This window comes from Parasteatoda tepidariorum, chromosome 10 (assembly GCF_982258835.1).
Source record: "Parasteatoda tepidariorum strain Cologne lab strain chromosome 10, Ptep-v5.0, whole genome shotgun sequence".
In the NCBI taxonomy this organism is placed as follows: Eukaryota; Metazoa; Arthropoda; class Arachnida; order Araneae; family Theridiidae; genus Parasteatoda; species Parasteatoda tepidariorum.
In genome coordinates, this window is record NC_141764.1 from 41,776,237 (window position 1) to 42,314,073 (window position 537,837).

The window sequence follows — 537,837 nt, forward strand, 5'->3', positions numbered from 1 at the left end:
GAACTTTTTTCTGAGTGTCAAGTCAAGCTACAGCTGTTTTATGACCACTACCAGGAAATTTTTGTAATTTTATTGTCTCATAAAAATTTGTTACAAATTGAAATTTTGAATTAATTTAAAACTTCTCAATTAATATTTATGAATAATAGAATTCACAACCATTTCGGGCATAAATATATGAACATACACGAAACTGAAAACAATAATAAATATTTAAAAACCATGTTTTCTATGTAGACTAAAAATGAAAAAAGAATTTTTTTTCCCGTCTAAAATAAAAACGTGGGGCTCATTAAAATGAACTTGCATTACTTGTATTCTACATTTGATGCTTATTATGTTTATCATTTTAAATTCAATAAAAAAATGCTCTTCGTTACCATACTTGAAAAACGTGGCATTTATTTCTTTTTAAAACTAGTTTTAACAGTTTTATTTGAAACAAACACAGATTTAAGATTTCAAAATATCTTCAATAAAAATTGCTTTTCCTTACTTTAGTAAATTTAAAAGGAACTTTCTAAAATTAACAATAAAATAGTAAACAGCAATAAAGTAAAAATAAGTATAAAAGTGATAGTTAATACTTTTTCTTACTTAATACTTACTTTGAAGGAAAAGTTGCATGTGGAATTTAGATACCATAAAACAACCGGCTATTTTTATTTATTTATTTATTATTTTTTTGGTGTAGCGTTTTCTCACAACTACTACCTTTACCAAATTTATTATGTACTCCTATACAGATTTTTCCATCTAAACTGATATCTACGGCATATTTATTACATGATAAAAAGAAAGCCCAGGCTAAACACTCAATAAGTATTTTCTTTTATATCCGTCAGCAGATTTTGAAATTTATGAACTTTCTAAACTATTAAGACTTCAACTTGAACGATTGACTGAACAATAAAGAGCAAAAAATAGCATATTTTTCTCAGTTGACTGTGTTTCGGTGACTTCAATTCTTGCAACCTTCAGTATATCAAAGTTTTATCAGTTTATAGCTTATCGAATTATTTAAAAAAGAAACCGTTGACTTTAAAATGCAAATACTTAAAATTTAATGTAGTGAAATAGAAATTTTATCACCATATTCGTAAAAACGTAATGCTGAAATTCGCATTGTTTATTACTATGTGTATTATACCGAGAATTTACTATAAGATTTTTCTTTTTCTCACTGCAGGTAATTGACTCTTTTTACGCGCCAGAATTACTTTTTTCTTAGAATAAAAAATACTTAAAAAGATCTTTCTGGAATAATGTATGAAAACGTTATTCTTTGTAGAAGTATCTTACCCATGCTATAGACCTTGTTTTTATGTTCTTCAAAGGGAACTTCTGGAGTTTTTTCCCTGCGCATTTGCAATTCTAATGCTGCATTTTTTCCTTCGAAATAAAGAAAACAGCCTGGTAACTTCTTATCTCAGAAAAATGTAAATATTTCCAAGGTTCGCCTCAGGTAATTTGGTTGAGAATTTAAATAAGAATCATTTGATTTGGGTGTTTGCATTTTCTCCTGTTGCATAATATAAGTAGTTGAAAAGATTTGATTTTTGCCGTGAAAAGATGCAAAGATTAAGGTCTTTCATGAAGAATGTAAGGATTTGAGCCAAACATATATTCTAACATGTTGAATAAGTTTATTATTTTCAAGTCATTGAGATATGTGTGTTTTAGAACATTATTTAATGTAAAGGAATTTCACTTATTTTCTTTTCAAATGATAATTTTGAATCTTTAAATGCACCATGAGCTTTTCATGTTTACAGTAAATATTTTAAACTATTTTATTCCTCTGTCAAAACAAAAATACTATAGTTTATGCATGCCATACGCTTGTATTTCTGAAATTTAAGATTTATATGCGTCTACAGATGTTAACAAGTTTATCAATTTGCATGGTATAACTATAGTATAATGAAGATAACGTAAGATTAACCGAAAGTATATTTCATTCCCTTTATACAAATCATCTTGTATGTTTTGCTAAATTTATTCATTAACAACATTAAGTTATTGTTTGCATTTTCTAGGTTTCGCTTTAGCAAATAGCGTTATTGAAAATTTATTTTATTCTCAGATATAGTCAGTCGGATTTACGCAGGCAAGGCTGGAATATGTTAAATACTGTGGCTTTAGTCCCAAGCTGTAAAAAGGTTCCGTATCAAATTACGGTAAAACTGTAGTGATTAAAGAATCTCATATACCGTAAATTTATGGTAGTATTTACCATAAAATCACTGCAATTAAATGAACATTATTGTAAAAAGTACTAAATAAGATTTTATTGCAAAAACAGATTTTACAAATGATGTACTCAAAGTGCCAACTAATTTTTACCTAGAATTGATCTAGAATTTCTTATAAAGTGAGCTATCCTTACAAGTGAGGTTATAAAAAGAGTATCCGACTCATTGGAAAGTGTCGATGCTACTTTACAATGCGCCTGCTAATCTCACTTTAATAAACCTATGAAATAGCGTTGACAGTTTTCAAAGAGCTGAATTTTTCGATAAAGAGCCTACATTTTTTCTTGAAATATGATTTGCTAGGAGTGATTTAGAAGAAAAAAATGGGTAACTAAAAACCGGGATTTTGAAAGGGTTAGTATTTGCTTTCGCACTTTTGCACTCTGTTGTTCTTTAAAATTTTTAAGGATTTTATTAAAAAAAATCACAAATTGATTGGGTTTCTTTCTTCTTCTTTTTTAGGGAATTTTCGTGAAATTTTTAGAATTACAAGCTTATTCTTACAACTTTCGCTCATTTTAACTGAATGGTGCTAGTTTTTTTCAAAGTACAGTTTTCTTCAAATATACATTAATAACATCTGCAGGTGTTGGAATTAGCCTATCCAGGAATTTCAGGAAAGAAATCATATCTCAGATTGAAATTCCTTAACTATTACAAGAATTTTAGTTTAATTTTAAAGGCCCTTTTTGGTGTTTTTAAGGGCTACTTTTTGCTACTTTTATGGGTATTTTCATGGATATTGCAGATCGCCAAATCCAGGTTTATATAATAGCGATTTAAAAAATCGTATACTGTGGTTTAACGCATGCGACAGTTTCCACATTTATTTTATACCTTTCTGAATTATTTAGGCTATTGTTTTATTTTATCATAAATATATAAAAAAGACGAACAAGTCAACATTATTGCTTTTAAAAGATATCCACTCTGTATTTATTTTAATCCACTTCGAGTAATATAAATAAAAATTAGAAAGAAACTGAAACAATATCTTTATTTTATTACACAATTTTTTTTGAAAAAATAATAACTTAAGTCTATTAATCACTGTTACTCTCATTGGAATATGATATAGTTTTTCGTCATTTCCAGGCCAAACTACACTAGATAATAAGAGCAGAGACAAATTTAATTTAGCTTCAACGGAGCGAAAACAATGTCTAGTGCTATGGTAAGCACACTTTCAGGTTTATTCCTTAATTAGCTTTCAGAAGACTGACTGCATCCCTCAAAGTATTCGAAACCTCTTCTCTTCCTTTTTACTCTTTAACAGGTTCCTTCGCTTGAAGGGCTGGAAACTGATGACAAGAATCGAACAGTTTGAGCGTTTATGTTTGTCGTTTAACTGACATTTCTGGGCCGCCTTCTAAAGATTAATTGGATTAGAAGGGTCTTTCTCATCACTGTTGGAATTTCTTGTTTGTATCCAAGGGAGAAATTAGGATTTTCAGTTACTTAAAGTTTGTTGAGGATCGAATTTATTGTTGTCAATTATGCTAATGCAATGTATTGTGTTGCGCACTCTTTGGACAATTCAATGAAATGGATTGATTAAATTAAATGTTAAAAACTAAAGGAATCTGTATCATAAAAGCTCTTATTTTTAATATACAAAACAAATGAACTGTATGAGCTTAAGATATTTATATTTTTGGGTCGGGATAGTCTGTTTGGCAGGGTGCTGGACTCCAATCCAGCAGGTTGAAGACTCCGCATGCAGAAAATGGTGACTGGTGCAAGTTAAATCTGTCGGATCAAAAAGTCTTCCATGTTGGCCTAACAAATTATACCTCAAGCGGTACTGAATTGGAGGTGACATTCTCTGGTTCAGGTCAAAATTAAGATTTGTGGATGAATGAATGGTCCATCCTATAGGTGGGTGTTGACGTATGGATGTGGCAGAAGACGAAATGTTGACCATGGAGGTTGCCACGGGAAACCAAGAACAATTGCCCCCCTTGCTTTAATGACCTATGACAACAACAGTAGCAACTTATTTTTTTGAGAAACGTAGTAATTAAATTATTCAGACGGAAATATTAATTAAATGTTTAACCTCAATGTCTAAGTTAAGGTTCCAATTAATTTATTCTTATCATTTATGCTAATGTATTCCTTTGAGTTCTGAAATCGTAAGACAATTAAATAATATAAATTAATTGCGAAATTTTATGAAAAAAATAATTTTTGTGTACATTTTAAGATTATTAATGTTTTCTAATTTTTGACATGATCTAAGTAGAACGATTACTAGCTCCCTTATTAAAATGAACTAAATTTGTTTCGTGAATAGAATGGAATTTTTTTATGCCGTAAGCAAAACGGGCGTTTAGGTAGATTTTATATAGTGTTGTGAATATTAAAAATCGTTCGTCTAATCTAAAGAAGGAACTAATAACGACAATTCAGATAGTGATAAAAAACAAAATGCGTTCTGTGTTTCAACGAACAAAAAAATTAATATACCAAATTTTTCAACCATTTTTATCTAACCGAATATTTTTCAAATAAAAATAGAGAAGTTTTATAGTATAATTTTTAAAACTTAATTGGTTTCTAACTATAGTGAAACCTGTTTCTATTTACACTATTTAATATAAGAATAGCTTTTGGTTCCCAGGTGATTTTTTAACTATATAATATATTTTTAATCTGCTTATATAAATATAATATATTTATTTTAGATATATCTGGCTGCAACAATTACTTTAACACACATAAATACTTTAAACTGTGCCATTTTCATTATAGAGAAACATAAATTTTATAGGTAAATGACGTACCATGATTCCAAAAGGGAAATAAAAATACACCACTAAAAAATAATCGAAGAGAGCATGCATTTCTTACCAGATGGTCAATTTCATAAGTGCTTATTGTAAAGATAAAGATATGGAGGCCTTGTTTGCTTATCTGCGCCAATCTTGGCACGTTAAAGCAGCCCACTTGTTTCATGAATAATACTTTTTTTGTTAAAGATTTGAATGTGTAAAATGATGTAAATCTGCATACAGGGGCGCTTAAGAAAATAATTCCAGTGTTTAATAAAAGATTAAAGTAAGGTAAGGCTACTATAAAGTATCAGATTTTTCAGACAACAATTGATAGCTAATCATTTAATTGAAATTCATATCAAAATCGATTAAACATTATTTTTTCTGTTAACGCTAAAGAATTTTCAAATTAATATAATGGTGTGCTAGTGATCAGTGGCGTAAGCCATGAAAATATTTTTGGAAAATTAATTTCCCATCAGCTGATTGATAAAGAAAAGGAAATTAATTTATTAAATAGCAGTCTGCTGCCCACTAGGTAATTAAATTGCGTATTCTCAACTGTTTCGCCACTAGGCAGCTAAATTAAAACATTGTGGACTATTTGTAAATGATTTCTGCAGTCATATCATATCCTGTTGAATGCAAAATACACACAGAAGAGTCGAGAATAATTAATTGATACCCATTAGCCCCTGAATTTTTTATATGGCATAGCGCAAAAAAAAAAAATTCTATTAAAGAGTGGTTATTTTTTTTAACTATATGAATATTTGCTTCCGTTAGCTACTACTCGATTTTTGAAAAACATTTGATTGATGTAAAAACAGTCCTATTTCAAATGAGAAAAATTCTCGTTGAATTATAGTAATTCGCATGGAGTATATGTCACGCTAGGTCAGCATGGTTTTTAAGACATATAGACAGTCGCGTCCAATCAACAGTCTAAAAACGGCCACCTGTTCACTGTATCAGAAACATCCTGAAAAAAGAGAAATGAAGCAAATAGTAATTAAAAAAAATTAAGGTGAAAATGTGCAGTAATGATGAAAGACAGAATTCTCAATTTTGTGTTTTCTACTATTGTATATTAATTAATATAAATTGTTGCAAAAATGATGTTCCTCGTGAAATTAAAAAAATTCTTTCAATTCTCTTTAAGTAGAACTAATTTTTAATAACTATAATAACCTTAATTTGTATTAATGAATGTTGTAAATAACGGCCATTTTTGATGCATTTTTTGTTTTGATGTACGATTTTGCTGAATTAATTACCCCAAATAAAAATACAGCTCATTTTACAGCTTTCTAATGATCGAAAATTAGTGTTAGAATGCATAGCAAAGAATATTTAATTGCGTGATTAATTGTTATTTAATAGCTTTCACTAATTGCAAAAAACTTAATCTGTTTGAGATTCACAAATGCATTTATTGTTTATTTATATACAATTCTGTTTTCTAAATAAACACTTGCCATTAGCGTTCGTGAGCACTTTAAATTCTTAATATTGATTTTGAAATTAGCATAGAATTAATCTCTTTTCTTTTAATGGGAAAATAAGAGCATTCGGAAGAAAGAATTAAGTTATGCTCTCTCCTTAATAAACATGAATAACTGTTTTGAATTACAATTTTAAAATACTTTAAAAATTGAAGCGTATTTGTATCAATTTGCATTTTAATAGAATGCAAATTTATATTTTATGATGCTTTTCAAAAGAGAATAATTAATTTACATAAAAAGTGTAAAGTTAGACTTATGGGATATTATTTTTTCAATAGGTAGAGCTACTCATTATTAAGAGCTACAGTTGTAGTAAAATAATAGAATTCGAGTATAATTTAAATATGAATGCAGCGCCATCTGGTGGCTTCATGTTGCGTTTACGAAGTCCCATCTAAGGCAATCATAAACAAATTAAGAGCTACTAAAACGTTGTATGTAATTTTTTTGTATATATTCTTTATTTATCAGTAAGAGCACTTTATGGCTAATAAGCATATCGCGTCATCTGCGCATTCTTTTTAAAAAATTTGCTTCAAAAAACATAAAAATACAAGTTTTTAATATTGTCTTGTGTGCTTCGGAAAGCAAAAGTTTATTAAAAATTTAAAAAAAAAAAATTAGTAACCTTAAATGTTCAACTGTTTACATTAATAAACAAGATACGGTTTATTTGATTCAAATATTATTTACTTTTAACAATGTTCACTAGTGCTTATACTATTTATAATTAACTATAAAACGTTACTTCGTATATCTGTATATATAAAAATGAATGTCTGAGTGTGGGCATAGACTCTTAAACCATCCAAGCGAAATCGATGAAACTTGGCATACAGATAGTTTGAAGCATGAGGAAAGTCACTGTCGATATTCTACGACGAACCGTTCGAACGGGAAGAGAGAAAAACAAAATGGAATTTTCTGGTTAGTTAAACGATAATCATTTTTTAAATTTAACTGTAGACAATTCAGTTTATCACATATTTTAAGAATAACATCAGTGATCATTTCTAGCTTATAGCTCTATTTGATGAAAAAATCGTTTATAGCACATATTTAAATGTTGAATTATTTTATGTTCGCCTTTTCAGATAAATTCAATGAACAACATTATCTGGTAACACGCGTGGTCTACGTCTCCAAATTTATACTATTAAAGTTGTCTGACACCAAGCAGATTTTTATTATTTATTACCCATTGGCAAAATGGATCTTGTTTTGTGTTTGATGGCGTGCGCACTTTATTTGGACGCCATTACACTTTTCAACTGTGTTCAAGAGCAATAGTAAACAGTGCGCATGCTTCGCCATTGCCTGCGTTGCTATTGCGACAGCTGCTGTTTGATGATTTTTTTTTAGAATTCTATTTGTATTTTTATTTTCACCAGCAGTCATTCTTAATGTTTTTACGTAATAATAATTTTAAGTTTTTTTATATTTTTTTTATTATTAACTTATAATTACTGTCTTGACTGTGATTTTAATATAAATATGAATACTGAAGAAGGAAAAGTATTTTGTGACTTCTTGAAACACGTATATAACCAGGATTTAAAAACCAATTCGACGACGAACATCAATTGAGACAGTTTTTGCAATCCATGATTTAAAATGTTGTGGCGTTTAACGCTGTCAAACCAGAAGAAAAAGCCTTTGTCCAATGGGTAACCAGTGATCATAATAAAACGATCAAAATTTTTCTTCATTTCTTTTAAAACTTTTTTCTAGAAAACTATTTATTTAAAATCAACGGAAATTGAATAGAAAAAAAATATTTATGTATTTAAAGACAAAACTAATGGGAATGTTGTATTTATTTGTTTAAGTGAAGGGTAAGAAGTCGCTAAATTATTATTGACGCCAATGATGCTTAATAAATTTAGGTAATATATGTGAATTGAAATGGAAGAAATAAGTAATGGAGTTAAGATATTCATTTGTTTAAAAGTACCGTATGAAATCGTCATACTATCAATGATGACAAGGATGCTTATTTAATGTTGGTAATATGTTAATTGACATGAAAAAACTTATGTACTAAAAAGCAAAAATAATGGAGAAAAGATACTTATTCATTTGGGGGGGGGGGGGAGGCGAAAAAACCGCCATATTATTACTGATACTATTGCCATATTATTATTGATAATACATATTAATTAAAATGAAATAAATAAGTTATGGGCTAAAAAGCAAGATTAAAGAAGAAAAGGTCAATAGGAAAGTCGTTAAGGAAAACCGTAAAAAAGCGCCTAATTATTTTGTACTACTGACGGTAGTATGAACTACTGGCATTATTATAGTTAGTGCAGATTTGATAAGAATTCTACAACTGGTTTTCCGTAGTTTTGGAAAATATTTTTTTCAGTGGTAGGAAAGATAGTGCATTAATATTTTAAAGAACTAGAATTAAAGGAACTTTGTTCCTCTACTACTTTCCGCTTTTTTATATTGTATTAACCAATTCTATAAAAGAATGCATTTCTCATTATTAAAAAGTTTAGCAAAGTAAATAAGACTAAATGTTAGTAAAAATAATGCGAAAAAAATCATGTCAAATTATACCCTCGGAGAATAATTAAAGCTCACATGTATTTTAAAGCAAACATTTATAGTGAACTAATATTAGAAGTCTATGTACTATTTATATTGAGCTACATTAATATTTACTCAATGTTTATACAATTGTTATAAAGATCAATTTATCTGTAAACCGCTTAATTCACATGTCTTTATACACTTAACTCAGTTGAAATGAAAAGAAGAGTATTTAAAGTTCTTCGTTATTTTTAGAATGTTGTGAGGGAAAGTATATTATATAATAATAAAAGCAAAATTTTTTTGAAAGATAAATTACAAATTGCATAAGATGTCAGAAAAAAAGAAAAACAACTGGAATAATTAATGCGTTGAGCGTCCTTGAGAAATGTTAATTAAGACATCAAAGATATATAAAAAAAGAAAGAAAAAAACTTCTTTACAATTACAAAGCGGTTTTACTTAATTTAATTTACTATTTTCCACTTTGTAATAAAGTACAAATTCTTTTAATTTTCAATTTAATGCTTTTTAAAAAAATGAAATGTAAATGTTTTGAATGGAGCTTTTTTATAAGTTTTCCTAAAAAATTTTCGTATAATACACATTCTTGAGTTCTTTTAAAAGTACGTTTGCATAAATTAATGTCTGTTGTAATTTTAAAAATAGATTAGTATAATTATTTTCGTAACCGGAACACATGAATAAACTTTAATTGTTGAGTAAGGTGTGTATCACAGAGTTTGCCTCAGTAGGATGCAAGAATAATGAAATAATTAAAAACTAGAAGAATTTGATTTTAATCAACTCATTTGCCTTCATTTTAAATTTTTTGAAATCATTTATTCATTATTGTTTAATCTTAATTGTAACCATGTTATACATTTCAAAAATTAGTAGTATATTTATCAGTTTATAAATCTTTCTTTCTTAAATTTTTTTTAAAAATAAGACGATCTTATTTTTAGATAAATTAGATTATTTAGATAAATTAGCCATGTTGGCGCAAGTTGGTTCTAGGGAAGTTGTCATGTTTTATTAAACTGTTTCATTGATGATTTTATTTCCGTATCCTTGTAATTACCAATCCAAACCAGAAGACAAAGAAACTCCTAAATCAAACATTTGGACATTCGTGATCCACTTTTTATTGAGAATATTTTAGGTCCTCACTATGGTCGGTGCTTGGAAGTATAATTCGCACATTTAAAAATGTACGTACGTGTAAAAGTAAATACATTTAAAAATGCTCTTATATTATTTTACTTCCTTCACAACGGATTAACTACATAATATTTGGCTACATTTTCTGTAAGATAAAGAAGAAAACAGCAGAAATTAGATATCGATGTTTTAAACATATCTCTAAAATATCCAGATGATACCGATAAGCATTTTCTCCTTAACTAGAATATTCTTACAATTTTTCCTTGCTTGTTCTTCTCCAACAGCTCCACTCGAAAGTGAAACCAACTTACAAGCAACTACATAATTTCAGAAAATAAATTAATTTACGGCGTTTTAGTAGCAGAAAAGATTTTCGTTGAATTTACGCTTGACAGGAGTAGAACACCGATTCCATTAAACTGTCACTACTTAATCAGCTTAAACCAGCACCTTTTCGAGAACAAGATACTAATTTGCATTGGATTTGATGTTTATCAGACAGATTTCGAAACTCTTTGAAATCGGTTGCTAAGGAGCATATACACACACTGTCGGGTTAAATTGATGGTCCTGGATTAAATCTGCTGGAATCTCCCTCTAATGAGAAGCGAGGCTTTGCTCTAATGCTTCGAAAAATAAATATTTTTATGTAATTTATACATCAGGGCTGAGGATGAGATGTATCTAAAGTTTGTATTTACGAACAAACTTTATTTATTAGAGATAGAAAAATCTTATCGCAGATGTTTGTTCTAACAACAGTTTTAAAATCCTAAAACATCAAACTCTATTGCATCATCCCATTAAAGAAAACCTTTTCAGTTTTATTGGTTTTGCATTGTTTTTCTTAGTTTAACGGAAGAATAAATCGTAGCAAGATCTTGTAACAAAATTGTTTTAAGTGACTGCAGCATTTTAGATTTTACTAATTTTTGTAGCAACATTTTCGTTTTAAAATCCTTTTTCTTCTAAAGCCATAGTTATTTCCTCATGTTATTGGTAGAAGCTTTAACTCTTTTTTAAATAAAGATTTATTAGTTTTTGTGATAGAACTCTGTCAAGCGATGTGTAAATGAACAATTACTTGTTTAATAATTAACAAATGCATAAATATTATTCTTTTCTTAAACAAATACTAAGAGGTGGTAGCATATTTTAAATGATTATCATTGTTTAAAAATGTGCACAACAAACTTCATATTGCGCTTAGAAGATTTTGATATTTAATAAGCAGACAAGTGAGTAAGTAAACAAAACCAATCAATAAAAATAAATCCCCATTAGACAATTAGAAATGCAAACAACAATTTTGCTTCACGCTGAAAGGAGGTGATATTTAAAATACTTTCAAAGATTTATATAGTTTGTGTGTTCCAAATATCATTTGGTATTTGCGGTATCAATTTTCATATTTCAATATGGAATTAAAATATCCAGTACATCTGCGTCATAATGTATTAAAATAGAGTACATAGTATCCAGCACCTAGCCCTAGTTTTCAAGGACCACAAGATTTTGACCCATCATAGCAATGCGGAAAGCGTTTGAATTGGTAGCCCTATTTCCAAATTTCAAAACGCCAGCCAACTACAATACTTCCAGATGTGACAGATTAAGCTTGCATTTTGTTGAGCATGCACGGCAGTTGCTCAGTCGGCTGCCAGGATCAAACTTATGGCCCTCAGCTATTCAACAGTGGTATGAGCTACACATTAACTGCGCCACTAGAGGGCTCTAGAGCTTATGCTATAAGCAAATTATTTTACGAATTGAATACAAATTGGATAACTAGGACTGTCTTAAATTCGTGTTTAAAAAATTATATACCGATTTATTGCTCAAAAGCTATGAAAATAATCCATTGGTGAACCATGGTAAATCCTAAAACGTACTTTGAAGATTCTAGTTTAAAGGGGAATTAAATGTTTCCAATATTTCATATTTAAAAGTGAAAAATAATATTTTTTTGAGTTTTTCCTCACATGGTATATTATTTCAAATTATGATATTTTTAATTTTTTTTCCGTTTCTCCTATCTGCAAATTACGTCAGTATAATCACTAAAAAAGCTTCAATTGTCTCTTGTACAAAAGTATCTAAAATCTTTATTTTGCTTGAAAATATTACTATTAATAAATAAGTGGGGAATGGCTTGACTAAACAATAATAGGTGGTGGTTTAATATTTCCAGACATTTTTATATTGCATATAACTGAGATCATCTGTTATTAGAAATATCTGGTGCAAGTTAGAATTAAATGAGAAAAAAAAACTGTACATTGATATAGAAAATAGAGCAACGTAGAAGTTACGAGTTCTTATACGCAATTAAATAATTATATCAGTCTTAGAATCACGGTTGAAAAATTATATTTAATTTACAGAGGCAAATTTTCTGGTCATTTAAAAGTTCAAAATAAACCATTGCAAAATTTGAATAGAATAAACAAGAAAAAACTATTAAAAATGAAATGTTAGAAGTTTTTTTATTTAATATTTTAACTTCAAGGATGGAAAATAATAGCGTTTTTTTATCATTCTACATCCTGTGAGAAAATTGTCTAAACATGATCGTTTGCAATTTTTATCTGTTGCTTAAATTTTCAACCTGTTTTTTTTTTTTTTTTTTTTTTTTTTGAAATGCTGTACTTATTCCACATTTTAAAACTCTCAAAACTCTAGAATCTTTTAACAAATAAATGAGAAAATGTAGCAATAAAGAATGACGATACAATATTTCGATAATATAACTACCAACTTGGATTAAAAAAGTACATTAATGAATCATTCAAACAGAAAAGACTTAGATTTTATTGTTAGCAAACAAATGCGTTGCTGTCGTAAACCATTAAGGCACTGGTGGTGCAAATGTTCTTGCGTTCCAATTGTACCATCTACGCCAAGAATTTTACTTCTGTCTCCCTCATACGTCACAACCGTTTACAGGCCGGCCCCATTTCTACATCCATTCATTCATTCACGTGATTTTGACCTGGACCAGAGAATGATCAATCTCCAATCCAGTACCCCAGAGATATAATTTGTTGTGAGAACATAGAGGACTTTGTGCCCCTACAGATTTAATGTGCACCAGTCACAATTTACTACCCGGGGAGTCTTCAGCCGGCTTTATTCGAACTTCCGTTCTCACGAACGCGAGTCCAGCGCCGTACCAACCAGGCTATCCCGGTCAAACCAAATGCGCAACATAAGTAATCAGTTAGGTTAAACTACAGATACGTAATGAAACAAGTGGAAAATAGTTTTATCATTGTGTTAAAAGAAGTGCCATTCAAAGATATATTCTAAAAAAATGTAGTTTTTGTAGTGTTCACTAAATATATTATATCTAATATATTTAGTGAATATACATATATATCTATATATTAATAGGCTAGCAATATTTTGTCTCGCTAAAAACTCCCAAACTACGCTACAGAATTAAACAAATAAGGTGTCGTTTTAAAGGTATTGTTATGTAGATGTGCAATAAGGTCTTAAATTATGAAAATTCCCTTTAATTAATTAATAAAATTAATAATTTAGTTTTAACCAATGAGAATTCAGCAAATCTTTTTCGGGTGGTTCGCATAAGCATTGTTTCCGTAAGCATCGTTTGATTTAAAGCATTTCTGTATTAATAGATTGATAAACAAAAATAAGAGTGGATAAAAAAAAACGGAACTGAATTTCTTAAAAAAAGAATTCAATACCTTTAGTTCCTTTGATAAATTTTTAGTTTCATGATAAATTTTTTGCTTCGTTACAATAGAATGGCAATGGCATCGTGCGAATATTCAAACCAAAACAAACGTGCGAATATTCAAACCAAAACAAACTTTCTACAAACAATTATTTTGATTTGAGGTTTAAAACGATATCTAAGTTATTTAGTTCTATTTTTATTTATTTAGTGCCTGCTGCCTAAATAAAATGCCTGCTATCAGGCGTCGAAATATCTCTGGCAGACGTCAGAGAAATGAATGGCTGAATTCTAAACGGGAAAGCATTTCTCGCCGAAGGGAATCGCCACCTCTACAAATTCGAGATTTTTACAAATCTGCATTGACTGTTCATGACGATTGTGACCCCTTTACTATTGGATCTATGACTTTTATTTGTAACTTTTGTCATGCTAAGCATTTTATGCTAGAGAAGACAGGAAGTAGCAATGAATATGGCATTTGCTGTCAGAAAGGCAAGGTTGATCTTCCTTTATTGTCACAATATTTTGAGAATTTGATTACTGGTGTAACATCTTTAGACCATACTGCAAAGAAACTTTTAATTAAATTAATAAAGGTGTAAAATTATTTAGGTGTAAAATTATTTGGACAATATTCGCTCCTATAATTTTGCATTTGCCATGATAAGTTCTGAGACACACTTAGATGAAAGTGTAACCGGTGGAATGTATCATTTTAAAATCCATGACACGTTTTACCATCGTGTTGGTTCACTTATACCAAGTGAAGGTTGTCAGCCAAAGTACGCTCAGAATTACTTTTATGATGTAGATACAGCAGTTGAACACAGAATGCGTGAACAAGCTAATGTCAAATGTGATGCGAACATTATGCATGAAATAGCTGTATATCTGAACAGAGTGAATTCATTTGTCCAATCTTTTCAAACAATGGGTGATCTCTGTAGGAATTCCAGTGATGGAAATGAAAAGGAAATATGCATGCACATCACTGTCAACGCGTTGTCTGATCAACGACGGTACAATGATGCCACAAGTACAGATGTTGCAGCAATCTTTAGATGCGTAGATGGAGTACCTCCTGGGGAACGAAACCTGGTGGTGATGTCAAAGTCAGGTGGCATTCGCACAGTTTCTGTTTTAGACTCATCGTTAGACCCATTGGCTTATCCACTACTGTTTCCCCATGGTGATCCTGGATGGCATATTAATATTTCGCACACTGTTACAAATAATCAACGAAACAAAACAACAATGAGACAGTATGCTGCCTATCGTCTTTCCAATAGAGAAACTTTCAGTTTATTGCATCGTTCACAAAAACTGTATCTTCAGTGGGTTGTGGATATGTATGTTCGAATTGAAGGCACACGCTTAAATTTTATAAGGCACAATCAAAGTAATTTGCGTGCAGATATGTATTTAAATGTAGCTGATTACATACACCAGCGTGCAGCTGAAAACAATTTGAGAGTTGGGCGTCAAGTCATTCTTCCCTCTTCTTTCATTGGTTCTCCCCGTAATATGCATCAATACTATTTAGATGCAATGTCCATTGTTCAAAGGTTTGGGAAACCTTCTCTATTCTTAACAATGACATCCAATCCACGTTGGCCAGAGATCAGTGAAAACTTAGCGCCACGGAAATCCTCTCATTATCGACCAGATATTGTTGTGCATGTATTTCATTGTAAGTTGAAAGAACTTCTGGCCTGCATAGTAAAAAAACAAGTGTTTGGTAACATTGCTGCTTTGATATACACAATCGAATTTCAAAAACGTGGTCTGCCACATGCCCACATGTTATTAACTCTTGATGACCATGATAAAATCAGAAGTGTGGCTGATATTGACAAATTTGTTTCTGCTGAAATTCCAGACAAAAATACTCATCCTAAACTTTATGAAAAAGTTGGGAATTACATGACTCATGGTCCATGAGGTGTACTTAATCCTCATTCTGTATGCATGGAGAAGGGAAAGTGCAAAAAAACTTTCCAAAAGACTTTAATGAAGCAACAAATGATAATATCAATGGGTATGCACTTTACAAGCGGCGAGATGATAGTCGAACTGTTGAGGTACGAGGCCACACTGTAGACAACAGATTTATTGTTCCTTACAATCCATACTTATTGGCCAAATTTGACTGACACATTAATCTCGAAGTTTGTTCAACTGTTCAAAGTATAAAGTATATTTATAAATATGTTTATAAAGGTTATGATTGTGCCACATTGCAATTTTCCAAGAAAAGTGAAGGAGTGGTAGTCTATGATGAAATTGACTCCTTTCTCAATGGAAGGTATGTGGGATCAACTGAAGCTGCATGACGTATTTTTGAATATGAAATGCATTATCAATCACATAGTATTATACGACTTGAATGCCATTTACCTTTCCAGTAGACAGTGTACTTTCGAGAAGGCAATGAAGAACATGTAGCTTCATCACCAAAAGTTACAAAGCTAGAGGCATTCTTTACTCTGAACCAACAAGAACCTGCTGCTAATAATTTGTTGTATGTTGAGATTCCACAACATTATACCTGGCAAGATCAACAAAAAAAGGGGAAAACAAGACTGCGGGGAGCTGATAAAACCATCACACGTTTATACACAGTTAACCCAAAGAATGTTGAGCTATTTCATTTGCGTCTCCTTTTACTGCATGAACGAGGACCTAAATCCTTTGAAGATTTAAGGCTGTATGATGGAGTTGTTTTTCCAACTTTTTTTGAAGCAGCTTATTCCCGTGGAATTGCATCAAATGACGAGGAATGGCGTGAATGCTTAACCGAGGCTAAGGATTTTCAACATCCAAAACAATTGAGGCAACTGTTTGGCTTTATTTGTGGCATCAATGTTCCACCTAATGCTCTTGCACTTTGGAATGACTTTAAAACTTTTCTGTGTGAAGATTTCCTTAAATCTAATAATGAGGTGAATTCATTCAACATGTGTCTGTTAGAAATAGAAGAAATTCTAATTACTCACAATACATCATGTGAGTCACTTGGATTGCCCATTCCACTCAATTTACAATACGACAATGATGATAATCTATTTGATCTACTTAAACAAGATAGTTTATTTGAAGAAATGTACAAAGCAGCAAATGAAGAGCAACGTTTCGTCATTGATACAGTATTAAAAACTGTGCTATGTGATGAAGATAAAGAATCAAATGAGAAAGTGTTTTGCTTAACTGCACACGCTGGATGTGGGAAAACATTTGTTCAAAAAGCCATTTTAAGTAAATTGCGGTCAATGCAGCATGATTGCATTTCATGTGTCTTTAGTGGTATAACTGCCAGTTTGCTTGAAGGAGGAAGAACTCTCCATAATGTTCTTAAATTGCCCACCCCACTTTTAGAAAATTCTGTATCTGGCATCACAGCGAACAGCAGACATGCTATAAGGCTCCTCCAATCATCTTTAATAATTATTGATGAAGTTTCCATGTGTCCGGTCTATGCCATACAAGTAATTGACAGATTACTTCGAGATATCGCCTCCAATGGTGACAAAGAAAAGTTATTTGGTGGAAAAACTGTGGAGATTTTCAGCAAACTTTGCCAGTTGTACCCCACTCTGGTCGCGCAGGAATAGTTGAGAGCTGTGTGAAATCCTGGCCATTTTGGTCTCAAATCATAAAAATGACGCTAACTCAAAACATGCGAGCCTTGCCAAGTGAACGTGAATTTATTAAATTTCTTAAGGAAATTGGCAATGGTACCCCTGATGATCTTATTGAGATACCAAACTTTCTGATCAGCTCTGCTTCTATCATTGATGAAATTTACGGTAATATTCCGGAAATTGTTCAAACTCCTGAGATAACAAATCGAGCAATATTGGCTCCGAAGAATGAAGATTGCGAGGAGATTAATCACCAAGTTTTAAGAATGATGCCAGGTGAAGAACGAACTTACATCAGTTGTGACTCAGTGGTTACTGACAACGAACATGAACAGACTCTCCATCCCACTGAATTTTATATAGCCTTTCAGTGAGTGGCTTACCTCCTCACAAACTCACATTGAAAGAAAATGTCATTGTTTTACTGATACGTAACCTTAACACTTCAAAGGCACTTATTAATGGTACGAGAATGCGCGTCAAAAGGTTGCACCGGAACTGTTTAGATTGCGAAGTTTTAACAGGTGCTTCATCTGGACAGCGAATTTTGATTCCAAGAATAAATTTGAGAAGCTCTGGAACACTACTACCATTTATTTTAAACAGAATTCAATTTCCGGTGATTCTTGCTTTTGCTATGACAATAAACAAATCACAAGGACAATCAATTAATAAGGTTGGTATTTACTTACCGCAACCAGTTTTTGCACATGGACAGTTGTATGTGGCTGCCAGTCGAGCGCGATCATTTAATGGCTTAAAGTTTTTTATTGCTGATACAGATGAGCAAGGACATTTAAAAAATGATCAGAGAGTCTTTACAGAAAATATAGTTTATAAAGAACTTTTGTGAACAAAACTATTTTGTTTTATGTTTAATACCCATCGGAAGTAGGCAAGGGGACCTTCCAGAATCAAAACTCCCCATGAGAAATGAGTGGCGACCTCCTCGCGGTATTTCTCGGGTAATGCTAACAGCCATACATTTAAATTTAACAATTAGGTATAACACATTTTATTCAAAATGGACTCAAATCATTAAAATGATACTCACCCAAAACACTTGAGCCTTGCCAAGTGAACATAAATTTACTGAATTTCTTCACAAAATTGACAATGATACCTCTGGTCATCTTAAAGCCATCATTGATGAAATTTACCGTTATATTCCAGAAATTGCTCAAACTTCTGATAACAAATCGAGCAATATTGCCTCCGATGAATGAAGATTGCGAAGAAATCAAATCCAAACTTTTAAAAGATTGATGCTCGATGAAGAGAGACTATACATCAGCTATGATCTGGTGGTTACAGACAATGATCACGAGCAAACGCTTTATCCCTCTGAATTTTTAAATAGTCTTTCTGTGAGTGACTTACCTCCTCACAAACTTATATTGAAAGAAAACGCCATTGTGTCAAAAATTTTCATCGGAACAGTTTAGTTTGCATAGTTTTAACTGGTGTTACGTGTGGACAACAAATTTTGATACAAAGAATACATTTCAAAAGTTCAGGGACACTACTGCCATTTATTTTTGACATAATTCAATTTCCGGTGATTTTATTTTTCGCAATGACAATAAACAAATCCTCATAAAAATGACGCTTACCCAAAACATGCGAACCTTGCAAAGTTAATGGGATTGTATTAAATTTCTAAATAAAATTGGCAATGGTACATTTGGTGATCTTATTGAGATATATTCTCTGCTACAGCTCCAAATTTCTCAGCTACATGAAGAAAAGAGAATCAAATTGTGAAGGGGGCAGAGAAGTGTATAAATTTCATTAAGTAATTGATTTCAATATCTGGTATTTTTATTTTAAAATTTAAATTTGTTAAAATGTTTTTATAAGATTGCGAAGCAATATGCAATGGAACTGCGAAGCAGTTCTGGGGGTTGGCGAGCGTAGCGAGCAGGGGGCGGAGCCCCCTAGTATATATTATATCTATTATATCTATAATATATCTAATATATTTTAGCTGTTAGAAATGTGAACTTCAAGTTAGAATAACAAAAAAAAAAAACAAGCAAAAAGTATTAATTTAGAAAATAGGGAAGGTAAAGATAATTTTTTATGAATTATAAACAAATTAAATAATTAGTCTTAAAATCATGTCTTAAAAATAGATATTCTATGAATTTTTCATGTTAAAATTCATTAATTGTATAAAACATAAGTAGAATAACCGTGAGGAAACGTGCTTTTAAAATGTAAATTTAAAGTCAAATGAAGTACTTTTAATATTCCAAATTTAAAAAAGAAAATAATATTTATATTTTCTTTTGCATTTTATACCCTGTAGTATAATATTTCAAATCATGATCCTTTGCAATTTTTATCTGTTGCTTAAATCCTCAAGTTACACTAAGATTTAAGAAGAAAGAAAAAACTTTTAATTGTTTTGCTTTTTAAAAATCTCAAAACTCTCTACTTTATCTAAAAATATTACTATTAGTGAATAAGTGTGAAAAGGCCGCACGAAGCAATAAAGGACGAATGTATAATATTACCCCTAGATAACTATTCTCTTGTGAGTTTAAAAAAATTCTCTTTTAGATTCTGTCAAACGCAGGAGACCAGCGCCTTTTGAAAACTAAATCACAAAGAAAAGTTAACCTTATAAAATGAAGTCGGCTTCATAATCAATAACCTTACCTCATGTCATTCCCAGATCCTGGCAAAGTACAAAAAAATTGGTCGCAGAAAGAAACCGTTGAATAGAATGAATAACAGAACAGAAAGTTTAAAAAAAACCAATTTACGCACACTGGGATACCATTATACGAAACCCAACACCAAAAGAGAGTATTTTTGTCGCAAAATGTTAATTAAAATGCTTTGAAACTAAATCATTTGTTTTATTATTGTTATTTCCGTTTTTTATGTGCAATGCCTGCGCCATATCTCCCCGAATCTTTTCGAAAACGTTAATTTTGTAAAAGTGACAGAGTTTGGTTAATACGTTTTTTTTATCTCTTTTCGTGGAATTCATTTATTCAGTTTAGTTTATTTGAATTCTAAGCGTCGCACTGGGATTTAATTGAAAAATTAAGCTTATGATTGTTTCAATTTAAAATAATTCGTCAGCACTCCCTAGAGTCAAATTCCACAGGAATTGTAAGTTTTAAGCGATAAAAATATTCTCATTATCATTATATTGTTTTTTTGGTTAAAATGGCGCCGAGAATTAAGTCTCTGTCGACTTGAATAAATGCTTTTTTTTCTCTTAACTTTCACTTTTAATGGGGAAAATAAAATAAAGCAAAAGTAAATGTTGTTCATCAAAAAACTCACACTCATGAAAATATTTTTTTTTGATTAAATATAAATATTTATGTTATTTAACGAAATATGAGTTTTTTTCCTCCAAGTATGAGCATTGTAATTAATAAAAAAAAAATTTGAAGATTGGTTATTAAAAATTATGAAAATGAGATAAATATGCATGTTAATAACCAGTACAAAATTTTAGAATAAAATATATTTAAAAATTTAAAAATCTTTGAAAGTTGTAAATTAACTATCCTATGAGTTTCTACAGCGAATTTTTAATGCTATAGTGAGTTTAACGCAAAGGAGCCGTAGAGGATATCATAAATGTTGAGAAATGCATAAAAGCGTATGGCAGGAAATGACATGCCACGCCGTTAGGGGCGTAAATTTGGTATAATTTTCTACTTCTTCGTTAACATAGGTATTGGGAATTTTAATTGTTTAAATTATCGTAATTATAAGTTAATTTTGGATTTCCTTACAATTATCGTCAAAAATTGCATTCAAACAGAGTCAAATGTAACTGTTCTATCGTAATTTTAGGAATTGGTGAGCTTTCAATGTTAGTCGCTAAATCATTAATTTACGCAAAGAAAAGCTTATTTTTTTTAGTGCAATTTCAGACAATATTTTTAGAGAACAAACTGAACTTAAAATTATCCAATTTTGATAAACAAAAATATCAATTTGATGGTGTATGAACAAGAAGTCAAGCACTGACAGGAAGTCCATATTAGGGAAGAACCCAAACATTTCGTTAACATTTCTGGTCATACATTCCTACAGAGTCAAAAATTTAGGATCAATTTATGGTTAAAAGTACCGGCACTCAGTGTGCCGGCAATTTTTAACGTAAAACCCGTATTTTTACTAGAATATGTTAAGGAATAAGAAAATCTGATACATCGTAATTTTTACAATAATAATTATCGTGGAACCACTGAATCACTCAAATTAAATAAATATTACTGAAGATATTACGCTATATCTTCTTATGGTAAAAAGTGATTTTACGGATTATGCAATCATAATTAGAAATTCAAGAGAAACTGCTTCTTTTTACCAGTTTTAGCAGCTGTTGTTTTAAGTGATTTTATAATTCTCTAGATGATCTTGCCTCTCTAATGGAAAGAGATGAAAATATTTTTACTAATTTACCCACTAGCTAGCCTATTCTAGCAATATAATGCAGTTTTGAAATTACGTTTGGGAACTTATTAATGAGAGAAGTTCAATGACGTAAAAGTACCCATTTTGTAACTTCTAATAAAATTATTTAGAAGTTACAATACAAGAAAATATTAATATGTTTTGTAACAAAAGCTCTTACACAATAAAATATAATAAAAATGTTTAATTTCTTTATGTACACTATTGTATTTCTTCCTAATCACTATCTTGTACCTTATGTTAAAATGTAATGTTTGCTATGCTTACAGTAGTAGTACGCTAAAGTTGTGCTTACAGTAGTTGTAGTATTAATGGTTAAATAAAAATTTATTTTATTGTTTTTCCTTATTCAAACAAAATAGTTAAATAACCATAAATAAGATGGTAATCAAACTGTTAAATTAGAGAAAAATCGTTTATAGCTAAACTAAACTCAGTGGCATGACAGCCCATAGAGGGCCATGGCCTACTGTGCCCATCTCAGTTTTCTTGACCTTGAGCTCTAAGGTGCAGGAGCAGATGTTCCAATCAGGTGGACAGCCGAACGCGGAACCCCCAGTGTTTATTTCCCAAGCATGCTTGGTACTCATTTATCGACCCACAGAAGGGATGAAAGGCTGAGTCAACCTTGCTTGGCCCGAGGATCGAACCCAGGACCTGCGCCACAAGAGCGCGAAGCACTACCGCTTAGCCACCGGGCATTTATAACTACTTTCGCCTAATATGGTTAAACAACCAGAATTTTATCTCACCATCTAAGCTCAGCTGATTAAGACACTTAGCTCCTGGCAACTACTTGCATATTGTAGTATAGAGGTCTAATCTGTCAGTCTCATGACTGACAAAACCGGGGTTCGAGTCTCAACATTGACAGCACAGTATTTCAATTTCCTTCAACACATGAAGGACTTCCAGATGCATGGAATCCTACGCTCTCCAATGTTCATTGCCTAACTAAAATCCTAGCTCTTATGCCCAGTAAAATTTCGTTTTTACGGTTTGGAGACCATGCTAGTTGTATATGTTTCAGAAACCGCATAGCTTTGCTATCATGGTTTTATAACCATGCTAATTGTAAACCGTTTCAAAACCGTAAAGGTAAGAAATTTTCTTTACAATAAACTTTACGGTTAAACGGATGAACAGACTACTGCCTTTTATTTTATCATGATTTCAGAACTAAAATCCTAACAGTGTATCGGTAACCCAGCATGCAGTAGTTTGATAATTCCTGTCTTAAAGTACTGCATGAACAAAGCAACAACAAAGAGATAAATAATAGTTAGATAATTTCAAATAAATTAATATTCCATTATTATGACGTCTATGTGTTTATATTTATTAAACCTATTAAAAACCAATTAACTGTTAAAAATACAAAAAAAGCTAAAAATATACCTTTATTCTTCTCCGTTTTGAAAAAAAAGCATGCATTTGTTTTCTTTATACATTTATTTGTATTTTTTGTTGTGTCAGATTCAATATATTTTATCATCTTAACTGAAGTAAGTTGTGTTGAGGAGAGGACATAAGAATGAGGATTTGAACTAAAACGTTTCATTCAACTGGATTTACTTACAACTATTTGTATTCTTAATTTTGTTTGAGAATAACGTAATATGGTAGTATTCAAGTGATAATCCGAAATTTGTTTGTATAAAAGAATATGTCATTTGTAAAAAAAATATTTAGCCTATTATGCTACTACATATTAAGTTGGTTCAGGGCCGGATTAACCTATAGGCACACTAGGCACGTGCCTTAGGGCCTACGAAATTCAGGGGCCTACGAAAAACTTGGGAGAAAAAAATTTGTTGACATAAATAATTTAGCTTTAAAAACAACAAGTGTATTTTGCACAAAATTATGAAGATGCAAATAAAAATATAATATTTTTCAGTAATAAATTATTTTGCAGAATCTTATGATCTAATATATTACTTTTTCGCGATTTTTGGATTCAACGAAATCTTGTATTATGCTGTCGAATTCCAAGCTACGCAAAATGTCGTATTCAATAGACATAAGTGCGAGCGATGCCAAACGATCTTGATTCATTGTTGAACGCAAATAATTTTTTATCAATTTTAATCTGGAGAAAGATCTTTCTCCTTCTGCATTTGATCCAAGAATCGACAAATATATTTATAATGCAATGTGAACGTTAGGAAAAGTATTCACAAGTTTATCTTTAATTTGAGCCTTCAACATTTCTTGTGCAGATTTATGTTCATATAAATTTGAAAATAGTAAAAATTCATCTAAAAAGTTTTTCTCTAAATCGGATGAATAAATTTTCACCAAATTTTGCGCTTTTAGTTTAATCTCAGATTCTGACAAATTTTTGTGTAATTACCTTGTAATTCGGGTTCGATTAAACATCGATTAATGACACTTTTTGGTCGATCCAGAAAACTGGAAAATTCAGACATCCGGGATAGCGATGGTCCCGAGCATCCCAGATAATTGGTTCTCTACTGTATAAATATTTCTTGTAATTAATCTCACTATCAATTTCACTGTTTTCTTTGCTGGTTTGTTGTTGTATTGTTGACGTGAAGTGTTTACATAGTTATCGATTGAACTAATCATAATGGTATTATCGATATCAACTGCAATATCGGCAGTATTTCGGTATTGAAGATAAAGTTCAATAAACAAATTCGTAAATTAAAATCCATATTAATAAAAATGTAAAAAAAAAATATGCAAGAAAATTTTAGCATATATTTTGAAAAGAGGGGAGGAGTGGGGAAAGGAAGGGAGGGCCCAAAAACGGCTATGCCTAGGGCCTACGAAAGGTATAATCCGGCTCTGAGTTGGTTTGAATTAAAAGATCAAAATTCTTTTCGGATAAAATATTGGTTTGACTGCATGCTCAACACCACTGTTTTCTAGACAAAAAACCTCATGCTTCTTAAAAATGAAATAACCAATATGCTTACCTTTTCCACCAGTTATCTCTTTAAAAGGAAGGATACAACATTACTTTGCAATTATTTAGGATAGATATAAATTTAATTTCAATAAAAAATGTTGGTATTTTTTCTGTGTAAAAATAGCGATTTAAAAAAAAAGTTCGAAAAGTATAATATTAGATACATTAAGAGTCCTTACATACATAATTTCTAGAGTTAAAAAAAATTATATTATCCGAATTATGTTATAATGCAACAAAAGTGATGTTTTGATGTTAAAAAAATACACACACATTTTAAGCGTTTTCCCAAATTGAACATTTTCTTGAACATTTTATATTGTATATTCTAGTGATGCACAAAAAGGAAATGGTCCAGAAAAAGTTGATAGATAATTTTTGTGCAATTGAAAGCTCTAACTCATCTTTAAAAGTAATTTTTATGCATGTTCGTATAAATATTATAATAGTGTAGTTTCAAATTCTTCATTTATTACAGTATATTCGAATAATAATTGAACTCGTTTTTTCTTAATTAATGTTTTAATTTACATCACAAGCGGAACAATGATAAATAAAATGCTAAGAACAATTATTTTTCCAATTACATGAATTTATAAATTTTAAGAAGGCTTTTTTTTGAATTAAAGAAATTATTATAAAAAGGTGTAGTAATAATTTTGAAACAAACTAACTTCCAATTTTAAAAAAAGTCACCTCCCTGTTTTGAGCATTCCCAAAGCAATTCAAAAATCTTTTCTGTTTGAACTAAAGGAAAATAGCGATGAGGTGCAGTATTAATTGCAGTATTAATTGTGAGTATTAATTGGTGCATTAATTGTGAGGTGCAGTATTAATTGTGAAACAAACTAATTTCCAATTTTAAAAAAAAATCCCCTCCATATTTTGAGCTATCCCAAAACAAATAAAAAAGCTTTTCTGTTTGAGCTAAAGGAATTATTAAAAAAGGTGTAGTATTAATTGTGAAGCAAAACTTCCAATTTCAAAAAAGCTTTCTATTTGAGTTCAATGAATTGTTATAAGAAAGTGTAGTATTCATTGTGAAAAAAAATAACTTCCAATTTCAAAAAGAGTCACTTCCCTATTTTGAGCTTTCCCAAAGCAATTTAAAAAGCTTTTCTGTTTGAACTAAAGGAAATATTATAAAAAAGTGTAGTATTAATTGTGAAACAAACTAATTTCCAATTTTAAAAAAAAAAATCTCCTCCTTATTTTGAGCTATCCCAAACCAATTAAAAAAGCTTTTCGGTTTGAGTTAAAGGAATTATTACAAAAAGGTGTAGTATTAATTGTGAAGCAAACTAACTTCCAATTTTAAAAAAGTCATCTCCTATTTTGAGCTATCCCAAAACAAGTAAAAAAGCTTTCTGTTTGAGTTAAATGAATTGTTATAAAAAGGTGCAGTATTAATTGTGAAAAAAAATTACTTCCAATTTTAAAAAAGTCCTCTCCCTATTTTGAGCTATCCCAAAACAATTCGAAAAGCTTTTCTGTTTGAACTAAAGGAATTATTATAAAAAGGTGTAGTATTAATTGTGAAACAATCTAACTTCCAATTTTAAAAAAGTCACTGCCCTATTTTGAACTATCCTAAAACATTTGAGTCATTAACAACACCAAACGAACATAAACTCACAACACTTAAATATTCTTATTAAATTAAAAAATATCTCAGAATTCTTTTATTTCATTAAAATGAAATATTATAATCCTTTTTATACCATTAGAATCGAGCTAAAATACTTTTATTCAATCACTCTATTTCTCAAACTCCATTTGAAGACGGTTCCCATCTCATCGCATTTTTCACCTAAAGAAAAGTGCGTTTCATTATTTTACACCATTTCACGCCGGAGAGCACCCGATTTAGTTTTTCTTCATTTTTATTCCATTTCTTACTCTTTTCTTCGTCTTCTCATCATTCATGCTGATAGAATAATTCGGCTCAGAAGGTTACAAAACATCAATTCCACCTTATTTGAATTATTATTATGTTCAAATAACTGTATTGTTGGAGAAAAATTACAGCCAGTTATTTTATATCTTCGTAAATTATTAAGGTTTAAAGATGAAAATCTTCTTCTGGAGTCACTAGACAAGGATAAATCAGTTTAAGAAAATTATATTCTTTCTGAGGTAACGATAAGGCACAAAATGTTTGTTTAAGTAGATGGGTTGATAGAAATTTTTTGCTACAGTTAAAAGAAAATATTCAAATTTACGGAAGAGTTATAACCTTACCAACTTTAACTTGCATGCATCAGTTAACTTGTTTAACTCATAACTTTAACTTGAAGGTATGCTATTTTTAGTCAGTTTATGAAAATATGTCGTTTCGAAAAATATCTCTGAAAATGAACAATGCATTCACGCTGGAATAACTTTCCTTAATTATATTAAAGAACTTTAATCAAATTCGCATTTAAATTTCGGAAATTGTTTTTAAAATGTTGTTTACAACTCAGTTGTTTCACGATTTTCTTACACCCGGAATTTTTTACAGTTTAGTGCAGGTTGCATTTATTATGATAACACACATTATTGATTTGTGTTTCAAATGAAATTACAGATTGAAATAGTTCAAAGTTTAGATTTTTATTAATATTTTGGCAGTTTACATTTTTTTAACTCATGTTCATACATCCTTTAGTCCTAGAAATTATATTTTTAGCTGTAGTGTAACTCATCAAGTTTCTGAAAAAGGTAAAAATTATGATCGCGAGTATTCAAGAAAATAGCAATACTTCAAGGCTACGTATTTGGATTCTTTTAAAAGTGACAGAGATTAAAAATATAATAATCATTAAATCAAATGAGTAATAATTGTGTAACTCGGAAAGCAAGTCGATAAAGTTTAAAAATATCTAAGTATTCCATCTTAACATATCATAAAATCTATTCTATCTTAAAATTCTGTCTTGAAATCTAATAATCTATCTCTTTCATCTAATCCATCTTAAAAAAATCTATCTTTAAGAAAGTCCATCTAAGGTAACTATATAAAAATCTACGTCTATCTATCAAGTTTATCAAAGTCTATAAAGGTAACTATATAAAAATCTACGTCTATTTATCAAGTTTAACTAAGTCTATCTAAAAATCTAAGGTATCTGAAGTGTCATCAACACAGCAAGCCAATATTTATTACAATTATTTTATTTTATTTTATTGTTTATTAATTGCATTTATTTCATTTTTTAAGGAAACAATGCATATACACTTTCTTGACTATTTTGCCTTGTTCCAAAGACAAAGACATCAAAAATATGAACTTTGAAAAAAGCTATAATTCACTAAAATTTCGTCAAGCATGCTGTCAAGAATACAGATGAAAGATGCTCGTTTCTGATACTTAAAAAAATTAATACACTGATTTCTTCTTAGATTTCTAATAGAGCAAATAAATATTCATTAGAAAAATATAAAATGCAGAACTATGTTCAGATATAGTAATTTGTAACAGTAGGATATTTATAACCTATTTTCTAATTTTGAAATTAAATCCTTCATCTCCACCATTTTTAACAGCAAGAATTAGAACTGTCGCCTGAGAAGAAAAGTCTTTAACTAATGTAACTTTTTACAGTTAACATTGCAGTTCACCTTTAAAATGCAAATATATTTCGGCTATATATCAGGGTAAAATTTGTGATTTTTTTTTAAAATTGTTAAATTAATCTATAAATAATCTATAATAAATTAATCTGTAAATCTATAAATTAATATATAAAATCTATAAATCTATAAATTAACATATAAAATCTATAAATCTGTAAATTAAAAAATAAATCAATAATTTTTTATAATCTATAAAATATGTAAATTAATTACTTCAAAATGGGAAAAAATATATTTAATATGATATACGAACCTAAAAATCTATCTGCCAAAACTCCACGTCCGATCGGTAAATAACACTTTCAGAAATATCTTTATAAGACGAAATTAATTTGCTTAATAGTGTTCATTATTAATTTGTTTGTCACTAATTAACCAGAAATCCTAGACAACTTCGGAATTAAATACTTTCCCACCGAGAAATAACGCGCTTAATTCCTTGAAAATTAATAAAAAATTGGGAAATATGAAAAGTGGACTGAAAAATTGACTTCTGTATTACCGTATTATGAGTTTTCATTGTCATTTCATATCTTTCATATTAACATCATTCACATATGTCATAATTATTGCACATAATATTTTTCTATAGGCTAAAATTTAAAAAAAAAATAATAGATTTCAACACTTTCTTGTTAAATTCATAATGTATCAACTAAATTTTTACTTAGATAAATACTAATAAGATGCAAGGTTATGCAGGAACTTTGTAATTTATAACACAAATCAATGTGAAAAAATGACAGCATATCCCCTCATTCAAATGATTGAAACTAGAAATATGACAATTCTGGTTTCAATTATTTGAAAAACAGATATCAGAGTTTTCGGTAACGGTGAAAAGTGTTAAACTATTACAACTTCTTGTAGTCAACATATTTGCTCGCCAATTGAACAAATAAAACTTTGTAACGCAGGCAAAGTAAAAAATGTTAATTTCCATTTATTAGTTATCAATCGCTCAGAAATGAACAAAATGAATTTCAGAATCAAATAAATTTTCAAAGTCGAAGAATCAAAATAAATTTTCTGAATCTAAAAAACTATGTATAAAAAAATCCATCCTGATTGGTACGTAACATTCCGAGTACCATCATTGTGGATCAATTAAAATTTTTCTCCATGTTGATAATTCAATGATGCTAAATGCTGTTCAATGTTCAAAATTTCGTAAAACTTAGTCCTATCATTTCTTGTGTAACCAAAGTTATGATTTTTCATTGTCATTTCATATATTTTATATTAACACCATTTGCAAATGTCCGAGGCATTACTCATAATGGAGATGAAGACGGGAAGAACGATTTATGTCCATTTTTCATAGAAATGATGAAGGTAAAACATATGCTGCATTTTGAAGTTTTGTGTCTTGAGAAATTAATAACCCGGAAAATCAGTTCTTCCCGAGAGTTATTCCACCTTGAATGTGAACCGTGTTGTGGAAAAAATTTTCCTGCTTGCGTGCTTTCGCCTTTCTTTCCTCATAATCAATTTTCGTGGACATAAATCGTTATACTTATTTGATCTTCATTCGTGAGCGCATTATTTTGCATGGGCTTGAATTTAAACAAAAATAATTAAATGACATCGAAAGTGCATAAAAATTATTAAAAAAGTTTAATAGTTTCGTATGTCTTATAGCAGATTTAATATTCATTTCAAATCTTTTTATAATCTTATCAAATATTATCTGTCATTACTCTCTCATTAAGTTTTATGGTCTCTTATTGTTATGAATATTACCGAAAAAGATTAAATATATTTATGAATGACATAAAACCACAGAAACATAAAATAATTGTTCGAAATGAATTTATTTAAATATGCAGAACGATATTTTGATACATATATTTTTAAAGAACATTTTATAGAATTCAACATGATTATATTTACAATGCATATTTAATTATACATAACATTTTGGTCTGTACATATATCATGTGTTTTTAACACGATATAAAAGAATTTTTTTCAAAAATTGATAAAAGCTCTTCAAGAGATAATAAATTCTCAACAAAGTCTGGAAGATATGAGGAATAATACCTCCGATACTGAAAGACTTGACATATACTTCAATCGATTTGGACGATATTAAGCAATGTTGTTCAAAGTGAGTGCAATTTTAAAATTGAATCACAACATCATTTTCATGAACCAAATGTAGCTTTTTAAATTGAGCATTTCGTGTGTTGTTTTTAAACTACTCTTTTTTACTTCAAATAATCTACATAATTAAATTAAGATTTTCGAGGCTAAGAAATTTGCATTAAAAGGACTTTAATTCAAAGTTTTACTTTAATTTGTTAAAGCAATGCGAGATTTGTCTACAAGTTAACGATATATTTCGTGAAGATAGAGAATTAATATTTAAGATCAGACATCATTTTTGTAAATGTACACTGACACAATTCGAGTTCAAATTATGGTAAAAAGTAACATTACAACTTTTTTCGCAGTTGTATGTCATGTTAAGTAATTATGCATCAGATCGTAAAAGGCATATAGCAAGGATAAATAAAATAATTGCTAAAAGCAAGGATAAATAAAATAATTGCTCATGGTAAGGATAAATAAAATAATTTTACATACTTGTAAGGAATGCGAGAATCTGAATTTATTTCAGCGCATTTAATACTCCAAATAAATAGGGTTTAGGAACATTTAAAAGAATAACAGAACTATTAAGGCTCTTTTTTTTCAAATGGTTAGTTATTTTATATATTTTTGACCAAATGAAATTGCTACGTTAATGATTTTACTATGTTTTCGATGTGTACGCAGCAATAGGCATCATTAATGTTTGTAAAATATCATTAATCAACTCTATGGATCATTCAGACCAAATAATTTTTGTACAAAATTGTCTTGCACAAAAACAATAATTGGTTACTATATGAAAAATTACTATTTTCTTAAAAAATTGCACTCAGTTTATTACAATGTAGCAATGACAATGGTACTTAATCTGTAAGCTTCAATGCAACATTTTCAAATTTTCAGGATAAATGTTTTTATCGCAGTTTCAGCAGGCGATGACTGCTCCTACTCTGCTATAACTTCTTGCAATATCTAAATAAAAGAAAGGTAATAAATAGTTTAATAAATTATGGATTTGCTTTTATATATAAGAATTGAAATAAAACACTGTTTCTATTAATTGAAGCTACGGGTATAACAATTATATATTTTTTATAATATAATTATAATATTCAGACACAAAGCAAACAAAATGTTTTTTTTTTTCAGTATGATTCACAAGAATTCCTAAAAATAAAAATATATGATGAACCAGCAGATTTTACATTCTTGTAGATTATGTAGTGTAGATAAATGTTTGTTTTTAGAAACATCATTTTGACATGATAGTACTTTTTCAAAAGAACTACTGTCGCAGTTTCTTTTCATGCGCCATTCAGTTTCAAAATTAAATTTAAAAAAAAGGATTTTAGATTGTGTAGTGTAGATAAATGTTTGTTTTTAGAAACATCATTTTGACATGATAGTACTTTTTTAAAAGCCATTCATTTTCAAAATTAAATTAAATAGAAAGATTTTAACCCTTTGACACAGAACGTTTTTAACATATAATTCATTCTTTCAGCGAAAGAGAATAAAAAAAGTGAAAAATATTGTATTTTTTGCTTTTTTTATTCACTTTCAATAGCTTATAGTTATTAGCTTATAGTAATGAAATACAGCATGAAACAAAAAATCTTCCTGAAGCGACTTACTTCTAATCAATAATTTTCTTTAAAATTTACACTTATTTGAAGTTATTTAGCCTTAAGTGAAGCAGTTATTCATCAATGAAATACTTTAATTTATAAATCAAATATTAATAAATTTTTGAATGTTCATGAAAAAAATTCAAACTACTGTTTTCTGATTTTATATTTTTGTACAAACATAATACCGATAATGTAACTGATTTTTTAACAACTAATAGACTGTTTTTTTATAATTAAAAAATAAATCCAAACCATATTTTTGCTTGTAATTAGAGTGTCAGAAAATGATGTATAAAAGGGACACCGGTGTAATATTTATTGTTATTTACTTTTAACATCTATTAGAGCCAAAGTATGAAATACACTTAATAATCACAAACATTGTTTTGTACAATACCGACAACTCAAACATGCACATTTTCTGGTATGTTTAAAACGTATTATAGTATAAAAAAATTAATCATTGCATCAAAAAGAAGAGAAAATGAAAATGATAGTATTAGATAGCAAGAAAGATTACGCGTCATTGTGTTAATCTCATTTCACGATATATAAGATATAAAATGTAAAACTCTTAGTTTAATGGTATGTTGACAAACAAGTAAATTGTTGAATAAGTCTATCTACTAACGCTATGCTATAGTAGATTTCCATTAAAAAATTTAAAAGAAATCTGAAAATTTCCAAATTTGTTTTTGAGAAAATTACGATCATTTATCAACTTAAATTGTATACAAAATTGCTTATTTTATATTTTTACAAGAAGTACTTTTTTAAAAAAAAAAATGCTATCAAGTAAACTTGGATTTTTAAAAGAAAAGTATGTGCTAAATTTTCAATTGATTATCAAAATTCAAAAAAACATTTATGCAATCCATTAAAAATACAACTAAAATTAAGCATTCATATCAAATAGATTGACAAACTTTACCAGAAATCCATTTAACATTATTTCCTACAAAAGAGGCAATTGAGAAAAATCAGACCTAGACCTCAGTTTTACCAAGTTTATTTTTCCGTGGAGGAAATAAGTAAAAAGCATCTTTAAGTCTAAAGAAGAAGACAAGCGGCTCGTCTTTTTCTATTAGATTTAAAGGCATAGATTCAATCTCTCGTTACAAGTAGGAAATAAGAGTAGCCGTAACAGGATTCGAGAATCGCAGATTCTACCGATTTTCCTGACGAAATAAGCATGACGTTACATCAAAGAGAATTCTTTTTGGCGTTACAAAAAAAAAAAAAAAAGAATGGTTAAACGAAAAAAAAGAAAGAATAAAGAAGGAATTGCCCGTCCTTTGATAGATTGCCTAGAAAAGTAGATTAGAACGAAATTGGACGTCTTATCTTTCAAGTTCTCTACATCACTGACGAATTCTTGAATTCAGCAAAATGTAGAGGAACAAAAAATTGCGAATAGGGACACGCCTGTCTAAGGGAATCATATTTTTCCTGAATCAATATCTACTGGATTATATTTTTTTCCTGGTTTTATACTTTATGTCGGTCGTCAATAGATTTTGTAGAAGAAGATGATAAAATGTAAATTTTCTTTTACTTCCCTGAATATTAAGTTTTATATTTAAGTTTTATATTTATTTTTTTTCAAAGTTCTTTAAAGCTCGAGAGGTTTAAAGAACGAGTTTAAATGTATTTTTAAAGTGATTCTTTGGATATATGGAAGAATGAATTGATTTTAAGATCAAGTTAATATTTAATTTCTTAAGCTTTAAATGGAAGTTTAATACTCGCTTCTTTTCAAAAAGAATGGATAAAATTTATTCCTTTTTAAATATGTATTCATTTAAATCTTTTAAATATATACTGTCAGCAAAAAAGAATTGTTGCTAAAGAAAGTGAACATTACAGAAGTAACATTACAGAAATGCAGATTTTGCCAGAAGTAAAAATTTAAACTCCAACTATACACTAAAAAAATATTATGTATGAAATTCAAATTTTTTTTATTTAATTTTAAAAACATATATATAATTTTTATAAGCATTGATGATTTAAATTTATTTTTCTGAAATAGATAGATTTCCTAAATTTGTTAACTAATATATAGACAAAACATGTAAAAATAATTTAAGTTAGGGGTCTTCAACATATAGCACTCGAGAACCACATTAATAAGTTATGGAAATTTCAACATGATTGGTCAAATAAATAACAAGGTCAAACGTGAGCTACACAGTAAAAAATTACCGTACAATTTACTGGCAAGAAGAAAAAATGTGATGTTAACGTTAAAACATTTCAATGGTTAAGGACACTATTTTCGAAATCAATCTTAAGAAATATGAAAATCTTTGTATAGGTTGGGGATGGATAGGCATTGAATTTCTTCACGTCAAAGAATATCTACAAATAATATCATTTAAACTTTTTGTTTAATTTTTACAAATTTATTACCGAATACCAGTTATTAATTAATTAGACTGAACCACAATCTTTTTTTATGTCGTAATATCTAAACAAAATTTGGTAAGGAATGAAAAAAATAATTTCGAAATCTTGAGAATGTTTTCTTAATTTCAGAACCGTAAGCTTTCATTTTTTGATAAGTGCATCAAAAAAGCAGACATTTTGAAATCGATAGGACATAGCAAAACATATTTTTTTCTTTCAAAAGTAAAGCGAATCGATACTGCCACCTGAAAAATACAAAAAAAAAAAATAACCCTGTTAAAGAAAAACATAAGTTTTGCTGTGTATAGAGTTTATTTTTGTCACATCATTCCGCAAGTTTTAATTACTAAAAGTGGAAAATCACAATCTTAGTCTGTTCTAAAATGAATATTATGGTATAATATGAGACTGAAAACATTATGAAATGGCTCTTTACGACAATATGGGAGCAATGGTAAGCGAATCACTAAAGAGAATCTATTTCTATTCCATGAGCATTTAAAATTGAGTTCCATTTTCATTTTTTGATTTATCATATGATCTATTTCGTAAATAACTGGTACCATAATCATTTTAACATCACAGCATTAAACCATGATACATGAAAAACATTAATGCTAGCATTTTTCGTTGTAAGTGTAGTAAGAGTATTACTATTAATTAATTTATTTACAAGCAGAAACATGAAACTCCATCCATTTATGTTACACTTAAACCTAAGAAATAAAATGTGAAAATATTACATTTCAAAATTATGTATTATTAAATATAAATTATGTATTATTAAGAAAAAACACTAATTTGAAATTTTTTTTTCGATTTACTTATTTATATTTGCACTAGTAAAATGGCTTCTTGATTAAGAAAATCAAATTTATTCAAAACAAAATTAAATTAATATTTTTATCAATAATTAAGTCCTTTTAAAAACCTTTAATAAGGGTTAGTTTTCTAAATAAAAACTGAATTTCCATTGTTTGAATATTTTTAAAAGCTGACTAAACTGCAGATGGAAGATATATGTTTCCTTCAGACCAAATGGTTTGTTATCAAAAGATAAATAGGAAAAGGATTTATTTTGTACTTTCAAAGTAACAAACTGCGTTTTTTCCTACTTTAGAGAGCAATATAACATCCAAATGGGCAATATTTTACGATCTTAGCAATCTAAAGTAGCATAAAATATAACTGTCATTGGTAAAAATTTATTTTCAAACTTAATGAATCAGACATATTTTTTTTTCTAGGTAAATGTTGCAATTGATGTTAGTATGGATTTTTTGACAGATCTTTAAATTGAGCATCCAATTACTTGAAACAAAAACTATATTTTGTTACTAAGATAATGCTTTTTTATTCTAGTACTACCAAGCATTGAGAAATAAAACATATCAGAGATTGAAAGAAAATTTTTTTGTATATTATTTTATATTAGTTCATATTAATTCTCAACTAATTTTGTTAAACTATTTTAATTTTATAATCTGTTATAACACAAAAAGTTACTTAAGAAGCTCATTTAGAGGAAAAGAAGGGCAATACCAATCTGCGATATTAATAATATGTATAAATATGGTTTCTCTTAAGAATCAATAAATATTTGTTCCGTATTTGAAAAATTTCTTTTGCCTGATTTATTTCAGTTGGGGAAAAATATTATTTTTTATAATAATTATTTTTCCCTTTAATGTACATCGATATTGTGATATTAGATTTTATTTAAACCTAAAGAAATGTTATGCAAAACAACTATGTAACTTTCTGATTCTAAATTAACCGTTGTATTAAGTGACTATGTTACTTATTTGACACTTGTACTGAGCTATCAAGCTTGAAAAATATGAAATATTATCTTAGTTTTCTTATAAACAGAAAAAAGGTAAGGAAAAATTTCATATAATTGCTCCGAACAATATATCATTATTAAACAAAATAGAAACACAAATTCAACTACTTACTGCTTTTAAACTTTACCTTTTCATGATTAAACGATATTTTTCGCACGACAGCAGGGTTTCTCAATAATAGAGAGATATATCTTAAAATCCACAAAAAATTTTACATTTTTTAAAACATTAATAATGAAAAATTATTAGTAATGAAAATTTTTATTTGTCATTTTTTAGATATGTATTTGGATAAAATATTTCTTCGTTGAATTTAAAAACTAAATTTTAAGCGTTTTTAAAGGGAAAAAACAATTTAAAAACTTTTATTACTTATAACTAACAATTTTAACCAATAACGATTTTTTTTAAATTTTTTTGAAAACAATTAATATTAAATGCATATTTCTTTTAAATGTTTTGTTTAAAATCTCTTACATTTGCGCTGTCTTCTTAAGCTATTGCAATCTCTGTCACATTCTGTTTCTGATAGTTCTTCATCTAATGAGCCATCATCATATTCCACCATATTATCACATATTCCTTCGTGAAATTCTGTCATATTTTCTGAATCACTGAAAAAGAATCTTGTTCAAATTCTCAGAATAAGAAAATTAAATTTAAATATACATATGGGGGTCTATATTATATTAAACACACTAAATTTTCACCAATCACCTCCTTTTATATACTCTGAGAAAAAAAGTATTGTCATAATTACCAGAATATGGTAAAATATACCTTGTTTCGTGTTCTATAGAAATACCAAAAAGTTTGGTAATTTTTACTGCAGCTCGTAGGTAAGGATGTTGGTAAAACTAACAATAAAATATGGTTTTATAAAATGTGATGAATTTTATAATAAAATTAAGTGATTTAATCCCGATGCTTTTGAGAATGACTTTAAAATCATTTATTTCGTTACATTTTATTTTCAGTTCTGTGTTCTTTCACTGGAAATAAGAACTATGGGTAATAAGAACTATAATTTTAAAACAGAGAATTTCCGGTAAACCGTCATCATATGAACGGAAAAGTATCCAAATGAATGGTTTTAAAAATATCGTATGTTTTGGTTTATCAATCAGAATTAGGGTTTTCCTTTTTACCATAATGTCATTACCATGCAGTTTGGCAGTCTTACCAGAATTTTTTTCTCCGTGTATGGCATTAGAATACTTTCAGAAAATAAATTTTAAAAAATATGCTGATTAGATGTTATAAATTATTATAAAATATAACAAATCTGACGAATTGTTATTGAGATATTATAGCAATTAGAGATGATCGAAGTCAAAGTTGCAGGTAAAAAGATATAATAGTTAATTGAAATAAATTCCCCTTAATTTCAAGAAAATAACTGGATTCAATTATTTGAACTTCAATTTTGAAGTAGTTGTACTTGATATTAATTTACTAGATTAATTTATTAGATGTGCTAGATTTTAATAATATTTTTAATTCTGCATCTGTTGTTAACAAGTAAGTTACTCTGACACAATTTTAAAAATTGCATTAAAGGCCATGATTGTATTGCAGGATTTATTTAAAAACGAATGTTTTAAGCAAAAATGCACTTTTAAGAGCAGCGTCATATGAGAATAAGGGGTTATTCATAATTCCCTCTCGGGTTTCGAAGCGTTATACTAAAAAAACGAAGACGAATATGGCAAAAAAGAACATATGAAATTATGCCGAAAGTATTCAAGTTTTAATTTAAGCAGTTGCCGGTAGATGGCAGTAACATGTACCACTGAAGACAGTTGTAGTAAACATAAGGTTGTAGTAAATAGAGGGAATTATGAATAACCCTGTATGTTGAAACTAGTTAGACAAGAAAACTACAGTTTTTTAGCAATTATGTTAAGTTTAAATTTGTCGCTTACTTTAACCCCTTGCCAGTTTTAATGCTATCTGCTTTCCTTTCTCCCTTTTCTACAATGCAGGCTATTGTCTGTGCTATTTTCTAGACAGCAGCAAAGAGTGGAGAAAAAAATGATGCTTCAAAAATTAGAAGGCTTTGGAGGACTAAACCGGATCGTAATATTACGTTAAAAACAGAGCAGCACGAAATAACATATAGCGTAATATTACGTCAAAAACTGGTTGGGTGTTAGTAGTGATATCCCAAAGTAAGGCTTTTATTCTCGATTTCACAAGAAAACATTTTATCTTCATCCAATTTGCAAAAATACGGAAGCTCCTAAATAATTTATATTGTTTTCAAAGATTGCGAAAAATCAAAGAAAGATTAAAATTTCCTTCTTTCTTTCTTTCTTTCTTCCTGTCCGTTTTTGATAAATTAGAAATTTTAAATAATTAAATAAAAAATTTAGAAGCTCTGCATCGCTTGATTCTTCAAAACAACTCTATAGTAATTATTTTGATGAATTCTGCCTTTGCGTAAAAATAAATGTAAGTTATGTAGAGTTTATATTTTTGGTAAATTGCATAATGCTACGGTTATATTTCCAACGCAGAGCAAAAACTGCATTAGTTACAAATATGCTCTTAAAACTTTAAGAAACATTGATAACGAAATGAAAGAGAAGTTGGGATTGCAAAAGTAAGCAAACGTTGTTGAGAGTGATAGCTATTTAAAGGTTGCGGAAGCTTTATTTCATACATTAGCGCTTGTTAGAAAAAACCATCTTAATAAATATTTCTCATTTACACGAAATTCAAGCTTATATTTTAGGAACAAGTACAAATTTACTGGCACTTCTTTCACTGTACAAGCTGTCAAAGGTTTTAGAAATTAATGTAGGTTTCACATCAAATAACGCGAGATATTCTAAACCTAACAACACTTGATTGGAAATGGCACTTATACATGCTCAGTATGAGCCGAATGGCGCAATAGTTAAAGTTCTAAACTGCCATTGAGAAGGAATTGGGTTCTTTCCGCGGTTGCAGTTTCAAATTCACTTAACTTCCGATAGATGAATTTCAAATTGCCTGAGAAATGAAAGTGGACGTGGAGGAATGTTGACCAAAAATCCCCACCCTCCTTCCGATGCTTTTGAAATTGTGAAACCCTTCTCTTTTCTAACCACCACCTAGGCATATTTTGCTTAGAGTACAAAATTTCCCTTTGTTGAAAAGTTCTGAAACTAAATTATACAGATTACACCTGTTTCTTGAGCTTTAAAAATTCCAACTTCATCAAAATACGTTATAATTACTCAGAGAAAGACATTGTGTTTTAATTTTTAAGGTAAATTATTGTCTGCATTCCTTTCAGGTGTCTCTAAAAATAATAAGATTGAATATTATTAGGTAAGGAAATAATTTTTTTTTGTCAAAAGCGTGATATTTAGTATTGATCACTTTCTTTGTATGTTTTTAAAATCCTGAACAAAATTAAATGTGAAATATAGTAACAGATAGGGTCACAAATGAATTTTCGAGGAGGCTGAAAACCGGAGCAAAATTAAACTAGCGAATCACAATTGAGAAAGATAGACATGAAAGAATCAGAACCTGTTTGAATGTCAGGAAAAGAAGAGATAATATGAAAGGAGATTGATATAAATGCCGTTATTTTTCATCAGTCAAAAGATTTGGTGCTTATCATTAAACCTTTTCACCGGTAATTCGACATAATTCAATACCTCTTTTGATTCTTTCTCGTTTAAATATTATTTGGATCCCCTAGTTTGGGTGTTTTTGAGCAATAATGATTCCATAAATATATATTAAGGGCAATAAACATGGAACACCATGTATGAATAGCTTAAGGTTTCACGCTGCTTATAAGTAGTAAGTAAAAATACAAGATTTTTTTTACTGAAAAATATTTTTGCGCAGTTTAAAAGTAATTGTTTATATATATATATATATATATATATATATATATATATATATATATATATATATATATATATATATATATATATATATATATATATATATATATATATATAATAAATATATATATATATATATATATATATATATATATACACTTTCAAGCTTGTATATATTTTGGGTTATAGTTATTGTTCTACCTTCCACACAAATAAACCTTTGTTTTTTATGCAGATAAAAATTAATTAAATATACTTAAAATAAAGTTAGCTTTTTCACCATGCAGTCTTTTTCCTTTTTAAATTATAAAAAAGAAAAAAAAAATTTTTTTTCTCAAAATGCAGATACATGTTATTTTGTTTTATTGACATATGCTATTAAGACTGCAAATAGAATTGCATGCCTTTTATATTTCCCCTTAAAACTTTGCGATCAATATTTTCCATTTTTATCTTCATCTGAAACAATTGGCTCCAGCAGCAAAAAAAAAGTAGTATTTGAAAACAATATATTTCACGGCGCAAAGGGATTTTTGAGGATTCCAATCAAATCCCAAAAGGCGTTGGATTTAACATGGAAATATTGAGAAAGAAACTAAAAATGCTGGACGAGCAGAATAATAACGGTTTTCACACTAATCATTGTTTCATGTTTTGAAATTGAAACTGTATTTTAAAATGTAAACTTTAATATAGTTCAAAAAATCTGAAAGTGTATTACAAAATATAATATTGATATAGCTTAAAGTGAGTAACAAAAACAAGAAATCATATGGTGAAGCTTATTCATTTTATAAGCTGCATTATTCGTACGTAGTTCTGTCTACGTAACTCGGTCTTACTAGAGGGCTCTAAGTCGTTGTTTTAATAAAAATAAAAACAATTCAAATAACTTCTACACACTCCGAAACTAAATTTATATTTCTTTGAACATTTCAATTGCCGTAAACATTTATTTATTTATTTATTTTGAAAAGTGTGGAAAATTATTAAGGTTGGGACATAATTAAAAAAATCCGTAATCCCTATTATTTTTTTGCTCTACGTTACAAAAAATAAAAAATCTCGAAAATGTTCTAATATTCATTTTTAAACAATGCTTCAAAAATAAAAAATTCTAATTCTAATTTTTGATAAAAGTAAAAAATGACATGATTATGTATTAAAATGTTTCAGCTTACTTTGAAAAAATATCTAGCTGCAAAAAATTATGCATATATATATATGTGGGGGGGGGGCGGAGTTAATCGACCATGCCAAGCTTCATCTATCAAAAGGTACCTCATGATAGAATCAAGTTAGTATGCTTTATATACAAGTGAACGATGTTAAACTTTTGTAGTGGTAGTTACGCCACAGTACTCCCCCACCAGAATTTTATCAGAGATATAATTCGATGAACAGATCTCACTAGTTGCTGTACTTGTGAGAGAGTCACCGGATTTTTTTTTTTTAGTGCTGAATGTGAGCGGTGTATTAACTTCACATTTGAAGTCGCTCCTGTGTTGCCATTAGCAGTTGAGAGTATGCAGGTGTTGAGAGTGTATGACGTTGTATATGTTCGAGACGAGACAGAGTAGCAACAGAGCAGGAGGTGAATGACGCATTCACAAATAGCAAGTCAACTGTTCAATGTGGACTATCCATCGAAGTAGGCGTTACCAGACAAGAGATTGTGAAGTGGGCGTTACTTGCATGATCAAATCACGTCCGAAGGTCACCAATGTGGGGGGCGGAGTTAATCGACCATGCCAACCTTCATCTATCAAAAGGTACCTCATGATAGAATCAAGTTAGCATGCTTTATATACTAGTGAACGATGTTAAACTTTTGTGGAAAGACACAACACACACACACACACACATATATATATATATATATATATATATATATATATATATATATATATATATATATATATATATGTATATATATATATATATATATATATATATATATAAATATATATATATATATATATATATATATATATATATATATATATATATATAATATATATATATATATATATATATATATATATATATATATATATATATATATATATATATATATATATATATATATATATATATATATATATATATATATATATATATATATATATATATAAAGAGAAAAACGAAGAAAATTAAGAAATTTTATTTACTGCGCATGTTCTGCAAGTAATTAGAACCCATAAAATCAGTTAAAAATATGGAGAAAGCATGGAAATAATGTATTAAAGATTAATGAAACGAGAAGAAGAAAAATAACTAAAATAGTTAAAAAAAAAATATTAATAATAAGTATATAACAATTTTAAAAAGCCGGACAACAAAATAATGAAAAGATATAATCTCGTCTGCAACTTACACGTTTATACGTGAAAAATGGAAGGCTTTCTAATATTGTGTTAGTATTGAAAAATCAAAATATATCAATACAATAGTGTGAGGAGCACCCAAAAAATTTGAAACGAAAATAGAACACATTTAGTCAAAAATCTAAGAAATAAAACATATCAAGCAAAAAACAGAAAATAAAATGTAAGAAAAATATAGAACAAAACACTAAACGTAACATATAAAGCGAGTAGCGAATTAAAATGAACTTTTACGTTCCGGAATCTTCCAAGAATGATTTAAATTATTTTAATCATAAGTTTGCTAAATAACAAAATTTGAAAACAGAAGCTCAAATCGAGGCTTGAAGCGTAAATAGAAGAGGAATTTTACGGTGCTTTCTTACTGCTGTACTGAAGCAAGTTTGATTTGTAAATCACCTTGGATTGGCTCAAAAGGGATGTGCACAAAGAGTTAAGATTTAATTGGATAATTTAAAGTTTGTAAATAATAAATTTAATATTTAATTATACAATTTTAAGGAATTTAGAAAATTAACATTTATTTTTAAAAAAAGAAGAAAAAAAAACAGATTTACCCGTTGTTTGTACAGATTTTTAGGCACGAATTTACCCGGTAAGATTACCACGAGGATCTCATGTTTCATCTCTCTTAGCTAACTTATTTTTACACTATTATGAAAAAAATTATTCTCTCTATATATAATTTGTTTTCAGATTTTTTGATGATATAACTATCTCTAATTTTCAAGATTATTGCATTTTGTCAAATAATATTTACCTCGAGGAATTAATCTTGCTTCAGAATCATGATGATGATATTAATTTTAATTTTTTCAATTTGGGTATTTAAGAAAGAAGAAAAGATCTGCTTTGTTTATTTATACAATGAAAGAAATTATCTTAATATTCATACAAATAAACAAATTACTAGGAATTCTAATGTTTCTAAAATCATTTACTTAAACACCATTTTTAATCAAATGAATAGAGTTAAAAGAATATGTATATTTATCAAAAAAAGCAAAATTTCAAAAATTAAACAAAAAAAAATTTATACCCAACTAATGTAATTAAGTTCTATATAAAATCATTGAGTAAATTCCATGTTATTATTGTTATTTATTTCACTAAATACTTAGTTAAAACTGTAAAAACTGCTAACTGAATATATATTTTTACCTCATGCAAATCTAATTTGTACAAGTCCGTGGCTAAAAATTTGTGCAAGTCGGCAAATCATGTTTCTTTCTTTTAATACATGTCAGTTTTCAGAAATCATTGTAATTGTATAATTAAATATCAAACATTTTAATTATAAACTTTAAATTATCCAGTAAAATATTACTACCTTGCACACTTCTATTTTCGAACCAATCCAGGGTAATTAACAAACCAAACACGCTTCAGCATTGCGGTAAGAACGCGTCATAAAAGATCCCTCTATTAAGCTTCAAACCTCCATTTGTGCTTCGGTTTTCAAATTTTGTAATCTGGCAAACTTATTAAAAAGTATTTTAAATCATTCTTGAAAGATTCCGGAACATGTAAGTTCATTTGAATTTGTTACTCGCTTTATAGACTATGTTTTGTGTTCTGTTCCTTATTTTTCTTGCATTTTATTTTCTGTTTTTTGCTAGTTAGGTTATATTAATCTTTATTATATTATTTTCTTTTTTCCATGTCTTCTTTCTCTCTCTCTCTCTCTCTGTATATACAGGGTTATTCTAAAATGATGGGAAAAATTTTAGGAAGTGATAGTACACACCCAGACAAACAATTTTTATCATAAAATGCATGGTCGAAAACGAAACCCAAAACCGCTAGAGGGCGTCAAAGTTTATGGTCTTATATGAGGCAAAAACACACAAAGAACGATGAAGTTAAGTTACAAAAGCAAATTTAATGGCATGTGATTACAATAAGTGTTCAAAACAGTGGCCGGCAGCGGCCATGCTGGTACAACGGCGAAGAAAAGATAGGCGAACTTTCCCTGCAGCGGTCGAATGCTTGGCGACAAATAACGTAGCGCAGTAACTCGCAATAGGAATGGAGCTTTCTCGTTTGCATGAAAAAACTTTCCAAATGCGCCAGCACCTTTGCGTCTTGTTTTCGACCATGCATTCTTTGATAAAAATTGTTTGTCTTGGTGTGTACTATCACTCCCTAAAATTATTCCATCCTTACATATATATATATATATATATATATATATATATATATATATATATATATATATATATATATATATATATATATATATATATATATATATATATATATATATATATATATATATATATATATATAGATAGATAGATAGATGATATATAGATGATATATAGTGATAGTACACACCAAGACAAACAATTTTTGTGGCCGCCATTAATCGTAAAGTGGATTTTACTTGGCCGTACGAAAATACATCTTGATTATGAAAATACTAAAAGTGATAATGTCCAGGAAACAATATATAAGTCGTTAAATGAAAATTTACTTTATTAAGCATAATTAGTGATAGAGAATGGCCATTTCTTCATCCAAAAAAAAAAAAGAAATCCCTTAAAGGGATGAAATCAGAATACCCTCTTATTTAGAGATCATACAGCCAGAATATCATTTCTGACGGTTAGAAATTGAGACTGGGGAGGGCCCGAAAGGGCACTCCCAGTCCCCACAATTTTGAAGTTAAAAGTGAATACAATTGTTCCTAACGAACACAGAAAGTATGGGTAGGAGAACCAAAATTGGCAAATTATCAAAATATAACATTGCCAAAACAAAGCAAACCAGCTTATCAGTATTGAGTTAAAAAGAACACCTTGGCGATCACGAGTCGCCAACAAATTTATGGAATTATTGCAACCATGCAGCTGAAACATTTAGCGATTGGAAATTTAGAATAAAAAGTCATACATAGATTTTTGTTTTCGATTAGGCGCGACAGTGAATTAATAAGTCTGCATAGTAATTAAATAAAATGTATCCGTTACATTGATCTATAAGAGAAGAATAAATATTTTATGTTCGTTTTAAAGATAAAGTCATCGATTTATTTTAAATATAATTCTATTAATGGAAATAAGCTTAAGTAATTAAATATATTTTAAAGGATAGGAAATAAATATGTAATGCCAATTGTGGCATCGCAATATATATAAAAAAACTGTGTATATCTCATATTTAAACTGTTTTTTTTAAGAATTTTCTTCTAAAAGAATTTTTTCTAAATAAATTTCTTATGACAAGTTAAAATAAATTTTAAAAAGATTGATGAACTAAAAGAAATATTATATCGTTCTCAAAAAAGCGATGTTTATCAAAACTGGGATAGAGTATGTTCGAATTATCTATATAAATGTTTCCCCAGACCTTCTCCAATAACCCATCTTGACGAAAGTAAAGTACTACTATAAATGCTGTTTAACCGGATTATTTGGATACGAAAACATTTTTCCGCTTTGAAGAAATATTAGAGAAAAAACTTTTGTCAATGGCTGAAACTGAAAAAAAAAATCAGTATTGGGGATAACAAGCAAGTGCATACTACTAGAAGACAATTTGTGAAAAACAATATCAGTATAGAGAATACCAGGATAGAGTATTCCAGTAATGGGCTAACGTCGCTTTGCCTTAAAAACTAGTCAGTGAAAGGAATAGTAAGTAATTGTATACCAGGAAATAGTCTCCATATCCCTTCTGGGTTAACCCCGTTAATCTTCAGTAATTGCAATGCATGATGTTGATAACTAATGGAGAATACTTAAGATTTATTCAGATCTCATAAAAGAAAAAGGACATAGACCTACTTGTTGTATCAATAAATTAAAATTATACTACTAAATTATAATGTGCTGCCAGTTTGCAATTTTCTTCAACTAAAATGATTTGGCAACAATTGTCGAGAGCAAATTGAAATTTCGGAAAAATTCGAGTTATGCATGAAGATGGCCCTTTAACAAATCCCTTTATTTGCATTTCAGCGGGCAGTAGACGTGATATTTTACTACAAATTTAACAGTTGATAATTTTTCAAACAACTTAAATGTTATTTTTTTTTATTCCAGTGAACTTTTTTTTATTCCAGTGAACTTTTGGTACATTTTTGCACACTTTTATTAATTCGAATTTCTAAGTCTTACAGATTTTGCGCATCAAAATGGAAGTAAGTAAAACATAAAAAATGAGAAAAATTAACAAACGAAGTCCTAAAAATAGTTATTAATTTCGAACTATTTAAAATCTTAAGAAAGGCTTTCATTAAAGTCCTAACTAAAATTGATTGACTGCATCAATTTTAGTTAATTGTCAAATTTTTTTTGTTGCATTCCTTTCTCCTGTAGAACTTCTGTACACAGCATTTTTCCTGTAAGTTTAATTGTTCTCCAACTAATTATCGAATGCAAATTTTTCATTCAATTGCACTCCATGTAGATTTTTCTACACACCTTCTATTTCTAAATGTGTTATTCTTGCAGTTTTTAGGCTGTAAAACAAAGTGTGACGTTCAAATGATTATTCAAAACAAGAGCTGTAGGGGAGACGCTTACCATTTTTTAACATAGTGAGACACTATAATTTTTTATTAATTTTAAAAAAATTCTTATAAAGCTATTAATTATAAGGCTATTTAACTGGTATTAGAAGTTCTTAACATTTGTTCAAGCTTTGTTGATCTTAAAACCTAAATTATGTTAATTGCATCTAATCATTATTTTTTAACTGCATGCTTAAAATCAATATACAAAAATGAAATATTTTATAAGAAAGCACACAAAAAAGTAAATTAATAATAACTATCCACGGGCTTTGAAATACCATTAAGGATATTCTCTTGCTTGTACTCCCCCAAAAAAATTAGAGTCACCTTTGATGGCACGCTAAATGTTCCTCTTAAATAGTTTAAAAAATTTCTGATTGCATTCAGGTCATTAAAATTTATTAAAGATGTAGGAACAGGTTTCGTAAACAAAGTGAGTTTTATCAACCCCCACATTTACGTCACATTAAGATGGAAAAAATTTAAAATATCACTCACTTAGTACTCAACCATCTGGGTATCCCCGTATTTGGTGACAACTGAGTAACTACCAGACTCCAACCCGACGATTCCATCAAGATGGCCTCGTAGGCCCTGATTAAAATAAGAAAAAGGTCGTGTAAAAATAAATCGTACAACCTGAAACATTGTAAAGAAACGGAAGGTACCAATTTAAGGTACTTATTAGGGTTTTTTTTCTTAAAGGGAATAAGTATTTTGGTGTTATTATATTTCAGATTATGTTCTAAATATTTTTTACTTAGTGAAAAATTACAGTTTCAATTGAAAAAACATTTTACTTAAAAGTTGATTTACAGTCCTAAATAGCAATTTAAATTTTAAGAAAGAAAATATCAGTTATTGTGAGTTTTTCTGGAAAATTCATCATTTCTTTATTCACAGTAAAATATAAAATATTTTGTATTGGGACATTCACAAAAGCATGGTAACAATTACTTTCGCAAATGTTTTACTTTCATCTATTTCAGAAGACTTCATTTAAATAAAAGGTATTAATTACTTTCAAAGAGCAAGATATTAATACTAACGAATAAACTCACTATTGAGTATATAAAATTTTAATGAAATTATTCTGTTTAAAACGTCATTGCTGTATTCTTTAATTTGAAAAAAATATAAATTTTTAAAAAAATTAATGGTTATAAAGTCTCTAGGTAAATTTGTGAAAATCTACATAAAAATTTCTAAAACATAATTTTCTTTTTGAAATTGAATGAATGATTTATTTAAAACTTAATTTCTTATGTCATTTTATTATCCGGAAGGTACCAATTTAAGGTACTTATTAGAGCTTTTTTTCTTAAAGGGAATAAGTATTTTGGTGTTATTATATTTTAGATTATGTTCTAAATATTTTTTACTTATTAAAAAATTACATTTTCAATTGAAAAAATATTTTACTAAAAGGTTTATTTAAAGTTTTAAACAACATTTTAAATTTTAAGAAAGAAAATATCAGTTTTTGCGAGTTTTTTTTGGAAAACTCATCATTTCTTTATTCCGTAAAGTATAAAATATTTTGTATTGGGACATTCACAAAAGCATGGTAAAAATTACTTTCGCAAATGTTTTATTTTCATCTATTTCAGAAGACTTTGTTTAGATAAAAGGTATTAATTACTTTCAAGGAACAAGATAGTAATGCTTACGAATAAACTCACTATTGAGTATATAAAATTTTATTGAAATTATTCTGTTTAGAACGTCATTACTGTATTCTTTAATTTGAAAAAAATCTAAAAAAAAATTAATGGTTATAAAGTCTCTCAAAAAATTTGTAAAAATCTACATGAAAATTTCTAAACCTTAATTTCTTATGTCACTTCATTATCCAGGTCATTATTTTTTTCAGCTAATTTATGAAAGTTTAAATAGTTAAACTGACATAAATATTTTTACAAAAAATGGTATTAATGCAACTTTATTACTTTTCTTTAATTTAAAATGTGATTTTATTTTTCATTTTCTTATTGTTTGATATCAAAAAAACTATAAAGAAATTAAATCCAATGTTTATGTTATTTTATTTCTAATTAATCATTCTATATATACAGTCTATTAAAAATCAATACGTATTAGTTAAACATTGTTCCTATATGTATGTAATTATGTTAGAATTTAATATTTTTTTTAAAAAATATTTTTCAATGTTCTGAGGTTTTTATTTCATTATAACTATTATCTAATAATTAACAATTTTATAATATTTCTTGTCATTAATTTCTTTGAATCTGAGATTTAAGTATGTAAAAAATTAAACTTATTAAAAAACCCATCATTGCATTGTAAAGGGAAAAAAAATTGCCAAATTATATTCTTTTCAAAAAACTTAAAAACATTGTGAAATATTGCATAAAATATTATTTTTTGCAGTATGCTTCCATTGTAGTTATTATGAGTTTTCATATTTTTATAAGAAAAATAAATTTTTCATGAATCTTTCTGTAAGTTATAACAGTTTCTAGGTTGCCACTTTAATTCAAAACAATGAAAACTTTGCTTGGATTTTGTTTTATTACTCTCTTAACAAATTTAGCACTTTTCTAAACGGAAGACACGTCCGCATTCTTATAAGATTTTCGGAGCAGCTATAACTGACAACGGTATTTAATATCAGCTAAAATTAATTTTGTTTTTCATTCCTTTTAGGTGGGTCACGGCTAGAGAAGAATTTAATATGCAGAATATCGGGACGCATTTCATTTTCTTCGGTGGGTAAATGACATGTTTGGTTGAACAAAAACTATGTTCTAAGCCCACTTACGTGTATTTTAAAGTTTGCGGAGTAATTTATTTCGTAATAAAGCTGGATTTTCTGAGTGTCTACCAAACTTTTGTTTACACTTTTGTGCTTAATTGCAAATTTAAAAAGATCTTCTTTTTTAGTTTGCAAACTATTTTGAAAATGCAGAAACTTTCAATAACTCTCAAACTTCTGAGCAATTTGGATTTTTTTCTGAGCAAATTTTTTTCGCAGAAAACACTCAATATAGAGAGAAAAACTGGTTAGATGTGGTAAAGCAACAACAGGAAATCTGCACAATCAACTAAGTTTTCTAAAAACTATTCTGTTAGAAATACTCTAAATGCAGTTAGACTTAAAAATGTGAAAAAATACGGTTCATTTACTTTTAATTTCGATGACATTTTTAAACGTCTTAAAATTAGACAGGTGGTACTATGAATTCGAAAGTAGAAATATACCGAAATTTAAAAGCAGATTTTGTAAAACACTTCTTTTTTCATATTAAACGATATAATATTATGAACAAACAGAAAAGCAATCTAAGAAAGAAATCAGAAGGAAAATTATGCAGCGATTAACGAACAGTTTTTATAAAACCCTTTTTTGCGTCATATTAAACACTATTATGTCATACAAAATTAAAATGTAGAAAATGTAAATGAAAACGCAGAAAATCTCTTTAACTTACAAAATTTGAGCAATTTGCATGATTTTTTAAAAAATCACTGAATAACAAAAAGAAAATCCATTATCTGAGGAATCATTTGCCAATATATCCCACATTGATTCTAATATAAGAATGAAAAAGGAAATCTGAAGAAGGAAATAATTTTTTGAAAAAATGTATCGGTAATACTTTCAATACAATTAGAGAAAAAAATTTTGAAAAATAAGTTTAATTTAAACGAATAGCATATCTTAGGTGTAAAAGATTTTTTTTAACATCTTAAAATTTAATAGGTGATTAGATCAATTTAGAAGTTAAATTATGTAGTAATTTAAAAGCAGCTAAACTGTTCTAGTTTTTTACTTTATACTAAACAATATTAAGATATATATAAATAAAATAACATTAAAAAATATATGTATTTTTTATTAAATGTCCCTATAAACATGTACTGAAACAAATTCACAAGTGAAAAGATTAAATTTTTTTAACTACTTTGATTCACTGCAAAGATATTACAAGAAAAAATTATCAGAAATTACATTGGGATGATCACATATTTCTATTTAACCATTTATTGTTTCAATTCAGAACATTTTAACGAAAACAAATGCTGTTACTTTCGATAAGAATTGAAATCTTAGTGAAATCTTAAGGAAATAAGTTCAAATGCTATCAGTATTTGAACATATATTATTTTAGTCTTATTTTTAAAACTCCATGTCATATTTATAAGAAAAAATATTACGACGAAATTATAGTGATTATCTTTTTGAACTAAAAATTTATCTATGCTCTAGATTGCATAAAATTCAGATTTAAACTATTGATAAATTTTCCGCCTCAAAAATAAATAAAAATAAAGATAATAAAAATAAAGATAATAAAAATAAGCATGTGATAGTATTGTTTTCTAAATAAATTGCTTACGCAGTTGACTGAATAAATTAAAACTTGTGATGTTAAAATATGAATTGCTGTTCAATGAGCCTAATGGAAATTAGCTTACGAGTAAATAAACAATGATATTCTAACAATACTAATACACATTTTTACGACCTTAATTCTGTGTTTAAAAGAAGTCTCCAAACTAATTCAATTCTATCATCAAAGAAGTTAAATTAAAAAAGATGGAAGAAGAAAGAAAAAGAACAAAAGAATGAGGGTTTTTTTAAAAAGCTAAAGCGTAAAAAAATTCTACATCTTATACTTTTTGTATTCAAAAAGTATTAAAATTTTTTCAACCCATACCGACAAGATTTTTTTCAACTTCCTTTTTTGAGATTATTACGTACGTAGATTGAGTTTCGTTATAAATTTTTTTTTCTTCAAATGCTTCTCTAAAATGAGTGTATTGATCGTTCGTTATTTTTATTTTTGTTACGTGCGTAGTACTAAAAAAATAAATTTTATTTCTTTAAACTTTTCAGAACAAAGGATATTTTGTCGAAAAATATTCTTTATCGCACTTTTTTTAATAATATTATTTTTTTACGAGTTGCATAAATAATAACAAGTAACAGAGACATGTAAAAAAAGTAGTGCAAAAGTTTTAATAGATCAAAAAAAATGAGGTTAATTCTTTTGAAGAGCTTTTGAGGAATTCAAGTCCTCAAAATAGCTTTATCTGAAATTAATATGTATTTATGAAATAAACATTTCGTTATAAGAGTGTTTATTGATGTTGGTTTTAAATTTGTGTTTGATAGAACTGCAACGACTTCACCTGATTTTTCTTAGTGGTTATCTCTATTCATCCTGAAAACAACTCAAATAAAAGTAAATAACATTCTGTAATAAATTTGTTACATCCGTTTGCTAATTTGATAGCAAGTTAAATTTCGAACTAGAAAGTTATCATCGTGTGAGGAGCCTGATCAATGAACTAACAAGCTCTAGAAACTCACCTAACATTAGAATTTAACTTTAAAATTTGGTGCTTAATAGCGGTAGATAGACTTACACTATTATATCCAGTAAAGCGTTGTCGACCCACATAACACTCTAATTATAATAAAAGTAGAATTTTATTCTTTATTAAGGTACTGGTAGGTACATTTTGATTGTGTTTAAATGCTACTCATTAATGTGAACCAGTACCTTCGAATATTACTAAACAGTGAATTAGAGTATTATGAGTAGAATAGGAGATATTTTTATCCACAAATTTTCAATGAAATGTATTTTAATGTTGATCATTTATATGATTAAGAACATTCTAACATTATGAACCAGTACATTACAATACTATGTGTAGAATCTGAATTAGTTTTTACACAAATTTTCTATGGAAAAAAATTAAATTTGCCCAATACTTCTGAAAATAAATTTTTATTTAAAATCCAAATTCCCTTATGTTTCATACAGATACAAATTATTTCTGAAATTAAAGCAAATATTTAAACAAGTATAAGCAAATCAAACTGAAAACAAGAATTTATCAAAATCATTCAAAACATTGTAACCAACAATTTGTCCAAATCAACTAGTAATTATCCCAACTCACCCTAATATATTCATGCCATCATTGTTTTTGAGCATTAACAACAAGTTAAAATTAACGAGTATTTGCAAAGGAAATGAGCAATACAATAAAAGAGCCGATGTCGTAGAAAGGAATAATTTGCATAATAACTTTGAACCTACTCATTGCCAGAGATAGAAACTTAAAATTACGAATCCCAGTTGACAGTCACAGTTAACAACCAAAGCTGAAAGGGCGAAGAGAAACCTTCTCACTGGCTTATCCCTAGCGCCTAACTTTGGTGTATAATTTGGCGCTATAATTGCCTCTGTGACTAAGAGGAAATATTTCGATTTCTGTCGCAAAGTGTTCAAAGGGTTAGGGGTGAATGACAACTCCACCCCCACTCGTTCACACTCAAAGCCAGCATTAAGCGTTCTTATACTTCAAGCGGCCTAGAGATTCAAGGCCTTACTCAATTAGTAATCACCGACGATGTGTATCATGAGCCTTAAGCTTTAATTTGAAACAAGTGCTCACCTTAATTCGTAGTTATTATCCTACGCAAATTAATACATTCCCCTTTAGCGTTTGGTGTTAATTCACCTTCCTAATCATCGAATAGTTTTCCAAAAGCTTTGTCCATGGAGTTGGTTTACTTTTATCTTAGGGATCGTTTTAACAGAGAAGTGTTAATTATGGGGAGATAACGGAAAAGAATTTTCGTTGTCATCTTATCTTTCACGGATAAGATATTTCACGTCTAGATTTTTTCTCGTCTCCTTTTGTACTGCTTCGATTTTTCGGAGCAATCTTTCTTTCAGATTTGGGAAGTTTTAAATGAAAATGCTTCTCTGATAGGGGCCTTCAGAATAAATTGAATCATTTTTTATTTCTTTCCACAATAGATAAGAGTCCACTTATTCCAGTGCTTTTGCATTTTCTTTTATCCAATCAAATAAAACATTTTTATTTAAAAGACTTAATTAGGTATTGTAATTAACATATATAGATTCAATTCTTGTTATCGAACTACAAAACTTGACGTTAAAAGTTTATCAGGAAAGAGAAATTATTTTTACCTTAAGAAAATGAATTTAAATGTTTTTTAAACTAAATTGAAAAATTATAGAAAATATTTTGCTTTAATAAGGCTATATAGTGTTAATTGTACAATCATATATAATATTGGATAAGACTGATGCCCAACCCAAATTTTTAACAAGATATATTATTGATGAATATAGAGTTTTGAGTAAAATAAAACAAAAGTGTTAGTATATTGATATTTATAAGAAATTTTGTGCCTTTTATTAGAATGCATTTTCGTATAAACATAAAAATAAGTTTAAGCATATTAGTAATTTGCAACAAAATATATTTTTGATCAATTTAGAGTTTTGCTCAAAATAAAACTAATGTGTTAGTACACTGGTATTTATTATCATCGATAAATACAAATGTATTTATAGGTGATGTTTCCAATTCAATTAGACAATTTAGACAGCAAAAGTTGCAGTAAAAATTTTATCATTTATTTTTTATCAGTTTTAAAACAGCAAAACTTAGCGTCACATTTGCTTTTAAGAATTAAAAAGTTGCTATTTTTTTAAACAGTTAAATAATTTCCATATTTCTTTAAGTTTATTTATGTCCTGTTTCATTGAAGCATAACTGAATCTACGATCCTTAATTTGCAAAATCATTAGTAAGATACTTTTAGATACTTAGATACTAATAAGATACTTAGGCATAATAAAATTCTATAAACAAAGCACAGCAATATGATTTTTATATGTAGAAGGTGTTTGTAAGGCGCACATTTATTGGCAAATAGTTATAGTTTATTGCCAATATAGTCTAGAGATATCCAGTACAAGTGACTGTAAGCAAACGGTGAAAATATTTTAGTATAGGACGTGCATTAATACCGGACTAAGAGTAAGCGAACGTCGTGGTTACCAATGAAACCATTTTTGCCGTTAATGAAATGATACGAGTTAATCAAAATGTTACGATCTGAATGAAATGATAAAATTTTTTCCTGAAGTTCTGTCACAAAATTTCTTAGCACTACTCCGAGTTGTTCTGTTTTGGACGCATTTTTCTTAGATGAATTTTGCTGTCACATAAAATTCTCTAATGCGAGATGATTATTCAGTTATACGCATTGTTCAATGCCTCTTACTTCCCTTTATAATTTTGTACAATAACACTACCTTTCCTACTGCATCTCAAACGCTATCATATTCGTTCTCTTTTATTTTGATTTAATCCTATACATTAAACGTTAGAACTATGTTAAAAAAAAACGCATCCATAAAATTAGCCTCGTTATAAAGCCCATTTTAGTTCCATAAAATTTCAACATCTTTGCATTTTAAGGATTTGTGTTAATTATCTTTACATTATTTACTTTTCATTTAACTATGGAAGTTAATTTGTACCATTCCATTTTTAATATTTATCTTAATTTTTAATACATAACTATGCAATGTTTTCAAATTATATACTAAGTTAATCGAATTTTAAATTTGTTTAAACATGTCAAGAACTACAGCCTTACACTTAAATTCTGATTAAACAAAGCTGTTAAAACAAATTTCTTTTCCAGAACAATAATTATAATTTTTACCATATTATTCGCAATTGAACTATCTGCTGGCATAAATTATGGCACAATCTTCGGTTTTCGAAACATATTTAAACTGTTACAATCAAATATATGGTAATAAAAAACAAAGTTAAATAATAAAAAGCGCATTTCGAAATATGAAACCTCATTCCCTTACTTTGATTTTACACTATATTACAAAATTAAAATTAGAATATCTTAACGCAATGTTATAAATAATTTAACACTCATTCCATAATATATTACAAACAAAAAACATTAAAAAAACAATATAATATAAGAAATAATAAAATTAATAAGCAAAATATTTATAATGAAACAATTCATTAAAAATATAAACTGAATAGAAACTAATAATGCTTTGCATTTTATAAGATTGTCAACAATGTTGAAATTCATGAATAAATAGAATAAGAGTAATTATTTCAGGTAATTCATACTTTAATGAAGGTAAATTGCGTAAATGATCGTATTTAAATGGTACCATTTCTCGGCACATAAATACTTAAATGAGCAATTAAGAGATAAACTACTCATTTGCTTATAAATGGATGGCCAAAATTACATAGATATTCTCTTAAAATGAAGCAATGCTTATTCAACGTAAATTGAAATATTTACTTTTACTTCCTTCGAATTATCAAATGTGTTTTTCATTTAATTAGCAGGAGGGCAGATTTTTATTTCAGCAAATGTCTTAAAAAGCATCATTAAATTTTTACAAATCTCAAAGTTGTATCGTGAAAATTTAAAATTTAATAGTTTTCTAACAGAAATTTTTTCTTGAGAATATTAAAAATTCCATAATTTCTTTATTAAAATGTATATCTCAGTAATTAAATATTTCTGTCATGTATACAAATAGAAATGAAAGGTTGTAGGTATGTTGAGATGAAATAGACTTACTTTCTTTTTCGAAACCTGAAAAATACTCTTTTAAAACGGCAGTATTGTATTTGAATGAGACATAAAATTTTCAATTCCTTATTACAATTCTTTAGATTTTATATTTGGGTTGTACTGGGTGCTATGAAACAGCAATCACAAGAATCGATTCCTGCAATTTCTTTGCTTTTACCAATAAAAGTTTTTGTGGAAGTCACAGATGTTGCTTACTCTTTTCTTATAAAATGATATTTGGCAAGATAGTGGAGGTGAAAATTTATCCCTTATATAAGATATTAAAAAATACAAATCTTATTCCTCTAACATATTGTTTAAACTTCATCTTTATTGGTTTTTCTTCATCAGAATTATGAGTTTATTTTTGAAAGTTTATGAGTTTATTTTTGTTCGGAAAGAAGATAATATTAAAATAATTGCATCAAATCAGTATTTAAACTAGAATTTTCGGTAAGCCATTACCATACGAACGGACAGTTACCAGATAACTAGTGTAAATACAGTATATTTTTGGTTTTTATTCATCAGAATTATGAGCTTATTTTTGACAGAAATGTCGTTACCGTACAGTACAATAAGTTTACTAGATTTTTTTCTCCATGCACAATTAACTATTTATTGCTTCGGAAAGAAGATAATATTAAAATAATTATATCAAACCAGTATTATTTGTTTGTAAGATATTTGTAAGACATTATATTTTATTTATTTAAATTTATTTTTCAAAATAAAATTAAAAAAGACATCAAATAGCTATTAGGACTTCAAATTTTGAAAAGGGCAATTTCTCAAACACCGCTACATTTTCAAACTTAATAATAATAATTTGTTGATCAATGCTTTACCAGATAAACCAGATCGTAAAGTGTAAAAATGTAAATTCTGCTAAAGAAGGTGCAAAATCTGCAATAATCATAAAAAAGAACTGCTGGAAAACTGAAATATTTTAGAACAAAAAGTGGAAATTTCACTGAAGCAAAAACTATGCTCTAAAAAAATTAAAATCTGCAATAAGAAAGAGCATAATTAAGAAACAAAAAAACAGTAAATCGTAGTTGCGTAGCAATAACGGCTCAACCTATAGCTTATTTAATTTCATGGAAAATCAATATATAAGCTTGGAGATCAATATATACGCCTTATGGACAAGCTGCAGTATGTTATGGAAATATTACCTTAATAACTACCTAAATGAGTATATTTTTGATTTGAATTACAATGATTTATTTCTTTAACGAGAAAATCATAAAAGACCCCGTGTAAGTCATTCGGAAATTAATTCTCTGTCAAATTGCCAAACAATTTAATGTATTGTAGTTAAAAACATTCCGATTAAAAGTTCTCAGAGACATGAAGTCCAAAAATTTATACTTTCGAAGGTACGAAGCCTCACTTAAAAATAATAACTTTCAACTCTCTAATACCGTCACGACATCAGCGTAAAAGAATGTGCGCCACGTGGAGGTTGTCGAATTGGAATTTGCACGTGGTATAGCCCTCATAAGAGATGATTGTTTAAACAAAAGGGCACTTGGATATATTCAAATATATATAGTTACGCATAAATATAAAGTCATCAATTACTTGAATGTTATTTAAGTTTTGTTAGGCAGGTTGATTCGCTGCATCACAGGTACATTCTTTTAACTTCGTAGATAAATACTTGATGTTATCTCTATATCGTGCAAAAACCATATTACACTCGCAATGTGTGCGCTAGTACCCAATACACAATGCTGTGTGCAGTGCGCTTCAAGCACCTTTCATCCAAGTGACTGTTGCCCTTACCTCTTACGTTTGACACTCCGTAACTCACAAGCTATCCATTTTTGCATGTCAATGAGAAGTTTTGCATTACAACATATTAAATTCTTAGCCAATTTGACAGAATTGGAAAATTTATGGTGTCCTTTTTAGAACAATTCTTCTCTATGATTTCTCGTTCAGTACATTTTTAAATGCAAAACATCTACCTGAAAAAGTGTTAATTCTAAAATTCTAAGATCAATATATGATTATGAGATTTGTAGAGTGGTTATGGTTGGTTGGTTCTAATGCCACTTGCCACACGGACAAGCCTGCTTGGTGAAACCGAGCAAATTTAAGGCAGAGAGTGCGATTCTTGTTTTTCAGTGGCGCCATCTATGGCTAAGAATTCGACTTCTGCCACATCATACGTCATACCTGGTTATAAGGCGGACCCATTCATACATCCATTCATTCATCCCTAGGTCGTAATTTTGACCTGAATCAGAGAACGATCGATCTCCAATCCGGTACCCCCAGAGGTTTTGATTTGTTTTGGGAACATAGAGGACTTTGCGACTCAACAGAATTTAACGTGGATCAGTCACCAACTACACGGGGAGTCTTCGGCCGAGGGGGTTCGAGCCCACGAACTCTCGGACATGGGCCCAGTGCCCTACCGACCAGGCTATCACGGCCGATGTAGTGTGGTTATTGTACTAGCAATGCGGTTCGTTCACTGACTTACCACAATTAACTTAATTTTTCATTTATTAATCAGCGTTAATAAGTGACCCTCGTCAGATGATTAGATTATTTTTAGATAAGATTAGATTATTTATCAGATTAGATTATTTTATAACTCGTTAGATTATTTTTTTATTGCATGAACTTTAGACTAAATTTCTGATTTGTAAATAAACAAAGCATAAGAAAGTGTCAGTCAAGGGAAAAAATTTTCTTTATTCACAACTCGAGAAGTATTTCCGTAGCATCTTTCCGACCCCACATTTTAAGAATGAAATTTCCAAATCTCAATACATTATAAACTTAAAGAAAAAAAGAATTCTAAAAAATAAAAAATATCGTTTTCAAATTATTAAACAGCAGCGGTCGCCATAGCAACGCATGAAATTACTACACGTGCGCACTGTTTCCTCCAGAACACGAAATTTGAATTAAACTACAGTCTGTATTTTATGTATAACGTGATTACAAAGAATTTGTCCATGATAAGGTGTTTAAAAAATTATAGAATTTATCAAATTCCGAAGTCGTTACAAAAATTAAGGTATAATATTTTTTGCAATTATAAACTACAGCAAGTTACTCTAAAACGTCACTTAATTTTAGTTATTACACAACATATTTCTAATTGAATGACAAAGGTTTCTTCCCAACTATCATTATGTTTACTTTATACCATAAAATAAATATTTAATGTTACAAATTTAAGATGATAACTTAGAAAACATTGCTAAATTAAGTTTTTATTTTATGCAACTCACAAATTGCTACAATTAAAGAAACTGAAAAATTATTATTTTAATTTAGGACGGAAAATTTATTGATGAGCAAACTCATTTGTAAATTTAACAATTCTTTATCATTATAACATAACGTTAACATTATTAATTCGACATTACGAATTTATAATCATAGCTTCAAGGAAATCCTTAAAATTCAGCTTTTATTTTATTGCTATGAAAAATTGATGTAAGCAATGACTTTAAAATGATAATTATTTTCATTTAGGTTATAATACATTTACCTAAAGCTCTTACAATGTTAACATTTTAGTTCTGAGCTTGATCTTAAATAAAAAAAAAAATTTGTTTTGTGACTTGATAGGTGTTCAGGCAGACTTTATTTCCAAGGCACTTGCATCATTAGCCGTAATGGAATCTCCCAAGTGGTTTTCTCAGTGTTAACTAAGTCATTAACTAGAATCTCTTAACCAAAGCAAGAAAGAGACAGAGATGAGACCCTAGGGTATTCGCAGGTATGTACTGGAAGGGGAATCTCCGGATTTGAGCCCTAATGAAGATGATGATGACATGGTGAAGATTTTTATTTGAGTTAAGCACGGAACTCGCAGAAAAATTGAGGGGTGATTTTTTATTAATGTCTGCCTAAAGTAACTGGTTTGTAATGGCAATACGTTTTTAGTGTCGAAATCGAAGCAACTTATTAAATTTAAGGCATAAAAGTTGAAAACTAAAAGAAAACATTATTTGGAATTTACGTGTGAGGAATTGTGCAAGAGATTCATTAAATTTTTATTAAAAGTATTGTTAATTTATTTCACTCAGGTAAAATTATCACTCATTAAAATTATATATATATATATATATATATATATATATATATATATATATATATATATATATATATATACATATGAACTGCATTTTTTAGTAAAATATTCTTTTGATTAAACTAAATTTATTACATTTCTTAACGAAATTATTGATTAGTAGATAGTAAGTATTTAATGATAAAAAAATATTAGAATAATATAAAAAACATTGATGAAATACTTATGAAGAAAAGGAATTATTTATAATAATAACGAAATACTTAAGGTTACATAATTTATGTGGATAGGGAAATATTTATGATTCATATAAAAATAAAGATATCTTTATTATTGAAAATATTATAATACTTTTCGCGCAGTTACAAAAAGAGAATGTTTAATATGTAAAATTAAAGGGATATTTACAATATGATAAAATTTTGAGTTAACGATGGAACTTGTTGAGAAGTTAAGATGATTAATCAGATTTAATTTATTATTACAATGAAAATATTTTTAACTGCAAGCAATAAAGCATTTCATATTTAAAAAACTTATTTTTGAAATATATTCTCAAACTTAATAATTATAGCATTAATGTGAAACTTTCGACAGGAAAAAAAACTTTTAACAGCTTAATAAATTTCTTCCGAAGCAGGAGTGCTTAAGGGCATAAAAGATCTAAGATTGATACATTCTAGAACTATATCAACTAATTGTTTAAACATTAAGTGAATAATGAAAAAATATTCAAATATAATCGTTTGAATGGATTTCTTAAACTAGAAATTCGAAGGCTTCGTCAATATTATTAGATATCATATTTTTATTGTAATGTCTAAGTAAATACTCGAACTGAAACATAAAACGTTTTGATTGTTTGCCACAAGCATAGTTATATATGAAAATATTGAATTCCTTACAGTCTGTTTGAAATATTTCTTTCATTATTAAATTAAATCGATAAGAAATTTAAAGTAAGAGTTTACAAAGTATTATCTTCTCTTGGAAACATCTTTCCTTAAATTATTTTATTTTTCATCTTTAGTCAGTTTTCTTTAAAATATTTTTTTCAAAATTGCGACTGAAATCACAATGTTTGGAAATATGAATCTGATTTTTATTAAAAAGACTTGCTTACTAGTTATAAATCGTTATATTTCATTTCTAGTAATAATTCCTTTTTGAATCACTAGAAAGATCTCATATTATAAATGTAAGCATTTAAATACGTGTTTCCAATATTATTAGAATTAATATTGACTAGAATTAACTTCAAGAAAAATTTAATTTCAATTTAAGCTATGTAAAATACATAGGAAATTATATATTACGCAATAATAAATCATATTACAATATATGTATAAAATATATATCACCATTAAACGAAAAATTATTCGTAAATTTATCTAATTCTTACAAGTAAAAAAAATGAAGACCCATTTGCTACCCTCAAGATTCAAAAACAGAGCTACAAAGAAAGGCCCTTGCCAATTCTGGTAACTAATATAGCCAAATGTAACGAAGAATTTTGATTTGAGTGTTTTGTAACAGTGAAAATTTGCAGTTTTTTAATTTCGTTAGAAATATTTGAAATATGTTTGGAATATTTTTACCATAAGTGTGTACAAAAACAGAATTCTTTTTCAAAAGAAAGTATATTTAAAAAACAGTATATTTAAAATGAGTTTGCTTGAATATTCCGATTCTCAATTGAATCTTACAATATTACAAAATAGACAATAGAGAAAAAAAACCCACACGAAACAAATCTTTCAATTCTCTTCTGGTTTACAAAACAGCAAAAATTATTTCAAAATACTTTTTTAAAAAATAGTTTATGGAAATATATATATTTTTTTAAATTTCTATGCAAATCTTTATGAAAACTATTCTGAGACTATTCTTAAGAAAACTATTAGAAATTTTAAACATAAATCGTGCTATGGTGCCTCATACTGCTATACAAATTATTTGTGATGGAGTACATACATATATATATATATATATATATATATATATATATATATATATATATATATATATATATATATATATATATATCATATCATATATATATATCATATAATATATATATCATATCTATGATATGACGATCATATATATATATATATATTCAGCTTTTGTGCCGTTTGTCACTACCCCATTTCAAAACCATATATGCAATATGTAAATATATCCTTATTGAAGTGCACTTTGAATTACGATATTAGAAATAAATTATAAATTTAATGAGAATTTTAGGAAGTATATTTATTTAAAAAGAAAATGGCAACCACCTATTTTAATATTCATTTATGTAAGATAATCCCCTCTGCAATGCAAATAGTGAAAAGGGAATAAGTTACTTTCTGTGTATATAAGCTTTAATTTTCAAATTTAACATTCAAGCATCTAAAACTCGTTTTTTCACTTAATCCTTCACAATTTATAAAGGATTGAAATGACGCATATAGAAACAAATGACGTCCAATGCATCATGGGAAAGCGAATCTCTTCTCTAACATGGATGGAGACGAAAGTATTGTATTTACTTTACCATCTTTCATCCTAATGAAACAATGAAGATCATTAATTTTCTCTGTTTGCACACTGAAATCGATAATTAAACAATAGAGTGAAGAGAGCAAGGCAGGAAATGAAATCAGGAAAAAAAATAATCTCCTCTTCTGGTGAATTTTACACTGAATAGAGAGAGACAATGAAACTCGTTATTCGTATAATCTCTTGCAAAGAACTCTAATGTTTATTCTATTTTTGAATAGGTGTTAGTGAATATCGCAGTCTGTAAATTTCTTGAAATAAACTCGTTTCCTGGAAAATTGTTTACACTAATTATTTATGTTTATTTTGTCTGTGATCATTCTTGGTCATTGTTAATAATAGTTTGATCATCATGGTTATTCTTATATTTTCTAAACAGGTAATTAACAAAAATATCCGGGCAGCGCTTATAAACTATGCAAGAAAGGACTGTTCATTATTCCTTAGAAATACGGAACTGAATTTTTATTTTTTCATAATGTTCGCAATCGGTAAAGTCAGTTAATTTTGGAAAGAATTTCATGCTATGTTTATTTAAGAAAAATAAAATTAATTTCGACAAGCCTACTCTATCTTAATTAACTGACTTTAGATATTTTTATGTTATCATGCGTATTCAATTTACGTCATATTTAATTTGAAATTAAGTTCGCTATCGAATTCATAATGTTTAATATATATAATATTTTATTTAAATATCATGATTCACAAGATTCAAAGTCTTGAAATAAAATTTAGATACAATACAATTCATACTGAGTTTAAAATAAAATATTCTAAGAAACTTTTCATTTTTAAATAATGTTTAATTAGTTTTTTTGAGAAGAATTTCGAAATTGTATAAAAAATTACCGTTAAAAAATAATTTTTTATTAAATTCCCATTTGATAAAAATTAATGATTAATTACTTTAATCATTGTGATCAATTTAATAATCATTTAGTCCATAAGGAAACATTTGTAGCGATAAAGAATATAAATATGATACAAAATTTAGCGAAATAATTTTCCGATTCATTCGTATTGAAATAATTATTTGTTAAAACATATTTTTTTTCACTGAATATTTTTTAAAATACAAATAATTCATTAAATGTTTAAGGAAAAACGTCTAACGACAAAAAATTTAATTGCGATTTAGAAGCAATGCTTTAAAATTTAGAAAATGATCCAAGTCATTTTCTTTGTTAGACCCCTTTTCACTTATAATCATTAAAAATATGTACAGTGTTTTTCAAACTGCATTTTGTAATTAGAACCGTTATAAATTCTCTAAAAAGATATACTGTTGTTATTTAACATCACTTTAGTTTTAAACATCACTTACTTTTACTCGTTTTTAACACAAATTTACTCGTTTTTAACACAAATTTACTTTTTAATCGTTATCGCCACTTTAAAACGTATGATTTATTATACAAATCACTTGAACCTTTAACTGGACAAAGAAAATTTTAATGACGGAATTATTGTAAGTTTGAAGTTATAAATAAATGACTCGTTAGTGAAACTAGCAAAAAGGTAGTCGAAAATATAATGACTAAAAACATTATAAAACATTATTAGAAAAGAAACATTAACATTATCACTTACATTTAATTATCTTTATTTATTTATTTATTCTTTGTGCAATTCGAGTAAAGTTTTAACGCGCAAAAAAACATGTCTGCTTAACTTCACACGTTAATGTAAAATTTCAAGTACTTTTTTCCAACGAGATTTTATTTCAAATCAAAGAAATTTTATTTGAAATTAAATCCAATCGAAAGAGTTTTATAACTGTAATTTTTACCGAAGCGCTTTGGTAATAATTTTGGTTAGATTAACAATAAAATATAGTTTATTATTAAGTTATAAAATTTGGTAAATTGGGTTAAATTCAGTAGTTTCATCGTGATACTGAAGAGCAAAAAAATTATTTACTCAGTTAAAATACTTTGTATTTTTTACTAAATGTGGTACAAAACTGCCATAATGCAGTAAAATTTACCGTGTTTCTGACTCTATGTGAAAGTATGGTATTTTTTCAAAGGTAGTTTTCTAAAACAGAGATGGCTTCATATTAAGAGATAAAATTTGGTAAATTTAGCAATTGTATCATAATAGTAAAGAGCGTAGCATAAAAATATATTATTCGGTAAAATTTACTTTTCAGTATTGCAATTTTTACTAAATATGGTAATAAGAACTATAGTTTTTACAGACCAATTTTTTTTGTAAAATCATTGCCCTTCATTTATTTACTATTAATTAATAAATATACTAAAAAATTAACAAATGACAGGTTTAAGTACCGTATATTTCGGTTTATTAACCAGAATATTTTGCCAGATATGTCATCACCGAACAGTGCGGTTATTGCACCAGTACTTGTGTTTCTTTGTGCATAATGTCTAAATGTGTAATGATTTTTTTTCTCTTAGTGGCGACACTTATGGCCACTATTCCCCTTTTATTTTAACTGAATATTTTAAGTGATCTATAAAAAGGAGACCCTGAAAACTACATGGCATTGAAAATCGAAAAAATCTAAATCTATATTACATTTAACAGTTTATAAATAACTCTGCTTGCAATTTAAAATGATATTATCTATTTATTAAACAAATGTAGTTGTTTCAAATAGTGTCACTATTTTTATTCATTAAATTATTAATTACACATTTAAATTCATATTTCGCTGAAATCTTTATCTTTTCACAAATCTTCCACTGCTGCAGCCAATTTCAATGCTTTTAATTCCTTCCAATCATATCAAATGCAATCCTATTTATCACATTATCATTAATAATATAGAATTTCGAACTAATATCTTTTCAATTTGTAAAATTTAAAAAAATTCCCCAGTTCTGAAGGTGAATCTTATCTATGCACTGATGCCTACCATAAAAAACCGGTACTTTGGATGCATCATCTGTAAAATCCATTTTATCCTAAAATCCCTTTTTACCATTGACGAAATATATCTTAATTTGAACAGTAATAGTTATTTAATTAGATTGATAAAAGGATTTTACGGTAATTATTACTGTAAAAACTATGCTATACCAGATTTTTCGTTCCGTAATATGTTCTGTATTTCATTTCCTGGTAAAAAATACCTCCCATCTGGAGTGTCGGTACTTTTTACTGTAATTTGATCCGGAATTTTTTTATCTATTTCTTTCGGAATGACATCGGCTTTTCAAAAATGGCATTCTCTTCTTTCCAGAAATGGTTTATAAAGTTATTACATAAAAGTTTCTAAGAATCAGAATTCTATAAAACACTTAATTTTTTTTCGAAATATATTTTATGAAATCAAAGACCACCATGAGTTGCTCAGAAAATTTGATCTAAGTTCTTCAGATAATTCTAATTTTTTTTATCTCCAGAATAGTAATATTTTTTTCTGTCATCAAATAGAGAATTCCGATATTTTCTGACATTCATTTAGAAGGTTTTAAATATTTTTTGCTTTAAACTTATGAAGCTGTGAATTCAATTCGTAAATACCCTAATAAATATTAATTTAGATAAATTTAACTTATTTTCCAATTCAATTGTATATTTAAATAATGCATTTAACTTTATTAAACTTGATAGTTAAAATAGTCGAATAAATTTTTAAAACATGGTATTTCTTACAAACTCTTCAATGCTCAAACAAAACTTTATGCCATTAGACAAAGAATATAATGTGTGTTTTGGAATGTTCAATGAAAAGAATGAATAAAAAAAGCTAACATAAGTCAGATATAATTTTACTACCAGGACTAAATGATTCATACTTAGAGTAATAATACGGTAGAAACTGTAAAAAGCATAAATTTGAAACAATTTATACTCAAAAAGAAAGTTAGTTTTAAAGAGAGCAATTTCTAGAGCAGTTAGTTCTAGAGAGCAATTTTTTTATTTCAGTGCAGTTCCTCTTTCTAAACCACAGTCTAGAAAAATTTATTGAAAGCTCAAACAATATTTAAAGTTAACTTTCATAGGAAGAGCATTGTGTTTTACAATTGTAAAGCAAAATGCCAAGAATTTCCCTTGAGGTTCCAATACAATTCAGGTTAGGTTTATTTATTTTTAGTAATTTCTCACGTTTTTCCTTATGTTATGCTTTTCTATAATTTACTCCATATAGATATTAAAAATGTCATTTTAGTGGTTTTTATTAAACATCAAGTTTAATAAAAACCACTAAAATGACATTTTTAATATCTATATTTCTCTTTTCAATTTCGTTCTAATATATTTCTTAAACTACGCAGAAGAAACTACAGCGTATAATTACCTCATGTGCAAATTAATAAAAAAAAATTGCAATTTCATGAATTTGCACTGTATCAATTTTTATGGCACCAATTTGTAATGTATCAATTCGTATTTCATCAATTTGTATTGTATTGATTTGTGTTGTAACGATTTGTATTGTATTTGTATTATTATCAGAATATTTATTCCTAATTACCATTTTTATTGAGAAAACGAATCACTGAATGCTTTAACATACTTAGATATAGGTAGACGAATCCTAAGATTTTATGCTTTTTTTATTTCATATATCTTATTAAATTTAAGATTTCCCAAAATTGCCTAAAGAAAACAATTACTTTTGCATTCCTTCTTACATCCAAAATGAATATTATTACAAATGTATACCTATGTTTTAAATTCTTGTTTTTTTATATGCGCTAAGATTTTTAACTTTATTATAAATAAAATAACTGTGAAAGCATAATATACGAAATATAATTTTGTATAACGCAGAATATCACGCAAAGTTAAATGATGTTTCGCAAGGTAGTAATTAAATAAAAAAAAGGTTGAGGATTGATAAATCAACTTATAAATACATGACAATAATGCTTTGAGCCGATGATTTATTCCTTTCAAAGAATGAAATAAATTAAATACTTTAAAAAGCGAATCCATACAGTTATCACCTTGTGATCATATGGGGTCTAATTTTGTTTCAAAATATTTAACTTCCTTCAAAGTAAACTTTTAAAAAATTAACTTCTTGTGTCCATTTCCTTCACTTCATAATTATTATTTTCAAGTTGAATGAAATACAAAATGAAAAATACTGAATAGTTGAAGGAAAATTTATAATGTTTTAATAATTTTCATTCGGAATATTTCAGCCTTTGTTTTTTGCTATTTGTTTAAAATCAAACAGCCATCTCTTAAAATTGAAACAATATTATATGTAGTCGTAACTGTACTTTCAACTGTACTCTCTATTAATTTACTCAACAAGCAATTTATATATAGCTTGATTAAAAGAAAATGCGTATAATTTCTATGCTATTTCCCAGTAACATTTAATGATGAAAGTGATGTCTTATGGCGCGTTCCTACTGCAATACAGCAGAGCGTTTAATATGTAAAATACCTAGGATTGATCCGAAAGTGGATGTGTGCAAAGTAATAATATTATACCGAATAATTTAAAGTTTATAATTAATAAGGTTGATATTTAATTATGTAATTTCATTGATTTTAGAAAATTAAAAATTATTTAAAAAGAATCATTATTTGCTCGTTTTACACAGATTTTAACATGCTCTAAATTATTATTATTACTGCAGAAATCCATAAAAATTGGCTCTAAGAATGATGCCCTCAGCACACGAAATTAGAAAACAAAATTAAAAATGGAAACAAAATGAAAACGAAAGTAAGTAAACAGTAGATAATATTAAGCCCTAAAGCTGCATTAAATATAATCACTAAAACATTTTTTTTATTTCCAATGAGCTGCATTATCGGTCTTGCCGATGAGCAGACCTAGTGCGTTCTCCAGAGGTGGTATCCACTCTTTCAGGACCACCACAATGGGTGAGATACCGTTGGTCATGTTAATTTGGACGTCTAGTTTCTGCCACACTAGATGGCAGCACCGAGACTCTATTTGGATGCTAAAGTGCACTAGGAATTTAATTTTGCCGGAAATGCCAAGAGCCAATAAGGCACTCCAGGGATCTTTTACATGCCGTATAATCATACGACATGGCCGCTGAGGATTTTCTGCATCCCGAAAATCCGGTGTCTGGGCCGGGGATCGAACCCGCAGACTTGGGCTCAGAAGGCCGAGAATCACTAAAACATAGCTCAATGAAGACAAAAAGGATAAAACATGAGAGAAAAACGAAGAGATAGTAAATTTTATTAAGTACGCATAAGCTGCAAGTATATAGAACTCAAAAAATAAGTTTTAGTGTTGAGAAAACATGGAAAATAATAAGATTAATTAAAAGAGAAAATGAAAAATTATAAAAATAAAATAATTATAAAAATAAAATAATTATAAAAATAAAATAATTATAAAAAAACATTGAATTTTTTTATGTATCTTATAAAAAACATTAAAATTCAAGAAAACAGAATAAAGAAAATAAGATATAACCTCTTTATCAGCTCACACGGTTATATTCACAAACAAGAGTGCTTTCTGATCTTTCTAAATCTAGCAACAATGTCACCGTTTTTAACAATACATTTCAAAATAGCTCAAACATATTTTCACTTCAAACTCCCCAGAATTACTTAATATCATTAATATATTTTAATAGGCAGCAGATTTGAACTCAGAAATTACATATTCTTCTATTAAAGACAAAATTATCTGTTTGAAAATATCGCTTCGCAGATTAATCTGTAGTAAGCAGCTTTCTACTTTCTAACATGAAGTAGAGCAGGTCAAGAGCTCGAGATTGCTGTTGTTTACATTTATATTGAAAACACCAAACACCATATATATATATATATATATATATATATATATATATATATATATATATATAATATAAATTTTTTATTTTTTAAAACTTTTTTTACATTTTCTGTAGCATATACATTTTTTTTGGTCTCAAAATAAATTTCTCAATCCTTCTACTTTATTTACTTTTCTTCAAAAAAACAACAAGAGTAAACATTTTATTCCAGCCGAAATACACAAAACCGTGTCGTTGCTTTAAATACTGCTTGTAGACTCAGCAAACTCTCAAATATTGATTTGCATCTAGAATATTATATCTCAAAGCTATAAAAACGAAGTTGGCGTGGAAAAAAAAACATTATAAGAAATGACAAGCTTGGCGGAAATGAGAGATCTCGAATCAGAAGTCTAACGGAGTCAGGTAATTGCTTCAACTTAGTAAACAACTTCAGAAGAGGAATTTCTTCCAGAATAATATAAAAAGCTTGTGCCCATCCAAAGGTCATTTAAAGACGGAATTACTTCCTCTCCGAGGAAACTTAGTTTTTTAATACCTGTTTGCTTTCGAATGTTAGAAAAGAGCGAGAAAAAGTTTTTTTCTTCTTTTTTGAGTGGAGGGAAAAAAATGTTTTAGTAATTTCGAATGTAAATTTGATCTGCGCCTTCTCCCGTCCGGCAAATAAGAAAACTGAAATTTTAGATTTCTTGAGTGTTTTTCTATGTATCTGATGAGGAATTTTTTTCCCTCCTTATTTCGTTTTTTTTTTCGATGCTGTTCACTTGAGTACCCGGTACACGTTTGTTTTTTCTGATGTTCCAAATTAGGGATTTCCATTAAGGGTGACTAACAAATAATCCGTGACAGAACTGACAGGCTTATTTGACAGAGAAATAATTGAAAGTGTAGTTTTTTTCCGTTTTACAAGCAGGAATAATATTTGATTAGAAAAAAGTTCAAAAGTTTAAGCAAGAAATAATATATATAAGAAAATTAGATAAAATTATTGTTAAAAAATTCTTTATAAGTTTAAAAATTTTTGAGTTATTTCGTTTTTTAAGGCCTTTTCATTTTCTTCTATGCTGTTAACTTAAGTACCCTGTACACTTTTCTTTTCTTCTGATTTTCAAAATTAGGGATTTCCATTAAGGGTGACTAACAAATAATCCGTGACAGAACTGACAGGCTTATTTGACAGAGAAATAATTGAAAGATGCTGTTAACTTAAATTCCCAGTACATACTTCTTTTTTTTTAATCAAAATTAGGGATTTCTATTAAATAATGCGTGACAGAACTAGCAAGCTTTTTTGACAGAAAAATATTTAAAACTATTTTTCCTTCTTTCAGCATTACAAACATAAATAGCATCTTACTGGAAAAAGATCGAAAGTTTAAGCAAGGAATAATATTTATAAAATGTGTAGATAAAATTATTGTTTAGAAAACATTTTTAACTTAGCTTGAAGAGGAGCGTTTTTTTTTCCTCTTTTTTTCGTTACTCTCAATTTTTCAATGTTTCCTTGAAAATCCAGCCCATTTGATACTCCTTCTTTTACGTTTTAATTTAGGGATTTCCATTAAGGGTAACTAACAAATAATCCGCAACAGAACTAACATGATTTTTTTGACAGATAAACAATTAAAAGTATTTTTTTCTTTTATCCGCATTACGAAAAGAAATAAAATCTTATTAGAAAAAGAACATAAATTGAAACAAGGAATAATATTTAGATAAAAGTATATGGGATTATTGTTTAGAAAACAATTTTAACTTTAACAATTTTAAAATTATTTCTTTTTTTCTCATGTTTTTTGTTTTTTCCAGTTCTGTTTACTTAAGTACCTAGTACACTTTTTTTTAGTTCCAAATTAAATGCATGCATTTAGAGTTACTAAATAATTAAAAGTTTCTGACAAGAAAATAATTAGAAATCTTTTTACTCTATCCAAGCAAAAATGATTTAAAGTCTTATTCGATGAAAAATCAAAATTTAATCAATAATGAAAAAAAAATTGACACTACTTTAAAAGTTTATTTGTTATTGAAATTATTTTCGTTATAATATTTAACTTTTTAATGCTTTTCAATTGAAAAAAAAACAGCTGACTTTTTTGTAAAAATTTAAATAATGTATTTCGCTATTAGGATGCCTAAAAAAATAATCTCTGATAGAAATATCAGATTTTTTCCTTTAGTAACACGAGCAAAACTAGTTTAAATCCTGAAGAGAAAAGGATTATTGTTGATATTTTTAACATGAAGTATTCTTTGAAAGAAAGAAACAAAAAGCTTACATTGCACAGTATGAAGCTATTAGCCGTTTAAAATTATATTTTTATTATTTCGTTTTAATTTGATTTTTGTTTTGAAACCCAGCAGACATTTCTGTTCAATTTAAAAACCAGACACATATATATTTTTCTGAAGTTTCTAAATTGCAAATTAGGGATTTCAAAACTCAGAATGAATCAAAAATAATCCGTGACAGAACTGAAATATTTTTTGGCTGAACCAAATATTTTTTTTTTCTTCTATGTTACTAACAGGGCTATAATAAAATCTTATAGGGAAAGAATCAAGAGTTCACGAAGTAATATTTATGAGAAAAAGGAACTAAATTTATAGTTGAGAAATAGTTTATAATTTTACAAAGAAAAAAGTAATTCATTTGATAGAAATACTATAAGTATTTTAAATACTTCATTTTTCATTGTTAAATTATTTTTCGAATGAAAAACAGTTATCTCTTTTTATTCTTCTTGTTCCAACATATGATAAATAGCCAAATAATATTTTTTTTCAAATAATCTGTGATTATACTTTTAATTATACTTTTTACTTAAATTTAGATCCGGGAGGTCACGAGAGTCTTGTGGCTTTTAGGTGACTTTATCGATCTCTGTTGTTAAGCGTTTTATAATGTTTTTAAATTATCAATAATTTTTCTAAAATATTGAATCTGAATATCTAATATTCGTTCTGGGTAAATGAAATAAGCAATCAATACATCTGTACTTAACAACACAGCGAAATTCTGCACAAAACTGCAGGAAATTCTAAAAGATGTATGTCAACACAGTTAATAAAGCAAAAATTACTTAATTTTTTTAAATTTATTATTATATTTTGTCATTTTTGTTGGCTTTAAAACATACGATTAATCAAAAAGAGGTTGTAGTAGTAAACCCCATCAAAACAAAAATAAAACATATTCAGCATCATTTCTGAAAACTTATCCTTTTAGATTGATAAAAAAAATCAAAACAACATTAAAATCAAGATTAAAATCTCTCACGATAACATTTGAAAAAATAACATTTTGAAAAATAATATTTTAAAAAATAACATTTTATAAAATAACTTATAACGATAATGCTAAGCTGAGTACTCGAAAGCAATGTAATTACGTAGTTAAAGCAATCGAACCCATTGAGCGCAAGTTATTCCTTTGGCATGGTCAAAAAATTGAGCTACGTATTACAGCATGAAACTGACATAGTTCCATCTCATATTTTAAAACTTAAAAAACAATGTTTTTTAATTGATTGATTTATATCAATTTCTTAATTATTCAGAGTGTCATTGTTCCGATTTCCTTCGTCATCCAAAAGTTTTTTTGTCAAATACAGTAATTTAACATTAAGCAACTTAAATATTGATTAACTTGAAGGTTATCCACAATATCAACTTTCTTCGATCAAAAGTTAACTCAAGATTGAATCGAGTTAGCATGTCTTATATACTGGTGGTATACTAGTAGATGTTTAAATATCGTAGTGGTAGTTGCGCTACAAACTATATTTGGATTCCAAAATCTATGTAAAAAAGTGTTATGCATGTTAAGACACAGTCACAGTCTAAAACACAGTCACAGTCTTAACATCTGATGCGTGCTTAACATATCTATCAGTTAAAACTTGCGAGTCCTCAGCGTGATATTATTTGTATTTGTAATTGAACTTAGCTTTCATGATTTAATTAAAATTTCTGATTATGAAAAACACAAAAAAAAGAACATTCCTCTCTTTTTATACAGTTTAGATAGTTGCTTATAATATTTATGCTATTTTGCTAGTTATTTTCAAGAATAGTCAAATAAAAGTTGTTTATATCATAATGCAACTTCCTTGCTAGATTGCAAACTTGAAGTCCACCCAGCCTCTGGTTTATGATTACCAAATTTTGCGTAAAGTAAAGGCGGTATAAGTTTAATGATGACCACATAGTCACAATCCTGGTATTGGTCTTGAAATTGTGGCATTTTTTGTCGTCTTCATGTTCCTTTCACGGACGGTACCAGATCTCTTAAAAAGCATCTTCTTGCATCTATTGTGTTATTTTATGAGCAGAGTTCATTATTTTTCTATGAATCTTTAACATGCCAATTGTTATTTCATAGACAATTCTGTTTATTTTACAGGCTAATACTATATTTGTTACAATGTGAAATTATAGGTGATTCGTAAATTAAGACTTAAGTATTTTTTTACGGACTTTGTCGGGAGTCTCTGCTACCAGCATTTGTCCGCAGTTGTACATGGATTTTTTACGGTGTATATCTAAAAGGATAATTCATGATAATGTATGAAATAATACATTTTCCACAACTATCTTTTTGCGACAAATTAATTCCATACTTTTTAATCTTCTATATAATCTTGTTAAAACCATATTCGATTTTTTTTAATGTATCGAAATTTATTTGCTCAAATTTGTCAGAAAAAATGCTTATCAGATTTGTCATAAAACAAAATAATATAGTAGTTAAAAATTTGAAGGAATGACTCACTGCGCATTTTAAACTATTTCTTGAAAATTGATAAGTAAATTCAGAGTCATTAATTTAAATGTACAAACTAACATTGACGTTAACTTAGAAGATTTCATTAAATTTTTTTTTAAAATGACTATACCATCTGCAAGATAATGTTTTAACAATAAAAATTGTTTAAAAAGTTAAATCAGTTCTTCTTTTAAATTTGGCTTCTTAAAACATGTTATTATCAGCATTTTTTACCAATGTAGAAAAATTATATCACATTAATTAAAAGCACTGATCCACTCTGTTTTCCATTAGACTTATCAGATGAAAAATTCGAAAGTTTGGTTCAAAAGGGGTGAATATCTTTTATATTTCTTCTTTTATTTTATCTTGATCTTTTTATTTTTTAATCCATTTTATACAAAGTGAAAATAAAATCGTTTGGAAAGTAAGAATTGAGGAAGAAAGCAAAATAATTAAAACTGCCATGATAAAGGTTGACAAAGAAACTTTCTTAGTTTTAAATTATTTGATTTGAAATAAACTCCTCAAAAGAAATATTGCTTTCTCATATTTTCAGAGAAAACTTTTATGTGTAAGGGCTAATTAAAGAATACACTTCCCCAGACATTTTTCCATTTAGCAATTTTGAAATTACAGGAACATAAGTAATTGAATGTTCAAAATAAAGCCGAAAAATATCAATCGTAAAAGTGACCAACGATTTAAAAAATGGATTAAAAAACGATGGAGATCGAAAAATTCGGTTTTCTGTAAATGCAGGAAAAGAAAAAAAAAATATTTTTTCTCACCAAGCCTAATTTAGCTACAAAACTCACAAAATTTAGGTACAAAGCTCATTAAATTAAACTACAAAATTCATTAACAGGTAATTTTAACTGAGAAATCTAAAAAATTATGTTTTCAAATTAATCATCATTTGCAGTGGCATGCAGTCAAAGAAGAATGCATGGTTTTATATGTTTCTCGAAACCGACGCCATCTATTGACATAACAAAGTGCAAAATTAGGATGTAAAAACATGGTTTCATAAGCAGCATGCAAAAGCCATTACATTTCTATCTTCTTTTTACTTAGATTGACCCGATTGTAAAAGTAATTTCTAACATTTCAGCATGCACGGAAGTAATATTTTGCGTATTAAATTATTGCCATTGAGCTCATTAAAATAATTTACTAGAATGATACGTAGTAAATTTTTCCCTATTCGTTTCGTTAATCATTGTCTCTCGTTGCTATCTCATAAAGAATGCCCCATTTAAGTAAATCATATGAATTTTAATGTTTGTTTTTATTTATTTTGCATATTTAAATACAAATATAATACTATGGAGAAAAATCTAATACTATGTGAAGCCTTTTAAATACAGTAAATATTTAGCGAATCCTTAACATTAGATTCGGAAACAGTTTTCCAAGGGCTAATATTTAAAAGATATATAATTTATTCATAAAAGTATCAATACAAACTGCAGTAATAGGAGTAAGGGCATATTTTTTATTTGACTTGTCATCATTGATTATAACTTAAGAACTGAAAAATATCTAGATTCTGAAAGAAATAACATTTTTGAAACTCAAATAACTGAATTGTATCTTTATAAAAAGAGGCTTGAAATATTGAGATAAAGTAAAAAAAAAATATTAAATTTTTTATAATTCAATAAATAGTGCTCTTTCCTATTATGACCTGTTCAGGATCACACGAAGAAATAATTCATAATAGAAAAGCACCAATAGCGGCGTATGACGCTATATCCACTATATTTTTATACTGATGATGTGCCGTAACTCCCCTAGGTTGTCGCAACATTTATGCGATCCCCTATTATATATATAACGTTTTTAAACTTGTATATTTCGAAAAAATAGATTTAAAAAAAATGTCATTTGAAAAAAAAAACACTGTATATTGGAAAGTGATCTTGAAGTGTTAGAAAAAATCACGTGCAGCATAAAAAATAAATTCTAGTGTTATTCTAGTGTAAATTAAAATCATTGAAACAGCAAATTATGAACTAATGTTGTTATTTAAAATTATAAAAATTTAATAAAATTATCCATTTCACAAAGTATATATTTAAATTCTTATATAACAACCTATATTAAACACGTTACATTTCCATATTTTTTTAACAACTTTCAAGATTCAAAAGGACTAATGTGCTAAAATTCTGTGACAAATTACAGTTACTTGTACAGTATGAGTTGTTTTCCGTTTATAAATCAGCTTAAATTTCGGTTGAAATTCTTTCCAAACTTCGAAATACTTAAAATTATCCGCATCGAAAAGTCTAATTTTTTGAATTAGTTACGCTATACAGCTATTTAAACGTAAGTTTTAAATAAAAAAATTTAATTATTTAGTTTTCTTCACCTAACATAAATTATTATTATTTTAAATACTAACTAAATTTAGCATAATACGGTTTTTTAAGAATAATTTGTCCGTAACTATGTTAATACACAATTTTTCTTATCTCAATAGTCAACAAATTGTCTTCATTCATTATTAAAAGATTTTCCTATTTACATCTTTACTTTTCTATCCACAAAATGCATGAGGAAAGTGACTCAAGCAATGAAGTTTTCACAAAAACTGACTAAACGCAGTAATACTTTTCGAATATTTGTGCATGTTCTGACAGTTTGTTCACATATGAATGAACATTACAAAATTGTAATTGAGAAAGTTGAAAGTAGCTTCACCGTTGCCAGAAAAATATTTACGAACTAGTACGGAAATCAAAGAATGTAATTAGAGATTTGGTGACTGGAATGTTTGGTTGCATGGCAACAGAAGTCTGCTGACAAGACTCTCTTTTACGTACTTCAACTGAAGTAATTTAGAAAATGAAGGGGATCAGAGGAGTGATGGAAAGGAATGCAGCTGCGTAATACTTCTAAATGAAACACGAACCAATCTCTGTAACTAAAAATGAAGTTCTTGATTGTTTGTAAAAGATTCACTGAAATATACGAAGTGAAATGCATTTTAATTTATATGCAAAAAATGTCGATTTTTAAGAAATTACGTAATTGTTCATATTTTTTCCCTCGCACTTGTATCTGACTAATTCTTAGAAATATTTTCAATTTTAAAGTGTCTTTTCGTAATAAATTTTGTCCTAAACGTTAACAATGCATTAAAATAAAACCCAAAATGCAAAAAGAGTATATGACAAAGCGAAACGACTTAGAGGCAGATGTCTTATTCGAATTTGTTTTTAATAAATTCACTTTTAATCATTTAATTCACTGTGTTCAAGTTGTTTCCAAATGACGCATATTTCTTCAATATTTAATAATTATGAAAATTTAGCTTAATATTTTCATGCTATTTCATTCCAAATAAGACATTCTGCAAATAATGTGAGAATGACGTACTATAAAACCCTAAATGTGTAAAACAAATATTTTGAGTTTAAATGAATTTAAAACAAGTCAGTTATTTTTATTTAAATTTACCGAGAGTACTTAGCAATATTATTCTTCAGAATAAGTAAGTCGTAATGGCTAGTAAATAAATATTTAGAAATTCTAGGATAATTGACAATTTCATGACTGATCTGATTCGTATAATTATTTTTCTTTTGTAGTAAGGTAATGAGCAATAATTTGCTGCCTTGTTTGCCCCAATTTTGTTTTTAGAATTAAATTATTTTTTAACAATTAATCTTTACTCGTTAGTTTAACTTCAAATGTCATACTCTTTTGCAAAATAAAACATTGCAAGCTTAGAGATTATGGTAGTCTTAAATTAACCAACTGGATTTGATTATTCTGTGTTACGTTCTTTAGATAGGGAAGTTAGGACTTCTTGTGATTCAATAAAACATCATAATTTTTAACTTAAAAAAAAGTATGTATTGTTTTTATTTTTCGAAAAAAAATTTGTAGGCTTAATGAAATCTATAAGCTAAATCTATCTAGCTAAAATGTAAAATCTCAATTTGAACAGTATAGTCAGCAATGGGCGTAATGATTGTTCAATGGGCAGGATTGTTTTAGACAGAATATTCCGTAATGACATTCCTTTGAATACAATTTTACAATCCTTATGTAAAGGGCATACATACTAGAGCTACAGATGACTAGTTTAACGAGAAAAAGAAAGCATCAGAGTTGAAAGGGGATTTATAGAAACACATCATTGTTTAACGTCCCGCATTGGACTGATCGTAAAGACACGGTTCCCTGTAGAACACCGAAGTCAAGCTGTGGTCAGTGAGTGGGAGGGTGACCGCTTTGATCAGCCTGCATAGGGACTGAGTGTGCGCGGTATCAGTGCTCGATTTCGCTCGTAGGTCATTGGGCTACCGAATCAGGGGAGCCATCCCCTCTTCATGGGTTCAAAATAGCGATGGCATGTCTTCGGATCATCCTCGGAGGTATTTCCCAGACAGTCGCAACAAACCATTGTGCAGCTCTAGTGTGACGTAAATAAAGTGCCTACTCTACCTACCTATAATCATTGTTTCACAGAACAACCAAACTGACCATGATGTTTTTCATTTCGTCTTCCTCAGTAGCAATTGAATAGTTTCAGTGTGTGATTTGGTTCTTTCTTTGCAGTTTGTAACTTCTAATATGTTTCTATGTTTTTTTTTCACACTTCCAAATCTCAATAAAGACGTTGATCGGAAAACACCCACTTTATAAAGCAGCAATAGATTAAATGTATTCCACAAACTTAGTTTCCATTATTTGCTCATCTCATTTCCAAAATTTATTTTAAAGTTATTCTGGTAAACCGAAACAAACACCTATAATTTTAAACTGAAACCAAGTATGTTCTGTCACTTTTTAAAACTATATTTATGAACAGTTGAAATTTATTATTCTCGCAAACTACTACCTTTCCATGCCAAGAAATAGATTTTTCTCAGTCATCAATAATAACTTTTATGTCTGGGTGGAATTCTGAAACATTTGCCAATAATACAGTCGCCAAGTCGCCTAGAGAATTCATACATTTCACAAAGACAGTGAGAGTAAATTCTCATAAAAGCTGCCACAAATCCTGATCTTATTACCACTTCCAAAAAGGCGGATATTATTTGATAAAATATATCTGACAATAGAAATGGCGAGAGTGTCGTCAAATTCGAGGTTTAACTCCAACAAATCACTCGTCAGTGTTACGAAATACAGGAGACGCTCTCGTTTATGGAATAGCATAGGAAATCGCACGGAGCTCTTCCCTGAGGGAAAAGTCGCTTTCCGTCAAAGCAACTGTGTTAGTATATGAAACTCTTATTATCGATGCAACATGAAACTCAAGAGAGTGTATGAAATGGGGAAAAGAGACAGATATTATACAACATTGTAGCGATTCAAATGTAGAGGGAATAATTTTCTGATTGATAAGAAATGAAAACTCTATCAAATCTAATTTACATAAGTTTAACACATATTGAAATTAGACGTATCGAGATCTTTTCTTTAGACTTCATCAATCCACACATAATAGGTATTTTTAGAGGTAATAATTTTCTGATTGATGAGAAATGAAAACTCTATCAAATCTAATTTACATAAGTTTAACACATATTGAAATTAGATGTATCGAGATCTTATCTTTAGACTTCATCAATCCACACATAATAGGTATTTATAGTTAAAATATTGAACAGTTGGTAAAAATTAATTTCGCATAAATAATCGCTATTTAAAACCCATTTTCAATTCTCAAGTTTTCAAATGCTTACTAACTAACTACTCAATTATTTAAGATTATTTTCAAAAACACCTTCTTATAATAGCATTAGTGTGGGAATATAGGCAGTGCTATCGAGAGAAAGCTACTGGTGGAAATATAACTTTTTGTGGGCTTTCAAGGTGAATCAGAAGAATAAAGTTAAATTTATTGAATGAATGATTGTCAATATCACGTCTTGAACAATCAATTTATATAGGGTTATTCATAATTCCCTCCGCCTGTAAACGCCATTTTCCTTTACTACAACTGGCTTCAGTAGTACATGTTGCTGCCATCTACCGGCAACTGCTTAAATTAAAACCTGAATATTTTCGGAATAATTTCATATGTTCTTTTTTGCCATATTCGTCTTCCTTTTTTTACTATAACGCTTCGAAACCCCGAAAGGAATTATGAATAACCCTGTCTATCACCCATTCATGGCTAGGCACTTAGCCTTCTATTTTCTTTCATTGCTCTACACAATGCCCATTAAATTTGATCCTGGTCAGACGCAGTGATGGCGCCACCTTGCAACCAACTCGAGTACTTACACACACGGCAAACTTAACGTGAATCTTGCTGCGAAAGACGCTGAATGTTTTAACAGCAACTAGGATTGAACTCACATACCCCCAACTCTCCACAATCAGCAATATGAGAGATGCCTTAACCTTGAACACTAGTATTTTTGGTTCCAGTGAAGCAACGAATATTCGCGACTGTGTTTAGTTTTTGTTCTATAATTTATCTATCAATTAAAAAGTGATGAAACTATAGAATATTGTTTGATATAATAAACTGATCTATGGCGAAATATAGATTATAAACATTAACCTTTTCAAAACTCATATAACTCTTTTTTTAACGCTTAAAAATATCAATATTCTTTCTGATATTGACTTCTACCGCTTCCTTTTTTCCTCCCCAATGATTTTTTTAGGTTTATGCAATTTAGCTACATGTCACTTAATTTAGCTACAATTACCTACATTCCATACTTCTGCTTCTTGACCTTGGGGTGCAGGAGCAAATGTTTCGGTTAGGTGGTCAGCCGAGCGTGAAACCCCCAGTGTTTAGTTCCCAAGCTTGCTTGGTACTCATTTATCGACCCACTGAAGGGATGAAAGGCTGAGTCAACTTTGTCCTGCCCGAGGATCGACATAGGACCTGTGGCGTGGTAGCGCGAAGCGCTACCACACTTTCGCTTATAACTGTGCAAAATACCGCTAAAATTTTCTTACATCAAAACACTAAAACTACTTTTTTTAAAAAAAAATAAGAAAAGCTTTGCTTCAGATAAAAAAAAGTACAAAATTATCTGATTGAATCTCGTCAAATAGATCACAACTAGTTGTTTAGCTGACCACAACTGCGAAAAGAAAAAAAAAACTACCGCAAACCGTTGGATAGTGATGAAGACTGTGGTACCGGAATAATCAAGTCCTTATTAATTAATTAATCTATCAATTTGCGCAGTGTTTCTTACAAACAATTATAAAAAAAGCATCACAATCTCGACGAGATTATTTTTCGATATGCATTACTTTAATTTCATTTCAATTATCAATCACAGCGAGAAACAGGCGTCCACTTAATATTTTTGCCTTACCTTCTTTTTGAAAGAAGGTTTTTATAATTCCTAGAAGAAAATTGTTTAGTTAGTTAAAGGTTTTATTAATTTAGAATTTCATGTTCAGAAAATCTAAAAATTGATAGCAATTCGGATTTTTCTAATATACACTATCTGACCAAAAATAGCCGGACACCCTGTGGCATGGACTTAGAGCTTCCTAAGGCTACTATTAATATGACATTGGTTCCCCCTTTGCATCGATATCGATGAACGCCAGTCCACGTCTTGGAAGACTTTTCACCAGTTCTTGATAGTTGGCTATAGGAATTGACATCCAGGTTTCAATCACAGCTGAAGTGGGTGGCTGCCGTGATAAGGGTCGATTTGGCTGGCTACGTAATCTGCGTTCTAATACGTCCAAAAGGTGTGTGGGTTTTAGACCGAGGTTCTAAGAAGGCCGGTCATGTTTTTGAACACCCATTTTCGCAAACCATGTCTGTGCGAGCCTCCATGTGTAAATAGAGTAGTTATCCCGCTGGAAGAAAAATGGACATTTTTCGAAATATTTCCATAGAGTTGGGAGTGCAGAAATTTTCCAGAATGTCCATATACTTCTCAGAGTTCATGTTTGAAACAACAGGAACTAATGGACACAGGCTAAACCCCGATAAACACCCCACACCATTATGTTTTCACCACCATGACATCAGGGTGACCGGATACTTTTCGTCAGAGAGTATAATCCAAATTACGATTTAGAATGTTTTTTTTTCTTTCTTTAACATTTTTCTAACGTATTTTGAAATTTTTCCAAAGTTTTATTACTCCTCCAAATATAAAATAAATTTAATATTAGACATTGTTATATTAATTACATGGGATATAGTTGATAAACAAAATATTGTTGAAAAAGTGCAACTTGGGCATAAATTAGTTGTTCATGTAATAGCATTGATTTCAATCAGAAAGATCTTCATGATTGCTAGTCCTTGTCAATTTAATTACGCTTTAAATCAAATTTAATCACTTTATTTCTGGAAACTAAGTTTAATGATAATGGAATGAAAAATTAAGATAAATTTAAACTCACCGTGTTTGGCTTAATCTGAAAGCTGCATACTTTTCTGCCATTGCTATTGCTACATCGAAATCTTCGATTTCCCCTAAGTGAAAAAAAAAGTATTTTACACGTCTATCCATAATATACACATGCATGTAAATATGCACTCATATGCATAAATTAAGGATAATTCAGAATCACTTGGAATTTCTCTAAAGTTAAAATTTTACCTGTGGAACTATCCGACCCGTCTCGTCCGCCATCTGCAGCTACGGATACACAGTTACGATACAAACCATCCTCGCAGACCTGTCAGACGTGTTCCGCTCACGGCACCTTGCTGCCATCCGTGATTAGCTTGGAGTACGGATCATGCAATGTGAACGCAATAATGTTTTCCGACTAGTCCAGGTTCAGCTTGCAGTCTAATTCATGCCAAACTTTCATATACGCCAGATACGCGTTACCTCCAAGACAATATTACTTAACGACTTCGTTACGGTTTTGAACGATTGCTCGTTTCTGGGGATCCGACTGATCACTGATCCGACCCGTCTCGTCCGCCATCTGCAGCTACGGATACACAGTTACGATACAAACCATCCTCGCAGACCTGTCAGACGTGTTCCGCTCACGGCACCTTGCTGCCATCAGTGATTAGCTTGGAGTACATATCATGCAATGTGAACGCAATAATGTTTTCCGACTAGTCCAGGTTTAGCTTGCAGTCTAATTCATGCCAAACTTTCATATACGTCAGATACGCGTTACCTCTAAGACAATATTACTTAACGACTTCGTTACGGTTTTGAACGATTGCTCGTTTCTGGGGATCCGACTGATCACTGATCCGACCCGTCTCGTCCGCCATCTGCAGCTACGGATACACAGTTACGATACAAACCATCCTCGCAGACCTGTCAGACGTGTTCCGCTCACGGCACCTTGCTGCCATCAGTGATAAGCTTGGAGTACATATCATGCAATGTGAACGCAATAATGTTTTCCGACTAGTCCAGGTTTAGCTTGCAGTCTAATTCATGCCAAACTTTCATATACGTCAGATACGCGTTACCTCCAAGACAATATTACTTAACGACTTCGTTACGGTTTTGAACGATTGCTCGTTTCTGGGGATCCGACTGATCACTGATCCGACCCGTCTCGTCCGCCATCTGCAGCTACGGATACACAGTTACGATACAAACCATCCTCGCAGACCTGTCAGACGTGTTCCGCTCACGGCACCTTGCTGCCATCAGTGATTAGCTTGGAGTAAAGATCATGCAATGTGAACGCAATAATGTTTTCCGACTAGTCCAGGTTTAGCTTGCAGTCTAATTCATGCCAAACTTTCATATACGCCAGATACGCGTTACCTCCAAGACAATATTACTTAACGACTTCGTTACGGTTTTGAACGATTGCTCGTTTCTGGGGATGGATTATACTGAGCTCAAGAACATATCTGCATGTTCAAATCGGAATGAAGGGTGAATATATTGGGACCTCATTCTGAAACAAAAATATACTCTTGTTTAGGAGGGCTATGGGCGCAGAAATTGAGTTTTCGGATGACACAATCCGTTCTCTCCGAGCAATCACAATCTGATAGTATGGAATGGTCAGCATTCTCATCTGCCTTTAAGGAACCTTCTTAGGAATCCTTTGAGGATCTGCCTTAAGGATGTGTGGAACATACTTCACCGACGAGTTGCAGCCACTTAACCACTTCCTACATGTGTACCGGAGCATCAAAGAGCATTGATTGCTGAATGGAGCAATCTTCCTCAAGATCAGCTTGATACTCCGCCTGCCTAGGCATTGAACGTAGTGTATTTAGTTTCATGGGAGACGTTCAATGCATTAATTATCATAGCAACCGTGTTATATTAAGTTTTTATAAAAATATTTTTTTTTATAATTGCTCAAAGGAGTCGTAGTTTTTTATGAACAGTATTATATATACACGTCCTTTTTTGTTCTTTTTCTTTTGTTCAATATTAGATTCCACGAATTAATCACGTTTTTTTCCGAACCTTGATTTTACAAAGCTGCTATTATCCTTAATTTATGGACATCAGTGTACTACTCTGTATTATAAGTATTTTTCAAACTTTGGAAAATGGGTTATAAAATATTCCTTGACTAATGTTAATAATTAATTTTTGGATAATCGTGTGAGGCTCTTAAAATTTCTTTTTCAATTTAATTTGCATGCAATTTGGTTTTTTTATCAAAAAAACCTTTATAAAAATACGAATTTGTCCCAATATTTGAAACAAAAATGTGTTTACGTTCTGGTTTAAAATCTACATCATTGCTAAATATTCTTTAAAACCGACAAATTATCAGTGGGGGTAAAGTAAAACAATATACATTATCAGAATATGCACAGACTTGAAATAATATCTTCAATGCATTATTCTTCACATAAAAATTTTATTTTTTATTTAACAAAATAAGTTTTTTTCTGCAGACGATAACATTCTAAAGAATTATTAAGCTTTTTGAAATTTAATCACTTAAGAAGTTTAGTATGGTAAAGTTTTTTTACTATAAGAATAAAATTAAAGTTTCTCTAACATAAAGCAAAAGCACTTTGAATGTTACTACTTTTATGCAGTACATCTTTACATTTTAACCTCACTTTATCACATTATCAATGTCAAATCCTTTGACTTTAAATTTAATGATTATTACGAAATATTTTGTATTGTAAATGATAAAAAAAGTCGTGTGTAATTTTCGAAAATAAGCGGCAAAAGAAATGTTAAAGACTTATAGCAAGTTATTAGTGTTTGAAATAGCAGTTTCAAAAACGCTGGTTCAACGTTAAATTAAGTAAAGCAATGCAGTCAAAAATTTAATATGGTAAAACTTTCAAACGTTATTGACTGTTAGTATATTTTCTGGAATTTTTAAAACAGTATTTGAATGAGAAAGAGATAATCTTGCAATGTAAAACGTTATGTAAAAATTCCAATGTAAAACGTTATTTAAAAATTCCAATGTAAAAATGTATTTTCCTTACAAATCAAAGATCTGTAAATTACTATTAAATTACATAATAATTAAAAATTTATTTTAAGCAAATGGATTTTTTAAATTCATCACTTATGTTTTCCAATTCGTCAAAATAGATATAGAATTATTGTGATGTATGCAAAAAGTGAAATTAGCAGCAAGAATATCGAATGCTTTCTAAGAGAACTATGTGAACTATTTAAACCAAATTTTTGAGCAAAAAAAGTACGGTAAAAGTAATATGTAATGAAACTGTTTTTCTTTCATTACGTATTTAGTACGTATTGAAATACATTCATTACGTATTAAAATACATAATTAGAGTTGACTGCTTGGTACAGATTGTTAACTGAATTACGTAACTCTGTATTTTCTAAAAAAAAAACGAAATTTCTTAAAAGACAGAAACTTCTAAAACAGAAATGTTTAAACAACGTGTTTCTAAACTATAGCGAGATTTTTTCAAGAAGAAAGAAGAATAAAGCTTATCACCATTCATTTGACGTTATTTGGTAACAATGAATATTAAATTTAATTTCAAGTTATTATTTAGGGAAATAAAAGGATGATAGATATATGGACGACATTAGATGCATTCTTTTTAAGCATCGATAGTAATTTTTAATATAAAACAGTAGAATTGTAGAATTTTTTTTGAAAAGATCCTAACTTATCCGTAGTCGTATACGCTTGTCGAACACGTACAAAAATACGGATTAAAATTGTAAGAAGAGTACGACGCGTTTTTTGTATTGATATCATAAATAAATAGAAATGTCATCCTTAAAATCCTTTTTCATATAATATTGTATCCCTAAATCTATTTTGTTGTAATAGGGGAAATCTAGTGATTTTTAACTTGTTATAATTATAAAATTTTTATTTACTCTATGATTTCATATTACTACTATCTATCATCTACAGAGTTTAATTACTTAAAAGTCATAGTTTCCACGATGAAAGACCCAGGGTATCTGTTGTAAAAGTTCTTAATTTTCATGTGTGATAGCTAATTTTTGTAACTTTTATATTTTCTTTAGTTCAAAATCACTGAAAAAACTGAAATTAAAGGAAGGAAAAATACGAAAAGAAAAAATAATTATTAAAAATATGTTTCATGGAATTATTAAGCGTTAAATAGTAAATTTGGGCAATTTGGATTAAATATATGATTAAATATATTTGGATTAAATATATGATAAGCGGTGGATAAAACATTATATTTCTCACACCAAATATTTTGCAACGGAAACAAATATTTTGCTTAGCCATGAAAAATCCTGATTAGAAAAATATTTGGCTACCAATGCACATTTTCTATTCAAGAAATAGATAAAGAATAAAATGCGGCGATAAGAAAAGTTAAGGCCTTATATTTATTTTCCTTATTAATCATATACACAACTGTTGTTATGTATTAGATAAACTAGTACCTTGGAATGTATATTTTTACTTTTTTTGATATTTTTTAGTGTTTATGTATTGTCCTTATTTTGAGACGGTAGGAAAAAAATTGTACTTGATTTTCCTCGTGCTGGTGCATTATTATTATGTTTTATCTGAATGATATTTTTAAAAATTCATTTAAACATTTATCCTGGGATATTTAATTATTGAAATAATTTCTTGGTGTTCTTAAATATATTTATTTTATTTTATTTTCATGTATTTTTCTTTATTATTGAAAGAAGTATTCATTTTTCAACAAATTTATGCAAGATTTATCCAAAAAAATCTATAATAAATAATTTATTTATGCATAAAAAAAACTTTAAAGCAAGCTATACTATTGAAGATACAATTAGGAAAATATTTTGAAATTTAAAAATATTATAAATTTTTTTAATTTTTGGTTTTTCATTATTACTAGAAACGAGAAAGAAAATGTCTGTCTGAAAATATCTTTAAAAAATCTATATCTTATACAAAAAAATCTATAATAAATAATTTATTTATGCATAAAAAAAACTTTAAAGCAAGCTATACTATTGAAGATGCTGACAATTAGGAAAATATTTTGAAATTTTAAAATATTATAAATTTTTTTAATTTTCGGTTTTTCATTATTACTAGAAATGAGATAGAAAATGTCTGTCTGAAAATATCTTTAAAACAAATTTATGAAATGGTCTAAAAATGAAGCTTTTTATACAAGGCATCATTTTATACATATATCATGAAAATTTTGCACAATTTAACTTGATAATATGATCCGAAATACTTCCATGTAAATACGTAATATGGTATAAAACTCGAAATTCGTAATTTATATGGTGGTTTTTAAAAATTTATTTTTTCTGCAATTGAAAATGCATATCCTTGTCCCATACCATCTAAGAAATGTTGATGGTCATTATATGTTGAGTTAGAAAGTACAATTTGAAATACTTGGCTGGTATATTGTTCGTGACAATTATCTTAAAGATGTTAGATTTTCCATGATGTTAGATTTTCCAGCTTGACCAGTTACTGTAACACGCAGATGCAAAGAGCAATATGTTATTAGATATGTTGGTATTAAGCAGTTTTGTCAATGTGAACAAAACACAAATACCATGCCGTGAAAATTGTGGAAGAAAGGTCACTAGAAAGTGTAATAAATACAAAATTAGACTGCGCGAAAAAATTTTCAAGGACTTTCATACTAAATAACTACATTTTATTTATTTTCTAAAGAAACTAAATTCTTAATTTACGAAAAATTAATTTATTTTATGAAGTTTTAAAAGTATTACACATGCTTCAATCACATCTTTAAATAGCAGAAAACATGTATCCATTTTGTACCCAAAGAAACCTGCCCTGTTTTTTAGATATTTTTAAGTTCATAAGGCAATATTTACTATAATTAAGCAGAATATTAAAATTTAAAGAAAAAGCATAAAAAAATTTAGGCAACTAATAGTTGAAGTTTTCATTTGATCCACATTTTTAATAGAAGATACTATTTTACTGTAAATTTACTATTATTGTTTTTTAACTCAAATTTGTACTATTTTAATGTATTTATTCATAACAGCATTTCCAGTTGACGTAACATGTTTTTAATTCGATAGCGGACATTTTTTAAATATAGATTTCATATTTATTAACATCGAAGTTTTCCATAAATACAATTATTTTTCTTTTACATCGATTACTTTTTAAAAATAGATTTCATATACCTTTGAAGTAATTTTTTCTGCATTTATACTAGGTAACATTTAAATGTAGATTTCATATTTATTCCAAGACTATTTTAGAAGAAGGCTTAATGGGTTTGATCATAAGCCCAATAACGTGAGAGGGGAGGAAAAAACTATTCTAAATCTAGGTCCTCCATTAGGTATTCTCTCAGTCTCTCGTACAAAATTCATACCTTTGATGATAAGGGAACTCGTATTCTACATTAGTTTTGGCAGAGACACACCAAGATGGTACTTAGTATCATTAGATTCATCTCATGTCACGTGACACATAGGAATGATTAATGCGATAACTTACCTCTCGGTACCATCAATGAAGATTTCTCGGCAAAACCTCTGGAATTAGCCCAGAGCTGGGAATATTGATGAAGAGGCACGTTGTGATGAAGCTGTTGGTAAAAATGTTTAATTATGTAATGGTATAACAAGAAAAATACAGGAAATATAAGGATAGTTCTGCTAAGCAACAATAATGAATGTTTACTGCGTAGTTTTGGGATTCACAATTTAACCAAAAGAACAATAAATCTCATAAAATAAGATATTTTACTAGAAAATACAGGTAAATGTTTTGCAATAAATCAATAACTATATAATTAATTTATAAAAGATCTCTACACAAAATGAGAATTTGAAATAAATGCTGTAGTGATTTACTTAGTAAGTGGATTGTTAGGCTTCATGTAACAATGGCTGTCTAAATTATGGTAAAGTTATATTTAGTGATAATATTTTGCGTAATATTAAATAATAATACTTTAAGAAATAATTAAGATAACATTGAAAATAAATGTAAATAAACTGGTCCTACTATGAATTGAGTTCTATAAATGGATACTGATTTCACACTCAATGTCAACTTTCTAATTTGATTCCGATTTGACTATCTATTTTCCATTTTGAATCTGAATTGACGGGTTTTTTTAATTGAATCTGTTTTGATTGCTCATTTTCTAATTTAATTCAAAATTGGCGGTCTATTTTTTCAATATGCTTCGTTTATTTATACTTAAGGGAATTTCAGTCAGATGATTATTGGTCATCTTGTTCAGTTGAAGCAAATATTCCTACATAGGCCGGGATAGCCTGGTCGGTAGGGAGCTGGGCCCATATCCAAGAGGTCGTGGGTTCGATCCTCGCCGGCCGAAGACTCCCCGTGTAGTAAATGGTGACTGATGCACGTTAAATCTGTCGAGTCTCAAAGTCCTCCATGTTCCCACAACAAATCAATACCTCTGGGGGTACTGATCCAGGAGTTTCCTTGTCTTCTGGATTGGTTCAAAATTACAAGGCTACGGAGTTGAACGTAAGTAGTCGTAAACCTATGAAATTGGGTCGGCTGTTCAACGACGTTATAAAATAAAATAAAATATTCCTACATGGTCTGGATAGCCTGGTCGGTAGGGTGCTGGGCCCATGTCCAAGAGCTCATGGGTTCGATTCCCTCCGGTCGAAGACTCTCCGTATAGTAAATATTGACTAATGCACGTTAAATCTAGTGAGTCGCAAAGTCCTCCATGTTCCCATAGAAAATCAAAACCTCTGAGGGTACTGATCCAGGAGTTTCCTTGTCTTCTGGATAGGTTCAAAATTACAAGGCTACGGAATTGAACATTAGTAGTCATAAACCCAAAAATTGGCTCGGCTTTTCGACGACAGATATAAAAAAAAATAAAATATTCCTGTACTCTCAGAAATAAAGCTTTCGTAATTGAAAATTCAGCAATACTATAGCTAAACCTATAGCTATTTGAGAATGAAATCGCGTGTTTTGTGACGAAACAGGAACTGTCAAACATATGTTTCCTCAACACGAAAACTCATCACAGTGTACTGTAGAAGATGGACAACTTAACCATTGTGTGTACTTTATGTGGTGCCACTGGAAAGTGGTTTTTAGAAAAATTAAATACCTTAAACAGTACAAGTTGTTTTTTTAGAAAAAACTTGAATCATGAATTTTTATTTTTTACTGTTGACGAACTTCGTTTCTTCAAAGTTAGTTGTTAGAAATGATAGTCGTCACTTTAACGAATTGTTCCCTCAGAACCAGAGGTGGGTTTTGTCAAAAACGAAGAAAGTTTCTAGAAATTTAAATCTTCCTTTAGTGTTTTTTAAAGTGCTACTGATAAATAGCTGATTTAATACATAACCTACAAATTCGCATGATTGAATTAAAATTAAGTTCCATGCAATAACTCCATGTGTGCAATAATAAGTTAAAAGATTCGTAATTAAAAGCTGACAACTAGAGACTCACACTGACCCTTCGTTACCTGGACTCGTTGTGGTACGTCGTGAGTGTGTTCTGACATGCGACCTCCACCGCGACTTCTTTGATTGACAATTCGTATGATTGACTTAAAATTAAGTTCCATGCAATTACACCATGTGTGCAATAATAAGAAAAAAGATTCGTAATTAAAAGCTGACAACTAGAGACTCACACTGACCCTTCGTTACCTGGACTCGTTGTGGTATGTCGTAAGTATGTTCTGACATGCGACCTCCACCGCGACTTCTTTGATTGACAATTCGTATGATTGACTTAAAATTAAGTTCCATGCAATAACACCATGTGTGCAATAATAAGTTAAAAGATTCGTAATTAAAAGCTGACAACTAGAGACTCACACTAACCCTTCGTTACCTGGACTCGTTGTGGTATGTCGTGAGTGTGTTCTGACATGCAACCTCCACCGCGACTTCTTTGATTGACAATTCGTATGATTGACTTAAAATTAAGTTCCATGCAATAACACCATGTGTGCAATAATAAGTTAAAAGATTCGTAATTAAAAGCTGACAACTAGAGACTCACACTGACCCTTCGTTACCTGGACTCGTTGTGGTATGTCGTAAGTATGCTCTGACATGCGACCTCCACCGCGACTTCTTTGAAGACTCTGTTCTGGAGATTCTGTTATCTGTTCTGGAACGTGGTGGTTCGGAATGTGTGTGGTGGCGTAAGGCAGAGGATAATACAGTGGTTCTCTTTGGGAGTCATAGACGGAATTACCCTTTGCCTTACCGTAGGAGCTCATGGAAATATCGTCAGCTCTACCTCCGGATCCCCGTGAATCTGTAAAGAATAAAAAAGGGGTATTTTAACTGCAACTATAGTTAAAAGTATGATAAGTAAGAACCTAAATTGTAGAAGAAGTAGTAAACAAGCTAATTTTTTAACAATTTAAGTCCCTAAAGCCGTGTTGGTGTAGAGGATATAAACACTCGTCTCTCAATAAGGCTGGTCGATACGAATTCCGCATCCGGCTCGCACTGATTACACTGCTGACGCATGCAAAAGTATCCTCAGTGGTAGACGCATTATTAATCAGAGTACTCTTGAAGCTAGACTTACCGTGGGAGGTTTACGTGGTTTTCTTCTTCATGTAACAAATAATTTCATCAGAAAAGTTCTCCACGAAAATAAATTTCTCCCACTACTTGATTAAGAGTTCTCGTGTCTTCTGGATCGGGTTCAAAGTTACAAGGCCATGGAGTTGAACATTGATAGTAGTAAACTCCAAATTGGGTCATCTGTTTAATGACGTTTATAAAATAATATAAAAATTAAATTTCCCCACCGATGTCAGGATTATCTTTTAGAGTCACAGTGGCTCAGGGGAGATGACCAAGTGAGGTGACTCAGGTTCAAATCCCACTGCTTAATACAAATTCTGCTCTCGATTCGCACCGACCTCAACGCTGACGTAAAATATCCTCAGTAGTAGACGTATCATGAAATAGAATTTCCTTGCAGTCGGGATGACCATGAGGGGTTTACGTGATTTTCTTAAGCATGCAACTCAAATCTGGATTAGTTCCATCAAAAAGTCCTCCGATAAGGCTAGTTAGCCCCAATGCTTACCCAGGATTTTTCTTATCTTTTGAGTTGGCTTCAAAATTACAAGGCAATGGAGTTGAATACTGATAATCGTAAACTAAGAATTAAATTGGTTGTTCTACACTGGTTATAAAATAAAATAAAATTTATGCATCTAAATTTAACATAATTTTCAGTTAATTTTAATCAATATTTTATCACATTAAAATATTATCATTTATTTAATTAATTATATACTTTTTATAGATTAAGTTAATATTTTTTGCCAGAGAATGCAATTGTCCCAGACGCCGATTGTACCTCTATTTAAAATATTAATAAATAAAATAAAATATTAACGAAATTTGTGATAGTCTCTAAAATAAATTTGATTCAAAGAAAAAAAAAATGTTTCGAAAATTTACACATTTCGTTCAAAAAGCTTTCTAACAGATTCATTTAAAAGAAAGAAATTCCACTCTAAAAGAACAAATCCAATTCCACATTATATCTCGCTAGAATGGTTTTCTTCAGTCCATTAGGCAATTTAAATTCTTTCATATCTGCGTGACAATACCCTTTTTGGTAGAATAGAATTGTGGGTATTGCATAAATCTAGGCTCAATAGAGTCAGTGTGCAATAAAGTGAAAACTCTGGCCACTTAATGACCTCCTGGAATTTCAAAAAACCCCCATAAAAACACTGGTTTTACGATGACGAGCAAACATTAAAATTAAATACCAAAACATGCAATAAAACAAATAAATAATTCTGTAACCAAAATTAAAAATTTACTAAGCCTTGCTGAGAGAGACATTTGCTTGCGGAAAGAAAATTAAACTTCCTTTTGAGGAAAGTAAAAATAGAAAAACTCAGCTAAATAAATTTTGAATCTTTTTCTTGAAAAGATCTCGCTACCTTTCGCACTTTTCCCAGAAGAGATACTCCAAATGATTTACACTGAAAGCGTCTGAAGTTTTAGCCTACAATAACATGAATTTACTCATGAACTGGGGCACAAAACACAACCCACAGAGACAGCCGTTCGCAATGTCGGAAAAAAAATCCTAGTTAATAAAATATTTCTTTAGAGTTTATTGCTGATGCACGTCAACTGAAGTAACGTAATGATATGAATAAACTAGTTTTGCGTTGTGACTTTCTTAAAAAAAAATAAAATGAAATAAACCTCGAGGCTACGTTATTTTCTTCAGATGAAAACGTTAATCTTTTAAGAACTGTTATTGTGCCATTGCTAATAAAGATTAATTTGCTCTATTTAGACATAATTAATAAAATTACATTTAAGCTGACACATTCCTTGCTGAATAATAAATTATCTGCATTATTAATGAATTAAGAACCTAAGCTTAATATATTTGCATTAAATATTTTATTTATTAATTTCTATATTTATTTTTAAATTTATTTTTGACATTCTATTTTGAAGACAAATTTAAATACAAACACTTATTTTTTTCGCAAATAAAACGTAGAATAATATTTTCTGTTTGGAAAAAAAAATTATGTCCAAATATACAAATATTTTAAATTTGCTAGGAAGTGCATTGATATGTTTTATGGAATAAGATCATTATAGACTTTTAATGCTTTAGGAATAATTTTTGTTTTAGTTGTTTGTTTTTGTTGTTAATGCACAGTGTTAACGATGACTTTTGAGAATATAAATGTAATAATTTTAAAAAAATATCTATATTCTTATTGATATTTATTTAAAAAAAGAAATTAAAAAATTGAACTATTTCAATTCTCTATTATTATCACAAAGGCTGATTTAGGATTGTACAAGATAAATAATTTGGCACTAAACTGATATACTTGCAAGTATAATGATCCGAAACTAAGATATTAAAATTTACATATATAGATTTTGAATATATTTTGAAAGATTAATAAAAAATCAATGGTTTAAAAATCTTCATTAATTAAAATTCACAGGGATTTTATTTTTTGAAAAATATAGACATTTATGATAAGCTCTATAATACAGATAGTAAGAGCAGAAGCATAAAAATTAATTCAAAAGTTTAAAACATGAAACACAATGGAATGGACAGGGAAGGTGCAATAAAATAATTATCCGATAATTAAGTAAGAAGAAAACTATTCCAAAAACATGTCAATTAATTTCTTTTGCAACCGGTCAGAGATATAAATAAAGCAATTTTAAAATTGTAAATACTGAAAACGGCCTTTTGATCTTTAGTTAGAAAACGCCTTTTAAAGCAAGCGATTTTATTTTTTTAATCTTTTTCCTCCAAGTTTCTTCAAAAAAAAATGTGGTTGAATCAGAAATGTATTTTCCACGGTGTTTAAACCTTTTTTAACCAAAATATTAAGCCTCTTTATCCTTACCCTGTGCATGCACACTCAAACTTTTACCTCCCCATACTATAATATATATATATATATATATATATATATATATATATATATATATATATATATATATATATATTATTTTTTTACTATATATATATATATATATATATATAGTAAAAAAATAACAAACAACATATTATTTAAAAAAAATAATAAATAAATAAAAAATAAAAAAAAATAAAATAAAAAAATAATACTTATTGTTTTTCTTAACTTTCTTAGTGTTTTCTTGTATTTATTTATTTATTATATATATATATATATATATATATATATATATATATATATATATATATATATATATATATATATATATATATATATATATATATATATATATATATATATATATATATATATATATATATATATATCATGACCATATTGACCTCTAAAAACTTCATCTTTAGCCAAGAAAATTTTTAAAATATGTTAAACATTCTTATTGTGGAACATACAATGAGCTACAAAAATAAGCAAACAATTAAAAAAAACAATCAAAACCTTTTACAGTTGTAATACGTAAAACGTATATATGGTAAAGCTATAAGAAGATGTATTAAGTATAGGTAGATATATAACATAGTTTTAACTGTTCATATTTTCCAAAGAGAATATGTAAACTATGCATTAGTTTGTGCTCTACCAAATATATATTCAATCCATGAAACTAAAATCACTGTTCACTGAGACTCTAGTGTGAGAAGATTCAATTATTGTTTCAATCAATTATTATTAACATTCAATTATTGCCAATCAGCTGAGTTGAAATGGATATTTACTTGAATATGAACTTGTTACACTAGTAAATTGGTGCTATAATTAAACATTCTCATTAAAATCATACAATATTAATATTTCAAATCTGATAAAGACTTTCACAAGAGAAAACGTTAATATTATAATGATAAAATATAAATCGCTTTGTTATATTAAATATAATTACATATATTGAAACTTTATGAACACGAAAAAAATTACATGATAACAAATTACAATGAAATCAATTTAATTAAGCATTCTACTAAAGGACTACTCATAAATGCAATAATATTTGTGGTGTATATATATATATTAGTAGTCCTATAGACACTAATAAATATAAACAATAAAAACTAAATGATTTATAATACAATTTTATTCATTTATAAAGAGAAATCAAATCCTTTTTTAATATCTTATTAAAGCTGCTTTTACCGCATAAAAATTTTGCAAACATTCTTAATTTAATGTATAAAACCCTAAAATGCACAGTAAAAATTTCCGAATCAAATTACGATTCAAAGTATAAGCATTGAAAATCCATTTTCAAGGAACATTTAACAGAGCAAAAAATCTGATAAACCATTATTTTCCCAGTATTAATTACTGCAAAATCAAAAAATCACATAATTTAATAAATATCGCTCCTGGGCTGCAATAGTGTTAAAACTCAAAAAACTGGTGGGACTAAGAACTGGTGTAAATATGAAAATACGCATTCTTTCAGCAGCAATACTAGCACAACTCATAATTCAACTTGAAGGTAATCTTCGTTTAAGCAAACTAAAGCATTTCTTATGCATTTTCCTTATCAGCGAAAACTTTAAACTCACTTATCTCAAAACATGATTTTTTGAGTTGTGCCGCTATTGCTGCCCAGGAGCGATATTACTGTCAGAATTACGGTATACTTAAAGTGCAGATACTTAATACCGGAATATGATCCGGGATTATTTTCAGCGTATACTTTAATTTAAGCGTTGCATTGTTCGCAATCTATATACAGTCTCTGGCCAAATTATTAGACGCACTGTAAGATTCTATGTAAAATCTTAATTATCAGGGGATACCCAACAGCTTTATTGTTTTTACGCGGATGAAACCGATTTAAACTTGTTTTTGTTCGTGTATTAATTGGTTAGCATTGTAATGCAATACGTTAAAAATAAATACAAATAGTTTGTATATAAAAAATCTCCTCTATAAGAACCCATTACATTTACGTTTAAATATAAGAGCATTACATATAAACTTGAGCAAAACATGTCATTAATAAAACACTACAGTGCGTCTAATATTTTGTTCTAATTATTATAATATACTAATACAACACATGTTATAATAAATAATCTATATTTATATAATATGTAGTCTTATTTATCCAATCGTCGAATTTATATTATATATCGTCAAACTTCCCCAATTTATACACGAACGTAAACAAGTACAAACCGGTTTCAGCCACGTAAAAACAATAAAGCTGTATAGTATCACATGATAATTAAGATTTTACATAGAATCTTATAGTGCGTCTAAAAATTTGGTCAGGGACTGTATTAAATCAGTATAAGCTAATAATGTATAAGTTAAATAGACGAAACATAGATTCAAGCTAAAGGCGGAAAATGGTTGCACTGCAATATACATATTTTACGGTTATACATCCAAATATGTAAAAAGAAAGCGAATATATATATTTTATTTACAGCGGTAAGATATTTATAGTGGTAAGTAGATGTAATGTATGATCTAAATAGTTTCTAATACAATTGAGGAGGTTAATAATAACACACCAGAATATATTTTAACACCAGAATATAAATAAAAATACAGATAAACAAGACATGTGACGGTCGTATTATATCAATTAGTAGACATAACTCATGTTTAAGTAGTTTTAGAAATAGTGAATCTCAAAAAAAAATAAGGGTCAGCACACACAGTATGTGCATATTTTAAGGGAACACTCTAATGAAAACTTTCACGACACAAAAAATGTAAGATCTGTGTCATAAGGATTGTTGACTGGGATAAATTTTTCGAAAGGATTTCAAACATAATAAAATTTGAAATAGTTGCTAGTATCACTGTAGTATATTATTCCCAAAAAATAACGATAAACAAAGATCTACCGCCATAAATAGACGAAACTAACACTTTAAGTTCAATTATCTTTAGTAATAATAACTATATGCACTGAAAAAAGAAAAAAAATAGCTACTTTGTTGGTTGTGCAAAACCATAAAATGTACAAAATAAATCCATACTCTCAAAGGCTTTTTTACTACGCAAAACAAGTTTTTCTGTAAAAATTACTAAAAAAATTCGTAATTAGACTGGTTTTTAACAGAACAAAACAAGCTTTTACAACGAAAATAAATTTGTTGTATCAACAAACTTTTGCCATATGGGGACAAGCTTTCACTGTAAAAGTTACGAAATGGATATGTACTCGAACCAGATGTTAACATTTTGTGTCAGCAGAATTTATATCGTTTTTTCATCATTGGGATTCGAACCTTCGGCCATTTCACTGGGAGGTGCACTCTTTGACAACTGAGCCACTCCGGCTTAAATTCTTTATTATGAAAAAATTGCGAAAGTGAGAATTTTCGCGTCGATATTGTAGCAATTTGACAATTTAGCCAAATCATAATTTTATTTATAAGATAATCATAGCCAAATCACAATTTTATTTATAAGATAACCATAGCTATAACGCAATTTCTTAAAAGTAAGAAAAAATATAGAAAATAATCGTAAAAGGATTGGAGAAAAGGCAAAGTTATATTGCGATACGCAAGACTACAGGGCGAAAGCTAGAATTTCAACTGATGGTTTCGATTTGGTTGTGGTAGTTTAATAGTCTTCGCTACAAATGTAACATTTTTAAATTCCGTGTTTAGTACATTCGTAAATAAAAAATAGCTTTGAACTGAAAAAGAAAAAAGCTGAATATTTATTTAAAAGAGATAAAATGCATTTTTTTTTGTATAAAATTTTATTCATCATTTCAGTTCCTTAAAAAGGAGTCTCATTAACTTAATGTTTTTTCTAACTTTTCTTAGAAACTTATACTGAATTTTGACTCGCTTTGATAAAAAAAAGTTTAATGAAATACTAATTAGTTTTTTTTCTTCTTTCATATATCTGAAAATATTAAGAAAAATTGTATTAATATAAAGTTACTGAAAGAGAAATCAGATGGAAAAAATCAAAATTAAAAGATTTTTAAGTTTTCAATAAGCATTCTAATATATTTTCATGTTTCTTCATTCTATTTCATAATGTAAAGTGATTCATGTTATAAATTCAAATATTTAATTATTTATACTATATGTAAATTTTTTTTAATTATTTGTACTATCAGACTGTTTTCTTTGTTTTTTAAATATTATTTTAATACTTTAATTAATTATTCGTTGAAATATGACTCAATACTAAACTATTTTTTTAAATATATATGCTAAGAACTCTCTTAACCCTTCAATGCGGATGTGACACCTGTGTCCCTTTTATATATTTTTCTGACGTTCTAATTACCAACAAAAATATTTTTTAATCTTTTTTAATTACAAAAAAATGGCTAATAGATAGAAAATCTGTTAGATTATTGAAATTATATTTGTACTAAAATATGAAATATAGAAAAAAGTAGTGAGAATATTTTTCATCCATGTTCAAAAATGCATCAATAATTGATTTTGCAAATAAAAAAGTTTCAATGAGGAATAAAAGTTTCTCTTAGATTAAAATAAATGCGAATAAATTATAATTTAAAAAATTTTTGGGAAAATTTTACCTTTAGGGTAGAAAGAGAGGCCATTGTTTCAATGTATCAATAATTGATTAAAAGTTCCGATTCAATCAAAAATGTATCAATAATTGATTTTGTAAATTAAAAAGTTTCAATAAGGAATCAATGTTTCTTTTAGAATAAAATAAATGTGAATAAATTATAATTTGATAAATGTTTAGGAAGATTTTACCTTTAGTGCCGAAAGAGAGGCCGTTGTTTTATGCCTGTAGCTCATAATCATAACAATAAATTATTAAAATTATAAATACAATATTTTTCAATTATTTTGACTTAAATTAATGAAAAATAATGAAAAGTAGTTGAAAAATATGTTTAATAAAAATTCTGCGTCGAAGGTTTAAAATAATAAATCAACTTATATGTGTCATTAAACCTAACATTTTTTCCGATTTTTTTTTTTTTTTAAATTTCCAATGCCCACCTTTGTTAACATTTCGTCAATTCAATATTTTACAGGGCGGAATTGTTGGCCACCCTTCCAGGGGAGCCATATTAGGTTGACCAATGTTGCCTCCACAGTAAGGACAGATAGTACAGAGAATGAAAGAACATCCATGCTTTGCTCGGGATTCGAACCCAGAATCTTCCTGATGCAGGGACAGATCCCTGATCCATACGCTGTCCGGTCAACTTTATTACAAAAAAAATGACCCTTGAGTATTAAAAGCATTGGTCGTGAGAATGACGAAAAATATTTCTGGATTTAAATATTAACGAATACAGTTAAAAAATTATTTCTGACAATGTTCTGCAAACATAAATTCGTTTTTTTTAATGTTGATTAAAAATATGAAAAAAATAAACGTGTTTTTAATTCGGTTTTAATTTATCTAGAAGACAATTATTTAACCGAGGAACTTTACTTCAAAAACTATAATACGAGGAATAAAATCATAAATTCAACAAAAAAAAGGATTACAAATAATTTATAAACTGCGAAATTCCTAAGGCACTTATTTCTAAAATTGTACGGCTTTTTATATCTTTCTAGTAACGTTACTGCATTAAACTTAATAACCACAATATGCTTACAAAATTCAATGTACTAAAGTTACTAGAAAAGTATATGGAATCCCAGTTTCCTAAATATTTTCTTTTCATTTGTAAACATAGCATGTTTACAAAATTTAGTCGTACTACAATTTTTTTAATGCGTACCACCAAGACGATACTTTCGTAGAAAAGACCGAATTTGTTTTTTTCTGAACTTGGCGACAATAATAAATTATTAGCTATATCTAACAGTTGACAAGATGGATTCTGTATGGGATTTATTCAGAGTGAGAATTTTGATAAATGTTCTATTTTATAATATTTGAGTCAAGCTAGGATGTTTAGGTTTATACAGCACTCCTTTCTCACTGAGGAAACTCAAGTTATTCTGAGGACAACTAGTTAATTCGAATGTTACTCCAGGCATGCACTAGCCACAATGTTAACGTTAAATATTCCCATATTTCCAGTGGTAGACGGATCATGGGTTAAAACTCTCTGAATATCAGGCTACACATGTGAAGTTTCTTCGCACTGTAACTCAAATGCATGCAAGATTTGAGAAAAAAATCTCCATAGGAGCTAGTTTATCCCAATGCTTGATCTTGGAGCATTTTTCTGAGTTGAGTTCAAAACTAGGTGACGGAGTTGAATGCTGATGGTCACAGTTCAAAATAGATCAGTTATTTAATATCGGTTAAGAAATAAAAGAATTTTTTTTTCTGCGAAGCTGTGCACGCATATTATGCCTTTTTCAAAAAAATCCCCATTAAAATGAATTATCAGATCTTGCATGTGCACTAGCGAGTAATAGAAAAATCAAACGTAAGCGACAAAAAATACAAAATTGAGATTTTTAAATATTTGGATTTTTTGTATGGTTAACTGCTTAATTCAAAAGTTTTTTTTAAATAATTTTTATCAAATTTAAATTTTTTATTAGTTTTTTTGCAATCGAAATAAAAAGTTGACAAGTCACTTTTCTTGAAATCTACCGTTAAGCAGTTACGCTGTTTCGTTAGTTGCAGAACAGTGCAGCTCTGTAAAATATCAGGTAAATCATGAATTAAATTTGTAATTTAGAAACAAATTTCCCACTTCAGTAAAATTTCAGTTATAACTTTTGAAAAATTGAAAGCAGAGACGATAGTTTATGTAGATGGTTTAAAATATTTTTATTACATTATTTTAATTTACCTTCAGATAAAATTAGTGGAAGTAGTGTATTTTCTACTAGTTAATCAGCTATTTGCTTTCACTCATTTAATATTTATCTTTAATATAATAATGGATGTCACAAGAAAAAAGAATTTAAGCTTTATTCTACATAAACATTTTTCAGAAACTTTTATCCCCATAAATCTTCAGTTCCATTAAAAATTCCAGTATTATCCTTTCTTTTACGTTCGATAGCAATTTATTTAAACTAGAGCTACAAATTTAATCAATTTGAATAAAATTTATTAATTTGTTTCGAACTATATCAAGTGTAAAATAATTATCAGTACTATTTAATCTTTAAAAAGTTGATTTAGTTAACAAGGTCTAATCTTATTGAATGGATTACTTTCAATAATCAGATTAACTTTTCGACAAATGTACCTCTTGAGATTAAATAAAGACCTTCTCAGACGAGAATTCAGATCAAAACACTTTTGAGAACAGCTTATATTTTACTATTAATTTAATCTTTCAGGAACTTGCATAAATTAAAATAAAAGTAGCATTATTTCTTTTAACTTTGACGCAAATGGACTTTAATAAAAATTGAACGGATAAAACTTTTCTCATATTTCATATCGTTCATATAAAGCTGTGGATGTTTTATTGATTTTGTAATTTAGAATTTCGTTTTAGTTTTTGACGTCTTCTTACTATCATTTGTTGTATCTGGATTTATATTGATCCTTTATAAATTTATTCTTTGCTTTTTACAGTTAAGATATTAAAAGCAAAACTTTTCTCAAAGATTTTAAAAAAAAATAGAGCAATTAGATTTAAGAACTTTTGGCACCAGTTTTAAAACATTTGATGAGTTTGTTTCCTTTTTGGACATTTTATTTATTTCAAATCTTTTATTTAAGTGTTTGGAATTTTTCTTATTTAAATTCCATTCAATGTATATTTTAATTTGATACATTTCAAAATACACTATTTTATACTTTTTTTCTTAAATTAATCATTTTTGGTGCAATATTTCTAAATTTTATACTAAAAGTTTTAATTTACTCTGTAAGAAATTTTAAAGTTTGTTGAATATTGTTCAAATTCGATTTGACTTTAATACACTGTCAGAATTTTCATTCTAAAATAAAGGTAAAATAATCTATATCAATCTGTCCATCCGATTAACTGTAAAGTTTGCGGTAAAAACAAAAAACATTTTATACCTTTACTGTTTGGAAACCGTTTGCAAGTAGTATGCTTAAAAAATTTCAAAGTACCCTATTTTATACTTTTTTTCTTAAATTTATAATTTTTGGTACAATATTTCAAAATTTTATACTAAAAATTTTAATTTACTCTGTAAGAAATTTTAAAGTTTGTTGAATATTGTTCAAATTCGATTTGACTTTAATACACTGTCAGAATTTTCATTCTAAAATAAAGGTAAAATAATCTATATCAATCTGTCCATCCGATTAACTGTAAAGTTTGCGGTAAAAACAAAAAACATTTTATACCTTTACTGTTTGGAAACCGTTTGCAAGTAGTATGCTTAAAAAATTTCAAAGTACCCTATTTTATACTTTTTTTCTTAAATTTATAATTTTTGGTACAATATTTCAAAATTTTATACTAAAAATTTTAATTCACTCTGTAAGAAATTTTAAAGTTTGTTGAATATTGTTCAAATTCGATTTGACTTTAATGCACTGTCAGAATTTCCATTCTAAAATAATGGTAAAATAATCGATATCAATCTGTCCATCCGATTAACTGTAAAGTTTGCGGTAAAAACAAAAAACATTTTATACCTTTACTGTTTGGAAACCGTTTGCAAGTAGTATGCTTAAAAAATTTCAAAGTACCCTATTTTATACTTTTTTTCTTAAATTTATAATTTTTGGTACAATATTTCAAAATGTTATACTAAAAGTTTTAATTTACTCTGTAAGAAATTTTAAAGTTTGTTGAATATTGTTCAAATTCGATTTGACTTTAATACACTGTCAAAATTTTCATTCTAAAATAATGGTAAAATAATCGATATAAATCTGTCCATACGATTAACTGTAAAGTTTACGGTAAAAAAAAACACTTTATACCTTTACGGTTTTTAAACAGTTTGAACAGCAACCGTTTTGAAACCATCTTGTTGTATGCTTAAAAATTCTTGAATAAAAAACTATACAGTTTTTAATATACTCTGTATGAAATTAATCAAGAAATTAACCAATTTTTAACTAATTTACAATAAGCATGGTTTCAAAACCGTTAAAAATAAATATTACTGAACTTAGAGATAGTTTAGAAGCTTTATAGAAGTTCTTGGCTTCTTTAATTAGGAATTATACAATATACTTTATGGTTTTACTGGAACAGACGGAGGTTTAATGAAACTCTTTATTAAGGTTGTAGTTTATTTGCATCGCAATAATATAGTTTAACAATAGGGAAATACCATTAAATAATTTTAAAATGAGAAAAATTTATGCTTTATTATTTATAATAGAATTCGTAACAGAGAACTTATCCTCCAGAAACATTTATAGAATGATTAGTTTAATAATAAAAGAATATTAATTATTTGATCTGCTTTATTTATTTAATTAGAAACCGCACGATATATTTCAGTTGCATTGGAGCAGAATCATGATTTACACCTTATTAAGGTTTTAGCTTCTTTGCACCACAATATGGTTTAGTAATAGAGAAACACCTGTAAATAATTTTAGAAAAATAAATTAATAACATTAATGAATAATAGAAATTAAATAAACAATAAATAGTAAAAATGTTAATAGAGAACTCATCTGCAGACGTTTAGAAGTTTCGTTTTAAAAGGAAAATTAGAGTAGTTTTTGTTATTTTTGTTTCACTTTTTAATTGGGTGGTGTGTAATTATATTTCATATTGATAAAAAATTAAAATACATTTTACTAAGAACTAAAATTCATTTACTTATAAAAAATTGACAATTAATGGTGGAGAGAGCCATAGTGGCTCAGAGAATAGAACTCCAGCCACTTGATGAGGTGACCCGGGTTCGAATAACCAACAATGGCTGGTCGCTACGAATTCTGCTCCCGGCTCGCACCGACCACAGTGATGATGCGAAATATCCTCACTGATAGGCATATCATAGCTTAGAGTCCCTTTGGCATCGGGTTAACCATGGAAGGTTCTCGTTATTTTCCCCTCCATGCATCGAAAATGCTGGTTAATTCGATGAAAAAGTCCTCCACAAAGGCAAATTTCTTTCAATGCTTGATTCAGGAGTTCCCTTGTCTTCCGGATTGAGCTCGAAACTACAAGGATATGGAGTTGAACCTTTATAGTCGTAAACTCACAATTCCGTCGGCTGTTTAATGACGGTAATAAAGTGGAATGTAAAACTACACCGAAAAGGAAACCATGGTTAATACTACCAGAAAATGATAAAATATACCATGTTTCAAGTTTTATAGGAACATCAAAAAACTCGGTATTTTTTTGCGAAATAATTTCGGGAAGATTTTGGAAAAATAAACAATAAAATATTGTTTTATAATATGTGATAAAACGTAGTAAAATTTGGTAGGTAAATCATGATACCTCAGAGCACTTTATTTTCAGTTTTGAATGTTTTACTAATATGTGGTAATAAGAACTATAATTTTGAAAAAAAGAATTTCTCGTAAGCCATTATGTAGATTATGTTTCTTATTAATACATTTTTAAGCTGAATTATGATTTTTATTCTCTTAAACAGAAATGTCATTGTCATACAATACCATAATTTTACCACAACTTTTCACAAAAAGTGTTTTATGATATTTAAACTCGTATGAATACAAGAGGAACAACTAAAAAGGTATTCCTTTTAAAAAAGTCATTTAAGCAAAGAAAACTAATTAACTAATATATATATATATATATATATATATATATATATATATATATATATATATATATATATATATATATATATATATATATATATATATATATATATATATATATATATATATGTATATATATATATATATATATATATATATATATATATATATATATATATATATATATATATATATATATATATATATATATATATATATATATATATATATATATATATATATATATATATATATATATATATATATATATATGTATATATATATATCTATATATATAAAAATCTCTTGTCACAGTTTTAGTGGTTAAACTCCTCCTAAACGGCTGGATCGATTTTGATGAAATTTTATATGTATATTCAGTAGGTATGAGAATAGGTTTATAACTAATTTTTTTTTCATTTTTTGGACAGATTTAACGTATATTTTAAATATATATTTATTTAATCATATTCCAATCCAAACTAGACATAGAAACCTGATAAATCAAAAAGTAATATTCACGCACGTTGCAACAATTCACTTTAAACTCTAATACTTATGCTCGCCCTTAAAAGAAGAGCATCAAATATATTTGCAAGTATGTGAATAAAGGCAGTGATATGGCAGTATTTCGAGTTGAAAATACCAATGTGACCGCTTTTCCAGTGAATAACAACGACGAAATAACGCTCTACGAAATTGGCCGGTACATCAGCTCCAATGAAGCTGTTTGTCGCAACTTTGGATTCCCTATTCATGATCCTACCGTTAGTCATTTAGCCGTCCATCTTGAAAACGGTCAGCGCGTATATTTCACGAACGAGACAGCGATTGACAGAGCTATAAATCCACCAAGAACTACACTCACCGAATTTTTTTGAATTGTGTAATCGTGCGGATGCGTTTGATGCCTTTGCACAGACATTACTCTGTTCAGAAGTACCACACTATTTCACATGGGCTCAAACAAAAAGAAATGGACTTCCCGCAAGCAAGGCACACCGATGAAGGCCGTTGTCCCGGTTTATTCAAATCAAACGCCTTGGGGAGAGCATTTACAGTCAATCCAAGGCAGACTTAGTGCTTTTATCTTCGAATGTTGTTGGTTAATGTCACCGGCTCATTGTCATTTCAAGATATACGTAAAGTCGATGGACATCAGCATCCAACGTATAAAGATGCATGCCTTGCACTCGGCTTGCTGGAAGACGACAACCAGGTAGAATTTTATTTCTTTATTTCAATTAGTAGCAAAATGTATGCTTTCTATATATTCCTTGCATTTATAAACTTAATTTATTATCTTTTTGATCCACTACTATTTTTAAAAAATTAAGCATATATATTAATATGTAATACTATTGTAGAAGTACGCATAAGCTTGATTTAAATACAGCGAATATTTCTGTCTAAAATTATAATTTAAATTCCGCTTAACTACCGCAGGGTAAAATCATCCTCAAAAGGATTAAAAGTTGGCAGGTTTGCAATAAGCAGTATCTCACTTCTCACGCAGTTTTCGGAAAAATTTCGGCCATTATTATTGTTTGTACATCGAACGCCGTTGCGACGTTTACAATTATCATTTCCGTGTAATTATTATTAATTTGCAGTGCTGTAAATATTAATAATAATTATTAATATTAAGAGTATTTCTACTGTATTATTCTGAAGGAAAAATATTGTGAAAGGTAGGTTAAGTAATAAAATATAAATAAACACATTACTACTATGCTGTTTTTAATCATACGTTTACAAATATCATTTTACTATTTAAGTGTTATTCTCAAGTAAATTTTTATTAATTTATTAATCTGCAGAGCTGTCATTATTCATTCCTATTTTATAAATAATTGATACAATTATTGATTTTAAGAGTAATTCTGCTCTGTTATTTCAAAAGAGAAATATCATGAAAAGTATGCTAAATTAAAAAAGTGTGTGTGTACTTATGTATATGCGTTAGAAGTTATACTTTTTTGGCGTATGGAAAAAAATTGTAAATAATAAAAATGCTGTAATGATCAAATATAAATATTAAAATCAATCAAAAAGGTATTATTTAAGTAAAAATATATATTTTTAATTAATTTCATTTTATGGCTAACTTTATCCTGTCGTTTTCTGCGCGCGCAGCTCACAAAGTTTACTCTCATCCAAACGCTCCAAAAGAATTATAACTTAAATAAAATATAAATAAATACATAATACTTTTTTTCATCATTAAGTAATTTAATTTTTTTTTAACAGCAAGCAATGCCAAAACGACGTAGAGGGGCTTCTTTGGGCCGTAAAACATGTCAAGCTACATTCATGCAGAATGCAAGAGCCGAAAGAAACGCAGAACAAATCCAGCAAGACAATACTGATGCACGTGAGAGCATGGCACGATTGCATCAAGTAGAATCAGAAGATGCACGAGCTGACCGAAATGAAGAAAGAAGATTGGAACAAAGACGATCGCGCCGACTCACATTTAACAGACTAAGAGTAAATGAACAACAACGCCAACAGGCACATCGATCTTTTAACTCTCAGTCTTTCCTGCGCCTAGCATTCGAGTATGAGCCTAATGTTGAATATTATGCTCATTCAAAAGTCATAATTGGTGCTATGGACAAGGAATGCCTGCATTGCAATGCTCTTAAGTTCAAAAATGAGCCAGCCGGGATGTGTTGCTCATCAGGAAAGGTACAACTACATGTAATTGATACACCACCTGAACCATTAAAGGGTTTACTGTTTGGCACGAATCCAGATTCAAATGTGTTCCTGAAATCAATTCGGACATTCAATTCCTGTTTCCAAATGACATCATTCGGAGCAACAGAAATAGTTAAAAAAAATACGGTATATGGTCAACAATTCAATTCAACATTTAAAGTCAAAGGTCAAATTTATCACAAAGTGGGCTCATTGCTGCCAATGCCAAACGAAGCGCATAAATTTTTGCAAATCTATTTCATGGGCGGCAAAGATGAGCGCGTAGACGCACGTTGTGAATACAATCACCTCAATTCATTTTTTGCCAAACGCATCGTTGGTGAGCTGGACGCTCTATTGAATGAGCACAATGAATTATTGAAAATATTCAAATCACACTTGCCTAAATTACAAAGTGATCATCACGCTATTGTCATCAGCCCTGATAAAACACCTGTTGGAGAGCATATTCGTAGATTCAATGCACCTGTTGTTGACGACGTTGCTGGAATCATGGTTGGCGATCGAGCAACTGCACGACAAATCGTGATTCGTAGAAGAAATAATAATCTCCAGTTCATTGCTGAAACACACCGTTCATATGACGCTCTCCAATATCCGCTAATTTTTTGGAAGGGACAAGATGGATATTGCGTAAATATTAAACAACGTGATCCCGCAACAGGTACTTCATTCATTGTGGACTTGAACATTACTCATTTAACAAAGAACTTAATTAATTTCAATTTATCAAACTAAACTAATGTTAATTAATTTCAATTATATTTATTAATGATTTATAATTATTCATGAATTATTTATAATTGTATTTTTATTATTTATTTATAATTATATTTTTATTATTTATTTATAATTATATTTATTAGTATATATTATTACAGGAGCCGAAACAAACAAGAATGTTAGTGCGAAGGATTATTATGCGTATCAGTTGATGAATAGACGCGGTCAGGACAACATCATTCTACGATATCGTGAGCTTTGTCAACAATTCATGGTCGACATGTACGTGAAGATAGAGAGTGAACGACTACGATACTTGCGATATAATCAACAACATCGGCGTGCTGAAGAATACATTCACTTGCGAGACGCTATTGTCAGCAGCGCCGATGCCGCCGAAATTGGTAACTCGGTCATTCTACCATCATCGTATATAGGCAGTCCACGTCATATGCAAGAATATATCCAGGATGCTCTGGCTTACGTGCGCGAGTACGGACGACCGTGTTTGTTTATCACGTTCACGTGTAATCCTAAATGGCCAGAGATTACGTCATTGCTTTTCCCCGGCCAAAATGCAATACATCGTCATGACATTACAGCACGTGTATTTAGACAAAAGTTAAAGTCTTTAATAAGTTTCATTACGAAATTACAAGTATTTGGTCCTACACGTTGCTGGATGTATTCGGTTGAATGGCAAAAGAGGGGATTACCTCATGCGCAGATTTTGATTTGGTTAATCAACAAAATACGCCCTGAAGAAATCGATAGTGTAATTTCTGTGGAAATTCCAAATCCGTCTACTGATCAATTGCTGTTTGATATTGTTACAGTTAACATGATTCATGGCCCATGCGGCAATTTTAATCGTTTATCGCCGTGTATGGCAAATGGAAAATGTACCAAAGGATTTCCTAAAACTTTCACTAACGATACGATCACAAATGTTGACGGATATCCAATATATCATCGAAGAAATTCCGATAATGGCGGACAATCGTTTATTAAAAATATCAGCAACATCGACATTGACATTGACAATCGTTGGGTAGTGCCTTATTCACCTCTACTGAGCAAAACATTCCAAGCTCATATTAATGTAGAGTTTTGTAGTTCAGTGAAGAGCATCAAATATATTTGCAAGTATGTGAATAAAGGCAGTGATATGGCAGTATTTCGAGTTGAAAATACCAATGTGACTGCCCCTCCAGTGAATAACAACGATGAAATAACGCTGTACCAAATTGGCCGGTACATCAGCTCCAATGAAGCAGTTTGGCGTATCTTTGGTTTCCCAATTCATGAACGGGATCCAACCGTTATTCATTTAACCGTCCATCTTGAAAACGGTCAGCGCGTATATTTCACGAACGAGACAGCGATTGACAGAGCTATAAATCCACCAAAAACTACACTCACCGAATTGTTTGAATTGTGTAATCGTGCTGATGCTTTTGGTGCTTTTGCACGGACATTACTTTACTCAGAAGTACCACACTATTTCATATGGTCTCAAACAAAAAAATGGATACCCCGCAAGCAAGGCACACCGGTTGAAGCATGTCCCGGTTTATTCAAATCAAACGCCTTGGGGAGAGTATTTACAGTCAATCCAAGGCAGATTGAGTGCTTTTATCTTCGACTGTTGTTGGTTAATGTCACCGGCTCATTGTCATTTCGCGATATACGTAAAGTCGATGGGCATCAGCATCCAACGTATAAAGATGCATGCCTTGCACTCGGCTTGCTGGAAGATGACAACCAGTGGGAATGTATGCTTGCTGAAGCAGCATTGAACTGTACTGCTAAGCAAATTCGCGTACTATTCGCTATAGTATTAACTACATGTTTCCCGGGCAGAATAGAAACTTTATGGGATAATCACAAAGATTCGATGACTGCTGATATACTGTATCACCATCGCACACGTTGTAACGATCTAACGATAGCATTCAGCGATGCTATGTACAATGAAGCACTGATTGCTATTGAGGATCTTTGCATTACTATTGCCAACTTGCCTCTCAGTCATTTCGGTATGCTTTCGCCAAATCGAAGTGCATCGGATTTTTTAAACAATGACATGAATCGTGAACTTCATTACAATACAGTAGAAATGGCAGCTATTGTGACTCGCAATGTTCCACTGATGAATGAGGAACAAAGGAACATATATGACCGCATTATGCTCGCAGTTTCGGCAGGTCAAGGTGGATTTTTTTTTTGGAAGCACCAGGTGGAACTGGCAAAACATTTATTATTTCGCTAATTCTGGCTGAAATACGATCAAATAATGGCATCGCGTTGGCCGTTGCATCATCTGGCATTGCGGCAACTTTATTGGATGGAGGCAGAACAGCTCATTCAGTATTTAAGCTGCCACTAAATATTCAAAACAACCCGGACGCAGCGTGCAGCATAAAAAAGCAATCGTCTATGGCCACAGTGTTGAAACACTGTAAAATTATCATCTGGGATGAATGCACAATGGCACACAAACATTCGCTTGAGGCGTTGAATAGGACATTGAAAGATATAATGAACAATGACAAATTATTTGGCGGCACTCTGCTACTCCTTTCAGGTGATTTCAGGCTAACACTTCCCGTCATTCCGCGTTCAACGTACGCTGATGAGATCAATGCTTGCTTGAAATCATCTCCACTGTGGTATAATGTTGAAAAAGTTCAACTAACAGTAAATATGCGAGTCCAAATGCTTCAGGATCCATCTGCTGAAACATTCTCAAAACAATTGCTAGATATCGGTGATGGAAAAGTTACCAAGGATGAGACAGGATGCATAAAATTACCGGAGGATTTCTGCACAATCATTGATTCAAAAGATGCTCTCATTAACCTTATATTTCCCGATTTACACACGCAATACATTAATCATGAGTGGCTTGCAGAAAGGGCGATTTTAGCAGCAAAAAATGTGGACGTCAACGAATTGAATCTGAAAATACAACAGTTATTGCCAGGTAACATGGTGACATACAAATCCGTTGATGCAGTTTGCGATCCTATGAAAGCTGCATATTTTCCAACAGAGTTTTTAAATTCATTGGATTTACCAGGCATGCCACCGCATAATTTAGTACTTAAAGTTGGATCTCCTGTTATTTTGCTTCGTAATTTGAACCCACTACAGCTGTGCAACGGCACGCGATTGGTCGTTAAAAAATTAATGAACAACGTTATCGAAGTCATTATTTTAAATGGAAAATTCCGGGGTGAAAGTGTATTACTTCCACGAATCCCTATTATACCCACAGATGTGCCAATTCAATTTAAACGCATTCAATTCCCCATTAGATTGGCATTTGCAATGACTATTAATAAATCTCAAGGCCAAACAATGTCTGTTTGTGGCTTAGATTTGAGCACACCATGTTTTTCACACGGACAATTATACGTGGCATGCTCTCGAGTGAGTAAACCATCCAGTTTATTTGTGTTAGCAAAAGACGGAAAGACAAAAAATATTGTACACTCCATTGCACTAAGAGATTAATATTGTTTACTAATATTTTCAGAATTAGTTGTATAGATAATTTATAAAAAAAAGTTACAATAAATTTAAAAAATTATTATTTGGTGTGTTGTTATTTTCACCTTCCGTCATCGTTCACAGCGCTCCATGCCACTGCCACTCACATACCACATACGCACACACTTACAATAAATAAGATATATTTTCATACTCTAGAAATAAATCATATGGCAAAACAACGTTTGCCGGGTCAGCTAGTATATATATATATATATATATATATATATGTATATATATATATATATATATATATATATATATATATATATATATATATATATATATATATATATATATATATATATATATATATATATATATATATATATATATATATATATATATATATATATATATATATATATATATATATATATATATATATATATATATATATATATATATATATATATATATATATATATACAGTAACATAATATGTGTATATACAATAACTTCATAGTTTAATAATATATCCTTCGAGTGAATTAAAATTTATATTAAAACATTTCCTGGGAGAAATATATGGATAAGAAAGTAAAAGTAAAATAAACTGTTCTTAAAATATTGTACAAAAACAGTGCATACCAATTGATATATAGCATGCGCAGCGTGTTATAAATGGACTAACATATAAGCTTTTTACGCCATGGATTTTAAAGAAACGGAATTCTTCTTTTTTACAAATTCCATTCACTTAACACCACTATTTATCCCGCACGCAGAAGACAAAAGGAAAACGAATGAATTCTTCTCAACACCCTGAGATCTCAACCCCCGTGTCATTGTTCTTTTTCTTTGAAGGCTTAGGTACACAATACATTTTTCAATAGAAATCCCTTTCATCCTCTTACAAAGGAATGCTGTTAGAAGCTTATGAAAATGAAAGAATGAAGCCATAAGTCATGTCGTTTTTCTTTTCTTCATCCCTCTATTGTTTTGACATCAACACCTTTCTCTGATTGGTCAGGTGATAAAAAAATGAATTTATTGGTTTTCGGTTTAAATGGAAATTCTGACAATTCATTTATATCTATTTTTAAATCCTCTAGTTTAAAAAAAAGTTGGCTGCTTTTATGGCTTTAGCCTAGCATTAAATTGATGTTGCTTTTTTACTTCTATCTTTGATGTTCTTCAATTGTTTAGGAAACACGAATGATACCAATGCAATTTATTTTAAGCCAGTTATTGTCGATGGATTTGAAATTGTCTGAAATCAGTCATGCTAAGAAATTTTCAGATTACAATATAATATAATGTAATAAATCTACTTAATAAAATACAATACTTTTATTTTGACATCAACACCATTCTCTGATTGGATACTTGATAAAAAGCAAATTTATTGCGTAATGGTTCAAATGGAAATTCAAACATCCACGCATCTCTATTTAAAAATGTTTGATGATTTTAATGTTTTACTAACTTGGATACAGAAAAAAAATATTCACGATTTTTTGCATTCGCCTTTGACGTTCTTTAGTTGTTTAATTCTACGGTAGACTGATTGTAAGAGACGGTTCTCAGTAGATCCCCGAAGTCAAACAACACTTGCAGAGTTCAGTGAGCAGATCTGTCTAACCACTTTGATCGGGCTGCAAAGTGACTGAGGTTGTGTTATATCTGTCCTCCTTAAACTGTTCAGCCGTAAAGTGTTTAACTTCACGGGCTTGTCGTCGGGCTACCAAAGCGAGTGTGCACTCATGTCTGCATAGCACGATATGTGATGACATGCCTTCAGGTCATCCTCGGAGATGATTTCCAAATCATCGGAATAGCACGCTGCTCAGCTCTAATACTACTTCAATTGTATACGAAACATGAATAAAAGTAATGATATTTATTTCGAATTAGTTATTGTTTATGCATTAGAAATCGCTTTTAAAACATATATTTCTGTTCTCTTAGTTTACATGGAAACAAAGATTTTTTTTTCTCCAGTTCTGCTCGAAACTCCTGCTTGTTATTTGATTTCAATAACAGCCAATTAAATCTAAAATTTTGAAAATAGTTATAATTTACTATCATAATACATACATATTTTGATTTATTTATCGATTGAAACATTATAGTTAGGTTTGAAAATCAAAACCCCTCTTTCGTTCCGAGAAATATTCCTGTGAACAAAGCTAAAATAAAAAGGTGGAATAATAACTAATACAAATTTAAAATTGTTAAAGTCTCTCAGTTTCAATTCTAATTTTTCTAAACTAACTTTTCCACATTCAAACTTCTTTTCATAAGTTAATGAAGTAATTAATCAAATTAACATGTTTAAAATGATTTTCAAAAGAGAATTTGTGACTAATGAAGATTCCTTTCAGGAAATAAAAATTGGATTTGGTAGATTGATGCCGAATTCTTATCAATTTTTCTTAAAAATACTTCTTGATTTTGTTAAGTGTATTAATGATATTTTAAAGCATCCTCTATCAGATCGGTAGGACTCATCCCGATTTTTAAAAAAAATATTTTTTAAAGATTAAAAATATTTCACTTCTTTCTTATTCAAATACTCTGGAATAAAATTCTTAAAAGACATTATTATTAATTTATTTTGTAAAAATATACGTTTTTCAAGTTATTTAAACTTAGTTTAAATCATATAGCATGTAATATCAAGTCAAATAACATGAGTGGTGCTGCCATCTATCAATTGGGTTCAGAGCTAAGACGTGCTTTCACCCTTGCAGTACTCTCTTATCAAACAAAAGGCACATCTGTTTGACTTACTTTGCAAAAGGCCAATGGCTGGTGAGCTTGACTGGTCCAATTGCCATTAGAAACAACCACGACAACAAATTTGCTTTATTTTGCATGTATTTATGCGTTTATATGCATGCACATTTAACAATGTTCCTATATAAAAAGTAAAATGAAACTTTCATTTCATTGATGAACAAGTATAAGTGACATTTTCTAAAAATAATTAAATTTTCTTCGTTATATTTATATTACGTTCTTAAAATTTGCAAGAGCTTTCTTTCAATTTACTTTAAATTCAATAGATACACAATTTGCTGCATGAGCAGAGTTTTTGGGGTATTGATAATTTTTTAATTGGTTTTGATTCTTTCTGATAACAATCTTTTTGGTAACATTATTTTTAATCTTTCACTTATGGCCAAGAAATTTTCAGATATGTATACACATTTAAGAAAAAATGGAAAAAATACCAAAATGTTTCAAATAGCAATTTAATTTGATATAATCAAATTAAATTAAATTGGGAATTTTTATTGTTTACTACTTCTCCTTATTACCACATCCTTCAAAGTGAGGAGATAAAATCAAATACTTTCATGCAATGAATATTCAATTTCTTTTTTCTTATGACTTCTGTCAGGGTTATCGCTGACACTGAAAATTGACTAATGAAATAATGCCAAATAGCGAGATATTTTGCACATGTGCTTCGTATGGAGATGCAATCAAATCCAGCCAAAACAAATACTACCAAAATTGTAAAATTTGGATTGAAACGGGTGATGATTTAAACTTTTGGAATTTAAAAATATAACTTTTTTTTTCGAGAAATGAAATTCCATGCTGATCGAAATTATCTATACAAATGAGATCAATATTGATAGATAAAAAAAAGAACTTTTTTCAGAGAAGAAATAAATTGAAATTGATTTATAACATGAAAGATTTTAAGTAACATTTTTTTCTTGGTGCCTTATTCACTTAAAAATCAGGGCAATTAGTTAACGAATGTAGAATTTCTAAGTTCCCACTTCTACAGATAGTGTTAAAGTTTTTCAAGTAAGTCATATCATAACTTACTTGTCATATCATAACTTACAAGATATGACCCAACTTGATTCGAAATTCACATTAACTTATTATGCTGTAAATTTATTATAAAGATTTATAAAAATTAATTTTATTAATAAAAATTATTTTTATATTAAATATATTTCGGAATTTACCAAATTATTTAGTATATTATTTGACGATGTATTTTTAATTACTCACAACATTATACTATGCATTTTTTAAAAATTTAAATGATAAATTAATTATTGGTATTATTCTTGGTTTAAATTTTAATTAAATTTAAAATAAATCGTTTAAAATTAAGAGTTTTGTAATTTGCGAATAAACGTAATTTATCATAGTCTATGTTAGAATGTTTTGTTCACCATGACGTAATGCCATATTCGATATACAAAATAAACTTGCAAATTTTTTTTGGTTTTGTTTTTATCTATATTCTAGATGTTAAACAAATTATCCTTGGTTTAAAGTTATGGGCTAATTTAAATGCGAAGCTTAGCACCTCTATTGTCCCTAATTTATATTTATCATTAAAGCTTAAATTTGAATTAGACAAAGAAACAACTACAAATGTTCATACTTTGTTGATGAAATCTTTATGATACTTCATATATTAATTTTAACCCATATTTGAAAGTTTAAGATGATTTTAGCGCTTTTAGTATTTACACAATTAAGCATTGCCCCAATATGGGCACCCTATTTATTTGACTTTAAAAATATGTAATGCCAAAAAATGTCATGATAAATGTATTTTCGAAATATAAATGGTGATATTTCATTGAAAAGGAAGGAAACTTATTTTTCAAAATCCTGAAAAATTAACTTAATTAAAAATCGTTTTTTTTTCAATAAAAGTATATTTCAGTATATTTTTAAAAGGCAATAATATATCAATTGCATTTAGCTATGAGATAATTTTTGCCAATTATTTTTAAAAGGCAACCACTGATGTAACTTATTTAACTATGAAATGCTGACAGTTAAGTTGTATTATATCCATATATTTCTAATAGTTAACGCCATATCTAACACATTTACCAAGACTTAAGTGATGCTATTTTAGAGAGATAAATATCCTTGATTTTGATGACACGAGGAAAAATGTACATAAATAAGCAGTACTTATTTCTTATGCATACAGAAATAGTATATATATATATATATATATATATATATATATATATATATATATATATATATATATATATATATATATATATATATATATATATATATATATATATATATATATATATATATATGAAAAGAAAATGTATTTAAAATATACTAAAAAAACTAATTATTTTCTCTATTTATTAATTTTATTACAAAAGTAATTAATTTTTAAATCACTCAAAACTAAAGTGTAGAGTTATAACTATGATTCATGGTGTCACAAATAGCAGGTCCTTATGAGGTTTTCAGTTAATTCGATGAAATTCTGTAATGCTTTGATTAACTTACATGTAATAAATACTTGTACTTGCAGGTCACAAGTACAGGTTACAAAGGGGCTACCGGTATTTATAAGACAACACTTTCGTGGAGCCCCTATATTAAGAAAACTCCCCCTCCCCAGAAAAAAAGGTGGAATTAAGTTATTTTCAACATTTAGGAACAAAGCGTAACATATTTGAAACCAATCGAAAATGTAATGTAACTGTGTGAGGCTGTTGTGCTTGTTTCCGCAAAGCATATTTTGTTTAACAAAGACAAAAATAACAAAGACAAATTGAAATTAACCGAAAATTGTATTGATTTGTAGCAAATGTACTTTGAATACCTTAATTAATTTCAAGTTATAACATTGTCTGCATTTAAGAAAAATAATATAACTTAACACTCTTGTCGACATAATTTATGTACGATTGCAGATAAAAGGGGAAAATATGCTGCCACAAATCTAACGAAATCATTTTCTCAAACGATGACAGAAGGATTTTTCTTTCAATCATTTTGAAAACAGATAAAAATTAAATTTTATCTTCTGGGCCAAAAATAAAAGTTATAAGATAAAGTAAAAAAATAAATAAATAAAAAATGAATAAAAAAAATAAATTTAAAAAAAAATCTCAAATTTGAAATTTTTTTCCATTTATCAAACTGCTGGTCGCTTGTCAATTTGGTTTTTCTCTTAAACAGTTTTATTTGTTTACTCGTCCTTTTGTTTGCATATTTTTACTGTGTTTGTGTCAATTCGTTATGCATTTGTTATCTTCAAATGTTTTCACCCTATCTTGTTTAATATAAAAAAGCATCATCGGAAAACGAACAACTAAATTGACGTAATAGTATGAAAATTTGAAATAATTTATTTAATAAAGTTTTTTTTTCTGCATTTTTTTTTTTTTTTTTTGATTTTACCGTTAAAAAATATTTTATCAGTGTAAAACTATGCTCAAAATCAACGTCATAAGTTTTTTATATTTATTTACTTTTTTTCGCATTTGAACTTTTAACATCCAGATAAGTCTAATTAATACAATAGAGTATCACAGACCAGCTTAGTCAATCAAATAGTCAATCAATAGTATAAATATTTTTGAACAACTTATAAATTTTTTTTAATATTTCTTGTCACTTGGAAAAATTTTAATCAGAAGTAATTATTTTAATTTTTATTTTTATACGTGAGGTTTTTGGCTTCCTCACTAAATAATCTAGTTTGATTTAATGGAGAATCTCAAACTGTAAGATAAATGGATAAATTAAAATATTTTAATATAATCCATTCAATATGTATTATTTTTTATGTTATTATATATGTTTGTAAATTTGAATTCGGGAAAACCAGAGCAATTCTGCTAGTTTTCTTATTTAATATTTTTGATAAAGCTTTATTTTCGATAGTTGAAAAAAAATTGCTTTTATCTGTATACCTGAAGAAAAATAAACAGAACCAACAAGGTAACAGTTCCTTGTTTCTGTTATTGTAATCTATCTACAATAGACTCAACCAGCAGAACGAGTCGACTCAGTGTGAAAGAAAGGAATAACATGTGTACAATAGAAAGGATAAACTTGTTTTCTTTTGTCTGTTGTTTGTCTATTGGCATTGCCAGTATCGATAATACAATGTTTTGCAGCAGAATTCTGGAAATGAAGGGATGAATGTGGATAAATGTATTCAAATCTATCGTATTTATTTCAAATTCCCTTAATTTCTGAATTAACATTATATTCTGGTTGAGAAAATAGTTCTAAGTGAAAGTCAGGAACTCCTAAGGATATTATTAAAAATAAGTATTTATGATGTACACTGATAGCCCAATTAATCTTAGTATTAATGTGTTTAGAAATCGTTCCACAAGGAAAAATATAGCAAAATAGAACATCAACCTAAATAATTTTTCATTAATATTAAGAGAAAGGGAGAAAAACATAGCAAATTAACTATACTAATATTGACCAAAATGTACATAATTTGTATTCATTGAACTTGAACTTTAGATGAATCTAAGTTTTTTTTTTCAATCCTGCCAGATTTAAGTTATGGCAGATTAACGGCACTGATATTTGCCATAATGTACACAATTTATATTCACAGAACAAACAGAAAGATGAACTAAAGATAAATCGGAGTTTTTCGTCTCTCCGTCAGATTCGAGTTCTTTGAGATTATCTGCACCAATATTAGCTGAAATGTATAATTAGCAACCATTTCTCCTTAAGACTTGTATATTAAGAATTCAACATTCTGCACATTATCAGGTAAGGAATATAGACATAAACATATATTTAAAACCTATTAATGGAAAACGTGCTTTCTTTTTTCTAGTGACGAAACAAAGTACAAGACAAAAAAAATCCTGTCAAAAAAAAAAAGAAAAAAAAGAAAGAAATGTAACCGTATAAAATAATCGAAATCGTTTCCTGTTGTCAGTCACTTCAATATCAGGTAGTTTCGGAGTCATGGCCATGGTGCCAAGGATACAACGACACAGATTGGCTCTATTCGTGGATTCCATAGAATGGCAAAGTGAGCGAAATGGCTGGCAAAAAAATGGCTGAGGTTGTAAATAATCCAGAAAGCAAACGAGTTTCCCAATCATCCATTATTGTTACGTCTTAAATTGATTCAACAATTTCGACTGACGTTCTTATTTCATTGGTTTGGTTTTATTGAATGATATTTGAGTTTATCTATTGTAATAATGTCACAACTTTCTGATAGAGAGGAAATCCACTGTGCCCCTGGATCAATTTTGATCTCGTTTTTCCCCCCTATAATTTGTTGCCTTGGGATGAACTTTTGGCACTGGAAAAGTTCTGATACTATGGTTTTTAATGAGCCAATGACCTGAAAACCTGCTCTGAAACATGATAAAATGACACCAAATTTATAATGTAAAACAAACAATTACTTAAAGACAATTATGCGAGGGCCTTGAACATATCGGCAATGTTTGAATTTTTCAGAGGAAAACATAAAGACAAAATCTACACTCTAAATCCCTAGAAGTACTGATGATGTGAGTACTTACTTATACTGAGTGTAACTATTTTGTGATATTTTCCGTTTTTGTAATCGCACTAGAGGAAGAATTTAGGATCTACTATATTATTATTATTATTATTTTAAGAAAAATTTAAATTCCTATTTAAAAAATCTTCTTGTTTTTTTTTTTTTTTTTGCCACATTTTGAAGAAATCTGTATAAATTAATTATGAATATCCTTGCAAACCACAAATCTTAAAAAATAAAAAATTAATTGCGAAATTATGTTTATTCGAATTAAAAGAAGAGAGAGAGAGAGACAAAAAATCCTCAAACACATGTAACATTTAAGCATTTTTGTATACAATATGTAAATTATGTCTTTCTTTATATCCTTTTTATCTTTATTCATCTAATGTTGAGTTACTTATGCCATGTAGAATTACTAATGATCATCTAGTGTCTAAGCAAAACATATTTGGAACGCACTTTTTTTTTTTAAATATAGGGCGCGTGATAAATCAAAAGGTATTAAATGTATATATACATTAAAAAAAATCATGAAAAATTATGGTAAAAAGTACCGGCACTTTTAGCGCCGGTTCTTTATTATGTAATTTTTCAGTAATAGCATCCAAAGCATCCATTCCATATTTTAATTGTTCTTCTATGAAAACAAACAAGCTATAAATTATTTATTTAAAGGAGTGTGCGGACAAAATAAGACACCAAAAAACCACATCTCGATTCATCTTGTACTGTAACATTTAAGCATTTTTGTGTACAACATGTAAATCATTCTTGTTGCCAGATGGAGTTTAATAAAAATAATTTTGGAATTCTGCTTGTTTGCTGATAGCGTTCAATAAATGCAGTTCTGTTACAATACAGTATTTCCATAAATAGAATAAAATAAAAACTTCACTCATCCACTAATAGAATGTATTTGAATTTTTGTTTTTATATAAAATTGTTATGTCTAATCCTGATAACTACGAGGCTATTTTTAATAAGTGGGCTACTAAAAGAAAGTTTTTAAAATATTTTTACGGTAATTTTTCAATAATTTTTCAATTAATCTATATCTTTTAATGACCGTAATAGCAAGAAAATTTTTCAATTCTAAAGTTGATTTCAAATTGTCGACAATTTTCGTAATTACGGTTGTAAAAATGAATTCCGATTAAACAATTATGATAATTCTATGATAATTCTTTGTATACGACAAAATAAATTTCAACATTTTATTGAGTTGATTATTTCATTAACTTGAATCAATTTTATTAAAAGTTTTTGCTCTCAGCGAGAGGAAATTTCTATCGTCTCTTAATTCTATTGAAGTTTAGCACCTTTAGTAAATTAGCACAAGCGTTACTTTTTTCCCTAAAATATTCCAAGCACAAAAAGATAACTGGAAACACACAGTAATCACAATAAAATCATAATCATTTTTGGCTTGAATTGCTGATAACATTGAATGAGCAGTTGATTTTACTAACTGCATTTAATAATAATATATTGATGTTATATTTCGGTTAAATAAGACTTTACCCCACTTTCATAACCTAAAAATTATTTAACTCTTATAGACGTCCACATTAACGTATTATCCTATAACATTTTAATCGATATATACTAATTTAAATTTAGTTATTACTGTAAAAAAATAATTTTAAAAAATCGATGATTTTATTAATGCATGATTTTGAAATTTAATCATCGTATAACATTTATTTAACATATTGTAAAAATTATATTCAACAAATGAGGTTAGAAAAATATTTAACGAAAAATTAAATTTAATTTTAATATTGTTTAACCTTACGCTTCTAGATGGCAGCACCAAACTATACACACGCGTCTGAAAATTCTAATAAAAAAAAGATAAGCGTAAATTAATTCAATTGAGAAATGAAATAGATATAAAAACTTGTTATAAACTTTTAAGAAAATTTTAATTTACTTTCAAAAAATCTTCGCATTCAAATTCACTTTCATTTTTCAGTTTGATGGTCTAAAAAAATAATATGCTTAAAACTAATTACAATTTTTAATTAATAAAAATATTATATTAAATTCAAATGAATGCTTTATTTATGACTCGTTGAAAAATATAACCCAAAGAGCTAACGAATTTAAGTAATCAGAACAATTTATATACCTTTTTTACTATCAGTGGGAGTAGGTATGTACTACAATGAGGAAGGAGTATATTTTAACGAATATTGCCTTTAATATACCGTAATATATTATGATAATATGCTAAATGGAAAGGTTACCTTTTGTTACTCTGTCATTTAGAATAATTTGTCTTTGCATTGCATATATTTTACAATGTTTTCCATAATTATTCCAACATTATATTCAATAATTTTATTCTATAACTGCATAAACATTACTGTATGCAGCATTTTATGCAATTAAAGCACATCCTTTTTAATGCCAAATTATTAAGTTATCATTATTAACTATCTGGTTTTCTAATATATGCTTGGAAAACTTATACTATAAAATATCAATTACTATTTAATTGTGTCATTTAAGCATTTCAATTTTAAAAGTGATTTGAAACTTAATCCAAGAGGGGTTTTTTATATTGTAAAAAAAAATATTTCTACTTATTATATGTAGTGTGAAAAAATTGCATCTGTAGAAAACTGAAATAATTATACCATAGTTAGTATATACTTAAAAACAGAAGTAAATTTGTCAAGACAAGGAAAGCTTTCAACTTCAACGTATAGACGGCAGCACTAACTCAAAATCATGCTAAGTTTTTTATTTCACCTATTAAATGACAAAGCGAATAAGTAGCTTGAAACAAAACAAATTGCACTATAAAATAATGTAGTACAAATCTTTAAATCAGCAACTTTACTGTTCAGAAAATTATTGTACATTAAAGAAAGAATTGTATATCAATATGTATTTGTAACAATATCATGGCGGCGGACAATTTTAAATGGTAAACGTTGATAATTTAATGAATTTCATATATATATATATATATATTTTTTTTTTCATGAAGTGAAAGACTAAGGGCAATATGATGATAAGATTTTCGGGATAATGTATTTAAGAGCGTTTTTAGTGTAAAACAACGCGAACACTATGTGGAAAATGAAATGTTTCTGTATATTGCTCTACCATCAAATGAAAAATCTTAAAACATGTAAAGCACATATCGGGAAACATGAAAAAAAAAATTATTACACAAAAGAATCAATATATTAGTTAGACTCGAAAAAGCATATGTATGATCTTATTTTTATAAATTAATTAAGAAATTTTTTTAATTCGAACTATCCAAAATTTCAGCACATAAAAAAAAAATTTAATTATTAAAAAATAATTAATAAATTTTGGAAAAATTAATCAATGAGAACTGGTCTTTGGAGCCCACTTATAAAAAATTACCTCTTAGTCATCAGTATAATTCATGACAATTTTAATTAAAATAAAAAATTCGAGTATATTCTATTACTGGATGAATGTAACCCGTTATTGAATGATGTTTCTATTTTATTGTATTTCATGGAGATATATTGTAGCAAAACTACATTTATCGAATGCTATCAGTAAGCAAGAATTCCAAAATTATTTTTATAAAACGCCATCTGGCAACAAGAAGGATTTACCTCTAATCGAGCTCCAATAAATGCTGTTTTTTGATGTTTTATTTTGTCCTTACAGATTTTTTAGTAAAAAATCTGCAGCTTATATTTTTTTTTTCATTGAAGAACAATTGTAATATGGAATAGATGCTTGGGAAAGTTTTAAGCAAAAAATGTACGACTTCAAGTAAATTCTAGGGCAAGGGTGGGGACATTTTGGAGAAAAAAAATTCCTACTATAAAGGGAAAAAAATTATGCTTGTCATTTCCAACATATTAAAGAAAAATTAAGTTTCTAAGCTAATTATGGGGTATTTAAGCAAATAGCATTTTTAGTTCATAGAAATCTGAGTAGACGAGATTCCATAAACAGTAAGTGAAAAAAAATTTGAAAAAAAAAATTATTTTACTGATAATAATTTTTAAAGGTTCAGTCGGTTGTATGGTTAAAATGAAAGAAAGAAATTTGAAAATTTAATTCCAATATTTTTGATAAATAGTCTGTACTTAATTGCTCTTTTAACCAACATTTCTTCCTTTTTTTACCTAAAAATCTATATAATATTAGTTCTTGAAGATACAAACAAAATTAGATGTAACCATATTAATTTATTTCGAACAATATTTTGATTTTACCTTGTTTATAATAGTAAGCATTAGTTCAAAAACATATGTTCATCAAAATCTATGACTATGTATGACAGTATAATTGCATTAATTTGGTAAAATTGTTTGTTTTGGTAAAATAGTTTCCAAAATTTGAGTAGTAGGATTTTACGGGTTTTGACAAAGAAAATTTTGTATAAAAATCAATAAGATGGCATTATTATTTGAGAAATTGTTTCCACTAAATTTAAAAATAAAGAAATTTTTCATATCGCTATTCTCCCTCGATGCAGTTAATTTTAACTTTAACGCTAATTGTGCTACATAGCGTACGTGGGAAAATTTCACAACAATGTCGTTAAGGAGTAAAAAATAAGGTTAGAGTTTCAAGACAAATTCTACGCAAAATCTGTATATTATATTTTAGTAAGCACTTTATTTATTTATTTTTTCAAAATTGTATTTTATTTAAATTTATTTTATTTATTTTTTTTAATTTTCATTTCTGTCTGATTAAGCCTTATGACGACTGTTTCTTTACAAAAGCTCTTGTTCCAAGAATTATATTCCGATAAATTTAAAATCTTTAAGAAATACGCTTTTGACATGGTATGCTCTACAAAACTTCTGTCCCCAAAAATGAAGTAGCACTCATTACTAGGAAAGAATTCCATGGTAAATGCCTGATAGAGGCAGGGCACTAAACTTGAATTTCAAATGAAATGTCAATGTTGTTTTTTAAAAAGAGTGCATTTTGTTTGAATTATTATAACAATAATTATGATAAGAATTTTAATATTTTTCTTAAAATTATTCCAAATTTTAGAAATACTAATTCTAATTTTCTTGTTCTAAACAGCAATATTAGTTGTACAACCTCTATTGTTACGTAATGCAATAGTTAGTTACTTCTGAAGAGCTCTAATAATAAATTTATAACAAATTAAAATTTTCTTTCGTAAAAGGAACTATCCAATAAACAATTATAAATGAAAAAAAGAAAAGAAAAATTGCAATTTTGTCTTATAAAATGTTCGAAGCTATAATTTTCTCCCCCCCCCCTGAATTAGTACAAGATTAGATAGAAGAAATATATCTTTATTCTTTCTAGAGAGAAAATGTTCAGTGAATATAGAGGCGAAAGAACGCACTTTGGACTTACAAATGTCGGAGGGTGCTTCCCCTGCAGGATCTCTTCTCTTCCAGACGACCACAAAGGCCGTTACGCTGATGATCACAATGAGAACCACAACCGCACACACAATAGGAACCAATATAGTGGGATCTTCAAAGAAGTGATGATGGCGGGTGACACTTAGTGGAGGCACAGTTGCTGCAATAAAAATAAATGCACAAATTAATTTTTTTTTTTTTTAAAGAACGTAGAATTTTTTTATAAATGTTCTTATCTTAACAAACAAATCACTATTTTCAGTTATTTACTTTGCTCACTAATATGGATTTTCTATTTTTATGACTAAAGTTTATTTCATTTTGAGTAATTATTAAATAATAGTTTCATAACGTCATAATAGTACTAAATGATAATAGCTATAAAACGAAATCTTAACTCAATAATAGAAAAAAAAAAATTTCCCTTTATCTACCAGTTTACATGTAGAATAGTGACATTTAAATAAAATAGACTCATATATGTTGATAAGAATTTCTTCCTCTCAATCATTCTGTTCAAATTATTTTTTGCTGGGAACTTTCTGTATTTTTGGTGCTGCCATCTTTGAATCACTAATCAAAACATTTCATAGTTCCTTCCTTACCAAAATAATTGAAATTTTCCAAAATTAAATTACTTAAAAGTTTGTGGTCTAAAAATAAATAAATATGTAAATAAATAAACAAATAAAATAAAAAACTTAACTGAGCAAGTTTGATTCCTTTTATACAAATAACTTCTTTTTTCTACATAAACGTAAGAAAAACTGATCGTTGCTTAATGAAGAAAATGTGAAACATTTACTCTTCATATATTTTGTGACAGAGTTTCTCAACTTGATTTCTCTTTTCGAAATTAAGCGATTCACAATATAGAATTTTTAAACTACATTTAATCTTTCATCGTTTTTCTTTTAATGATCTATTTATTGCAATTATTGTTATTTTTATTAGCTGTCTAAATAAATGTGTTATAGTTCAAACATATTTAAATTAGAATAATATTTTTTAAATTGTGGTATTTCTGACATGCTTCTATCAGAATAATTATTAACTGAAAATGAAAGATGATGTATTCAATATTCAAAATATTACACATATTTGAAATTAAATTGTAAGTAATTTTTAGTAACACAGTGTTTCAAAAAACCATTTTCTTTTCCTTTCTTTTTTTTTTTTTTTTTTGAAATATAATGAACTTTAAATTTCAGACTTACTTGGAGAGAAGAAGAAAAAAGATTAAATTAAATTTTATCTTATTATTAATCTGCTTTATTTTATACTGTTACAGACACATTAAATTAAACTCTAAGATGTTAGCACACATTTTAGATAAAAATTTATAATAAATCATTCTTGTTAGATTTCAAATGGATTTGGAAAAAGGCCTTCACAAATTATAAAATAAGATTTTAAAATTTAAATTTTAGAAAAACAATCATTATATGCATATTTTTTAAAATTAAATATTCGCAATCGAAAATATCATGAAAATAAAACTTTTTAACACTTTGAGAGTGAAAAAAAATTTTAAAAAAATTACATAGAGATGAAAGAGCAGTTGAGAGAAAATAGAGATAGAGAGAACGAAGACTAAATTTGAGATGGATGGTGGGAATAAGAACGATAGGGAAAATAAAATTAAAATGAAGATAAATCATAGAGAACGTAGAAAAAGAGAATTTGTGACACGGGAAACAAAACAGGAATTGTTTATTCAGACACTGATAATAGCATTTGAAGTAGAAGCTAAGATATCTCTGTACTCTATTACTTCAGGACAAATATTGTCTCCAGAAAAGAGTATATTTATGTCTGGCGAGAGTATTATTTTAATCTACAGTGATTAACCGAAATATAAATATACCGTTTGTGAATGATTTTTGTTTCTTCAAATATACTCTATGTAATCCCAAATTTTCCTACTTGTAAAATAAGAAATAATTTCTTTTAAAGAAAAATTCACTTTAAATACTTATATTACTCACCTCCAGTAAGTGTTAATGTGGCAAATCTATATTCTGCATCAGTTGTCCCAGCATCACTATGAGCAGTGACCAGTAAATCATGCCATGTTCCTGGACTGAGATCAGCTATCATCAGCATCTCTTGATCTGTTAAGATGTGATTTGAGACAAGTATCCATTCCTTCTGCCCCTGTGGTTTGTATTGGATAACGAGATGAGATATTGGACAGCCATCATCCATCCAGTTTTTCAAATTGAGTTGCACTGATGTCGTGTTGCTACGGAGGAAATCGTTCTTTTCAGGAGCCACTGGAGCTTTTCAGGTGATAAAAAGGCATGTTATATATTTTAATATATATATATACGAACAAATAATAAAATAAAATGAAATAAAATAAAGAGAAAACTATAAATGGGTTAAAAACTAATAGTCTTCTTTAAGACACATCTATTGGTATAATTTAATGCGATATTTCTGGATAAAGAATATATATATATATATATATATATATATATATATATATATATATATATATATATATATATATATATATATATATATATATATATATATATATATATATATATATATATATATATATATATATATATATATATATATATATATATATATATATATATATATATATATATATATATATATATATATATATATATATATATATATATATATATATATATATATATATATATATATATATATATATATATATATATATATATATATATATATATATATATATATATATATATATATATATATATATATATATATATATATATATATATATATATATATATATATATATATATATATATATATATATATATATATATATATATATATATATACGTAGAAAATGAGTGTCTAAATTAACTTAACTAGTTAAAATAAATAAAAAAAGAAAGAATTGAATGTTCGTAAAATAATTTTGCCCAGTCATGTTACGAAACGCTGGTTAGATAAAAATCCTTAAAATGAAGTAATTCATGTCTGTTGGGCACACGTGTAGATAGAAATGCAACATAATGTGATGGAATATTAGGACCTTGTGAGCCAGAAACCAATTATTCCATGAGCAAAAGGGGACACGCGCCCACTGCCTCTGGATTTCAGGGCCCACCTGCATATTAATATTTAAAAGATGTTAGTTTTACACTTTATTTAAGGTTCTGTCCTTTTAATTAAACAAACTTTAATAATAGTCTAATTTTTACTTAAAATTACCAATCAAATAAGAAACGCAGATTTTCCAATGCTTAATTTGCTACAGTGAAAAAGTAGTTACGATTTATTTCTATCTAATAAGACGTCTAGGGTTTATTCTGGTCTGTTCTATACACGAAATGCTTCTATAAGAATATCTGGTGAATAAAAAGGTGGCTTCTCTTAAGAAAAATTTAGAATCTGATTGAATCAGCATCGAAAAGCATTTGGAAAAATAAAAAGTAAAGTTACAACGAACAAAGGAAAAATAAAGGTGGTACCAAAACTAGAAAAACCATAGCGAAGAAAAAAGGGATAAATCAGGTTATATCTTTGTCTTTAAACTGAATTAAATCTTTCCTTTTTTTTTTTTTTTTCTTTTTTTTTTGCGTGCAAGTGTTCTGTACATATATTTAATCTTTCTGCCTGGTTATCTGAATAATCAACATGATCAGGATAGCAAAAGTAAACAACATCATCAAATTATTACTTTTAAGATTATCTGAAACCACGTTGCTTTTTTTAATATAGTTACGCTATTAAAACGTCGTTTTTATAAAATTAAGTAATTTAAAATTGACTGTAATTTAAAAAATAAAAAATAAATTCTGTGCTGAAAAGCAAAATTTATGGAGGAATGGAAATTCCTTGAGGATAAGCATAAAAAACACCAATATTATTATTGATGCTAATAGTAATTAATTTTGGTAAAATACTCATTGGATTAAAACAATAAGCCATGCGCGTGAAAGTAAAATTAACGGAGAAATGACTCTCAGTTCATTTAAGAGAGAGTAAAAAATTTGCCAAACTATTATTGGTGTAACTAATGCTTAATTCATTTTGGTAATATGCACTTTAATTTGGTAAAAAAAGTTAATAGAAAAATGTACTTATTCGTTTTGCGGTACCATCTGGTAAGAATATTGTTTAATATTGGTAATGTGCACTACAGATATGGTAATTGGTGCAGTTTTAGTCAATACCTCCTTAGTAGCTACAACATATTTAAGAGTAAATTTGGTGCTGATTACAGTTGCACCAATACTGTGCATTTTTATGATAGATGTATGACGGCTGCTCGTAGATATAAGTACATTATGAAGTAGTTTGATCTGTAGTAAATTATGAATATCATGAGTTGCTTTGAGCAAAAGCATTATGCCAGATGATACTAAATACAGTTAGTCGTAATTTCCATGGCATGAAATACTAAAAATATGTTTCACGTAATCTTTTAACAGAAATCTACCTATAAGGGCGACATATTATAATAAATAGTTATCACAGAATCTGCCAATCTGCAAAAAATATAAGCTGAAAAACTTATAGTTTTCAATAATTAAAATTAATTTCATTATTTTCCATTTACTGCGAGGGCTAATCAATATGTAATAAGACTAATTTTACTGCCACGAAACCACTCATCGGAATGATAATTTCTGTAGCATAAGAAAGTTTGTTGTCCGTATTTACAAAAGCTACCGATAGATGGCGCGTACAGCGTGTAGGTGGCGGGTTCCTGCGTATCACGTGGTTGAACTGAAGCGTGTTTGCGGGTGCCTACGATGGAACATCGTTATGCGATTAAATTTTGTGTTCGTCTGCAAAAATCAGCATCGGAGATCTTTGACATGATACGTGAAGCAATGTCATGATACGTGAAGCTTTCAACGATGAAGCAATGTCGAGGGCAAGTATTTTTGGCTGACATAAAGCTAAGGAAGCCAGGCAAAATGTGGAAGAAATTGAACGCGAGAGACAACTTTCCAAGTCCATTACAGAGATAATGATTAACACAGCTGCGGCTATCATCAAGGAGAACCGTAGAATGACAATACGTCAGCTGCATGCTCTCCTGAATATTTCTGTAGGAAGTGTTCACTGAATCATGGCAGAACATTTGCAACTGAAACGTGTTTGTGCGTGATGGATTCCGAAATTGTTGAGACCTGAGCAAATGCTGCATCGAGTGGATGTGTGCACAGAATGGAAAGAAAAATTAAGACACGAAGGCGACAATTCCCTAAAACGCATCATCGCCGCAGACGAAACTTTGTTGTACCACTTTGACCCATCCATGAAACAACAAAGCAGTGAATGGAAACATTTGTCTTCGCCTACTCTCAACATCTTAAGAAAGCAAAAACTAAAATCTGCTGGTAAAGTTATGACCATAATTTTTCTTGATCATGAAGGAATAGTTTATTAACACGCTGTCGAACCCGGTAATACCGCGAACTGCTCGTACTACGTGAATGTCCTACGAATAATGGTACAGCACGTTCGAAGGAAACGTCAATTGCTCTTAAATGGCTTCCTATTGCACCATGACAATGCCCGACCACATATTGCTCGTTGCTTACAGGATGTTCTTCAGCTGAACATCGTAGAGAGTTTACCACACCCTCCATACAGTCTTGATCTCGCTCCATGCAATATCTGGGTGTTTCCTCAAATTAAGAAAACATTACGAGGCAAACATTTTGCAAGAAACAAAGCATGTGCGGAGACGGTTTTAAAAAAGCTCTCGAAAAACGGACTTTTACATGTTTTTAAGAAGTGGACACAACGCTTGGATAAATGCATTAGGTGCCGTCTTACGAATTACGTGGATTTTGATGCACATATGTTTTTCTTAATTTAATTAATACTAATTTTCACAATATTATGATTGTATTTGAACAGCAGAAAAATTTGAATTTATGAAACTACAGATTAGATGTTGTTTTCATGGCTTGATTTTAATGCAAATAAAAATAAATAAAAATTGTGATCGCTGAAAGGCGATCACTGGTTACCCATTGGCGAAATAGTTGTTGTCTATTTTTTATTATTATTATTTTTTTATAATTTTTTATAGTCTTTATTTATGATATTCTCCTGAATTTGTATTGAAAACGATTCAGTTTGAACTGTAGGTTAGAATTTCTGATTCTTAATAAAAACAATAAAAACAAAACTATCGTTCAAATTATGAAGTCTCTTTCATTCATAACTTAAGAATGGGATCTCTCTGGTCCCATATCTCGAAAATAAACTCACCAAATTATTGCATAACAAAATTAAAAGTGAAAAAAAGAATTCTAAAAAAATTATCAAACTGTAGCGTTCGCCATAGCAACGCAGGCAATGACGACGCATGCGCACTGTTTACTATTACTCTTGAACGCAGATGAAAATTGTGATGACGTCCAAATAAGGTACTCACGCCATCAAACACAAAACAACACCCATTTTTCCAATGGGTAATAAAGAAAAAATATTAAAATTATTCTAGTTTTTTATTTGAGACAGTAGTAGTCTAAAAGTTTTATGCTCGATTTAGCAGAGTTGTCTAGTACTAATTATTTGATGCTTTATTTCTCACCCGGTATGAAGAACGGGTTCTCAGCTTCAATAAAAATATTATAAAAACTACTTGCTTTCATTTTTAATGAGATATTTACACGCTTACCTCTACCATTTGTCACAACTTGTTGCATTTCACTTGGTTCCCCGTGGCCAACACTGTTATAAGCTGTTAATACAATTTGATATGATGTGCCACATTGCAAATTTTCTAACACAAAACTTTGTCTAGAAGCTGGAAGTCTAGTTTCATGCCACTGACCCGAACTCCCTTTATATGTTAGAATAAAACCTAAAAATTAAAGATAATACTTATAAATATTTTTAAGTCAATTAACTAAATATTTATTAATTAATTAAGCAAATATTAACTATTTAATTAAGTATTAATTAATTATTTAAATATTAATAACTAAATAAATATTAAATAATTAATTAAATATTAATAATTAGCTAAAAATTAATCATTAATTAAAAATTAATAATTATTTAGTAAGCATATATCTGGAATCATTGTCAAAGTTTTAAAAATGAAAACGTTGAATAATTATTGTAGTGCTGCTATCTGCTAGAATTTTTAAGAAATGTAAACGAACAAAGAAAACTAAAATTCATAATTTGATGGTAAAATTTATGTTATCTGAAACTATTGAATGAAAATATATTTGTGGCAAATATTGTATTATATTTTTACAAGTATATAGCAATGCAGTATACTGTAATTAGTTTTCTAAAAGTATAGTAAGCTTTTATATCGATGATATGACAACAATAAACTGGATGTTTGGTGCTGCCATCGTTTAAACGTGTTAAGCACTAAATGAATCATTGCAATTCCTATTTCGTCTGGAAATCAGAAATTCCTCATGAACATAAGCATTGAGCATAGAGAAGAATTTAAATAATCACCATTTATAGCAAAAATTAATATACCATTTTCTAGTTTTATTCTTACCAGAAATTGGTCTTTCATTAGTGGATTTTGCTTCCCAATTTAAATTCACTGAGGTAGCTGTAGTGTCTGTGAATCTTACAATAGGAGCGTCTGGTGGGTCTAAAAAAATAAAAAGAGTTGAAACAAATGCCTAAAGATTTTAATTTTCCAAAATAAAATTTGTGTGAAAGTTCAATAAGAAAATGTCCAAAAAAAGAAAAAACATGTTACATTAAAGAGACTAATATAGTATTAATAAAAATGGATGGCACTGTTAAAATTACTTTTAACATTAAAACTGTTACACTCTTTGTATGGAAAAAAGCTTGCTCATTAACTTTGCAGCTTTTTTTTTCAGTTACAGAATCTTTTTTTAAGTTACAGAACTCAAAAATGTAGGTTATTTTTTAATTTTGCAACATCTCAAAAAGAAAAAGAAATTAATATCAATGCAAATTTTACATTACATTGTATTGTTTTTCCTTTTCAATATTTTACTTTATTAGTTCCTTAAACGTTGAAACTCTGAATAAAATTGTGACCCTACGTACTATTTTTTCCAATTAAACTCATAAACTTTTCCTTAACCAATCATTCCTTAATAAAATCATCAACATTCTGTAAGTACTGAAAAAGTTGGGAATAATACTCAGATGGTGAACCGAAATACCGAAATGTGTTCAAGATAATAATACGGTAGCAAAATCTTTTAGCATGTTATGTAACAGGAGAATATTTTAGCTTACATAATAAACATGTTTTTTTTTTAAATCAAAAAGCTCTTAAAATACCCTATTTTGAAAAAAAATTTTAAAAAATGCAGCTTATCACTTTATTACTCAAATTACAAACGTGCCTCTTTTTTTTAAATTTTTTTTTTTACTCAAATTTGATCTTTTTTCTCTAGAGAAGATTTAAATTAGCCATCTGTATCGAATTTCTTTTATTGTATTTTGGCTTACATTTCTTGTTAACTTCACTTTTTATACTCTTTGCAAGATCTTAAGAGCTTCATTAACAATCTAAAATATGATTCCAAGGCTCATTTTAATAAACATTGACTGATTTTCGAAAATTATGCTAACTTAGAACTGAGACAGCAAATATAATACTGTCCATACTTTGGAAAAGTAATATTCCAAGAAAAGGAAGTTAAAAAATGTCAAGCATTATTAAATCATGCAAAACTGAGTTTTAAAACAACCGAATTCAAACATAAGGTCTTTCATCAATAAATACGTCATTAAATCATCCTTTTGGGTAATTCAGTTGATTTATTTGAAGGAGATTAAATTACGCAATTTTTTGTATAATAATTGTAAAATAATCCAATAAGTTTTTTATTTGACCATTTAAATTAACTTTTACGTATTTCCTTTTTCTGAGCAATAAGCTTTTTTCTACCTAACCTTAAGATTCAAATTATTCTTTAAATTTAATTTAATTTATATGTTCTGGAGTGTTTCTTTTATATTTATCATTAACCTGATTACTTTTAATGAAAATAAACGTTGTTGCATGAAAGTAATTTCATTTTCAACCTTTATGAAATATTTGCATTAAAAAAAAATTGGAGTTATCTCTGAATTCAAAATTTTAATGCCACTCTTTACATTATTTTCATTTTTAAATATAAAAATGTATAGGTAGCATCTGTAGAAAGCAATGTTTTTCATACATCTTTAGGGAAAAAAATACACATTTAAAAGTTTCACATTTTTCATCATTCAAATAACCTTTTCAAATTAAAATATAAATCACTTTGAGGACCCAAAAAATAATTAGTTTATAGAATGTGCACTCAGATTTTATATTATCATAAACTTTGAAAACATGAAAATTTTAAAAGCCTATACCTTATTTGATATAAATATTTATTTAAGTCATCCATTTGTTGAAATAAGATCAGCATGAAAAGTTGATGAGTAAATTGCTTATACACTACCCTGCTATAATAGAAGAGACACTTTCAGTTTCTGAAACTTTTTAAAATTTCTCAAGAAATACTTAGAGGTTTATTTCTTAACTTTGAAGGTTAATAGTTCATGCGTTTTTTCATGCTTAGCAATAAAGTTTGAAACTTTCAAAGATTTCAGGGACCGACTATAAGTTACGAAAGAAAAAAATTTATTTTGAGCACCTTACGCCGGAAAAACAAGCAATTACACTTATAACTTACACCGATTACTTTGGTTGTTATTTACAATCAGTGCTTGAAATTTCATATACATAATTTAAATATTTTTGAAAATATTGACATTCTCATAAAAAACTGAGTTTTTTAAGTTTTTTGCTGCAAGCTTTAAAAATATTCAATACAAAAAGCAAAATTTTTTGTTCAATTAAAAATAACAGCAAACTTATTGTCTTAAAATTTGAAAAAAAGTTCGTTAAAAATTGTGCAAGATATGACGGTTTAAAGTAATTCTTTTATATGCGTGGAAAAATTAAAAATTTTTGTTTTTAATTTTGTAGTGAATCGTACTTGGCAACTAATGAAAAAAGTCTTATTTGAATATCTTAAAATATCTTAAAGTATTAAATAATCTTATATGCAATTTTTTAATGTAGTTTTTGTACTTTTTTAAAAATTGCTCATAATGATAAAAGGTGTTTAACTAATTTCATTCTGAACAATTAAACAAGATTTATTAAAAATGATATCAGTATTGCTGGGATAATACCCCATAAAAAACGTTTTGTTTCTACATACCATCACAGTTTGGTGTCCGGACGATTATTGCTTGATATTATAATTATTTATTAAATTTTGTCTCATGGTACAAAATGAAATTTATGAAAAACCACTTATTTTGAGCTCTTTTTTCGCTGAAATAAGCGGAAAAACTACTTAGAAGATTACTTGAATTTTTTTGAATTTTTAAGGAATTCAAATCAGATTTTTTCTTTAGTTGGCAAATACAATTCACTACAAGATTAGGAATTTTTTTTAAAATTTTTTTCACGCACTTGCAGTATAAAAGAACTATTTTCAATAGTCATATCTTGCGCAGTTTTTAGAGATTTTTTCAAATTTTAAAACTATACTTCTGTAAGGAGCAGTTAAAATTTTGAGCGTTTTTAGCCTATTGGAGCATTCATATGGTGTTTAAAGTCAACTATGTTTTTAAGCACGATAATTTAGATAGCCTGTATAATATAATTTGATAGCCTGATAATTTGGATACAAATGGATTTTAAGACAACTGTTTGTTAATGACTAAGAAATCAAATAACATATATAATATAATGAAATATAATGATAATTCCTCACTGACAAAAAAAAGAGCATTCACAAAACTTCCAAAACATGGTAACATTTATCAAGTTTCTGGCTATGAGCAACAAAAAGTTCAGTCGTTTTTATAGAAGAGCGTTGATAATGATTTTGGTAAAATTAAGACCAAAGTATGGCTTTATAATCTACGAAAATTTGGTAAATAGAATAAAACTTGGTAATTACATCATGATACTATAGAGTACGACATAAAAATTATTTATTTGGTGAATTTTACTTTTCAGTTTTGTATTTCTCATTACTAGCTTAATAGTGGTAGTAACTACTTTGCAACTATCTTAACAATTAGCTTGGAGAATCCAAATACATTTATATATATATATATATATATATATATATATATATATATATATATATATATATATATATATATATATATATATATATATATATATATATATATATATATATATATATATATATATATATTATATATATATATATATATATAAGCAATAATTTTTTAAGACATTTACATATTATTGTAAAAGCAAACAAACTGTTGTTTCAATCCTTAAAATTTAGACAAATGCATTAGTTAAAGTGAAAAAAAGTGTTTTAATAATGAAGAGAGTATTTTTATTAACAAGACTCTATTTTTATAAAATTTTCGGGAATCAAGTTAAGAAGTAAGCATTATTTCATTTTCAAATCGTCAAAAGAAATATCTGTTCTATTGTTCCTTAAACAAAATGAATTTTCCTGACACTTTATTGTTTAAATTTTACTGTTGGATGCATTATAAAAACTTAAAAGTTTAGTTAAAAAAACCAGAATATGTGTTTTAAAATAAATATTTAAAGATTCTTTACATGAATTATGCTTTAAAATATTCTAAGAAACGTCGACAATAAATTAAATAAATGAATATTTTAAATTTAAGAAATGCTCACATTTAAAGGTTTAAAGTAAATTTTAATAATTTCATTTTGAATAATGTAAAAATTTATAAAGAGTATAGTACTTTTCATAAATAGTACTTTTTATAAAAAGTACATTTTGAATCTGCTTTATCCGATTGTTAAAAAATAAATTAATAATAACTTGACATTTGAAATAAACTGTACGAAAAGGTTTTAGTATTTTATTTTTTACTTTTTGTATTTACCCTTTTTATTGAAGAGAGAAAAAAAATTGCGCTTGAACTATATGCATTCTATAAGCAATGCTATAAGCAATGCATAACTTGGGGTTTAATAAATACTATTACTGTCACACTTGTAGATTATGTAAATGAATAATAAATTATAAAATTAAATATAATTTTTAAAGTTGAGTTTGAGCTGATTTTGTTTTGCTCTGAAGTGTCAGACGGAAAGGTCACAATGTTATATTATTAAACACAGACAATGAATGGGACACAAATTTTATAAAATGACAATAAAATTAATTTAAGTTAAAATAAATATAAAGTTATCAATTTATTATTTTCTTTTCCTGCACACAGTGACTGAGGTAAACGTTTTTTTCTTTAATTAAAATATGCTTGGTGTGGGGAATGAAAATAATAATTATATTTATATGAAAAAAGAAATTTAGATAAATAATTATGCTTGGTGTGGGGAATGAAAAAAATAATTATATTTATATGAAAAAAGGAATTTAGATAAATAATTAGTCTTATTAAATACAATTGATTTTCTTTTTTTTTCTCACCTTTTAATGCTACTTTTGGTATCGTCAGAATTCAAAAGGTACTTTATTATCATTTTATGTTATTCACACCGTGAAAAAAAGTATGGTTAAAACTACCAAAATATGGTAAAGTTTACAGTGTCTCTGGCTCTATGTGAAAAGCAGAAAATCTCGGTGATTTTTACCGAGGTGCTTTACTCAGAAGTTTGGTAAAATTTAAGTTAAAATATTATTATATAATAGCGGTTAAAATTGAGTAAATATGATAAAATTTGGTAGTTTTATCATGATACCTCAAGGCATGTCATAAAGACCCTTTATTTATTTAAATTTACTTTTCAGTTTTGAATTTTTAACTAACATATAACTATAAAAACTATAATTTAAAAAAAAACTCTGAATTACCGGTGAACCGTTGGTATATGAACGGGATAATTATCAAATGACTGATTTAAATTCCTAATATTTAGGTTTTATTAATAGAATTATGCTTTTTTTACTAGAATTGTCATTACCATATAGTATGGTAATTTTACCAGAATTTTCTTCTCCGTGTTAGATTGTATATTTTAACGTGGCATGTAGGGGTAAAAATTACACACCAGATTGGAATGTTTACATGCCCTGCGCATGTCGAGCAATGTAATGCATTTAAAAATTTTGTAATGAATGAATTGGGAAAAATGTGAAGTCTTTCTCCCCTCCCCCCAAAAGGCTTCACTTGTTTCTGAACAAATATTTTCTAAAAAAATACTAATAAAAATGAATGATTAAGAAAACGTTTTTTAAATTAAGTAGCTACTGCATATTGCATTGCGATAACTTTTCAATCCATAATTATGTATCCATTTTAGACAATTACCCATTTTACAGTAAAATCCATTCATACCGTATCATAATTTTTATAATAGTATTTATAGAAATACAGTGATTCAGAAAAATTACTCTGAAATTAACGGTATATCGGATATATCAGCACGGTATATCAGATTTTTTTTGCTTGGTAAAATTTTAAGGTAAAAAAGGATTTTGCGGTTAAATATAACTGTACTCAGGGTGCTTGTACTTTTTACTTAATTTTATACAGAATTTATAGCGTTCTAGCTATACTGACATCGCAATAATTTGAAGAAAAAAATATATCCCATTAAAAGTTGACTTAATAGTATCTTATATGCACATTACTGTATAAAAACTCTATTTTATTATAACGAGGAACTATAGTTTTATTAAGATAAAATGTTTAGAATATAGACAATAATTGTTTAAAATTTTTCTTTTCTTATTTCGCTTTGACTTACTTAAAAAAGACATGCAAAACACTTCATTTTAAGATTTATCATTACACGCATTGATTTGATTATAACTTTTAAACTTATAAAATGAATAAAACATCTAAAATTAAATCATAATTTGGAAAATATTCTTTACAAAATAAAATAATTCATTTTCGTAATTAATCATTATGATTGATTAAAATAGTGCTTGAAATGAAAATGATATAATGTCCTTAAAAGGTTTTAAAAATAATTTATATAAAATTGATGTAAAAATATAAAGCACAAAACAATTAATTAGCAAAAATTAATGATAATATTAATTCAATGATAAAACCATCGAATAATAATGCATAATTATTTTTCTATCGACTGGAAGCTATTGTCACTTATAAGGAAATTAATGACTTTTAATGACTATTAACTATTATAGTTACAAACAATAGCCATTAGAAAATAGTTAGGGTAATCTGCATGAAATCAGAAAGAGCTTTAGAACTTATGTGTTTTCGCCAAAATAATCCTTCATTGAAACAAATGAATTATGAACTAAGATGGGGAAATTTTTTTGTATTTATCACCAGTACTAGCAAGATACTATACCTGGTAAGAAAATAAAGAACTAATTAACAGATTTATAAAGGTTTTAGTTAAGTCTAGTCATTTGGAGTTAATTTTGTTTTTATTTATTGATTTTTTTAAAGTACTGTTAAGTGCTTCTTTTATTTATCTTAGCTCTATAATCCTCCCTCCATTGTTAGATTTTTGCTAAAAATGTATTTATTGTTTATTCTACAAAAAGACTTTATATATTCTTTCTAAATTTTAAACATGAAAATAAGACTTCTTTTCAACATTTTTGCTTTGATAATAGTTCATTTGAATAGATACAATAAACATTTTACCTATTGTTGAAGTTTGAACGATGACTTCGTCTGATGGTGGTCCAGCTCCTTGGCTGTTAAAAGCTTGTACGACTATGCTGTACTGAGTACCTCTTTTGAGACCAACAAGTGTGTAGTTGGCATCTGACTGACCATGCTTGTTGTTAACAGTTTTGTAAACGTACGGACCACCTCCTGGTAGTTCTCGGAAACCAACGTAGTAGCCATCGACGTAACTGACTTGCTCCATGAAAGAAGGCTGCTGCTGTTGAAAAGGGATACATGAGTATGACAAATAATGAAGATAGTGAAAGAATGATATTTAGTGCAATTTCTGGATCAAATTTCGGTAAAAAGTATCTGCACTCTGATCATCGGTACTGTTTTTGCCTGTGACACCTACCGAAGCTATTTTTACTGGAACATGTAACGGAGCAAAAATCTGATACACCGTAATTTTTGCAGCAATAGTTACCGTAAAATCACTGAACCACGCTAAAGAAATAAATATACTCATGGACAAAAAAGCTAGAGCACCAAGAAGGAGTCGTCAAAATGAAACGAAATTTCACATACGTAATGACTACTTTGATATAAGTAAATGATTAAAAAATCAAAGAAAAAGGATAATTTATTTCAGAGAAAAAGGCAAAAGAACGGTGCACGATGCATTACGATCGGGCATTGAGGCATACAAGCTCTGTAAAATGTCTTGAGACATTTCGTTCCGTATTTGCTGTAACTTTGCCTCTAGTTCGTTCAAGCTCGCGGGATGCCCAACTCGCCGTCCCAAATGATCCCAGATATGCTTGATTGGAGACAAATCTGAGGATCGGGCAGGCCAAGGATTGGTAGTAACAGTACGGAGACAGTCACGTGACACCCTTGCAGAATGAGACCGAGCATTGCTTGTTGAAAAATGGCTCATGGGAGCCGTTGCATGAGGGGCAACACATGTGGTTACTAGATTTCATGGGCATACTGCTGGGCTGTCATGGTGCCACGGAACAATACTAAGGGGGACCGTGTATTGTAGGCAATGGCGCCCCATACCATCACACCAGCTGGGGGAAAGGTGTGACGCTGTACCTGTTTTATACTCCACAGAGTTCGACGTTCAATGCCATCTACCGGCTATACGTATTGCGCAATCACGCTGCTTTTCTAATCATTTGCATATCTTCCCAACATGTATCTTCTTTGCAAGTTTCGTTACGATCCCGCAATTAGTTCCTGGTGCGCTAATTTTTTTGTCCATGAGTGTATTACTGTAAAATTGACTGTATGATATTTTACAGCAAAGTGAATTTTACAGATGCTGCATATAAAGTGTCGGTATTTTATATCGCAATTTGATTTAAAATTTTTCAGAGTGTAGTTTTCTTGAAATATTTTCGGAAAATGTAGAACATTTCTTTGCTTTGTCACAATTTCAAATTGAGAGGTTTTTACAGTAAAAAAGTGTTTTGAAAACTTCATTCTGACGTTCCTGTGCATTCTTCAGTTATTGGTTTTTTTAATATTAATTCCTTAAAAGACTCCTTAACGTGTTCTTCCACAGAAATTTCTTAAATGAAGCAGATGGAAAGATTTTTATTTGTAATGACTATTGATAGCATAGGTTTTGAGTAACATAAAATATTTTGAAACGAATACTATGTTCAAATAATAAGCATTTAGGTCTATTTTTCTTACTGGGTACACACTGCAAAAAATTACGGTTAAAAGTACCGGCACTCAGAGTGCCAGTACTTTTTATGTAACCTTGACTTAGGCTGCTGGACATTTTTACCACAAAATTCATTTGTATCTGAACATATTAGAGATAAAAGAATCTAATATAGCGTAATTTTTATAGTGATAAATACCGTAAAATCAGTTAATCACTCTAATTAAACAAATATTACTTTAAAAATTAGATATAACATTTTATTGCAAAAATTAATTTTACGGTGAAATTGATCTTTGGGAATATGTACTCAAAAAGCCAGTACTCTATACTGCAATTACATCCATATTTTTTTTAAATTTTTTCAGTGTGCATTTGTTGTTTTTAAATTAAAATTTTTAAAGAGGTCTCTTAACGCGTTCTTCCACAACAATTTTAAAACGAAACAAAGTGAAGGATTATTTTTAAAAGATTATAATAGTATAGATTTCGATTTGCACAAAATATTTATTAAAAAATAATATGCTTAAATGATAAGCATTTTAAGATTTTAATTACTGGGTATATGAACTGAACATAAATATTTGAAGTGCATAAGATAAAAATCATAGTAATTATGTTTATACAAAAATATTGGCCTATATTTATCGACATGATGAAAATGTGCCAATCACACATGAGTTTACGAAAGTATTTTTGTTAAGTTTAATCAGAAGATTGATTTGGATAAAACATTCTTTAATTGCATCCGTTAAGCATTTATACTCAGTCATTTAGCTTGTACACATTTGTTCTTGCTCTTTTCGTTGCTGTGGTTATTACCCCCCCCCCCCCTGTATTTTTTTCAATTTATGGCTGAAGACGAATAAATAAGGGGGTATAAAGCAGAAAACCTATTAGGCAAAACTCAAGGAGTTTTGAAAAAACTCCTTGAGTTTTGCCTAATAGTCGTTCGTCGTTGAAAAATCGCATTGAAAAAATCTTCCCACGGTTAGCCTGGGACTCTGACTCATGATCTGTCTACCACTAAGGATATTTACCGTCAGCACTTGTTGTCGGTATGAGCCGTATCGAAATTCGTATCGACCAGCCATAGTTGGGATTCGAATTCGGTTTACCTTATTGGAAGGCGAACGCTCTATCCTCTGAGCCATCATGTAATATTTAGTGGAAAAAAAATTAAAAAAAGCCTTGATTATCTATAGCTAAAACACGTACAAACGTTTTAAATGTCTAAAATGTTAAAATAATCTGTATTCAAATGGCGAACAAATAAATAAAATAAATGCGCCATATGTAGAATTACTGTCAGAAGTTTTACAATAACAGGAACTAATAATTCTTCTATTGTGTAGATTTATTTATTAGCACATTTGAATAATTTCTTGAATAACACATCGATATTGCAACACAAAATGCCCGCATTTCATATTTCAGCCCAATATATTTCAGAAGAGATATGAGGTAATTTACATAAATTATCACGCAGCAGCACAATTAGTGTTAATACCCAAGCATTGTTAGCCTGAAAATTAGGATATTTTTTTTAAATAAAAAAGCAAATATATACCGTCATCATCTAATACTGGAGCTTAGAATTCATTTCGATTAAATCCTTATACGTTTCTCTATTATCTGCATTCTTTTAAATTAATTGCAAAATCCTGCAAAAAATATTGTCACTGCTGTTTTATCTTTTGTATCAAACGTGCTATATCAAAAGTATTTACTTTAATGCATTATTCTGTTTTTACTGAAATAATTTATGGGGAAACTGCATTGTTAATTATACATGCGGTTATTAATGCCGGTAAAACCTTCCATTCTTTTATTCGAAAGCAAAGATATTTAAGAAAGACTCGTTCGAGTCAAATTTTAATTATGCTTTTACTTTGTAATAAATGATGGTTTAATGAAAAAATCTCTCCAGAGTTATACTTCATTTTTAATCAAAAAAAGAAGACTTATTAGCTTGGAAGTACTTAGAGAATTAATTAAAATATTCTATTGTTTATCATTCGGTACGTCGTGATTTTCTTAGAATATTTAATATTCTTTCCTCGCTTCAGATTGGATTACCTGTGGATAAAAAAAAATGGAATATGAAATTTTGATATCACTTTTCAAAACGTCTTAGATCAGTAAAAAGAGATTCTTGTCATTCAGCGCTTATGTTAGAAACGGAAAATATTTTGATGAATGTGCAGTTTTGTTTAATACGGAAATGTTTCAATTATGATGAAATAAATTTCATTTGTTTCCAGCGATTTTATTTTTTTTAGTTTGCTAAATCATACCACTAAAAAGGATTCCAAAATAATACGCGATATTTTTACATTAGAAGCCTATTTCATCATAAAATTGTATAAGTAAGCAAGGTAAAAAAGTCTAGATTACGATAGTACCGTTGTTACGTCAGTATCGTAATATAAGTACCGGTACTCACGGTGCCAAAACGTTTTATCGTAAAATCCATTTTTATCGGAACATGTTACGAAAAAAAATTAACTAACCTTAATTTTACAGTAATAATTACCATAAAGTCGCTGAATCACTCTTTTTAGATAAATAATACTTGTAAAAATAATATTTTACCATGAAAATGGATTACACAGATGATACACGCAAAGGGCCGGTACTTTATACGGTAATTTGATTCGGAATTTTTTACAGTGAAACTGTTCCCTGCAAGGACGGATAAGGGTTAAGCAAACAAAATACAGTGTCATATTTCTCCCTGTTTTGATCAGTAAAACGAGGAGTAAGTTGAGTGAAGTTGATATTTGTCTTTGGTTTGAATTTCAACATATAATTTTAGGAAAAATATTTATGGTAAATTAACTGATGAGTTTAGTTTAAATAAAAACATGTCATAGTCATCTGCAACAAAACTACCACTGCATATAGGCTGCATGTACATATATATATATATATATATATATATATATATATATATATATATATATATATATATATATATATATATATATATATATATACTAACAGGGCTACATCCCTGTTATCATTGTTGTATTCCTCATCTTTAATAATGCAGTCACAAGCAATAATACGTTATAAAAAGGTTCATTTAAAGGTGGCTGGAGGTTATAACAGTTCTCATCCCCACTCCACAAGGGAGAGGGTGTGGACAAATTCCGGATGGTTCCGGCAGATGTGTAATGGAACACGCTATTCAGCAAGAGACATGCGAAAACCATCGGTCCCGCATTAAATACTACAGAGAATGATGTAATTAGGTTCCAGTCGTAATACCTTTGTAACTCTACGCATTATGGAAAATCATTTAATGCTTCCTAATATGGAAGTGAAAGAGGGACAAGATTCTAAAAATAACTCCTCCTTTGAAATATAAATCTAATTATTATTTAATGGTATGATTTCAGCCTTGAATTCCCAAAACAGAATATCTCTACGCTTACTCTTTAACAAAGACATTTTATGAAATAGAAAGAGTTTAAATTATTTTATTAATACAAAAGTATTTATTATCGTTGTATTACATATATATATATATATATATATATATATATATATCTATCACAGATGGGCGAATATTTTAATATTTTTAGGGTGAGAAAATAATTACAAAAAATTGTTATAGGAGTAAAATTCTTTGGGAATTTTAATTCCATCCGTTTTAATCTGTGATGTTCTTTTTTGAACATGAAAGCAATTCATTTAGTTTTAATATAAGGTAGTTAACTAAATATATTATTTTCCTATATCTATTTAAATTGTATAATTAAATACGACTGTGATATGAGATAAAAGTACATATAATACCAGATTACCAGATAAATATTTTAACATATTTAGTCTATGTATCTTCTTCAATGATCAAAATCAATGATGGTGAATAAATTAATGGTTAATATCTAGACAATTTTTAAAAATTCCATATTTATGACAGTTTAACATAGCTTGTTCGTATAGTATATTTTAACGTCAAACGAAATAACATAACATACTATATCATTTGTACATTGCTGCTTTATTCATCTTTGTTCATTGTTTGGACCCCGAAAGGACTTATATACTTGTTTTGATAAATAGAGCACTAGAGATGCGTTATATTCCAGTTCAACAATATATATATATATTCAACAATGTATTGCTGCAAATCCCAACTGTGAATCGTTGCTGAGAAATTGTTATCAAGAAATAAATTTCCACAACTCACTGTAGTGTAATACAAATAGTATAATAAAGGTTAGTTAAATTCTAGGAAAGCTGTTCTATATATTATGGTATTGCTAAGGCTGATTTGTCATTCGTTGTTAAACACGTTTAATGCTGAAAACATGCATGGAGTAAAATTCCGATATATTTATCACGCTGTATGGTAATGACATTTTTGGTAAAAGAAACCCATATAATTCTGGTTAATAAACCTAAAATATACCGTATTTAAGTAATTCATTTGGTTATTTTTCCGTAACGGTTTATCGAAGCTTCTAATTTCCGAAATTATAGCTCTTTTTACCACGCATGTATTAAAAATATAAAACTAAAAAGTAAATGTAACTTAGTAAATAAGTTTTTTTTTTACCATGTTAAGATATGATAAAATTAGCAAATGTTAACACATTATGAAACATTAAATTTATTTTTAATTTTATCATAATAATTACTAAACCGCTTTGATAAAAAAATATCGAACTTTCTGGTGTTTCCATCAGAAACACGGTAAATTTTTCCATATTCTGGTAATTTTGGCCATACTTTAACTCATTCATTAGAAATGGTAAATAATTTTAGTACAAATTGTGTTTTGAAAACTACCATTAATTCTTTATTATGTATTATAATCAAAGTATGAGACATTCCGAAGTATTATTCATTAAAAAAGTTTGAAATGATTGAAAGATTTGAAACCCCTTATAACTATTATAGAATCTAAGCATTTCGTATCATAATCTAAAACTTAAAATGTACCGAAAATAAGGTGATATTTCTATTCCACTATGTTTCACTTTCAAATGCAAATTTAAATACTTGCTTACATGGAATTTTATTCCAAAATGTTCTTTCAATATAAAAGGATTCCTGATTTCACGAGGCGAGTGACATATTCATGAATACCTGGGTCTTAAGAGATTTCTATTTAGTAAAGTTTTAAGCTTGAGAAAGCTTAAGATTTCAGTGTCATAAGATATGTCATATTTCTCGTTAAAACTTCTGCGATTGCAATTATTTAATTTAAATACTTTTGAATAATTTCCTTTCCTTCATAGCATGTATTAACAACTATGGTGGTTTTGAAATAAAATTTAAGCGTCTACATATTACTAGTCAGTTAATTCTCTTTGTAATTTTTTATATATATAATTAAAAATGTCAAGAACTGAAAATGAAGTAAAAATCCTATTAATTTTTCAAATGTTTTTAATTAAAAAAAAAAGATTTATTTTTTTCTATAAATGTTTTACATGTCAGTAGTTTTTTAAATTTTCTAATTATGAATTTCTAATAAATTTTATATAATCTTTTTACGTTGATAAATATATTTACTTAGACAAATACGTTCGGCAAATAAAAATGAATATAATTTGTATTCAAAATATTAAATAATATTGTTTTAGAATTATATTGCGATTATTTTTAAATTTTGATTTAAGTCTGAAAAATTTTAAGATGAAAAGCTTAGCGGTTAAAGTTAAGCTTAGTTAAGCTTAGCGGATTTACTTAGACAAATACGTTCGGCAAATATAAATGAATATAATTTGTAATAAAAATATTAAATAATAATGCTTTAGAAATATAGTGCAATTATTTTGAAATTTTGATTTAAATCTGAATACTTTTAAGATGAAAAGCTTAGCGGATAAGGTAACAACATGGTATTTGAATAAAATGAGTTATTTTTTAAGTTTTCAAAACAATTAAGATTTACCCTCTGCATATCTCATATTCTTTAGCTATCGAATTTTGAAATCTTTATGCCCTTATCGTATTTAAACTGTCTGCGTTTTAGTGTTTAAAGTTTCTTATCCTATTAATTTGATAAATTTAATAAATAATCCCAAGAGACCGAAGCGATAGGATTTTACCTGCAGTAGTAGACTGAAGTGATAGGATATTACCTGCGGTGGTAGACTTAAGCGATAGGCTATTGCCTGCGGTGGTAGACTAAAGTGATAGGATATTACCTGCGGTGGTAGACTGAAGTGATAGGATATTACCTGTATTAAAAGACTGAAGTGGAGGATATTATTAAAATTACAATAGTTACAGAAAAAAATAGGAAATAACAGTCAACATGCTTCAATAGCTTCAAAAATATAGGCGCGCATTTTCAAGACTTGCCAGGTGTGAATGTAAAGAAACAAAAATAATTTGAAATAAGAAACTTAAAGCTGCCATCAAAAAATAGAAAATAAAGGCGAGAAACAAAGCATAAGAAACCACAGAAATCGAGAGATAAAAAAAGATAAAAAACGGAACAAGACAAATCTCACAAGGGAAACTAGGGAAGTGTGACTCGCGAATTTTGAAATAAACTAGTGGGATGTATGCCTTATGAGGAATAATTTTAGGGGCAACATTCGTCTCGGCCCATAGAAGGTGCTGTGAGAGATAAAAAATAATTCAATATATAGAAAAATCGGTATTTTATTACATCAATGCAGATTATTAGTTATTGTAATTGTCTCATACTCCAATTAATTTGTAATTAGTTGGTTAATTCATTAATTAATAATTAATTAATTAATAATTCATTAATTAATTATTCATTAATTAATAATTAATTATTCATTAATTAATAATTAATTATTCATTAATTAATTGATTTGCAATTACATACTCCAATTAATTTGGAAAATTTTTTGAAAAAAAATTTTAAAAAATTTTATGTAATTTTTTTTTTTTTTAAAAATTAACCTAACAGGTTTTTCTAAAAAACTACAGATATATAAAATTTTCGAAATCAATTTTGACAATAAATATGCATCATATAGTACCTGAAAGTACCGCAAAATTAATTGGAGTATGAGATAATTACAATAACTAATAGTCTGCATTGAAGTAATAAAATACCGATTTTTCTATATATTGAGCTATTTTTAATCTCTCACAGGACCTTCTATGGGCCGAAACTAACGTTGCCCCCTAAAATTATTCCTCATAAGGCATACATCCCACTAGTTTATTTCAAAATTGGCGAGTCACACTTCCCTAGTTTCCCTTGTCAGTGCACGAGAACGAGAAACAAATCAGGGTAAAATGCAGCTCCACGCGTATGAAGAACGTAAAGGAACTGGTGTTGTTAGCAAAGGAATCAGCATTCATTCAGGGTTTTTCATTGACACCATCTGTTTGGTGTCAAATGCATTTAGAATTGTCTCATACTTAGTACTTTTGTCACCTAGTGCCTTCATCTATTAAGAGCATTAAAATTAAAAGTGTCAAAGAAACATATGCATATTGGATAGTTAAATAATAAGTCTAAAACAAGATCCTTTCCATAGAAATTTCAGGTTTTTCTAAAAAAATGTAATTTAAAAGATTCAACCATTAAGGTTTTTTGAATATTGAAGCGTCTAGAATTTATTTTTTTAAGTAAGTCTGAAACGGGATATTTTTCATAGACATTTTAATTATTTCAAAAATTTTATTTAGAACTTTTTATCATAAGTTCCTTGATTATTAAAGTATATAGAATTTATATTGAAATCAGTGTAAAACAAGATCATGTTCATATAAATTTCAGTTTTTCAAAATAAAAATACGTAAATAATTCACCATACCACCAAAGAAATATATTTTCTTTTGAATATCTGCTTACAACTTTCTTTCAATAAGCTTTTCGCATACTAAAGCTTATAGAATTCATTTTTGATTAAGCTTGAAACAGGGTATTTTTAATGGAATAATTTTTAAGGGGATAATTTTGAATGGAATATAATTTAGAACATTCATTCGACTAGGTTCTTCAAATATTATAGCGTCTAGAATTAACTTCCGAATAATTCTGAAATAATTTCGTTTTCATAGATAGTTTAAATTTTTCAAAAAAATGTCGTTTAGAACCTTCCTCCATAAAGCTCTTCGATCATTAAAGCGTCTAAAATTTATTTTCAAATAAGTATGAAGCAAGATATTTTTTTATTGAAATTTAAATGTTTTCAAAAATGTCATTTAGAACCTTCTTCCACTAAGCTCTCCGATTATTAAAGCATCTTGCATCGATTTTTAAATCTGTTTTAAAAGCAACATGACTTTCCGCACGATTAAGATCTACAATCTTTGGAAAATAAACCATGCGTTAAAGTTGCATATAGAAGTTAGAATACTTACTTTCCTTTTAAAAACATTTTAATACCAGGAACAGTATGGGGATTATAATTTTAGCACTGTTCTCCATTAGGTACGAAATCTGCCTAATTTATAAACGCATATTCAAAACCTCATTAAAGTGTTTTATTCTTATCCACAGCTTGTTCATAATCCATCATCGCAAATAACGTCACCCATTATTGGTACCTCTTAAGCTAACTAAACTTTGATGCGTGTTAATATTATCATAATTGCAAAGTCACTAAATATTAAATCTAAACAGTGGATTAGAGAAGCTGCGTATGACACTACATTCACTTTACTAGTTAATGAAAAGCCTCTTTCTATGTTATGGGATTTTAGTAAAGCTTAAATGCATTACAAGATTATGCTTTTCATTGAGGATCGTGCTTTAATGATATTACAAATCAGCTCACTATTTAAAGTATTTGTAGAATATTATGCTGTAGTTAATTCCAGTAGTCATAGAACCACATATTTGTCTCGTTTATTAAATATGAAATTTTAATAATTTAATGCTTATTTAATTTGGTTATTGGTTTAAACCATTATGATTTAATATTTTATTCAGTGAAATTATTTTTGAACACAAAAAATGCTGTAGTTGATAAATACTTCATAAAAGTTAAAGTGAGATTGATAAGGAAATATAAATTAATTATTATATATTAAATTGTTAAAGTGCTGGATACTAATTAATAATCTTGCCAATATATATTGCACTTATAATTATTGGGATTATTAATGCTTGCAAAATAACAACATTTTCATCAGTTTAAAATTTGTAGTGTTTCCCATTCTGAGAGTAAAAAAAAAGTTTTTCCTTTGACTGTTATGAGTAATTTTGGATGTAAGCGTAAAAATGAAAAAAGAGGAAGAAAAAAAACGGAATAATCTGAATAAGTTTCGTTGTTTATTATGAAAAAAGTCGTATTTTTATAAACAGTTCATGCATTTATATTTGGATTTCTCAGGTTCTATTTTACTGATATTATTCAAACTTTGTATATTGCACGTAACATTATGTTTATAAATGTTTCTACTGTCAATTCTTAATGTTTTCGACAGTAAAAATCGATTTAATGAAAATAATAAATATTTACAAAGAGTAATTTTTTGCATTGGTTTAATGAGCTTTATAATCGTGCTCAAAAATTAATCGATTCGCTTAAAAAGTTTTCGGGATAGGTGTGAAATACGCGAAAAGTAAAATTACCATTAAGGGGTCCAAACTTTGAACCGTTCTCAAATTATTTTGACCATATTTCCGAATTACGACTATTCCTCATAGAATTTAAAGATTCAATCTTAAGAACGAAATTTCCTTAAAGCAGCCCCTTATTTTCTCTTATTTTTAGGTTGTGAAATGTAAAAAAAGAAAAAAACGTTAAAGTATTTGCTTTAAAAAATTGTTACTTTGATTAGAATTTGGTTTTTAAAAGTTTTGAAAATTTTATATTTTTGAAAATTTTAAGCAGAATTTCTTATCAAAACTTCTAATCATGTTTCTATTAGAAGAAAATTGGATATCGTGATTTCATTATGAGGGTAAATTTTAAAAATAATTATGTTCAATCGTTTACTTAAGTGTAAATTAAAATATGCACATTTCGTAAAAATATAGCATACGAAAAAAACTAAAGCATAACATATTGTTTGCTTTACATTTCAAAATTCGAAAAATTGCATGCAATGTGAATTAGTTCTTTTCGCAATACAAGAAGACATTATTTAGCACTGAATGACCAATCGTTTTATTATTGTAGTTGCGAAAACCGATAAAATTTTATATTTTAAAAATTTTGATAGCAACATTCTTGCAATTTTTTTCTATAAAATTCGATTCCAAATTGCAATTTTTTTTCCTCAAAAATGTACAGTAAGATTGCCACTTAAAGACTGATAATATAAAGACAATTTCAAAAAATAAATTATAAAACTAACATTTATAACTATTTATAAATGTACGGATATAATTCAGAATTTTTAAAACATAAAAAAATTATTACATAATATTTTAAATGTTATCATTTTAACTGTTACCGATCCATTATTTTAAAATTTATCCTCAAAATTTAGCAAATAAAAATCATGCGCAAAATTATTATAATTTGCTGTGTTTCACGTAATGATTAATATTTGATGTGCAATTCAGTGCATTTAAAAATGTTTTTTTTCAGAAATTTGAATAACCATAGAAACAAAAATAAATGAAAAATTATAAATCAATCAAGAATATAGAAACTCGTGATAAGTTTGCATCAATGTGTAAAATAATATGAAAGTACCTTTCTCAAATTTAAATTTTGGTTTTAATGCTCTTATCTTGTTAGAAAAAGTATATGTCTTAAAAATGAATAGAAGATTTAACAAAAAATTTTCTTTTTCGAAACAAAATATTATTTTAAGAAAATCATTGAAAGAATTTCTTGCACAAGTATTTCAATAATTAGAATTTATTGATTATTGATTATAGGATTTAATTTTTTACCCGATGAGATAAAATGAGAATAATAAATATTATCACTCAAATCTAGTATTGCTACTTGAGAAACAACACTAAAAAAGTTTTCTTTGAATGTTGTGTATAATAATAAGAATTTATTGAACAGTGATACTCTATATTAATATTTTGTGTGATTGGACTTTGTAGTAAGTTGTTTGTTATGAAAAGTGATTATTATTGATTTTGAATTTGTTGTTCTTTTAAACGGGTTTCTATAAATAAGCAATATACTTCAAGAAGAATCAATTTAATACAACACATCAGATTTTTGAAATAACTTTGTTTCCTCTTAATGCTTCAGACGAAAAAAAAACTTGCAAAAGTTCGATATCCAACCAATCGATTCTTTCACTTCACCAAAGTAAACATCTTTCTCGAAAATGTAGTTTATGTACACATCCTATTTTTCTTTCACATAGTACTTTAACACGCCATCAAAAACGAATCAAGAGTAAAAGAAATATATGGCGGATTGGCAAGTGAGTTAAAAAAAATGCGCCCTGGAGGCACTGAATTCTAACCTTCTTCATACGAACGCAAACTGAGAAAGAAAGAATTTCCAATTCTTTGGGTTTGATTTTCGATCTAACAGATACGTATGCAAAAATCAGCTGACGCAATGATGCTGAAAATGCAAATTGAGCACGAACGAATGATATTCATGACTTGACAACTCTTTTCTTTCGTTGGATCGCGTTGTCGGGGCGTCTTCCTTGTTCACTAGTTGAGGTTTTCGGCTTCTTCTTCTGGAAAGTTTTTGCATTATTTGTATCCATTTCCCGAAGGCAGGTGCAAGAAAAAGCAGCTGATGTGTGCGTACTGACATCTGGTGGTACCAAGGGAAATCGAAGCAACAATAGGAAGTAACGAAAATATTCGTGACTGATTTTAGCTTGAAAAGTGCATGACATTTTCCTACGTTTAAAATAGACCTTTCTGCAGTGAAAGAGCAAGAATTATTGAAAATATAGTTTTTTATTTGTGGAGAAAGAACTGAATATTTTATAGAGAACTGTGCAAGCTATTCTTTAATGTATTGTTCTTGGTGACACTGCACCAACATTGCTTAGGATAGAGGTTTTATAGTTATGCCCACGAATCTTCCGTCAAACAACCTTTTTTCAATTACTATTATTATTACATTATTGTTGTACAAACTTCTAGCACTATAAAAAAAATTCTGTAATTCAAATTACGGAAAAAAGTACCGGAACTCAGTGTGCCGGTATTTTTACCGTAATACAAGTACACAGAGTGCCGGTACTTTTTACCGTATTGTAATTTTTAGCTATCAGGAGTTGATCTCGGACAATAGCAATACGTGGTATGATACTGAATGTAAGTAATTTCTTTCTTTTTGATGAGATGACCATTCAAAAACATACTTAATCTGATGACAAAAGGCCATCGTGAAGACCACCAGAAATAACTTGTAATTGTTCAGCTTAATTAATAGGATCTTAATTGGTCTTTCAGTTTTGATTATAATTCTGAAGAGTTGATAAACATTGATTTATTGATTATTTACTCTTTTTTTCACACCTTACAAGGAATGGATATTCAGCTAGTTTAAAACACTATTGAGCATTTAGATTATCCTGTAAAACTTTCAAAAGTATTGAAAATGGTATCATACCTGCCATGATATTCGAATAGATGAAGAGTCCAGAGGAATAGCTTTAACATGCCTTGGTGGTGTTCTAGGAGCTGAAAAGGAATAAAAGTTTTTTATTGAAAACTGAAATGAAAAAAAAAATTTTTTTTATAGACAAAAATGTTTTGTCTTATTGTTAAACAATGTGTAAAAAACACAAAGTATGAAAAATTAAATTCTAATAGTTAAACACTACTGGCCATTAAAATTGCTACACCAGTTTGCTTGTTGCCCTGGCCAGCACAATCTCCTGATCTCTCCCCAAATGAAAACGTCTGGTCAATGGCTGACGAACGACTGGCACGGCACCACTCGTCAGTCACTACAGTCAATGAATTGTGGCATAATGTTGAAGCTGCATGGAATGCTTCACCGGTCCATGCTATCCAATCTCTGTTCGACTCGATGCCCCGGAGAATAACTGCTGTTATTGCTGCTCTGCTGTACTCTTCTGTAACTGCTCTGACTGCTGAATACTAAATCCTCAAGATCCGTATATCCAAATTCCTTAAAATTTAATCACTTGTTCTTCCAACTACAATGTATGTGCCCAATAAATATCATTCTGTTATTTGCATTCCTTCCTGGTGTAGCAATTTTAATGGTAAGTAGTGTATATATTTCCGGTAAAGTGGGTAACATATATAGTATAAAGCAACGAGAATAGTTATCCTACCGGGTTTGTTATCCCGGATAAACTGGTTATCAATTATACATGATAATTACAAAAAATAGTTAAGATAAGACAAAATAAAATATTAGCCAATCTGTTACATCAAGGAATTATTTTTAACTAAAACTAATTAGTCATTATCGCAAAATTTAAATGATAATTTTTCCTACTCTTCTGGTTTGTCATTCGGCTTTGTGTACCAATTCCAGATAATGTTTGAAATATCTAATCATTTTCAAACTTTGTCAAATTTCGGTACTGTAGAAAGTGCCAGAGTTCCCGCTTTGTTGATTGCATATACATGTATAATACATTCTAAATCCCTCTAAAGAATTCCAAGGATACAAAATAGTCTACAAATAAAAAATCGCAAATGTATATTTCATTATTCTTTAAATAAATTCTCTAAAACTTATTATTATTGTAATTATGTATCTAAACTCATTAAAAAGAAGTTTGCGTGTGTTTAGAAACTTAATAACTGATGTGGACATTTTTCATGAAATTGAAAATAAAAAGAAACGCGAAAAGGAAATGATTTATGAAGAATTCTGTAGGATATTTTAAGTATTGAACACAAAAAGTGCAAGCTTTGATTTTTTCCAATAATTAGTTTTATCATCGCAGAGATGATTTTTATCTCTTCAGCATCATTAATGATTAAAAGAAAGAGCAAATTTAAAGTGTCATTATTTTCTGAGAAAATATTATGAAGCACTCTTAAAATATTTTCTAGATCATTATAACCTCTGAAATGCAAAATGAATGAAAGCACACGCCATTTAAGAAGTTGCTTTGCTGGAAAATAATTAAGTATTACTTGTTGCTGTGATTGAAGTAGAAAATGATTTCTTGTTTTTCAATTATTGTTGAAATATATAACTAAATAATTTTGGGCATTTTTACCAAATAAATATGAGTTTTATTTTTTTAATTTACTTTTTCATTTAATTGAGTATTTTTTATGTGGTTCAAAGAACTTCTGATTTCTGAAATTGATCAAAGAGGTATACTTAGCAAAAAGCACAACATATAGAAAGAAAAAAACAATAGTAAGGTACCAAAGCTTTTATAGATCTCATTATTAGCAATATAATGAAATATGAGACTATATTTTATAATATATGACGTAGCCTCATGACATATTATAGATATTCTCCCCAGATTTAAAATTATAAGTTATTGAAAAATGTTCTCTGCTGTCACTTATCTAGCAAAATAGTTTTTAGCCAAATTAAAATCTATTTAAGTTGCTCGAAATCGGCCTAAAATTTAATGCTTCTTTGTCAAAATCATAAAATTCAATGTGTTTCAAAAACCCTCATATAAGACAAATTTTAGTGTTCAAGCTCAAGAATATAAAGCTTGTAAGAAAAAAATTAAGTATGAAACGTAACTATTAGTCCCCTAGAAGCCTTTTTGAAAACGGTAATGTTTTTCAAAAATATACAAAGTACTCGTATTTAAAGTAAAAATTGATGTGGAAATTGAGAAGCCGCGTACTTTAAAAAAACTATAGTAAGGTAATAAAGCTTTTATCGATCTCATTATTAACAATATAATAAAATATGAGACTATATTTTATAATATATGACGTAGCCTCATGACATATTATGGATATTCTCCCTAGATTTAAAATTATAAGTTATTGAAAAATGTTCTCTGCTGTCACTTATCTAGCAAAATAGTTTTTAGCTAAATTAAAATCTATTTAAGTTGCTCGAAATCGGCCTAAAATTTAATGCTTCTTTGTCAAAATCATAAAATTCAATGTGTTTCAAAAACCAGCATATTAGACAAATTTTAGTGTTCAAGCTCAAGAATATAAAGCTTGTAAGAAAAAAATTAAGTATGAAACGTAACTATTAGTCCCCTAGAAGCCTTTTTGAAAGCAGCAATTTTTTCAGAAATCTACAAAGTACTCGTATTTAGTGAAAAAATTGATATGGAAATTGAAAAGCCGCATATTTGAATATATATATATATATATATATATATATATATATATATATATATATATATATATATATATATATATATATATATATATCGAATTCGATTTTGAACTTGAAACTTTTAAGTTTTTAATTTAAACGAATTCTCCAAAAAAGTCAATCATTTTGTAAATAGATGATCACAGGAATAACTTTTTTATCGACTTAATTTGAATTTCATACAAAAAGATTTTCTGCGATACGCTTTTTAATGTAAGCCTAGAAAAACTACTTTGATTCTAGATAATTAAGTAACTACATCTTCTAACATGTCTTATTAATTTGAAATTTCTCAAATTCAGTAGTTTATGACAATTTTAGCAAGTAATTAAGCCCAATTATCTGACCTCAGTACTGATATTCCATATTTATTTAATTATATGCAATCACTTTATTGTAAATGGATACTTACCGTTAAAGAAACAGAGACGTCGAAAGCTTGCAACGTAATGAGATTATTACATGTATTTGTTTGCGTATTATAATATGATATAGTTCAGATTATTTGATATAGTTAAGGGAAAAGAAAAAATTTATGTTTTTTCTATATGTTGAGTAGATGCAATATGTTTATTTATATCAATCAATCTATTCATGTCAAGCTTGCATGGTTAGGCATTTTACTATAGTTACAATTTTAAAATTTTAACTGGTCATTTAAAATTTTAATGTTAAATTTTTAAAATAAAACATAAATTTATCATAATAAAACGAAAGAAAAATACAGAAATAATAATTCACGGACACACAAACGCTTCATGTTTTTAGAAGCAATGAATTTAATCTCAACCAACGTCTTGCTCTTAATTAAGATATTTACACCATTCTCAGTCTCAAGTTAAAAATAATCTTGGTCAAAAGTTGAGAAAGAATTAGATTAAATTCTTTTAAAGAGACTCCGAAATTAAAAATGAATGCCACGTCTTTAAGTCTATTTTTTTCCTAGACTCAGCAAGAATTGTTTTAATTAATTTTGTTTTCATAGCCATTATGCATTTGATATAACTCCAAAAAATGTTCTTAAAAAAGATTGCAAGCAAATAAAAAAAAGGGCATATACTCGCTAATTTTTTTATATTCCTAGCGAAAAGGAATTTTTATCTATCTTATCACTACACTGCAGAAGAACATCTGACTTAATTGATTTAATTCATCAAAAATTTACGAAACGAACCTTTTAAGGAATTAATTATCTCTCTTATATGTCGTTCGTAAAATCTGGTAAGGTGCTTCAACTACTACTTTTATTAACGGAGAAGAATAAAAAAAAAGATAAATATTAGAACTTTAATTAATTCTTTCGTTCTTTCAATTAATATGGCCCATGGCTTCGAGTTTCAGCTTAATCAATATGCATGTCAAAATATCGACAGTACTTGCACTTAATAATTACAACAATATTTAAAGAATAAAAAACATTGCATAATTCATTACAGTAGGATAAATTTTGTCACAATTAATTAGACGAGACAAGAGCCAATTAAGGCTGTTTGGGAGACAAGATTCTTTGGTATGGAAAATGTGAATGCCTCGTGGGTTACATGTTCCGTTAAATCAAATGTAAATTTGTATCTCTGAAATAAAAATAAAGTGAACAGCACTCCTGATTTTCCTAAATGAACAAACTAATTCTGTTCTCAAATTTTTAATTAATAGAAGTTGTTAATTGTATTGTTTTCGTGCAAAAATAAAAGATTTTTACAATTAATTAATTTCAGCTTCCTAGAGATTACTTACAGGGACTAATTACTAACTCATAATACTAACTCAAAAACAATGTCTCTCGTTATATTTTCTTTAAGTTTCACATAATAAGGCAATTGAAAGTAACTGAATGAAGCTGCTAAATTTTTCCATAGTGCCACAGTTCGTTAAGATACGGTTACCAGTAGGACACTGAAATAAAACACAACTGGCAGCGGTCAGTGTGCGTGTGGGTGACCTTTCTTATGATTCTGGAAAGTGACAGAACGTGAGCAGTACGGGTCCTCGTTAAATTGTTCTGAAGGACTTCACGTCGTCTGGCTATCAAATCAGGGGAGCCACCCCTTCTGTAGAGGATCAAAATTATGATGGCGTATCTTCGGATCATCATCAAAGATGTTTTCTAGACCATTGCTAATAGCCCATTGTGTAGCTCCAGTGCGACGTTAACTAATAAGAACAATAAAAAATCCTTCCAAAAATCATGCCAGTTAGTCAATTGCTTGGATAAAAGAAGAAAGAGGAAAATCCTTGCATTGAGTATCTTTAAGTATGCTTATTTGCTGAACTATCTGCCTTATGTATGTGCACTTCTGAAAATTAACTCATTAATTGCTCGTATTAGTATCATTAAGAAAAATAATCATAAACTATCTGCGTGGAAGGAAATTTTCGGACTGATTCAGTCGTGGGCTGACTGCTGTTGAAGCGAACTCTCTATATCTAAGACGTTTTCTCTCTAAGACCATGTATATCTCCTAAGCCTTAGTAAGATCTTTCCTCTCTAAGACCGTGTATATAGTTTATACCTTACTAAGATCTTTCCTCTCTAAGACCGTGTATATCTCCTATATTTTACTAAGATCTTTTCTATCTCTTAATCCTACATTTCCAAAACATTTTTAAAGCCTTTTATATCCAATCTATCTTTCCTACACCTTTCTAAGACCATGTGTAACTCATGATCAATATTTCGCATATCTCTCTAAAACCTCTCGATATCTTCTGACATCTGCTTTATCTTAAGTTTTTATATTTATTTTTATTGTTTTAGTTTTAATCTAGCTGATGTCATCAAAGAATTGAAATCCATAGAAGGATATGTAACGAGATTGAGTTGAAAATATCCATACACCTTCACTATGCTTACAGAAAATATATTTCTGAGGTCACCCGGACTCCAGACAGGAAAAGAAAAAGAGTGGGCTTGATCCGCGGCATCAAATGTTTGTTTTTCGTCAAGTACGAGAGATTTTAAATTTTTGTAAAGAAGGAAGCAACACTTGCTGCTAAGAACCGAATGCCGTGGTGAGCCATACTGGAGATCTTATACAATGAAGGCTCATCAAGAGCAAATGTGTGCTTTCTCCAAAGTGTAAAGGAAGCTTAACCCTATTGTAGCAATTAAATGATTCCTTCCTTGTCATATTTATGTTTTCGCAAATACCAACATTAAATTTTGACATGGCTTTCAAACTTATTTTTCGCCAGATGATGCTAAAATTAAATTAACAAAATCTTAGCAATACAAATTTATGTCAATCATCAACTTCAAAATGTCATTTCATTTTCTTAAGGCAGCAACATAAATTAATATATTCTTCTATTAATTCAACAAATAACTTTGGCTAATTCATTACTGTTTTGTTATGCAAAACTATTAACACCAAAGTATAATAAGAAGTTATGTTGAAAATAGTTTTAATATTTTAGAGTAGGAAAAAGTAAAAATTAAAATAAAATTTCAGAAGTATGAGCTAGCTTTTTAAAAATTACCTCCTACAAATGTTAGAGTAAAGAAAGGATTAGAACCTTAAATTTTTAGAAATGAACACAATGCTTTTTTCTTAGATTTGATTTATTTCTTTTCTCAAATAAAACTTTTTATGCTTTACAAAATTATTTCCCTCTTGTTTCTCTCAATTTGTGCATTTAAGCAGCACAATTTGCATAAAATATAAATCATAATTGTATCTATTCTAAAAGCATGGCATTTTTATTTATTCCACATTTAAATCTATGTATAAATAAATAATGCCTTAAATAAAAATATATTCACGAATTCATATCAAAATATTCAAACAATTTGTATATTTTAGATTCAAAAGCATTTTAGCATGCGATTTACTTTCGGAATTCAAATTTAAAGTTCTCAAACTACACAAAATCATTCAAATACTAAGAAGCATTTACTTTTTTTGTCAATTGCTTTCTGTGTTATTGTTGCACTATCTACATTTACTTAGCTCGTCAAAATTTCGTTTGCTGCGCCCTTTAACGACCGTCAATCCAACTAACGACATACCAGAGTATTGGAAACGCGCAGAAAATAGTTCCATCGAAAGAATGAAGCAACTTGCTTCCATTGCCGTGGGGCAAAAGGAGTAATAGTGAGAGTTTTAAGTTTTGTAACGAAGCCAATAACTGGATATTGAGTTTTTGTTCCTCTCCCATGAAAAAACAACAAATTTTAAAAGACGTTCTTATTTAACGACCATGTTGCCACGAGTTATTGGAATAAATAAAAAAAATCTCATTAAATTTAAACTGCTAAATCATTTTTATGTTCTCTTATTCGTATTATTCTTGTTTTGAATTTGTTTTCAGAAGCAAAAGTAAAATGAAATATTGCATTTATTTAAATACTTGTTTTTCTAAAGATTCTTCGGAACTGGAGAATGGAAGTAATTTTAATTTTTTTCAAAATCACTCATTAAATTTTCAGTCAGACATGTTAATTGTTAAGTTTCAGGGCAATAATAGGAGAATTTCTTTGCTGAACATGAAATTTATGAACAATATGTCTGCAGTTTAAAAAATGTTTCAGGTATAATAAATTTAAAAATAAAAATGTTTTAAAGTCTTGCTTAGAATGTTTAATTGGACACCTAAAAAAATATTTATAGAATAAGCACGGTGCAGAGTAAAATTTGAATGATAACCTGACCAGGAATTGTCACATAATAATTTATGTTAAAACTTTTGAAGCATGCAACATTTTGCCTCTTTCGCATTAGTTACACTGACATTAAATAAGGAAAATGTAAAGTTGGTCAAGAAACAAATTCAAGAATCAAAAAAGAAAAATGAAAAAAAAAAAAAAAACATTTTGGAGAAAATTACGTTTTAAGATACTTATAAAAGTAAATTATTTTTCGAAATAATTTTTTAAATGATTTCTCGTTGTAGTTTTAATTCAGTTAATACATTGTTATTATAAAAATACCTATAAATTGTCGAATTATAAAGAAATTTTGAATTTGTTGCACAAAGCAATATGAGATCTATTCTAAAATTGCAATAAAACATTTTAAATTGAGACTTTTAAAACGTAAATATTACAAAATCCGATTAAGGAAAAAAGTCTTGAATAAAAGTAAGCTTTTATAGCAAACAGTCGTAAGCGGAATATTCTGAAATTGGTGACTTATTCAAGTTAAAAATCATTGTTAGTTGGTTAAAAAGCATATGCCTTATACAACACCATCAAAAATTGTAAATTAAAATATTTTCATGCATAGTAAAATGCATATAAATCGAACAAGAAATGTAACTTTTCTGTGTCTCTCAAAATATCTATACCAATTTTGTATAAAGATTAGCACTTATTTAGCATTTCTTAGTGCAAACCAAAATTTCGGAATGATAATGGATAGTTGGTACAAAAAGCAAGTTGGAATAATTTCCTAAATTTTATCAGTTGGTTATTATTTGGTTGGTTATGTCCTTGCTTGTTGGTTATTAATTAGTTGGATAATTATCTTTACTAAATAATTATGTCACAAAATAATAAATACAAAATAAAAAAATAAAAATAAATAAATAAAAAAGAAAAATAAATAAATAAGTAAATAAATAAAAAACTAAAAAAAATAAATTTAAAAAAATAGTGGTATTGTATCATCTATTGCAATTTCAATGAGTTGTTAATTTTCAAAAATTTTATTAGATTTCCTCCAGAATTTGTATTTTGTTAGCTTATTTTCTTTTCCTTAGCAAAAACGAATAAGATATTTTCTTTAGTAAAAACAAATAAGTTTTAAAATTAGCTCCAACTACTCAAGTGTTGAGCCGGTAGAGCTCTTGGAAAAATTGTAATTATATTTTCCTTATTAACCTCCTATTGAATAACATGGAGGAAATCAATTTTATGATAAAAGCCCACAACTTACAGTTCGGAAAAAACAGGAATTAGCACTCAACAGACTAGATTAAAAGATGTTGATGACTTTTTAGCAACCTTTTCGGGCAGAGTAGCTGGAAAAGATAGCTTTTAGGAAATAAAATAATTCCAATAACTTTTTTGGAGAAGCTAGAGCTTTAAAGTTTTATTTTGCACGTTGGTATATCAGCCAGTGTGGGATATTGGCGTAAAATGCAAGTCACAGTTCCCAAGTGATATTGTGCAAAATTGCACCCGATTGTATTGTGTAAAGGTATATTCGAATGTAATGTTCAAAAGTATATTCAATTGAATTGTGCAAAATTATAATCAATGGTACTGTACAAAACTCACCATTTCTTATGTGCGTACTTTTTATAGTCATACGGGGGTGAATAAAAATTATATTTTTACATATTTTTCGTAAAATTGAAGCAGGAGGGGGTGAAAAACTAAAATTATTAATTGTGGTATATTTTCAATAAATACGATTTATTCATAAAACAATGTATAACACATGAATTTAAAAATTTTTGTTCAAAGCATACAGTTACTTCAACTTCAGAAAGAAAAACATTGAAAAATTCAATCATTATAATATTTTATTGCGCAGTGTTAAGAAAGTTCAAAATTAAACAAAGCTTACAAATAATGGAAGAAATATTCATTCGATAGCTGAAAAACTTTTCAAATGTAATAAATAACAGTACAACTTAGTTCTAAAAAATAGAAATTAATGTTTGGCGATTTCTTCATCTATATAAATCTATTTTAAAAATGTGTCACTGAATGTATATATATTTTCCAATCAATGCGAGACTAAAATAGGATAGAAAACACATGATTAAATTGAGCCAATTGCTAAGCATTTTTAATTACTAAGAAACATTAATGCTCTTGTTGATAAATCATTTAGATTTCAGATTCTTTAGCTCAAAACCTGATTATGCTTATAATAAGAATATTTTTAAATTACATTAATTAAGTATTAACAGTTAATTTTAAGTATTTATAAGAATAAAGTAATGAAAGAAATATTTGCCGAAGAAATGTTATATCATTTCTTTTGATTATCATTTAATATTTTAGAATAGAAAATGCCGAATAAAGAAATTAAAATAGATAAATTCGAATTGATATAAATCGGATATTTAACTCCATTATGTAAAAGCGAAAGGCTATTAAAAGTGTAATATGCGCAATTTTCCCCAACGTATTTATTTTTATTAACATTGAAAACGAATTAAGAGATTTAATTAAAATAAAAATTTCCAAGCTAAGTATTGTTCAAATTAAAGCAATCAGGGAAAAAAATTAGCGACTGATTGAGCTGTTAGCTTAGAGAATTCACAATTCTAAACTAATTTATTCCGGTGACAATACTCAAGAGTATGAACAAAATGAAAATAAAAAAAAATACAATTTATACATCTAATTAAACTAATTGTTAGATAAAACCCGAAACGGGACATGGAATCGTATATAACTAAATCGTTCAAGTGAAAAATTTTAGCTAGCTTTTGTAATAAAAATAACAGAAAAAGGAGTTTTCAAATGTAGAAAGCCTGATTTTAGCTGACTACTTTGAAACAAAAGCAACAAAATACCCGATGCTAATTTAGAAACTTGGAGAAGTTATAAAAAAGAGCTATTTTACTCGAATGTAGCGATTTCGAAAAATAAATACAACAGCAAATAAAAATCGAGAACGTAGAACGGGACATTTTCAATTTCGCTCCCTGCTGAACTTGTATGTTCTGGGAGTTACCAGGTTTCCATGGCAACGTCACGAGCCTTATCTTTTCCTTTGGAGATGAAACTTTAGGCATGGATTACGAAAAGTAAGGGAAATATTTGCAATCCGAAGAAAAAAAAATAAGGGGTTGGGAGTATAACCTTTAGCTATTTTATGTGAGTGATAAATATGGACTTTTATGTGACCCTGCCTATATCTATAAAAAGCGAGGTCGTATTTCAGAAAAAAGGAAAAAAAATATTCAAAATTCCAAGTAATTTATGGTTATTGGTTAAGGAGTACCTTATAACACTTTCGCGTGATCCCTATTCCTTTGAAATACCCATTTTAAATGAATTATTATTGTGTTTTTATGGGTTTTTTACTTTGAGAATCTCCACTTTAAACCAAATACACATCAAATAATCGTTCATCGTGTGTAGTTTGCAGAAATTCATTTTTAAGGAAGGCTATTTCGTATATTTATTTTATTGTGTTTATGTTAGATTAAATTTTGGTCCAATATATAAGACCAGTACTTAAAACTATTTTAAGCAATATTTCGAAGATCTATCATAAAATAAACTTTTTATTGAACGTTTAGTTTTATTGTCTCCTTCTGCGTTATTTAAATTATTTCATTATTTGTAAAAACTCTGAATAATTTTCAAACAAGGGTCTTCCATATAAAAATGGCTATCTTAGGATTTTATACTGTTTGCCAATATTAATAACATTACAATTTAATAATGTTTCAATACAATTATTTTTTACATAATTCTAAGACGCCGTAAATACTACAAAAGAATTTTTATAAAATTATTTTATAACAATACATGTTTTTATAAATACAACTTCTGGTATTAAATTATTTCTAGTATTAATTCTGGCATTAAAAACTAAAATATTTGGCATTTAAACCATTTATTTGGTAAATTTTCCGTTTATTTGGAAACAGTTTACTGGAAATTCAAATTTTCGAAATTAGAGTTATTATTATCATACATTTAATACAAAATACAAAACTGAAAAGGGAATTTAACTAATAAAGGATGTCCATGTCATGCTCTGAAGTATCATGATAAAATTAACAATTTTTACCACGTTTATAAAGTTTTATCACATATTATTAAGCGATATTTTAGCGTTAATTTTTCCAAAATCCCTACCAAAGAGTTTTGGTAAAATTTACGGACATTATTATATTTTGATGCTTCAATCGAACCAAAAAAAAAAAAAAAAAAAAAAAAAACGGTAAATAACATATTTTGATAGTTTTGACTATACTTTATTTCTTCGTGTACGTTACCAAAAGCAGTCTTGATGTAGTGATTTTTATGTGTCAATTAAATCGAACATCAATAAAGCTTTATCGTAAAGAAAGAAAATGTCTATTATGATTTGTTAGAGAAGTTTTTATTACCACACATCGTAGTTAAAAAATGCAAAATGAAAAAGTATATTTATCCAAATATGCAAAATTATAATCACTTATGATAAAGACATATTTTAAAACTGATTAAAAAAAACTGACTATTAAAACTGACATTACTATTCAAAACTATTAAAACTGACATTACCAAAGAGTTTCGGTAAAGAAAAAAATCCGAGCTGATCTGCTTTACCTTAGAGCAAGAAGAACGGTAAATTTGATCATATTCGGGCAGTTTCTTAGTACAAATTTTTCTTACGCTTTTAAATGATTTGGTAACTCATGCCCTTCAATGTTTTCTAACGTCATCCCTATGATTCAATGTTTTCATATAAAAAAGAATACATTTTTGATTTCCAGGGGCTACATTTAAGCATCTTCATTATGATCCTAATATTTTTTTAAAAGGCAATAACGCGGGAATTTTTTGACAATAACTGAATAAATTCTGATGTTATTTTCGTGAGCGTTATTGTTATACAGTGTTTTATTGTTTTACTTGGTTGATATATTGTTTTACTTAATACCTTCTATTTAGTTCATATATGTTTCCTTTTTTTAAAATTAATTATCCAAAAATACAACTAGATATACAGAACACTTCATTTACTTTTTAATTTTATTCAGCATAGGTAATCTTATTCAGTGATTCAGCATTTGCCATTTCGCAAAAATACATGCGTTATAAATTATAAAAAAATTAGTTTCATTATTTTATTGTTTTTCGTCTTAATATTTTCATTAATTGTATTTACAAAAAAAGAAACATTATGACGTTTTGAATAAAAAAGTTAATTTATGAAAATCAATTTCAATTCTAAATCAAATTCTTAAATATGTTGTTGTAAAATTTGTTTCGCTTACCCCATTTCAAAAATGTACTTTATCACTATATATATACATATATATATATATATATATATATATATATATATATATATATATATATATATATATTATAGTTTTTATCACTGGTATATTACTCTGTACTAAGAAAAGAGCATGGCCAAAACTACTAGAGTAACAAAAAATTTACTGTGATTCTGGCTCTATGGCAACAACAAAAAGCTCGGTAACTTTTCCCCAAATCCTTTGACATTGATTTTGATAAAACTAACAATAAAATTTGGTTTATAGTATATAATTAAATTTGGTAAATGTGGTAAAATTTGTTAACAATTATTTTTATTAAGTGTGTAACAATTAATTTAATTGTTATTTAATCACATTCGAACAAAACAGTCAAATAACCATAACGAAGATGGTATTCAAACAGTTAACTGTGAGAAAGACCATTGATTAATTACTCTCACCTAATACGGTTAAACAACCAGAATTTTATCGTACTAACTTGGCCCACTTAATGAAGCCACTTATTATATGATTATGAGTATATTATATGATTATGAGTATACTATATGATATGATATGATTATGAGTACATATTATAGCCGAGAGGGCTGATCTGTTAATCTCATGACAGACAGAACGAGGGTTCGAGTCGCAGTGTTGACACCAAAACAATTTTTGCATTCCCTTAAACACCTTAATTCATTAAACACTTTCTCCATTCTCTTCAACAAAGGAAGAGCTTCCAGTGTCCCACTATCCACAATTTGTGACCCTGGACTGTTAAAATATGATACTCTCATTCACACATAGATGGCAGCCCTATGAAGCTGGCAAACTGTCCCAAATGTCCAGTTAAACTTTTTTTTTACAGTTTTCAAACCATGCTATTTGTAAATGGTAAAAAATCGTATAGTTTTGTATTCATGGTTTCTTAACAATATTGGTTATATACGGTTTTAAAACTGTGGAGATAAAAAAAAGGTTCTTTAAGGTAAACTTTACTGTTAATTGGATGAACAGACTGATGCCGGTTATTTTATCGTATCTTAAGAATGAGAACTCTAACGGTGCATACGGTGCAGTAATTTAACCAGAATTGTTTCTTCGCATGTATAAAAGTAAGACAGCAGTTTTTTAGTAAAACCATCAAAATAATTACTATAAATAAACCTTTTATAATTTGAATAAAATTGAAAAACTTACCTTCTGCGTTTGTTGTTACTGAGAGTTCAGAACTTGGTAGGCTTTGTCCAATGCCGTTTCTAGCATTAACATAAATGTGATAAGTCGTGACAGGTCTCAGACTAGCTATTGTTGCACTCGTGTCCGCACTTGACACTACAACTCTCTTTGATCTTTCATCAGGCCATTTATCTATAAAACACGAAAGGTCAGATATAAAAATAAACGAAATAAGGTATATATAATATCAATTTGCATAGACTTTAAGAAATTTCCCTGAAAAAATGGTTACATAAAAATTTCTTTAATTGTTATTTTTACACATTCAAACAAAGCAGTCAAATTACCATAAATAAGATGGTATTTAAGCTGTTAACTAAGAGAAAAATCTTTTATTAACTGCTGTCACCTAATAAGGTAAATCAACCAGAATATTATCGCGTCAACTAGGCCTACCTTATGAAGCCATTTGTATTATAGTCAAGAGGACTAATATGCCAATCTCAAGACCGAAACAACGGGGGTTCAAGTCCGAGCAATGACACCACAATATTTCTTGCATCCTCTTAAACACATGAAGAGTTTATCCAGCTTCTTGCACTACCTAAAAGTGACCTCTGACAAATAAAATATGATGTTCTCATTCATGCATAGATGGCAGCACCATAAGGCTAATTAACAGAAAAAAGTTTAATATTTCCCATCTCTTACGACAGGTGACACAACCAGATAAACTAATTATACCACATCCCACTGTTCATCTGATAAAACACAACTCAACAACAACTTAACTCCAATGCCCATCAACGAAAAGCAAACCTTCAATGTCCAGTTAAATCTCTTTTATACGGTTTTGAAGTCAAGTAAGTTATAAATGGTTTTAAAAAAAAACGTACAGTTTTGCATTTAAGGCTTTTTAACCATGCTAGTCGTAAACAATTTCAAAACTGTAAAGGTGAAAGTGCTCTTGACCGCAAACTTTACGGTAAATCGGGTCAGACTGCTGCTAGTTATTCCACCGTAATTTTAGAATGACAATTCTAACAAAGTAGATTGGAATGTTAACTGAACGTGTTGGTCTTGTATACAATTTGTAATTTAACTTAAATCACACAATTTTGCCAGAATTTTAAGATTAGATATTTTACCATTTGACAAGTTGTTGAAGGTATGCAAAAGGTGATACGTCTGTTCAAGAATATGATTGATTAATTTGTTACGGCACCAGAAACTATATCCTTCTAATTTATCTGATTTAAGAAAAAGTTAAATTTATTTATCAAAGAAATAGAAATCGAAAATGATTTTTCTTAAATTTACATAAAAATTAAAAATGTTTTAATATGAATACATTTATCTTCTATAGAATTCTAAATAATTAGAGATAAAAATACTAAATCACTCAATTAATTTACTTCATCAACCAGCATTGTTCCGGGTTTAATGTTTCTTTTACATGAAATACTTCAATAAAACATGATTTAACAGTAAAAATGCAAATCCAAACTGAAATACAGATTGAAATGCAAACTTATTACTTAGCTATTATTTAAAAGAAAGTTCAAATTTTTTTTGTTATTTTAATTCATGGTGTTAGCAGTTTTAATGAAAAAAAATCTAAGTAAATTCGGTTTCCCTTTCTTAGCACATATGTATCACACAAAATAATTTTATTTAAAATATTTTTGTGGAACATACACAATAATACCATACCATGCTACTAATAAAATATAATACATACAGTTCTACTGATGAAACATGGCTTCACAATACGCAGTAACACATACGCAAAAAAAATCAGAATTTTACTTTTAATAAAAAAGATATAATTTTCAAATAAATTAGCATATTTGAAACTCAGATTTTCATCTTCGCTATTTTCCGGTTGAAAATAAGTAGAGATTTTACTATATAGAGTTACGATAATTTAAGTAAATTTTTGTAACGAATAGATCAAGTGAATGTTAAAAATACTTTTCGTCAAATTAATCATAAAATACTCATTTAAAACTGTTTTTGCTAAAAAGTATGTCGTATTTTAGTATAAAAATATTCAAAATATTCAGTTTTAAGAATTAAAATGAATAAATGGAATAAACGAACATTCAAATAAAAAAGTTGTTTCTAATATAAATATTTAAATAAAACATGAAAGAAAAATCTGAGTTTTATTTTAAACTCAGATTTTAAACTCTATTTAACTATTAACTCTATATCTATTAACTCTATATTTTAAACTCTATTTTAAATTTAACTTAATTATTTTGAACATAATTAAGTGAAAAATTCTCAATTTTAAAATAGTTAAAATTCGAGTACTAATGTTGTTAGAAATGAATTTTCTTCAGTTTTAATTACGCTGAATAAGTCAAAACGTTTGAATAAGTCAAAAATCTGTTTCGTATATATCTATTTAGTGTGTAAAATTTCAATATAGAATGAGAAAAAAATATTCTGTGCATTTTATTGATAATGGAGAATTTTTTGTAAAAATAAAAAAACCCGTTTGAATAGTAGCATTTATACTTTGACAGATATGCATTTGATCGCTTTAAAAATATACTTTGTACATAAATCCAATTACAAATCTTACAATAAAGTTTTAAAATGAGAAAATAATCTCATCTACATTTCCTAATGATTTAGGGAATAATTTCAATTTTCTTGCTGAACTTCTAAATGCTCTTGAAATCCTTAATCGCCAATGGGTGGGTTGAGAAGATTACTTTTCAATAGCTTCAAGTGGGGAAACGCTTTGCCTTAATGAACTTGGGGAGAATGATGCCAATGGCACTTAATAGCTAATTACGCTCTTCATAATAATGATGCTATTAAATACTTATAGTTCACGATCAAAACTTTAAGACACTCAAGTAGCGAATTTGAAGTTTAAGATACTTTCTGCACAATACTAAGAAAAGAGGAAATCATTTTGAAACTTTTCTATTTTTTAAAATATAAATCTTAATTTTTAGCTTCTTAGTTTCGTATTTTATGCTTATTACGAGGGCAATTAAATATTTAATTAAGAATGAAATATATCCGTTTGCATGGTAATGAAATATGCTTTCGTTATGTAATGAGTTTTAGCTTGAAAGGGCTTCGTTGAAGGTTAATATTTAAATAATTACTTTTGAATTTGTGATCAAAAGTATTAAATGAAGTAACAATTTATGTCTTACAAAAGAAAAATTTCTCTAAGTGTATTGATGTATGTTTTATTGGTATTATAATTTTTCGATATTGATAAACGGTATCTAAAAGATATGTATACTGAAATTATTGTATTTGTAAGAAAAATGAGCCAAAAGAAATATTGGAAGACCTACAAATAGAAATTTCCTTTTTTTGTCAAAGATGATCAAGCGGCTTTATGATGATTATTATTCAACATCATAGTACTGAGTTATCTATTAAGTATTAAGGAAATATAATTGATTTAAAAAAATAATTCAGAAAATAGTTTCTGATTGAATCATTTCTAGCTTTGAAGGCAAAGTTCTAAATTATTAAAACAATGTTATTTTCTAAAACATATTAAAAATAAGGTTTTTCTCAAATAAATCTTATGCGCGTTTAATTAAATTTTGTCATATTTAGCTGTCATTTTTATTTAGGATTTGAGTGTCAATTAATTATAAGATTTAATATTGGCACTAACCAATTGTCCTCAAAATATATTTCTATACTTTATCCGAATGAAGCAAAAGCAATCACTCTAAACAAATATTTAAACTCTTAAGTAAGCTACCAAACAACTAACAAAATGTTTATTTTTACCATTTTAAGATACTATCGGCGCTTAAAATTTTGTCGATCTTTATGATTTCGTTAAACAGCAATTGTGATATGCTTTTAAAGTATCAAATGTTTTATAAATGAGATAGACTCTTAATCTATCATTTATGTATTATGTATAGGCAATGTTTAATAAATATGTAAATTTAAACACAATTTTAATCAGGGAATCATTGAAAAGATTTGTATTGATTCAATTTTAATTTACTACATTGATTGATCATATTCTTCAAAATAACTAATAAAATAAAATAAAATAAAATAAAAGCAATTTTTAATTTAAACGGAATTATTTGAAACCTAATATACATGCAATTTCGTTTTTGTGTTTATCAATTACCTACCATACGTATTTGATGCCTAACGTAATAAATTTAAACGCTATGACATAAAAATTACAAACTTAAAAACCCATAAAAGTTGTAAAATATAGCAATCATGAAGCAGAAAAGAATAATAAAAGAGAAAGTATGGCTTTCAGGCTAAATTAATAAGTCAAAAAGTCATAGTAATGGGTGCTAGCATTGGAATAAATTATTTTTTAAACTTTGATAGAGATTGGAAACTTACATTAAACATGCAAGCAATTCTTTACTTTTGATGTTAAAAAAAGGTGGTGTTTTTATCACATAATCACAAAAAAAAATTTTGCAACATGGTGCTTGAACCATCTAACTAGTTAAACATCAAAAATGAAAAACAATTTTTTGCATTCTTGAAAATGTTATTAACTTATAACTCGATAAGAATAACTTATATTATGCGATAAATAGAATATTAAATGCGAAAAAAATGTTGAAATGCTTATAATTTTATAATCCTTTGATACAGATGGGACACCTCAGTTCCTTTTACATACTTTTTCTCACGTTCTAATTACAAGAAAAAATATTTTTGGGATTTTTTAATTTTTTAAAACAGTCTTTTAGTTACTAAAATAATCTGGCAGATTGTATTTGTACTAATATATGAAATCCAAAAAAAGGAGTCAGCAGTTTTTTTCATTCATATTCAAAAAAATTATACAATAATTAGTTTTGTGAATTTAAGACATTCCAAAGATAAGTAACTGTTTCTCTTACATCTGATGAACTGCAAGTAAATGTAAATAAATTTTTGGAAGTGGACCGTGTTTGAAGATTTTGCCTTTATCGCAGAAAATGACACCAGCGTTACATTGGTTTATCTTATAACAATAAATTATAGAAATGGTAAAAATAATATTTTGCACTTTCATTTACAGTTCTATAATTATATACCAAAATAGAATGAAATGGTTGCTGAGAATAAAAAATAACATATAAGTTGTTAATTTCGTTAAAATTAAGATCAAAATGAGACTTTTTCTATTATCAATTTATAAAAAAAACATATTAGCTTTAAATTTGTCTAAAAGTTTGGAGAAAAAAGTGTAAAAGTAAAAATTTTTTTTGACCTTTTTCTCAAATAAATATAATTCAATGAAACTCAAAATCGGACAACTTAATTTAAAAACTATCTTTCAACATTTAGTAAATTATTGCGACTATTTATCCGTCGTGAAATTCGTTGGAAATGGTCCTGAAACTGGTTAGTTGAATACATAGTGTTATTAGTTGAATACATTAGTTGAATACATAGTGTAACAAATTTTAAAGAATATTTTTAAACATCTAAAACTGTTATAATGTGCCAAAAGGAAACTAAACAGACGATTTTATTTCAGTTTCCTTAATTTGCAATTTTCTTAGAGCTACTTTAAGTGTAGACATTAATGATTTTAGACTTGACTGCTCTTCAACTGTTTAAACTAAAGGGAAAGTTTTCTAAGTATTTCATGAGTAGTGGACAAAATTTAGCTAAGAGGTTTCTAAGATTACTTCATGCTTCAAGAAACTGTAAACTAAGATTGCATTATAAAGTTTGTTGTATCTTACTTTCATTACTTCATTAGCGATAGCATTGAAACCTATTATGTTTTTTAACAATAAATTTTGATTCCATAAATAATACATCATATATCCTATAGATTGAATTGTTTAAACATTTAAAGTAACACGTTTTAAGGATATTAATAGTAATAAAGAGGGAATTATCTAAGATTTAAATTATAAATAACTGCGAAAAAGCGAATCTATGTGAAAATACAATTTTTTTTAATTTCTTGCATGCAGTTTATAGTTAGCTATGTGATTCAATCCTATTTTGCAATTATCGAGTTCTTTCGCAAATTGAATCTTACTAGCGAAATACAAATGATGAATATAACGATTCACTGGTATGGTGAATTATTTAAGCAATTAAGCTACTTTTATAGTAATAGTGTCCCATTTTTAAAGTAAATAATGGTGGAATAATCTATGATTGAACTATTTATTTTATAATAGCAACCTATTAGTAAACTAGGATGAAATAATTCATTTTCTTTACCTCATGATGAGCATTTAGTATATTTTGGATACTCATTATACGATCATTAACTTTTTTTAGTATAAGATGTTGATTTTATGAATGATACATTCTAACAAACATTAGTTGATTTGTAAAAATGCATAAAAATACATATTACAATAGATTAAAATACAATTTGATATTATATTAATAAGTATAGCATTGATTTGATGGTAATCAAATTAAAATGATTCCAAAACTATGAAAATCATATTAAAATTTTGTAAAATATTCTTCGTATAATTGTACTTATCTTTCATAGTGGAGAAATAGGATTCGAGCACCAGTGGTGGCTTAGAACCCATCCAGTTTCATATTGATAGGTAAATTTTGTATTGAAGTAAAGGTGGTTTTTGCGCAATTCAGACCACGGCGCCACAATCATGCCATTGGTCACGAAATAGTGGAGGTCTAACCTCAATGATTTTCCACTGGCCTACAATAGGCTTTAACGTCGATGCTATATTTTATTTTTCTATTGCATCAAAAATGCTAAATTATCTGTTTCTGAACTGTAAAAACACGATTTAGAATTAATGTAATGAAGTTATAATAAGTCGTTTCAATTTTAAATGTACATTACAATGCAATTTTAAATTTAAATGACATTTTCTAAGAACAAATTCAATTACTTCGTAATACATTATGTATCTAAAATCATGTTTCAAACTTAAACGATTGAATCTTTAGCATTAAACATTTTAAATGATAAATGTAATTATTTATGTTTCATTAAATTACTAAAAAACAACTAAATAATTAATGAAAGAACATAATTAAAATTACATAAAAATATTGCTTTTTTCATTAATATGCAACAATTTTATATTCGATTCAAAACGTTTAGTGAAACATATTAAAAATTAAACATAAAGTTATGAAATTGAGTTTCGAAAGACAAAAATCTATACATAAAATATAGTTTCGATTTTTTTATACATCGAATAACGCTTATTGATAATAAATAAAAATTATCAAATAATATGAAAACAAAATTACTTAAAATATGAAACGATTTAAATACATTAAATATATTTAAATGCATATTAAATGATGAGATATTAACATCAAGATGGGATATTTAAAGACTTTCTATTTTTTACAAGCAAACCATTAAAGGATGAAAATTAAATAGCTTTCAGGTTTTACCTATGTCTGGTCGATACGTGATGATATAAGATGTGATTGGATTATTCCCTGGGTGTCCTGGTGTCCATGATAAACTAATGGAATTACTGGTTACTTCTAATGGTTTGAGATCTTGTGGTGGATCTGGTGGCTCTGAAAATTTTTAAAAGAGAAATATAAATGAAAACACTGGGAAAACGTTAATAGATCTCCTCACTAAATTGGGGGGTGATATTGATATTGAGAAATGTTTTAACCTGTTCAAGGTGGCTGCAAAATGCTATAACACTAAAGAAACAGGAATTAATTTCAATCGTTTGGTAAAACGATTTCACTCTCACTATTCCTGTTATCGGCATTTTCTATAATAGCAGACGATTGTTGCTTAAAGCAAAACATTTAGAATAAATTTTAAGATGGAATCGAAGGGTGGATGGTTAAACAGTTTTTCGATCTTGGATTTTCTTCAAGTAGAATCCTTAAGCAATTAAAATCTTTTGCGTTTAATGGAACATTTATATACAGAACCACAAATTGATTATAGGATATTAATAGCTGTAAAGATTGGCCCAGGTTTGGTCGTCCACGCTCAGTTCGTACAAAAAAAGCGCATTAAAAGAATTCGTGAAAAAATTCGAGGAAATTCACTGTTCTCTGCTAATAAAATAGCTGCAGAAGAGAACGTGACTTGAAAAAAAATGAAAGTTACATTAAATAAAGACCTGGGTTTTCGCCCTTGTCGCAAAATAAAAGTTCAGGGTTTGACAACTGCTTAAAAATTAAAAAGGTAACGAAGATGCAAGAAATTGCTGAACCGTCACGGTAACAAAAGTGCTGACAGAATAGTCTTTTCTGAAGAGAAAATATTTTGCACTGAACAAAGTTATAATGCTAAAAATAATGCTGCATATTCAGCAAGCTTCGGAGCTATACCTGAAAGTGTAAGAATTGTTCAACGCTTTCAGTACAAGAATTTTGTAATGACTTCCGCTGCAGTGTCAAATAATGAGAAATTTCCTCAAAAATTCATCAAAAACGGGGTAAAACTCAATGCTGGATATTACTAAAATGAATTACTGGATACACATTTATTACCAGATGCTGACAGATTGTATTCCAAAAAGGATTGGGTATTTCAATTCTGCACCGTCACACCGATTCAAAACAACACAGGCTTGGCTCCATGATAATTATTTGAAATTTTTTAAGCAAGAAGATTGGCCCCCTTATTCACCAGATCTAAATCCTTTAGACTTTTGTGTTTAGGGTATTCCGTTAAGTTAATGCTAAGTAGCAGAGAAGTTTAGACTCTTTCAAAGCTTCTTTGGTACGTAAATGGGACAAAGAACCTCTTAAAATGATTCGCGCCGCCATCGGGCTATGGCGTAAGAGATTATCTTTAGTAATCGATAAAGATGGTGTCGAAATGAATATATTTTTAAGGTAAAATTCCGTTTATAGTGTTCATCATATTGGTGTATTTATCATTTTCTATTTAATATCTGTACAACAAAATGATTCGATATTTGTAACAATATTTTGCAGCCACCCAGTAAACTTAAAAACATTATGAGATTAAAACATGTAAACATAGAAGTTTTTCTTCCTTAGGTGACTATTAAAATACCTAAGAGACTTTCCTACAATTCGAAATACTTAAGTACATAAACCTCTATATTCTTAGATTAAATTCATTTCAGAGTTCTGACGTTAAATATCTTCAGTGGTGGACGGATGGAGGGTTAGTTGATCTAATCTTGGGGGGTTTCTATGGTTTTCCTCTACATGAAATGCAAATGCGGGTTTGTTCAATCAAAAAGTCCTCGACGAAGGCTAGTTTGTCACAACGCGTGGTCCATGAGCTTCTTTTTTTCAGTGTAGAGTTCACAAAAACTAGGATACGAGATTGAACAATGATAGTTTTAAATTCAGAATTAGGTTAGCTGTTCGACGCCGGTTATAAAATTAAATAATTTGCTTTGAATTCTTTTAAATTATTATTTAAATTTATTTTCTGTATTTTAATTTCTATAATCAACTTTTTGTAAATTTAAACAAAATATATTTTTTTTTAATTGAATGCATTCTTTTTAATTTAATAGGCATCAAAAGCTATGTAATTTCAGTAGCAACAAGAATATTGATTTTACTAATATTTTTTTTTTAATGATTATTGAAAAAACTCTTTTTTTTATGATTCCAATTTAAAACTAATTTATCTTAGCTAGAAACTTTATAGAGTATGATATCACTATAGAAGAGACACGATGAAGGAACATATGCTAAAGTTTGTTGATAATATAAAGCAATTAATCAAGTCTTTCATGATTTATTTCTCAAAGAGGCTAAGAGAAACCATTAATTATGCCAAGGCTCGGATAAGCTCTTCTTAAATTAAATAAATGTTCAAAGCGAAGATAAAGTAAATCAGTTTTCATTTGGTAATTGCTAAACGTTTTCTGGCATATATATTGATAATTTTGAGTACGATTATTTTACACTGACTTTTTCAGAACATTCCTTATAAAATTTACAAAAAAGAAATTGAGTTCTAAATTAAATCTTAATTTAATGACAATGAATCTGTTTGGATAGTATTTAAATTCTAGATCCTACCACTTATAACATTTTTGAACATTTTATTATATTTTCTCAGTTGCTTTCAATCTATTGTGATTGAAATAAATGGAGCTTTAGCTTTCACATAATGAAATTGAAGTTCTGTTATTTTATTGTTTCTGGTAAATTTGAATACATTTGATTATGTTGGAAGTAAAACTTTATGACATTAACTATACTTATCCATATACTTTTGGCTCCAGTAACAAATTCAAATGCGTCATCACCCTGGATAATGGTTGATTTAATATTTGGAAAACTGCTTAGTAGCAATTTTAATAATTCAAAAAAAGCACTTCATATATTTCAATGAACTTAATCCAGGGGATGATTTTAGCCACAAATTCATAAGCAAAGGTGTTTTGTGAATGAAGATATTTTTTGTTACAAAGAATTTTATTATTTATTTTCATATACTTTAGTACTTTTGACCTATAACTGAATTATTTAGCCCGAATCTATAAATAAAGTTAGAAACAAAATCTGCAAAATATTTGTGCAATAAAACAATTGACGAAAAAGCGCAAAATATAATTTTAATTGTTAATGCAATATAATCTTAGTTGTTAATATAATATAATTTTATGTGTTAATATAATATAATCTTAATTGTAATTATAATATAATTTTAAGTGTTAATATAATATAATTTTAATTGCTAATAGAATATAATTTTAATTGTTAATGGAATATAATTTAAATTGTTCATAGAATATAATTTCAATTGCTAATATAATATAATTTTAATTCTGTCATTCAGTTCAAGATTTTTTTGTAACATTTAAGGACTATTACATTTATATTCATTAAAATTATTTTAATGCCTTAGCGTGCCCTAATTTAGTTTAAAACATATGTGTATTCATTTTTATAATTTCGCATTCTTCATATTTCGTAAGAATTCTATAAGCCTAAAACATTACAACAGTTAAACGTCAATTACAAATGATATTTCTTAATTTAAACTTTTAAAATATTTTTTTTATAAATTATCAAGTGTACATATTGATTTCTTTACAAAGTTGACTGGGGCTTTTAACCCTTTAAGAACAGGGTATAAATCAATGTTTATAAAGCAAGGATTTCTTAATGAAAGCAACTATCCCGAATTCCATGAATACTTTGTAAATACCGTCTGCCGAGAGAAAAAATTACGACCTCCAATTACGCAATCTTTCGAACCTTCTAGACGATCCCAGGCTGCTAAACTTTATTTTTAATTAGAATAACGCTCCTTTCAGCGTTGCACAGATAACATCAAAAGGCGTAACTCTTGGTGCAGAAATAATTAGTTTTCCCAACCAGTCAACCAGTGACGATAAAAATTGAACTTTCAGCAGTTTTCAGCGCAGATAAATGTCGCCGAAAAGAAACCTTAAGAGTTTTTGAAAATCTACGAGTTTTCTCGTATCCAGAGAAAAGAAACATTGTTATCTTTCATTTGCCTTCGATGAGAGAGCATTTTTGTCAAACAATGAAACTGTTTTGAATTGGAGTCTGTGTATTTATCAAAGCTTTTGTTTGTACTTGTGTTTGGTATTGTTTCTTTAAACGCAAAAGAGGACAACGACTTTGTTGTGTGATTTACCATAATCAAAGTATTTTTTTTTCACAACTAAAAGAAAATTGCGTTTATTTGAAATTTATATTTATTTTTAGCATTATTATTTTATATTAATTGAGGCAATTAAATCCTGTACATTATTTAACATAGATATTACAAGAACTAGCTAATTATTTTTTTAACTACATAAATGGAAGTAGTGTGAGTATTTTTTAAATTTTTATTATTAATTAACGAGATTATAAAATATTTACTTATGATATAATAATCTTTTATAACGGTGACCGCTGATTTCAGAGTCTTTAAGAAACTCATACGCTGTTTTAACACTTTCAGAATTAGAATTCTCACTTTTGAGGATTCCGCGTTTCTTGAGTGGTATTTTGAAAATCATTTCGTTTTGAAATCACGAGATTTTTCACAAAAAGCGATTTCCCAAGTACATGATGAAAATGTTTCCTCAACTAAACACCTCATCGTAGTGCATTGTGAAAGATAGTTAACTAGTAGGATGAAACTAGACTACAGACTAGATGATCGAAAATAAAGCCGAAAGGCCCCTATGGTTGTCAAGGAGTTGGTCTCGGACCAGGAAGATCACGGGTTCGAATCCCTCTTCAGGTATGGGAGTAAATTATCTCTCTGTTCTATTTGTCCTTACTGTGCCATTTGGGTGACATATAATTGTGTTGGGCGACATTTATTAAGGACTCCTATTTTTTTCTATTTTCTCTATTTTTTTTTTAAAGTAGAATGATGAACTATTAAATCTTTAATTTTGGCGAAACTTGTTCCCTCAAAGAATATATATATTTCATCGATGTATATTTCATCGACGATATATATTTCATCACTTTGCCAAATTTTTTTCTCGGAGTATATTCCATAAAACGGTTTCGTCAGAAACGAAGAAAGCTTCGTGATATTTTGAGTATCTATTTTTTATGGTGAATGGATTGGCGTTTCCTTCAGAAGTGGTTTGAAATCCACCAAGCTTTAAATTGAGGAATACCAACTTGTATGGAAGTAAACAAAAGCCAGTACTCAATGCTGACCGCATTGCTACCACAGTGCCAGTCCCGAAATTCATAACCCTTGACTCCTATGCTCCCAGAAACAACAAACTGGCTGTTGTGAAAGTGTTTTAACTATCGAGAGTAAAATAAAGCATCAATAGTTTAGAATAATAGATTTGCAAAAAATTCGGGTTTTAAGAAACAAATACAACTATCAAATACACTTATAGACAAAAAAATGAGCGCACCAAGAAAGAATCGTCAAAACGAAACGAAATTTCACATACGCAATGACTACTTTGATATAAGTAAATGATTAGAGAATCAAAGAAAAATGATGATCTTTGATTTTCTAATCATTTACTTACATCAAAGTAGTCATTACGTATGTTAAATTTTGTTTCATTTTGACGACTCTTCCTTGGTGAGCTAATTTTTTTTAATCATGAGCGTACAATAAAATGTATTATAAATTGTCTGAATATGAATAAAAAAGAAAAGAAAATATCTTGGAGATTAAAATTTTTTAGCGGTTTTCTTTCATAAGCTACAAAAACTTCTAAGAGAAGCTTTCAGGAATAAATAGGATCTAAAATTGATTTGTTAATCCTGTCAATATTTAAATAAACTTAAATGCACGATAAAACCTTTTTCAATTTAACATAGCAAATCTAATGATTTATGAAATTTTACTTAATTTATATTATTTCGTGTAAAATTTTTAATGCGTTGAAAATGATTAATTGAAATTTTAAAAATAAATTAATCATTTGAAAAATTTAATAGGAGTACGTTTTATTTTTACTCGACAGATGACTGATATTAATTTCCATTTATTTTCTAAGGAAATTTAATTCGGTTTTATATATTGCATTTTTAATTAAGTCTTTTATGAAATTTCAAGTTGAAATCAAACTTTCATTGAGGAGTATAGATACGAATGTAGTAGTAGAGAATAGTTATATATTTTGATTTGCTAGTTATAGAAATAAATGGCAAAAAATATTAAGTATAAAACACATTAAAGAATAAAAATATTCGATTCTATTTGCAATTACCTTACACACGAGAGATTAATAATAATAATTGAAAGTATTTTATATAAACATAAAAAAGTAATTATATCTTAGTAAAGCAGATAAATGTAATAATAATTTTCTAAAAGTCTATTCTCTTAAACACGATTTTACTCAAAATGCGAATCATACAAGAATATTATAATGATAAAACGAAGACATACAAGAAAAATATAATGTTTTTTATAACAGATTGTTCTATGAGGGTGATTTTTTTTTTTACATATTCCGGTTAAAAATTTCATCTCTTGCTATTCGAATAGCACCTGTAAATGCATAAACTTGATTGTCACTGGTTTTATTTGCTCATGTTTACTTTTTGGTTACAATAATTATAATATATGTATGCCAAATGTAACGATTTTTTTTTGGGGGGGGGGGTTGGAAATTGTTGTACGTAATAAAGAATAGGAAAAAAAAATAGTAATGAACCAAAACTTTCAAAATGCTTAAGTCCATAAACCTATTCTCTATATAAGTTATAAAGTAACACTTTACTGAGAGAAATGCATATCTGATTTGATTTAGGTGGTTAATTGCAATTTTTACAGGGTATGATGCCAATTTTGTCTAATTTCACATCTTTGCAGTATAATATGTACAATCAAAACTATTATTTATAAACGTATTCATTAATTAAAAAGTAAGTTTTATTTGTTAATAAATTTACTTAAATTTTATTAGAAAACAAGCTCACATATTTTTTTTTGATTTTAAGTAATCGTACGGGTAGGGGCAATTTAATAATTGCTCACATTTTAAAATTACTAGAATACGAAATCCCTTATAGTTCTATGTGACGAAGAGTAAAAAATATTTCTTTAGAAATAATAATAAGGAATAGTTACGTGTAGAGCTGACAGATTATGAAAATTTTAGCTAGCACAATAGTGATCTAAGATCCACTTTTTCTTTTAATTTCAAGATTTTATTATCATTTTTTGACGAAACTAAAATATATCTTTTAATTTTATTTTCGTCATAAAATACTTCTGTATGTGAGTATATTGCTGTATATATGCATGAAGTTTTGCTTAAACCCATAAGTTATCTACAGAGGGCAATGAAGAATCTACTTTAAATAAATTGTTTTCAAAAAAAATGTTTAGAAGTTTCATCATTATTATTTTTTGTAGTGTAAGATTCGAAGGTAATTGCTAGTAATTATTACTGCAGAAAAACATTACTCATTGCTTTTAAAATTAAAATTATAATTATAAAGAATTAATTATCATACTTACCTTGTACAACTAATCTTACAGTTGTTTTATCTTCCCCGAAAGGATTTGATGCAGAGCACGTAAATACGTCCGAATCCTTTCGTTGGCTGGATTTTATGATTACTTCTGAAATTTTGGCACCTCTACCATCGCTTTCTCGAGTGATGTATCTAAAATGTGTTTAAAATTCATTTAATCCTCATTATATTAATTTCAATTAGAACAGAAAAATTGTTTATTTGCAAACCTTAAAAAACTAAGCATATTTCTAGATTTTTCTCTTAAATTTATTATTATCTTCTCTTAGTTTCGAAAACATTTCTTCAGTTTCATACGATGAAGCATGTTTCTTCAATTTGTCAAATGTTCATTTAATTAATGACGTTTCCTAAAGCATTGAAATTATGGTGAAGATTATAAAATCAGTCTTCATTTTTGCATACAATTCCGTTTTTCTAGCCTCAATCTCAAATTTATTTCTTCCTTCTTTATCCTGTGTTTGTGCGAATTTGCCATAAATATATTTTACAAAACGATGTGTTTATTAAGAGATTGAAATAAGTATACATAAAATTATATTTATTGTACACTGGTAGAAATTTCTCGGAAAAAATGGATCAATGGGATTTTAATGGGATTCAAAATGGAATTTTATTTCACTGTTATTTTACCATTTTCAAACAAAACAGTGATATTTAAACAAGATGGTATTTAAACTGTTAACTGTGAGAGAAACCGTTTATTAACTGTTTTCCGTTGGCCATGGTACTGGCCTTTGGCTCAACATCTCAGTGATCACCTTGGAACAACTTTCCTCTTACAGCTTCAATTGACTTTCTTCCCACATGTCTCACAGCAATCTGCTCTGCGAAAGGTGGTTATACTGATTCTTCACAGATGGTAGCATTAATGCGACTTGATTGTGTACATAAACTAAAACACTTAGTCGGAACACTAAAAAAACACGAAGTCGGAATCCACAAATTGATTGTAATTTATATTTTTCGTAACTACAACCTTGTAGATACTGATTGTGGACAATGTACAGTGCTTCCCACTAGATGAAAAAGGAACACCATGAATAACATTTGACGTAGTGATCGGATCTTCATGTACTAGGACTCAATCTTAATATTATAAAGATGTGAAAATCGCAAATTCACAATCCGATTTCTCTCAAACTATTCGACCAATTTCATAAAAATTTTGTATTTTGCATTTAAAATTACATTCTTAAATATGGAGTAAAAATTTTTTACACATTACCACTCAAATTTTTCGATTACCATTAAATAAAATAATAAAATAATATTAAATTATTCTTATTTAAAGGTTTTTTTTTCGGATAGAATTATCTTTAGAAAAACGAACTTTATAATTGATTACGAAAATTTTTCGATTCGTTTATATTCTCGAGATGTGGCATCAAAGTAATATCAACAATTAGGATTCCAAACTCTTAACCACTCGTCTAGTTAGATTACATTTCCTTGCTACTATTTTGAAGGTAAGAAATCAAAATGTGTCGAAAAAAAAGTATTCTTATTCAAAGAAAGAACGTTTTTATGTCAGATTTTGTTTCTTAAAGTATCGCCTGTACCAATTAGTTAGCTTATTTCAGGGTTAACTCATAGTTGACACAGTTGATAGTAGTCATGAGTACACGTACTAGGGAGCTTGAAGATCCGTATACTAGATTAAAAGTTATTCAAAGTATTCTGTTATTTCTTGTTGCCTTCCAACCCCCAAAAAATCTTGGATAGTACTACTTTTGTGGATAATTGCTTAGGAGGGATCACAAACAGCTGTACAATGCTGAAGAAGTAATTGTGGCTGGATTTCATGTTAAATAAAGTATAGCAAATATAGTAAATAAAATACAGTAAATAAAATTCAGTATATAAATATAGTAAATAAAATATAGTAATAAAAATAACTTGTTGTGCTCCAAATTCTATAAGGCATTGGAGAAATCTCAAGAGACTTCATGATAATTTTGAGTTTAAAACGTGAAAGTGAAAACTAAAACTCTCGCTGATAGGTATAAGATTAAGATGTCAATACTGGATATGGACAGCATAGATAAGAATTCAAATTTTAAGTGTTACAATAGAAAGAAATTTATACACGAGTAATTTAATAATATAGCTTCATGGAACTAACAGATTTCGATCGGATTCCTTTCAGATAATCATGCTAAAAATATTTGGAGGGACGCTTAAAATACAGAAATGATTTAGTTCAAACTGTAGTCACATGTTTCAATTCAACCTTTAGCTTTATTGTTCCTTCAACAGAGCAAGTGCAAGTGACAGGAGATATGATCCACTGGCTGAAGACCGAATGTATTTTCAAAGCAAATATTCCTTCATTTTACATTTAAAGCGATGCTTTAACGACGAATAATATTATGACAAAACGTATTTCTTTGTTTCAAAGCTCTAATCTTTAGTGCTTATAATATTTAATAATATTGTGTGAAAACGAATAAAACAAAAGAAGAAGAATTTATTCATGTGTCACTAGAGCAATTTTTATTGCTATAGTTTGACTTTAAATAAAGAATTTTAAAACATAATAGTAAATAGCGTAGTTAACTGATTGTGAACTTAAAAAGTGTAACTGCAGCCTGTACACCCAATTAATAAGATTTTGACTGACATTGCAGTTGTATTATGTTAAACTTTTTTTATGCTTACACTGAAGTTAGTTTGTGGTTAAGTTGTGTTTTGTCAAATTAACCTTAAAATGTGCCATAATAAGTTAATTTAGAGCTGCCATCTATGCATGAATGAAAGTTTCGAGATTAAACTCCTGATATAACAGTGTAGTAGAACCTAAATTACCAGCACTCAGTCATACATTGCACTCGTTTACCGAAATGCTCTCCAGACTTCTGATCAAGCATATTTAGATAAACTTATTGATTTATTGTTCTAAAGATCGTGATTTTGCGCCTATAATATTGGTAAACTGCGCTACCGGATCACGAGTCATTAGTCGCATAATTACTACTCTTGAGACTTTATTTGCAGGAGAATGAAATGTGATATGTAATTCAAAATCCACATAACTGCGAAAAGCTATGTACAATTCAGAAATAGCATCAATAAAATTCCATTACGTAATTCAACTAGCTCACGAAAATGCAATTTTGATGTGTGAGTCTCAAAATGGAATTACTTTTTAGAGAAAGACATTAAAATTATTTTTCTAAATATGAAGCCTTGGTTAATTTTAAACTCGTTCTTTTTTAATGGGCCTATTAAATATGTTCAATTTTTATACCAAATATTTTTTTAAAAACTTGGACTATAAGCAAGTGGGGGTTGATTTGATACAATATATATATATATATATATTAGATAAGTTCAAAATAAAGATGAAACAAAGGAAAATTGTAGACATATGAAAAAGAGGGGGGGGGATGACAATAATAAAAAAATAACAGACAACTTATTAAAAAAAAAAAAGGATGACATTTTTTTAAAAAAACCGGAAAATAAAAGATTTAATCTTTTCATCAGCCCACACGATTATATCCGCAAAAAAATCTCTCTTTTTTTTGCGGATATAATCGTGTCGGCTGATGAAAAGATTACATATTTTATTTTCCGGTTTTTTTGAAAAATTTAATCTTTTTTTTTATTTTTTAAATCAGTTGTTTGTTATTTTTTTCAGTATTATTCCCCCCCTTTTTTTTTCTTCCTCTGTCTATATTTTTCCTTCGTTTTATCTTCATTTTGAACTTATATATATATATATATATATATATATACATATATATATATATATATATATATATATATATATATATATATATATATATATATATACATATATATATATATATATATATATATATATATATATATATACATATATATATATATATATATATATATATATATATATATATATATATATATATATATATATATATATATATATATATATATATATATATATATATATATATATATATATATATATATATATATATATATATATATATATATATATATATATATATATATATTTAATTATTTAATAAAAAACACGAGTTAATACGAGTTAAACGAGAGTTAATATAAAATATTTTTATCGAAAACTTGTTTACCTGTTTTCTGGATATAAACTTAATGGAAATCCCTCGCGACTCCAAACAATATTCAATGGGGGATCTCCGGAGGCTGAACAAGAAAATCGTGCTTCTTCAGATTTTCTTACATGCACCACCTGTGTTGATGTTTGGATTTGAGGAGCAGCTACAAGAAAAAGAAGAAGGATATTGAAATGCCTTTTTTGACAGTTCAATTAAGTTTTTCGTTCAGTTAGTGAATTCAAGAAAATGCTAGCTTGAGGTACCATGTCGGATAGAAATGAAATTTAGTTCACCATATTTTAAATGAAACTATGTGAAGTTAGATGCAGAGGTCATTATAAATTCAAAAAATGCCATGTACTCTAACTAAATTTAGGGGACCTTTTCTTTCATTACGATACAGTTTTATTGATTTTCTATTTCATCAGGACATCAAAGTTATTTGTGATAAGGAACATGGAGAAATAAAGTATGATCAAAATTACCCAAATATGTTAAATTTTACAGTTTTTTTGGCTCTAAGGGTAAACCAAAATGATTGATAAATTTTTCAATAGCACTTTGGTATTGATTTTGGAAAAATTGAAACAAAAATATCGTTTTATAAAACGTGATAAAACTTGGTAAACGTACCAAAATTTGGTAATTTTATCATGATACTTCATATCATGGCTAGAAATCATTTATTTGGTAAATTTTACTTTTTGACTCTGTGTTTTTTACTAAATCCATGGTAATAACAACTATAATTTTAAAAGCAAAAATTTCCGATGAACCATTTAAGAAATAAAAAAAAAATATTAGTAACATAAATTAAGGCAGTAAATTTTTCTTTAAACCATAGCATACTAGAATGTGTTGCATCATCTAGTTTGGCTTTGCTTAAATGCTAAAATTTAAATATAAATTTTTTTTTAATGTAATGTGAATGAACGTAAAAACCGAAATGCACAGCAATTTAAGAATTCATTTGCTAAATGTTTGAGCTCTCATATGGTAAATTTCCCTTCCTCTCTAGCCTCTTTCTTATAGAGCAAAAACACGCGAAACGTTTGTCTTTTTAGATAAAGCATACTTTTAAACAAAAACAGAAAAAGAGTTACTCAGTCATAATTTCGAATAAAAAAATTAAGATTTTAAGTTTGGCCCTTTTAAAAATTTTGAAAAGAGAACACATTGGTTGTTTAATCAAATTTATTTTTGCTGCCTTCCAAAAGAAATATTTTCAACTTTTCTTCAAGTTTTCATCAACTTCAGTTTTTAACATTTATAGATTTTTATTTTTGGTTTCATAAAGAAAAATATTTCGATATTTCAGTTTTTTTATTAAATATATTCTTAAAGAAATATATTTTTAGCGAAGTTTTCTATGATCGAAAGTTATAATTTTGCACAACAATCATACTTAGAACTAAAAAACAAATATGTGGTGGTCTAAAACTTCACTCCAGAAGCAGAGAAGTAGGGTAAACTAACCAGTGAAGGAACACTTAAGCTTCGCTTTCCTTTTAAAAAATCATATTAATTTCAAAATTCGTAATTTCAGTTAAATGACAGTGTCAACATATTTGTTACTAATTGCAAATTATGCAAAAAAATTGCAGAGAACTTACATAATATTGTTTTAAAGTTTTGGAGGTTCAAATAACAAGTAGTAAGAAGACCCAGTGAAGGAACAGCTCTTACCAGTGAAGGAACACAAAATTGCCCAGTGAAGGAACACTTAATTTTGGTTATTTTTTAATGCTCTTTATGAATTTTTTAGCCATACAAATACAGTCGGACATCTATTTAACAAACTTCCATTCTACGAATTTCCCTATTTTACGAATTTTTTCGAGGAACCAAGAGCATTTTGGAAATTTTTTTGTAAAATAACTTCCATATAGCGAAGTGAATTTTCTATTTAACGAACTTTTCATTGAGATCCAATTTCCCTATTTTCCAAAATATTTCTTAACATTTTAAACTTGTTAAAGCAATTTATGGGGGAAATGACATTAAATTAATTTTCGAAGCCACTGCTTTATGAAATGTATTACTGTTTTGTCTAAAAATTATCTTAGAGAAAGCAGTAAATTCCCTTTCCCTTTTTGTTTGCACTTCAAACGAAAAACTCACTTCAAATTAACGGATTTCATCCGTAGCAATTTAACTTAACGCAAGTGGTAATGCATGTTTAAAATTACTTTTATAATAAATGCAACTATATTTTTATACATAAATTTAGACTTTTTTTAGTTGAAAATGTATATAGCATGATAGTGTAACACTGGATAATGTTTTGCTCTATTCTTGCTTTCCATGCAGATTTCTTTTATGGTTGAGATTTATATGATAAATAGTAGATACTAGTTTACAAGATAAAAGTGTATCAATTGCTATTTTAATTATGTCTAATGTTTAAGAATTTAAAACCTGTTTTGTGTTGTTTAAGTATTTTAAGAGGTGATTTTCTATTTAACGAATTTTCCATATAACGAGCTTATTATTGGTATTAAGTGATTTTGTTAAATAGAGGTCCGACTAAAAACAAGACTATTTGTGAAATTATGAGATACAAGTACTTGTAAAATGCTAACTTTTTTCTGTAATCATGAACTAGAAATTAAAGTGATGTTAAATACAAAATAAATTTAAAAAAATCGTTCTTTCTTATAATTTGACAGTCAAATCTAAATCATTGTGTCATCCGATGCTGTTTATTATCATTATTATTTTATCACCTTTTTGTTTACTCTTTTTCCTCTTATTTCTTGAAGCTTTTTTTCTTTTTTAAGTATTTTTTCTTTCTTTTTCTTTTCCATGTTCTCTTGTTTTAATGTTTTTTAGATCTTTCAGCCTCTTGAAATTTTTGCCATTTCTCTGAAGTTAGTGCAAAAGGTAATTTATTCGCTTTTCCTCTTATTTGACCTTTCTTTTTATCATCAATATTTGGCCAATGTAAATGGCTCTTCCAAACTTCTTCTGATTTTTCAGCAACATTTCTAGAATGCCTTTCTCGAAAATAGACGGGGGAAAGGTGTCTTGAAGTTTGAGGCAAATCCATCTCTTGTTGACTTATATCTAGAGGATCTTTAGAAGTACTGATTTTACTTACAGAATCATTTCTTTTTTCAACTAAGAGAATCAGCATGAGGACTCATTTCAAATTCGATATCTAATATGCATTCATTATCAATACTAGCTTCAGTTCCTAAGTTTGACTTTAGCAAGTGGTCTTCTTTTAATACGTGCTTCTTCCATATTGGAAAAAGTACAGGCTCTTGGACATTTTCGATATTATACTCTTCCGTCAATGCTGTGTTAAAAATTTACAACATATCTTGAGGGATTTCCCTCTCAAGCTTCTGAAGAAATTGAGTATCGTTTCTGTTTAACTTTGTTTTTTGTTGAGGAACTTACTTCTAAATTCTAACATTGTAAAGTAGTTTCTATCTATATATATAAAAGAAAGTCGTGTTAGTTACTTCACTTATAACTCAAGAACGGCTGAACCGATTTAGCTGAAAATTGGCAGGGAGGTAGTTTAGAGCCAGGAGAAGGACATAGGATACTTTTTATCCCGTGCGATAAACCGTTCCAGCGATATCAGTGAAAGTCGAAATGGAATTTTCTGATTGGTTAAAAGCTAGCCATTGTTTTAAATTTTGCTATAAACGATTCAATTTTCAAATATCTTGAAGATAACAACAGTGATATTTTCTATCTTATAACTCTATTCATTTAGAAAAGTAAATTAAAGTAAATTGCATATACTTTAATTTTTAATTCGCGCTTTTCTTTATGTCAGGTGAGCACAAGCAAGTAAAATCAACGAGAATAGATTTCTTAATTGTTGGTCGTATCACGGATTCAGTACTGTGAAAACTGTTTAATAAATATAAAGACAAAAGCAAATTTCATTCAAATTGCACGTTTTCAGAAATATTTATATTTAGTACGTAATTTTAGGTTAGCAAAATTAAATATACTTTTCGAAGATTTCAGTGCTGTGACAGTTGTCATTTGAAAACTATTAGTTTGTTTGTTTATTTATGCAAAGTTTTCGAATTCATCCATTTTATTTCTTTCATTTATAAAATTGATTTTTGTTTTAAATCTTATAATTTTCATATTTCTTATTCATCTCATTTTTATTGCTCTTTTTATTATTTAAAATATGTATGTGATATTTCGATTTAGCAAATTTGCGACCACTGCCAACTTTTACATTTCTTTTTCGTTGTCAGAAAGAATATTTGCAAAAATATGCCGCCTAAGCAAATCGCTCTTAGTCGGTCGACATCTCAAGCGCGCAAAAAGAGAACTACCCGTGTTTCAGAAACATCGGAGCAACGGGAAAAAGACTTGAAACTAATCGAGAACAGAATGCTTTTGCCCGTTCCTTAGAAACGTCTGAGCAACAGGAAAGAAGACTGTCAACAAATCAACTACGAACTACACAAGCCCGTTCGTCGGAAACATCAGAGCAACGGGAAGCAAGAATGAAAACCGACCGAGAACGCATTTCGCTATTCAGACGCTGCCAATACTCTGATTTGAATTTCAGTGCATTTCACTATGATCCGACAACAAACTATAGTCTTCCCCCAAGTGTCATCATCGGATAAATATATCAATTATGTATGTTTTGTAATGCTCTCAAATTTAAAAATGAAACAGCTGAAATTTGCTGTTCTAGAAGCATACAGAAACTACAAGATTTTACGTCGCCTGCCGAGACATTATCAACCTTCGTATCAGGTCAAACAAACCAATCGAAACATTTTTTGGCGCATATACGCCGGTACAATTCGTGTTTCTAAATGACTTTATTCGGTGCTACACGTATCCTGAACGAGAATTACATCCCAACATTCAAAGTGCAAGGCCAAATTTATCATCGTGCAAGGATCACTTCTTTCAATGCCTAACGCAGATCATAAATTTCTACAAATTTATTTCATGGATAACACAAATGATCAAGTCAATCAACGTTGTCAGGTAAACAATGGCACTAAACGAAAAATTGTTACCGTATTACAAAAATTTTTCGATCAACATAATCAGTTAATTAGGCTGTTCACAATTGCCCTAGACTAAATGTCATCCGATATTTACAAAGTTGTTATTAGAGCTGAAAAAACACCTGTAGGCCACCACAAAGAAAAATACAATGCGCCAACATTGGATGAAGTGGCTATTGTTATAGTTGGCGAAGAATTTACCTCCCGCGATACAGTTCTTCATCGTAGAAATCGTGACGTTCAAAGAGTTCTCAGAAACGTATCGATCATATGATGCATTGCAATATCCTATTTTATTTTGGTGAGGAGAGGAGGGATATTATTTTAACATAAAATTAAGAATTCCGCAAACAGGCGAGAAAACCAATAAGAAAGCAAGTGCAATAAGTTTTTATGCATATAGATTAATGATTGCCAAAACGCTGATAATCATACTTTAAAATGTCGACAATTAGTTCATCAATACATTGTCGATATGTATGCGAAAATTGAAACTGAACGCCTACTGTATATTAAATTAAATCAAACCAAATTACGTTCAGAAGAATGCATTCATTTACGGGATGCAATAATTAATGATGGTAACGTTAATCCTAATGATGTGGGGAAAATGATTATATTGCCGACTACATTTGCAGGGAGAAAAACTTGGACTCCCTGCAAATGTAGTATTCATACATGTCTGAGTATTCATACATGTGCCTTGGACTCCAAGGCACATGTATGAATACTCACAGGATGCAATGACATATGTTCTCGCATATGGGCTCCTAGATTTATTTATTACATTTACGTGCAATTCTGCTTGGGTTGAAATTAGAGATATTTTGTTACCAGGACAATCATCATCGGATCGTCATGATATTACAGCACGTGTGTTCAAACAAAAATGATAATCTTTACTTGATTTCATTGTGAAGCGTCATGTTTTTAGAGAGACACGGTGTTGGGTGTACTCTATTGAATGGCAAAAACGAGGATTGCCTCAGGCACACATTCTAATTTGGCTTATTGAAAAAAAAACACCTTCTAAAACTGATCAGATATCAGCAGAAATTCTTGGTGTCACCATAGATCCAGTCTTATTTCAGATCATTGTCCAAAATATGTTTCATGCTCCGTGTGCATCACCATACATGTCTGTTTGAAAATGCACTAATGATATCCTAGAGAATTAACTGCTTTTTTTCACCATTAAATAAAATTTGCATTTCAAATCATAATCGCAAATGTCATTTACACACTTAAATACAAAATTCAAATTCAAATTGAAAGCGTTGCAACGCACGCAGGGTACAGCTAGTAAATTATATAATCACGTTGCTATCCTATAATGATAGCTTATTAGGAGTTCTTGGTGCAAAAGCCAGCGAAAAAATGTTCTATTTTTATGATTATATTTAATTAGTTTTCGATTTGTAAACATAGTTTATTAAGTTGCCTAACATTTGATGTAACTACACACCCCGTTAATAAATATAAATTATAATTTTTTCATAAATTAAGCTATTAAATTAACATTTTGAACTGAAATTATTTCAGGAATTATTCATACAATTTTTAACAAAATTTCGGTTGTCCTCTATATAGCAGAATTACTTATCCTAGAGTCATGTAAAATCATATATCACACATTACTGTTCATTCACTGGAAGTATTCCCACTGTAGGAATATGCCTGTTTCTTCACTAGTTAGAAGCTGGTTTTTGTCTTTTAAACAGAATTTTGATGTATAATATGACTAAAAGTACAAGAAAATTACGAAATTTCTTTTATTTTCATTAACTGAGAAATGAACCCAGTAAAGAAACATTTGTTCCTTCACTGGTTTTTCATCGTTTGGTGATCCAGTGAAGGAACATGCCTGTTCCTTCACTGGTTGGAAGTTGTTTTTTGTCTTTTAAACAGAATTTTGATGTATAATATGACTAAAAGTACAAGAAAATTAAAAAATTTCTTTTATTTTCATTAACTGGGAGAAAAACCCAGTAAAGGAACACTTGTTCCTTCACTGGTTTTTCATCGTTTGGTGATCCAGTGAATAAACACCCCCTTATCTCAGTACTTGATTATGCTATGGTGCTTTAAAAAAAATAAAACGTAACTTCAATAACTATATTTTGAATTCTCTTTTTCACAGTGAGAAAAATAAGACTACTACATGCAATTAATTCCACTTCAAACATATAAGTACAAACACTCACCTTATAATTTTTTCAACGAAACAAGGTGTTGCAGAGATAATAACAAATTCAAAAATTTTTTCAGAGAAATCTATTTGACCAGGTAATCCAAAATATTGCTAGATGACTTCCTATTGTTTGGCAGTAAGCTATTGTTACCAATCAATCTAAAGAAAAACTTTCAAATTCTTATTTTTAATGAATATATATGAAATGTTCCTTCACTGGGTAGTGTTCTTTCACTGGTTGGTTTACCCTACATGGATTATTAATATTTATGTTGTTGTTTCCAATGCCATTTGCCAATATCAACAAGTCTGTTTGGTTAAACCAAGCAAATTTAAGACACAGGGTACGTTTCTCGCTTCTCAGTGGCGCCATCTATGGCCAAGAATGCGACTTCAGCCACACACACTCGTCTTAACCCATTTTAAAGGGCGGGCCCATACATATGTACATCCTAATCATTTATCCACAGATCGTAATTTTGACCTGAGCCAGAGAGCGATCAATCTGCAATTCAGTACCCCAAGACGTATAGTTTGTTATGAAAAATGGAGAATTTTGTGACCCGACAGATTTAACTTGCACCAGTCACCATGAACAAGGGGAGTTTTCGGCCGGCTGGGATCAGATTCACGACTTTTTGGGCCAAGGCCTAATGCCCTACCCATCCATAATATTAATAAATAACAAATAGAAGTTTCGTTTATTAATTAGTAAAATCTTTATAAGAAGTAAAATCAATACAAAATTTGAGGAAGGAATACACACATAATAACTAGAAATAGAAACCATTGTAAATATTTCAAATTCTGTATGAAATGTAAATCGAAATGCCTCACATAAAACACAAGCGAAATAATTAAATGTCAAATTAGTTCGAAATTCAAATTTAAATTGAACCTTTTTAAACATAATATTTTTTAAATTTAAAATTGAAAAATGAATTTATAATGCTACTAACTCAAAGACTAAGAGCTTGTTATTAGCTCTAAATAATTTAATTATGGAAAACAAAAGTCATTTTTGAGACATTTTGTTAAGTGATTATCAGTTTTTGAATGCGCAACTTTGATTAAAATATATCTTAAAATTTATGATAATAATGTAGTACTAATGTAGCCTACGCTTTTAAAAAAATGTTGTACAATATATAGTATTTAGAAATGGCTTCGTAATTTCATTTTTACTGATTTAAACTTTTTAAATTATTAATTTTTAACTTATTAACTAAATTATTAATTTTTAACTTATTAACTAAATTATTAACTTTTAACTTATTAACTAAATTATTAATTTTTAACTTATTAACTAAATTATTAATTTTTAACTTATTAACTAAATTATAAATTTTTAACTTATCAACTAAATTATTTCCACATTAACACTCATGGGTTCTCTTTCATAAAATTATTATATATTAAAATTGATTACTTGACCTTCTTTATATTTTTAAAAAAAAGATTTCGCGTAAACATTCTAAAGGTTATTTATTGAAAAAAAAATTATGATACATTATTGAAATCTTTTATTTTTTTAGTTCATTTATTTACTTATTTAATTTTTTGGTTTTACAAAATAAAATATTTTTTCCTGACCTCATGATATAATCTACAATGATATAAATACCTTCCGATAAATAATAAGGAAAACTGAAAATATAAAGATAACTGCATTTATTCGAGGTTTTTTAATTGTCATTGTGGTTATTAAAAAACAAGCAAATGGATAAAATATTTAAGAAAACAAAAAAGAATGTTAAAAAGGCAGAATTAGTTTCTCTTTAAAAAATTTCCTATTATAATGCTCATCTTCAAAAAGTAATTATCATTTTTTATACTAGGGATAATATCTTACAGGGCAATTGAATGGGTAATTAACATATATAATGGCACACCATTCTTTCTTCAGATAAAAAGTATTTTATGTTTATTCTTTTTTTTTCTCGTTAAAATATATCGAGTTCTTCGGTTTTTTTTAAAGAATAAGTTTCATTTCAAAACAAATAAAATCTAAAAAAAATCTAAGCATCAAGAAAATTATAGACGCAGCAAAGAAGGAAATTTTTAATTTTTTTATTTAACTTCATCCTTAGTTAAACTCATTTAGATTACTTGCACAACTACAACAATTATTATCAGTAATTTTAGAGGAATTATTATAACTATGCAATTGATAATCGGTATTAGGTAACATGAAGGGTCAAATTTTTACAAACTCATTATTTTTTGCTTTTTTACTTAAAATTGGTGAAACTATTAATAGTTTCAATACAAATTTACTAATTTGTTGGATTATGATAAATCTTTACATCTAAAACAGCGCATTTTGATGCGTTTATTTTTCATAAAAAATAATTCAATTCAATAAAAAAATAATTCAGAGTTTCTCTATTTATTTTTTGAATAAATAAACATTACTACATATTCTTATGATTTTTCATTTGGTTAAAAATTCATTTATTCATTTGATTAAAAATTTATCCAAAATTTTACAAATCAGACGCACTTCAGTACTTTAGTAAGAACGCACTATGAAACAAAGGCCCTCTATTTACGCTTTTACCCCAACTTGCGCTTTTATTTTCATATTTTGTATTCTGGCGATCTTGTTACAAAAATATTTGAAATCATTCATGAAAAATTTTCCGTTCATGTAAGTTTATTTGAATTCGCTACTCGCTTTATAGGTTTCGTTTTATGTTTTATTTTGTTTTCTCCTTAGATTTTTATTTTTATTTTTACGTGATATTTTAACTTAATGTGTTCTGTTTTATTTGTTGTAAGTTTTTTTTTTTTGAGTGCTCCTCACACTATTGTATTGATATATTTTGCTTTGGCTGTATTGATACAGTATTATGAAAGCACTCCGTTCTGCGGATATAATCGTGTGAGCTGATTGAAAGATTACATCTTTTATTTTCCGGATTTTTATGAAATCCCCCCTTTATTTCTAATATTTATTATAATTATTTTTCTTTCTCTCTTTTTTCTCTGTTCTGTAACTTTTCCATGTTTTCTCTACATTTTGATCTTATTTTATGAGTTTTATTTACTTGCAACCTATGCACAGTAAATAAAACTTATTGTTTTTCTTAATTTTCGTCGTTTTTTTTTCTCTTTGTCATTTTTGTATTTATTATGCTATATATATATATATATATATATATATATATATATATATATATATATATATATATATATATATATATATATATATATATATATATAATTAGCGATTATTTATAAGACGATGTTTTTTTTTTTTTTTTCAAATTGAAAATCCATATTTATAAATATTATCTAATTTAACCATATTTTTAAAAGAAATACTGTACTAGAAAATACGATTTAAGTATTTTTACTATATAATCAGCTCACTTATTTATATCACAGCAACACAACAGTAGCCATGCAGTTAAATTTCATTCCGACTTCTTAGGGCTTTAAAATAATTCCAACTTAACTATATTGATCTTTCTAGCGATTCTGATAAACTCCCATGTATGCTCCAACTGCAAGATGCCAAATATTTACTTAGGATTTAATTTGAAATCTTTTTGATGAAATGTATATTGACCAACTGTTTAAACCGTCATCGCAAGGTAAATGGGTGAAATCAGTATGTTTTGAATATCTGAGTTATTAGCATTTTGATTAATACTAAACAAGAGCAACAACGCCACTTGTCACCAACACAGTGAGTCGTGACGCAATTACGTAAACGGAAACGAAAACTGGATGTTTGTTGGACAGCCGAACGAGCTAGAAGCAGACTCGAAAATGGAAAATCCACTTGCAGTTTGAAAGTGGTTATTATTCCCCTAGCGTCCTTTTAGTTTAATTGGCACGCAGCATGCGGAGATGAATTCTAGTCTTGTTTTAATTGGATATCTTCATGGTCTAAGGATATCAGAGAGGGGATAAGGCTATATAATGAACTGAACTATTAAATGGGATTAAATTAACCATATTTTAATGAATCTAGGGAAGCATAAAGTTCTGATGTATGTGTGACGTATGCAAATTTAATGGATATTAAAATCATGCAAGTTATTAAAATGCATTTACAATCACTGTCCACTAGTGGTAAAATAAGTATGAAAGATTTTTTTCTCATGAATACAAAAAAGTTTTATTTGCATTCTAAACGATATTTACAATCAATATTAATATCTATTCGTGGCATGATAAACTAGCTGCTTACTATTTATATTAATGAATACAGTATGGAATGAAACTGTAGTATGATAAAATATAATATGTTAAACATTTCACTGCAAATTTAATGCTCCCTTCTGTTATAGTTTTGGGTTGAAAGCATGCTTTTATTCTCAGTATATTCAAGATTAATTATTTAATTATCATGCATATTATGTTATTAATATTCAATGCTTATTTAAATTCTGGTTAAAGTTTTGAAACTTAGTGTATTTCATGCACATGTGATAATAATTTTATTAAAAAAAATAATATTTATCTATAGTTAGAATATAAATTTAAATTGTTGATTTTAATAATCAAGATGGTGGTATTTATTGAAACTTTGTTTTTAAAAAAACTTTTTAAACACAATTTACCAAAAACAACAATTCTTCAACTTGAAAAATTATTAGCAAAATTTTTGTTGAATAAATAATATTGAGTAATAATATTAATCGAATAAGACATAACGGTATGTATATCTATAACGGAATTTTTTTTTTGAACAGCAAGTTAACTTTAATTAACTTTACATCCTAGTCAAAATAACATCATGACTAAAAATGAACTTATTATTGGTCTTGTTTTACGTTTATCTTTTTAAATCCAAAATTTATATTATTTGATTGCATATTTATTATTTCATTGCTTATTTATTGTTCAATTTCAAAAAGATCAACAAGAATTTTTAATTGTATCATAATAATTCATTTAACTTCTTATTTCTTCCAGACTCTTAACAATAATAACAATTCGCTAACAACTGCCATTATTGTTAATGCCTGGATACCACAATAACAGTTTGTCGCCCAATGGTAAGAATTAAGTTATATACTATTTTTTCCACCATTTCGCCCATCCTGGGCTGATCAAACACTCGGCGTTGTTCTTCTTAATAGCAAAATGTTATCACTCTTAAAATCTCCGAGGTTGGTGCTGCTTCGCAAGCGATTTCACGTGTGATCTATGGTAATGATCCCAGATAAAGTCAAGCTAATGTGGTGGTTGTTTTACACTGTCATTGTCGGTATTTAAGTGAAAACATTCAACTGATTCATTTTCCTCTATGTACAAAGGAATACGATTTGCCGATTATTGTTAATGTCTGAATACAACAATCTCAGTTTGTCGCCCAATGGTGAGAATAAAGTTATATACAATTTTCCCCCCATTTCGCTCTTCCTGAGCTTGTACAAACACACGGCATTGTTCTTCTTAATAGCAAAATGTTATCACTCTTAAAATCTCCGAGGTTGGTGCTGCTTCGCAAGCGATTTCGCGTGTGATCTATGGTAATGATCCCAGACAAAGTCAAGCTAATGTGGTGGTTGTTTTCCACTGTCATTGTCGGTATTTAAGTGAAAACATTTTACTTTATTTTATAACCGTTGTTGAACAGCCGACCCAATTTCATGGGTTTACGACTACTTACGTTCAACTCCGTAGCCTTGTAATTTTGAACCAATCCAGAAGACAAGGAAACTCCTGGATCAGTACCCCCAGAGGTATTGATTTGTTGTGGGAACATGGAGGACTTTGAGACTCGACAGATTTAACGTGCATCAGTCACCATTTACTACACGGGGAGTCTTCGGCCGGCGAGGATCGAACCCACGACCTCTTGGATATGGGCCCAGCGCCCTACCGACCAGGCTATCCCAGCCTTAAGTGAAAACATTCAACTGATTCATTGTCCTCTATGTACAAAGGAATACGATTTGCCGATTATTGTTAATGTCTGAATACAACAATCTCAGTTTGTCGCCCAATGGTGAGAATAAAGTTATATACAATTTTCCCCCCATTTCGCTCTTCCTGAGCTTGTACAAACACACGGCATTGTTCTTCTTAATAGCAAAATGTTATCACTCTTAAAATCTCCGAGGTTGGTGCTGCTTCGCAAGCGATTTCGCGTGTGATCTATGGTAATGATCCCAGACAAAGTCAAGCTAATGTGGTGGTTGTTTTCCACTGTCATTGTCGGTATTTAAGTGAAAACATTTTACTTTATTTTATAACCGTTGTTGAACAGCCGACCCAATTTCATGGGTTTACGACTACTTACGTTCAACTCCGTAGCCTTGTAATTTTGAACCAATCCAGAAGACAAGGAAACTCCTGGATCAGTACCCCCAGAGGTATTGATTTGTTGTGGGAACATGGAGGACTTTGAGACTCGACAGATTTAACGTGCATCAGTCACCATTTACTACACGGGGAGTCTTCGGCCGGCGAGGATCGAACCCACGACCTCTTGGATATGGGCCCAGCGCCCTACCGACCAGGCTATCCCAGCCTTAAGTGAAAACATTCAACTGATTCATTGTCCTCTATGTACAAAGGAATACGATTTGCCGATTATTGTTAATGTCTGAATACAACAATCTCAGTTTGTCGCCCAATGGTGAGAATAAAGTTATATGCAATTTTCCCCCATTTCGCCCTTCCTGGGCTATACAAACACACGGCGTTGTTCTTCTTAATTGCAAAATGTTATCACTCTTAAAATCTCCGAGGTTGGTGCTGCTTCGCAAGCGATTTCGCGCGTGATCTATGGTAATGGTCCCAGACAAAGTCAAGCTAATGTGGTGGTTGTTTTCCACTGTCATTGTCGGTATTTAAGTGAAAACATTCAACTGATTCATTTTCCTCTATGTACAAAGGAATACGATTGCCGAACGTAAGGTCATCCCACCTTTTGAAACTGCTCACGTTTTTGGTGGTATTTGCTGTTAACTTGCTTACGGTTGTAGGTGAACTCTTTATAAATAGTACTGAACACCAGTTCGAACGTCGTCAGAACGGCAGTTTAGACTTGGACTACAGTTTTTTGATGAGGGAAAAAACTCTTCCCGATAACAGATCTGGTAGTTCATTAGCAGCCTTCTAAAGCTCACAGTCCTTGAGTCAACATAATCTGGAATATTAGTGGCAAATGAGTTATTTAAAACAATGCTTTGTTAAAAAGAGAATTGTAAGAAAATAAAGGACTCTGTTTAGATACATAAGTAATGTTAAACTTTTCATAACTTCAGATGGTTTCCGTATTTTTAGAATATACCCGTTATTTCGCAGACTAAAATCAATAGAGACTATAAAACTCATGTTAGTCGGCAATTCTGGCCTACAAGCAGCAAGCAGTAGAAATTAGTTTACGAAACTATTAACAGCTTCATGTAGTACAAATTTTATTTAATTCTGAAACCAATTAAGGTAATGGTTAAATTAATAGTGGATATTATTATTTCTGAATTTTTAAGGCATTTAAGAACATGTGAATATTAATAAAATGTAGATCAACTAATTATAAATACTATTTAAAACATTCAAAAATGATAAAACTTTATACTTACAATGTACAGCTAAACGAACGGAATATCTCAATGGTTCACCAACATCGTTGCTTGTTTCACACATGTAGTAACCAGCATCCCCTTTTTGAGCAACAGTTATAGTCAGAGAACCATTTTCCAATACGTGGATGTGGGAACTGCTTAAAATACTTTGAAGAGAACCATCCTCTAAAAAGTGAGAAAATAATAAAAAACAATCACTTATCCGATCATGCATTTGTTATATATGCAATTATATCCATAATGACATAGGTTATTTAAGTCAGTATTAGGTTTATTATAAAAAAGTAAAGCTATAAAACCAAATTTTTTCGAGTTTAAAACTCATCTAGAAAATAAAAAAATAATATTATAAAAGTGTAACAAAACACGTTTTTGAAAGTTCTTAAAATGCTTGCGTTATTTCAACTATATTTATATCGTTGTGGTGTACTAGAAGGGTACAAAAATGCTCATAAATCTTCTATAAGTCATTTTAAAAAAATGCTTTAATTTAAGCAAGATATTTTTATTTTTGAAATAAAGGAAAATATTTAGCTTCATTATTAAAACATTTTGGTTTGTTTTCAATGTTTGACTGTACTGCTTTAGTACTTTGCTTTTTGTTATCAATTAAAAAAATCACTCGACTATTTTTTTTTTATTAAACTAAGTTACATAAACTTTAAACTTCATGCAATAAAAATTTGAAGTAAAAAATCTCCCTAAACTTTGAGTAAAATGAAAAAGAGTGATAACGTAGAATAAAAGCCTCGAAGTTTTACCATCTCATAAAGTACAATATAGAAAAGAAACGAAGTTACGCAGCTAAAACAAGATTAAAAACATAATTTTTAATCATTTGAGCGATATTTAAGTGTATTTTTTAATTCAGGAAAAAGATAGCCAACTTTTTAAGATTTTTGTGCCGCCCTGGCCACCCAATGAATGTGTTAAACGTTTTGAAGAGTGTAATATTTGTTCTATTCTTAATTTCATAAATTAAATAATCTGACTGTACGTGCTTTAATTAAAAAAAAAGATAATAATATTTCCAACTTCAAAGAAAACAACAAACAAATAAATAAATAAAAATGATCTTATTCATATTAACAGGTCAAAACGAGATAAGGACATGAAGTTAAAGCAAGAAATTTGTCCCAGAAAACTATCTCGAAAAATCAACTAAAAATATTAATAACTTAATTTTTTTGATATATGCTGCTAAATGCATTCAATTAATCGTCTTGCTAAGGGCCAACTCCAAAGAAAAATATTATCATAAAACTGTTCATAATTTTCTTCACACAAACTTGTCTCATTAGAAGAAAAGAAGAAACGCAGCCAATTTACGCTAAAACTAGACATGAAAAATAGATTTTGACGAAAAAAATATGCTAATATATCGGGTCTTATGATACATTTTGAAGGGATGTATAATGTGCCTAAGTCCTGAACAAATAAGATAGCACCGCTGCATTTTCTGATGGGAAGTCTCAACTTCATCGATAATCGTTAATTTTGAAAATACTCTTCAGGGTTGAAGCCTTGAGATGTTAATTGATTCACCAGTTAAAAAAAAATAGTTTCTTTCTAAGATCATTAACGCTTTTTTGATAACGTATTTCAGTGATCGATAATGAAAAACTCAATTCTCTTAGTAGATAATCCGTTATTTTAGATAAAATTTTATTTTATACGATAGATTTTAGGTCTTCTTAAAATTTCAAGCATTAAAAAAAAAACAAATAATATAAACTGATACTATATTTATATTGTGACAGATATCCATCAATAATATTCGATGATCATTAAGGATTTCGTCTTATTTTGCTGAAAATTAAGAAAATTTTCTTTTAGATGTATACCAGTTACCAAAATAAAATGATCAACGATTTCATTGACGATTCGAATTAAAGAAAAAAACGGAATTAAGTAGTTATATACTCCTATTATTACTTTCTGCATAGAAAAACAGCTATTCATTCCCATCAAACTTTAAAAATAGTAAGAAAATTAACCGATAGAAGGCGATACTGATAAGAATAAAAACTTTAGAGAAGTTTGTTTTTGTTAGGAGTCAGATAATTTCATTTGGAATAAGTTAATTGGTGACTGTTAACTATGCCATCAGACTAAGCTGCATTGTCATTTTTAAAATTAGTGAAAATAAGTAAATCTCGTTAAATTCAGCTAAAATTAGATTTCCAGTCTTTTTCACTTCACACTCTTATTCAGTATAAAAATGTGTAAACAAAAAAAAAAAAATTATATAAAACAAAAGTCCACTCTTTTTGCTTTCGGGTTTTTTCCCACTTAGGGATTACATTAAGAAGCGAGTCTACGTTTCTCTTCTTCTACTAACCTGTCGGAGTTGAAGATGAGGATTACAGACACTGTTGCTTACATCACAGTTGTCACGCATTTTTATGTACAAGAAAAAAAATACCAATAGGATTGAATTTTGCTGCTTTAAAACAAATGGAGCTTACATTGATCACTTATAAGTTAAAGACTAAAAATGTATGCATCCCCGTAACTCCTTATTGTTACCATGAATCCCTTCATGATTACTTACATTTAAAACTAATTTCAGGAATTCGCTTAAAACTGCTTTTCACACCATAATCTCAATTTCTTTAAAAACAATACTTTATAATGCGAAACCTTACAAAAACTTTTATTCATAACTGTTTCGAAAATAAAGACTTGCTGAAATCTTTTTTTAATCAATTATTTCAAGCGTTTGTAGTTAAACTAGATAAGACAATTTAAAATGCTTTATGGTTAATAAATTATTCCATGGAAATGAATGAGAGTTTTATTTCAAATGATCACAGTTTATTTGAATGAAATTTTTATAATAAGATTTCTTTTATTTTAACGTTAGGAAATTACGGTCTTGATGTTCTTTATCCTATTGATTTTAAAGGTTTGTCTTTGGTTGAAGAGCTTTGTCGTTAGTTGAAATTGCTGAATCTAATTCATTGGTATTGTATTTTCATTAAAAACATTTATACTGATTACACAACAGTCTTCAACCGTTAGGATAGAATTTTCCTATTGAATGAACTAATACTTCAAATTTCTCTTTGTAAAAATCTTTCATAGTGTATTTTATTTCATATTATTCTTAAGTTTTATTCGATAAAACGTGAAAGGCTTCCACATAAAATTCTTCTTTAGAGTTTTGTTGCCGTTATTGTATCGATGATATCAAATTGATTTCTTTACAGCTAAGTAAAAAAATTTGTTTAAATAAAGTGATAGTGGTAAATTTTATCAAAATGCTTCAGATAAGCATTTCGCTTAAACCTTTTCCCTTGTGTCTCTTTTTATATCTTTTAAATCGCAGAATAAGGTACGATTTTAAAGGAATCCTATGCAGATACAAAGAGTTGTTTTTGAAGATCTTTCTTCCTCGGTTCTTTCAAGTTATTGCATTTCACATTTTGCAACAGATGGGGGATGTATATATTGAAAGACTAGGCGAGGATATGCAGCACTAGAAAGGAATAAAAAAACAATATAATATCGGTAAAAAGACGCCAAATTTAGTTTTGCGCCAGACAGTGTTTGTCGCAAAATTGAAAAAGTAACGGAAAAAGTTTTAAAAAACGACACAACCTTAAGTTCGCGGGAGAAAATCGTTTTTATTGTATCCGTTTTTTTTATTTTTATTTCTCCCCATTCTCAATCTTTTACTCAAAACTGAATTGTTTGAGTTAGAATCTACTTTTTCGAATAAAAAAGGCAGATGCGAAAAGAAATTTTCATTAAAACTCAGTCAAGTGTTTGAAGATAATTAAATATCCAACTGCTGCATTGGAATTCCGAGCAAAATCAATAATGGTTGTTTTTTTTCTTCATTTTTCGCCAGTTTCTTGCGTTTAGGTTTTTTTTCTCCAGAGTTTTAACTTTAAACTTCATTTCAGAGGCAAAATGATGTGTTTGAAGAATGGGCTGGACGTGAAATATCTTCGCATAATTTTCCGATGTTTGATTTTTCTCCCTAATGTGACGATTATTTCTTTTTTCTTCAGCTTCATGCATAAGCGACATCTGCTTAACTTCTGCGGTATATTTTCTCAAAAACATTTAATTATAGTTTAAGAAGAGTGATAATGCCTTAAAATGTGGTTTTCCCCGTGATAGCGCTTTTTATTTGTGGTAAGAAGGAAAATAATGTGTTACGTGTGGATGTTAGCTAGGATTTATTGTTACAGTCAAATACAAATTATTTTTCCAGTTCTGTTCCCATTGTTTTTAATGACGTTATTAACATATGTTCCATTGAGAAAAAGCTGATTTTAAAGCAAAATCATTCGTGTTATTAAAGTGTTTGTAGAGTTTAATTTTAATTTCGATTAATTTTTAATACTAATGGACTACCTACGATCGTTTGGGAATTTTTCTCAGTTATGATAAGCAGAAAGTTGAGGTGTACGCTCACAGTACGCCACAAAAATATCGATTGAAAAATTCTCTACTCTAAAAGCGGCTGTGACTCCTGATTAGCAATATTGCGACATAATAGCAATCTTTTTCCAAGAAAGTTAATTTCATAATCGAATTATTTTATTTCGTAACTGACGTTGAACAGCTGACCCAATTCTGAATTTATGACTATAGATACAGACTTGTAATTTTGAACCCAATCCAGAAGGCAAAGGGCGCCTGGATCAAGCACTGGAACAGACTTGCCTTCGTGAAGGAAATTTGATGAAACTAACCAGAGTTTGAGTTGCATGGAAAACAAAAGCCACAAGACCTCCACGGGACCTCCCATGTTAAGGGGATTTTAACCCTAATCCGTCTAAATCTGATGATATTTTAAGCAAGCATTGTGGTCAGTGCTCGACGGAAGTAGAATTCGTATCGGCAAGTCAACTCTGTGCAACTTCATTGGAAAGTGTGATCTCTATACCCTGAGCCCCGTGGCTTGGAATAGAATTATTATAGTTATTATTTTTATTTTTTCATTCTTATGACCTTTGTTGAACAGCCGACCCAGTTTTATAGGTTTACGACTACTAATGTTCAACTTCGTATCCTTGTAATTTTGAACCCAATCCAGGAGACAAGGAAACTTCTGGATCAAGTATTGGGGGAAATTTGCCCTCGTGGAGACTTTGTTATGAAACTAATCCACATATGCGTTACAAGGTGGGAAAGAACCACAAAAAATCCCATGGTTAGCAAATTTTCGATCATAATTCAGTTTTTTATTAGTTGTTAAAATCACGTTGTAAATACTAAACTAATGGGTCTTTGTCAATGGTCTGAGAAAAATCATTATTGATGATTCAAGAAGGACAATAACATGACCAATTAAAATTGTTATATTGAACAAGTGTTAATTTTCTGTTCAAATTATTGACGTTATTAACCAATAATATTTTGAGTTTCTATTTTGGTTTGTTAATGTCACACTTGGGATAATAAATTCATGAGCTATTGTCGATGGCCTGAAATCAATAGTTAGTGATGATTCGGCAGGGACTATTGCGCAACCAGAAATTCGGGCAAGGAGTGTTCCATCGAGCTAGGTTAATTTTCAATTTGAACTATTGACGTTATCAATATATAATATTTTGAGTTTTGATTTTAGTCTGTCTGTTAACATCACACTAGCGCTAATAAATTACTGGGCTATTATCGATGTTCTGAAATCAATCGTTAGTGATAGTTTAAGAGGTACTAACACACAACCAGAAATATTATTAAATAATTATAATGGTTAATTTGCCATTCAAATTATTAACTTTATTAACATATAATAGTGTGATTTTCAATTTTGGTTTGTTTGTCATTGTCCCACTAAAACAGTTTAGATGGAGTATAGATGGTGGTCTAGGATTCATCTGTTGTGATGATCTAGATACAGAACAGATACGCACTTTACCACCGCAGCTGACACCATAGAATGTTCTTTTTAGCAAAGTATTAATTTTGATTTAGACTTATTGTCATTATTAAAAGTAAAATGAAAATTATTAATCGTTAAGTAAAAAAATATTGATTCTATCAGCAAATGTTGTACTGCACTGTTATTATTTAGAACATAATCTAAATTATGTTCTAAATAATAACAGTGCTGTCTGCTATTGTCTTCAAAAATACAGTAGCGTTTATTTTTTGTAAGATTTTTACGTCTCTAATTAGTTAACTAAATATCACCCTGGTAAGAAAAAATGAATAAAATTCAAATGTAATTGTAAAACATTAATAAGTTTACTGTGATTTGAATTTTAAATTGGTTGTGAAACTTAAAACACCTGTGGTATTTTAAGAATATGAGTCTACAGTTTGAATTAGCAACGAATCAGCAAAAATATTATTTGAAAGGAAATGTTTTAATTCTTCCTATTGTTCCTTAAAAATCAAACATGATTGCAAGCAATTATAAGCCAAACAATACAGGCAAAAATTTCAGAATATATTGTGTTTTAATTCATTGTATTAATGTAATAAATATTTCTTCCTAAATTTTTAATAATTTAGATTAAAAATATTTATTCCTTCTTTCAATTTCTGTAAATCACTTCTGATTGTTTTATCTGATTTCACAAAGAAAGAAAAAAAAATCCTCTATGAAAAAAGAAGATAATTTATTCAGATAAAGCTGAAACGTCACGTGTTCAACAATGGAGTCCTAATTTAAGTAAGTTATATTACTTTAGGCGTGGTTTTATAACCTTTTCTAGTTCTAGAATTAATAGAAAAATGAATAACTTATTCTAAATAGAGCTGTTTAATTCAGGTATTTTAAAGGTGTGGTTGAAATGTGATTTGAGAATGACCAATTGAATATTCCTCATCGAAGAATTATACAAGTTGCTTTAAAATTTAAATCTGGACGAAAGCGTGTTGCTGGAAATTATGCAAATCTTCACAAGAAGTATCTTGCTGAATTAAAAATTACTCAATTATTTACGATCAAAATGCATCGGACTTTTTCCTACATTTCACTGAAAAACTAAAAATAGAGGTATAGTAGGAAATCACAATTTATGTAAGAACAAAAATTTTAATTTGTTGCTCCCAGAGATGTTTTTTAAAGGAAATAGATTCAAATTCTTTTATAAATATAATTCTTACTTTGAACAAAACTTTCACTAAATGCAAGAACAAGATAAAAACCTCAGATGTGTCGTATTTTTTTTAATTTTCTTAAGGACTTCTCAGGAAAGTTTAAAAACAAACGCTTTGTAAAGACCGCATTCAATATTTATTTTTACATTTCTTGTCAAGAATATAGATACAAAAATATACATATTGTGGTTTTCAAATTTAAATTGAAATGAGTTTAATTATCGTACATTTATTAAACTTAGGAGGATTTCAGGTTTAAAAGGTATACTCAGTCTTCACACTCCAAGGACACGCTTAAATGGCAGTTAAAGTGGACTTTTGATTGGCAATCAATTTTATTTATCTTTTTAAAGACAAGGCAAAATACTTTTAGCTCACAAAAGTTTTTTGTTTTTCAATATTTAGACCTAGGATTTAAGACTTAACTAATCAGAGAGAATTGTGGGTATACAGACATGTAATTTTACTTTTAATTCACCTAGCTGTTATTTTACAGGTTTTGTGATATTTCAATTTAAAAGGTAATATGAGAAGTAAACATTTGTGTCTATTACAGATGCAAAAATTAATTATTATTATTAATATTTTGCGATCAATGGATTCAGTATTTGAGTTAAATAAATTTAAATTTCTTAAAAAATTGCATTGCTGCTTGGAAGAACAGGAATAAGCATATTTACATTTACAGTACCCTTCCAAATTATTAGGGACACTTAAAATTTCCAAAAAATTTTCATTTTTCAAAGTGTCATAACTTTTTCAAAAATGAATCAATTTTCATAAAAATTTCTGGATATCATGTTCAGGTCTTTTACTTTCACCTAAAAGCTACTAATTTAATTTATCTCAATTTTTTGCAAAAATTTACACTTTTGAACAAAGCAATTTTTTTTTAAAAAAATGTCAAGTCTGACAAGTTACTACTTTGTAACAAAATTTTTTTCATAAAAATTATTACTTACACATTAAAGTACAAGTCATTAACTTTAAAACGCGCTAACGTAAATGACTTTACGATTTTTTTTGACCGAGATAAGAGATTTTGAAAATGTTTTCCCATTTATAGTGAAAAGTGAGTTGTGGCAGTATTTTTGGTGAAAGAAATCTGGAATAGCCCAGATATTATTGCAAAAGCAAGAGCTTGTATTAAAAGTATGCCGCGAAGAATAAACGCAATTATACAAGCAAAAGGACATGTTACAAAATATTAAGATTTTTTTATTATATTTGTTTTTGTAAAAATGTTTTCGAATTTTATAATAAAGTTAAATTTCTTGAGTCGTTTTTTAAAATTTTATTGCAAATTTATAAAAATTCTTGCTTGTAATAATGTTTTAAATAAAAAAACTTAATTAATCCGAATAAGAAAGTTGCAAAAAAATAATACTAAATACTAAATAATTTTTGAATTCACATTAATTTCGTTTTCACTATAAATGACAAAAATTTTTCAAAATCTTATATCTCAGTCACAAAAAATCGTAAAGTCATTTAATTTAGCACGTTTTAAAGTTAATGACTTGTACTTTAATGTGTAAATAATAATTTTTATGCAGAAAAATTTGTTACAAAGTAGCAACTTGTCAGACTTGACATTTCTTTTTGAAAAAAAAATGCTTTGTTCAAAAGTGCAAATTGTTGCAAAAAATTGAGATAAATTAAATTGATAATTTTTAAGTGAAAGTAGAATCCTGATATCATGAACATGAACATGATATCCTGAAATTTTTATAAAAATTGATTCATTTTTGAAAAAGTTATGACACTTTGAAAAATGACAAATTTTTTAGAAATTTTAAATGTCCCTAATAATTTGGAAGGGTACTGTACTTCTGAAGGTTATATATAATATTTCTTTAATTTTTAAATACTTATGTGTGTCTGCAAAAATGTTTCTGTCATGTGTTTTTACTTCAGTCTTTAAATTATGAACACGGTGAGTTTTAAATTAATACTTTTTTTTTCTAGATCCGTCTCCTTCTATTTTTTAAACCTTTTGTAATTTTTTAATTTTGTTTCTGTGAAAAAGCATCGTTAAAACATTGAAAAAATATTTTTCATAAATTTCATACATCCAAACAGATTTAGTTTTTAGCTTTGCGTAGTGATGCCTTTGTTTACAGTTTTCAAATTTTTATAAGTTGCAGCATTATTTCCTATTTATAGACTTTTCAATCTGTAAACAATTTGTATAGACTTTTCAATGCGTCAAAAGCTATTGTCATCATGCAAATTTGGTACAAACAAGAAATGTCTTAACTAGACAAAAACGTTTACTTTTCTATATCCATGAAAGCGAAAGTCTGTCTGGGTGTATGTTCGCTAATAATTTAAGAACAAGAGCACTAATTTGGATTGTGTTTTCTTCACTAGTTTCCAAATTTTCAAAGGATGGTTCGTAGTTACCCCCTTCCAGTGTTGCGAAAACAGTATTAAAAGTATAAAACTTCATTATGAAAATCTTTGCTATCGATTAAAATAGGCGATGACATGGAAGCAACATTTTTACAAAATAGTTTAAAAATCGAACAGGTAGAAACTTAAAGACTAGTAAAAACATTAAATATTCATAAAGTTAAAAAAAAATCATAGTTTAAGTGCATAAAAAAAGGGTACGAGGAAAAAAAAAACATTCAGGCTAATAAAAGTTATCGAAAATTGAAGTTGAAAAAAGAAATATTATGTTTCACTTTCATTGATAATGTTAAACACAAATATATTTATTCTTATTTATCTAAACGGCATTTCAATTTCAAGGCTCTTAAATTTATTAAATTCTAATAGCAAATATCGATAATAATAATTGAATGTTCACATCTTTTCTTAATCTATACTTTTAAATTTTAAAACTTTATTTTAAAAATAAAAATCAGCACTTATTGGTTATCGGTATCATGAAGCCAAGTTCACCAATGAGTTGATCGACGCCAGCTTCTGACTTATACAGGATACAGATTACCAATAATACTCATGGGAGCATTTATTATGAAAATATCGTGAATATTTCGATAACATAGTGAATGTTAGAAAATTTTATTTGGGTTACAAAATTATTTACATCAATGAAACTACATTATAATAGGTAAAAAGCGATATACTTTTGACAATGTATCGCGATATTAAAATAGTGAATGTTATAAAATTTTATTTGGGTTACAAAAATATTGAAACCAATGAAGCTACATTATAATTGGTAAAAATTGATATATTTTTGACAATGTATCGCGATATTAAAATAGTGAATGTTAGAAAATTTTATTTGGGTTACAAAAATATTGACACCCATGAAACTAAATTATAATTGGTAAAAAGCGATATATTTTTGACACTGTATCGTGATATTAAAATTTGTACTCATTTATTTTGGATGTTAATGTTTGGGTGGGTAGATACTCAAAAATGCAGTAGCCAACTCATATTCCTTATAATGATAAGTATAAGATGAAAGGTTGGGTACAAACAGTAAATTTATGTCCCAAAAGTCGATAAATTTATTTTTAGCATACATTTAAGACTTATATAAATTAAGTCTCAACTTCTGTTTATCAATATTAAAAAAAGGAAAGTTTTTAATGACAACAATCTTTCTACTAGGCTTAACGCGTCAAATAAAAGTGAAAACTGATTTTAATTAGTTAACATAAATACTCATTTACTTGGTTATGCTATCTTTCAGTTCTTGAATAGCGCTGTTAAGCTAAATTCGCTTTTGAAGTTTATTTTTCCTTTAAAATATATTTTTTACTATTTTAGATCTGAAATAAAAAAAATAATAGCTAAAATTCCTTTCGGTTTTGAGCAAAACCCCTTACTAATGAAATTCATCAGCTTCCATAGTTAATAACAGCAAATAAATGATTGATTTTGATAAAGCCGCTAATCTGATTTATCATCCATCAAAAGCGCCAGTTAGAAAATTAGCATATTTGTTTTTTTTTTCTCTTCTAACATATGTTGAGCTAAGCATTTTAATAACAATTTCACCATGATACCCACGATACAATACAAACATGTAAGAGATAAAAATTAAACCAAATTTCCTTTGAGCAATATGAGTTAATTAATTATACGAACGCATTGTTTTGATTTTTTAGTACGATACTGAATCTCGAAATACTTGAAATGAAAACGGAGACCAGCTGGTCGTCGGAGGTGGCTAGAATTTCGTAGAAAATATCTATGAATAATTTGTTAGAGGAGCAGGCTCCCGATTTATATTTTTAAATAAATTAAATTTATCTTAAATTCTCTTCTATAATGAATACATTTTCAATCAAATTGTTTTAGATTAATGATTTTTCAAACCTGTATATCATTTATAATAAAATGATGTATATTATTTATGAAATGCATTATCTCTTATTTGAATATGCAATGATTAAAAATACCTTAGTTGAAAAATTAAATTTGAAATATTTTTTTCATTCTTTTTTGTCAATATTGTACACACCAAACTATTTTTAATTATTCGTAATTTACATACATCTCCAATATTGATAAGTAATTAAGCTAAATCTCTTATCTTTTGCAGATCTTTTGCGAATTTTTTTAAGTTTTGCTATAAAAAATAAATTGCTACAACACAGATTTCTTATTGGTAAAAAAGTAAATATAATGGGAAGTAAGAAAAATTATTTATTAAATCAATTTGCACTTTTTTAATTTTTATAACTGAAATTAAAAACAAGAAAAGCAAATTTCTAGGAAATACCTAAAAAAACTGTAAGGGAATAAGTTTAGAGAAACTATTTGAGTTCTTTAAAGGCTAGGAAAAAAATTTAGACATCTTTCTGACATATTGCTCAATAAATTCGAGACGTATTTAGAAAAGAGTAGAAATCCCTAGATGGTCGTAGAATGTTATGGGTCACATGTGACACTTTGTTTAACGATAAAGTTTATAATAATGGCCTCACTGAATCTAATAGCTCAGAGGTTAACTCAATAAGAGTAAAAACCGTTTCAAAGATCCACTTCAATGAAATAAAGAAAGAACTTAACAACGGGTGACTGAAAACTAAATTGCTTTTGATTTAATTGTTAGTTGCTTAGTTCTTATTATATTTAAACATAATAGATATCCCCCTTAAGTTTTTAGCACATAACATAAAATAATTAAATTTTAAATGTTACATTTTAACAGAAACATAATGAAATTTTAAAAAGAGTAACCTACATAATGCTTTATTTGATAAGTAAAAATAGGACTGATTTTAACATCTGCTTTTAACATAATAGAATTCTTCCTTAAGTTTTCAGCAAATAATATAAACTAATGAAATTTTAAATGTTACATTTTAACAGAAACATAATGAAATTTTAAAAAAGAGTAGCCGATGCATAATGCCTTATTTGATAAGTAAAAATAGGACTGATTTTAACACCTGCTTTTAACATAATAGATCTTCTCCTTAAGTTTTCAGCAAATAATATAAAATAATGAAATTTTAAATGTTACATTTTAACAGAAACATAATGAAATTTTAAGAAGAGTAGCCTACATAATGCTTTATTTGATAAGTAAAAATAGGACTGATTTTAACATCTGCTTTTAACATGATAGATCTCCTCCTTAAGTTTTCAGCAAATAATATAAAATAATGAAATTTTAAATGTTGCATTTTAACAGAAACATAATGAAATTTTAAATGTTACATTTTAACAGAAACATAATGAAATTTTAAAAAGAGTAGTCTGCATAATGCTATTTGATAAGTAAAAATAGGAAATTCGATTTTCAATATTTGAATTCATAAAAAAAGTTCCGAAAAAATTATTGAGTAAAAAGGAATTGGGAATGATTTGAGAATGATGATGCTCTTTTAGGAAGCTTATTTTTATGAATGCACCAAAAATGAAACTATAGTTGTCCTTTTTTTGTGATTTTTATTTTAAATCATCTTCATTTTTGTTACTATATTTCTAGACTATTTAGTCCTTGATTCATACTAGAAACGAAAACTTGATATTTTTTAAAGTAATTTATTTCAACAATCTAAAAAATAAAAACAGTTTATTATGCAGAATTATTTTAACTATTATCTATGCTTTATAACGTCTATTTCAAATAAATAAATGATAAAAAAGATGCTAAAGAAATTCACATATGGAGTATTCCATAACCCCACATATATTGTTATTATTGCTGAAAATTTGGAAAAGTAAATTAGGTTTTGGAAAATTAATATTGGAGAAAAAACTAAAAAGAAGTATCGAAATCTGGCAAACGTAAGTGACTAAGAGGGGTAGATAAAATATCAAAATCTGCTTGATTTCCGGTTGAAATTTGAAGGTATTTCTAACTTTTGTAGTTTAATTCCGCTCTATTTTCTCCTGTCATTAAACGGTAAATCGTGAAAAAATTATATTTAAAAACTCTTCAAATTCTAAGTTAATAATAATATAATAAAAAGTATATATATTAAATTATATTTTAAAATAATGTATTAAATAGAACATCCTAACCACCAATTATACATAATAGAAGACAATTTACGGAGCATTCTGCAATTGCTGATGCTTTCGTTAATTGTGAGAGGAATGTTGAACCACTAGGAGCATCTGCGGCAGTCTATTATGACATTTATGAGATATATTGGAATATATATGCGAATTAGGGCATCACAAAATAACATTTAATCATAAAAAACGTAGAAAAGGTATCAAAATCTGGCGAATTCATCACAGAATGCGATATTCAGAATTTCAAAACATACTTTATGGCTAAAGCTTTATGGCATACTTTATGGCCTTGTTTTACTTGCTTAAAAAATCATTTTTACTCTACCTATAATTTTAACTGCATGTAAGAAGTAGATTAAACAAAATAAAGCAAAAAATATAAAATAAAATAAATAAAATAAAAAATAAATAAAATTAAATTTAAGAAATAAAAGAATTTGGGGATAATGAATCACTTTCCATGAATCTGGTATAATTAACAATATATTTTTAAAAAAAAATATTATTCTTATTTTTTAAGACAACCTCCTAGGAATTTTTATCATATAAACTGCTACAAATATGTTCAAAACGATATAAAACTTAATTGCATCTTTTAATAAATTTCACTCAAATTTACATTTAATCGAATCTAAATTAATTCAATTTCTTTAATGAGGAAGGATAGTATAAATTATATATTTCTCGAGTCATAGTAACGAATCAAACCTTTATTAGATTCAGGCGAGTAATTCAATCAGTATACTTCAAATACGTTTTGATTTTCGCTTCAAATTATCATCATAAAACATGTAGAACTTCATGAAATATATAACTTCATATAGAATTGACTTTATCTAAAAATGAAATCGGAGAAAGATTTAATTAATTTAAGATTTAGTTTCAATTGTTGGAAGCATTTCTAGTAAATTATTTTTCGTTATTGCAGAATATTAAGATAAATACTTTAGTCAGATAATTAGAAGTGTATTTCTTTAAAATAATTTATAAATCTCATTTCCTAAGAAAACCTTGTTAGAAGTAAAACAATTACACATTTGTCTGAAATATTACAAATGTAAATGATCTTATTTAATAAATTTTATTCCGATTTCTACTCGATCGAATCTTAATTTATAAAATCTTTATTAACACTATTTCTTCAATAAGGAAGGATAACAAAAATTCTATGTTTATCGAATCACGTTTACTAATCAAATCTTTATCAGATTCTCGCAAGTAATTCAATCAATCTACTTCAAATGCGTTTTCGATTTTAACTTCAAATCAACTTCATGAAATATTTAACTTCGTAAAGAATCGAATTCATCTAAAACTGAAATTTCAAAAATTTAATTAATCTAAATTTATTTATTAGAAACATTTATTACAAATTATTTTTCCGTTATTGCAAACCATGCGACATGTTATGATCAGAAGAAACGGAAAATGTTTTCATTTGAAATTTGTTTGCTTCGTGAAGGATTGCGACAGAAAAGTCAATTCCTTTCCCAAAAATCATTTTTACCACGCTTATATTAACTTGCTTTCGTGTATGTCTTTTCGGGAGGAATTTTGTAATCAATTTTAAGCTAACTTTCCGACTAGCTACAGACTTTAAAGTCGGCACATAGTTCAGAATTGGATGACAATGCATGAAAATGAAGAGAAAGAAGACATACAAAGTAAAATAAATTTAAAATTAAAGAAAAACTAATTTCTTCGTGATTGTCTTTTGGTGTCAATTCAATTATTTCAAATTAGTGTCACATGTCAGATGAAAAGTTTTGTGTACAGTGAGTGAAAAAATTGAGATTTTGGAAGTGAGTACAAAAAAAATCAAAATCAAAAAAATATTTTTAAAAACCACGTTTTTGTAGTGGAGAATAATAATTAAAAAACAAAAGTTTGAAAAACGAAAAACGTGGGGCTCATGAAGTACATAACAATACATATACACATACTTATACACATTTTCGTACTCATACACATACACAACCACATGCACATCCACATATACATCCACATACACATGCATATAAACAAGCATATCCCACATCCACATCCACATTCAGATACAATTACAGGTATAGATACACATATTCTCATGAGCACACATACACACACTAGTATACCATTACTGTTATGTATTTCATGTCCTCCACGTTTTTCGTTTTTCTAATTTATGTTTCTTAATTATTATTCTCCACTACAAAAACGTGGTTTTTAAATTTTTTTTTATTTTGATTTTTTTATTAATGATAGCTGATAAAATACAGTTCGTAGCATCAATGTTTACTTTGAGTACCGTCTGGTATGTCAGCTCTTTGGTAATTTTCATCAACGTCCTGTTGGAAAATATTTAAATAATTTCTGATTATTCGGTAAAACATTACATAATTAAACTTACTCTTTTAATAAATTTTATTCCAATTTCTACTTGATAGAATGTTAATGAATACAACATCTTCATAGAAGAAGATGAATAAAACTTCTACATTTCTAAATCGCATTTACTAATCAAATCTTTATCAGATTCTCGCAAGTAATTGAATCAGTATACTTCAAATGCGTTTCGATTTCAGCTTCAAATTAACTCCATGAAACATATAACTTCATAAAGAATCGACTTTATCTAAAAACGAAATCGGGCAAATATTTAATTCATCCAAGTTTTAATTTTGTTTGCTGGAAACATTTCTAGTAAATCGTTTTTCCGTTATTGCCAACCATTCGACGTTTGATGGTCAGAAGAGACGGAAAAATGTTTCATTAAAACTTTGTCTGAGTCGGGTAGGAATGCGGCAGAAAAGCCAATTCTTTTCACAAGAATCGTTTTAATTAATGATAGCCGAGAAAATAGTTTGCTTGGTATCAGTGTTTACTTTGAGTAACGACTGGCATGCCAGCTCTTTGATAATCTTCATCAACCTGGTGCTGGAAAATATTTCCGGAATTTCGGATATTTCGCTCGCTCCTTCCATAAACATTCTATTGGCTTTTGGGTCCTGTGACTTTTCAAAATGACACTAGATATGAGACAACTAGTAATTTTAGAATTTTCTGAAGAACATTTGTTAGGAGAAGACATTATTATTGAAGAAAGTCCTTTTTTCTCAAAATTGGTTTCAGTTTCACAGTTATAGGTTTCTTTGATTTGTAAGTAATAGTTTAAATCTTAACATCTTAAAAATTTAAAAAAAAACTTAAAAAATTAAATTCCAAATCTTAAAAATTCAAAAATTACACTATAAATGATATTACTTATAAAATAGAATTTCATGAGTTACATTGTTCAACAGTTTGAATTATATCATAAAAGTTCTTATTATCATTTATACACGCATTTCAAATCCTTTATCTTTAATGAATTAAAAAATAATAAATGACAATTCAAAATTTCCATTTTAAATAACATGCTGAAAGATTATTTGAAAAATATAATTACTAATGGTAAAAGCACTTTTTTCTCATAATAGGTTTCAGTTATAGAAATGCTTGATTTGTAAGGAATAATTTAAAGCTTAATTTAAGGAGAAAGTGAAAAAAGAATTCATTGAAAAAATATTTTGTGAGTTACATTGTTTGTCATTTTGAGTTTTATCACTTCATTTATATAATTGTCTATAGTTGCAATTCAATTCTTGAAGCTTTTAATGAATTAAAAAGTAATAAGCGAAAATTTAAAAATTCTATTTTGAATAAAATGCAGAATCAATTGAAATAGTATAAAAAAATTAGCTTATTGAGTAACAACGTTTGACATTTAGCGCACAAAATGACATCAGTTACAAAACATTACATAATAATTTGCATTGTTTGATGTTTTTTATTATAGAACTTCATTTATAACATATCTGAAATATTTAGACTGTGCTACTCAAAAATAATATTTCTTTAATAATTTAAAATATTACGTGAATCAGAAAAATTGTTTATTTATATTTATTAAATGGTAAAAATTTTTTATTTAGCAATTGATAACAGTCAACGCTTGCATATTTTATAAATTTAGATTTAAAATTCCAAAATTATTAAATAAATAACTACTTAGGTTGAAATGGTTGAAAGTATGTTTGAAATGTAATGGAAAGGAAATCTATCCTTATAAGTTAAACAAAATATAAAGATTACTGTTTAAAAATGTGTATGTTATCACAGAGCATTGAAATTTCTGTTATAAGGAATCATTAATTTATGATGTTAATGCATGCAAAATTTAGGAACGTAAAACTGATTAATTTTGTCAAATACTACTAATTAATGATTTAAATAAGAGGTTGGTGGAAGGATTTTGAAAAAAAAAACAAATTAGAATTTTAGTGAGTGAAACAAAAATTATAGTTTAAATTATTATTTTATGCATCTTAGATATGCATTTAATTAATTAATTAGTATTTAAGCATAGTTAAGCGAATTTGAAAAGAAATTTTAATATACGGTAAGAAAATGAAAATTTTTAATAACTTATTGGTATAATTCTGTATTTTTTTGAATTGCGTATAAAGTTAACAAAATATCGTTACTTATTCAAAACTAATAATTTATTCAGAAAACACAATTACTTTAATATACCAAACAATTTTTTTTTATTTAAGTAAAGCGCTCAGATTGCTTTCTAATAAATTATTCCATTTTAAAACATAGGATTTCTGAATGTATTTTATGTTTTTGTTTCGCATTTGTTATAAGAACGAAGATACAAATTTTCAGTTCTTCAAAGCACTCGAAAAAAGAAATTCTAAAAATATTAAGTAAAAAAGATCGATTGCTTATGCGAATACGAAATAGATGGCAAAAATTGGAAATGCATTTACTTGACAAATCGCACCAATTCATCACGAGTTGAAAAATAATACTCATTTATCTTAGTTTCTTTGCACAACAAAGAATAAAAAAAATTGCATTTTTGAGAAAAAAATCGCGATCAAAAGAATGAATCATTTTATTCCCCATTCTGTGTGAACTGAATGTTTCGCTACAAGAATAATTTTCTTTTAAAAATTCTTGATGTATCGAAGTTTTATGTGTGACTAAGGAGTAAAAAGAAAGTTAATAAATATTCACTCAATAAAAGAAGTCAGAATTTAATGGAGTAAAAATAGCAGTGAATTGTAAAAAAAGAGATATGGTACATTTTTTTAATCAGTAACAGCTGTTAAGTAGATTTAAATGTAAAATTTCTCTAACAAAAACTACACTGATATCTACAATAAAAGGAAATGATTAATTATTGGATTATTCTTCGAGTAACCAGAATATAAATTAAGGATCATTTAAGAATCCTGGTATGTAAAAAAAAGATTATAATGTACTTAAAATAAATTAATTGCAAGAACGATTATGCAAATATAAGAAAATAATTATTTGTCGTGTGTTTATGTGTGTCATAAAAAAACTACCCTTCTTACGAACAATAAGTGGCTAATCCATTAAGCAAATCAAAATGAAAAATATAGAGTTGTTGATAATTTATTGCTACAGAGCTTTTAAGGTTAGGGCTACACTGTAAAAAATTCCAGGTGAAATTACGGTAGAAAGTACTAGTCTCCTGGGTCTAATCATAAATTTAGCATTACTGAAAAATCCACTTTTGCTGTTAAATTGTATACATTATACTTTACAGTGATAGTTATTTAGCTACAATTTTTCTGATGTTTTTACAATAAATATTATTGTAAAAAATATGGTATATGTGTGATTCTTTTTAAACATGACAATTCGGACCAAAAAATTTCTTCAAATTTAAAGTTTTCAAAATAATCTAAAAACTTTTTTGAATACTTCTTTAGATACAATTATTAATATCTTACAGACAGCAGTGTAGTTTATTGAAATTTACTCGAGAAAAAAAAATAAAATATAAATTCACTAAATCTTGATTGCCAGGAAAATGACATATTAGCTTAGAAGTTTAAAAAACAGGCAATTCAAGTTAATAGTAAGTAACTCAACTTAAGCCTTTATGTTAGATGGAACATAAATTGCTTAAATTAATTCTTTTTATCCACTGTAGAAAGAATCAAATATTTTTTTGTTGCTGATATGAACAGAATAAAATTGTGTATAATAATCAATTATTAAATAAATAAATAACTTTGATTACATCCAACCATATAACAATCATACATAAACTTGGTATTAGGTTAATATTAGCTTTTCCGCCTTACAGTATTAGCAATTAAAAAAATTTTGGTAACACTTCAATGTCCTGGAATTCATAAGCCAGGAAAATGACAGCCAGGAAAATGACAGCCAGGATAATGACAAATTCGCCATTTTATAGCACATAACTTTACTGTAATTTAATATTTTGGCCGTAGACGTTTATATTCTGCAGAAAACAACAGTATTTCTTAAAATAACTCAGATAAATCTAAGTAGTTTTTGTTATTAATGATTTCAAGAAGCCAGGAAGATAACAGCATAAATACCTACTCACCTTGAAAATTTTTTGAAATACATTTTGAACCAGAAAATTAGTTCTTTATTCATGCAACAAGACGTATTCATGTAGGAGGGTATCTAATCAATCTATTAACATAAGATATTGGTTGCTGGCTCTATCTATTTTGGTTATAAACCACTAAACAAGAGTAGCCAGGAAAATGACAGATTCTTTTGGGACAAACAAATTATTGACATAAAAAATTATTTTAAACGAAGTTTTTGTAAATAATACCATCGGCGTGTATTCTAGAAATGCTTACACCAGTTGAGATAAAAAAAAGTTAGATATTGAAAAATTTATGGGAAGTTTGAAGCTAGTTTTATTGGAAACATTGTTTGGGACATGCCAGGAAAAGGACATATTGAAGTTCAATTAAAATTTTTAACCATACAAAACAGTCAATGCTAGTGCAAAGTCATTTTAAAATGCTAACAGCAATGCAATTTATTAATTTTTTAAGAAAAAGATCTTTTACTATTATAGTATTAGATCTTGGAGCAAGGGACAGTGAAATGTCTTATTTCGTGAGAATCACCCATATATCAGATTTTTCGCACCTTAAAATTTACTGTTAAAAACACTGGTGTACTAAGTTACAGTACATTTTACTTTAATTAAATCAGAAATTTTTTACAGTGTACTTGTGAACAAATTTTGAAATTTTATAATTGCAAAACCAAATTTTTTTCAATTTTTCATTTTCCCACAGAAATACAAATAAAAAAAAGGCAGTTTTAGCAATATTTAAGCATGAAGAGTAACGATGCTAAGCAGAATGATCATAGGAAAATGCACAAAACAATTCAAATGCTTTCTTCGTTTTTCCTGCTATCAGAGAATACCTGTATTCTTGAATAGCTGATATGAGAAAAATCTAACTTGCTCTTTTCTCTATCTCAGTCTAAAAGCTCAATTTTCATTTTAAAAATATTTTTTCAACTGAATTTTATGTTTTTGAGCTGTATCATGTTTTGTTGAAAAAACGTGGATGTTTTCATTCAAAGATTTTGTGATTTTTCATTATATTCTTAAGCCTGAAAGTTTTCTTTAATAAACCATTTAGAAATGGAACGGATTCGCAAACACGACTTAAAATTTCATTTCGACTAGTTACCCATAAAAATTGCAAAAATAAAGAAACATTTTTCTGAAAAACTATTATATTTACATTGGATTTATTTTTATTTATTAAATTATTAGAATATAGTAATTGTATTAGTATAGAAATTGGTCGCGGAAATTTTCTTTTAGTCTTTTGATAAAGCCTTTGATTAAGATTTGCATTAAAATATGTCTGACATTTAAGTCTCACAAAATAGTACTTTTAAAAACAAACTGTAAAACTACAAAACATAACAATTTTTATATTGTGAAAATAAACTGAATAGAGTTAGTTTTTCTGGCTTAAAAAATGACTAATAGCATTTAAAAGAAAATGCTTTTTTTCTGCGAAAGGTGCGACAAGATTTGTCTAATTTTTAAAGCATGATGAATTAATACAATACATGTAATTATCATAACTAAAGGATATCCCGTACTTCATAACTGAACGTATCATAACTAAAGGATATCCCGCTTAACGGCTCATTTTAACATGGCTTTGCTATTTTTCATATCTCAAGAAATCAAGAGATTCGAATTAGAAAATGTTTTGCTCAATTTACATGGAAATTCATTCAATTGGACAAATTAAAATGGACAAAAAAAAACAAAATGAAACTTGGTGACTGATGTTATGAAAGTCTGGATCACTGGTTATGAAGCAAACAATATTTGCCCTAATCTTATACAGTCAAATTATAATTGTCTTCAAAAAAGTTCTTTTGCGCAAACAAATCACATTGCAAATAAACCATATTTCCCCATAGTGAAAAAACGAAACTTTTTCTTTTAAAACTTTTATACAACAATTTGAACAGTACAGTATTGATAAAATCAAGTCTTATTTTTTATAATCATAAATAAACAAAAAAAACTTAAATACAACTTATTAGTTCCAAAATTTTTTTATATTTATAAATAAAAAGTATCTTAAGAAAACTTATTAATACCTTATCTGTGTACTTGTCTATGTAAAGTCCTTGACAATTTTCTTTTATTTACATAGTTATGTCTTTTGAGTCATAGTTATGTCATAGTTATCCCAGGAAAAAATAGTAACGAATTCTTTATCGGTGTATTAAATTGATTTAACACAAGCTAAAGAAGGCAGTTTTCGAAAAGATAAATTGTGTATAACTCCCCGTATATAATAGAGAATAAAAAATAAACTTTCCTACGAATCTGTTTGTTTTAATAAATATTTTAATGAAACTCAGCCATACTAAAAAGATTTAACTGAATGGATTTTTGTAATTATAAAAGTTTTTAAGTCTCAAAAATATAAATAATAAAGTATAAAAACTATAAATAATAAAAATAAATAATCTAAGTTTTGAATCACTGAAGCAAGTAATAAGCAATGATCTACAAATATTAGAAATTCTATCCAATTTTATACTCCACATAACTGATAAATTTAGTTTCAGAGCTAATGGGAAAAAGAGGTTGAAAGCACAAAAATTAAGAAAAAGAAGTTGAAGTGATAATTGAAGCGTATACTTGTAGGCAATATACTATACAGTGTGCTTAAAATATATATTTTTTCTCAATTTGTCATAGTTTTATTATGTTTCCATTTAAATTTCTTCAATCGCAAAATAACTAGGAAATTGTTATTTTTTTTAATGGTGGGCACTTGGAACTATTGTCCATTGGCCACAGAAAGTGCCAGAACTGCTAACTCTCTTTTCGTTACCCAGTGGGCATCTCTGGCGAAGCCACGGCGGTGGAGCAGCGTCGCCCACGTCACACTACCACAACCCGTTCATAGGGCTGGTCACATTCACACACAAAGGAAAAAGGACATAGAACACAGATAGAGAGAGAGAAACATCCATGCCTTGCCCGGGATTCGAACCCAGGAAATGGTTATAAATAGTTGAATAAATTTAGATAGTTCTAATTTTTAACATAGTTTTGATGATTAATTTCTCTTTTTACGCTAATTTCTCCTTTAACGCACATTTTCTATGTCATTAATTACTATTTCAACTGCTGAAATAGGACAAAACTTATGAAACTAAATGCTAAGGAAAGTTTCATATATTTTTTTTAAAAATGTAGGTAAACCACTAAAACTTTAAAAATGATGTTTTCTTTCAAATGAGAATGAATGGAGAGAAAAAAATTTTTTAAAATTTCCTTATTGCAAAATAATGACATTTCTGGAAAATGAATCCTAATTCTGGTTAATAAAACTAAAATATAGAGTATTTGGCAGTTTTCTGTTTATATGGTAGTGGTTTAACAGAAATCCTAGTTTTTAAAATTATAGTAGTTATTACCACAAATTTAGAATAAAATACAAATTGTGAAAGCTAGTTTTGCCGTATAAAGGGTTTTTATGCCATGATCTAAGATATCATGATAAAAGTTACGAATTTTACCACATTTACCATGTTTTATCACATATGATAAGATCATATTTTCTTTTTAAGTTTACCAAAATCGTTGTCAAAGTGCTTTGGCAAAAGTTACTGAACTCCTTCAGTGCTCCCATAGAGTCGGAAACATGGTAAACTTCACCATATTCTATTAATTTTGACTATACGCTTTTCATAATTCATGTAAATATGGTTATCAAAGTAATCAGATGGCAGCATTGTAATAATTTATTTCAAACATTGAGGTGGAATTCGTAAAAATGCATTGAGAAACGTTTAATCTAAAATTGACAATAAATACACTATCATACATTTATTAAAAATTTGTTTCCATATTAAAATAGGAGTGTAATCTGTTTCTTTCATCACATTGGTATCTGATAAGCTAGTGTGTATAATCTAAAACTTTTCACAGAAAAATTATCCAATCGAATCGAAAATTATCTAAATTATTCGAATGAAAATGAAAATGAATATTTATGAAAATTATTTGAATTAAAATATTATATTATGCTTAACGCGAAAACTTTTATAAAAACTTTCCATTTATTGTGTTATCTGCATTACTAAATGCTATATATACTGCTATTTTGTATCCTGGTGACTTTTTTAAGATTTGGTAGCTTTTGATACCTGAGTTTCTATATATTATTCTTAAAAGAATTATCAATTTCCTTTCTTGAAAAATTTTCTCAAAAATTTCAAAAATTAAATGACTAAGTATTTTATAGGACAAAAATGATGCTTTCATTATACAAGGGTCACTCTGAAATTTTTGAGATACGCGAGGACAAGAATTTGCAAAATAAAAATAACGGTTTAATTTTAAAATACAAAGTATTTTAACACAGCAGACAATTTTTTACTGACTTGCTTCAACTTGTTCAGCGTAGAATAATTTTTAAACTGAAGGGAAGATGAAGTTGACGCGAGAAAATTTTCGCGCTATGATTTTCTTCGATCTTAAATCAAGATTAAATCAAGAAGAATGCGTTCAACGGTTTCAATTAGCATTTGGTGATGAATCTCCAGCTCGTGCTACTGTAATCAGATGGTTTAAAGAATTTAGCACAGGTCGCAATTTTCTTCAGGATGAAGAACACACAGGAAGGCTACCTGTCGGCAGAGATCCCGGATAATGAGTCTGCAATACGAAAAATGTAAAAGGATGATAATCGCTGTACCTATCAAATTATACAGAATGAACTTAACATTGGATCCGCAGCCATACACAAAATTATTCATTACATATGAAAAATGTAGTTTGCCATTGGGTTCTCCATAATCTAACTGAGCACCAAAAAGAGGAGCGTGTCAAAATCAGTAAAGAAACTCTTTAATTGCTAAATGATGGTGGCCATCGCATCATCTCTAAAATTGTAACGGGTGATGAAACGTATTTACCGTTTTTTGACGTTTCAACGCGTCAAGAAAGCTGAGTATGGGTCTTTGAAGATGATCCCACGCCGACAATGGTGAAAAGACAACGCGCACAGAAAAAAGTGATGTATGCCGCTTTCTTCAGAAGTACGGGATTGGTCAAAGCCATCAAGTTAGAAGGACAGAAGACAGCAACAGCAAACTGGTATACCACTAAATGTTTTCCAGAAATTCTACAGGAAGTGAATGTTGGGGGACTAATGCTTCACCATGACAATGCATCTTCACATATAGCCGGATTAACAGTTGAGTTTCTTAAACAAAAAAAAATTAAAGAGATAGAGCATCGGCCGTATTCACCTGATCTAGCCATGTGTAACTTTTGGTTATTCTTTAATCTATAAAAGAACTTATGTGGACGTCGTTTTCATTCAGAAGAAGAGATTGGTGTGGCTATAAATGCCTTTTTTTTATCGATTCCAAGAAATGAATGGCTTGAGGCATTTAATCTGTGGAAAATCCGAATGCAAAAGTTCACTGATGCTGGAGGAGACTACTTTGAACACACCTAAAATTTTGTAAGTGTAGCTTTAAAAACCTAGTTGTATCTCAAAAATGTCAGAGTGACCCTCGTATATTAGAAGATTAATGTTTTGTCCACTAATACATTTATTTGATTAATTGTTGATTAGCTAACCTTCTCATTAATTTATTTAGGCATTTTTCATATCACACACACATTACATTCTCGACATGTTATGTTTCGTCTACTAAGGCATTTATTTGGTTACTTGTTGATTAACTAACCTTTTCATTAATTTATTCATACATTTTTCTAATCACACACATATTGCATTCTCAACTTGTTATGTTCCTTCCGCTGATACATTTATTTGGTTACTTGTTGGTTAACTAACCTTCTCATTTATTTATTCATATATTTTTCTAATCACACACACATTACATTCTCAACTTGTTATTACCATATCATTTTCATATCATGTTTGTATTGTATTTCATGTATGTATTTTCATTTCATATAAATGAATATAAAGTTGGATAAAGCAAATAAAACGAAAATAAAATGTACTCATAATAATACATATTCTTAAATTAAAGCTCATAATCAAATATTTAAACACAACTTAGAAAGTTAATATTTGAGGTTTACAAAATCCCATTTAATAAATGCATACATTAAATCTTCTGATCAAAGCCTGTGTGGATAATGGATCGAACATTTTAGCCTTTAAATATTGAAAGCAAAATTCACAAGATTCAACGACCGATTAATAAAGAAATTTTCTGAGCATTTAAATAGATGAATAAAGAATAAAGAATAATTATGATCTGAATAGAATAATTAATGGATAGGATCTGGTGAAGCTTATCATGGATCAACGAATCTGAAGTTTGGAATTTATGACTCTTGTGGAAAACCTGTCTAAAGCAAGGAAATATATAAAGAGAAATTGAAGGCTAAACTTATAAGGCTATGAATCAAGCAGAATACTATAAGGCATTACGTGTAAACTAATTTTTAAACATAAAACTGTATAAATTGCCGTTTGAAAGTTGATAGTAAGGATATTAAATGAGTAGTAAGCAAAGGCACATTTTATGTCAATGTAAATTTAAATTTAAAATAATGATAATTTATTATACGTTTATTATACTTTTGATATAAAGTTTTATTTCAAATATTTTTATGATCATGATCACACACATAACTTCATATTCTTTGATAAATGCCTCTTGATATTTTTTTATAAACTCTTTGTTATACTGATGTGAATTTTTTGGTTATTAATTCTGTATAATCAGCAAAATAGAAAAAAATAAAAATTCTAATATTATTTAATCATAAGCTTTTATAACGTTTTTGGATATTACTGTAAATTTTTAAATGAACTGAAATAGTTACAAATTTCTTTTTCTTTTTATAAAATTCTTTTTCACTAAACCTTAAAAATAACATAAAAATTACAAAGTTCTATGTTTGTTTTCAAATACCTTTGGATAATTTGGAATGGGGTATTTATGGGTATAATATTTATATGTTTAACTGTTTAATGTTTTAAATAATAACCACTAAATATTGCCTCGTTTCCTTGGCTCATTAATGTATAACGGATTTCATGATATTCCGTTATTAAGGGATGAAAGTAAAATATAAAAGCTTATTAATTTTACAGAAACCCGTACAATAATAGATCTTCTCGTTATTTTTTTGTGTTAGGTTTAAGTTAATGAGTATTCCAGGATATTTTTCGCAACTTTTATAAAATATATTGTCTCTTATTGTAATTTAATTATTAACTTTAGAATTTTAAAAAATATGTAATAATTAATTATACATTGCAATGTAAAAACTAATTTAAGATGTATTTTTATTCTGATTTTTTCATCAATATGTACCTTTTTTAAAATTATAATACTATTTAAATATAATTTAATTAATAGTATAACTTTAATCCGAAATGTATAATACTCGGATGCATTATATTGAATGATATAAAAAAAATAAAGTTATGGCGATATGATTATATGAATACAACTGTAAATAGCAATACAACTACTGATTTTTATCTTCATTGTTAATCCATATAATAGAAGTACATTTACGAATGAATTTAATATTTAATTTTGAGTTTTTCATCCTTAATAAAAACAGTTTTTATAACTATAACATTTCAAAAATAGTATTGCTCTTTTTTCATTAAATTTATAGTGATTGAGCGTGGTGTATTGAATAATATTACAAACTAGATGTTTGAAAATGTGTTTATATGGAGATCTCGAAAGCAATTAATTGCATGCAACTATACATTTTAATTGAAATTCCACAATCTTAGATGATAAAAAGGGATTAATATCAATATTTAAGCACTTTCAGTTGCTATCAAAGATATTAAGTTTACGCTGTTTGCTTAAGGCTATAAAAAAGTCGACAGCTGTCATGAAGCCAGCAAGTAATGCATACATGGAATTTTATACGAGAACTTTCTCCGAAGTTGAAAAGTTGAAATCAAGACTGTTTTCTCCAGTTTCTTTCCTAGAATGTCTTTGAATACTCAAGATTGTTATCTAAGGAAAGTATTTCTCAGTAAAATATGTCCCTTTATATTTTTTTCATCGGAATATTTGAAATGTCTTTCTCATAAGAAATCAATTTTAGAAACGAAACTTTCATTATTTATGATAAAATATTGTTAAAAATACTTTAAAAATGCGATTGTTTTCATGTTTTTATAAAGTATCTTTTGTAATTTGGAAAAAAATATTTACGTTTAAATAATAAATTTAAAAGGTACTTTAAAGTACTTTAACGTGACATTCTTTTGGGCAATTAAGTTAAGAGTTATTCAAAATTTTTGATTTTATTTTATTAACACGAATAAAACAAAGTAGAAAATTCTGAATTATAAAGATTAAAAGAATTTTTGATGATACAAAAACATTTTTACTTACTTAATTTATTTTACACAAATTTTCATCTAACAATAAGTTTTCGACATTTGTAACAGATTGAGGTTTTATTTTCTGTAAGTTCCTATGAACATTGGAAGTTTCTTATTATTTCAAAGACTTAAAGACCTGGTTATAGCTGATAACATTGTCTCCATAGGTATCACATAGCATTTCTGCTACCTTTTCTTGATCCGCAACCCAAGTTTCGACAACTGAACACAAACTGTAATATTTGAAGTGTTTTTACCTTTGCAGTAAGAAATCCTCATATTCTTCTTCATTACTATTGGAGTCATATTCATTATTACAGGAGTTATTGTTATTCTTCGCAAAATGAATTCTTTTCAATATTCTTGGAAAATTACAATAGAATTTCTGAACGATTGAGGCATAAATCTGCTTGTTTCAAAAACGATCTAAATGGATATATCTAACATTTTAAGAACTTTCGCGACAGGACCGTTAAAACAAGACGATACATACGGGAAAAAGAACGATGCGGGAGCGATGGGTCGAGATTTGACTGTAAAAATATTTTACAACTTTAAAACTTAGATAAAAATAAATTTCAAAACATTTTCATTAATATTTTACTAATCTTCAGTAAATTTTGTACTGCCCGTTAATATTGTCTCGACAACTCTGGGAAATTGCTCAAGCATTTTATAAGTGTTTCATCCATAATTGTATGGAAAATAAAATATAATGTTCTATAAAAAATATGTTTGCTTACAAGATTAGCATTCGTTTAATGATTTAATTGGATTTCATTGTATTATTCCATTAAAATTTAAATAAAATAAAAATTTTATATTTAATATCTTAGTCAAACCTGATAGACTTCCTGTTTAGAAAGTCACTCTTTTATAAAACTAGAGAAAAAGAAGCATAGTCAATTGATTTGACCTAAATAATTAAAAAAAATAATTAAAATTGTTTTAAATAAAAAAAAATATATATATTTAATCTTCGAAATTATTTATTGATTAGTGAGGCACTCTGCATGTGTCATAAATGTCACTGTATGTTAATTAATTTATTGTGCTTTAATTTTATCTTCTTCTTATAGAGTTACAATATAACGCAATACATCTCGATTAAAAACAGTTGTTCTATGACTATGAATTTTATACGAGAGTTTGCTTTGGTATTCTTGAGGAATAATAAATAACGAACAAACACTAGCGACACTTTTGCTTAACATTTATAAGTTAAATAGTTTAAATTAAAAAATAAAAATAAGGAAATCGACTTCAATATTTTAGCAGACAGCTAGTAAGTGAGTTTATAAGCTAGAGCAGTTTGTCAATAACTATATTATTTTTAAAATTTATAATACATTGAGAAAAAAAGATGGTCAAAACAACCAGCTTATGGTAAAATTTATCTTTTTACAGAAACTACGCAATACAAATACTAAATTGTTTGGTAAAATGTATCGAAGCACTTTGATAATTATTTTTGTAAAATAAACAATTGCATATAGTTTTATTATAAGTGAAAAAAATTGATAATTTCATCATGATACCTCAGAGCATGGCATAAAACCATTTATTCGGTCAAATTTATTTTTCAATTTTATATTAATGTGTCGTAATAAGCATAAATAGTTACCATATCAACCGAAAAAATAATAAAATGAATTACTTATATATGGTAGATTTTAGTTTTTAATATTAGGTTCTTTTTTTAACTAAAAATGTCATTACCATACAATACGCTAATTTTACCAGAATTTTTTCTCCACTTACAATTTTAAAACTTATTTTTTATTTACAGAATTTATTAGAATTTTCAACACTACTATTAGTAAATTATTTTGTCAAACATTTATTATAGTGTAAGTCGAACCAAAATATATAGCTCATTGTGCTATAAAAACATGAATTCTCGTTATTATGCTTTAACTTAAGTGAGGAAAATAATTTAAAAGAAAATTTTATTAAGTTGGCAGCTGGTTTGCATAATTTCATCAATATTATTGGTTAAGAAACCGAACGTTAAACTGTTTTTTTTTTAAGAGTTTACAAAAAATAGATAAATAAAAAAATAAAATAAATGAAAAAAATAAAATAAAATATCATAACAATTATGCTTGCAAAATGAATAGTTCGATTCATTTTGCAAGCACGATGGACAGTTTATAATCTTTATTGAAGAGGAAATTTTGAAAATGGAATAAATGTATATGAAATGTTTTAACTAATTTATTTCTACGCTCATATAGAGTTGGATTTTATGCTAGTACATGCTTCTATTTCCTCTGCCATTAACCATGTCGATAAATGCACTTTACCCTTCTATTTACATTTGTCAGCAAAAAATATTTTTTTGTAGGAAAATATATCAGGAATGCTGATATTACCTTTTCCGAATTTCCATCGTACAACTGGTCTTGGTTGGCCTTCAGCCTGGCAATCAAAGGTGACAGACATCCCTTCTAAGGCTGATTGATCGCTTGGCTTAATCACCCAAACTGGTGGCGCTAAATTGGGTAGAAAATGCAAAGAAATTCCATTAAAAGATCCATATAAAAACTCCAAAGAAACAGATACGACAACCGAAGAAAATTTTTTTTTAATCAATATATTCTTCTTCATGAATATTAAAACAAATTTCAATATCACAAATGGATCCGTAAGTGCTGCATGGTTGAATCACTTTTTTCTTCATATTTCGTGCACCACTAAGATTTATACACCACCATAAAATGAGAAAAAATATCTATATCAGTTCCTAACTAAAGTAAGTATTAATCAAGTTTCTGAAATGCACAGTAAGGGAACGTATATGAAATGGGAAATCAATTTCCATTAAGATTTCAGTGAATTTAAATGGAACGACATGAATTTTTTTTGTGTGTGGAAAGGAAAAAACGCCATTTGGTGTACGTATTTCTAAAATTAACTTATTATGCACAGCATTAAAGTGCAAATGTGAAAAGATTTGTCTTTAGAAATACTGATCTTAGCACACAATCTATGTGGTTTTTAGATAATCTATTTTTGTGTTTTTAAATATTAATATGTTAATATTTCTTTATTTAGATTATTGGACTTGCTTTTAATTTTGTATTCTTTTTATAAGCAAAAAATTTGAAAATATATTAATTACGATAGAATTGTCAAGAGGTTTTTCTTTTATATAAAAATACAAATTTTTGTACTCATTTCTGTTGGTATGTCTATTAGAATTTTAAAATTTTCAGTTTTATTTTTTTAAAAAGATATCTTAATTAAAAGAAAAATACTTTTATTCTTAATTACTTCGTTTGGATGACTAAATTACATTAATTAGAAAAGAATAATATGTCTCTAGAATAATATGTTTATTTTTTACATTCGTAAACTCTGAAGATTTTATAAGTGAGACTTGAGTCTTTTTTTCTTCTTCTTATATTTTTCATTTATCTTATTTAGTTTAATTCGTTACTTTATTAAATTGTTATTCTATTAAGAAAATGCTAGGTTTAATTGAAAAACTGAGTATCTATCTTTAAAAAAACATTGTGCGCCTTGCCAATGTCTATCAGACATTCCAAATTTTCAACTAGGTTTCCAAAGCTATAAAATAAAAATAAGAATTAGTTAAGTTAATTAATTTCATTGCCTGATTTTTAACAAGGAAGGATATTAATATTGTGCATGCATTTATTTACGAATGGTATCTTAAAAAATGAACCTTTTAAAATTAAAACGGTATTTCAAAATGTCGTTATTTTTGTTTTTATGAGTATTTGAAATTGAAGCATTTCATTGAGTATGACTCTGATTAATTCGATTTTTTATTTTATTTTTTACGATTCGTTTTTCCCCTCTCAATATGGAAAAACTATTAATTCATGGACAATAATACTTTTTATTAACATAAGAAACTAATGACTGACTAACTAATTTTTATTGACTAACATAACATAAATCGAATAAATAAATTCGAAATCGCAGCATTTTAACTTCACAATTACATTTTATTATAGTAACATTTTAATTTAACTTAATCGCAATATTTTAAATGTAAAAGAAATTGAATTCCTGTTTGTTCCCTCTTAACTTTTCGATGAAAGAATAGTCACTTGTTAAAGTATTTTGTGTTAATAGTTTTGATACACAATTTGATCGTTGAATTACTAAATACAGTTTCATTAAATTGTATTATTTCATAAGATTCATTTGCAAAAAATAATATACCAATGTATATTTTGTAAAATATGATCATGAAGATGATTTATCCAACAATGGATGGGGTATACATTGTTATTCGTAGATCAAAGCAAGAAACAGCTTGGCATAAAAAGGCAAAGGCTATGGCATAAAAAGGTGCATAAATGGACATCCTTTCAGTTGTATAAAGAAGTATCTTTCTCAGTGTCCAAACACCAAATGGTGTTACAGAAAGTAAAGAGACAAAAGCATGCAGAGTAGTTTAACCAATAGGGACAGAGGATCAAGTTTGAACAAGAAAATAAAAAAGGAGGTAAAGAACAGGCGTGGCGGAATTTAGCAGGAATCCCAAGGTGCAACAGATTTAATTAAAAATGGGTTTTCAAATACTAGGAAATGGTTCGAAGAATCAAGTATGAGAGAGAAAATGAAAAAGGAGGTAAAACAACAGGTGTGGGGAATTTGGCAGGAATCCCAAGGTGCAACAGATTTATTAAAAATAGGTTTTCAAATATTAGGAAATGGTTCGAAGTTAGGAAGATCCTTAACTAAATTATTGGAATTTTTCAAGACATAGAATGATTCTCAAAAATCAAGTTCGAAAGAGGAAGAGTAGTGTTGAATAATTTTAGCCGAGGTAAAATCAAACCTGGGATTTGAATTCTAACTATATAGAGCGATAGAAGATCGATAACGTCCTGATTTTGAACATATCATTCATGTCCTTTCAGTTGAAGCTTAAGGACACGTCCAGTGCACTCAAGATCAATCTGGGATGAAATTCTTTAAATACTCTAGCTATAAATATCAGCAATATGGTGCTTAAGGTTAATGAAATTTAGTTTATTTACAAGGAGAAAACGACTTTAAACTCAAATTTATTTATAATCATAGTAATTTTGGAACTGATTTTCGGATGAGAAGCTAAAACAATTAAATTGTTTAATTTCGAATGATGATTATTTCTTTAACCTTATCCTAACTGCCAAACTGTATAAGAAGATATCAGATAATAACTTCAATAGCATGACTAATCATAGCTTTAAAATCACAATCTTTTATTTATGTAATGGTTGAGAGTTCAAGACATTTATATTTACCTCTTAAAGTGCAATTATTTTTATATTCTGTAGATAACAGTGTGGCATTTATATCAATGATGGCAACCAGCATCGATATCATGGCCATAAAGGTAATCAGTTATGGCCAGTAATAATATCATAAAGTCCCATAACAGCTTTATTGTCAACCATTCCGTAATAAATAAATTACGAAATATTTTCCCCATTTTTAAATATTTTGCCCGTGAATTTTCACGTTTTAATCTAGAAATCCTACAATTAAATTAAAAACATATTGCCAAAACTCAAAAATTTGCGTATATAATATTCTTATGGTAGTACTATGAAAGGGTAAACACTTTTCGTAAACTTTTAATAAGCTTCATTTCACTGTGCTACCGCAAACATCTTTAAGGGTAGGTAAATACTATTAAATTTTCTATCTCCACCTACAAACCTATAAAACAGATAATAGGAGGTAGACGAATAATGTATTTGTCGAATATTACATCCACTGGAAATGAAGTATTATCTCTCAGCATAAAACCACCCCACGCCAGTAATCATCCACTCACCTTTTACGATCATGGTTGCAGTGTAATTTGTGGCAGCAGCACTGTTGGAGGCAAAACACGTGTAGTTGCCGCTATGGTGTCGTGACACATGATTAATGATGAGGGAGGAAACGAAATCCGTAATAGGCACGATCTGTATATCTGGAGATGTTTCCTTTAGAAGACGGCTGTTTCTGTACCACGTGAGGGAGATGGGCGGATCGCCAGCTATTACGGAACAGATGATAGAACTTCTCATCCCTTCTTCAAGACTTTCAGAAAAGCTGAATGGACTGATGAGTGGGGCGGCTGGAAGATGGAACAAAGAATGCTATAGGTGTTAAGAGAAGTCTTTATGAAAAATATAAGCATGGCAGTTCATTATGCTGTCAGTTTATAACAAATGCTTTTGTGAAGCGAGAAATGAAATATTCTAAACTCAGCGTAAAATTTTGATTTACTAGTATTATTGCAAATATGAAAAATGCAAAAATTATTATTTTAGTTTCAAATTAAATAAATGTTTATCCAAAATAATTGAAAAAAATAGGAGTTGAAAAAATTTTTAAGGTCATAATGAAAAATATAATAAAAAAATTCAAACATCTCTTTCCTCTTTCAAGCCATTCAGACAAACTGAATAGACAGATTGGTAGAAAGAATATGAGATGGAATAGTGAATGCTATAGGTGTCGTGAAAGATTTTTATGAATAATATAAACATGACACTTCATTTTTGTGCCACATATAATATATACTTGTGATGGCGTTTGTGAAGAGAGAAATATTATAATATTCGGCTATTCACATTGCTATAAATATAGTTTACAAAAGAAATTATTTATTGTTCGTAATCAAAAAAAAGTGTTTATTTGAAATTATCGAAAGTAACCAAGAGTTATAATTAATGTCATTAACTACAAAGGGACTTTAATTACACTAATTTATCATTCATTTCGCATCGAATGTATAACGCAACACTGATTTAAAAAAATAAGCATTAAATTTCAAATCAGTTCCTATTTTTATTTTAATTTACTTGATAAGAATAGGGAAATATTAGCATTTTATCAATATGAATGGAATGAAGCTTGAAAAGAAGCATATTCTTTTTATGATTTTTGTTGCATTCATTGACTTCTTTACTAAGCAGCATCAAGAGCTTCTGTGTTTAAACAGCAAGTTCTGGGCATTATAAATTTCGTAAAAAAACATTGACATAGCATTTTGAGTTTCTGAAATCCATGAATTATATGAAGGATATTATATGCGCAATTTATCCAATTAATATGTTTTATGTATGTCTTAATGTCTTATGTCTTGATATGCTTTATTCTATAAATCGTGCTTAAATTTAAACGTAAATTTGAACCATTTAGATATGATATTTTAAGCAACATTGCTAAACAATGAGTAAGAAAGAGTACTACATGACACCGATGTACGATTAAAAGGAATCATAACATAATTATTAAATTAAAAATAATTTACGTCTATATTTTTAGTAAAAAAATTTGACTTATTAAATAGTTTAACAGTAACACAATTGTGGTTAAAAAGTCATCCATTTTATTAAAAAGAAATCCTTGAAATGTAATTTTCCAGTAGGGATAAAAATAAAAGATAATTACCCATGTAATTATCTTTCATAATGATAATTACCTAATGATCCTTAATTAAAAGCTTACAAATAAATAAACCCGCAACCAAGTATTTAATTCCCATATCATGCATATAATATCTTGGATTGCCCCGATCAATTCTGGTTCCTTAATTTTCAAAAGCTCAGCTTTTATTCTATCTAGTCCAAAAGATCTATTGTTGTTCATATTCTTAATCGCCTTTTCAATCTCACCTAGAGTAGGCAAATCAGTCTCCTCTCCTTGACTACTGGTTAGTTAAATATTTTTCAAGTAAATTCTTAATAATTTGCAGCCTCTTAAAATTAATTTAATTATTTCAATTGTTCAGTATAATAAACAGTTTAATAATTTATTTATTTTTTTATTATTTATTATAATTATTATATTTATTATTATCATTTTTTTCATTATTACTTTTGTATAAATGGAATTGGCTCTGGTTCAAAAAGAACCACCCGAAATGAATGCAGGTGATACGTGTAGTTTTTGAAATTATGTAAGGATGTATGAATGAAGGATACAGTCTACAAACGGCTTTCTATCCATATGTGCAGGCTCTGACTTTTAAATAAGTCACCCTATGAAATATGGAAATGTATATACTGTAAAACTATGTAAGGATGTATGAATGAAGGATAAAGTCTATAAACGGCTTTCTATCCATATGTGCAGGTTCAGACTTTTAAATAAATTAGCCTATGAATGATGAAATGGAAATGAATGATTTTTCTTTCCTTTTTAGTTTGTTTATTAAATTAATCCGTTAAGCAGTTTTTTTTTATTTTTTATTGCAATAAATTTAATTAAATTTTCTCCATTTTTGGGTTTTAATAAATTAAATTCCGAATAATACATTTTTACTAATTTTTCTCATGGATGGAAGCACTAATATTTACTTGTATGTATATATATATATATATATATATATATATATATATATATATATATATATATATATATATATATATATATATATATATATATATATATATATATATATATATATATATATATATATATGACAGTGAAATAAGAACTGCATTTTTAAAGATAAGTACAATATACTGGTCAACTGGTTCATGGTAGGGTAATTTTCTGCATCTGTCTGTCCGAAGACTGGAGCACCCGGAGGTAGAAGACTGTCTTCGCTCCTCCGATTCCCAGCCCATATCCCAGCTTCTCAGGGACTGGCTGATTCCCCCCACCCACCATGGGTACAAGGAAAATAAGCCTGGAATTTCTTTGACTCTTCCTTTTGAAGGGAGAGTCTGCACCACCCTCTCCCGCCTAGCTACCGGCCATCTAGAAGGTTTACTATTTTCCGAAGGAACTAAAACCTACCCCCTTTTCCCTAAATGTCATCTACACCGGGCTTCCGCCGATCATATCCTGGGCTGTCTTGGTCTTCTCTGGGAAGATATCTACTCTACTCCTCTTTTGGTCTCCAATTTCATTCAGATCAACGGGTTCATAGATCTGGTCTGACTTCGTCAGGTCAGAAGAGGATAAGCAGCGACAACAACAACAATATGCACAGTTTAAAAAAGTTTTACCTTCTTTTTTTAGCAACGCTAATAATTTGATTTAATTTCTGATAAGAGAGTCTGAAATTGTAAATTTTGCACAGTTCTTATTTTATTTAAAAATTGAATTGTAAAATTATTCTGAAGCATACTAATTTGAAAATGAGAAATTTTATTTATTAAATTTTCAACCAGAATTAACTTATCTTTTTTACTCAAATCCAAATTGCATAAAAAAAATTTTTCTTTTCATTTCAACAAAGAAAATATAATAAACTTTTTTATGCCATTAAAGCTTTGGACATTTAAAATTATTTATCACGCGATGAAACATCTGTAGCTGACGTTCCAGCATTACACCACAAATTAAAAGTAAAAAGAGAGAAACAGAAGTTTTTCGGAAAGTTATTTCACTTTCCGTCAAACTTGCTTATTGTAAAACTGAAAACGGCTTTTGAGAAAAAGTTCTAATCGACTTATTTAGAATCATGCTTTAGAGAAAGAGCGAAACAGATGAATTGAGGTAAAAATGCGTTCCTGGTTCTGATTTTGACAGATAAGCATGAGAGATGTTCCTGACAATCTGTTATCGGAAAACTGAGAAAAATAGATGTAGGTAACTTATATTTAAAAACAAACATAAATTATTTTTGAGACAGATTGAACATTACTCATATTAGAATGATATAAAGCTATATTTTATACTTAGACTTAATATTTACTCTCAGGCATTTTGTTCCTCAGGATAGTTAAATTAACGTTCTTAATTAGTTTCAAAAATACACTGTTAAACATTTCTTAGAAAAATTATCAAACAACAATTTATTTAATTGTTATTTAAGCATATTCTTACTAAATTGTCAAATAACCATAAATAAGATTTTATTCAAACTGTTAACTGTGAGAAAAATCTTTTATTAGCTGTTTTCGTCTAACATAACAGCCATATTTTTTATCTCCGCCTAATAGTTCAATCTAATGAAGGTATTTAGTCCCTTGAAACTGGATACATACTATAGCCGAGAGATTTAATCTGTCAATCTCAAGACCAACTAAACGGGGGTTCGAATTTTAGCATTGTCGCCAATATTTCCCCCCCCCCCCATTCTTTCAACACGTGAGGAGTTTCTAATGCCCCAGACTACTGGATAACGAAACTCTTATTCATGCATAGATAGCAGCACTACAGAGCTGCTAACTTAAAAAAAAGTCTAGTAGTCTCATCCCTCACGATACATGACGCCCCCAGATAGAGTAATTTAGTCACATTCAACGGTATTTTTTGACAAAACACAACTCAAACACAGCTTTACTTAAATATCCATTGCCTACCCTAACCTAATTCCCATGTCAAGTTGAATTTCATTCATATTGTTCAGAATTTATGCTAATTGTGTACAGTTACACAACTGAACAGTCTTGTATTCGTAAGTTTTTAATCAAACCAGCTGTAAACGGTTTGAAAACGTATAGGTAAACATATGATCCCCACTGTAAACTTTATGAATAATTAGATGGACGGACTCTTGCCTTTTATTTTACTGTAATTTGAAAAGCAAAATTCAATCAGTGTATTGCAAAAACTGTTGATTATTAACTTTATATAATTAATAAATTATGTCTCTCTGCAATTAGAATTCCCTCCAATTTTCTGATACTATTTTAGTTAAGAACAATCATTGCAGTTCTTCTGAACTGTTATCCTTAATTTCAAAACAATGTTAGCAATTAACATATGTTACAACAATTAAACATATAAACATATGTTAGTTACATAAGATAATATAAACATAACATATATTATAAACCGCCAATTAAACATATGTTAGATAAAATATTTATTTAAATTATTGTTCACAAATTATTATTTTAATATCATTTAACGTGAAGAATTGGCTCCACAACACGAATAATTTTCAGAACAATATAGAAAAATTAAAATATTTCGAACACTTTTAAGGTTAAAGACTTAATCATAAGATTAAAAATCACAGGCATTTTGTATATTTCTTTTTTATTATATTTCACTTACGTTTTTGGAAACTTTCAAAACTTCTTTAAGAAACACGCATATGAAGTGCCTTAAATACCACTTTTTAAAAGGGATATTAGATTGAAGTTCAAACAAGATCATAAATTAAAAACTAAACGAAGAAATAAGATAAAATTCTATGGTAATTAAAAAAAATCATCTCATTTCTTTGCTAGTGCATGTTTGGTTTTTGCACTACTTTCTAACGAAATTTGAACTATTTTTCTTGTTACTTCAGTTAAAATTATATGTTACTTAGTATTTGTTTATTTATACATTAAATTTTGTATAAATGCATTGTATTTATAAATTAAGTACAATTTATTTTTCCAAAAATTTTGTACAGAATACTCATTTTTTGCATTATTTCTTTTCCGTTTTGCATCGTGCGATTATTTCTTTATCGTTTTTAGAATAAGTTAATAAGTTTTAATTTCTATAAGATTGATTTGATCAACATAAAAAATATTTTTTACATTTTTTAAAAGTCTAAAGTAATGTTTAATAAAGCAAGCATACGAGTACTATGTTATTTTTTCTGTAATTCTTAGCAACACTGAAAATATTGAGTGAGAAACATCAAAAGCTCTTTTCTGAAAAATAAAAAAATAATACCAGCAAAGCATCTAAAATTTCTCAAAAAATGGGAAAAAATAATTTAAGTTTCTTAGATATTTTGCTCTTTTCATGCACAGAAAATTCAATTTGTTTTAGAAGATTAGACTTTTGAAATTCCCTTCCAAACAACATGACAACGCATTAAGAAACATCACATCACCTTTCATTTCTTTTAACAGACTTTTAAATTCTTAACAACACAACCCCTAATCCGGGTCTCATGCTTGTGAAAAAAAAATTGGCAGCCTGCTATTTTTTTTCTTTTAAACTTTTTTATGCTATCATTTTTAGAAACTTAGACTGGATTTAAGATAAAGCTCCTGATGTCGGAAAATAAACTGCTAAAGAAGATTTTTTTTCTTAAAAAAATTATCACAAATGTGTCATATTTTTATTTCTTAAAATAATATTATGATTTTTAGCAGCAGTCAATTTTGATCAATTTAATATTATATTTGTATTAGAAAAAAAAAATGAAATTATTTTTGATAATTTAGATAGTCAAAATTGTCAAATTTGTCAAACTTTGTTGAATTAAAAAAAATGAAAAGCATGATGAAAAAGTATGTGAAAAAAATTAAAAAACTTAAAATGAAAAGTATTAAGTTCTAAATCTGATGTTATAATTTTTAATGAGTAAATTAAACCATGAAATGTTAGAAAATTAAACTAATTAAATCACACAGTAAAAATCATTTTCTTCTACTATTAAAATTTTTGTAAATTGAATTGATCGACTACATTTAGGTTTAGTGCATTTTAAAGCAACTGCAGATTTTAATCGATTAACTTCTTTAATTTTTTTTATTTAATTGCCTGTATATTTCTATTATTAACATAATTGTTAACAATACGTATTATTACATAAGCTAGATTTTTTTCAAAATCATTTACATATTCTGGCTATAATTTTTTTTTTACATACACTGAGAAAAAAATAAGGTCAAGAATACAAAAATATAGTAAAATTTACCGTGCTTCTGGCTGAATGGAAACACCAAAATTTTTGCTAATTTTTATCGAATTGCTTTGGTTATAATTATGGTGGAATAAAAAAAATACATATGGTTTTGTAATATGTGGTAAAATTTGGTTTATGTTTATTTTTTTGGTTGTATTATTATGATACCTTAGAGCTTGGCATAAAAACCATTAATTCGTTTAAATATACTTTTCAGTTTCGTATTTGTTACTAAATGTGTGGAAATGAAAACCACCATTTTAAAAACCTCAATTTTTGGTAATTTGTCACTATCTGGATGGCAAAATTATCAAATGAATGGTTTAAATACCATTTATTTTCGATTTTATTACCATAATTATGGTATTTTCACCAGGACTATCAATGCCATACAGCACGGAAATTTTAACAGAATTTTTTTTCTGCAAGTAGTACCAGTAATACGATTTGAATGTTTCTAAGTGTAACATAAATTTAAAATTTAATGAAATAAAAAAGCTATCGGGATATCAGCTAACAGGATTTGCTTTCAGGATAAGATCAAAACAAAATATTATTATTCAACCACAATGTAAGAAAGTTCTTCGCTAAATTTCGACCAGTGACTAAAAAAATTCTTCCAGTCACTTACGTAAAAATAAATTCATGACTGTAAAATTGATATGACCATAAAAGTACAGCGAAACTGCCAATACAATGTTAAATTTTAAGATTACTTGCTATACGGGTATTATGTTTAAAAAGTGCAAAAATGATCATTTCCAATAAGATTTAGTATATTTTTATAGAACTCATACGGATTCTAATAATTTCATTAAAAAAGTAATTAAAAATTTTATGTGGCGTTTTATGCAAATGAAATTAATTTTATCGTATTGATATTTTTAGGAAAAATTACAGCTTTTCTTTTTACAGTGATTATAAAGGCAAAAAATGAAAGTAAGAATTTCATTCTTTACAAACAAACCAATTTCTCTAGTGCTCTGATGCTTTATTTCAGTAAAGAATGTAGATCAATAAGCACAGATGTTGCTGTAAGGAACAATTTATCTTCTAGAAACTTTATAAAACTGAAAGAAACACAAAACATCTCAATACTCTTATTCATTTTATACCATTTTTATTTCATTTTCAAAGTTTCAAAAGAATTGGATTCCAAGTATTATTAAATTTGATAATGAACAAAACTGGTTGGACAAACAAATTTCTTTTTATTAGAGCAAATATATACATTTGTAAGATTTAATTCTTTCTAAAAAATTCAGCTTTTAAAAATATGGCAAATCAATTTCAATTAAAATATGTATTTATTAAACACTATGCAATGATGTTTTTTATGTTGGTATAGGAGTTTATTCACTAATTACTGTACTAGACTAGGGGGTTAACTAGATTAATATGCAAAACCCATTTTTCAAACAACAGTTAACACTAGAAAGACTGCTGTAGCTATATCAGATCGGCAAATTTTTTTGTCGCTCCGTTATTCCAAAAAAAGTTGTTTTTTTTTTTTTTTAAAGTATTGAATACTTAGGACATCTTATGACTTGAACCACTTTAAGTGTGTATTTAATTATTCATGCGTTAACCTTATATTAGTAGTGAAATTACCAAGCTGTATTGTAGGAAAATATCCGGTAAAAAATGAATCATACTTCTTTTAAGTAAATGTAAATTATACGGAATTTCAACTATTCATTTGGGAATTTTTCTGTTTCCATAGAGATGGTTCACCGAAAACCCCTGATTTTCAACATTAGATTTCTTATTATTACATATTTAGTAAAAAAATAAGCACTGAAAAGTAGATTTGGCCGAATAAAAGGTTTTTATGCCGTAATTCTAAGGTATCACGATTAAATTACAAAATTGTATCACAAATTATAAAACAATATTTGTTAATTTTATCGAAATTATTTTTAAATCACTTCTATAAAAATTAATGATTAATGATATTTTTAATATTTCCATAGATCCGAAAACACGGTAAATTTTACCATATCCTGGTAGTTTTAGCCCTATATTTTTCTCAGTGTTGGAATGTATGCATAGAACTGAATACCTAGAATTACGGGTGGGGCCAGATAGGTCCCTAATTTATTTTGATATGTATCCCACATCCCTAGTTGTTTGGGTATATGGCCCACTTTAGTAGAGATAAGGTTCCCCAGTTTCCATTAAAAATAAGAGTATTTCCACATTTCTTTAATTATTCTTTGGAGAGAAAAGGGAATTCAAATATAACACTAACGCAAGAGAACAATTGGAATGCCATCGTCCGTTTAATCAAATATTTTGGTTAATGAAATCGAAAAAAATTCCATGGAATATGTATGAACGAGTCTAATATATTTCTTATTAAAATAATTATGGTTATAATTACAAGTTTGGATGTCTAGCTGATCGACACAGAAATAATTTGTGAAATCGTAGTCTATAGGTATACGGCAAAATTTATAATTTATAATGTTAATTGTGATTGTCTTCAGAAAACATCTGTATTTTAGAAAAGCCAATTGGATTTACTTAAAAGTTATCCTTCCTCAAACCGTAGTCAGACTTTCGGACTATATAAACCCGCAAGTCAATTTAAAAAGAAAGCTTTATGCTAACATGCTAACACGTAGAAATCAGTTGCATAAAAAACACTTTGTATAAACTACATCACATTTGATGAGAAAATACAAACTATATATTATGCATAACATGCAAGGTTAATATTAAATAAATAAAAATCATTATGAATGAAGTTATGTCATACAATATCTAGCGTAAAAATAATTTATAACTGAGATGAGAGTATAATACTCTGTGTCTTGTTGCCTATTCATATATTCTGTCTATCTGACTATTTATATTTAATTTATATTATTATTTTTGTATCTTAGTACTTTTTTTACTAATTTTATTTTTATTAATTTATTATTTATTTATTTACTTTGAAAAGATTGATTTAACTTAAAAAGTTGCTTTAACACATTCTTATTGGCTAAAACAATTTAAGAATAAAATGTAAGTCATTAATATTAATTAGTAATTTTTATTCGAATTCACACCAAACTAGAGTTATTTCAGTACCAAAATTATACTTATTACAATGCACTGTTCGAAATTTCTCGAAAAAAAAGGGTTAAATAGCAATTTATTAAATGGTTATTTTACCATATTTGATCAAAACAGTCAAATACCATAAATAAAATGGTAATCAAACTGTTAAGTTTGAGAAAAAAACTGTTTATTAACTGCCTTCACCTAATACGATTAAACAACCAGAATTTTATCGTACCAACTAGAACCACCTAATGAAGCTACTTAGTTCTTTGCAAATGCGTTCATATCATAGCTGAGCGGGCTTATCTGTCAATCTCATGACCGGCAGAACTGGAGTTCGAGTCCTTGTGTTGACGCCTCAATCGAATCCTTGTGTTCCCTTCAACACATGAAGAATTTCCAGTGTCCGGCACTCTCAAATGCCCATTACCTTACGAAAGACTGAGTTCCCATGTCTTCTTAAACAATTATTATTCCTTTTTTACGTTTTCAAAAAATGCTAGTTGTAAATGGTTAATAAACTGTATAGTTCTGTATTCATGGCTTTATAACCATACTTTTGTAAATGGTTTCAAAACCTTAGAGGAACCGTAAACTTACTACTTACTTTAACCGTAAACTTACTACTACTGTTAATCGGACGGACAGACAGCTGCCAGTTATTTTACCATAATTTGAGAATGAAAATTTCAACAGTGTGTCCAATCAAAAAAATATATAGTTGGGGTTTTAAACAAGTTGGGGTTTTATTTCTAAGAAATTTACACAATTGAATTTGAAATTGTATATTTAAATCTGGATTGTTTCTGAAATTTATAAATTATCTAATAAATTTATGTAATTTAGGACAATATACCTTTTTTATTGATTAAAAATAAACCTTTTTAAATTAAAAAATAACTTTGCGTGAAAAAATATAGCTCATAGTTTTTTTTAATTGAACATAAATGAACAAGATTTATAGAACTGCATGTTTTTAAAATTCATTCTAAAAACTTGAAAAAAAGATTAAAAAATCCCAAAGCAAAAGCACAAAATACGAATCTACATTGTTAGGAATTTCTCGTAAAAATAGTTAAATAATAATTCATTTAACTGTTATCTCATAACTATAAATAAAGAAGGTATTCAAACTATAATTGAGAGAAAAATTATTTATTAGCTGTTTTCACCCAGTATGATTAAACAAACAAGCATTTTATCTAGGCCCATCTTATGAAGCCATTTAGTTCCTAGCAGACCGAGATGCAGCTGAGAGGACAGACCGGTGAATTCAGAGATTGAGTTTGAACCCAAGGGAAGGCATCCTAATGTCTCTTACATTTCTACAATATATAAATAGTTTACAGTGCCTTGCACTTCTAAATTGATGCTCCTGATTATTAGATTAGTCTAAACTTGTCTTTTTTCTTAAAAAAAAGTCTAGTATTTCACTGTACTGCAGCGGAATTGGTCAAATCACCACAGACTTCTAACTGTATTTTTTCTTATAAATTTTCCGCAGTTTATTATTTACTGGTAAGCGATGGAATTAAATTATGAAACTCATCAAATAATGTTTTGAATATGCATGAAAGAATTTTTGAATTTCTCAAATAATGTTATAAAACTTAATAAACAATAGTTTTAAGTGCATAAAACGAAAAAAGTACATTTATGTATTCTACGTATTAGCCTAACTGCGATTTGAGGACTCAAAAATGCATCGGGACATCATTCCCTTTATCTTGGTTCGGGGTCTTAAGCTGTCATTTCATAATTTTCATATTTTCAAAATCCCTTTCACGCCCTCCAACCAGCCTCTTCTTGTTTCCACACATGGCCGAGAGCCATTTGAATTATACGACAATCCGTTAATTAATTGAACTTATCCTTAAATCCGAATGAACTAATTCATTCTTTTTATCTTATATCGGTGACAATGTCAATATTTCCATACTTTCGGATACTATTCAATTTGTTCTTTATTCTCCACACTCCATTATCATTAACAAGAGCAAGTTTTCTTCGTTACCTTTCTCACTTAGATTAAAAGCTGATCTTGATATTTTTTCAGTTGACTCCTGAACTCCCTCTCACTTTTTTATCAACACCAGTTTTTATTTATTCCCATAAAAAAAAATTACGACTTTGACGTTCCAGATAAGGTAAAAATAAAAATATTCCGCCAAAATAAAATTAAAAATTAACTATTTGGGCAATTGAGGGGGAGTTAGGGCATGTGTGTCCTACAGGTTTGTTTTGATGAGACACATGTGTCTCAGTGATGTCTCCGGGACCATATATATATATATATATATATATATATATATATATATATATATATATATATATATATATATATATATATATATATATATATATATATATATATATATATATATATATATATATATATATATATATATATATATATATATATATATATAGGCGTTCCAAAAATTTTAAAAAACTTTGTGCAACAGTCTCGTGCTTTTAAGTGACGTTAAAGTAGATCTTAAAAGGGTTAATAATTTTAAAATAATATCTAATAATAGTTCTTGTATCAAATAGTATTTGTACAGTGTATCAAATAGTATAACAAATATAATAGTATAAATATAATTTTTAATAAAATGAGTAGCCAAAATTGTATTAAGTTGTAATGGATTTGAAACATTCTAGTAATCTTTCAGTATAAAGTTTATTTCATGAAAAGGTCAAATCAACATAAAAATGGAATATATAAATAAATGGAATACAAAGAATAGTGTTTGTGATTCCTTCAGGCTGACCCAAATGCAACTTAGGTCAAGACTTTGCAACGATGTTAATGTTGTGTGACTCTTCCCATTCTGGAGAGAGTCCAAAATCTAAACCAGATTTTACTGAGGATTCAAAACTTTTGACATTTCTTTTAAACATTTCGTTGAAGGACTAAAGATTTTAAATCGGATATTTGTAGGATTTACAAAAAATAAATTTTGTATGCTTTGAGAATTTGTCTAAAATATTAAACTTACGCTATAAACACATGTCATAAATGAGAGATAAAAACATTTTTCAAACAATATTTAAGGCGAATTTCATTTTTATGAGGTCAAGGGATATACCAAGTTCCTGTTTACAACACTCTTTTAAATAAGTTATACTGGTTAGTTTCAATTTTATATGCATTTGAATTTATCCATAATACCAATACGGAAAAAATTGTTTTCAAAAGCAATAATTTCTTCATTTTCGAGTAAGGATCACAGCATTTTAATGATTATTTAGATAAAGCTGAATCAAATAAATTATTTTAAGATCTTGATCAATAGTTTATTTTGTTTATTACTAATAAAAAATACTTTACGTTATCTCTTGAAATTAAATGTCATAACCATTGAACTAACGGTACTATTTTAGGTCGGTGTTAAAAACAAATGAAGGTGACCGAAATGTCACTCGCAAATTGGGCGAGTGACATTTCGGATATTCTTCGAGAGACATTTCGGACATTCGGCGAGTGACATTAAATTTACTAATACTTTTTACGTTCAGCAGTTATATCTAAAATTTATTTTATCTATTTCGAATTTCGGACTAAATTTTTAAAATTTCAAATACTGCACTGCTCGTTTTGAATAATTTGTCAAAATTAAATTATTCTACAGACGGAGATCGTTGTTGGATTTGGACGTTTATTTCAATATAGGTCTTTTAGCCCTAAGTGAAAACTGATATGCGCGGTTAGAAAGGTTAAAATTTTAAGTTTAAATTAAAATGTAGGAATAAAAACTCTATTATTTTAAGTAATACACTTCCTAGCTTCTGCACAATTTTTCAATGTACAGTTTTTTTTAAATAAAAATTAATTGGTTGAATTAGAGCAAAAAGCTCCGACAAAAAATTTTTTAAAAATATGTAATTAATGTTAAGCGTAATTTTTTTCCATTACATTATTTATAGCTCATTTCTCCAGATTTTTGCTATAGTTTTAAATTTTTTGTTGCACTTGCATTTTCTTTAATGTACATCTCAGAAACTGATGTAAAAAAGGCGGGAGTAATGTATTTCGAAACTTAGAGTTTACTAAAATACTTAGAGTTCAAAAAAAATCAGCTAATTTGTGAGTGACACTTTGTATTCCGGCGATGTTAGTTTCTATTTAAGAAGAATATTATTTAATTAAGCTTTACTTTTTTTAGTAACATTTCAATTGACATAATGAATTATTTAATTTCCAAATCTTATACCTTTATATCCAAGCTAAAGTGTAACATAATCATTTTTTATTTTGAAAAAAACTTCTTAAATGATTGATCAAAAGAAATAATCAAAGTTTTTTTCTTTATTCCATTATAAAATGATAAAAAAATGAAAGATAAAATCTGTCAAAAATCTTAATCTCCTAGTACACGATCAACTTCTCAACTTCAATGTCAAAGATAATTGAAGTAAAAAAATAAATTTGAATTATTAGACAATTTAAGTTAATTACTTAAATTTGATTTCAGGTTTATCATCTTTTTAGTTTCGGTATATCTTTAGTAAAACAAAATGAAGTAACAATAATGCAGATATTTTCTCTGTTCTCCTTTACTTGCGTTTATAGACGAAAAAAGAAACATCTTTGATTCAAGCAAAAAAAATAATTGTTCTTGTGCATCCTTTTAATAAAAATTATCAGAAAAATCAGACAGATTATCAAAGTAGTTAAAAATTATATATATATATATATATATATATATATATATATATATATATATATATATATATATATATATATATATATTCCTTTTTTATTTTGTTACAGTTTTTACTACAATTATTGTTGTAGACGAATTACATTTCTGCATGATAATCTTTAATTAATTTTGGATTTTCTTTAGAGATTTATCTAAAAAGTGTTTACCCTACTCTGGAAGCAAATCCTACAAGCCAGATGATTTCTGTTTATTATAAAATTGCTTAAACTGCAATAGCTATAATCGATGTTACAGAATTTCTATCGGTTTAATATGATTAATCTTCCACTGTATAGTGAATTTTAAACCAATATAATATTAAACCATATTCCTAAATATTATAAATTCTTACAGTCATAATATGTCAGTTTTAAAGGAGAATATATTTAATGAATTGAAGTTAGGTATTTTAAACGAAAATGAAATAAATGTTTATATTGCAAAATCTCAAAATATGCTTTAAGAAATTGCTTTTACATAAAAAGGCAAAATCTAATCTACCTGCTTTGTACATTTATTTATTTATGATACGTATATTTTTATCGATGAAACAAATATTAAAAATCTACTTACATGAAGAAAAAAAAGGAATAAATCATAAATATGTATTCTTAATAATATGATTTTAGATTTAAAAATCATTCTTATTGAAGATTCAAGTAATTTAAACATAAGGCATTTTAGAACGGTTGATAAATAAAATATACATATAAATTTAAGAACGTATCTTTTATTACATTTATCGTCCGCATTTTATTTAAGTCGATATCGTTTGTATATATTATTTATTTCTTCTTTTTTTATTTTAATATAATTCTGGATGTAGCTCATATTAAACTGAAAAGTTTGAAATTTCATTATTAATCTATCATGTACTGTTTTAAAAATATTACAAAAATACTGCAGGCATTTAAGTTATAAGTAGTTTATTGAAATATAGTAATAAATAGTACTTTATATATGTGTTTGCCTTAGTCGTATAATAATTGTTAGCGTGGGTAATATAAATGATGAATTTTTCTATTGCCGCTTGATAAATCAGTTATTTAATAGTAAGATGAGTCATTTAAAATTTTTACACAACTACTAACTTTTATTTTATTATTTATAGTTTGAAGATGCTTTTACTATTTTCTTATATGCTTGCTTGCGAGTGCTAAAAAAAGAATAGTACAGATGAATAATAGAAGCAGCAATTAGTAAAATTTGAGTATTTTTAAGTACATGTGATATAGTTTTTTTCATTCGGATTTAAGTTAAAAGATTTAAAAATATAAATTTTAATTTAATGGAAATATTATTTGCATTTTAAAAGAAGCATTTATTTAGTAAAACTAAATTAGTTTTAATATAATATAATTGAAAATGTAATATTGAATAGATAATACCAATCTTATCAGTTTAGAGAACGTTTTGTAAGGACATGATATCGCTATACAATGGTTCCAACATTTCACGGAAAATTCCACCAAATTTTAAATTTAAAAGAAATAATATAGATACTTGTTCATTTTGCTTTAGAAACTTTTCTTATTTAAATATATACAATTGTAAACTGTTGAGTTTCATGTCATTAAATTTAAAATCATTCACTTGCATAAAATAAAAAAAAGTGCAATTTGACATAACAATGAAATTTTTATTGGCAATGCAACTATATGAACGGTATTTTTCTATTATATCTTTTCAAAAATGATATTGAGAAGATGATACAAATCGTATCAATTCAGAGAATGTTTCGCTAGGACATACCAGTAAAATAAATAATTCCAGCATTTCATTGAAAATTCCACAAGTTTAAATTTTTGAAAAAATGCTGTAAATACTTGTTTATTTTGCTTTAGAAACTTTTCTTGATCATATGTAAATTTTTTTAAGCTATTGGGCTCCGTGACACTAAATTTAAAATCATTCCCCGGCATAGAATAAAAAAAATTGTGAAATTTGATTTTTTAATGATAACGCATTTGTATGAACGGAATTCCTAAAGAAACATATATATACTTAATTAGTCTTATTATAATGTAATTAAAAAATGTGCACACACAAAATCAAATGCATAATACAAATTTCATCAATTCAGAGCTCGTTTCGCGAGGACATATCATCAAAAAAAAGCTAATCTAGCATTTCAATGAAAATTCCTTCAAAGTTTATATTAAAAAAATGATATATATACTTGTTTATTTTGGTTTAAAAACTTTTTTACACGAATATATACATTTTTGAACTGCTGAGTTCCGTGACATTAAATTTTAAATCATACACTTGCATTGAGTAATAACAAATATTAAAATATGACTTTTGAATGGCAATGTATTTAAACGAACGGAACTCATAAATTTAAATGATTTGAAATTAATTCGTTTCATTATAATATATTTTAAAAAATTTCGAAAATAATATTGAATGGATAATACAAATCTTATCAATTCAGAGAACGTTTCGCGAGGACATACCATCAATAACAAAATAATTCCAACATTTCATTGAAAATTCCACCAGATATTTTTCCATCATTGAATTTTTTCGCCGCCTCTCACAAAAGTATTATTTATAAACATTCCTTCTACTTCTATCGTCAAGCATAAAGTCTGTTCCAGAAAAATGTTTCTTTTAACATTATTATTTTTTTTAACAGAAGAGAGGGCACACGTCCGGAATGTAACAATACCACCGCAATATCTAAGAAGAGGGTCGTGTGTATGGGTATTCGTCTGGCAATCTGATGCAGAATAATATGGAACTTCCGAAAAGCAACCAGTACCCCGGTTCGCAAAGAATATGTTATCGAAAACCGATATTCTTAGATATACTGTACACAGTAGTGATTCTTTCTGGCGTTCTAGAGTTTCGGTGGTAAATCAGATGAATGAAGAAGGAATGGAAGTTATTAAAGTGGAAATATTTTTCCAAAAAAATGATAGCTTGAAATTGAATACAAAATGAAGAATAAATTTGTTTTATTGAAATTCTATCCGCAAAATTTTATGTACTTAAGAAGCTTCAAGAGGAATATTTGCAAATACAGTAATCTAAATTTATATTGTAATTTTTCGGCTTGCAGTTAATATATTTCGCCTCATATTAATCACATCATTTAAAATTTATATAGAGAAGAATTTCACAAAATAATAAAATAAATATATATTTATATTAAAGGTTGAGAAGTAAATGTATATCTTGATATATAATATGCATTAAAGATCATAAATGAAGTTACATTTTTCAAATTTTTATTCAAAATATTTTTTTAAAAACACAATGATTTTAGTGTTTGCAATATTTATTGATAATCAGATGCCTTTCGGAAAAACTTAAAAAACTTGAAAGGCAAGTATGAGGACAAAACGCTAAGAAAAAATGTTTATTTTATAATTTAATGCATCAGTATTAAAAGACGCCCGTTAAGAGAGCAATGAATTAAATATAATGCTATAAACGAATTCATTTTTAGTTGATACTGAGGAAAACCATTAAAATGAATATTTATAAACGGATGAAGAGAATAATTTATTTTAAATAAAAAAATGTTGGCATATGTTGTAAAAATATTCTTATTCAGAATAAATGCAAACATAAAAAAGCAGTTTTCAGATTCATTATATATATATATATATATATATATATATATATAACATAGAACTCCTATATTAAGATAAAAATATGAAGATAAAAGAACAAATATAAAAAAAGAACAAATATAACATATAAGAAAAACAGATAAAATACTAAAAATTAATTTAAAAAAATTATTTTTATTAAATAATAATTTTTTTCAAAAAATGGAAAAATTATATCCCATTACTCTCGACTTACGCTTTTAATTCAGGATTTGTTAGCTGGCAAATCAGTTACGAAAATATGTTTAAATCACATTTACAATATGCTAGTAAGTAAATAGGCATTTGATTTCATCCCTTACTTTATCCATTTTTTTGTATGTTTTATATTGTATTTTTATTGACTTTTCGTTTAATTATGTTTTTTTTTTAAAATTATTTTTGTGCATTTTGCATAATATGTTTTATTTTCGAACCGATTTCTTTCTTTTTTCGTACCACTCACACTAGTGTATAAATAAATTTTGATTGGGCTATTTAAATACAATATTGGAATGTACATTAATTTGAGAATATAATCATTTGACGATAATCCATTAGGTTAATCATTCCAGCACAACATCTTCACAGCTTACTACAAAATGTTTGTAACGAATGAAGTTTCTTTTTAACTCAAAATCCCATTCTTATAAGATTTAAACTAAGCTCTCTCAATTACAACCAACATTTAAAAACTCAATTTAAAAGAAAACAAATCCTAATGAGAAATAAACAACTACATTAATACCTAGTTACACATCAAAATCAATTGGATTGGAAACTAATGTTTATTTCTAATCCCTAGGCCATTCCTTGTAACTAACATTCTTTTCTTCTATTCCTTAGGAGCTAAGAATGTGTCTCTTAGTAAATGACATCTTATCCTATAGAGAATAGCCAATACCCTGAAGGTTTGGTACGAAAACAAAGAGAAGATGTATAGCTATGGGTTTACTTATGAATGAGAACATTGAGAACTGACCTGAAAGATAAAACGGTCCAAGAATCATATGATGATCTAAACCACATTATCTCCTTTTTTTCTTTGCTGTTCCTTGGGAAAATCATTCACTTATTCTGTCGTTCTCACGTGCTTTTAATGAGGCGGGGGTGAAAGGTTTTGAATGTTCATTAAACAAAAGGGATTCATTAGCATTTATGAGATGGGTCAGCGAATTTGGGCGTAAGAGCGTAATTTTCTCGAGGCTTGTTTCTATAGGATCGTTAATAAGTGGTTTAAGAACACATTTGAAAGGGGATTGTTAGGTTGTCATGAAGAATTCTTCATCTTTTCCCTTAAGTGTAAAGACAAATTTTGTAATTATAGCATATGCTCATATCTTTAATGCGTTTAAGAATTTTATCGAAAGCAAATGTATGTGTGCTTTTGAAATAAAAAAGAAATTACAGAGCTTAAATTTAAGATTATTTTATAGGTCATCAATGTATGAAATTATTTTATTTATTTAATTTATTCATTTACGCATTTATTTAATAAAAACAAACTGTTTGTCATTGTGTAAATTAATAGTAATAAAGCAGGAATGTTACGATATATTGTGAATTTTTTTTTATCTCTATAAAATTTTTTAAATAAATATTCCCGTACCATAATAAATATAAGTACCTAATAATATCGTCTGTCCTTTATCAGAGATTATATGACAATTAAAAATTAAGGAAAAAGAATGGTTTATGTTCATGAAAGTGGATAAAGAGAAATAAAAACTATATTTAATAGGCGGAAAGGACCTGTCTTCCTCCAGTCTGGTTAAAATTAATTTTTTTTCGCACTTACTACTAAACATAATAATAAAACCATACTTTGTTGTTAATTTTACCAGAAGTCATTACAAAAGCCTTATGATAAAGGACTTTTTGGTATATTCACAGTGCCAGAAAACACGGTGAATTTTACTATACAGTTTGACCATAATTTTTTTCTTATAACTATAGATTTTGTTGTATAGATTCATTTTTTTAGTCTCCACTGCCTACACACGTTGTATTCTGTCCCTTGCTAATTATATATTAATTTGTTTATATCAATATTTTTTGTTAACCATCAGATAAATTCTTTATATTCAAGCAGGAAATGCATTTACTTTTTATGAACGAAAAATGAAATAGAGTGTTAATTAACAACTATAAAATAAACTCAAAATTCTACTCAATGCTTTAATGTGAAAGTGTAATTTTATGAAGTATGTTATGTTTTTTCTCCAGTTTCAATTCGAAATTCCAGAAAAATGCTTCACATGTTTCTGCATATTATAAGTATATGTTTACGCCATATATTTAGACATCTAAACACATATTATGATTTATGAAAAAGAATCATTCACATTTTTGTTATTGTATATTTTTCATAAAGTTCGACAGTTGTGGTTAATTCTTAGTCAATCATTGTGAATAGATAATCAAATATTAAAACAATTTTTTTCACCTCTTCGATACTTATGCTAAGAGAAAATATATTTCTTTAAAGCATGCTCCGTTTGAAGCACATTCATTAAGATTGAATGCAGAACTGAAATTCGAATATGGATTGTTTGAGTAAGAAGGTTTTTTTTTCCATACTCATATCCATTTATGCAGCAAGATAACTTTTTATCTGAAACCGTGAGCCATTTAAAACTATGTCCCTCAGGAGTAGATACGAATCTGAAATTCAAATATTGGTCTTTTGAGTAAAAAGTCTTCTTTTTCATGCTCAATGGTATTTTTTCTAAGGGAAGAACCTTAAAGAGTTATCTGTAGGAAAACATGTAAATTTGGGTCAAATGCATAACTAAAACTTGAATCTCAGTCATTGGGGAAAAAAAAACTAGCGTGCCTTCGAAATTGTTAATCTTTTATGACTCATAAGTTCCACCGGGGTGTCATAACCAAGTCTCTTCTACCTAACTGAGATATCTGATGTGATACATTTTCAATTAGTCTAGATTAGAATGGATAAATGCTGCCTGTGGGATAGCATTCCAAGAACGGTTTCCATCCTATTTGGTTTGATAGGGTTCAGGTGATTGAATAGCTGATCACGATTAGGTGGCCGATCACGATTTGTACTAAGCGAGAGTTAATTTGTTTGTGCACGGATCTGATCTAGCGTAAACTAATGCAATTGGGGTTGCTTAATCTGGTCATAAATGGAACATTATTGATTTTCTACTGTACAGAGGAGCCAATATGATTCGTAAAAAATTGAAATTTTTCTTATTATTTGATTAGTATTATTTTCTGATCTTTTGTTTAAATAAAAAAAGAAAAAAACAAAAATTAAGTTGTGGAATGGAACATTATTGAACATTATTGAATGGAACAGAAATGTAACATTATTAATTTTCTACCGTACAGAGGTGCCAATATGATTCGTAAAATATTGACATTTTTCTTATTATTTGATTAATATTATTTTCTGATCTTTTGTTGAAATAAAAAAATAAAACACAAAACTTCTGTTGTAAGATAATGACTTTTCTGTCCCACTAATTCTAATTCCTATCTCTCTAATTACAAGTAGAAATATATTTCGGTTTTTTTTTTCAGTTACATAAAACAATCTAATAGTTACAAAAAATTCTGTTAGGTTAACGGAATTATGTTTGTATTAAAATGTAAAAACCGTAAAAGCAATATTTTGAACTTTTTTTACAATCTTACTCAAAAATTTATCTACAATTGATGTTATAAATTTTAAAAAAAATCATTGGCGAATATCTGTTTCTAAACATCTAAATAACTGCAAATTAGAAAAAAATAATTGTTTGAAAGTGAGCCGTCTTTAGAAGATTTTACCTTATAACGCTGAAAAAGGTACCGTGAAGTTATACCTCATTACTGTAATTCATTTAAATGTTAAATATAACATTTTTTCACTTATTGATCGTATCGTAAATTAATACATAATAAAGAAAAAAGTAAGTTAAAAATTCTGTGTCAACAGCTTAAGCACCACTCTTGCAATTGACAAATAAAATAATTTAATGATTGCGATTTATAAATGCATCTAATGAAAAACAAATGGTTTTGCGCAAAAAATAGTGATAATTGTAAATTATTTTTCTGCAAATGGGAGCTTAAGCGGTCGCTAAATATAAAATGCGTTTTCCTCTAAACTACTTTGACTGATAAGAAAGCATTTAAAACTACTTATTACTTTTACTTTTAGATATTTAAAGCACTTTTGCGTCTTACATAAATTAAAAATAATTAATCGAGAAAAAAATACAATTTGTTGAATTTATTTTCCACAAATTAATTTTTTTCTTCAAATCCTTACTTTGCGTGATATTTCTATGAATATTTTTAAATTAGGTTTATTTACCATTTCATCCATCACAAGTGAGTATTTGATTTAATTGCATATGCAATTTTTTAATTAAATCAGTGTTAAAACGACTTCGGTTTATAGATCTAAAAAAAGAAATTTGATCTTACGTGCATTTAATACTCTCGCTAGAATTAATGTATTTCTGAAGTATAAAAATTAATAAAACTTGATTTAAATGATAAAGTGGAAGGACAAAAAATAGTGATTGATCTTATAATAGAGGGTTTGAACCGCAATGCGTAAAATCAATAAATATTTGAAAATATTTTTTTAGAAATATATATATTTATTATTTTAAAAAAATACTAGAAATTACCAGTGATAAAAGATTTTATTATTTTTTCCTTGTTATTATCACTTATTTTTTCATCTATTTAAATTTATACACACTTCATTGATTTTTACTTCAACATAATAAGCTCTCAGCTTTGTTAAGCTTAAGTTGGGTTTTCTTATAAAAATCAATGTTTTTCTTTTTATAAACCTATTTGTAATAGTAAAAAATGGAGCAAAAATAATAAATTATTGTTATAAAAACATTATTCAGTAAAAAAAAGTATTTTGGAAGAGTTTTAAAATATTTAAATGCTTCACGCTCGGAATAAAATAGGAATATACTTATTATTTATGCCTTGCATTCAAATCATTCAAAGCATGTTTCGTTCATAGAAAATCTATTAGTTTGAATTAATGAATCGATTAATAAATCATATTTTGAAACTGTCAAAGTGTTAACGCCTTCAATTTAACAAATTAATTCAGATAAGATGATATTAAATTGTTTTTCGAAATTTAAGGAAAGTTATTATTCATTTAATTTAGTATAAAAAAGATTATATCTATTATGCTATTAACCTCTTAATATTTCATTAAAAAACAAATCTCATTTAGTAGTTACATAAAAAAATCATGATCTCTTATATGTGGTTTTTTATACTAATTTTCATTCTATGTGTAAATACTTTTTTGTGTAAAAAAATAACATTGTGCTTATATATTCGACATATTTCTCAGAATTAATGTGAATAAATATGTTCTTAATGCTCCACAGATAAAATCGAAGCGCTTGCTTTGAGTAAATCCAATAGATTATTCAGGGGCTTTTAGAAACTTACTGACAACTTTCAGTACTAACGGCCGTTCAGCTTTCTCTCCTCTTCCATTAGTAGCTATGCATCGATAAATGCCCTCATCTTCCTTTCGAACGTTATGAATACGAACGACCCCTCTTTGGTCTACTGTTTGACGATCACCATATGGTAGTTTACTTCCACCTGCAAGAAAATGAAACAAACACAATGATGTTACAAGCCATTATCGGAAATTATGATAGTTGTGGTATTTATATTAAAAGCTTCCACACAGCAAAAGAAATTGTTGGATATATTGCAACTACATATCTTTCATTTATAATATGAAAAATAAATTGGATGTGTAGATGAACTTATGACAATTTTTTTTTCTTTCTTCCTTTTTTTTCGAAATACCAGGCGTGGATAAGATAATTTAGCAAATGATGTATTCTGTTCGGATAATGAAACAGTTTTTTTTCTTAACTTTGATTTATTAGAATATTACAAAAAGTTGCTGTCACGCTTAAAAGGAATGTATAGTGCAAAACTAAATTAACACAAGCGTAGATTGCATTGTGTAAGTAAGTTTTGAAATATTTGTAAGATATATATTTTACGATAATAAAAATAAAAAATTGTTTCAGAAAAAAGATAGTCAAGTTATACTGCATTTGAATAAACAGCACTTGTACTTGTGGCATTGCGGTCTGAAATGCAAAGTCCGAACTACGAATCTCTGACGTTGGACTACGTAGCTTGCAGCCGGTAATTGACGTAAACCTCATACCTGAATGGAGATATGCGTGAAGGGCGAAATCAGTAAAACGCGCACAGTATGTTTTGGATATAACTTGGCCGCATCCTCACAGCTTGCTCTCTCTCCCCGTCGGTTCTAGCTAGCAATCCGGCATGTTCTCGCCGGTTACCTTTTCGCAGTTTTTTTCTATGCTGTCTCAATATTAAAGTGGTTAAGTTTTATATATGTTAAAATGTTTTAGTTAAATTTGCAAGTTTCTTAAATGTTAATAAAGATAGTTATTTATTTAAACTTAGTGTTATTTATGAAGAAACCTATAACCCGTTCTCGGAAACATTTTTATGTGGAACGCTTTCCTAGAGTTATATTTATTTTTAGAGTTTAAGTGGGGACTCTAACAAAGATACCAAACAACCCCACATACTATTATTGATTCCAATCAGATATGTTTACTGTTGGTGACAGACGAATAAATATTTTGAGTTGTCGCTTAAAATTAACAAGTATATAAAAGTATTTCAATAACATTTAAGTAAGTATTTTTCCTTCAATTAAAAAAAAAGATTATCATGCAAGTGGAAACTAATGAAGGAAATTAATTTTGAGCAAGCGTGATAAAGTGAAAAAGAATTGCAACTTGATCGTAGTCTGTACTAATTGGATAACAACTGGTTTAATAAAAATCCAAATCCAGAAAAGAAAAAGCAGATGTAGTTGTAAGTTACACAATTGCCACTCAGACAATTTAATTTCTAAAAAAATAATACTGTCCTTAACCATAATCCTCAATGTAGAAAAAAATGAGGGGACATTTATGGAAAATATTACTAAAATTTAAAGTCAACTGCACTATTAGAGCTATGAGTTACACCATGAATTGTAAAATAAAACGCTAGAATTAATGTCAATATGGGTCCAGGTTGATTTATTTCTATTCACTATCACATTATGAGCAGTTCAACAGCGAACTTTATCTGGTTTTAAAACTGTCTATAATGCGGACATTAGTTTATAAACAGGTTCCCTGGGATCGAATCTTGTCACTGTAAAGGTTATCTTATAATTATAATTTTTCTATTATTTTCTACCATAAATTTTCACAGTAAATGTTACATTCAAAATTAGAAGAACAAGTACTAGAAATGCTGGTACCTTTTTCCGTAAACTCTTAAGATTTTTTTCATGTACATTTGCTGATTTTATGTATAGTGTGTTTTTATTAAATCAGCATTAACTATCACTAAAATTTTGCATTACGTAATGTATGTATTAAGTTTATTGAAACTTCTCAATTTTTATTTCATTTTATCAATAACTCTTTTCCTATTTCGTAAAGTTATTAATAAATATATCACTTTTTACAGAAGACAAATCTGCTTTTAGTCTTACGTCTTTAAAGCTTAGAAATGAGCTTTTTGGTTGAAAGCATTCCTTTTAGCTTTTCTGCGGATTAAGTTATTTCTACGAATATGATATAAGATGAAACCATCTTCTAAAAACATTTAGAAATCCTGAGAGATTTTACGAAAAAAAATTGTTAAGTTCTTAATATTTCATACTGTAGTATGGTATACTACATATTAAGTAAAATCAATTGTTAATTCTAATTTACGTTAATTGTTAATTCTAATTGTTAATTCGGCTTAATTCTAATTATCTAATCATCTTAATTTATTTAATCATCATCATTCATCTAATTTAATAATCATTTGTTAATTGTTAATTTGTTAATAATGTATTAAACGCTTAAATAATTGTAACTGTTAAATTTGTGATAAACTTTTAATTGTATGCTTTTTTAATTTCTTCCTTTTACACTTGTAATTAATGTTATTTATTTATCAGTATTCAATAATTCTTTGCAATATATTTCATGTAATATTTAAGTTTTAAGCCTCAATTTGTTTTGTAACCTTGGGAAAGTAATCTTTTTCTGCATTTATGTTCTTCCTTTAAAAGAAGATTCCTCCTTTTGTTACTTGCTGACAGCAAGATGTATGTCCAGCCAGCAAACCCCTATTGTTGGATGGAGAAGAATAACACCAAGTCACCTTTCCCACGTTTCGGCTTGCATCAAATGCAAAGCGCCCCTTTTGATCTTATGATGGCGCCAAGAATGTTCCAGAACATTCCACAAAATTCTTTGCCAGGTGTATCACCACTTTAGACAACCCCGCTTCATGTTTGGCATGGAGCTTAACAATTAATTTCGCCAGTTGGCCAATATTTGCAGCTCTGTGATTTGCCCCTCTGATCCTTCTCCAGCCAACCAAATGGTTATTCGCAAAAGTTTAATTTTTTTGGCGAGAGTTTTCTCCCCTATCTTCATAATGAAGAAATAGTCAGTAGCAGTTTTTTTTTTTTTCTCAATTGTAGTTTTGTTTAGTTTTTGCGGCTTAGGCTGAGATTTCTGGTGTTGGCATGTTTGCCAAGCATTTTTACCTGTTTTTAAATGTTATTTTATAAATAAACTATGATTTTCTGCATCATTAACTATGAGTCTGGTGAGTAATTTTACAGTATAAGTTGTTTTCTCTTCCTTTTTTTCAGCATGCTCCTTTGTTGCGCTTACCTTAAAGTTTGCACCCACTTCCTCTGTGCACCATTTATACTTTTTCGGCCTTTACATAATTAGTATCTAAATTTTATTTAATCTTAATTTGACTTAATGTTAGTCACCCCCCTTTTTGATTTAGCCACACCACATAATATTTGGTGCCGCGTTTGCAACAGTTGACATGCTGAAAACTCAATGATGCACCTCTTTTCATTCGATCATTGTACTTATGTTTATTTTATATTTATTTTAAATGTTTTTATTTGAGATGCATCATTGGTGAAAAGGAAATTTTTGAATAGTTTAGATTATGTCTCCATTTTTTTTATGTTTTAAGTGTGCACTTTTATGATGGTGTTTTTTATTTCATGTTTTTCATAAATTTATTTAGGGGTAGATAATTAAAATTTTTTATCTAAGCATTTTTTTAATTATTGGTATTTGAATATTTTAATTATGCCAAGGACTAGGCAAGCAGACCCTCAGAGTGAGGTTATTCCAACTTCAAGAGAATATCACTTTAATATTGACCCATTTTATGGGGATCCCAGTACTTTAAACTGGTTTTTGTCCCAAGTAAGGGAACTTAAGGCACTTAACAAATGGAATAATCAGGCAGCCCTTATTTTCCTTAAGTCCAAGTTAAAGGGTGCTGCACTTACCTTTTTTGCAACTTCTCCTAGTTGCCTAGGCCTCAATTCTTTTGAGGAAGCAGTAAAAATCCTTCAAAATTTCTTTTGTGCAACAAAAAATGAGGCCTCAGCTATTGCTGAATTTAATGATCTAAACATGTTTCATAATGAAACGATAAGAAATTTTGCCCATAGACTTGAGTCAGCAGCCCATCAGGCATATGCTTTTATTAATGATGCAGCTGCATTAAACAAAATTAAGTCAATTCAATTCTTAAATGCTATATCTCCTAGCATAAAGACTCAACTAGCCTTTGAGGATCCTTCAGATTTCATGGCAATTGTAAATAAGGCAGAAATAATATCTTCCTGCTCTGCACCACATACTAATGCTGCAGTTAATGTTCTAAATAAAACCCAAAATATGGACCAATGCTCTGAAATCGAAATGCTTAAAGATCAAATTAAGCAATTGACTACTATTGTTCAAGAGGCAGTAAATTTATGTCCTCTATGCAAATCTCCTGACCATTGTCTAAAAAATTGTCCTCAATTCACAACATCTAATGTGAGAACCCAAAATAACAATGCTAGACAACGAGTTGTATGTCATTTTTGTGGGAGAAATGGTCATATTATGGCTCGATGTTACCAATACTTGAACTTGCAGGGTTCTGGGCAAAATCCTAACAGAAGTAGTGGTTCAAGTAATAACCGAAGACCACAAAATCAAGGTCGTCCCAATTTAAACTAGTGTCGGGACCACATTGTAGGCAAACTGTGGTCCCTTTTCAAACTAAACGAACCCCTGTTTCTGATCAGTCTGATCAACCTTCTGAGTATTTAAATCACACTATGGGTGATGGTAAAACAAAAATATCTGACTTCTTAAATCCAATGTCTAATGAGACAACCTTGTTTAATTTATTTAGTGAAAACAAATGTAATTTGCCACTTATTGATATAATGTTTGGTGATAAAAAGTTCACCTTTTTAATTGATTCTGGTGCTTCTATTTCATTAATGCCTAAAGATATTTTTGACCAAATTAAATTAGTAACTAAAGTTAAATATTTATCTAGAAATGTTAAAATTTCTACCTTAAACTCTGAACTTAATTTTTTATCATGTGCTCAAATTTCCTTTAAAATCAGTAATAGTCAGTTTAAGCATCATTTTTTTGTATCTAAATTTAATACTTCTCATTTTCAAGGTATCATTGGATATGATATAATATCCAAATATAACATAATTATAGATTCTAGGAATAATGAATTGATTTTTGACTCTTTTAAATTACCTTTTGCCTTACCTTTGTCTGAACACAAAAATGTTCAAAATGTAATATCACATGTTCATTTAACTAATAAGGTTGTTATTGATCCTAATGAAAGTGTTTTCATCAATGTCTCTACTGATAATGACAAATTTTTAAATAATGACATTTTGTTTACTCCCCTTATTAATCATAATGATTTATTGATGCATCCAAGTGTTCATAATTTAACCCAAAATTCATTTCATGTATTAATATATAACAGAAGTGCATCACCGATTCATTTAAATAAGTCTTGCAAAATTGGATCAATTTCTAGTGATTTTGATGTTAAAAATAATCTTGATAACCAAAATGTCAATAATGAGTATGTAAATTTGATTCAAGCTTCACCTGAAATGCTTGAAAGACGAAAATTAGAGTTGTCTATTAATGATTTTTACCTTGATAATTTAAATGAATCTCAAAAACATGTTATTGCTGATATATTATTAAATAATTATGCTTGTTTTTCAAAATCTGTTGCCACACTTGGCTGTACCGATTTAGTCGAACCTAGTATTAAGTTAAAATCCAATAACCCTATTAAAACCTTACCTTATGATATACCACAAGCTTTACAGGATATTGTAAAAAATGAACTCACTGAGTTAATGAATGCTAATATTATTGAAAGAAATGTTTCTAGCTGGGCTTCACCCATGGTTTTAGTAAAGAAAAAAGATACTGATTCTTCTAATCAAAACAAATATAGACTTGCTTTAGACTTTAGGTTACTTAATTCCATAATAGAAAATTCAACGTACCCTCTTCCCAAGATTTCGACTCTAATTAACAATATTTCTCAGTTTCAATATTATTCAAAAGTAGATTTTAAAAGTGCTTATAATCAAATAATGGTACCTGATGAACTTCAGGAGGTGTTAACATTTACTACACCCTTTGGTACATATTCTAACAAACGACTACCTTTTGGTCTCAAGACTAGTGCCAGTACCTTTCAAGCTTTCGTTGACAAAATTATTGATGAGTTAAAAGCACATGGTATTGAGCATATTTATGCCTACCAAGATGATTTTATCATCTGTGCCAATGAATTTGATGACATGATGGGTAAAGTTAAAGCTGTGTTAAACATTTTAAGTAAATATAATGTAACTCTTACTCCCTCTAAATGTAGATTTTTTGAACAAGAAATAGATTATTTAGGTTTTCGTATTGCCAAAAACATAATTTCACCTGTTGAATTTAATATTGCTAAAATCACTAATTTTGCTGCTCCAAAAACAGTAAAACAAGTTAAACGATTTCTAGGTTTATGCGGATTTTATCGCTCATTGATACCCAACTTTGCAGAATTAACTGGTGTTTTAACTGATCTTACGAAGAAGAATATTTCATTTAAATGGACCCAACAGCATCAAGATGCATTTAAATCCTTACAGGATATTTTTTTTAACAAGCCGTTTGTCAAATTACCTGACTTTTCTAAGAAATTCTTTTTAAACACTGATGCAAGTAAAATGGCAGTTTCTGCTGTGTTATTACAAGAATATGAGGATGGTTTTCATCCAGTAGGTTATTTTAGCAAATCATTAAATAAGGGTGAGAAAAATTATCCTGCTATAAAGTTGGAGTTGCTCGCCATTGTTAAGGGTATAACAGCATTCAAGTACTATTTATACAACAAATCATTCACAGTTCTATCTGATTCGAAACCCCTTAAATACTACAAAAAATCTACTTCACCTGCTGACATTATAACGCGTTGGCTTCTTTTATTAAGTGAGTACACTTTTGATTTTAAATATGTACCCGGTTCTTGTAATGTTCTAGCTGACTATTTTAGTCGATGCCAAAATCCTGATTTAAGAGAAGACTGTAATTTTAATGATTTTGATAATACTGAATCCCTAATTGTACCTTTTTCTGATCCTAAAAATAATGAGTTAGTGTGTGTTACTCAAACTGACCCTAAGTTTGAAATATCTAATGAAACCTTTAAGGACAATCAAACCAAAGATCAAGAACTTAATGATATCATTACTAAATTAAATGATAATAACTTAAACACTAAAATTATTGATAAATATTTTATATCCCCTGATACTAAGCTACTCATGTTTCATAAAGAATATAATAAGAATGATTATGCTGATTTAATAGTTGTGCCCAAGTCTCTCAGACCTAAGGTTTTGGAAATTACTCATGTATCTCATACAGGTGTCAAGAAAACTTTTGAGTTATTGTCAAAAAGATTTTATTGGAAAGGCTACTATGCTGACACGTTAAACTATGTGTTATCTTGTGATGCATGTATTCGCATCAAACATTATTCTGTCAAACCAGCCCCCTTAAAAAATGTGTACCTACCTACTCGCCCTGGGGATTTTATTAGTATTGATATTGTTGGACCTATTAAAGATACTGGGCATGTGTTAACTGTTATTGATCACTTCAGTAAGTTTACTGTATTATATCACTTAAGGAACTTAACTGCTAATACTATGGTCCAACATTTGTTAAATTATATGTCATTGTTTGGTAGAGTTACCATGATTTTAAGTGATCTTGGAACTCAATTTAATTGTGAAGTGTTTCATACTATAAATTCTGAACTAGGTATTAAGGTACCACTTCAGGGCACCCTCAACTGAACTCAGTTTCAGAAAGAATAAACACTTCCTTAAAATCCTCATTGATTGCCTTGCGAGAACAAGGAATTTCTATTCAATCTGCCCTCTTAATTCACCAACAAATCTATAATAGTGCTATTCATCCTGCCACAGGATATAGCCCTAACATGCTTCATTTTGGTCGTGAAATGAGTATTTTCTTTGACACATACCAAAATTCTAACAATAAACTTATAAGTTTAGACCAAGCTTCTTATGTTTCTCAGGTTTTAAATGATCTAAATAATTATTATAGTAATGCTTATACTTCTTTAAGGCAGAATCAGACTGATCAAAACAGTAAGTTTGAAAGGAAAGCTAAACTTCGTAAATTCGAAGTAAATGATATTGTATATTTGAAATCCAAAGATTCTTTTAATCCCAAATTCAATGGTTCATACACCATCATTACAAAACATAATGATGTTAATTTTAGTATCCAATTTTTATCTAATCCTAATGCTCCTGTGTTTAAAATTCATGCAAACCGTCTAAGGTTAGCCCCACATAGAAAAACATCTCTGTGTGCTACCAGTAATAAATTACCTCAACAAAATACTAGATACTTTCTTCGTTCACATGTTTAATTCAAATAACTGTTTGTGTGATTTTTACTAATGTTTTGCTTGCGAACCCCCATAAAATTTTGGGATGTCTCTGCTACGCTGGCGTACATGTGACATCTTATCAGGCCTGACAAGATTTTTTTTGGGAATGTTGTGATCGAAACGTTTGTTTCAGAATCATTAATTAATTAATCACTTTCTTGTTAAATTTTTTATCAACTCAGGGCAATACTTTTTACCTATTTTCTTAGTTTGTTTTTACTCAACTATTCATGTAAACATTTTGTAACTTAAGTGACTTTAATTATTACTTTGGATTTTTCCTAATACAATTAGGTTTTCCTTGTTTATTTTGGAATGTGGTACTATACAAATAACCTTTAATGCAATTTTAATACTGCATTTAATTTTAAGTAATGGTTTTATCCCAATCTTCTATTTGTCATTTTTATATGCATTTTCATGCAACCTTTTTTGGAGACATGTTCTAAACCTTGTTGGTCTAACACAAAGTCTAAATTTTTTAGTGTACATTATTCTCATTTTTTGTTTATACTTACTTGTCTATAAGTATTGTTTTTATGCATATATCTTTGTTTGAGCTAATATAAATTGTTTTCAATATTTGTATGAACATATGAGTCAGAACTTACTACAACAACACAAACTGTACTGCTCGGCTCTGTCTTCTGGTGCTACCTTGAACTGTCTTCATCCCTGATGTCTGTACCCCTCATCTGGACTTTTGCTAGTTGTCGTTGCCAGACTTTATCTGAAAGTGGTCAGTGTATCTGCTACCTTGTACTGTCTTCATCCCTGATGTTGCTATCCCTCATCTGGACTTTTGCCAGACTTTATCTGAAAGTGGTCAGTGTATCTGCTACCTTGTACTGTCTTCATCCCTGATGTTGCTATCCCTCATCTGGACTTCTGCCAGTTGTCTTTTGCCAGACCTTATCTGGAAGTGGTCAGTGTATCTGCTATCTCGAACTGTCTTCATCCCTGATGACTATATCCCTCTTCTGGATATTCCTGATGTGTGTATTGTCTACTAACGGCTCCTGAGGCATGATCCTGCCGTTTTATACTGAGGTAATCTTGGCCTCTTATTTAATGACAATGTTTCTTCGTTCACATAGTCTCATATCGTGCTCCTACTGGTTTCATTGAACTGTGTGGTTTCGTCAAATTAGTGGCAACTCAATGTCGGTGTTTCATAGTTCACCGTGCATCATATATGGTTGACTTCTGGATTCACTGAACTGTGGTATTTCGTCAAATTAATAGCAGCTAAATGGTTGGATGTGTTGTTTGAGATCAAGGTGCACAGCTACAGGAGCAGTACATATTTTTATCTGTCTTACTTGATTAGTTCTTCTTGACATGGACTCCCTCCCGAATTGTGACTTTTCACGAATTTCATTCTCAAGCACTAATACTTTTGCTTTTCAGATGAATTTTGTAAACCTTTTTCCTTTTTTGTGTATATATATTTTTTTTTAGACTTTGTGTTGCCATTATTCATTGAAAACAACTTAACATCTCACCAAGTTTTTTTTTTTCAGTGTAGTGTATTTGTGTGTTGTCAATTAAGTATTTATTCAAGTTTTTTTTTTAATTTTTGTTGGATGCAAATTTTTACCTTTTTCCCAGCTTCTGATTTTTGTCTTCCCATTATTGCATTGGATATATTAATTGTTTTGGCATTTGTTTATTTTCAGATCCTGCTGTCCTGAATTTAGTTTTTGTACAAAAAGGCTTCACCTTTTTTTCTGTATCTGGGGGGAATATATGTAGTATGGTATACTACATATTAAGTAAAATCAATTGTTAATTCTAATTTACGTTAATTGTTAATTCTAATTGTTAATTCGGCTTAATTCTAATTATCTAATCATCTTAATTTATTTAATCATCATCATTCATCTAATTTAATAATCATTTGTTAATTGTTAATTTGTTAATAATGTATTAAACGCTTAAATAATTGTAACTGTTAAATTTGTGATAAACTTTTAATTATATGCTTTTTTAATTTCTTCCTTTTACACTTGTAATTAATGTTATTTATTTATCAGTATTCAATAATTCTTTGCAATATATTTCATGTAATATTTAAGTTTTAAGCCTCAATTTGTTTTGTAACCTTGGGAAAGTAATCTTTTTCTGCATTTATGTTCTTCCTTTAAAAGAAGATTCCTCCTTTTGTTACTTGCTGACAGCAAGATGTATGTCCAGCCAGCAAACCCCTATTGTTGGATGGAGAAGAATAACACCAAGTCACCTTTCCCACGTTTCGGCTTGCATCAAATGCAAAGCGCCCCTTTTGATCTTATGATGGCGCCAAGAATGTTCCAGAACATTCCACAAAATTCTTTGCCAGGTGTATCACCACTTTAGACAACCCCGCTTCATGTTTGGCATGGAGCTTAACAATTAATTTCGCCAGTTGGCCAATATTTGCTGCTCTGTGATTTGCCCCTCTGATCCTTCTCCAGCCAACCAAATGGTTATTCGCAAAAGTTTAATTTTTTTGGCGAGAGTTTTCTCCCCTATCTTCATAATGAAGAAATAGTCAGTAGCAGTTTTTTTTTTTTTCTCAATTGTAGTTTTGTTTAGTTTTTGCGGCTTAGGCCGAGATTTCTGGTGTTGGCATGTTTGCCAAGCATTTTTACCTGTTTTTAAATGTTATTTTATAAATAAACTATGATTTTCTGCATCATTAACTATGAGTCTGGTGAGTAATTTTACAGTATAAGTTGTTTTCTCTTCCTTTTTTTCAGCATGCTCCTTTGTTGCGCTTACCTTAAAGTTTGCACCCACTTCCTCTGTGCACCATTTATACTTTTTCGGCCTTTACATAATTAGTATCTAAATTTTATTTAATCTTAATTTGACTTAATGTTAGTCACCCCCCTTTTTGATTTAGCCACACCACACATACCATTAGGGAGCTCATATTTCTATGTGAAATGCTATACGATCAAAATTTACTAAATTTATAATACAAAAAACAGCTTTTAAGGGGAATCGGTAGGGCAATACTAAAACTGACCTTTTCCGATGTACATTTTTATATCTAAACAAAATATTGCTTTAGTTTTTATCATACAATATTTACAAATACATGTTTACACTCTGATAACTGGTAACTTTTGGCAGATTTTTTTTAAAACCAATAATGAACTTAGAACTTTTAATTTTTAAAATTTTCAATCATTTTTGAGCAAAAATCTTTCGTAAATCAAACAGTATTCCTGTTAACGCTAAAGCATTATCACAACATAGAACTAATATAATAATAATATCTCAAATAGTAAATCTCAAATAGCTCCGAAAATTACCGAAGCGATAGAAGTAGTTTATAAAGAAAGGTACACTGAAAAAGGTCAGTTTTAGGATTATTGATATGGGCCTACTGACGTTCCTTTAGGCTTTGACATACGAACAATTATGAAATTTAAAAGAAAATCATTCTTTAAAAAGTTTACTTCAACACGTGCACCACGCTTTTTATTCGTTAATGTTTCGTTTTATCATGGCTCAGAAAATCTTTCCGAAATATACTGAGACATATGCCAGATAAAGGTCAGGAACAGGTCAAATATCTTCACCTTCGGGTTGTAAATAACTTTATGGTGAATCAGGTATACAACAAAAATAAATCTAGGGTAGGGAAAGTGATTAGATGATTCCAGATCCATGAGAGAGCGCTGTTACACAAATAAGATCTGCGAAAACGGAGATAATCTTCATTCAAGCCGTGGATGAATTGGGAGCTAAAATGGTTAGTTACACGTACTGTAATATGTCTGACATGAATTTTGTTTAGTGCAGATTCAACTGCAATAGACGGGAAACTGAACACATTATTTGCCATTCTGAATTGAAATTTTTACAGAGCTGACTCACGCACCTTGCCCAGGTCACCAATGAACAACTCTGGTTGATTTTTGAGGAAAACATTTTGTAATAACTGAAATGTAAATCATTCATCAAATTTACGTGTTTTATAGACACCTACATTTCTCAGAGAACCATCTTCCGAATAGCACATGGAGAAGAATTGCATCATTTTCCTTTGCACCGGGGTCCATGTACTGGAACTCAAAGATTACACAGATCACATGGAATTTGCACTGCGATTTTTGCAAGGAAATGATGAAAATCAAAACTCCACAGTATGTGTTCTCTTAATCCTAAAGCTATGTTCTCACTGAACAGGGTGACGAACTTCCACAACGTGCATACTTGGATGGATCAAAATTCAGATACTACACGTACGCATGCCTCACAATTCAAATTTATCCAGAATGTGGGGTTAGCGTTTACTTGATACATACATTCCTTCAGAAAGATTTCATGCTTGCATTTATCGAAGTAGGTTCGACCAGATATGCTGAATGATAATGTCATTTTACCAGATATGCTGAATGATAATGTCATTTTACCAGATATGCTGAATGATAATGTCGTTTTACCAGATATGCTGAATGATAATGTCAGTTTACCAGATATGCTGAATGATAATGTCAGTTTACAAGATATGCTTAATGATTCAATATCTATTCGTCAGTCACCAGATCTGTTTCCAAATGTTTTAGATCATGGAGATATTTAAAAGGACTTGTGTATGATACATTTGTTTCATCGCCGAAAGACTAAGTTGGAAGAAATGTTGTGGCAAATGGATGGTTCGAGATATCTTTGAGAATAGGTACTCCGTTCAATTCAACGTGGATGTCAAACGTGCGTCGATGCATCTTGAAAATAACTCCAGTAGCAGTTTAGCGTTTGTAGCATGTGACTAATAAATATAATGATCTGGAGTGTTTTGTTTCCTGTTATATTATAAATATAACTCTACTAGAGGTTCTGCATATTTTAAACAACCTCTTATGACATTTGCAATAACATGATTCTATGTTTGTTTATTTATTCTTTTTGCATGCCCGATATCATTTCGTAATTTTTTAGATAGCTTTTATTTATAAAAAATATACATGGCAGTTTATTGTTTGAGTTATTTCGTCAAGAAAATGTTAAAAGTTTTTATACCAAATGTTTAGACGAGGTAAAAGTTTTGAAATTTATAAAAGGCAATTTTTAAACAAAAGTTTGAACTAACAGTATTCAATAAATAAAAGTATAAGTTTTTTTTCTTCCGGAATACTATATTATATGGTTAAAATTTGCACAAAATGATAAACCTTAAAACTATAGCTCTTCAAACATAGTCAAAAGTAAACACTAGGATTTAAGATGTATTTTTACCATACTGGAAATAAGAAAAATATTAAAAATGTAAGTTTTAAGCGGGACATAAACGGTGTTTGCGTTATCATTTAAAAACACTCCAGCGGTAAAATTGTTCTGCATCTTTTTGAGACGAGCGCACCATTCTAAATAATCACAACCAACATTCTTGGAATATAAATGCAGAAGAGATATAAAAATGTGATTCACATCACTCCTAAGGATGATGACCATTTGAACATCCTTACTTAATAGCTCCTCTTTCCCCGCACACAAACATTCGTGCACTCTCTCAGTTCATTCTATTTTTTTAGTTAAGAGGAAGCCATTACTATAGTAAAGGGCATACTTTCTACAACTCATCTTATGCGAACATCTTCCGTCTTATTTACTGGTCATAACTGAAGTACCTCATTCCGCATCTATGATTTCCATCTTCCCCATCCTCTCAGAATCCCGGCACGCACATCCTTTCCTCCCAGGCATCTCTTTTTTTTCCAACTTTTTTAACTGAAGAAGCATTCTCGAACACGTTCTTTCCTTGAGATAAGAGAAACTACAGTGATTCCTATCATGAGTTAGTCCTAGATTATTTTTGTCTAGGCTGCATGAATTCTTTTCTCCATCATTTTTGTAATCTTACTTTTTCTCCGCCTAGGCATTGATAGCTCTTGCAAGCAGTAAAAATTTGAAATATGATTTGTTTTATGGAATGTGTAGTTTTATTGAATGTTTTATGGGGATATATTTTATAGAATCTTTGTAACAAGCAAAGTGATTGAAAAGTCAGTAAGTGTTTACAATAAAAATATTTCGTTAATACGCTTATCATAGTAATAATGAGAAAAGTAAATAAAAGATCGTTGAAAAAAAGCTGGTTAAGTTTATTTATCCGCTTTATTTTTAAAAAATTTCTTATTCGCTATTATTATGCATTGTCATTCGAAAACAAAGAAGCACGTACCTAACTATTGATGATAAAGTTATAAAAAATTTTATTGCGACTTATGTTCAATCTGATCACTGAAGAGTTTGAAATTTAATTGATTTCTTTAAATACTAAATTTGATTAGCATGGGGAAATACTTGTGTAACCACAAGTTTTATGTGAAAAATTACAATTTTCCCCCGTAAATTTTCCTGATCTTCAAATTTTATAGAATATGATGAGGCAACAAAACGCGATTAAAAAGAATAAGTTGATGATTCATTCGAAAATACAACCGGAACACGTTTATGCCCAAATTAAATAACATTCACTTTCTCCATGTGGCAAAATGGTACAACGTAAAAAGTAATGCAATTTATTTTATATATTTTAGTGTATTTTGAAATAAATAAAATATTCAGAGTTAATCTCCAATTTGTAGATAATGAATTATTTTAAAATTTTTTAATTACATTAATATTTTTCGACTCACTAATGTATGTGTCACAGTTAAGTACTGCTAGTCTTTTAACTTTTTTTAATTTCGTTTTTAAATTCGCATGACTGTTACATATAATAGTATAATAGATTACGAATACAAGCTATTCTAACTAGAAAACATGATTTGAAATACTTACAAATGTTAATAAAATGTTTTCCAAAAATATTTTTTTATTCATATTCGTAATATAAATATAAAAAAATAATATAAAAAATATAACTTGTAATATAAAAAAATCATAATTATTTTTACTTGTTTCTCTTGTCTTTTTTTAGCCCTCATTTCATGTTTCATTGGTTAGTAATATTAACATTAAAGTGCATGTTATTAAAAATACTTGAAAAAAATAATAAGTGATTTTTTATAAATTTTTACTTTTTGAAAAAAAAAAGAAAAAAAAAATTCATTTTTATTTTGGTTTTCTCGCATCTTAACTTATTTTAAGGCCGATAGGACATTTTTTGTTTTAGCATACGTGCTGTTATAAGGTTGATTGTTATCTTTTTGTGTTGGGACTTTAATATTTGAAGATACTCTTTCATTATTTCAATAAACTTAAATCCGATTCATGCATTCATATATACTAAAAAATAACAAGTATAAAATTTGAAAAAAAAAGGATATTATATCCTATCTAATATTTTTGTTCAATGAGAAACGTATCACTTACAACATTCAGTTAAAAACTTCAAGTATTTTCAGCTGGAACTATAAGATTTTAAAGGAAACAGAAAATGGTATCCGATATATTTTAAAGGTGAACAGTTTTCTGCAGCTCTGTCATAAAGAATACTTTAAAAAAATCCTGGTCAATAATAAAAAATTCCAGAACATAAGGAAATATGATATTTTCTGCCAAAAGTTATTTTGTTTGATGAAAATTATTTGCGACGTTTACTGTTTCTTTGGCGGGAATTCAGCTGCTTCAGTCAAAGCATATTTATTCGTGAGCATTTTAAATGTGTGCATTTTTTCACCGTTTTTTTAATATCTAGCTGTCCAATATTTTAGCAAAATATTTATATAAACTCTTTTCTATATGTCATAAAAATAGCTGTCATCATAACTATCCATACATTTTTATTGATCAGAAAAATAATTTGTTATGACAATTAATAAACAAAAGAATATTCAGAAAAACTAAATCTCACCAACATGAAAATAAAACAAGCTATATTTACCAATAAACTATCTATATTTACCCCGTATTTAATGGTATTTACAAGAGCAATGCTTATTTATCAACTCTCATTAATATTGTTCTCTGTTATTATTACATTTTTAATTTTTATTATTACTCAAAATTAAGAGCTTAAAACAAACACTGTTGTTGGTTTATATCAAGAAGTAATTGCTTTGTATCATCTTAACATACACCAATGTTTTGAAATAATTATCTATTATTTTTGAATTAATTTACTACTATTTTAAGTTTTAGAAAATGATGAAACAGCAAAAATTTATGTTTTTATTACTTAATAAAACTTTCAACGTTGTAAATATGATAATTAGGATATAACCATTCTTCTTAAATATGATTAAGTTATACAGCCGACTTTAGAAACGAAAGAAATATTAGATCATATTTCATAGTTAATAATATATCAACTCTTATTAACATCATTATTTGTTATTATTATAGTTTCGATTTTTTTATTTTCTTAAAATTAAGTATTTAAATCAAGCACTGCTGTTCCTCTTTTTATTATGAAGTAATTGCTTTATATTAACTTAACATGCACCCGTTTTTGAAATAATTATGTATGTTTTTTTACCTAATTCACTACTACTTTATTCCCGTTTTGAAAAAAAAAATAAAGTTCAGTTTTTTGGTAACTTTACAAAAAAATTCTCCCTTGTAATAACGAAAATGAAATAAAGCTATTTTTCATAATTGCTTCATATACAGCGTCATATGGCAGTTTTTAAAGCAAAAGAAATGCAAGTTTATACTTCATAGTAAATAATATATCAACCTTTGTTAACATCATTCTTTATTATAATTAAAATTTAAATTTTTATTATTCCTCAAAATTAAGTCCTTAAAACAAACATCGTTGCTCCTTTCTATTATAAAGTAATTCCTTCTTATTGGCTTAATATGCACCCATTTTTAATATAATTATGTATTATTTTTTCAACTAATTCAGTATAAAGAGTTTACAAAGGTTGTTATATTATTTACTATGAAGATAGAACTAGCATTCCTTTTGTTTGAGAAAAAAACAAATTTAGTCTTTTAGTAACTTGATGAGGCAGTTTTTAGACACGAAAGAAATTTTAGTTCATACTTTATGAATAATATATAAAACTACTTTCTTATAGCTATCATAAAATATTCTGTTAACAATATAAAGGAATAGACTTTAATAAATTTCCGAAAATATTATTCTATAAGAGAATGTTGAAATGTTCGCACTTTTTAACTTGAAGTATGCAACATATTTGATATCTTTTACTTAATTACTTTTCCTAACTAAACTTGGTTTCTAGTCGAAAACTTTACCAAATCTTGTTAGTCTCTTAAAGAAAGAATCATTAATGTTAATCCGAACATTTCCAACATAGTTGGATACGAATTGGATTCCCCCTTTTCAGTTGATTAAGGAAACAGTTAGTATAAAAGAATAAAAATAAAGTACGTGGAGCTAACTACAATGAGATGTTTTCATTAGAAATCAAACTTAAGGATTCTAATAAACTTGTATAGTTAAAAGTAGTTAAGTACTTATCACAACACATAAAATGTTTAAGACACATAGTTTTGATTTCTATTGAATTTAATAAAATTAAAATATCTTCCAATCAAAGAAATAATATTTTAAGTAATTGAATGATAAATATTGTGTTATATTAAATAGTTCTATATGCTTTCGTTTTTAATGGAAAATTTCAAATTTTAAGTTATAATAACTATAAAATGCTATTTTAATATATTTGTTCAAAAATATTCATGAAGTTGTATATCTATAAAATTTAGATAGTTTATAATTCGTAAAATGTTACACATACTCTTATAGGTTAAACTACGTAAATGGAAAAAGCACTTTTATAAGGATGGAATTTTAAAAAATAAATAAATAAGAAAGAGCAAGAATATCGTGAATGTAAAGCTAAACTTATTATATATTTCTGATTTTTTTTTAAAACTTTTTACTAATGTATATTTTTTATTCAAAAAGATACTGCTTGAATAATAAAGTTGCCATATCAGACTTCAGTTAAACAAATTTAATTATTTCGTTGAAATTAAATTTAATATAATTTTGAAATTTTTTATTCAATTTCTGATTGTTTGTAACTTAAAATGAACTTAAGAGTTTCGTAATTTAAATTTTTAACATAACATGGTTTTTCTAAACGTTTCACTTTTAGGGTAATAGTGTGAAACTATTTCTTTTTATTTACAAAATTGAAATAAGGTGTTAAAATAATTCCTTTTCTACATTTTATTCAGATACGCAATGCAATGCAATGAAACGACTATGTGCTTCGAATGAATTTTTTCGGTTTCGATTAATTGAAAATGGTTACGTCGGCTATTTTTCATTGTTTTGAATCTTCTTCAATTTACTCTTGGAAACTGATAAGTGTTATAAAGTACATTTTGTTTTTCTCCTTCTTCTTAAAATACTAATTCACTAAAAATATATAATTTTCAAATATCAGAGCAGTCCAGTGCTTAAAATCTTATAAAAACTGTACGTATAGTATTAAAGTAAACAAATTAAAAGTATTAAAGTAAACAAATTTAAATAACAATATTTATTGGCTCATATTATTTAATTAACAATAAATATTGTAAAGTATTAAAGTATAAAGAAAGTATTAAAGTAAATACTGTAAAGTATTAAAGTATAAAGAAAGTATTAAAGTAAATACTGTAAAGTATTAAAGTATAAAGAACTCAAATTTAACAAACAATATAAAGTTAGTGGAAACATTTCATTTATTTTATAAGCGTCGTTGAGCAGCTGACCTAACTTTGGACTTACTACTACTAATGTTCAACTCCATAGCATTATAATTTTAAACCCGATCCAGAAGACAAGGGAACTCCTGGATCAAGTATTGTGAGAAATTTGACTTCGGGGAAGACTTTTTTTGAAGATTAACCCTCTTTTGCGTTACATGGTGAGGAAAACCTCAAAAACCTCCGACGATTACGCTGACAGCACGGGGACTCTAACCCATGATCCGTCTACCACTGGGGATATTTTACTTCAGCACTGTGGTCAGTGTGATCCGGGTGCGGAATTCGCATCGGCCAGCCATTGCTAGGATTCGAACTCAGTTCACCTGATTGGAAGGTGAATGCTCAACTTCTGAACTTCATTTATTTTATTTTATAACCGTCATTGAACAGCAGACCCAATTTTGAGATTACGGCTGCCAATGTTCAACGCCGTAGCCTTTTGAATCCTATCCAGAAGACAAGGGAACTCCAGGATTAATTACTTGGAGAAAATTTGCTTTGTGGGGGACTTTTTGATGGAACTGACCCACATTTGCATTACTTGGAGAGGAAAACCATGAAAACTTCCCACGGTTAGTCTGACGACAAGGAAACCTTAACCCATGATCCCTCTACCACTGAGGCTATTTTACGTTAGTACTGTGGTCGAAGCGATCCGGGTAGGGAATTTGATTCGAGCAGCCATCATTGGGATTCGAACCCGGCTCACCTCGCTGGGTGGCAAACGCTCAATCCCTTGAGATACCACGGCTCACAGTGAAGAACTGGTTATGGTCAGGCAAATATCCAGATGAATGATTCGAAGGTATGCTTTCAAAATTTCGATCCTTAGCCTAGAGGATGGTTCCCCAGTTTTGGTATCTTTATAAACTGTGCACGAATTCGAACAATTTGCGCTAGGTTAAACGAGAGTCGAAACAGCGCACTTTCAGACCAGAAAGTGGTTACCCTCCTGCTCAGTGACCTCTACCAGTGATGATTGACTTCAGTGATCCACTGATAACCGTGTTTTTTGATCTATTCATTATGGAACAATAATATGAAAAAAGGTTAGCTTCTCAAAAAAGGAGAAAATAATTTTTTTTGATTGCTCCAAAATTAAAAAAATAAATATAAAAATTTAAATTATCGATTGTAACTAATTACTGAATCGATGTTCAAACGGTTACTTGTTATGCGTAAAAATTATTAAAACGAAAACTATGAATCAGGTGATATTATTTATTACATAAATATTGAATAATCATTTTTCTTTCAGAAATTGTCAAGTACATAAGTGATTAAAAATAAAAATTCCACATTTCTGCATTTTTGAATTATAAAAATATCTATTTCATGCATTTTTGATAACATCATCTTGTATACGTTGTACTTTTGAATTAATTATTGATGTATTATTTACCAAAAATCCAAAAGTAATTCACAATTATTGTTTTCGAATACATTAAAATCGTAGCTAAACTTTTATTTTCATTCGCTCTATGGCTATTCTAAAATCTTTAAAAAAAACAGCATTAAATTTTAAGTATTTTTTAATCAGAAAAGAAATAATAAAACATACAGCAAGAAACCCATGCAACCAAATTATGCTTGTTTTTAAGTCAGACTTAAATGTTTTCTTCATTAATAAACGCACTTTTTTTTGTTTTAAAATTACATCTCCGATTCCCATTGAAAAAAAAATGATAGAAATTATTTTCCTTTCCAAAAAAATCAAAGAAAAAGTAACCACAACACCTTTTGGGATATGTAGCGTAAAAACGGATATCGTTTGAGAGCAAGTTGTTGACGCTTATAATGAAAGGTTTCATTAGAGGATTTATTCATAATAAATTCGCCCATTAGCGGAATTAACGGTTAACGGTAAACTGCGGAAAGCGTTACTAATGATGGTAACTCACGTGAAGCCTTTTAACTTAGCTTAAGCCATTCCGCGTGTTATGAAACTTTTCTCTTCCAAAACACCATATATTTACTCTTTTTATAACACTAGTTTTTGATTAATGAACGGTTTGGGATTCGTGGGAATATGTACGGTTTACAGAGTCTCGCTTTTTCCTTTTTAGGTCATTAAATATCTTATCTAGTTTAATCTGTTTGTTAAATGAGGAGTTTTTTTATTAAAGGGAATGAGAAATCCATGATGTAGATGCTAGATTAATTTTTAAATCTCACGCATATCACTTGCATTTTAAATCTTGCATTAAATTTTAATGGTTTAAACATAGATTCTTAAATGAAAAATTATTGCCTTTTTTGGATTTCTTTTCAGAAAGATAAAAATCATTTTTGTTTTGAGCTTATTTTGGATTCAGTTTCATGTCGATATAAGAGTTTTCATTAATCATCATTTTTAAGGTTATTTTCTGATAAAAGAAGCTATTTGGTTGATCTATTTTGTGAAGCGTGTGTTAACGGAGTTTGCTGGCTGATAACTTACTGGATGGATTGCTCCTGCTCTTTCATTTAATTTTAGCTTAATTGTCTGATTAAATTCAAATATGAACGGAAAAAAGTCCTATTTTACAGTTAAGACAATAATTACAGCATTATGGAATTTTTAAGTTAATATCGTAATCATTTGCAACAAAACTCCTTTCTTAATAATACAAAATTAGCACTCAGGAAAAAATATTTTTTAAAAGACTACTTTTAGTGGGAATGTAATTAGATAAGTGGTTAAATCATTGATTTTTTTTCCTAAAAAATGTTAATATTTTCTTTTGTTCACACATACTCATATGTTTAAAAATTAACAGAAACAGAAGTGAATATCGTAATCATTTGCAACAGAACTCTTTTCTAAATAATACAAAATTAGCTCTCAGGAAGAAACTTTTTTAAAAGACTACTTTTAGTGGGAATAGAATTAGATAAATGGTTAAATCATTGATCTTTTTTTTTCTAAAAATTGTTAATATTTTCTTTTGTTCACATGTACGCATATACTTAAAAATTAACAGAAATTTGATTATTTGGTTTCCTTAAATTTCAATATATGTATGAAACTAATAATACAATATATATATATATATATATATACATATAATGATAATGTTCAAAATGAAGATGAAACAAAGGAAAACTATATACATATGAAAAAAAGGGGGGGGGAATAATAATGAAAAAAATAGCAAATAACTAGAAAAAAAAAGGATGAAAATTTTTTAAAAATCAGGAAAATAAAAGGTATAAAAAATATAATCTTTTCATCAGCCCACACGATTATATCCGCAAAAAAGGATGCGGATATAATCGTGTGGGCTGATGAAAAGAGTATATCTTTATTTTCCAGATTTTTTAAAAATTTTCATCCTTTTTTTTTCTTGTTGCTTGTTATTTTTTTCATTATTATTTCCCCCCTTTTTTTGTCATATGTATATAATTTTCCTTTGTTTTATCTTCATTTTGAACTTATCTAATGAGTTCTGTTTACTTGCAGCTTATGCTCAATAAATGAAACTTATTCTTTTTCTTAACTTTCTTCGTGTTTTCTTGTATTTATTTATTTTGTTGTATATATACATATATATATATATATATATATATATATATATATATATATATATATATATATATATATATATATATATATATATATATATATATATATATATATATATATATATATATATATATATATATATATATATATATATAGATATAGATATATATATATATATATAATATATATATATATATATATATATATATATATATATATATATATATATATATATATATATATATATATATATATATATATATATATAGATATAGATATATATATATATATATAATATATATATATATATATATATATATATATATATATAGATATAGATATATATATATATATATATAATATATATATATATATATATATATATATATATATATATATATATATATATATATATATATATATATATACACTGGTTATCATAAATTAAGGAAAATTCACAAAAATCGCGATAACTCAAGAAATTACACATGGAATTTTATGAAACTTACCCACAATATACAACACATAGTAAGGTATTAAACAACATAAAAAGAAATTATCAGACATTAATAGTAGTATAGAAATTAGCACATGTATAAAATAAACAAATTGGAAGTATTGGTTTGCAATAGAAAAAGTACCTTTAATATGGAATATGATTGCCTCTAGAAGCAATACAGCACAAACAGCGATGTGTGATGCTTTCAATTATGCGGTCTATCAGTTCAATAGGAAGTGAGAGCCATTGCTCTTGTAAAGCAGTTGCAAGCGTGGCAAGGGTCTGAGGGGGCGGATTGATGGCAGATACACGCCTCCCTAGAGCATCCCAAACGTGCTCGATAGGATTCAAGTCCGGGGATCGAGCTGGCCACTCCATGCGAGTAATTGTTTCCTGTTGAAGATAATCATCAACAATGCGAGCTCTGTGTGGTCTTGCATTATCGTCCTGTAACAGGAAGCAATCACCAATTGCCCCGGCATATGGGCGCACATAAGCATCAAGGATGTTGTCTCGATAAACCTGAGCATTCACGGTTCCCCTTGGAAAGACATGGAGGTATGTGCGCCCTCCTAAGGATATGCCTCCCCAAACACAGACACTGCCTCTTCCGTATGCATCTCTTTCACGGATGTTTGATGGATGATAACGGGTCCCAGGTTCTCTCCATATCAAATAACGTCTACTGTCACTTTCTAGACTAAACCTGGACTCATCCGTAAAGAGAACAGGCCTCCATTGATCTGACGTCCAGTGGACATGTTGTCGGGCCCACTGCAAACGGTCTCTCCTATGGCGTGATGTGAGCGGCACGCAAATGGCTGGTCGTCTCGCATACAGACCACCTTCGTGGAGCCTTCTGCGCACAGTTGACGTTGACACCAACCTTCCGGTGGCTGCAGCAAGAGAGGATCTAAGATGTGTCGGAGTAGCGGTTCTATTCCTGCGTGCACTTAATGTCAAATATCGGTCATCGGCACTGGTCGTAACAGTTGGCCGTCCTTGACTGAACCTCCTAGATGCCGAATCTGTGGTTTGAAATTGCCTCCAAAGTCTATGAACCACAGATGGACTCACATTTAGCCATCTGGCCACTTCTGATTGACTCTGCCCTGCCTCTAGTCTCCCGATGGCTCTCCATCGTAGTTCTTCAGGCAAATGATGCCTAGAGGTCATTATTACGAATTGGCTATCTCAGATTTTCAATGTCGCAATCACAGTAAAATTTGTGTGCTTTCTCTCAAACTTGGACTTTTATGCTCCAGGCAGATGACGTAAGCCGAGTGCAGCGCCACTAATTTGCATATTGCAATTTTACTCAGCTACTCTTAGTGGACAACATATGCAAATTTTGCACGGTTTGGCTTACTTTTGAAAGAGTTATCGCTATTTTTGTGATTTTTCCTTAATTTATGATAACCAGTGTATATATATATATATATATATATATATATATATATATATATATATATATATATATATATATATATATATATATATATATATAAATTAATGATATTTATGAGCTTAGTATGGAAGTAAAAAAAATAAAAATAACTAAAGAATGGAGCAAACTTACTTTTCTCAATGTAGGTTCTGTCAATAGGATATCCCGATACAGGGCATCGGATTGATACTGTAGTGCCTGCCACTACGGTCAAATTTCCCATTGGTCTAATATACGGTGAACCAAAAACATCTATTCTAGCAGAATGGCTGAGGAGACCGACATCATTCTGCGCTTCACATCCATATAGTCCTCCATCTGAGACGGCCAAGTCTGTAATATTTACGTAACTGATAACTGAGCCATCAATGTGCACATAATCACCAGTTTTTACTCGCCGGGATTCTGATAACTGTTCACCGTCAAGGAACCATAATATCTGAGGAATGGGGGATCCACTGGCGGAACAATGCAATGATATCATTTGTCCAGGCATGTGAATTTGGTCCGGAAAAACTCTAATAAACGTTGGCATTTCCTCTGAAAATCAAGAAAACAAGAAAATTGTAATTTTCCGTGACAAAATGTTTTTTGCGAAATTCATTTAAATTTATAATATTTTATTAAATGCAAAATATTAATATAAGTATTCCGAAATATTATTATAAGTATCGATGAATAAAACCTTGCCATGAGATGAATTTACAAAAAGAAATTTTTTTCAAAGTTCTGAACTCTAAGTTGTCCTATGGATCTTCTGCTTTTGCTTTTTTTTATGTTAATTTAGACATAGTTTAAAACATAATATTTGCTCAGAATAAGTTTCATTATTTACGTTCTCAAACCAATAAATGTTTGCTCAATAATAAACAAAATAAGTGATGCAGGGTTTAAATACATATTATGAACAAACTACTATTACTTAATTTATTTAAGTAAAAGATTACGTCTCAAAAAGTTATATTGGTTCTTAACCACAGAATACCAAGTTTCTTTAAATATTATATAAAAAAATAGTCGTCGCTATAATGAAAAAATATTATTAAATTAATTTCAATGGAGTCCGAGGCACAAAAAATGTTTATAAAATTATTACTTAAAAAGTATTTTAAGCCTAATTTAAATGGTGTTCTTTAAGCCACAATTGGAAAGCAAGATACGATCGTATTGAACTTCAAATGCATTTTTGAACCGTATTGAACTTCAAATGCATTTTTGAACCGTATTGAACATCAAGTGCTGAAACATTGCTTTTTCTTACATTATTTTATGCTTTTTTTACCGGTGAAAATTTCTCAAAAACTGCAAAAATATATCTTCATGAAATTATATTTCAAGTATTGATCTATTTAGATAAATTGTTTTATTATGTTTTGTATCAAAAAGTATATTCTGTACTTTTGTCAAGAACTTTTTCTAATTATAAAATCTCAAACTATCTAGAGTTAAAATTAAAATTTCCATAAAAAAAGTTCTTAATAGTCCCATTAGCTAATAATGCTGATGTCCTGGTAATAAGTTCTGAATTATTCTCGGCAAAAATATTTAATTATTTTTAATTAATCTAGAAAATCAATCTTTAATGAATTCGAATTTTGAAAATTTGTTGCAAACAAAAATATTTAAAATTGCATTCCATAGAAAGATTTTGAGGAACATATATTAAATTTTAAACTCCAAATAGTTTTTTGGAACGTTTAAAAAATTATTTGTGAAGTATGAATGAAAAACCAAATTAAAATCAATGATGCCATTATTTTTTTAATTCATAATGTTTCTATTTAGAAATATCTATTTAAAATACTTAATAATTTCTCTCCAATAACACTAAGGAGTACATTATCAATTAACTCCGCTATTTTTTAAGAATCCTCCATTATCGTTTCCCATTAAAACGAACTTTTTGTTCACGTAACAATTAAATGCTTGACTAACAAAACGTTTACATTCATGATAGTTTGTTTCATCCAAACGCTTATATCTATATTGTCTTTCAACAATAATAGAAGAGGGTTTACCATCCAAGACGTTCTTTCAACCAAAACGACTTATTTTTATGGGTCTAAGACCTATTTCGCGATTCTTCTCGGCGCCCCGTATCTCATTTCGCTTGTTTTACGACTCCAGGATTTGGTGGAGTTGAGAAAAAGAAATTCAGTCCACTTGTTTCTTTTGTTAAAAGTAGCCACTTAGGACAAGAAATTCCCTCCAAGAATAAGACGTGTCTTGCACGGTAATTGTTCCCGTTTTACTACTGGCTCTGTTTGAGAACAACACTTCTGCATTAAAGAGATAAAATTCCCTGCATATATTTAAAAAAGAATGCCCCCAAAAGAGGAGGATTTTAGTAGAACACAATAAAATCAGGCGACAACTTAGGGTTTAAAAAAGTATTTTTTAAATCTTATAAAACTTTAAATGAGTTCATTAGGGCTGCTTAACACAATAGTTTTTTTTCCCTTCTGAAACATGTAGTTTTTTTTCCATCATAAATGCAAGCAAATCATGTATTTTGGAATGTATTACACCAGCAATTATTTGAAGAAAAAAAAACAGTATTTGAACTAACTCGTATAAATGGTTTTTAATTTCATTTCTTTTTTACGAGGATAAATTCAGAAAAAAATATAAGCTCCGCTTTGATTTTTGGAATATAAAAAGAAGTGCTCGGTGTATCATAGATTACCTAGTATAGATTTTCAATGATTTCACTGAAAAAAGCACCATTGCTTTTTTGAGTATGAAAGTATGGTTCAAAATAGAAATATTGAAAGATCATACAGTTGTCAAAAAGAGGAAAATCTTATTTTTGTTTTGTCCACCTCCCTAGTATGTAATGTACTATGTTTGAATACAAAAAAAATTTACTTTTGTACTGGAATGAAAATTAACTTCCCCAAGTTTTTCATTTTGGTCCCAACGAAAAAAAAAACTTTTTTGACGACTGCATTTAAAAAGTTCCATTTCAGACTGCCTTACCCTTAAACATACCTCATTGACTTCAAAACCCATACCTTCCTAAAATTTCTCATTTACTCAAGTAGTGGATGTTGCAATATAGATATACACATTTTGACAATACGTAACATCCAGTTTACACAGACCAAAAAAAAATATGCTCAACACTATCAAATATGATAAAATTTACTGTCTATTCGGGATCTATGGGCCTTGGTAATTTTCACCGAAGTGCTTTGATATTGATCTTGTCAAATCTAACAAAAAAATACTTATGGTTTTTTAATATGAAATATAATTTCCTAACTTTATCATGATACCTTAGAGAATGGCATAAAAACTATTAATTTGCTTAAACTTATTTTTTAGTTTTGTATCGTTTTCTGAATGCGTGGTCATAAAAGAACTGTAATTTTGAAAACCAGAATTTCAGATAAAACGTTACTATAAGAAAGGAAAAACTACCAAACAAATGGTTCAAGTATAAGTATAGTTTGGCTTTAACCAAAATTATGTTTTTTTTCTAAATTTTATTACCAGAAATGTCATTACTATACAGTAAGATAACTTTAACTTTATCGGATTATTTTTTCTCCACCTAAGAAGTTTATTCTCTATCCGGCTTCTTTTGCTTGTCATTTGAATCGATGCATTGACCACTGAAAAGTTTTTTTCAGAATTAAGTGCTACGCATAAACAGTTTAAGAATTTAAGGTGTCAAGTAAAGAATTCCGTTATTTTTTTATCTATTTGAGTGAAAATATTCCCCTTTCTTATCAATTAACTAAGAAATTAACTTTACCTTACCAGATTAATATTGAAAACTCGGTGACATATAAATTTAATTTTTGAGTCGATTTGTTGAATCGTAGAAAATTTAAATAGTAAAAGCGCCCTATTTTATATATTGTAAATAAGTTACATCCTTTTAGCCGATTTGTGGAATGTTTTAGTTATTCACTGTGTATTTTTATAGCTCAAAATTTTTTTACCAAATTTTGCATTTCCAAATCAAATAATTTTCCTTTTGTCATGAAATTTTTTTGCTGCATTCAGTCCATGGATAAGAGAATATAAAAAGGAATTCAATTTAATGAAGAAGATAAAAAAATATTCACATCAGCGAATAAACATTTCTATTTACTTAATTTTTCATTATAACGTAGGTCCCTGATTTTTTTCTACTTGTAATTTTATCGAATTATTTTTATGAATAGTTTTTTGAAAATGGAGGAAAAATTAAAGTATTCATGTGTATTTTAATTTTAATAAAAAGTTTTCTAAAATTCTACTGCGTAGAGTTTTTTTTTCAAATTTTGACACCTGTTGCTATCAGTGTCTCTTACAGTAGTACGGGTCTTAAGTAGGCCTCGTGTATATCTCCAACAGTTTATATTGATATTTGTCGGCACAACTTGAGAGGTATATTTTCCTTTCGTCGATTACATCGTAGAAAATGCGCAGGTCATCTTGTAATTTTGACAAACTTAAAGAAATTTTAGTAAAATTTGGACTGTTTCTTATTTTCCATTGACTCTTAGTTTATACGGTCAATTATCTTCTCTTAGAAAAAAGTTAAACGTCCGTAATTGTAACGAACTTTATCGAACTCAGTAGAGCTGGCCATTAAATTTAACTACGAATTCCTTTTTTTCAAAGTAGATCTCGAAAGGAAGTTGCCATTGACTCTTAGAGCCTATTCGGTATGATAATAAGAATGAGCTGGGAAACATGCTGGAAATCTTGAAACTAGTTTGAAACCATAGTGAGAAGCAAAACAGTATGGTAGCTTAGTTAATTAGTTTCAAATTAAATACATTTTTAATAGCAATATCTTTATTTTTAATTTTTCACAATGCTGTGATGTGAAAAATATTGAAATGAAATATATAAAATTATGAAAAAAACATTATTTTAAATCAAATTCAACCAAAGAGTTTCATAACCAAAATCATTTAAACAGGAACTACTTCATAACTGAAACAGGAATTAATTGTTTTTTTCAAATCAAAATAAATTACTTTTGTAATTAATTGGGATTGAAACCGATTTATTAAGTCGAATATAATTATTATTATTGGTCTTCCACTTTTTAATTTTTTTTACTCCTCATAGTCAGTGTGTACACGCCCTTTTTTGGTGAATATAGCCTTCTGCTATACAATACAAAGTACCAGAGTTCAATTGCACCTGAGGACTGAAACATCTTCCTCACATTTCCTTCACTTTGTTGACAATGAAACATGCAAATTTCTCACTCTTTCACAGATACTACACTACTTTTTCTTGCAGTTAGTGGCCATATATTTTATGAGAAAAGTTGACCGGCCGGCCTGTACATTTATGATCATGTCGACTTCACGGTCATTATTCTATTTTTACGGTTAGTTACTGGAAAATTTTTTATGATCACTGACAGAAATTTAGTGGAAAAATTTCTTACATTGTAGTTGAAAAAGATTGTTCTGTTTTTATCTTATCCTGATAATTAAACATATATATATAGGCAACACCTGTGATCCGTTGTTGGATTTAAATTTCTTTAGGGTATACTAAGTCAATAACCTGATTTATCTCTGCTATTCTTTGGGGATAAGCAACGATAACAGCATATATAATCACATTAAAAATACATAGTTAGATTTAGATTGATTATTTTATTTACTTCTGGTTAGCTCCTAAAATTAAATACCAGTTGCTGTCTTGTATCGCAGTTCAAGTTTTGGTCATTTGTATATTGCTCCGATTTTGCACTAACAGCTGTGCGACAGCGGGAGATCATTTTATTTTAAGCCATATATTTTCAAGCGATTGAAATAATAACGAAAAGTGTGTATACCATCTTCTTAAAATAATACATTAATATATAAGTTGATTAAGTTATATACTTATTGCTGTTGATGACATACGATAATATTGTAAATGCAGCGCTACGAACTTTAAAATATAAATTGCGTTATAAATTAATCATTTACTATGAATTTACTTTATATAGAAATGCACATTTTATGCACCTGAATTTTTTATTTCGTTTTATTTTACATTATTGCTGCACATGACCAATACTTGAATTGAAACTTTGAGATAGCATTACTGTTATTACGAGTAGAAAGAATTTTGGTAAAATTAAGGTACTGTTAATTGATAAGTCTGGTAAAAAAAAATCTGGTAATAAAACTAAAATATATGATATTTAAACCATTAATTTGGTAATTTTTTCGTTGATAAGCTAACGGCTTACCGGATATTCTGAGTTTTGAAATTATAGTTTTTATTACTGTACATTTAGTATAAAGTACGCAACTGAAGAGTAAATGTAGCCAAATAAATGGCTTTTAGGCCATATTGAAAGGTATTATTCTAAATATATAAAATTTTACCACATATTATTATAAAAAGAAAAGCACCAAATAAGCTATAGCTTATAAAAAAAAAAACAAATGACTATAAAGTATCAAATATTATAAAAGCAAATGTTATTGTTAACTTGCCCAAAATCATTACCAAAACACTTCGGTAAATATTATAGAGCTTTTTGGTTTTTCCATGGAGCCAGAAACACGGTAAAGTTTGCATTATTCCGGTAGATTTGACCATATTTTTTCCAGAATTTAACTTTATGATAGGGGTGTATATCAAAATTTATTTATTAATGCTCTTCAAGTTTTATAGATTTTTATACAGTACCACTAAATTCTTATTCTTTATAGATATTTTTTATAATGATCATGCCTACACTGATTGATTTAAGAGATATCACCCATAAAGGTTTCGTATAGACGATGCCTAGCGAGTAAGTGACAGTTTACCTTTTTTGATAAATGAGATTTCAAGTAATATACTCACTGAAGAAATGAGGCTAAAAATAGAAATTCCTTAAATATTTTTATCAAAATGCTAGATATTTACTCATATCAATAGTATTGATCTGGGAAAAAAAATAGTAAATTCATGTGAACTCATTTTGAATAAACGGGTTTAAATATTCGATTGTATTTCTGTTATTCTACGGTAATCGAATAAAAAATGCTATGATTATTTATTAGCAATTTTAATTACTTATTTTATTGTCCACTTTTATCAGTTTGACAGTACTTTTTACAGTAATTTGAGCCGGAAATTTTTGCAGTTGAGTTATTACAATTTTGATTTTTCTTTGAATTTTGGAGTTTTTGGTCTCGAATTTAAAAACTTCTTCCCTCAATTTATAAATTTTATATCTTTATTTCCATCAATTAAATAAGAATGTGATTGAATAAGCATCGATTATCGATAACAGGAATTGCTTTCACAGCGTCGCTAATAGGGACTGATACATATTTTTTTAATTGCTAACCTCTTTTCTATTTCTATATTTTGTTTTCTTTAAGTCACAGAACGCAATTGCAAAAATAACAATTGAGAGAAAGGAAATCTTATATATTATTTGCGTTGTGAATTTAAATTATAAGTTCAACAAATCTTTCAACAAACCTTGGAACCTATTTAAATTTCACATTCAGGCTTTGGTTTGTATAGATTAAATCAGACCTTAAGCAAATATAAATTTTACATAAAATAGTATTTATTCAATAGTTAATAGTTAGTAAAAGTCATGGTGGGTTGAAAAATGGCGTTATTCTGTTGATATATTTAATGCGTTATATATTTAAGTAATTTTAACCATAATGTTAGCAAAATCACTTAGTGTTTTAAATAAGTTTTCTTAAATTTATAGTTAAATTTAATATACATATTTGTATACATTCGAAATATATATAACATATAGATTTAGATTTAAGAGAAAAAAAAGGATAAGAGAAAGTTCCTTGTCCAATTTAAAAAAAATTCCAAATAAATATTGCTTCTGCATTGACTCATATTTCAAACCAGTTTCTTTTTATTTTTTATTTTTTTTGTCTTAACACAAAAAATTACGTGTTATGAATTATAAGTCATAAGCCACACGTTGTAAAAATTGTGGTTTAATGTCGATCTGATTTGGGTGCTGAGAAACTCAAAAAATTTTACGAATGATTAATTCATTTCCAGTTAAAAACGAATCGAGTGTTCTTACGCACTTTAAAGGGTGTAGTTAAATCTTAACACTAATAATTGATAAAGCTTACATAAATCAGCAACTCGTTAGAGGTGAAGGTTGTGATTATGAAAGCTCCGTAAATTTGGGGAATAATTGGTGCATATTTACACCATTTAACTAAATTTGTGTGAAATGATAATAGGGCATGTTTCAACGCATAACAAATACTATTAGACCATTATTAAAAATTTAATGGTGAATAATTGTGCAATTTTTAGATAGTGAGAATATTGTGATTAAGATGGCAGCTTATTTCCATGAAGTGTACTGGTTAAATATGAGTTTTTTTGTCAGCTTTAATTGACAAACTGTTTATAGCCTACGCCAAGTAAGTGTCAATCTTCTTTACGGATTGATAAAAAAATTTATTTGTTAAGTAATTTCAGTCTTCTTGTCAGATTTCTTTGACAAAGCACTTATATAAACTGTTATAACAAGCATGTATGTTTTTTTGTTGCATAATAAAGATATTTATGTTCTCATACGATTTATAGAAATCTATCAATTGCATAAAATAATTTTATAATATTCAATTTTTATTCAGCAGTTCGAATTCTGCCTATTCTGACTGTATGTTAGATAAACAATTTTATTTTTTTAAAGAAATATTGTATATTTGCTTTCCATATCTATGATTCTTGCTTTAGCTTATATCGTAAAAGCAACATTACTAGTTTATATGTGTATCATGTCTTAGCTTAAATATAAATTATACTGTAACTGATTAACAGACATATTTGCTGCTACTTTACAGAAAGCTGTGTAAAAGAATTTACTACACCGGGAACTAGCCTTCGTTTCGCTGTAGTGAAACTCTTAGTTGCTAAGTAGCAAAGTAGTTAGCACACTAATCTGTTGTGAAGTATTTACCATCATTTCCGGTCTTCAGATACATCAAACTTTTATTGAGTATGATTTTGTTCGAATTCCACCCATACTGTCTGTATGTTAGACTAACAAACTGATTTTATTTCACGAAATATTGCATATTCGCATTCCATATTTGTGATTCTTGATTTAGTTTGTATCGTAAACGTAACGTTACTGATTCTTATGTGCATCATATCTTACCCTAAATATAAATTTTAATCTAATTGATTAACAGACACAGTGGCTGCTACTTTACCCCAAGTTGTGTAAAAGTAAATTCGATGGTTTTTGCTACACCAGGAACAAACTTTGGTTTTGGAGTAGTGGAACACTTACAAGGGTAACTAGGGAAGTGTGACTCGCCAATTTTGAAATAAACTAGTGGGATGTATGCTTTATGAAGAATAATTTTGGGGGGCAACATTCGTTTCGACCCATAGAAGGTCCTGTGAGAGATAAAAAATATTTCAATATATAGAAAAATCGGTATTTTATTACTTCAATGCAGACTATTAGTTATTGTAATTATCTCATACTCCAATTAATTGGTTCATTAATTAATTTGCTAATTAATAAGTTAATTAGAAAATCAATTAATTATTAATTATTAATTAGTTACTTATGAATTATTATTAATTGATTTGCAATTTCATACTCAATTAATTTGGAAAATACTTTGAAAAAAATTTTTTAAAAATTTGATGTCAATTTTTTTTTTAAATTAACCTAACAGGTTTTTCTGAAAAACTACAGATGTATAAAATTTTCGAAATCAATTTTGACAATAAATCATTATATAGATAGTACGTGAAAGTACCACAAAATTAATTGAAGTATGAGATAATTACAATAATTGAAGTAATAAAATACCGATTTTTCTATGTATTGAATTATTTTTTATCTCTCACAGGATCTTCTATGGGCCGAAACGAATGTTGTCCCCTAAACTTATTCCTCATAAGGCATACATCCCACTAGTTTATTTCAAAACACTTCCCTAGCTGCCCTTATTAGTTGCCTAGTAGCAAAGTAGCACACAACTTTGTTGTAAAGTATTGCAACCATTTTTGGTGTTCAGTAACATAAATATATTTTAGTGTTTAGAGACTATTAACAGTTGGCTAAATCTTGTTCAATATCTGGAAAATACTTTTTTTTACACCTAGATAGGAACTGAGAATTTTCTCCTCAAATACGAGTAAGCAAAACTCGTTACGTATTTAAACTGATTAAACCTCTTTTCTAGTTACCATGCTTAAGGCCAATATTTAAATACAAAACAAAACGATAAAGAATTTGCCACATCACTCCATTTCTATTATTTTATATCAACTATTCTTATTAATAAAAAAGTAATGATCAATAATGATAAGAAATAAAATCAACGATAGCCTTTTAAAATCAACTATGATTTTTAAAAAAATTATTATACATATTTAAAATTATAAATACTTCCTTTTCTTGGTAGAACAAAATAGTCAACGATTTATTGAGATTTAAGAACAAATACAAAATTCACCAGGGATATTTTTTATTCAATAACGTTTTCAAAAATTGTGTATCTAATAAGTGCGTTTCATTATATCGATATTCTTTTGACTATTCTTTTTATAAGGAACCGCATATCTGAAAAAAATTCGTTTAAAAAGAGACTGGGTCGATAAGGTTTCTCTATAGGGGAATCTTTAAGTATTCTGAGCTGCGGGTAAGTGACGGCAACTTCACCTTTTTTGATAAACGAGATTTTAAACAATGTACTCTCAAAGGATAAAAATATTTTGTTCCGGAGCATAAGAGGAAATCCGGAAGTATTTTCTTTAAAACTATTGGACTACTACAGTTTGATCTCGGAAGAGTTTTTTCTTTCTTTTTTCTGCTGACATGTTCGCATTTTAAATAAACTTGCAATTTATTATCTTCTGCTAGTGAATCTGCTGAAGCTCATTACGAATTTTTTAAGCCATAAAGGATAGATTTTGTTTTTAAAAAAATTATCTCTATTTTATAAAATTGATGTATTTGCAATTAATTGTTCATGTTTAATAAGTATTAATTTTAATGCATATTTAATATTTCAATTACAATTCGATGAAACAAACTAATTTAGATTATATAATATATTTGATTTTTTTTTAAATAGGGTCTTGGATTTGCCTAGTTCAATATTGTGTCTTGAGTGACGAAGATATCTGAAGAATTTTAATCAAGAGCATGAGCACTTGCTTAAAAGGGTGCAGCATTTAAAAGCAATGATTATTTCATTTTTAAGAGATGATAATATTTTTGAAATTTATGGATCCATGCTAGCGTCTCAGTCCTGAAATATGTTAAGTTTTGTTTTAGTTTCTTTTATATTAAATTAAAATTATGAGGATTTTTTTAAATACATTTTAAAAAGAGACAAACGGTTAGTATTTGTTAGCTTGTAGCATGTTTTCCTTTAGGTTGAAACAAATGATATTCTTTAATTAAGAGAACAAATTATATTATGCAATCTATGGATCTTCTTGATACGGTATAAAGTTTGCTTCAGAATTATACCCCATTGTAAATAAACAAGTTCATAAATTCATAATAATGTATTCGTATTATATTTTTAATATCAGTGTATCATATTTTTAATTAATTTCTCTTAACATTATCTAAATTATTTGCTTTATATATACATGGATATTTAAGATTGTAGAAAAAAATGCATTCTCAGAAATTAAACTCTCACGTTTTACGATTCTGCAATTCTAGAGCAGTATTTCCCTAATTTTGAGAATCATTTCGTCATGAAATCGCGTGATTTTGGACGAAGCGCGAACTCTCACATATATGACGAAATTGTTTCATTTGCTCGAAACTTCATTGTAGTGAATTGCAGTATATTCTTTGACAAGAATAACGAAACTAGGACAAGGACTAGATGGTCCAAAATAAAGTGAAGAAATAAGCTGTTCAGCCAGTATGGTAGTCAAGCAGTTGGCCTTGTACCAAGGAGATCTTTGATTCTAGTTCCGCTTCCGCATTGGTGTAATTTATTTATTTGCTGTATTTGTCTCTTTTGTGCTGTTAAGGTTTCATTGACTCAGCTATATGGTTCTCACGATAAAGAGATTGTTAGAACACTTAGATGCATTAAGGACTATAAAGTTTTATTTCTGAAAAAAATAACGACGAAATATTCTCTTAATACCAGTGAAATTCGTTTCCTCGAGGAAGAGACGAAAGTTATTCCGTCACTTTGACAAAATGTGCGCTTGGAGACAGGAAGCGGTTTCGTCAAAATCAAAAAAAAAGTTTTATGAATTTGAGTATCCATCTTGCAGTGTGTTACTGTAGGTTATAGTTCATATTTTTTTTAACATCATCCAATTCATTTGCTTTAAGTATAAATAAATATTTAAGATAAATATAAAAAATAAAGATACGCAATTTCCCAATTCCAATTTAAAATTACTTTAAAACATTCAGCAATGGCCTTATAAGTATCGTTTGATTTATTTTGTTCTAGAATTTCCTTTTCTGAATATTTCCAGTAGCTTCAACACACAGCCTAACAAGCTGACCAGAATTGCATCTGTAATGATTAAGTCATTAATCATTTCAGATAATTTGATTGTAGTCTATAATGGCTCCCCAATGATGCATATTCTTGAAGTTATTGGAGTGATCATCAATCCCAAAGAGACAGTTTCCGTTTTAATTTGAATGAGAAGTGACTTATGGCAATGAAGTTTGCCTGAAATTTAGAACTTTGGTCGAGGACAGGGGTCATGGATAATAAATTTGCCGTATATTAGGCTTTAATTAATTCAAAGATTTTTATCAGAAATAGTTAAAACACTGCTTATAGGCTAAAATTCATTTCTACTCAAAATACTGTATTAGTCGTTTTACTTTTTTGGGGAGTGGATATGTGAAAATGCACTAATGTGAAAATGCACTAATGTGAAAATGCACTAAATAACAAAATTTATATAAATTTAATTTATTAGAATAAAATTATGAAACTATAAATGCCATAGGTTTAATTCACCAATAAAAATGATACTCATAATTGATTGGTGGAATTCGGTTGATTTCTTGAATAAAACGTCTGCGATTAATTTCATGTAAAGTTTCGAATGCATTTTATAATTTTACACATTAAGAATATTTCGTAACTCATTTAAATTTATCACTTTATTAATATAATTGCTTTATTTAATATGTTATGTTAATAGAATAGTATGAGGGATTAAGCAATAAATTAATCATTCAGATTTTATTTTGCCTAAATCTTTGACAACTCTGTAAAATTATTTTATGTAAAAATTATCACTACATAAATAAATCAAAAAACAACAAAATGTTAAAAATTATGATGTACTTTTAAATAGATATTTTGAGGTCATAAATTCTATTTAGTTGCATACAATAAGCCAAAAAAGAAAAACGAACAACTTGAATAGCTTTTGATCTAATGATAGGATCTTCAGACTCTGGGACTCAATCTTAATGGTTTGAGGGGATGATTTCATATATGCTAATTTATTAGCGAAGACGATATATGATTTAAGTTATATAATCAGAAATAAAAACAAACTTTCTCTGAATAAACATAGCTTTTTATCAACGAAATCAGATTTCTGACCCCAAGATATGCGTGATAGCCTCAGTCTGGGAAATATGGTGCTAATGGTTGCTAAAAGTTTGATCTGGTTTGGTCTTAAGGTTGCCGCATCTCCAGAACTTTTTAAGAGAATTGAAAGTGTTTTACACAAAATTATAAAATTCATGTATCCAAAGATAATATTCTTGCAAATAAGTTTTTATAATTAATGAGTGTGTTCTTATAAACATTGAATAAATTTTTGTATCAGTTAAATAAATAGTTTAACAATTTTAGCATCACGTAATTTATTTAGTTATTTAAGGTCAATATTTATTATTTCTTCAAATTCACATTTTTAATTATTTATTTTTATATATATTTTTTAAACATGATAAATTGCGATATTCGATGTGCTAAAAGTGTTGTGTTTGTAATGCTTTGGCTAAAATATGAAATTTAAAAAAATAAATAGTCTAATTGTAGTTTTTATTGACTGTTCTTAAATGTTTGCTTGAAAAATTAAATTATGCAAAAAATAAAATGAGCAAACAATTGAAAACAGCTCATTGTTTTTAGCTGCTTAAGATAAATTTTGAGAAGAAATTGCTATTTAACTTGGAAAAAAATTAAAGACACATACAATAAATTGGTTTTTAATATAAAGTGGAGCATGACTTTTACAATACGAATTAAAAAATGCAGAATATATCTTTATAAGTATTAGACATTTTAATGCTTAGAAAAAATTGTATTGTTTCATTAATTTCTCGAAAAATTTTGATTTGTTATTTTTTTACTGGATTAAAACAATAAGTAGAAATATCATTTAAATGAGAAATTGGCCATTCTTTTGTGGTTGCAAACAGAAAAGTACTTAGAAGGAAGAGTAACAAAATTTATAAATAACTGTTTCATATTAAAGCAATCTAAACATTTAAACATTTTTCAATTCACATCATTTGAAAAAAAAAACAATCCTAAAGCTATTAGGATTATATACTTTGTAAAGTCCATTACTTTTGATGATTAAGAAATATTATAAAGAAGTAGTTACTCTTAAAATGTAAAATAAATTAAAACTATTGGCAGTAAATATACTTAAAATTAGTTGTGCTGCAATAAATTTTTATATTCCAAGAAAGATTCATAAGTATAAAAATTTAGAATTGTTTTAATCTGTTTGTTTCGTTTTTTATTTATATGAGATATCATATTAAATAATATTTGATTAGTTTTTGCTTAAATTCTGTCCCTTGAAACTATTGAAAACATTATAAATTAGTAAGTAGAAACTAAAAAAAAGATTTAAGAAATTTCGTGGTTTTAAAATGGAAAAAAAATCAGAATGAATTCCAGACAAATCTTTTTTTTAATTTGATATATTTAAAAATAAAGTTTAACACTCATTGAATATTTTTGAATTTAAAGAGGACAATAGTTTTCATTCATGGAGAATAATTTTGCATAAATTATAATTGTTCGCTTAAAAGAAAACAAATTATACTCTGGGCATGATTGCAATAAGGCCAAAGATTAATGAGTTTGAGTTTTCCAATTTTGGAGCACACATTTTTCTTATTGTTTCTTATATTTTGATTCTAGAAAGTTGCGGAGAATTTTATCTTGAACAATTTCTAATTTCTTACAGCTGTTTCTAAAAGGTAGAAAAATTTGCATGTTTTGGTGAACACTTAAAATGCATTAAATGTTTAAGTAAGCCAGATTGTAAATAGGGAATATTTAATGAATATGCTTTTAAATGTTAAAAAAATATGTATAAAGTGTGTTATCAAACGTGTAACTTGGAATGCGCAACGATTCGCGAAATTCTTTAAAACTTTCTTTAACGCTGTTGGATGATAAACGCTATTCTGGAAAACTGAAATTAGCTTGAAAAAAGTTTTTTCTTTGTTTTTTTAAAAAAAACCTTAAATTAAAATTGCTTGAAAATTCTATTGAGTTAAGAAATTAAAATCAATAATGTAAGCTTCACATTATATCATTCGTGAGCCATTAGAATTACATACAGTTGTAGAAGCTCGTGGCAGTTTTTCTCATGGTGTTAACCCATTACTTCTGATGATAAAAACAAGAAATCAATGAACACTGCATGTGTTTTCTTGATCCTGATAAAATACGAGTGGGAAATACCGAGAAAATCAAAGTGTACCAGGAACCAATTAATGTTTATGATAACATAACGTTCGCATTATCAATCACACTAATTGTTTTCCGGAACACTGTCAATGTCACGTGTCTTGTTAAAATAGGCACGGCGAAAGGAAATTTTGAAACAAGAGAGAAGATAATTAAGTTTTCCCCGTTTTATGCTAACCTACCCAAGGCTGTGGCTTCTTAGGGCCGGTCTTAAAAAAAACATTGCAATATCGTTATGTGAAATACTCCGTACTCAGAATAGCAGAATTGAAGGTCAAAATTGTACTAAAATATGAATTTGAAACCCTCTTCACAGACCTCATTCCTGGAAAACCTCTTTGAACGCGTACTTGCAGTTTTATTTTCATTACTCATCATAATATCATCTTCTGCTATAAATACCAAGAAACTATAAATGTTTTCCTATATTCTCTGTCATAATATATCCTTTACTATTCTATGTCATAAATATCAATAAAATATAATTGTCCAAATAAAATCTTATGGTATAAACAATATTGAAATGTTAGTATTTCACTTGGTAAATATCTACCATTACAAATGAGGGTAAACTAACCAGTGAAGGAACACTTAAGCTTCGCTTGCCTTTTAAAAAATCATATTAATTTCAAAATTCGTAATTTTAGTTAAATGACAGTGTCAACATATTTGTTACTAATTGCAAATTATGTAAAAAAAATTTAGAGAACTTACATAATATTGTTTTAAAGTTTTGAAAGTTCAAATAACAAGTAGTAAGAAGATCAAGTGAAGGAACAGCTCTTACCAGTGAAGGAACACAAAATTGCCCAGTAAAGGAACACTTAATTTTGGTTATTTTTTAATGCTCTTTATGAATTCATAAGCCATACAAATATTTAAAAACAAGCCTATTCTTGAAATTATAACATATAAATACTTGGAAAATGTTAAATTTTTTTTGTAATCATGAATTGAAAATTAAAGTGTCAACATATTAACACATACTGTTCATTCACTGGGAAATCTAAGCCCAGTAAAGGAACATGCCTGTTCCCTCTCTGGTTAGAAGTTGTTTTTCGTATTTTTAACATACTTTTGATGCGGAACATCACTAAAGGTACAAGAAAATTAAAGTTTATCTTTTATTTTCATTAACTTAGAAAAAGAATCAATAAAGGAACACTTGTTCCTTCACTGGTGTTTCATCGTTAGGTGATCCAGTGAATAAACACCCCCTAATCTCAGTACTTTATTATGCTATGATGCTTTACAAAAAATAAAACGTAACTGCAATAACTATATTTTGAATTCTCTTTTTCAGAGTGAGAAAAATAAAACTATTACATGCAATTAATTCCACTTCAAACATATAAATACAAACACTCACCTTATAACTTTTTCAAAGAAACAAGGTGGTGCAGAGATAATAACAAATTCAAAATTTTTTCCAGAGAAGTCTATTTGACGAGGTAATCCAAAACATTGCTAGATGACTTCCTATTGTTTGGCAGTAAGCTATTGTTACCAATCAATCTAAAGAAAATCTTTCAAATTCTTATTTTTAATCAATATATATGAAATGTTCCTTCACTGGGTAGTGTTCCTTCACTGGTAGGTTTACCCGACCACTAACTTTTATCTTCTCATGTTACTTGAATATGTTGTTTAATGGGATTAGTATAAGTATATATAAATAAGTTTATTAGTATAAGTATATATAAATAAGTTTATTAGTATAAGTATGTATAAATAAGTTTATTAGTATAAGTATATACAAATAAGTTTATTGGTATAAGTATATATAAATAAGTTTTTTAGTATAAGCATTTATGTAATTTTAAACATAATTTTAAAATCAAAAAATAATCACGATATCTACTTAATATTTCTTGACGTATTTTTTCTATTTATTATTTATAACCAGCGTAGAACAGCCTATCCTATTCTGATCTTATCACTATCAATGTTCAACTTAATAGCCTTGTAATTTTAAACCCAACCCAGAAGACAAGAGACTCATAGATTAAGCATTGGAACAAACTATGTTTAGCACGTTTGGTAAAGCTAGCATGCATTTACGTTATATTGAGAAGAAATCTACAAAACCCTCGCGCGATTAGACCGATGACAAGGGAATTCTGAACGATTATTCGTTTACCACTGAGTATATTTGAAGTTAGCACTGTGATCGTATAAATACCTATGCATTTAATGGCAAATAAAATAAGCTCTAGGTTTTTATAGGCCTGACATGCATACTTAATTTATAAAATAGAACATGCGATCTCTTGGATGTGCTTTCATCAAATTGAAAGCACCTTTAAACTATCTTACTTCCTTCTCTTTCATTTTTTAACGGTTGAATTTACAGAATTTTACAGGAATCGTGCTAAGTATAAATATTCTCTAAGATGGAATGCCCCATCTGTCATCATTCGTGAAAATTGCTCATTAAACACCCTAATTCTAAAATTAAAAACTTCCACATAATTTAACTCAGTTAGCATTTCTGCTAAGTTTTCCAAACAAAAAAAAACCTGTGTTTAAACTTAAAACTCTCTAAACACAATAATAATATTTCAGGCTTAAACATCAGGTAAGACTTTTGGCAAAACTTTAGGAAAATCACTTACTTTCTCTTCCATGTAATATAAGAATTCTTTTTATACCAGTTTAGTTTAAAATTATTCGAATGGCCTTTAGAAATTTAAAGTTAGCTGTAAGATAAGAAACAAAATGAACGTGATTAGGACAAACTTTCCGGACATTACCATTTGCATATCATTACGCCGAACTTAAGCCGACTTAATCTGCAATTTACCCCATTCTTAACACCATCATTTATTTTTCTTTACTCTTTTCTCCGAGTGATATTTTGTTTCCCACATCTACGTCCTTATCGCACTTCTGACGTTATTCCTTTCAATTTGGTAATGACAAAAGGGAGACCAAAAATTATTCTTAAATAGCTTGTATGCAAATTCGGATTAGCATATTTTCTGTCTTACAATATTTCGAGTCATTCATTTTATCGGTAAAAATATGTTACATTATAAATGGTTAATTTATAATCGTACATTTTTAAAGTAAACATTTAGAAATATTTTATTTTTAAGTTTACTTAACTTTCAACCAAAGTATTGCAGTATAATTTCGCGTGCTTTTTTGTGTTCCCTTAGGAATCAGAAATACGTTTGATTTTATCATATTCTGGTAGTTTTAAACATGTTTTTTTTTCTCAGTGAAAAGTTTGAGTCTTTAATTTTATCGGTAAAATATTCTGTCTCCCATAAATGGTGAATTTACAGTCGTACTTTCTTAAGGTAAACTTTTGGAAGCATTTAAATTGGAAATATTTATTACAATTCTGAAGCTATTTCTTTGAACATGTAATAGCAAAAGTGAGACCAAAAATCACTGTTATATAGCTTATATGCCAAATTGGATTAGCATATTCCCTGTCTTACTACAAGGAAAAAATAATTCTGGTAAAGTACCGTACTGTATATTAATGACGATTCAGGTAAAAAAAGAAAACATAATTCTGTTTACTAAAGCCATAATATTGAGTATTCAAAGTATTCATTTAGAAATTTTTCTTCTTACATGGTGACAGTTTAATTAAAACTCTGCTTTTCAAAATTATATTATAATATTTTATAGTTGTACCATAAATTTAGTAAAATATACAAAACTGAGCTGTAAATTTAACCGAATGAATTGTTTTTATGCCATGCTTTCAGGTTTCATAATAATATTATCAAATTTTACTTCATTTATTAAATTGTATACACACATTTTAAAACAATATTTTATTATTAGTTTTATCTAAATCAGTACCGAAGCGCTTCGGCAAAAATGCCTGGCATTTTTGGTGCCCCCATGCAGCCAGAAACATCGTAAATTGTAACACATTCTTGTAGTTTTGAGTTTATTTTTTTTAATACTTACAGTGAATATATCTCAGACATTCCTTTTATCGGCAAAAATATGTTATCTCTTATAAATGTTGCACAGTCTTTCAAGAAAAGCCATAGCGTCGATTTTTCTTTAACTTTATATTTAAATCAACATATAAATCGGTTGCTTGACCACTAAAATCGCCTTTTAAAACGTCACGTATGCGCTGTAGAACGATTTTAGGCATTGTTATAAAAATATCAGGAGTTATCTTTCTTCAAAATCACACCATTACACCAAAGTGTTCCGAAGAGTTTTACGGTAATGTTTTACGTGTTCCAAACAAGCATATATTGATCTAAATTTTCAAATGGTCGAATAGTTAGCGAAGAAAACGCGAAAAAAATGGAAATTTTATGTATACAAAAAGGCTGTACAAAAATTTTAAAGCTATGAATCTAAAAAGTTGAAATAGTTAATTTATTTCGTAAAAGAAGCTAACTGGTTGCTAAGAACTTCTCATGGATTAGCTCTTTTAAAATATCTAATATTACTTGAGATTTTCTATTTTATTTATCTTACTTTTCATGATTGCAATGAAGTAAATTTTAATTAACTTTCCTTAATCTACAAAAATTAAAATGATTATATATTTTTTAATATACTTTCATATATTTTATAATACATAGGATGTTTTTAAAAACAAAATTTGAGACGAAATAAAATAATTACTTGTCAACATATTTAAGGTAATGAGCAAGTAGAGTAACACATTATCAATACTGCCATTGTAGTTTGTTAAAATTCTTCAAAAACTCTAATGCATCGTTACTGCAAATTAAAATATTGCCAAGGCACCCCCCTTTTTTCGAAATTTTTTGATCTCTGCATCATCGTTGCGAAGCATGTACAGGGGTTGGACAAGATAATGGAAAGACTTCCATACTAACACATTTTTTCCTTTTTCTCAAAGAACACTCAGATAATTTTTTTATATTTTGAAACTTTAAAAGTATTTAAACCATTCAAGTTCGCAAGCATATTGAAAAAAATAATTTGGACTGCTTATGCCAGGTAAAAGCGATTATCTTAGAACTTATGTCAATTATGTTGAATTTCATATGATAGCAATGCACTACATTTCGTAAACCTAACTTAAAGCTAGTCGATATAGACATTTTTATAAAAGAACTACCTTTTTGACTTTCGTTTGTAATAATACGTGTTCGTTTGTAATTCGACATGTGTAATAATGCATAATTTAATGGGGTGAAGTGCTATTTTAATGCAGATGTCATTTTTAATAGTCGTGTTTAATACCACTAAGTTAAATTTGAAGAAAACCTCCGATCAGTCAAAGCTTTTTCTCCAAATTAACAGAAACTACTTAGAAAAATGCTAGAAACTTTTTAAATTCTCAAGATATTCAAATCGGACTTTTTTCATAAGTTATCAAATACAATTCAAAACAAAATTATGATTATCTCAAAAATTTAAATGTAACTTCAGAAGAAAATTTCATAGATGCAATTAATTTTCTATACACTGTAAAAATAAATATGTAACTGAATTATGTAATAAAGTACAGGCACTTTCGGTGCATCATCTGTAAAATTCATTTAACCGTAAAACTATTTTTATCGCGAAATATCATACAGTAATTTTTACAGTAATATTTATGTTATTGGAGTGATTTGATGGTACAAAAAATTATGGTATATCAGATATTTTGTTTCGTAATATGTTATGATAAAAATATATTTTCGGTAAAAATTACCGGCAGCCTGAGTGTCGATGCTTACCGTAATTTGATCCCCATGTTTTCACTGTGTACCTATCTACCTTTCCTCCCTGAGCTGACACAAAGGCCTCAAGTCTCTTTTTAGGCACTCCTGTCCTACGTCAATCCTTTTGCATTCTCCAATCTATTTAGTTTTGCTTTGCACATATTTTAGTGCGCGAATCTTTGACAAATAAGTCTCAGCTTTCTTCTCTTACAGTTTCCATCGGGTGTACAATTAAGGGGGATGTTGGAGGGATATCCGTTCTAAACGAAGGATGTATGCAATCCACCTCCATTTTCTCGTTAGTTTTTCCTCATGTATGGGTGATAATTGTGCTTTTTTTAAGTGTTTTTTTTAAATTAATGCTGGCCAGATAATGTTTAAAATTATTAAAATGTTCCATAAATGTTTAAAATTATTAAAATGTTCCATAAATGTCTAAAATTATGTTCCATAAATGTTTAAAATTATTAAAATGTTCCATAAATGTCAAAAATTATGTTCCATAAAAGTTTAAAATGTTCCATAAAAGTTTAAAATGTTCCATAAATGTTTAAAATTATTAAAATGTTCCACAAACATGATATTTATCCATTTTTTTTAAAATTTCGTTGCTTTTCATTCCCCCTCTTAAAGTTCGTGAACGGTCACGATAAATTTATTTCAATCCCAAGCGTTATATTTTTTTTACATATTAATATTTTGATCAATCCTTTTTACAGTTAATTAAAGCATCTTTATAAAAATACTTTTATGATTTTTATAAAAATGGTCTCTTACCTTTTAAATCAAGTTGAACGTGAGCTTGAGACGACTCCCAATCATTATAAACATAGCACTGATATAAACCACTGTCCTCTCGTTGAAATACTAAGATCTTTAAATGCGTTGGGCTGACACGGCGAATTCTATGATCAGGTACAATCCTCCTTTGATCTTTCACCCATATCACAGATTTTGGTGCAGTTGACATACTACAGTTCAAAGAAACTTCTTCGCCTGAACGTACAACTCTCTTCGTAGTAACCACATCAACCTTCAACGGCACTATCAAAAAATATATTCTTTAAAATAAAACAATATTTCAACATTTTTTTAAACTCTGAACTAAGAGTAGCTGTAAAAATGAGTTTTTTTTTAAATTTAAATTACCTCACTTAATTGACAGGATTTGCTTCGGAAAATGTAGTTAATAATTAGAACTGTGTCACACTGGAAAATTATTACGGTATATAGAATTAATGCTATAACTGATGCCCGTTAGTAACTAAGAGTTCATGCATAGTAAAGCAAGAATATAAATATATAAAATTATGAAGACGATATTTAAAAAAAAAACAACACAACGTCAATCTGTGTTTAGTTCAACTTTCATTTAGGCTATAGTTCTTAAAGATTCCAGTTAAAATATTTTTAAAACAATCGATGCACTTATGTGAAAGCGATATTATGTTGAACTAAGTTTAATTATAAAATTTAATTCCTAATTTTATTACACAATTATCTATAAGTTTTAACACAAAATTCCAATGATAGAATCAAATTACTACTCTTTCACGTCATTTAAAAAAACTTTTTCAAATTAATGCAATATTTATTCATATTGTAATAAAACCAACAACAAAAATATATTATCTGACAGAATCAAAATTGAAATTTTAAAAAAAAAAATTGAAAGATTGCGAGTAACAAATCGTATTCTTTTTAAAACCATAACCAAGTGAAAAGAATAGGGATAATTAGGTATTACATTGGTTTTAATTTTCAAAAAAAATATAATAAAGCAAAATATAAATTGTACCTCATAAGAAACGTAATTTACATATATTTTCTCTTTCAATTTTAAGAAAAAAATTTCTGTACCTTTTGTTTTGTTTACCAAATTTATTAATACACAAAACCCTATTATAACTGAATTCAGCTTTTTTTGTAAATAAATATGCTTTCAATAAATTAAGCAAGAAAATACAATTATATATTAAATAAAAATAAAAGTAAATATAGTTAATTTAACAATACCTGCAAATAAATACCCTTTTTAGAATTGAAGAGGATTTAAAAAATTTCAAAAACAATCGCATACTATTTTAAATCAAAATTGTAAAAACGTTATTAGGCGTATTATCAAGAGAATTATTGAAAAAACTGTTTAATAAATACGTCAATAATTGAAATTAAACTGTTTCCATTTCATACAATGATAACCGAATTAATGAACCGTAATATTTAAACTAAATAGTAATACTAAAAATTTCTTGACTGTCCTTTAAGAACTTAATCTGATAGAAAATGACAAGCTCATTAGCTAAAATATTTTAAACACATTAATAAATAAAATTCTGAAATTATTGCACAGCACTTTGCTTAATGGAAAATAAAGTGCTGCCAATTTATTTGCTTTTACATTAAATTTTGAGACATTCAAAATTTTATCAGACAGCTAATCTGATTTCCGAATAATCATAAATGCTGAGGGCTGGGGTGTTGATTTGTAATACTTTTATTCGATAAAGTTATTTAACTTGTTAATAAGAAATGCAATTCCAACCTTGGATGAGGTTTATATCAGACATAGCTTAAGACTGTTTAAAAAATTATACATGGATGGAAATGCATGTTTAAAAAATTATATAACTCAAACTAAGCATTTAAGAAAACTAAAGCAGCTTTAAGTGCTAGTTTCCGAAAATGAAATTAGTTGTAAATGCTTCTTTAATACTTGTCGACAAGCATATTTATTAAAGTTGGCAAAAAGCTTCAAACGCGTATTTAAGTGAATTAACAAATAAAAATTAAGTGAATTAGGTATTTAAATAAATAACTAAATTATCAAAGCTGGAAATGCGTATTTAAGTATACTTAAGTAAATTAACAAAACTGGAAATGCGCATTTAAATAAATTAGCAAAGCTCGAAATGTGTATTTGAGTAACTTGACAAAGCCTAAAATGCGTATTTGAGATAAGGACTAAGAAAATGAACAAAATTCAAAATGCGGAATTAAGAAAATCGACGCTGCCGAAAATGCGCACTTTTATTGTTAGTGAATCCAATTTTTAACAACAGAATAAACTTCAGAATATTGCTTACTTCTTTTAATAATAAACGTAATGAAGAACTTAGACCGGACTTCGTGATCAGTACGGCAGGTTTTTTCACAAATATTTCTTTTCAGACAATCTCATTAAGCTTTTGTTTTAACACATATTTTTCTGTAGTACGAAAAAAAATCATTGCTAATAAATTGCTGACTTCGACAGAAAAGTCTTAGACTTAAACTTTTTCCGAAGAAAGGGAATCCGGGGACAAAAATAAAACAAACGGTAATATTTTAATATATTTTTTACTAGCATTATCTTTCTGCTTAAAGTGTCGAAAAAATATCATGTACACCTAGAAAACAAAATCTCTAAAGGGGTTGCTCTAATGTAGAGTTCCATGAACTTCAAAACAAATTCAAGATAGTAAAAGAACTTCACCTTGATTATAAACCATGTCAGATATATTTCTTAAAGCTGTTTTGTAAATCAACTTCAATGAAAACTTGGATACACCTTAAATTTTGGTAAGGGAAATTTATAACACTCGGCAAAACCCTGCACAAAGAACGGCAAACTTGAGGAAGGAACTGCAAGTTTGATTAAAGAAGAATTACATTTATTAAAGTAATAAAGGGATTCATAAGAGGAACTAAATGTTACGCTCTTTTTTTTTACTCACACACATATAAATAAATAAATAAATAAGTATATATATTTATATAAATATATACATCTAATATCACGGCAACAACACCGATATTTTTAGTTATTTATGAGTCTAAAATTCATGAGTAATGAGGCCATATTCTACACAAGCTTTTATTTAGTAATCGATGGTGGAGCAGAAGTCTCAGAGCCCCTCTCCCAATTGGAGGGGGAGAGACAGAGTTACAGTCAAATCTGACGGAGTTTAGTTGGTAAACATTATAAACCAAAAAAGACATGCAAAAACGACACGCTCCTCCGTTTTATACGATAATTAAAATGTGTGAAGAGGCCAGTCATATTGCCTTCCCTGTATTCCTACGCCTCATCAAAATCATTTATTACTCATAGAAAATCGTTTAATCCTTCCTTATATGGAAGTGGAAGATCTTAAAATAGCTCCTTCTTTGAAACATAAATCTAATTATAATTCATTAGCATGTTTTCAGCCTTGAAGTCCCAAAATAGAATATCTGCATTTTATGAACACGAAAAAGTTTCAATACTTTTATTAACACAAAAGTATTTTTATAACTTTCGTATTACACACACACACACACACACACACATATATATATATATATATATATATATATATATATATATATATATATTTATATAATTGCATATAATTGACATAAATATAAAAATTTTGAAAACAAGGGAGAATTTCTTTTCAAAAATTACGTTATTTCTGTTCTAAAAATCCGTTTTTTTTACCTCTTATTCTGAGAAGTCGATCGACTTTATCTTCTCCAACACTGTTATTTGCGAAGCATATGTATTTTCCACTGTCAGTTGCCGAGACTTTATGGATGACTAAAGTACCATCTTGTATGGTCGATTTCAGATTGCCTTCAACATAGGTAAGTTGACCTCCAGTATCGCGAAACCAATAGTACTGTGGTGAAGGATGACCATGTGCTACACAAGGTAAACGAGCTGTTTTTCCTTCCCAAACTTCCCACACAGATGGTTCTTGCATTATCCGTGGCAGTTGATTATTTGCCGGCTCTATAAATTACAAAGAAAGATTTGAGTTTATTCAGCTTCATAAACAATATTTTTAATGTAAAAAAATTTAATTTATATATTTTAAATTATAGCAAATTTCTAAGATTTTAAAATAGAAAATTAATATCTTAAACTGATTATAATCTGAAGTTTAGTCTTTTAATATATATTTCATTGTTTGCATGGGTATATTTTTTTCTCATTTTAAGAATGAAAGATTCTCGTAGAAGAATCTCGCTTTTGTTCACTCTGCATAGCGCTAATATATATGTATATATATATATATATATATATATATATATATATATATATATATATATATATATATATATATATATATATATATATATATATATATATATATATATATATATATATATATATATATATATATATATATATATATATATATATATATATATATATATATATATATATATATATATATATATATATATATATATATATATATATATATATATATATATATATATATATATATATATATATATATATATCTTATTTCAATCCAAGCCAAGGATAGCCACTTAGATCAGTATCAATAACATTTAAAGTCACTATATAGGAACTGCAGATTTCAAAGCTTCTGCTTTATTGTATTTGATTACCAAAAGTATTCGAGAGCATATGTTAATCCCATTTTTCAAAAAAAAATTAAAACGTAATTATTTATATCGTGAAACAGCATGCATAATATGCTGTTTAATTAACGAAATTGTTTTAAGTTTTTAAATATGCAACATTCTGAGTTGTGGAAAATCCTTTTTGTATGTAAAAAATAAAGTAAACAACACAATATCTTTCGTACGTCTAATGGCTTTTCCATCGCTGTAGTTATAACTTTTCGATTCAGAAGTCAAGTTAAAGAATCTTATACTAAAAGTTTCACTGAGTTAGCAAATTATATTTTTAAATCCTTATATTTTCACTTTTCCTTCAGACAAAAATTTAATTTTGCATTTAAGAAATCGTTCGGGAAATCGTGTTAAAATGATAGAGTTATAAAAATTATTTAGGGCAGAATGAGGGAAGATCGGCAATTGGGTAAAACCAGCTACCTCAATTCTGTTTAAATTAGTTATGATTTCTAGTAGATAGACTCCGAAATACATTTTGCTATATGCAAGAAGAAGGAGCTGCCATAGTGGGGTGTTGTAGTTGTTGAAGTCATGGCATCTCTCTCTTTTTCTTTTATATTTAAAGTTACCTTTTAAATTGAGAAATACAGTTAAAAAAGTATCATTTCCTAGCAACTCATACCATAACAAGCAGTAAGGATGTAGTCATATTATAACATGGTTCATTTTCCTTTTGACTACTTTTGAGCTTGCGATAAGACCGGAAACAGCAGGTAGTATAATCGGGTACTACGTTCATCCTATAAAACCGATTATCAGGTGAAAGAAAATAAAGAAAAATAAGAAATAAATGTTCTTTCAAAGAAGATAAAGTTGTTTTCCAGTGGCTCAAAAACAAACAAAAATGAAACTCTCAAAACAATGCATTAAGATTCATAAGTCTTGCATTTTATTTTTTATTTCTGTATTTGCTTGATATGTTTTTTTTCCGGACATATATTTTGCTCTATATCCGTTCAAATTTTTGGATTCTTCTCACACTTCTGTATTGATACATTTTTGTTTGGCCATATCAATTCAATATCAGAAAGCACTCTTTTTAACGGTATAATAGTGTGGTGATGACGATATTATACTTTTTCATTATGCCCTTTTTTAGCTTTCTAATTTTTTTTAATAGTTTCTTAATTAATTTCCATGTTTCCTTTCTCTCTCTCTCTCTCTGTCTCTTTGTATACATATGTCTAAATATAAACTTAATCCATGATGGATGTATTTTCTTATGAAAAGGGTAAAAAAATACATAGGATGCTATTTTTTGTATTGTTTTTTTTGTGAATGTTTTTTTGCAAAATATGATCTCTTCATCACTTCACACGAATATATCCGCAAAAATGAGTGCTTTCTAATAATGTATCAATGTAGCCAAAGCAAAATATATCAATACAATTGTATGAGGAGCACTTAATATTACTTTGAAACAATATAGAACATATTAAATAATGAATATCACGTAAAAAACAAAAAATAAAAAGTTATGAAAAAAAACACGAAACGAAATCTGTAAGGCAAGTGGCGAATTGAAATGAACTTACATGTACGGGAAAATGAATTTTCGTAATAATATTGCCAGATTGCAAAATATAAAAACTGAAGCGCAAATTGAGGTAAATATATGTGAGATATATATTGTTGTTGTTGTTGTTGTTCATTTACGTCGCACTAGATCTGCACAATGGGCTATTGGCGACGGTCTGGGAAGCATCCCTGAGGATGGTCCGAAGACATGCCATCACAATTTTGATCCTCTGCAGAGGGAATGGTACCCCCGCTTCGGTAGCCCGACGACCTGTACTTGAAGTCGAGCACTTTACGGTGGAACAGTTTAACGAGGACCAATTCCGCACACCCTCGATCCCTACGCAGGCTGATCCAAGTGGTCACCCACCCGCGCACTGATCGTAGCCAGTGCGGCCTGACTTCGGTGATCTGCTGGGAACCGTGTCTTAACGATCAGTCCACTGCGGGACGTGAGATATATATAATGACGTAATGATATATGTATTTTTAATGAGTTAATGTAGCTCAGTAGAGTCTAAATAGAATTATTTTCATGAATAAGTATGAATTTTACATTATTTACATAGAAAAAGCAACGATCTGTGATTATAATAAAGGAATGTTAAAAGTATGTAATTATAATTTAAATTAACTATACTTTATCATTTCAGTTTGTAAACTTGATACAAATAATGATTAAAATAAAAAACCGAAGATAAACCTTTGATATTTTTAAGTTTGCAGTTTTTTATTTCAAAAATTACTCTTTTTTTTTATTCACTCTGTTTTATCGAAATCTTACTACCAACCAACACAAAGCCAATAAAATTTCCAAACCATTAACTTTCATATATGATAAACACTTTTTAAAATTAAATCTCGAGATAAACATTTTAATGTTCCAGCTAATTTTAAATCTTGAGAGCTTTGACGTATAATTTCGTATTATTTTAATTATCTATCGAATGTTTTTTTTTTTTAAAAAATCATCCTGTGAACAATAAGAAGGATTAGTTAGTAGAAAAATTTAACTTGACTATATATTTTGGAGTTAATACATAAATAGGCAATAAAAAAGTATTCTATACAGCATGGGGATTTTGTTTTAAAATATTGTAATTAAAATATGTTCGTTAGAAATTTTATTTAATGCATATATTAGTGAATATCTGGTAAAGAATAAATTAAGTTGAGTTAAAAATTTCTTCAGACTAAGCAAACATAGTTTTCCCGGGACAATTTTCAAATATGCTCTAGACTATAACTAATTCCTTATCAAACAATAAAAAGCATATAATTATAGTAAAGCAATGTTATCTATTTTATTTAGATTTAAACTTAAAGGAAAAAAATTCTTTAATAGCATTATATTCTAATGAACAATATTGTACTTAGAAAAATGTTCATTATATTTTTAAGCAGTTTTGCAATGCATTGAAGTAAAATAAATATAATCTGAGAATTAATGTTCTGAAACCACAATTCGAAATTTCGTCATAAAAATAGTTTTATAAGGTCGTAATTTTTCTATTAAAAATTTGAAGATAAGAAATTCAAGAAAAAATAGAAAGATAAATCAAAATAAATAACAAGTTAAATAATAAAGTTGTTTATTACAAAAAAAAATTAAATTGAAAACTGTTTTATTAATATGTATGCTTCAGAATAATGTTCCTTTTAAAACAAATTCCATCAAGCACAAAATAATTTCATAATTTAATCATTTAATATATAAAATTTCATTTAATTATTTATAATTTGATGTTTTAATTATTTAATTGCGAAATTCAAAGCATAGCAGTACAGAATACAATGTGAATTAAGTTATCTTGCAAAAAGTACATAAGATTCAAGCAATAATTTTCAAATAATAATTCGTGGAATTAATCGGTTATTCTTTAATTAATTAAATGAGTATCAAACTTTTTACAAAATCATACTATTGATAAGGGAATAAACAAGAACTGAGAACTTCGTTCTTATATTTCGCTATATTGTAAAATGATCCGATAAATTTCCTAATCCATGAAAAAGAGAACTAGTTATTATTGTCCAAAAAATTTAAATAAAATTTTTATTTTAAAAATATGTATAATAATGAAAAAGTACGAGTATTCCGTTATAAAAATTTTAAATTAAAATATTTATAAGGGTAAAAAAAATGTTTACTGAAATAAATAGATGTTTGACTAAACAATCAATATTTGCTGTAAATCGCAATCTGAAAAAAATAATTACGAAACGAAATTTTAACTGTTTAAATGTTTGACTAATATATAATCACAAAATTCACAAAATATTTTAGATAAATTCAATTTAACACAATAGAATTAATTTCACTTTATAGAGCAATGAATAGAAATAAAGAATATAATGTAAATTATGTTATCTTGCAAAATGTTCGTATGTTTCCAGAGATAAGTTTTAAATAATGATTAGAGAAAGTAATTAATTCTTTATCAATCAATAAAATTCATATAAACCTTATCACAAAGTCATCCTACCAGTATCATTCAATTTTACTCATGGGAACAAACAAGAACTGAGAATAATCTTATATTCAAATTCATGCAATCTGCTACATATATCCATCGTGCAGATATTTCGCTATTTTGAATAATAATCCAATAACTTTCCTAGTCTACGAAAGAGGAAACTAGTGATTATTGTCATGAAAATGCAAATCCAACGAGCTTCTAAGCTTTAAGCTGCAAAGTCTTCAATGGCAGCTATTGATTCCATAATAAAGTACTTGGATACAAGTAGGAACAAATATATTTATAATCATCGTAACTTGGAGGGTCAAGTTATTGACAGTGCTCGTTTGTCATCGGTGGTGCGTAGCTTGTCTCTGAAATACATCTAAAGCCACGGACAAAATGAGAAAGGAAATAAAGAAAGATATGGATGGTTTTACAAAGTTGTCATTATTTTTGTCGATTAGCATAAAGTTTTAAGAAGATTTAGATCAAAGTTTATTTATCTGACATAAATTTGTTTAAAAAAAACAGAAATGTGTTTAAAATGAATCATAAATTAGCTATTAGCTATATTTGATTGTGTTGACGGTATTAAGAAGAAAATATATGAGGAGTGAGACTTTCAAACATTATTAATATTAAAGGTTATTTACATTTTGTGAGCATTCAAAAATATATTATATTCATCTAAAATATAAAATATAAAATTATTTTTTGTAATAGCTATAAGAAATTTCTAACACAGTTATTTTGTAGAAATATTGATAATTATTAATGATACAATATATTTTAATTTACAAGTGAGTTTCTTCTAGAATATTAAAAACGTAAAAAAAATAATAATTCAATAGTGCAAATAAAGGCTTTGTCGAGTTAATAAATGAGAAAACCAAAACAAGTGACTCAGTGCTAGAGCAAGAATTGGTAGTCAAATAACGAATAACGAGTAACAAATAAAGAGTTTTGAAGGCACAAAATCAATCGTATTTTAATGAAAGCAATAATTTTGGACTAATTTCGAATTTAATATTATTTTATTTAGGAATAGTCGAAAAACTTTTGATTTGTAAGATACACAATTTTTTGCATCATTTTAAAGAATGTAATTTTCTATAGCAAATATAAAATTTGAGCAAAATTGGTCAAGCAGTTTCGACGAAATCGGATTTCAAAAGTCTGATACTTACAATTCAATTTCTCAAGAACTATTTGACATACTTATCTTAAATTCAGCATTTTACTACAGAACATTACATTCTTTAAAATTATGCAAAAAATTGTATACCTGACAGTTAAAACATTTTTCAACCATTATGAAATAAAATAATATAAAATAATAAAAAAAATAAATATTTAGTTATTTTGCGGATGGAAATATCTTTGGATGACTGAATCTTATAATTGTGTTTAAAAATGTTTCAGTTCGCTTAAAAACTTCTCGAGATATAGGGAAACACGCAAAGATTAAAATTATCATTAAGGAGCACAAACTTTGAAGCGCTCTCATGACCAAACTATTGGTGCCATATTTCCCAGATTGCGACTGACCCTATATTTCGTGGGTCAGAAATCCGAATTAATTGAAGAAAAGGTATGTTTATTCATAGAAACTACGTTTTTGTGTCTGACTCTGTAACTTAAAATACCGTCTTCACTTATATTTTAGCATATTTAAAGTCACCCCTTTTAGAAAGTCAGCCATACAGCGTGATAATCCGATCATTAGATCAAACGTTATTCAAGCTGTTCCATTTTTTTGGAGTATTGTACCTGATTGAAGTTTTATAATAGAATATACTCTCTTAAAATGAACGAGTGAAAATAACTCAACTTGAGTGCTATTTAACTCTTTCATCTAGAAAAAACCGGCCTTCTCATCTTGAGTTAAAATCACTTAAGTGAAAGAGTTATATGGAAATAGCTCATTTTGAGTGAAAAAAATTTCACTCAAACTTGAGTTATTTTCACTCGAGTTTGAGTGATTTTCAGTATTACCTGAGTGAATCGTTTTCACTCAAACTTGAGTGATTTTAACTCGTGTTTGAGCGATTTTCAGTATTTCAGTTTGTAAATTGCTGTCAAAATTTTTACTGTTAATATTCGAAATTTTTGTATTTAGTGGTGCCATCTATCGTAAGCGATAAAAAATACTATAGTTTTCGTTTCAAAAAAATTCCTTTTGATAGAGAAAGCCTTAGATAGGAATTTTTTTTATCTTAACGTTTGTTGAATTTAAATACCGAATTAGATAATATAGCACTTGTGAAATTTTTCGCTGTGAGCATATCGACACTGGCTGGGATTCGAACTGGCTTCCCGTCTGTCGTGAGATTGACCGATTAACCATCTCGGCTGCAGTCCTGTGACAAGACGGTTACAAAGAACTAATTAGTTTCATGAGCTGGGTCTTGTTGGCGAGGATAAAGTTTTTATTTGTTAAATCAAATAAGGGGAAAACACAGTAAAAAAATTTTTTCAGAGTTAACAGTTTGAATAGCAGCATTTTGTGGTTATCCAATTATTTTGATTGTATACGGTAAAACAACAATTAAATGAATTATTACTTAAGAGGTTTTTTTTATGAAAAATTCCTAACCACTGTAGTTTTGAGTTTTTTTTTCTTTCCCATAAGTTACGACATTTTTCTTTGAAGTTTAATTTTTAAAAGTGAGGAGCTCTAAGCGAATTTTTAAAGTAAGCAGTTTTATAAATATTATGCTCATTTAGGTTCAATTGAAAATACTATGAGTCATTTTTTTTCGAACAAATTTATTCGTTTAATTTATAAAGCTTTATTTTCAATCAATAAAAAAGGTACATTGTTTTAAATTGCCCAATTTTTTTTAAAACAAATTTCTGAAACTAAGTGAAAGTAATAAATTTTTGAAGAGGACGTTAAAAGCTAAAAAATCTGGATTAAATACCCTTTTTCAAACTCAATTTTGCAAACTCTTTTGATATAAATTTTTTTAAAATCCAAACTATACGAGGGTTGCTATTTATATTTCTGGCCTAATAAGGAAAAAACAAATATGTAGGATCGAAATTGGTTTTATTGTTTTTCAAAATATTCTCCATGATGATCAATACACTTTTGCATGCGTTTGAACCAATTTTCGAAGCACTTTTTCCAGTCCGATTGAGGTAACTCCAAAACATGCGTTTTGAATGCATCAACCGCTTCTTCGGGGGTCGAAAATCGTTGTCCACGTAATCTATTTTTGATGTGTGGGAATAAGAAGAAGTCATTGGGTGCCAAATCAGGGCTGTACGGCGGATGACCAATCAGTTCGATCTTTCGCTCCGTCAGAAATGCCTTTGTTTGAGTCGATGTGTGAGAGCTCGCATTGCATGATGAAGAATGATTCGCCTGTTCTTCTGCTTTTTTCGAATTTCTCCGATGACTTTTGGCAAACAAATGGTCGTGTACCCTTCAGAATTGACCGTCCTGCGTTGCTCTAACGCCACTGTTGCCACATGACCGTTAATGCCGAAGAAACAGGCAATCATTTGTTTCGATGTGCTACTTCCTCGAACAACTTTTGTTGGTTTTGCCTCGTCTTGGAAGACCCATACAGTTGATTGCTGTTTTGTTTCCGGCTCATATGCATAGATCCATGATTCGTCACCTGTGTAGATGTTATACACAGCCTTTGATGTACCTTGAACGTATTTTTCCAACATTTCCATGCGCCAATTGACACGAGCCTTTTTTTGAGCGTTTGTCAGATTATGCGGGATCCAACGCGAACAAATTTTTTTTACGCTCAAATGTTCATGCAATATTTTATTGATGCTAGTCATACTAATGTCCAAAGACGCCTCTATCTCACGGTATGTCACATGACGATCTTGCTTTATCAGTTCACGCACAGCATCGATCTTTTCTGGCACAACAACGGATTTTGGACGACCTGCACGGGATTCGTCCTGGATCGAACATCGACCACGATTAAATTCGTTATACCAATTTTTTACAGTGCTGTAGGATGGCGCTTTATCGCTGAATAAAGAATTAAGTTCATCGAAGCACTCTTGTCTTGACAATCCACGTCGAAAGTTATGAAAAATAATGGCACGAAAATGTTCACGATTCAATTCCATTTTTTGAAAGAGAAGAACTTTTCAATTTACTGTCAACAACACAAATGAAGCTATAATGGTAAATTGTCTGCTGAATTTATGTTTAAAAATATCAAACTTTCGATTAAAATCATCTGCGGTCGCCTAGCAACACTTACTGCTGCCAAGGCCAGAAATATAAATAGCAACCCTCGTATATGTGTTTTGATTAGAAAAAAATAAGTATAATTTTTGTTCTACAATAATCCTAGCTTAGTATGAATTCGAATAAAAATATTAACTAATTAACATTAACTACTTGACTTTACTTTAATATTCTTTTTACCATAAGCTTTGCTCAAACATAGTTTTCTTAAGTCAAAATCAGTTGTTCTTAATTTAAGTTGTATCGCTTCTGAATTATAAATAATTACAATTAAATCAAGTATGTATTTTATGAATTTTAACTATTATGAATATAGATAGTGTACTTTATTTCCGTTATCAATATATATGTTTAGAATTTTTACCTAATTGTAAGAAATTAATATATAATCAAAAAGAAAAAATATTATAAAAATTTAATATATCAGCCAGGAAAGCAAGATTGAAGACGTCAAACTCTTCCAATTTTACAACAATGCAAAGTAACTGCAGTTTTTCTGCAGATTCATCAGAAAGTATACTTCTGAAACAATGACTGCATAATTACTTCAAATTTACTGCAGAATGACCACGGATTTAAAGTTTCAGTTTTTTCTAAATTTATGATTTTCAAATGACCTCACTTAAACTACAGTAATTTTGTAGACAATAGCTAAAAAATTTTCGAAATAAATTACTGAGAAATTACTTCGCATTAGCTGCAAAATAACTGCAGTGTTTTTACAGTTAAGATTGCACTACAGAAAATTTGCAGTTAACTCTAGAAAAACTACAAAATTTCTTCAGTTCTGTAGAATAACTACAGTTTATTTTCAGCTGGGATATAGGTATATAAATTCAAATTGAACTATATCTCATAATAAATATTACTTTTAATTTTGCTCCTATTTTTTTACTATTAATCTATAACTATTGTAAAATTTTAATTTATTTGCATTTTCAAATACTTTAATTAGCATTGTACTTTTAATTAAATATTAATTCTGCATTTTCAATTTTGCCTCGAATATTGAATTTGAAGAAAAGTGATAAGAACTTTTATGCTAGCAACAAAGGAAAAATAGTTTGTATAATGTGATAAATACTTTATGAAATAAGAAGATAGTATTAATTCTGAATTCCAATTAAATAAAAACTAAAAACAGGTTAAAAACAGAAAAATTCAAAATGCTGCTTAATTTTTTTAAATATAATATTTTCCACTTTTTTCTTTGAATGATATATTTATAATAAAATACATTGAACATCTGAAGATTCTGATTCGAATGAATGGATGTTGCAGATGTGAACTTTCATAAATTAAAGACAGTCAACTTTATTAATAGAAAGCAATTTAAATAACAGCAATTATAGACTGTATGAACAATAATTTCGTAAATATCTTTAATAAAAGAAGTATAGAATGATATGAAATTAATTATCCAGAAATGTTTTGTACCAAAATTATACATCAAAAAAACTAAAACATTGATATAAATTTATTATATTAAAATAAAATGTTAAAACTTTAATATGAAATCTGAAAAAATTCTAAAACTCTTATCAGATATAATATATTCCCACATGCTTTGACAAAGATTCTAGCAGGGAATCAAATTTTTTTAATATTTCATAATCATCCACATTTAGCATTTTCAATTTTAATAAATTTTTTTGACAAATAATTTGAAAGAATAGTATATTTTATTAAAAAACGCTGAAAAACAGCTAATTTAAATGGAATGTGTATATAACACATTCAAAATAAAAGTATTTTCAAAATAAAAACAACAAAGTATATCTACTTACTGAAAAATAAAACAGAAACTTCTTCAGAAATACCGCTGTGAACTAAAAGTTGTTTTAATTCTTCTTAATTCAAAATATTAAATGACATATTCTCCGGGAAAAAAAAATTAAACGTAAAATAAAAAGGAAGACATAATCTATTTAGATCACGGAACATAACAATTTTATTTAGATTTATTATTGTTTGCTTTTTAAAATAAAACGATAGAAATTCCAGCCTATATCTCGCACACAATTAAATAATAAATAAATCACTCAAGTTTGAGCTAAAAGCACTCAAATATTGCTTAATAAAAACCACTCAAGTTTGAGTTAATGCAAAGCAAGAATTTCGCTCAAATAAGAATGTATTTCACTCAAGTTGAGTTAAAAAAATTTAACTCTTTTTTGAGTAGGGGAAATAACTCTTTCATTTTAAGAGAGTACTGGCTGTAGTACCATAGTATAAAATTAATAATATTGTGGCGTAACTGACACTACGAATATTAAACATCAATTCACTGTTATATAAGACATGCTAACTTGATTCAATGACGAGGTACCTTTTGATAGATGAAGGTTGGCATGGTCGGTAACTCTGCCCCCCACGTTGGTGACCTTCGGACGTGATTTGAACACGCAGTAACGCCCACTCCGATCTGGTAACGCCTACTTCGTTGGATGATCCACATTGAACAAATGACTTGCTACATGCGACTGCGACATAATCAACCTCCTCACGCTGTTGCTACTCAGTCTCGTCTCGATTAAACACACGTCTGCCTGCATACACTCAACTGCTCATGGCAACACAGGAGCGACTACGACTGTGAAATTAATACACCTCTCACATTCAGCACTCAAAAAACCCGGTGATCTTAAAACCAGCTCTCCCGGTCTCTCACAAGTATTGGTATCCGTTCATCGAATTCTATCCCAAATAAAATTCTGGTGGGGGAGTATTGTGGCGTAACTACCACTACGAATATTAAACATCAATTCACTGGTATATAAGACATGCTAACTTGGTTCAATCATGAGGTACCTTTTGATATATGAAGGTTGGCATTGTCGATAACTCCGCCCCCACAATATGTATTGAAAAAAAATTATATTTAATGACAGTCATTAAAATATTCACTTACAAGATTAAAAAAAATTGAATTATTAATTTATTATTTGAAAAGACCTTTTAAAACTCATGGGTTAAAAGCCTTTATTTTTAAATTAATACGTAATCTCCAGAAACAACTTCAAATAAAGAGAAAACGAAAAACTATAACTATCTTACGTTAAACAGCGTGGAATCATTTTCAAAATAGAAAATAATTAAAGAAACATTGTTTATTGAACATCATGCCAATATAAATATAATAATAATTTTTACTTAATTACCAATTCCGTAATATAAATATTCTTTTATATTTTCCTTCATTTACAGAACATTCAATTTCCTCACATATTTATTTATTCATAAGTAGCATCTCGTGTGTTTGCAATGAAAAATGTAAATTTGGACGCTGAAAGTAAACTGAACTTTTATTCACAAGTGAATATAAAATCAAAGCAATTGAAAAAAAAAACTGATTTTAAAATTTGAATTATGCATTTGATAAGAGTTTTTCCTTTTGAACACTTTAATTACATTTTATTCAAGAATACCATGCACATATTTTAACATACAATGGGGACTAAATATTTAATTCAAGGCAAATTGTTTGTTATCAGCAAACAAGATCCTCATTTCTCTCATCATCTACACCTGGCACAAGCATTTAACAGCACAAGCAGCATAAGATCTAATTCCCAACCCCCACAGCCAATGAATGAAGAAATTTGAATCTTAATCATATGCAGCTGTTTTAAGCTTTTGTAAGAAAATGAAAATATTCCTTAGCAAACATGATATGCCTCCATAAGAATGTACAAAAGAGCCCATTCTTTCTTTCCTTAGTTATTGAGTTAGGCCTAAGAATTCTTTAATAACGAATTTCCCTATGGACTGTGTTCTCCGTTTATGAGTTCGCACTTTGCTAAAACTCCGTCACATAAATTATGAGATGCTACGACTTCAGAGAGTCCCATTGGTATTACCGTAAGACATTAATACTTGTCAGACACTTCCTAATACATCCATTTGCTTTTTTATAAATGCAACTTCAATTTACGAGTTACACGATGCTAAGTCACATATTGCAAAATTGATATTGATAGTTTTTTATACAATCAGCCAAGTACTGCATCATTACGTAAAAGGAAAGTAAAGTATCTATGTGTTTTCTTTCCCTGAAATTCAGTACCATTTTAATTGCAACAACATCTTAATTTATATTATTCCTAATTTAGCAGAAAAAAGTTGAAATTCTAATATTTACAATTATTTTGACAAATTTTAATTAAAATCTTTATAATTTAATCTCTTGAAAATTACTTTTGAATATGTTTATAATGCAATTATAATGCAAGTTTCAAAAGCAAATTATATTGTCATATGAAATCAATAAAACGTACGCAAATATTAAAAATTAAATATCTTTTCTAATTCACATTTTGAATATACTTTAAATGATCACTAAAATGAATAACTCTGTCATACTTTCAAAATTTTCATTTCTATTATAATTTTGATGTTGCATTGTTTACTTATCGCAATTCGCTAGAACATTAATGTTCTCTAAATTTATTCTATTAATTCCTGTAGTAGGGGAGGGTAGCCTAAAGCGGGTAGGTCGCCTAAAGCGGGTAGGCAATAGTATCCCGCCGCATGGAGTGCAAGCGCCGATATCTAAGTATGCCGTGATTACCCGAATGCTTACGAGTTTCAATCAGTCTCAGCGGAGCAGAAGTAAAGCGACATGGCGTAACCAATCACAAAATAAAAAAATGTATAAGTTTATTAAAAAAACTCAAGGTATGCAACTTGTGGCTATTCGAAAGCAGGCTTATTTTTTTTTATTGTCGATATTATTATATTATTCTAACATTATTCCCCTATAAACTACGATGTTAAATTTTTTTAAAATTTTTTTTTATTTAAGGTTATAATTATTTTAGTAAAAAATATGCTTTTGGGCAAAGCGGGTAGGGCAAAGCGGGTAGGGCAAAGCGGGTAGGGCAAAACGAGTAGATACCCGCTTTGCCTCGATACATTTTTATACTAACTTTTCCGTATTTTTGTAATGATGGGTTTTGGATTGAACGTGGAGATTGTAAAGACTGGGCTCATGAAGCTTGCACAACTTATTCAGGAAGAGGGTCTTATTTTTGCGAACTATGTCAAGAATAACAAATCATAATTTGAGACTGATAAAATAAGTCTAAAATTGTTATTTAAATGTTATTTTTAACGTTTATTATACGTGTGATTAAGGTCTCATTATTAATGCTTAAGAAAATTAATATGCGCTTGTATTTGTAAAATCTATGGTGCTTACCCGCTTTGCCCAAACGGCTTACCCGCTTTAGGCCCCCTTGTAGGGCAAAGCGGGTTTTTTCAATGTTTTTTATTTTTGATAATAAATAATCATAAAATTTAAAATAACGCAATAATCATTTTTTATTTTAAAGTTCAAGATCTCTCTTAAGAAATAAAATCAAAAACGCTGCGATAAAAGCCCAAAAACTACAACTTCTGAGTGTTTATTGTTAACCTACCCGCTTTAGGCCACCCTCCCCTAATCAAAAATGAATTATTCATCAACTGAAATTGCAATGTAATAAATTGTAGTTTCGTTGTTTAAAATTCTCGATAATGTGTTTGTTCATGTTTTAAACTTACAATAACATGAACACAAGATGACAATAGCATTTATCTAGAAACGAAAAATATATTTTATTAAAAGTTCAAGTGCCATTCTTCATACCGAATTGATGTCATGGACGTCATTTTACAGGTCGTTTAAATGCCATTCAGAATTATTGCAAATGCATTTTTTTAAAACCTGGTTTGAAAACGTAGTTTATATGGCTCAAAGAGACTATAACATATCCTTTATATCGGTTACTTAAATTATTCCATCAGATATATTATGCTTTTTAATATATGACTCGATTCAGTAATGAATAAATTTCATCATATTTTGAAAAGAAATCTTAGAATAGTTTCTTTTTAAAATATTTATTTAGTATTAAGCTAATAACTGTTAAATAATTTCCATTTCTTTTAAACATTGATGTAGGGAATATTCAGTAATGATTTTATTAAAAAGTTGTTATTAAAAACATCTTGATTTTTATAATTGTTATGCCAATATGTTTTTAAAAATAAACCAATTTTTGAATTTCGGAATATTTTAGCTGGGAAATACCGTAATTGTAATATGAATAAAAACCGCAAAAAAAATTAAAATGCTATATGTCTTTCGTTTACGCATCGCACTTAAATTAATAAAAAACGTGAAAAAAATCCCACCATTTTAAAATTTTTTTTGGTTTGCAAATCTCATAAAAAATACCCGCTTTATATTTGTATGCTTCTTTGTAAATTTGTATAATCTAAATAAATTATATTCTATAAATAACATATTTTTCTTACGTTCTCATAACGTTTTAGAAAAATACACCGACTCTTCGTAACTTTAACTTCGTTCATTATGTTAGATCAGAACAACATGGAACTCATTACGTGATCATATTTGCTCATCGAGTTTTACCTACAAACTCATAAGATAGCTTAAAACTTATATGAATGCTTAAAACTTATTAAAACTTATATGAATGCAAATAAAAATCGTAAATTAAATAGTACCACTACCATAACACCTCTCTCCTCTTTATCATTTCTATTATGTTAAATTTTTATCATCTTCACAATTTTTTTTACGCTCTATATTACTCTCATAGATTGTGTATTGATATAACGTTTATTTATGTTTTCATTTTATTTGTGCTTTTCACACAAGGAAATTGTAGTAAGTAGTAAATTAAATTTTAATTTCTTAAGTGGTAATGTATAAGTAGGGTAAGGGTGAAATATTAAAAAAAAAAAAAAAAAAAACACAGTAACAAATCTTTTATCTTATTTTCTTTTGTCTAAATTATCTTTCTTAAGTCCTTATTCAGAATTAAACCTGTTCACATAATTAGTAATTCACATCCTATACATCAACATTCAAAACCAGTTTTAAGAATGTAGTAATTATAATTAAAAATTCCGATACGTTTTCAATTGTTTTAAAGCACCAAAAATCATCATGAAGAAGGGGAAATTAAGAGAAGATAGCGATTTCAGATTTTCGTTTCTGGACAATATTTTGATAAAATCAATTCAAAGAAAATATTTTTAATTTTAAGAGATAAAAATATGTTATATTTTATTAGTATATATGCGGGAATAATTTAAAATACATTGTAATTTAGAAATTATACTATATTGAACACCAGCCAAATGCTAAATAGTTTATATACTTCATTACATGGTTATTCATAAATTGTCTCAACGAAAAAATGATTTTATTTTCTTAATGTTATGCACATAACTACTGATGTTAAAAGACAACTAAGAAACGAAAAAATTTCCTACATAAAACATTCAAGATGTAAAAAAATAACCTTACTAAACAACATCAAATATGTGCGTTACACCACTAAACCTCTTAAAAACTTTTTCTTGATATGAAAAACAGAAAAAAACTAACTCTTCATACAATTCCCAAGTGCACTGTACATAACTAGAACTGTCTAGGAGCGTTGGGATGCAGTGAGAGATGACGTAGAAATGCAAGTAGTTTACTTACTATTTTTTTTCTTTGAATATTCATTTTGATTAATGTTATACGGAGTGTGGAACACTTAATGTTTCTTATTAGTTGCTGTTACTGTCGTTCCCAAAATATGCCAAGTTAATTTAATGTTCTGAAATTTTGGAAAAAAAAGAGAAGCATATGCGAAACGTTTTCCATACAAAAGTAAGTTTAATATAGGATGCATCTTTGCAGAAGGCTGCATGTATTAATTATTTCTTCGCAAATTTGCTGTCAAGCTTTGTAATTAGCAATATTTTTTCACTTGGTGTTTTTCAGGGAAAAGGAGAAAAAACTGTTTACGCTGCATTTGTTTCTGGGTTTGAAATTATTTTTCTTTTCTTAAATTTATGTGAAAAATTTTCTTTCCGTGAAAGCAGTTGCAGAATTGAAATTAAAAAAAACTATATAAATATGCTTGTATGTAATGATATTTTAAGATATATATTTCAACTGCGTACTACTATTTAAAATTGTAGTTTTTTTATTGCTATAATTCTCTAATTTTTTTTTCTATGATATTTAAATTTTGCAGAAAATAAATATTTTTTATTGCTATAACTTTCAAGATTTTGTTCAATGTTAATATTTAAATTTTGTAGAAAATAAATATTTTTTTCTCTCTTTTAAACAACTTCGGTATTTCAAATGGTGTTATCAAAAAACTCATGCTTAAATTGTGTAAAGTAATCTTTATATCAGAATGTAAAGAAAATTACACAAAGTTTTATTGCAATTACTTTAAACATTGTTTTAAATAAATAATAATAATAATTAAAAAAATAATAATAAACTGAAAGTGAAAAACATGGTTAAATGGCGCTTCGTACAATTCTTGTTGAAACATTCATTTCACATGTTCTTTAATTGATCCTCATTGTTTTGCTCGTCTTTTTTTTTTGCTCGTCCTCCTAAATACAGAAAAAATTTAATTTCTTTGTAAAAAAAATCACTGGAACTTTTTTGATATCTCACTCAGACTGAAATATTTTGTCAATCAAATTATTTTGTAGAGGCAATCTGAATCTGAACAGTTATTCTAGTCTGGAAAATTTCATCTTTAAACTTTCACTTTTCTTTAGTGAATGTTAAAAGTGGTGTTTGATTTTGAACTCTCATTGAGTACTATAGAAAATTTTGCTATTGTTAAGGCACTAGCTGTCACATTCAAAAATCTAAGGATGAATTTTGACAAGCGTTATGAATTAAATTCTTAGGTGAACGTATGGAAAAGCTTACAAAAATGTATTATATTCTGCACTGAGAAGGAAAGGTATGTGAAAAGTCTAAAAGTGAAGTCAAAATTACTGGAATATGGTAAATTTTAACTTGTTTTTTCCTCTATGGGAACACCAAAAGTTCAGCAATAATTACCGAAGTATTTCGGTTTTGATTTCGGTAACTTAAACAAACAAGTATGGTTTTTTAATAAGTGATAAAATTTGATGAATGATGTAAAATTTGGTAAGTTTTTCTTGATACCTTATCGCATTACATAAAAATTGTTTATTCGGTAAAATTTACTTTACAGCTTTGTATTTTGTTAATAAATGTTAGGTAATAGGAATGTGGAATTTTAAAAACGGGAATGTCCTGTCAGCTAAACGGAAAACGGAAAGAGAAACAGAAAAACACAACAAGAACAGGAAAAATACTAAATAAATCGCTTAAATAACGTATATTTTGATTCTTAATATCATAATTATGTTTTTTTTATTCTTGTTACCAGAGATGTCTTTACCATACAGTACGAAAAATTTCCCAAAATGTTTTTATCCGTGTTGAATTTAAGCGTTCTACAATTGATCAAAATCATTGAACACCAAGTTAATTATCCCTATTGTATGATAGTTCTGATTTCACTATGCGTTTCTGCGTTATAAAGTAACTTGGTTGTTTTTGGTCCGTTTTTTACGTTAAAGATGTACAGTTTTGTAATAATGAAATGTTTAAACGTCAATAGAAAAAATCTCTAAATCTTGGAAGGAAAGAAGAAGTTTCTTTTTTCAGAAAGGCTTAAGGGCTTTAAGGGAAGCTTAAAGAGAAACACTTTTAAAAGTTAGAAATAAGGAAAACAAAATGTTTTTACATCCTTAGCTTTTTCAAAGTTTCTGAGGTAGGTCAACAAGCAATAGTTAAAACTTTAAAAAAAAACAATTTAATTTAATTTATTTTTTATAAACAGCGCAAACTATGCAGGCGTTCATTGCACCGTATATGTGTCCAATAAAAATTAATATGGGATAAACTTTTATGTAACGAGAATGCATATGGTATAAATGAAGTCTAAATGAAATTTTCTTATTTGATTTTTTTTAAACTAATGAAAGTTAAATAAGAAATAGCATTTCTTTCTTTTCAGAATGTAAAATTGAATCAAAAATGAATATTACATTACACATGCATTCGATCATAAGGACAAGCTAAACTTGCACAAAACTAAAGTTTGAGAAAATAGTTTATGCTATGCCAAGTTGTCAAGTGCTAAATAGTTTGTTTCAGTTTGTGCCAAAAGAAAATCTTTCATTATCTATTAATTTTTCTATATAATTAAATGATTTGGTTTATGCAGTTCCGACTGTTATTGTATATCATTTATGTATGCACTGAATGATATTAATTATAAACATTTCTTATCAAATTACAATAAAATGTACCACCACTCCAGTTGTATAATATAATTACTGTATTATATTTTATGGTAAAAATTAACATTACGGTTAAAATTTTTATTTCCTACGAGCTACACAATCAGTTTTCCCGATGAGCAGACCTAGTGCGTTCTCCAGAAGTGGTATCCACTCTTTCAGGACCACCACAATGGCTGAGATACCGTTGGCCATGTCAATTTGGACGTCTAGTTTCTGCCACACTAGATGGCAGCACCGAGACTCTATTTGGATGGTAAATTGCTCTAGGAATTTAATTTTGCTGGAAATTCCAAGAGCCAATAAGGCACTCCAGGGACCTTTTACATGCCGCATAATCATACGACATGGCCGCTGTGGATTTTCGGCATCCCGAAAATCCGGTGTCTGGGCCAGGAATCGAACCAGCAGACTTGGGCTCAGAAGGCCGACGACAAACCAACTCCGCCCCCGAGCCACACATTACGGTTGAAATAATTTTACGAATAGTGAAACCAAAGAGTTTGGTCTGGAATTTTTAACAGTGTAAGTTTTTTGAATTACTTAGTAATGATTCTTTTATAGTTACTTTAAATGAGTTTATTTTATTTTATCTTAATAATCCTACTTTGAGGTTGATTTCTTATGATTTTTTTTCTAATATTTATTCGGACTATAATTATCTACGAGTGTTATAATAGAAATAATTTCTGTAGTAAAAATTTAGAACATTGCTCTTGATTTCTAATAAAACATTTCTAAATACAATAAAAATACCAGAAGTATTTTTTAGGTATATTTGTGTAATATTTCAGACTTGTTTATCATGCACACAAATTATTGATAGCTTAATATGCATATATTGGTAAAACACTCATTTTAAATATATGTTATCCTGGATATTGAAACTCTTAGACAATTTTACAACATAAACAATTATGATATATTTCTTTAAGAAAATCATGCTTGACGAAAGAGGTATTTTTGTTGTGAATAACTATCATTGTTTTGTGAAAATTGCAATTTTTGTAACCTCGTAACAGGTCTATAAGTTAAATACTTAAAATGTTGTTTTTGACAGCAGTAAGTAATTATTTGTTGCAACTATAACTAGTAATTTTCATAATATTTTTGAAATACTAAAAAAATCTTGTACAGAAAGTTTTTCAGAACTTTCTCTTTTTTTTCATCAATTTTTAAGTTTATGTTATCATAAATATTAGCCCCTTGTTATTTTAAAATCTGAAAAAAATGCATCTGGTCTCTTCCTGCCTATGATACTAACTAAAACAACTATCATAAAAATTTTTACTCTTTGACTTATAATGGTTCAAAATATCCTACTTACACATTTATCATATCCTCGTAAAATGGTTATTCTGTGTCTTGCACAGACGGGGAGATTCACCTACCCATTCTTCTAAACAATTTATGTGGCAACTCTTCTTTTATTTGAATCATTCTGATTTAAGTTTACGACCCAGAAAAACTGTGCTCGAATGTTTATTTTATGGCGAGTATTAATTTCAACGCTTAGATACGCTTTTAAATTTTAGGGCCATTTTTTAATCATAGATATGCCACCAAAATGTTCGGGAGGGGAAAATGATGCATGAAATATGTTTTTTTAAGAAAAATATTCGTGTGTTTATAGTTTTGTTTCTGAAATAAAATGACTTTATATCTATATATTTAGGAACTTTTAGAAATTTTTAAAATAATTTCACTGTTTTAGAAACGAATTTAGAAATCAAATCATGTTTGTGTTAATGATGTTAGCTACATGCTTTCTTGGAACTTAAAATATGTTATACGTCTTAAAATAAGAAAATAAACCGTTATATTAAAAATTACAATTGCTGGCAACGAAGCAATAAACAATAATTTTGTTAGTTTAAAAGTATCAGAGCTTTACTAAAGCAAAAATGCTGTTAATGTTTTTAACGCATTAAAAAATTTACCACTTATTTTTTACAGCAATACTAATTTAGCAATATGAAGAAATTATTTATTAATTAATTAGATTTACAATGAAACGCAAATAAAACTTTATAAGTTCCGTTCGGAAAATTTAAAATGTAAAATTTTTTTCATGACTAAATTTTTATAACTACATTTCATAACTACATTCATAACTGAATTTTTAAAAAAATTTAGTTATGATCGAATAATTGTATAATATGCATTAAATATGAGTGCAACGAACTAAATCGAAACGGACGTTACACTTATCCAATAATAAAAAGTAATACATTTATGCATTAATTCAACAATTAATCTCTTTTCCGTCGCTTTTTTCACGGTTTATTTCTTCTAGCTCTTCTTGTGATTCATTTTTAACGTTTGACTTGGATTGTTAATTTGCGTAAAGATACCGTACCTTAACTTGCGTATCCAAAAGATGATGATAATACAAACGTTTTGAATACAATGTTCAGATGCGAAAATTCGAAAAAAAAATAAGTACGGGATTTTTTTTTTTTTTTTTTTGGTTGAGAGTAAAATGCGATTTATTTTACTACTAACTAATAATTGATAGTGCTGTTAGAATTTAAAGTACAATGACTGTCCCTTTTATCTTTTCAACACCTTAAATTACTTTCCAATTTCGATGTAACAGCAGAATGTTACAAAATTATATTAATAACATGTGCATTTTACAATTGCCACTCATAATATATATGCTTTAGAATCCTTTTGTAAAGAAAGAATAAATAAAACTATGACCATTAAGGTTGGTAGACTTGTATTTAAGTGTGGAAAACAATAATCTCGATATCTGGCAAGTCACTAATGAGAAAGGATGTACTAAAATAATAAAGTATGTTTCATTGCAGATAAGAAACTTTAGGAAGTTTCTAGTAATCACTTATAATTTTTGTTTCTATTTCCTCCGGCTTTAACATAGGTTTAATTACTTAATTCATGAATTTTAATTGTGAGAAGCTTAAAACCTTGTATCAAGAACTGAATTATTACTTAAGAAAGTAAATAAACAATTTGTGTAAATGTAAAATATTGTTGATGAATATAAATTACATCTTTTAATACTATCTATCCACGTTATTTACTCAAGTTATTCAGTATTAAATAGATACGGTTCTTATGAATCCGACTTGTCCTAGTAAAGTTTAATCCTTTTAATTTGTTTTATTTCTCTTAAATTTTTTACCAGTTTTGGATTTTCTTTTGATTTGATTGGTTTACATTGAGCATGTATACAAAACAGTATAAGAATTTTAGTGGTTATGCTTGGTGCAGTATAGTCATTTTGTCATTTAGCGAAGTTGGTATTTGTGTTCAAGTTCGGAATTACTTCATGAGAACTATAATAATTGTAAAAGAGGAAGAGCATATATTTAAAATTCCAACTTTGCATTATGATTTTATTAATTAAACTTAAATCTAAATCTTAACTATTATTTCCAGAAAAGTAAATACTTATGAGTAACACTTTTAAAATCTTTTTTTTCAATTAAAAATTTAAAGAGAAGTTCTAAAAAATCGCAGTTAATGTTTAATAAATATTTGTTTAACGCTTTTCAAGAGCTATTTCATTTATTACTATTTCGTTTTGATCTTATGAATGTGATCATGCGTAAAAAATTGAGTATAATAAATATATAGATAAATAATTAAAAAGAAAAAAATGCAATTTATTCTCTTTTCAATAACTACGTAGGTTTCTTCAAATCAGAACTTTTAGGCATTTTAAAAGGAAAGTTGTTTACTTTTAAATTTGTCATAAATAAATTTTAAAAATAACTCAAATTCAAAAGGATAATAAGATTTTAAGTCAATAATAAAATATCAATTCACTACTTACATCTACTATTTGTACAAAAAAAGTAAACATAAAGCTCTTTGGTGTAAAATAAGTTATTTCATTTCGAGAAATTAAATTTGTCTTCTTTAAATGAAGTAAATTTCAGCTCTATATTTATTTTGCTAAGACCAAATGAAAAAAAAAACGATTTTAACTTCTTAAACTGCATTTCTTTATTTATTTATTAAACGAAGCGAAATTTAGTTTCATTTTCTGAAGGATTTTAATTTAATTTAAAAGAACTACATTTTGAAAAATTCAATAGCTTTCTCATTTTTATAATGACTATTTAACGATTAATATAATGATGATAAAAGCCAATGGCAGCACTAATTCATTAGATAAATTGGTAGTTGAAATCTAATATAGGTTTTATATTTATGATCATAAATTTTCGTACATAATTGACTGAAATATAAATTTACACTTAACTGCATAAAGCGTGATATTGATGAAAACTTCATTTTAATTTTAAAATAAATAATTATTATTGTTAATATTTTTTGACAAAATGCGCCATAATTTATTCTAATGAAATTAATGCTGTAAATAAAATGTAAAAGAAAAATACTACTGAAAGTATTTTGTTAAATAAATGATAGCCATGAATTAATAAAATCAAGTTTAAGGGAAAAGAAATATTTTTTTATTGAATTAGAGTAAAACTATCTATAAATATTAACTAATATTAACTAAAAATCTTAAGAAATTTGAAGAGGTTAAATTGAAAACTGAACTCCGAAAATTGTTTGGCACAATTCTGAGATTTAAAAGCACTGTGATTTGATTGTCGCCCCTTTTAGCCTACACACCCCTCAAAAATGCGTACAATCTTGAAATACCGTTCATCTATTGTTTACATTTCTTATGCCTTTTAATAGTAACCCAACCATTCCAGAATATTCTGTAGGAATATTACCAATCACTAAAATTTGTTAAGTTATTTTCTTACATTCCTTTAAAATATATATATACCTTATATTTTGAATCTCCACAGTTATCGAAATAAAAATTAGAAATATGAAGGCAATTTGAAACTGTAAACATTTATCATATCAAAACGAATAGGAAATGGTCTGGTAACAATTTTCCTGACTGCTCATATAGTATTATCTTTTGAGTAATAGAATGATAATTAATTTCATTTTGATTATTTTGAAAAATGCTCATATCAACGTAATAAAATGAATTTTTAAGTGTTTTTTGTATACCTAATCGAAATTTTTGTACCTATTTTTTTTGGAAATAATTTCACAAGTTAGTAATTCTGGTGAATTTTCAAAAAATACCATGTACAAAGTTAAGGTTTGAATTCCTATTATTTCTTACCTTTCGTAAGTCAGCGCATAAACTCAATGCTTTTTTTCCATAAAAGTTGCGTTGAAGCTTAACAAAAACAATTATATCTTTAGAAAGATAATAATCAAGCTGAGCATGAATTTGAAAACAAAGTTAAATCCCAATTTTATTAATATGGTGTTTAAACCTTACAATAATTCTTGAAAAGCAACTGCAATTCCAGAAAATAATAAAAACAATTTAGGAAAATATAAAATTATCGCATGGTAAAGAAAACTGTTTGGCAAAAACGAAAATTCGAATTGAAGGTTTTATTTCTTTAACTATTATAATACAGTAAAATAAATTTTGTGGAGCAGTAAAATAAGAACATTTAAAATAAAAGAAGTGAAAAATATGCTTTGTTAATTATATCACTTCAAACTGCCAAATATACAAAAAAAGCCTACAATAAAAATGCGCAACTTTTACACTGTATAGCTCAATAATATAATTATTTTTTTTCATTCAGTTAATTAAGTATTCAATGCTTTACAGTTCAAAAACAAAGTAATTTCATGATGATTATAATAACGCTTAGGAAAGCTTTTAATGCATAGCAGATTTATAATAATTTATTATACATCTAAAACCCCAACACAGAAGGTCCTTCTTGGTGTAAAATATATTAAAATAAAATCACTCTATCTCATTTTTATTCCAGACAAGAGTTGTAGGTGTCGCAAGTAAGATTTACTTCGATCTAATATTCTATAGATGTTCATAGTACGTGATGTCCTTACAGTTATCTATTAGTATTCTATGCCACTTTTCAGCAAAATAGCAAATTAGAAAGCGTGCTAAGCCTACCACTCTTCAAAACAAAACTACATAGCCATAAAGTAGCCTTTTTGTCATGGAAAAAGAGCAGAAGCTATAGATTGAATGGTAAGCTAATGAATCTTCTTCAGTGATTCGCATGCTGCTTTGGATGATTGGCTATTGCTTTTAGCATGGCATACTATTCCCAGTAGATTGAAAAAACTATGGTGATAGGGGATATTTTTAACTACTGTTTTGATGGAGTAATATGATTTGACAAAGTGATTATGAATGTGATCTATATATCAGATTTCTTTCCATTGTAACAGTAGTCATTCCTTATTAGCGTCTATGCGAAAAATGCTCTTTCTCGTTGTAGTTTGGCTATGAGCCACTTGGAAGTTATTACTAATTGCATGTTTTATAACTAAGTAATCAGAAATTAAATTTTTCTCTGCTAGAAAATATTTTTTCAACAACTGAAAGCATAGTATATATGGAAAAGATTTGCCAAATTTCCATAACCCAAATGTAATTTAATTGATTGTTTTACTCTGAGCGCAAAGCTACCATGTGTCAAACAACAAAATATTTTTTTTTCTCTAAAATATTGAAAATAAACTTTAAACATTATTTTTTTACATTAATATGATAAATATTAGTATCAAATTACACTATACACTGAGAAAAAATGTACGGTCTAAGATACCGGATATCAAAATATATGACATTTTTTCCTAGTAATTTATTCTGATGAATTTGTTTATGTCTTTGTTACAATTCATATTCAAAATAAAGTTACATCAAAAATTACTTTCTTAAAGCACAGCAGTATTTTTTTTAGTTTTTAGTGAACTTTTCAATTTGAACTTTATAAAATACTCTTTTCCTAATTTCATAGTTATTAATGGTAAAAGTTCTTTTTTTTTCTTTTTATAAATTTTCCTTGCGAATTTATTTATTTTTAGGTTATGCTATCAATCAATGGGCCTCTTAAACAAATTTTTATTGCTTAGTATAAATTAATATGGTTATCACTGTCTTTAACTGAGAAAAAGGCATAGACAAAATTACCAGAATATAGCAAAATTTGCTGTGTGTCGGGCTCCATGGAAACACCAGAAATCTTGGTTATTTTTAATGAATCATTTTGTAAATGATTTTGGTAAAATTTACAATAAAAGATGGTTATACAAAAATTGGTGAACTGGGTAAAATTTGGGAATTTTATAACTTGCATAGAACTCAACCATGACATGAAACCCATTTATTCTTTTAAATTTGCTTTTCAGTTTTATGAGCATTACTTTTTCTGTGGTAATAAGAACTACAATATTAAAAACTAGAATTTCCGGTAAATTGTTACCTTATAAGAGGAAATATTTTCAAATGAAGGATTTAAAAACCGTATATTTTGGTTACCTAGAGTTTTTTTCCTCCAGAAATGTAACTACCATATAATACTATAATTTTACCATTTTTTACGTAATTACGTAATGTAATTAGAATAGTAATTGTTAATAACTTATAAAGCCTTATATAAAAATGCATTTATTTTTACCTTTACTAGATTTTAATGTGATGAAGAAAATGTTTTTTTTTTTCAAATAATACCTGATTTTAAATTTAGTATGAAATTCTTTTGTCTGCAGAAAAAAAGTTTGATGATTTGAAAGATGCATTTTTTGAAATTAAAATAACAAAACTAAAGACACTTTTGAAAAAAAAATTGGTTGTTTCTATTTGTGTTGCAATAACTTGTGTGGTAAATAACTTCAAATTGAGTAAACTAGTGCTTTGTTTTTTTCCGCTTAGTTCCCTGTATCCAGGAATAAAAAACAATTACTTGTATGCAATTGAATTAAATGACTAATGAAACACTGTATTACTTAGCTGATTTGAAGTATGAATGTTATTTATCTTAAATTACTTTGGGGAACAGATTTAATAGTGTTTTCAGTTGCATGAGATATTTTAATGTATCTTGGATAGTTTCTCATCACTGCTTTCAAATCTGTAACCGTATCTCTTTCCTAACTTCAATTTTTATACATTACATTTTTAATCTATTTATTGCCAAAATGTAGAAGTTCAAAAACGCCCTATATATAACAAGGGGTCGCGCAAGTGTTGCTGCAGACTTTTTGCAAAAATAGAGTACATCATCAGGATTCAAATTGCATTGGAACCCATGCCTGGAAATGTCATCATACGCCTGAAGAAGCATTTTCCTATTAAGAATTGTTTACGACCTAGCCATGTATGACGGCAATTTCAGGAGGGAGTTCCTATGCAATTCTACTCCTGTTGATGCACCTTGAATCCTCTAGAAATTTGTTACTGCATTTACGAAACCCTCTGTAACACATAACGTTTTTATACTTGAAAATTTTGACAAAAAATTAACTAAAAAAGGCATTTTAAAAAACTTATGTAGCTTTACGAGCGAAAGCAATTTCAAATTTGAAATCACGAACCCGATTTAAGCAATAATATTTGTATAGTTGCAATAAAAATTTTGTTCCGATTGTAATTATTTAGCATAAAAATCATGAAGGCATTAGTATTTTAAAAATTCGCATATTTTTGTTGTTTAATTTTTGAAATATGTGCATTCTAAGTAAATAAAGTAAATATGATTTAAGTTTTTAAACAAAGTTGGGAGAATGAGTTTCTAGCGATTATTGGAAAAAGGGGAATAGATCAAAATAGGTTAGGAATCATTGGTCTGGACAAAAAATATATTTAAAAGAAGCTTTTTATTTAATTTCCTTAGACATAGTTAATAACACAAGCTGCTTACTATAATGACTAATAATTAATTAATTAATCATTATATCATAATAACAGTGCTGCATTCAAAGCTTATGCACTTTGATAACTTAAAAATGAAAATATGATAACAAATAATTGTATTACAGACCAATAAGAAATTGTTTTATTACACGTTTATAATAATTACTGTTGTATAAAGCTTATTTTACTGATATATTTATTATTATTCAGATACGAAATATCCTGCTCAATTTTTAATCAACTTTGCCCTCTGTCACAGTTGCTCAAGGGATTGAGTGTTTGCCTCCCCATGAGGAGACCCAGGATCGGATCCCAGCGGTGGCAGGTTGATACGAATGTCGCTCCCGGCACACATCTACAGCAGTGCGGTCGTAAAATATCCTCAGTGGTAGAGTTTTCGTGGTGTTCTTCTCCATGTAAAGCAAGTGTCATTTAGCTCCCTCAAAATAGTCATCAAAGAAGGTTAGTTTGCTTCGATGCTAGAATCAGGAGTTCGTCTGTCTTCTGGATTTAGTTTGAAATTAAAAGGTTACGGAGTTGAACATTGGTTGTCATAAACTCAAAATTAGTTTGACTATTCAACGCCGATCATAAAATTAAATTTTTGCACTTAGTAAACAAAAAAAAATCTAGATTAGCTGAATTGAAATACCTACGAACAATATAAACACGATGCACAATTATCTCTTAATATGACTCTCTACTTATCTTATAAACTATTTTCGATTACTTCAGAGGAGCAAGCAAAAAAAAAATTTTTTTCTAGAAATAGCCTATTTATGCATGTTTGATGTGAAAAAAAAATCTTTTTTTAATACAAATATCATTATTACTAGAGAAATGGTGCTTCTTAAAGAACACACGCTTGGATTAAATCCTTAAGGCTCAAATAAGTTAATTCACGGAGATTAATAAGCACGTTAATCATTATGACTGATTACTTTACAGAAAATTTAATTATGAAGTGTCTTAACGGTATTAGTTGTGAAATTTCTGTCTCTCCTCCCAAGACGGAAAATAAATGGTGTTATAATGTTCAAAGTTTTAACTAGAAAATTTTAGTGAAATTCCAAATGTACAGTTGGAGTTTTATGCAGAAATGATATTTGTTCAGATATGCTAATAGTAGTTAGAATTGTTTTTAAGCTAATATGAAGATGTTTTAGGATAGATTTTTCTGAGAGATTAAAATCTACCTGAATTTTAAAAAAAATACATTTTGACTAATTATATATGCAATTATTAATTATATATATATAAAAGTATATTATAAAGAAAATAAAAGTTTTATTGGTTCTTAGAGAAAATAAAAATAACCAATAATTTTTTAAACTAATAAGACAGGAATTTTTATGTATTTTAAATTGAATATTAAATAGAAAAGTTGATTATAATAGAAAAGTTAAATTTTTTATGGAGTTTAAATATATATCAAAATCTAAAGTTTCCTATATTATATACACCTAAAATTAAATTAAACTGTAATGATTGCTTTGCTTCAATAATATTTCTGCCATATTTAATTTAGTTTCACTTTACTCTATTTCTTCAAATATTTAATCTAGTTTCACTTTATTCTATTTCATTAAACAATGTTCTCGTGCATTTATTCTACTATTATTAAAACAAGTTCGATTTTCAATCACCTCTACTCTTTTATCACCATCAGTTGTAATACTTGTTTCCCATTTTGAGTTTTTCATTTTATTCTCAAACTTAAAAAAAAGCAGCTAAAGATATTCTACTTAGCTACACTACACCCAACATTTACAAAAAAGAAATCATTTCGCTATTTATCTTAAGTTAATTTTATGAATTTTCAAAGTTATTGGTTATCTTATTGGAGACCCTTTTAAAAATATTCTTTTTTACGTACAGGGAATGAAGCAATTTAATGTTTTCCACACCTTTTTATATCTGCATTAAAATTAGCAAAATTCTTTTTCAGATTTTTTTTAATTTTCTACGAAATGAAATTTTGTTGGTAATATTTTTCCCATTTCATCACTATATCTAAATTTAAACAATAATATTCTCCCAACCTTTTTTTTTTCCTTTACTTCCCATCTTTACATTCCGTAAATATGTTATACTGGGAAGCAAAACATATGAAAAAATTTTCACTGAAATATATAAAAAAAAAATTTTATTAGCAAGAATGAGTTTTTTAAATAACAGTTAAGCCAAAATTAATTTTTTCAATCATTTTCAATCGCAGTTTTTTTATTTTCTATGAAATAAAATTTTGTTGTTAATATTTTTTACCATTTCATCACTATATCTAAAATTAAAAAAATAATATTCTCCCTACCTATTAGTTTTCCTTTACTTCCTATCTTTGCAATCCGTAAATATGTTATACTGGGAAACAAAACATATTAAAAGATGCTCACTAAAAAATATAACGGTAAAAAACATAACAAACATTTTTTTATTAACAAGAATGAGTTTTTTTAATTGATATTTAAGCCAAATTCATTTTGTTGATAGTCTTCAATTAACAAATGTCTTTAGCCATTCATCTCCTGAAATCAAGTTTTAAATCCATAAAGATTTTTTTTTACTTTAATACTCTATTAAATTCATCAATAAACTCTTCTATGCATCACGCAAGGTTCTCTGAAAATTTCGCTTAAGGTATTCAAACAATTATTTTGTTTGGTTTCAACTCTTTCAGTTTTTATTGAACGGAGTTTAATTTATCAAGCCAATTTTTCTTCTCAATCATTTATCTATAGATTTTCCATTAAAATATAGAGTGTTTCCTTTCCGAAAACTATATTTTATTCATCCACCTTTGAAGAATCTTTTTAAGTGCGGGATTCATATTATCTGACATAGCCTCCGGAAAATGAATCCATTATAGAGAAAATTCTCCAAAACATACCCTTGAATCTATGCAAAGACCTTTATGGAATGGAAAAAATAAATTCTCTTGCATTTCTATGATTCATAAAAATGGGAAATGTGACATTTGAAACGGAATCTTTCTTTGATGAAATCCGAAAGTAAATATTTATCCTGGAGACACATACTTCAGTTCGAAGGTTAGATAGTTTTTCTTTGATCAGTATGATTTAGCAGTAATAAAAGTCTCAAACTGATTCAAAAATGATTTATGGATGAGAATAAGATTGCCTAAGGTTGTTTATATTGTTTTAGGATTCTTACAAATTTTCATTTCTTCTTAAACTCTACCTTATGATTTAATTTTAAAAAAAAAATAATTGAAAATATAGTTAAACGTATTAAAACGAAACATCATTTGTTATATTAATGTTATGATGTATAGGGATATATATAAGATTGGGGTAAGACCGAGTTGTCCGGTAAGACCAAGTACCTTATTTGTTGGGAAATCAGTTTTGTTTTCCAGTGAACAAACTCTAAATTTCACTTTAATAGTCAAGAAAAATCATACTGTTGATTAATTCACAGCATCTATGTAGATAAGTTTATTTTTCGATGTAAATTTTTTTTATGTTCACTTTTTTAACTCTTTGACGGTTATGAACGAGTTCGGCTCGCAATCGAATCGTGCTTCATAATGCGCACAAACGAGTTCTGCTCGGGAGCAAGATTTCGACCGTAATGGTTTGCAACGAGCACTACTCGCGTAGTGAAATTTTTCCCTAATGCGCGCTGACGGGCTGAGCTCGTTCGCCATTATTATTCTGCATTGACTATGTTAAAAATGAATTTATTTAGTCCTTTTAATTTAATATTTTTCTTATATTAAAAATAACAATTATTTATATAATTGATTATTATCATTTATCATTCACTATTAATAATTATCATTTCTTATTTTAAAGTACGTAAAAACTGTTATTTATGTACTACAAATACTTTAAGAAATTTTTAAAATGCTTGAGGTGAGCGATCTATGGCGCCCCAGAGATTTCAACTTACTCCGCTTTGTAAAATAGTATTTTCTAGTAGTAGCTAAATTCAGGTTACTTTCAGTTTAGTATTTTTCCTTTTAAGTAATTTTTTCACTACTAAATATCAAAAATTATAAGTATCATATAAAATGCAACGTTAAAGCGACAATCTACTGGTTACTCTATTAAAAAGTAGGCGTAACTGTCCTTCTCCAACGAATTTTACTACATAATTTGCTACCACTTTATTATAACTATTCCAGAAAGCGGAACAGTTGACATCGCCAGAGAAGGGTGACAATTTAGGAAGAACGGCGAGGGAAAACAGCTGCCACTTTCGACTACTGTTTGCTCGTAATACTGCGCGAATTAATGAAACGAAAACTGCCCATTTCCCTAACCGTTAAAGGGTTAAGTTATCCTTATTTATTGGTCATTAGAGTAACAGAAATATTATTTTTCTAAAATTCCAGTATTTAAAGTTTTTTCATTGATTTCGCATTTGTACCCGGCTTTACCTAACTAGTGGAGTAAGTCTGCGTGGTTTGACTTTTTTCTGTAGAAATAACATTTATAAAGTAATGTTGTGCATCAATAACTTATCAAGAGTGAAATATTGTACATTACATAAACAAAATAAATGGTCCACCCTGAAAAATGTTTTATCTAGTGATCATATCTTCACGTTCTAGGGCAATTTTGCCATATTCTAGAAAATTCTAGTAGTCTAAAATATGGTAAGGTCTTACTATATCGTTCGAGAAATTTTACTAGATTCTTCTAGTTAGGACCATATTTTTTTTCTCAATGCAATTATCAGATAAATATTTGAATTGGAACTGCGTGAATTGCCATAATTGCTCAAAACTACCAACTTATAATTGCTTACTTACATACAGAATATCAGCTTGCATTTAATTAAAAGTATTGACATGTTTATCTTCTTAATTATAAATTTAAACAAAATTAACATCACGTTTTATCTAAATAAAGTACAATTTTACTATAAAAACCAATCTAATATCTCGAAATATATATCTTAAATTATTTCAGGATCAAACAAATAAATTTAATGTTCAGAAAGTCGTATCACAAGAAAGTAAAATTAGATTGAAATTAAAAGATTGAATATATTTTTCTACGTTTGATACGTTCATTATTGCGTGCTTGTAACTAGTATATGCAATGATATATGTTTTTGCTTTTTCGTAAAAGGATTGTCTTTATATAGTCCATTTAAAATTTAAAAAAGAAGTGAAAGGTATTATAATATTCAGAATCATTCAACAACTTGGGATTAGAAGTTGGAAGATATGAATAAGCCCCCTACTTTTACCTTACATTTTTACACACTACTACTTAAAAACAAAAACATTTTGTAAAACAATAAAATGCTTGTGAACACTTTTTGAAATATTGAAATAGGCAGATACTCCCAACTCAATTACATTTATATTTATTCCGGATAGTTTGTAAAATACATTTTATTAGCCAATTACCGTTGTGTGTTTGTGTCATTATTCAAGAAAATGCAGATTAAAAAACCTGCAATTCCCCAAATTTTCCAACAAAAAACTTTTACAGAGATTTTTTTTCCAAAAAAGCCTTGTTAAGAGCTTTCTATGTCTAGATCTTTCAGTGCAATTCTGCTGATTTTTATTTTCTCTACAACCAATAACCAACATCTCTTTGAAATCATTAATTTTAATTATCCTAATTTCTTTCTGCATAAGTATCGCATAAATTATTTAGGTTATTTTGAGTATAAACATGCTTTAAAAAAATAAAGATATAGCTGCAGGCATTCCTCGGATGGTGATTAATGATAATAATTATCTTAATTAAAAACTGCTTTTTTTTCGTTCGAAGAGAGATAAAAATTTATATTAGAATTAAGTTTTTTTTTTTAAATAGAATATTTCAACAAAATGTTGCAAATTTTCCTTCAAGAATTATTTCTAATCAAACTTTGTTAACTGCTTTCAAATGTTGAGTTAAATATATTTTCATATTTATTTAAAACTTCTATTTAATGCTTAAAACTGATTTTTCTTGCCGAAGCGGTTTCCTCTACCTTCGGCGAGTTTCAAAATCAGGAACTTTTTTGATATTACAAAGAAAGAGCGAAATCTGAATTTTCTTCTCATTTGCTATTCCGATATCAGAAAAAAAAATTCTTTAACACTAATTCAATTCCTGTCAACCTCACTTTCAAGAAATATTTTTCTGATGAGGTGCAAAAAGATTTCTTGCGGTCTTACATTGCAAAATGTTTCCAAAGTTTCTAGCAGCAATTTTGTTCTTTTGCGAAGAATCTAATTTTTTTTATAAAGTATTTATGTAAGCCATATATGGAGAAAAAATAAATTTGTATCTTAATAGTTAATCATATGCAAATGTTTTTATTTCGCATAGAAATTAAATGTACGCTCAATAACATTGAACATGCCATCAAAGTTTTGCTTATGAGCTAATTATATACCAGTTTTCAAAATATTCTAATTCCCAAACATTATTCTCCAATTCAGATTCTCCATATCACGAAGTTTTTAAAGCTTCTCTTTGAGTTTTCAAAATTAAATTAATGGATGCGATCTATTCCTTATCTGTATGAACCTAAACGAAAATCATGAGGTCACTATTTCATCTCCGAATCAGATTCTCCTACATTAAGAGTTTTTAAAGCTTCTCTTTGAGTTTTCAAAATTAAATTAATGGATTCGATCTATTCCTTATCTGTATGAACCTAAACGAAAATCATGAGGTCACTATTTCATCTCCGAATCAGATTCTCCTACATAAGAGTTTTCAAAGCTTCTCTTTGAGTTTTCAAAATTAAATTAATGGATTCTATCTATTCCTTATCTGTATGAACCTAAACGAAAATCACGAAGTCTCTATATAGTGCGTACACACAGAACTACAGCAAATATACTTTACTTAACAAAAAAATTACTGTCTTAACTACTTCCTTCAAAAATTTTTTGTCTGTGTTGTAAGCATTCGTTGTCACGCTGTTGTCTAGTCTTAGTTGCAAAGTCTTAGTCTAGAGGAAATTCTCGAATCAAAAATTCTTAATCTATTCGAAAAAGTAGCAGTTAGTAAAAATCAAAAAAGATGGAAATTAAGGAGAAGGTGCTAAAAACAGAAAGTTTTACTTCCAAAGAGGACCTCTTATCGTAGCATTGTTGAAATAATTCTTCACATTGTAAAGAAATTTACAAATGTTAGGAAATACAGAAGACTCCGATTCCCCACGCAAGCTTGCAATACGCACTTTAAATTTCTTATAGTAAAAAATAATTAATATATTAGCCTGTATTTAACTATAGTGTACGAATAAGATTACCTAATAAAAATAGATGGTCTTTTCATTTTTTATTCATTCATTCTTTATTTATTTGCTGAGTGGTTTGAAAGAAATAGTGGTTTTAATTACTCCTTGGGGACTTTTACTCTCCTAAGAGTTATTTCCAATGAGAAAATAATTGCTTAGTATGCTCAAAAATATTGAACGCCTGTATTTGGAGGGATTTTCTTTTAATTAAAAAATGAAATGAAATCTCGGTCACTACATTGGAATGAAGAGTTTATTTAGATGTTTGATGGATGTTAAAATAACATTACATCTATGGATGACGGAAGTCGCGGTAATGAAGGCCATGACAAGGAGCGTAGAGTGTATATGCTCTAATGGAGATTTAACTATAATACAAAATAAAGCAATTCAATATTCATTACTTTCAATGACATACTTTGCTAAAAAAATAAACTAATTATTGACACTGTAGAAGATAATGTACGTATTCGAAAAAAAAATTTTAAAATGCGTATAAAAGAGTGTTTATAAATATGCTGAATTAAGATATGAAATCTTTAAAAAAAAATTATTTTTACACCCATAAATCTTTCTTAAGAATCAAATAAATTGTATTTTTTTAAATTACTAGAAAACTCAATACCCAGTCCCCTCGGCTAGCCAAACCCCAAAATTGCTCCTAATTCTTCAATTTGTTTTCGTCCTTAAACAACGCCAATGTTGACCATAAAATCAATGAATATTTTCTTTTCAAAATATGCAATTATTGTTGATTTATGTAAGAATATTTTGTTAATGCGATAATCGTAAAGAAATTCCTAATCGTAAAGAATTGTAATGAATTTGAAAAATAATCATCTGAATTTGAGAAAAAGTAAAGCTTTATGAATAGAGATTGTTTGATTTCATAAGAACAAGTTGTTTACGAGATTTGCAATAATTCAAATAGAGGAAGTACAATTCTTATCAATACCTTTTTTAATGTTTACGTATTCCACAATAAAAGTTAAGATACATATCTGATGATCTGTAATTCTCTCTCTCTCTTTTTGCTACTTTTGATTGACATCTACTCCAAAGCGAGACTATTAAATAAAGATCTCATGAGGGAAAAAAATTCAACAACAATGGATAAATACTTCATATTTAAAGCAAAAGCTCTCAATATTTCGCCAAAAAGCCTTTAAATTTGCAATAACTTTCGAACAAACACCATTTAATCATACCAAATATCAACCATGATGTCAAATCTTTCAAATTTTTACTGTAGGCTGTAGAGCGACCCGTATGTTTTTTTCCATACAAGTTTACAAGCTCTCAAATAGTTCTCGAATGTTATTTTAAATTCCATTGTACTTCCTACACAATTTTCTACGCAAATACTTTCTTTCAAATTTCTAAGTCTATTGGTTTCTCACAGAAAAACAAACAGTAATGTTAAATCAAATGCCAAATACATCACTAGTGGTGGCCATTGCGATTTCTTTACAAAGAGAAATTATTTAACTGGTATTTTTTAATGAACACACCATACATCAGCTATCATATTTAACGCAAATTCAATTCTTTAAAAACTCGAAGGAAATTTTTACGAACTCTTTAATTTAACTATTTATTTCTATTCATTCTAAACTATTGAACTGTTAGTTTATTTTAAGCAATTATAAAAAATAGGAAGCAATTTTGTAACAGTTCTCTAACGTCGTAATTTTTTAAATTAACTTATTGGGTAAAGATAGAAACTGTACCACAAATATTTCCAGTTAACTAGTGAACATTTTACTGAGATGAAGCATAATTTTTTGTCAATAACTTTTACTACAATTCTGCAGTTAAAACACTTCTGTGCTCATTAGTACATTAATAGATATATTAATTTTTCAGTTTATTTAAAAAACTACGGGACATAAAATTAAAATGTAAATCCTTTTCACCATTTACCCATATTATCTTTAAGTGGTTAATATAATTTTTCACTTATAAGCATGTTAATAGAGTTTAAAAATAAATGCTTTCTGCAATTAATTTAAGATTTTAATTCAATTAAGAATTTTAAAAAATAATAATTATTTTGCGATAATAATAATTAACAAAGCTTATTCATCAATAAATACATAATTTGCATACACGTCATTGATAATATATGAATATTTATCATAATAATCTTAAGAACATTTTCTTGATTATCATTTTCATGACTAATATAATGAGAGGACATAATAAATGAATAGTAGTTAGTTATTTAGTTTTTTTTTCTTGGAGAGTTTTATTGAGGTTGAATTGAATTTGAAAAGATTCTAATTTGTATTATTGAGTTTGAACACAAATTAGAAAATTTTACTTAGAAAAATTATTATTTAATACAAATTTTTGATTACGCAGTATTTAAAAACAATATTTATAAATGATTTTTCTAGAACTATGCAAGCGTTTCTACCAAATTAATGATTGGAACTAAATATAAAGTCACATTTTTTATAGTTGTTTTAAAATAGGTACTTATACATAGGACTCCATAGTTTAAACAATGGATGCTTTGTTTGCTTGATTTAGACATTGGTCCAATTTGGAATCTCTAGTTTAAACAAAATTAATATTCAGAGTGTTTTTTTTAATTCAAATATGCGTAAAGCTGTTTTTTTTAAAAAAAATATTAGTTATATCTTGCAATAAATTTAATTAAGAGTGGATTGGCACAGACGGAAGTTAATGTATTTTACAAGCATTTTAACAATGTATAAACTGTACAGACAAGAAAAAAGTAAAATATTTAAGTTGATATTCATTTATGAGCAAACTAATATATTAAAAAGAAAATACTAAAGTAAAATCACAATAGAATTTTGCTTTGATTTGCAACGTTTATCATTAAGAATATATTTCTAACATTTCTAACTTGGGCACATACAGATTATGTGTGAAAGTGTCAAACATGAGCTGCGTAGTAGCTTAAGGTTTATTATAAATGTAAATAAATCTATATTTATATTCACAGTTGGTAAACTTTAACAGACTTGGAAGTATGTTTATGTATTTTGTTTGGATAACATATACAATAATGTGTTTGAATCACGTAGTGAATTCAATGGTCTTCTTTAATAAAACCCATAATTTAATTGTCTGTAACTTATTTTTATCAGAAAACGTTAGTTTTCTCTTGTAATTATAAATGCAATGAATTGAATTTTATGATAATCAGCATATTAAACCAATGACAAGCAAATTGATGCAATCTTAAAATATTAACGTAAAACAGGTGCCTTTTATCTGCAACTTGATCGCTATGTTTCAAAATATCAAGAGCTGAAAACGTGCAAACATATTAAAAGTTTTATCATTAAACCTGTCAAATTTTACTATAACTTTCATTAATGCAAAAGCAATGGCAAACAAACATTGCCCTAAGAAAGTAAGAAGTATTTGAAAAACTCTTTATTAATTATGACTGAAATTTCTCATGTAGAAGTTTGTCATAAACCACAAAATTCGAAGTCAAATGAAAATTATAATTGTTTTTTGTTAAAAATACGCGAAAAACATAAGTATATTAAAATTTTCTCACTAATTGAATTTAGAGGGATTGTGATTTAAAAGAATTTGAATTAAAATTTTACGATCATGCTATAAAAAAGGGTTACATTAACTGTATACCTGATTAATAGAAAGTAATATCCACGTTATTCAATTTTATTGAATACTTTGATATATAATTTAGCATTTAATTACGGAAATATATCATGTCTTGAGATAAAGATATTAAATGCTTAGTGGGAAAATGTTCCTTTAATAATAAATTTCGCGGAATAAGTGAAATAAATTCGAATTAGAATTCAAATTTAAAATATATTAACTTTTATATCCATCAAAATATATTTACCATTATTCATTTGAAATATTTCATTTCCCAGTTGACTACATTAGAGTGTGAAAATAAGAAATTTTATTCCACTGACAAATTAAAATACATATTTGTTGTATTTTAATACTCTGGATGTATTAGTATATTTAATTTACATTCAAAACCGTGAATTGCTTCGTAATTCTTACTTAAATTTAATCCTGTATTCCGTTTGGAATAAAAACGTTCCATTTAAATTTAAGGCTAATAATCATTTAAAAATAATTTCCCTTTTAAATTTTTTATAAAAAGCTCTTTTTTAAAAAAAAATTAAAGCACTTGCATATTTCTTTTTTCTTTTCAAATTAAAAGCCTTCTTGAGAAATTAAACATTAAAAAATACTATGCAAATTTTTTTATAAAAAATCTAATAAATTTAAATTATTTGTAAAAGATTTGTTGAGAAAGTAATTTCTTTATGTATTAAAATTTCATTTCAGCTTCAAAAGAATTGATTTTATCTACCTTTTGAAATTATTCTTTAAAAAAATATTTGAAATGTTTTATAAGTATATTATAATTTAATTTAAGCAGTGAATAAAAAGTGATGAGTTTAGCAAAGCTGATTTTAGTACATTACAATACTTTCCATTTTTACTTGCTTTGTATTATACTTATATAGCGATGTGTGATTTCAATGAACCAATAATAAATCAAGCATTATGAGATTTAAATTGTTTTGAGAGATTTTATAAAAGCCAACAAAAATTTTCATTAAAATAGCTCTTAGTTCAATATTGATAAGTATTTCTAATGCACTGTTAGAACTTTCATTATAAAATTACGGTAAATAAACGGCAAAAATCTGTCCATCCGTTTGCGGTGAAGAATATTTTTTACCTCTAAGGTTTTGAAAACGTTTACAACTTATATAGTTACAAAAAACATGGTTTTTTTACCATTTTTATCTATTATGGTTTCAAAACCATAAAAATGAAATTTGACTGGACATTGGAGCTCGGCTTTACGTGAAGTAATGTGAATTGAAGTTAGATTGCGGTTGAGTTGTGTTTGATCACATAACCAGTGGAATGTGGTTAACCTGGTTTATCTGGTTGTTTTACCTATCATAATTGAAAGGAAATACTTGACTATGTTTGTGTTGAACTGTGTTTTGGTGCTGCCATCTAGCGTAAATAAGAGTATCGTAGTCTGATAGTCCAGAGTCATAAATTGGGAAGTCTTGGAAGTGTACTGGTTGCTCTCGTTGTGTCAAAGGGAATGCAGGAAGCATTGTGGAGAAAACGTTGGGACTTGAACTTGCTCATGAGATTGACAGATTAGGCGCTTCGGGTATAATTTGTGCATAGCTGTAAGAAACTCAATGACGTATTAGGTGGGCCCAGTTGGTGCGATAAAATTCTGGGTTTTTAACCAATTTAGGTGAAAGCAGTTAATAAATGGTTTTTCTCAGAGTTATGAGTCTGAACACCATCTTTATTAATGGTTATATAACTGTTTTATTTGAATATGATAAAATAACAATTTATTAAATTATTATTTAGTCATTTTTTCCTAGAAACTTCTACTGGTGTATGTAAGCTTTATAAATACATACAATAACAATCACATATTAGATGTTGATAGGTATATTAGTATTTATCGAAGTTAGCCAGCATGATATATTCAAGTCTCGTTACAGACTGTCCTCCCACGTTTATTAACTTTAAACTTAATGTGACTGTAATAAACGAGAAATATGAGACCTTGAAAACAACAATTGCAAATTTCATACAATTGTCCGTTTTAGTCAAAATTCAGTTTTGCAAATAATTCACCTTAAGTAGAGATAACTGTAGGATTTATACTATACTTTTATAAAATGTCCTTTTATTTTTTTTGTTTAAGTTTAATAAATCGAATCATTGATAATATAATTTAATATGAATCGAAGATCGAATCTATATTTTATATCCCGTTAGCAATAAACTAAAAGTTTGATTTAGGTTTCAAAAAGTGCATGAATGCCTAGAAAAGATAAAAAAAAATAGACAAGAAATAAAAAAAATATTTTTAAGAAAAATATCACTGATCCGTGAATAACATTTCTCAGCTTTTAATTATGTAAAATCAGTAAGAAAAGTACTAAATTTCCGTGATATTATTTATAACAAAATAGACATATAAAACAGTTAATAGCAATTAAAGGATGATTGAAAAGTGTGTTTTTTTTTAAAATTGTTAGATAACTTTCAATTTAGATTGTTTGAAGTTATCAATTGATTGAACGTTAGATGCTTGTCATAAGTACTAGTGTTTTTTTTTTCAAAATAGTGTTAATATCTATTCATCAATAGTTTTTATATCTACTCATCAATAGTTTTTATATCTATTCATAAGCAGATATATAAAGCTAACGTGCCACAATTTCACTTACTTTTACACAATCATACTAAGAAAAAAGCCAGGAAATTTATCTGAAATTATAATTCGATAACAAATTAACCAGTATGATTAAAATGTAAAACCAAAAGTTTATACAATATACTTCCTATTTGCTTAAATTTTATCTTAAATTGCTTATAAAAATAGTTGAAGTCGAAGCTAACAACACTGTTATGAATAAAAACCGCACATCTACTGCAAATTTCATGAAAATAACATTAGCTATTAGAGCTGCAAAACGTATCCATGTTTTATTAGAAAAAAGATAAAAAAAATACTTACCAACAACTTTCAGTTTTCCCCACCCAACACTAACAACTTTTTCTTTAGTTAAACTGTTAGTCACTTGGCAACGATAGCGACGACCACCGTCTGCTTGTTCAACTGAAGCAACATGAAGCGTTCCAACACTAAAAGCTTGATACTTAGATCCACTATATCCTGAAACAAATAAAATCAGTAAAATATCAACAAAAAAGTTTTGTGGAATTGAAAATTAAAATATCTATTATACCATAAATTTATCGATATGAATATCATATACGGAGTAAAAATTCTCAAAAATTACCATAATGGGAGGTATTATGGATTATAAAATCAAATAACTCGCTTGAAAACACATCCTCCACTAAGTCATCTTACTTGAAGATGACTTAGTGGAGGATGTGTTTTCAAGCGAGTTTGTCAGGAAAAAATGACCACGTGTCGTTGTTCCATGAGGAACAGTGTTCAGCAGAGTGCGAAATATTAAGAGATACAGAATGGCTTTCAGACTTAGCATTTTTCTCAGGTTTGCATTTTTCACAGGTTTCAACAGTTTGCCCATCCCTGCTCTTAACTAATCAAATGTGAGATAAAGAATTTTTATTTTTGCTTCGCTGTTGAAAATCGTCTGCAAGAAACAATATTTATTTATTATTATTTCATCAGTTTCTTCAAATGCGAACAGAAAGTTCTATATAAGTTACGATTTTTAGGTATCATTTTGATGAATTCTCATTAATTTTTAATTGATTGATGAATAAGTTTTGTTTCCCTTATTTCACACGATTTAAAAAAGCAAGCAAAAAGAAGGCTGGGCAACGTCGTTTTAACAAGTAGCGATGTTAAAATACTTTTGAGCTGGGAGTTTGGTATCCACTTGCGTGAATTTAGATGCAAACAGATTCTATCCATAGGGATAATGTTTTTTATTTCTTAACTTGCAACAGGGAATAATAAGTAACTCTAAATAGAGACAAAGTCATTCATTAAGAAACATACCTTAAATAAAAAATAATTATAATCATAATAATAAATATATGTCATATTTATAAACATATTTCAGAAAAAACTATGGTAGGTTGCTTAGAAAAGAGATAATAACTATTTATTATTAGTTCCACAATCTTCCAAATCATGATAATAAAATTAGACGTATAAATAAATATTTCCAAAACATTTGTATCGAAATTTTTGTTAAAGCAGGCAAAATTAAATTCTCCTAAAATAAACAATCTACTACTGCTAGATGTTAACCATTTATTTATTTATCCACACATTTTTACCTTTATTAGGATGTTCTTGTTCGATTATTTCAGAGTATGTACGAGTAATAAGAAAGCTCTGAATATGTGAATAGGATTGAGACAAACAAAAGAGACACAGTTCATAAAGTGAGCAACTAAAGTAGTATATCCCATTATTTGAACAGAGTAAGTTATAGGAAATTAGCATATTACAGAATTATAAACAACAACTGTATTTTAATTTAATTTATGTTAACAATAAAGAACTTTTTTTTAAATTCCTTTCTCCAGTTATTGTTAAAGAATAAAATGAAAATAAATCTGTTAAAGAGCTTTTACAAAAACGGAAGAATCTGGGAAGGCGATGCACTACGATGGATATCTTTGAAGAGATGGAGATTCACAAGATTTATTGAATTGCTTTCAAAGAGGTTAGATTACCTCTCTTTTGCTATGTGCCAGGCTCTCTTTTTTCTATTGATCTTCTATTGAAGAGAGAAAGGCAGGAAAAAACAGGGTTGCAATGAATAGATTCCTTTTCTCAAGTAAGAGGTCCCATGTTATATTTTATTCTGATCACTTCTGTGCAACAAGCATTTACATAGGGTCTCCTTCACTCTTTTTTACTCTCTTTTATAAGGAGAAGATGCTCTAGAAATACAAAAGATTGTATCGAAAAATTATTTAGTTTACATCGAACACCTTTGCAAGTTTATTTTTTCCCTTACTTTGTTGATCATTTTATTGACCTCAAGGGAAGTAGCATAAACTGAAAAAATTTAAATTTTTTATGTAAGCTAACAAGATCCGTTTCTTGTCCACTGTTGCTCATCAACATTGAAACTGTCCGTTCGAAATTATCAAGATTATTGATTTATGAACTTATGCCTTTAAGATTATTCATACTATCATCTCGTTTAGTGTGATATTCTTTTATATTTATTAATCTAATGATGTTTTGTCAAAATTATTTTTATTGAATGTATGATACAGTGTGGGAATTTTCATTCATAAATTAGGGAGTGCATGGCACTAGAAATTAATCTTGTGTTGAAAGTAATGGGGCAAAAAATATGGTGTCGACGTTGGGTCTAGAACCTTATTACGTCTTATAGATAATCCTTCCCGGATAAATAAATTGTTTTTTAGTCATTTTTCCAAGAATTTTTTAAGAGTGCAACTATATCATTATTATTTTTTTTATTTTGTAACAGTAGTTGAGCAGCCGACACAATTTTGATTTTACGACTACTAATGTTCAGCTCCGTAGTCTTGTAACTTTGAACCCAATCCAGAAAACAAGGGAACTCTTGGACCAATTATTTGGGAAAATTTGGCTTCGTGGTGGACTTTTTGATGGAACTAACCGGCATTTGAGTTACATGAAGAGGAAGAACACGAGACCCTCCCACGGTTAGCCTGACAACAAGGGATCCATGATCCATCTACCACTGACGATATTTCACGTCTGCACTATGGTCGGTGCAGGTCGGATGCAGAATTCGTATCGATTGGGATTCGAACCCTGTTCGCCACGTTGGAAGGCGAACGCTCCTATCCTCTGAGCCATCGCGGCTCATGCGACAATAATTTGAAATTGCTTGAAGTGTTGCGTAATAATGGATATATTATTGACATCTATTTATTCAACTTAAAATATTATATCTTAAGGAGGACCGTAATCGAGGTGATTCGGATCACCGTGAGTGACTAGATGAAGACTGGGAGTCACCACTGTTGACGAGCTCGTCACAGAAGTGGGAGTATCGGGGACGGATTTGGATGTTCAGCAAGTTAGTTCAGCGGTGTTCGGAAAAAACACCGGTGATTTTCCTTATTCGCCGTCATAATTTTAGCATGTAACAATGTAAAGCTTGTTTCTTTCTCTATTTTTCTCATGTTTGCTGCATTTTTCCTTTCTCATATAATTTGACTTCTTTTCTTCAATTTTTTTAAAAGGTGGCTGTAGTGAAAAAAAAATTTCAACTTTAAAATCAGAAATGATAATTGATCATTATAGAAGTGGGTTTTATTTTATTATGATTAATTTTAAAAGTTGCAACAATATTAGGACAAGTTGTAATAACTTCAGCTTTTAAAAAGTTCGGTCAGTTGAAGTTAAATCGCTGAACTAAATGCTAAAATTCAAGTATTTTAGTTATCCATTTAGACTTAAGCAAATAACGAAAAACAGTGAGGAAGCTATAGATAGTTTATAATTGGTGTACCGGAACTTGTTTTTTTTCCACCAATGAATTACTAAGTGCATCACAGCAAGGCAGACAGTGACTGAAATCATGGTGATTCCGCCAACTCAATTGCTGTTGTCCTTAGACCTATTATTTGGAGAAATATGTTCAAACTCTTACATAAATCAGTAGTTTAATTTTTTTTTGTTGCTTATTTCTTCTACTTTTTCAATTGGGCCCTTTTCTATAGCCCTTTCTGGGCCAGAGTTTTTCCTAGAATTTCCCTTCCCATGAATTCGGCTCTCTTCTTTGCGATTGTTTTCCAGTTAGTAATTCGTAGGATTTTGAAATTTCATGTTATCCAGTCTTTAGGTCCATCGCTAACGCTAGTTTCCATTGGTTTGTAATTGAAAAACTTAAATGTCAAGGAAGAAGGGTCCTTTCAACAGATGTGAACCGCAAGCTTAAAGCAACTTATTTTGATATTGACTTCTGATTAAGCGACTTACTTTGCTTAGTTCGCTATATCTTAAAAACTCTTTAAGCATGTAGAATATATGCCATAATGCGTCATTGTGGCGACAACTGTGTAAATCTTCCTAATTCTCACTGAACTGGGTGTACCTGGTCTGGTGTACATTGTTACCTGGTCTGCACAAATTTAACAGTAGTAGTCAAATATTAGCTTGTGCGATAGCAACAGGCAAGAAAACACAGAATGAGAAAACGTAATTTTTCATGTTTTGCTTCAGAAAATATAAAGGTGACATCAAATGAATTATGGATGTACTAAAGGAATTTATCCTCCTATGAATGAAAAGCATTATGTTTCATGTTTTTCGTTTAGACGTTTAAGAACTTTTAATTTAGCCATTGAAATCTATACCATCTCGTAACTGTAAACAGAAAATAAGAAAAAAAACGTATATGGTCAAATTCAATCAAATCCTGAACTTCAAAAATAAAATTTATCAATGCTTAAAAAATTCTTCCAATTTCATAACACATTTTTAATGTCATTATTGTTGTTTTAATTATAACACCTTAATTTTAAATATTTATGGACAAGAGTAATAATTCCATCATTATATGCCCAGAAATTATTTACTTAGTAATTAGGATTTTTGCTTCCTAGTGATAATGTGTAAAAAAAATGTTACTATAATAATATATAGGAAAATATATTGAAATTAGCCATCCCAATTAATGAACTATAAGGACACTTTTATAGTTGTTATCGGACAATATGTTGCCATAAAAGTGTTCTTATATGCATTCTTCTAGTTAACAATAAAAGTTAAAAACTGAAATTCAAAAATGATAATAAAACGATGGCGATAACCAGTGAGATATTTTTCTAAAATTAAAATATTATTTTTAAATGTTAGGAATACCAAAAAAACGTATGAATATGACATTTTTGAATAGAAATGATTTGTTTGCAGGGTAAAGTTTGTCAGCTATTATCGGAAAAGTGTCGAACATTCAACTAATTTCTTACTGAAAGAATAAGGAAAATAATTTCATATCCTTTAGTTGTGATTTTTGAGATCTGTGTGCGGCGTGACGTCATGAGGCGGGGAAGAATAGCTCCAGCTTCGGCCTAAAGTTAGAGCAACCTACTACGATAACGAAGGTCCTTAGTTTGATTTTTCCGGCAGCCAACGTACATCTCTTTCACATATTTCTCTCTCCACATTACTTTTGATACTATCTTTTACAATTTTGAATTGATGGGGTTTTCAAATCCGACTAGTTTTGTTTTTTAGCTTCTGAAAGAAAAACTCAACGGAATTGAAATTGATTAAAACTATACCTACTTACATCAAAAAAAATAATTAAATGAAAAATTTTTAAACTAAAACTTAAAATGCCCTCATATTAAAGCAAAATATTAAAGGACCTGCAATATTAAATAAAACTTTTTAATGGATAATTTTGGCTAAAAACAAAATTATCAAATTACTATAGGCTTACAAACTTGTTGTTCAAACAAATTCCACAAAAAATATTTAACTATACCTTGTATGATTTTAAAATAAATTACATAGTTAAAAATATAATCAAAATAATTGTATCTCTATTCTTAGGATTTTTCAGACTCACAATTAAAAATAGGGATATAAACAATCGCTAATGACATGTTTTGTTATGATTATCACGTTTTTCAGTGAAATATAAAATTACTTTGAAAATTGCTTTTTCAGCAAATTACTAAAAACATATTTCGTTGCGTGTTTGAATTGTGATAAAAACATAATTATAATTTCCTTTTCATCTCGATAAAAAGATTTATAAGGAAAGATAGTGAACTGCATTTGTATTTCCCTACAGTCACTAATTACTTCTAATTAAATTGTATTCTTACTATCTATTTCAACATTATGGATAGAAAAATTATAATTTAAATATATATTGGCAAACAACAAAGTTATTTAAAAGGTATTATGAATATGATTTTAGAAGATTATTTTTTTTATATAATATTCATAAAGATTACAATGAGATATATTGCTTTTAAAATTTAAATTTTATTAGTATTGCGGATCTTTAAAGAATTTCCAGGTCAATGTATTTTATTTTATAACAGCCGCTGAACAGCCGATCCAATTTTGGGTTTAGGACTTATGTTCAACTCCGTAGTCTCGTAATTTTGAACCAATCCAGAAGACAAGGAAACTTATGGATCAGTACCCTCAGAGATATTATTTCAACATTTACTACACGGGAGTCTTCGGCCGGCAGGGATAGAACCCTCGGACTCTTGGACATGGATCCAGTGCCCTACCAACCAAGTTATTCAGGTCCCAGGTCAATGTATTTTATTTTATTTTATAACCGTCGTCGAACACTCGACCCAATTTTATGGGTTTACGACTACTAATGTTCAACAAATGGACTGCGAAAGGACTTCTAATGGACTACTAATGCTCACCTTTGTGGAGGACTTTTTGATGGAGCTAACCCGCATTTGCGTTACATGGAGAGGAAGACTAAGAGCACCTCCCACGGTTAGCCTGATGGCAAGGTAACTCTTACCCATGATCCGTCAACCACTGAGGATATTTCACGTCAGCACTGTGGTCGGTGCAAGTCGGATTCCGAATTCGTATCAAATGGGATTCGAACCCGGTTCACCGCATTGGAAGTCGAACGCTCTATCCCCTGAGCCATCGTGGCACAGGTCAATGTATTGTTCAACATTATAATAAATATATACTTATGTTTCGATAATAATAATAACTGTTATTAATTCACGTTTATTTAAATTGTGACCAGCATACAAAAAATGGATTACCATGCAAAATATTTGATTGGATCTTCAAGGTCTTAGAATCAATCTTGTCAATAGTTTGATGGGGTAATCTCAAATATGCTAATTATTTAATGCAGACGGTGTTTTCAGTTTTAATATCAAGCACAAAAATGAGATGAACAAGCTTTCTAAACAAACATACGTTTTTTTTTATTTATAGATTCGAATTTCTGAGGGGATGGTCGCAATCTGTTTATAATTTGGTTAAGAGTTCGATTCAAAGTTTGGACCCCCGAATGCTAATTTTACACTTTGCGTATTTCACGGTATCTCAAGAACTTTTTAAGTGATATGAATCAATTTTGATATGAATTATCGTGAAGTTCCGGTCATTATATCAAAAGTTTTTCAAAGTGGTCCATTTTTTTGAAGCATAGCAGAGCATACACATTTACACGCATTATTTTTAATATTAATTGTTGACTTCAGAAGTCGAAAAGGACCTTTTTACTTCCTGTGTTTAACAATTGTGGGATTACTTATACATTTATTTTATTTAAAAAAAACAAAAGTAGAGAAATAAATAAAATTATTTAAAGCAATAAATAGCTGCAGTACAAGTAAACTTTAAATATTATATGTATCTTAAGAAAATGCACACACTTCAGAGAATTAAAAAATGTGGAAGATACTATAATAAAGTGTTCATAAATGTGTTGTATTATTGTTGAAAAATTTTGTGTATTTCAATTTTATAGACTAATAACTTTTATTTACAATAACTTTTATAGACTAATAACTTTTATTTACAATCACTTTTGTAGACATTTTACTATAATATTAACGTTTACTTCATTATTTTTTAAAATAAATAAATGATTAAATGCTTATGTTATTGTTTCTAAATACTTTTTTTAAAATTGATTTTTGCTACCTATTATAATAAATGTTTCGTGGAAAAATACAGCAAGCTCTTTATCTTTAAAAATAGTTGCATTCAGCAAGTTTGTGTAATGAGTATTTTCATTGTGTTTTAACATCTTTTCAGCTATATTATTTTTAAATTATTTCTGCATCGCAAACCTTTTCTAAGGATTTGAGAATTCATTCTACAATTGTAAAGATAAAATAAATAAATAAAAAATTCTATACATTTCATTCCACAAAATTCAAATGTGCACAAAGAGATAAATTTTTTTAGAATGGATTGAAAAATCTAACAAACTTTTCAAGAGATGTCTGCCTAGGAATACTATTTTTAGATACAGATATTAATATCATGTTACGACTGAACAGAATTTTTTTCAAAATATAGGATTTTGAACGTTTTTAATGTATGATGTTTCCACAATTTTTCTGAACATAATAATGAAATTTATATCATATATCATAATTTTTCTTTCTCTGAGTTCTTTTATCATGAAATTTTGTATTTTACTGAATGGAATGTATATTTTTCAGAAAAATAAAACTTCTGTGTATGTTCATACATTATAATTTTATTCATTATAACTGTAAGGAATTAATAAAGTGCATTGCTTGATTTTTCTAATTTTGAACGTGTTTGCTTTAATTTTAAATTTTTTTTAATTATTTTTGAAAAAAAAATTTTTTTTCTCATAATATTCAATTAATTTCCTTTTTTAAAAGCTTATTTCAAGAAATTTTTGCATTTTGTTTCTGCTCTTTTATTTGAAAAAAACATTAATAAACATTTTAATATTGATTATAATTTGTAATAAATTTTAATATTGACGCATAAACTATTAAAAAACAGTGACATTGCGAAATCATAGATAACACGAAGCTAATAGGATACATTTTGCGTCTAATCAGAAAAATTTCATAGTCTGAAAAATAAAATGAAGTGTTAAGCAAGTGTTCGAAGGAATGTTTTTCTTAAATATATATATTTTTAAATCTTAAATCTAAATTTTTGAAAATATTAAATTAATTGCTTTTGTGTTATTTCTTCATATTTTATAGAAATTTTTGCATTTTGTTACAGTTTCTTCACGCTAATTAAAAATACACATTAATAACTGTTTTCATTCCGTGGTAATAGATTTTAATATTGACGCATAAAACATTAAAAACAATGACATTGTTAAATCAACGATAAAACGCAGTTAACAGCGTACATTTCATTTCTTGTTTAATCAGAGTACAATTTAATGTCTGCAAAATAAAATTAAAGAAATTAATAATATAGTTAACGTAACTATTGGAAATTTAGGAAATTAAATTTTGCTACTATTGGTTTAAGAAAAGCCCCTTAAATATTGTAATACAATATTATTTAATTATTTCATTTAAAAATTCTATTTATTAACTGAAATTAAGTATTTTTCTAGCAGAAAGGTTTTTTTAAATAATTTTGTTTGTAAATAATTTTATTTTAAAATAAATCCTTGTTTATCCCATACATTTTATCGTTCTTATAATAATGATGTAATCGATTGCAATAATGCATCTGTTTACTAAAACTTAAATTATCGCTAATAAAAATTGCTACTTTAATAAATTTTCGTTATTTTTATAGTTTTATTTAATGATAAGGGGAAAATATTAAATTACATATAGTTCATTATATCTCCTATCTCTTGGGAGCCATTATATCTGCAAATGAAAGGCATTCAAAAATAGAAACTTTTGACACTTATTGCAACACTGTAAGAAATTCTACTTCAAACTACTGTATGAAGTACTAGTACTTTGGATGCATCGAGCGTAAAATTTATTTTACCGTAAATAATATTGATTTTGAGGAATTATTATTCTGTAAACTACGGTATATCAGATTTTTTTCTCCGTAGCATGTTGCAGTAAGAATGAATTTTACCGTTAAAAGTACCGGAATCCTGAGTATCAATACTTTTTACTGTAAGTTGGTCCAGAATTCATTACAGTGTAGGAGCTTTACCCCCTTAACTTTTACTTTGATGAATGAATGCAAATCAAGTCAGACGTATGTGCTAAAGTGTAAAAAGTTCAGCAAATAAAAATATGTCTTAAATGAATAACGTATGTCTTTCTCTTATAGAATACTTAACCAATGAAATCTATATGAATTATGCGAAGAGGTCAAATTTAGCAGTAAGAAAAGTAATATTTTGACATTGAATAAAGCAATTTCGCTACTGCACGTAGTGAAACAAGGGGTTTATTTTATGGAAGTTAAAGCTTCTTAATTTCGTGACCAAAATCATGATTGTAGTAATATAGTCATCAATGAGCACATGCTGCTTTTACTTTCCGAGAAAGCTAGTACCCTTGGATTTAAAGGTGGGTGAGAATTGAACCCCAGTTCTTTACGATGACAGTTCAGTGTCTTAACCATTGAGTCATAGCTTTAAGATATAGACATCAATTATGCAAACAGATTTATGCATAACGCATCAATAAAAATTAACAAAAGTTACCCGCAAAATAATGTTAGCATATCACTATGTTAATATAGTTTTTTTTGCAAAATTTATGTTTTTTCAACGATTTTTTTTTTATATTTCAAATTGAAAAATATGCCATAGCATTATTTTAAACAATTCTAACCCATAAATTAAAGTTGATGAACATTATAAACAACAGAAAAAAAATTAAAGAAGGCGAATACTTTAAAAAAAATGAAGGAAACATTTGTCAAGAAAAATGCTTGGCAAAACAAACATTGAAATCGATAGCATTAAAGTCAATGACATTAAACTTAAAATCATCGTAAATAATCATTATCAACATCAACTTTTGAACTTTTTCAAAGAATAGGTAAATATTGAAATGGGATAAAAAAAAGTTTCTACTTTTTGGAAATCGATTAAGTCAACAGAAATGGAATAGTTTTAATTAATTTAAACGGAACCTTAGATAAATGCATACTTGCATGTCAAGCAAATCAAATCACGAAATTTTAATCATGGAGTTACGAAAACTTAGCTGAGAGGTGTTATCTCAAACCGAAAGAGCATTCTAGAGATTTTCGAACCTTAAGCGTGAAGTAATTTCACTGATTAAACTTAAACTGTTAAATGCAATTATGCTTCTGATTTTGATGGATCGCATTTAGTTAATTTCTACGAAAGTCCTCAAAACAATGAATCATGCGTATTTAATCCATCTATCTTTAAATATATCGATAAAGTTCGAGATTTTCTTGACATTGAAATATATTTTATGTCACTTTTATGTCAAGAGTTGGAGATTCTTCCTCTGAGGGAGATTTGTGACAAGACTCAAAACATGTTGCCTCATGTTTGGGCAATTTAGATGAACGCTAGACAGAAAATGTCAAAACTGCTATGGAAGTTAGTGTATGATTAGGATGATAGTTAGAAAGGATTTTGAAGGCTACGTCAAGTATAAGGGTTGGTTGTTTTCTTGGTCAAGAGTGACAGAAGTCGGGATTAAAGTTTATATTCTACTTTGGCTTTTTTTGTTTTCTTTGTGTAGTTTAACTCGCAATAAAAAGTTCAACAAGGAAGTGTCTATCGCAAATGAATCTGGCATTTTATATGAAAATGGTTTTTATGTTAGGACAAGTTGTATAAAAATACATCACTAATTCTAAGTAGGTATGGTGGGAAGTTATTATAAATAATATATAACATAAAAATTTATTCAATTATTTTACTTATTGCCTATATATCAGTAACAGAAAAATACTTTGCCCAAAATACTTTTGCTTTTATTTTAATATACTATTTATTCATTCAAGTGGCTTTAGTTGTAAAAATTAACTTCAAAATTTAATTCAGAATATTTAGCTATTTTAACAAAAAAATATTTATCTCAAACATTGTCCATATAATTTTATTTTAGTTCAAAACCAAAATACTCGTTATTTGCAGCGAGGAAAGAAAATGGTGCAACAAAAGATTCCGTATAAAAAATGTGCTAAAATCTATTTTTTTTTTAGCATATTTTTTATAAATCGACAAAAATCAAACTCAGCAGGTAAAACTGAAAAGTAGGTAAGTTCTCTACGTTAATAGCCTGTTTCTATCACAGAAACAGGCTATTAACAGAAATCAGACAGAACAGAACAGATTAACAGAAACAGAAATCAGAAAAAAGAATCTCAAATTTGTATTAGGCTTGCCCAAATGTAAAATAGAGAAGTTTATCGGTATCAGAAATGCAGTAAGTCTAGCAATGTCTCAATTCATGGGAATAAATTAAATTAATTGCGTATTACTATCTAACCAGTTCACGTGAGAGCATTTTAATGTGAACTGGTCAAACTTAGAGCAGTTTAATGTGAACACCTTCTTTTAAAAAGATTTTTTAAAAAAAATTTCTTTTACTAATTCAATGACAATGTTATATTGCAGATTATTCGTTTAAAGGAGGGCAAGTAATACGAAAGTAAACAAACGACATAAATATAAATAATAAACATTACCACTCAATATGTTTTAAAATGTTAAGTTTCATCTCTAGTTAGGCATACGAGTAGGTGTATATATAGTATATCCACGTGCCGTTAAAGTGACTACAAAACATCGACACATAATTTTCTAGCATCCCTCATAGGTAGTATTCGTTTCTTTCTGAGCCTTTTGATGTTAAAAGGAATGTTTCTTATGCTTAAGGAACTGAATTTTTCCATTAGGGCTATCTCATGCTCAAAGTTCTAATTTGCAGTTCTTCAAAAGCCACAAGAATGGAGTTTCTATGAGAAATTGGAGAGTTACAGAATTCAAGCATTGAGAACAATATCACTAACGTTGTAAAGAAATGGCACCTGATGTTTCACCAATTTTTTTTTTATAATTCCTTAGATTCTAGTCTGCTAAGCCATCGTCACATCTCGTACTATTGTAGTAAAAGAGCTCTTCAACTCTGTGCTATCGTTTGAAAACCCGTTTGCATGAATACTATTCAGAATTATTGTAGTCTTTTTCTTTTGCACATATATAGTAAGTATTTAGTTCTCATTTTCTAGTGCAAAAGATGAATGTCAAGACGAAAATGGGTACTGAAATTAGGAGAACAATTTCTCAAGACAAAAGACAGCAATTCCGCTGCACCTAGAGCTTAGGTGTGGTTCTTAGGTTAGGTAACTATTCCAGATCAACACTACTTTGTCCAGAATTATTACAAACATAATAATTATTAATAGCAAATTACAAATTACGAACAATAATATATATTGCAAAATATAATCAGCTTGTACATGATTTCTTTAGAGGCATAAACGAAATTGCAGCTTAATTGGAACAACATAGTATACTTAGTACACTATTCAAAAGTGTACTATTAATAGTATACTATTAATTTCGACATAGCATAGTTAGAAACAATTTAGGAAATTAAAAATATATGAGCTTTGAAACTCGCACGTAGCTTTAAAAATAATACAAAAAAGGCAAAAAAAAAGATCAAAATGACCCCAACGGATCCTTCTAGCGTTAAGAAAATGGAAGCTAATAGAAATTATACATGTTAAAATCACTTAAATACAGTTCACAGAGATTTAAAAAATTAAATATAAATATCCTTTACACAATTGAAATCATAAATACTTATTTTAATGACGATAAACACAATGATTCAATCAAATCACAACAAAATAATAACAGCGAAATTTTGTTGACTGATTCTGAATTACAAACGCAAACTTCTCACGATAGAAAAAGTAAGCCATCACATCGTTGTTTTCGGAAATAAAATTAATTTTCGTTCTGAGTGAATGCTTGAGAATTGGGTGTAAGCTAATTTTATTATAAGTGTCTAAATTTTAATTACACGCTTTAAATCATGTTTGAACTCCAGATTCGGTGTTAACCTGTAATAACGTGTCCCTTCAGGTAATTATTTTGTTTTTCAATATTATATTCTGAAAGATATTACACCACAGTTTTTACAGTGCAGAGGAAAATATAACGCATAAGAATAACACAGAAATTGCAGAAGGAAAAGTATGAGACGAAATAGTTTTGTTTTGTATCTTTTATTTTTATTCTTTTCTATATTTTTCTGACTGAAAACTTATTTTACTAAAACTTATTTTACTGAGATGTTTGAATTAATGTTCCTCGAATGCTCTATCATGAAAAATTCCTCGAATACTTATCATGAAAAATGAAAGAAAGGAAACTGCTCTAGTATTAGAAATGTTTCTCCAGTCATGTACTCAAAATAGAAAGGATAATAATTTTTTTTTAATAAAACAGCTTGAAAATTTGAAAAGAGTTTAATATGGTTTTGTAATAATCTGTTCTAATTTTAAATTTAATATATTTTAATAGCATTTGATATAGGTAGGACTGATAGACCTCGAATAATTGTAGACTTTGAAATAAGCTCCAATCATCATCCAAAAACAAATTTTCTGAATTTGCAGGATACATTTACCAGATAAGTAGCTCACTTTTTCAACATAATATACAAATGATTTGAAAAAATCAACCTATTTTTGAGTTCTTAATTCTCCAACTTTTGCTATATATTAGCTGAGTTCAAGTTTAATAAATAAATTTATTTATTTATTTTAAACTGCTGAAATAAGTAATGAATAAATATTAAATAATGCGTAAAGAAATTAATATTTTATCTAAATGAATTTTTAAAACATAATTTATTAACATTTTCTGAGATTTAAAAAATCAAATATTAATCGGGGTCAGATCACAGAGATAGGGGCACAACAATTTTAAGACTAACATGGGCCATAAAATCCGGCTTGAATTCCCAAATTAGTACTCATCAATCTGAAGTTGGGTACTCTGCTAGCTGCTCTTTTTCTGAACTAATGCGGCCTTAATACTCCTTAAGATTAATATTCAAACCTAATGATTGAACTGTTTTCACTTGCTTGCAATTGAAAAAAAATTAAAAATTCTAACTTTGATTAAATATTCCTTGATAATACAAGCAATTGGAATTATAGAGGTTGGAAATGCATGTGATAAATATTTTTTTCCAAAAGAATATTTTGCAAACAGCAATTTTTTTTTTTAGTTTGTTGCAGCTAAAGACTTTAGGAGATTTCAAAATATTCTATGGATAACTGTACACTTGACGAGGTAGCAAAATTTTCAGTAGGTTATTTAGCAATGCACCGAAAATATCTGATTGAGTAAATGAAGATCATTATATTTTTCAAAAACACTCATAAGAATGCTGTCTTAAAAATAAAAATGTATCAAATCATTTTATCCTCCTAAGCCCTACAATTGCTGCGCAATATACATTAAAAGAGCAGTCATAGGTTTTGTTTCAAATTCAGTTAGAGCTAACGGCACAAAATTTCATAATATTATTTTAAAATCCGGTATTGTTTTTATTTCTTTATTCCAAGTGATTAATAAGTGACTTTCTTTCATAAAAAATTTTCTGAGATAAAAAAAAAGGAATGCGCATAAATGTATGAAAAATATTAGTAAGTAAGTACATATGCTCCGAACCATAGAAAATAAATTGTGTTTGAAATCATGTGATCTAAGTCCCTGAGCAAAAATATCTTAAATAAAATATAGATTGAGCTAGTGTTAATAGCATTCATCTTGATTAACCCCCAAAAATTATAATTTAGCAACTTTATTCTTTTAAGTTTCGAATGCCTTATGTAAAAATACTTTTCGTATTTATTCTCAGTCATTCTCACTAACGATTTTGTAAAATTAGGAGAATAAAAGCGATATTCCGCTGATTTTGAGTAAGTTAGTTTAGAAAGTGAAAATGCCTTTACTTTAAATTTAATCTGCAAGCTTATAATTGACAAAATTTAGCGTTTAGGCAAGTGACATTTTAATTTGGAATCAAAAGAGTGGCTTAATGATGTACAATTGTCGCCAAATGCATTTAGAATCATCTTTTACTTTGAAAATTAAAAACAAGCAAACTTATTGCTGCTGAATTCGGCGAGATTTAAAATTTAAACACTGTTAGGATTGTTTTCGTATAATAATAGCCAAAAAACTGATGTTAAAAGCCGACAAAATGCAAATTGCGAAAAAATACATCAAATTATGATTATTGATTTAATTTCTTCCAAACTGAACTAAAGATTAATTCTTGCCTAAAAAAGTGATTTTCCTATCATTCTGCTGCAAATAAATTTTAAAGATATTCAGTAGATGACTAGGGAAAGAGATGTAATTGCTTCCATTTTTTACTTTTTTTTAAATTCTGCATAGAGAAAAAAGAAGCCTGGTTAAAGTTACCAATATAGTTGACAGTGATTCTGCCTAGATGGAAACACCAACCAGCTCGTTAGTTTTTGTTGAAACACTTTGGTAATGATTTTGGTTATACTAGCAATAAAATATGGTTTCATAGTGTGTGATAAATTTGGTAAATATGGTAACATTTGGTAATTTTATCATGCCACCTTAGACCATTACATAAAAACCATGCATTTGATTAAATTTAATTTTCTGGTTGGTAATTTTTACCAAATAAGCGATAATAAGAGCTATAACTTTGAAAACTGGAAATTCTGGTAAACTGTTTCCATATGAAGACAACGTATATTTTGTATTTATAACCTGAATTATGGTTTTTCTTACCATAGATGTTTTCCCTATACAGTGAGGTAGTTTTATAAAAATGTTTTTTTCTCTCCTGTGCTGGACACATCGAATTTCGTTCAAGTTTGTAAATGCATAACGAAATTAAGTAAAGCTTAAAAAAGTACCAAAAAGTTTCATATCAGTTTTAAAATCTAAAATATTCACTTTAAAGGATTTGTGTATCCGTAACAAAAACAGTATATAGTTTTAAATTCACATTTCAGTAAAATAATAATTAAATAAATTGCGTACTACATAACAAGAATAGCTCTCTATCATGGAATTTGAGAACAATGTTGAATAGCAACTGATAATAAGCATAAATTTACCTGTGGAAGTGTGTGTAAAACAATTCATTTTAATCTCTTCAAGAGGAATTAAATCTCTCAACTTGGGAAATTTAGCATCAGCATTTTAAAACGTAAACAAGGTTTCGTGTTTAAAACAACTTTTTTTTTACCTTTCTTGAATTTACTGCTTCCGCCCTATTTCAAACTATTCACAAAACTTCGAATAATTTGCTAAATATATATCTCATCCCCGCTCTAGGGAAAATTGTCGTCTGCTTTAAAAGAACGATGAGACAACCATCTTTAAAGGGGCGTTGATGTTAATTATTCAGCTCACGCAAGTTCAGGCTTATCCACGAAACGTTTCTCATTATTAGGTATTTCAGTGTTTCCAAACTTTTAACACATTAATGTGTTACACATTGTTTGGCATTTAGGAAATTTAACACTGTACAGAAAGCATGTTCTTTTTATGCATTTTTAAAAACGTGGTTTACGTTTCATCACTCGAATATAATTATTCATTGCTGTCAACTTTCCTTTGTTCAAGAATTTTGAACTTAAAATACGTTGAATTAAGGGTATTCTATTTAGGTGTTTCCTGAATAGCACCTTGAATTTTAGTCTAAAAGTTTGCTCTTTCAGTTTTGAAAGAAAATGTTAAAGAGAATGAATAATTCTCTATTTTTATGAATAATTGCGAATTTTTCTGAATCATCATGAATAATTAATTTTTATGAATATGGATTTTTATCTGAATTTTTATGAATAATTTTGTTTATTTTTTAAATATTATTATTCTGTTCTGTCGAATTCCTCGTTCAAAAGATTGTCTCATTTTAAATATGGTAATTAAAAGGAGGAGGGATAATGTATTTTATTTAGGGGATGCTTCCTCAAGAGCAGCTAGATTTTTAGATTAGAAATTCGCACTTTTCGATTTTAATGCAAAACGCTGGTTAAAAAGAATGAATTACTCTCTGTTTATATAAAAATTGCGAATTTTTATGAATAGACATGAATAATTAATTTTCAAGAATATAGATTTTTATATTACTTATGATTAATTACATTAATTTATTAAAGATAATAGTTCATTTCTGTCAAATTTCTTTTTACTGGAATATGTCACTGCATAAACTTTAAATAAGGGGAATTAAAGGTAGAGAGAATGTTATTTTTAAGAATGTAATTACACCGAAGAGCCATTACATTATGACCACCCTGCTAATAACATGTAGGACCACCTGTAGCCCTCAAAACTGCGAGCACCCGCCGTGTCATTGATTCCACAAAGTGCTGATAGGTAGTCTGAGGTATCTGGTACCAAGCGCTCATCAACTGGTCCTGCAATTCTCTCGCATTGCGAGGGGGTAGCGTGGCAGCATGAAGTAGGACCCCAAATCCTCTATTGGATTACGGTCAGGTGAATTTGGGGGCCAAGACATGACTTGAAACTCACCGGAATGTTCCTCGAACCAATCCATGACGATTCGACCCTTATGACATGGTGCATTATCCTGTTGGTAAACACCATCCCCCACAGGAAAAACTGTTGCCATGAATGGGTGAACCTGGTCTGCAACTATGTTCAAGTAGCTTACAGACGTCAGGGATTGTTCGATGAGGATTATGGGTCCTAATGTGCCCCATGAAAACATTTTTCCTGGGCGAGAAGCCCTGAAAACCTGGGCGAGACCATTGTTATAGATGGAGGTTAGTCATAATGTAATGGCTCTTCGGTGTATATGAATAGATATATTATTGTTATTCATATAAATGGTATTTTATTTATTATTTTATTATTAGGTATTTTATTTAGGTGTAGTTTCCTCAACAGCAATTAGAATTTTAGAGCAAAGTTTGTTCTTTAAGTTTTTGAGGAAAACGCTTGTTAAAGAGAAGGGATGATTATCTATTTACTTTTAGTTATTGACTCTTTTATTCATGTTCTTTCGATATTTTTATTTATTTGTATTCAGGAAGATTCTGTTTAAATTGCATAAAATACGCATTATTCACTTATATTTGTTAAATGACTTTTTGTCGACGTTTCATGAATTACATTTTCTTTTTATATTTGAGCTGGAAAATAATGTTTGAAGGAAATCAAATACATCCTATATACTTACAGTTATTGAAGAGCTTTTTTGTCAATGTGTATTTCAACTATTTACTTTCATTTAGGCTTTTTTTTATTAGCAATACGATTTTCTGGCTCAATTTTACCTTAGATAAACATTTCCAAGATAAATATTATGTTTTTATAACTTTTCGTATCAATTTTACAGTAAACAAAAATCAAGCTTTTTATAAGCTTTTTAAAAGCTTCCTGTTTTATCATCCGACTATAGTTATTCATTGTTTGCCTTTCTTCTGCTAAAAACTTTTTAGCTTTAAATAAGTTATGAATTTTAGGTAAAAAGAAACAATATTTTAAAGCTTCCTGTTTTATCATCCGACTATAGTTATTCATTGTTTTCCTTTCTTCTGGTAAAAACTTTTTAGCTTTAAATAAGTAATGAATTTTAGGTAGAAAGAAACAATATTTTAAAGCTTCCTGTTTTATCATCCGACTATAGTTATTAATTGTTTTCCTTTCTTCTGCTAAAAACTTTTTAGCTTTAAATAAGTTATGAATTTTAGGTAGAAAGAAACAATATTTTATCATATGATATTTCTCTTGATCTTTCCTGTCTTTACTCCTTTGGTTTCCAATAAAAAAGCTTATAAAAGAGAAAGAACACGGTCAGTCTATCTTTAATCCATTTCTTTTTTTTAATTAGCTCCGAACTTTATACCGAATTGATTTAATTTAAGTTAAACAAGCCAAAATAAATGTAATATTTCTTCTTTATTATAGTTTTGTAAAGGTAGGTCAGTATTTAAATTTTTTATATGAACGCAGTATTTTATTCAGTTGTGTTTATTTAGTTCAGTTTATTCAGTTAAATTTATTAAGTTTTGTCTGCATCTCCGGTTTTTCCATGAAGTGAAAGGAAGATTTTCCATGATTTTTAGATCTTCCATGAAATGAAGGGTTAGATGGATGGAAAATACTCTTTTTTCTATTACTGGTATCAAATAATTTTTTTTCTGCTTTTTTTACTTTTAAAATTTTCTCGGGATTACTTTTCACATTTTTCCTAGTTAATTCTGGTTAAAAAAAAAACTAAATACTGTCTATTCTTTTATAGTCAATAAATGAGTTTTTTGTTTAAGCTAATTCTCATATTTTCTACGGTTCACTTCTGTTTACTTTTCACAACATTTTTAGGATAATAAAAAGTAGGGCCTAATTCGTAAATGTCCAATTAGAACATAGAGTCGAAACTTTTTTCTTAATGGAAGAATTTCCATCTTTTCATAAGTTCAATTACAAGTAGGAAAAAATTAAAATATTACATTCAGGTTATGCTTTCGGTAGCATTCATGCTTTTTCTCTAGATTTTTTAAAGAAATACTAGATGAAAATACGTAAAATACTTTATAGTTACTTACTGTTCTTGACTGATATTTTTATTCAAGTTACACAGTCTTAATTTGAATATATATTAATAATGAAAAATTATGAATAATTAAAAATTATTAGTAATTAAAATTTATTAATAATTAAAAATTATTAATAATTAAAAATTATGAATTATTAAAAATTATTAGTAATGAAAATTTATTAATAATTAAAAATTATTAATAATTAAAAATTATTAATAATTAAAAATTATTAATAATTAAAAATTATTAATAATTAAAAATTATTAATAATTAAAAATTATTAATAAATATTTCTCTGAATTTATCTCACTTAAATAAAGTTTAGCAGTAAAATAAATGAAAGTTTAAATTTGTGAATAAAACTCAAACAGTATTAAAAAAAATAATAAAATTTAAATATACTTTCAATCCCTCCATTACTACAGCTAAGCATTTTCTGTAACGTCGAAACACAGAAATTTTATGTTTACATTTATTATACGTTTTTACACTGAAGAGGATGTTCCGTTATGGTACTAAAGCATACTTATGTCTCTTTATGTGCTCTAGTCACGTCATTTTCCCTTCATATTTACTCCTCATAGTAAATATGTTAATTCTAATTATGAACTTGATAACGACAAATATTCCAATCAATAAATAGTGTTATGGAAAATAAGCATTAACTTGTCAAAAAATTTGAGCATATTAGTAGCATTTACCTAGGAGCAAATTAATGAAGCTACATAGGGTAAATGAAAATGATATTTGCACATATAATATTTTTTCTTGGTTATAGATGTAAAACCTACGGAAAGTGTACTTAATATTTTATCTACATTATATATTCCTTGTAAATTTAATAATCTAAAAACATGATTTTTTGGATTAAAAATTAGCGAAAATAAATTTCTAATAAATCAGTTTTTTAATAAATCATTTGTTTTAGTCATTTTCACATATTTATCTTTTCCTTCAAATTATACCATGCACAGAGAAAGAAACGTATGGTCAAATCTATCAGAATATGGTTACTGTGCTTTTGTTTATATAGGAACACCAAAAGAAGCTCGGTAATTTTAACTGCAGCGATTTTGTAATGATTTTGGTAAAATTAATAGTAGTGTTTTATGATATGAGATATAAAATTTGTTAAAGGGGTACATTTTGGTAATTTTATCACAATATTTAGGAGCAGCTTAAAACCATTTGTTTTTTTTTCTTCTTCCAGTTTTGTATTTTTATTAAACTGTAATTTTAATTGTGGTAATAAGGACTATAATTTTCAAAACAGAAGTCCCGATAAGCCCTTATCATACGAACAAATAAATTTACCTAATGCGTGGTTTAAATACCGTATATTTTGTTTTTTTGGTAGTAACCAGAAATATGTATTTAATTAATAGGGAATGTCATTACCATACAACGAGGTAATTTCACCAGATTTTTTTTCCGCGTGTGCTTAGTGCTATTAAATAAAAATATCGAAATTTGCAAGAAATTCTTTTCTTAATTAATTACCAAATAAATATTTATAGTTACCATTACAGTTCATTCGTAATAGTTCAACATAATCTCATATATTTTCAATATTATTATTAAGACAAATTTCAAACTTACATTTTATAGGATAAAGATATCAATTTGTTACGAGGAATAACCTTTTTCAGAAAATTGCTGTTGATTAACTCCCACATCGATAAAAAAACATTCTTAAGCCGGATTAACTCAATCAATCAGTTTATTCTTGCTTGATCCATCCATAAACTTTACTTATCATTTTCTTAAGCCAAACAAGTTTCTTGTATAAAAATACATTTTATTTCATTATTATTTCTGTTTAATTCATTTAATGAATTTACAAGAGTTTGCACTTACTAATTTTGTAAGTAATACACATTCAATTTAAAAGGATTTATTTTCAGATAATTTAATTAGTTTGTTTAAGTTAATTATATTTTTAAACTTATAACAAATTCAATTAGTCAAGCAAAATTTGATTATTGGATTTGTTTATGTACTCAAAAAGCTCCATCTATTATCTTCACTAAATAACTTGCCCCATTTTTTGTTACAAGAATTAAAACTGAATAAAGAATTATCTAAATATTTAAGTTGTGTTTTTATTAAAATGAACAAACATTTAATATACACATTTATTAGTTTGAGTATGGTAGATTTAAAAAAAAATTCGATTAATTATTTACATTATTGTATGTATTAAAAACATTTTCATTTTCCTCTCAATAGAAAAGGAAAGTGAAAAAAAAAATAATTAATTACAGATGTAAGAAAGAAAATAGTCTTGAACAACTTTTTCCCTGGGCAAACATTTTGCATTTTTATAGAACTATTTACAGCATTGAAACACATTTGCACGACGTTAAAAGGGTTTTATTTATGCTCCTTAGGGCGTTTTCTGTGCTATTTTTATTATTAATTAATTTGGTAATTATTTAAGTCATTATTAGGTAACTATTTAAGTCACTATATTAAAAAATAAAACTAGAGTTACCATGATCATCATGAGCGAGAATTGTTAATCCATCGTCTGTCAACCAAGCTGATACTTGCACGTAGCTTGAAACGGATGAGGGCACGTGGCACCTTATGAGGGCAGTATTCTGAGTCGGAACAGTGCTGTCTTGCACACTTATTTCATACACTTCTTTAATAACTGCAAGAAAAAGAATTAATATATAAATTGAAGACAGCCCATAATTTCTTTTTGGTAAAATACATGTTCATCATGTCGCACAAAAAAAACGGAAGTAATATAATTGTCACAATTTGCGTATTTACCTTTATGCTGACTAAAGTCAAAGAAAATCATCAAAGAATTTTTTTGAATAATATTAAGAAAATTAGTTTAATATTATTAAAAATAATATTAAGCTGTTTTCTTAAAAAATAGCTTTATTAAAACAAATTAATAAATTATATTCCATTGTTAGTGAAAAATAGCATGTAAATTTATAATTTTTTATTTAGAATATAATTTATTTGTATATTTTAGATTTGGTGTTTGGTTCGCTTTAGAGGAGTTTTGGCCTTCTTTAGAAAGAAAGTAAAAATTCAACTTGCAATTAATTTTTGAGAAATACATTCTGTGTTCGTATAAAAGTATAATTATTAGGAACGAATAATAGCATACATTTAAAAAAAATGTAAAAATTGTAGTAAAAATCATTAAATAATACTAAACAGTATTAATGATTGGTAAGTAAAAATGACAAAATTGAGCTCATGGTGCCTTATTATGTTGCATCATTGTTCAATTACATAGTTGTATTATATATCCCTGACTTTGAGTTCCTGTTTTGATTTGAATATTCAAGCAATAATTGTTTAGTTTTAAAGAATAGCTCAAATAACCTGCATAAAATGAGTAAAGAATTATAAAAAAATACCAAATTATGTTCTATTGCAATACTTCAAAACCTAATATTTTAGCTAAGAAGATAATTTTTTTTAATTCAGGCAGCATCGATCACTGGCGATAATTCCTTGCATGTCTAATAAAAATAGAGGTTTCTTTAAAAAGAAAAACAGAAAAATTATTATCTTACAGAAAATAGCATTTTGGTACAGATCCACCTTAGTTTTGTTTTGAAATGTATATAATATAGCGCTTCTTTTTCTAACTACTGTATCTTAACTACTACATTACCGCGTTATCAAACACTTTCTTGAGCACAGATCAGGAAAACTTTAAATGGTCAACGAGATAAATGATAGGAATTAAATAAATATTCCAATTGCTGTAAAAATGTTTGCCGTAGGCAAAATAGATTATATACATGCCACACTCAGGGGGGGGGGGCTAGTACTTTTTGCCACAATTTCATACATAATTTTTTACAGTGTACTGCTATCAACCACAAATACTGAATTTTGAATGTCTTCACTAGGGGGAGAAAATATTTGCACTGGTTTGAGGGACATGTAGTTCAAGGTACTACGTTTCTCCAATATTTTGTAACAATTAAAACACTATGAGATTGGATATAGCATATTTATGAAGAAATGTATAGAAGTCTGTGATATTTTTATACACATAAAATTCAACATAGTTTTTAATATCTTAACATTCAGAATATGAAATTCCTATTACATCTGTCCTTTTCTGGCTTTTATTAAAGTCGCATACAGTATTTTTTTGATCATTTTATTTATATTTGATTCAAAACTGGAGAATTCAGTTTCTTCAAAAACATTGAAAAAGCTTTATACTCTCAATACTTCTATCATTTTTATTTCAATATATACTCCTCGAATATTGAAATAGAAATGATAAAATCTTTCTCGGTTTTTTGTCACTGCCATCGTGTGAGGGATATAAAATTCCTTTTTATTCATGTGGCAGTTTTTTTTTTGCACTAAAAAGAACATGGTTACTGCATTTGAAAAATTAAAGTCTCACCCCTAAACTGTGTGGTGGTAAAAATAAAATTTAAAAATAATGATGTTTAATGTACCTTTTTTAAAGCGAATATTTATTTAATTTGGTGTAAATAATAAATGCTTATAAAGTAGTAAGTCACGCACAGAAATTTAGGGGAAACTATGTTCAAATTTATAATTAAATTTTAAGTTTATGAAGTTCAACTTTAATTAGTTTAAATTTATTAAGTTTAAATATATAATATGTTTTTCGTAAAAATACCTTCTTATAGTGCCGTTATGCAAATAAAAATATTACAGTTTACTAAACATGTCCCTTTGTGTACTTATTAAGTTGTTAAGAATTGTATTAAAACAAAATACTAAAATAAATTGCCTGTATTATTTTTTAATATGTTATTATGTATTCAATTATTAGCTATCTTGAAAATATTTTAAAATGTTCATTTCATGTGGCAGTTTCATATGTGGTTCCTTTTTACTCATGTGGTAGTTTTTTTGCACTAAAAAGAATATGGTTACAGCATTTGAAAAATTAAAGTCATACCAAAACTGTGTGTTGGTAAAAATAAAAAATAAAATTTAAAAATAATGATGTTTAATGCACCTTTTTTAATGAGAATATTTTTTTTATTTGTTGTGAAAAAATAAATTGCCTGCAATTATTTTTAATATATTATTAGGCATTCAATTATTGGCTATCTTGAAAATATTTTAAAATGCTCATTTGGCTTTTATGTCTGAGTTTTTAAAATATTGAGGGATTTTAAATTTCCAGTTAATAGACTAAGGCAATATTAACCATATGAATATCTATTTATAAATAATAAAAATACAGTCTGTAATTATTTTGTAACACTTATTGATAACTGTTTAAATTAATTTTCGAATTTCAATACATTTTATAATAGAACTATATTCTATTACAATTGCCGTACTGTACGGCAATGCCATTTCTGGAAAAAATTCTTTGACAACAAGAACAATAGCCAAATTTTACTCAAGATTTAGACATTTTTCTCCTGGTTTTTAAGTTCAAACTTCTGAAAAGAATGTCAATAAAATCATACATGGCAATAAAACCGTATATTTTAATCTTAACCATATTGAAAGTGAGTAATATTTCTTCAAAAAATAGAATGAAAATTGATTTATATAAAATTAAAGAATTAAAATTGATTTATATTTTTTTGCAATTTAATAACATTCGTAATTATTGGAGAAAAATTATAAATAATAAAAATACAGTCTGTAATTATTTTGTAACACTTATTGATAACTGTTTAAATTAATTTTCGAATTTCAATACATTTTATAATATACTCAGAGAACTATATTCTATTACAATTGCCGTACTGTACGGCAATGCCATTTCTGGAAAAAATTCTTTGACAACAAGAACAATAGCCAAATTTTACTCAAGATTTAGACATTTTTCTCCTGGTTTTTAAGTTCAAACTTCTGAAAAGAATGTCAATAAAATCATACATGGCAATAAAACCGTATATTTTAATCTTAACCATATTGAAAGTGAGTAATATTTCTTCAAAAAATAGAATGAAAATTGATTTATATAAAATTAAAGAATTAAAATTGATTTATATTTTTTTGCAATTTAATAACATTCGTAATTATTGGAGAAAAATTATGCAAATTTGTTTTCTTTTTTAAAAGATATGCCCAGTAAATTCTTGATTTTATAAAATGGAAAACATGATTTGATCAAAAGATGGTTTTAATGCATGTTGATATTAGAGCATTTTCGTTCTTGCTGATTTAATTTCAAAAGCGGCTGATTTTATAATCCAGTGAATGCAACATTGTCCCTTGCTGTACTTAATACGATAGTAGTTTTTGATATTTTTAATTTTCAAATAGTTTGTTCTCTTTCGATGCAATTTTTACATTTTTAATTTTCAGCTGTGTTGATTTCTATAAATAGATACATGCTTATAAAATAATAATTTTCTAAGCACACCTTTATATGTAATGATGGATTTTATATAATGATAATTCTAAATATTATTAAAATATACTTATTATTTACGATTCCAAAGTAGGAATTAAACTTTTCAATTATATTTTCAAATTGCTACTTATACATACGTTTATATGATTTATTTTCTGTATTACACTTAAACAATGCATAAAAATTGTTATAAATAATAAATAAAGAATAATTGAACTACTTTATTCACATTCAATGAAATCAAATAAATATAAAATATATGAGTGCACACTTCACTAAATAGCTTGTGAAACGAGTGTTCGAAAAACTAACAGTTCCTTTCAGAAAAATACATTCCCCTTTTAAGTAGAAGTAATTCCATAAAAAAATGTCATATTTCAAACTTCGATTCCTGGTTGTTTTTTGTATAAGTTATATTCAACACTTTCAAGAAGAGTTTTTAAAAACAGCTTACAAAATATCTTCCAATAATTTAGCAGGAGAGATGAAGTAAAAAAGCAAAGCTCGTTTTGTGCTCTCTTCTTTTTATCGCTTTCAGTAGTATTTCTTAGGTTTTTTTTCTTCTATAAAAATTTTGTGGCAAGGTGTTCGAGCACTGATATCTAAGCTGAGCAGGCGACATATTCGAACCGCATATAATAATCCATATCTCTCTTTTTTCTAAAAAGGAGGCTATGGACAGTTATCGCCCCATAGCAGCTCACTCAGCACCACCCTGCCTTGCCTTACTCCTGACCCTTTTAGGACACCTCTTTTTCCCTGCAGCATCGTTTTCTTCTGGTTCAGTACACTTGGATAGATGTACTGGGGTTATGTTTGAGGGACTATGGCAGAAGTGAAGATGTTCGATTTATAGGACTTGTGACAAGATGAAATATTATGTTGATAGGATAGGATTTAATTTTTTTTGCATGCTAGGAGAACTATTTTAAACATACATTAAACATTTTTTTTTCTGCTCAACGAAAATATTTTACACTATAGAAAGTCAAAAGTAGGCAAAACGAGGTGTTAAATTCACTGTAAAAAATACGGTAAAAAGTAATGGTACTCAGATCGACAGTATTTTTTACCATGAAATACAATTTTACCGGGAACGTGTCATGGAAAAAGATATCTAATATACCGTAAATTTTACGGTGCCGTAATATTACTGAATCACTCAGATTAAATAAATATTCCTTAAAAAATTACTATGTATTTAAAGAACTATTTTAAATCTATTGTAATTCTTGAAGTCTATTGTATTAATTCTTAAAATCTATTGTAATTCTCTCGTCAAAAGATGACTAAACTAGGTCGTAAATTCACTGTAGGAAATTCCGGATCAAATTACGGTAAAAAGTAACGGCATTCTAGAGGTCAGTATTTTTTACTGTAAAATCCATTTTTACCGATACGTGTTATGGAACAAGAAAATCAAATATGCCATACATTTTACAGTAATATCTCTGTACCAGAAAATTACTGAATCACTCAATTTAAATAAATATTACTTTAAAAATTATTGCATAATATTTTTATTTAAAAATGGATTTCTTGGATAATGTATTATTCTTACACGTTAATGTATTACACGGATAATGTATTACACGTTAATGTATTATTCTTGATATAATTAAATTGCGAATGCGGTGTAGTATCTTACTGAGCAGTTGAAAGTTTTTAAAAAATTAATTATTGTCTTAAATTCTATTCCAGTATGTATTTTTATATATTTATGTTAAAAGCACATCCTATTTCAGTACAAATAAAACTTATTCAGTAAAAAAAAATCTGAATTACTAAAAGAACTTATTATGTATTTTCTTAATGCAGGTACATTTTACAATATTTATTAGCCAAAACATTTTGCAATATTTATTTAAGTAAATATTGTAAATTTCACTTACAAATTCAAATAATCTAATTTCTAATGATATAAATAAGGGTAATAATCTAAATAATAATTTTTAAGAAACCTTAAATGTTAATTTAAAATTATAAATTAATGTTGCATATTTTTCAGAAAATGTTGTTAATATTAAAAATGAATCGGAGTAAATTCTGAAATAAATATCATTTTTAAACTTGCATTTAATATTATTTGTAGAAAAATATAATGCTTTTATTCATCTGTTGTTAAAACACATTAAATATTAAATTACAGTCAGTGTTTTAAAATAAACAGAAAAACACAGTAATTATTATAAAATGATAGTAAGTTCAAAAAGGTTTGTTTTTATAAAATAAGTAAAAGCTATTGTCTTCATAAATTTTAAATGAAGAAAAATTAAAGAAGAGAAGTTAAAGAAAGATTTTAGATAAAAATAAAAATAAATAATGCATTTTGCAAATTTTATTCGATTGTTCCTTTTAAAAACATAAATATAGTAACTAGGAGAATATTTGTTTCCGTTATTTCTAAATGTTAAAAATAAATAATATTAAAAATTAATTCCGTATGAAATTTGATAAAAGTTATTTTTATACAACAATACTTAATAAAATTTTACTCCAAAATCAAAAAGATTAACTCAAAGATTGGTATATAAATCTACACTTAAAACGAAATTTAAATTAGGAATTTACTTTTTTATCAAAAATATTTATAATTTGATCATTATAAATTTTTATTACAGAAAATCTTACAAATTCCCCATTACTTCAGTAGAAAAAGATGATTTTATTCCGGTATATTGTCATATGAGATAAATCTTTATGCTCAAAAAGTCAATTTAATTTCCATAGCACGATTTCGCTTTTATTAAATTTGTTTCTGTGAACTTCCTCTAAAATAAGTAAGCCTTTTGAGTGAAAAGAAAAAAAAGTTTAAAACTCAAACATATTTCTAAAAAGATTTTATGAAATTTATCATTTTTACGTGTTTTGTTTCACAACAGCAGATAGCAAAAAATAAAAAAAAGGTTGCAAATATTACTCTTTGTAAAATAGTTTTTTGTGACTTTTCTGTCGCCAAGGAAGATAAATATTTTCACAAAGCTGTCTTTCACATAAATTAGATTTACTCTCGCATTCCTAACCTCTAAAAATAGTGAATTCATTTTCTTATTTCTAGAAAACAAGCTACACAGCATTAAATGATTTGACAAGAACTTCATATATAAAGTATAGGTTGATTGCTGATGAAATTTACGTATTTAGAATTTTACACAGCGAAAAAAACTATCTAGTAAAATTACCGTTATAGCATTTCAGGTTAAACAAAACTATGATTCTGGTTAATAAATCCAAAATATACGGTAACCAAATCCTCCTTTAGGTAATATTTTCGTTTACATGGTAGCGGTTTATCGAAAATTCTGGTTTTTAAAACTATAGTTTTTATTACCAGACATTTAGTAAACAATACTAAACTGAAAAATAAATATAACCGAATAAATTTCCTATAGCATAAGAAAAAACGTAATGTATCAGCAATACTTATTACAAAACTCCAATACGTTTCTTAAATTATTTGCAAAAGTTTAAAAAAAAACTATAATTTCGGTCAATAAAACCAAAATATAAGGTATACAAATCATTCATTTTCCATTTCTGTGTTAATGGTTTACCGAAAATTCTGGTTTTCAAAGTTTTTATTTACAAACATTTAGTAAACAATGGTAAAATAAAAGGTAAATTTAACTGAATAAATCCGATATAGCAAAAGATTGCAGATAATGTATCAGCAACATTTATTACAAAACTCCAAAAGGCATATAAATTATTAGAATAATTTAGAATTTTACACAGATAAAAAAGTACCTAGTAAAATTACCGTAATAGCATTTCAGGTTAAAAAAAACTATGATTCTGGTTAATAAATCAAAAATATACGGTTACCAAATCCTTCATTAGGTAATTTTTTCATTTACATGGTAACGAATTATCGAAAATTCTGGTTTTTAAAATTATAGTTTTTATTACCAGACATTTAGTAAAAAATTCTAAACAGAAAAATAAATATAACCGAATAAATTCAATATAGAATAAGATAAAAGGTAATGTATCAGCAATATTTATTGCAAAACTCCAATACGGTACTTAAATTATTTACAAAAGTTTTAAAAAAAACTATATTTTCGGTCAATAAAGCAAAAATGTAAGGTGTCCAAATCATTCATTTTCCATTTCTGTGTTAACGGTTTACCGAAAATTCTGGTTTTCAAAATTATACTTTTTATTGCCAGACATTTAGTAAACAATGCTAAACTAAAAGGTAAATTTAACCGAATAAATCTGATATAGGAAAAGGTTACAGATAATGCATCAGCAGCATTTGTTACAAAACTCCAATAAAGCGTATAATTTTTTAGAAAATGAATTATGCAAGCTTGAAAAGATGTTAATTAGCCAGTAATTATGATTAAAAGTTTAAAAAATGACGAAAAAAAGACAAAAAAAGAGGTTATTTAGTTCGAAAATATTGTTATCCTACAAAAATTTATTTTTTCGGCAATATATGTTTTAACTCGCAATATGCACGTATATTTTTATGTTTGTAGAAATTGACTTCCTAGCAAGCACATTTTTGTTTTAGATCTACTAGATGTGAATTTGGTTTATAATTTTTAAATCAGTTAGCCCTACAGAAACCGATACTCGGATATACCTATGCTTAAATTCAATCTAATATTTTGATTATAACTAAATTTGTCCTGTGCTTTAGTAAGACCAACAAAATGACCATCATGTAGTTGTTGATGGCTGTCAAGGAAAATTAGTGTATACGTCATATAAACCATGACAAAAGGAAATATACAAAAAAAAAAATTAATTTTGACCCATAGATATTACTTTTTATTTACAACACAAAAAACGTTAAACAAGTTTCGGACAAATTTAAGGCTAATCTTTCTGTTCTTCAATTTCCATTACATTTACTTCTATTTGTATGTTTCTACAGGTTTTCGTTCTATTCTGTTCATATACTTTGTATCCCTCTTTCTTATCCAGCATATGATTTAATAAATTTCTATCTCAGACCAGTTTAATCTCGATATCATTAAACCAGTTTCCCATCGTTGATTAATCAATCATCACGTATTTGTGGAGACTGAGGAAGACTGAACAGTCTGCGATAAAACTAGTGAGATCAGAAAGTGGCTTACAAAAAAATACAAAATCTTACATAACACGTCAAGTTCTTGCAATACTATTTCCTCAAATCCTTCGCCCTCCAGTTGAACTCGCCTTATCACGTTTTGAGCAAATGTTCAGCGAAAATTAAAAGATTTTTCACACTAGCTACGATTAAATTAAGTGTTGCTTTTGTAATTTTTTTTTATCTTAATGTCAGCGTTTACTCACCTGATGGTATATGTTAGAACAACTTTTTTGAAGTTGTTTTTTGGCCATGGTTCGTATATTTATTGTAATATTTTTGACATCCATCCAGCTTAATAGGCTGTGTTGGTTCTAAACATCAACTTTAAGCTTTTCTCATTTATTTTGAGTGATGCCATATTAATTTAAAGTCATACATATGGAAAACTCTAAACACTTTATTTCTGGTAAAAAAATTTGCATGCGGTATACATGGATAATTTCTTTTTCAATACACTTAGATATCAGTTATATTTTTACTCACATAATACTTTTTTGTATTCTAATATTGCAAATGTCACTCTGTAAAAAATACATTTACAGTACAGTACTTGTTACTTAAGAGTAGAGGAATGTTGTTTAAGTTGATAAGTGCAGTTATTTTAACAAAATTTTTATAAAATAACGATATCAGCAGTACCGTCAGTAGCGAGATAATTATCCGGGTGATTAGTCTTAACTCGGATTTGGATCTAGGTTACCCTATTTGAGAGTGAACTCTTTACTGTCTGAGCTACCACAACTGGAATGGATGAGCAAAAAGAAAAATAATCTTAAACTGTCTTTATCTTAAAAGTCTTAGTTACTGAAATAATCTTTGAATGTAAAAGCGTCTAAAACCGTAATGACCGTTTAAAAATGTCTGGGCCATCCAACTTATCAAAAAATATATCTGAAGAAATACAACAATCAAGTAAAATATAAAATTTGCAATACAATCAAAATCGAGGTTACATTTATAATAAGCTCAAAACCATTAAGTAATTGCTAAAAAAATACGAAAAGGAATAGAAAGAAATAATACAATGATTTGAGAGAAGGTAGAATTTGAACAAGCAGTTTTAATCTGTTTATGATTAGGATGAAAAGCAGAGAAAAACCATTTTGTCAATAAAACAGCTTTAAGCTTTCAAATATGCAGTAAAAGTTTGCAAAATTAACTGGAATTTTTTAAAAAATATTAGCACCATAGAAATATAGACAATTTAGTTTCTTCCTTGTTTTAATAATTAAATTAAATATTTGTGAGAGAAGTTTTCTTCACACTTTTTTTACTGAAAAGATAGTTTATTAAATTTTATTTATTAACCTTACGCTATATAGAGAATGATTTTAATAATTACAAACTTATACCCATTATACTTCATATTTCATTGCGTATTTTGGAAAATATTTTCGATAATATTTCCAATAACTTATAATTATATTTTTAAATAAATAATTTACTGTGGAGTAATAATTTACCAGAAGTTCAATGTTCATAAATCAATTACATCAACATAAACTTCATAAATGTGATTTTAACTTCCGTAGTTTCAAATGGTTATAATTTCAAATAAACGTCTAACTTAGAACTGGAAACCTCTAAAGCACATTTCTAAGTATTTATCCATTAAGTTACCTATGAAACATTACTATGAGTAGAAACGTCGAATTTGCGTGACAAGAGAATACGTCTGTATCGATTTATAAAACAGGAGCAAGACTTCCTGCCAGCCTTTTACACTTCCCGTCTTTTAAAGCCTAGTACTTTTCCGGAAATTGCAACTCGATAATGTAGATTAACGTACTTATTGTACAAAGTATTTTATTTTTCTTGACACGCAGTTCTTTGCAACAATCGTTTTTCAGATCGAAAAGTTTCTAAATCAATTATTTCTTCTTAACGGAATAACTTATTTCAGACACCCCTTGTGGCTTAAATGACATATTTGTCAAATTTACAGCTTAGAAACTTGTTATTTTCTCTGAAACTTTCTTATTTCTAACTATGTTTATATACGTGTTTTAGATTTAAATATGCAGCTCGCTGAAGTAATGAAGTAAAATTTTATGTTATTTGGAAGAGTTAATTGCATTTTTTTGTGAATGAAGAAATGGTTTATAAATTAATTCTGACAAGCAGCTTAAAATAGGTAAAAATTAACTTTTAATCTACGAAGGAATTTGAGTTAAAGATTTAAATATATATATATATATATATATATATATATATATATATATATATATATATATATATATATATATATATATATATATATATATATATATATATATATATATATATATATATATATATATATATATATATATATATATATATATATATATATATATATATATATATATATATAAATATATATATATATATATATATATATATATATATATATATATATATATATATATATATATATATATATATATATATATATATAAAAATAAAATAATGTAGAAATGCTAATAAATATGCTACTTCGAAATAAATAATTTTCACTTTGAAAACAAAAACAAAAAAAAATGAAAAGGCATAATCTCTTCATCATCTCACACGATTATATTAGGAACCTATTCACCATAATTATGATATTTACTATATAATTAATATATATTGTTAATTTATTTACTATATTTACTATAATTTATTTATTTAAAAATTTTAACATAATTCAAAGCATGAAATATAATAAATCTCTGGGTAGAACTGGATTTAATTATTGTCATATTCTCAAAAATGTCGGGAAAATTAATGTATCTGATTATGAATGTTACTGCGAAGACGAGAAATATTTTGTTGCTAAACATATTAAACATATTATTACTGTTAATTTAAATGCTGCAGAAAACTTAAAACTTAAGAATTTAATGATAAGGGCACAAAATTTAGAAAACAATTCTAAAAATACTTTCCTAATGATCTCAATAGTTTTGGTTTAAAGATATCAAATTGATTATCTTTACCCTTATATATGTAAACAGAATGGAAATAAGCTGTTTATATTTACTTTTAAAACTTTGTTTTGAATAATAAAGAAAACTTAAATAAGAGTAACAATTCAAAAATTTTTTTTCTAAAATTGTTTGATCAATTAAGCAACTGCAAAAAGAAAAGAAATTAAAAAATTGCACAAAAAATTTATACATTTACTAAAAACTTCTTGGTTAATTTATATTTTTAACACGTCAAATCTAATTCGGACAAATACGTGGCTAAGAAAATGGGAAAAAATGGGAAATCATGTTTCTCTCTCTCTCTCTTTTCGTTTCCTTTCTCAAAATAAAAGTTTATTTTCTAAAGTCCATAAAATTTTTAAATTAAATATCAACCTTATTATTTATAAACTTCTTCAGATTATCCAGTATAATATTATTACCTTGTGTACATCCGTTTTTGAGACAATCTTTGGTAACTCACAAATCAAACGGGCTTCAGTACTGCAGTAAGAACGCGCCATAAAACAAAATCTTCGATATAAGCTTTTAGCTCCATTTGCGCTTTTGTTTACATATTTTGTAAACGGGCAATCTTAACATATTTTAAATCATTCTTGAAAGTATCCAACACACAAAAGTTCATTTGAATTCACTACTCGCATAAGAGATTTGCTTTGTGTTTTGTTCTGTTTTTTCTTGACAATTTCTTTTCAGATTTTACGTGATATATTGTTTACTTAATTTGTTCTGTTTTGCTTCAATTTCTTTGAGTTATCCTCACATTATTGCATTAATATATTTTGCCTTGGCTATATCAGTACAATAATTAAAAGCACTCCTTTTTGCGGTTATTATTTTATGAGCTGATAAAGAGATTATATATTTTAATTAATTTTGTTTCCTGGCATTTTAATATACATTTTTTTAACTTGATTTTTTTTAAAAATTTACGTTATTTTACTTTGATATTTCTTTTTCTTCTTCTCTTTTCATTAATTTTTAACATTTCTCATGTTTTCTCTATATTTTTAACAGATTTTCAAAAAATCAGACTCGAGATTTGTTTTCATATACAAAATTAACAAAATGAATGCGCTCAAAAGCATTTCATGCTACTAATAAATTTGTTTATAGAAGAGTCAAATATACACGAGTCGATGTACGTCTGTAAATAATTAAATTATCTAAAAAAAATACTTGATTTTCGAAATATATAACTTGTTTTTTAAAAGATAAATATTTATAAATTGTTTTAATCCTCTCTCACATTCTCCTCGTATTAAATACAACAAATTAAAACATTTTGAATAAAAGCATATCAGTTCAAATACCTTTTTTTATAAATTCATTCGAGAATTCAAAACAGATTTTGTTCACTAAGATTTTTCAAGCATACTTACTTAAATTTATTTTAAATAAATATTTGTTTAAATCATAAATAATTATTTAAATCTATTTGTATTTTTATAAATATAATATTTTGCGAAAAACTAATTAAATCGTCTCTAAATTTAAATTATTTTCTCTATAGTTAAAAATATTAGTAACTTAAATACTTACAAATGCTTGGCAAAAGTAAAATTGATATTGTTCTGAATTGATTTCAAGTTGCAATTCAATTATTTATTTTAAATAAGTTTTTAGTTGATGCTTAAGTACAGTTTAGATGCTAAAAAGAAAATGGTTTTAGGTGAATCGAAAGTAAATCAAATTGCTATTTACTTTGAATCTGACAAACGAAATTCGTTACGATTTGTCGAACCCAGCGAAATAATAGAAAAAAATTTTGCTTCTTCAATTTTTTTACGTCTATGCGATTATTTTTTTTCTTAATAACGCTTGTTTTCATATATATTATTTCTATGGATGTTGTAAGTTGTAAAATAATATTCTACAAAAATGGAAAAACTCGTTCTTTTTTAATTGTTTATATATAAACACACATTTTAAATAAATAAATAAATAGATATTCTCAAGAGGAACATAAATAAAAACATTTAAAAACTATCGGTTGGATAAATATTCGCACGAAAAATTTTTGTGAATTTCTGTGAATCCCCTTTAATTTTTTTAATCGCATTTTATTCGTAGGAAAAGAGCGAATGAAGTTTTAATGTGATCTAACCTTCCATAAAGTGTTTGATTAAAAATATTTGTTAATTGCAATCTATGTAATCCGTATAAGTTGCATGTTTTGAAAAATAGCAAAAGCCTTACACAGTAAGCCCAACGTAGCATGCGCTATATATGGTATTGTATATGTTGACCATTTTTGATCAACAGCAGTTATGAGATTCCAAAATTTCTCATTCGTTCAAATATCAGAATCTACTATCTACTTGAGGTTTATATGGTGCTTTTCAAGAAATTCAACTCAATCTTACACTCTTTATGCTGTTTCATTACTCAATTTCATTTAATTTTTGTAATTATTATTGCGGATTGTTTATTTATTTTCTTTTTCTAATTTTCCAAATTTTATCTAAATATCTGTTAATACTCAACTCTCATAATATTTGATCTATGTCCATTGATTTACACACAAATGTAATGAATTATTTATGGGCATTGGTTAATGCCCATAAATAATTCATTACTATACTTAATGCAACAATAATTGGTTACTTAATGCAACATGAACATATAATACTAGTCTTTGAAATTCAGAGGTTCTATGCAGTTTACATAAATTTATTCCAGTAATTTACATTTTATGTTTAAAAACATTGATTTTTTTTGCATTTATGTAATAATTTATTTATTTAAACTCTGTGAAATAACAATTTAATCATAATTCAACTACTAAAACATATCTTTTTGGTTGATCTGAAATGAAATTGAATTGACAAAAATATGCTGTTATTAATGGTTTATACTCTGTACACGTTAAACGTGTTTATCAGTTCAGAGATATTTGCATGTTTCTTATCAGAATGACCTAGGTATATTAAACTGCTAAATGGTCCTTTAGGAAATGGGAACAGTTTAATTGTAGTAAAATTTAACCACGTCGTTTTGTATGGCAGGTTGAATTAATTTTAAATGCATTTAAGTCATTAGCATATAGACACAATAAGTGTATAATATATTCCTATTTAGCGTGCATATTATGCATTAACATAAATTTCGAACATATTCTAAAGTACTATCGAATCATACTTAGGCATTAGTCATTTCAATAAAGTGTCTTGAATGTGTTTGATGCTTTTTTCATTGAATTTAAATTTTTATTAATTTAAAACGGGGCATTACTTCCACTGAAAATTTATAATTCAAGAAATATAATCTAGCTTATGTTTAAACTGGTACTTTTAAAATTACACTAAATTCTTTTAGAGTCAAAATCTTTCTATCCAAAATCTATAAAAAAATTTATTGGCACAAATTTTTCCACAAAATTACAATTATTCAGAATTTTATGCAACTCAATAATACAAAACTAATAAAAAATTTAAAAAGTGATTTCAAGTATTTTCTTCTGGCATCTTCTGATATCCACACATTTTTACTATCTACTAAATTTACAGGTAAAACTAACTACGATAGACACAAATAGTAAACCACTAATCAAATCGATACATTTACGATCAACTCACTGGTTAAAATAATGCACTTTATTCTGTTTAGTTATCATTTAATTGATCTTTCATACACAAAACATAGTAATAATATGTATCGAAAAAATAGAAATGAATAATTTTGTTAAATTTTAGAGTGAATCCAATTGTTACGTAGAGGTTAAGCCACGTATCGCATTTAAATTAGGTATTCAAGCAGAGGCAATTATTAAATTCTACTTATGAAACAGAATGGCTTTTTAAATAAGTAAAGAAGTATTGAATTTCAAGATATATAAATTCAGTTTTCGTATTTTATACTCTGTTGCAAGTTAAGATAAAACCACTATTCCTATGGAGAGAACCTGTTTGCTTTAATTGCAAGAGTCTCCCAGTGCGATTGAATATAAATATTGAATATCGCCATATCTTGAAACAACGTTGCACAGCCTACTTTTTGCTTTCTTTTTTTAATCGTGTGAATCGTGAGAGCAAAATTTATTGCTTGTTAATAAGACTATTGTTTTGTTAATAAGAATTTATAAAATTGTTATCTAAAAGCCGAAAAAAATATCCCTCTTTCTGTTTGCATTAAAAGACACTGATGGAAACATAATAACTATTGTTTCTTGCAGACGGTTTTATTCTACAGCGATACAAAAGTTTAAGAAAAAATTATCTTGCAGTATATTTGTTATGGGCGTGACAGCATAAGACGCACCATGTTTAGTTGTCCAATCAAATCAAATGCTCTTGCGTCGTCATATAGTTGTTTCTTTTTCAAGAGCAAATATTTTCCTTATTTATCGAAATACATCACCAAGTTTAGGATTCCAGTAAGACTACGAAACTTTAACCCTTTTTTAACAATTATATGACATATATCGAAAAGATAGCATGACTTCCGTCAGACGTAAGAATGACTTTGGTCTAAAAGGCTGAATTTATGTCTGACGAGTTTAACGTTTAAAAGCTTTTATGTTGTTTGAAAGCTCATTAATATATTTTGATAACTAAATGAAACGGAACTATATTCAATCACGGATAATTACTTTAATTTAATAGTATTTTCTTAACTTGCAACAGAGTGCAATTAAATTATTGTATTTTGGTTAAAAAATGATTTCAAAACAGGCACTGCATGGAAAGCTGGAGATAAAGCCCCAAATTAAATACCTTATTCAAGCTATGAATCTGGTTTCATATTGTTTAATTCAAATCTTCAGTTTGAACGATAGATTATAGAGAAGATATTTGATGTAGATATTGATAGATTATATGGATATTTTTTAAATGAGAAGATTATATACCTTTTGTTTTGAATTGTAAACAAATTAAGGGATTGGTTCTGATTTCATCCTATTACATTTTGTTGACTTGAATAAATAATTCATTCTAACATTAAGTTTTTATCTTTCTCGATTCATAGTTTGTTTTATCCTAAATTGTTTTTTTTTAAATATGACGTAAACACAATTTAGAATTAAATAATACATATCAAAATGTAACATAAAATAACGAAAAATAAATAAATAAAAATGAATGTTAAAATTAAATAAGAGGGGGAAATATATTGTTAGTTTTAGTTATATTAGAGTTTGTTCTGAAATAGAGGTAAATTAGTTGATTAATTGATAAATAATTATTAAATGTAGCTATTTCTCTCTTCTTATTGCTAAATCATCTATAATTGAGATCTCACTAACCATATACCATATATCCCATTCTATTATCTCTAACTTTTTCTGAAGTATATATTTTTGATATCGGGTATTTTTTGGTAAACAGTACGTATTCAATCTAACACCTTTTTTTATTCGCTGGTTTTTGATACAGTTCTTAAAGAACTAGTCTGTCCAAGTGAATGAGAAACTTTTGTTTATTTCCAGCCATGGATAAACTACAATAAAGAGGGTATATAGAATTTGACAAATGTGTTTTGACTTTTGCATTATCCGATTGTCAAAGTAAAATAGATCACCGATTCAGACCATTGATTCAAATATTTTTAAAAGAAATATTTTTGGCTCATTTTACAAATACTCTGTTGCACACCATTAGTTCTTTTTTTTTCCTGTAGAATTTTCCCCAACTGCTTTCTGATAATCGGCAGGAAACTTTTGAAAACGAAAGAATTTTCCGTCGAACTAATGACACATGATGTCGATAACGTAAAGTGGAGGAACCATTAGGCAGCAAGAAACATACGAATCTGAAGATGCATCTTCAATCAGCGCTTTTCCCTGATTCGTTGCCCCGACTACACGATTATATTAGTTGTTCCTTCGAAGACTTCTTCGAGAACTAGTCTGATGATCAACATTTTCATCAAGAATGCTTGGAATATTTCATTCTTTTTCTCTCGAATCGAACACGATTCCTAAATGACAAAACATTCAACTTAATGGGATTTTGAGAGAAGTGTAATTGAAACGATTTGGCACTTTTGCTAGATGCTTAAGAGAATGCATTATCATCATTCCGAAGGTTGTGTCGATAATATGATCTTTGGAGATGTCAGGAAAATAAAAATAAAGTTTAAAGGCAATTCAATTTTTGTTAAAGATCTTAAAGTAATCAATTGGCGCATTTTAAATCAATCATCATTTTCGTCCATATCGTTTATGACGACGTGGAATTATTTTTGTGCCATGCTTTTATGGAATTTTTTAAACACGCAACTGGGACAACCATTACCATTTATGTTGAAAATGACTTTATTTATAATGATGAATATTTTTGCGGTTTTTAATTAGCTATTTAAATGCATTGTTTACTTTTGTAGAATATTTTGAAATATTATTTGTATTGGTATTTATTCAAATGACATGTGTCGATAAATATATTTATGCATTATTTTATAAACATTTTTTCTAAATGATGCGTCTACTTTATAGTAAACAGTTATCATTTTATTAAAATTATTTTAAAAATATTTTACAAAATATGTATATCATATTTTGGATAGTTTTAATAATTTTTATATATTTTTCACGAAACTATTTATTTTTTAAGTACTTAAAGAATATCTGAAATTGATACAAGCTGAATACTTGACACTAAAGATTTTGTTTTATGCGTAGGATAAAAATTTTTATTAGTAAGATGAATTACTGAAAAGTAAGCATTTTTTTTCAGTCAAATGATTTGCAATGATTGCTCAAACATTGAATGTTTGAAAATAATTTTAAAAAAATTAGCTGCAAAAAAGAAATTACTAAAGATAAAAAAGTTCAAATCTCTTTTAATTATTTTTTAAGTATTTCTTTCGAGGTGATTTTTAAGGTGTAAAAAATTTAATTTTTAAAATTGATTTTTAAAATGAAGGAATTCAAAATTTTTGATTCTTAAAAAATCTGTGACAGAGAAATGAAAATAACATGTTAAGATGTGCTACAAAAACTAACAAAACGAGTAAAAACTAAAATAAAATTAAAAATCAGTGCACTAGATCCTAAAAAATCTGGATATATTTGGATTAGATGAAGCAATAACCTAATCATAGTGCATTATAATTGCGCTAACTGATTTTTACTTTTGGTCATGAAGTAAAACAAAATACTATGTTAAAATTACTGGTATATTGAATTGAATTAGGTGTTATAATAGTTGGAAATAAACTATTTAATAATTTAATTTTGTTAAATTTATTGAAGGTTATCCTTCATCGGTTTTTATGCTTTGCATCAAAATTCTACATGGAATAAAGCGTAAATTTACCAAGAGACACAATATTGGCACACTGAGAAAAAAAGAGTATGGTCAAAACTATCAGAATGCTGTAAAGATTAGCGAATTTCTGGATCTATGGAAGCACCAAAAAGCTCTGTAAAAATAATTACAGAATGGCTTTGGTAATGATTTTTTGTGAAATAAACGATAAAATATGGTTTTAAAATCTTTGATAAAAATTGGTAAATGTGGCAAAGTTGGGTAATTTTATCATGAAACCTTAATACATGGATTAAAAACCTATCATTCACGTAAATTTTTTACTAAATGGGTTATAATAAGTACCATAATTTTTAGTAACAGAGTTTTCGGTAAACCACAACATATTAAAGGAAAAATTACGAAAAGAAGGGATTAAACACCCTATAAGTTGATTTCATGAATCAGAATTAGTGTTTTGTACCAGAATCATCATCCTACCGTAAAGTAATTTTAATAAATTTTTTTCTCTGAACATGAGACGTATGAGGTAATTAGTATGACATTTTCTGCATTGATTCTTTATTGGGTGAAGAAGGATTTTTGTTTTCACTATGAGATTATGAAATCTCATAAATCAGGGTAAATATCTGAGCACTTATCATGTAAAAATAAATATTTATTGGTTATTTACCGTAAATATCTTGTTTGTCATTCATTTATGTCTGCTTTTATTTTCCTGTAGTTTTTGCTACACTAAATCTAATCTTTATAACTGAATGTATACGAAACTTTATTTTTGTTCAGGTTTCTTAGCATAATTTAAAACTAAAACATAGTTCTCTCTTTTGTGCCTTTCAATATTCAAACTAATAATAAATATCTATATAATATTGTTTTTTTTTTCTATTTTATATACACTTGTGAAATAAGCTAACAACTTAGTATAAAAGAAAAAAAAATACAGAAATATGTTTTGCGAAACAAGTAATTTCCAATTAGTGTCTTTTTAAAGATTTCTTTTACCATTATTGTAGTTTATTCATTTATTTAAACTCCTACGGAAAAATACATACTGAAAAATCACTATAACTCTTACACTGTAAAATATTTTACACGTTTTATCACCTAACTTAAAAATAAAATAATCCTTCTTTGTACTTTCAATATTACCACTTACAATAAATATCAATATTATAACAGATTTTTTCCTTTTTATTGTGAAGACACAAGTGCAATAATTTAGCAAATTAGAAAGAGAAAAAAAAAACGGAAAATTGTTTTGTCAAACAAATAATTTCCAATTACTGTCATTTGTATAAACATCCTTTTTCTTTAGTATAGTTTGTTAATTTTTTCTTATAAAATTCCTGAAAACAAATATTTAAGTTCTCTAATTCTCGCTTTTGTTGTTTTACATTACATTTCAAATAACCCTTTTTATTTCTTTTCGTATTTTGTTTAAGATGCATATCAGTAAAATTATTTCATCCTTCTCTCAGATTATTCTTTTCTTTATATACATATTTTTTTCTGTTTTTTCAATATAAAATTGTGTTTTTTCAAAAATTTGAAATAATTGAAAAGAAACATAAATTTCCTTGACAACGTTAAGTTAAAAAAAAACTTCAAAATATGTATTAAAAATTCGTTAGCTGGTTAACGAAATGTAATTCATTCACTTTCAACATTTTACATTCAACACTTTCTGGGAAATTAAATTCAATAAGCTGGAATTAAACTTAATACTTTTAAAACGGCATTTTTTAGGTCGTTAGAGAGAAAACATTAGACTTAAATAAATGAATTAAATCTATCTATAAACTATACATAAGAGCTTTTGGAGAAATGAATCATCGTTAAAAAACTGTTTAAAAGGTACTTTGCTTATAGAAATAAAATAAGCTATTTATCGCCAATAAATAGAAAAAATTTTAATCGAAACGTTTTAAAAAGTAGTTTTTTTATAAAAAAAATGAAATATAATTGGAAGAAAATTGCTAAATTAAAAAAAAATCACAATAAATTATAATCTGATTTAATGCTAAACTCTTAAAAAACTGTAGTTTGAAGTAAAAAAAAAAATGCGCTAATAATCTAAAAGCATTATTTTTTCTAAATATTATCTATAAACGTCAGCTTTACAAAACCTTCAAAATCCAAGCTGAAATCTAAGTTTTAAAAAATATTTTTAATGAAGGAAGAAATTATAAACAAAGAAAAATGCTTGGATCGTATTTTTTGTGCTTTCGTACCTTTATTAATTTTATTAAAATGATAATAACGCACAAAATACCATAAAATGTTTTATATCGGCAAAAAATTTTATTTCTCTAAGAAAATTCTTGTACTTTTAAGTATTATTTAAATGCAGTTTTTAAAATGCACTACTCTTAGTTTTTTTTAGTTATAATTATGCATTTGAAAGACGAAAGAAACTACTTACTAATAAAAGTATTAAATATAGATTTAAAACAAACTATGAAACAAAGGTAGCATTAATGAGCTTAAAACTTAGTTTTTAATTTTATTCAATGACAATATTTAGATAAATTTCTTCCTTTTTTAAATAAATATATACATATCAGAAGAATTAGTTAAAATAAACTGCCCCAAAAATAAGTTAATAGTTATTTTTTTTTCTTACGTTGTCTTGGAAGGTACTGTGATGAAAAGGTTTCGAAATTACTCCCACCAATCCCTCAAAAATCAAAATATTGAAGTCCCAAAAAACATGTAAATTGAATTTCTTGTTCAACTATAGTATCTACTGTTTGAGGTTAAAACGAAGTTTGTAACTGTAATAACTCTAGATTTAGATTGAAGTTTAAGATCTGGAACTAGAAATAAGAAACTAGAAAATTTCTAAATTTATATTAGTCATTTTCTCAGTATCAACTTACTGAGAAATTTTGTGGCAAAGTTTATCATAATAATTGGAGATATCTGCAGTTATGCCACATCTTTGCAATGGATTTAGTGTAATACTTGTTTTAGAAATAATCAAGTGCACGTGTATCTTCAGTGACATTCTAAGTTGAACAAACAGATAAGGATTTGAGATAATTTTCGAAACTAGAGCTGTCACCTTACCCTACATCATTGTTTATTGGAGAGTTGGAAATATAAACAGAAACAAAATCTTAAGTATATTCATTATTTACACCCACCACAGAGATTATAATACCAGGAAAAACCTGCTATTTTATAAGTGATAGTCGCCAATTGCTACAAAAAATTGTGTGTACAAGCAGTTTTTAGAACTTTAAGTACGGGTGTGCTCAATATTTGCATAGACATTATGACCTTACATATAGTTGTCGTTTGCAATGGGTTTCCAGTACAAAAAATCAAGAGCTTCCCATTTTGAACCAGAAACTTTGTTTGAAGAGGCCATAGTGTCATAAACAAAACAAAACAACAACAAAAAATTCTTGCAAATGAAAATAATAAGAAAATGTTTATCGAGCTCCTCAAGAATATTTTACAAAAACTTCTATCTGATACTACAACAATAAATAATAATCCAACATGTAGCTGGAGATGTTGAACTAATTATCACTGCCATTTCTGTTGCTCATCGATATAATTCTGTAATTGTAATAAGTGAGAACGTTGGCCTTTCTTTTCCTCCCAGAATCTGTACCAGCTTAAAGTAATATATTTTCACAAGTGTATAAAGGGGAAAATGACAGATTGTTAAACCAAATAATTCAATTATTAATTAATAATAAAATTTATATTTCGTTTATTCATACATCAATTCCAATGACTTGCCGCTTACAGAATGGTGACTGGTGCACGCTGAATCTCTCTGGGTCACCAAAACCTCCAAGTTAACATCCCATAACAAATAAATACCCCTGGGTATACTGGATCGGAGATAGTCGTGCTCTGGTTCAAGTCGAAATTATGATCTGTGGATGTATGGTGAATGAATGTGTCGTCTCTGTAAAACAGGATGTGACGCGTGTATTTTGTCTCCGGATCATTCACAGAGATGTTTCCCATACTGTCACCAATAGTCCATTGCGCAACTCTAGAGCAATGTAAATAAAAAGTACCGTACCGTACCTAATTCTCCAAGGAAGAACGAAACAAGCAGCAGAATAAGGGTAAAATGTTCTCGTTTCGTTTTATGAGACAGCGGTACCGCAATTATGTAAAACATCTTGTTTAAATGCCTTTAAACCTATCAAAATTTTCATAAGCTACAAATGATGTCATTGAATGAAATTGCAATCAAGTGAAATCATTAACTTCATATAAATTCATTCTGCTAACAAATATAACATTAATTATGCTATAACATTAGATAAGTACTATTACATCTGAAAAAGTAATAATGAAGAATTACGTCTGCGAGAAGAATTTTATATGTGATGTTTAGATGAACAATAACTAATAATATCCCTTTTGGTCTGCAGTCCTTTTTCTTGAATATGAAGAATTTTTTTAGAAAACTTTAGCAATTTACAATCGCTAAAAATCTTTTATTTATTTTTACTTATAATTTTACTTATAATTTACTAATAATTTTTAATTTATTATTAATTTTTAATTTAAAATTTATTTTTTAATTTATTATTTTTAATTAATTTTAAATTATTTTTTTATTTATTATAATTTATTATAATTTACTTATAACTTTTACTTATATTTTTTATAACAAACCACAAACTCAAAATGAAATAAAACTAAAAAGTTTTTTTTATCTCATTCTTTTTTACGCAACTATTAAGTTGTTAGAAATGAAATATAAATTTACATTTGATTAGCAATTATATTTACGTGGTTAAATTTACTTACATCACTGTGTTGTACAGTACTCTTTACTAAGTAAATTTTTTTATCTTGTTTCTATTTACAAAATTCGTAAGTACGCAAGTAATTTTATAAAAAACTGAGTAATATTTCTACAACACTGGAATTTTCAAGCGTTATTTACCAGTAACTGCAAACTTTCAGTCAAATTCTTAAATTCATCATGCATGGAAAATAATCATGGAATAAAATTTTACTGTACGTTGCCATATTAAAAAACGTAATTTAAGAATACTACAGCCCTCCTATTTGATATCAAATAAAAAATAATCATAAAAACCAATTTTAAATATTCATCCATAAAACAAATTATCTGAAGAATTTTATGGAAAATCTTTGAAGCACTTCTCTTAGTTTGTGAAATACCCCTGTTATATGGCCAGTCAAGTGTATGATACATCGGTGAACTTCGCTTTAAGAACCTCTTTGGTATGTTTCCCCTGGCCAGAATGCTTGTCGCCCCAGTGCTTTGCTTTGCCATTTGCTATTCTTATCAGTAACCTCAGTGCATTTTTTTTATTTCTTTAAAGATTTTGTTAGTAATGCAACTTTTAGAATATTTTTTACCCAATTTCTTTTCAAAGAAAGTAAATATCTTTAAGCAAAATAATATATTTTTAAAGAAAAATGCTGAAATTTTGAATAAAACAGTCTATTTTAAAATAAATGTTCGTATATATTTTAATGCATATCAAGCTATTTCTTCTTTAGCAATCAGTTAATAAAAAGTAAATATATTCCGTCTACGAGAGAGATATTGATTTATATCAATACATTGTCATTTTTAAATTTGGTATTGTGGACCTAAATGAAGATAAGGAACTGATGGCATTAAAAATACTAAGGCGTTTAAAAAAATATTGAATGATATCTTGATTTGTTTACGAAACGCTAAAATATTTCCGGTTATAGTGAATTTGTAATGTTAAACATAAAATGCGTTGCAAACTAAAAAATAATGGCAAAAATTATTATCCTCTGCAAACCAAAATATAACACAAAAAGAAGCTTATTTATTAGTAAATACTTATTTATACAGAGCTTATTTATTATTAAATACATAAATCATAGTTAATCGTTATAATTAAGCATTACATTTAATCATGAGTAATATATATTTCAAAGCTTATTTCATTCTTTTAATGTGAGGGAATCTAAATAATCATCTTGTAAAAAATATGCTTTTGCTTTAAACAGAAAATAATCTGAATCGTAATATGTGTTCCGCACAAAGGGAATACGTGTTGCCAAGAGTTTACTATGTTTTAATGAGTTATCGTTTGTATATTTATTAGAAGTGAGTAATTATTGTTCTCATTTAATAGTCATCATATTCAGCATATTTAATCATTTTTTATAAATATTACGTTTAATAATAAGTAATAGTTTTTTCTATCTTAGATTTTATCAAGTTTTATAGGTTTATTATTGTCTTTCAATACTGTGGATTCCTATGAATCATCTTTTAAAAATGTGCTTTTGCTTGAAACGGAAAAAAAAGTCTCAAATTGAATTTGTGTTTGGCACTGATTGAATAAATTTTACAGGGAATTCAATCATTAAGAAGTCACGTGATCAAATGAACGACTGTTAAAAAAACAACTTACAGTTGAATAAAGAAATCTTATTCCCGTTCAATATTATTGTTCAAGAAAAAAAACGAATTTTTTTTTCTGTCTTGAAAAATTTAGATAAATTTTGTTTATATTTAGAAATATTAGGTAAATTTTATTTAAATACATAGAAATTATTTCGACTCTATTCTGCATAAGTATTGACAATTCCAATCCAGTTATTCGAATACAATCTAGAATATACAATTCTAATTATCCGAAATTTACCAAACTCAGTTTCGAAACTTTAAAATGCTTAAAACAAAATTGAACAAAACAAATTTCTAATATTAATTTTATTTTATAATTTACGTAGAAAAATCGTCGTTTTCAATTTGAAAAATACTTTTAATTTATCTATAAGCAGCAAATAAATAAGCCAACAGATTATATTTAATGTAACTAAACCACATTCATTTGGTGACGATAAAAAGGTTTAATTATTGATCTAAAATATTTGGTAAAAAAATCTTAATGAATTTAAATTTAATTAATTTAAATAGTTTTTCTTATAAAACCTTGTAATTTTCTCAACCGTATTATTTTCTTACTAGAAAAAAGATACATAACTTAGAATAAATATTAATCCACATCTTCTATTAAATAACTTGTTGAAACGTTTTACCCTGCAAACAGAAAATTTGAATGTTGAAGCAGTTAAAAACAACATTCGAGATTTTTCAAACCTTTGCACTTTTTTTTTAAAAAAAGTGCACATTAGATTTGCAAAATATAAGCCTACTACACAGAAATATATATACCTTGGAGATCGTTATTCACCCATTATCAATCTCAGTTTAGCATCATTCTATCATAAATCAAAGTTTTTGTGAATCTGAAATATCTCACTTCGTCGTCTGGCGGCTATCCAAGAAATCTGATAGCTATCTAATTTACATAATTTCACCATACATATTCCAAGTCATCGTTCTTTTGTGCGTATTTATACACACGAATTCCAAGTTCTTGATGATCATAGAAGCATCGAGATAAACGGTTATTGGCATCTGTTAGGTTTCAATCATCCATGATTGAATTGAACGGCCATTCATTTTAAAGAAAACTACCATCTGCCGTGGAAACTTTCGCTGCGAAAAAATAAATTGGATTTTTTAAGAACTTGGTCGTGAAAATACCGATGCTACAAAATAAATATTATGTATCATAAATTGATGATGTTAATGATTTTTATGAATTTTGATACTTACGATGAAGTGAAATTCAAAATATTGTTGGGATTTTAAAAATTTCTAGATTTCTACATAATTATGCTGAATTTAATTAAAAAAATTTTTTTTTTATTAAAATTAGTCTAAAACATCCATTTTCGCTGGCTGCAATCTAGCTAAAAAATCAGATATATAATAATTACACGATACATAGTCGAACTCATTTTGTTTCGTGCGTATACTCACGAATACGAAGTTCTTGATGTTCATAGAAGCATCGTGATCTGTAATTGGCAGATGTCAGGTTTCAATCATTCATGATTGAATTGAACGGCTATTCATTTTAAGGAAAGCTATCATCTGTTTTCTTTAAAAGTAATGAAAATGTAAGTCGTTATGTGCTATGTCAATCTTTAAGACTATGTAAATTGTTATGTACTATATGTATTCTTATGTACTACTAATCATTTTTACATACATTTTCGGCCTTATTGCTCTATAAATTAGATGACAATTTTAAAAAATCAAATGCTTAAATTTATATTTTTTAGGAGCAATTCGACCAATTTTGCTCAAATTTTGTATTTTGCCAAGTAAAATAATGTTCTTTAAATGTCCTTACAATTCAAATTTTTTCAACATTCTTATTAAAATAATTTACTAAAAGCTTATTTTTTCACGGAATTATCGTTGGATAAATGAATTTTATAATTGTGTGAAATATGTTTCAATTAGCATAGAAAGTTCTCGAGTTATAGCGAAATACTCAAAAAGTGAAATCATCATTAAAGGGTAGAAACTATGAAGCGCTCTCCTGAACAAACTATTGAGAGCAGATTCTCCTATATTTTTGAGTCAAAAATTTGAATTCGTCGAAAAAAATGTTTATTCAGAGAAAGTATGCTTTCGTGTCTGATGTCGTAATCTGAAAAATCGTATGCACTTATTAATTAGCATATTTGAGATAACTCTCTCAAACAATTAAGATTGAGTCCTGGAACGTCAAGATCATTAGATCAAAAGTTTTTAATTGCTTTCCATTTTTTTTGACGCACTATATATTTACATAAAATAATTCCAAGAGAAATGCTAATAATAATCATTAATGCTTATCTATAATTAAATAATAATAAAAATGCAAAAAAATAATGAATAATATTTTATTTCCAATATCCTATAGCTTTTCTGCTCTTTTTCTTATTATTTTTGGGGGGAATATTGATTAGTTATAAGAAAAAAATTATTCAGAAAAATCAGCCCTGGAAAAATATTTTAAACAAAGCAGTATATGATAAATCACATAAGAAACATTTTTCAGCGTAGAAACATTTTTTAAAACATATATCCTCCCATGATTGAATGTTCGTTCTTCTGGCAGGTATGTACATAATGGTATATGATAGTAAATATTGCATGTTGTTTAAAGTCACATAACTTAATTTCTATTTTAAAGACATTTTTTACATTTGTTTGCATAAATAGCTACCAGTTTTCAACTAGCATATACAACTACAGTCTAAAAATGTTTTTTTAAAAAATCCAAATAATTTCCGTTATCCTCACCGTATATTGAGATCGTTATAACCTACATAATTATCACAAAAAGCCCCTCTAAAGAAAAAATAAATCAGAACAGTATAACTGCACAAATATTTTTGTGAAATAAATTATAATTTTAATAAATTATAAATTTATTATAAGTTATAAAAAAAGTATGTAAGTATTTTTTCTTAATTAAAAAATTCATACCAACATATAATGTTAATTACCAACCTGAGCAGTAACTAATTATATTTAAAATAAAATCGAACATGTTTTCAGATTAAGAAAGTTATTTATTATGCAGTCAACATATTTCTATGACACTGTCCTTATTACAATATTTCCCAAATTTGATAAATGGGAATAAGCTCTTATACCACTAGAATGTTTCGGCATAAAATTATCTTTCAAATATTTAACGAACTCTAAACAAACTGGAATTTCAAACTCACAGAAAATAAATGTCACAAAACAAACATGCATCTTTAGCAAACGATGTACATTTGCATAAAATATTTCCAAGAGAAATATTTCAAAGCGGTATAGAAATAAATCAATACTCCCATCACATGACAACCTTATACATTTTAACTCATTTGAAATTTGTTAACTATAATCATAATCAATGTATCATGATTCTAAAGTAATTCTGCAAATAGAATTCATCGTTCTCAGGTCGTAAATTCAAAATATTAGCTCAGAAATCAATACTAGCGGAAGCAAAATGGAGGATCACGAAACAGCAGCCCAGCGCAATTAGCGACAATTTGGGGCTAATTAATTTCATCCTACCATACTATCAGTAAAAGATAAGCGCCTTAAATTAATAACCGGAATTTATTTATGGATATAGATAAAAGCTTAGTTTCGTTTTAACTGGCAAAATGAGAAACAATTTTGTCTCTTTTTTTTAAGGACTGGATTTCGTGCTCAAGTTTTATCTTTAGAAGTTGAAACATTTCCAACGGGAAATATGAAATTAAAAAGAATCTGCGTAGTTTGTCAGTTTCCATTTGCATTTTTATCCTTTAATTCGTCCAAATTATGAAAAAGCAAAGCTGAAAGTGTGGAGGTATCGATTGAATAAAAGTAATTACAGTCATTGTAAACTTGTATTGATTTAATACATTTTGATTATTTTTTGGTACCTCTCATTGTTGGAAATATTTCTTTGCTTAAATAAACTAAAATAGCTTGCATGTAGTGTTTACTTGAATACTTGATTTCTCCTATACCCCTTTATATTTCAAGTATTTTTTTTTTCATTTCGTATTAATCCATATTGAGAGTTGGAATAAGTTGAAATTATATAGAAATTAATTGAATAAAACTAATTACAATCAATGGATACTTTTATAAATTTAATGAAATTCGATACTTATTGTGCCATTAGCGGTTGGAAATAATTATTTGCCTGAAAATTAACTAAAATAATAAAAAGCTAGTAAGCAGTGCTTATTTAAATATTAGATTTTATTTAAACCACTTTATGCTTATTAAACTATGCTAATAATTTTATTTTTATAAATGTTATAAATACTTGTTCTTAGTGTTCGCATTTTATTTTGCATCATTTGTTATCTTATTATATGCAGATTTATGAAATTAAAATTACGCACTTTAGTTTGTATTATTATTATTATGTATCTATTTGTAATTGCTTTTTTTATTCGAAGTATTTACTTGAGTATTAACTGAAAGTCAAGAACTAAATAAATTTTTCACTGAAATCTAGGGAGTCAATTTTTATATCAATATTAGTTTGATAGGATGTAATTTCCTACTATTTATTTCCCTTTGGGTATCATAAATGAAACAAAAGCAAATGTTGTGATAATTGTTAATCAAAGAAAGGTTCTATCAATACTTTATACACAAATAATATTTCGCTCTGTAATAAGGATATTACTTTAAAGTAACATTTAATTTTAGTTTTAGAGAAAGAACTTTGAGTCAAGATTGACATCAAACTCTATGTTTGTAAAGTATAAATAAATGTCTTTAATCATATTAGACTTGACAATTTTAAAAATTAAATAATTTTATTTAATTTATATGCATCGATCAAGGGAAATAAAAAAAGACAGTGGTTTATTTTGTAAAGAAAATAACACGACAAGACATCGAGCACTAATTAATGTAATTTGCGTAATATTTTAAGAGTACGATATTTTATTTTGAGTAAGCAAAAATTTTCTTGACCAAACTAGACAAATTCCTAATGGTGAGCAAAATATCAATCGGATTAGTTTATTTTCATTGTTTCATCTGGAATATATTATTTGCAATAAACTATATAGTTTATTATGATTATTTTCCTTTCATATTTAATTATTTTAATAACTGTATTATAATAGTAATTATAACCTTATAATCATATTTATGTCAGGTAAGGATAAATTATTATTTCTAAAGAATTAGGAAGTGGAAATAAATACATTTATCTTGTATAATGTTAGGAATTGATGACTTACATATTATACTTATTTAACTAATTACATATCTTTCAGAACTTTAATTTATTTTAGAATAATAGTTTATTTTCATTTCGTAACTACTTTAGTTAAGTACTTTAAAATAGCTGCTTCTAAAAAATTAAATTTAACTCCATTTAAAAAAAAAATAGGTAATACATTCACTTAAAGTACATTCACTTAAGTACTCACTAATTTTATAATGCTTATGCATTTTTACATTCACTTAAAGTATTTTTCGTAATAAATATACCAAACGGATTGCATAAGATGAATTTCAATTATTATTATAAAACTATGATTATTATTTAGTTAGAATTACATGCTTACAGCATGCAAGGCTTATTTATCATTTTTCTATCTGGGAAATACCTTAAAAATGAAAATTTGACAAATTCTACTCAAAAGAATCATATTCACCGAAGTATTCTTGAAAATTCAACATGTAACTAGCATAGATAGATAATGACTAAAAATTTGAGATACGCTCTGTAGTTGGCGGCAGTTGTAATGATATCTGATATTAAGTTTTAGGTATTCCCTATTATCGCTCGAATCGTATTTATTTGTTGGTTATTCCGGTATATCAAGCAATCAAGCTTTAAAAAGAAAACTTATCATAGTTAATTTTCTTCAATTTATCAGTCAATAAATTAAAAAAAATACTTTTGTTGGAACTTTCTGTACTTACTACTCCCAAATATTGCATTAAAGAAACTGTTTTAAAGCTTTATTGCAAAAAATCATTGTTTTTTAACATTTTAAATCATAAAATCTTTTTTCAAACGTATGGAAACATGCAATAACTTGCTGGTTAAAAAGTTCAAATATTTTTATTTTAGTAGTATAAAAATTTCAATATAAAATCGAAGTATTTCTTAGTTTTATGATTATTTGATTAACAGAAAAAAGTGTTTAAAATATTATTAAATAATATCTTAATACTATCACTACAAACATTATTATTGGATTTCAGATTCACATTACTTTTCAAAAGAAAAACAAATTCTGATATCTCAAATGCATTCGGATATATTTTATTAAAATATTGAATATGTATTATGAATCACTTTTATGTTTACATTTATTTTTTACTTTAATTAACTCTATTGACGATTATTAATTAGAACAGAGTTTATTTTAATGGTGCATTAACTTTTTTGGAAAAGCGAAGAATTTATAATAAAAGTCTTAATGAAGTCATATTTAATTTTCTTCAGATAAAGTAAAAGTAATTAGTCATGTATGGAAATAAAATGAAAAAAAGCTAATAGAGCAAAAAAATACATTTTAAATAGAAATTTAATTAGATATCTCTTTCATTATCATATATATATTCTTAAAAAAATTATATATAAATTTATTCAGTTCCGATTTGTCAAATTATAAATAAATAAATCAAGTTCTCCAGATGCCTAACTTTTTATTGTTAATTGCATTATTTTGTTACTATTAATAGCATTTTTGTAATTTTTATAATCAATAATGATAATTTTATGATAAAAATATTTAATTCATTAATAATATTTCCTAATACATTTCTTGTTTTATTTCTCAGATTTGGATTAAATAAAATAATGCATATACATACATAAATAACCCTTTTCCATTAGAAATACTTTTCATCATTATGTACTGCAGTTTTAAAAATAAATGTTCCTTTTTATTAATTAATTAAAAATATTATGTGTTTTTTTTCCTTTTGCTTACAAATTTATGGTTTATTTAAAGTGTAACTAGATTTGATTTTCCAACAAAAATGATGTAGAATAGATCTTTTGAAAACATAACATTTATTTAATCTCTTAAGCTCAAATAAGTATAAAAATCATATAACTGCAAATGAAATACATATTTTTAAAATTATTCATTGACGCACATGGAATTCTAATTTTGGAACAATCGATTTGCCTGTTTGTGTAATTTAAGTTTAGAAAATGTGATAACAACCATTAAAGATTTTTCCGAATATTTTATTTAATTATAAGGTAAATTTTTAAAACGATTTTTCATACTTTATTCCAGCTGAAAGTGAAAGGTAATTAAATAAAAGAACTCTCCAAACAGCCGAGAAAATTAAATTTCTTTGTCTAAGTTTTTTTTTTAAAATTAATAGCTAAGCAGTTTAATTCTACGAGGTCCTTTTTTCGCTATTTTCTTATACTAAGCAGATAATAATCTTGATTTTTCATTTCAGAGAACATTCTAAATAAGGAATTGTTTATTTCTAACTTTTTTCTAACTGAATAAAATTCTTAATGAATGGATTTATAGTCCTTCCAGTTTCTTTTCGCTAATTACCATATTTAATTTTTTTTAATAATTATTTTTTGAGATTAGCAAAACTTCTTACGTAAAATATCGAAAAATACTATTTAATATTTATCGTAAACCTTCTTATTTCAGCACAATAATAAAAAGGCTTGTAAAATTGATTATATAAGAGAAAGTAAAAAATACTTGTGTTTACCAAAAACTGAACATTTTCTGAACTAATAATTTTCTAACTGTTTTTTATTTGAAACTGTACATTTTTATTGTTAAGTAAACCAAAATGTTTAAATTTTGAGTAATTATTTTTTTCAATTGTGCATTTTTAATTTTTTAAATATTTTTTTAAAACAAAAGAAGGGAAAAAAGTTAAAATGTATCATCAAATTCTGGTTTATAAGTTCACATCTGTGTGCATAAGTGAAATTCATAAAATTTTATGCAATTTATGTTATATCATTAATAAAAGTAAATTTTTGATTTTTTTTAAAAATACGACCGTGCAAACTAAGTTTCAAAAGTTTGACAACAGAAATGACTTTACCGAAAAAGCATCTTTTATCGTATTTACAGAATTGAGTTTTTTTTTTACTAAAGGAAAAGCATTTTAAGATTTGTTTTTCTGCCTGATGCCTTTAAATGCAATAGTAGGTATATACCTGTCATGTCAATAAAAATGTCAATAAAATACTTCATAATAATAAAATTTGGTAAATTTATAATTATAGCATAAGGTATAGCATAAAAATCATTTATTAGGTTAAATTTACTTTTCGGTATTGTATTATTTACTAAATGTGGGTTACTATAACTGTTACTATAATTTTGTGTTACTATAGTTTAAAAAACCAGAATATATATATATATATATATATATATATATATATATATATATATTGCTATTGTTATTATTGGAACTTCTTTAATCATATAAATATTAAGTTTCAAAGTTGTAAGAAATATATAAACTCAACTCTGTCTAGAGTATAGGTTATGTTATCTTCAGCAATATCTGCTAAACTTTTTTTTATATTCTTTTGCACCGAAAGGATTTTTTAGTGAAAGAGGACTGCGTAACTGAGATAATCAGTTACTGAAAGCAAATATTCTCATGGGAACTGGACTCTACAGACGCAGGTGGGAATTCTTTGCGGAAATTACCTAACCTAGGATTTATTCAATGCCGATTGCTTGAGTTTTGTTTGAGATCTAGGAGACTCTATGTAAAGAATGAATAAGCATTTAATGCGATAAAAACTGTAATGCACTTAATGGAAGGACTAATCTTTGTTTGGAGGTTTTTGCAAAAAATGTTTGTTAAAACCTATAAGTTTGCTATCAATTTTTGTTTGTAGGAGAGAAAAAATGTTACATGAGTTTAATGTAAATTAAGTTACTTTTTAATATCTAGTAATGACTTTTTTAAAAACTTGAAATAGATTTTTGTAGCGATTAAAGCCATAATTCATTTAATGGAAAGAATAACTTTTTTAAGTTTGTACTTGCAACTTTTGTGCACTTGCGATAAAATATAAAATTAATTCAAGGCGATTACTTTTGTCTTGTTTGAGATCTATAACGCTCTATATAATGAAAGAATAAGTTTTCGTTGTTATGAAAACTATACTTGCTTGAAAGGAATGATCTTTTATGGATTTTACTATGGGTTTAAATTCAATAAATTTGCTTTCAATGCAAAATCGTTTTAAAGTTACTAATAAAATGTATAAAATTTAATTTCGCAGTTCTGATTATTTTGGAATCTATTTATCAGTTTTTTAAGGTTATGAATGTATAAGAATTTTATGCAATTAAAACTTAATGTAAAAATATGCTGAACTAAAATGGACTATGCAGAATAGAAAAACACTTTTTTAATTTTTTTTATAAACAAAATATTAAAATATCTCAGATTGTTTTTAATAATCAATCAGTTCTTGATTGCAGAAAAAATTATAGTGAGTTCTTACAGCTTATGCATTTGATAATTAATATTTCCTTGCTTTTAAATGAAATATGAAATGTCCATAGCTTGGTGAAGATATTAGCTGCTATATTTCAATGGTAAAGTTATAAAAAAAAATTCACATAGCTATCCAGATAGCATTGCTGGATAGATTTTAATGTAGCAGTAACCTTTATCACAAAACTCCATCTGAGCAATAAATGATAAGAAAATTTATCATGTAAGCTAGAAACAAAGTGAAAGTTAAAAATTTTAGTTCATGTGCAATGAGGTTGCCATTTAGCTTGCATAAATATATAGTCCTTTTATATCCCGATTGAATCAAAACACACTACTCACTATCATTCAAAAATGTTGCTCTTGAAAACCTTAACATTCAAAAGGAAAAAAAAATAAAAAATACAGATTTTTGTAATGGTTTATACGTGCCTTTGCTCATTCTTCAAAATAAATAGGAAATAATGATTAACCTGTTCATCTTATTGTGTCAATCAAATCGCAAATACAACGTTTGCAGTAAGGTTGCTAGCTATCATGTTATGAATTGATTTCTAATTATCAATTCGATTTTGTGTATGGTACGTTTACTTCTCAAAAGAGAAAAAAAATGTTTTTTTATAAGTGATTTTGCTGTTAAGTTCTAAATTTTCATATGACGCACAATTTAAATATTCATTCATATACTTTGTACGTTTGCCACATTTTTACTTAGTTTAAGTAGTTGGATTATTTTCGACACTTTTTCGCTATGTTTGCTTTTCTTTTTACGCTATGTATAAATATTTAACTACTTATATTTTGTTACCGTTGATGCAGTGTGGTATGGAGCTTAGCGTTAAATAAATAGGATTTCAATAATCAATAAAATTAAATAAATAAGATTTAATAAATTAAATGAGTAAATAAGATAATAAGATTTCAATAAGTTCAAGATATTTCTTACACATATCTCAAAACAATATATTTTTATACACTTTTTATGCTATATTTTTCTAAAATATCAAAAATGAGCTTCGTTTCTATCGAGATAATTTTCAAGACACATGAGAGACTGTCTAAAACTTAAGATCTAAAATCTCTTAACTTAACTTAAGATCTAACTTAGATCTGAAGCTCTTAAAAGCTATTCGAACCATAAAGTAAAAAAAAAAGAACTTAATTCTGAAATACAGAAGAAAATACAGAAGTGAAAAAAAAATGAAAACCTTAACTCACAAAACAATTTACTTGTTTCTATTGAACTTTTGTAATGCATGAAATGTCTGAATAATTATTATTTATTGACCTTGTGAAATCGTAAGAATTGATAGATAATCTTAAATTGCACAGAAAGTTTTGAACAAGTTTAGCTCACCTGCTCTTACACGAACATCTCTGCTTCCTAAGATTCCAATACTGTTCATTGCAACACACCTGTACACTGCTGTATGAACATCCTTTCTGAAGTCTTCTTGAGAAAAAGGTGGAAAATCTAATGAACCATCCCATCGGACATGCCTTAATCCTGGAACATTAACCACTACTGTGCCATCTTCCGTCCGCCAAGCAATAGTGGGTGAAGGACTTCCAGTGACAGAACAAGGAATGATAGTTCCGTATGTATTTAAAAAAGTTACATCACTAGGTGGTTCATTCACAAAAGTTAATCCTTTTGATGATTCCGCCAAAGAATAGTCAGCTGTAAAAAATGAAGAATCATTAAAATTAAAGATTACAAAAAAAAAAGATTTTGTTTGGAGTGATGGAGAAACTAAATTCTTGCTACATAATTAAGTGAGGTGGGCTTTTTTCAAATCTATGTACAGAGCGCAAAAATGAACTAATGAGGAGATCTTTACTTTATAGGACTCAATCGTAAATGTTTGAGACGTTGACTTCAAATATGCTAATTAATTAGTGCAGACAATAATAGCTTACGAAATCAGACACAAAAACATAATTTTTCTGTCAGTTTTGAGTACTTAATGTTAATTTTAAATTTTGCGTATTTCACCATATCTTGAAAACTTTTTATGCGATTTGAAAACTTTTGCACACATTAGAAAGTTTGTTTATTCAAAGATAATTCCATGCGAAAATAACTTTTAGTTAATAGTTATTATTTTTTATTATTTCCTTTAATTGTAGACAAAAATTTTGAATAGTAAGGTATGCAATTTTTTTTTTACATAATTTTAAAGAAACATTTTTTTAAGTTTTACGTGACAAAATACAAAATTTGATGGAAATCAGTTTTACAGTTCCCGAGAAATTGAATTTTAAAAAAGTCCTTTTTTTCACTTACTCAGTAATTTAAAAAGTAATAAATTAATGGGTATAATACTTTTGAATTTGCAATTGTTGCATGTCTTGACGGAAATAAATCTAAATCTGTAATTTTAAATTAAAAACCTCATTCCATCTATATTAGTTATATTGACTTAACTTCCTTTTTTTATGCATGGTAGAAGAATGCATAAAAAAATGTCTTAGTTATCTAAATGCTAGTTTTAGACTCATAAATAGGTTCAAGTCAAAAGGATTACTAATCCGTGTAAAACTGAAACTTCTATGGGTTTATCAGTAACATTGTTGAGGCTATTATTACTACTGACAGGGTATTGGTTTCATTTCAATTCACAAATACAATGGAAACAACAATTCCATATTTGTCAAAATATGATTATTTAAAGTTCTCCCCTCAAATAAGAGTATTGCCATTTTTTTTAAAATATTCTATAAAAATTACGCCCATATTATTACAATATTTTTTTCATATCATGAACAGTCTGTAATATGCCCTGTTTAATTCAGATGAGAAGACTAATGAGACAAAAGGCTAGATTAAAGTACTATTTGTAGCTGCGAATATCAAAAATTTGAATTCATCAAAAATTGTTGAGCTTGATAGATTTTTTTAATTTTTTTTCAGAAATCAACATCCAAAAATCTATGATAATGCATCATTGGTTTCTAAACATTGTTTTGGCTCAATATTTGCACTATCAAAGATTATCAACTAATTTATTATTCTATCTCTATTTAATTTATGAATCAATGTTTAAATAATTTCAATACATAACTAAATAGTATGAGTAATACTGATATTTATTACTTATTATCACTCTGTATCGCATTTATCATTTATTTCACACTTTGTTCTTTAATATGATATAATATTCTATTATACTATAAATAATAATAATATATACGATGATTATTGTTAGAAAAAAAACTATATTGATTATTAAAAACCATATTTAATTTCTTTTACATGCGTTAAAGTCAAAATTTTAATATATAAACTTATTTACATATTCTTGAACTAGTTCTAATGAAATATAAAAGCACAAATAAAATTAATATAAATATTTATATAATTAAAAGTGTTTTGAATGAAAATAATTTTTATAAATAAGTTAACATTCACCATTAATTTTAGTCCGAAATACTTTAAAAATCCAGACGTTACTTAAAGCATTTTAACCAAATATAAAAGCACAAACAAATTTCTCATAAGTATTTAAACAAAATGATAGACAGAAAACTTATTTCTTTACTTATTATTTAAATGGTGATGTCAATAAAATTCTTTTAATGGAAAATAAAATTTTAATAAAATATTACAACCATAAAATTTAGCTAATAATAAAAATAATAAAATATTTAAAAACAAATCCCTGCCTCTGTTCTTGAAGCATTTTTACTGAAGTATAAAAGCTCAAACAAAGTTCTAATAAATATTTAAACAACTGTTTAAAACCACGTTTTTGAGACATTAAGTAATTTGAAAAAAATTCCACTTTAGAGTAGAAACAATTTGTTTTACATCCAACAAAAAGAGACCTCAACATCCCTGTAATCTGACGTTAAATTGAAAAAAAATCTAGCACAGCCATTTAAAACAGTGACATTTTCATTTAGAAGTGTATAAAAGTACAAATAAAAATGTTCTTTCGAAGAACTTTTATTTAATCTATGTTGTCGTTTCTTTATTTTACTTTACCTCCCGAGCCTGAGTCATAATATAAATCATTCTGGAAAACATTAGCAGAGACTAGAAGATGGCAAGGGTTTCTCGATAGCGTTTTCTAAAAGCAACAGCTTTACTTGAATGTTTCTCTTATCTGTATTGACATAATGAGTTTGTCAGATAGAAATCTTTTCGCCAAACTAAAGGATGTAAGTTTTTCTTTAGAACAGTATAATTTATGAACACTGAAAAGCGAAATTGAAATTCGGGAAGGGAAAAAGAAAACATCAATGAATGACAATGGCTTTGTTTATTGTTTTCCAACTATTTCATAAATCTCTCTGGATTTTCAATTCTTGTAAACTTTCGTAATTCTCTTTAAACTTTTATTTGAAGTACGCTATTTTGATTTTTATTTAGTTCAATTAAGCATTTTAATTTTATTGCAAAAGTTTCCATGCAATTTTTATCTTGCATTTATAATCATCTGTGCTACATTTTTAACTTTTGTAATATGTAAGTGAAATTTAACTTTAGTTCCTGCCAGAATAGAAAAACATACTTTATACTGTTTCATAATTTGAGAATAAAAAAATTTGTTTAATAAATATAATAATAAATCCCAAACCTACTACACTGTAAAATATTCTTCATCTAACTACGATAAAAAGTACCATCACTTAGGGTGCGGCTACTTTTTATATATGTTCTACTTTTACCACAACATATAACGGAACCAAAAATCGAATATACCATAGTTTTTGCAGCAATACGTAGCGCGAAATCACGAAATCACTTCAATTAAATAAATATTACTAAAAAAAAGTACGGAATAATAATATATAATACTTTATAACCAAAAACATAAGTATTTTATGTATTTGGCTATAAAGTATTTTATGGTAAAATGGGGGAATAATTAATGATGCATTGAAAGTACCAGTATTTTATACCGTAATTTGATCCCGAATCTTTTACAGTGTAGAAGCGAAAAAGGCATGATATTTACTGAATTATCTAGAATATGTTACCTAATAATAGCATAGTATTGTTTTAAATTTTTTATTCATAAATAGGTTAAAACTAAAATGCATAATTATAAATTTTTTGCGTGTAATATATTTCAGATTTTTAATTTGCGTTTTTTGCAATTGATACAATATTAATTAGTAATACTTGCTAATTGTAACTAAATAAAATAAAGTAAAGGTATTTTTAACGGAAATTGATCTGGTTGTGTTCAATTTAGTTTTCCTCAGCATATCAAACACTTAAAATATCATTATGTTACATGTTATAGAAATGGTTTTTTAAGTGTATGTATTCTGAACTCGCATTGCTTCACTTTAAAATTTGAGCATAAGAGCTTACTTTTTTCAATATACATTCTGAAATTTAAAAACATTTGCAATTTTCTATATTGAAACATACTTTGTGGATCTACCTGAAGAAAGCATTTCAGTATTTTCTCGATGGACTTTTTTTACACAGGACTATACTGATTGTTTCAACCTTCTTAACAAAAAAACGGAACGTTTGAAGCTTTATTGAATTACCCTGAACAAAATGATAAAATGTCTTTTTCTTTTTTATTGTATAAATTTGAAAATAAAATGTAAAATATTAAACTTAATTACAATTTAATAAATACAATAATGCTCATTTATTCGATTTATTGATTTTGTTTAACTAAGTTGAAAAAAATGTGATTTATTGTCAAAAGAATACCATTTAAATAAAAAAATATCTTTATTGTTAAATAATTAGTTACTGTAGTATATATGGGTTTTCAGGCTTAAAAAAAATAAGTTACTTAATAAAAAAAAGATCCGTTGCTTTTGAATTATCTTTTATAAAACTTTTTGGCACTAATTGTAAGAAGAATATTTAACTACCAACTGTTTTAACATTTTCATAACAAAAAAATATGCAAAATATCTTGTGGATAAGAAATACATAAAAATAAAAGATCGACACTATTGCTCGATACGCTTTCAGATTAACCTTAACTTAAGGACAGTATTTTAATGCTGTTTTTACTTTTTCTATGAAAACTGAGGCACAATAATCCAGAAGATAATCCTATATGTTTTGGCAGAATCTACTAGAAAAACTAACTTATAGATAAGACTAACCATTGCAGGCATATCAATTGTTAAATACAATAAATTTAAAATTTTGAAAAAAAAAATTTGAAAATAATTTTTATTGAAGCAGCCTTTAACAATATTTTTATAAAAGATTAGCAATTCTCCGGAATCTTAAATTTGTACCTCCAAAAAACCAACGAAAATACTAATTAAAATACTAAATTACGAAAATAATGATGTAAAAGAAAAAGTGAGTACATTTTATTCTTATTACGTGTAACAAACATAAAAACTTGTACAATTTACGGGGAGCAACTAAAAAATGCTATTACTTTGCTTTTTGTAACAAATTTCTTTAAAAGCAAATTTTATCTTTATAAGAATGTAAGTAAACATATGTCAACATTATTAGATTAATTTTTAAACGAACACGCCTCCCTGCATATTTTATATCTAATTTTCGAAAATATGTATTAGTTTATAACCTAAACTTTTTCCAACATTAAATCTTATTAAAGCAGAAAAATTTTCCGTTAGGGATATCGCAAATATTTAAAGCAGTGAGGAACTAACTTTGTGGAGCTAAGGAAATAAATATAAAATAAGGAAAAATCCCTAACTCCTGTAAAAATCTCTTTATTAACTAGGGAAAAAGTTCCAGCATCTTTTCATGTGGCAAGTTGCCAAGTCTTTAAATTCCCCCGACGCATATGCTCCTGTCATCCATATTGCTTCGAAAATTGCTGGGGTATTAAGTATGCTTCCCTCTGAAATGTCCAAAAATATATTAACTAATCACATTGAAAAGTTACCCCTTGAGGATACTGACAGTCTTGCGCCGGGGGAAAATATGATACCCAGCGAAGTAGAAATTGGAGAGATTCAGTTAGAACGGCAGATGTTTTGTTATTTCACAACTCCAGGCAACTTCAAGAAAATATTGAAGAATATTTGATCATAAAGGCGCAGTAATTTAGGGTGGAATTGCATCATAATTTTAAAAATATTTTGCAAAGAATGTTAAAGAAATCAGTAGGACCTTCTTATGATGTTAAGGAAATGAATTCATGATTTAAAATTTACATATTGCTTAACATACGGGGAATTTACTGTTATCTTTTTGATTTACGTAAGCAACAAGATAAGCATCAGTAAGAAATTTATATTTTCAGTTAATTGACTCAAATTTTAAAACAATAGATGTTGATTATATTTTATTACATTATATCAATTGAAAATTACTTACATTGATTCGTTGCAAAAGTATCTGACTAAAATAAAATATAAACAGAAATTTTTATAAAAAATTTAATTTAAAACAAAATATTTACTCATTTAAAGGTAAAGACGATACTAAAATAACAATGGCCATTATGAATTGAAGCTTAATTATTGGTTCTCGTATTAAACTTAAAATATTATACCCTAAACTCAAAATAATATGACAACCAAAGAATTAGTGCTGGTAGATTCAGTTGAAACATCAGATTCATTGAACTTAGGAAGGGAAAACTAGGGGTAACTGCACATATATATTTGATCACAGAAGGACAGTAATTTCAGATAAACTAATAACATTGAAAAGTTATCCCGTGAATATACTGACCACTTTGCCCTGAGGAAAATATGATATCCAGAGAAGTAGAAATTGGATGGATTCAGTTAAAGTGGCAGTTGCTTTGTTATTTCACAACTTCAAGAAAATATTAAAGAACGTTTGGTCATGAAGGGACAATAAACTTGGATGGAATCGCATCACAATATGAAAAAAAAATGTATTGAAAGTAATTTTCAACATATTGAGGGAATATTCCGATGCTCATTTATTGTTATCTTTCATTTTATCGAGAAAAGCAAGATAAGCCTTAAAAATAGTGATTATAAATTAATATTTTGAGTTCAGATACTTTTTTGAAAGATAGAAGTTGACTCTGTTTTATTCTAGTTTATTCTGTTTCAATTACAATTTGTGAAGACTCGTAATGTTATCTAAATAGTAAATTAAAAAGCAACTGAAGTGATCCAGTGATCTATGTGGTTGCAATATTGGAGGGACACAAGACGTTGAGCATTTTATTGTAAAATGCTCACATTTTGAAAAAATTGAAAAAAACTTAATTGCTTTAAATTCGCTCAATATTAACTTTCCTCCCCCTCTTTGAACTTTTGTGGGAAACAAAACCATCTTCAAACTATTCTGCAAGTTCATTGATTCTGTTTCTAATGCAATTTTATAAATCACTTTGTTTTGTGTACTATATTAATTTTCTTTTTTCTCATTCTTTTTTAATGTTTTTTTTTTCTATTATCATTATTTTTCTTTTCTAAATTTTACATGCCCTTTTAGTATGTATTTCTGTTTAAAAATCCTACATTGTTTGCTACCATACTTACGTCTGTAAGCCTCGTGTTGCATTTTTTTAGTGGTGCACGGGGAATAATTTTGTTCTTGAATAAAAAAAAGCAAATGAAATCTATTATTATTAAAGAAAAAAAGAAATTTTTATTAAAAATTCTACTTAAGCTGGAATTAAAAGCTGAAAAATAGCCAAATTAACAATTAAATCGTGCCTCATCTCAATACCTTAATATCTTAAACCTTTGACTCGAAATAATTTAATAACTAGCGAAATTGAAATAGGTTATTCTGTTCAACGGGGAGCTGTTTCACGACTTCACTTTGGAGATGTCTTCAAAAACAAAAGAAAATGTGATCTTTAAGGACTAATAATTTAGTGTGGGACATTATAATAGTTCATAAAGAATATAAGAGAAACTCGTATAACTTCCCGGCCCCTGTATAAGAAATCCGCGCATGTTGAAAAATTTACATTTCAATAATCATGCATGGAATTTATTGTTTTCGTTTAAATTTGCTTAAGCAGCAAGATACGCATTTAAAATAGCTATCATAAATAATTGTTGCTTCAACGTCATCCATATTTTTAGAAGAATTTAAATCGGCTATGTGATTTTTGTGCTATAATATAATATTCAAATATTATTAGTTAAATACTTCGATTCATTATGGAAATACTTGCTGAAAAGCGTAAACGAAATTTTTAAAAAACATGTCACTTTCGTGAGAAAAGCAGAAAAAAACAATAAAATGATTTATTTACAAATAACAGGGAAAGAGATATTAATGATATAATACAATAATGTATTAATGATTTGAATAATAATTTCAGATCAATTCGTTATGCAGAAATAATATGAGTGTCACTAAATTTTGTAGTTTCATCTGAATTAAGACGTATTTTATCAATGAGACAAATCTGTCTGAGTCAATTTAGCCAAAAAGAAAAACCTGCTTTATGTCCTTATATTGCACCATTTTTTTGTTCTATTACCTGTTAGTTTTCAGTAGAAATCTTTCACGAAATTGACTTTAAAGTCAGTTTTTATAAATCACATAGCATGATAGACAGTCATCATTTTCCATTTCCAATTCGCTCAAAAGTGTGTCATTCTCTTCAAGGCGAAAAAATTACCGAACAATATGTTAATGGCATTTCTGGTAAAAAATAAATTAAAAAGCAATTCTAGGGATAAAACCAAAATAAACGGTATTTAAAACATTCATTTAGTAGTTTTTCCGTTTATCTAATAACGGTTTACCGAAATTCTGGTTTTCTAACTTACAGTTCTTATTACCACGTGTTTATTAAAAAATACAAAACTGAAAAGAAATTTCACTGTTTAAATTGTTTTTTAGCCGTGCTCTATACGTTATTACCAAGCCAAACCAAAATTACCGAATTTTAATACAGATTAAAAATTTGTATTTTGTTGTTAATTTTACTAAGTCATTACCGAGGCAATTCGGTAAAAAAAATTATCGATCTTTTTTACTCTCCCATAGAGCAAGAAACACTGTAAATTTAAGCATATTCTGGTAGTTTTGACCATATTTTTTCCCCTCAGATCGATATTTTTCCTCCTACCCCCTCATATTTTTTCCTCCTACTTCTTGGACATCTACTTTTTTACAGTTAGATCCAAACTTTTGCACATTAGAGTAGTAAATTTTTGTATTTTGTACAATTTATGCTGAATTTAGATTTTTCTGTTCCAGCAGTTAGTTATGAGATTTTGTCTTTTGAACTACCAAAGTTTTATCTTAAAAATTAAATCATAAAATATTTTATTTGTCTGTTTATATTCCTATCAAACTTTACATTTTTGAGCAGATGTTTTTCTTATAATTTTTAAGTAAATTTTTACTGTCTAATTAATGTATATTAATGTTAAAAAATGCAGCAAAATACAAAATGCAAAAATTAAAAAAAAATAATAATTTCGTTACAATATATTTATATTTTTGATTTAATTATTCATGTTTAAAAGTTCAGTTTTAGAGTAACTTTGCTATTCTGATAATTGAATGCCTAATTTCTTTTGCTTACAAGTGTAATCAATTATTTGAAACATGGAAAAATGAAGATCTTCAGTTTTAAAATTTTATATAAGTAATGTTCTGAATTTTCAATTGTTTTAATTCTTATAATATTTTAATTGCTTGGTAAATTTGCTAAATGTGTATACACAATTAATAAAATGACTAGTAATAAAATAATATTCAAAGAAAAGATAATAAATAGTTTAAGAACTCAATTACAAGTGATTTATTTTAATTCATAAAAATTATAATATGACACAAAATACCATATTTTAATGTCTACTAAAGGAAAATCTACCTTTCAAATAGTAAATATATTTCTCATAAACATATAATACCGGCACTTGTTTTTAGAGAATAAAATGTAATTTATTAGTTCCGTTAAAAAAGTAAGCATTATCATAAAATGTGGAAAAAATTTGAACTTCTGGCGAGAGAGAGAGATGAACTAATTAGAGAAACAGGGTGGAAAAACCATAAAAACTAAGTACTTCACTCACTTATCAAAATACGAGCGCAAAAAATTTTATTAATTATTGTAATAATTTTGGAGCAAAAATCTTTCCTTCATTTCACCTAGAAGCGTCACTTGAAACAAATTCTATGGGCTCACTTACAGGGAGAAGATATTCTAGGTACACTGCATTGCTCACGTAATTGGTGGTCTCATTAATGATGATGGTTTGTGCTTCTAAATGGGTAATTAGCTATATTTTTCTAATATGATAGTTCCTCGCGAAAGGGAAAAACTGATATAAGTCAAGTGAACTTAGAGCAAGAGTTAAGGAGAAAATGAATTTTCCTTTTCCAATACAATTAAATGCAATGATATCATCTTGCAATCTTATGAGCGCTTAGTGTATACCTTCTTTAATACAGAAATAAAATTGTCTTGTAATTTTGTTAGGGAAAACAAAAGATTCACTATTAAGAAATCAGAGAAAACCATTCAATGGGAAAACATAATCTCGGTACATTGCATTTTGAAAATGTGCCTTATCCTAAAATGGTATAAAATTGATGTTTTTCTTCAAGGTGAATCATTGCATCGTGTAATCAATTTCAATATGGTTGAATGTACGAAAAAGTATGGTTCAACTAAGTACCGTAATGATGAGATGTAAATCATGACAATTAGCAAATTATAATAGTGTGGAATATAAGACGTTTTCGCAATTTAGAATCCTAACAAAAGTTAAAGAGTTTTCAAAAATTTAAGAAATGTTTTTAATGTTGTACAAAACAGATGCGTGTAAATTTTGAAAAAAATCGTAAAGTAACAAGCGCCTTCTTTATCTACAATAGTACTTAGAACTATAGGATACAATAGTACTGAGAAAAAAATTGTGATCAAAACTAGCAGAATATGGTAAAATTTACTGAGCTTCTGGCTCTGCAGAGGCACCGAAAAAGCTGAGTAATTTGCATGGAAGCGCTTTATCATGATTTTTTTTTAAATGAACAATAAATTATAGTCTTATAACATCTGATAAAATTCAGAAAAAATGGTAAAATTTGTTCATTATTGACTTAATTATGATATCTTAGACTCTAAAACTAAGAGCATGGTATAATTTTGGTTACTTAAATTTTTCAGTTTTGTATTTTTTACTAAGTTTGTAGTGATACGGAATATGATTTGGAAAACCAGAACTTCTGGTAAACCATTACCTTATGAACGGAAATATTACCAAATGAAAGACTTAAATAAGGTATAGATTGGTCTTATTACTAAAATTATTATTATTAAAAGAAACAGGGATGTCATTATTATACAGTAAAATAATTTGATAATTTTACCAGAATTTTTTCCTCCCTGTGGTAGAGTGTTATCCTTTTTTATAAGGAATCAGTTGCGAAAATATGGTTCAATTAACTATCGCAAATGATAAGTTGCAAATTATAACAGTGTGTAACATAAAATGTGTTCGCAATTTAGAACTTTCCAACGAGTTAAAGGTCTTAAAAGGAAAAATTAGACGAATTAAAATCGTTAATACAAGTATATTAATTATTTTAATAGATACTACTTAATTCAATAAATTTTACTTAATATAAATAATATTATTATTTAAAATAAATAATATTATTTGCTAAATAAATAATAAATATTGTTAACCAAATAGAAAATAGATGCGGGTGAATATTAATAGAAATAAAAAATAAAAAACTCTTTTATAAGAATCAAGATTGTTTCTACAACATAGTCTACCAAAAAAGCTAAGAATGCTTACAATGAACAAAACACGAGAGAAAATAAATTATATTTTTTATCTTTATCGATGTTTGAAAAAGAAATGTTTAAGATAAAAATGGGAAAATTAGTATTATTAATACTATTATTATCGTACTTAGTTCATTTTTTACTTGGATAATTTGCAAGATTTGCTCTTATAAATTGCTGTTTGTCAAATATTATTATATTACTGATAGAACTGTTCGAAACAGGTAACATCATATCAATCTAAAGCTTAGTTTATTGGGTCAGTTTTCAAAATAAACAATATTATTAATGTTTTGGTTACATTTTTTACGGACTAATTGACTAAGTTTGCTTCCCTCTAAATGTCAAAATTTTGTATCATTCGTTTTTAAGTATTCGTTGCGTTTGTTTTTGTGCTTTGTATATGTGAGAATTTATCCAAAATTTGACAATGTGTTTAACTCAAACAACTTTGAAGAAACTTCCATAACCCCCGTGTCAATTATTATCTATTTACGGACTTACTTGTCCAGTTCATTCTCCAACAGTTCGGTTTGACATAGAGCTAAATCATTAGACTGTGATGGTCACTCTATTATTGTGCTTATGTGTTTATCTTCTTTGTTCTTCAGATCATGCATAACTTGGAAGATGTAAATTAAATCAGTGTGCCCTCAAAACTCTAGTCATTTATCAGGTGCGTCTGAAAACAAAGCTCACATGGTTCGTAGTCTGTTCATTAGTCGTTTATTTGTTACTAAGCAGTAATATCAAGTGCATCTTTCTAAATATATAAACTAGAAAACATTTTTATTTCGTTTTTTTTAAATTAACAATGCTGTTTACTATCAAAATTACTCTAATAACCAAATTTTGAATAAATGTTGTCTCTTTTATTTGAAACAGGTCAATTTCAGTTGAAATAAGGATGCGGTCAGTAAAAAAAAAATTCGATGAGATTATCATAAACAAGAAGTAATCTAGAAGTGTAACTAATACACTAATAGGACTATGACTCATAGAAAATTCATCTTATTTGATAGATTTATTAATTATGTAAATGATTGCAGAAATAATTTCCATTCATTAAGAGAGTTATTAGATAATGCGAGTCAATTTAGTTTTACTACACAGGAATGGGCATATTTATTGTAATTAGAAAAAGAAAGAAATTAAATCTTTCATATCTGGCAGTAATGGATAAAAATTGGCAGTTAAAAGAAAGCTTTCAACTTGCATTTGCAATCACAAAAAAAGCTTTCAATTCAGTATTGGTACTTTCATTATATCAAATATAACGACTTAACACCCTCTAAATATTATGATTTTTCCAAGAAAAATTTTTACTCTAATTTAATATATTCTGATCCTAATTTTAATGAATCAGATAAAATAGATTTATTACTTGGAGCAGAATTAATTTATGAACTTGGAAGCTCAAGTCAAGTCTAAGTAATGGGAACTGGTATTATTTTTTTAGAAAATATATTGGGATGAATAACCACTGGGTTAATAAATAAAAACAATTCTGGTGCAATTTAGTTTTTTTTTAATAGTTAAAACTCAAAAATCCACAAAATACTTTAAAAAAAAACTATTTAGATTGATTTTGGGATCTTGAAAATATCGGGATAAAAATTAATTAAGGTTCAACATAACAATATTTAATGAAACCGTTGTATTTAAGGAGGATCGTTACTATGCATCTCCGTACAGGAAATGCGGAATACCTAAATTTCCTGAAAATTACGATTTGGTTGAACTGAGATTAGGAAGTTTTATTAAAAGTGTCATAACAATGATCACCCATTTTTTTTGTCGTATTACTGTTTAGGCAGAGGAGGTGCGATTGTTCCTGTCTTTTCAGTGGCGCCATCTATGACAAGGAATTCGAATTCTGCCACACCATTCACACAACCACAACCCGTTTATAGGGCGGGTCACATTCACACTCAAAGGAGAAAGGACATAGAACACACACACACAGAGAGAGAGAGAGAGAGAAAGAAACATCCATCCCTTGCCCGGGATTCGAACCCAGGACCTTTCTGATGCAAGGACAGTTCCCTGTCCCCTACACAGGTCGGTCGGCATGATCACCCATATCAACAGTATAAGAGAGGTATTGACATAATAAAGGATCATTTAGAGAAGTTACCGTAGTACAATTAATGTAAAAAGTTTCAATTAAGAGGAATTTTCTGTATCTTCATCAGGCTTTATTGAGAAAAGAAAACATAACGACCAAATTGGGTATTGTGTTTGCAAGTGCTGGTGAAAATGTGCAGTTTTCACTTAATGAACATTAGTACCCGGGTCCCAATTTAAATTCTAATATCGTATATTTATTGGCAAACTTTTGTTTAAATGAAACCGAATTTCGAACGCAACTCAGGTGTTTCTACAAATGTTGTTGTCAGAAAAAGACAGGGATGCGGTTTGGCTTTTATAGACAGATAACTTGACAACCAGTCATCAAAAATTAGTCATTAAGATATATCGACTGACTCGAGTATTTTTCGAAGTAAATTGCATCCCATTTCCTTTAGCCGTAACAATTAGACGTCGCGTAAGGAAATATAGCGAAGATAACCCTAAAGTCAAATTAGAAAAATTATTAAGTCAAATATTAAATTCCGAATAATTGTTTCTGTGTGGATGACCTTGTTGGGGCTCGATAAATATTTTAGAGATATTCTAAAATACTAATAAAGTTCATAGTTATATAAAAGTTGTCGGAATGATTCTTGGAAAATGGATTTCCAATTATCCAAATTCAATGCAGAGATGGGAAGTGTCTGGATTTGATACATATCCGTATCACTCCAATGTTTTGTTAGAAATTCGTGGACTAAAATGTTTAGAAATAAGAAGGAGCACTGAAAGTGATTGTTTAATGATAAAGATGAACAGTGCTTTAGAACTCTTAAACCAAAGTCACTTTTCTTAATCGTCTTGTCATTTTTTTTAAATCTGCATCTTATAAGCTATGTCAACTTCCTTAAGCATGTATTTTGTGCCATGTTTAGATTTTTCTTGAAATAGACAATTTAAACTGCGTCATTTATCTCAAATAGCTATGAGCTATGCCCATTATCCATTTTCTCAAACACGCATTTTAAGTCGTGTTCATTTTTGCAAATAGGCATTTTGATCTGCGCATTTTTTCTCAAATATGCATCTTCTGCTAGGTCCATTTTCTCAAACAAGCATTTTGAGCAATTTTCATTATCTTAAATAAGCATTCTGAATTGTGTAATTTTTGTTAAATATGCATCTTAAGATATGTCCATTTTCACGAATTTTGAGCGATACCAAGAATAAAAAAAGTTACAGATATTATAGTGGTTCAACTCTCTGAAACTTTAGTTTGATGATAAATCGATGTATAATAGTTTAATTGCTAAATTTCATTAAACGAAACTATGATTTACTTGCAAGCAAACTTAGTAAAAAAATAATTTTTTATTTATATTATAAAGTTTTATTGTAATATTTAGGTTTCGGCAAATTTGTATTCGGATTCAAGATTGAAATTGAATCATTTTTTTAAAGCAATTGGTATTAATTCTCGTTGAAAGTTATTTCTAACTGTATCAAAAATGCGTGCTAAAGTTAGAAGGATCCATTCATTGAAATTAGTAAACTTGAAATTGATAATACAAATTATACTTATACTTATTGAATAATGCTTTATAAATAAAAACAAAATGATATTTATGTTAGCCAATGATGATAGTTAAGTTAAATATTTAACAATATTTTTTTCCAAACTTATATATTTAAAGGTGATTAATATTCATTAGTTTAAATATAACAATTTCTGGCAGATAAAACGGAATTTCCAGTTTCCTTCCAATAAGAAGGAAACAGCGGAAGGATATAAAGCTATTAGGAAGATGAATAACCCACACTTCTTATCACGGACGACCACGTGACCCAGATACTCTGGATACCATGTGACCCACTTGGAACAGAATGCAGAAGGGATCTTTAATAATGGGAAGAGGAAAATGTTTTTGTTGACAAATAATGTCAACAAAATCTAGACGGCTAGAATAAGAGTTATTTCATTTCCTCTTTCTGGTTGAATTGTTGGGATGACGTCAAGAAGGGCCGAGTAAATTAAATTACCCATATTTACATTATTTACTCGTGATTTGGAGAGGAGATTTTAGAAAGAGAAATATTGTAAGAAAAGAGATCCCATTCATTCTTCGGTCATTATTTTCTGATAACCATGATGACCGTTTTTGCTTTCTTTTCTTACAAGACAAAGAGGACTATTGTTGACTTTAACGAATAATAATGGCGGATATATTCTTTGTATTTCTGGAAAGTGGTTGAATTAAAATATTTGTTTTTGAAATAACATTAAGCCTTTTGGCAGCTGTGAATTTTAAATTATTTCCTTCTTTTGCTTATTATGTTTTATTTGTATGCATTGTAATCGGACTAAATAAACATTAACTTGAGACTTGAGTACATTTAATTACCATAGAATTTTCAATGTAAATCAATTTTAAGAGAAGTTCTTTGTATAAATTTCCTGTGCGTATTTTTTTCATGTACTGTAAGAACACAATATATTACTTATTTGCATACACATTATTCTGATTTTAATAAGCAATCTTTAACATATTTCGATAATAAACGTGAGCAGAAAAGCTGTGGTAGTTTTTTTTCTTAAATGGAGGATTTTTAAAACAAGATCCAATTAAAATATTTGTAAACTAAGTATGATATTTTTGAACTATAGAATGCAAAATCATTGAGAGAAGAAAATTTCAGCAAATAAAAATGTTATAAATAAATTTGATTGCTAAACTGTCTTCGATAATTTCTTTATGCACACTTAAACAAATCTGCATAAGAGATACGGTTATTTTTCGTAAACAATAATTATGTTTTTAAAAAATATATTTTTTTAATTTTTCCCATTATCTTTTAATAACAATGACTATACTCAGTTTTTTTTGAAAGACAAAGGTGTAATTGTTTAAGAAAGCAATCTATAACAAAGGGAGTATTTCTCCTTTAAATTTGATATATTATATAAAGTACATAACAATAAAATAAAGAAAATCCTCCAAACTAGCTTTTGAATAGAAACTGTTTCCAAGCAGTGCATTTGTTTTCTTTTCAAAATCAAATGTATCTTAAGAATCTAATTGAATCTAAAAATGGAAAACTGTTTTATTAATGTAAATATAATGTATAATGTAAAAGAAAAATGCACTAGTGCAATTAAACATTTAAAAAAATACATATTAAGCAAATTAAAAGAAGATTTCATGCGAATAGCGGAGTATTAATGCATAAAATTTCTTGTTTTTAATTTGATACAAATATTCTATTTATATAAGCTGCATTAATTTATTTTCTGGTATCAATGCATTTAAATCTGTAGAATAAGTTGGAAAAAAATATGTGAATGCTCAGGTAGAGGATGTAAATTGCATTTTTCATATGTTATGAAGAAAAGGTAAACGTTTTATTTGTATAAGATCTATGGTAAATAGAGAAGAGGTGGGTAAATTGGTACGAACTATTAAAAGAAAAAAATACGGTTTCTTTGCGTACTATTCAATTATGCTTTCAAAATACGTTAATTGTCTAGTCCTGTTTTGAAATCACCGAATCAAGCACTCCAGACGTTCTTACTTCTTTCTGTCATTTTCAATTCAGCAGATGTATTTTTAGTATTGATTTTTTTAATTAAATGTAGAATTTTTAATTGGTTTACGATAAATGGTAAATGCGGAGGAAGTAGGTGATCCTGTTGAAATAAAGATTTGCGTTTTCTTTATTCACTAACCAACTGTATTTTCATAAGACTTCAACTGCAGCCTTGTTCTGAAGTCAACAAATCAAACACAGCACATATTCTTAGTTTTACCTGAGATTTTAAATTGAGTAGCTGTATTTTCAATTTTAATTTTAAGAAGCAAGTGTAAGACTTTTAACTGGCGAAAGTAAATGATAAGTAGAAGTGGTTAAAATTGGTTTTTAAAGAAAGCTTTGCTTTTTCTTAAAGCACCATCTTAATTATAGTTTCATAATATTTCAATTGCGTAATTCTGAAGCTAAAACCACGGCGGATATTGTATATGATATATGTGATTTTAAGGTATAATTTCAAGATATGTTTTCAATTTTTCACTGTATTTTCGATTTTAACCTGTATATTCAATTTTTATATTCTTTTTAGAAAAAAATCACGTTGCATAGCATAAAACTGCTTATTAAACCTAAGAAATGATTTTTACTATATTCATTGGTATGTATACCTTTTGAATGGTATGCAAGTGCTTTTAAAATGATGAAATATTTAAAAAAATTGAATAATGTAAGTTGCATTTAAAAAGTAAAATGGAAGGAAATTAACTAAAGTAATCAACGTATAATGCTGTCAGTGAAAGAATTAAAATAAAATACATAAATAACTCAAACGGAAAAGGCAATGATTTATTGATTATTTCATATATTAGAATGTGTATGTGTAAAGTATTTAGCTGCTAATAACTTACTTGCATTACTTCATAAACTCGCATTACATAAACTACCATAAAAAATTACGGTTGAAAATGGAGAAAATATGAGTAATGTACTGCTTATTCATAGTCAGAATTCAAAATTGGGAATCGTCAAAGTTATAATTACACTGATTAAAATGGTAACTCTAAAACATTTGTATCATATAGCCTTACGGTGTAGATGGATTTAAAATCAGTTAATATGTATAAAAACAGGTGACGCTATAGTGAATGAACAAAAAAGTTGCCACTGTCATAGGAAACTACATTCTCATATTTTCGTTAATATATTACAATCGAGGCATTTACTGTGTCATTACATTATACTGTTACAGACATTTACTGTTAAACAAAACAGATGCACTTGTAAATATTTTATTCTACATTGATTGAGTAGAAGATTTTAATCTAACCAAATATGTATTTCCGTGTACTAACAAACTGCAAAATTTTTAAAAAATATCAGCAAATTAAATATCTGTCTTAAGTAGTGTACTGAGAAAATAACTGTTGAATTTGAAAACAAAAATGAAATCAAATTCAATTCCATTTTAGCGTATAAAATTGTTTACAATTTTTCTTTCATGAAAAACTAGAAGTAAATATAATAAATACCGAAAGTTATGAAAACCATATTTCTTTCTAATTACAGCATTTATATTTTTTCATTAATTTTTTAAGGGCATTACATTCGAGCCTTCAAAAAATATACTCATTGCTTAGTTCGAAGATATTTGATCTAAAAACTATTTTATGATAGAGTTTCGACAAAGCTCTTGAGACAGGAGTTTAACTAAACTAAAATACTAATCAAAACAACTCCAAAAAATCTTTTAAAAGTTTCACTTGGATTTATCTAGGTTTGGCTGGATATTTTTTCTGGATATAGCAAAAAGTATGTGAAGTATAAAACATTTCTTATAAGCAATTGTTGAACGCTTAACTACCATGTCATTATAATGTACATTAAAAAAAAGGAAATTTTAAATTTATTTAGATTTGTCGTTTATGGGGATTTTAAAATTTCTTTCAAAGGAAATGCTGAGCAATCTTATTTGCTATATATTTTTCCATAAATTCGATTCGTATCAAAAAAATATTATTTAGTTTGCCGTAAGCAAAATTTTTATATTTATGCTTCATATAAATTTTTCATTGGATTTAATAATCATACATTATATTGCTTGTAAGTTTTTGAGTTTCCTTAGGGCCTTCTGCAACTTAATAAATTAAATAGCGATAATTAATTAGCGATAGCAAATTAAAATTTGAATCTTTTGCAAATTTTATAAATTTTATCTTTTATAAAACTTTGGTAAAACTAAAACTTTGATTCAAATTCTTATTTCTTGTAAACTGGAGGCAAAATGTAAAATACTTTTCTTATGTATTTTTCATAATATATCACGATTTATATTTCAGCTTTTGAAATGTATTCTTAAATAGATAGAGTAATTAATTAGAAACAAAAATTAAATTTCCTTTATACTGATACTCTGTGAAGATGTTATATTAAACTGATGCTTACACAGCCAGAATTTTTATTCAAAAATTACAGTAAAATAACTCAAGCAGTCTACCAATGAAAGTAACCGAAAAGTTTACGGTAAAAAATATTTTTTACATTTACGTTTTTTTTAATAATTTACAACTGGTACAGAAATACTAGACATTTTTTATGTTAAGCTGGTTTATGATGCAGTCATCTATGTGTGAATGCAGATATCCCATTCTAATTGTCCATGGTCACAAATGTAGGAGTGCTGGACACTGGAAACTCTGCGCGCGTTAAAGGGAATGGAGAAAAAACTGTGCGGTCAACACTGGGACCGTTCCGTTGATCATAAGATTGACCTATTAGCCCTTTCGGTTATAATATGTATTTAGCTATTAGGAACTAAATGGCTTTATTTGGTGAGCCCAGTTGCTGTGAAAAAATTTCGATTGTTCAGCCGTATTAGGGGAACGCAGTTAAAAAACGGCTTTTTTCTCACATTTAACAGTTTGATTACCATCTTATTTATAGTTATTTAGCTGTTTTGTTTGAATAAGGTTAAATAGTTGATAAATGGTTAATAACACTTAAATAAATTATATTTAACATTTTTTTTCTAGAAACTTCCTAACAGTGTAGCAATTCTTCTCAAACCAAATTGTTTAAATCAAATTAAGAGTTTTATAAGATTAATTTAGTCTTAAAAGTTAATTGTTTATAAGCAACTTTGCATATACTTTTTTACGTAAAACTAAAATTATCCTAATAATAAAATAATTCTATTAAATGTTGAACTAATAACTAACTAAGTCTATAATTTATATATGTTGACGAATTTTATTATTTCTGTTAACTAGAATGAAATATTTTTTGTCTGAAAAAATTTAAATTTAAAGCATAGGCTAATAATGTCTTGCCAAATTTATATGTTATAATATGTCAAGATGTTTTCATGAAAAATAGAAAATAGTAATTGATTATTGAATATGCACAAAAATGCATTTCACTTGTGAGTAGAAGTAGCAAAAAGTAGCGTAAAGTTTCCTAGACATTTAACATTTAACATAACAGAATTTAAACATTCCTAGTTTTTAAACGCCCTTATATAAACTCTCAATTTTTTATAAAATCTTCAAATGATTGCTCAGGGAATAGAGAGTTTGCCTTCAAATGAGATGAACCGGGTTCGAATCCCAGAGATGGCTGGTTGATACGAATCCCGTATCCGGCTTGTACCGATCCCAGTGCTGATATGACAGATCATTCGTTAGAGTTCCCTTGTCGTCAGATTTTTCGTGGTCTTCCTCTCCATGTAACGCAAATGCGAGCAAGTTCCATCAAAAAGTCATCCACGAAGTCAAAATTTCTCTCAATACTTGATCCAGGAGTTCCCTGGTATTCTGAATTATGTTCAAAATTACAAGGCTACGGAGTTGAACACTAGTAGTCGCAAGCCTAAAAGATTGGGTCAGCTGTTCAACGACGGTTATAAAATAAAACAAAAATAAGCTTCAAATGTTACATTTAAATTTTAATATATTGTTATTTGCTACTTTTGAAAGGAAAAATTTCCTGTTTTTCAATTGCTCCCTTCTTAAAAAAATTCAAAATCTTATAGTTTTAATATACAATTACATGAACGCGTAATTGTACTTGTGTGATTTATGTACTCTAAAATACTCTAAAAATAATTAGAAAAAATCAATGATTTTTTTAAAATTAAAATTGTAAAAATTAAAAGGTCACTGAAATTGAGCTCGAAAATAAAAAAGCAAAGATGAGTAAATTTGAAATAAATATAAAAATTTAAAACACCTGATTAAATGATAGTTTTAACTAAAGTAATGTATGAAAATGCATTTAATAAAGATAATATTAATACTTATTTGGCTTTAACTGCAAAAGTCTTTTGATCAAATTTAAGAAAAAATGAACTATATCTTAACTTTGTTTCTATTTCTCAATTATATAACTAACTTAAATATGCTATTGAAATTAAATATTTTAAGAGTAACTTGACAAGCAAGGAGAAATATACTAATTAATTGAATTCACATTTTCGAAAAAAAAGAACTTCCACGGCTTTTAGTAAACTTATGTTAGTAGAATTCTTTGTAAGCATTTTATTACATCATTTACCAAATCTACTTTATAAATTGATTGTGCATATTGAGTTAGTAAATAAAAAGAAGTCTTAAATTAGAAAAAAAATATGGGTTCGACATTCCAAACTTATGCATGAATTTTGCTTCGTTTCAGGACATCACAACAGAATAAAAAAAAGTTAAAAAAATAAATAAAAAATATTTCAAAATCAAAATGTTGCAAAGAGGGAAAAAATCAGAGAGAACGTTGGAAGTAGGATAAAAGATTGAAAAACTGTAAATAAGGCATATTTTAAAATTGTTATCTTATGAACTGCTGCGAATATGAACAAAGAAAATATATTTATGAAACAATGCAAGATATTGCATAATTTTAAAAATACATAAACAAATTACCACACTCATGTTACGCATATAGTAAAAGTAATAGTAAAATGATTAAAATACAAATTGCTATGCGTAATTTATTATTTATATAATTAATAATCATGCATATACATACAAAAATGTTTAAATTAAGTTAATGTAGAAGGAAAGAAAAGAAGTAAAAATCACAGATTAGTTATAAATCCTTCCTTCAATAGTGGATATTAATTGGCATTGTAATTATGAACTTTAACTCTTACTTTTTTTCTAAATTTAAAAGGCAGAGAGAATAAAAAATCTGATATCTTACAAAATATTTTTAATAAACTTATAACATAATTTTATTAGTCTGCACAAACTTTCCATCTTTAAATAATAAATTATTAAATCTCATTATATGCCTTTACGTTTGATTATGAGGAAGTATACAACATTTTTATGATCTGTGTCTAACTAAGTCTGTATGGGAGTTTTTGCAAAAATAATCGATATGCTTATGAATATCTTAAATAGTTTTTGAGTAGTTATAGTACGTGTTTTAAAGAAAAAGGATATTGATTCTCCTTGCATCAAAGCATAAAAAAAACCTTAATAATTTAGGAAATATTCTGCTTTTTTATGAAAAACTTGTAAGAAAATCAAAGGCTGGTATTAAACGCAAATTTTAAATAAAATTTATTCTAAATCTAATTTCATTTAAATCTGTCATTATCAATTTCTCTGTATATTTTAAACGCAATAAATAAAACAGTAAAATATTTTCTAAATTCTTATAGGTTTTATAGTTAAGAAATAAATCTCTCACTTTTGACGATTCATGAATCCTTGATCTATATTTCGTAAATTTTGAGAATAATTTTGCTACAAAATCACTTTATTAAAAGACAAAAATATTTCCTTAATTCGGAATCTCATCATAGTGCATTGAGGGAAATTGTTAACTAAAATGAAGACTAGAGGATCAAAACTAGAGTGGCGAAGCACGTGACCGGATGTATGATAGTCAAGAAGTTGGACACGTACCATTAAACCCCGGGTTCGAACACAGCCTCAGACATACGTTTAATTTATCTCTCTATTCGATCTACTCTTCTTCTGTTGTTTGAGTGACATCAATTTATCTATGTGGTTCACAGGGTAAATTGATTGTTAGAAAAGTTGGATACACGTGGCTCTACGATATTATTATTTTTTTTGGGGGGGGATATAATGGGAAAATATTTCTTTAATTTTGACGAAATTCATTTCTTCGAAGAAGTGACGATAATTATTACATCACTGTAACGAAATTTTTCTTCGAAACATATGCCATGAAATTGTTTCGTCAAAAACTAACAAAGTTTCAAGAAATTTGAGCTCTTATTTTTCACAGAGGAATATTTATTTATTTTTTTAAATATGACCCAAAATATCAATACAACTGTATTTAAAATGCTGCGTCGAAAGACATATTAATGTAAAGTAGCAATTTTAATAATATAGGTAGTTTAATTATTAAATTGAAATAAAATGTTCGTTTCGCTTTAAATTTTATCTATTATATAAATTAGCATGTAATCAATAAGTTGTAAGAGAAAAAAGAAATATAACGCCAAAAATTGTATTACAATTTAAAACACAAACAAATAAATACTTAAATATACATGAAATTTTGCAATAATTCCTTGGTAAATTTCAGGGAAATGCCCCATTTGTATTTTCTAAATCATCGCTCCCCAGGGAAACTTTGAGAAAGAGGCAAGCGATATTAAGTAACAGTACAAAATAAATATCAGGTTCTGAAGCCACGCCTGAACAACTGCTTCTAATTGATGTTCAATGGAGTAAGAGTCCAGCTCATTTTACTGCCTTCAGGCTCAAAGCGAACTTAGTTTGAATTTCAAAGAAATAGTTGGAAGAGATTGAGACAAATTCGATGCTTTAATTAATGTGGGCGTCGATTCGAAATAATGATAGGATGGATTGCATTTGAATCGATTCCTAGGAAACTGAAACTTGGATATATCAATACCCTTAAGGTAAGTACATCGGGATGTCTCATCGGTTGATATGATAAAGCCTCTGGGCTTAGGTTATTGCTTACTAGAGAATTTATTTCTGAAAAAAATGTCATTCAAAAATGGTTTGTTTTGAAGGAAATTAAATGCATGAATTTTAAATGAAATAAAAGTTTTTTTCAATGTATATTTATCGACGATAAAAAGTATGAAGATTTTTTTCGTATTTATTTTGTATATAACTGTTGACTTAGCTGAAAATTTTTAAATAATTCATAATTAAAATATTCACAAAATAAAATCTAACATAAAAAATATTTTGCGCAAAACAAGAATTTCAGAACTAATATGATAAGTTTAAAAATGTAACACTTCAATGTGCATTTTTAGTAGTCTAAATAAAATACTTTTTTAAAGGATCATCATAGTTGCATTAATTGATTGAACTATTCTTAAATGCCTGAAAAATATTTAAACTATTTGTTTAACTAAAATGCATTTGTTTATTTACTACTATTAAAATATTCGATTTTATTTCTTATGATTATCATTTCAATATAGTTTTCTTGTGTAAACAAAAGGAAAAAGAATACAGTATACAATATAATATTTTACAATGGATATGATAAAACGATATTTTTCCTGCAGGTATATTTTTTTATAAAAATGGTATTTATAAATATTTTTATAGAAGAATAAATACACTGGGAAGAAAAATAAACTTCAGAAGTAGTGGATTCCATACCATTTTCTTTTTACAATATTTTGTCAACTGTCCTGATATTGTGTGTTTACTTTGGCAAGAATCATAATAATAGTTTTATTTTTTTTAAATAAACGAAATAGCTAGATATGATTTCTTGGCTGAAAATAAATAAACTTTATAATTTATTTCAATCTATGACAGTCCTTTCATCATTTAAATCTCCTTCTATGCTTAGCTTACATTATTGTGGATTTAATAAACTTTCATGTATTATTTCGAAACTCTAGGAAATTTTAAAGAAAGATAATGATATATTGCAGTATTTAAATACCATAATATTTGAAATTTTCATGTATAATCAGCGTAATGTAGAAATTCTCTATTTAAAAAAATTAAAAGTAAAATAAATTAAAAACAAACTTTACTTTCTCAAAATTAGGATTATTGTACAATATGATATACAATTCCATTTACTTGTGAACTTTTTGGTCCATTGTTTTCCTCTGCGATATTCTTTTAGAAATTAAAAGTAATTTTTCGAATGATTCATTGTCTAATCGTAAATAAAAATAGGAGATTACTACTGTTGTTTAGTTTTTTATTTTATTTGTTTGATATACAAATTTTTTATTTGTGGAGTAGATAAGTTTATTTTCAACGGTACAGATTAATGTTAATACTTGTAAAATTCTAATGGTGCATTTTTATACTATAAATACATTTTTATAAGATAAATATATTAAGAATAATTTGGTAACGTTGAAATTAATTGAAGAATAATAGAAGTTATTATTTATATCTGCTACAGGAACAAAGTATGACTTCCTTTATTTCAAAATGATGCGATGATTAGAGCTTCGCTTTAGGTTTTCCTCAATTGCATTAATATTGATTAAGCTAAAAGTAAAGATAAATAATGTACAACCAAATCATGAGGGTCAGTGAATTAGTTCAAACCAAACACGTTCGTTATAACGTGATTTATGTCCAGTAGATCATTTGTACTTAATAGCGGAATTTACAGATTTAACTGTAATTTAAGAAGCAACTGATCTATATAATGAAACTAAAATATTTTGTTCTATTTTTTTCTCTGCTCTATAATTATTACAAAACAAAAATGCTGTTACTGAATTAGTATTTTGGGACACTGCACTGTAATGTCACACAAACCCATTTTCCAAAATTTCTTCTTGTTCTTGTCTCTATAAATTTTACTTAGAAACACGTGATGATGTGGAATTAAAGTGTAAACACTCTACAATTTAGTTGCCCTTGTTATATCATTACTTACTCCTGCAAATATTTTATTCTGTTTCATAATAAATTCTAATGTAAGCAGAGAAAAACGAAATCAGTACTGATAATTTATCGAAAACATTTTTGTAGTAATTGCAACATTTATTAATCTGGCCACATTTTTAATCTTTGTTCTTCTAATTAACTAACATGATTAATGACAAGTATCAAGCAGTTAAATATATATATCTTACTCATCATATAAATAGGTCTAGGATGTGGGAAAACGAAAGAAGTTGAAATATTTACGTCAGATTGTTATTTGCTTTACGTGTAAAGCAGAGAAATTATTTTTGTCATTACTAACGCATTGCATTCTTAAGAAAAAAATATCTAAGCATTTTGATTCAAAAAAGTAAATAATCAAATGATTAAAGCTAACATAAACTTTAAAATAACAACAGAAAATGGTGAACTCATCTTCATAGTTAAACTTATTTCTACAATAGGACGCTGTTTACGTTAAAGCCAAAAGCGTTAACACTTCCTCACGCTTTGAAAAGAAAATGAGTTTCGTTTTCACGTGCGTTAGTATTGAAGTGAGAACTATTCAATTTTTCTCTGCACTCTTTATTTAATATATCTCTTCCAAACTTTACTTTTTAACGACTATGAAAGAACATATTTCAATGTGTATTACAGAGAATAAAGAAATTTCTTTTATTTAGCCAGGCATATTAAAATTCCCATACAGGGTATTCCGTGAGATGTTTCAATTCAGTGCATTTATATGTAAATATATGCGTGTGAATATGCGTGTAACACTTTCTCTCTTCCATCTTTATTAGATAGAAATTTTATGAAATGTTTAGTACGTTAAAGTTTCTTACTTGCAGTTTAATAAATTAAAGAAATTAATATTTCTTTGGAAAATGGTCTTTGTCTTAATATCCGTAGAAACGAACGGATTTGCTAGATTAAATATTTATGGACATATTTTAGTGTGTAAAGTCTTAGAAAAGGACATCACATTTGAAATTTTAATTACATTTCATTTCATATTTTCATGCTGTTGTTAATTGAATTGCCACAATTATCATTTAATCAGATTACTCTTATTTTTTAATTACATTACCCTTATCATATAATCATATTACCCTTGTACCATCTCATCTGCAAAGCGAAAGGTTTTAAAATCAAATAAAATTTAGAGAAACTATTCACAATAGTAATACTGCTTACTGACTAGGAAATTGTTCGTCACTTTTAGACAGAATGACTTTTAGACAGAAACCCATTCCCAACAATATTTCAATAACACTTCCTCAGACACCTTTCCAGACTGTCTCCTGTTATATTTTCAATGCAAAAATATTATCCTATATCAAGTTTTAATAGTTGCACTTGCATTTACTGCAATTGAATGTAAATAAAAAAATTGCAACTAATGTGATTTCAAAGTTGATATTGTAGTATATAATTTTTTTTTAATATTATACAAATGGTATTATTAACATTCATTTTCATTGGTCTTAAATCGTTCATTCATTAATTATTTTGTCTCGTTAGATTATTTTTGAAAAATTTATACTAAATTACAGGAATTTTTCTTGCTCCAATATAATATTTTCTGAAGATATACTTTCGTTTGTTACATTTAGTTAATGTGTTTCGAGATTATTAATTTTTCACAAGATTCTATGTAAGATAGGATTTATCCAAATATTAATATTAAGTTTAAACAAATATTTATTTAAACTATTGAATTTTTGCAATTGTTGAGGCATTATTTTTTTAATTTATCAACTTTTGTTCCTTTACTTTTTCTTTTTTTTCGTATTATTGAAACGAAGTTGAGTTTATAATTTAATACCTTCGTTTATCAGCACGCAATATAGGGGATTCAATTAAACGAGATCCGCATGCCATTAATCAAGGTTGCATCGATTTACGAATAACCAACGAGCTCTAGATTAAAATAAGAATCAATATTTGATGTAGCGACGCTTAATCTTACTTGAGTATGATATTCTAAATTTAAAAAAAATGTACATATACCTCAAAATCAATCATTTTAACTTAAATACACTTCACAGTACTAAATATCAACAAGATAATTTTTACTGATATACCTGAATACATTTTAGAATATGAATAAGTTTTTAATAAATTAATTCCTTTTATTTGCCAATCATTGCTCAAAGTACTACATAGCCTGTAAAAAATTGCATTTAAACGAATAACAGTTTAAGTAAGCATGAGAAATTTCACTAGTTTATGAAAGAAGTTCTTGTTAAGTTATTCCAGTATCTCAAATTTTCGTTTTAAACCACCATTGAACAGCCGAGTCATTTTCGTGTTTGAGACTCAATAAATAATTAACATTATAATTTCATAGTTTTGAAACTTATAAGAAGACAAGATTTCTCTGAGACCAAGTATTGGAAGAGCTTTCGTGGTGGACGTTTTGGAACTAACTAGGATTTGCATTACATGGAGAATAAAACAACTAATTCCACCCACATTTATATATATATATATATATATATATATATATATATATATATATATATATATATATATATATATATATATATATATATATATATATATATATATATATATATATATATATATATATATATATATATATATATATATATATATATATATATATATATATATATATATATATATATATATATATATATATATATATATATATATATATATATATATATATATATATATGTGTGTGTGTGTGTATAGCACAATAAAAACAAAGAGAAAAACGAAGAAAATTAATGAATTTTATTAACTGCGCATAAGCTGAAAGTATATAGAACTCATAAAATTAGCTAAAATATTGAGAAAATATGAAAAATAATAAAAAATAATGACAAGAGAATAAAATTCTTTTTCAAAAAAAATTCAAAAAATTATAATTTTTGAATATCCAAAAAAAATTATTGAAAATCCGGAAAAAAAAACAAAGAAAAGATGTAATCTCTTCATCAGCCCACACGATTATATCCGCAAAAAGGAGTGCTTTCTAATATCGTATTAATAAAGCGAAAGCAAAATAAATCATTACAATAGTGTGAGGAGCACTAAAAAAATTGAAACGAAATTGGAACGCATTAAGTAAAAAATACATACGAAGAAACAAACAAATATATCAAGCAAAAAACAGAAAATAAAATGTAAAGAGATTAGAGAACAGTACACGAACGGAAATCTACTTAGTGAGTAGCGAATTAAAATGAACTTTTGCGTACCGGAATCTTTCAAGAATGATTTAAAATATTTTCGTAATAAGATTGCCAGATTACAAAATATGAAAACAGAAGCATAAATTAAGTGATATCTTATTGCACGCTCTGGAATACTGAAGCGCGTCTAATTTGTTAGTTACCTTGGATGGGCCCGAAAATGGATGTGCGCAAAGTAATAATATTATACAGGATAATTTAAAGTTTGTAATTAATAAGCTTAATAATTATAATAATTATAGAAAATTAATAATTATTTAAAAAAAAGAAGAAAAGAAACAGAATTTGTTCGCTTTGAATTGATTTCTAGCAGGCTCCAAATTGTTATTACAGCAGAAATCCAAAAATTAGACTCAAAGAGCAGTGCCTTAAACACACGAAATTAGAAAACCGAATTAAAAACGGAAACAAAACGGAAACGAGAGTAAGTTAATAGTAGATAATATCAAGCGCTACAGCTGCATTAAATATTATCACTATAACATAGCACAATAAAAACATATTTTTATTACATATATATATATATATATATATATATATATATATATATATATATATATATACTATATATATATATTATATATATATATATATATATATATATATATATATATATATATATATATATATATATATATATATATATATATATATATATATATATATATATATATATATATATATATATATATATATATATATATATATGTGTGTGTGTGTGTGTGTGTGTGTGTGTGTGTAATGTTGCAATAAAATTGAATTTTATGCGAAACATATTTGATGCTGTTAGTTTAAATTTAAACATTCCACAAGATAAAACAAGTTTAAATTTTAGTTGCGTGAAATATTTTTTTAAAAAAAAGTGTTATATTCATAAAAAGAATTTATTCCATTAATCAACTTTATTTTGCTTTAGTTTTTAAGATTGCGATTAATGATGTTAAATGCATTTTAAGTTTAGAAACGTTCATTAAGGAGGCGCCAGGCACGAAACTTGAAGTTTCGTAGATAACCAACACGCAAGACAATACAAGAACAAGAAACTTTGGTTATATTCATAACTTTTACTAAAGTTTAAAAACTCGTTAGTTGCAATAATACCAGCTTTTATTTTGCTTCTTAAGCATGTTATTTAGCGAAAAACATTCCGTAAAGTTTTTTTTTTTATATATTTTATTGTGCTAAAATATAGGAGTAGTGTTAATGTTATTTAATGGAGTAGTTAAAAAAAATTTAGGAGCATTAACAGTTTCTTAAAAAGAATACTTTACTTACATAATGTTTTATTTTTTTTATTAATTCACAATTTTACGTAGTGAAATTTCGAGTACACACAATTAGGAGTCTAAGCATTTTATAAATTTTATTTCAAAATGTATCAACTTAAGGAAGTTTATGTTAATGAACAATGAGAAAAAAAAAATTAAAATTACCGTACTGTATGGTAACGACATTTCTAGTAAAAATACCACAATTCTGGTAATAAAACCTAAATAAATTTTAGTTGCAATTTAGTCATTCGGTAATTTTTTCTTTCATATGGCAACGTTTTACCAGAAATTCCAGTTTACAAAAATAATAGTTCCTATTACCACAAATTTAGTAAAAAATACAAAACTGAAAAGGAAATTTAGCCAAATAACTGGATTCTATTACTTATTTTAAGAAAATATGATACAATTACCAAATTTCGCATAATTTACTAAATTTTATCACATATTACAAAACTATATATTTTGGGTATTTTAACCAAAATCAAATACAAAATCAGTTTTCAAGCAAATTTTTAAATTTACTTAATGCACATTGCAGGACAATTTTGTGCTTATATAGATCCAGAAAAATGGTAAATGTAACATAACTCAGGTAGTTTTGACCATACATTGTTTCTCGGTGTAGAATAAAAGTATATTATAAATATTTTGTATAGTTGATATCACCCAGCTCTCACTAATTGGACGCATCATGGTTATTGTTACTCCTCCATTATTTCATTTCGATAAAGAATATTTGAAAAAAAAAATATTAGCAGATTTCTTAAAAAAATATTCTTTGTAAATTTTCACAGTGATGTACTGTACGAAATATTGAAATATTTTTCCTAAAATATTTAAATTTTAAATCTATTTGTGAAAGTATTTCATCAAAGTATTTTTATTTTACAGCTTAAAAGGTTTTAGTACTGTTCAAGGCGTGTTTGAGACAATGCGCGTAAGGAAGGTAGGGAAGGGGCGAAAAAAAGTTTTCGATAATAAAAAAATATTACTTCCTAAATGTTACGTATTGATTGCATCACTTGCTAGTTTTTTCAGGTTATTTTTATGTACCATCTTCATACATCCAAAAAACGATGATAGTTTTAAAAATGCAATGTATTTTTTAAATTTGTCTAAATTTCAAATCTTGCTGGCTAAAATAAAAAAAAATTACCTCTCGTGAAACATCAGGGGAATTTTTCAGAACTTTTTTAAATATTTTTCTTCTCCGAAATATTCTTGAAATTTTGCAACTTCTACTATAATTTCTGATATTAATGCTCTCTGTCGCAGTTTTATCTTTCACAAAAATAGCTTGAGTGCCAGGTGAAAAACAGCAAGAAATTTTGAGAAGCATTGTAAACATGGTTTTTTATGCTAGAAATTGATTATTTTTTTGAAAAGATAAATATCGCGCACGTAAAGAATGCATCTTTTTAGATGACAGGTCCTTATGTAAGCCTCTGAAAATCCACGAAAAATCTTAAGTCAATTCTTAGTATAAAAAAAGTCGGATTTACTTATTTTATGGATAAAATTTAATAATGAAACATAAAATATAAAATATAAATACATATAATAAATATTAAAAATATAAATAAATATAATAAATATTAAAAATATAAATAAATATAATAAGTATTAAAGATATAAATAAATATAATAAATATCAAAAATATAAATAAATATTAAAAATATAAATAAATATTAAAAATATAAATAAATATTAAAAATATAAATAATAAACATAAATATGGTAAATGTAAAGATAAAAGTAAAAGATAAATTTCACGCACGTAAATATTTCATATTTTATCTTTCAGGAGAATGCGCGTTACGTAAGCTACTGCATTTCCACTAAAACTTTACTAGCTATCCACACAAAAATAGTGCGTGGAGTCCCTCCGCGTGGAAGAAGTTAAACTTCGCAACCTGCGACATTAATTGTAGAAGATTCAGCAGTCGTAGAAGGATCACTAGTTCTATTCAACGACTCTTTTTCCTGCTCCGCTCTATTCCGTGCTCTGTAATCACGGTAATATTGTGCATTTTTCCCTCGTGCACCTCTTGAACCAGTGGATATGCTTGTGGTTGCCTCATCGTCTCGCCCTGGAAAGTGTATTTGTATTAATAATGTATGTGAATGCGTCATAATAAAATATCAAAAGAGAAACAATCTGTTGATATTCACAAGAGATGTACCTTGACATAAATCCGTCGCATTGTCCGTGGGATCGCTTTCACTCATTTTTTACAATTGTTAGCCACTAAGTTTGAAAATAAAAAATACTACCCTATTAAATTATATGTGTATCAAAACAAACTAAAAAAATATTTATAGAAAAGCAATACTTTTATGACTTTTATTATTTTTATGCCAGTGAGAGCCAAAACAATATGGAAATGAATGAGGGAAAACTGGATCCTACCACGTGATTTCCCGGCCAATAAAAATGTATCGTTAAACGTTTAACGCAACCTTGTTGGAAGTCGCATAAGAAGTATAATTTCAAAAATCCTAGACTAATTCTTAATATAAAAAAATCAACTTTTTTTCTTTTTAATTAATATAATTTATTAACAAAAGATAAACTATAAATAAATAAAATAAATATGAATAATAACGAAAAATAATATACATATAAAGATAATGATACGTCACACACGTATAGATTTCATCTTTTTATTTTGTCGGTAACCGCCCCTTACGTAAGCTACTAAAAATTCCCAAATATTCCATTGGCTAATGTCCTCTAAAATTACTACACCAATTTTTAAACTGAAAAAAAAAAAGATTACATTTTTATATTTCAGAGATTTAATTTTACATATAAGTTGAAACTTTACTGTGAAATTATAAAACATTTCCTTAAAATTGAAAAAAGAAATTTAATGCTTGTTAAGATGTTATAGATTTAATAAAATATTCTCATTTATTTTTAGAAAAGAAAAATATTTCAGTATTTGCAGTTTGCTTCGACAACAATGCAATTCGAGTGCAAAAACTTCTGCAAATTACAAGAACGAATGGGTTCTTGAACTAAATCTAACGCCAAAAAAAGATATTAATACAACAGTAAATATTACTAGGGTTTATGGATAACGTATTTGGATGAGGAAGAAAAACTCCCTGATGGATCAAAAACCTTTTAGGATTTAGATTCAGTTTCAAAATAATTTAGGATTTATTCCACCTCAAACATTGGAAAATAGCTTTATTTTTCAGGGAATGCCGTAAAATGGCATTATTTTATTTGAAGTATATTATAGAATGTAAAAAAATAATCAGAAAAAGGATTTATATACATAAAATATACGATATATTTTTAAATTTATATATTAAATATAAAATGTCTTTCGAAATTTGGAATCCAGTTTGTCAATGCAATCTCTAACAGTATTTTTAACAACATAAAACTGTTTAAACACTAACTTATTTCGATTTAAATGGTGCTACTTCATATTTTTACGAGCTTAATCTTAGTTACAACCAATAGTAAATAAACATGATAATGATCTTTCAATTAGTAGATACAATTGGTGATAGTCATCAAACTGTCTTATATTAAATATTTCTTTTGTTTTAGCACCTATCCATTTCCAAAATTAAAGCTCTACACTTCATAAGAATGCAATTCTATTTACTTAATTACTACATCAGTTATAAAATTAGCCAGATGCAGAGTCACGTCTGGCATTTATCGACGTGATATCTTCCTAATAATATACTTTGTGAAACATAATTACAAAAGTGTCAAACTTCCGCATATGTTCCATCCTTCACACAATTAACCTGGATATTGCTTATCGTTTCTGGGCAAGACACACCCTCACTGTAAAAGATACTAAAATGAATTCAGGGCATTAAAAAATGTGAAACTAAATTTTTGTATGCAGCGTGTGACGATTTATATAATCTCATTTTGGTTAAAGTCTATTATTAAACTATCAGAAATAAGTTTTTGATGAAATATTTTTCTTCTTTTAAAGCAATTATCTTTTCAAATCACGCTAAAAGAATCCCTTTTTAAAAACTTGCAACATAATTGCAGGTAACTTCAGTTTTAAATTTGTTTTTCCTTAGTGTAAAAAATTCGTTTTTAATATGGAAATATGATTAAATACGGATAAAAACTCAGACCGTTGTATAGTAATGACATTTCTGGTAAACTTAGTTCTAGTTAATAGAGCCAAAATATACGTTATTTAAACCATTCATTTGCTAATGTTATAGTCATATGATAATAGTTTGCCAGAAATCCTGGTTTTCTTATTTATAGTTCTTATTACCACATATTTAGTAAAAAATACAATACTGAAAAATAAATTTAACCAAATAAATGTTTCAATATACAATAATATAAGGTATCAATAAAATTATCCAACTTTAAAACAGCTATTAAATCTTATAGTACATGATAAAATTATACTTTATTGATGTTTTTCAAAATCATTTCCAATGTTCTTGGGTAAAAATTACCTTGATTTTTGGAATTCCCATAGAGGCAGAAACAAAGTAACTTCTACCATAATCTGGCAATTATGACTATACTTTTTTTCCAATGTAATATACATGCACATTCATTTATTATTATTCATTTATCATTATTATATATGTAATCAAATTTTTTTAATTAAATATTATTATCACGAAAATTAAAAACAATTTTATTTCGTCAAGTAATATTCCAACATTTTAAACTTAAAGCACAACATCGCTATATTTATTGTAATGGAATTTCAGACATTTTATCTAAAAAATATTTTAACACATGCTATCATACTGTAATATATATTGCGAAATGTATTTTTTAATTAAATTATTTAACTGGATATTCACGGTTCATATTTTCTCAAATTTGAGTTTTTCAGTATAAAAAATAGAACTCTGATTTATATTTTATTTAGAGAGTTAAAATCATGATGAACCCACTTTTTTTATTGAACCATTAAATACTATTTTGGTTTACCTACATAATGAATTATTTTAGCATGATAATAAGAAATATAAGTCATAGAAAAATTCTCTATTTCAAAAATAATCATGAATTAAAAAAAATATACTTTATTATTTACAGTGTTCCCAATAAAATAAAAATGAAGCCCTACTCGCAGTGCAGAAACCTAACTGATCATTCATTATAACAAAAGCATTGTTGAAAAATGCATTTAAATAAATCATAAGGAAAAAATACTTTCTACACTGAGATTAAGTATGGTCCAAACCTAGTTTATAGCTAGTTTATAGCTTATTTGGAATACAAAAAATTTCAGTATTTTTTACCAAAATGATTTGCTAATGATTTTGCTTAAATTATCAATAAAATATGGCTTTATAAGGGGTGATAAGTTTTGGTAAATTGGGTAAAATTTAGTAATTTTATCATGATACCTTAAAAATAATTTATTTGGTTAAATTAACTTTTCAATTTCATATTTGTTACTAAAAGGGTCGTTATAAGAAGTACAGTATATTTTGTTCGTATTAATCAGGATCATGGTTTTTTTATCAATATAAATTTCATCACCGGTGGGGTAATTTTACGAATTTTTTTTCTCTGTTTATCATTTATTATTTATTATTTGGATTTTTTGTCGAAAAGTTTTAAAAATTTGGTTTTAATTTTTTCATTATGCATGATTAGAAAAACGTTTATATGCACTTCATTATGTATGTTATAATTACTATTTAGGTCATAATTCATTCTAAAAGACGCAAAAAACTTCATAGTCTGAAAATAAGGCTTTAAACTAAGTTTGCAAACTGACATAAAATTAGATTATATAAAGCTATTTAAGCACATCCAATAAGATACAACACCATAAAGTAAGAAATTTCTTGTAAAAGCACGTTTCTTACATTAGGAAGAGAAATAATGTAGCCTATTCAGAAAATTTTCCACTTCTGAATTTTTTATAGCTGCACAGAAACATTGTTATGGAGGATATTTACTTTTTTCTAAAGTTGTTCTGAAGATATCCTCCTTTAATGCTAAGTCGTTGAGAGTATCGTTATTTTTTTTTCTTTCTTAAGAACTAAACGTTTCTCTTTTGTTATTTAATAAAAGCGCAATTGATTTTTCGAAAACTATGAGTGTAAAGCCAAACAAAAAATTCAAATATCCGCCGATGACTTCAGCTTTTTGTATGAGATGCTATTTTTACACTTATTAAAGCTGTAATTTAATTTTCGACTAAAGTACGAGATAAATTTTCATGAAAGAATTCATGCATTTTGCATGCTTGTGGATTTTAATTAATTCATGATAAAAAAAATCAAGTGTTTAATAAAGGATTGCTCTGCACATAACACAATTTAATAATGTAAACAGAGTTTTAAAAGTTTCTTATTACTTACTGTTGCTATGAAGTATTAAATTTAAGCGTGAATATAATAAAAAAAGATACATAAAATTAAAATTCGCAAAATAAAACTCTGGGAGCTTATTTCTTTTTCCTTGAGTTTAAATTAAAATATAAGACACTTAAAAATTTCGAATTTAATTTTATAAAAATATGAAAAAAAATTATATATATTTTGAAAAAGAATCAACATTTATTGCAAATTCAAGGGATTAAATTAATAAAGTAATCTGAGCCTCCTTTGAAAATATAAAAAAGGAAACATAAAATTGAATAGACAACAAAACTGGAAATATCAAAAATGTTATTATATTTTAATTAAAAAATGTAGAAATTTTTTTAAACAAACATAAAATGCAGTAAATAGTCAAAAGTCATGAAATAGCAGTACACAACTGCATTGGTGGGGCAGTATCCTGTAAAGAAACTACAAATAGGCTATGAATTTTCAGATCCTTACTTGTAGTTTTGTACTACACATAAAATGCTAATTAGTAAAATTATGTCCACGAGTGAGGACTTTGTGTCCTTCTACCTTCCGCAGCACACTCACCGACCACGAGGGCTAACTCTAAGACGAGAAACGCATATGCAGATGTGTCTATGTTAATATTGTTAGTCTATTGTAATAACTCCTCCAGATATTTCGAAGTTTACTCTCATTACAAGGTTAACTCTGATTGTTGAGGTTAATGTAAAGTCTTATTGTTGAGGTTTATTCGTATTACTGTAGTGTAATGCTCTACAACTTTATAAATTAGATTTCTTCATCAACTTTCCGGATTTACGTGTGGATTTAATTCTAACGAAACTCGAAACACTTTTTACATATGGAACCCATTATTGATACTTAATTTCAACTAACGCAGCTGCTAATTCAGAAAAAAATGTTGGAAAGCTACATCAAAAGAACAAGAGCTTCTGAATAAATCTCCACATTATGAAACTCGTGAGACTAACTAAACTTGAATTAGATATGTCATGTATAACACATTTCCCATCATTTAAAAAAAAATCCTTTTTTAATAAATAAAAATCATTAATACAATTTTGTAATCTTTTTACAATTTTGTAATCTTTTTATACCACAACCTTGAATTAAGAGTTGAATAAAATCTAGTTTTAGAGATTCCCTCTACTTCTGCCTAACACATTAGCACAGAATTCGTAAATCATTATATGGCTGCTAATATTTTGATTTCATTAAAATTCGTTATGATTTCCCCCGCTTTCCTTTCCGCCAACACATCTGAATGCCTAAGGTTAAGAAAAACAGCCTTGGCGTTAAGTTTAATCAATTAATAGCGAGTACATGGATTCCTTAACTTTCCTTGGCAAAATCCATTTCAACGCACGCATTACTCCAGCATTTTTGGATTTTTTGATGGACGGGGATGCTTTGTGGGGCTTGGCCCTGCAGCCGCCACAACCATGCCATTTTCTAAATTTATTAATTAATATGCATGAATAATTTTTATACTTTGGAGCTCCGTATGATTGCACATAAATTTCATAAATAAAGCGTTTTTATTTATTATAATCTGATTCCCTATTAAGCAATTTAAGATCTTTGTTAAATAATTGCTTGCCTACATCAAGCTGGAATAATATATGGACGACTACACCAATCAACAACCTCTTCAACCAATGAAATCGAAACTAACTTGAGCTCATGAACATCTTCAACTTATGGCATACGCTAATCAAACCTCCTAAATAAAATATAAATGCAATCTAGAAATCAAAAATACTTTCCTTGATAAGATATATCTATTTTTTTATAAAAGTATCTTAAACCGTGTCATTATTTTATTATAATTTACAAATTGTAATATGTTATTTATTTTCTGATAAAGCTTAAACTACTCATCACGCATTAAATATCAATACACATAATAAAAATGATTTAAAACTGATCGAACAGAAAGCAAGTTGAACCAATAAGAGATCGTCTTATCAAAGCAGCGGACAAAAGTTAATTAAATTGCATATTCCATTGATTTTTTGCTTCCTTTTAGATGGCCAATTGTGATTCAAAAACTATATTGTGTTCCATGACAGGTCTCGTTATTGTTATATTTTTATCACAGAAATGATTAATTATACCATAAACAGTTATTAATTCTTTGTTTTTAGCTAGTACATTTACTACGAAAATTGACGTACTAACTATAAATGATTTTTACTTAACGTAATAATTCCAAAAAAATTCTTTATGTAACATAATAATTCAGTAGGTTTGTATTATTTGTTGGAAAACTTAGTATAAGAAAGTAATCTAGCTAGAATCAAATAAATTTTTGTGCGGGAACAATGTATCCTAATACGCTCAAGCAATTCACATAACTGGTATCAAACAGATTTTAATTTTTTGATTTCTGGCTTTGCTATGGAAATTATCTATAAACTGTTATGCGCCAATTTATTTTTAAATTAACGTGTTGATTCAACAATTTTAACTTCTGTTAAAAATAAATCAATGAAACTGATAAATTTGATATTATATCTTTATAATCTGACTTTGAGGGAAAATATGAATAACCTATAATTAAGGAACGAAGAGGAAAAATATTCTAGTTCTCGATGAAAGAAGTTTAGTCTTCTTTTTTTAACTATACAAGCGAAGAAAAAATTCTGTTAAAATTACTGTACAGTATTGTAAAGACATGTCTTATAAAAATTACCCTAATTTTGATTTAAAAAAAAGCCAAAATATGGTACTTAAACCATTCATTTGGTAATGTTTTCGCTCATGTGGTAAAGGTTTACAGAAAATACAGGTTTTCAAAACTATATTTTTATTGCCCCATATTTAGTAAAAATATGCAAAATGAAAAGTAATTTTAACCGAGTAAGTATTTCATCATGCTCCATATCATGATAAAATTACCAATTTTACAAAATTTTTCATAAAACAGTATTTTATTTTCCATTTTACCAGAATCAATTTTTAAGCTTTTCGGTAAAAGTTAGGAAAATTTTGGTGTTATCAGAGAGCCTGAAACGCAGAATTTTACCATATTCTGGTTGTTTTGATCATGCATTTTTTCTTGGTGTATTAGTAACTTAGTTTGTTAAGTACCTATATTTACTAAGTGATAATATTTAAACGCTTTTGGAATATAAAAAAAGTGCATTAGATAACAAATTAAAAATTTCATTATGTGAATCAAAGAAAAATCAAATTAGAAACTTGGGATCTCGAAAAACTTATTCGCTCAAAATATTTCGCTCAAAATTCACAGTACAACTTGGAACTATACATTGGCACATTATTTACGTCGCACTAATCATCAAATATTTTCAGCGACAGGCCAACAGGTACAAGAAAAAGAGGAAGGCCAAACCTAAGATTTTTAGACTGCCTTGAAAAGGACCTACAGGTTTTAAGGATTATAAACTGGAGAACGCTGGCTAAGGAAAGAATGTCTTGGCATAGGCTTGTTGAGAAGGCCAAGGCCCACCCTGGGCTGTCGAGCCAATGAGAAGAAGAAGAATCATCAAATATTTGAATTTAAGAAAAGTCTAGTATGTATTGAATCCCACACAGCTACAGTGAACTGAGTACAAGTTTTTATGGGAGGTTGCTTGGGACAAGTTTTAATACAATCTGCTCAAAATACTATAACTCTGCCACTGTTCAAGTTGTTGTTCTCGAAAATCGATTTGTACTTTATTTGCGAGTAGTTCTTCATTTACATCACGCTGGAGCTGCAAAATGGACTATTGGTGATGGCCTGGTAAACACCCCTGAGAATAATCCGATGACATGCACTCACAATTTTGATGCTCGTCAGAAGGAATCTCCCAACTGTTTGGTAGCCTGACGACCTGCTTGCCAAGTCGAGCATTTAACGGTAAAACAGATTCACGAGGATTAAAACCGCGCATTGTCGCTCCTTTCGCAAGATAATCAAAGTGGTCACATACGCGTACATTGAACGTTACCAGTGATGCTAAACTTTGCTGTTCTATTGGAAACCACGTCTTTACGATCACCCCTCTGTGAAACAGTCGAAATACAAAAAACACAAAATAAAGAAAGACATCACAAACATATATCTAGGGATGCGGACTTTTTTCAACCGTTTCCTCCACGCTAAAATGCATGCATCTTTGTGATATCTTCCTCAAATTCTGCTACGCATTCATCCACTTAATAATTTAAATCTTACGTTGGGCATACAATCCTGAAAATGTATCTGTAACAATAAATATGTATGGATACGTGGGATAGTTATATTTAATTTCCTAATCAATCGTTTCACACTGTTCAATCTGGACAAGTAATCTTGCCTTACCTATGTGAAATGACGGTAGCGTGTTTGAATCCTTCAGTAATCCTGATGTGTAACAAAAAATAAGCATACTTTGTTTAGATTCACATCCGAATCATGTTCTTAAGTCAAAGAATGGTTTGCCTCTTGCTAAATTGAAGAACAGGCAGCATAACAATGTTGTTCCCGCAATATCTTAGCTTAAGAGAGTATTGGTGGATAGAAAATACCTTTCGACTTCGGAAAAGTTGTATGTATATAAAGATTCAGTAAAGTTGGTATGTATAGGGCCTTCGTCTATGACTGTATACTTGGTAAGTATGGTATCGTCCTATTCCAGCAGTGAATCGTGGAAGCAGTGGAATTGAATCAAGCTGTAAACCTGAATGTATATCCCTGTTGTATTTCACAAAATTGTGATATCTCTTTTCAAACTGAAATAGGAAAGTTTTGAGATATCCTTTGTATTTACAAAGGAACACACTGAAAGTGAATAAATAAAAAAAACACTATCTCCATAAGAGATGGATACAGCAAGCACCATAGTTTGATCCACGTGGGTATAGTAAAACACTTGGAAGCATTACTGGAAGCATTCTCTGATCGAGAAAGATTTTAGTAAAATAAATAATTAGCCGTCATCTAACTCCCACCAGCCATTTAAGTAAACAATAGAAGTGAATAAAAATTAGATTAAGCCATAGAAGCTTAAACCATCTATTACTATTCTCTTTGATAAAAGGCATTGCCATCAGGAAATTAAAACTAAGAAATATATAGTAAAATAAATTACAGTTCTGAAAAAAGTTTTAGGTAATTTTATCATAATACCTTAGAACTGAATGCAGAAACTATTTATTCGGTTACATCCATTTTTCAGATTTGTAATGATTGTCTGAAAATTACTTTTATCTTTTAAAAATTCTATTTTTATATGAATTGATATGACGGTATTGTCCTTCATTTATGCATTAGTAACCATTCAGTTGCTCTCGATTTTTATGTTTATATTTTACCCTTCAGCTGCTCTCTATTTTATGTCTATGTTTTATCTTTCAAAAAATAATAAATTAATTATATTCTCGAAAAATATGTTTTAGTTCTTTTATCTATAAATATCTCCAGCATTTCTAGAAATATAAAAATACTAATTCTGGTTAAATTAATCGGTAAATTTTACTGTAATTTTCTTAGCAATACTAACTCAATATATAAAAGCAAAAGAGACTTGATTTACTCTAAATAGAGTGTTTCAAAGAAACTTTTATTCTTTGTTCTTCTTGAAAAGAATTCACTCTGTTTATAACTATTAATTTAGCTTTACGAGCACTTAGGCCATTATGTGTCTTTCGGTCACGTAGTTAAAAGATTAGGTTAAGCCTTTTTTAACGCTAATAGTCCTGAGATTTTATTTTAACGGAAATTAACTGTTCAGGATCAATGTTAAAATTTAAATTAATTATGTTATTTTAATCGTCATATAAATCGTTCATTATATACATCTGAGACATTGATTTTTAATGCCATAATAGTGTTGGAATAAATAATTATGATTTTAAATCGCAATGCTCAGTACTTAAAGGAAAATGATAAAAATGATGGTGAATCCCTTATAAGTAGATTATACAGATGTTAATAATATTTTAAACTTGGAGGATTAAATAATGTGTTGTTTTCTCGGTTAACCTTTTTTTAATGATTTCCTACAAAAAAAAAAAATCAGAAAGAAAATCAATTCAAAACCAAAGTTAATGAGTGTTTACTAAATCAAATGTAAATTATTAAACTGTGTTTTTCATTATCTCAAATTACACTACTGTTAAGGCTACCGAATTTTTTGTTAAAATTTTCAAATGGTACCATATTTACTAGCAAACTGCATGGTAATAAAACCTTATTTTTTGATAAATTTGCTGTTTTCCGATTTGTAATAAACATTAAACTGATATATAGTCAGTATTGAAAAATTAACAGTATGTAAAAATGATTTTTTGAATATCTTTTGCTAAATAGCTCAGTAATTTTTTAAAATTAAAACAGTGTTTTTCGTTACATTATTTAAATACTCTAAACTTTGCAGGCCTGTAATCAAATACTAAATTATTCATTCATCATATAAGTTTGCCTAGTAATCAATCTATCACCAAACGTGACAAACATTACAGTGAATTAGTCTTTTAATTAATGCTTCATAGCGCCCTAATTTTAGAAGTTTAGCAAACATTAATTTTTTTTTAAATTTAATTATTGCTAGAACATTGCCTGTAAAACATTTCAAAGTTATTTCCTTTAAATTATATCTGTATCGTTTAAAAATAGTTCAATTGTCGTAGAAACATTTTAAAAGTGTTACAGCTGTCGTTGCAGAAAAATGAATGATTGTATGTCCTAGAATCTAAGAACGATCATAAGATAAATAAGAATTTTTAACTTACAACTTTTATACTATTTATTTCTTATCTAAACTACAATTTCTGATTTTTGTGATGACATATATTTTAAAAAGGAGATGCATTTTTATAGATTATCAACAATTAGTTTATATTTCACTATTCAACTTAAAAGCTCAAGAAAACTCAATTTTCTTCAATCTTTTGCAAAATAATTGCTTATTAAAGGGGTTAAAAAGATATAATAAAACAAAACAAATATATTATACAAACTATAACAGGTGGTTAGAACTCCGATCGCCGCACAAAGCCGGCAGCCGCGAGATTCCCTATGTGTATAAGTGCCGTATATAGCCGGCATCAGCGTAATACCATTTGATAACCGACATAATCTGCTGCAAGCTACCACTGGCTTATATTCCATTGAACCATATTGGATTAAAACTACTAAAGGTATATTTTGGTTGTGCTTTATATATTTAGCAAGTCATAAATACTATTTTCTTAGGTCTAATCAGTAATAAAAGCAGAAATAGAAAGCGCGCCATTTGCAGTGCAAACAACAAAACCTATTGAATTAATTGCAAGAGCTAGCATAGTATCACTCAATAAATGTAACATATAGAACGTAGCTATATTTAAACTAATAATCAAAATCGCATAATAACATTAATGTTGGAAAAAGAAAAAGCAAAAAAGGCTTGAACATGCTTTTTTTTTAAATTGATACAAACGTGTAAGTATGTTATGTAAAAACTAAAAGTACTTGATAACAGTAGTTAGTGTTTAAGAAGCAATGCAAGATTAAAACTTGATAACAGCAACAAGTAAGAGTAACAACTTGATAACAGTAGTAAGTAACATTATAAAAACTTCAGTTAGTACTTAGACTGCACGTCTAATTAATATTAAGAAACGAATATTTTATACAATTCTCAATGACAGAAGCCATTTGATGAATTGTATTTCGTAAAAGTTTCCCTGCTTAACAGATAGTGTGGTCTTAAATGATAATATTTTTGCTTTTAAATTTTTATTATATATCTCAACGAAGACAAAAGCTGTCATTTACAAACTCTACGTAAAATAAAATGCAGAATATTTTAATTAAAACTCTTCAAATTCATATGACGTTTCCATATTAATTACTTTAAATTATGAAAAAATTGAAACTTTCTTTAAACCGTGAATAATGTGATTTCATTGAATTCTTAAAAAAGGCTTATAAATCATAATTACCTGCCTCGATACATAATTGCTTATTATAAATAAGAATTTATTCTTATCTTCATGAGTTATTCCCGCGCTTAAAATATTTTCAGCGGCATCCAATTATCTGTCACTCCTTTCTTGCATTAAACTCAATTATATAAATTTTTAATGGTATGCATTGGGAACTTTCGCATAATAAGATAAACTTGTCGGATATTTTATTTATTTGCTATTTTTTCGCAAATATAAAGTTTTTTCCAAATGTTTTTACTCGTTAATAATACACGTCATGCAAGTTTTATGTTTTTCAATGTTTCTATGAATCTGATAAAAACTATTTTATCGATATTTTTAAAAGAATTTACGTGAAGTTAATGATCGTTCTAAATTCTTTCATTAAATAAAAAATTTACTTTATTTGAGTTATATAAATTTTAAAATAATTTTTAGAAGGTATCACATAAAAATTCGCTGAACAAAATGATTGAAGGAACAAAAAACTTCTCAAATTATTCATTTGAAGAATATATGCTATTTTTCGGAAACGGTATTTCACTTAGACATTCTGAATGGCATATGAAAAAACTCACTTGAAACATTTCTCATAGCATAATGTAACACCTATTATGAAAACAAACTTAATTTAATTTGTTTGACTTCCACTTATTTCATTTCAGTTTTAATTCCGTTAATGGATTATATTCTAATTTTTACATTCAGATTTTTTTCCTCTTAATTGCACTCCTCTTACGTGGAAATGAAGGATGAATAATTTGGTGCGCAATGATGACTAATATATATCCATTTTAAATGTTTAAGAAAAAATTCTGTGGTTCATCTAAATAGACTTTATAAAATATACTGAAGTCCCAAGTAAAGTTTTTAAATATATTATAGATGATAATTTATAATAATTATTGCAAATGAAATTTAAAACTGACACCTGTTCATTTTCTTCTTTTTTTTTGCTATAAAATCTTATATTCAATTAAAAAATAGACCCTCCCAGTATTTTTTTCTTCAGTTATCACCTTAAATTTAAATAGTTAAGATTTGATTTTACGAAATCTACATCATCTAAGTGCAATATATATATATATATATATATATATATATATATATATATATATATATATATAATATATATATATATATATATATAAAGAGAGAGAGGGAGATTTAGTCGAACAATTATTTATATATATTTTTAAATAATGATACATAAGGGCATTTCTATCTACTAAAGCTGAATAATACAGAAATTTTTCATTTTATCATGAGGCCTTTTACGTAGAATATTTATTACACAATTTTTTCTTACTTATTATTATTTTGCATTATTTGCATTGTTATTTTGCATTAATTTAGTACAAAGTAAATAAAAAGTTTTATATTTAGCATTTTAATAATTTCTCTTAATGAAATGTAGCATTAATTACCGGTGTACTTTTACTGTGTTAAAGGTAATATCTTCTAAATCCGACTCATTTCCACACAATGATTTTCAAAATTTGCATTTTCTGGTTGTTAGTTTGGTCTAACGTTGTTCATGGATGAAATTTGTTTAATTTATGAAATCAATCATTGATAATTTTTTTTCTGATTGTCGCACAAATATAATTCAGAAAACCTAACATATTTTTCAAGTAACTATAAGACTTTTCTTACGATTAAAAAATGCTAAAATATGTTTTTACTTGTAATTAGAGCGCCAGAAAAAATATGTATATAAGGTACACCGGCGTCTCATCTGCGTCAAAGGGTTAAAAAAGTCCGAACTGCCGTCTTAAAAGTCATGAGCTTACTTATTACTTGAAATAGAAAAAATATATTTAAAGAAAAATAATAAGCTTCTGAAGGATTCGTTTAAAAGAATTATTATATCTACGATTATTTTCTTTTCGTTTAAATTAGCTAATTTTATGGGGCAATTAATTGCGTTTTATCGGGATCGAATTAACCGTGTTTGATCAAATCAAATACTATGTCCTGACAGCATATTTAATAGGAAAATATAAGTTTTATATACATATTCAAAAAATATTGCAGAAAAAGTTTAAATTACTTCGCATAAATGATTTATTCATATTTAGCATACGACATCCATAAAAAATTTTTAGCGTAGCCTCTCCAATCGAAAGCAGCGGGGCTTTAACAGCAAACGTTTGCTTTTAGAACCACCTCTTTAGCGTAGCTTTATTGCGAAAATTTATGGAAAGTTTTCTTCCGCTTCGGTAGCCATTTCTCCTGATTTGGTCCCCCACTCTAGGGAGCAACATACTTCATGGAATAGGTTTAAGGACCAAAGGACACAAGAATGCCAAGAGTATTATAAACCAAGTCCTATCTAGACCCAAGATTCCCAAGGGATGTCATTTAGCTCTGTGAATAATGAAGGCTTAGAAGAGCTTCTGAGATTGGCCCAGCTGGATGTTTCTGGGAAGAGCGTGGACGGTCTTTAGTGTCACGATGGTATAAGTTGTCTTTGGGTGTTGCGATTGGAATTCCGAGCCTTGAAGGAATATTCATTTTGTTAACATCCTTATAACAATAAGAATGTCTTCGCGAATTCGGATTTTGAAGTATCATTTGAATTTTAGATTTAAAACTAGTATGAATCGCAAGATAATCTTAAATTAATCTAGATATGCCTGATGTATAATCATTGTTTTAAGGGGGCATAGATTGTTAACATTAAATATACATGATTAAAAACATACTTAAATTGTACTTTGCTTAAAATGAAGAAAAAATAGAAAAACAATATGTAAGATATTAAAATTCGAACCAAAAATCTAATCAGGAAGCGCCATTTTTAGTTACTTATACACGGAGAAAAAGTTATTTATACTTTTAGTTACTTATAAAAAGAGACTGTATGGTGAGAACATTTCAGGTAAAAAAGACGAAAGGAATAGTTTTAATGCCATTTTTAATATCTAAATAGTTTTTTTAAGTTTTCTATTCATATGGTAGCGGTTTACCGGAGTTTCCGGATTTCGAAATTATAGTTTTTATTTAGTAAAATAATATTAAACTGAAAAGTAAATTTAAATGAATGAATGATTTTAACGCCATGCTCTAAGGTATCACGATAAAGCAATTTTTACCACATTTATAAGATTTATCACATATTATAGAACCATATTTTATTGTTAAATTTTGCATAATCATTATTAAAGCACTTCTCTAAAAATTGCCGAGTACTTTGGTGTCTACATAGAACTCAAAACACGATACATATTTTACCCTATTCTAGTAGTTTTGACCATAATTTTTTAATGTTTTCTTAAACGGTTGTCAAATTTACCTGTTTTAGTAAATGAAATCCTCCAAAACTTTTAATTGATACTTTGCAGAAAGTCTTAATATAAATGAAATATATTCAATAATCTAAAGTTAAAGATGTGAAAAAATTTAGTAAAAATCGTGGTTTCTCGTCCTGATGCATCATGCTATTTCTGCTATGTTTCTTGTAAAAATACTGCAAGACTTCAGTTCAGTGTATAACTAACTTTAATAATGGTATAATTCAAAGAAATTCGTCAATTACTCTGTTTTTTTCTTGTCATTAGATTTTTGAGAGCCCTAAGCCTTTATAACTCACTTGATTAACAGCTTATACTCTGCAAGTATCTTTATTTCTTTTTTTCTTTTCTTTATTTAACTAGATTAAACAAATTTTACAGTAAAATTATTTAAAAATAAATACATTTTTTGGCGTTTGAATTGGCTTTATCAGATAAACGAGTATTATGACTTCTCAGTTTAAATAAAGATTTGAACATCCAAATCTTTTGCATCAGTTTTATCCGCTACGTTTGCTTTTAATTAGGCAATTATTTTTTTATAATATCTCTCTTGCCAATTCTTAAAAATATTAAATCGATCATTATTTATCATTTTTGTATAAAAGTTTCGAACAGACTTTATAGATTTTTTTTAATCAAAAATTTCAGAGCATAAATTGTGTTCTATAAAGCAACACTAATTTATGAGAAATATTATTTACGGTATATATCAGTAAAAATTTAGATGGCTGCAAATAAGGGCACTAAAACATTTTTTTCCAGTGGTTAAGTATATTTAGGGTATTCATTCAAGGTGCATCAAAAGATTAATTTTCATATACAACGAACAAAACTATTCGTAGAAAAAATCCAGTTACATTTTATGATGCAAAAAAAATTAAAACAAATAAAACATTATAATGCAAACATACGCTTTAAAGGCATTTTTAAAATATTATTATTGTAATTAATTTAATGTATTATTGGTATTAGAGCTAAACATTTAAAATATCTTTTAAAAATATGAAAAACTGAACAGTACTGAATAAAAGATTAAATATTTGCTTTAAAATAAGATTTATAGTTAAAAAATTACATTTAATTATATTAATTTAAAATAAAGCTTGGTTTTTTTAAAAAAACAAGGATTTTTAAGAAAAAAACCTTTTTTAAAACTAGAAATATCAATATCCCTTTTTATCTGCTAAATGTAAAATTTCATCTTATGTATACTGTAAAATACTTTTCATTTTGTTTTGAGATATTTTTTAAAAACATTTTTGCATCTAATGTGTTTTAAGCCAAGTTTTTTTGCTTTGAACTTTACAAAAACTTTTTTTTCTTACTTTTTTAAAATAAGAAAAACAATACACAATATTAATTATGTGTGGTGCTAAATGCTTAATATTCTCTGTCGGAAAAAGTAATGCGTGCATTATTTTATACTCATAATATTTAATGATACATTTTGTTTTCAAAATCACTGTAAATTAAGCATGAGTTCACATGTAAATAAGGAGATGAAAATTCAGATTGCCCATTGAAATGCAATTTTTTCTCCCTAAAAGAATCATGCACATGAAACACGCAAATAGAAGAAATTTTTGCTTCAATATGATTAAACTACGTAGACTTCTAATTAAATGAAATTACTGTTTTTTTCCAAATTAACAGAATAGAAATAATTCACAATTCTTCTTGCAAAAGAGTTCAATATTACATTTTTATAACAATTATTTACAATTGCTTGATAAATATTTTCTTTTATCATTATTCTTAGAATTTTTAAAAGGAAATGGAAACTTTTCACTAAGCTGTAAATTAAAAATTAAAAGGTCTGCAATATTGAACCTATTATTAAATATTTATTTAAACAGGAAGGATATTTTAAATTTAAAACTATGTCATAACTTAGGTGACAAAGTTGTTGTGTCTTTTAGTTATTTAAAAAAATAATAATCTCTGATATTTAATAGTTAACTACGTTACTAAATTTTTTTAAATGAATTATATTGTTTTTGAACATATTTTTTGTCGGTTTAATATACTAGGTAGCTCGATCTTCCTACACGGTGAACAAAAAAAAGAAACCAAACAATAAGTCAGTACTGATCAACATTAAGAAATCATGCACAAAACTAAAAGGCATATACCGACACAATAATAAATATAGAATAATTTAAAAAGTTTTTTATTCATTGTTCAATTTGTTGAACTTCCTGGTGTCTTTACGTTATTAAATCAAGAATATAAAACACTTTTTTGTAGGAAATCCCATCAGAATTGAGAATTACTGTATTTAACATCACTTAGCATAATACTATCACATAGCAATACGGTCACAGAAAACTCAAAATAGTACAAATTCACCACTGTCAAGTAGTTTTCTCCGGTACAAATACTTTTTGAAAGGTTGTAAGACCCTTATTTTTACAGTATCGATATTAAAATGTTCTGTATTGGCGCAGTTTGAATAATTATGAAATGCTGTGTCTATAATACTTCATACCTACATTAGTATGTATGAACATTTGAATTTTGTGCTGACTACATTAACAGTAATATCAAACTAAAGCTTAAAATTTAATAACAAATTGAATTCCTATAAAAACTTGATAAGGATTATAGAGTCTGATATTTCATATATTGTTTAAAATATTTATAAGTAGTGGTGAAAAAAAATCTTTCAATTCTAATTTATTGAAAAAATTAATACATTTCATTTGCTACTACTGGAAAGAATATTTTTTGATACTGCGAAAATTACATTGTATAATTCTTATTAGAACAGCAACGATTACTATGATACCAGTAGTACATATTAACAAAATTAATCAAGCATCATATCTGCGTTGCGATTTTCTATGGCTCTCCTAAATGAACGAATAACGTTTCTACATTAACTTTGCTTTTATTACATAAAATATTTTTTTAAAATTTAATTAATGCATACTACCAAGATTAGTTAAGCATTGAGGCTGATTATGATTTGACGAGTTTTTACTATATTCAGAAACAAAAAGTAGAGTATTTTCTTCAGTAAGTCAGCTTTCTTGTAAATTGGCTATTTTTTATTTCAATTAAGACATTTTACCAACATTAGTAAAGCATCATTGACATCTATAATATTATGGCGATTGCTTAGGGTTCTTCTAGACCAATTGGCTAGACAATCTTCTCCTTCAAAAATTTTGTTTTTTAGTACATGGTTTATTTCGTCCATTTCAATTGCCATTGATTTTAAATTGTTTACTCCTTAGAGACAAGTTTTGAAACTCATTAATAACTTATACCTAATGTATAACTAAAGTCGATTAGTGGTTTCAGACAACTTTAGAATTGCTCGGTTGGTAACATAGTCATCCATTTTAACACGTTAACGTTGTTCATTGAATTTATCTGACGTAGAGAAAAAATAAATAAGTTCAATAAACCTTTTTTATTAAATAGAACAAATAATGATCACTGACGTTATCATTGGAAGACAATAAAACCCTGCACTTGTACTTACTTAATATTATTCAAATTAGAAAAAGTAATTTTTAATGACTAAGCAAATTTTTGCAGTTTGGAAATAGTAATAAAGAAATACCAATTTAAAGCAAAAAGTTATTTCAAATATTTTTCATCCTTAAAAAAACAAATTAAGTTAAAAGCTTAATTTAATTGAAAAAATTTAATGGAAATGATTGTGGACTACGTGACACTATTATGAAAACCAATATACAATATTATAATGTGTATGAATTTTATCACTGAGTGATTTAACCAATTTTGTAGATTTTTTTCCCTACGTAAAGGAAAAGGAAAAACTGGTCCCAAAATTGCTGGTTGACAATAGGTCAGAAAACTGCAGGTCAAAGTGCGCCTATCCTCATTAGTGACCTCCAAGGGATTAAAACCGATATCAGTTAACTGTTTCTATTGTACCACAAATGCTTCAACACCACGGCATAATTTATGAATTTATTAGAACAGAAGACATTTATAAGACATTTACTCTAATCCTTTATTTTTGCAATTATAATATGGTATTTTTATATTCACATAATCTTACAAAAAGTTTCACTGAAATAATTATTAGTTAATTTTAACTAAATATACACATAGAGCCAAAATGGGCACAGATACGTATTTAATGCATTAAATTAGAATTTTATTATTCAAAATACGTTTAAAAAGTTGGAATTTTTTTTTGTATAGGCCTACAAATGTTGATATATCTACTAACTTTACAAACACTATAAAACATTTTATATAATTTTCTAAAAGTACTTACTTTTTATTTACTTTGACGTACAAAATCAGTTTTATCGTCTTGTTTTAAATGTCAAATTATTCTATTAAAATGCAAAGATTCAAAATAAGTTTATGAATAAATCATTTTAACAGCCACTTAACAAAATTCAAATAATACTGGTATTTTAACAAAACACTTATTACTATATTTTAGTCTTCGGTTGTGATTTGAAACCCGGTTCCTAAAAAGAAGACTCAATTTAGTTTCCGCTATGTAGGCACATAATACGGCACTATATGTAGGCACTATGTATTGTAGGCACATAATAATACCATCCATTAATTATCAATTAGATTTAATTTTCATGTCAAGAATTAGAAGATTCCAAAAAATTAATTTTAATCAAGTTAAAATAAGGAAACTATTTAAACATTTATTTTAATATTCTATTAGGATGTTATCATAACACGTTTAAATCACATAAACGTTTTGTGCTTCTGAGAGTATAACATCATTCCTATCATGTTTTCGAAACATTTTATGATATGTAAGAAACAGATATGTAAGAAACGCTTTACCTAAATATATAAAACGTACTTGATTAAAGATATTTAATTTATAAGAGGAAAATATTCTTAACTTTTTACAATTTATTTGAGGATGATGTCTTATTATTTTGCTGAAAGAATGTTCAAAAAATTGAACCAGTCTGATATATTACGAATTTCAGCATATTTTTAATTATGTGTTATGTACAATTAGTTTCGTAAATAATTAATAAGAAAATAATATAAATACCTGTATTTACTTCCGTTATCCCATAAAAGATACCGGCGAAAGAAATAACAAAAATCAGCATCTTTGTTTTTCTCATTTTAAGCACACATGCGAATATGTTTATAAATTTATTTTACAAAACTTTATCTTTCAGAATAAATGTTTATAGTTAGTTTCAACATTCTTTCCCTGATAAGAGTGGAGGCTAAAAAAAACAATTCCTTCAAATCGCTAAAAACTAAATTATTTGTTTCAAACTTCGTTAATCCATGCATGAAATTTGAATAGTCAAGCTTAAACTGCTTTCTCCATCGTATTTTACACTTTCAAATTCTTGAGTGACGTTTTGAAGGTAAACAAGCCTCTACAAAGATGCGGTAAATCACCACGTTGTTGAAATTTCCGAGAACGCGAGACAAAACGTTGCTGCAAAGCTGAGATAAAGTCCGGTACTAGTTGAAGATGTTGAATGTGCCGGATAGCATTTCTCCGGACTGATGGCAGGATCCGCCTCCCTGCGCTTCTGGGATGCGTGGTTTAAAGTGAGTGTGAGATCACATCTGGCACGTGGTACTTACAGTTGGAAATGAGTTTCTGAGATTTTCTAGTTCGGGACTTTTCATGGTGGATGGGTTGGAATAATTTTGAGAGACAGAGTAACAGATTGCTTTTAAAGTATTATTTACGCTATAGGCTGAGAAAATTGCGAATGCTTAAAGGAATAAACACTTGAAACTGCTTATTTTCACAATAGTTATATTTTTGAAGTAATATTTTTATAATCATAATATATTAAAATTTGTATCTAAGTAAAAAACATCATGCTAATGTTTGGTTGGAACAGGAACATTTTCAATTCTGTGTTTTCTTTCATTAAATTTATATACTGCATTGTATATTATATATATTTTTTGCATTATACAACATTACATTATGCATTGTACAGTGAAAAATTGTGAAGAAAATTACGGTTATAAGTACCGGCACTCAGGGAGCCGGCTCATTTTACCGTAAAATCAATTTTTAAGGGCAATGTTACGGAACAAAATATGTAATATACCGTAATTTGTACAGTAATAATTATTGTAAAATCGTTGAATCACTCTAATTAAATAAAAATTGCGGTAGAAATTGCGGTATAATACCTTAGGGTAAAAATAGATTTTACGTTAAAGTTAGGTACTTTATTTATGCCTATTGGCGACAGTCAGTGAAACATCCCTGAGGATGATTCGAAGACATGCCTTCACAATTTCTATCCTCTGTTGAGGATATGTCTCCTCTGATTTGGTAGTCCGACGACTTGAGCGCGAAATCGAGCACTTTACTGTAGAACAGTTTAACGAGGACCGATATCGCGCACCTTCGGTCTCTACGCAAACTGATCAAAGTGGTCACCCACCCACTTACTGACCACAGATGTTTGACTTCGGTGTTCTACTGGGAACCGTGTCTTTACGGTCAATCCACTGTGGGACTACGGTAAAGGAGTTTTCTGGATGGTACACTCTAGTTGCCGGTTGCCACTATTATAATTTGATAAGGAATTTTTTATTGAGTAGGATTTCGTTTTCCCCTTCCTCATCTCCGATATTACTTTTAAAAGCAATATTCTACATTCACTAAATGGAATACCATGCTCTAAGTAATTTTCATCTATGTTTCCGAAAACATTTATAGTTAATTAGGGTCTAGCTGACAAATATCTAGATCCTTCACATCTGAATCAGAAGAAGGGAAATGTTCATAATTTTTTATGGATCTTTTAGACAGGGAACTAAGAACAAGGAAAGCTCATGGAAGTAAAATATATCTCAAGAATAAAAAAAGGAAAAAGCTATTAGTAACAAGGACCTATTCAATATCATTGTTGGAAACACATTACAAAATCTTTCAAATGTTTAATTTTAACTCTATAATTTTCACAAACTCCTTTATTTGGTTGATTTAGTTGCATTGCATTCCATAAGAGTTTTAAATAAAAATTATCTAGTAAAACCTGCTTTTCTGAAATTTGTAGAGTAAATGGAAAAATAAATGCAGGTTTCACTCAAATAATGTTCACATTTACTTGTAAAAGTGAGGAAAAAAATAGAAAGAAAACTCTTGAAACATTACTCTTTTACGTAATCGTAAAGAGACGAAGGGCTTATTAAAACCCTTGCGTATTCAAGCTGCGTAAATAGATAAAAACTATGTTTGAAATAATTTTTGGTACACAATTTTTGTAAGTTTATTTGTTTGAAACCACCATTCTCTAATCACATCTGTAAATCTCAAAACACTTTAGTAATTTTAATTTGACTTTTAACTAAACTTTTACTACTTTTTCAAGCTTTATTCAACAAAACCTACATTTATAAGCAATTAAGCAACTCTGAAAAATGAAAGAGAGATTGAAATTTTTTTAATTTTTTTTTTTAATACAGAAATTTAAAATATCACAAATGCTATTAAAAAAACGAAGCATTTATTTTTAAAATCTAAAATCTATTGCTTTGTTTTACTAAATATCTCATTTACTTAATTATACAAACACTACATAACTCAGTAGTAGTGATATCATTTATGCATTGAATTTATTGTAATAAATCTTAATTTATTATTTTTTTAATTATATTTTTTCTTCATATAGTGTAGCTAAACCCTAATACTATTATTTTCAGTGTAATGAAACGCCAAAAAAAGTTTTATAGATTCTCTTTCTATCTTTATGACAAATTTAATCCATTAGACACCAAGGGATGGACAAACTCAAGTAGCTTTGGCAAACCCTAGTAATTTTTATAAATTATCTAACTTAGTCAAATAGCCACAAAATAACTTTTTTGTCTTTTTCAAAAGCGAGTCATCATGAAATTTAAACAAACATTCATGCACACCATCCGAAATTTCTCAAAAAAATGGATAAATAGCAATTAATTTATTTGTTATTCTAGCTTATTCAAACAAAACAGTCATATAACCATAAATAGGAATGGTATTCAAACTGTTAACTGTAAGAAAAACCGTTTATTAACTGCTTTCATCAAATACAGTTAAACAACCTGAATTTTATTGCACCAACTAAGCCCGCCGAATGAAACCACTTAATTCCTTTTAGCTGGGTACATTTTATAGCCAATGGGGCTAATCTGTTAATCTCTTGACCGACAGAACGGGGGTTTGAGTCCAAGAGTTGACACAACAATATTTCCTCCATTCCCTTCCAGTGCCCCGCACTCCCCAATCTGAGACATTTGTCTATTAGAATACGAAACTCTCATTCACACATTATTGATAGCACCATTAAGCTACTTAACACAAAAAATTGAAGAATAGTATTTTCGTCTAGTTTTAAATGGTTTAAAAATAAATACATATTTTTTTATTAATGGATGTTAAAACTAGTTATAAACGGTTTCAAAACCCGTTATGGTAAAAAATGGTCTTTAACGTAAATTTTACGGTTAATTAGATGATTAGACGGTTATTTTACAGCAATTTTAGAGTCTATTAGAATGCAACACTCTCATTCACACATTATTGATAGCACCATTAGGTTACTTAGCGCAAAAAATTAAAGTATAGTATTTTCATTTAGTTGTAAATGGTTTAAAAATAAATACATATTTTTTTATTAATGGATGTTAAAACTAGTTAGAAACGGTTTCAAAACCCGTTTGGGTAAAAAATGGTCTTTAACGTAAATTTTACGGTTAATTAGATTATTAGACGGTTATTTTACTGCAATTTTAGAATAAAAATTCTAACCAATATATTTTTTTCAATATTTTTTTTAAAAAAAGCTGGAAATAAATTTGTTAAAATGCAATCCATATGAGGGTAAATAGTTACTTTTTTTAATGTTTGACTTTTTAAGTTTGACTTTTTAAGTTTTCATTGAATAAGAAATTCATTCCCTTTTTCAGCAGACAAGCGTCATCATTGATTGATGATCCCTTCCGAATTCTTAAAAAAAATGTATCCATACACAACAACAAACTCAACCTTAAAAACTACCCTTCTCCTTTGATCCAAATATCGATTTAGTAATTTCACCTGCACGCTTTCCCATAAAAATTTTTCGACTGCCAGAAAAAAAAAGGCAACTTTTCCATTGTGAGAGTTGTAACAAACGTGTTACATTCACTACTTCCACTTAGAAAGCAGTTTCCAGTCCACGGCGCTTATCTGTATCCCAGCCTAAGGACACTGTTAGTACGTTAGGAGCAAAAAATAAAAGCTCCAAAATGCATGGAGCAGAATTGCCTCCTTGCATTTTTAGAGACACTTTTCAGAAGCGCCCGGGCAGCAAAATGGTAACGCTGTGTCTTTTACGGCTTACGGTTGTAGAGGTGATTAGAGGGGAAAGCATGTAGAAGTGACGTTAAAGAGTTGAAAAAAAAGTTTTTTTTCATGACAGTTACAGGCAAAAGGTGGTTGTTATGGATAGAAAATGCAAGATTTTTTTTATAAAAGGAATTTGCAATTTATTTTGTATATTCCGTGCTATTTTTCTAGCCATTTCATTTGAAGCATGTCATAAATATTGAATATTAAAGAAGAAATTGCCGTATTAAGCCTTAGTTTACGATAATAGGGATAAGTTAAATGCTGTTTTGCGAGCTTCGCAATTATTTAAATCATGCTTCTTTCATTGCTTTTTTTTTATTTAATTTAAAAACCACTGAAATAATTTTTTAGAAACAAATTATACCCTACCAAATAATTTAACCCAACAAAAATTCAATATTCAAAAACGCGCAAGACATATTTTGTATATCATTATAAATTATAAGTAGCTATATCATTATAAATTACATAATATTTGTGAATCAAATCATGATTTTTCTGCAAAAAAAATCTGAACTTTTTTTTAATGCAGTGCACTATAACTGCAGCATATTTTATTCAGCATAATGTTTTGTCCTCCTATTTTTTTTTCCAAAGCCCACCTGTGTTAACATCCGACAATTCAGGCATTTGCAGGGCGACTTTCAGGGGCACCATATTAGATGAGCCAAAGTAGTACAGAGAAGGAAAACACATCCATGCCTTGCCCGGGATTCGAACCCAGGACCTTTCTGATGCAAGGACAGTTCCCTGCCCCCTACACAGACCGGTCGGCTGTCCTCATAACTTGCCATTCATATAAAGACTAATACTATTTCTATTAAAATAAGATAAATAAGCTTATGTATACTAAACTTATCTCAGTGTTGTGACAGCCCATGGAAGGCCATGGCCTATTGTGCCTATTTCAGTTTTCTTAAACTTGGTCTTTGGGGTGCTGGAACAGATGGTCCGGTTGGGTGCTCAGCCAAATGTAAATTCCCAGTGTTTAGTCTAAATTATTTCGGAAAACTGCAATGACAAAACGTTTCCCAGTATTTTTTACTAAGTATGTGGCTTGTAGAAGAATCTCAGACATCATCATAATGGTCAATTTTTATAATCTTTAAGCCTTAAGATTACATGTTAAGATTAACCCTAACCATTAAGAATTGCTTCTAACTCAACTGCTTCTTGTTCATATTAAATTTATCTAGAAAATTTTATTATTACAATGCTCTTAATCATATTGTTTCGCTTATACGAGGTGTGATCAAAAAGTATCCGACTTTTGTTCATAAAATAAACGTTTATTATAATAAAATTATTTAATACAAATCCCCTTCAAAGTAGTCCCCTTGGGCTGCCACACACTTCTCCCAACGCTTCTGCCACTGTTGAAAGCATCGCTGAAAGTCCTCCTTCGGTATGGCTCTCAGATGGTCTGTCGCATTCTGCATAATGTCTTCTCTGGTCTGAAATCTGGCCCCTTTTAGTGGCATTTTCATCTTTGGGAAAAGCCAAAAATCGCAGGGAGCCATGTCAGGAGAGTAGGGAGGTTGACGAACCACTGGTGTGCTGTGTTTTGTCAAGAAGTTCTGAATTAAATGGGAAGAATGTGCGGGAGCGTTATCATGATGGAGCTTCCAACTGCCTGTTGCCCACAGATCCGGGCGCTTGCGCCTCACTGCGTCACGAAGGCGACGCAGAACCTCTTGGTAGTACTCCTTGGTGATTGTAGTACCGTGTGGTGCGTACTCGTGATGTACTAAGCCACTGGAGTAAAAAAAGGCAGTTAGCATGACCTTGACATTGCTGCGAACTTGCCTTGCTTTTTTGGGCCTCGGAGATGAAGGATGCTTCCACTGTGTTGACTGGCGCTTGGTTTCTGGGTCATATCCATAAACCCATGACTCGTCACCTGTAATCACTGTGTTCATAAAGTCGGGATCACCGTTCACAGTTTCCAGCATGTCTTGTGCGATCTCCAGACGAAGTTTTTTTTGCTCAAATGTTAGCAGCTTTGGTACAAACTTTGCTGAGACTCTCCTGAGGCCCAAGTCGTCAGTCAAAATTGATTGAATGGAACCAAAACTAATACTCACCTCGTCTACAAGCTCTCTGATCATGATTCGGCGGTTCTGCATCACCAGGTTCCTCACTTGATCAATGATGGCATCATTTTTCGATGTTGAGGGCCTCCCTGAGCGTGGTTCACTTTCAACTGATAAGCGGCCATCTTTGAAGCGGTTGTACCACTCTTTTATCTGTGTGGTGCCCATCGCTTCATTTCCAAACACTTGTTTAATCTTGCGAATTGTTTCCACTTGCGAATCACCAAGATTAAAACAAAATTTTATGCAATAACGCTGTTCGACTTTTTCTGACATTTAAAAAAAAATAAAATCCGACGACACTCACTTGCACCTGTTCAATCATGAATGGCCTGACGCCGACTGACTTGTATTGGAGCTGTAGAAAAAAATGAGCATGCGCACTAGGCATGCTCACAACCACACATCAAGCCCCGCCCCCATAGCTGGGTTTGTTTGACCAATAAAAATTAAGGTCGGATACTTTTTGATCATACCTCGTATATCTATGCATAAGGAAATATATTGAACAGTTGATTACGTAATGAAAATTTAACACACTATTTGGTAGTTATAACAGTTCTTCATGGATTCAAAAAATATTTTTAACCGAAATGACACCAAGCATATTATTATTATTACGTTCAACTAAACACCCGTAAAACCGTTGAAAAGAACGCTTTGCTTTTAAAAAATAATATCTGATTTGATTTATGTTTAAATTTATATTGTATATGCTTGAAGACCAAAACTAATTCTATACAAAAATTAAAATAATACAAATGATGCAATTAAAATAATTTGTAATGATGTATTTATTATAGTATATTAATGTTGTATTTATTGATTAAAACATTTAGAACGTTTTAACGTCTAATTAATATAGGATTAAACAATTAAGTTGAAATTTGATAACTAACTTTATTGCTAAAGAGAATCGAAAAATAATAAAATAAGTTAGAAAATATTTTTAAATATGATTTTTGCTAGGTTCCATTTGTTGAACATGGGCGTTTAACAGGGGCTTTCTTCAAGCTGAAAATTTCTTCTCAAAATTTTTTTCATAGAGATATTTTCATAATTTTACGATATTTTAAATTGAATCATGGTACTATGGGAGATAAAATGCGTGCCTCCCAAAGGAGGTGACCCAGGTTTGAATTCCAGCGATGGCTGAACGATACGAATTGCGCACACGGCTGGCATCAACCACAATACTGACGTAAGATGAATTCTCAGTTGTAAATGGATCATTGGTAAGAGTCCCCTTGCCATTGGGTAACTCGTAGGGTTTTTCGTTGTTTTCCTCACTTTTTAAAGCTAATGCGGTTCAGTTCTATCAAAAAGTCTTCCATAAAAGTAAATTTCTCCTAATGCTTGATCCAAGAGTTCTCTTGTCTTCTGGAGTGGGTTCAGAATTACAAGGCTAAGGAGTTTAATATTGGTGGTTGTAAAATCAATAATTGGGTCTGCTGTTTAACGACGGTTATAAAATTAACTTGTATTTGCACTGAAAGTTTCTGTTTTATTTACATACCACTGACAAACCAGAGCTTTTTTTATCTCTAAACTGCGTTTTTTGCAGTTTCCTTATAATAAAAAATGGTCGAAGCATTTGATTGAAAGGAATAATTAAATGTAATATAAGAAATTCTGATAAAAAATATAATTGAAAATCTTAAGCAAGGAAGAATAACTGAAGTGCAATTTGAGAAAACTTCTAAGTCTCTTAATCAGAATGTTCTTCTCAGAGGAAGGATTAAAAGAGGGAGGGAAGTAAACTATTTGTTTAAAAAAAATGCAGAAAAAGTTTTCTTTTGGTTGAATAAACAACTTTGTATGTAATTTCAAGTAATGGTTAGATTTATATTTCATTTACTTTCCTGATATTATGTTTTTTTTCTCTCAAAAGAAAAGTATTTGATCTTTTATTTAAAAAAAATGATATTAAAAAATAAAAATGAAAAAAAAAATTTCGAAATTATTCCTAGAGATTATTTTGCTGAAATTGTATGAATGCAGATTTCAGACGTTGTTTTTCTTTTCTTTTAAGTAGAAATGTACAAATATTTTTGTTATAATAATGATTTGATTTATCTATGTATACACTCATTTTTAATATTTGTCTCATTCCCAGTGACATAAATATAATAAAAATTTGCAAATATATAAAAATTTGTCTTTTTTTGAGGTGGCAATTAAACTGAACTACAACCTAAACTAAATCACAAAAGGTAACAATTTCATCCAATTGGATGCATTTTACAATTACTTCTTGCTATATTTTTCATATAAAATAAGTTTAGATATTGATGTTTTTTTTCAGTACAATTAATAAGTCTTGTGATTTATGCTTTCCATTTCAGCCTAATATTTTTCGATTTTCAAAAGTGATACACTTTTATTTTCACGGTGCATTTTATCTTTAATAAAAAAAATTCATTGACAAGAAGAAAATTTTTACTGAACTATGTATTCTCTTATTGAAAGCATTAAAGGCATTTGTGTCAAATTACATTTGTAGAATTATTTAAAAAATACTGAAATTAATGTTTAAGAAAACTTTCTTAATAAGAGGTTTAAGTATACATATCTACATGCTATTTTTCTCTCTATTTTATTTATTTTTTTTGCTGTAATTAACTAATACGTAAGTTTTCTCAACATTTAGAGCGAGCTAACTTAATTTTCTAAATAAAACAATATTTTTACTCTCCGCACTTCAACAAAAAACTCTGTTAATAGGGTTATTATAATTCTCAAAGATATGATTACTTTCAGAAATTTTATTGTTTATTTGTAATCTTTGTACAATCTAGAATTTATTAGAAAACAGTTTTGTGCTTCTTATTATTATTTTTGTATTAGTATAACTGTTACAAATTTTATTTATTTAGTTATTTTTCTAGAAGAAATGCAAATATAATTGGCATGGGGATTTTAAAATAATGAATGATCTCTGTATTCTTGACTGAAATGCAAACATTCTAGTATGAAATTTTTAATTATCAAGATAATAATCACAATATGAAAGTGTTAAAATATTTGCCAAATCTCTGATCAAAGCTTTCGGAAATTGCGTTATTTAGATTTCTTAATTTTACGCAAGCTACATTTTTTACAAAACATTTTGTGTTCGATATCTTTTAAATTAACATAGATTATGTACTTATTAAAAGAATAAGCTATTACATTTTTATGTTTAAATTAAAGTTAAGAACGTGGAATTAAAATTCTGGGTTTTCCAGCTTTCAAAGAATCAATTTATATATCTTATATGATCCAAAAATCAACAAACTACGCACCACTTTGTTTAAATCACATTTTCTTTTAACGGTAAATTTTTTATTGTCGTTTTTTATCCCTTAAGTATTCTATCAAATTCAAATGAAGACCATAAGTATCCAAATCTCTAAAACATCTAAGGAGATAAGAAGTTTTGCAAAAACATCGCCCAAGAAAAAATCTTGACACTCAAAACTACGAACAAGCAATGCCAGAACAACCATACATTTGCAAGATTTCAATTTCCTCAAACGAATAAGACCAAGAATTTGAATTGGAAAGAAATAATTGATTTTTTTCAGAACTTCATTTGTTCCAAAATATCGTAGATGGTAGTAAAAGTTCGATAATACGAAATTTCTCTCCACCTCTGTCATATCAGCTCATCTTGATGTCCTGGAAGCTTGTTACATTCATATAAATGCTGATGCCATTGTTAACGACATGGGTTCCTCACTACTTCTCCATAATAGGTAGAAATGAATGGGTGCCTCTCTACTACTCCACAGAACGTGAAATGCATTTTGCTTTTCTTGGCTACTATGGTTTTTCTAATTTTTTTCACTTATTTTTTCCTTCCTGTCATGGTTTTTTCTGGGTTTTTTTCCCCTTTATTTAACATTTTTTCTTACTAACTTTACATTTCCTGTTTAATATTACTTTTGTTGCTTTATTCACATATGGCGAGTCTTTAAAATGGGCATATATTTTTGAGCCTTTGAGACACGTCGACTCATTTTCTTTAATATTTTGAAACAAATGAATGTTTTAAAGTACCCAGCCCTCTTCCTTTGTTTATCGAATATTTTGAAATTTAATATTTTTAAGACAGTATTTTTTTAATCATTAAAAGAAAATTTATGCAAATGCTTAACAATATTTACAATATTAACTATCTTACATGTTAATTTGCATTGAAAAAAAGCACAAGCACAAAAAATCAAAAAAAGACTGCTATATATATTTTTATGATTAGATGCTTTATGCTTTATGATTGCTTTATGATTAGAGAATTCATAATCTGTAAAAGGAAAAGAAATATTTGTTCTCTTGGTTACAATTGTTAATCAGTGTATAAATAATTTAAGAATAAATAAACAAAAAACATTAACGAAAAAAATCCAATAATTATGAATTTATATACTGGTGAATTATAACTGGTAAATTACTGTGCCATTCAGAAAAAAATTTTCTTCATAATAAAAGTGCTCTGAAAATAATCTCTCACTTATAGTATTGTATACTACTCATTCAAAATTATCGGATTATTATATTATATTCTACATAATTTCTCTTAAATTAATTGAACCAATTTTATATTAAAATGTAAAACACGTTATATGGTATTATGCTTAAACCATGTGTTCTAATTTAATTTGCTATATTCTCTGTAAAAACACACCATGTTGTAAAGATAATGTAAAACAAGATAATGTAAATATAATGTAAAATTGTTTTATAAGTTTCCTATTTTAGATTTGTTATAACATTCAGAATATATATATATATTCCTAAAATTTCAAAATTGCTTTGAAAACTCAAACTGAATAAACAAGTGAATTAATTAAAAAAGTTTCTTTCGAAAAATAAGCTTTGAAATACGCAATTTGAATTAAGCATGCTATTTATCATCTTATTCTAATTTCTACTCAAAGAAGAAGAAAAAAACTTTAATTTCAAAGTTCTAGATTATTTTTTCAATTTTAATGATGGGAAAACTATTTGCCTTGAGGTCACATTTTACTGTTTTTATTCCTTGCACTCTTAAATCCATGTGACGCCCATTTCTGAGAAATAGAATGAAAAAGATGAAATAGAATTTTCTATCCAATTTTATCTTTAGTTCTTATCTTTCCGACGATTTCTCCCAGTCTCGCGCTTTCTCGCTCTGCTTGCGAGATTTCGGGCGTTATCGGTTTTCCTGCCTATTATATTATGGAAAGTTTCTATAAGTCAAAGCTATGCAAGTTACTTGAAATAAAATGATTTTCTGTCAGAGCGAACTTATTTTTCCTATTTTAAAAGACATCGGTGGAACTTCTAAAGTTTGTAAGAAATTCTTATGATAATCCGAGCGCGAAGGAAAATGTATTAAGATCAGAGAACTCATTAAATTTTTTTTTCAGTCATCCCATATTTTATTCTGATTTTTTTTTTAAAAATAGTTTCACGGATTTTTATAGCTCTTTTTTTTATTCACTAGCTTCCTCGGCCGTGAAATCAAACTGTCATATGTAATGAGCAAAATGCGAAACGAAATTTTCAAACTTTGATTTTATTCTGTAAATTTTCGCTCTGGAAATCAAATCAAATTTTCGAAATATTTTTAGTGTCAAAAACATACATTTCAAAGCAAAATGCACGATAAATAAGTAAATTTAAAATTCATTGAATCAATTTTCAATTGATAGTATAAAATAATGTTTGAGAAACAAAAAAAATTAATACAGAACAAGAGTCTTTACTTAAGATAAATCAGACATTTTTTATTAATCTATATGTTACCGACAAAGTATGAAAAGCTAGGCATTTGTATAGAATGCCAGATGTTTTTAGGTAAAGTATGAAATGTGAGAATTATTACATACTTTCCCTAGGCATTCTATACAATGAATTTTAATACAATGCTGGTCAAATGTATACCGGCCAATGACACTTAACTATGACTAGACCTTTGGTAAATGTCCGAAATATATACTAGGTCTAGTGCCACTGCCCGGTATACATTTGTACGGTATACCCCTACACTGATGTTTCTTAAGGTCAAGTGCCATTTCCCGATATACATTTCCCGTTGTACCGTACACTGATGTTTTTTTAAGGTCAAGTGCCATTGTCCAGTATACCCTACAATGATGTTTTTTTAAGATTCAGTGCCACTGCCGGTAAACATTTGCCCGGTATACCCTACTCTGATGTTTTTTAAAGGTTCAGTATCACTGCCCGGTATACATTTGTCCGATATACCCTACACTGATATTTTTTTCAGGTCAAGTGCCATTGCCTGGTATATATTTGCCCGATACTCCAAGCACTGATGTTTCTTCTGATCAATCGTCAGTAAGTATCAAAATATAGAATAAATGTAATCTATTGTCAGTAAGTATCAAAATATCGAATAAATGTAATCTATCGTCAGTACATAGTTACGCCGAAGTGTGAATAAAAAATAATCTAGATAAAATTTGGTGATATCTACCTACACACTACTCAGAAAGCCTTTTTCTCATATTTTATTGAATTTTTGAAGATCATTAATACAAAACTGTAGTTTTTATATAGATATAAAGGAATTCTCTACAATTCTTTTCAAAAAAAAAAAAAACAATTAATGAACGCTATATTTTTAGTACAAAATTTTGGTTGGGCCCTCAGTAGTCCCAGACTAAAAGATAATTATCTTTCTCTCCCTTGAGTACGGCCTCAATTACATCACAAGTACGATTACATCAATTACATTACGCGTATCTTTTTCTTAAATTGCCAGATCAAATATCAATTTTTTTCACTGAAATTCTAGTATTTCGAAATTTTCTATAGAGTAAATATGTGTACCCAATCTTTGCCCGGTAATGGGGTAAGACCGAATGATTTGACTTTCGTTTAAAGTAGAAATCATTTATAAAAAAGAAGTAGTAAATCCACGACTTTTCGGGAATGGTATATTGTATTCAACTGATTCTGTGAGGTTTTGATTAAATCTCAGAGTTTCGAAGTCGAGCAGTTTAACTCCAACAAGCCTTTAAATCCGCTATTTGATTTTGCTGTGATGTTGAAATGTAAATGAATAACTTTACAAGGAAAATAAAAAGTAAATAATAATTTCATAAAGTAAACGAATAGCTTTATAAGAAAAATGTACAACTTTAAGTAGAAGTCACATTTTTAAATTGCTATGCTTCCTGAACTATTCATTATCATCATTTCAAATTTCAGCTCTTATCACTTATAATTATGATTAGATGGATTATTACATTAAGATAATTAAAGTTTTTAATTTTTTTTCAAATTAAAAAGCATAGTTTTTGTAAGAAATTTCCAAACTTATCAAATTTCAAGATGCATTTGATCATGGAATAAGAATTGATCTACGATATTACACTGTCTAAGAACTGAGCCATCTGTGTGCTACTTGCAGGGAATTCAATTCTGAATAAATAACTAGTTGGTGAATGTAGTTGAACTAAACGAAAGAATTTCTTTGTGAAATTTTTGAAAGACGGAAAATATTTAGTCAATTACTAACCATGATTTTCTGAACGACTGACCGTTGGTAAAAAACTAAGTTAAATTTATGGAGTACTTGTATGAATACAAGCAAGAAAAAAGACCTATACAGAATTTTGGTTTCGGAAACTTTTTTTTCAAGCTATTAATAAATCAAACAAATTATGTCTAATACATGCAGTCATAAAAATCATACTAGCCAACCAATACACTTAAATAGAGACATAAGTAAAGTTTTCACTTAAAAGAAATACATTTTGACAAAGTTGAAAAAGATAATATTTTCTGAATGTTAGTCATAAGAAATAACTATATTTTGAAAATCAAACATACTGAATTCAACAACCATCAACATATCATATATCAATTATGTACGAGATTAAATTAAAAAAAGCTATAATTCTTCGAAAATTTTTACAAATTATACAGCTTAAAATAATATATTCATATTATTTTTGTTAAAACTGTTCAAATATTTTAATGTTAATTGTTTTATCTTATCAATGACTAATGAAATCTTTTAAAGGAAAATAAATTAAGCAATCTCAAGAGGAGATTATTTTTAACACATTTATAATAAATGTTTGAAATACTTACATAATTTTCTTTAAAAGTTTTATTTGCATTTCTGCTGTTATCAGTAATAAATATTTAATTTTATTTAATAAATAAATTTGAAAATTGTGTTTAGTAATGTCATTAAATTGTATTTTAACAAAGCTTTGTATGTGAATAATATTTATCTTTGAAATTTAAATTTGTTATAAATAGCTATTACTTTACTTATTAAATATAATTCTTTCTTATCAAACTCTGAGAAAATGGAAAACTGAAAAGGTTATTCAATTTTATCTAACGAACGATCTTTTTATTCTTCTTCAAATAAATTAACTTTAAGATTTCCAATGCTTCTTTGAAGATAATAAATTGATTAAAATTATGAAACTAATTTATTTTGTGTATCAGTGAGGATTATAAAGAAAGACAAATGAAGCTAATGAGCATCCTGCGTAAGTTTAAATTTTGTTCCTAATACAAAATATTTAATGAACCTTTATAAGCTTCCTTTTTAAAGAAATTATATTCAAATGAGATGAAAACAAGCCACTTATTTAATGCACAATAGCGTATAAGCTTCATGTATAAAAGGTTTTTTTCGACGTTTTTAGTCAATGAGTAAATTATAAAAGTTCATAAATAATTTTTATTTAAATTTATCACAAATTCTTAAGAATTTATCAATTCTCAAAACGAAAATCATTGAAACAAATTTAAATATCTAATTAAATATCTAAAATTTAAATAAACAATTTCAAATATCTCTTTTTATAATTATGAAAAACTTTTATTACGGATAATAACCAATAATAATAATAATAATGTGTAGCTATTAAGGAATGAATGATCGCTTTAATCAAGAATGATATCGAGTCTTTCTAATTATTGTAGTCAGTTACAGTATCTGAACATGCTTAACATACAGCCTTTTCTTCCTAAAATTTTCTACATCTGCATTTGATTTTGTAGATCATTATTCTACTGCATTGTAATCTAAGTAATTCTTGTGTAGGTACTAGATTAGAGTCGGTGGATCTTTTTCAATACATGTGTCAATAAAATTACAGTTTATTATTTTAGATGCCTAGAGTTTAAATTAAATTAAGTTGGCTTGGCCATATCTGGAGAGGTCCAGAAAATAATGCAGTCCGAATCGACACCTTTAAAAATCCTTTGGGATCTCAGGCTAGAGGAAGACCTCCAACTAGATGACTGGATGGCACTGCTAAAAGTCTAAAAGTATTAAAAATAAACAACTGGAAAAAAAGTCGCCATGCACAGGAGGCGTTGGAGGCTGCGTGTGGTTGAGGCAGCCAAGGCCTGTAGTGGGCTGTCGTGCTGAAGAAGAAGAGTTTAAATCGTTATTTTTCTTTTTGAGGAAGAATCATTAATCGTTGTACCTGTATTTCAAAATATTGAATTACGTTGAGTAATTATATTTAGGTATTAACTTACTTCAAATGGAAATCTATTATAATTTAGTTGAATACTAAGCTATATAAAAATATCTTAAACGGAAACTTTTTGCAGTAAGCAATAAAATGAAATTGTAGTAATATATAATTAATTAATTATAAGTAATATGAAATTAATTATAAATGTATATAATTAATTAATTGGACAATTATTTTAAAAAATTGGAGGTATCATTACACAATAAAAAACTCCATATCGAATTACAGTAGAAAGTATTGGCACCCTGAGAGCTGCTACTTCTTACATTACCTCAATATTTTGTAGAACCAAAAAAAACTGAAATATCTTAATTTTTGCAATAATGTTTACTGTAAAATCACTGAATTATTGAAATTAACGAAATATTACTGTAAAAGTTATGATGTAAAGTCTTACGTTAAAAATGTATTTTACAAAAAAATGAATATTGCGAATGCTACATTCTAGATTCAGTGCATTTTGCTATAATTTGAAACGGATTTTCTTACAGTGTGTAATATGAAATATAAAAATACAATTATATTTTTTACTTATATTTATATTTTTATAGCTGCATATTTTATCTATTTTATACTTATTTCTCACTTAAGAAATGGCGTTATGTTTACAACACTTCAAATAATAAAATTTTACTTTTGATAACACTATAACATTTTACACACTTACTACATGAGTACAATTAAAATCTTCATGCATTTAAACTTTTTTAGTGTGGCACTTATTGCTGAACCTTATCAGACCAGACATGTCATTTATATTTGGGTCTTAAGATGTTTACTTTAATGACACTCAGAATATTCTCTTAAATCTAGACCAACATGGATATTTTAAGTTGATAATCTAGAATATACTCTAAAAACAACTGTTGTATGATTGCTCCAAATCACTAAAATAAATATGTTTTTTTCGTAACTTGCTATTTTATTTTGGTAATGTCCTTAAATCTCTCCGGGCTCGCGTACTAACCAAGAAAATACAGCCTTCAACTACAACATGCACCGTGAGCAAAAAAAAAAAAAAAAAAAAAAAAAAAAAAAAAAAAAAAAAAAAGCGTACTAACCTGAATAATTTGTGATCTAATGATTGGATCCTTACGCTTTAATTCTCACTTTCTCTGACTAGCTTTTAAATTTTACTTAAAATTTGTAATCAACGCAGTGAAAGTTAACTGTTAGAAAAAATTTACCATATTTCTTACAAAACATTGAAAAGTGCAATTTTTTTTAAATGAAAAAGTAACGATTTAAAAGTAACGAAAAAGTAAAGGCTTTAAGATCAGAAAAAGGGAATTTCGTATAACGAAGAAATATTTTCGTATTAAATGATAACTATGGGTAACAGTAAAAGGGATAAAGTCTGTATTTTTAAAACAATTAGATATCAGTTAAGTTTGAATAGTTGAATAGTTAAAGTTAAGTTGAAAGTCAGAGACATCAGTCAGAAAGGAAAGAATTGTTATCATGCAACAAATTAGCCATAACTTGTAAGTGAAAATTCCCAGACCATTTATTTTAAATGTAATATATAATCAAAATTTTAAATTAGGCTTTATTTTGAAGTAGAAAAGAAATTGTTTAATCTGCTTTGATTCTTTTGTCATATTTGTGTTTTGAGGAGGAAATAGATTTGGTGTTTAGTGACTTATAAATACGAAATATATTTGATGTTTATAGTGGCTTATAAATAGGAAATATGCTTGATGTAAGAGAAACCAGTTATAATGAAATATTGAAAAATTACGATACAAGGACAATATACAACTCACGCATGAATTTTGAACTAAGAAATACAAAAATTCTGTTTAAATTTTTGTGGGTACTTAAATTAAGTGGAAATTTAAAGTATAGAGTAGGCAAAGATATAGAACACAATTTATTTGATGTATAGATTTAAGAAAAATATGCTTTATGAATAATTTTGTTTATAAAATTAGAAGAATCTCATTTCATACATAGTAATTAAATTAAGTGGAAACTGAAATAAGCTTAAAGCAGGTTATTCTTTGATACATATATTTAAGAAAAAAATTCTCCTTGAATATATTTTCTCTATTTCTCTATTTCTTTGATACATACATTTAAGAAAAAAATATTCCGTGAATATATTTTCTCTATTTCTTTGATACATATATTTAAGAAAAAAATATTCCGTGAATATATTTTCTCTATTTCTTTGATACATATATTTAAGAAAAAAAATGCTCTGTGAATATATTTTCTCTATTTCTCTATTTCTTTGATGCATATATTTAAGAAAAAATATTCCGTGAATATATTTTCAAAATTAATACATACATTCTCATTCTCATACTTAGTAATTATTAACATGCATCATTAAAACAAAGGAGAGTGTTATTTATTTACACATTTTATCAAACTTCGTACAATTTTGATTAATTTCATTTCATGAAAACAGTTCACTGCAAAATCTATTAAAGTACTTGGACAACAAATACCTTTTTGAACAATGGTAGATGCATTATCGATCCAGTGATGAATGATTTCTTCCAATACAATATAGCAATAATAATGCAGATGGGCCATCCAATAAGTACTGCAAACCAATATATCTGTTTGCATCAAACTTCCAGTCGGAGATAATTGTATTCGAAATCACGCTCTCTTTGCCTCTCTCAGTTTTACTGTCCAAAAGTTTGATTCAATAATTCTAGTTTTTCCACCTTTTCTTTCACTTTATATCTCGGGAACCGATGCAATTTAAAAAAAAAAGAAGAAAAGAAAGAACTAAAAATATCCGCGTTACTTTTTAAATCGATTTCGATGTGAAAACTGGCAGAAAATTAAAGGTTGCAAACTTGAATAATGAGATAGTTTTGATCAATAGAGTCTGTTATTAGAAATGGTACAGTGGAAGTACTTTTTTTTTCGTCTCCGTTTTACGAATGAGTTTTTGAGATTGTCGATAACAAATGCGAATTCTTATTCTTATTGTCACAGTTTCTGAGAATTTTAATACATTAGGAGTTGTAAGAAATAAACTTATTGTTTGTAATAAATTTTGATTCGACAGTATTTATATTCCTTTCTAGAATGCTCAGATGATTTAAAGAGGATGGTTGAATTTAAAACTGGAACCGAAAAATTATTTAAAAAAAGCATGCTACTACGTCTTATCGAAATACCATACGACTATATGTATATACTGCATAATATATGCATATACAGCACAATAAATAAATACAAAAGGGATAAAAAGAAAGAAGTGAAAACGAAGAAAATTAATAAGTTTTATTTGCTGTTAAGCTACAAGTAGATAGAACTCATAAAATAAGTTCAACATATAGAGAAAACAAGGGAAAAATTACAGAATAATGAAAAGATAAGAAAGAAAATTATTAAAATAACATTAAAAGATGAATAAAAATATTTTTATTTATTTAATTTTATTTATTCATTTTTTTATTTTATTTTATTTTTATTGTTATTTTATTCTTATTTTCTCACTATTAAGTATTAAGTGTTATATATGAGTAAAAGAATGCAAATCAAGTTAATATAAAATAAAATTAAAAGTAACGTCGGCAGCCAACAACCTCACATATCTTTCTTTGTGAGAAAATGCCAGTTTTCGTTTCAGAAATGGGGTGAACAGCAAAAATTCTAGGTCACATTGTTATCGACTGGATCTTAAACTATATCACCAGGAACTTGAGATCACTTAATAAAAAGAATATTTTGATTATATGATCAATAAAGTTTTATCTGAAATCATAATACAGCTGATTTTTCCCCGTACAATAATACAGCTACGTCCACAGCTATTCTTCCAAATTATTATACAGAAGATGGTGAGTGACATATATAAATAAAAGCGTGGGTTACGGTGTAGTCAATGTGGACAGTATAGATTTCAATAAAGTTAATGCTAGACTAAAATTTAGAAGTGAATATTGAAATTAAATTAATTATACAACTATTTCGATTGAGTTTTGCTTTAAAATTCTCACGTGTTAAATGTAAATGTGTTTTAAATGTTTGCTTTAAATGTAAATGGTTTTATAGCTACGAATTTGTTTAAATTGCAATAACTTGCGGATTACCAATATCTCTGAGCATTTTACTGACACAACTAAGATAGTTTTATTGACTGAGCATCTCAAATTTAAATTCTCTCTCTCTCTTCCTTCGGATCCCTTTCTAGGACGTTTCCCAACCCGTCGCCAATAGCCCATCATGGAGCTCGAGTGCACCGTAAGTGAAATACTGCAAAGATAAAAATTGCAAGAGTCATAATAAAGATTAAGGCTACAAAATTTTTAGATCTTTAACTTTAACACTTGCTGTGTAGTCACATTCTGCACTGACTTTATTAACCTCCCACATAAACTTCTGCACATCTAACTGAATGTGTGGCTGTTTCAGTACACATTTCTTAAAATCAGAAATTGTGATGATTTCATTTAAAAGAAAGAAATTTTAGCTTTAGTTTTTCTCAGATAAGAGACTCTAAATTCATCCGAAAAATCCATCTGATGAAAAGAAATAAGCAAAATGAAGATTCGATGTCCCACCAACACCTATGAAGCCATACCTCAATAATTATGAAATGACTCACATTTTCTCTTCTTAGAGCGAATAGCAAGCAGTAATTCTGAATTCGTTATGTGAGTTATTTCCCGACTTCTCAGATGTGTCATGGAATATACAACTGGTTATCGAATTTAAAATTCGATTTCTATTTCACTTTCTTCAAGCACAGTATATGAGATTTATAGTAATGATTTTAGCCTTTAGTTCCATTAAAAAGTTAAATAAAAGCTAGTTCAAATTTGCCGGTGTTTATTTCAATGTTTAACTCGTCCCGACAGAAAGCATAATATACATTTTGGGACAGTAATCAAATAAACCATCTTGCGTTATCTGTAACAGAAAATAGCAAAATATTTGCACAAACTTTCCTGAAAACATTGGCTCAGAACAAAAATAATCAGAAACGACAAGGTGCGTAGCAAACACCTTTTTTTTTACAAAGCAACAATTCTTCTATTTCCCCACGCTTTGAGTATCCTTATTTAGAAAATGCGGCCCCACATGCTTTAGTTGTATGGGAACCCGCTGGCAATAAGCCAAAAAATGATGAAAAGAAAAATATGCGCATATGAAAAGGATTGTGAATCCAAACATATATGATATATGACCTCACTGTCCCGAAGAAAAGAAACGCATAAAGGGAAATCGAGCATAGAATGCTACATTCTTTATTCGGAATAAACAACAAAAGTTTTAAAAAATTAAGAAATCCAGTGGGTGCAAAAACAAAACTTCTCAACTATTTGGAATTCGTTCATAATGTCCTTTTGTGGTTTACGGATATATATATATATCTTCAGTTACACTAATGTGGCAGCATTCGATGCAGGGGAACATTCCAACGAATATGCATTGGGCTCGCTTTCTAGATTTGTCGTTTGTTCTGTGCCAAAGGCCATATTTTGAAATAGGAGTCTTTGAGACTGGGAGTTAGGAATCGTGTTTCTGCTAAATTTATGATGCGATTATATTTGGCCGCAGCAAGAAAACTTTTGGTGCTGTAGGCGCTTTTGAATAAATAGGGAAAAAAAGCAAATATGTTTATGCAGCTTTATCATGCTAAAAATTATATGGCTATTTTACTTTTCGAATGATATTACGCGAGTTCTATTTTAACAAATATTAAGTTAGAAGGGGAAATGTAGACGAAACTTTTAGGCTAAACATATGCTGGATTTCGAAGTAACAAAAAAAAATTGACTTATTTATTCGAAATAAGTCAATTTAATAAGTGACTTATTTAGTCCTTAGTTAGTAAACGTTATGGTGAATGAACTAATATTTAGAATTTCAAATATACTGATTAATTAAAGTAAATGCATTAATATATATATATATATATATATATATATATATATATATATATATATATATATAATATATATATGCGAATATATATATATATATATATATATTTAATATATATATATATATATATATATATATATATATATATATATATATATATATTTAATATATATATTTAAGATTTCAATACTATTTTGGGGATTTCTTCTAATGTAGAAAAAACTGTGAAAATTAAATAATAAAGATAAAAATTATTGATGTTATTATTACTTATTTTTATCTTTCTTCTTTATTTCTTCCATAGAAGGCCAAGAATTTAATGCATTTAATTTAAGTTACAATATCCCGTGATCTGCTTTAAAGAAATGATGTTTAATCCCGAAGCATATGAAGATAATTCGTAAAGGAGGACTGGATGTTGCAATGCGTATTTCTAATCTTATTCAAAAATTCATTCTCATCCATCCTGTTTGAACGAGCCGGAGTAGAATGTTTCAATGAAGACACTGACTTGACAGGTGTTTCAAATTTCCTCTAGCAACTCAAAGTTTTTTTTTTTCATACCACAAGTAGGAACTTAGGTTGATCATTACTCATAAAAATTCTGTTTAAAAATTAGATCAGATCTATTAGGTGCATAGGTGTCATTGAAGAGAAAAATATAAATTTTAAATTTCTTTTCAATTGTAATTCTTTTCAAACTTTTTTTCCATTGCCCATCCATATATTGACATTTGTCATTCGGGTATCAGGGGGAAGATGTATTGGCGACACTTCTTTGTAGCACCATATTAGGTGCGCCAACGTTACCATCGCATAAAGAAAAGACAGATAGTACTGAGAAGAAGGAAGGAACTTCCACGTCTCTGGTTGGGATTCCAACCCGGGGACTTTCTGACATGAGATCAACTCCCTGACCACCATACATCCCAGTCTGATCATTTAAAGCATTGCTTCATTAATAAATAATTTAATTTACCCACTTATATTTTATCATAATGCTCAAAACAATGAAATTACGTCACGCAACCTAAAAATAATTTACTCAAAGTTTTATGCTACCCCAAGTAGAAACTTATATTGATCACTACACAGATAAATTCCGTCTGACAATTAAATAGGGTCGATTAGATACATAGGGGTTGTTGGAGTGAACATATTAAATCCGAATTTCATTTAAACTCCAATTTTTTTTAATCAAAAACACATTTTCTAATGCCTACCCATATATTGACATTTTTCATTCGGGTATCAGAGGAGCATATATATTATACACTCTTCCAGAGAACACCATATCAGGTGTGTCAACGTTGACCCCCACATTAAAAAGAACATATAGAACAGAGAAGAGGGAAAGAACTTCCATGTCTCTGGTCGGGATTCGAGCCTGGGAACTTTCTGACATGAGGTCAGCTCTCTGACCAACTTACAGGGCAGTCTACTGGTCTGAAACATTGCTTTATTAATAAATAGTTTCCACTTATATTTTTTCACAATGTTCAAAACAATATACATTTCAGTTTCAAGTTCATCAAATACTGTATTTTTTTAACAACAAATTTCATAAGAGCGTCAAAAGTAATCTCCAAACTCTAAAAATACATTTTCTAGAAAACCTGAAATAAAAAAGAAATATTTTAAAGTAACCTATACATTTTCATTTTAAAAGCAGAGAAAAATGAAAACGTATCTATTTCTCCCCTTTCCCTTTTCCTACATTTACTTTTTATATCTGTATTGATGCTTACCACTGATACCAAATATTCAATTTACTTATTTTTATGCATATATATACCTAGCAAAAGATGTCGAACTTTCATTTTTGAGTATTCGATTTTAGAAAAAAAAAGAACCTAATAGGAAATTGGAAATAAGTTTAAGTAGTTTTTTTCGATAACAAAAGTTTCTGGATCAATACATCACAGCGAAAATAATCTTATTTCTAGTAATATAATGTATATTTCTGAAAATGTATTTGTGTGACCGAGTTTTTAGAAAATAATTCATTCTTGCAGGGAAACATTATTATGAAAATGAAATTTTTTTTTCAAACTCGACAAACGAATCAAAAATGTTTAATTTTTTGAGAGTGATATTATCGGGATATTTAAATAATTTAGTAGCTTTTAAATATAAATATTAATGTGATTGTCTGTAAAAAACTATTAATTTAATGTAATTTTCTAAAATTCATTATCATATAAACTTACGAATTTTTTTTATTACTATTCTTGACACTTTAATTTCCTCTCTCGTTCCTTTTCCTACATTTACGTTTTATATCTGTATTGATGCTTGCCACTCATGCCAAATATTCAGTTTAAGTATTTTTATGCATACATATACCTTGCAAAAGATATCGAATTTTTATTTTTGAGTATTCAATTCTAGAAGAAAAGGGAACATAATAGGAAATTGGAAATACGTTTAAGTAGTTTTTTCAATAGCAAAAAGTTATGAATCAGAACATCACAGCAAAAATAATCTTACTACTAGTAATATATTGTATATTTTGGAAAATGCATTTGTATGTCCGAGTTCTTAGAAAATAATTAATCCTTGCAGCAATACATTATTATGAAAGAACAAACTATTTTTTTCAAAATCGACTGGCAAATCAAAAATATTCAATTTGTGGAAAATTATAGTCATCGTGAAATACAACTCACTTAGTAGTATTTAAATGTAAACGCAAATGTGATTGTCTGTATTGAGACAATTAATTTAAATTAATTTACTACATTCATAATCATATAAACTAATGAATTTATTTCATTACTATTCTTGAAGTTTTGCCTTAACAGTTTCTTAGATGTAGCTAAGAAATTCAATACGTTTATGTTGGTGACATCGAACTTTTTAACTGGGTACACATTCTTTTGCCTTTGTGAAAAAAAATCCTTTAAATGAACGGTATTTAAACTAGCATCTGGGTAGGTTACACAAAACCGTATAACATAGGGATTGAATCCATAGCTTCAACTGCCTTTTATCATATAATAATGAGTTTTTTCAGCAGTTACAAAGTAAATCCGTAGTCAGAATAGTTTTTTATCATACCAAAACAAGTTTTTCTGCGAAAGTTGCTAAAAACGAAAAAAAAAACAAGATTATGATTCCTTTATTAATAACGTTTTAAATTACAATAAAATTTATTTAACTCATCAATAATATTTGTTAATGGTTATCAATTATAATTTTTTTTCATATAATATGATTCATAAATTACATAAACATGAAAAGAATTTATTATCTTTCAGGATAATAAAGTGGGGAAACGTATTTAATCCGTGAGATCATAAGCGATGTCATGATGCTTCGAGCGATTTCATTTTCACTTGATATCATGAGTTAAGATCTTTACCATCACAGAACAATGTCAAAGTTAATGGGAGCAACCGATTTTGCAACTGGTAACTGAAAGAATTATTGCAATTCCAGATTTGCTATAATTCTTCCACCTAGTGAGTACAATGTAGTGTGGTAGCTCATGTCTTCTAGAGATTCATTTATAGGGTTTGTCCAGAAAGTTAAGACATTCTAACCTCTTAGATTGCAAAGTATGCTTTATTGTTGCAGCGAATACGACTTATTCAGCGTTTTTTTTTTCAATTTCATGGTTGTACATTTTAAAAACATCTTTTTTTACGTAAAATATAGTATCATATTAATTCTGAATTGGTGTTTAGCTCTATTTTTCATCCACTTACTGGAAATATAAGATATATGTGCAATCAGAATATTAAGTTTAACTTCAAATTGAGAAAGAAAATAAATAAAAAAAAGAGAATACGCAAATGTATCAAAAATTTTAAGAGATTTTAGAATTTCTTCTTGTGCTTCTTAGTATTTATTTTGGCACAATATTTTTGTCTCTTTTAACATAAATACTGCAGTTTACTTTTTAAGTTGCACCAAATAAATTATTGAATACATTTCATTGTTGTTGTAGTTCACTTATGTCGTAGTTGCACATTGGTCTATTGGCGGCAGTCTGGGAAACATCTCTGAGGATGATCAGAAGACATGCTTTTGCAATTTCTATCCTCCGTTGAGGGCACGGCAACCCTGCTTCGGTAGCCTGACGACCTGCAAGCGAAGTCCAGCACTTTAAGGTAGAACAGTTCAACGAGGACGCATGCCGCACACCCTCGGTCCCTACGCAGACTGATCCAAGGGATCACCCACCCGCACACTGACCACAGCCAGTGATGCTTGACTTTGGTGATCTGCTGGAAACCGTGTCTTAACGATCAGTCCACTGCGGGACAAATACATTTTACAAGCCTATTATTAAAAACTGTAAAATGCTTTAGTGAGCAGAAAATTATAATAAATTTATGTTTAGGGAGATAAAATAAAAATTTTTAGTTAACTCATTTGAGAATAATTTAAGCACTTTTTTAATATTTTAAACAAAGAGACTGAAAAATTACTTAATTTCACAAAATCCAGAAAATCGGACAATATTTTTTTAATGAATTCTTAAACATGCAGTGAACTATTAATTTATTAAATGCTTTCTTCGAAATCTTTACATGTATTTTATTCTAGAAATTAATTTAAAATATTCAGTCTAGGTCTTTAGCCATGATTAGTTCTCGGAAAATCATTTTAAGATAAACAGAAAATATTATCCTATTTTAATACGAAACAGGTAGAGATGTTTTCGTTTTCCGAGAAAATTATTCAAGCAATTCATAATTTGAATATTTTTAATAGGACGGCTCGTGTTTTCTAAGAAAAATTTCCTATTAAATTGCAAGAATATTTTTCTTAGGTTTGAATATATACAACAACAACAAGCTTTCAACAAAATTGAAATTAAATGCAATGTCTCTTGGGTATAAATTGTTTGGTAAAATCTTAAAGTATTTACTTGTTTAAATCCCACCATGTAATTGGCTGACCGTTTTCATTTGAAAGATATAATTTTTAGACATTTAATTTAATAAACTTAGATATTAACGAGTAAATTTCTAAATTCTTTAAATCTAATTATTGAATCCATTTGATTTGAACAACTTGTAAATTAAATCGTGCTAATTTTCTACGTATTTTAAATATCTGACTTATGTCTTTTTCATCAAACTTTAAATAAGAAAATACAATAAGAAAGCACAATGTTTAAAGATTTTGATAAAGAAAATAGGTACTTTGGATTACTTCAAGGCCAGTGGTGATATATATTTTCAAAATAAATGCCCGAATTATTGTATGCGTGAATGCCTGTCTCTTTTGTAAAACTTTTTAAATTGGTACAAGCTGGTTTTAAAATCAAATATCTGTGAAATTTACAAGAAAAAAAATGTAAAATCATTCTGATTCTAACTTGCATGAACAATATTGAGCAACGGTGCTAATTTAGAACAATGTAAAGGGACTCAACTTCAACTAAATCTTCAGAACACCAGATATTACAAGCTATAAATTATTCAATAAAAATTTTGAAATAAAATAATATTTTCTTTCAAGCATTTTAAAATGATTTCTTTGATTTTATTATTATAATACATATTATTATAATTCTAGGGGGCTTCGCCTCCTGTTCGCTGGCGCTCGCCTACAACCGGAACTGCTTTCGCAGTTAATTTCGGATTGCTTCGCAATCTGATGCTCGCTTTGCTCGCTCATTGGATACGTTCTTAACGTCTAGCTTTTGTATACTTTTTTGAACACTGAAGTTCCGAAAACTTTTCACTGTAGAAAATTCTAAACCTGTGCATTTCAATGTTAATGTGAAATTGCAAACAGTTCACATATTTTTCTTAATCACACTATTCTACATTTCAGTTGTTGAGAAAAGTAACTAATGTAAGTTTTGTTCTATTGTCTTTCCCATCAGAGGGCTAAAACCATGTGTTGTAAAACAATATGAAATGGCACTGAAAGCCGGATATAAAGCATCGGCTTCGATGAAGATAATTTTGTGAGAATTTTTTTGATAATTCGGTGAGAATTCACCCGATTAGACATATAATGCTCACTGCATGCTCTTGCGCGCCGAAGCCTATCAATTAAAACGTATTAGCGTTTTATATTCGCGATCGCAACGCTCGAGTACGCCGTCTAGCGGGAGCCTGTAAATATCAGACATTAATTTATCACGTTTTCATTTAGTTCCATCGAAATCATTAACAGAATCAGACGCCATTTTTTAGCAGCAAATAAGAAACAAAATTTCCCTAAGGAAAAGGCCGAGGAACTTGAAAAAAATCTCCAGAATATTAGTAAATCTTTCAGGAACAGAACACGCCAAACATTTGAAGAAAAATTCCTCAATAATTTTTAATTTCTATTATCAACAAACTTGCAACTGATAACTTCCGATTTCGGATACTGTTACAGATGTGTGTATTAAGGTAAAATGCATTTCTTCTGTCTTCAATTCATTACGAATTAAAGTGAAGTCAACATTGCTTTCGTCATTCCAGTGAATAAATATGAATTCAGAACATGCAGAATTGTAATAGTTATAGCATATTCTTCTTCGTTATAGAATAGTATATATTTCTGTATCCATATAATTCGGAAAACAACAATAAAAAATTATCCAAGTTACTTGAAATAGTGCCATTTGTGCTGATTCTTAATTAATTTTAATCGTTTTCTTGGTAAGTATTTTTAGTTTTGAAGGAATAAGTTCAACTAGAATTTAGCTATTCTGTTTTTAGCTACATATTCAAATTCATATCAATTATAAAATTTTGCTGTGTAGTATGTTATCTAAAAGTAATGAAGGGATAAACTATGTATCTATTATTTGAGAAAAGGAACTTATCATTTTGGAATTCTCCGGGAATTATAAATCAGGTAAGAGCAATGATTTTTACAATAAAAAATTTGCTTGTAAATATTTTTTTTTCATTTGATGATGATTCTCTACAGAATGGTATTTTACGTCTGATTAAGAACTATAAGAAAAAAAAAGAGGAACAATATGAAAGTTTTTATTTCAATGTAAAGAATTCTTAAAATCGTTTTTTCCTCCTAAGAATTCTTTATTTTCCGTTTTTTAGTTTATAATTTTTTGATAAAAATTGTTCTCAAAATACTTTTTTTGAAAAATTAAATGGTATAACATTATGTGTTTATGTATACTTCTTGTATATTCCAATGTTTGAAGTAATATGATTCAGAAAAGTATGGAATAAAAATTCGGTACTTACGTATTAACGCCACCGCCGCTGCAGATTTGGCTGTTTTTAAGTGCCGCTAATCTACACTTAAAATTTTTGCGACAATTCATAAAATAAAACACTTTATTTAAAATCAAAATAGTCAATCGGATTTCGGTGGAAAATGAGCCGATATAGAGTTTAGCATAGATTCAAAACAATCATATCGCCATATGAACTCTGATAAATAAGATTCCAAATGAAATAGCATTTCCAAAACGTACGTTTACCTAGATAAAGTTTTGTGTTGTGGAAATTGGTACATTTTCGTTTTTTCGGTAAAATATTTCCCTCCTGAAAAAATAAAATTGCATCTTGTTTTGCTTTTGGCAAATCCCAAAGACGAATTTTTGTAACACTAAAAATGGCGACAAAAAACGAATTGTTTTTTTGTTTTTGTTTCGTCAGCATTCTTTATTTTACGTTTTTTAGCTTCTAAATAATGATTTTTATTGAAACTTGAAATTTTTTGATAAAAATTGTTGTCAAAAAACTTTGTTTACAAAATTAAATTTCATAAAATTATGAGACTTACGTATACTTTTTGTTCATTTTAATTTTTAAAGTAATATGATTCTTAAAACTATAGAATGTGAAGTTTAAATGGGCCTTTCATGTTATATCATTAAATTTAGTAAAACTATTTCTCGGGCACTAGGTTTTATGTCTAATAAGAATATACACATTTTTTTCTGTTAATGTACAAATATTTTTCCGATGTATTTTGGATATTCCTTCTCTAATAAAAAGAGATACCATTTTGTTTTCGTTTGTATAAGAAAGAATGTCAAGCATTTTTCTTTTTTAAATTTAATTAGCCACAATAAAGAAGGAACGTTGCAATGCTACGTGTTACATTAACGACGTCTCTAGAGTAACTGAATGACTGTTCATATAGAAATCGCAGGTATTAGTCTCATACAACAACGCCCCCTATAGTTCGCTGCGATTGCGAATAATATAGATTAGCCATATGATGCTCACTACGTGCTCTTGCGCGCCGAAGACTATCAATTAAAAATGAAAACTGTTGCCAACGCGAGAAAAGAAATATCATCGGTTTTATTGATACATACGTATTAGTGTTTCATATAATATAGATTATAATGTGCATTATTATAATATTACTAGCTGACCCGGCAAACGTTGTTTTGCCATATGAATTATTTCTAGAGTATGAAAATATATCTTATTTATTGTATGTGGTATATGAGTGGAAGAGGCATGGAGCGCTGTGAACGATGACGGAATGTGAAAATAACAATACACCAAATAATAGTTTTTTTAATTTATTGTAACTTTTTTTATAAATTATATATACAACGAATTCTGAAAATATTAGTCAACAATATTAATCTTTTAGTCCAATGGAGTGTATAATATTTTTTGTCATTCCATCTTTAGCTAACACAAATAAACTGGATGGTTTGCCCACTCGAGAGCATGCCACGTATATTCGTGTGAAAAACATGGTGGGCTCAAACCTAAGACAGAAGCAGACATTGTTTGGCCTTGTCATTGCAAGGGCCAATCTAATGGGGAACTGAATGCGTTTAACTTGAACTGGCACATCTGTGGGTATAATAGGGATTCGTGGAAGTAATATACTTTCTCCCCGGAATTTGTCATTTAAAATAATAACTTCGATAACGTTGTTCATTAATTTTTTAATGACTAATCGCGTGTCGTTGCACAGCCATGGTGGGTTCAAATTACGAAGCAAAATAACCGGAGATTGTACTAAACTAAGCGGTGGTATGCCTGGTAAATCCAATTAGTTTAAAACTGTTGGAAAATTTGCAGCTTCAATGTGATCGCGAACTGCATCAACGGATATATATATATGTCACCAAGTTACCTGGCAATAACTGTTGTATCTTCAGATTCATTTCGTTGACGTTCACATTTTTTTGCTGCTGAAATCGCCCTTTCTGCCAGCCACTCATGATGAATGTATTGTGTGTGTGCATCGAGAAATATTAGGTTAATGCGAGCATCTTGTGAATCAATGATTGTGCAGAAATCGTCCGGTAATTTTATGCATCCAGTCTCATCCTTAGTAACTTTTCCACCACAGATATCTAACAATTGTTTTGAGAATGTTTGAGCAGATAGATTTTGAAGCATTTGGACGCGCATATTTACTTTTAGTTGAACTTTTTCAACATTACGCCACAGTGGAGATGATTTCAAGCAAGCATTGATCTCATCAGCGTACATTGAGCGCGGAATGACGGGGAGTGTTTGTCTGAAATTACCTGAAAGGAGTAACAGAGAGAGCCGCCAAATAATTTTTCATTGTTCTTTTATATCTTTCAATGTCCTGTTCAACGCCTCAAGCGAATGTTTGTGTGCCATAGTGATAGATCACAGATGATAATTTTACAGTGTTTCAACACTGTGGCCATAGACAATTGCTTTTTTAAGTTGCACGCTGCAGCTGGATTGTTTTAAATATTTAGTGGCAGCTAAAATACTGAATGAGCTGTTCTGCCTACATCCAATAAAGTTGCCACAATGCCAGATGATGAAACGGCCAACGCGATGCCATTATTTGATCGTATTTCAGCGAGAATTAGCGAAATAATAAGTGTTTTGCTAGTTCCACCTGGTGCATCCAAAAAAAAATCCTCCTTGTCCTGCCGAAACTGCGTGCATAATACGGTCATAAATGTTCCTTTGATCCTCATTCATTAGTGAAACATTGCGAGTAACAATCGTTGTTATTTCTATCGTATTGCATTGAAGTTCTCATGTCATTGTTTAATAAATCAGATGCACTTCGATTTGGTGAAGTCATACCGAAATGACTGAGTGGCAAGTTAGCAATAATAATGCAAAGATCCTCAATAGCAATCAGTGCTTCATTGTACATAGCATCGCTGAATGCTATCGTTAGATCGTTGCAATGTGTGCGATATTGATACCGTATATCATCAGTCATCGAATCTTTGTGATTATCCCATAACGTTTCTATACGGACAGGAGGACATGTAGTTAATACTATAGCAAATAGTAGTTGAATTTGTTTTGCGGTACAGTCTCAGCAAGCATACATTCCCACTGGTTGTCGTCTTCCAGCAAGCCGAGTGCAAGGCATGCATCTTTATACGATGGATGATGTCCATCGACTTTACGTATATCTTGAAATGACAATTAGCCGGTGACATTAACCAACAACAGTCGAAAATAAAAGCACTCAGTCTACCTTGGGTTGACTGTACTCTCCCCAAGGAGTTTCATTTGAATAAACCGGGACATGCATCAACCGGTGTGCCTTGATTGCGGCGTTTCCATTTTTTTGTTTGAGCCCATGTGAAATAGTATGGTACTTCTGAGTAAAGTAATATCCATGCAAAGGCATCCGCACGATTACACAATTCAAAAAAAATCTGTTAGTGTAGTTTTGGGTGGATTTATAGCTCGGTCAATCGCTGTCTCGTTCGTGAAATATACGCTCTGACCGTTTTCAAGATGGACGGCTAAATGAGTAACGGTTGGATCATGAATTGGGAATCCAAAGTTACGCCAAACAGCTTCACTGCAGCTGATGTACCGGCCAATTTGGTACAGCGTTATTTCGTCGTTGTTATTCACTGGACAGTCACATTAGTACTTTCAACTCGAAATACTGCCATATTATATACTGCCTTTATTCATATACTTGCAAATATATTTGATGCTCTTCTTTCAAAGGCGAGCATAAGTATTACAGTTTAATATGACTTGTTGCAACGTGCGTGAATATTACTTTTTATTAATTATGTTTCTATGTCTAGTTTGGAATCGTTTAAATAAAGATATATTTAAAATATACGTTAAATTTGTCCAAAAAAGGAAAAAAAAATTAGTTATAAACCTATTCTCAGACCTACTGAATATACATATAAAATTTCATCGAAATCGGTCGAGCCGTTTAGGAGGAGTTCAGCCACTAAAACTGTGACAAGAGATTTTTATATATATAGATAGTAATGTAGTATCTGTAAGAAACAACTTTTAAAAGAAAAACAAATCAATACTTTATTAAAATTTACACACACCGTTATTCTAAAAATTCAAAATCTATTTCGTACACAAGAACTGCTGTTGCCAAAACATGGAATACTAAATATGCAATAAGAAAATAATTAATGTTCACGTGCACACTTTTACACTCGACCATCCTGACTTTTGGACGACCTCGTCCCTTCAAAACAACTTATAATCCTTCAAGTAAGGCGGCACTTTTTTACATCTCTTTGGTCTACTGTTATCTTGGCTTAAATTTTTATTTGGATCGTCGTTGCATTGATTTGTACTGTTGTTGTCGTTTATGGGTTCACAAGCAATGAAGTTTTCCTTACTTCCAGTAATATTGTCCCCATCATCAGACAGATCTTCGTCGTTGACCAGATGAAATAGTTTCATTTGCGAAGCGTGGGCGGTAGTCGTATAATTATGTTGCCTTCTTCTTCCTTGTCCAACTACGCGTAAATCAATAACTTGATAAGTGTCGGATGGTAATATTTTGATGACTGTTAAAGGACCTCTGTACTTAACTTGGGTTTTAGTGTTAGATAAGGCAGTTTGTTCAGGTAATCGTCTTACGACCACAACATCACCTATATTGTACTTAAATGCATCACATCGATGTTTGTCATAATTCCTTTTCATCTTTTCCTGTGCAATGATAATACGTTCCTGGGCATCTCTTTGCAGTTTTGTTGGATTTACGTAGTCATTTGATGTTGGTAGTAGATCTTGAGGGAAATATCCAGGCTTTACTGGCGCGTATCCATACAAGAGTTCAAAAGGAGGTTTTCCAGTCGACTTACTCGGAGACCAGTTAATACACCGTTGTACTTCTGGTAATATTTTATCCCAATCCTTGTGAGATTCCGTTTGGACATTGGAAGATATCATTGGAATAAGTATACGATTGATGCGTTCAACTTGTCCATTAGCTTGTGGTCTTTGACTGGAATTTAATGTATGCTTGATTCCTAATTGCTTACAATAGCCTTCAAACGCCGAGGACGTGAAGCAGCTCCCTCTGTCTGTAATGATTCGCCTCGGAGAACCAAAATCATCAGTAAATTCATCGAGGTACTTCAAAACGCTTTTAGTTGAGCAACTAGGACATGGACGAAGGCGCACAAACTTAGTCATATTGTCGACAAAAACCAAAAGCTCCTTGTTACGAGCTGAACTTGTTACAAATGGGCCAAGGAAATCCATATGTACAATTTCAAATGGGCGACTACCAGGTGGAATGGCATTAAGTTTACCTTGAGCTTTCCCACCTGGTACTTTTATAAATGCACATACGACGCACTGTCGTATATGCTGCTTGATATAACTTGCCATACGAGGAAACCAAAACTGTTGACATATCATTTGAATTACTTTCTCAACTCCAAAATGACCAGAAAAGTCGTGGAAACGAACAGCAAGATACTTTCTCATTGATTTTGGCATTACAAACAACTTTCGTGTCTTGTTTCTATCACCTGATTCATAATGGAGGCGATAAAGTATTCCGTTAATCAACTCGAAATTATCGGCTAGTTGTTTTTCTTCTAGTGATCTATTTGTCTTTATTTTTCTTAAGGAAAATACAATTTTTTGCAAATCTTGATCTTGAGCTTGTATGAGGGCTACCCTGTCTTCTTCAGTAGAGATGTAAAATACCGTAGGCTCTCTTGTTAGTTCTACAGGACTCGTAATGTCTATTTCATGCAATGGTGTGCAAATTCTTTCTTCGACTGGTGAACGACTAAGGGCATCTACATGAGCCATTTTAGTACCATCTCGGTGTTTAACATTATAATTAAATTTGCTCAACAGTTCAGTCCATCTCGCTACCTGGGGTTTAATGTTCTTTTGCGTATTCAAGTATGTTATTGCTGAACAATCGGTGACTAATGTAAATTGCAAACCCAACAACAAAGGACGAAGTCTAGTCATTGACCATACCGCAGCTATCAGTTCTAAACGACTTGAATGATACTTTTCTTCTTCAGGAGTTGTTCGGCGACTTACGGAATAAACTAACTGAAAAGCACTAGACTTATTTCGTTGCAAGAGCATTCCAGCTAATCCAACAGAGCTTGCATCAGTGTGTAATTCAGTTTCATCGCGTGGATCAAATAGTTTCAACACTGGTCTCGATACTAATTTAGAACGTAAGTTTTCAAAAGCATCATTTTGATCATCAGTCCATGTGAACGATGAATTTTTCTTTAGCATCCTTGTGAGGGGTTCAGCAATTGAAGCATATCGTGTTATAAATCGGCGAAAGAAACTTGTTAAGCCAAGAAAACGACGCAATTCATCTTTGGTCTTAGGAGCGGGGTATTCAGCAATGGCAGCAAGTTTTCTTGGACCTGGTCGTATTCCATTTTTATCAATTACAAATCCCAAATACTCAATATCTGACATTCCGAATTCACATTTAGATAGCTTCAGTGTTACCCCAGCTTTTAGCAACTTTTCAAGTACTTGTCGAAGCTTCACTATCATATCATCAAAGCCGATCGAACCAAAGAATATATCGTCAATATAACACGATACACCGTTCCAAAGCAAATCACCCAAAGCTAATGACATCGCTCGCTGAAAAACAGGTGGTCCATTCGATAAGCCAAAAAACAAACGTGTAGGCTCATAATGTCCATCAGGAGTTGTAAAAGCTGCCTTTCGTGAGGATTCTTCATCCATTGCTATCTGATTAAATCCTTGACATGCATCAAGGATGCAGAATAAACTAAAACCAGACAGTCTTTCAAGCAAATCATCGATGCAGGGTAATGGAAATTTATCCTTAATAGTTTGTGAATTTAAATGTCTGTAGTCAATTACCATACGATGATCACCAGTTTTCTTAGATACAAGCAAAACAGGACTACTGTATTCAGAAGAACTGTCACGAATAACACCCTGATCTTTTAATTCTTGAACGATTTCTCTTAAAACTTGTCTCTCGTAGTTCGAAGCTCGGTAGGGTGAACGAGAAACAGGTTTACTACCTGGTGTCTCAATGATACGCATTATAGTATTATTAATGCATCCTAGTTCATCTTGTTTTAAAGCAAAACACAGCCTAAATTCATTTAACAAATCGCATAAAATTTGCTGCTGTTCCTTATTTATTGATGGTCCAATTTTAACACATTCTCTATCGATAGGATTTCGCACAATTTCTTTTGCTAATAAAACGGCTGGGGTTGAATCCGCATCTTCTTTAACCATTGAATTGTAACTATTTTCAGATACCAAATTTCCTCGCAAGATAACACGATTTTTCTTTAATTGTAATTTTACGCTACTAGGATTCACGACGGGCACTTGGGATTTACCATCGTGGATAGCAAACGTAACATCCTTGCATAGACCATCTCGATCACTGCAGGAAATAAATCCGTTTTGAGATTTGCATGCACTGAAGACAGTTACCATTTGAACTGTACGCGGTTCAATCGCGCACTTTTCGAGGGTCTTCAACACCACCCTATCAGGCATTTCATTAATCTGGAAATCATGCAAAAAATCCAGCTCTTCCACGTGAACTAACTTGGACCTGCCTTGATTTCTAACCATTATTATCTCGGGTGAGTCAATGATGTCGTTTCCGATGAGAACATCCAGGCCTTCAAATGTATCATCAGTTACTACATAAAACAGAACTTCCTTCAGCTTTACCCTGTCTATAGTCACATTAAGTATGATAATTCCTAGTGACTCCCTTACACCTCCAATACCTCGAATTCGTGTAACTATGTTTTTATGAATATTTTTATTAAGCGTTTGTGCAAAACTATATTTTAACATAGATATATCAGCAGCGGTATCCATAAGAGCACTAGTATTTACTTCTTCTATGATAATATTCTTCGTTGTACTATTACTGGAACTGGGTAAAAACGAAACTGCATTGACTAATGGGAAAGACGCTCTCCTTGTACATTCCTTTGTACCATGTCCTTCTGTTTTGCAGGCAGTACAAAACTTTGGACGTTTTGGCTTTACACAATCACGGGCAAAATGGCCGGTATCATAACAATTGTAGCAAACAGTTTGATTATTAGTTGTACTTCGACTTGGCTCTGTTTGTTTGCCCTTGGCGATATTTTCTTCTTTCAAAAACTTATTGTTACTATATTTATTATTATACTGAATATGATTCTCAAAAACATCTTTGAGTTCAATAAATTCATCTACCTTTTCAGCTAATGTATAGGGTGAAATTATATGGGTCCACTGATCCAAGTAACGTTCTCGTATATCTGGCGGCACCCGAGCTTTCATTCGATCTGTGATGATCAGGTCTTTTAAACTCTCAAAACTACTTATTTTAAGTCCTGCAGTCCACCCATTAAAATACGTTTCAAGCTCGTGATAATATTCTTTCCATGACTTTCCATCAGTATTCTCATGAGAATAAAAAAGTTGTCTAAATTTTTCAGGACTTAGTCTGTAGCACTTAAGCAAAAGAGATTTAACATAGTCATAATTTTCTGACTGTTCTTCTGGTTCTCTCATTATCATTTGAACAATTTCACTTGGTAACTGGTTAATTAAACATGCCATCCACAATGAACTTGGCATTTGTACTCTTTTCATTACTCTCTCGAAATGTACTAAATAAAGGCTGATATCCTCATTACTCGTAGAAAACTTTCTCAGTTGTGACTGCCAATCAACTTTTGGCGACGATGTTATTACTTCAGTTTCGACTACTTCTGAAATTTTAGCAGCAATATCTAACTTCTTGAGTTCCAATTCATGTTCCCGATCGGATTTTTCTTTTTCCAATGCATGTTGGCGATCGGCTTTTTCTTTTTCCAATGCATGTTGGCGATCGGCTTTTTCTTTTTCCAATGCATATGCATGTTGGCGATCGGCTTTTTCTTTTTCCAATGCATATGCATGTTGGCGATCGGCTTTTTCTTTCTCTTCTTGACGAAGGCGCTCGGCTTTTTCTTTCTCTTCTTGACGAAGGCGCTCGGCGTCTTCAACTAAATTTTCTACCATTCCTCGAACCATTTCTTCATCGTATTTCTCGCTATTCAATATTAACTTTCTCAAGTCAGGGATTTTCAAAGTAGTAGACGAAACATCTTCAGATAACTCATTAGCTACGTAACGTAACTGATCTTTGCGAAGTCGCGATAAAAATGCCATTTCAAACTCAAAACTCAAAATTAATTACAGTTGCCTGTTTATCCCACTTCTGATAATGTAAGAAACAACTTTTAAAAGAAAAACAAATCAATACTTTATTAAAATTTACACACACCGTTATTCTAAAAACTCAAAATCTATTTCGTACACAAGAACTGCTGTTGCCAAAACATGGAATACTAAATATGCAATAAGAAAATAATTAATGTTCACGTGCACACTTTTACATATCTTCATTGATTTTATTATTATATCAGTGGAGTAATTATGCATAAGTGATTATTAAGAAAATCTATAACTTATGAAAACTGAATATCTTAGGTTTAACTTTCTTAATATATATTAATATAGTATGATAAAGGTAAATTGAAAGCCGTAAATAATTTTTTAAACCTGAAAGCCATCTTTTGTATTTAAAAAAATGTATCTTATTCCCCAAATTGGATTTGCTCAGATAAAACCAGACCGTAATTATTTTACAGTAATTTTTACAGTAATATTTATTTAATTAGAGTGATTCATAGATTTTACGGTAATTATTGGAATAAAAATTAAGGTTTATCATATTTTTTGTCCTTTAACTTGTTCCAATCAAAATCGATTTTACGATAAAAAGTATACGGACTCTGAGTGTCGGTATATTTTTCCTGAATTTGATATAAAATTTTTTACAGCGTATACGTACGAATCAATGCATGTTTATATATGTTATGTACGAATCTATGTATGTTTATAAATATATATGTTATGTATGAATCTATGTATGTTTATAAATATATATGTTATGTACGAATCTATGTATGTTTATAAATATATATGTTATGTACGAATCCATGTATGTTTATAAATATATATGCTATGCACGAATCCCTGTATGTTTATAAATATATATGTTACGTGCGAATCTATGTATCTTGATAAATATATATGTTATGTACGAATCTATGTATGTTTTCAAATATATATGTTATGTACAAATCTATGTATGTTTATAAATACAAATATTTCTCATCAAACATATGTATCCATATTATTGATTAATGTTTGTGATTAGCGGAAGCATGTGGAATTAAATTACCTGCAACATAATTAGAACTCTTTGTAATTCTAGTAGATTAGGAAATATATAAGAGTTTAAACATTTTATTCGGCTAAATAAATATTATACAAAATATTATTTGTTCGTAGTGTACATTTTATAAACAGTCCTGTCATTTAACTACCCCGTAATAACCATCTTATATAGATTAAAGACCTCGTTAGGACAAAATTTAATTGAAAATCTCTCGGAGATGTTCAAGCTCTTTCATTAAAAGCATTAAGCTCCTTCATCAACAGTGTTAAGCAAATCCATTTTTCCAACTGACTGATATTAATAGAAGATAACCTCATCAGCTGCATTTTAATTTAATTAATAACGGATACTTATTCCTATTCGCGAATATGGTAACTCCATCCCTCCAAAGTGAGTCGCTCTGGCCATTTCAATTAGGTGAAGGAGGCTATTCACGTAAAATGAGTATGTGCTCTTCCGTGGAGGATCTATTGCCAGTTGAATTGCCTTTGGTTAAATTACGAAATACGGCGTCCAACTATAACAGTCCATTGTTGACAAGATATGAATTAAATGAAGTGGGCCTCGTAACTAACTTCTGATGTTAAACTCGTATCTCTTCTCAAATTATTCTACTGCATTTCTACCTTTTCCAGAAGTTCTCTATTCATACATCTTCTATTCATGTCTATTGACGCACAGTTTTCTTTGTACAATTAGTTTCAATATTGATTCAATATTGGTCTCAATATTTCACTTTATAATTCTTACATTATGTAATTTTGTGGGTAAAATCTTTCATATTATCCAACCTTAAAGCTTGTGAAAGTATAATTCTGATTTAATAAAATAAAATTAAATTAACTCTTGCTTTTTATTTGATTAAATTTGATTTTTTTTGAATAGAGAAAAATAGATTTATCCTTGTTTCTGACATAAGTACAGTAACATATTCTTAATATATGTATTTTTACTTGCTTATATCACATTTAGTCGTATTCTTCACAATAAAAATAAAAAAACTTCAATAATTACATAAAAAAATACCACAAATGTAAAATATTAACTAAAATTGTTCTAGAGTTCATAATCATATACACTGTTAGAAATTTCTCGGAAAAATGGTTAAATAACAATATAGTGAATGGTTATTTTACCATATTTAATCGAAAATGTCAAATAACCATAAATAAAATGGCAATTAAACTGTTAAGTTTGAGAAAAACTGTTTATTAACTGCTTTAACATAATACGGTTAAACAACCAGAATCTTATCTCACCAACTAGAACCACCTAATGAAGCTACTTAGTTCTTTGCAACTGAGCACATATCATAGCCGAGCGGGCTTATCTTTCAATCTAATAACCGGCAGAACTGGAGTTCGAGTCCTAGTGTTGACACCACAATATTTCCTCCATTCCTTTCAACACATGAAGAATTTTCAGTGTCCGGCACTCTCCATTGCCTATTACCTTACTTAATGCCGAGCTCCTATGTCTAGCTAAATAATTAATTATTTTCTACTTTTATGAAAAATGCTAGTTGTAAATGATTAAAAAACTGTATAGTTTTGTATTCATGGTTTCAGAACTGTATTATTTGTAAATGTTTCCAAAACCATCAAGGAAAAAATGGTCTTTATCGTAATTTTTACGGTTAATGGGATGGACAGACTGCTGCCAGTAATTTTACCATAATCTTAAAATAAAAATGTTAACAGTGTAGGGTAAGCTCATGAAAGGTTCAAATTGAATAAACAATTAATTAACTATATGGATAGAAAAAGCAATATCTGTGTTAATTGAATATCTGTATTGGGTAAATATTGTATTGGCGATGAGTTAATACATTAAAACAATTTCAATAAGTAATTTATAGTTTTTTCTAGTTTTAATAAAATAACAATGTAACAAAAAATACAATAATAATCGTAGATCCATTCTGTTGATCAGAAATTTTAAATAAGTAAATTATGCCAAAAACAGAATAATGTGTGTCATTAAAGACATAGCATTGGTTTTCTAACTACTTTATTACTATTTTAAAATTTCAACTTAATCTCTGCAATTACAAAATGGCTACTTTAATTAGCGAGAATTATATCGCGTTTAACCAGTTAGTTAAAAATATTATAATTCGCATTTTTTTTTAAATGATTACAAGTTTTAAACCTAATATTCGGTTCTACATATAGTTAGATACATAGTTATATAGTTATTAATATTTAAATCTATAACTGGCTAGGAAAATCATTTTTTTTTTTGCATATTACATCAACTTAAACACGATATATCATATTGGTTTTAAAATAATTATCTACAATTTTTCATGGGTGTTTATGATTATAAATCGTCCGTTTTAAACTACAGTAGCAAAAAAAGAAGAAAAAAAAAGTAGAATTTTATTTTAAATGCATATTTTTTCAGAAAGACAATTTCAATTTGCTTTAATAACTACACACATATGCACTTGCTTTTCGTTAGTAGTATATGCAGTTGCTCTTAAGATAATATTTCAAAGCAGAGTTTAAAGTCTTCTAATCATGGCTTTGGGCGATAATTTTTCTTTTACAGCGCTTAGCGTATATGCAAGAAAATGTCTTATTTTTACCAAAAAATGGCAATTTGAAAGAAAAAAAAAACTAAACGTAATAATATTTTTTGCAGCTAGATTTATAAGCTTTTACATGTAATAAAACAAATAAACTTAGATTTTTTCAAATTTTATATTAATATTTTTTTAAAAAAAGTTGTCGAAACTAGTCGGATACATTAAGTTAACACTTGAATTTAAGTACATTAGTTTTACACTATTACAATACAAGGAAACGCAAAATATAGCTTTTTACATATTTATTTCATACACTTGCATTTCTTTAATTGAATTGAATAAAATTCCTTTTTTCTATTCTTTTTAAAGTGTTTCCTTCTCTCAAAATTGTCAAAACAAATATACTCTGCTTTTCCGCTTGTTTAATTAAATTTTCTGGCATATTTTGCAAATAAAAATAAGAAAATTCAATGAAACAAGTAGAAAAATGGTAAAAAAAAGTCATTCAAAATTTATTTCACTTCTGCTTAATACATAAAGCATTTTATGACACTAACACTATTTGACGTACGGTTAAACTGCGTTCTTTATTAGCTACTTTCATATATTTTTGTCTCCATTGGGGAAATGAAATCATTTCTCATTTCGTCACTTTAAGAAAAGATATAAAGAAGGGTGGACCAAGGGTGTGACAGCCTTTCATATATCGCTAACATCTGCCAACTCCTCCCCTGGGCGATTTTATTGTATGAGCAAAAGTTTATTCTTCGAAATTTTTGGAACATTTCCTTTTTTGACTTCAAAAATGTGATATTTTCACTAAAGAAGTAAAAATTACATGAAAGGAAGTATTAAGGCTAAAAAAATATATTATAAATGTATAATCTGGGATAAAAAAAGTAAATATTTAATTTTAATTTAAAATACCAATCATTTTTACATTTTTTATGTTGTTTTTAATGATAAGTACACTTAATAGAAAGAAATAATAATACATTCATTTCAAAAAAGGAAGGCCAAAAAAAATTTTGATAAATTGAAAAGGAATACACAGAAAATTTAAAGGAAAAATTAAACGAATAAGATTGGAAAAAAATATTTTTGGCACCTGAGTGCATTTTAAAATACGGAATTCATATTTCACAGATAAAAAACATATCAAAATATTGAAAGTAGGACAAAATAATCAGTACTTAAAGAAGTATAGAAATTTAAGTGCGTCAAAAAATTTTTTGTTGCATTTTAAATGGTTTAAATAAAGTTAATTATTTCTAAGTGGAGAAAGATAAATGTGAACTCTTGCTGTTATTTTTGACTTTCTTAAGTTAATCCAAACTAAAAATGCTATGTTTCTTTACATTGGAAACAAAAAAAATTATTGTGCCAAAATAAAGTTGTAACTATTAAGATCAGTACCTATTTTTTGTTTGGCATCCATAATCTGTAATTTAGTATACAATAAATCTATATTGCAATAAATTTATTGCTTATTTAAACATCTCCAAATATATACATTTTGTAAGAAAAAACCTTAATCAGATTTTTTGCCTAGGTTATTCTATGAGTATTGAATAATAAACGTTATGAAAACAATAAATAAAGAATTTTGTCCGAAAAAAGGGAATACAAGAGATACGATTAAATTTTTTTTGTAATTATGTTTTGCGTAAAAAAAGGACATGGAACGCAAGCTTTAAACAATATTATGCGAAGCAATATTTTCAAATTGCTCAGGGGAGAGTTTTGGGGGAAAATACCGCGATCGTAGTTATTAAGATGTTCCTTTACAATATGCTGTTGTCTAGTGAATTTTCTTGGGACTTTAAAAGTCAGTTCTCGTGAAAAATTTCAAGGAAATTCTGTTGCAGAAAATTTTTAAAATTTCTCTAAAATAAAAATTTAGCTCATCACAGCAATGCTCCCAGGTTTCTAAAAATTTACGCAAAATAAAACTTAAACCCTACTTTATTGGTCAATTTTGTATAGTTTTATTTCCAATGCAATTTATTTTATATCAACTGCAAATGACTATGTATCCTTACGACAGTAACCAATCACTTAATTTGATGGTTTTATGTTGTTAGAATTTTTACTTCTGATTTTAATAGCATAATCAGCTTTTTTATGCTAAAATTTCTTTATTGTATTTCTTTCGCAATCACTAATAAAATGTTTTTTCTAATCTCATAAATGTATTTTGTTTACTCATTTTTGTACACAGTCACCTAACTCTGTCAAACTGAGTTTACACTCGACACGCCTAACATAGATTCATATGATGTTCACCCAATCAAAATAGAGAGAAAAAATCTTCCACATTACACCTCAGAGAAGATTTTCACCCATCATAGATTTAATGGTTTCCTTTTTCTTTCTACCATATTATGGTATCACTGCCTTTTAAGATACCTAGTTGAGGAATTTAAATTTTTTAAGTTATATATTTTTTTCTGAAAATATTCAAATCTACTCAAATCTTCGGGGTTATTCATAATTCCCTCCGGGGTTTTGAAGCGCTATAGTAAAGAAACGAATACGAATATGGCAAAAAAGAACATATGAAATTATTCCGAAATTATTCAAGTTTTAATTTAAGCAGTTGCCGGTAGATGACAGTAACATGTACCACTGAAGCCATTTGTAGTAAAGAGAAATGGCGTTTACAGGCGGAGGGAATTATGAATTACCCTGTACTATTGTTACTTTCTTGAAGCTTGGAATCCGCTTAAAATTTTCAAACGAAGCAAAGGTAGTATAAGATATAGGTTAGACGCTTTATAATACAGCGTTAATACGCTGTATTATATTCACTGTATTATATACGCTGTATTATTTATATTAATTATACATATTATATTAGTATTAATTTATCCCCCAGTGATTAACATGAAAGACAAAGTAAACAGAACCTCACTACAAGACTTCCTTAGCTTACACTTTAGCTGTGAACTGACTGCTTGCAGCTTTGACTCTGACAGTGTGAGTGACATCTTAAATGATAGAGACGTCTCAGCAACACATAAACTGAATGCCAATGCGAGCATATGAGCGTGAACTAAATGATTACATTCAACTACTATGAGGGGAAGCTCATAATCAAATAGAAGCTAATGAATGGTATTAAAAACAAATTTTTCTTACTTTAGGTTACGCGGATATCTTCTTATACGATTTCTTATCTAGGGCAGCATTTTCAGCTTTCAAAAAAGAAAAAAAAACATTTTTAGATTAAGTCAAAAATTTTTGGATCACAAAAACTTATTTTTACGAATTACAAATTAGAATGAGCATATTATTACTATTTATTTATTTTTGAGAGGTTTTTAAAGATCTGTAAAAGGCAAAGGTAGGTAAAGATTAAATCATTGCGAAAAAATCATTGTCAAAATAACCTGAATGTGGTAGAATTTACGTGTTTCTGACTCTATGATGACATCAAAAAGATCGGTAATTTTTATCGAGGCTCTTTGATAAATATTTTGATAAAATTAAGATTTTATAATATGTAGCCAAATTTTATAAATGTGGTAACATTTTCTAATCTTATCATAATACTTTAGACCATACTATGGAATCCATATTGGTTGAATTTAATGTTTAGTTTTCTATTTGTTACAAAATATGTGGCAATAACAACCACAAATATGAAAACTAAAATTTCGAAAAAAAAACTACCATATGAACGTAATGATTACAAAATGCATGGCTTAATAACGTATATCTTGGTTTCTTTTAACCAGAATTATGGTTGGTTTTACTAGAAATATCATGATTATACAGTATTTTAATTTTATTAGATTTTTTCCTTATAGGCGCAAGTTCAACAACTATTTCTTTAAAAAAACTTTATAACCATTTAAAAATATATAGATATTTTTTTCCTCTTTTTACACCAAAGACGCTTGCTGTAAAATCATTTATTCATAAATAATCCTAAAATCTAAGAATGTTATAAGAACCCTTATCCGTTAATTAAAAAATAACTTCGGTTATACCCAGTTGTTAAAAAATTAATTAGTTTTATCGCTTGAAACAATTAAGTAATCCGCTTAACATAATAGATTCATCTCCTAAATCTCACACTCCTTCTACCATGAAGTCTTAAAGTAGCTAAAAAATACGAGGATGATATTTTATCTTCTGTAAGAAGAAAACAGCGCAAACTACATCTCACGGTATTTCGGACTAAGATGCATACTTTTTTCAATCTATAAATTAAATTTCTTCCTCTCCAAGGAATTTAAAAGGAAATAAGAATGTATACAATTTAACTCGATAAAAAAAGATGCGTAATTTATTGCAAAGATTTTTTTAGAGCCCTTAATCCTTCTGTTTTTATTCTCTTCGTCTTTTTTCAAAGAAATTAATATATTCTGAAATTTTGAAACATTTTTTTTTAACTTTTGATAACGGAGGATTAACATTTTTAATGAACCTAAGGTATAAATGGTGATCGTTTATGAATTTTTAAAATAAATATTCCAACTCCTTTTGGACGTGGCAAATTTAAATACGAGTATAAATTACTTATTTTTAAAGGTTTGAAAATCTATTATCTAAGTTTAATTTTTGAATAAAACGTTAATTTTTTATTAGGGTAAACGTTTTAGCTTACAGATAATAGCATTATACTAATTTAAAACAAGAATTGTAGTCTCTCCGAAATCAGTTATGTGTTTACTAAAACTATATTTTTGGAATATTTCGAATAAATTATCAATTCAATGAAATAAAGTAGGCTTACAAGAATGTAATATTTCTTTTTCACTTTTGTAAAAATCAGAATACTGAGATGAATTTTCGAGAAATGTTTAAAAGAGTTATCACGTAAAACTAAAGCTCATACTATAGATTAATATATAAATTTAGACAGCTTAGAATGGAGTCGGGTTTGTTGAATCATTATTTTTTGAACGAGAAAGTTGTTATGTAATGGTTTGCAAGCACAAGGTAAACGTCTGATATACACTAACTAAAGTTGCGCACACCATCAGGGTTATAAAATTCAGAGGAGCGACTTCTGGCTGCATGTATCTGGTTAATGAGCTCACATGAGAGTATTTAAAGTGAATGCAAATTCGGGTTGAGATGAATGCCTCTAAAACATGACAACATGGAGAAGTACAGCAAAATGAGAAATACGCTCATCATGTTGTACTACTCCGAGTTGCATAGGCACTTGTTTTAATGCGGATATTAGTTAGTGAATATGTTGTTTATAGCGTTCTAGGCCGCTAGAATTAAGGCTGTTCTTGGATAAATGAATGTGAAAAAAATTAAACAAAAGTTTTCATGAAAGGCGTAAATCAATGCTAGATCTTCCAAGACCCAGAGCACAAATGCCATTAACTTTATCGTATTCTTTATAACTGATGATGATATTAATTGCGGTGCTCGAAGAGCTACACCTCACATGCACCATTTTGAGAGAAACAAGAGAAATGTAGTAACAGCCTTCTGCCATTCAAAGTTGTCCACAAAATGCAGTTCTTTTCTGGATTCATCCATCCTATCAAAACTTCAAATTCAATGTTAATACTTTTTTGTAAACCGTATAATTAGTTCTTAGAACTATTTTTGGACCTGTCACAGAGGGTGATCTGTGGAGAAGGCGATACAATTTTGAAATTGTCAGACTATTTAAAGAAAAAGAAATAATCAATTATGTGAAAGCAAAGAGAATTCAATGGCAAAGACACCTTGAGAGAATGGAGGAAAGCAGAGGCACTAAGAAGATATTCTAGGGGCAGTGTCAGGGCAAAAGGAAAAGAGGAAGCCCGGTCAAGAGATGGTTTGACGAGGTGGGAAAAGACCTTGAGACTCTAAAAGTTCGAAACTGGAAACAAAGAGCTAGAGACAGGCGACTTTGGAGGAAAATTGTTAGTGCGGCCATGGCCCAACATGGACTGTAATGCCCCAGAGTTAGTTAGTTAGTTTATAATCAGTTATGCAGTCAACTGTGCAATCCTCATAATTTTTTAGCCTTGAATGGTGACGCTGCTATCATTATCATATTTCAGTTCTTAGCGCGTTAAAATATATCCAACACCATTGGGACGAGCCTCATGATATGCCAAACGACAATACCTTAGTAAATAATTATTTTAATAAAATCATTCAACGGCAACTTCTAAGAAAACACAAGCAAAAAATTAAACCTAAAAAACACATGAAAATAATGATATTCCAGACGGTAATAATTTAGTTCCGTAAAAAGACGTTTTCATCTGAGAATTTCTGAACTTGAAAATAAACCATGTTGCTTTCAGTAGAGTTTCTTAGGCTGCTTTACATTCATAGGCCAAAATAAATAGTTAAAATGAGCCTGATTAAAGAGAATTTATATCTTATATAAGCATCTTGTCTTGAAAAAAATGGCTTGAAAATAAGCGGGACGTTTCAACTTATTTTTTTTAAAAGTCATTCTTAAAAGATAAAAAAGCAAACTGAAAATATGCGAGTTAGCCGGCAATAATTTATTACAGAAAAGTGGCGTTTTTAGAGAACTACTGAACATAAAAAGGAATCGTGTTGCTTTCAGCGGCGTTTTTCAGGATGTGTTGTAATCAGATGCCAAAATAAATCTTTTAATGAGCCAGATGAAGTAAAATTTATATTTTATTGAATAACCCTTTTTAAAAGTCCGTTTAATAAGCAGGGTGTTTCAAGTTATTTTTTCACGAAAAGTCATTCCTAAGAAATACAGTAAAATAAAGATTTTCCAATAATAATGAACTATAGAGGATGTATACAAAAATAATCCAAATAAGCGCGCAATGGGCAAAACTTTAACAGTGCACATATTCCAGAAAGAAGAAGTATTACTTATTGCAAACAGTTTCATAATTTGCGATTGATTTCGTTTTATCATAACCGATATTTTTCGCGAGTATTTAAAATAAAAAATGGGGTCTTTGAAATTTGTTTCAGGCTCAAACACAGAAACCGTTAGAATAAGGCTTTCAGTGCCATTCATCTAAAGCAAATCATGGTGAATTTTCTCAAAAATAAACTTGTTCATGAGACATATCGATTTAAGTAAATTTAAGTAAGGTGAATTTAACTAGGAAATAGAAGAAAAAAGAAAAAATTGGTAAGGTATATAAAAATCGTGATAAATATGTCCGGTAATACTTTGTTTACCGGCGAATATAATTGCTAAATATATTTAACGGTTTAACCCGAATATGAAGTATACTGAATTCAAATAATTATTTACTATTCTTTTTGTTAAATTTCAGGAAAGTAGTTATATTTTACCCTTTAATTCAGTTGTATTTAAATAAATAATTATATTTTCATTGTTTTGATGATTGTTTGATAGATTTTTAACGATATACTTAAGTATCAGGCTTTGAATCTATTTATAAATAAGTCAAAATTTTACTTTATAGATTAATATTTTGCCTAATTTTTCATACATTCATATATCTTTACAATTTGCCGATTACTTTAAGTCGATGAGCTTTACAATTTTTTGTCCATAAAAATTTACTGATTGTTTTCATCTATTCAAAATATGCATATTTTATATACTTCTATTCTTTCCCTTTGGAATTTTTGCTTATTATCTTATTTGTTAAACATTTGTTAAAATCCCTTCATATTTTATTTTCCCAATCAACCTTACCTTATTTTCTCAAACAAATATTTATCAAGTATGATGTTACTAATCAATTGCTTATTGATTAATACAATATCAGGTTTATTTTTTATATATAGTCCCTACAAAAGAAGAATTCTTTTTTAACGTATCGAAATAAAAATACCTCTAAGAAATAGCTATTTGATTCACCAGAAATATTTTTTGATACAACGTAGAAAAAGTACCTTTTCTTTACTTTCTCACAAAAGATGTACCCCAAATTTTGAATCAGCAAAAATATATCTCGGTAAAAAAAGAATCAACATCAAGATAAAAAATTTCTGATTGTTCTCCTGGGTATTTCCTCTAGATACTGGATCGAAATTTAACCGCCTTGCTGTTGTAAGCATCCTTGCTCAGTGCATTCCATCAAGAGGGATGCCCTAATACTTTAAAGAATGTCCGATTTTTTAGAACTTTCTTTTTCACTTGTCTCTACGATCGACCTCACGAGACAGAAGAACCACTCCGTCTTTAACAAAAGACTGACACATTATCTACTCGCCAATGAAAAGAAAAAGATGGTAAAAGTGTTTAAAAAAAATCGAAGCCGTGCTTTTCATCCAACTCGGGGAATTTTCGCCAAAAAGAAAAGAAATACCAAGAGTTATTGAAAAACTTCGTGATTTATAATGCGTGAGGGTGTAGGTTTTTCCTTTACTCATATATATGTTTTATGCTTTTTTGTTTGCTCTTCCGCTTGCAATCTATTTCGCCGGAAACATCGCTTTGCGCCAAGTCAGGATAATGTACACAGAAGATCCCATCAAATTTGGAGCGTGTTTTTTAATAGATCTCCCAGTTTATTACAATCACCTTTCTAAATTGTGGTGGAAAATAAGTTAATGGTTTATTTTCAAGATTGAGTTTTGCTTTTATAGCTGTATTTTTAAACAGCAACCATTCAACTCCACTGCGTTTTAAAAAAAGCAGTATATCATCAAATATATTATTTTCATTTTATGTAATTCAGTGAGGGTATATAAGATTACTATAAACTTTTAAAAAGTTTAAATTTATAATTTCCTTCAATGTTAGATTTTATGTTATGCTTTGGTTTTAAATGTTGTAAAATTTGTATATGGTCCCTCTGTGATGAGAGTTGAACTGTCTGCCAGTATGTTCGCTAGTTACATAGAGTTAACATTAGCGTGAGAGTTTGACGCCCACTTAGGTACTTAAAATTATTGATATGGGTATGAGTAAAATTATAATTTCCTTAAATGTTAGATTTTATGTTATGCTTTGTTATTAAATGTTGTAAAATTTGCATATGGTCCCTCTATAATGATAGTTGAACGGTCTATCAGTATGTTCGCTAGTTATGTAGAGTTAACATTAGCGTGAGAGTTTGAGGTCCACTTAGGTACTTAAAATTATTGATATGGGTAATTGTGCAATGATGAATTGGGAAAACAGTTTTAAAAAAAAAAGGATTTCTAATGTTAAGATTTCCATCAGAACGCGAAAGAAAGAAGAATTTGTAATTAATTGAAGAAGATGTAACTCGATATACTGGAAGTGGAGGTCATTTACGTGAGGTAGATACTCATTTACTTATAATTTATTGAATTTATTTACTTACACATATAGTATATAAATGACCTTAAATTGTTAGAATTTGTTTCTGAATGCTTTTTTGTCTGCTTCTTTAAAAATAAAAAAGCGAATAACATTTCGGGGTTACTTGAATTGTTTAGTTCTATATATCAAATATAAAAATTTTCATTGAAAATTGCATTAAGTAAATATTTATTTAAAATATGACCTTTAAACAACATTTAAAAATTTATTTAACAACTTTGTGAGTTCGTCTGGTCTAAAACCAAATAAAAAAGTCAAGAGATTGGCTGCATAAGTATTCTCAGAACTTAACTATTAATCGCTTTGTATCACATTTAAGTTTTTCCTTTTGTTTTGTTCAAAATGAATATTTACCTGTTTCTAATTGAATTTCATTTTGATTCACTAATATATCAAATAGTAATAGTTTTAATCCCGTTTCATTTTTAGTTTCTTATGGTAAAACATATTTTAAAGTTCAAACGGCTTGTTTACATTTAAAATAAGAAATTATTTAACATGCCATCTTTCATACGTTTTCTATAAACACTGCCTTTTTCATTAAAATTACTGTGCTAAATTGCTGAAATAATTAGCTTCCGTTGTAGAAAAGTTAATAGGAGTATGTTTACAAAATTTAAACTCTGAATCTTTTAATGTGATTTTATTTAAGCATGAAAATATAAAACAGTATTTGAAATTTTCTTGCATATTCATTTTGTAGAATCTCAACTTAAAGTAAATAGGAAAAACGGTAAGAAAAATAATAAGGCCTACTATTCCGAATCCTTTAAAAATTCTTCCAAAAAGACTGAAATGAATAAGTTTTCTAAGACAGGATCAATTTTAGATGCGTTTAAATCCAATGCAAACTTAAATTTACTGATTCCATTTGTTTGTTTACTTTTTATTTTATAACTATTGAAGAACCAAAAATGTGTCTAAACTCTTTCTGTCTAGCAATGAATATTATTTTTATTTAAAGTAACAATAATTATACACTTTTCAACGAATTTGTCCAAGCATTAAAAAAAAGGTTCGATATACGCAAACAGCTTTTACTTACGAATTATCTAGTTTGAGATTAGCGTCGTTTGTAACGATAAGTTGAGAAATCTTGTAGCTCTTCAGCATAGGTTTTTGCACCGAAATGGCGAACGAGTTGGCCTCTGTAATTCAGGGGCTCTAGACTTGTGCAGAGTCTTCAACAAATAGATGAATACCATTTTTTTAGTATGAAAAAATTAATTTAATCAAATTTTAATTAAATGTTTAATTATTTTTTTCTAAATTTGGAAAAATGCACGTTTAATTCAATTTTTTTTAATGGCGGGAACTTCAGGGTTGTCCCATTGGCCACAGAAATGCCAGAACTGCTACTCTCTTCTCGTTACCCAGTGGATACCTGTGACGAAGCCACGGCGGTGGAGCAGTGTCGCCCACGTCACACAACCACAAACCCGTTTATATAGGGCGGGTCACATTCACACAATCACACACAAAGGAGAGAGGACATAAAACACAGAGAGAAAGAAACACCCATGCCCTGAGCAGGATTCGAACCCGCGACCAGCAGCTCCGCAGTCACGCCGCTAACCGCTCCGCTAACCGCTCAGCCACTAGGTCGGCTAATTCAGATTTATCTTATGTAAATTTCAAAATCCTCTTTTAAGCACTTATTTATTTATTTACAAGTTATTGTATATTAATTATGGCATAATTTAGTACCAAAACATATTAAATTTAAAAAAAAAAACATTTAACTAAAATGTAAAACTATTTTTGTTTGAAAAATTTTATATGATTGATATTTAATAATTATATTCAATAAAGTTTAAATAAAAATTTAAATGAGTCATTCTAATGATAATCATTTACTGAATATTCTCTCGGTAAACGAAATAATTATTCTACTGATAATTAAAATAAATATTCATCGGTAAACGAAGTAAATATTCTTTTAGTAAACGAAATAAAAATTATATTGATAAGCAAAATAAATTTTTCATCGGGAAACGAAAAAATATTCTATCGGTAACTGAGACGAATATTCTTTATTCTTCATAGTCATTATTGGAAATTTTGTATCCGAAGATCAGTCAAATTTATTAAGTTGAAGACAAGCGTCTACTTAGTACACACCATATTAAATACTTATTTATTTGAAATTATCAAGCATATATTCACACACATTGACAAACTGAAATCATAAAATTATGTATTTATTCGAAAGTTATTATAACATATCTGCTTCTCAAATTGAAAGAAATATTTATTATTTTTTTTCTGATAACAAGTCTTTTCAAGAAAGAAAAAAAAAACAACATTCTACACAGCATGGGAGAAAGCTTTATAAGAAAAGAAATTGGAGACTTCTTCTGAGTTTACGGTTCTTTTCTGATAAGTAGGTAGAAGGGTGGCATATTTTGTTTTCTTTTTGACTTCAAAAGATCGTAAAATAAATATTGCAGCAAATTATGGACTCCCTAATGATTTCAAATTCGTCTTCCATTTCCATTTTTTAGTTTTTCATAGAACATGTTAAACTCTTTTTCGCTTTAAAATCGATAACTTAAAATCAAAATATTCGATTAAAATGAACAATGCATGGACACAAATGTTATTGTGTGCATTTGAGCTGCAAACATTTTATAATTAAGATTAAAATACATTCAAAAGAAACGTATATTAATTTATTTTTAAATTCATTAGGCAGAGTATCATATTAACTTGCTGTTGTAAAGTAGCTTGTTAAAATTTGCGCAAATCGGATTTGATAACTTTAATTACATGAAAAATAAAATTTTTTTATAAAAATATCCGTTCTTCATACGGGAGGAAAAAATAATCAATTAATAAGTACTGAATTGCACCAAAAATTAGGTGCAAAATTGAAAGATATATTAACACAATTAATAAATTTCATTCAATACCACATATTTCCCATTCTAGTGCATTTATGTTATTAGATTAAAAAAAACACGTTTTGAGACGTTCCTCTCATCAAAATATAGATTAACAGTATTAAATAGGCATGACGCTGTTGCTCGAGATGATGTTTTGAATTTACCACAATAAAGCGATTTTCTCCAGTACGAATCCCGTTCTAGGAGCCATAAGGAACTTATTCCACCGAATGACTATTAAAACTGTGCAGTATTGATGCAGTTTAAAAGCGTACCAAATAAACTGATATAATAATACTTTGCGACTATACTAGTACGCATTGAAACCTATTAAAACCATAAATATTCTATCGATAATCGAAATAAATATTCTATTGGGAAACGAAATAAATATTCTATTTTTTTTTATTGTCGTATGCCTGTTTAGGCAGTGGGGGTACGATTGTTTCTGTTTTTCAGTGGCGCCATCTATGGCCAGGAATTCGACTTCTGTCACGCCATTCAACACCCACAATCCGGTTATAGGGCGGGTCACATTCTCATACATTCACACACAAAGGAGAAAGGACATAGAACACACAGGGGGAAAAAACATTCATACCTTGCCCGGGATTCGAACCCAGGACCTTTCTGATGCAAAAGATAGTTCCCTGCCCCCTACACAGGCTGGTCGGCAAATATTCTATTGGTAAACGAAATAAATATTCTATCGGTAAACGAAAAAAAATATTCTCTATATTCATTTTCATAGTCATTATTGCAATTTTTATTTTCGAGGATCAGCCAAACTTTTTAATTAGAAGACACGTTTTTCCTTGGTGCACACATTATCCAACATATATTTACACATTTCCAAGCATATGTTCACACATAGTCGCACAATTTGTTAAATTGAAGCCATAAAATTACATATTATTCGAAAGTCATTATAATGTATCTGCTTTTGAAATTGGGAGAAATATTTATTATTTCTATTCAAATAACAAGTCTTTTTTAAGAAGAAAAAAAACGTTCTATGTAGCATGTGAGAAAGCTTTATAGGAAAAGAAACTTGAGACATCTTCTGAATTTACGGTTCTTTTCTGATAAGTAGGTAGAAGGGAGTCATATTTTTTTTGCTTTTTGACTTTCAAAAGATCGTAAAATAAAGATTGTAGCAAATTATGGACTCCCTAATGATTTCAAATTCGCCTTCCATTTCCATTTTTTAGTTTTTTATCGAACATTTTAAACTCTTTTTCGCTTTAAAAACGATACCTTTAACTCAAAATATTCTATTAAAATGAACACAAATGTTAATATGTGTATTTAAGTTACAAATATTTTATAATTTAGATTATGATGCATTTAAGCAAAGCTTATATTAATTTATTTTTAAATTCATTAGGTAGAGTATCATATTAACTTTTCGTTATAAAGTAGCCTATTAAAACATATGCGAATCAGATATGTTAACTCTAATTACGTAAAATATATTCTATTAGCTTCTATTAGCTTAATAGCCGTTCTTCATACGGGAGGACAAAAATAATAAATAAATAAGTACTGAACAACTCTTAAAGTCATACACGAAATTGAAAGACATATATCAGCACAATTAATAAAGCTAAAATATTTCAATTTTTTTTAATGCAATATCGCATGTTGATCTTTCCAGTGCATTTACGTTATTAGATTAAGCAAACTCCGTTTTCAGTAGTTCATCTCATCAAAATAAAGATTAAATGTATTAAATTGTCATCAATACTGTTGCTGGAGGTCAACTCTTGAATTTACCATAATAAAGCGATTTTCTCCGGTCAGTATCCTTTTCAAAGACTCGTGAAAATCCTCTTTCCTCATAATCTATATTAAAACTGTGCAGTATTGTTAAAACTGCACTAGTTAATGTATAATGTCAGTAGCACTCGTTACTAAAACTAATTATGCATTATTTCCGTCAATAATAGTATAGTATTATTTTTACCTTTCTCTTAAGCGAATTAGTACAATAGCTGAATTAATTTAGCATTTTAGCTTATAGATAATTTTATTAAATTAAAAGGCAAATAATTAAAAAGTAAATAAGACCAAAAAAAATTTTTGAGAACTATTTTGAACAACTTCGAGAACTATTGAGAACTAAGTAAAAATACTAACTAGTTAAGTCCTATCATTATTAACCTGTTCAGTTTCTGCTTATTTTTACAGCCTACATAATAGTTTTACCAAATTATCACCACCAAAGATTACATTATCCTTTAAATTGTTTGTTATTTCAAAACAAAAAGTTTTTTTTGATTATTTAAAGAATATTATCAAACTTTGAAACTTTGTCATATAATTAAGAAAATTAAAATACGCATACGACTTTTTCAGTATTCTGAACACTTAGAATTAAGCTGAATCTTTATTTTCCATTTATGAAATATAAATTAACTGAGATTAAAAAAAAAATTTTAAAATAAAATAAAACTCAAAATTATTTTAAAATTATGTAAGAAATTCTATTTTGTTTAAACTTATTTTGTTTTCCTGTGAATCATTTGGCAAAATATTACCCCATTTATTTAGTTACTGAAATAATAAACTTTATATTTTAACTAATGAAAGTTGTTATTTTAAGAAAATATATAATAATTAGTTTCAACAATTATTTTAAGAAATGGAAAAATACAAATTTATAATAATATTAAAGTTATATGCAAACTATTTCTATAAAACCATAACTGATTAAAAGCACTTAATTATTTTTGTTATTATAAAAGTTAAAAATATTTAGATTTCTAAAATAGTTATTGAAAGCATAGTTTAACGATGTAAAATAAATGTAGAATTTAGTTCGGTGAGTGTAAAAATAAAGATTTCGAAATATTTAGTTTCGAAACATTTAGCTTCGAGGAATAGTTATATTAACATTTAGGTTCAAAGATTTAGAAAGACAGAAATAAATTATTCTCAGAGAAATTAAATAAACTACCTAGGTTTTCAGGAGTTGCATTTTTTTCAAGCCATCATTAGCGACAGACACGAAACTGAAAACGCCAGTTCTCCTTTAATAAATTTTATAAACTGAAATGAAAATTTAAAAATAACTAAGGAAATTTTATCCATTTTTATCATCATTTCTAAGTATATTACCAATAGATTTTCAACCCGAAAAGATTATATGTATTGATTCCTAAATAACAAGACTTCTGTTCATCCCTTTTTTATTTGTAAGTCTTTCATCCATGTATGCCTTTTGTGAATAATTAAAAAACATTTCCGGCATTTTTCCTCCCCCAAAGGGCGTTTTATGTTGTCAGTCAATGCTGTCATAGAACGAACCCTATCATTTGAAAGTCTGTTCTACAAAGCATTCTGTTTTTAGTGGCAGACGGGTTCATTACGTTATCATTCTTATTCAATTAAACTGTTTTCTTTTTTACTCTTTTATAATGTTCTTAAAATTTAAGTACAAGATACAAGACTTTCTAGTACAAGATTTGCTCTTATATCTAACAAAAATCCAGTAACAATGCATAAAAACCGACAACGTTACTTAACTTTATATGAAAATAAAAACCTTACTGTGTCGTTTATAAGTAATCAACGCTAGCAAGCGTTAAGCTTGAATCATGAACTATAAATTCAAATATTAAACATTTTTTGCCAGGAATCACGAAAATAGAAATTAAAAACTTTCTCAAAAGGCAGTTTTGGTCAAGAAATCGAAAAGGACTAAAACAAACGATTTGTGCCATTTTTTTTTTTTTGAAAAACATATAACTTTTGTGTGTAACTATTGTCTCTGAGAAAGCAAAACGTAAATAAATATTATTATATGCATTCATGTCTGCATTAAAATAATAATTTCGAATAAAATAGAATTACTTATTTACAAATTATAAATGAAGAAACTTAGTATTTTACAAAATTTTCTCACGTAGTGAAAGGTAAAAAGCAATAAATATTCAGCGTCTGAGTTTCAAACAGGTTAGATTTCCAAAAAAAATTATAACGTATTTTTAGCAGCGTATTAATGAATCTCTTCACTTATCTCGGAACCGTTTTTGATTCTAAACTGCGCTGGAGGAACCATGTTGTATTTGTGGCCAAAAGGGTAATAAGACGCCTCCCTATTTTAAAACGACTTGCTGGCACTCTCTGGGGATGTGCACGGTCTACCCTCGCTCTGATTTATCAAAAATATATCCTTCCAATTTTTACTTACTGCTCTGAACCACTCATCTCTACTTCTCTTACTCATCTGAACCTACATCCCTACTTCAAAAGCTTGAAGTTTTACAAAACCCGGCCCTTAGACTAATTACAGGTGCTGTAAAAACTACACCTATAGACGCAATGATCTTGCTCACAGGCATTAAACCTTTGGATGTTGTTCTTAGGGAAAGAGCTGTCTTACTATACTTTAAACTTACCCAAATTGATAATTTCTGGACTAACTATCAACTTACTCCTCGTAGTTTAAAAACTCAAAATGGATTTATTCAGACCGTCAAGATCAATTGGTTGGGATCGATCCGCCCCAACTAGAGGGTCAGCTGGAACTGGTGAGCCCTCGTAACTACCGAAAATTTAATATCAGGCTCTCTCTTGAACAGGACATTGTCAAAAGTGAAACGTTTACCGCTGCTCTCGACCTTCTTGCGCTGGAGACAATGGGAATCCGATACCTGGAACTGGTTTGGCTTAGAGTTTTTACGGATGACTCTTTCGATCCGGATCTACCAAATGCTGGAGCTAATATCTTTTGAAATCTCTTCTCCTTTGGTACCCCAGTGGCTGCCAATAGATCTGCTTTTGACAGGGAAGTTGTTGCTATCCGTATTACTCTCGAACAGCTTTTTTGTTTTATTGAGTCTTTTTCAAATGTAGTTATCCTTCCAGACTCGAAGGCGGCGCTTTGCTCGATTAAATCTATGCATTGTCCTTCCACTTGCGACGTTCTAAAATGTCAGGATGCGATACGTGAACTTCACCATTTTGTCAAAACTGAAGTCCTACAATGGATTTCCGGGCACTGTGATATTGAAGGAAATGAGAAGGCTGATGTTTAGGCAAAGAGAGGCACAGGAATTCTCCAGGTTTTTAGTAGCAAAGTCCCCTTTTCAACTTTAAAAAGGATTGTTAGATCAAAAATCACAAAAATCAATGAGGATTTCCATCACCAATTGTCGGAAAGGGTAAAAATAAGTTGAGTGAAGTAATTTGGGCTCATCACTCGTAAAATCTGTTTTTACCGTAAAATATTATACCGTAATTTTTATAGCAATATTATTTTAATTTCAGCCTTTCATCACTTCAGTGGATCGATAAATGAGTACCAAGCATGCTTGGCGACTAAACACTGGGGGTTCCGCGTTCGGCTGACCACCTGACCGGAACATCTGCTCCTACACCCCAGAGCCCAAGGTCAAGAAAACTCAGATGGGCACAGTAGGCCTTAGCCCTCTATGGCTATCGCGCCGCTGAGTTTTAGTTTAGTTATTATTTTAATTAGAGAGAGTCAGTGATTACTGTAATTAATTCTGTTAAAAGTACGGTGCATCAGATTTTTTATTAAGTACGTTACATTTCGTAACAAAATGAATTCTACAGAAAAAGTACCGGCATCTGGAAAACCAGTATTTTAAATGTTTTTTTTTCTAATGTAAGAGTAAATATTTCGATGTAAGATACTAGTAAAACTAAATCTTTTGATTGAAATTTTGGTTCATTTATGGCAGAGAATTTAAGGAAGTACGGAATTTAAATGAAAACCTATTATACTCATACATAATTTATAAGAAAGTTAAATTTAATCTATGAGTTTGCGTTCAAAAAGAAATAAGTTCGTGATTTACAATAATTGTTAAGGAAGTATCATAACTTTTATGACATGCAATAACTCTTTTCTTATGTAACGATGCCCATCTCAAACAAGAATGGATATTTGATCTTTTCAAGTGCTTTCGGATGTTGAAAGGAGTAATAACTTTTAAAAATAACGTTATTTTTAAGGGAAATGTGTAATATAAAGCATTTTGGGTTCTTCAAAACTGTGTATAATATGTGATATTTTAAACTTTCCTACAAATATAAAAGGCAAGATATACAGCATGCAAAGAATGTTTTATATACACAGAAAGTTCATGATAAGTATGTACAAATAAAGCTCATAAAAATACAAAAGTTTGTGATACACGACATTATATACATTGAATTATTGTAGAATTCAATATTTAAAAGTGTTTCTAAAGTTATATTTTTATAAAGTATCAAATCATTCCAGTTTTGTTCATTATTGTCCATACTTAATTAATTCTACAGTTATTTTATAGTTTCTATAGTTACATTTTTATAAAGGATCAAATCATTCCAGTTTTGTTTATTATTGTCCATACTTAATTAATTCTATAGTTATTCCATAGTTTCCACAGTTATATTTTTATAAAGGATCAAATCATTTCACTTTTGTTTATTATTGTCCATACTTAATTAATTCTATAGTTATATTCTTATAAAGGATCAAATCATTCCAGTTTTGTTTATTATTGTCCATACTTAATTAATTCTATAGTTATTCTATAGTTTCTATAGTTATATTTTTGTAAGGGATCAAATTATTCCAGTTTTGTTTATTATTGTACATACTTAAATAATTTTCAATACGCCCAAAATAAATAAGAATAGTTTCATTTTTAAATTTCTTATTATCAGGGTTTTTTTCTTATCAGATAATTCCTTTTGATTCCAATGTATAAACTATTGTTGCATCAATTGAAATACACTGCAAAAAATTCCAGATCAAATTACGGTGAAGAGTACACTCAGGTTACCCGTACTTTTTACATCAAATAACTAATGCATAAGTGAAATATAATACTGAAAAGTAATACAATTATGCAAGAAAATTTACTTTTTAAAAAATGATGAATTTTTAATATTTAATATGTGTTGAAATTAGTATACGGTAAACTTGTTTTTTAATCGTTTAATTTGAATTCACATTTATACTTCTAACTAAAAAAATCAGTATAAAATTTGCTACATTCAAATAAATGAAAAATAAATTACCAGAAAAAATTAGAAGTAAATTTACCCATATGGTTTTTAAGAATAAAAAATGGAGAAAAGTAGTTTTAATACGCAAGAAAGAATGCTATTCAAAAAGAGAAATTCCTCAAAGTTCTTAATTATTAGTACTAGTAAAAATAAACAAGTTAGTTTTAAATTTTAAGAACGTGTGAAGTTTTATTTTAAGATCACAGTATTTATTTCGATTTCAATATCTAAATTATTAATGCATAAGCGAAATGTAATACTGAAAAGTAGTGCAATTATGGAAGAAAATTTATTTTCTAAAAAATGGTGTATTCTCAATATTTAATATGAGTAGAAATTAGTATACAATAAACTTGTCTTTTAATTTTCAAATTTTGTATTCACATTTAGATTCCTAACTAAATAAATCTGGGTAAAATGGTATTATAATAAAATAAATGAAAAATAATTCACCAGAAATAATTATATGTAGATTTACACTTACAGTTTTTAAATAAAGAAATGAAGAAAAAATTTGATTGAAAACCCTATTATTAAACCATGTTTCATAAGAAAGAAGCCGTATTTTTTAAAGGATTTAAAATATCTATTTTTAATGAGGTCAAATTCACCAGCTGTGTCAAGATATTTTACATAAAAATGTTTTGACACGTTTGTATTAAATTTGCCATATTCGGAACTTCATTAATTTCAAATTGAAAGAAAATAAAAACGAACACTTTCCAAAATGAGTTAAAACAGATTATCCACTGTAAAAGTTTGTAATTTCTGATAAAAAATGTTTTTGTTTCTAAAGCTTCGATTTATAACCATTACGTTGAAACTCATTGAAAGCAAATAATTAAAGCAAATGAATAACAGGAGAAAAATAATCTAACAAATTAAAAAAAAGAAGAAAAAAAACAATTGATGTGCAGCTTTCTTTTATATAAAAAAATAAAGTATTAATATAATCATATTAAAATTAAAAATTGTTAAATTGACGTATTACAAATTAAAACGGAAAAGTATATAAATTTATGCAGTTACTTTAAACATATAAAATTGCAGCTCATAAAATCATTGAATTTTTCATTTGTGAGTTCCAAAGTTATTTAAACTGAAACTGAACTGAATGCATGGGATGCTGATGTAAAATATTCAGATGGTATATAAAGTCTTAAAAGATTCGATTTTGAGTTATTTCACACATTTTTTACCTTTAAAGATACATTCTTTAAGAGTTAAATTCAATGGTAGGGGTACTAAATCCTTTTAGCACACCAAATTTTGGATGAAAATTTAGTCTGGCAAAACACTACCTTGTGAAAAGAGTGTAGTCAAAACACATGCATATTGTAAAATTTACAGTATTTCTGACTCTTTGGGAACAAAAAAAGCTAGTTCAACTTACCGAAGCAATTTTATTAAAATTAACAATAAAATATTTCAAAAAATGAGAAAAATTTGGTTATTTTATCATGATACTTTAGCGTTAGAGCATGGCATAAAAGCAATTAATCCTATTAAATTTATTTTTCTGTTTTGAATTTTTTACTAAATGTATTGTAATAAGAACTATAATTTGAAAAACCAGAATTTTCGATAAACCGTTAACAGGAAAATTAACTATATGAATGTTTTAAATACCGTATATTTTGGTCTTATTACCAGGAGTGTGCATTTTTTGAATCAGAAAATGGCATTACCATAAAGTATAGTGATTTTACCAGAATATTTTTTCTCCGCTTGGCAAATGTAACCTTAGACAGTTAAATCTAAATGAAGAAACACACTTTGTCTCTTTGATGATTCCTTCCACGTATGATTCCTTTTTCCGTTTTCATTTCGATGAAGCAACAATAAAATTACTGAAAATTATATTTTTCTTCATGAATTTAATGCCGGCATACTCAACTTATTTGTTTACAGTGAAGTTAATACAGTTTCTGTTATTTTATGAAACCAAAACTAATTTTCTAATGTTTAAAATCTTATTGTTGCAATATGATTGTTTAATATTTGGTAAGTTATCCCCTAAATTTAATTTTATACATATATATAATTCCTTTTATAAAATTTAAAAATGATGAGGTAAGAAATATATAGCAATTAAGTGATCTGAATCCTCAATATATAGCGATATTCAACTACAAAAATCTTATGAGATTCTGTATTTTTGTTCTTCAAATGTGAATTTTTTAAAATCTGTATTTTTACACTTGTTATAATCTTGTTCTAGATAACTCCAAAAAATTAATTTCGGCATATTTGCGGAAACATTCACTATTTAGCGTATTTATACAGAACTGATCTTTATTTAAAAATATATTCTTAAGTTGTTTCAATCGATTTTTATTCTAAAAAGTATGTTTTTCAAGAAATCTTTTAATTTATTTTCTCTATATTTTTTTTTTACATTTTTACCAATTAGTATTTTTTAATGTTCATTTCGATGAAGTCTAAAATGCACTTTCTATGCTGTAAAAACTTCTCTCTGAGTTTCAATTCTCTGAGTTCAATTTTGTTTAAGAAAAAGTCCATCAAATAGAGTATTTTCAAGATGCAAGGTATCGATATAGCCTTTATCGTATCGGATCTTTTATCGTATTTTCAGGGATAGGTTTTTTTTCTTCTTCTGGGGTTAAAACTAGAAACCTAACAGCTGATTTCTTGTTCAAAAATATTAAATATCTCGAGAGATGTCAAAATAGTATAACGTTGGTTCGACAGAAGGGGTGTGGTTTGAGTTCGTAGAAACAAATAAAAATAGAAAATATTTCTTTCTTAATAGAAACGCCCCAAATAAAATGTGTTTTTTAATCAAAGAGTTTGCCGTGTAAAAAAGTGTTAAATGATATAACGTATTACTTTGCTGTAAATTGAGAGCATAATTTAAAATTTAATCAATTTTCGAACAAATATATACAAGATAGATTATAATATATGTTTAATCAAAAATACTAATTGTGACAAAAAACACTATTTCATAACCTTTATTCATAATTAATTCTACTATTGGATAATAGTACACTTAAAGTTTATTATATTACTACTGTTCACGCCTGGAATATTTGAATAGTTATTCAAACGTAAGACCAGGATTCAAGCCTCTGTTTGGAGAGGTAATTAGTTATCAAATTATTAGTTACCAAACGAAGTTAACTTTTTTCTACGAAATGAAAACTATTTTATTATATTTTATAACCAGTGTTGAACAACGGACACAATTCTGAGTTTCCGACTATCATTGTGCAACTACGTATTCTTGTAATTTTGAACCCGACCAAGAAGACAAAGGAACTCCGGAATCGAACACTGGAACAAACTACCCTTCGAGAAGCCCCTTTTGATGGAACTAACTAGCTACAAAACTAACTCTATGGAAAAAGTAATTTATAAAACGAATCCGATGGAACGAACTCTACAAATCTTCTACTTCCGTAAAAACCACGAAAATCCTGACTGCAAGAGGATTCTAACTCATGATCCGTCAACTACTGAGGATATTTTACGTTAGTTGTGTTTGGTACGAGCCGGGAGCAGAATTCATATGTACCAACTATCGCTGGGATTCTAACCTATGTCATTGTGATCATCTATGGGAGGTGAATGCCCTATCTCCAGAGCCACCGTGACTCAATAAAGATTATTGGAAATATGATACGGACAGTGGCAGAAACTTATAGTTGTTTCAGAATTAAGTAATACTAGGAGGTTCCAAAATCTGTTTGCTAACGCTCACCAATCCACGGAATTGCTTTCGCGGTTCTATTCAGATAATTTCGTGATTGGTTTCTTTGTACAAGATTCCAAATTTCAATATTAATTTGAAATTGCAAAACTTCTACAGATTTTTTCTAAGTACACATCTCTAAGTTCTGGTGTTTGAAAGCACAGCGGATATAAGTCCTACATTTTATAAAGTTATAAAAGATATAACAACTAAAGAAAAGAGTAAGAAAATTGAGTACAGTCATGAAAAAAGTGAAAATGAAAGTAGTACTTGATAGTTTAAACAAAACTGAAAGTTGAATTCAATATTAACAATTATGGTTTCTCTGAGGTAATTCTTTTCCTTTAAAATTTCATTTTCCTACGTACAAGTACACATTAATAATTTTCAATATACAGACACACAACAGCTTCAAGTCTTCGAGTTCAGCATAAAACAGAAAAATGTCAAAAACAAATGTTAAAGTATCATAGTCATAAAGCGAATGAAAATAAAAGTTGCAATAAGCACTATTAAAAATGTTTGCTTAAAAATGCTTGAAAGAGATTATTCGCATTACTTCCACATACGGAAATGCGAAACATTTGTCCCAATTTCATTCTTTAACACACCTCGCTCCTCTTCGTTTTTATTGTTGCATGTAAAAACTGAACCAATCAGATTAGAAGAACGACTTAGTGCCTGCTTTGCTTTATGCTAATGCCAAAAAGTTCCTCGATTTTATATGCTTTTGTCACCTCTGGTATAAGCATTTTATATAATTTAAAGATTTCTTGAATCATCGTAAGATTATGTACGCTATCATACGTAATATTTAAAATAACTGCGTATGCTAACTTCTTTTTTTTTAAGATTACACATATTTTTACATTTCATTTGCGTGTTTTTACAAAGCTACAGGTACCCTGTTCGCAGCTGTTAAGTGTTATTTTCCGTTTAAACCTACTTTCGCATAAACAGCACAGAAATGTTGAAATTAGGTCAATAAGAACATAAACACTAACTGAAGATGGATAATATTTATTACACTACACAGACAAAATGTTAATTATCTTGTTCGTGTGATTTTACAACACTTGGTTCTTTTTATAAAAAAAAAATGTTTTAGTATAAAGTTATGGTTCTTTAACTACACTAGATCTAGAGACTAGATATATTTTCATTGCTTTAAAATATGTTACTTCAAACAATTATTTCAATATATATATATATATATATATATATATATATATATATATATATATATATATATATATATATATATATATATATATATATATATATATATATATATATATATATATATATATATATATATATATATATATATATATCATTGTTTTCATGGGGCACATTAGGTCCCATAATCCTCATAGAAATATCCCTGACTCCTGTAAGCTACTTGAACATAGTTGCAGACCAGGTTCACCCATTCATGGCAACAGTTTTTCCTGCGGGGGATGTTGTTTACCAACAGAATAATTCACCATGTCATAACGGTCGAATCGTCGAGAAACATTTCAGTGACTTTCAAGTCATGTCTTTGCCCCCAAATTCACCTGACCTTAATCCAATAGAGCATTTGTGGTCCCACTCGGAAAACCAAATTCGTGCTGCCATGCTACCCCCTCGCAATGTGAGGGAATTGCAGGAGCAGTTGGTGAGCGGTTGGTACCAGATACCTCAGACTACCTATCAGCACCTTGTGGAATCAATGCCACGGCGGGTGCTAGCAGTTTTGTGGGCTATAGGTGGTCCTACATGCAGGGTGGTCATAATGGAATGGCTCTTCGGTGTATATATATATATATATATATATATATATATATATATATATATATATATATATATATATATATATATATATATATATATATATATATATATATATATATATATATATATATATTGCTTTTTTGGACATCGAATAAAATAATTGTCAGCAAAACTGATATTTCGAAGTGAGTTCAAGCACATTTTAAACACTTTTTTGAACACAATTAATTTTCATTGTTGCTGAATTATTATTTAAAATGAAATTACCCCCTCATAGTGATTATAATATAGATCCAGTACTTTTTTAGCTTTTCATCCAGAAACCAAAATTTATTGGAAAACTTGTTTTATCAATTTCCAGAGTTCAGAAATTTTTCTGCAGATTCTAAATAGAAAAGAAAAATAAATGTTCGACACACAACTTCAGAAACTTTAATATCGTAAAATCAAAGGTAAAGTCATAACAAAACTCCGTAGTTCTGACTGTTGATGAGATGGAAATTCAATCAAATTCAAGAAACAGAAAAGTAATCAAGGTTCTTGAGAACTGAGATTTAAAATAAAAACAATTTTAGTTGTCGGAATTGTAATTAAAGGGAAATTCTAAGTCAGATCCAAGTTAGTAAGTTTATTTGATATAGTATATTTCCGTTGAAAAGTGAAATAACAAAAGAACATCTTCGAAAGTTGGAAACTTTAAAAAAAAAACGCATTTAAACCATCTTAAATATGAGTTTAATAAAAAATTTATAAAAAAAATAAATAGTTGTAATATTTTCCACATGTCAAAGGTAAGATGAAGCAAATAAATTTAAATATTTTATTAGCCTGTGATTATCTACTTTTTTTCAAAATATTACAATGCCATAATTTCTGGCAGTAATGTTTTGTAAATTTGCAAAATTTGTAGAATAATTTATATTCATTAAAAATACATATTTTATGAATTTAAAAGATTCGTATAAAAACTAGTTAATGTCTCTAATTAACGCATAACCTGGTGAATAAGTCGATCTCTATTTTTGATTTTAGGATTGCAAATTTCTGTTTTGTCATGTGTTTAAGTTAATAACTGCAGAAAACAAAGGAAAATTTCTAAAATTATAAATAATTTCATAAGCAAATTCTAAGTCTACAAAATTTTTTAAAGTAAAAATATTTAAAACTTTTCTTTCTGGATCTGATACATTTACCCTCAAATTAGGATGCTTTGATGCACCCGTCCCAGTAAATAAAGTGTAATATTTTTTTCTGAACATAATTTAAAGCATTGCTTTTTTTTAAAGATAACCTTTACATGGAAAGAAAAAACGATGAGAGAAAATGCAAAGTTAAGTGCAGACAGCGTATTAAAAGTAAGTGTTAAAAGGAGTAAATTGATGCAGAATTATTGATATCGATCTCATTACTTATAATTAATGATATTTTTCCATCAACGAATGCCCAACTTAATTACCGGTAAATGAATCGATCTATGCCTTCAACCAAAATGATTCTACAAATATTAGGCATTTTTATAAAATGCATTATTATGCATTTCAAGTCCTTTCTGATATGTAAACAAATATACCTCTGGAGAACTGATTCTGACAATCGTTTTGTAAATGCACCTACATAAATTTTTCGTTTCCTTGAAATAACACAATATTTCTCAGTAAAATAAATTAATAAATAACTTAATATTAAAACGATATTTTTATAAAATTAAATTAATTTTTAAAACAACTGTTTCGAATCAATAAATAGTACGAAATCAATTTAGGTATACTACCTTCAAAAAATTAAAAACTAAAAATATTTTTGAAAAATTAAAAAAAATGTTTTCAAGATTAACTTAATAAATTAAAAAAATGCTAGAGATAAATGAATGCTTCACCTAAATAGCATGATTATGTCAAATCCCGTGGTTGTGCTTGCTGTGTTTTCGTTACATATTTAAGCCTTCAGCTTCACCTTATAACGCTGCATCAATTTTAGGATCAGACATATTTGAATATCTGCAAGCGATGCAACGCGTGTGTGTGTCGAATCTGATTGGCTAGCCTACACAGGACGTCACTTTCAATTATCCAATAATATTGTAGACATTTAATTTCATACTAAATACCACCGCCATGATTTTTTTTCTTTAACAAGTTTATAATTTTCAGCATAAAATGTCAATCTTATTTTTTAATAATCGCAAATTTTAATAATTGCAAATGCGGATTTTATTAAACTAATATCCTTTTTTAATTAATTACTCTTGACACATTTTTTTAAATAAAAAACACTTTTTCTTAGATTGATAAGATAAATGTGAAAAAGTAAATGTAGATAAATAAATACAAAAAAAAAAGCTTGCGCTTTCCAAAACTAAAATTAGGAGAAAACTTCCTTAGATTAAGACTTAGTTTAATGGTGTCAAAATTTAATTTCAGACTTTAAAACTAAGTGACATGTAAAAATTTGTTATTTTCAAGCCTTAAAAATTTCAAAAATGTCATAATAGAGATTAAATTATCATCTTTAATATTTATTTTACTAGAATGTTAAATCCCAATTTTTCCAAACTAATATCCTTTCATAATCAATTACTGTCGACACGTTTTTTTTTCAAGTAAAAGAATGCATTTGGTGTTGGATTGATAAGAAAATTGACTTATTTCATTTTTGTTTCTCGCAGCTGGAGCTTCGACGTGTTCTGAAACCTAATCAGAATTTAACACTGGGCATGACAATGTTTATTCTAGGAGAAAATTAAGTGAAGTTTCTCGGGGAAAAAAAACCCAACTTCGTTCTTGATTAGTGAAACTTCACAAGTTAACCGAATATTCGGCAATTGCTTTCTTATTGCTTACTTTTCGTGACTTCTTATATTTTTTTTTGGACATAATTGTTTTCCAAGACAGCGATCAACTGCCACATGGTGTAAGTCAAAGAACCAGAAACAAGTTCAAACTTATTTTAAGAGAGTTTTTAAAATACTTCTTAGAGCTCTTAATTTAATAAAAATTGAGACAACTGAAAAAACCGGAATGGAGATATAAATTAATTTTGTTACAGTAATAAATGTTCTGTTTTTCTAACTTGAAGACTTTGAAGTTAATGCTCTGCTTTATGCCACTTTTCTGCGACTTTATAATAATCAATACTGGAGTGCATTTCCCTTCTTTCGAGTGTTCACAAATGTTAATTTTCCAGGATTAATTTATCTTGATTAAAGATATCTAGGGTATTTCTTGTTAACATCAATTTGTAAAGTAATCATATTTTGCTCTTGGTAGAAAAGAAGTAATTGGTATTCCTGATAAGATTTTTTTCAACACCATTACCGATTTCGTTGCTTACCAGTTCCGTTTATAATCAGATTTTTTTCTCTCGAAAAGTACTGGTTTAGTTTAGATGCGTATTTTACAAATGAGATTAAGTTCTAATAGCAGAACTTTTCCGCAGGTATGTAATGAACATTTTGTGTTTTTTCTTCTTTGTGAAATGAAGTGTATAACATAAAATTTTTAACATTAATTCAACTTCGAAATTAACTAAAACAACACGCTGTTTACTGTGGTTCAAATAACCAAATTGATAACAGAATTGTGGAAAAATTGTAACAATTGAGTTTACTAAAATCACAAGCAGTGCAGTTTACTTTAAATTATATTACTAATTTGAAAACAATATTACTTAGTCCTTTTAACTTATGAATTTACTAAAATAACACGCAGTGCAGTTTGTTAAAGCTTATATAATTAAATTGTTAACGATATTATTGAATTATCATTACCTTTGAATTTACTAAACTGAAACGCAATGCAATTTGCTGAACCTCAAGTTGCTATGGTTTATGCAAATTAGGTAGATAACAGTAAGACTAAACTTTTATAACTCTTTAAAGTGAGTGACATGACAGCCAGTAGCTTTGATATAAATATTTTGCTTGGTAATAGTTGCATTGTTTTAAGCTTTATTTTGAACTTTCGTTTCAAAATACAAGGAAATGAATGTTTACAATATGATTGCGACCATTGAAGAAAAATAATTGATACATAAATCAGTATAAATCAACACTTTATGCATAAAACCGCAGGACATATACCGGCATATTCAAGTCAGCTTATTGTTTTCAAGTTTTTTTTTCTTTCTTTTTTTTGATTTGATTCTTTTTTTGGTAGTGGCTTTACGTTATCAGATCAAATAAATCATTTTTAGAAGTGTATCTTATAAAAATAAAGATAATTGTATTCAGTATCATTTGGCATCGTGCTTGCTTGATGTCAACTCCTGATAGTCAAAAATTACCATAATCAATAATTTTCTCCGATATTTATCCCTTTTTAAGTGCTATAAGAACCTATGTTCACAGTATATAAATATCAATTCTAGTATATTTAGTGCTTCTTAAAGGCAATTTTTTATGGCTTCCCTAAATGAATAAGCAACTTTATTTTCTTAACTTTACTTTTTAGTACAATTTGTGCTTATTACCAAAATTAATTGAGCATCGTTGGCATCAATAAAATTCTGACAATTATTTACGGTTTATAAAAATGAAAACATACTAATCAGCAGTCGATTTTTTTCTCCAGGATACAGTTTTTTTTAATGATACTTTTAATTTATTTTCAATGAAATGTATAAATTTGAAAATGTTATATATAATAAGGGGTCGTGCAAACAATGCGACAAATTTCTAGTAGAGTTATGGCATGTTTTCAGAATTAGAATTGTATAGTATCTCATTCCTGGAAATGTCACCTTACGTCACTAGGAACGCTTGCTTATTATAAATTGTTTCGCCATGTTCTTTTGATCAGGTCATAATTTAGGAAGAAACCCTAGTAGAGTAGTGCAATATTTCCAGGCTTGGGTTAGAAGTTTAATCATGATTTTGAGCCTTAACTGCCCTAGAAGTTTGTCGAAATATTTACTCGGTCCCTGTTATATATAACGTTTTTAAACTCTTATATTTAGACAAAAATGGATTGAATATGTTGTTTCAAAAAAGATGCAACTGAGCTAATTTTAAATTTTAAATTCCCACTCTCGAACTGTTCAAGATCAAGTATTTGAATAAATGCAACAAAATGTTAGTTCCCCAGTATAAATAATTCATAAGAATGTGCCACTAAACTAATTTTGGCTTAGTTAGATCTGCAGGCTATTAAATCGTCTTTTTATAAAATATAAATTAAATCTAACGGAAGATTCAATTTTTACGATGTAGCAAGAAACCGTTGTTAAATTGTTTAATAACTGAACTATAGACTAAAAGATTTATTTATCTATTTTCTCTAGTATGCTCAAGCAAAATTTTCTTAATTACCACTTTAATTTTTTCTTTTGCTTTTTTAATATACTTTGCTTTTTTAACAAATATAATGGGAATTTTATGCTCATATATTCTTCTTAGATTAGTGAGCAACATTCAAATAAGCGCTTTTCATGCTCGTTCCCGTTTCTCAAAACATTCTTTTATTGTTTTGATAAAGTTTAACGCTGGAAACATAAATAGCGCAGTTTATGTTTTTTCAATGTGCCTACTACAGAACGATAGGTGTTTTTATTAAGCACTTTTTCAAACAAGCTAACTAAAGAATATTTACACGTTTTTATTAAAACGTTAACGTTTATCAATAAAAAAAATTTCGAGGCACGTGAAACAAAATAAGAATCAAGTGATCTAAACAAAACAGAGCATTTAAAATAAGCAAATATTTCTTACCATTGTGTTATTCAAATGCTCTTTGCAATGAATATAGAGATTTTACATTCGTATTATTTTTGAAGCTTTAGGCTCATTAACCTCATATCATGCTGATAGCCCTTTAAAATTCAAGATTTTCAAATAAATGTAGAAATACTAGGTGGCTGCGCCTCCCAATTTCTTTGAAGTCATCTTTGCTTCCGTTCTGAAACAAATTTTACTGAAAAACAAATTTTTTTCTTGTTCTTTTTGACGTTTCAACATTATCTTCTTTATTTTTTCCACTTTAAATTTGTCTTAGAAAACAATCATTAAAGAAGAAATAACCTCCTCGTCCAGAAACATTTGGGGCGTGGTAGCACAGTGGTTACAGAATTTAACTCCCTCTCGGATGGGCCGGGGTTTGATTCTCGTCCCAGCAAAGACCCATCGAACACATGCAATATATGTATGTGCTCCTACAATCTGTGGAATCGAAAGTCCCACGGTCGGTAATTGAGCAGTTCCATGGGTACAGGGATCCGGAGAAAATTTCTCTCCCATTCAGATCTATGCCTAAATTGAGGAAGTCGCCTCACAAAATTATGAGGGCACGTCTTCGAATCATCCTCAGGGATGTATCCCAGATCGTCGACAATAGCCCAATGTGCAGCTCTAGTGCGACGTAAATGAACAACAGCAACAATCAAGTTGAAAATTAAATTGCTCATTTGTCACATACGTACCTTAAATAATTTTGAATCAAACTGACGTCAATTATTAAGGCAAACTTATTTCTTCGGTAACTTGATGGGGACAGCTTCTGGGAAATAAATCTACATTTTACTGTTTCAAGGAGCTGCAAGGCATGGAAATTCTTTCTTTTTTTCTACCAGCAACCGAAGTCTAACAACACAACTTTTGCAGATAGCCTTTCCCAGCAGATCACCGAAGTCAAGCATCACCGGTTGCGATTAGTGTGCGGGTGGGTGACCACTTGGATCAGTCTGCCGACCGAGAGTGTGCGGTATTGGTCCTCGTTAATCTGTTCTACCGTAAAGTGCTCGACTTTGCGTGCAGGTCGTCGGGCTACCGAATCGGGGGGGGGCATCCCCTCTGCAGAGGATCAAAATTGTGATGGCATGCCTTCGGATCATCCTCATGGATGTTTCCCAGACCGTCGCCAATAGCCCATTATGCAGCTCTATTGCGACGTAAATGAACTACAACAATAGAAAGCCTTTGCGCGAACTTAATCGAGAAATGTGACATGAAGGCATTTACTGGCCGAATGGTTATCACCTGCCAAATTCTCTGAAGCGTGGAGGTAGTGGGTTCGAATCCCACCGAAACCCTTGATGCATCTTTGTGCTGCCCTTCTCAGCATTTTTCTACTTGAGAAAGGTTTATAAGC

At 28.2% G+C, this 537,837-nt stretch overlaps 4 protein-coding genes across 14 annotated transcripts; 3 read left to right on the forward strand and 1 right to left on the reverse strand.

The window, feature by feature from the left end:
* Window positions 1-14,611: 14,611 nt before the first annotated feature.
* Window positions 14,612-15,892, forward strand: LOC147802523 (uncharacterized). The gene has a single exon (XM_087152749.1). It carries the CDS (start codon window positions 14,612-14,614, stop codon window positions 15,890-15,892), a length of 1,281 nt encoding a protein of 426 aa, XP_087008875.1.
* Window positions 15,893-15,915: 23 nt separating this feature from the next.
* Window positions 15,916-17,562, forward strand: LOC147802524 (uncharacterized). Its single transcript, XM_087152750.1, has 2 exons — window positions 15,916-16,032; window positions 16,360-17,562. The coding sequence occupies exons 1-2, from the start codon at window positions 15,916-15,918 to the stop codon at window positions 17,560-17,562; spliced, it is 1,320 nt and encodes a 439-aa protein (XP_087008876.1).
* A 47-nt stretch (window positions 17,563-17,609) lies between these two features.
* LOC147802525 (uncharacterized) lies at window positions 17,610-17,966 on the forward strand. Its single transcript, XM_087152751.1, has one exon. It carries the CDS (start codon window positions 17,610-17,612, stop codon window positions 17,964-17,966), a length of 357 nt encoding a protein of 118 aa, XP_087008877.1.
* A 12,429-nt stretch (window positions 17,967-30,395) lies between these two features.
* On the reverse strand, window positions 30,396-464,882 carry LOC107441504 (cell adhesion molecule Dscam1). 11 transcript variants are annotated; one of them, XM_087154072.1, is made up of 28 exons: window positions 464,408-464,882; window positions 411,573-411,896; window positions 375,272-375,433; window positions 352,813-352,971; window positions 311,028-311,321; window positions 307,343-307,609; window positions 285,382-285,789; window positions 260,716-260,874; window positions 237,150-237,437; window positions 233,719-233,838; window positions 203,052-203,219; window positions 188,317-188,464; window positions 184,218-184,366; window positions 176,723-176,854; window positions 169,367-169,537; window positions 155,594-155,664; window positions 141,485-141,728; window positions 134,391-134,489; window positions 133,542-133,727; window positions 128,878-129,171; window positions 126,879-127,049; window positions 92,302-92,502; window positions 91,884-91,927; window positions 89,719-89,809; window positions 83,239-83,311; window positions 47,837-47,932; window positions 37,062-37,198; window positions 30,396-31,669 (listed from the first exon to the last, which is right to left on the reverse strand). In XM_087154072.1, the coding sequence occupies exons 1-28, from the start codon at window positions 464,481-464,483 to the stop codon at window positions 31,623-31,625; spliced, it is 4,779 nt and encodes a 1,592-aa protein (XP_087010198.1). In that variant the 5' UTR covers window positions 464,484-464,882; the 3' UTR covers window positions 30,396-31,622. The 11 variants fall into 11 exon arrangements, 7 of the variants coding, with proteins under 7 accessions (XP_087010198.1, XP_087010197.1, XP_087010200.1 ...); XM_087154071.1 differs by having other exon boundaries at window positions 141,485-141,725; window positions 464,408-464,840; XR_015429992.1 differs by lacking the exon at window positions 91,884-91,927 and having other exon boundaries at window positions 92,248-92,502; window positions 464,408-464,840.
* Between the last annotated feature and the right edge of the window lie 72,955 nt (window positions 464,883-537,837).

What these genes read in the sequence shown, in the direction of transcription:
- LOC147802523 (XM_087152749.1), top strand. Translation starts at nt 14,612, where the DNA reads ATGATAAGTTCTGAGACACACTTAGATGAAAGTGTAACCGGTGGAATG.
- LOC147802524 (XM_087152750.1), top strand. Translation starts at nt 15,916, where the DNA reads ATGCATGGAGAAGGGAAAGTGCAAAAAAACTTTCCAAAAGACTTTAAT. An exon ending in ATGATAGTCGAACTGTTGAG is followed by an intron (nt 16,033 to 16,359) that starts GTACGAGGCCAC and finishes CCTTTCCAGTAG; the next exon opens with ACAGTGTACTTTCGAGAAGG.
- LOC147802525 (XM_087152751.1), top strand. Translation starts at nt 17,610, where the DNA reads ATGACGCTAACTCAAAACATGCGAGCCTTGCCAAGTGAACGTGAATTT.
- LOC107441504 (XM_087154072.1), bottom strand. Translation starts at nt 464,483, where the DNA reads ATGAGAAAAACAAAGATGCTGATTTTTGTTATTTCTTTCGCCGGTATC. An exon ending in TGCAACCATGATCGTAAAAG is followed by an intron (nt 233,839 to 237,149) that starts GTGAGTGGATGA and finishes TACCCAATTTAG; the next exon opens with CGCCACCAGTTTGGGTGATT. An exon ending in TCAAAGAAGTCGCGGTGGAG is followed by an intron (nt 91,928 to 92,301) that starts GTCGCATGTCAG and finishes GTCGCGGTGGAG; the next exon opens with GTCGCATGTCAGAACATACT.